At 47.1% G+C, this 467304-nt stretch overlaps 5 protein-coding genes and 2 long non-coding RNA genes across 8 annotated transcripts; 4 read left to right on the top strand and 3 right to left on the bottom strand.

Moving 5' to 3' along the window:
• The first annotated feature begins 53833 nt into the window (after nt 1-53833).
• Nucleotides 53834-62394, top strand: DUSP7 (dual specificity phosphatase 7). Its single transcript, XM_080386317.1, has 3 exons — nt 53834-54589; nt 57005-57433; nt 60011-62394. Exons 1-3 carry the CDS (start codon nt 54178-54180, stop codon nt 60316-60318), a joined length of 1149 nt encoding a protein of 382 aa, XP_080242443.1. The 5' UTR covers nt 53834-54177; the 3' UTR covers nt 60319-62394.
• Nucleotides 61983-90627, bottom strand: LOC308063405. Its single transcript, XR_013927954.1, has 2 exons — nt 75174-90627; nt 61983-64048 (listed from the first exon to the last, which is right to left on the bottom strand). It is a non-coding gene; the product is annotated as an uncharacterized lncRNA (long non-coding RNA).
• An 11-nt stretch (nt 90628-90638) lies between these two features.
• LOC308063404 lies at nt 90639-405052 on the top strand. Its single transcript, XR_013927953.1, has 13 exons — nt 90639-93362; nt 98942-99070; nt 108988-110394; nt 202339-202513; nt 211445-243310; nt 262494-262704; nt 349336-349479; nt 358135-358249; nt 366228-366321; nt 367262-383353; nt 385201-385397; nt 386552-401399; nt 404036-405052. It is a non-coding gene; the product is annotated as an uncharacterized lncRNA (long non-coding RNA).
• Nucleotides 182405-183934, bottom strand: LOC308062772 (heat shock transcription factor, X-linked-like; the record flags this gene model as incomplete). The annotated part of the gene is made up of 2 exons (XM_080384688.1): nt 182405-182895; nt 183539-183934. The coding sequence occupies 2 exons, from the start codon at nt 183932-183934 to the stop codon at nt 182470-182472; spliced, it is 822 nt and encodes a 273-aa protein (XP_080240814.1). The 3' UTR covers nt 182405-182469.
• Nucleotides 405053-409743: 4691 nt separating the features above from the next.
• RPL29 (ribosomal protein L29) lies at nt 409744-412464 on the top strand. The gene is made up of 4 exons (XM_080386327.1): nt 409744-409857; nt 410093-410137; nt 410916-410980; nt 412268-412464. The coding sequence occupies exons 2-4, from the start codon at nt 410101-410103 to the stop codon at nt 412379-412381; spliced, it is 216 nt and encodes a 71-aa protein (XP_080242453.1). The 5' UTR covers nt 409744-409857; nt 410093-410100; the 3' UTR covers nt 412382-412464.
• A 6355-nt stretch (nt 412465-418819) lies between these two features.
• On the bottom strand, nt 418820-426027 carry TNNC1 (troponin C1, slow skeletal and cardiac type). The gene is made up of 6 exons (XM_080386326.1): nt 425882-426027; nt 421416-421446; nt 420933-421079; nt 419875-419989; nt 419630-419766; nt 418820-418995 (listed from the first exon to the last, which is right to left on the bottom strand). The coding sequence occupies exons 1-6, from the start codon at nt 425903-425905 to the stop codon at nt 418964-418966; spliced, it is 486 nt and encodes a 161-aa protein (XP_080242452.1). The 5' UTR covers nt 425906-426027; the 3' UTR covers nt 418820-418963.
• Nucleotides 426028-430590: 4563 nt separating this feature from the next.
• NISCH (nischarin) lies at nt 430591-462080 on the top strand. 2 transcript variants are annotated; one of them, XM_080386301.1, is made up of 21 exons: nt 430593-430810; nt 436366-436449; nt 437188-437370; nt 440632-440680; nt 442276-442439; nt 444626-444721; nt 446367-446462; nt 447032-447184; nt 447750-447818; nt 448279-448464; nt 448657-448785; nt 449232-449345; nt 450145-450253; nt 452863-452984; nt 453868-453923; nt 454415-455731; nt 456147-456321; nt 457533-457686; nt 458275-458403; nt 459330-459491; nt 460732-462080. In XM_080386301.1, the coding sequence occupies exons 1-21, from the start codon at nt 430724-430726 to the stop codon at nt 461358-461360; spliced, it is 4263 nt and encodes a 1420-aa protein (XP_080242427.1). In that variant the 5' UTR covers nt 430593-430723; the 3' UTR covers nt 461361-462080. The 2 variants fall into 2 exon arrangements, with proteins under 2 accessions (XP_080242428.1, XP_080242427.1); XM_080386302.1 differs by lacking the exons at nt 453868-453923; nt 454415-455731; nt 456147-456321; ... (2 more) ...; nt 459330-459491; nt 460732-462080 and having other exon boundaries at nt 430591-430810; nt 450145-450261.
• Nucleotides 462081-467304: the final 5224 nt, after the last annotated feature.

Here is a 467304-nt window from a genome sequence, read left to right as displayed (position 1 = left end):
AAGCGGATTTTGCTTTGTCTTTGTCTGCTTCTTAAATAAAAGGCAGGGTAGAGGGAGAGGAAAGGCAACCAAGCAGCAGAGCATTTGCTCCATCGTGGAAATTCCCTCTTCTCACACCAGACTGCCTTTAATTTTTGGTCATTTTGCAGATGTTTTGACAGTTGAATAGCTCATCACTCACACCTACGCTTTCACCCTGCTCCCCTCATTGCTCCTCCTGACTTTTGCAGTACTTTAGCAGGTGTTCAGTATGTAGCTGCACAAGAATTTGGACTTCTGGGAGATCCTGTTCTCCAGCACCTCTTCTGCTAACACGTACGGAAGGTCTCCTTTCTTGCAATAAACTTATTACCCACATTCCTGGAGAAATGAGCTGTGGGAACTTGAGCACCTCAGGGTTAATAAAACCCTCCTCAACACTGTCTGTCTGACCTCTGCAAGCAGGGAGGCTGGTTCAGTCCCTACTCTTGGTGGTCCCTCCTGCCGCCGCCACCGCTTGCCAGCCTCTCACAGCTTCCAGGGCCCCCTTCTCCAGACATGCTGTGGGCATTTCAGGTGCTTGCCTGAGTACTGCCTGCAGCCCTTATTTCACATGGGCCTTAGCAGATCTTAAGGCCAGCCCATGTGGGGTTTTTTCTGGGTTTTTTGGGTTTTTTTTCCACCTGTTTCTATTGCAGCCTGTGGCTGCTGGTGCAGTGTCTTGGTGGTGTTAATATTACTCCTCATCCCATCTGGGTGAAGCTGTTTGCATTCCTCTGCCATCACCAGGAAGCTTCTTGTCTCCTTCCCTCCTAGTACTTTTTACATCTCTAAGAACCCCTTGTTGGCATTATCACAATATTTTGCTCTTTCATTTGCAGGAGGTTGAGAGCTTTCTCATTTCCATGTTTATTCGGTTGATTATAAATCTGAGTTTCTCTGCTTTGCCAAAGACTGTTTGTTTTCTGTTTCCAAGTTCTAAGTCTGATAAATCATTATTTTCTCTTGGATTACACTAATGGAATCAGTTCAGTGATATTCTTCCATGCTCTTGCTATAAGCTTTCAGTGGCTTTTTGCTGAGAGGCTGACGTAATTTTCATTGAAATGAGCTTATGTAGTGATGCGGATGGGTGGGGAGAAGGGGACTCGAAGGTACATGCAGCCAGTTTGCTGGTAGGAGAAGACTGTTCCTGCCCTGATCTGCTGGCACTGAAGTGATGACAAAAATGAGTGGCAAGAGCCTAATTTATCAACTTGATTTTCAATATTGTGGACTGGCCTTTGGGGTAGGAGTTGTAAAGGGGAGAAGAAAATTTAATGTTCCAACATTCTTCAGTTTTTAAAGCTTTGCTTTAAAAATAACCTTTGCTTCCTTTTAATGTGTAGTTCCTAATGTCCTAGAGACCACAGAAGCCATTTATATATTTTAGGGAGAATGGCAACACAAGTGACTTGGGCACATTCAATATAGATGCTTTTTCTTTTCCAGTGTTCTGAGTGAATCCATTTGAAAGATTTAATTGTGCTTCTAAAACAGATGAGATGCTCAGGTACTGAAGGGCAAGCCATTGAGATGTAGGGTGTTGTAGTTTAACCCCAGCTAGCAGCTAATCCCCACATAGCCACTTGCTCACTCCCTCCTGGCGGGGTGGGGGAGAGAATTGGAAGGGTAATAGTGAGAAAACTCATGGGTCGAGATAAAGACAGTTTAATAGGTAAAGAAAAAGCTGTGCGAGCAAAGCCAAACAAGGAATTCATTCCCCACTTCCCATCGCAGGCAGGTGCTCAGCCATCCCCAGGGAAGCAGGGCTCTATCATGCATAACGGTGACTTGGGAAGACAAGTGCCATCACTCCAAATGTCCCCTCCTTCCTTCTTCCCTCAGCTTTATATGCTGAGCATGACATCATGTGGTGTGGCATATCCCTTCGGCCAGCTGGGCTCAGCTGTCCCAGCTGTGTCCCCTCCCAGCTCCTTGTGCCCCCCCCCCCCAAGGCCTGCTTGCTGCTGGGGTAGGGGTGAGGGGCAGAAAAGGCCTTGACTCTATGTAAGCACTGCTCAGCAACAACTAAATCATCCCTGTGTTATCAACGCTGTTTTCGGCACAAATACCAGCTACTATGAAGAAAATTAACTCTTACCCCAGCCAAAAGCAGCACATAGGGAGTTTTCTGGACTCAACTTCTTAAAAGCACTCATTTGATCAATACAGCGTATTGTAGAGGTAACCGAGAGTGGGTGGGTGAGGAGGGTCAGGAGGAAAGGGAATCTTAACAACCTCTGTATGATTTAGGTAGCAAGAAAGGTAATCTGAAGGGAGTTTCTTCTGACAGTACTCCCCATCTCAATCATTTCCTTATCACAAATCTCAGCAACTTGCTCTCTCTTCACTTCTCCTCCTTGCAACCTCTTATCTGGAGTAGAATATCAGAACTTAATGTGTACCAGCACTTGTAAAGGGTGGCTATTGCTTGAGACACAGGTAAGGTGTGGAAAATACGAGATTTAAATCATAATCCTTGTGCTTAAACACTGAGCGATAACCTCAAAAATAAAAAAAATATCTGAGGAGCCCAAATCCCATTGCCTGTCCTGTCCCTAGGCTCCGTGCTTAACTCTCCATGGAGTACCACAGGTTTTCAGCGCTGAGGAGAGAGTAGCCGAGTAGCCTCCAGAGTGAGTTAAATCCACTTTTACGCTCATTATTTTTCCGGTTTTTTTACTTGGGAACATCTGCAGCAACTGATTTGTGAACCTGTTAACTCAGAGAGCAGTGGAACAGCCAAGTGAGGAGGAGGATGGTGTTTGTACTTCAGCTGGCATCGCTTTTGCACTGCGTGATGTATGCCCAACCTTGAAAACCTTGGCGGTTAACTGTGCACGGGGAGGCTACAAAGAGTTAAGGATTTTGTTTTGGATCTCTGAGGCATGCTTTAAGCCAAGTTCTTAAAAAAGTAGTTTAATTTGTTGCCATTACACTTGCCAGACGTATGACCTCACTAAACTTTTAGCAACAGTTCTTTGTGCTGAGATTGGCCCCTGGGGACCCCAGCACTGCTGCAAATGGCTTTTTGGCTGCTATGAGTATGGAGCATGTTAAACATAACTGTGATCTGTGAAAAAGTAAGAATCTTCAAGCCCTACCCCCTTTCCTTCCTGTCTGGGAGCTGGAATTGAACAGATACCACGGCAGAGCTCATAACTGAATAGGCAAAAGCACCAGCACGCTGTGGTATTGACTCTTTTGGCCAGAAAGTGAGATGGCCAGGAGCATTCTCTGCCTGCAGGGCCATTACTGGACATGAGCCTGCCAGCTAACTAGAAAATAAAATCCAACTATGATCTAAGTAGCTGGGCTAAAACTAGCCAGCCTCGTGGTACAGATCACTTATTATATAACCTCTTTAAAGAGCTGCTTTTGAACGAAATGTTTTTTTGAAACATGAGTGAGTAGGAGGGGAGGGAAGCGAATCATTTTGCAAAGGTTTGTCACTTGTGACGTGAGAGCAAGGCTGTGTTTCTTCTCTTGCTTTTAGAAATGGTTTGTCTCCGAGTGCTTCGCAAATGACATGACCTGATCGGCTGTACTTTTGGGAATGAAATGCAATGGGAAAGAAGATTCTCTTATTGACGCTCATCTGCATATTTCACCTGGATTTAGTGAGCTCTAGGAAGTTTTATGTGTGTCTCTGGGGAAGCTGGGATCTATTTTAGCTCTGCAACAGAAGTGCCATCGCAGGCAAACATCACTCTTCAATCCCCTGTTCCTTGTCAGGGGAGATGCATATAAATGACTTCCTCTATCGAAGTGCAGGTTCTGTGGGCAAAGAGCTCATTAGAGATTTGAATGCAGTGTGGCAGGGAAGAGAGAGGTGGGCTCACTTCCAGAGCACAGGTCTCCAGCATCCTTTACTTTCTTCCCATCTCCTTGTAGCACAGCAGCCAGTGCTGCTGGGGGTGTGCTGAGCACCTTTCTGCTATCAGCAGGAGTGATGGGTGTCGCCTAGGGCTTCAGGTGGAGCTTGAAGTTAACTGGTGTCACTTCTGAGCAAAGACTGGGGGTATGTGCTGACATCTGTGTTGGGAGAGTGTGCTGTGGGGTGGTTTCTGGCAGGGGACGAGTATCGTGAAAACCTGGGGATGTTCTGGCAGAGGGTAACTCATTGTGGGCTTAGCTGCAGCTCAGACAGGCCAGGTGACTGCCGCCTGAGGCCATGAGTTTGCCATCTGCAAGGAAGTCTTTCCCCAGTGGCTACTCTTAGATTTCTTTATGTTCCTTCCAGCTCTTCCTCCCTGATAACATAATATAGCTGGAAATGCACCATTTTGTTGTCACAAAACAGTTAGGCTGAATCAGTGCCATGACCCAGTGCCAAAACGCTGTCACCTCTGTTCTCCTTCGCTGTTTCTGCTCCCTGCAGGCATCTTCCATGCAGCTAATAAGTCACTGCCACCTTCCGGACACCGGTCAAGTTGAGGATACAGTGGTGCTCTGCGTGGCACAAGGATTTTTCTGCAAATGTCTGGTGAGGAGTGCTACAAAGCCTGGCCCTGCTTACTCCAGGAGCTGGCGGCTGCATGGAGCATGTGCCGTCAGTGGTAGCTGTTCTTTCAGCTGCTGATTGAAAGGGTTAAGCTAAGTAGCTGCCTGGATGGGAGCCTCCTGCATGGCCTCACTTCCCCCTGGGGCAGCTGCGCTTGGCAATGTTTCCATCCCTGTGTTTGCACAGCCCTGCCGAAGGCCAGAGCCAACCTTTGGCGAGCAGATCTCCCAACTGGAGATCTGATCCTGCTCAGCTGAAACGGGCAGATCTTACGGGCCCTCCCAGCTTGGGAGCATGTGCCCTGGTGTGGGCATGATGCCATGAGATCCTCCCAGGAGGAGAACCTCCTCGCAGCATGATATGGGCTGGGAGGGGTCATTGCTTTTTCCCTTCTGTGAATCTGCTCTGCCATGTGTAGATGCCGTAACAGCAAGAAAGGTTCTGCTGGTCCGTATGGTGCAGCAGGTGCCTTGTGCTACCCAGAGTTACCCAAGATGGTTTTTATCCTATGAAAGTCTAGGATTATCTTTTTTTTTTTTTTCTTTTTTGCTTCTCGCATTCCTTCCAGTTACTCAGTTTCTCCAGAAGGCTGTGGTTGCATCAAAGGACGTTGTTCCTTTTGTCCTGGGGGCAGGAGATGTTGCATTCTACATCAGTGTCTTCTCATGCTTCTTGCTGCCTGTTGGGCTTGCTAGGTAAGAGCTTTCCCGGGAGTTAGGGGTGAAGACTTTTGCTTTTGGCGCTTGTTCCTTGTGAGCATCAGTCAGTACAACCAAGGCAGATGTACTTGTGCTTTTGCAGAAGCTCCTGACTGCTCAGTTTTCCTGTGCTAAACATTGGAGCAGAAGCACATGATGTCGCTACTGACAACTGGTGGCCCACAAACCAGTTGAAAATTTCATCTGGCTTAATTGCAGATCCTTGGAGAGACTCTGGGAGTGGGAGGGCAAGCTTTGGTTTTGCAGCATTTCATCCTATTTTGTGTCTATCTGTGGTGGTGGTAGAGTTTTAAGAAATCCTTCCCCAAAGCAGCATCAAACTGGGTCAATGCAGTGAGGTCAAGATGGTGTTTGGATTCTACTTTTGAGGTCATATGGAAAGAGGGCACTTGGAGAAGCTTTGCAAAGCAAGGCTGTAACAAGCTGCTCCTCCACTTGCTCTTTCTTTGTTTCTGTCACTGTCCGTGTTGGGCTGCAGGTGAAGTCCCTGTTAACAGGATGGTGCTTTCTTATGTGGAGGTGGAGCAAGGCAAAGGGCCGCAGTGGAAATGACAGTGTTCAGTGGGAAGTGACTTAGCCCAGGCTTCAGGTCCAAGAGCGCGGGTGGGAAACAGCGTGGCCTGGCTCTTTTCTTGCTGCTGATGCTGCCCAGGGAAGGTGCTCTCAAATCCTCCTGCTCACTGGGTGCCTCCCCTGTCATGCTCTGCAGCAGCAGTGGCACAGCTGGAAAGCAGCTGGCTAAAACAAAATTGTAGGATGCAGGGGATGTACTGAGCAAAAGCTCTCAGGATGATGCTCCAGCAGCGGAGACTAAAATCCTGCACATGTGATGGAGTGATTTGGGAGAGGTACAGCTGCCTTGCCATGGAGCTGTTCTCTTCTTTAAGGGCTTGGTCTTCAGTATGCTGATATGACAAGGCAAGCTTCAAGCCTGGAGGTTTGTGGAGCAAAACCCCTCAAGGTGACCCATTTGAATATGGCCGTACCCATGTGTTGTTAAGTTGATTAACAAATAACTTTAATGACACTTGATCTTTTGCGTAAAGATCAATGCGTGCCTGCTGGGTTGGTTTTTTTTGTAGCTCCTGTTTGTTTCCTAAGGGACAGATTATTTGACCTGTGTATTTGCATGATGTATTTCTTTCCTTTGCTCTATTATTTATGAAATCAATAGATCTCAAAAAGGCACATTTGCCACAAAGTGTCTGGAGCAAGGTGTGCTGGAGGAGAATGCAAAAACGTGCCTGCTAGCATGGCCTTTCCCATCAGCCGAGTGTCTTTACCAGAGAGGGGGAGAGGAGCCCACCTGAGCACAAAGGGGTGGTTTGTCCATGAAAACACCTTGACAGCAGCCCAGGTGATGGGGGGCAAAAGCAGAAATTCTTGCCTGAGTACCTGCAGGTCACGCAATGAAGCAGGGGCAGGAATAAGGGTGGGCCATGGGATCAGTCTTCTAAATTTGGCAGCCCAGGTGGGAAAGGGGAGGTACGATCCAGGCTGTGTGCTGTGGAGGCGGCTGAAATTTTTTAGATACCTTTAACCAGGGCTGTGTTTGGCGTTGAGCAGGCTCAGTTGGCTCTGGAGACTTTGCAGCAGTCCATGGGGCTGCTTCATCTCAATTTTAGAGGGCAGATCTGTTGCTCCTGTGCATCACCCTGCACCAGGTGGTACGAAGTTATCCTTTGTCCATGCCAAGACAGTCCAGACTGTTGTTTACTAATGCACCTGCAACAGCCCAGGTTTTTGCCTGGCAAGGTGCCACGTGTTCCTTTGCTTCTAGGGTCCCACACTCCCAACTGGTCTGCTGCTTTCTGAGCTGTGGCCTTGCCAGCCTCCCCGTGCAGACAGGAAAAGTCAAATTCTGTGTGTAAGGAGGCAGCAGCAAGCAGTCTCAGATGACCCAGCCAGCAGGGATATACCTTGTAGCCATGTTTTGCAAGAAATGCCAGAAATGTCTGAGGTGTGCCCAGGAGCATCCTGAGTTTGCCTTCTCTATCTGCATCCATGCAAGCTGGAGAAGGGACCTCAGCCTTCAGCCTGGCTCAGGTACAGTCACGAGCTGGTGTGCACCAAGAGCCGCCTATTACCCATGCTCTGCTGGCTCCAGGCATTAGTACACCAGCACTGACATCACTTTTTCAGAGGAACCAAAGCCACCAGAATAACCAGCTTCTGAGCCAGCTGATGTAGTGCCTGCCTTTGATATCAGCTGGGGATGTGGGCAGAGGCATCTCCTGCAAGCAGTGGAGCTGGGTAAAGAGAAAGAGCTTATTCCCCCCTTGCTGCTCCTTTGTTTTTCCTCTTGCAAGTGAGTGTCTGCTCCCTTCAAGTCAAAGGGCAGCTGCTAGTCTGGCTCCAACAGGTTGGAACCCAGATGCCTGCAGAGTAAGTCCCCAGAGCTCGAGTGGGGACTGGGGGCTGCAGGGGTGGCCTTGGAAGGGGAGAAGACTTGTGGAAAAAACAAGGAGGAGGACCAAGGGGAGCTTGGGGATAAACTGCCTTTTGCTGCCACCAGGCAATAAATTAGGTAACATGAGTACCAGGCAGTAAACCAGTCTGTTCATGCATGGGGAGGGAAGGGGGGTGGTATGGGGAGCACAGCTCTGCGGGGCAGGGGGCAGGGGCTGCTCTGCACACATGGGTCCCGCTCCCGGAGGACAGGGAGCCGTCCTGTGCTGCTCTACTTGCTTGTGGAGTCGGGTGCCAGCAGCTGGGTGAAGCCCTGGCTCCCTGCTGCTCCCCTCTGTGGGATTTCTCTGTGACAGCATCTCAGGATGGAGGCAGGATCTGTGCCGACAGCCCCTCTGGCACCTGCCCTCTCCAGCCTGACTCCTGCTTGGAGTTACCTCCATCACGCCCCCGGTGCTGCGAGAGGCAGCAGCTGGCAGGGAAGCTCCGTGTTGCCTAACTCAGCGATGGGTTCGCTGTTCCCAGGCGGTGGGTGAGGGCATGGCCACAGCACCCAGCCCTGCTGTGGCCCCCTTGCAGCACGCCTGGGGCGATTGTGCGGCCCCGTCAATTTGCTGCCTCGAGCAACTGCCTGCTTTGTGCCAAGGGCCACCCTTGCCGCCCACTTCAAGTGACATTTTAACATGGTGGTACTTGGCTTGAGCGAGATTTAGAGCTTGGGATTGGTGCCAAGTCCTTCCCTGCACCAGGAATCGGCTTCTTTGCTACAAAAAAGAGCCGAACGAGTCCCTGTCTCTGCTCCCTCTCCCGTTCCCACCCCTCCGACAGCGATGGGCCCGTTGTTCCCCTGCGGCCGGCGGGTTTCCCTGCGCTCCCTGCCCTACAGCTCGACGGTGCATCTCGGAGGTTACATTCTTTGCTGCAATTCCCCTGCTCTCCTGCCTCTCCTTACTGTGTGCTGCCTTTGTTTGCCAGCTCTTAGAGGAGAAGCAAAGATGAAAGAGAGCAGAGCTGGTTATATTTAATAGCAATGAAAATTGGCGTGGTGATTGGGGGCCATTTTCCTTCCCTCTCCCACCTATTGAAGTTGGGAGGCAGCTTTGAAACCGCACGTGGTCGTCTCGCCAGGACTGCGCCAGGCTCCACCACGGCAGCGGAGGGGAAGGGAAAGCCAGTGGTGTACTTCGCGTCCATCAGTGTTATCTGCGGTTTCCAGCCTGTCCCTGGTAGGAAAGTAGCTTTTTTCCCCCATCTTTTAAATGAAAAGCCCCTTTACCCCCTTCATCTAGTGCATGCTGCCCTGGCCGAAAGTGGCCAAGTGCCTTTTAGATGCAAATATACGTTAATTTACAGTGATGGGAAAGGAGCAGCAGGAAGCTGAATGAGGGTCAGCTAAAGCCATCTTTCTTTAACCCACCCCAGCATTTCACAGGCTTGCTCGGAGAGCTGTGGGGTCAGCGGTCCCTCATCCTGCAACGAGCTACTCTGGCTGCCTTCTTGGGGTGCCAGGCTTTGAAAGAGGCATTGCACCCCAACATTGCTGCTGCTGCTCGGGTGATGCTGGGAGAAGGTTGCTGGAGGTGGAGATGTGCCAAAATGCCAGTTGGTAGGTACCTGGCAGATCCCGCAAAAGCTACTCCCCATCTCGAAGATTGCCATGAAATGGACCCCGTGGCACGTAAGGTGTTCGGAGAGCTCAGCGGCTGAGCAAGTGACAAAGGGACCGTGACTGTGGTCCCACCAGCGTAGCCAGCGTGTCTGTCTGTCTCTTTTCAGCGGAGTGAGTGGCAAGGCAGTGTAACCACAGAGCCCAGGGGTAAGAGCATGCTGTGGCCTTGGCAGGAACCTCTTTAAAAGCATGAATGTGATTCTTAGCTCAGTATTTATTTAACGTCCCCTCCTCAAGCTAAGCCATGATTTACGCATGGGGACAACTGTTACACTCAGTCCCCTTCTTTTCCTTTGTCGAAAGACATTGCTGGCCTCCCTTGCCTCTTGCCACCCCAGCGCCTCTGCCAGCAAGGAGGGGACAGAGCTCAGGCGGGAGCTGAGAGCCCCGTCACTGCTGAAAGGTCCCTGAACAGGCCAGAAGGCGTGAGACGGCTCTCAGCAAGGCGCTTGTTGGCCAGTAGACTTCCATCCTCTAGGTTTCCTAGGTGGCTGCTAACACAAAGCTTCAGGCCAGAGCGGTGGGAGGCTTTCCCTTCCCTAGGGGATTCATGCGCTGGGCAGCGCAGGAGTGTGTCCTGTTCCCTGGCGGTCTGTTGTGGGGTGGAAGGAGGCGATAAAGCAGGGCATGGGTGAGAGCCTGCTTGTCCCTGCCTCGATCCGGCTGTGGTAGCGGGTTATGCTTGCTTTGAAGCTCATCCTCGTCTTTGTGCTAGGGGCTGTGCTAGTCTGGAATGGAAGTTGACAGGTCCCCCAGAGAGGTCACCATCTGCCTTGAGACAGGAGACTGATAGATTTGCACAGCAAGGTGCGGACGATGGCGGTGGGTGACCCTGTCACAAGGGCTGGCCCTTGGGAAGCAGCAGGTTCATTGTCCCCAAGATGAAGCGGTGGCTCGGTTACAGTGTGCTGGAGGCGATGTCAAACTTCCCACCCCCCTGCACCTAATGCTGCTCAGTGCAAGTGGCTTCCCCCAGCCCCTGCAGCCGGAGCGCAGGATTTGGCAGTGAACCCGCTTCATTCCTGGCACGTGGCGTATTTACCTCTCCGCTGTGGCAGCCCGCAACCTGCCTCCATCCTGAAACCCTCCTGCCTGCACAGGCCGGCACGAGACTTTACTGCTGGATGGGGGATGCTGGATCCAGGTCCACCTCCTCCCCACGTATCTCTGCTTTCCCCGAGGCACAGGTCACCCCAGGGCTTTTGGCAAACTGGGGCTTTGGGATGGTAGAGAGCTGTAGCCTGTATCAGCCACTCCTTTTCTTAGTATTCCTTTGTCTTTTTCTTTTTGTCACTAAACCATCCTTGTTTTCATCCAGTGAGAAATTTTATGTGATTTAACTATTCAGTGAAAAATTTTTCCCTTCCTCTTGCTCACTTGCAGGCTGCACGGAAATTGTTACTAAAACTTTTTACATCAATTCATCTGAAGTCGATTCCTTGGCAATGTAAGCAAGACTGCTGTAGTCCATCCACATCTATCTTAACCATTTTACCTAATAACTCTTGAAATCTCCGACGTTATTTAAAACTAGCCTCTGCACCTAAATGAAAGGGGTTTTGCAAGGGATTTAACCCTTTGCCTTCCCTTCCCGGTCTCACAGAGTGATTAGTGAATTCCCAGCTGGCTGCCCAGGAGCTTTCCCTCAGCGGAGGGTGGATCGGGTACCTCTATGGAGATTGTGTGAGGTGGGGCTGGGGCCAGGTGCTTGGGAGGCCCCTTCCGAGGTTATCAGCTTTGGTGAGGAGTCCAAATGCAAAACACATGTGCACAGAAAAACAGCATTGAAATCACTTTTGACTTAAACACAGCATCTTTGCAACCATTTATAGGACTGTTGTGCTGGAGAGACTTTAATGCCTCCTTTCCTCTGAGCCACGACACTTCCCTTTTTCCTGAGCTTTTTCTTTCCTTGGGTTTGCATCCTGGCTGGACATAAAGCTGCTCTGTGGCCTTGCAGGATAAGTTGCATGTTGTCCCTGCAGCTGGTCATGTTCAAATGTGTCCCATCACATCTAAGCAACAGATGGGTTGGTGGTGGACCTGTGCAAAGCGTGGGAGATGGTGTTTCAAGGAAGCTTTGTGTGGGGTTGTGTTCAATTATGTGGGTTTTGTTCTCGTGCCGTGCAGGGATGAAGTCCATCCAGCTGGTATAGCTCGTTGATGGGCAACTGTGTCTCAGAATGATGACATGGGCTTGGAAACCTCTCGTCACCCTTTAGTGTGACAGCCAGGTAATGCCAGGGAAATGATGTCAGGAATGCTAAGGAAAGCAAGAGATGTGAAAACTTGAGCAGCATGGTCACAGCCCGCCAAGCAGTTGGCAGCTCAGCAGAGTCTGATGGGCCAACTGATTTTTCTTTGCTCCTGCTTACCTGTGGCGTCCTAAGAAGCCTGGCCTGGCTGAACTGTGTTACCAGAACTGTGGGCTGCGTTTTTCATCACACCCTGGCAGCCATGGGCTTCTGCTGGCCCCGCGGCTGAGGTCCTTGCCTGGAGGCTGAAGCCTGGTTGATGGGTTCAGGGCAGTCAGTGTGTAGAGGAAGGGGACCTGTTCCAAAAACGAGTGGGAGCCCTGTCTTTCCAGATCTTCTCACTAGCATCAGGGCCATCCTTGTCTCATCTGCAGTCATGAAGGGTAATTATCTCTTCCTTTACTTCCCTGTGCTAATAGATCAGGGCTTCTTATCCTTTCCAGGTGGGCTTTGTCTGCTAGAGCTCCCCCATGGAGGAAGGAGCTGTTTATGGGCTGGGAATGGAGAGGCTTTTGCAGAGCCCCTTTGCAAAAGGCTTTCAGGGCCAATCCTGGGAGCTGGACTTGACAAAACAGGGCTGGAGGAACAAAACATGCACCACTTTTGTGTGCTGGTATGTGGGTCTTGCCAATGAGTCAGTCTACCCCCAAAATTCTCACGTGGTACTGGAAACAGGCCTTTTCTCCAGTGGGGAATCCTTCACAGAGTCCCACCACATCCCTGCTGGTAGGTCTCTCAGCCTCCTGTCTGACGAAAGCCATCACACAGGTGACACGTCCCCTAATCGCAGCGCTGTGCCAGCATCCCTGAGGTCTTTGCCAGAGCCTTGTGAGGCACAAGAGGTCGTACTCAAACCACCTCTCGTAGACAAGGGTCCTGACTTACTGGAAGGTGGAGTGACTTGCTTAGGACTGTGTAACTTGTCCACCAACTTGTCCACGCGATCGCACTGTGATCTTCAGCTTGGACACGGAGACGCACGTTTGGTTTCAGTTGGCTGGCAGTGGAGGTACAGCGTGGCTGGACTGTCCGGGTATTTTGCCACTTTCTCAGCTGACTTTTGCAGCCTGTGTGGAGCCCAGCTTCTGCAGCTACGGCATCTGAGCCAGCGAGAGCTGAGCCAAGATCAGCACCTGTGTGCTTGTTTCTTTTGGCCGGGCCAGCCTGTAGGAGGCTTGTGGCTTTGCCTACTGAAAGGCGCCCCAGCATCTGGGCATCGGATGGAGACACCGTGCTGCAGGGAGGGTTTGGTTTGGCTCTGGGCTCCCTGTCCTGAACCGGAGCTGGCAACCTGAGTCCTGAAGATCTAGCCCTTTTCCTTCTGTAGACAGGGATAATATTTCTATTAATGGGGTGGAGTGAAAGTCCAAGCCAAGCAAGCAGACATGCAGCTGAAAGACCTGCAGGTGTTGGAAAGAAGTCCGTGCTGTGGTGATGTTCTCCTCTCCGCTAATATAGTCCAGGAGGGTGAAATGTTGGTCAAAATGGGGGTTGCCGAGGGTGAGCCTGTGTCTTTGGAGGCTGCAGAACAGCATCCTAAGGACAGGTCCTCACAGCTGCCTGCATCCCTCACCAGTGTCCGTGCTCGGCTGAGGAAACAGCTCGTGGCTGTGTTGAAATGCCCCTGGTTGGGTCACAGCCCAGGTGTGGAGCCGCAGGTGCTGGTTGGTTTCCTGTGCACCTTACGGCTCATCGCTCAAGCGCTTTCTCAAGAGGCCTTTTGTCTCCCACACCAAACCTCTCCTCCCTTGCTAACTCTCCACCAGCTGGTTTCTACACTTGGATTTTGTGCTTCCTTCCTCTTTGTCTTCTAAGGGTTTGGTGCTGCCTGGTGGGTTCACTGGAGACCTCTGAGGAGGGAGGGATCCATCCCTCCTTTTCCTTCCCTGCAGACCACTTCCCTGATACAAGGCCTCTCTCCCCATTGTGTTGTGCTGAGTGACCAGGTGTGTGTCCCTACTTGAAGTCCGTTTTCTTGGTTCACCCTGAAGGTTCTCCGAATTTGCTAATAGGGGATTTGCTAATAGGGTTTGTAGTCCCTAGCAACCACCCCTTTCAAGCATCAAGTGTGGAACAAGCTGCTGCTACCACTTTGAGACCTGTTTCCTTGGTGGCAGGCTTCAGCACAAATCCCAAACTGAAATTTCCCTTCGCAGCCTCTTACCGCTCTCCCATCGCGATGTTGGCCAAGGTTGGTGGGACTCTGCCATCCCGAGCGGGAGGCTGGAAGAGGGGCAGGTAGCATGGTCATTTGCGGTCAGTGCCACACGGCTCGGTGACCTGGCTTGTCCGCTGGAAGAGAAACAGCATCTCCCATTGCCCAACAGGAGCTGCTGTGTGGTATGTTCTTGATAACGTGTGGTGGGACTTCACCTCTCAAACCTGACCCGTGGAGCCTGTGCTGATGAGATGAGCACGTGATGGATGGGATCTGCCCTGGTCAGTCGCGTTACGCCACGTTGCACACAGTGGATTGCTCGGGCAGTGTTACTTCCTTCTGTAATTCATTTTGGGTGACACCAGCACTTTCACCATTTCTCAGGGTGGCTCAGGGCACGAGGAAGGACCAGTGCCGTAGGCAGGTGCAGGAGCCAGGAGATGAGGCTCCTGCTCCTTAGGCTGGCTGCTGTGGAGCAGAAAGATTTCAGAGGTGCTTTAAATAGGGAGTCCGCAAAACCTGGACATGCTCAACGCTCTCCTGTGTTCCCCCCGAACCCCGTCGGTGTGGGGCTGTGCAGCTGGAGGGAAGCAGGGAGGCTGGCGTGCCAGCTGCCCAGCCAGGGGGAAGAATTAGTTTGCTAAACCATCCCCAAGGAAATAAGCTGCAAATCAAAGGCAGGTGACACCGGTCAAGCTGCGTGCGTGTGTATCTGCCCTCTGCGTGCAGCGCTCCCGTGGTTCCTGCCTCCAGCACAGTGCATGGGGGTCCCTGGGGCATCCAGCTGGGAATGGGAACAGCCTGGTGCTGGTGCCCGTGGTCAGGCCAGTGTGCGGATTGTGGGGGCAGATTAGGCTGCATGGGCAGCATAATCGGGAGATGATTGTCCCTGTTCTTATCTTAAATGCCATGTCTTATCGAAATGCCCTCAGTTGTGTCTTCTGCAACAAAAGCTTCCAGGTTTGAGCAGAAGTGACTTCGCCAGGTGGCTGCTGTGGTGTGGCTGGGTAAGCAGCAGATGCCTGGCTGTCAAGAGAAGCTTGCAGCGACTTGTCTTTGGTGCACGATGCTTGCAGAACACCTCTCGACCCTGCGCTTCAGGTCTCTGTACTGCCCTGCAGCGTGCGGTTTCATGCTGGGAAGCAGAAATTGGTGGTGAGAATAGAGTGAATGAAGGGAAAGGAGTGTGGCTCTCCAGCTTCACCCTGGTTTTCTGGAACAGATCCTCTGCAGCGTTAGGAAACACTTACTCAACTGGTCCAAGCTGTTGGTGAAGGGGCCCAGTTTCACTGCAGCAAGCACGTCCTCACCAGCTGCCTTGGTCCGGGGCAGATGTCTGCCCTGCTCAAAGCCCATCCAATGTTTCTATATAAACTCATGTGGGGTGGGATGTTCCAGAGCTCTAACAGTTTCTGTTACTGAGTATTATGACCCAGATCAATAAAACGGTGTCTCGGCTCCCAGGCTGAGGGAGGGGGATGTCACTGGCAGCAGTGTGGAGTGTGCCGTGGTCACATACGCTCCAGCAGGAACCGGGGTGGGTTGTAAAGAAACGCTGACTGATGGGTGCTTGAGAAACGGAGCTGGCAGCTCTTGGAAGTGTGTCATACCCATTGCAGGTGTTATGGAAGTGTTCAAAGTTCAGGTGACATGCAAAACTTCCCCTCTGCTCTGGGCCGGGGCGGGTTGTGAGCAGTGCTGGGGCACACAGCCCGCTGGACAAGGAAGAGCAAGCACCTTGGTGTAAATAGTTACGCTGTTGGATCCCCTGGTTAGTTGTCTTCCCCAATTTTCCCCCAATTTTGACATGTGTGGACAGAAGAGCACTGCCAATCTTTTGCCATAAAAAGTGCCTTCATTTTCCAGCTGACTCTAGATCTGATTGAAATGTTTTGGGACGGGGGGTAATCAGTCGTCCTTAGCGCAAACTAATTTTGAAATGCAAGTTTAAAGTGTAACATGCACAATTGGCTGTCAGAAACTTTGAGCATTACTGCTCTTTTAGAGGTAATACTGATCTCCCTTCTTTATGCTACATAGATGTTACATATGTTTTCATATACTCGGAGAGTCATGTTGTGGAGGATGCACCGAGCAGCAATTTTCGGTTTTTCATTCACTGTTTAGAGACCTCTGGGGGTCTTCGGGAGAAAAAAAAAGATGATTTTTTTTTTTTTATGATAGAGAGAAAATTCATTGTCTTTTTTAAAATTGCTTGCTTTCTTATTGGTGAGTTGTTTTTAGCCTCCCAAAAGGCCATTGTTTTTTTCTGTTGTTGAAATCTAATAGAAGGCTTCCCATTGGATAGCATCGGGGAAAATTTTCTTTTCCAAAAGTGGAAAATTTGGGAGTCTGTTAAGTGCTTCAGTGGGAGCTGTTCTGCAGCATCATCAAGGTGGCGTCTGCTGCCAGCCAACATCTATACTGGCTTGCTCTGAGTAGTGTGAAGTTAGGTGAAAGGCTTTGGTGAACAGCGAATTTGCAGGAAAATGTCACGTGCTTTACCCTGAAACCATCGCAGACCCAGGCAGGCTTTGGTCAGGGCCGTGCTGGGGCCATCGCTGCTCCCTCTGTGTTCAGAGCACTCCCCTGGGGTTGCATCCAGGTGCAACCTCCTCTTGCTTCTGGCAAGGTCTGAACCCATTTTGCCCAGTTCCTAAATCCTACTCATCTTTTGGTTGGTTAGTTGTGGGGTTTTTTTCCCCAGCATTTTTTCAGTCAAGCGGGAAGCTGCTCAGTTTGTACTGTGTTGAAGCTCATGGAAATGGGAGAAGAAAAACTCTTGAATAATCAAGATGTTGGACATTAGAGCTAATTTCTAAAATGTCAGGAAGGAAAAGGATCTCTGAACCACGTACCCTGGCTTGGCAAAGTGGTTGCTGTGACGTTACCTGTTTGGGTAACAACATCTACGCGCTTCCCCTCCGGGCTTGGATGATGAAATGACTGGTTGATGTTAATGGTGCCCTCTTGCAAGTGGTGCAGCCCTTCACCATGAGTGTTGGAAGGCTGCAGTGACCCTCGGGTTGGTGAGGAAATCAAAGGGGATTTGGGCAGGGGCTTTCCTGTCCCTGGGAAATTCTTGCAAATTCTTGCCCTGGGCTGAACAGCAGGGGAAAAGTGGCCAGATACATTAGAGACCTCCACAGCAGAGATGTCTCGGGTGCAGCAGCTGTTCAGAGCACCGGACCACTTGAACTAGACTCCCCACACACACAGACCTTCTGCTGAGACCCTGCAGAGAACAGACCTGGACTCTAATTCCAGACTTCTGGGCTGGAGGACCTGGCACAGGGGACAAGTGCAGTGAGGATGTTGTCTCACCTTTGGGGTGTTGAGATGTGACGATGTGCCCTTGTGTAGGTGTGACGTGTTAGCAGTGGACGTTTGCCAACAGTGCCTGATGTGACATGCAGGGACCTGCCTGTCATTTTGGACCATCTGTTTCTTGCTGTAGAAGTGTCTCTTGCCTTTTCCTGGTGTCTTCCTCAGCCTGGTTCTTCTCTTTCCACTCGTAGTCCCTGCTGCAGGTGCTGCTCTCTCCCTCTTCTCCATTTTCCATCCTGAGCCTGCTGTGCAGCCCTCTTCCTACCAACATACTGGTATCTTGGGTTTGGGTTTGATTTTTTTTGTGGTGGATTTGATCCCTGGAGCAATACCCCTCTTGTGAACTTATTTTTCCTTGTTCAAGTGGTTCTTGCTGTGTCTCCCACCCTTTGCATGGAAGAGACACACTCAGGCTGCGCAGCTCTCACTTCCACTTGCTCGAGCCCCGGCAACTGGAGAGCTTGTCCTGATGTGATCCCATAACACGCGGCGCATACCCCTAACGCAGGGGTGGAAGCACTTGTTGCCACAGTGCCCAGGCAAATGGACAGTGCCTGCCTGACTGTATTTGAGCCGTTATGGTGGCTCTCCCAAAGGACTCTGCTCAGAGAAGAAACTTCCCCGGTCTTTTTTCCCTCCTGTCCTGGTTTCTGCTGGGACAGAGTTAATTTTCTTCTTAGCAGCTGGTGCAGTGCTGTGTTTTGGCTCTGATGTGGGACCAGCGCTGACAGCACACTGATGGGTTTGGTTGTTGCTGGTTAATGTTTGTACTAGGTCAAGGACTTTTTGTTTTCGTGGGCCCTGCCAGCGAGATGGCTGGAGGGGCATGGGAAATTGGGAGGAGGACACAGCCAGGAGAGGTAACCCAAGCCAGCCAAAGGGATATTCCATACCATGGGGCGTCACGCTGAGTGTATATAAACTGGGGGAAGAGGAAGGAAGGGGGGACATTTGGCATTATGGCGTTTGTCTTCCCAAGTCACTGTTACGCATGATGGAGCCCTGCTGTCCTGGGGATGGGCGAACACCTGCCTGCCGAGGGGAAGTGGTGGATGAATTCCTTGCTCGCGTGCGTGGCTTTTGCTTTACCTATTAAATTGTTCTTATCTCAACCCCTGAGTTTTATATTCCTTTCCGATCCTCCTCCCCATCCCTCTGGGTGGAGGGGAGTGAGCCAGCGGCTGCGTGGGGCTGCGTTGCCGGCCGGGGTTAAACTGCGACAGCTCCCTGTTCGAGGCTGTAGGAGTGTGCCCTTGTGCATCCGTGGGTAATTCTTACCCTGGCCTCGGTGCGTCGGGTCCCTGGTGCCGGGAGAAGGGACCGTGTGTCCACCATGGCCTCATGCAGGGGGGAAAGGCAGCCCAGCATGTGGCACGGGGAGATGTCAAGCGGGAAGTAATTGTAGTCAGGTTTTGGTACTGGAGTGGGGATCGTCCGTGGCTCTCCCACCTCTGAGGCAGATGTTGCATTCTGCTTTGGGGCCATCTTTGAGGGAAGGATCGAAGGCCCAGGAAGAGCAATCCCAGCAAGAGCTGATCCTGTCATTCTGCTCCCAGCTGCCTGCCTCCGCAGGGATAGCTCCAGCCTCTGGCATGGGCTTTGGGTGGGCACAGGGTGTCCCATGCCTCGGCATCCCTCCTCTGGCCAGGACTGGTTCTTGTTTTGTGCTTTCTTCTCCCTGTGCAGATGATAAACAAAGGAGAGCCTTTCCCAGGAAATCTCTTCTGGGTAAGCCTCTACGCTGTGGTATTTATTTTGCAGGTTTGACACGTTGTGCACTTTTCTGCCTGGCTAATTCAAGCAAACACACACAAATAACACTGCTTTTATCTGCCCAGGTCCAGAGGCTCAGAGCCTCCTCTTGACATGACTCACTCCTGGGCAAGCCCTGGAGAAAATAGATGTGGTAATTCGGTTGCAGATCCTGTCCTTTTCTCACGGCCCTGTGGTCAACTGGCTTTGTCAGACATGCTCTGGGTAGCTGATGGAGGAGCGAGGTCCTCCAAGCAGGAGCCTTGCATCAGCCAAGCACCCGCTCCTGCGCCGCCTGCCCCGCTGCAGCCCTCCCAGAGGGGAGGCTCCTTCCTGCAGCCGTTTTGGGACACTGGTTTCTGTCAGCCATACTGGTTTGGTTCTGGTAGGGGTGTTGGTCTAAACTGGGTTCTTGATCTGTTGAGTAGTTTGTAAGAAGTAGTTCATAAAAAATGCGCATTGTGCCTTTTGTTGATGTCCTCTCCTCTGCAGGTTTCTGTCAGGGTAAACCTTGTTAGCTGAAAACTTTGGTTTAGAAATGACCTTTTTTTGTTATCCTTCTTTCCCCTTTCTCCCGTTTTCCCTTTCTGTGTCCTCCTTTTTAATCCTTAAGTAAAACCTCAACATAAAGAAAAATCCATATTTTAGGGGGAAAAAAAACACATAAAACTGAAGGGGGAAGGGGGAATCCAATCTGATGAATAATAAATAATCTCAGGCTCAGGAAAGCCTCAGCTATTTTTCTCAAAGCAGACGGTGCACTACTAGCTTGATTTGCTGCTATAAATATTGGCCAGATTCTTTCAACTCTTCTGAAGGTAAATGAGAAGCAGTTGCCAGCTTTGCTTGGTGTTGCATGTCTGGGATGATGAAAGGGCCAAAGCAACGTGAAGATCTGTAATTGCGAGTGGGGTGCTCAGCCACGCGGTCTGGGAGCCCAAGCGCCGCGGTGCAGCAGAGAGGCATGCGCTTGATGTGGGATCTCCCTTCGCCACAGTTTCTACCTGCCAAACACCAGCCTGGAAGATAACTCGCGCTGGCTCCGGGATGGGAGGGTGCTAAAAGCGTTCCTGCCCAGACGAAGAGACGAACCTCGATGATGTGGCGCCAGGTGCAGCTCCGAGCATTTGCATCCCTGCTCAGGGGTGAGGGGTTTGGAGCGCTGACACTCCCGCACACCCCGCGGTGACGGAAGGGTTGGACATCAGTGGGCAGGCTAGTGCTGTGATGCCTTTCCTTCCTTCCTCGTGCCTTGGAGGAGCATTTTTACTTCCTCAAGTCCCACACAAAGCTGAAGCTTTGTCCTTTCTCTGTTTTCATTGAATCAATTTTTTATTCTGCTTTCCTTCACACTCCGCTTCAGATGCAATAGAGCCCCTTCTGCCTAACGCCCTGGTAGCTCAAGCTGGCAGGGCTTGTCTGCCTCTGCATCCCTCTGTGCTCGCAAAGCCCTTGCTGCTGTTCAGCTCCAGAGCGGACATCCTCCATCCTGCTGCCTGAGGCAGGTTGGTGTGGGATTGCACGTGGTCCCTTTCGGCGTGTCCTGAGCCTTGGATCTGGCTTTTTCCAGGGCTGGAGCACAGGCCTAAAGGAGGAGCCAAGTGCAGCCTTGGTGGGTCCGACCGGAAGCATCTCCTGTTTCCAACAGCAACCATGAAGGGATGCCACAGGGTTAAAATAAGAATTAGGGACATGTGTAGACCCATCCTCCCCTGGCAGGCAGCCCTCTGCAGGCTGCGGTTTAAGCTCTGCTTCCCCAGCATAGATGGTTTCCAATCCATCATGCTTAAGAGAGGATGGGTTCTCTGAGAATTTATAGCCTCCTTTTTCATCACAATTTAAGCTTGTCCTCCAGGCTCTGTGGAAATGTCCCCATCACCGAGGCTGCTGTTACTTTCCTGAGGGGTTGATCTACACCCTGTGGATCGGGATCCAGGCAGTGCCCATGCCACCGGGATGTGAAGGGCAATGAGACCTTTCCATTTCTTCCAGCTCTTGCACCTTGCAGATTCAAGACTGAGGAGGAGGAGGTGTCGGGCTGGGAGATGCCCTGCTCTTCACTGGCAAGGACTTTTCCCTGTTTCCTTGTGGTGGCTGATATCACACCCTCACAGGGCTGACTTGACGGGCCAAACTGCCGAAGAGACCAAGTCCTTGAGAATAGTTATCTGAAGAACACAAAACATTTGGGGATGTTTGTCCCTTAGCTTACTTAAGAGTTATTAATGACTTTTCAGTGGAGCTAATTAAGCAGGTGCATTGATAATGACATCGCAAGAGCTACATCGCCACCAATACAAACATCAGGTGGTCTCCAATGGTCTGCTGGTGTATGCGCCCCTGGTGCTACCCTCGAGGGCTTGACCAGCTGTGAAACTCTCTCGTCCCCGGTCTGCGAGGGTTTTACTGTGGCTGCTTGGTGGTTATTTTTTATTTTCAGCAACTTGGCCAAGGAGGGGGTTCTCCAGCAGCACTACCCTGGGGAGCCTGGCTGCTGTCCCTGCCTGTGCCCAGCCGTGCCACAGTCGGCCCTGGTAGCATCACGGCCATTTCCATGGCAACGGCACGTGCATGGCTGCAATAAAGTCAGATTACAGCTGCTTCCCTGTGTGTGCAGGCAGGAGCGGAGTTTTCTGAGGTAACAGCTCAAATGACTTGCTGAGGAGCGTTTTGGCTGGGGTAAGGCAGACTTCCCAGCAGCTAGGGAGGCTGTTTGTACAGTGCTAGAAATGCTAACGAAGATTGAGTGAGTTTTCTGGGATGTCTTTTTGCCCTGCCAAGTGGATTTCATGCACACTTGTAGTAGGAGCTAAATTTAAAGGGTGATTGTCCAGAAAGGGCTATGGAGCAGGTCTCTGAAATCTCTACCACGGGGCAATAGCGTGGGGTGTGTGTTTTCTTAGACGTGGCTTTAAAGGCTGCTGTGGGATTCAGTCTTCGCTTGGAGTCTGCTGCTGGGATGGCTGTTTGGCTTGGGCCAAATGCCAGCAGCCAGGCTGCAGGGAGAGCTCGCACACAGCCCTTGAATTTGGTCTCCTGGGAGCAAGAGCTGGGCAGGGCTGTGTTTTGGCTTGGTCATTGATGAAGAGGAGACCACGCCTGCTCTCTTGCCATGGGCAGCCTGAAGGACAGAGCTGCTCTGTTAGCTCTCAGCAGGGTTACCAGCATCCTTCGAGCTGACCTGGGAGGAAAATGGGGAGGTTCCTTTGTTCTGGAGACAGTGGTCCATCCTGCTCTCCTTCCATCATCCTTCTATTGCCTCTCTACTGAGGTCATCAGGGTGCCACACTCTCTCACCGTAGGTGACCCAAGGATCCTTTGGCCAAAGGACTTGCATGGTCCCTGTTCCCTCTGCAGCACACCTGCTAGGCATGAGTGGCAAAGCTGGTGGCACATGGTGTGTTGGTAGGGCAGGGGCTGCTGCCCATGCTGGGAGCTACATGGCTTGGCAGATGATGACTTTGCACATCCTGACACTGCCGCCTCCTCTGGAGCAGGTGTTGTAGTCCAAGGGTGTCTGGTATCTCTGGAAGCCTTTCCCAAATGAGGCCGTGGTGGGACTGTTGGTGGTTGTTGTTGACAGGACTGTTGGTTGGTTGCTCTCCAGCGCTGTCAGCACAGCAGCTGCGTTTGCAGGCATCCAACACGATGAGTCTTTTGACCCCAGCACGGCGGTTCCAGCACTTTGGCTAAAAGCAGGAACCCTTTTAATGTGGTCAGGTCTGGCTTTCCCTGTCCGGTTCAATTGCAACCAGTAATGTGAGATTCCTGGAGGGCTTTAGGGGCACAATTCCTACCTAAATATCTAAACCGTACACAAGACCAATGGGATTTAGGCACTACATGGATTTTGGAGGACCAGGCACCTCAGCTGCGCTCAGTGGGAGTGAGGATGCTGTGGTGGGGAGGACACCGAGGGAACTTGCTGCTTTCTGAGAATACAAGATGCATCTCGGTGAGGTTTCTTTGGTCTCTTCCCCGCTCAGTCTCATGGGGTAACATCAAAGGAGACTGCCAGTGGAAACAAATAGAGACCAAGGTAACACCTTGTCATGGGAAAGCCTCGGGAGCTCCAGCCGAGGGAAACCCGCCTGCCTGGCTCCGATGGGGCTGGCAGAGTTGGCTCTGCCCGGCGTGCGCGGCTGTGCTAACCCTTCCCTGGGCTGTGTAACCGCTGTGTATGGACGGGGCCGCTGGCAGGAATCGGGGCGAGCACCAGTGGGGTACTGCAGCCCAAGGAAGCTCACAGAAGGCTTTAGGGAAGGATTTGGGTGTGGGTTAAAAAAGGTCGGGCCCCAGGTACTGTCAAATGTCACAGAGGTTCAGGACCACAAACACCCTCTGCTTTACTGCATTTCCCCCCGCCCCGTCCCTGCCACCCCCCCTCCTCTGTCCCCCGTGTGCGGCTCTGAGCTGTGTGTGTTTTGGAGGTCACCTGGGTAGCACCCACTGATTCCCCCAGCGGGTGTGAAAACCAGGGGCTGGCTTTAGCACCAGCCCTGCCAGAGGGGTATAAGCCGTTTCAAAGCATCCTCCCTGCTCAACAGAGCTTGGCTTGCTTTCAGCAGTCTTTCACTCAAGCACCGAATTCCTCCTCGGGAAGTGTAATATTCATGAAGGAGACACGTTAATTAGCAAGCTGTCTGCTCCCTGCTTTGGCATGTGAGTAGGTGGTGTTACCTCTGGAATTAGGTTGAAATCCACTTGGTATTTAGGTGCATCTGATTTGCAAGAGCTTGGATGGCCCTTAAAGAGCACCTCTAAAGCACACTGAGCTACACGCAACCATCATGTTACGTGTTTTCTTTCTGTAGGTCTGGGGCACGCAAGGAGACCTCATTCCCAAGCTAGCACCCCCCGGCCATCTGAATAAACTGCAGGCAGCTGACCGCTGGCAGTGGGAACAGATCCCGTTGTTCATGAGCGCATCCTCCCTTGCTGGCAGAGCATCTGCAAACAGATCCACAATTATCTGGGACTTGGCCACTGAAGTTGCTCAGGGGAAGCTAACTCTCAAATTGCGCTTTATCTTTGGTTGAAAGTCAAACGAGCAAATCCCAGTCATGCAGCTTTGCTGTGGCCGATCCCGTGGCTTTGCTGCTGTCCCCAGCCTGGAGGAATATTATTGCCTCCATTAGAGAGTTAGAAGCCCCAGGGTTATGTTTCAGCCTGTTATTGAACCCTAACAGCGTGACAATGAACACAAAAAAGTACATATACCATCAAACTCACTTAATTTCAAATAAATTCTTGGCTATTTCCACCACCAACATGGTTCCGATGGTAGTATATAGTCTTCAAGTATCAGTAAGTTTTGGCAACTTCTTTTGAGCACAAGGACCAAGGATCTCTGGAATTCAGCTTTTTTCCCCCCCCAATCTTTTCAAGTCTTCCCCTTCTGCTAAATTCTAGGAATAAGAAGGTAGAGTGTGAAGATGCTAAAAAAGCCTACAAATCTTGCTTGTGCTGTAGTTGAGAAATGAACGTTTCTTCCCCTTTGTAAATGCTTTCCAATGGTTCCAACATTTTTTCTCTTTTCATTTTGTCACAGAAAAGAAATGAAAAGAGGAAAAGGGGAGAAGTAATGAAAAGGCCAAATGTTTCAGTTTTTGGTTAATCTCTTAAGAACTTTAAAGAGTAAAGTGGCTCGTGCTAATTTCTGGAAAAAGGAAGAGAAATTCCAGTTTCTGCATATGATCCCCCCCTCCCAATTCATCCTGCCTTAAATTAAAATATTTGATTTGGAAACTGGGGCAGAAGGTGAGTGTTTGTGGGTGTGTTGGCAGGGGCATCCTGAGAGGATCAAAGCTTTTGGAAGGGCAGCATGCAGCCCCAGCACTGCAGGATGAGCTATACTGGGACTCTCTTTGGGTAAAACCATGGCGGGTGCTGCTGGGGTGGACAAGGAGGTGAAGACGCCAGCCCAGAAAATCTTTAAATACTTCCAACACAGGAGCTCAGCCCCCACTCTTGTTAATTTGGGAGCTACTCCCAGCTGCTCTCTCTGGGTCTGGGGGATGCCTCGCTCCCAGGGTCAGCAGCCTGGGTGGCCAGCATCCCCCAGGACAGCTCCTTGCCCTCTCTGCCTGGGTATTTTGCTGGGCACCAAAGGGACTGGAGAAAAAAACCCATCCGCAGCAGGGTGTGTGTGCCCTCCTTTCCCATTGGAGCCCCTCTGAAAGATGTTCATTCCTAATGCCACGTTTCTTTCATTTAAAGGAGGGTTTCTGCATCCACATGCATCCCAACCACATGGGTCATCACTGCAGGACCTTGACCTCAGGGTAGACAGAGGCTTTGCTGAGCCTGTGAACTCCTGGCTATTCGCACCATGAGGGTGCTCCCAGGCCACCAAGAGGGACCGAGCTGGGTGAGCCGTTTCCTTCTTGCCTTTTCTGAGCCTTTTCCCACCAGCATCACCCAGCTTGCCAAACAGCAGCCCTCTGAGGCTGCTTCTCCATGGCAGTTTGCTCAGAGCAAAGATGTGGGGTGCACCCAGCTGCGCTCCCCAGGGTGCCGCCAGCTCTCTGGGAGCAGCGAGGCAGCGTCTCCCTGCGCCTTCAGAAGCAAATCCTGCAGCAGGGGACCGCTGTTGTGCCTACTTGTCCCAGCTGATGATGTCGGGGAGGAGAAGGCACATCGGGAAAGAATGACTTCATGGAGCTGATCCAGGAATTGGTCACCCCTCCTCACAGTGAGGGCTGCTGGAAGGGAGCCCAGGCGGAGCACTGCCAATGATGTCTTCATCCTTGCAGCCCGTTACAGGCAGTGTCTGCAAATGCTGAGGCGATGCTGTTCAGTGATGAGCCAGCCAGGTCAGCCGATAACATAGCTTTTGGTGGCTCTGCTCAAAAGCCCCGAGACCCTCAGGGTGTGTTTTGCCTTGTGGGTCATAGCAGTGCGTTTGGATGGCTCCATGGAAGAGGTGAAAGGAGAACGTTGGCTGTTTGGCTGCTTTTCTCAAGGTAAGTGAACTCTGTCTGAACGAAGAACCTGATACGGCTCTTTCTGGACCCCACAGCGAGATGAGGATTTCTGCATTTATTGATGTAGTGATGTTCTCCTGCCACACCTGAAGCACAAAGCAGGGATCTCCTAATGCAGCTCAGCTCCCTCGCACCGAATTGATCACTGGTAAAATGAACCCAGGCCTCAGCATGCTGTGAGATATCCCTGCAAGCCACAGTCACAGCAGGGGAGTGTCACAGAAACATTCCAGTCCTGGTGCAAGGGCTGTACATGGTCAAAGCCCATCTGCTGTGCATTGCGCAGGGAGGAACCCCGGCCCCTCTCCCATGCAGAGCTGTTTTTGCTAGAGCAAGAAGCAGGTTCATCAAAGGCATCTCCACTGGAGTGCCAAAAATGCTTTTAAAATACCTGTTTTGCATTGGGAAGGGGAGAAATGCAGAACAAATTATTCTTGTAAGATGTCTTACATGAAATACAAAAAGATGGAGGTAATTCATTAATTAACTTCACTAGCCCTGTTGGAAAGGTCCTGGCCACAGCCCTGGAAAGCTGTTGATTGGGCTGTGGAAGGTGGCCACCCCCCTTGCTTTTATCCAAACCAGCATGAGCACCCATGCTGGCTGTCCAGAAACCTGAGGTCGTGCTGGCATCCTGCAGTGCCAGGGCCTCAGATAAGAGACGGCTTCTCTTTGAAGTCAGGGTCAATAATATGTGAAAATAATTAAGAAAAAAAAAAAAAGCTCCTTTGAAGAAAAAGAAAAAAAGAAAAAGAAAAAAAAGCAGGACTTCCTCTACTCTGTTCCTGGAAGATGTGGCAAAGCCTTTCCTGTGTTTAGGTTAGTGCTCAAAGAAGAACAAGGAAGATTTCTAGCAGCCCATCTTCTAGGTAACAAACCTTTTTCAGTCATGCGGTTAATTATATTAAATAATTACGGGATTTAGCTCATTTACCCTGGGTAATTTTTTTTTCATGCCCTGGGTGACCACCTGATGTCAAGTACAAGGCGAAGCAATTAGGAGAGGTGGACTCCATGCCCAGCTCCACCAGTGCAGTGGGATGTGGCCGTGCCTTGGAGCCCTGCCAGCTCCTCTGCCTGATGACATCGAGCTCGGAGGTATCGAGGCTGATGTCAACTGTGCGCTGAGCATCTCAAGCAGGAGATAACACGGTGGTAGTGTCCGGAGAGCTCTGGGAGCCCTGGGAAGCTCTGGTGCGTGGCCAGGAGCTGTTGCATCTTGCTGTGTAATGAAAGACTGCCACACCTGTGCAAACTTCCCTGTAGCCTGGGGCTTGGGTGGAAATGTGTTGGATCATTAAATCAAGCTATTTAAGAGGTGCTTGAAGATGGAAGATGTGAAATCAGGCATATGAAATGGCGATCGTGTCTAGACGATCCCCTGAGCATCTGCCTGCCTCGAGCAGAGCTGCTGTTTGCAGCGACTCCGGTTCTTGGCTTGTGCCCCCGGAGGGCCAGGCAGAGCTTGCTTGTGCAGAAAGCCCAGCTCAGCTGCTGCTCTGTCTCTGCAGAGCGGTTGGGGCTTGCCCGGAGAGGCCAGGAGGTCACGGAGGTCACCTCACATGGAGGAGCTAGCCAGCGAGCTCAGGTTGGTGGCGCCCGTTGGGACAGGACCTAAGGGGGCACTAGGAAGAGGTGCGTGGATCTGGGACACAGACCCCAGGTGCTGGTCTTGAGGCAGAGCTGGTCCTGCTTTGTGGAAGCCATCACACCGCTTGCAGAAAGGCTTTGCTTAACTCCTCAGCGTCTGTGCTTTCTCCTGGCCTTCTCCTTCCCCTGTCCTGGGATTCCAAGGAATTGGGAAGGAAGCTGGGTGGGAGAAAACCTTTTTGTTTGAAAGGAGCCACAGGGTGATGGACACATGCCCCGGCCTCGTGCATTTGGGAGCTTCCTTAGCGCATTGCCGCCCCGAGCAGCTCACTGCCCGTGTGTGTCCCGGGGGCTTCTGTGTTGCTCCCTCACCTTCCCTTCCCAGGACGTGAGGCGATTGCTGGGAGCCAGGACCGTGCACTGGGGTCTGATAGTGCAACGTCTTTCCCTTTAGTAGTCAAGCCTCCAGGGGAGGTCTCGTGCCACATGTTTGTCCTGCAGCTCCTCAGTGGAGAATGACATATCTTGCCTCGGCACAAGGGGGTGGGTCAGATCATGGGAGCCACAGTTTTCCCTTGGAGATCTGCGCAGGGCTGGAGCAGCTCCGAGCACAGCTCCCAGGCTTGGTGCCTGCTCCATGCCGGGCTGCGCTGGTACAGGGGCTGATGGAGCATTCCTGCTTTGGCTGGCAGAAGAAGCCAGCCAGGCCACCAGTGCTGTGAAAGCTGCAGGATCCTGCTGCAAGACCAGCTCAGCTGCTTCTTTTGGAGAAGCCGCCTGCTCTGGTGCAGAGCAGGGCCAGACACTGTTTAGTGGTGAGGAAGAGCAGAATGGGTTCAAACACGGATGTTTTGGGAGTGATTTTGGCTTGGAGCGTGTTTGGGGTAGCTGTGGGGGACAAGGCATGGTACCTTGATGGGCAAAGTATCCCCAGCCCCTGATAGAGTTTCATAAGGCTGTTTCCTTCGGTGCCACCCTCCCCACAGCTTGGTGCTAATGAGTCTCTACATCTGACCTAGGAGACAGACTGAGCCGACGCCGGTGCATCAGCCAGGCTTCAGCCGGTACCCAGGGTGCCCGGTGGAAGGGCTGTCATGCTGCATCTGAAACCCAAACGCAACTACATGGTGTCTGCTAAGCCGTGAGGAGCTCACTGCCTGTAGAAGGTACTGGCAGCCGCTTCTTACAGCTGAAGCATCACTGATTTTTACCAGCAGCTTCTCCTCTCTGTCACTGCGGCTCTGAGGCTGTGGCTGGGCTGGGGCAGAGGGAAGGAAGGGGAGCCGGCAGGGTGAGGCTGGATGGAGAGGCAGCAGTTTTCGGTAGGAATAAATGCGATGCAGGCAACTTGTTTTCCTCCTCTTTCGCTGCTTGTTGCCTTCCACTCCTGTGTAGTGAGATGTCAGGCCAGGATGTTCCCCTTGTCTCTGCATGTCTCCATGGCACTGGGTTGGTCTGTAAATCCATGTCCCCTGCGTAGGGACAAATGCAAACGCTTGGTCACCCACTGCCTCTCCAGGCGGTGTTCGGCACACGCTTCCCTGCGCTCCTGCCGCCTCCTGGCAGTCCTAGCTCAGGAGCACCTCTCGGGCCGCAGCATCTGCTATCTTTAGTTTACAGCTCTGAAATGTGCGTTGGCTTCATCACATGTTTAGCGCTGCTGACTGTGGGATGTGCCCAAACTTTCTGAGCTGGGTCTAGCTCGCACTGGTGGGATCTAGGACTGTTTCTTCCCACTTAGGTCACGAAGAGCATTTGGATAGATAATTAGAAAAGATGTTGCCCACCCCAACCTGCTGGTGGGAGAGGCAATAGCCAGGAGAGAATTGGGTTGAAGGTTTGCTTGAAGAAAAAGTGCAAGTCTACTGGAGATGTCTCACTGGGCCTGGAGATATGTTAAATATTTTGGAGGGGACAAAACCTAATGATAGACAGCTGCTCATCACTGTCAGCGGGGATATTTGGGAACCAAAAGCCCAACTCTAGAGCTTGATTTTGAGTTCCTTTTTCTGAGGAACGGGGCTCAGCACGTGGGACCTACCTCTCCCCCACAAGAAAGGGGCAGCCCAACAGGGGGAATACACAACAGCTGTACCCCCTTCCGCAAAGCCACCTTGGGCAGCTCCCATTAGATCACTTTAAATCCAGCCCTGCTTGGCCTCTGTGTCCGATTTAAACAGCATGACCGAATACTCGCCAACGGGGAAGCCTTGTTTGATTGTGGAGGTAATAAGATGATTCGAACACAAGAGCTGATAGTTTCAAGTAACTGAAACTTAACCTCGCTGTATAAAGCGTTATTGTCCTGCCACAGAAATCCTCTGTCTGGGAGAGCACAGCTGCAGGGGAAATAAATGCTGCTCTTCTTTTTTCTTTCTTTCTTTCTCTTTTTGCTGTTTGTTTGTTTAAAACCTGGGGACCTCGGGTTGGTTTGCTCTCGTTGGCTGCAATGGAGCAGTGGTGGGACACAGGCGCTGAGCTCTGCCCGGGGAGCTGGGGCTCCCCCGGGGACTGCGGGGCAAATTCCCTTTAATCCAGGGAATTAAATCCCAAGCAAAGCCATTGATGGTCGTGGATTTAGTTGAGATCCAGGTCAAATCCTGGCCCTATTGAAGTTAAATGGGAGCTTTAGCTGCTTTAGTTTTAGAACCCGAGGGATCAGGGCTGGGACCTGCTGCCAGGTGTTAAGCACGTCTACCCCAGTGACCTCCACAGGACAGGCTGCCCTGCCCAGGGGTGAGCACCCGGCTGGGATCCTGCTCCCCGGGCAGTGCAGTGTTGGCAGAGCACTTAGGATTGCAGCAAGTGCCCCAGTTGTGCTTTCCCTCCCCTGTGAAGGTCCTGACTCCCTCCAGACCAAGCCCACCTTGCTGCGTTTGAGCTGTCTGTGAAACATCACCAAGCAGTAGCTGCTAATTCTTCAGTTGCCTTCTCAAAACCATCTCCTGATACAGAAACAGCCCATCGCTGCCTGTAACCAGCAGGAACGCCAGATCCTCCAGCATCTGTTTTGGACATTGAGGCAAAAGGGTCTGGGATGGCTTTACCTGGGATGGAAAGCTGCTACCACCAACAGTGTTGCACCGGGGCCGCTGCATGCCTGCTGCCGCCGTGCCATGGGGCCAGGAAAAGCACTCCCAGAGAGGCTGACCTTCCTAGGTCTGTTATAAATGGAGTAAAAAAGATAAATGAATATATATATATATAATGTGAGTGGTTGTTTGGGGCAGAAGCTGCTGGTCCCTGGGAGCTGCAGGAGCAGCCACCTCCATCAGCACTGCATGTCCAGCTCAGGGCTGGAGAAACCTGGCCTGGGGGCCCTATTGCCTGGTTCACACAGCTGTGTTGCTTTTCAGGCAGTTTAGACTGTGTTTATGAAGGTAATGGGATTTTATTTTGTTTTCGTAGTTTTATTTTTTTTTAACTTCTTATTTTCTCAAATTCCTTGCCCCCCACACAAAGCAACGGGGTGGACAGGCAAGGTCTTAGTCCAGCTGGTTTTGGGCATGCTCAGAAATCCCCACAGGGATTTTTTTTCTGGCAGGGCTGGGATACTCTCTTCCCGCTTGTAGCTACCATAAAAATATTTATTCTGATTAAGTTGCACTTATTTATTTGTCCAAACACACAGCAGCCCAAGCCTGTATTTGTGTGTGTGCTCAAATGTCTTCCAAAAGCCACTCCTACCACCCCTGCAAAATAGTTGGAGGGTGATACAAGAATGATAAATATCTGACCAACGGGAATGTTTTGGAGTGAATGAATGGGAGTTGTGAATGGGAATGGCTCTGTGTCAGTAGCGCTGCGGCCGTGGTGACTTCATGTGGCGTGAGACCAAAATAACCAAGGTCATGCCCTTGTATCCTAGGGGAGAGGCAAAGACCCTGAGCTCCTGCCTCAGGAAAGTCCCTCGCTCAAGGAAGAGGCTTCAGTAGATGCTTCATCCAAGCTTTTATGCTGGCATGGACCGAGGTCTGGATTTGTGCTTAATGGCTCACGCTGCAATCCGTGCCTAACTCAGCGATCTCACAAAGGGCAAGCAGCGATCTGTAACCTGTTGCAGGCATCGGCTGTCCTGCTCATCAAAGCTTTCAGCTGGGTCACAGGATATTTGTCAAAGATGTTGTAAGAAATTCTACTGCTTGGGACTGAAATAATGTCACTTCATTGTTAATACCCAGGAAAGCCTCATGGTTCACATGTTAGTAAAATCCTGCTGGTTTAAGTATGTTTCTAGACAAATGTGATTTTATTTTTTCTTCGCTCTGGGGAGCTAGCGAAGTTTTATTATTTTTTACTATTTTTAAAGCATCACCTCTACAAGCTACTCAAACTTCTCCAAGGAAAAATCTTTGCCATTACTGCTAAGTAGGTGCTTTTTAAAAGGATTAGAAAAATGAATGCTGAAATGAAACCCAGGAATAATCGGATCCTCGTGTTCTGAAATTGATTCTAAACCCAAACCTTTTTGGAGAAATTCTGTTTGAAACATTTTGAGGGATGTGTATTGACTCTTCTGACTCAGAGCCCAGCCACAAATCATTTGTGACTTGGGTGAGAAACACATGCAGCTTTGGTGGGGGCTGAGTTTCCATCAGCGGAGACCCCTGGCTGGTGCAAGGGTTGCCTTTCAGCCCCAAGCTGGGTTCTGGGGCAGGGGTCGTCCCTGCTCGATATTCCTGCTGCCTTTACCGCTCCACACTGGTGATGCTCAGGCTGCCCCTTCTCTCTGAATGATTTACCATGGGGACCTTGGACCTTGGCTCTCCCAGCTGACATGTCCCCAGCTCTGCCAAAAGCCTTTCTGACAGCGAGACATCAGGCGATGGGGTTCTGGGGTGCTGTACCTCCCAGTACACACCATCCAGCGGTGGAAGCAGGAGGGGAAGCCAGGTCCTGAGCTCAGGGCTCCCGTTCTCCTTTTCTCTGGGTGATGCAGGCAGAGGCTGCCACTCCTCCCACGAGCACATGACAGCCAAACCCATGAGTTGCTTTGCATCCCCAAAGTTATTTTCTCTGGTTTATGGGCGTCTTCCTCGGTCTTTTTTGGAACGCTTTGGTTTTTGCTTAAAAACATTGCAGTAGTGGGAAATGGTTTTGACAGGAGAGCCAGCCCTTTTTCTTGTGTGTCCTCAGCACAAAGGCAGCCACTGTTAGAAGAAAACCCCAAATATTTTCCAGGTGACACACTTCTCATCTGCTGCTGTTGTGGGCGCTGGGGAAAGGCAAGAGCATTTGCCCAACAGCCGCCGTAAACTTTGCTCTGCTGGCAGTGCCCTGAATCTGCCACTTGCTCTCCTTTCCCAGCAGAGTCTCCAAGCTCGACAGAAGTTTCATGGTCCATCTTTTCAGGCCCAGTTCTGCAATGACCCACGCTACACATAGCCCAACTTGGCTCTGTGCCCTCAGAGGTGCTGATGGTGGGGGGCTCCATGGACCGTGTGGCCCTGCACCTCGTGTCTCTCCTAGCCCCCACCTGAAGCACATTTGCAGCTCCCTTGGGGACTGCTGGTGTCCCAGGACTCCACCACTCCTTGACCGGAATCTCTAGCCCTTCTGTGCTTCCTTTCTTCTCTCTGCTGCCCACAGTTAGGGGCAGATCTCAGACAACAGACCCATGGATGAGTGGGAACTGTAGTTGGTGTGGCTTGGGCTGGCTAAGGAGAACCTCAGGAATGGGCTTAGACCATGAGGACCAGGGTAGCTCTTCTCTGGAATGGGTGTGATCTCCCCAAAGGCCTCCCTGAGCCCTTGCCTTCTCAACTCAGATTCCTTCAGCATGTACCAGACTCAGATCCCAAGAAGCTCCAGATGACATGTCACTTGGCCTTGGCCTGCCCATGTCAACCCAGAGGTGCCTGATGAAGCTCAAGTTATCTTCCACAGGGGTCCAGAGCAGGGACCCTGGCTCTGTTCGCATCTCCCTGCGTAGAGGTAGCTCCGACTGCCAAGGTAACATCACTCTTCTCCTCCACCAGAGATGCACAGGCAGAGAAACTTGGCCAAAACTTGGGGTTATATCTGCCTTGTCTCTGGGGAAATCTCTTTTTCATTTGTTTGGTGACCTGTGCCTTAGCCCAGCTGGGGAAAAGCTGGTTTATGATGCGTGGCTGGGAAAGAGAGGCTGAATCAGAGAGTTTTGGCAGCGGCTGGGCTGAAGGTGGGGTTTGATCACAGTACCAGCTGCAGGAGCTGCAAAGGCTCGAGCAGCCCCCCAGGAGCCTCCCCAGCTGCTCCTGATCCATCTGCACCTCTCCTAGGGGCAACCCCACGCTGGTGCCGGGATTTCTCTGTGTGTGCCTTGATCCTAGGAGGGCTGATGTTTTTCTCATGGGGAGGGTTGCACAGAAATAGTCTGACGTGGGAATCTGCTGTATGCACCGAAGGGGTTAAAGTCTGCTCCCTCCTTCTAGGCTGACCATGGAAAATACCGCTCATGCCAGGGACTAAATGCAGGACAGAAACTAGGGCTCCTAGGATACAATAATACAAATAATACAACTTGTTCCACAAGTGGTGGAAACCAGCAAAGCCTGGTTTCCAACAGGTTCGTGTCGTGGGGTAAAGGGTGTGCTTGGGCTCTCCCTGGCCAGTAAAAGCTAAACACACGCTCATCAGCCACCAAACTTCGCAAAATTGATGTTCCCATAATAACCAGGAGCCTCTGTACGATGTGGCTGAGAGTGCCCAAAAAGCCAGGAGAGGCAGAGAGGAGGGGTGCATGGATGGTCTGGCTGCGTAAAACTTGTGTCCATAGAAAATCGAGTTGTAAAATAAAGGATGCAGGCAGAGCATCATCTGGGGAAGTTTAATGACATTTCCACCAGTTTCTGCCCCAAACTATGCATCTGCTTTGTGATGAAGCTCATTTTGCTGGAGGCAAAGGCACCTCAGAAGGCAGAGGTGGAGCATGATGAAGTGTTGGGCTAGTGTGCTTTGGGTCCGCAGGTGAGTGGAGGCGTTCTGTTTAGCAGGTTGGCTTTTGGCCTTCAGACTGGAGAAACCTGTGTCTGACTTCCCATTGCCGCCTAGACTAGGCATTTTTGGCATTGCTTGCCCCTCCAGTATCCATATCTTGGGTTTGATGGATGCTAAAAACAGAGCTCTACTGCTGTCCTCTGCACTAGTCATGGAGTAACCCCCTGAGGTGTATCTGATGCTTGGAAGATGCAGCTATCACATAACCAGCTTCTGGCAGCCTTGTAAAGAAAACAGCAGCTTAGTTTTCTATTTTTTTTTCTGCTGGGATCACGTCACATTTGATTTCTAGGAGAGAATAAATGTGTAATGGATACATTCAGCAGATGCATGCTGGAGCCCCACAGGGGTCAGACCTTCCTCTGATGTCACAAGCCCTTTCTTGGCAGTATATGCCCATGCCACCCTTCAAGGGACAGAGGAGTGGTGGCGATGAGGCAGGGCTTTCTAATTAAACCGAACAAAAATGTGCTTGCTGGTTTGTTCCTCATCAGGATGTGGTGGAGGCTCCTTTGTGATGCACTGGCAAGGAGACGGAGGAGGATGGAGCTGCTGTGTCATCTTCATGAGGGTGGCAGTGAGGCCACTGGTGTCCCCTCACCATGAGCACCCACCAGTGGGGAGAAACCCTGGCGGAAATTGGTGTCCTGTGAGTGAGTGGGGGAGATGGGAGATCCCCATCCCTGTCCCCACTCACCTGGGGAGGAAGCAGCATGGCCCATATCTCACATCCCCAATCTCCTGAGCCGACCAGGGGAGTTGTGGCTCTGGTGTGCTCCTTGAGAAGTTGTCCCTTGTTTCAAGGGACAAGCATAAATGCTGTCCCCAGCTAGCTGGGGTGGCCAGGAGGCTGCTGGATGGTACTGGGAGGCCAGACCTGAGCTGTGCAGTTTGTGGGAGGGTGACACAGGGTGACATGACTTGTTACTGGGGCGCTCCATCAGATTAATGGGAAGGGAGGAGAGGGTCTTAAGGTAAATGGAGCAAAGCTGGCAGATGACTGCGCCATCTATGCGCAACCTCATCTAAGCCTATTTATATAAATCATGTGAAACCCAAATTAGAATTTCATCCATCTGCTGTGCTGTAAGTCGCTCTTCCACTGGCACAGCAAGCCAAGAAAATGCTCTTAACTCCGTAAGATCTGCCTCAAGCATGAGGAAGGTTCGTACACAAGCCCCAGAGCTGGTGGGAGGGCTGAGATACTGCACGTTGCAGCATTCTGCAAGGCTGCAGGACATGCTGTCGTCAGATCCTCTGGTAGACAGCAGTATCTTGACATCGAGGGCAAGCTAGGAAGAGATGTGAGAAGTGAGAAGCTTCCAAGAGTCCCCACTGTGTGCGGGAGGATGAGGGCTCACCTCTGCCTCATGCCTGATATAGCTGTGGGTGAAAGCATTGGGCCAGACCATCTCTGCCTGGCTGCTGGTCCCAAACCAGTGCCCAAACACTGGGGTGAACTTGTAGCGGTTTAGCACAGCGAAGAAGGTAGGGAAATGCCCTCGGTCCTTTCCCGTGTTTCCTACTTGTAACAAAGCTGGACTTTTCAGCCCTTCCCTCAGGGAGGCTGTTACCCATTTGCTCTGCAGATGCGCAGCGCTCTGCTTGGAGCAGCTCCTCGGGGGAGCTACACCCGGGGCACATGTGGCCACAGGTCTTCGCTTGTTCTCGTGTTTGGCCACTAAACTTGCTGCTCGCCTGGGATCGTGCTTACTGTAGGAGCATCCCGCGGGGTGACGACTCTGCCCTGGCAGCCAGCGTGGGGCTGGCCCCGATGCCGTGGCAGGGTGATTCCTAGGAAGCACATCTGCCTGCACACATGGGAGGTCCTGATGAAGGAGTGATTCACCACGGGATCTTTAGACCTCTCTAACCGGCAGTGTTGCGATCTGCCTTTCTTGGCATTTAGTGCTTTTCCTGTCATTAAAAATAAAAACCTACTTTTTTTTCTTTTCCCCTCACAGAACTGAGGATTTCAGTGAACAGTCTGGGGGTAAACAAGTGAAGATGACATTGTGGAGGAACAGTTGGTCAGGTTTGTGAGAGATGGAGCCAGATCTAAATATGGCACAGCCTCACTGGTACAGAGCAGAAGGAAGGCGGCATATGTGTCTGAGCAGTTGGATTGCTGCATGCTCTGTTAGATTTCCTTAACATTAAGTGTGTCTCTTCCCTTTTTCTTTCCTTTTTAGCAAAAGAGGAGCAGAAGCTCACCAAAACCATCTTTAGGCGGAAATAGGGAAGGGCTTACAGGGAGGTGATGGGTCCTCCATGTCCCCATTGGCTCAGCTGGCAGGTGGAGGCAGATGTGTTTGGACAAGATGCCCCTCAGCAAGGATGAAAGCAGGATGCACTGGCCACCTCCAGACAATCTTGTAGCTGGTACCCATAAAAAATTTGGCCTGGCAAAAGGCCTTTTCCTAGGTGACCTCCATGCTGCTGCCAAGGATTTTGTACTGATGAAGGGGCTGCTCTGGCCCATGTATCCCAGAGTCCAAGACCTGCAAGAGGAGGGAGGTCAGTGATGTTCATATGGAGATGCTGCCCACCATCAGCCTTCCAGCTGGGCCTCTGCACACCAGGAGCAAGATGTCTTTCCCAGGTGCTCTGGACTGTGTACTCAAACGGGGTATCTCCTCCAAAGTCCCAGGCCACTTTATTGGCACCACAGCAAAGCTGCTTGCCCCTAGCAGTTCATCCTGGGAGGTATATTCTCACACCGCACTGGTTGCATCAAGTTTTTGAGCCTCTTTGTCCACTGACATAAAACTTGCAGAGGAATCAGAACGTCCTTGGACTGTGTTCACCACTGGAAAGGACCGAACAAGAATTTCACTCTCCTTCTGCAGCTGGCTATGGAGAGAGCCAGAGGCCAGGCTGCACCAGGCAGACAACGCTCGCATGGCTCCTACCTGTCCTGGAGGGCAACCCGCAACCGCCGTGCTGGGGGCATTGAAGCTCTCTTGCCTTTGGGATGCTCTTGCTGGGTTTCCATACGCCTGGGGAAAGCCAGGAGATGGGGAGGGGAAGCCAAAGGCAAGGCTTTGTTGCAAGCAGCTTCAGTCAGGACTTGATTCTTAAACCACCCAGTTACAGGGTTAGTTGCAGAGCCTGCTCTGTCCCTGCAGAGGATACACTGATTTGACTGTGAAGCTGCGTGTCGGAGTCTCGTGTGGCTGTGTTTGGCCACTTAAACCAAGGCTTCCTCATAGCTTTCCAGCAAGAAAAGCTCATGTAGCTGAATGGGGAAGAGTTTAGCACAGATATGGTGGGCAGCTGATTTGCCCGACCATCACCAGCAAGGGCAGAGGGGTGCACATGAAAGATGGGGAGGAATAGGCACTGTGTCCTGGACCTGAAGAAGATAGGAGCTGAGAGTGAGACACCTCGGGGTGGTGACCTGCTCAATGGTTGGTGCTGCTGAGCATCTACCCCCGCAAATGACTCGCCCCATCTCAGCCCTGATGCAAGGAGCAACCAGCTCTACCATCGGCAAAAGCTAGCCTGGACCCTTCTGTAGGTTGGCCCAGTGTCCTGCCCAGGAGCTGAGGAGGGTCTTTCCAGCCTGCTGCAAGCACGACAGCACCCTTCCTGCCGTCCCAGGCTGGGTGGTTTTGCAGCCAGGCCAGTGCGTTATGCAGAACACGGCCTCCACCGAAAGGTCAGTATTTGCCAGCAAATAACGTACGGTTTTTCTTTCAGTTTAATTGCCTCAGAGTCAATTGCTTAATCTGCATTTTAAACCAGAGACCCCAAAATCCTCAGCACAGGAGAAAGAATGAAACAAAGACAGATGCCAGAGCACTGGTTACGCTGTCTGGTGTGTCACAGCCATGCTGGCTGCCTTGGAGTAGCACCCCGGGTTGTTTTCAGCTACTTCAACCCGTTGAAGACTTGTGTGGGAATTACTGAGAAACAAAGTGCCCAGCCTGCTACTGGAGGAGTAAAAGGCTGTTGGTAGAGCATTGCTTGAATGAAGAAGCTGAAGATAGTGCCTGAACTTCTGCATTCACATCCTGAGATAGCAGGTGGAAAACGATCCTGGTTTGGTCACCCACTGCTGAGCTAGTTCTTAACACCGAGCACGTGAGTAAAAAAACCCCATTAAACAGAAGTTTAAGAGCTTTAATCACATAAAATGAAGGTGGTCAAAGTGTTTGTATAAGGAGATGTTTCAAATACCCTTTTGTGAGTGCTGAGATTTATCTTATTTCAAGGGGTAGAAACAGTGGAATATAAAAGCAGAATCCTCTGTGATGCAAAACTGCTGCTTATTTCACAGTTTTGCTTAATTCAGTTTTATGAGCAGGCTTTTAATTCAGTTTAACTCAGTCTCTTTCCCCCCTGCTCCCCCTATGCAATGCAAGCCCATTTGTGTCTAGGTTACTGGCAACCAGTATATCAAGCTCTAGCCAAGCATGTATCAAAATAAAGCTGCAATCTGCTGAAAAACAGGTTTTAAGATAGAAACAAATAATTAGAAACACACAAATTAGTGTATGTCTGACAACAGGTTGAGCTCTGCATGGTTTTAAACAAAGCTGTAATGGCAGGATGTGAGCGATTCAAACCGGAGGCAGTGGCTGAGTGTTGACTTTAATGGGTCAACGAGGAAAGATGTGGGGAAGGAGCAAATCCGGGTGGGTTTGGCTAGGGCTGAGCACCCTGAACTGCCAGATAAAACAGCAACGCTCCGGGGCTTTCGTAACTCGTGGCCTTTCGAGGGCTGAGGCCTTGGGTAAAGCATGAGCTTTTGGATGATGCTACGAGTACCGTTGCTGAAGCGCCTTGTCTCCAGCACTTGTCCTTCCCCTCTGCTGTCTGCCTGCACTGGTGCATGTTTACTGGGCAGTGGTGATGCACCAGTAAGCTGCTTTGGTGGTAAAGGTGTGGAAGCACTTTCTGTGGTTTTGTAGCTTTGCCGTTGGGTGTTTTTATGTCTACAGGGTCCAGCAGTCTGGCAATGATGCGGGGCCAGGTTGCCTCCCTGGGGGAATGCAGAGAGGAGCCCTGCCCATGCCCCTCAGCTGGGCAGTGGACAGCAGGTCCTCTGGGGAGCTTTGTAGCAACTATCAAGAGCAAAGTGAATAAATACTATTTTTCTCTCATGCACATGGGCACCTCAGCACTGAAATTGCAGTGTGCCCATTCCTTGGCATGCATGTGAGTGAGCAAGGCACACCATCATCGTGGATTGTTCTTCTGCACCCATTGTTATGGAAATTGCCTTAGAGACAGTTGCTCCAGTGTACATTTTTAGAAGCATGAGTGAGCTGCACAGCAGGAAAACCGCTCTGGGGGAAGGAAAACCACCTACCAGGGTCCCAGCACTGCCCCTTCCTCCAGCGGCATGGTGGAGCCTTGTCAGCTTTCTTGGTAGGGATGGGATTTAGGGTGTTTCTTTGCCTGGTAAGGCAAGGAGAAAGAGACTCTGGAGGAGAAGCCCCTTTTGCGTCAGTCTCCAAGGAAACCATTGGAGCTGCGTGGCTCAGCCTTTGCCACACGCCTGGAGTTTGGGCAGTGGCTCACGTGTCCCAGACTTGTGCCTGAATCATACATCTATACTTCCATCTGCCAGTGGCATTTCACTAGTGCAAACAGCCCCGTTTTAGGGAAATTGTGGGGTTTTCCTACCCCTAGATGCCACTTTATCTCAAAGATAGTCACAGTTGGATTGCTGTGCAGGAGAAATGATGTCCTCCCGTGAGCTCGAGTGAAACTAACCCTATCTCTGTTTTGGATGCACATTCCTCACTGTTGAGTCTGAAAGGAGAAACCTTTTAATGCTCCCACACCTCACAGCTTCTTGAGAGCAAGCCTGGGAGCTGCGGTGGTTTCAGGGAAGCTCGGGCAGCAGATGCTTCCAGGTCTGTTGTCACCAGCCTGGTTGAGGTGCCCAAGCCAGGGCACGTCACCCCGAGCTGCCAGGGAAGAGGAGCTGCCTCTGCCTGCTGCCTGGTGGCAGGCAGGAGGGGCGGAGGAAGGCAAGGTTTCTCATTACCCTGGAGGTTTCCAGAGCACCCCGGGTTAGAGCAGGTCAGCCACACAGACGGTTTCACTGCTGACCCCACATTTGCATTGAAATGCCTAGCCCTCTCATCTCAGTTTTGACCAAAAAAATCAGCTTTTCTCGTCTTGATTAACTACAAACATGGGCAAGGTTTGCTTCTCCCAGGCTTTGCTTGCACTTGTCACCTCTGCCTGCCACGGAGCAGGACCTGTGCCCAGGAGCTTCGTGCAGCCTCAGCTGATGAAAGGGGAAAGTGCAGATCCAGAGACCTTTGTTTGCATAACTGCTGCCCGCAGTCCCTGCTTGACATTTGAGGAGTTGGCTGTAAGTGCTGGAGGGGTGGGGGTGGTGCATGGTGATGGGGGTGCTGGGCAAAGCAGAAGAACTTCATCCTTGCTGATAGAGTACCAGGCTGAGCCGTGGCCCGTCCTTTCTCTCTCTGGAAGTCCTGGATGACTTGCATGGTGGTGTCTCACCAGAAACCAAGGACAGGAAACTTCCCTCCAGCTCCTTGCTGGCCAGGCAGAGAGTTTGGTCAGTCTGACTATTCCCAAGACCATTTTGCTGCCCGTAGCAGCAATGGAACCGGAGAAAGGTGGAGCGTTTGGCTCTGTGGGTGGCATGTTGATCACTGCCAGTGCCACAGGCTGGGGCAAGAGGGAGCTCACAGGCTGGAGCTGGGAAGGGACCTTGTCATTGAAACAGGGATGCTGGGAGTCACAAGGTGGTGGCAAGATGCTACTAAACACCCTGGCCCTCACTGGCCTGCTGGGTCCCCAGCTTCAGCCCTGGTTGCTCCTCAGCATCCCCTGGGCACTGCCTGGGGCTGCCCATGCCTGCAGCAGTGGTGGGGAGGGGAAGGACAACTCATCCCATCCCTGCCCCCTTTGGCTTTTGCAAGCAGGCTGGTCTTAATGCCTTTGGGCTCTTCAGGCAGAGTGGTACTTCATGAAGGACGGTGGTGTCTGGTGCCATGGATGTGTGCGAAGCTGCTGAGCATCCTGACCTTTGTGTTGGCAAATTGTCCAGCTTTGCAGCCAGTACAGCTGAAAGGGTATTTTTCTCCCAGATTCTTTATCCCAAAGGTCTTTGGTGTTGCTAACCCCAAAAGCTCAACCCTCGACAGCCAGAAGCACAATATAAGCATAAGCCCCTGAATGAGTTTCTTTTCATAAAGAAAATTTTGTGGGAAGATGAGGAAGGGTAATTCTTTGTATTTTACATTCTGAGCCATTTAAGCTTATTTTACCTCCCTTGCTACTTTGTCTGCTGCACTTGCAATAGTGGAAGCTCCCTTTTATTTTGTTTGGTTTTCATGTGAAAACTGAGATTTTTTGGGCAGGTAGCTGAAGCTTGGCCACAGGAACTGACAGCTCTGGGTCATGCTTGACTCTGAAAATCAGATGCCTTTACTGGACATCTGGCTGCCTTAGTGGCAGATAGCAGGGGAGTGCACTTTAATATTTATCCTGAGCTCAAAAAACCAAGTAGAATGGAGAAAAATATACAAAGTAGGCCATGAAAACAGGGTTTGTGAACATCTGAGATCCGCTCCTAATTAATAGCAGTTCCCATCCCAGAAATCATACCATTCAGCAAAAGTTAATCATCTTTGCTCATACATACAATACACTTCAAGAGAGAATGAGTCACCCTCATTGAAATGTCTAATGTTATGAAATCCAGTGTGACTGATGTAACAGACCTGGCTAAGCTCTCCAAATTGGCCAGGAGCACCAACACAAGCTCAGCCCATGTGTAAGTTGACTTCATTGACTTTTCCTTGTTTGTACCCAGGATGGATTTTGCCTTTAGTTACTAAAACAGGCTCACAGAGAAAGGCCCAAGAAGGATGTGGGTGGGCAGATGAGTGGGGCAGGATGGGCTGGCATCGCCAGGTGCCAGTGGTCCTCACCTCCTGGCGTGGAGCTGCCCATCCCCACCTTCGGGAGCCCATGAAGCAGCTCTGCACAGTGGCCCTGATCCTGCAAATATTTTGGCATGCACATAATTCACAGCTCTGTCAGTGTGCCTGGGACCAGCACTTTAATCATGCCACTCCGCGGGTTTAACCATTTGGAGGCCCAGGGATTTGTTCTTCATTTCTTGTCTCAGGGAGGAATGTAGGTTGAATTCAGCATTAAGATCCTGCCTTGATATCAGCTGTTCCCTCTTAAATTAAATATTATTACCTGCAAACATTTCCTTTTAGCACTGGGAGCCGTTTGCTTGGTGTACTTTGTTTAAATGTCACCATATGAATTACTGAAAGTAATTTAAATATTTAAAGACTTATACTGCAAGACTAATTTTATTTTGAAATACTGAGCCAGACTCGCAGTTGATGCAGCAGATAACAGCTCAGCCTGGCACCCCTGGTTCCTGTCCCAGTTCTTTAATTGAATAATTTGCATTTCCAACACCTTTCACCCAACAAGTCGGGGGTCTGAGATTTATTTCTTTTCCCAGCCAGAATTTCTTCCTTCTTTGAGACCTTGCAGCCCCTCCAGGATGGGTGTGAGTCCCTTGGTGGGCTCCTCTCCCACCCACCCATCCATCCATCCATCCATCCATCCATCCATCCATCCATCCATCCATCTATCCATCCATCCATTCACCTTGGCTGCCCTTCTGGGGCATCTGCCCCATAGGGCAAACCCTAGGAGACATAACATCAGAAATGCCAGGGCCTCAGCAGAAAAGGCCGCAGCATTCTCGTATTTCACGTTTTCCAGCTAGAGTAGATTCCCCTACCGACACAACCTTTTCATCTCTTGTTATCTTTATGAATAGCTTAAAAAAAAAGCTTTCATTTCTGGCACACCGGCCATGCTGCTGAAGAGCTGTTCCTCTTCCACCTCCTTCTTCACCCACTCAGATGAAAAGCTGCAGGTAATGTTGGGGAGTAAATGAAAGGCTTTCCATGGGGAAGTAAGCTAAAATAGTAAACAAAAGGCTGATTCTTAAGAGTAAACCAGCTGAAGATGTCACCAGGAAAACACGATGATGAAACACTCCTCGTCTTCGGAAATTACCTTACATGGTGTTGGAAATTACCTTCTGACTCAACCGGCTCGGAGCGTCTGTTGCCACTTTGCTAACAGCTTTTACTTGACCTGCATACCCGTGGTTTTCAAGGAAATAATGTTCCCTGTGAGAACTGCCACCACCCAGACCCAAGCCTTCTCTACCTTTGCTGAGAAAAGCTTGGGTTAGGTGGATGCTGTGATTTCTCCAGCTCCTGGGAGCAGCCCACCCCGATGAGCTGTGCTCCTACCACTGTGTCCTGCTGGCCAGCTGGTTTGTGGGGCTGGGGCCATCTCGCTGCACGCTGAGCTGCGTGGGCACACCCAGAGGCCGCTTGGCTTTGATCTCACATCTCTGCCTGCCATCTCCCATGGGTCTCCTAACACAAGGTCCAAGTTGCCTTTTAATCATGCTGCAGGCATCTCCCTGGAGCGTTCATCTTGCCTGATGCCCCTCTCCCTTCAGTGATGAGTCTGGCTTCTCACACAAAGCTGGTGACTCATTCCACAGGATATGTTTGCTTAGAAGTTGCCTGGTCAACTCTTTCTCTCATCACTGCTTCCTTGCTTTTCACGTTTGGAGTGAAGAAAGAGTGACACACAGGCACAACGCATGCGTGTGCTGAAATGGCACAAGCTGCTTGCAGGATCTCTTTCCTTGTGCTCTGTGTGTCCCCAGGCCATGTGTCCTCTGCCGTTGTGGTCAGTGGTCAGATATGGAGAAGCATGTATCTCAAAGCCCATCCTATTCTCCCTGCTCCGCCACTTGAGTTATTAAGTTATGTGAGTTCTCCCTGCCACCCCAGCTTTGCACATGTCCCAGGGCCATCCCAGCTGTAGCAGCTGCCTGTGAAAGCTGGGCTGTTGTTACAGCTGGGAAAGCTTCCCACCACGTCCCCTTTGGCCATCGAGGCTGGCCCCTCTAAGCCATGTTTGAGCAAGCTCCAGACCCCCAAGAACCTTTCAGAGATGTTGCATGTGGTGTCTCAGGTGGGATCTGACAAGTGCCACTTGTGCAGTGCTTTCTTGTGCCGATATCATCCAGGATCTCGTCCATTGTGTTTGCTGGGGTGCTAGGCTGGGCTGAGGGTCCAGCAAAGCTCCTGGGGCTTGGCTGTTGTGAAATAGGCAAATTGCTTGATGCTGCACTGAGGGGCTTTGGAGGACATCTGGGAAAACTGTGGCACCTTCCCCCCCAGCCCACAGCACAGCAAGGAACCATGGGACCCATCTTTGCCGTGGCTCAGCAGCTGGGCAGGCACAGCAAGACAGGACCACGGCACTCAGAGGACAGGTCTCCTTCGCCACACCATGCCAGTGTGTCCTTCCTGGTGCACAGTGAGATGAACTAAAAGCAGGTTGAATGGTCATGCTCAGAGCGTTGGGGTTAGCAGCACAGAGTCCAGCTGGAGGCCAGTGGTGTGCCCCGAGGGTCAGCACTGGGACCAGTATTAACTTCTTTAATAGTGACCTGGATGATGGGACCAAGTGCATCAGCTTTTAAAAGCTACAAAGCTAGGGAGGAGCAGCTGATCCATCAGAGGGTCATGCTGCCATCGAGGGACCTCGATGGGCAGAGAGGAGCTTCATGAAGTCCAGCAAAGGGAAGTGTGAACTCCCGCCCCTGGAGAGAGATAACCTCATGCACCAGCACACACCGAGGGCCATCCAGTTGGAAAACAACTTTGCAGGTAAAGACCTGGGGGCGTCCTGGTGGACAACAAGTTGACCATGAGCCAGCAATGCATTCTCACAGCCAGCAACATCATGGGATGCATTAGGAAGAGCATTGCCAGCAGGCCAAGGGAGAAGAAGGAAGGTTTTGATTCCTCCTTCACCACCAAGCACTGCTGCCACTGGTGGAAACTGGACTTGCATCTTGTGGGTGTTCAGGTGCTTCTTGCCAACTCTTAGGTCCAGCAGAGTGCGGCATTTTAACCCTATTTCAAGGGTCAGGAAACAGGACACAGACAGAGGGAAGGGACCTGTCCAGCACCACACAATTAGGCCAGTGGTGATTGGGAAGGGACCAGCCTCTTCCCTGAGAGCTGGTCCGGTTCCCCCTGTGCTGGGTCATGTTCTTGCAGGTCATATATGTGTACCCAAGTGTGTCAAACAGCCTCGACCAGTGATTGGCAGGGATTGCTGAACAAGTTCACAGAAAATTGGAATTTTGTTAAATATATATTTTAAAAAAGGCAAGCAAAAAAGACATTGTCCCAAGAGATGCTTTGTGTTCAAAGTAAAACTTTGTTTCCTGCAAACTAAACTTTTTTGGGAAAAAAGTGAGGTTCAGCTGAACACTACCAACACAGGGAGGAAAACAGAAGTCGTTTTCCCATGTTCTGAAAGGGGAACCAGGCTCTTTCTCCTGAAACACTTCACAGAAATGGCTTCTTGGGTTTTGTTCAGTTTTATTTTAATTGCAACGAGGGGTTGCAAAACCAGAGGACTTGATGCAAGAAAAAAACCTCAGGAACTGGAGCATCTTCATGGATGGCCAGTAAAACTTCTCAGTGAAAAAGTGGTGTTGCCACAGCATAGGTGGTGAGATCTCAAAGCGGGGCAGGACCCTGGGTTGCCCATCCAAATACATCCAAACCAGAACAACTGTGTCAATGAAAAGCACTGTTGTGGGGGGGTATGCACAGGCTGGGAGACCTGCCCTGCTCATTGGAATAAGAGTATATGAACAAAGATTGACTTCAAAGCCACCCATGGTGAGAAGCAGCAGCACAGTACAGCCTCCTTCCCCAGTACCTCTGCATCGGCCAGGGGATTAACTGGTGCAGTTTGGGGTTTGGTTGATAGGCAGGGATGTGGTGCACCGCCACATTGCTGAGTCTGCCTCTGAGCTTGTCACCCTGTAAATCCCAGGCAGCACTGCCAAAGCCACCAGGAGTGCCTCACTTGTCAGCAGCAGGGAGAAGGCCTGGCAGGGTTCACGTCTTCTCGCAGGACCAGGCTGAGGAGCAGTGACCACCCGGCTCAGGGTGGAGAGGGAAGCCTGGCCTGGTATTTGGTGGCCTTGCTTGAAACCAGAGCCAGCAACAGTGTGGAGGGAGAGTGTGAAGGCTGGCGAGCCAAAGCCTGGCAGTGTCACCATGTCTTCTCTCGGCTTCTCTCACCTTCTCCCACTGGAGGGACAGGCTGGGCGCTGGAGGGGCCATGCACCACCGTCCCCGGGAGGCTCTGCGCTGCCTGCACCCAGCCCAGCTGCTTTCCCTGCCCCAAGCCAGCATCCCAGCAGCAGCTTGGGAGACATGGGCGAGGGGCACAAAACTCACCCCCTGGCATGTATGGGGGGGAGCTGGGTTAGGAACACAGAGCTGGGTGCAGCCTGCGCCCGCCCTGCTCATTCACAGCCCTTCCTCGTGGGTGGCGAAGCTGCTTTCGCAATTGTTTCCTGTGAAAAGCCTGCACCAGGAAGCTTGCCACTTAGCCTCCTTGAAAAAGAAATATTTCTCTGCAGGAAATTGCTTCTTGAAAACAGCCAGGCCGCCTCGGAGAAGCTGCCGAGGATCTGACGTGTGCACAGGGCGGGCAGCCGAGGATGCTGAAACTGCGGAGCTGGGAAGGCGATGGAGAGTTGAGCGGATCAGAGGGGAGGTGCTCAGATAGCACCAACAGGTCCTGCTGCCTTGGGCGATTTCTCTCTCGACTATTTTCTAAGGAGGATGTAGAGGAATTATAGAGGACTGTATGAAAAAATTATTTGTAAAAAGGTTATAATGATTGCTAAAAACATAAGGTATGAAATGTTAAAAAAAAAGGGAGGGGAATTGTAGAAGAATGAAGCTGGGTTAATTATCACTGCTAATATACAGGTGTGGGCTGGCTTCAGGGGCGGCGGGTTGGCCGATGTAGACAAGGTGCAGCTGTGGCTGGTTCTGTTAAGGGGTTGAGAGCCAATGGAGAGAGCAGCTGAGGGAGAAGCAAGAGAAGAGACAGCGGGCCCTGGATGAGGTGAGGCAAGGAGAAGGCAGCAGAGGGACTGTATGAAGAGTGTGTTGGTATGAGATGGTAAAAGACCTTGTGGCAGCTTGATAGTTTGGAGAGTGCTGTGACAGGTGGAAGGGCTTTTTTTGGCATACAAAAGGAGGAGGGATGATTATAAATGGGGTATGTAGGTATATACTGAACTACATGCTGTGCAGTCTGTGTCCAATACATGCATAAGACAGGCTTGAGAGTAGATGTTAGTGGCTTTTTAAGTCCCATAAATACCCTGCCCTGCTCCATTACTGCAGTGATGGACTCTGGAGGGTTTAATGCCAAAGGGAGCATTGAACCTCCCTGTCCTCTAATCCTCCACAGGGGAGGATTTTGGAAGGATAGTGGCACATGGCTTCCACGCCTGCTCATTTAAAGCCCATTGCTAAAAGGACAAATTTTCTTAAATATCTCCAGTTTTTCCTCTGGAAGGACTCTGGAGCCCAGGAAGCTGAGGCAAGGAAGGAGGGAAGTGGTCATTGCTCAACTATGTTTTCCCAATTTAATCAGGTTGGAGCTGCTCTCCATTGCTGGTGGAACCCATGGGGGCTCTTGGCTCCTGCTTAACGTGAGTCCCCTTTCTCTCTTGGGTTTCACAGAAAGCGTGGGGACCTTCCGTATTTTTACATAACCAGCTATCCCAGCCAAACTGTTGTGAGAAGCTGGGCCAATATTTCCCAGAAAAATTACTTTTGGCTCCACTGATTGGATTTTTTACACCCAGATGGAAGCACAGCCTTTCCATAAAATGCAGAGGTTTCCTCAAACCATGAAGGTGGAGAAAGACTTTTCTTAGGTGCCCAGTAAAAGGATGAGTGGAAATGGGAACAAATTAAAGCATAGGATGTGGCAGTTAAGCATAAGAAAACACTCTTTCACTGTGAGGGTGGCCAAACACTGCATTGGGTTGTCCAGAAAAGCTGTGGAGTCCTTAGAGATATTGGACTACCTAACCGGGATGCAGTACCTGCTCCAACAGAGGCAAGACACAGGTTGGGCCAGAGACTCCTCAGAAAGACCTCCAGCCTCAGCCCTTCTGGGCTTCTGTAAGAGATGATCACAGAAATAGAAAAATTGGGTTCTTGGAGTCTTGATTTTTGCTGCAGATATGTTGAACTGCGTTCCCCAAGGCTTGCAGCACTCTGTACACAGCTTTACCCCTCTGTGATTGCCACAGAGCTTCTAGGTCTACCTGAAGAAGCGCACCGTGGAAAGATGAGAACCAGGCCAAGGAGAAGGCTCCCACATCAGGTCGGGTTGCACAGATGGAAAGGTGGGACTGTTGCCTCCTGGCTGCACGTGCCTACTGTCTTTGGCACAGGAGGAGTTGGTTTGCTTCTTCTGCAGGCACATGCCAGAGAATAATTTTCTTGTCTTTGGACCAGAATTCATTGACACATTTACATGAAAGTCTCCAGCTCTGCAGCAAAAGTGCATCTCTGAGAGGCAAATGATGCCATGCCCATTTAATAGAGGCAAAATGTTACCACCCAGGGACCTGGTGGTACAGGCTGCACGTGCTCATGGCTGCCCCATGCTTTATAAGATGCTCCACAAAGTTTTCTGCTTGTGGCAGTTCTTCCTCAGCCTACATCTACCTGCCTTTGCTGGGGCAGCAGGGGAAAAGATGCTTATCAGGTCTCAGCATCCTAGCAGGATGGGGCCCACCAGAGACTTTGCCCTGAAGCAGGGCTGTGTTAGGAAGGATGAATCTGTTCCCATCACCACGTCAGATGCCTGCAGTGTCACAGCTGATGCTCCACGGGGCCAGCTTGCTGCAGAAAAGAGAGCACTGCACTTAGATCTTCCTGCTGAGCATTTGTGGGTGAAATGCTTCACCAGGCCAAAGTCATCTGACATTTTTGTCGGGGGTGGGTGAAGCTAATGAATCCAGATTAGGCAGTGCGGAGGCTGGGAAGCTAGATTTCTGCTGAATATATATGAAGACAAATGTAAATTCTAAACTTTCTAGGAGTATTTTTACCCCGGCTCAGTGTTAACATGGATAAAAATAGTCACAAATTAGTGCAGGAGTAGAAAGCAAATTTGGGGCTTTTTTTTTTCCCCCCTGTTAAAACCACGCATGTATTTCTCTACCAGGAGTTAACTTCTTACATATATTAATGAAACATGGGGTAAATCATCAACAAGTGCCTTTCCCTGACAAAATAACTGCTACCTCAATTAAGTAATTAGGAAGGAAAGCTGAAGTTCAGTAAAAGCCTTTATTATTTTTTTTAAAGATAGAAAAAAGTGATTCAGTCCAAGAAACTCAGTGCTGCGAGAGGATGTTAACATCACATCAGCCCACCTCCCTTGTTCCTTAGCTCCCAAATGCTTGCAAAGGTGATGGGGAGGCACTAGCCCCATTCCACAGATGAGAAGAGTGCAGTATGGAAAATTGTGATTTCACTTACTGTCACAAAGCAAACCAGAAGCTACCCTGGGAGCCCAGGTCATCCAAGCAAATTTCCAGCTGCCATACTACTCACAAAATACTGCCTCAAGTTGTCAGTCTGTCCTTAAACTGCCAGGAAGAAGCATCGTCTCTGGTACTGATGGATATTTGACCACAGGTACCTGAGACAGGTGAAGATTCCCGCTAGAAGGAGCTTAATAACTTTATGGATTGATGTCTGGGCCATGAATCATACCTGATACTTGTTATTAGATGTTGAAAACAGCTGACTGAGCAGTGGGAAAATAAGTCCTAGTAAGGTTTAGCTGTTACAGCCCCGAGTTGTTGGGGGAAGGGCCACCTTGACAGCTGAGACTGGAAGGAAAATCCTTTTGGGGTGCAATGTTGTTGAGAAAGTGCATGTTAAAAAGAGAAAAAAAAAAAAAGCAAAGACAGACTTTTCAGAGGTTCATTTTTAAGAAGAAAATGTGGTTTAACTTCTGAGCACCTTCTGACTGCAAATACCTTTTGCTTTACTCTTCATATCCTTGGGAACCCTAGCCTTCTTCTAAGCTGTAGTTGGTACCATGAGCCCCCCTCATGGTATGACATCTTCTGCCCTTTACTCAGACCCTGGCTCAAAGTAGCAACTGTCACATCTTTGGGAGCAATGCCACCACAGGGGCTATGTCAGAACCTGGAATAAGTCCTGGGTAGATATCTGGTAACAATGCCTTTACCTCACATTCTGCCATGACTCATGGTCTTTGTTTCTAAAACACAAGATGAAGAAGACCCAGGTGGAAGAGACATCAAAACACAGCCTGTGGGCTCGGCAGTCAGAGAACTTGCGAAAAGAGATGCGGTGGCAATGGAAATGGGGAGCCCAAGATGGCAGCTGCCATGGCATCACAGTAGACTGGAATGGATGAGAACAAAAGCAAGCCAAAGCCAAGCTGGCAAGATGTGGGTGTGGGGAAGTCGCTAGTCACTGTGCTGGCCCTTGGGCAGAAAGACCGTTGGAGGAGAGAGCCTTTCTGCAGCTGAACACTGACCAGAAAGATGGACGTGACCATTTATATGAGAAACCCAAGGCCAGCTGTGGTATGGCACAGCGACGATGGCAATCTGCATGTGGAGTGGTTATGGCTTTGTGCTGTTCTTGCCGCAAGCACTCGGGACTCCTTGGAGCTGAGCCGAAAGCTGTTTATTTCTGGACACGTGCTGATCGTCCAGCTGTCAGCAAAGCCACGTACATGGTGAGGCAAACACCACCAAGCCCCTCGAGCCCCTGGCAGCCCCACTGTGCTGATGGAGGCGCTGGCACACAGCATCCTGGACCCCCAGATCTGCCATGCTTTGGGAAACCTCGAGCATGTGAGGTGCCTTCACCTTGGGAGGCGATTCGAGGGGGATGCCCACGCTCTCTGCAGAGAAGAGATGCCGTCTTTCATACAAGCAATGCCCCTGGAGGGCAGCCCCGGCTGCTGCGGGCAGGATGCAGGGCCTGGCAAAGGATGCCCGGCGCTGGGGGGGCGGTGGGTGGCTCTGGCTGGTGGCTGAGGTGCATTTCGGAGCGGCTGACTCCAGAGGGCAGCATGCCGACAGGCTGGCCCTGCCTGCCCTGCCCGCACTGCTCGCGCTGCCGGCGGGGCTGCAGCCGGGAGTCACCGGGGCGACCCGTGTTCCCGACGGCCCGGGGGGGGGAATCTCTCCCAATGTCCCTAAGCTCCTGGCTGGGCAGGCAGAGGGTGCCACACCGGTGTTACGTGAGATTATTTTACTTTCGCCCTCATCAGGGAGAAATCTGGGCTTGTCTCTGCAGGTGGTGCGCCCGGAGCTTGTCCCGAAACTGATGTGGTTGCTAATGCGACCGCAAAATGGAGGTGAGACATTTCTCTTCTGGTTTCACAGCACCACATGCCGGCGGTTACACCTGCCTCCCCCTCGCCGAGGAGTCCCCATAAGATTCCTGGACACTGTTTGCAGTACACTAAGGGCTTTGGCTGCAGATGTGAGTCCTTTGCACAACCCGCTGCTGTTCCCCTTATGAATTGAAGGTGCTTTGCTAAACAGAAAGGTCAGCTATTTTCACTGTGACTGTGGCTTGCATAAGAACCTCAACATCCTCTGCTGCAAGAGCAGCCTTAGTAACTTCCTACTGCAACACTGAATCACAATAGCTTCCCACAGCAACCAGCGGTAAAAATAAACTGGGCAAGGGGAAGTGGACAGCTTCTGCTGTTCCGCTTTCTTGGGCACACTTGAGTCACAAAAAAAAAAAGTGATGTAGAGCGAGCCGTTTATTTTGCTGATGCCGATGAAATCCACGAACGGTTCAGAGCACAGGCCCGCTGAAATCATGAAGTGTTTTGCAATGGGATGCTCATCGTGCTCAAAGTTAAGCATGTGCTCAAGTGCTGTGTTGAGTCTGTATTTTCATCAGGATTCAGACTTAGGAATTAGACTAAAAGGAGACAGGGACTCCAGCTTTTGTGCCGCTTTTGTACTGAAGACAGAGGGAAATGGCCTCCTTGGGATATTTTATGTGTTGAGGGTATATAAATGACCACTGGGGAAACAGTGGTTCTGTTATGGTTTCAGTAGTAGATCTTGGCTTTGAGAAAAGCAGAACTTGACTGGATGAAAAGTGTCTTCAAACACAATCCAGTTTGTAGTCTTTGCCTTGAGACAGCACCATTTGAACAGCACAGTTTTAAACAACATTATGACTAAAACTGTGTGTGTGTGTGCGCGTGTGCGCATGTGTGCACACATATGTTTGTTTGCGTGTGTGTGGGTGTTTTAAGGAACAAGATCTGTTACCCAAGATCCAGCCCAGGTCTTGAAATTCAGCCAGCTGGGAAAAAACCCTGTTGAGACCTAGTGAGGTTGCTGATCCTGGGAATCTGCTGGTGACACAGACCCTGGCTGTTCCCTTTGTAATGGTATTTGCTGAGAAAGTTTATAATAAGAGGTGGAAGAGAACACAAGATAGGAAAAAAAAGGAATGGGTCATCTGTCCCAGACCAGGGAGGATGATCTATTCCCCTTCCCACTCATGCCCACCGGAATTCGGAGAGCAAGACCTTGTAGGATAACCCAGGTGAGAAGGGACCACAGGAGGGCTCTAGTCAAACCTCCTGCTTAAAGCTGGGTCGGCCCTGAGGTCAGCCCAGGTTACTCAGGGCTGTGCCGAGTCAGATCTTGAAAACCAACAAGGATGGAAATTGCACAACCTCTCTGAGCAACTCATCAGTGTTTGACTGTCTGCATGGTGAAAATAGACTGCAACAGAATCAGCTCATACAAACCCACATTTTTAATGTCATCCCGCTCATTAAAAAGAGAAAGATCAAATTTATTTTGTAACAGGCACAGTTTGCATGAGGCATGGAAAACTGGTACCAGAGGACTGGTTCACAGGAAAAGGCACGTAAAAGATAGAAGGAAACCAGAAGGATGCCTCCAGTTACTTTCCTGTCTTGAAATTTTGATTTTGCAGCATGAAAGGTTTGTATTTATAGTAGTGGATACTAATAGGGAAGATAGTCTAAAAATAACCGAGGATGCACAGATAAAATCATCTATTTTGAAGCTCATTCTGAGAACGAAAGGGAATCCGGAGGTTTAATGAGTCTCAGTCAATTTTCTTTGGGAACGGTGCGTTGCTGTCAAAGACCGAGGCGGGGCCGGGCACGACCCACTCAAAACCCACGCAGGCCTCCCCGCCCCCCGGCCCGCCTCACTTCGCTGCCGCAACCTTCTACTAAACTTTTGGCTGAAAGCTGGCGGCGGGGAGGGGGCGACGGGGCCGGGCGGGCTGACGGGGCCCCGGGCTCCCCGCAGCCGGGGCCAGGGTCCGCAGCCCCCGCGCGCCTTCCCGCGCTCTGCCCCCGCCGCCGGCCCCGCCCTCTGCCCATATAGGGTGAACCCGCGTCCCCCGCCGCGCCTCATTGGCGCTGGGGGCGTGGCGGGAGGCGGTGACGCACATGGGGGGCGGGGTCTCCGCTCGGGGCCGCGCCGCCCGGTGCGTGTGCACGGAGCCGCGCCGCGCCGAGCCGAGCCGCGCCGGGCGGGGCATGCTGCCGCTCGGCCGGCCCCGCTGCCCGCCCCGCCTCCCGAGGCATGACACGCCGAGCCGCCGGCGAAGCGCCGCTTTAATTGAGGCCGCCGGGATGGGGCGCACCGCGTAGGGCAGAGCGGGGGCCGCCGCGCTCCGGGCCGCAGGCAGCGCGCACCTACGGCCGTGCGGAGCGGCGCCGCGTCCGGCACAGCGTGAGCCCAGCCCCGGCCCGGGGGAGCGGCGGAGCGGGGCCGCGTCCGGCCGCTGCGTGGGTGGCCGGTGGGCCGGGCGCTGGCGGCCGCCGCTGCCGAGCCCCATGAAAACGCAGGTCTGGGGGAGCTCCCCGCGGGCGCCCATGGCTGCGGCGATGCCGTGCAAGAGCGCGGAGTGGCTGCAGGAGGAGCTGGAGTCGGGCGGCGGCCGCTCGCTGCTGCTGCTCGACTGCCGCCCCCACGAGCTCTTCGAAAGCTCGCACATCGAGACGGCCATCAACCTGGCCATCCCCGGGCTCATGCTCCGCCGCCTCAAGAAGGGCAACTTGCCCATCCGCTCCATCATCCCCAACCACGAGGACAAGGAGCGCTTCGTCAAGCGCTGCAAGGCCGACACCGTGCTGCTCTACGACGAGGCGACCGCCGACTGGCAGGACGGTGGTGCCGCCACCTCCGTCCTGGGGCTGCTGCTCCAGAAGCTGCGCGATGATGGCTGCAAAGCCTATTACCTGAAAGGTGAGGTGCCCCCAGCCCTTCCGCCAGCCCCCTCCTGCTCCCGCAGCCCGTGGCCGGCGTCTCCCGTGTCCCCCCGCAGCCCCCGGCCGGCCCCTGCATCGCTGGGCGCCCATCCCTTGCCCAGCCGGAGGTGGCTGGGTTGTTTTCTTTCCTCGCCCACCTCCCTCTGCCTGATTTATTTTTATTTTTACACAGATACGTATTCACATCCCCCATACACTGCATCCTGCTTTAATCCCCCGCACAAAATGGTCGCAGGCTGGAAGTGGCCGGGAGCGCCCTGCTTCTCCTGCGTCGCCTCCCCGGCAGCGGCAGGAGGGACGCCCCCACCTCTGCCGCCGGGGCGTCCCCTCCGGCGCTGCCCTGTCCCAAGCCGACCCCGGCTGGGCACTGTCGCCCCCCCGCCCCGGTGGCGCCCCTCGCTCCGCTCCCCAGACGGTGCCTTGCGGCGGCTCCCCACACCGGCGCCAGGCTCCGCTCCAGCCCCTCCGCAAAGGATGGCCAGACTTCAGGGGGGCAGGAGAGGCCTCCCCTTTCCTTATTACCCCTCCCCCCCGAAAAAGCTAGCGCTTGGGTTTGTCTCCCCCTTTCCCTGGGAATGCCGGCGGCGCTGGGAGGGGGCAGCCCGGCGGCTCCCCGGGGCAGGGCGATGGGGGAGCGGGGAGCCCCGCACATGCCCTGCCGTGAGCGCCGGCGGTGATTTGGGCTTTGAGGTTGGTTGTTGGGGATTTTGGGGGGGGGAGTGGGGGTGGGATGTTGGATTGGTTTTGGCCATTTTGAAAGATCCCAGCAGGCCTCCCTCCGCAGCAGGCTGAGCAGAGCCCACAGCTGGGCTGCTGGGACCCTTCCCATCCTCCCAGTCCGGTCGCTGGGTGGCGGGTTTGAGGCAGAAATAACAGAGCGGAGGCGTGCGGGGGGAGGGGGGGGCGGCGGGGGGAGAGTGGTGAAGAAAGTTGCTACTTGCAGCTCTTTAAAAAACACTGCTGCTTCTTGGTAGACCCTTTCTGGGTAGCCGGGGGAGCCCCGGGTAAGGGGTTGGGGTAGCAGGGGGACAGGCAGGTATTCGGGGACCAGCCTTAAGGGCTGCGCTGTCCGCACAAGCCTCCTTCAAAGGTGACATGGGGGGGGACGACACACACAAACTCAGGCGTTGATCCCGGTTCCCCTTCCCACCCTGTCCGTGTCGCCGGGGCAGCCCCCCACCCCCTCCCATCCCGGTTGGGGGCTTCCCGATGGGCTCTATTGCTCCTTCGCTTTGTCTTCCCTTTTCTCTCCGCGTCGTCCCCCTCCCTGGCAGGCAGGAGCAGCTTTGAAGTTACTCCTAAGCTCTCCCCGATGGGCAGGGGAGGAGCTGAGCCCCTTTCTCTGCCTTTTTCCGGGAGCCTCGGTGGGAAATGTTTCCAATTAAAATTCCAAAATGGCTCCTCGGCGCTGTCTGGCGGCGCGGGGGGGGGGGAGGACGAGGACGAGCCTTTTTCATGAATGGATGTGGCAGGAGCTGTCTGTCCTGCTCAGTGACCCTGCCGCAACCGCCGAACCCACTAACAAAGTTTCCAGGAGGCCTTTCTAATTAAACCATTTGTCAGTGTCAGGTACCGATGGCTGAGCTCCGGTTTAATATTGCCTGGAAGGGAGGTAGATCGGTGGGGTTTTTGCTTCCCTGCCTCTGCCTTCCTTCCCAAGCGGTTGAGCCAAGGAGCTGGAGGAAAGGGCTTAGGAGCAGACGCGAAGGGTCCCATCCCTCCTCAAGCCTGCTGCGGTTTGGGTGAAGGACAAACCTGCGACACTACTCTGTCACAAAATGTGTTTGTAGTGCTAAAATAGGCGTGAGGATCACTCTTTGGCAAAACTTACGGTCTTTTTTTCCTGCTTGAAGGTGAATTGTTTTGTTGGGTTTTAGTGCCTGGGTTGGGTATGTGGTGGTTGTTCTTGTTTTATCTTTTCAGATGCAGATACTTCTGTGCATTTCTGTCTAGGTGGCATAATAGCGCTTGCCTAAACAGCCCCAGACCACTATTTCTGAGGAGCTAAACAAGGCGAGATTGTCTCTTGCCATTGATTTTCTTTTTGGATGTTTGTTTCTTTTGCAACTGAAATTTGGCCCATGTTTATCACAAGCGGTATCAAACTTTGCAAGAAACACTGTGGTTTCCCGGGACCTGTTTGCTCAGTAGCAGGCTGACCAGGGAAGATGAGGGAGCAGGTAGATGCCTTTCTTGATGTGAAGTTGAAGGTATACTAACATCTTGCTGGCAAAGACCTGCTAAGTAACATGCACATGTGGCCAGGTAGAAGGATTTTCCAGTCTGAAGAACAAAACATCTTTTTGGACTTGATGATCCAAAGGTCTCTTTCAATCTAAATGATTTTTGTCTCTGCCTGTCCCCTTTCCCTTTTTCCTTTCCCCCTTCCCAGGTGGCTTTAACAAGTTTCAGACCGAATATTCGGAGCACTGCGAGACCAACCTTGACAGCTCCTCGCCCAGCAACTCTCCCCCGGCATCAGTTCTTGGCCTGGGAGGGCTGCGGATAAGCTCAGACTGCTCAGATGGTGAATCCGACAGGGAACCCAGCAGTGCCACAGAGTCGGACGGGAGTCCCATCCCTAACAATCAGCCTGCCTTTCCGGTCCAGATCCTACCTTACCTGTACCTGGGCTGTGCCAAAGATTCAACCAACTTGGATGTCCTGGGCAAATACGGCATTAAATACATCCTGAATGTGACTCCCAACCTGCCAAACATGTTTGAGCATGACGGAGAGTTCAAGTACAAGCAGATCCCCATCTCAGATCACTGGAGCCAGAATCTCTCGCAGTTCTTTCCCGAGGCCATTGCTTTCATTGGTAGGTAGTTGGCAGAACATGTCTTTTCATACTCACTGCTTGGGAATGTGGCAAGCCACTTCCCAGCGCTGTTACTTGTCTCTGGCCTCACCTCTCCAGGGCACAGCATCAGCGCTGGCTTAGGAGCTGAGCGTCGCCCTGTCGAGGTGCTGGGTAACACTGCTGGTGCCTGCGGCCCTGGCTGGGTTCAGGAAAGCTTCCCCTTCTAGATTCAGTCCTGCTGCAGCACCGCAGCCAGTTACCTGCGAGTGGTAGGACCGGCCCCGCTGTCTCTTGCCCTTGTATGAGTGTGCGCTTGTGTGGCATGGCTGAACCGAGGTAGAGGGAAGCTGCTTTGCCTGCTTTTCTGGGAATGAGTGTTGATGGGAGTTGCATTAATGTGACTGGTGCCAGCAATTCCTTAGCCCCAAGTGTGGTTACAGTCTTGCGAGGGGGGGTGGGTGGGAGTGGTGCAGGGTGGTATTTTCCTCTGCTGAGAGGATTTGCTAGTCTAGTTGTGATCCTGCTGTAAGTTGCCCTAGCATAACTAACTCCTTGTATGGATACTTCTCCCAAGGTAAGTGTCAACACAATGAGTTAGTGATTATAATTACCCTGCAGAGCTCAGCTGGAAAAACCGCTGTGCAGACAGCCCCTGAGACAGCTTTGGCTGGTTGTGGGGAAGGGTGCAGGGAGGCAGGTCTTGTCTCCTAGGCTAGCATTCACTTTGAAAATTGCTCTCTTCTGTAAGAGGTGTCTGTCGGGCTGAGTAGGGATGTAGACTTCCAGCGTGGTCTGTGCTGTCTGCTTGTGACCGTTATTAGCCTAATCAGATCTGATTTATGGGGGATAAATGGCACAGGTAGTCGTTACCACCATTAACTGTTAAAAGACCTATGGGTTCATACGCGATTACAACTAGTGGTATATGTAAAGGAGAGGGGGACCTTTACCTTCAGACTGAAATCTGTGTAGCCTGTTTTGATGCTGCTTTGTTGCCCCTGTTTTGGACCCTGCTGCATGTGCTGGCTTGCTGTGCTGTACGGCCTGAAATGGGGCAGAGCTGTGCTAGGTCCTCTGCTGCTCTTCAGCCTTGGAAACCCTGGTTCCCACATGCTCTCCTTTGCGCCCAGCTTCTGTCCTCTACTAATACGATTGTGGTCAGAAGCAGCAGCTTCAGTGTGGCAGCAGGGACCCATCTGATATCCCGTCTGCACTTCCCACACGTGGTATTAAATGTCAGGGCTGAGGTACACGGTCCCTGCTGGCATGTGGCATTTGGGATCTGTCTGCTGCAGTCAGCCGATGTCTCTGAACACCGAACCTGTGCTTTCCAGTTCATGATAGGAAATGGAGGATTACCTCACTCTAAAACCCAACACCAAGAAATGCGACACAGGTCAGATGAAAGGCAAAAAAGTCTAGGAAAAATGTTGAATGGGGAGAGACTGGGGGGGGGGGGGGGGAGCTGGATATGGGGGGGGCGGGCATTGCCCACTGTACTGGAAATTCTTGCCTGGTCTTGGAGGCTGGGACAGAAAACCTTTTGTGGCTTGGGTCTGGATTTTGTTTTGCCTGCATCTTCTTTGCCCTTCCCTGTGCTTGTGGTGCCAGAGTGTCTCTTACCTCTGGCTTTGCCCGAGGATCCTCTTTCTCCTGCCACCTTCTCCCTCCCTGCCAAGCTCTCAGTCAAATGACTTAACTTCAAATAGGGCTGCCCAGAAGTAAGCAGCGCTGGGTACTTGCGTGCATTCAGCGCTCTCAGCAGCGTGTCCCTCTTTCAGCACTAAGATGTCAATTCATAAAGGGATCACACTGTTCTGGCTGTGCAAGAGACAATGAGTGTGTGTGTGCTTTTCAATCGGTGGCAAGGGAGGGGAAATTTCGTCGCTGTTCTCTCGCCATTTTTTGGTCCAGCCCGCATTCCTGCTCCCCACTACCATTCATCCTGAGAGTCTTCTCCAACACAAGCATTTGTTTGTAGTGAAGTGCGTTTCTGTCGATCCTAAAGAACAATTTCACAATAAGGGAAGTTCCTGCACTTCAGGCTTTGCTTAAATTGGCTTCGACTGCATTCGCGTAACTTTCCTAGTAGAATGAGGACAAGAACAGCAGAAGAGAATGGCTTGTGTGGTGCTGGGGCTGCAGCCTTGCGTCGAGTGCGCGGCATTCCCTGGTTAGTTGGTGTTGAGGTGGGTGTGCTGTGCCCCACCCCCAGCATCTCCCTGGAGCTGTTGTCTCCAGCTCCACCTGCCTTCTGTGGGTTATTCCATTTCCCTGAATAAAGGCTACTGATGCTCCCTAGGCAAGGGATGTGTTGCGAGGCTTGATTAATACTTCCCAAGCACGTGAGATGCTTGGCCTTGCTGTATGGAATGGGGATATGCAGCTTCGCCGTGCAGTGGGAATACCTCAGGAGCCCTTTGGGGAGAGATGTGGGCGTCAGAGGGACACGAGATGGTGTCACTAGGAGCAAGGGATCCAGTTCTGGCAGTCATCCTGGTCCTGGGAGCTTGCAGCTGCCACCTGGCCCTGCTCCAAAGCCACGCGTTTTTGGTGCAGAATAATAGACTCCCCCTTCCCCTTGTCTTGTTTCAGATGAGGCCCGTTCCAAGAAGTGTGGGATCCTTGTTCACTGCCTCGCTGGCATCAGCCGGTCTGTAACAGTCACTGTCGCCTACTTGATGCAAAAACTCAACTTGTCCCTGAACGATGCCTATGACTTTGTGAAAAGGAAAAAATCCAACATTTCCCCAAACTTTAACTTCATGGGCCAACTCCTGGACTTTGAGAGAACTCTGGGACTCAACAGCCCTTGCGACAACCGCTCGCCAAGTGAACAGCTCTACTTCACCACCCCCACCAACCACAACCTGTTTCAGCTGAACACTCTGGAGTCCACATGAAGGGGATGCCACCTGGTCGGGAACTTGAGCATCGAATGGCTTCTCTTGAGCATTTCAACTCTTACAAAAGTATCTGTCTTGCCAGGCAGCTCTGAAACGACTAGCTTCTCTGGGCAGAGGTGCCTGATCGCTGCTTTAAGAAGGCTAATGCCGTTCATTAGTATCCTGATCAAAGTGGTTTGAAGAGGTAGTCTTTTTACAGGGGGTTATTTAATACGGGCGATGTTACAGCGTTTTGAACGCAGCTGTTACCGGCAATAACCGCTTTCCTGGGTGCATTGGGACTGTCAGAACACGCACATGTGTGAAGAGCTACCGGGGGGTTAGCTTGCTGTGGAAAGTGAGGAGATTTATGCACTTGGAAACCTTGAACAAAAGGTGTTGGGCCAAGACTGTTTTAAAACCCAAGTTTACTTTTTTTTTTGATTTTTAAGAAAAGAGAGGGTAGATCTTACTCGAGCTTTGGGTTCAAACTCTTTTTAAATATGTAAGTTCCTGACTGTTTGTACAGACGAGGTTGCAAAACCAGTATTTTATTCTGTTTCTTGTTTGATCATTTATTATTTTTTTTTAATCAAATGTTTATATTGACCAAATGCATTTTGCACACTTTGTGAAGCCTTGGTATGTCCTGGCATATTACTGGGTACTCCAGAGAGAGATACATGCTGCTGCTGTTGTTGTTAGCATCTGGTAGGAAGCTTTGTTATGTGTGAAGGCCAGTTGGGCTTAAATGCAACCCCTTCACCACTCCTGCACTCACAATCACAAACTCTGCACTGATTCAGCCAAGGTGACTAAGCCGCAAGCTTTTTTTTTTTTTAATTCCACCCCTGCCAAAAACACTGTTTGCTATTGCCAGAGGTAAAACTTGTAGCCTCCAGAATTGGTAGAAGCATGTCTGAGCCCCACTTCGTTCTCTGCTGCCTGTTGACTGACTTAATGTCATCCAGCTGGCCCGAAACCATTCCAGCTTCCCGAGTACAGAAGGTGGTTGTGATGTTGGCGTTTCTTGTGCACACTCTATTCTTTCCCATGTGTGCGGGCTGGAGGGGGGAACACAGCGAGCGCCTGGAGCAGAGCAAGGATTGTGTAGCGGGACGGGACTGAATCGTCACGCATGGAGCGTGTGAAGGGAGTGAAGAGATGTGGAAATGATGAGTGTTGTAATAGAGAAATTTTTATATATATATGAATATATATATATTAACTGGCAAATTCTGAGATGATTGGAGCTTTCAACAGAGGTTCTGGGTTTTTTTTCCTTCCTCTTTCGAATAACTATGCCGTGCCTTCTATTCTGAGAAGACTTGTTTATATTTCTGGCTAGTGTTTGGCAAACACCTTATACCAAGCTGGGAGGGGAGGAAGTGGTAATAATTTCTGGGAGGAGGGCAGAACGGATTTGGAGATTTCTTTATTGGCTGCAATGTAGTCCCTCCTTTCTCCCCCCTCCCTCTCCACTTTAACTCTCATGTAACTGAAAAAAAAAAAAAAAGCCACGGATTTTTTCTAAATATCCAGTTTTTTGTACTTTTTTCAAGAAAAAAAATAAAAAAAAAAAATCTCCATCTGGAGGAATGTTTGACGCTGTCGCATCCTGAAACTGTTCTTTTTGTTAAAGTTGTTACCAGAATGTTGGAATGAGCTTCTCCTTGTTTTCTGTTGTTTTTTGTTTGTTTGTTCGTTGGGTTTTGTTTGCAACAACGTTGGGATCGTGGGTCATTGGAAGGGAGAATGGGCGTAAGTATGGTTGTGAGTGAGAAAATTGAGAATATCCTAATTGCATCTTACCTCATGGAGGAATTTATTTTTTCAGGGATTTTTTGACAGTGCATCTGTATTGCATTACAGCTAAGCTGGTTTGTAAAGGCTTCCTGTGCTGTTAGTGGTCGTCGTCTTTAAAGGAAAAAAAAAAAAAGATGCATCTTCTGATTAGTACAAATGAGAGCTTGTTAGTGAGGAATGGTTCTGCTTTCTGAGTTATGAAGGAAAATTAGTGACCCTATATATACTGATCCAATATTGGGACTTTGTTTATATTGCAAATAAATATTATTTTTTCTTTAAAAATGATGTTGGTGTCAGATGCTTGTCTAGCTTCTGCCCCTATAAGGGCACGCTGCTCTTATCCGTTTTTTTATGGTTGATTTACTAGTCTTCTGTGACCATGAAGAGCATTTGCTGGGCAGTGTTAGAGTGTGGTGTTTGGTTTCATGCACAGCTTAAATTTTAAGACCTGTGGTAAAATGGAGAGGGGGAGGTGGGAGGATGAGGAGAGGGATAGGGGGTATTGGATAAACCCGAGAACAAAGGACAGCTTGAGAACGAGACCAGCTTTGACCTCAGCCATTCCTCTGTGCCAAAAATAAACAGATAAACTGAAGACACTTTTGTTCACCGTTTAAGCATGGCCTACAAAGGTATGGCAAGGCCTTGCCCACAATTGTTGTGATGGCAGGCTTCATTTTGGTAGGAAGGCAAGGAGTTGTGACCTTGCAGGCAGCTACCTGATGACTTCTGGGTCTTGCAGAGAGCAGCAGCCCCCTCCTGCATCCTCAGGTGGGGAGACAAGCCCCTGGCCACAGTGTCCTGCATGGGCTGTGCTGTCCCGCTGTGCTCCCTGGCTGCGGGTGCAAGTGGTTTGTGGGGAAACCTGGAGGGGCTGATGAGGATGCTTTAGGGTGAAACGTGTCTCCAAGGGTTGGAGTGCAGCCCGGCTAAGGGAGCTGTGGCTCTCCATGCCTCTGCTCATAGCTACGTAGGACTGAGCAGGAGTGGGGTCCCCTGCTGCCTTCCCCCTCCTCCAGCTTTCCTTGTTCTAATTTAGATGGCAAGAAATTAAAGGACTATTTAATCCATTCCTGAAAGTGAGTGTGTGTATTGTCTTGTTCAAATCCTAGGGCCCAAGCACCAAAGACAACTGATTTTATTCCAGAAGGAGCTCCTGGCTGATGGGCACAGAGCCTGCTGCAGAGCCAGGGAGGTAGTCAGAGGCTGAAGCAGGAGCCAAGGGGGAGCATGTGTGTACGTGAGAATTTGTTTGTTTACTCCTTGACTGCATGATGGGAATCTATATATTGATTGAGGCCTGTTTGTAGCTCAACAAATGGAAATCTGCCTGGTATGCAGGGAAAAGAAGACCTTTAGGTTTTTCCCTGTAATTACACGGTGGAGTAGCTCTTGAGGAAGATATGAAGCCATGCTGGAGGCTGGCTGTGCACTGAAGGAGTGCAGAACAGTTTGTCATGTGTATGGCTATATTTGCTTTCATGTAATTTCCTCTTATGATTTTCTGCTAAGGTGTGGAATAGGATATTGGCAGTTAGCATTAACCCTGTAAATGCGTTTGTACGGTAGCTGAGTTGTGGCTGGCTGGAACAGCACAGCTGCTGTTTGTGACTGTGGAAGAGCTGGTGTGCAGGCAGCTGCCAGGCTGCTCCTCAGCAGGCAGCTCCCTCAGGGTACCTGATCCTAGGAGCTGCAAGGAGTGAGTGTCCTGGCACTGCTGCACTCAAAAGCCCTGTTACCAATGGAAAGAGATGGCTTGTCTGAAAACCATCCCGCCACCTGCAAGTGCTCTTTCCTCCAGGACCCAAAGGAACCTTTTCCAAGCTTCCTGGCCCTGACAGCAGGGAGCAGCCAGCCTAGCTGGTCCTCAGCCATCAGTTTTGTAAATGTCTTGTAAGTGCTTCTGGGCTTGGAAGGGTTTCCTTGGAGACCTGATGTCCTATAATTTAGTGAAGAGACAAGAAATGACATCAGGAAAGGGCCAATACTGGAGAAATAGTTGCAGAGAGAAAAGAGTGTGGGGTCTGTCTACACTCCCTTGCAGAGGCGGGCACGAGCACTAGTTGAGCGTAGGAGCATGGGCTGAGTGAGAAAGCTGGTTATGTTCAGATCGGTGGAATTTGGCAAGGAGATACTGCTTCCCACACGCAGCAGGGAGAAGCTCCTTGTTTAACCCAATGATTCCAGACAAGCTGCTTGTAAGATGTTCTCTGATGCTCTGCTCTACAAAACCAGGTAATCTACTTTGGTTCAGAGATCTGCTATCCCTGGGGTTTCACTTGTGATGCTACAGGCCCTCAGGCAACATGGGTGGGAATTTATCTCTTCTTTTTTTTTTTTTCTCCTCCTTTTTTTTTTTTTTTTATGGATGACTTTGTCGTACCTCTGATTTGAACAGTTAGAGGAACCACAGGTCCCAGGTGCTTTCAAAAAGTTTCTCCCTCCGTTTCAAGTCATGGCAAAAGCACAAAGCTCTGAACACAGGTAGAGCTAAACTTCTGCATTTCCCCACCAGGAAGCCCCGGTAGCTGATCTTTGAACACTTCCAGCAGCCCTCTGCACAGCATATCCCATCCTGCCTCCCTCCATGATGTCTGGCAGAGCCTGGCCGCTCACCACAGCTGGAGCGGGAAGGGCAAGGAGAGACGTTATTTCCTGAGCATGAGGGTGACTGTTGGCATCTTGCGCAACAGGAGAGCAAAGAGTAGGTTCCCAGGGCAGTGAAATGAGGGCTACTTGTGGTCGTTGACGATAGAGAGACAATGCAAAGGCAGGGGAGATGTACCCCAAACAACTGCAGGAGGGAGGTGTGAAAGGGTGGTGGAGGCAGCATCAGGAGCCCAATGAGCAGGACATGAGCTTGTGGAGGGGACTTGGGATTATTTGTAGCTTTCTTTTTCTTGCTTGTGTCTACCCTTACCCTTCTTTTAGGCCCTTATTTCTTGGTGTGGCATCAAACGCTCTGGGCATGATGCAAGTCAGCCTCTGCAGCTCTGAACTTGCCTGCTGTTGCGTCATCCAGAGACGCACGTGGGAAAGCAGACTCTTCCTGCCACCATCTGAATCTGGGTGCTCACATTTCCAAGGTAACCAGGTTATTTGTGGGCTGTTACTTTCTTTTTTTATCTTTTATGCGAGCAAATCAGGCTATTTGCAGTGTTGTGAAGGCATGTAAATAGTTCAGCTAATCAACACATCCCTGTATTTACAACTGACTGGCGCAGGCTGTGATAGTCATGCTCTGGGCTGCTCAGGAAGTGTGTGGAAGTGGGCTTTCTTCTGGATTTTGTGCCATTTGCTCCTGTGCTTCCTCAAAGATTTCTCTTAATCATGCTTGAGGTCAGAGAGCTGGGCTGGCCAAATGTAATTTGGGATGAGAGGGTGGGTGAAGAAATGTTCAGCAGGTAGGGAGAGCAGCTCATGGGAGTCCCATCCAGCCTCCTTGTCCTGTTCCTGCAAGTTCCTCTATTCAAGCTGCAGAGTTCCCCTTTCTACTGGCTTTGTCTTTTGACCTTCTTGCAGTGTTGCCCAGCAGCACAGGCCCAAAGAACAGGCTGTAGGGAGGCCTCCTGGAGCTGCCATGAGGTCACTACTGGATCCCCAGCCCGGGTGTGAGATCTGAGTAGGAGACACCACTGCCAGTGTGGCGTGAGGGCAACAGCTGAGCTGTGTGATGGCACTTGTATTGCACCAAGGAGGCTTGCTATGCCAGGATGGGGGGTGGGTGCTGAGGGCTGCCATGTCCAGCTGGGTGGTGTGGGCCCTAGGCTGCCACATGTGATTCAGCTAGTGACATGATGATGAAGCAGAAAACGTGCTTCTTTCTTGGGGGCCGTGCTCAAGTTTAAATGGCTGTTTCTGTGGCATCTGTGAGGTTATCTGCCTTAAACTGGTGGGAAGCTGTGAGGTGGGGAGCAATATGGCAATGGACCTCAGGGTTGCACTCTCCCTAGGATGGGCAGTGGCAGCCATTTTGTGTCCCTTTTCTCCACAGCACACCCCTTCCTGTCATGGCCGCCGCTGCCCTCAGCGGGGGGTGCCAGCTCCCCTTCCTGGGCCAGCAGGGCCTGTAGCTGAGGGGGAGGAAGAATTACCTCGGTGAGTACTTTTCCTAGCCTGGCTTTGTCTCTGCTCTCCCCTTTTTCCTTTCCAAAACACCTGAGGAGCTGCTTGTGAAACCTCAGGTGGCACCTGAGAGGACCCCAACTGGTGGTCTGGGAAGGCCTGAAGGACTTGCGGCTGTCATGGTGGTACAGAAACACGGCTGGGTTTCTGGCACGGGAGGACGAACAGCTGGGGGAAGTGGGCTCTGTGCAGCTGGCAGCAGCTGAACCCCTCAGCCTGCAATGGCAGCTGCAGTCCTTGGTGGCTGCGATGGTACTGGCACCAGCAGTCAGAGACTATGAGCTGCTTGCAATGAATTAAGTTTCTGGTGCCTCCGGGCTCCTCCCTGACACCTCCATTCTGCCCTGCTCAGCCATGTCGTGATCTTGTTTTTGGGTTGGGAGCTGGGTCAGGGCGGAAGCTGCGGTTCAGCTTTGATGGCTCAGTCAAGGGTTGGGGATTAATTATGGGTTAAGAGTTAATCATGCGGCAGGCGCAGACACCCAGGCTGGCTGTACAGCCCCAGACTGCTGGTGCCCAGACCCTGTGGGCTGTGTGGACCCCTCAGTGCTGGGGCAGTATGGGCCCCTCTCCCCTGCCTTGTGCAAGGCAAGACCACCATTGTTCTCTGGCCTTTCTTTTTTCCTTCTGGTTGTTTGTGCTCATAGATGAACTTGCACTTGTCCTTATTTGCTTTCCCTGGTTTTCTGCTGCTTTCTGTTTCTCTGGATAGTTGGGATTTGAGGTACCTTCTACCTGGTAGCTTCTCCTGCAAAGCTGTGGTCCTTCTAAAAGAGAACGGAGTCCTGGCTTTCTCTTAGAGACTTTGGGGCATGTTGGAAAGGGAGACCAGCTGTGCTGTGGAGAGATCTGTGGGGGATATGTATTATTTTTGTGCTGCTCAGTGGTGCAAGCAATCCAAGAGCACGTAGAGCCTTAAGAAGTATCTGGTGAGGGAACCAAGTATGAGTGGAGGAAGGGGAATCCAGACAGATTTATTTATTTTCCTAGTTTCTTTCCCTGGAGAAACATCTGGCTTATGTAAAGCCATTTGCTGGGTTTCTCATTGCTTTATTTTGAAAGTCTCTGCATTCAGGCACTCTGCTTTTCCCATCTCCCTGCTCTTCTCATCTCCCATCACTGCCTCAGGGGCAGATTCTTCATGATTTGGGGTTTTGCTTTTATGAAGTTTAGTCTTTGTTTCTGGCCTGTGTCTTTTTCTTTCCTTTCCTTTTCTTGTAAAGGACTGCTCTAGTTTGGCTTGTGGTTTTGCCTTGTTTTCTTCTGAGAGGTGAATTGTTGTGATAAACCCTGCACGACGTAGGAGGGAGCAGACTGGTGTGTTGGCGAGACCCTGGTCACTGATATGGCATTAGTGAAAGTCCTGTGCCAGCGAGAAGCTGAGCTCTGAGGTTTGATTGCAACACCCTAGAAGCACAGCCATTTTTCTGTATGGGAGATTTTGAATTGAAATATGTATGACGGGGTGCAGTTAGAGGGGCTGTGACTTTGGGTTTGGGAGAAGCACTCTCCTTCCTTTAGCCAATGTGGCTGTGAATCAGACCCATTATTTTATCATGCAATCCTGGCAGTGAAGTGCTTTGTACCTGGTGGAAGATTTACAGCGCTGCTGCAGTGATGCAGTTTGCTTAGGTTTCACTCTAAATTTGTCATTTCCTTTCCCTGGATGGCTGGTTCCCCACTGCTTGGAGCAGGCGGTGGTCCAGGCAGGATCACACCCCTGAGAGCCAAGCAGGATTCTCTCAGAGCTGTGCAAAGTGGGATGCTGGATGTGAGTTTGAGGTGATTCAGGGTGCTGGAGCCCACAGAAACTGCCCTCTCCTCTGACAGAACAAGGATCAGCTCTGCCATCAGCTCCATCTCCTTGTCCTCTCTGCCATTCATCACCTTTCCTCTGTTCCCATTCAGGCTGTTGCCTGTCAATGATCCTGCGCTAGAGGTTCAAGCAGGCTCCTGCATGTCTTGGCCTTGCATCCAGCTGGCAGAAAGCAGAGAGAGAGAGAGATGTTTGGGAAAGTCTTGTGTGGTTTTTGGTTTTTTTTTTTGTTGTTTGGGTTTTGAGTTTTTTGAAATTTTTTTAACAAGAAGCTTCACTATTCATTCATTCCCCAAATAGCTTTCCCTCTCATTGGATAACATCTTCCTGCTAGGACAGTCCAAGCCTGTTCTGACAGGCAGCTTATCTGCCTTGCAGCTCTGACTGCTTCCTCTGTCTCCCCTTTGTGTGGGAGGTGTTTTGTCTTTCCAAACTTCTGCTGACTTCAGTGGGCGCTAGCTTGTGCCCAAACATGTGCATTTCAGTGCTGACATTCACCACTAATTTTTATATATGACCCTGCAGCATGTTTTTCTTTGCAAAGGGAAGGACTTAAGTGGTTTGGAGAGGGGCAGGAGGATTGATGCTGAAAGTGAAGCAGAGGTTCTCCACTCAGCCTGTCTACCTCCACTGAGCGAGTCCTGCAGCAGAACATGGTGAAGGCACTAGTGCTGAAGGATGCGGTGCTGATGGGGGTCCAAATAAGGGCTGAATTGCACAAAAACTGTATCTGAAAAAGCCCAGAGCAGCCAGCTTGTTGCTTTCCTGTGTTGTCAGCTGTTCAGGCAGTTTTAGAGAAATTCCCAGTCTAGTTTTAAATCTGGTAAAAGTGGAGACAAGTGCATATGTGTGCATGAAGCAAGATTTACAAATGTCAGTATTTTTAATAAAATAAATCCAGTCATATTTGAAGCTGCTGAATGTCAGCGTGCATTTCTGATACATGCTGGCTCCCCTGGAAAATGGTGGGCCCTTGCAGCTTGTGTTGGTTGGCCAGCAAGAGATGAAGCACTTGACCTTGGACATGGGACTAGTGGTGAGTTACACACAAGAACACTTTCCCTGCCTCAAGCGTTAAGATCAGGCTCTGATCTCTGGCAGTCCAGAATAACTCCCAGATGTCACTGTCCTGAAATAACTATGAATGAAACTCTGGATGATGGTTGATTTTCTTGAATCTCCAAAACGTCTGTTCCTTGTGGAGATATGTTTGGTTTTGTCTATGGAGTTCTTCACTTTTCTCCCTGAGTCATGGATACTTCCTACTGGCCATGCAATGCCACCATGTGTCCAGTGCTACTGCGTGTGCAGTGGAGGCCCAGGGATGTTTGTAGGTCAGGGATGACAGATACTCAGCAGGACTCATAGGTGCTGTTATTTAATTGCATTCCAACAGCAGCGAAAGCAGTAGCAAGAGTAATAAATTATAATCTTCATTATTAAGATGACAAATGCCACCCACTCATTACCTGGCTTTAACCACTCTCATTACTACCCAGTCTTTGTGGGAACTAATCTTGCTGCTCAGTGTCCAACTTGTTCAACTTAATACCATTATCTGAAGCAATCGGCTGCTCCTTGTGAAAGAAGAGGAAGGTGCTTTTCCTGAGGCTTGTTCTCTGGGTGCTGAAATGTGGGTAGCTCTGGGGTGGAGGAGGCTGAAGGAGCACTTTGCAAAAGCATGGTGTGGCTGGGGGGCGAAGACTGAAATCCACAGGGACAATCTGGCAGAGGGGGCTGGGAATGGGTGGCAGGATGAAAGATTGTCGCTAGGGGGAAAAGGCTACACTTTGTTTATCTCCCTAGGACTGAGGAATAGCATCCGGCAAAGGGATATTAGGAAGAGCCACTTTTTTTTTTTTTTCCTCTCCAGATGTTTTCCAGGGTTTGGGAGCAAGCTGGGTTGCTGAGTAATGACAGTTCTCTTTATGGCTGCTCCAAGCCCCGGGTGTTGCAGGAGGAAGTCCTGGTAGTGTTTCTGTGGGGACTTGTTCAACTTCCCCCAGGAAAAAGAAATTGAGCTCCAGGAATTTCTTGCAGTGATCTGGCATAGCTTGAGTTCAGCAGAGTCAAGGATGCTTGGCCAGAGGAGCTCAGACTCCTTGGTGCCTGGCTGCTGCCACTACATTGTGTCAGTCTGTACTAAATGTTAACGACTGCTCTGTGCCTGGGGTGCAGCTGTTCTCCTTTCCTCACTGACACAACTGGGAGCCTTCCTGGGGGGGGGAGGGGGGGGGGGTGTTGAGGCCTGCAAGCTGAGGAGTTGGGCTGAGAAAGCAGATGGGAAAATAGGTCTTTTTCAAGATACTCCATGGGTGGCTGGACCCTGGCCAGCCAGAGGTCCTATTGTGCTCTCAGGGTTTCTCAGGGATATCTCATGGGGGTCTCTAATGGGTAAATAATAAGCTGAAAGATTGGAAACAAAGACTGAGAGGTGAAGGGCCAGCTTTCCCAATGGAGAATTGACATCAGTCAAATGTGACAACGACCTGTCAAAGGCCAGAGCTGTCCAATGTGTCTGTTAATGACAAAGACAAATAAGTGGCAGATGAAATTTGCTGCTGACTATTCAGAGCAGCAAAACCCAAAAGCTGCACTGAATAGCTGTAGGAAGTCCTTGCAGTGTGGAGTGATGGAGTTGCAGCATATGATGCTGAGGAAAGCAAAGCAATCCGGGGGGGAGAAGGAGCCATCTTAATCTAAAATGCAGTGTGATAGGCTCAAAATGGGGTAATGTCACATGGGAGAGAGATCTCAGAAGCGCAATTAACTGGACTGCAGGAGAAGGGCTTGATTCTGAGTATGATTTAAAAAACCCAAACCCAATCAGCTTCTAGGGAAAGAGATGAGAACAAACTGTATAAATGTACTGTATGAATCTGTGGTGAACCAAAGCATTTATGTAGGTTTGGGGGAGACTGGAGTAACTAATGCAAGAAAAAGCCATTGAGTGCTTTCAAATGTCAATATACAGTCTCTTGTTGAGGAAGTCCCACAACTGCAGATAGCTGGAACCTGGGAAAGCATTGAATGAAACATAGCTACGTGCTTGGCCTGCTTTTATGCTCTTAGGTGCTGCTATCAAGTACCATTGAAGGCAGGACAAAGTACAGGACGATGCTTGATCCAGCCACAGTTAGTGTCTCTGATTCCTCTGCTTTTCCAAGATGCTGTCCTGGAGTAATAAGCTATGTGTGGCACACTGCAATAGTGTGTGTGAGGAGCTTTTATGGAGGCTGGAGATATTGCACTGTCTTTCCCTCTGTTCAGTGAAGAGAGCTGCTGAAGTACATGTCTGGAGGAGAAAACTCCTGAGGTTATTGTACATCTGTTATCACACAGACATTGCAATATAGTGTAGGACAGCTGAAGCAGGGAGAGAGGCTTTGTACCAACAGAAATACGTTGTTCTTCACCAATTCCAGTCACTCTGAAACGAATAGTTTCCTCAGGGTGATGGGAAGCTGTTGCCTGGGTCAACAATCCTGCCACTCGTCTCCTCTGAGGAATGTTTGGGCAAGAAACCAACTCCAAAAGGATTCACTTTCTTTGACCTGTCCTCTCCCATCACTTAAGTACTGTGCATCTGGTTAGGAAGAACTGGATGACATGGCAGTAGCTGGATGGGCCACAGCAACTCATCCTGCCCTCAAAGCCCCTGTGTGCTACTTTAACCCACACCACAGCGGGGCGAGACACTGTGTGGGAGTGTGAGACAAGTTCCTAATGTTCCTGTTGATCAAATGGCCCACTGAGTCTCCTGATCTGCTGCGGTGATAAGTCATAACAAGGACTCTCTCTTAATCCTCATTATCCTCTGTAGGTGCTTCCTGCCCACATACACTAGATATTTCCTCTCAACAGGGAGTAACCTCTCTGGAAGATAGGATCAGATTCCCAGGAACCAGGCTGTAGCAAGTGTAGTAAGAGTGAAGGAAGAATGAGGAAACTGTCCTAATTTGAGACTAATCTTATAAATATAGGGCTGGATACAGACAATAGGAAGAGAAATGCCAGGAGAGCTTTAGCATTTGGTCAGGGAAGGATCATTTTTTGCCAGGAGTAGCCTTAATTGTAAATTATGATGTGGTAAAGTTGTTGTTTGATCTCAGTTTCAGCAGAGGGGAAGAGACAGATTCAGCTTTGTGTCACCAGAGGAGTAGCCTGAGAAAAGCACAGGCAAAAATGTCTTTAAAAGCAATTTTTTGTCACTTGTCTACCGATTCAAGCTGCAGTGCATGGATGAAGTGCTTTGTTTCTCAGTTTTGATTTGGATAAAACACTAAATAAGGTGGATAAAAGGGCTGTGTGATTTTTCCTGAAGCAGATGTGCTGATATACCCATTGGGTATTTAATGTTGCATGGCATTTCTGAAAATGCAGTAAACCACTTTTTTTTTTTTTTTTCTAGTATAAGTGGGTTGGTGGGGTGGGGTGTTTCTTTCCCCTACCTAGGCCCATAGCTGGAGCTTGTACCAGTCAGAGTTGGCCTGTCCTTCACGCTCACCTTTCATGTGGGCTGGGTGGAGTGTGCTGAAGCGGTTTGTGATGGGAAGTTCTCTATAAATAGTTGCTTTTATGAACCTTTTTAGACAACCTGTTAAAATGAAGTGTTGCCTCCTACCTGTCCCTGACCTATCCACACCACAGCACCATGCGCAGAGCCCATGATGTCTTTGTGCATTTCATCTGCCAGCAGGGTGAGAGCATGCACGTTTGTGAGAAATGAATTGCTTTTACAGGGGTGGGTGAGGGTCCATAAGTGCATATTCATCTGCAGCTGGTATTCTAGCATGATCCCATAACCATTCAGATGACTACAATGCAACAAGGTGTGGACACTGGTTGCTCATCCCCACCCTGAAGGTGGTGTTGCAAGTTCCTGGAAAATGCTGTCATGTCCTTGCGGGTTTGGACTCGTTTGGCTTTTTACTATCCATTCTGTTCACAAGTGCTTGGTGGTGTTGCTGTTTTATTTATTGCCCAGCTCTGGGCTGATCACTGCTGCTTCCTTCAGAAACTTTACAGGCCTTGTCTTGGACCAAGCTTGTGAAGCTACAGTGATGTACAAACCCCCTGCTGCTTCCTAGAAACTTTCTGTCTCTTTTAAATGGTTGGGCTTGGACAGGAGATCTCACCAGGCTTGGCCTAAGACAAATGGTGCAGTAATTCCCTGTCCCAGGCTTCCTGTATGAGTTAGGATAAGGCCTTTCAGCCATCTATAGGCCATCTGTATCTTAGTTTCCTTCTTCCTGTTGTTTCTGGCCCTCCCAGGATAATTGATTTCTGCCTGAAAGTCAGCATGCCACATGGACTTCCATTCCTTTCCCAGGTGACATTTTTTTGTTACTTTCTCTTCACTGTAGCAAGTTATGTGATCTGAGGGTTCTAATTTATAATAAACAGTGCACAGTTTGCCTCCAGTGGCTGGTATGGTGGGTATTTTTGTTTGTTTTTTTTTGTATCTTTTGTGGTGTTTGTGTTTGGTGGGGGCTTTTTTTGTTGTGTTTTGTTGTGGTTTTGTTTGGTTGGTTTTTGTTTGCTTTTTTTTAAAAGAATTGATGCACTTGGGTTCTGTTTAAGATGAACTTTGTCAGGGAGCAGGGCTGGCTCAGAGGACATACACAGTGGTGTGGACACACCAGATCCTCCTTTGTGTTGTTTACTTTGATAAAGGGTTGCTAAGTAGTGCCTACAGGTGGTTGATGCAGCTGGATAGTGAACAGAGTGTTTGTAATTGCTTCTGCTATCTTCTGGGATATGCTTCCAGCAAGTCATGACACCTGGTAACGTGCTTGTAACATCTATTAACCTTGTAATTTTATAAGTGGAGCTTTAATCCTGCCTGGTTTCCAGTCAGGTCTGGAAACACTGACTGTGGCACTCCATGCTTGCTGCTAAAATGCTGTGCCTGGTTGCTGAGCTCACTGGATTTTGCTGCCTTTGCTGTCTTCTCCTCCTTGCCTGATGCTCCACTCCTTCACACAGGTCAAAGCCTGCCCTTGTCTATAGTTTTCTTCCAGAGTCCTTTACTAGCATGGGTAGTTGCATGTTGATCCTTTGTGCCAGGTGCTGCTGAGTGATATTTTCCCCTTTACAGATGACACATACCCTGCAGTGAAGAGCTGTGGGGCTGAGGGGGTAAGTGTTCCAGCAAAGGCCTGACTGGTGTGGTGAGGCACTAGAGTTTGGGAAGGTGGAAGTACTGGAGCGAGAGTTTAGGCTTGCTGCAGAAAGAAGACAGATTCAAGAGCTCCTGTTTTGTGTGTCCTGTTGGGGTCTGGTCTGCTGAAGGAAGGGGAGTCCCTGTGCTGCTGGCTGTGGAAGGCACCCACCCACCACAGGGTGCTCAGCTAGGCAGAAGATGGATGGAAAGGGACATCTTGCACAGGCTATGAGCAGACGCTGGACTGAGCCACCAATTTTCTGGTTTTGGCAGAGCAAGATTGAGCTCTGAGCTTTTAACAAACCAGCTTTCACCTCATGGCCCAACCTTCTTCTCCCAAGGCCTGCTTTAGGCATAAGGTGTCATGCCAGAGTACCCAATTGCTGGACTCCTGATCCGTAGCCTTCCCCACCTGGGAAGGTATCCCCTGGAAAAGTGCAGGGAGCAGCGTCCTGCCATTTGGGAAGCCCTAAAGAGGAGAGGAGGTGCAGAGCACACAGAAGGATCTTGTGGTGGGGTTTCAGGACAGGCTGACTTCTAGGTCCAGCTCTCGGGCAGCCCTGGTAAATGCTCTTTGCAGCACTGGGAGGGACTGGTGTTAGTGAGCAGGACAGGGTGGATGCTTTATGCCAAACTCTCACTTGTCTCCTTTCTCCTTAGAGCATTATTCATTGATTAAACTTGCTACCAAGGCAGTTTTGGTGGAAGTAACCAGTTTACAGAAAGTGGAGGCCTTTCCTGAGTGAGCACCTAGCCTTGGGGTTTGGGTGAACTGCCATGTTTGGAAGAGCACAGTGGGGAAAGCAGGGAGTTTTGTTGTGTGTTCTATTAACAGTCACTGCTGACAAGAACACGAAGCAACAACCACCACCAAAGAGCAGAAAGCCAGTTGTAATTAGCTGCAGTCACATGCTCCTAGTGACCAAAGCAAAGCTTTGAATGGAGAGCACAGCTTACCTCTAGCCTGTATGTCTTCCTCTTTCCTGGCTCTAAACACGACTTCAGGTGTGTGGCTCCAAAATAAGCACTGAGAGCCGGTTTAGGGTGGATGCCATCCTTGCCCTCCACTTTTTTCAGTACCCTCGTCAGTAGGGACGTGATCCCAGGCAGCACCCCTGTGGCACAGCTTTGTGTGAAATAACAAGCTAGCAAGTCCTGACTCCTTGTTTATATTTTGGTGAAGTTTTTTATCGTGTTTCCTGCAGACACAGACTAAGAGGAACTGGTGGTTCTGCTGCTGGCATGCCTTTCTGATAAAGGCCAATGGCTTTTAGCAAGCCTCATGGCTCCTGAGTTGCCATCGGGTCTCATTGTATCCCCTTTGGCTGCTTGACGTGCCTGCTGCTGTGCCTGCTGGAAGACAGGTGCCTTCTGTGCAAGGGATTTATAAGAAGTCACTTAACCTATTTGCTTTTCAGTTTTATAACCCTTACTCTGTTATTTTATTCTTTCTCTGCCCCAGAAACCTCTCCTTTACCCTCCCCAAGTAGAGAATATTTGCAGGAATCTGTAATTTGTTAATTGAAACTGCTTCTTGCTTTGCATGGGAAAAAAAATGCAAACTACTACTGCAACACAATGGAAGTGTAAACAGGAAAACATATATAAAAGACTTCATTTTGGAGACATACTCCCTCAAGAATGCAAAATATTCTAGGCCTGGAAGGTCTGTGAGTCAAGTATCAATTGGTGTGATGTACCAGAAAAGGAAATGTTATTTAACTTTTTTATTTATGTCCAGTAGAGCTCCATGAAGCCTTCAGGGAGAGAAGGAACTCAGAAGGATTCAAAAGGAAACAGCACATAGGGCTTCTGGCTGTGTATGCAGCACTTCTTAAAGAGTTTCATGGGAATGTTAGTAGTTTATTCTCAGCAGTGTTTGCAGAATGGGGCTCTGTAATTTGGAAACTTTTGCATGACTTTCAAATTTAAAATAAAAAAGAAATCTGGCCTAGATTTTAAAAAGTGACAGTGGAAGTTCCCCCAAAACCAGTGGTGAGATACTCCATAAACAGTGTCTAGAAAATCAGGTCCCGTAAGGCTGTTTCCACTTGGAACCCAAATTTAATAGGCGATTTAGGTGATCTTATATTTGAAAGTCACCATGTGATTTGAGCAACCAAAGGAATAATTTGTGAATTATCTGTTAGTTGAAATATATTCATGTAAACCAAACACTGAGTAATTGAACATAATGAGTAAAGTCACCAAAACTGAAGTCTGTTCATAGCTAATTTGTAGACTGGTGAGGGGCCTAAATCATCTGATGAGCATTTGGTTCCAAATTGTACACCAAGCTCTAGTGTCCAACTGCAAAAGAGCAAATGTTTAGTTAAGCTCAGCATTGATGTTATATGAAGATCACATCTATTTTTATTAATCTTTTTATTTGGAGAAGACTTCTGAAGTCTTTGGAACTTTTTTCATTTGTTTTTTGTGGGATTTTTTAACCCCTTTTGGCAGGATGCCAGCAGATCAGAGCCAGACAGTTATCCCCTTTGCAGTTGGTCAGACAGTTAACAAGCAGTTTGTTTGGTCTGGAAATTTGGAGGGGTCCTTGTCTCTGCTGCACTGTGATCCTGCCAGGCAGGACAGCACTTTTCACTTCTCCAACCTGAATTAGGGCAAAGGGAGAACAAACTGTCACTATGAGCTGTTCCAACCAACTCCCTTCTTCTGTCAACTGCCAACTGTGATTTTATGTTTAATTATTTGCATTACATCATTAGTCCTGTGCTAGGTGTTGTATGAGGCTAATGATGTAAAACCTACATTAGGTTTAGACACCGTACAAGCTTCCCTGTAGGGCATATGGGCTAAAGTGTTTGAAGTGCTCAAGGAGGAGAAGCTGGCAAAATCTCCCCTATCCCATCCCCTTGGAACAGTAAGATATTTAACATATTCATTTAGCTTGCTTATTAAAACAGAATACTCTTTTTCAGAAGTACATCACTTCACTGATTAGAAACTCCTTTATGCTTTCTGTGCTTTGCATCCAAGCAGGACATATCTGAGGGAGACCCTGTTAGCAGTCAGCTGTGCTTTTCCCACTGAAGCAAGCCCAGGCTGGGCACCGAGGCAGGTGGTTCAGGGGTACATCAGATCAGTTATTTAGAAACCTTGGACAAAGCAGAATGCATCGGTGTCTTGGCTCTCCAGAGTCTACAAGTCAAAGTATCTTCTGAGGGTGCCTGGTTTATAAGCAGATCTCCTCCCTTCCAGAGCTTGTGGTGAGGGCTGGCTGCTTGTTATTGCCCTAATGTTATTTCTGCATCCTCACAGCCTGTGTGTACATGCATATTTCCACTTGCTCTTTTATCATGTTCTCCTTTCTGAGCTTCCCTTTAGACTGTTGATAAACGGTCTATGTTGCTTAATATGGGTGTGAGGGTGTTGGGTTTTGGAGAGTCTGGCAGGGTTTCTTACGGAGTACTCGGATGCACAGGAACTATTAAAGTGTGGTCTTGTGGTCTAACAGTTGGACCTGCCAGCTGGTATGGTGGGGATGAAACTGCAAAAGGATGTTCTGTGTACTAGTAGTAAACCTCTGAGCAAACGGCATTAGGAAGGGGAATGGGCAGCGCTAGTGGCAGAGGAGGGACAGTCTGACTCAGAGAGCCCCTGCCCTACACTCACCAAGTCTGGTTGGAGAGGGAAGTAATTTACTCTCTTGCCTCTGTTGGTGTCTCTGCCCTCCTGCTGTCATATGGGGCTGTGTGTGTCATGTCCGTGGAAGCAGAGCAGGGCAAGACAGCAGGTACCCAGATACCTCACTCCACAGTCCTGTGGCCAGACTTGTTGAGCCCAGTTCTCCGTCACCTGAACCAAGCTTGCCTTAACCTGGTGGAAGGGAGGTCAGGGACTGAAGCTGGGATGTGTCCTTTTGTTCCCACAGCTAGGCGTACACTGAGAAACCCAGGAGCTGATCACACTCCGCTGCTCTGGTAGGAAATGCTTGCCTTTTGCCCCTCTCTGGAGTGGTTAAGTCTGTTTGCACTGAAAAATGCTCTGCCTCCGAAAGAGGAAATATGGGCCCTGTTTCTGTGAGATGCTGCAGGGTGGCCAAACATCCTCAGCAGATAGAGATCATGTAATTCAGGTGGACCACTAAACTTTTAGGCAGCAATTAGGACTTATGCAGTAACTCTGAGTCAACTAATACATCTGGGTGTTGCCTTGGCATACTTCCGATGGCAAATCCTTCCTGTGTAGGCTTGATGTTCTTACATTCTCCTCTGGCCTCCCAAGTTCTCCCCTTGGAAACCTGATCAAAAGCCTGTGGTGATGCCAAAGGGAGATGTCCCATTGAATTCCCTGGCTTTCCTTTGGTCCTCTAGACCTGCAGATGATCCCAGGTGGTTTCTTTGATGCCTTCTTCCCCAGTGGATGAAGTAATTATGACTTCTGTGCAGCAGGCTAATAGCTCTGAAGACTTTAGTCAGGCTGATTAACAACAACTGTGTTTTAATAAAAAATGTTCTGGCAAATCCTTCTGAATTACAGCCCTAATTACTCTGCAGCCTGATGTGCATCAATTGCAAAGCTAATAGGATCACCTGAATCCAGTTAATGAATCCTCTGTTATGGCTTGCTGTGACTCACAAGATGTGTAGTGTTTCTTCTGGTCTCCCCTGCCCTGCTCCATTCCCTGGTGAATATTTATGCTCTGTATAGCCAAAGATAAGGGGGTGTGCACCTAAACTTTGAATGAATTAACTTAAATATATGTGTATCCTTCCTATCATTATTTCAAGGGACTTGTAAGGATCAAGAGCCTGGGCTTTGTACTTTGGTCTCAAGGTGAGTTCATTCAAGAAGTTACTGGTAGCTGCTATTGCCTGATTGCTGTTTTCAGGCTTACAGGTTTTGGTGAGAAATCTGTTCAACCCTGATCTCTGCTTCCCTGGTAGTAGTCTGCATCTCTGTTAGAGAACAGAGTTAGGAGAAACATGCTTCATCTTTGCTAGTATTTTTAAGGTAGTTTATCCTGTATCAGGAAAAGAAAAACCATTAATCTGAAAGTAATTTGTTGTGTTGGAAAACTTTTTCTTTCCATTTCAACCCTTTATATGTAAACTTGCTTATGCTCCCTGGCTGCCTACCCCCCTTCAAAAGGAAAAATGTGTATTAACCCCACATCCAAGTTCTTCCATCTTTTACAAGGTTGTAAACTGGCTATCTGGGTTTGGAAGGCTCGGGACTGCTCAGGACTGGGCCCTGGGGAAGCAAGAGAGACCTAATGGTGCTTTTGGTTTTAAGGTGTCTTTTTTTCTTTTACCGGTGGAGGGTCTAGATAGTTTGGGGCTTGTTGGCAGACTGTTGTGTTAAAGGTTTAGTCTCAGTCAGGGATAAAGGAGGGTTGTTTGAAAGTGGCCTTTCAAAACTTCCCTCCTTGTTGGCTTCTTGTTCTAAATGTACTGTTTCTTACATAGATTTATAGGATTAATTCCTTGTTTAGGCATACTATAAAATGTGCCTCTAACCATGTACCTTATAACTGCCATAATAGCAAGGAAGCCTGTCTGACGAATTTAGTGGCAGGAAGCAAAGTAAACATCTAAAGGATGTAATAAAGAGATCAGGTGGGTAGGACATGGCAACATACCAGAGGAAAGACTTGACACTAGCTCCATTTCTGGTCCCATAGCTCCAGTGCTGTCCTTCACTGGGCAAAATGCAATGAAATAGTTGTCTTAAAGTGTTCCTTGTTGGGGCTTGTGTAAAAGCCCAGCTACAAGTCCTGGGACTGGAGGGGAGGATGCGTGGAACAAATCTTTCTCTTTCCCACTACTCACACCACAGCTGATTTCATATACGGGTCAAGCTGAAAAACTCCAGCTCATTGTGAATAGAGGAGTTAGGAGGGGTGTTAGTAGAGGATATTGGACTGGTTGTTTTCAGAGGCTTCGTTAAATCTCTGTCTAGGAACTTGAAGACCTTGGGTAACAGGGAAAAATGCTAAATGATTCAAATGTTGCAGTAGAGAGAGATGAATGAAGTTACAAAGGAACTGTACAAATATTTATTGCATTCTGGCAGCAGATTTCAGACCAGTCTGTTACAGCTGGGGGGAGGGTATGGCACTGTTGGTTTTGGGTGTTTTTTTTTTTTTTTTTTTTTTTTTTTTTTAAGCAGAGTTTAGAGGGAAAAAATAAATTCTTGGGTGATATTTGGAAAGAGGAACAAAACCAAGCCAAGCAAATCTACTTGTAAATAAGACAAGGAGGAGGAAAGCAGCAGAGGTGGTGCTGGAGGATTTGTGTTGCTTTCCTGGGCATTAAAAGTGTAGTATCTCTGTGGCTGCTCCTGCCTAGCTGGGACACACAAAAAAAATTGTTGTGAATGATAGCCTGAATGTGGGAGGAAAGGAGTGCAGTCTATCTTGGATTTTTAAATACTATGGTGTCAGACTTCTGCATGTCTGGTTCTCCCCAAAGTTCAGGGCCTGCTCTTTGAAGGCTCCTCTCACTTCTTGTGTTTACAAGCATTTATCCTCTGTTCTCTGTGCTTGGCTTGGTAACTAGGAATGGATTAGGAATGTAGGAGCTGTAGCAGATGTAGGGTAGATGCTGATTTTAATTGCCTGTGGTGGGTGTCTTTTGTTGTTGTTTTTGTTTACCCATTTATTCCATAAAGAAGAAAAACAATGTGTTCTGGGGCTGGAGCTAGTTTGGCTCTGACTGAGATACTGGGCACCTTAGCAGTGACATTAGCTAGGTGGCCTGGGGAGAAGGGGCACGCTTGTGTTCCTTCAGTGCCTCCCAGAGGGTCAGATAGGTTTTCTCATGGTGGATGGGAGGAAGTCAGTTCTCACCTCCTCCTCGGAGAGAGCAGAAGTTGGCCATTTCACTTACATTTGATAAATATTTGCATTTTTGACATTTTGGAAGCTGCGTGCAAGAAGATCAAAATTCAGTCTTGTAGGCTTTTGGGGAGAGTGAGAACTGGCTGCTTTCCCTTATGTCGTCTGTGGGATTGCTTCATGTGGCTGCTCTGTGCTTGGGCAGCACCTAGCCCTTCCCTAGAAGATGCTCCAGGCCCTCGGGAGCTCCCTATAAAGGAGCTGGCCATGAAGGAGCATGGCCGTCTGCTGGGCAGGAGCAGGCCTTGGGGACCAGGAGGGGATGGAGTTTCTTCCTGGCTCCATCTAACATCAGCCACCTGGCTTCAGTATCTCAGTGTGACGGCCAGGGATGACAGACTATGGCAGAGCAGCATGTGCTTGGTGCTGCCAGTAAGCAGCAGACTCTGTCTTTGCTCCGCCTTACAATGGCAGACCAGACCCAGCCTAACACCAGCTTTGCCGGTTGCTAGCACTGAATCTGTCCCACTTGACTCCTGCTCCCAGCAAGGCTGGTGGGGGAGCTGTCCCAGTGAAGCCCCGATCTCCCTCTCTCAACCTACTGTGGGGAGGCTTTGGCATGCCCCCGAGTGGGACAAAGATTTAAAATCCTTACCCTAACCTATGGGGAAAGTATTCAGGAGGCTTTCATCTTTGGAGAATGTGCTGGGTCCTCTGGATGAAAGAGCTATTATTTACCTATCAACAACATAATCCCCCTCCCTCCTACAGATTGCAGGCAAGCTCCCGGGGCAAACGGCACTGTAATTAAGAACAAATATTTACTATGAAGGACTAGCTGAGGCCTGGCTGGGCAAGCAGCCATGAGCCTTGTCTGAACTTGCCTTCTGTTTGTTCCCCTTTGAAAGCAAGGAGTCAAAGTCTTTTGTCAGAGGAGTGCTTGTGAGGCACAAGATGGTGGGTTAGGCCTTCGAAGCAGCCAGGAGCCATCAGGCTGTTTGTTCCAGGCCTGGGAAATCCCCCATAAGTTGAGTTACTTGCATCTGGAGGCACTTTGCTTTTCTGTTATGGATTGCTCTGATGCAAGGGAAGGTGGGTACAGAGAGAGGCCTGCATGTGGGGACTTCAGCTGACGCTGTCTGTGGAAATACTTGTCTGCTTTAAAATCATGAATTAATTTAGGCTTCATTTGCATCTACTTTCCCTTTTAATTTCTGTTGCAATTCAAGAGTTTACTTCCCAGGACTCGAGCTCTGGTGTTTAAATGCAAGGGTTCTTGGCTACTGGAGAAAGCATGCCCTTCTAAAACTGCTGGGACTGTTTCACAGCTGAAACTCACAGCCTACTCACCTGCCCTCTGCCACTCTGATCAACAGCAAGGAGGGGTGACAGGGATCTTGCTCATCTTCTGGCAAGGCTCGGCAAGCTGAAATTTAATAAATAAGTCAATTGTGAGTAATAGGAACAATTGCAAGGATGTGGTGTGTGGTTCAACCAGCTATCACTGCTGTGGTAATGCAACAAGGCATGTGATTAGACTGGGAAATTGCTGTAGCAATACCAAGATTTGCAGCATGAGCCCCAAAGAAGGAGTAGATGTGGGAGATGTACACAGACACACAGAGCTTGCAAGAAGACTGAGCAAAGTGTCTGAACAAGGCCAGCATCAGCTTCCAGGGTACTGAGGAAGCCACAGAAGTAACTGGAGAGGTGCCCCACAGCATGCTGATGTGTGTGTATGCTATAAAACTCAATAGTTGCAGCTTGTCAGAGTTTTTGAGAAGTATGTCACCAGCCGGTCTGATTTAAGAGCATTTTTTTGGTTTGTTCTTCCTTGTTGTAGGGATGGTCATCTATTCTCAGCAGTATAACAGCTGAAAATGGAGTTCATGGATGCCTCTGCTCATAGGCTGAGCCTGACCTGCCTGGAGCTTTGATCTGTGAGAGCCACTTTATATATTGGATAACCTCTTTTGGGTTTTTAAGGTAAACTTCTTTACTTCCAGACAGAAAAGTTTATTTGAGGCTTCACTCTGGATGACATGTCTCCTTTTGTTTGGGAGCTTAGATGCAACACCAGGGAGAAGGCAGGGATTATCTATTACACAGGGTCTTGGAAGAGGGCTGGGAAGAGGAAACATGCTCAGCCATGAGCTAGGAAGTCACAGAAAAGCAAAGAAATGAGCTTGAGAGGCTCTGCAGACTTGATATCAGTGCTCCTTAAGAAGGCAAAAACAGCTTCAGCAGTGCCTCATGCTGTGACTTTATCAGTGCCCACCTGCTGCTTCAGCCCATTAGATGTGTGCAGGGAGGAAGCGGCTGCACAACCACTCCAGCTTTTGTGCTGTGATCTATATCTTAATGCTGGCAAACCCCAACTAAACCCATAGCTTCAGTGGAACAAACCTTTCTACTGTTTTTGTGTTAAACCCACACCACCCTGGTTCATGAGAGTGTGCGTTTTTTGGCTTGGGTGTCCAAAATAAATGCCAGAAAAATAAATGCTATCAAGTCTCTGGTTTGGCTTCAGCAAAGTTGTTGTCCATTCCAGTGTGTCTCATGCATATGGGCTGTAGGAGGGGAGCCCTGCTTTTGTCTTTTTGCCAGCGAGCCAGACACCTAGCCTCTCTCTGCCAAGCCTGTGAGAGTTTTACTTGATTTCTAAAGGGGAGGGTGCGGTAAAGCGTCCTGGAAGATATGCTGTGCTTTCTGAAAGAAAAGTAGGCACTGAAGTTCTGGTCAGAGAAAACATAGGCTGGTTCTTTGGGGGAATGATTCCTGCCTTGTTTTGTTGATTCCTGTCACTGCTGCTCTTTCATGGTCATGTTTGCTCCTTGGCAGGTTGAGGGACACGTATTTGTCCTCATGTCCTCACATGAGTACTGTGTCCTGAAATGGTGAGTCCAGCTATAGAGTGTGCCTGCAAGCATTCCTCAGATGAGGCCTTGTTTGCCTTGGCTAGTGTAAGATCCTGAAGCCAGATAGATAGAGGCCTCCAACATCCTAGTGCAGCAAGCAGTAATCAGGACTGGGGACACTTTTTTAAAATTGTGTTTAAGTGTTTTGTAGCAAGGACAAGTCTGTCCTGGGACTATATTTACTAGAGAATTCCCTCATTTCTTTAAACTGTTAGAGAGGTGGTTGTTGAAATGCCTCCTACTTCTGCTCTTCCCTGCTAGTTTAAAGACAAGTTTAGTGATTATCATTTGAAAAGGACCTAAGAAAAGAACTTAAGATATTCTTTTCCATCTGATATTACAAAGAGACTTTAACACCTCATCTCAGAAGACTATCAATTGTATTGTGTCTTTTGTGACAGTTACCAAATAGACTAGGTGTTTCCTAGCTTGCAGGTACACACATGATGTTTTGAGATGGAGCACATGAAAGGAACCTGAGGAGACTCTGAAGATCTCCAGAGGTGAGAAGGAGTTTGCTGCAGCCCGCACAGTTCTGCATGGTGCTGGTGAGGAAGAGTTAACTCGCTTCTGTCTGAGCTGAGCCTGGAAGCAGAGGCTGATTGGCTGAACATTGGAAATCCTCTCTTCATGCCAGGTGTAACAGGGATCATCTGGTAAAAATGTGTGTCTGCCTGAGACATGTCTGCCTTAGACATGCATTAGCACGAATGGAGTTTGCTGTCTGCTGGAGGAGCCAGGTCCCCAGTTGAGCAAAGCCTAACGGAAATTGGATCCAGTCCAGAATGTCTGGATGGCATATGATATTTACTGAAATATGGCATTGCTTGTATAAGCAACACACCCTTCTCCCTCACTCTGGAAACCATCTGGGCTTCATGTGTGAGTGGTTAAAAACCAGAGCAGGAGAGCATCTGATGCTGTATCATTCTTGTGATGTGTTTCCCACTCTGGCCCCCCTCCACGGGTGTCCCTGTGGCTGCAGGCATGGGAGTCTCAGCCATGCCCTGATGTCCTCTTAACAACCCGCTGAGGGGGTTCTTCCCTTTTTCTGCAGCGGTTGTAAACAGGGTAGGGTTGCATGAGGAGTTTGTGTTGGGCTTTACTGACAGCATAAGAGGCAAACTGTCTTGCCTAGGTCAGGGTACAGTCGTCATGCTGCCCAGACCTTCCTCCGTTTCTAGTTGGGTCCACAGCCAGTAGCTTTATTGACTGCTGATTTCCACACCAGCTGGAGTCAAAGCTCCTGGGAATGAGGAAAGGGTATTTGGCATGTCTGTGTACTTGCATAGGAAGTGTTTTTTCCAAAAGGAGCTGAGCACCCTTAGGAAAGGCTTGGAACTGGACAGGGCTCCCTGTCCTTCATATAGCCGAGCTAAGAGAGGATTGGTCCAGTGACTATGTTATAAGGGCAGGAGGGGCCAGGAGAGTACAGAAAATTGTCCCCTGCCTGCCTGAAGTAATGTAAGCTTGGCTGTGCTTTTCATTAGCTTCTGGGATGGGGGTTAGTTAAAGATAGCACCTCTGGGGTGGGGTTAAGGTTTCCTCTGCTGTTTTCAAGGCTTTCCTTGTAGCTTCCTCTTTGTCTGTGTGTGCATACTCTGTGGGTTTTGTTTCTTAAAGGGAGTGTCATATGACAGCCCCAGCATCTCTGATCTTTCTGGCAGACTGATCCCTCTTCCTTCCTGAGCTTGATAAACAGTCCAAGAAACTACGGCTGTGTATGAGTGTGTGTATGCCTTTCAGAGACCCACAGCTTGCTTCTCTAGTTCTTGGTGCAGTTTTTCTGTCCTTCTGTCATAGTTTCTGGTGCTTCTCTGCTGCACCTTCCTATCTCACTTCCTGCTGTGGTTTACCTGCTGCTGCTTAACATGAAGATAGAGGTGATACCGTGAACAACCTGTTTCTGAGAACTTTGACCTGTGCTCTCCAGCCTGACACCCTGATGGCACAGGATTTCTGAGGAGGTTAGGGTTTCAAGCACCCTTGACAAGGCATTGCAGTGCTTTCTGCTCTTTTGAGTGTCGGCAGATTCCCTCTGCAGCATGGATGCTGTGGCTTGCAGGTTACCCAGATGCCCAGTGCAGGCAGATGCTATTAAGGGAGGAAAGCCTTCTCTGTGTGTGCAAAGCACTGTAGCACAGCAGAGTTCTGGTTCAGAGCAGGACTCTGACATGGTAGCACAATAGGAATCGTTCCCAGACTCCAGCTGTCTTTGGCCTAATGTGGCTAAAATACAGAGAGGCACTAAAACAGCCTCTCTTGCTTCCAACCCCAGCAGCTTGTGCTTCTGTGGCCAAAGGGTCTGGCTCAAGCTATGTTACTGCTGTTGAAAGTGGAAACACCCGTCAGAGCCTAGGGGGTCTGAAGGCTTGATCTCTGCACCTTTGCTCTGAGACCATCTCTTGGGCTGGGACTTCCCAAAGCCCCTTGGACCTGTGTAATGTCTTGGACTGAGAGGGGTGCATTTTCCTCAGTTCCTGAAATAGTGCACACATTTGGGTCTCATTCGCCTCTCTAGATCATTGCCAGATCTCAGTTCCCAGAACCAGGCTGGACTAGCCCTGTACTGGGTCTTCAGCTTTTCCAGCTGAGTCTGCCCCTTTCCTTGAGAGCAGCTGATGCTTGAGAAATTATGTAGATTCATCCCCATCCTCCAGGGTAGGAGGAAAGTTCCCACTTCTGTGTTCTCTTCCTCTGTTTCTCGTAGTCTTGGAGAGATCCAGCAGCCAGGCATTCAGCAGCAGCATTTAAACAGGTCACTTCAGTACCAAGGTACCTTATCTCCCTGCCTCCCTTCCTTTTTGCTACTTTGGCAGATTGCCTTGCCTGATTGAGTGCATTTTGATTCATTTCTGATGTTTAATCTCCTCCCTGGAGAAAGATGGGCAGGAGAGATGCTGTTGGTGCCCTGAGGTAGGAATCAAGAGCTGTAGAGTGTTATTTCATTCAGTCCAAAAAAGCCCTCTAATAACACAGAGGACGTGTTGTGCTGTAGTGAAAGGCGGCTTTGAGAGATCATGTAATCTGCCCTCGCCTGGCCTTGTGCTGTCTCTTGCTGTAGGACTGGAATCAAAATACCATCTCAGATACTGCAGCCCGATTGATTGGAGCTGCTTCAACCAATTCCATCCCTGTGCTCTGGAGGAAGACCTTTCTCTCCTCCTTCCCCGTCCTGGTCAGATGACATCCAGGAAACTTGTGTCCAGACAAGAGATTCTTTCTTTTGCAGGGAGGGGATCCTGTGAAGGAAGTAGTCGGCTTTATAGCAAGTGGGAGTGGGTGGGCTAAGGGTGTTGGAACAGAAGAGTGGTGAGAGGAAGTGTGTAAAAACGATGGGCCCCATCACTCTCATACAGAAGGGTTGTTGGGGTGAAAAGGTTGGAATATGGATAAGCAGCTGTGAGGCAGGGCCTGCAAAGAGCTTTTTTTGTTTGTGCTGAATAATGCTTGGTCCATTGGCTGCCTGTGTCTAGCTGTATGCTGTCCTACAGGGATGAGAACTGTGCCCTGTTGTTCTTCCTCTACCCCTGGACCTTCTACTGGGTTGATGCTTTTTGAAGGTGGAGCTGCTTCAGGGGCATCTCTCTTCAGGGACCGAGGACACTGACTGGTGATGTGTTCTGAGCTTTAAGGCAGTGGGTTTTGGCCTCCTCTCTCACCTCTAAAGAGGTGTTTCTCTTTTCGGCTTGCCACAGCAAGAGGGGTGGATGTACCAAGACTTGCTTGGGCCAGCCTTGAGTGAAAAGTAGGGATCAGAGCCCTGATACAGGTTGAGTTCTGCCAAATGAGACTTTCTGTGCTACTCCATGTTGCCTTGTGTCCCTCGGCAGAAAGGGAATAGCATGAGAGCTCCCACTGGATGTGTTAATTTCTCCTGGGCCATATCACTCCAAGGTCATTCATTTGCAATTGCATCCATATGGGTGGTGCCTTTGCCTAGCTGAACTCTTGGAGGCCTACCAGGAAATAGACCTCATGTGACTATGAAATACAGAGATTTTATATGGCCATCTAAAATGCTACTTTTTAACAGGACACAGCCTCCTGGGGCAGATCTGTGAATGGAGCCAAGTCCTATGTCCTACTTAATTTCTTCTGACCACTGCTGTCCTAGCCCAGCTTTCATATCAAAGGCTTTTTGAAAGCAGGGTCCTGTGATCTTTTTTTGCTCTAAGCGCTTGTTCCAGTTTGTTGGGAGTGCCCAGTCTCTTCAGGGAATGGTGGAAGGAGGTAGTGCCCTCACACTGGCTGTGGCTGTGCTCCCTCCTGAAGTGCAGTACAATCTCTACTGCCCCAGTGCTTCGAAGGAAGCTAACTGCAGCTTTATTTATATGACATGGGTGGGGATATAATAAAAGGAAATGAAGAAGCCCACGCTAACAGCAATGGCTTTTGTTTGTCACCAACAATACTGCGAGTCTGGTCTCACTAAAAAGCAAATGCCGAATGGCCAGCTGCCAGCCCATCTTGGGCTCTGGCTGTATGCTCTTGTCCGGAGAGAGGAGCGGAATCAGGCCCATTTGCTCACTGCAGGTCCCGCTGTATAAGGTGGTGGGAACGATGTGATGCTGTTCCCCGGGAATTAACATTGGATGAGGCACGTGTTTAACCGCAGTAGGTCGGGCTCTCCAAGCATTCTCAGAGTAAGACCCCCTCCTCTTTCCAGATGGTGAAATGTCTCTGAAGAGTTCTTACTTTGGATAGACTTTTTTTTATTTAACTGCTTGGCCTCTGCCCAAGGGAGTCTGTGTGGCTTTATGGGAAAGGATTTTTAGCTGAGCAGTAATGGTGGTGTGCACGTTTGAACATGTGTACCCAGTGGATCATTCAGCTGGAGATGAAATTACACTGTTGACCGCAAATGTTTGTGCATATGCATTGATTGCACTTATCTGTAAAGTTATAATCCTTACTTATTTAAAGCTTCTGGTAGTATATGTCTGCTTGTTATTCTCTGTCTGTGCTCTGCAAGGCTCTGTTAAGCCCAATACCACCTCTTTCCCTGCCGCCTACTTGTCTTTATCGTCTTGTGCCTTGTGCCCTGTTGTAAAGCAGCTGTGTCACTGGGCCGGCCTTGCTGCCCAGCTGTGCTTGTGGGACATGAGTGATTTCCTTGGGGTTTGATGGCTGACGGTGGGGGAACAGCAAAGCTGAGGACCCAGATCTCTCCTTGGGATCCAGAAAAGGTCACAATTTTTCTATGGCTCCCTGAAAGGATGTATATGCTCTGTATCTTCAGGGAGATAGACTGGATCTGACTTCTAGGAGAACAACTTTTTTACTCCTTTTTCTTTTGAATAGATGGAAGATCAGATGAGAAGACAGGAACAGCTTTGAGAATTAAAAGGTGAGGGTGGTGTAAGACTGGTGAGGACCTGCTATTAATCTAGGTTTGAAAATACAAGTGTTTCCCATTTACTGTGGTGCTAAGACACAGAACATCTTCCTGTAGAGGCAGAATGAGATCAAGTTGCTTGGTGGAGAGAGTTTTATCAGCTTTTGAAGAGGGTTGGTTATGAAATGATGCTATCTGTTCACAGGGCTTTGACCTGGGTAGTCCTCCCTGGTGTATGTCTCTGCCTGTATACTGTGATTCTCAAGGACTGTTTGGTGTCTTGTAAGCCTTTTGGCTCTGCAAGTGGAGGAAATGATGTGTCAATACAAAAGTATTGCCTTACATGCCATGGGACTGGATTGGTGGGTGGAAAGGTGTCCTTTTATTTGGGGAACATCTCTTTGGAGGTGCCTGTGTCCTTTAAAGGGATGTGTCACATGGCCATTTATTAATCAGCTGCAGACTAATGAGGGACTAACTGCAGACAAAGTTGAGGGATAGCATGAAAATTGGCATTGGTGCTTGTGTCCTGCAGATGAATTTGGCTAATGCTGAATCTCTGACCATTGCATTCCTAACTAGCTGAAAGGAGATGGGCTACAGGGTTTGCATCCTTCAGGGGTGAAAAGCGAAAGGGAGAGCAGCAGGCTTGGAAATGCCAGTGAGGGACAAGCTTTCTTTTTGGTGAGGAGGACAGAGGAGATTAGACGTTTTCGTACATGAACAAGGGGTGGTAAGGAGACCACTGTGCATCTTTCTGTCCCGTCCTGTTCCCCACCCCCATTATGGGATGGAATATTATGGGATATAGCCTTTGTGGAAGCTAAAGCTTCCAAAGGGTCTGAGCTTCATCTCTTCTGCTCCAGGGAGGCACATCTGAGAGGAATGAGGAGTTGGCAGTGGTGGGAATGCCTACGGGAGAAAAGGCAGGGTGTGGAAACGTGCTGGTACACAGAGGCAGTAATATAGATGGCAGCAAGGTGCCCAGAAGTGTACCTGTGTGCTCAAACCTCTCACTGGGACTCCAGAGCCTTTGGTAGAACTGGAGAGGCAAAGGGCAGAGCGGTCCTACTCCACAACCCTTGTGGAAGCAGCAGAAAGAGGCCTTGTCCATTATTGAATCATTTTCAAGTGGTACAGCTTGTAGGTTACGTGTTTCTGGAAACATGATGGGTTTTCCACTTGCTCTGCGGGATCTCCTTGCTTTGATGTAAGTGAGCGAAGTGCTGAACAGCATTGCGGTTGGTTCCACACAGTCAGCTTGGCTTCGTGCAGGGCAAGACCCCCCCCTCAGCCTTCACATTGATAGAGAGGTGCCTCGGGGCATGCTGAGGAGGGCTTTGCAATAAGGCCTGAGCTTTTGCTCGGCAGTCCCCTACCCACTGTGTTTGAGAGACATAGGCACATGCTGTGGTGGTAATCGAGGCCAGATGGGTGCTCACAACTGGTTATCCTTCACCTGTCCTGCCTTCAGGTGTTGTGCTTGGGGCAGGTCTCTGTGGGTTGGTGAGTCTAGCTCAGGTTCAAACAGGGGGGAAACGAGCTCACCCGTTTCTGCCTTTTTGCAGGGCCCTGCTCCAACAGACAGTGTCGTGCTGTCCAAGCTGTGGAGTCCTGGTGCTGCTCGGAGGCCGCCAGCCTTGCAGAGGAGAAGATGGTTTTGTTTAGTTTGCTTATGTGAAGAAAAAAAAACCTGTCAAAATAGGGATTTGGAAAGGGAAGAGGGAGCAGGAAGTCTTCCTGTTGGCATTTATTAGAAGGGAAATGAATGTTTTATGTTCAGGGGCCCTGCTGGATGTGCGGTGCTTGGGGGACAGTGGTGCGGTGAAAGCCTCCTGACTTCTTGAGTGTGGGGTGCAAATGTGATCTGGAATAAGCAAGAAAGAGCTAAATATAGGAGCTGCTGGCTCCCGTCCTGCAATGGCAGCTCTGCCCTCGCTGCAGTCCTGGAGGCAGCGAGTTCTGCCTATTGTTCCGGTCACATTCTTGTGTCCCACGATGGGGCCTCTGTGATGGAATAAAATGAAGAGAAACAGATGGGAAAACAATAACCCAAGGAACAGGCCCTAAGCTTTGCTGGAATCCTCCAAAAACCCATAAATCCCCAAATGCATTTGTGCTGGATTAGGGAATTGAAGCAAAGCAAGGGCCAAGTACTTGCCTTCCTGTATCCCATGTGCTCTTATTGCACAGAGGCAGCTCTCTGCTGAGGCTTTACCTTGCAACAAATGATTGTGGTGGCAACTCTGATTGTTTAATCTTTTAATTCTGGCAACTTTCTTGGCTGTCCTTTCCCTGCACACCCTGACCTCCTTGTCTTGCAGACCTCTGGATAAAGTGAGTGCACAAAGAGCCAGCTCACCATTCCATCCTTCTCATGTAGAAATGAGCTGGCCGCAAGAAAAATGCGCTGGGACCCTTGCAAGGCAGTGGTGCAGTCTCAGTTGCTCTAAGTGCTCTATAGAAAGGAATAACCATTAGTGACTGTCAGCCTCTTGGAAGGAGAGGCAGACTGACTTGAGTACTGAGCAGGGAATATCACCTGCCTGAAACATCATATTTGGTGACCATGAAGGTGTCAAATTAATCGGAAAGCCTGACCCAGCCACAATTTTCTTTTTGTTTGAGCTTGAAGTCAGTGCATGATGGTTTCCTCAGCAGAGGAACGTTGATAACGTTACCTATAGCATTGCTTCCTTGAGTGTGTGCAAAACCCTCAGCAAGCAGCAAGGAAGGATGGATGATTCTGGAGGTGAATGAATGACATTTGGTGCTTTCTGCAGAACTCTGCTTTACCATGCAAAAACTAAACTTGTTTACTCACCTGCCTGTCTGTGAATTGGCTTTGCTTGCACTCAGGCAAAAACTACAACTGTTTCTCTAACAGCTTATTTGCTGCTGTCTTTTGGAGATGAAGCAGTTCCCCAGAGGATCAGATCAATGTTGCAGCTGGCCCAGGGGAAAAGTGAGGCTGTGCTATGGGGAGCAGGGGACAGGATGGGGGCTGAAATAAAATGAGGTCTTAGTTTGAACTAACCATCTTGTGAAACCTCACCTTTAGGATCTAAGGCAGGAAGAACTGCAAACGCTGAAGCTGTGCTGTTGCAGCTGTGCTGTTACGGCCTGGGAGCTAAGTTGTTTAAAGCCAGATAGGGATCTATACAACAGTGATCTTCATCCCTGTTAAAATTCTCCTTTTCTCCCCCTGTTCCTTTCCCCAAGTAAATATTCCTTCAGTCCCCCTCCTCCCTGATATGTTTGCTTTTTCCAAACACTGTTCCATATTAAACAGCTGTCACTGCTCTGAATAGACAGATATATACCTCTGCAAGTAAAGAAATGGTGAAACTATTCATGTGCTGGAGTGGCTTGGTCCAAAGCTACTGAAACCAACAGCTAGGCTCATATTCTGTGTAATGGTCTTTGAATTAGGCTTGATGTTACTCAGGCGGTTGCATTTGCAGGATACAGGTTTTCTGTGTGACTGGTCACTATACTAGAGGGTATTTTGTACAGACAGATGTGTACTCTGGGGTTGTAATTACATAGTTTAACTTTATTGTTCCTTGCATTTGAGTGGGAGAGGTTTTTTTTTTTCATTGAAATTATAGAGTATTTATGCCCTTTTGTTCTTTGCATACATGAAACCGCATAGGAACCACCAAGTTGCTGGTAAAAAGCGAACTTGAAATCAACACAAACCAGTGTGTTGTGCATTGCTTTCTTTGACCGAGTGTCATGCTGCCAAACTCATTTCATAGCCTCCATCCCCTGCTGTGCTGCAGCACTGTGATGCAGCTGATGTGTTCCTGTGTCGCTACTTCTACACCTGCGTGTAAGGAGCACACCTAACAAAGTGTATTTGAAAGGCAAGGCCAGGCAAGTGCAACTGGCCCCTGCTCCAGTTCATGTGTTTGCTTGTGCCGCCCTGGAGGACTGTCCTCAGAAAGCATGGCTGAGGCCAGGGAACTGCTCCTGCCAGCCCCGTGGTGCTACAGGAAATGAATCTTCCTGTTTTGTTACCCACCTCGGTTCTATTTAGGGCGAGCCCTGCTTCCTGCTGAGAGATGAATAAGGGACCGATGGAGGTAGATTTCGTGAGGGACAATGAAATATGTCCTTCTTTCTTTGGGCTTGGAGCCACTGAGAGCTTTTTCGTGCCACCTGAATGGCATGTGGGAGGAAGCAGGGGAAGAGGAAAGAGTCAAGCTGATACTCTCTTTCAGAATCTGACTCCCATTCCTGTTTTTTCAGGGGGGAGTGGCTTACAACACCAGTCAATGACCTTTTCTCAAATGCAAAGTAAATGTTTTTTTTTTCAGCAGACTAACCATCGTGAAAGAAACAGTAGGAGGCAGGGAGATGGCAGGTATCTTTAGATATCTTAGGTCAAGTACCGCAGAGCTAGGGTAGATAACACCAATGAAGCCAGCAGGAAGAGACCTCTCTACGTTTTAGGGAGGCAACTGTGCAGTCCGTGCAGAGGTGGGGAGAGTGGAATCTGGCTCACAAAGTAGGGAACAAGGAAAGAAAAGTCAGGGTCTTCAGCAGGTGTGAGCCTGCCCAGCTCAGAGGTGAAGGAAAGGGAAAATCCTTCTGTTTGCCTTGTCTCACTTCTGAGGTACCAGCTAAAGCCTTTTTTATGTGTGTAGGCAAGAGTCACTTTGATCAAATGCAGTTACTGTTAAGAGGGAAAAAACCAACTCCAAACCAGCATATAGCAGGGCATACACAGCTGAATCTTCAATAAATCAGCTGAACACATGGAAGAGAAATGTTTGGGTTTGAATTCCATTTGGGTGGGATGGCATTCAGTAATGCCACACTGCAGTGTTTTATTTTGGAAACAAACCAGAGTTGTTTAATCCTTTCTTAACATTGAAGCTATTCTTTAACTTCCAATTTGAAAGTGTAGCTTGGGGGAGCTGATTGCATTTCTCGGTGCCTGTTTCTTGTGCTACATACAACCCTGTTTGGTTTTTTTTATGTTCATGCTGTGAGAGCTGGTGGGAAGGTCTGCCTTTTGGAGGCAAGTGAACTGATAGATTTCACAAGCAAAACTGAATGTGAACAGAATTATCTCTGTGTTCAGAGCCCTAGAGACCCCTTGGCCCTCAGGAACATAGTGACTGGAGGGAACTGTTAGGTCTCATCGCTATGGACATGGGCTTTTGGCTAAGAGATACACGAAATGATTGTGTGAAAGCAAGACCCCACCTAAACAGGCTTGTGTTGTATTCCACATATGGTCTGATTTTCTGGAGGAAAGAAAATTTACTTCTTTTGTGATTTTTAGATTGTATTAAAACTTGCTGTAGCTCAGCCCCTGGATGTCCACCCCATTTTTGAAATCACAGTGGTGCCAAGTTGTCATCCATGCAGTTTTGAAGTGGATTCTCTAAGAGTGCTTTTGCCTTGATATGGTTAGTTTGGTTTGCTTTAGAGGTCCACACCATCTCAGAACTAGTTTATCTTGAAGCAGGAAGGATTCATGCTGCAGTCCCTCAAGGACTCATTGTGCTTGTCCCTGTACAATCATGCTGCTTAGCTGGAGGCATTCATTTTTTGGAAAGAGTAGTCAGAGAAGTGACTCGCCCAAGGGTGCGGAGGTCTCAGGGAGGCAGCATGAGAACAGAGCAGACCGTAGCTCTCCTGTTGCCGGAACCAAAGGCTCTGCCATCAGCCTGGTTTCTTGTGGAGCGTAAGCCTGACCAAGTGCTTGGGGTGTTGATGCCACTGTGATTTCTACTTACAGCCTCGGAATGGCCAAGTATGTTGTTCCTTTAGTAGTTGTGTAGATTCTGCAATGGAGAACAAATAGAAACAAGTTGGGGCTTGAATTGTTCTATTTATAACTCTAAGCACCTAAAGTGCATGAGGCTGTAATGCTGTAGCAGGTACAGCATCATTTCAATTTTGAGAGATAGAGACTCCGCCTTCCCATTATCAAACCACACTGTAAATTAGCACAGTGCTGCAAGCAGTTTCTCTACTGGAGAATCTTTTTTTTTTTTTCTTTTTTTCTTTTGGCAAGTGAGTGACACTTAACATTACCTTCAATATCATATTGATGCATGTATAGTTTTTACAAAATAGTAGCTACTGTCCAGTCTATTCTGCCCATTCCTGTGTAGCAAACTAATCTCTTGGATGTGTGGCCGGAAAAGCAGCTGTGGATGACTTCACCAGATACAAAGCAATGGCAAATCCAGCTCATGATGTATGTTACCAATATGAATAGCTTACCCCTTTCTCCTGCTCCTTGTCTCTTCTGGCAAGAGTGATGGAAAGTTAAAAATTATTTAACATATAATAGATATTTAAAGAAACACTTCTTCCTGTAAAGTGTATGCATGGCTATCAACATCATAAAGAAGAGCATTTTGTCTTTAGCTCCTGAATGATGGGGACTCATAACGCAGTAAATTACACCAATATAAAAGTTAATGTACTCAGCTTTAACACAGATATTTTACCGTTATTATCACTATCGCAAGTGACATCCATCACAGTGACATGCACCCAAAAAGGAAAAAAAAAGCCTGGTGTAGTTGCGTCTAATAACCCCAATTACACAGCTCTTCTAATGCCTTTTTTATAACAGTTTTGCAGCTGTGTACTATACCCTATTAACGTGATTTCTCTCCTATCTATAAATTTCTTAGGATTGCATCTTCCCCTCCACTTTCCATAGTCACCATTTATTATCCAAAGGCTTCCCATAAAACAAGGCTGTAGGTGACATAAAGAGGTTGATGCTGACCTAGATACAGACCCACCCCTCAGCTTTTTTCTTTCTTTCCCCTCAGCCATAATGTGCTCATTACAGTGTTGAGGAGGCTTTGTTAAAAGGTTCGGCTTCTCCTAGCAATTGGTGCTAAAAATAGTCTCATTAGCTGAAACTTCGCTTGATCAGCAAAGGAGCTCTTTGGGGAAGAGGTACTGGGATGGACTCGGGACATAAATAAACAAGAGGAAACTCCGTCCCACTGTCCCGTCAGCTCCAGAACTAACTTGGACCTGCAAGGCAACACCAGCAGTGTTTTCTGTCTGTGGCTCTCTGCAGAAGGAGGCTTTTCCATCCTCGCTGGCTAGAGTAACCATATACCTAATGATGATTTTGCTTGCATAGTTTTGGGGGTTTATTTTAATGTTCCCACACTGAGCTTTTTCCATGGGGAGCTGAATAGTCTGCAGATCTTGCAAGGCTGCAGCATTTGTAAGTGCTCTTGGGAGCCTGAGTACTGAAAAGCAGCCCTCTCTTGGAGGGGACAGGTATGGAGCAGTCCATGGCTCACTGAAGCCAAGGGATTTAGGATAATCTGGGCTGGGCTGCAGGCCACTTTGCTGTGGCTCTTTCCAAACAGCTCTGTGCAGTTCTGTTGCATTTCCCTGGAATCCACTGGGTCTTTCCAGCAAGAGCAGCTCATTTCTGCCTGCCCAGGCTTCAAGAAGTGTAGCAGAATGCACTTGTCCCCTCTGCATCACTCTCTGAGCCAAGAACCCTGCCAAGCAGGACATATCTGTCACATCTGTGGAAACCCCTGGGACAGCTGTTCAGGCCGGGGATCCTGAGGAGTGGCCGGGTAGTGCCCAGGGAGAAGGTTACATTTGTTTTCTGTCCTCCCACTGCTAGGAAAGCTTGGCCGTGTTGCCACACTGGTAGGTGGGCAGTGGGTTCTACAGCTCCAACCTGCTTGCCCTTTGCCAGCCTTTGCATTTGCTCTGGTAGGAGACTCTTCTGCATAGCAAAGGATATATCGTTATCTCTTGTCCAAAAGAGAAATGCGGCTCGTAGAGTAATTATCTCTGCCATCCATGCTGCCTTATTTCTTACCGTGTTAGCATACTCATAATACTCATAATTAACCACAAAGCTTTCTTTTTTTTTTCTTTTTTTTTTTTTTTTTTTTTTTTTTTTTTTTTATCCTTCCTTCCAGTTCTTGCAGTTGAAATCTTTGAAATAAAGCTCTGCCTGTTTCTACTTACCTTGAACTAAGCTTAACTCTGCCCTTCGGTAAAAACTGAAGGCAAAGGTCCAGCTCCCCCAAACAGGAGGAGGCATGGGAAGGGAGCGTGTTGCAGACTCTTTGCCTCTCCTTTCCCAGTCAGACTGTGACACGAGCCCTGTACAAAGACCTGCTTTTGAGGAAGACCTTTGCAAGCCGTACATGATGAGATTGTCCAGGCAGCTGGCATGGACTGGCCCTGTGGTGCTGCAGCTCTATTTGTAGAGTTATATATACCCTCACTTTGTTTTTGTCATCATTAGTAATGAAAAAAAATCAATAAAGAATAACTTTGAACCTGCTGTGGTAATGGGCTGTGCTTTGGTTAGCAAGGAAAAAGCTTACACTGAATGCCATGTTATTAATGAACCATTGGTTTGTCTTCAGTACTGCCCTGAAATGTTGTTTATAGGACCAATATGTAAAGCCTTTGTATGTGTGGATATATCCAGCTAAGGGATGCAGTAGCATTTCTGAAGACACCTTGGTGGCCACCAGTCTGAACATCCTCCAAAACTTGTTGCTGATTCAGTTTAGCTGGAGCATCCCTGGGAAAAGGTTGTTTCCTCCACTGCTTTTCCTGCCTCTGCCCATAGCAGTGGTGGGAGAGCAGGGAGCAGCTGGAGTGATCACTGGTAATTATCCATCATCCTGGTGAGCCTAATCCTAGGGCTGTGTCTTGGCTTGGGGATTGTGACTATGGCTGTGCAGGGGCAGACCCCAAGGACTTGTGACAACCATCCCAGGGCTGTGAAGGCTGCACATGCTTCTGTCAAACTGTGGCTCTGCAGAGTGAGAAACTACCTCTTCCTTTCCCCCAAGAGGCCAGGAAACCAGCAGGGGAAGAGAAGTCAGCGTTCATAGGCAAGGATCAGCACAAGTAGGTGGGCAGGGAGGCAGCTAGGCGGCCCCTGTTCACCTTGCTGCTGTCAGCCTTGCTCTTTTTGACCAAAGCTGTGTAAGCTTGCTGGCCGTCAGGCTCCAGCCAGAGGGGTGTGCTGGAGAAGGCCTGCTCTGGCCTTCTTGCTGGAGAGTCCCCCCCCAGGTCTGGCTCAGACAGCCATGGCTGTGAGGTCCCTTGCTGCCAGCTGCATGTTTGGGGGAGGTAGGATCCCTCCATGCAGCAAGACACTGAGCAAAGGAAGGAAGTGTCTGCAGTCTGGGTGCCTGCCTGGACTTCCCAAGCAGTTACTTAGGCTATATGACCGCAGCAAAGAGTATGTCATCACTGTACTTGCTCGTTTGATATGGCCTCTCCATGGTCTGCCATGTGGGCTTCTGAGACCAGGCAGGAAGAGTAGTTACTGTGCAGCCAGATGGTTTTGGTGGTTTTTTTTTTCCAGGGAGGTTAATTAGCATCAACTGGCCAAGCCCTGGCATCTAAGAAACAAGTACTTAAGGCAATAAATGAGCTGTCAGTTGTCCCCTCCTGAGCCCGATGAAGGAGTTCAATGGGCTTTTCCTCAGGCCCTTCGTACCTAGATGTTGTGTGCTGACATATGTTACCTGTCTCAGTTCTTGAGGTGTCTGTTGAAGCTTGTATGATGGGCATGTAGGTGTGTTAAGGAAGGATCGACCAGAGTTTATTTTTGGGATCCCCTGCATCTGTGAGGAACAGCTTTGCTGCCAACTTCACGATACCCCCTTTTCTTCCACAGAGACTTCTGAGCCTGCTGAGAGTCGCCCAGTCACGTGGGAGGGTGGCAGGGATGCGACTACAGAGAAGTGCATGTTCATGTCTCCTGGGAGCCCCCACAGCTCTGCAGAAGTGCTCTCAACAGCTACCAGTAAGTCTTTAGAGTATGAATTTCTTGGGTCAGACACTGTACAGCTCATGTCTTGTTGGGCCTTAGTGAATGGGAAGTAGCATCTGGAAAGGCTGTAAACTTGGCTGTACTAAGCAGAGAGCACTGAAGGGAAAAAATGGATTTGAAGACTATTCTCTCAAGCCACGGCTTGATTTGGAGATATTGAAGCTTGTGTGATGGACGTGTAGGTGTGTTAAGGAAGGACTGACCAGAGTTTGGGTACAGTTTGGGGATCCCCTGCCTCAATAAGGGACAGCTGTGCTGCCAACTTCATGGAGGAAAGACATTTGTCAGGAATGCTTTGTTGCTTTCTGGCCAAGCTCTGTTGGCACTCCGGCCAAGCTGGAGATTTTATGGCAATTGCTGTATTGGGAGGAAAGACTAAGTAATGCCCTTGGAGCTTCAGAAAAAAAAGGTTCAGTGATGCCACAGCTTCCCATGCGTATGTTCTGAAATCTGTACCCAGTGCTGGAGCACATGGACCTGTCTGTTCAGTTCCTCACTCATGGACAGTGAGATTTAGCTCCTTCCCTTTGCGCAAGTCTCCTCTTGTTTCCTGTACCCATTTGTGACCTTCTTGGGAGGGCTGGAAGCCCCAGGGTTTTCCCTTGAGGTACGATTGCTCATCCTTGAATAAGATGTTTACTCTTGCCTGTAATTGCATGGGGCTTGAGCATCACCAAACCCTAACTGTGCTTCCTTCCCACCTCATTGCTTTCATGTAGAGACATGGGTGTGTGAATTGCTTGGGGAGGTTCAAGTTGTGGCATGATAAGCTCCATCTCCAGGCACTTTCCCAATCTAGTTTGTTAGGAGCAGGTTCTGCTTCTTGTTGTCCGTTCATTGCAATCCCCAGTGTACATCAGGGTCTCCTGGCCTTCCTCCACTGCCCTAGCCACCTCTGGCTCACAGTACATTCAGGAACCAGTTACTGGTTTTAAAATCGGAGACAGGCATCCTTTATTCAACTTTGAAAAATGGGGAGGTTTGAAGCAATGGAAGGGAAAGGGCCATGGTTCTGTTCCAGTATTTATTTTGCTTATTGGAAAACAAAAACATTTATCAGGCTGTTTTCAGAAACCAGCAATCCGTAAGCTTGGTTTTCATTAAAAAGGCACTCATTGTTTTTCCCATGAGGATTTAGTGACATTTTTCAAAAGTTTCTGTGCATAATAATTGTATTTTTTAATCAAATTTTGTTCTGATGTTGTGACCACAATAAAGTTTAGGAAACTATTATTTATTATGGGTTCAAAAATATTTTGTGAATCTGACTGGTTTCCTTGATTACAGGATCATACTGTGATTCTTCTCCCAGTGCAAAACAGCATTATAAATGTTGCTTTCAGACTCTGTGGGATGTTCCTAAAATGGCTTGGAGAGCTACTGTCTCTATCATCTGTTGCTTAGCTCTGTTGGTGGGATTCTGACAGAGAAATTTATGGGTTGATGCCACAGGGAGAGAAGGTGGTATCTGATTCAAGGTTTGTCTCTTTCCTCTCTCTTCCACAGACTCCAGAAATTGAAGTGTTTCTGGTGGCTTAGTTTTACCTTCATCAGAGCTCAGTGTTGGTTGGAAGTTGAGTAGTAAACTTCTCTCCAGTCCCTCCTCTTTTTTTTCTTCTTTTTTTTCTTCTTTTTTTTTTTCTTTTTTCCTTTTTTTTTCCTTCCCATTCTCCTGGGACACATGGTGGCATTTCATCCCTCTGAGATCAACTGATTGCGGCCTTAAACTATCAGAGAACATGGATTCCTCACTGCTTTATAGTGAGACTGGAAGCTTTTTAAAGAACATGCCATAATTCATCTGTGGTTATGGATTATAAGGCGGAAGTGGTCAAGTAAAATCTATGAGGCATCATACAGGAGGGAACTGTGAGCTGCTGTTAATCTCAGCAGAGGAGCAAATGACTGTGTGAGATGGAAGACCATAAAGAAAAGAGCCTAAATGTATTTATCTGTTTCCCATTTATCCCTGAAACGGATGTCTTAAGGCACAAAATTATTTTAAAAATCCAGCTCTCTTTTCAGTTTATGGCCTGAACTTTCATAGCTAGTTGTATAAATAATGCAGGAAGTATCTTGACTATTCTCCTGCATGTTAAACTGCCACAGCTGGTGTCATTGCTTGCAAATATTGTGTGCCACAGCAAGGGAAAAATTTGGTTTGCTCTGTATTCATTGCATTTCACTCAGCTTAGCCACTGGAAGCAGCTTGAGTCAGCTTTGCTTCATCTCTCTCACACCCTTAACCCAAAGCTGCATTGTTTAGGTTCCTAGTAGAACTGGTTGGGAATCTTTTGAGATGATTGTTAGTAAATGCTGCGTTAAGTAGATGATGACTTTTAACAGAGAAATGTACATTTTGGTTAAAATTTTTGTAGCTACCTGCTTACTCTAGTACAGCCAGGAATCAGACACTCAAGCTAAGATGTGAAAGCTCCTACTTCCAGATCCAACCCCACAGATATTCAGTCTCTTTCCCTTTCAGTTTTGGACTGTTGGCTCTTCTCGGATAGATATGTGGGGTTGGGTATGCTCTAAGGTGTGGGAGCCCCTTTTTTTCCCTCTGTGTGTGTGGATTTTTTAAGGGTTTGAATTTATGCCATATCAAGTGCTTCAGTCCCTGAAATACATTTCAAAAAGGCAAGTATTTTTCTCTGGATGACTTTCAATTCATGACTGAGAGAAAGGGAATCCTTCCAAGAGATTAAGCAGGGACAATGGTATCTGCCCTTGGATTGTGAAAGTTTCTGCCTCTGGGGGGGCTCTTTGAGACTCCTCTCAAGACCTGCCCACTGTTGGAACTTGCAGTGAAGCCAGAAGACTTCTCACCATGATTGTGTGGCTGCTCGTGGGAGCCAGACCTGGACAATTTCATGAGGTTTTAGATCTGATTTAACAATGGGTAACCAACACCCAAAATCATGACACAAATTGAAGCACCTAAGAAACCTGGGATTGGGACCGGTAGAGCATGGTTCTGCTTGAAAGTTTGCTAACATGAGCAACTGGAGGCAGCAGTTTGCCTCAATTCCTGTATCTACATTTGGGCAAAATTTCTGGTTGACAGGAGTGAGCCCAGCTGGTCTCAAGTGTGAAATCTTGCCTGTTTTATCTGTAGGAGGTAAGAGCTGTATGTACCATCTTTACCTTTTTGTTGAGAAATAAGTCTTTCACCTCCAAGATAGAAAAGCTGTCTTGTGTGTGAACACCCACAAACCGGAAAGGCCAAATCTCTTGCTTTTCCTGTCCCCGGTGCAATTTGCAGGGAGAGGCCTTTGCTTGCCCTGCCAGCTTCACTAAAGGGCTGTTATTGCACAGCTCTATGCCTGATCAGCTGAGCTCTGATTTGGATTTACGCACAGATTGTTGGAAGTTCAGGCAGAAAAACCTAGGGGGGTTGATTTTATTTTGCTTTTCCTTCTTAAGGATAACTGAGAGTCCAGGCTGCCAGAATCGATTGGACCAACTTGTATATCTTCTCTTCTGAAGCCAGCTGACAGTTTTAAACCATCTTTAAATCAGATCTTTGTGGTTAAGATTTACTGGGAGCTTTTTTGCAAATGAAATGCAGAATCTTGTGCTCTCCACTTGGAAGACAAATTCTTGAAAGTGGCTTCCTGTGCATTGACAGGAATGTGGGGCTTTCAGGTATATATTTACATGTACATGCTGCTGAGCCCTGCAGTGGTGATAGACACTTCCAAATGGCCCTGCTCAGAGAGGTATCCTAGTGTCTGAAGGCAGATCCTGCAAGCCTTCTAGATTTACGGGAACGAGGGCCCCTGAAGTAGATGAATGGGACAGGTACCTATAAATACAATGAGCTAGTCTTGCACACAGAATAGCTACATCTAGCTTTATAAATAACAGCAGCCTTTTAGGTTTCCTAGGAGGTCTGGCAGTCTTACAAATGAATGTGCTGTTAGTTGTCTGAGACCAGACATCAGAAAGCTGTCCATGAGTGCTATTGGCCCACTGTCTCTTTTTCCCTGCCCCCATTCCCTCTCCCTTGGTGGGATTTGTTGGTTTGTTTTTTTTTTTTTTTTGGCTGTTTTTGGTTACTGAAGACACAGACCCTGCTTGGCCTGCAATCTCTCACTGTTGCTTGCTGCAGATGAATGATTCATCAGGCCCAACCTGATAAAATTGTGCAAGCCAGTCACCAAAGTTAATCAGACCAAAAGGAAAGAAAGGAGGGAAGGGAAAAACAAAACCAAAAGGCCCCAGAGCTAGTTCTAATTTTCAAACCTCCCCTGGGAGTTTAAAAATGCATGTATAATGTTCTCAGCCGGGGTTCTCCATCCTCCTCCAGCCTTCATTGGGAAATCGGAGAGCAACCTAGGCGATCACTTTTAAAGTGCAACTTCCGATGTTGCAATGCAGAAGAACATGATTCAACAGGCCTCTGACTACTGTCGGGCGGCTCATTCATGGCGCCTTATTTGTTAATAGCGCTGGGGAGCAGGCAGCCGTGGTTGCAACCTGCTAATCACTTCCACTCAGATTTGTTGTGTCACACCAGCAAGGACTGAGGTGAGGGGGCTGAGGAGCTGCTGACATGAATCACGCAGTGCTGTGCCATGTAATTAGGAAGGAGCCCTGTGGTTCTTGGTGCACTAGCAAGATTTCTCAGGCCTGAAACATAATAAAGACTGCCACCCACTTTAGCAGTGAATTAGCATCATCCTTGCTGATCCTGAAAGAAGCTGAACACTTGCTGGAGGCCCAGTTGCTTGGGATCAGGGGGAATTGGTGTCTGACCAGACAGGGCAAGGCTGATAGCTAGGTCACTGCCATAGTGGGGATGACAGATCTAGGAGGAGGGAGAGTGCCTGGGGGTGCTCTTCTTGAAGGCCATCACTCCCTACTTGGTGCACGGCTGCGATAGTCCTGCTCACGTCCACCATGTGACTACACAAGACGGAGTTGCACAAGCAGTTGCAATGGGGTGTGCCTCTCCCCTGCCTGTTTGCTGTGATGCTCAGGGGCTTCCCGGGATGCTGCTTCTACATCTGCAGGTGAAGAATATGCTTTCGTTTCTCTCAGCTGTTTGAAGTGGTGTAGCTGGCAGTGGGGTGCTGTGCAGGACTCACTGGCTTCAAGTCCTGTGTGGCTGCAGGCCCCTCTTGGCCACCTGAGCTGTTGGGAGCCAGTGAGGGAGGATCACCATTACAGTCGCCTATCATGCCAGTTCGTCTAGCTGTTCTTTGCATCCTTGGTGCTTTTGGCTTCCGGAATGACGCTGAACTCCTAGTGAGCATGAGGAAATGTGTTAAACCCTAAAACCTTCACACCACCAATGGCCTCGTTCCAGAATTAAGAGACTAATTAGTCAGTAAGAATGCTTCAGGGTATTTCATCAAATTGTCCTGTCATTCTTTCTAGCCTCTGAGTCCACATTATAACAGAGAGGCATTCCCTTTACTCTCTCTCATTTTAGGTTCATTTTAGCTTAGTTCAGTTTTGGTATATTTGTTATATATCAATATTGTATCAAAACAACATCTCCACATGATTTTAATTTAGAATTACATTATTGTGATTCTGTCAGGAGAAAACCACATGCCAGACTCTCAGCTGCTGTGAATCAGCAACAATCCATTGATTTCAGCAGGGCAGCACTGATTTATTCCAGCCAAGGATCTGGCCCACCCTTGCTTAAAAGGAAAACCCATTTCCTCACACTGTTACTGAAACATTGCATATCAAGATGGGATGTGTCTAAACAACCTCTTTTTACTTTTCACCACTTGTGGAAAACACAAAATGACACTACTCATTTTTTGGTGGGGCAATGAAACTTTTCTGTTGGAGATAATTTTAATCTAAGATCACAAGGCTTGGCACAGCTGAGTTTTGGGAGGATGGGTTTAATTTGCACCGAATATGAAAAATGGAATTATCTTCTGCAAAATAAGGCTTCTGGCTGTGATATCTTAGTTCTTGTATGTAACCTTTGTGCTATACAACCTGGGGGGGAGCGAGATGTTTCCTGTTCTTTATATGATGCTTGAAGAAGCCAAGGGTTGGTGTGTGATTGCACTCCTCAAGTCAGAGAGCACCTGAAGAGCTGGGTACCTCTTGAGACAAATTAGAGGACTTCAGACTGACTCTTGTGGAAGTTCTGTGCAGTACCTTTCATGGGCTAAATGAGAGTCACTTCATTTTTGTGAAAAAAAGCATCTGCTTTCCACAGCACAGTTGTATTTTTCTGTTAACACTGTCAAACCACTTGCTTTGAACACCACAAATGACAGCTGTGTTACCCACTGCATCCCTTCCTTATGAGGGGAGACATGATGGCATGTGAGAGAAGGAGCACAGCTCTGATTTCTGATCCAAATGGTCCCAGGAGCTCTTACGCCTGGCTCAGGGCAGGGCAACCCTGTCTCTGTATCAGTGTGGTCTACGTGTTTGACAAATCCTGTTAAAGTTAGTGGCTTTTGCCTAGGTGACACTGCAGCCTGAGCCACCTTCCGACAGCAAAAGGAAGAAACCCCCTTTTTGACAGGTAACAGGAAAACCAATGATGTATAACGTTATAGGTTGGGTGTAACTGCCACCCTTCATTTACTGCAGTTGTAAGAAATTATTAACGCTCCTTTGTGGAATCAGGGAGCTGAAACAATGGTGGCCTCCACCCCAAACACACGTCACTGCCCAAAACAAAGGCACAGCCCGGGCCTGCATAGGTGTGGACAGGTTCCCTTGGCTATTGGCTTGGGAGAGCCTGGCAGGAAAGGCAGGGGAGGCAGCCAGGGAGAGTCTTGGTCAGAGAAGCAGTCAGTGCTTTGTGGGCTGACTGATGGTGGAAAGGGAGCGGAAACAAGAGCAAATAGACTGTGTCCAGCATGGTTAGGAGAGATTTTGTACCTCCTTCCTACACAAGCAGGATTTCTGCAAAGAAATAACTGGCACTGCTGAGAGGCAGTATCCACGTGGAGTCGACCCAAGGCTCTGGTTATCCACTTGTCTGAGAGAAAGTCACTAAAGAAAATGAAATGAGTTGGAAAACAGAAGGCATTGGCAAGAGAACAGCCTGTTACCGGAATGTATTTGTTATATAGCAGTAAATGGAGGAGCCTCATTTGCCTGGCCCTGTGCAAATCCCACTAAGCGTTTACAAACCAAGAAGTGATGACTGACGCAGAGCAGAGGGGCAGCAGGAGAGTGAAGTGCTTTAAATCTCTCATTTTCATTTGACTCTGTTCCAGGATGACATAGTCCACCCTAGATTAAAAATAACTACAGAAAGGAGTAAAGCACTTTTCTTTTTTTTCTTTTTTTTTAAATCAAGCTTCAGGATGTCTTTTGAGACCATTGCAGGTTTGATTCAGCCTCCTTATCTAGCTTTCATGCTAGCCTGTCATTGAAATTGTAGCATCATGGCTGAAGTAATACTGTGGTGACTTGCAGCTATTACAAAGACCGTGGGCTGCCTTTCTTATTTTAACATGAAACTGTAAGGAAGAATTAGTAATATCCTTGTTTTTACCCAGAAATGCTTTTCATCCAGAGGTCACGGACAGTAGGGCTTAATGGATCAATTCTGGTTTGGGAGCCAAGAGGTGTGGGTTCTACCTCTCAGTGTAAGTTTTTGGGAGAACTGTTGGGAGCAGAGACTGATGCTTGCTATGGCTTTCATCACTCCTTGCAGTTGCCTTTGCAGATGCATCATAAGAACACTTACCCACTGTCCCTTTTGTGTCTGGTTTGCGAAAAAATACATTCTGTCTCATTGCTGCCCATGTGCAGCTTTCAGCCAGATTTGGCAAGGTGGAAGAGAACTCAAAGATACTGACTTCCAGCTTTTTTTTTTCTTATTATTATTTGTGGAAATAAGCAGTAGCTAGGACATGAGATCTAATTGCTTCTTCGCACCAAGTTGCAGCGAAAGTGCAGATCTTAGAAAAGCTGAACCCCCACAAGCTCCCCCCGGAGGAGGCAAAGTGCTGGGTGACTGGGGTGGCGTTGTTACTGTCAGGGTGCAGAGCTGCTTGATCCTGGGGAGCCTTGGTACACAGGTCATCTGGATAGGTTTTCTGACTCCCTCATCTCCTGTCTGCTTGGAATGGGACTCTAATAAACTACCTTACTCTGCACCAGTAAATAAGATCTCCTACGGAGTCATCAGCTATGGGTGGTGTGAACTGGTGTAACCATGAGGTGAACAAACCTTAGCCTGTTACTGGAAGATCTGCCAGGTTCAGCAGGGGAAAGTTGGCTTTGACGCCTCCTCAGTAAGGTTAGAAGGCAGCTAATAACTCCTTTCCCCAGTGACGTAGAGCTGATAAAAACTAGAGCTGGCCCAGCCCTGTGAAAGCCATGGCCTGGTCTTCCCGGGCTCCTCAGCCTCCCTAGGCTTAGACAGGGAGGACAGACACGCAGTTTGGTGGACAAACTGAAAAATAAGGCAGAGGGCAGGATCTCCCTTTTAAGGGATGGCAAATGAGGAGAGATTTAGCCCCAGATTTTGGCTTTGTTCAACTGGCAATATATTATCTCCAAGTAATCTCATCAACCAAAACCATCAAGTTGTTTAAAATGGCTGCTTCAAAAGAGTCGGGGGTTTGTAAGCTTCAGAGTTTTTATTGACAGATTTGAGAGTTTTAATTTTGACAATTTTTTTTTTCAATTAAAAAAAAAAAGGAGAGAGGGTTGTTTTTTCTCTAGTGCCAAAAAAAAGTTACATTTTAGGGACAGAGGAAAACTTCCCTTTTATCGGTAATTGAAAAAATTGAATAAAAAAAATCTGCCAAAAAAAATTGACATATTTGAGGGTTTTAATACATTTTTCTGTGAATTTACTGTTTTCTGTAAAACCAGATGAATTACCCAGCCCTCTCATGGTCAGATGGGACCAGCGGTGCTGCAGCAGAGGGGTGAGAGGTGCCTCGCAGAAGTGAGTGGCTGGAAGCAGACAGGACTGACTGCCAGCTCCCTCCGAGCACCGTGCATGGTGCCACAGGGTGTTAGAAATGCTGCTGTCATCCGGAGGATGTTTCATGCTGCTGCAGAACAGAAAAAAAAAAAAATCTTCTAGGAACTCAAGTCTGAATATCATAATGAATCCACATATTTCTTGGTTTTTTTTCCGTTATCTCCTTGTGCTGCCTCACAGTACTATCTCCCCCACCCCGCAGGGTGGTTGCGGCTGTTCCCAGTGCATGAGCAAGGGAGTATCAGACACTTCCTTGTAAGGAGCGCACACCGGCCTTACCTGCTGCTGCTTTGCCTTGCAGGAAGTGTGACTCCTACTGATTCTGCTGCTTATCTCATGTGGGAGGAAGAAAATGTCTTTATCCAGCAGTGAGGTAGGAGTGACCACTTTTATGTAGAGATGGGGCTTTTCAATGGAAGGCAGGGCTTTTGTGCTGCTGTTTGCCATGATGTGCAAAGCCCTCCCATCAGAGATGGGATCCTCTTGTGCTAGGCTTGCAAAGTTAGAAAGATTTTTCTAAGTCACAAAAATGTTAAAATAGATAAGAAGAAAGCTGGGAAAGCTGCAGAGACTCATTGACTGTTCTGTGTCCTTTTGGTGGGCTAGTGGCACACAGGCCCAGTGAAGTCAGTTCAGTGTGCACAAAACAAGTCGAGTAAGTGTCCAGTGCTCCTTCAGCTCAAAATACCTCATTTTGGCACACCTTTGGAATGCACTTAGCAGACGCAGCCAGAGAAGATGGCTGAGCTCATCATTGCTGCAGTGTTTTTTTATTCTGTTAGTTTTCTACCAGTTCAGTGAACTGAACTGGCTCATGGAAGCATCTCCAGAGCCAGAAACATCAGTGTACAGAGTAATAGTGGAATCAAGACCAGCCCTTCTGACAGCTGTTAGATTAAGCCAGCCATTCTGGTTTACTCACTCCTGGTGCCTCTTCTTCCCTTCATAGGTGGGTCCCTGGAATCCCTGGATTTCCACAATTTGTAATGATCCTCCTTGGTAGAGACCATGCTTTCAAGCACAATCCGTGCAACACTGTCAGTGCTGAAACTGTCTGTGTAAAAGCACACAAGCAGGTGGGTAACTCACAGCTGGAGAGGGATTCCTGAAATGAAAGAGAGGAAGACAAGGAGTGTCTAGTGTGTTAATGAGGGCTGTTCACGGAAGCTGGCCCTGCAGTGAGAACTAATGAAGACGTAACTTACAGTCCTTTGTGGGTTTAGTTTCCATCATAGATGAGTAGTGGGCTTCAGCTTCAATTTTTTAATCCAGTTGGTGCTCTCCTGGGGTTGAGATTGCAGCACCTCCTCAGCACAGTACCTGAGGCAGCTCTCAAATTGGTTGCCAGACTCCTGCAGTTCTCCCTAGAGCTAGAGTTTCACCTCCTGTTCTTCAGGCTAACTGCATGAGGTGGATTGAAATTGCAGGGTTCCCTTGCACACATGTTTTCTTCTTTATGATGTTTCATGATATCTCCCTGCTTTCAGGCAGGCTGTTAAGGCTGATGCAGCATGAAATATTGGAGGGGGAAGGCTTTCTAAAGTAGTTAAGGATTAGGAAGTGATAGGTGGAGTGCCTGGGGAGCTTGTGGTGTCTGTCCCTGGAAGCTTTTAGGAAGAGGATGGTTATACACTTCAGTCATGCTACACAACAGTGGGGCCTGTTTCAAGATGGGATGTGAATCGCTTGTATTTGTACCATTCCTTCATCTCTGCTTTGCAAACAGTGCTTGCTAAGATAATCAGCGATGACAAAGGCTGCATGGAATATTGCAAGTGTGTGAATAACCACCTAAGAAGTATTTGGAAATATCTTGGTATTCTGGGTTTGAGATTCCAAACAAGAGCTCCAAATAAGTAAGCAAGAAGATGACACATGTTCTCTTAGCTGTGGGCACACTTTGCTGAATGGGCGTGGGCAGCAAACCTGTGCAGAAGCTGTTAGTAATCCTCATGGGCTCTGATGTGGTCACGCTGAACCAGAGGCTTTTTGTTATATGTGAATGTAATGACTTTACTTTCTAATATTTGGCTGGCTTTAGAAACCATCTTCCTTTTTTCCCTTCTTGTTTTCTTTCATAAAGCCAACATTTCTCATTGTTTTGGGGTGTTTTAGTGACTAGAGAGGAATGCTGGATTCTCAGAAGCACACAAGCTGTTTTGCTTTTCAGTAGTGTCCCTCCCCCACATATGGACAGAGGAGACCTGGGTGGAAAGAATCAGTCATGAAGCTAAGGAGAGCCACAGGCATGACAGAAAGCCTCTGAAACAGGATGGAGTGGCAGAAAGGCTGCATTTTCTCAAGGGATCTGTGCATTGCATGAAATGAGATGATCCTGCCACCTTTTCTGCAGCAGGTAATTGCATGTCTTGTGCGTGCTATGCTTGTTCTTTGTGACCCAGAACGTGTTTCTCTTCCCAGCCTTTAGCTCTTTCTTTGCTCTGAGTCTTTTGATTTGTTCTTTCTCATTCTTTTCTACTCTTTGTGCATGAAGCACAGGCCAGAGGTGCCTGCTACCCCTTTGACATCTTCTCAGCATGACTGACGGTAGCCAGGCTTTGAAACAGAAGCAGCTGCAACATGGGGCCTCCCCAGCAGGTCTCCTGTCCTGCTTCCGTTCCATCTCCATGCACACATCCGGAGGAGCCAGTCTGCTTGCAATGCCATGGCTGCAGCTTCAGCCAGCCAGAAGTCATCTGCAGTTTGCCTCCTGTGACACTGAGTCACAGAGGAGAGGAAGGTCTTGATTCACTGTCACATGGGAAATGCTCTGGCTCCATGCTTCCCTTAGCATTTCCTTGCTTAGACACCAGTTCAGCAAAGCATTTGAATAGAGTTCATTGAGTTGCTGTCTACAGCTCGCTGCCCCCCCCCTCCAACATGACAGAAAATGTCCTTGTGGCACTGATGGTTGTTTCCTGAAGAAGTGTCAACTGTATGAAGTGGAGGTGGTTGCTTTGATATTCCCTATTCATGGCAAATACTAAAAATACTTGTTAAAAATCATGACTCCGGTGTCAGAAATTTTTTTTTCCTTTTCAGTTTTTGCAAACTCTGTTACTTCAGTAGTGGGGAAATAAATACACATGCATGATGGAGAGAGGGTTCTTTTTTCTCCACTGCCAAAAGAAAGTTACAATTTAGGGACAGAGGAAAACTTCCCGTTCCTTTCATCGGTAATTGAAACTTCAGAAGAACTATCTATCTTTTATTTTTGCTACCATTGTGGAGGAGATTTTCCACTTAGCCACTTTCTTGGAGGTGCTGGCCAGCTTTGCCTTGGCTTTGGTCCAAAAGCGTCTCTGATCTGCAAAACTGTCCTGGAAACATCACTAGAATAGTGTTTCCTGTGAGATTTATGCTTCCTGCTGGGCTGACAATGCAGCCAGATTCAGTGGCTTTTCCCTTGTGGTGAGGGGGACATAGTGGCTGCATGGTAAATGAAGTCTCAGGCTCCTGAGCAGAGGATGAATCTGTGAAGACCATGTTCTACTTAAATACTTCAGGTTTTCACACTTGAGGGTTTTACTAGTAGGTATTGTTTAAATTCTTCATGGATGGAAGGCAGCCTTTAGTTTTCTCAACCTTACGGAACAAATTTAGTGTTTGGAGCATTGTGCTGGGACCCCAGAGAACTATTTTGGAAAAACTAAGAATATAATATCAGCCATCTGGCCATGGCTAGGCAATATTGCTTCACTCCTTTATTCCTTCTTTAATGTGGTGTTGGCTCACTTATGGCAGGTAGTATGGCTGGAGGTACACTGGCAGTGTCGCTCAGATGTCAGGTGTTCTGATGGCCTTAGGGGCCACTGGGTGCCTGTCTCAGACATACAGGGAAAAGACAGTTGAGTTCAGACTTTTTTTTTGTTTTAATTTCCTCCCTTCCCAACCAAAAAGCCGGAGCCCTATAGATCCAGTTGCTCAGGACTAGACTCAGAGAATCTGTTCATTTTACATTTTTGCACCAACCGCCATTTGAATGTAATGGTTCTGTGTCATTCAAGGTGATGTTGAGTCCGTAAAGCCTCTTTCTAAATCCCTGGTGCCTCCTGTCTCTCTTTCTGAGATCTGCTGTGTTGCAGACCTTGCTTTTATGGAATCTGCCAGGCTGGAAGGTGCAGCCTGCTGTTCAGATCACATTTACAGAGGGCTCATGCTAGACTTAAGCCCATATTATGTTTATTCCTCTGTGATGCTTCTGTTTGTCTTGTACTTTGTCTGGGAATTCAGATTGTGTGTCTTGGCGGGGCTTTGTTGTGTATGTTTAATCCCAGCTTCTTTGCTCTCCTCTCCTGCAGGGACTTGCTAGGGAACAGGAAGTAAATGGAGTGTCTTGTAGAGACAACTTGTAGGGGGAGCTGACTGCCAGCCAAAAACCCCATCCAGCTACAAAAGCAGCTGTTTCAGCCCAAAGAATTTGTAAGCAGAATTATTTTCTTAGCACCTCGTCATGCTTCCTGCAGGAGCTCGGGCTGTCAGACAGGTTTTCTGTCCTGGTAGGCTAGGAAACACAGGGTGCTTATTTAGATAAACTGGTGAATACTGCTTGGTGATCTCATGGCTGAGGGGGCTGCACACGGGTTTGGGGGGAGAAAAAGTCTCAAGGCATGAAAAGAGGAACACGTAGGCCAAATCAATGCTCAAACTTTGGAGTCAGGTTTCAGCCTTTTTCCTGTGCCTGCTAATTCCAAGCCCCAACTAGAGCAGGTTTGCTAACTTCTGCAGCTGAATCTGGAAGATGTGTGTGTGCATGCCTCAGGCACAGTAGAAAGCAGGAATTTTCCTAGGCTGTGACGCACAGTCTACCTGGAGGACTGGCTTTGTCCTGGCTCTGGGGGAGGGGTCCCAGCTATCCAAGCATTGGTCCTGTCTGGAACCTCTTCTACATTGAGAAGTACCTGGAGTTAAAAGAAGAGTGTCATTTGGGAGTGATTAACTGGCACAGGAAAGGAGAGAGACATGCTCACTGTATCTGACATACAGGTCCCACTGTCAGTTCTCTTACGGAAAAAATCCTCCAGATCTTGACAACAGACATAAAGGAAACAGATTTGTTTGATCTAACAACACAGTTAAATGTAGTGGGCTGGTTCCCCTTTGCTCTTCGTTTCCCCACTGGCCCAGAGTGGGGAAATTCCTAATCTCAACACTCAGGCATGCCCCCTTTGCCAAGCCTCATCTTGCCAACATGGTTTGTGTTGAGGCTGTGACTGGGAGAGCAAAACTTGGCAGCTCTTTTTCTAAGACTGTAGCAATCCTTTGCCTGTGTCCAAGGGTCTGCTGTGGAGCTGCCGTTTCAGGGTGCTGGTACAGAGCTGCAGGGGCCTTCTGGGCAGGTCCTGGCCAGAGCTGTCTGCCCTACCTTGCCCCAGGCACTCATGCCCTCATGGAAGGAATGAGTGAACCACGCAGAAAGTGGTTCTGACACAGTTTACAACTCAGCATGTTAAGATAATGCCAACTGGTGCTGCTTGGCTGCACCAGCTGCTTCCTTCACTGTGTCATTACTGTGTGGGGTGACATGCCTGTTCGTGATGCTGCTGTTACAAATCTGTTTCCCACTGTGACTGTAAACAGCATTGCTGTCGTGGAGACAGACCGTGGTACCGCAGTTCACAGAGAGATCTGGGTTCTCCTTTTCTGCCTCTTTACGCCCTTGCAAGGCCCATGGGACTCTAACTTACATTCTCAAAATTCTCAATTTACCGTTTGGTCCCAGCTGGCTTTGTTGTGCCCTGCATTAGCCTCCAGAAAGCCTGTGTCATGGGACAAGAGACCTTTCAGCTGGAGAAGTCAGTCACAGTTCAAGCTTGGTCCAGATCCTTAGGCAAGGGTTAAATCTGCCTTTTTTTCTCAAACACAGCAGTAAGCAGCACAGGGCAGGGATGGCAGCACAGCTGTGCAGTGCAGAGCTGCTGGGGAGTAAGCATCCTCACCCCTGCCCACATATGTCTCCTCTTGGGGAATGGTTACAAAACTGTTTCTGTGCAACTATGACGGTACTTGCTGTCTTTTATTGCACTCCCTTATATTCATAACTTTGGTTGATGATTTGGCAGTAATTCAAGAGCAATGGTAAAAGTAGTCAACTGCTACCAGCCTTGCTGATTGGCTGCTTCAGGACACCATTTCAGAAAGCTCCAGAAACAGGGTGCTGGGGGGAAGTTACTTGTCCAGAGCTGGGGCTTAATTGCCAGAAGCAACCTTAATTACAAAGCAAATGTTAATTCTAGACTTGATTGTCTGAATTCTGTGGCACCCTTACACATGCAATGGGATGCAATATACTTTTCTTCCTGGCCAAAACTGTTTTAGTATCATTTGCTGTGTCAGCCTAAATGTAGGGGTGAATTTCATTGGGTAAAGTGATGCCTGCATATGGATGAAAAACACATGATAGCATAATGTGAGCCAGCAGCTAGAAATTAAAGTTAGATAAATGTAAGCTAGAAATAAGGTACATGGTTTCAACAGTGACTATTTAACTGTTGGCACAGATTACCAAGGGATACAGTGGTTCTTCTGTCACTTGAAGCCTCTGAAGAAACCACGTTTTGCTATCTCAGTCAGAATAAATTTGGGACATCAGGTGAAATTCAAGAATATTTTTATGCAGGAGACCAATATGAACATTCCTGCTGCCCTCTTAAAATCTAGAAATCTAAAAACAGTCATTTTAAAGGCACTGAGTACTCTTCAGAATAAATAATGCTATTCCGCAACAATCTCTTGCCCTCTCCTTAACGCTGTTTTCCTAACACATTACTGAGTTGGTGGATGGCAATCAAAACCAGTCGCAAGCTGTGTTCATTAAATGCCTTGGTATGTCTATATAATGTGGATGGTAGTTTATACCCAGATGTGAAACCGAGGTTGATCTATGAAGAGGCTTCATGCTGAGGTGACGGTTTGCTGAGTGTTTCTTTTGGTGGCAGTATGGCAGTATAGTCAGAAGCTTCTTCCACTCCTGCTCCTTTTCTGCTTTCTTGTTTGCTTTTTTTAAATAAAGCTCCCAACACCATCACATGTCAGAATGTGATTTTCTTCTAGCTGCAAAGGCCTTCGTCTTGAGAGCTTTCTTGCTGACTTTCAGCCTTGGCTATCGTCTTAGCGCTATGTGAATTTCTGTCTCCAGACCAACTGGGAATGTAGGAGCTGCGGGATAAGCTGGCTGCTGCTGAAAGAGGCACCCATAGGGACCTGCTTTACCAGGTGGGAGACAATGGTCATGGACAGAGATTAACCAGGACTTCAGCCAAGGCCCTGGGCAGTGGTAACCTCACTGCACTCACTGCCTAGGCCAGGGATAACTGTATGAGAGGTGCTGATGTTTCTGAAGGAGGTAAGAGAGAGAGTGATCTAATGACTGGAAGGTCCAAACTCTTTCTTGATTTGACCTGAGATTTGGGAAATTAGCGGTTTTGAATCCTTGTGATCCTTGAATGGCTGTAGGCTATGGAAGGAAGTCTGGGCCTCCTGAAACACCCTGTGCCACAAACACAACCTTACTGTGAAGGACTGTATTAAAACTGGTTTCCTAATTGAGATGTTGTTTGCTGGATATTTACTAAGTGTGAGAAACCTTCAAAATTACTCCAAATGCTCATTTGTAGTTTTTTAAAATTTGGTTTTATGTGTCTCTAGTCCTATTACCTTTTTTGGGCTTAGTAAATTAAAAAAACCTCCATATATTTCCTTTGACTTGATGAACTTAAGGGTGACATCAGTGTCATCTAGTATCAAAGCATCACAGCACTATGGACCTGTTGATCCTTTCAACAATCAGTGAACTGCTCCAGGCTAACCAGGGGTTATTAAAATACATCTCCACCTAACTGTAGGCATCTATGTAGAAGTATCTTCATTTACTTTACATTAGCCAGGAAACCTCTTCAGCCTCCCCTGAAGGGGTGGGGTCCCCAAAGTCTGTAGATTGCTGCAGAGGTTGTGGTGGATGCTTCTGTTGAGCTGTATTCTGTAAACACAAAAAAACCCCCTTCTCCACCCAGTCATTTCCCTGCCATCTTCTTTCCACTCTTCAAAATCTGTTCTGGATAAATGAAAGTCATAATTGCAAGGTCAAGTTTTCAAACTCATAGGTGCTGCTTATGCATGCTGTTGAGTTGGCCAAATGGTATTTGAAAAGTGCTAAGGATCTCTGAGATCAATACAACAGATCATGAGATCAGCTAGACCTATGACACCCTAACAGAGAAATGGAGAAATGTTGGAGGTCAAAGGTTTGAGTAATAGGATGAGGAAGTTACAGCACCATGTCTTGAGTCATGAGCTTTCATTTTGCCCTTCTGAGAAGGGGATCTTTGTGTTTTTCAAGACCATTCATTTTGCTTTCTAATTGTTCTCTTTGATTTCAAAGGGAGGAAAAGTGATTGTAAAAGAGGAACACTCATCTGTGATTTCTTTCTCTTCTTTCTGTAAAAGTCTTGTGAAAGCAAAAGTCAAATTCACTTCTGGAGAAACAGGGTGGGGCTGAGTGGGATATGGTGCTTTCCTACCCCAATAGTGAATTTTGGCCTGATAACTGGCAAGCGACCTCTAGCTGACAACTTGCTGCGGGTGTCCTTCTGAGTCCAGACTTGGAAGCTTCCATTCAAGGAGTAATGGAGCAGTCTGGGATACTTTAGCCTGGAAAAGGTATGATTTTGGGGAGAATGTATCAGAGACCTACAAAATCTGGAGTTACATGAAGAGAGTAGATAGGGACTGACTGTTCCTACATTTTGCCATGCAAGAGCTGGAGGCCAACGAATGTGGGCGGTAAGGTCAGATTTTGAACAAATGAAGGGAGTTGGTTCTGGATGACCAGATAATAGACCTGGAGAACTTCTTGTCAAAGGGTTTTGTGGGTGCAAGGTGTATACTTGTGTTCAAATGAAGACAATAGTGTTTGAAAGTAAGATTTGTTGGAGATTACTATATAGACAAACCACTGAAGGCCAAAAAAAGTCTCTTCAGCTGAAAGCAATCGAAGGCTAAATAAATAATTTGGGTTTGGGGAGGGAAGTACCATATATTTTTGGCCTGTCCTTGCTCTTTCCTATGTGTCAGCTCATAGTTTTTTGTTGGAGATGGTGGTGGGCTAGGTGGACACTTGGTGTGGACTTGTATGGCTCATGTAGGAGTTCCAAGACAGTTAAGCCTGGAGACGATATTGTTGACTTTTTTAGTCCCCCAAAAGAAGCATCAGCACAGCTAAAGCTTTCTAGAACATCCCAAGGAGAGCCAATCTCCTTAGAAATCATTTTCAGGCTATTTCTAAATTGTCTGCAGTCTCACTGATTATTTCCTTAATGCCCTCCCTGACCATACAAACAGTAAATGAGAAGGACTCCACTTGCATAGGGAAGTATCCCCTGTGATATGAGGATTTCTGAGGAGGAGTAAAGCTGCCATGCATGAGAGGGGACAGAAGACAAGGGAGAAGTCTAGGTGAAGGTGCTACAGTGGGATATTGGAAACGTAATGTTTGGCAAACTATTTTCTTGGAAAGTTTCACCTGGCTACAAACTGATAGGTGAGTGGCAAAGCTGAGCAAGAGTTCCCACAAGCTGGACTGGCCTGGGGTAGGAACTGATGGTGGAAAAGAAGCTCTGAGCTGGAAGGTGTGGGCATGTCTCATTGTTCCATTTGCTCCTGAGCACAACCAACCCAAAGGAAGGGGAAGCCAGGCTTTCTCCTTTACAGATATTGGTATCAGCAGGGCTGATAACACCTCAGATGGATTTTTCAGGGACTGCTTAATGTCATGTCTACATGGACCTTGTGTCAGGGAAATGCATATTCCCAGAACTGTTTTTCTGAAAGCAAAACTGCAGGACTTCTTCCTTTATTTTTCACTTTTTAAAGACTAACTTCATAGATTTTGTACCTGGCAGAACCTGCCTCTCCCTTTGTGATGGCTTGAGTATGCTTTTGCAACCAGTTCTGCATACACAGGGAGTCAGGGAGCAGGTGACTTCAACTTAGCCTTTCCTTTGAGCTCAAAGAAAAAAGCCAGGGCAATACAAAAGACACTTTCTAAGAGACTTGTGCAGCTGCACAGCCCTTATACTGGCCCCATGATCTGTTTATCTTTTGCCTTCAAGGAAGTGTCAGAGTTAGGGGAAGCTCCCCCAAGCAGGATGGCTTAAAAGACTGCTGAGAAGCGCACATGCTTCTTTATAAGCCATTTGATATATTTTCCCTCTCTTTCTCTCTCTACCCCTCCTCCCCTGGCAGCAGGATCTCTGGCCGTTGCATGCTTTTCATTAAATCTTTCTGATTGTAAGCTTGTACGTTCTGACACAGGGTCAAAGAGTACCATGGCAGGGATAAAGCTTAGCAATAGAATGGAAGGCTTTTTCTGGTTTTGATTACTGGACATCACCAGTTCTTGCAGAGCACATTCTTGTCTGGGATCTGAAGACTGAGTTAAATATCACCTGGAAAGGAGTGTTCCATGATGCTCCTGAAACACTGAACTTCTGAAATATGAGGAGGGAGGGTATGTGGGGGGAAGTTGTGTCTTGGCCAATTTCCAGCCTCTCTAATGCTACTGTCACTCTTATCCCACATGTTCTGCTTTTGCAATATCCATTGGAGGAGGTTATTTAACTTCCTTTGCTGATACAAACAACTGCCACTGGTGCATTGTTGGATTTAGGTTGTTTGTCTCTAATGAAAGCCCCATGCTTAGCAATGAACTCAAATAACCAATTGCTTACTCAGCTTTGCAGCTCTGTTATCTGAATGTATAATCACTTCCTGCATCTTTGTTTGGTTTTGCCTCTGTACTGATGATCTGGGAGGTACCGTGCTGCTCCTGCAGCTGCTTTTCTCTGCCCCAAGGCATATCAGCATGTGGGGAGGAAAAGCAGTTCCTGGTTATTGCTGCATCTTTTTGTGCTTTAAACACAGGTTGCCCTGTAACAGGGAATATGGTCCCTCTTATTTCTGAGGGGGAAGGACAAGGAGCCTTTATGTCTATTGTGAAGTCTATGGAGTTTGCACCTAAGGGGAACAGTGGCAAAATCCATCTGTAACTGGGCAAGTGCAGAGAGGCAGAGGAGGTGTAGGTCAGGGGGCTGCTCCCCAGTCACCTGGTATGAGCATTTGTACTTAGATGGCATGGGATCTGTGAGCATCTCTCTGGGTGGCTGTCTGTGATACTGGCTGAGCAGAGCTGAAGTGTCAGGGCCCCAGCTGTACCTAATAGGACTTAATTGCCCTGATGAGCCTGTCATGGGGCCTCCACCCACTCCCCTGCTCATGGGCTTGGGGGCTCCATTTGAACTCAGTCCATGACTTTCAATTGCTCCCTGAGCTACGGTGTAGGTGTATCTGTCTCCCACTCTACACAGCCATACCTGTGCCTGGCCATGGACCTCAGACTGGGACCCTGACCCATGGACTGGTTTCCTGGTTTGGTGTTGGACCTATCCCGTGACAACTGGACTGTGTCTGACCCTGGTTACTGCCATTGGAGCTGACTCTGACCTGCAGTTTGACTTGCTGGCTTGACCTGCCTTATCACTGTGGATGACCTGGACTCTTGGCTGACCCTGGCTGCCATCCCCAGGCTTGGCTGCTGGTCTTGCTTATGTCCTGTGGGACAGAGCCCTCTCTGGCAAGCCCTGTGTTACTCTGCTTGACTCCTCATCTGGTAGGGGACTTCCAGCCCTCGCTGATCCCTGACGCTTGAGATGTCTTTATGGAGGGGTGACTCTTTGGAAAGACTTGTCTTGGTGTGAAACACTTCCTCAACTATTAGCATAGCAAAACAAGAGATGTGGCTTTGGATATAGCCTGTCTTCCCAATGGAGAAGGTGACACCGTGCATCAAACCTGTGCCTTCCTTTAAATCTCCAGTGTGTAAATAGGTTCTCGCCAGTAGATGCAAAATTAATTAGCATTCCAGCCACGGGATGTGATGTACTTCTCCTTTTCTGTAGATATTCAGAACCCATCTGGCTGTGGTGCTGTGCAACCTGCTCTAGGTGAAGGTTGGACTAGATGATATCCAGAGGTCCCTTCCAACCCCAACTGTTCTGTGATTCTGTGCTTAACCTAGTGGGCTGGCCAGGCAAAAGCTTCTCTCCAAGTTTGGTGATCTGGGGGTTTGTTTCTTGTTTGCTTTTTAAGATGCTAATATTTACAGTGTTTTCTGTTGGGATTAGCAATGTCCCCTGTAATGTGGGGCTTGCAACATCCTAGGACAAGAAGAGAAATTACTCTTTTGCAGAATCCTTGCTAAGCAGGTTCCCTGAAAAATATGAGGAACTCGTGATTGCTTGCTCTTTGGAAGCATAGATCAGGACAAATGCGATTACAAAGAAGAAAGAATAACAATCAACAATAGACAGGAGGAAATGGCTCCTCTGAGAATAGGAGCCAGACTAAGGGAAGAAAAATGCTAGGGTTAGGTAAGGAAGTTTTTTGAGAAGGTGGGAGAAAATGCCAAGAAAGCAGGGTGGTAAAGGAGGTGGGGAGCAGGCCCTGGGGAGAGGATGTGCCATGTGCAAAGGCCACCTGTGAAGCAAAGCCTCCTCACTGATAGGACTGCAGTGTAAACTGAATTGCTACAGCATTGTCCCACGGGAGACCAGGCCCTGCTAAGCAAAGCAGTGCATTTTGCACTAAAGCAGCTGTCTCAAGGGAGGGAGCAGAGGTTTCCTTGTGAGAGGCACTGCCAGGTCACCCCTCTCACTTGGTGTTCCTGATGGCAGCTGTGCATCTCTTCCCAAAGGGCAGGTGAATACAGAGGCAAGTATGTGGCAGCTTTTGCCGACTGGCTGTTGTTGTCTCAGGGGGATAGAGACAGCTGGACAGAGCGGACTAGCCCTCCCAAACTGGTCTGCATGGGGCTTGTGGTGCAAGAAACCTCACCTGCGATATGTACTCTTAATTCAGCATTTTGTCCAAAGTCCTTCCTGCTCCCCTTTCTTTACTTGCTGAGCTTGTCTCAAGCTGATGGCAAATAAAACCTATTTTTCCCCTTTTCTGTGAGGCTTCTAACTTCACCTATGATTGCAGATAGTGGAAGTTGCAGGCTTTTGCTAACCTTCAGAGATTTATAGCAAAATCTTCCTGCATGTACTATGCACCCCAGAAAGCAGAGTATAAGGAGTGTTCTGGGGATTGCTGGGAGGTGTCCGTGACCTTTTGGAGATCCGCTTTGGTCACTGAAGGGTAAGGTGGCTAACTGGTGTCACCGTGAGCCTCTGCTCTGTTGTTTCTTCCCAAATGAAGGGATTTGGGTGACGCAGCAGCCCCTGTTATGTTTGTGTGCTGTAGCCCTAGAGGAGCTTTATTGGTTATACCGCATGCAGCTCACAAGGCACAGGTCCTTGTCAAAATAATAATTCACACTATGCTCCTCTGAAGCTTTTCTGGCTATTGTGGAGACAAATCAAGGCTGAAGAATCTTACTGTTGCAGAAAATAGACACAATTGTGTTTTTTCCCTACACAAAGTCACAGGAGAGTGATAGTGTGTTGCTTGAGATTTGGGACTGAATTAAACTGGAAGTCTGGAACTGGGGAGACTGAGAGTCTTGAATGAAAGCTGAAGAAAATTTTCCTGCGACTCTTTGTGAAACACAACTCGCTTACACAGATAACAGGTGTTGTATGGCTCTTAATTATTGTAAAATCAGAATATGTTCCTGGTCTTAAGCTTAGTTTGTTTTTTTTTTCCTTGCACTTAGTTGAACAATTTCTTCCTCTGGAGATCTTAAACATTGTCTATATTATTACTGTCACTGTTGTGCCCAATTAAAATGTAAAGTATCACATGCCTGCTCTGATTATAAATAAGGTCCTAAAATTATCCCTAATTTACCTAAGTTTGGGCTTCTAATGTGGGGACTGCATTGGAGCTGACCTGGTGTTGGGAAAATAGTTCTAGCTGTTCAAGCGCTGCAGAGATCCTCTGTCCAGGCTTGTTCCTACAGCCTAGACTATTCACAATGTCATCACAGGGGAAAAGATGGGTTCTTAATATGTGTTTTTTAACTTGCATATGTACTAGCAGGTCAAGGTGGTTCCTAAATTCCCTGTCACCTCTAAAGTGATGTGTTAACATGCATACAGAGCTGTTGCATATCAAAGCTGTCACCTGTTACCTGCTAACTGAAATCAAGAATATGCGTTTCTTTTCAAATAGTTAACAACCACTAGATGTGATGCTCTTTGCTAGACTGTCCTGAGCCAGTATAGCAGGTGTTGGCCTTTTGAGGAAACTCTGCTCTGAAGTGGATCTTGCTCTAGTGAACCCATTTCCCCTTGTTCCTCTTTACCATATGGGTGGAGATGAGGCTCATTCTGAAAATCATGAATCAGCTAAAGATAAATGACACTTCTTCAGGGAGAGCTGACTCTAGTAACAATCCTTTGCTTCCACTCACATTTTTTATTCTATTTTGAGGCAAATCTAGATTACCCAGGAGTTGTATATATTATCATGACTCAAAAATGTCTTTAGGGTACATTTCCTTATGTAATGCTGATTTGCCAAAGTTACCTGCATGCCAGTTTGTAGATCTTTCTGTCCAAAACTGAGATGATTTGCTCTCAGATTGACCAAAGAGAGTATCAGTTCCTGAATTCTTCTATGCTGGGATCTCACAGCAAGACAGGTACTGCTGCTAGCTCCAGAGAAGAGCTAGATTTTACATGTGTTTGTCTAGAGTAATGGTAACCTCAAGCAGCCCATCAACTGCAACAGCTAGAAAGGATTCTTGCATAATCCTACTGTCCACATCACTGGAAGATCTATGGTATGACAGTGCTTTCCCTCAAACACGGCTTCTGGCTTGTGCAAAAGGCAGTACTCAGACGTGAAAAGGTTTCATGGCAAATCTTATATTCCTAGGGGTCTGGTGTTGAAAGACTGCTACTCTTATATTAGACATTGCTTGACCAGTGGTGTCTACTGTTCAACATATCCACCCATTTCATAAATTAAAAGTAGCTATATGTTCAACTAATTGTTTCTTCAACATACTTCTTATGGTGAATGCTTCCTTCCATGCATCATGGATGCATGAAGATGACAAACTCATTGGGAGGGCAGCTGTGAACTAGCAGTTCTGTGGTGGCCACAAGCAGTTTTCTTCCTTATTTGATTCTGCATGATGCTATTAACATGATACCCGTTCTTTTCTTAGGATGAACTATAATCAGAAAATTGGGAGTAGGAATCCTCTCTTCTACTGATTCTGAGTGAGCCTCAGCAAACTCTTCTGTCTCCTTTCTTGTAGTTGTAAAGTAGGCAATTAATAGAAGTAACTTGCTTCTTGAGTCACCATGCATGGCTTGACCTGGAGACTTCTGCATCCTGAACTTCAGACACAAGCCTGAATCTGTTAAGGAAAACATTAATGGGTAGCTATCCTCCAAAATGAGCTGCAGAAAGTTATGTGTTGCAGCTCTTACTTTTTGAAAAAAGTTGTCATCATTGATCAAGGATTGCTTTCAATTGAGGGATCTGCTTTAAAATGGCAACCGTATTTCCAAATACTGTGAACTGCTGGAGGTTTAAGAGAAAGGTGAGTAAGGAAGAACAATTTTTACATCCCTAGGAAGCTTGACCACAAATAATGTAGCAGATGTTGCAAAATGCTGTAGCTGAAAAGTGACAATCACGTTTTTCCAAAGTGTGCTCCAGGTAAGTTTTATCTTTAGCTGGAAGGTTTAACGGGGGGAATGATTCCAGTCTCTTAACTGGATGAATACAGTATTCCTTCCAACATTGCTGACAGTAGTGCTTCACACTCCCCTTTCTCTGCTCAGTGCTAGAGCCACTTCTCTTTGCTGTCTGACGAAAGATGAATTCTGCCAGTGCTGCAGAGTGAAATACAGAAATTAGCTCAGCACGCTTCTGGTTGCTTTACAGGGCCCTTGTGTTGCATGGGAGTGGTGAGCGCTCAGATGGGATATCTGGCTCCAGCCCAGAATATGTAAGTGTGATGGCTCCCTCAGAACATCAGTAGGAACAGGCTGTAAGGCAAATACTTTGGAGTATGGGGAAAAAAAAATCAGGAATAATGTTAAGATTAATAATGGAAATGAAACTTTAGTCTTCATCGTGGTGAGATATGAACTCTGGATTGAAAATCTGCTGCTCCACAGAAACACGGTGGCTCATTGATCTTTGTTCTTATCTATGAGATATGTGGTTGGCTTTTCCACTGACCTTCTCACAGCTTCTTCGGACAGCTGGATCAGCTTGTCTTCTGCTGAAGTGACCTATTATTTATCAGCTCATTATCAAAGGATTTACTAAAAGCTTACACCAGAGGCCAAAGGGTCAATATCCAGAAACATCTGCACTTTTTCCATTGTCCCTAGGAGGTGAATCGTATGCGGCATTTGACCCTTGAAGTAACCTGAGTATGTGAGAGGCAAGCATGTCTCATCTGTGAACTCAAGACACAAATGAAGTGTGTAAATGGCTGTCTGCCATCATTTGGTTGATCCTGAGTAGAAAGTTAAGTGTTTGCTTGCTCACAGCTCCCATCTCTTCTGCTATCCAACCCCTAGTGAACACAAAGCTTGCAATGGTATTGAGGTGGGAGAAGTAGCTAGCTGAGAAGCAATGAGAACCTGCTTACTGTGGTCTGTGTACTTAACTTTCTCACCTCATCACCAAGAAATGCTTGAGAAAAAACTCAACGGCTCAGCCTTTGAAGCTCTTGCTTAGTCATACATAAAGGACCTATGGGGTGAATACATTCAGAAACAGTCCTGACAAAGTGGAAGGCTGAGGCTTGTCGAATATGCAGCAAATGCAACAACTGAACAGCCCAGGTGACTGCTGGAGAGGAGCTGTGACTTGTTATCTGAAAGAAGGCAAACATTGGCTAAGGGCTGCTGCTTTGAGTTGTTCATCTTCAACCAGAACCAGACATGTGATCAGAAAATTATATTTGTTTCTGTCTTCCTCATCAGTCATTTAATGAGAAATAATGACAATGGATTGATCCTCTTGAATGTTTTGGACTTACCATCCCAAAGCCAAAACCCATCAGGCACACTGCTGCTGCTTTTCTCTTGTAAATAGGTCACGTCTGAGGGGGGGATTGTCAGTCCTTCAGAGCTGAGTGTTGGTAGAAACAGTCACTCACATTCCAACCAGGGTCTCCTCCTGTATGGGACGATCTCATTAATGTTAAGCTTCTGTATTTCAAACACCTAGAAGCTGAGCAAAATCTTCAGTTGATACCTCAAGACGTACTGATTGGTAAGAGATTGTGAAAAAAAGGATGACATATTACAAATTTGACAATCCTGTTGGTGTCAAAACCTGCATTTTTTGAAGCCTTTGAATTTTACAGAAAAAAACTTAAATCTGCAAAATTCATTTTTTTTCCCCTGAGAAAGCTGATCTTTTGTAAAATAGAAAATGTTTTTCATAGTATTTGATTTCTCTGGTTGCTTCTGCGTGGGGAGGAACTACAGTATCCTGTGATGCTGAACAAGATATGCTAGCAGAGCTATGAATCCTTTATTTCCCTCTGTCCCACAAGAAATTATACCTGTTGAAGGGCTGAGTAGACTATTGAAATGCTCCCTTTTGGCATGGTGTGAGTACACAGGAGCTATTGAAATGGAAACCAGGTTCCCAAGCCATCACCCACAGGAGGAAGAGAGAGATCTTGATTGATTGTTTTTCATTAAACAAGGAGAGAGAAATGGGCTAAAGTTTTGTTGCAGGAGAAAATGGGTAAAATGTCTTAAGGATTCCACTTGGTGCTTGTGGTTGTGGAGAGGCACCCTCTATCCTTAGCAGCTTATAGAGTATTTATTTTCCCGATGAAACACCATTGTGGGGGCATGGATAACAGCGTCAAAAAACCACAAATCGGGATGAGCCTTAGCATTGGCAAGAAACCATGGTTCTGAGGGTTTATGGGGAAAGAGCGTCATTTTGTTATTGTGAAAGAGCAAAGTGGTCTTATCTATATACCAGCCTATGCAAAAAATGATGTCATGTCAAAATCCCCGTGCATTATTTTTCAGTGGATTTGTTTTCTTTTCATCAAGACTTTTGGGAAGTAAGATGTTGTGGGTTTTGTCTCTTAAAGCTGTACTGCTTGTTTGGATGTTTACCCCACATGGATCAAAATCATGAGCAGGGAGACTAACGTCCTTTGTCCGTCATCATGTAGTAATTCTTTGTGCAGGAGTTGCCTCTGAAGGCAATTGGTGTGGTCTTTGTCCCTTCCTGAACTACTAGAGATCTCTGAGCTTCCCCTCTAGAAAGGATGGTTTGGAATGCAGATTGTTCAGGTCAGGGTTTTTTTTCCTCTGTAGCTTTTCTCAGAGTGGCATTACTTTTGTATATTGCTTTTTATCTCTACCTTTCCATCTGTTCTGAGTTGTTCCATTGCCATCATTCCCTCAGAAGCACCCGAGGGCCCTGTTTCTTTACCCAGTCCTAAAATCAACCAGCCTAGGACTATGCGCCCAGTGATACTGTCATTACTTGATCCTGGCTGCAGCATGTCTTTGCCAAAGAGATACTTCCTCTGAGAACCAAGTACATTTTCACCTTTGAAGCCCAAGCTCTGTTAGAATTAATTAGAAACACATAAGTGCATGTATTCTGGAGTGGCTTTTTGCTGTTTTTTACTCATTGAATATGCCAGAAAGTAATTTTTATTGTAATGCTGACTGTTCAAATTGAAAATTACAATTGTGTTTTTGCCAGAGCTGGGCTCCTAGATGATGAGAGGTGTTAAATACATAAGGTGTTGCTGCATGGCATGTCACCCTACTTCTAGCTCCAAAAGCTAGAGAAGGTAGTTGCTAGACTTTTCTTTGTCATAAGAAGACTGCCTAACCCTACAACTGTACAAGAGCTTGAAATCTGTAAATATACCCCAAATAACCCAAAAGCATCGCTAGTGTATCACTGATGATGTCACACTCAGAGCTAATTGTACTGTTGAATTATGTTAATGGAGTTTCAGGGGAAACTTAGATCAAACTACAACTCTTGTGAGCTAGGGACAGTGGGTCTGGAAAACATGCACTTTCTGGAACCTGCTTGTCTCCAGAGCTGCTTTTTTTGTCCCCAGGTTATCAGTAGGTGAATGATTCCCTCATGCCCCTCTCCCCCCACCATATTCAAGTAGGGGAAACCATCAGAACTTCTAAACCTTGATTTCCAAAATTTATTTTGTCAACACTGCTGAGCAGTGGCTTGCAGTGTAATGACACTTTGATAGACTTGTGCTTTTAGGAAAAATCAGTCATTGTATTGTAGGGGAAAAGTGAGCATGGAAGAGGGAAGAAAATACTTCGTTTTCAGCTGCCTTTCCACAGGGCACTTCAGTTACCGTAAAACTTCTAGATCAAAAAGTTTGAAAGATCAATCTGCAAGACAAAAGAGGCAATGGCTGGGAATGCTGGAGGAAAAATCCTTCCCACTGTCCTGGGAAGCCTAGCACTTGCACATTGCAGAGGGAAGAGTGAAGTGCAGCTGTCCTGGACAATATCTTCTAGGGAAGATCCCTTTTTGCCCCGAAGTCTGGCACCAGGAGACAGGTGAGACATTCCTCAATCAGCTCTTGAAGGAGGAAATTGAACGCAGAGATAGGAACCACCTGTGGGCAATTGGAATTGCTTTAATTGTGTGGGTGAGATGAGAAGACAGAAAGTTCTGATAATGCAGTGAGCTATTACTAGGGAATTCTCAGGACTTTTTAATGACTTGTCTGATAAAAGAGCTGTACTGAAATGAAGACCAGAAGGAGGATCATTGTAGGAGCCCTTCAAGTGCTGGATTCAAGAAAGAGGGCAAGTAATGCTTGGGAAAGAGGTGTCCCTAAGCTCCTAGGCTAACCTCACCCAGGCTGTTAGGCTTTGAATGCATTTTACTCCCCAGCTGAATGGGGTCAGCCTGGGATTCCTTACAGGCTGCCACTGCACTCTAGCCGTTGCACAGGATGCTGCCACCTTTCCAGAAGAGTGACTGGGGAGAAGCAGCGACAGCAGATGGCTTAGGAGACGTGAGCCCGAGCGATCACTGTGCCTGGCTTTGCCAGCTCAGCAGCCAGGAAGGGAACAAGATGAGCCTAGCTATGGCTGGATGAACTGAGCCGCTTTGCAAAAGCTTGGGCAGACACCGTCACCTCTTGCACTGCCAGGGATTGCCTACCAGTCCAGTGTCTATCTAGCATTTGATCTTGGCAGCTGTAGGCGCCAGGAAAGGTCTGCATGCTTTCAGTAATGGTAGGGAGGGTCAGGTTTCCCCTGCTGTCCTGTGTGGTGACCCTAGATCCAGGTGTATCTAAATAGGGTGGCCTAAAATACATATGAATAGGGTGCTTGGAGCCCTTAGCTTTGTAAATAACGATTAACAAAGGCTTTTGAAATGCAGTGATTCTGTCTGCACCGCTGTATTCAGACTTCCCACCCTCCTCTTTGTTGCTGTTCTGTTGCAGAGTAACAAAGTAGCCATAAAACTGCTTGAAATAAAGCCTCGTGCACCAGGTAGATGATTTTGTGGCCTCAGCCACCTAAGGCAGGGTCGCCAGGGTCATGGCGGGTTGACTCATCTATGCCAGCGGTGGGATCCACTAATTGCAGTGGCAGGTGGTAACAGTTACCTTTGATTTGGTGGCTTGGGGAGCAGGGGAAGAACTTGGATCTGAGTCAGACTGGGGAAGAAGGGTGCTCTGAAATTAAGTTAGAGCTCTGCTGGCGGAACAGGTTTGGAGTTTCTTTGCTTTGGGAAGCTTGGTCACTGTGCAAGTGTGAGAATGGATAACACGCCTGCCTTTCATACATGTGGTAAGTTTCTACTATTTTCATTTTGCTTCAGTCTTAGAGACTGGCAGACCCTAAACAGTGTGAATCTGTGGGTCCACGTGTGTGTTTAAAATCTGGGACCAAGCTGTGAAGGTATCTCTCCAGGAAGAGTATTTTTACTAAGAACTTGATGAATAATGAGTTGAGATCTGCCCCAGGGCATGTGATGTGCTGGGTGCTGTCTGGAAGCAGCATCACCGTGAGAGCTCCTGAGTTAGAGGTGACTGAGCGAACATGTGATCTGGGTTGTATTGACTGGTTACCTTCTGTGTATCTGGGGAAAGAGGTCTGCCTTCACATCCAGTTCTCAGCCCTTCCCCACAGGCAATTCCATCTCTTTGGTGCTTGCCTGGGGACTTCTTGCCCTGGTTGTTCAAGTAATGGGTCTGTTCTTGGCTTTCTCTTCCTGAGTGCTTCCACAGGTTAATGGAAGGTTAGAGCTTCTCTGACCACACTTTTGTTTGAAGTGCTTCAGGTAACTGCAATTTCATCTTGTGTCCATAGGCTTGAAGGGAGACAGCAGTGCTGGATGATGCTGGTGGAGAGGCAGCGGGTCTGGGGTAACAGGGAGTACAGTGCAAGCCCCTGCCCAAACACATCACCAGTGAGTGGTCAGATCCTAACCTGTGAGTTGTTTGGGTAGTTGTTCACTCACATGATGCACGGGTCTGTAAGATTGTGAAAACCCCATGAGACACAGGGTCAACTGGATAAGCTGTAGGGAGCTGGAGTTTTCAAAATGCCAAAATTGAGAGCTGAGAAAACTGTTGCCCTGTAGGGAAGTTTTGAGCAAGGAAACTTCTTGTGCACGTGGTTTCTGGTCCTCTTCCCTTGTGCAGTGCAAGCTACAAAGAAACCAGGATGATTGAGGATGGTAAGAGGTAGCTGACCAGGTCAGCAGGGGAACTGCGAATTCAGGAGTCCCAGTCTCACAGTACTAAAATCCAGAAGCACTAGAAAAGGGCCAAGTAGGAGAGAAGCACAAGCTGCTACTGGGATCTGCTTATAGCACTTAGGTCTGTTAAGCCTGTGTGAAAACCCTGCAGACAAAGAAGGTGTCAATCAGGAAGCTCAGCAGCATGAGGGGAGTTCATAGCTTCCAAACAAGCAAATAAGGGGACTATCTCCAACACAAGTTGATTCAGCTGACAGACGACTGCCTCTTTGTGCCCATCAGCAGGAGGTGGGATTACACTGCTTTTGACTGAAGTTCCTCAGCTGGCTTGTTTCAGTGATAAATTACAGTATGCTCTGATAATATTGTAGAGGCTTGAGTGTTGGTGGGTCAGTTGTGATAAAACATCCCTAAAGTACTGGTGAGATGATGATTAAGCCGTAGCTTGTAACTAAGCTGAAAGTAATGGATCAACAACAAAAAGAAGCAGCAGGAGAAGGGCAGGACAGGAAGAAGAATGTTTCTGGTGAAGAATGTAAAATGGTATTTTGTTTTTTTGCAGAGCATGTGGAGAACGTGGGTGGTTTGACTGGAACATATTTAGAGTTCTGTCCCTATCGCAGCTGAGGGAGTGAGCGATGGCTGTACCATACTGCTAGGCAGCTTGTTTCTCACAGGCATCGCTGCGTAACAGATACATGTACAAGCCACCCTTAACTTGTCCGTTGCTCTTAAAATGATAAATCTCATGCATTGCACAAGGTTCCAGTGCATTGCAGTTTGTGTAAGAAAAGCAGGAAAGAAAGCTGCGAAGCAGAGCCACAGCGTGCCTTGGGGAAACTCAAGGTCTCCGTGCTTCTCAGCCACTTCTGCATGGTGCGAGGACTGCCCTCCTTGGCCTCCCCCACCCCACAGGGCGTTTGCTGGTGTTCTGCAGGTTGCTCAGGAGCAGGCTTCTAGACTCCAGCAGCCCAGCCTGAGCTATTTCCATCCTCCTCTGCGATGTTGCAGATAACTCTGGCATGACTCTGAGTCAAACTGTGTCAGTCAGCAGTCTCGGAGGCACATGCAAATCTCATTTAGGCCTTTACAGAAAAGATGCACGATTCCCTTAGCACTTGTATAGATTTTCCACAGTGTGGTATTTGGCTGCTTAGTCACAGACTTATCTTTGTGTTTTAAGAATAGATTTGACTACAGTCTCCTTGGCTGTACTGCAAAAGAAGAAAGACTTTGTCTTAGCACAAACACCTTTGTATAGTGTCAGATGTGCCAGCAAGCATGTGCTTAATTAAACAGGCTCCTTAATAAGTTTTGTTGTCATTTTAGTGCTCTGTGCTTGAACCATATCTCTTAAAGGACTATTTAACGAATTTCTGAGGCTATCTGACAAGTAATGTTCTTTGCTTGCTCATTATGTAAAATTCATTAATGTCTACCTTTGCATACATTGTTGAATTACCAATATTATGACTTAATTAGCTTATTGCAATTTGTGGGATGGTAGAGGTAGTTTTTTTACTTACTGATCTTATGCAGAACCTGTTTAAAACAAGCAAACAAATAGAGACTCTAATTGTTCTGGTGTCTGAGAAATACCTCCCCTTGACCCTCACCACCTGGGGACTTTTCCATAGCTTGATAACCTTTATTGTTCCCATAAAAAAAGGGGAAAATCTGCTAGCAGTGAGCAAACCTTTTGTTTTAGGGGATTGGTGGGACTCAGCCACTCTCATTGCTTTGAGCAAAAAACTTTGAATGTGTATTTTCTTCTGAAAAGCAGGTGTCTCTAGTTCTTCTTTCCTTTGAGTCTGATGTAAATATACCAGCTAAGGAATTATCCCTGAATAAGCTGAAGTACTTCCATCAGTAGCTCTGAGAAACGGCCAGAAAAGAACCCCAGTTGATTTTTCCTATGCTTCTTTTGGACTTCAGATTATTCACACTAGTAGAAACAATTGCCTCTCATGGGCAGGCACAAACCTGCAAGGCTATCGGTATCTGAAATGCCCGCGCTAACAGGGGTGAGGGAGGCTCAGTGTATCACCGTTGCGGACCACAAAAGGCAGCGTCCCTTGAAGGTCCTACCTAGTGGAGGTAGCTCTGTCAGACTGAAGATGCCAGTTGTACCCTCTGTTGACATGTCTGTTTCCAGTATCTTTACAACAGCCTGGTGTGGTTACCATCTATCCAGACTATCCAGATTTACTTTCCTAATCAGAAGGTTTGCTGAATGGGAAAAATGTGCAGCGGGTCAGAAATCATGTGCAAATGGTTTCTGCAGGGTGACGCTAACTGCAGCACACCCTGGATGTGCTGGGTGTTTTGGTAGGCTGTGTCATTGCAAGGGGATGGCTATCTGGTTTGCACTGGGATGGAGATTGAGCAGTCTCAGCCCAGCAAGACAGAGGCATAACTAGATTATCTGTGGAGGAGGCAGAGGTGCAAGTAATAGTAATAGCTTGCCCAGAGCATATAGGGAATCTGTGACAGAGAAACAGGACTTTTGTCTTAGATCTTAGTGGGAGGAGCATCCTTTCTTCCATCTGTACTGATTTTCAGATTCCTTCATGTTTCATTTCTGAGCTTTACCTTTGTTACAACTTGAGAAAAGTTGAGCTGCTTCAGTGATCTCTCTCTCTTCCAGTCTCCTCTTCCTACAGCTTTTGCTCCTTGTTCTTATTTCTTGCTATGCGATGCACTGAACGCTTTTGGAAATCAGCTGCTACTGGTGAAAGCTGGACCTGTTCGGAAATTGCAGCCACAAAAGCCAGACTCTCCAGTGTAACAAGACCATTAAACCTCTTGTGGGAATCTTTAAAGCTGGCTTTATCCGCCCTGCAGAAAGAAGTGTGGGGAGAGGCTGTTGCACCATTGTTCCTCCTGCTGACGATGCAGACTGGAATTGCTTCTCCTTGAACACTGTCTCTGTTGAGTTGAAGCTCAGCTTTGTGTCGTCCTAATCCCTCAGTCAAGACCACAGCAACCGCACTAAGTTAGAGCAGCCCTGAGGCTGTTCCCTTATTCTAACACGTGCCACTAGCAAATTGCTCAAAGAGAAGAAATCTTTGACTAGACTGCCCCGGTGCCTCAGCTTCAACCAAAAATGTAACTACTTGGCCTGGGCAGCCAGGTTAGGTTTGGACTTAATCTAAGTAACTGCTTAGAAAATTCAAAGCCTTGTTTTCCTACTTTGATAACCTTCTTTCTCCCTTCTGTCATCTCATGTTTAGCAAGTGACTGTAGGTTTTGTGGAAAGAGTCAGTCTCCCTGGGAATTACAAATGTTCGTGCAGTCTCATCCTCAATTTTTGGATCAGAGGGATGGATTTGAAGAAGTTTTCTTAGGCTGTAAGATTTTTCAAGACTTCTTTTTTCAGTATTTCCCTCCTGAACTGTAATGAGTTTTACTATAGTTTTTTGTTTTCTGGTAGTTGACAAAACCCCCAAAGTTGGCACCAGCAGAAAAGACGTATAAGGTACCCAAACTTTCTAAAGACTGTTTCTGGCCCATTCCAAAACGCCTGCCTCTCCCAAAATGTTGAACTAGGAGACTGCTGAAACTGGTCTGTTCCCATAGCTGGATTAGACCTCAGTGAATCAACGCTGTGAGAAACCTCCTCGGGAAATTCCTGCCAGGCTGTACCCCAGCATCACTTGCTGACTAAGTTGGGAGCTTCCTCAAGTAGCATGGCTGTGTAGGACAATAGGTCAAAGCCTTGGTGCTGCAATCCTGGAATCCAGCTGTGGCTCACAGCTCTGAGGATGGGAAAAAGCCCTGTCCCATCATAAATCCCTTTTATCCTCTAAATTCTCCAGAATGTGAATGAGGTCACCCCTCTGATGCTTGAGGGGTGTTCCTGCTCAGGGAGAGGTGGCCTGAGTGTGGTGCAGGGAGAGCTCAGGGCAGCAGCAGTAAAGCAGAAGGGAAGGTATGAGGCATGCTGGTGCACCCAGGTCTAGACCTGCCTGCTGCCCAGTCCTGCCTTGTGTTGTTGCTACCTTGTAATAAAATGCTCCAGTGCTGATGTAGACAGTGGGTCTGGGATGAAGGCACACTTGTTTGCATGCTCCTGGCTGCACCAAACCCTAGACTGCTGCTCCCCCAGGAGTGTTGGTGGCTGCTGGGCTGCCTGAGAGTTTGGGGTACCAGGCAAGAGTGTAGGAGCCAAAATAAATAAGTACCTGCAGCCTTCTGAACACTGACGAGGCTCTTAGCTGTGGGGTATAGATTGGCCACCAAGCTGCAGAGAAGACAGATGAAAAGCCTTTCCTAGAAAAGACTGGGGTTTGTGTAGCTCGGGAGATCACCAAAAGTTGCTGGAATAAACTGGAGAGCAGCATTCATCCTGGGAAGGATTAGACAGTGGGAGAGAAATTTACTTTTGAACTTTGATTTAATTTGTCTCGTATGGCATGCCTGCCTTTTCTCTATTTAGACTTATCTTGTCCTTTTTGTACCTTTTTAGTGCTCTAATAAAATGCAACCATGGGGCCAGAAGCCTTTGACTTCTGCTTTGGCTGCCTCCAAGACCAGATGTTGCAATTCCATCTCCCTGATCTGCCTGATTCGGCCTAGTCCAGAACAGCTTTTAACTGATGAAGAAACAGAGACCAAAGACTTGTCAGAGTTGCTCTGCTTGCAAGGAGCAGAGCTGGACAAGCATTTTGGTCATCAGGGTTCCAGCTCCCTGCCCAGCAGGGGTGTTTGCTGCCTGCAGTGCTCAATAATGTATGCTTGTGTGGAAGCTGTTCTGCACATACTGATTTTGAGCTGTAGGTTTTCTTCCAGGAAATTTGTATGTGACTTTATAACTTTCTGGGAATAGCTTGTCTATTGGAAACCACCTCCTATTATATAGGAAGTATTCTCTTCTACACCCTGTAAAATATATGTAAAGGTTGTTTGGGGTTTTTTTGATGAACTTCTGAAGAGTACACAAGCTTGGAGTTCTTGGGGGCCTTGATGCAGTGTCTGGATCTCGGTGTGGGTGTGACATTTGTGACATGGGCTCTGAGATGATCTGGGAAAGGGGCAGAGCCACACATGTCTGTCCCTTGTTTGGTCCAGGATCAGGCACAGAAAACCACCAGCATGGTTCAGTATCGGAGCAGCTGGTGCAATGCATTGGCTCAAGGATGGTGTGTTAGATGAGCCATAGATGCCTTGAACCAGTAGATGTTACTTTTGTGTAGATGGCTCAGGTCATCTTCCCATGTCCAGAGCCTGCAGCTGGCCCTGGGCTACTGCCTTCATCCTTTCACTGCTTCCTGGTTTCCAAGGCCAGTTGCGCTTGGTTGAGCAATGCATAACAAGTGAATGTCCAAGATGATGAATCTGTTCTTAAGATTCATCTAATTGGCTCCCAGTTGCTTTCCGCCCAGAGCTGACTTTGCCCTTCAGCCTGAGCACTCTTCACCCTGATTGCTGGGTTTCTTTTTAGTGCAGCAGAGCTAATTTCATCTGCATGGAACAAGTATTGGAGGAGAAGCAAGTCTTCAACGGATATCACTTTTTTTCAGCTTCCCAGCAGTAACGCCTCCCTTGAATGGAGACTCTTACCTTCTCAGCAGACAGTTTACCCTGGCATACCTTGATGTTTGCAAGAAGCAAGACTTGATAGAGATCCCAGGGGTAAAGCAGACTTGAGAAAAAGTACTGTCGGTATCACAAGATCCCTGGCTTTTCTGTGGCGCTTTTTTTTTTTTTTTTTTTTTTTTTTTGAAGCTGTTTGGATGTTGGTTGTGCAGTATTCTGGTGTCCCTTGAGAGCAGGAGGGTCAAAGCAAAGCAGTGAAATAATGTTTGCATTTCAGAACTGGAAATCTTTCTTTTTTTGCAGGAGGCTTCAGATGTGAATTTGTAAAAAAACAATCAACCCAACAACCTGGCCAAAATTCCTCCCAGGAAGGTGGGTTTGACCAGGGAGAGAGGGGAAGACTGGATAATTCTTTTGTAGAATTCATAAAAATTCATTTTACATCAGATTTAAGTCTTGTCTTGCATTAAAGAATACTCCTTTTGCCTTCCTTACCTGGGCAGATGGAAGAAAAACATGGCACAGCAGTAGCAAAAGGGATTAAGTCTGAAGAGAAATAAATCATCTCTGTCTGCAGTCACTGTGCGCCAGGCAATTGGCCAGTTCCACCTATACAAACACTGGTGTCCATTTGGCATAGGAGCAGCTGAGCATCAGCCCAGCCTAGCAGGTCTGCAGGTGCCAGGTACTTTTGGGTGGCATCACATATTGAATATTTCCCAGAAAGAGAGTGTCCCTGTGTAAACACGCTGAATAAACAGTCATTCTCTCTGTCTAGCCCCATCCTGTCAAGCATAAGGTGCAGATGCAGGATCTAGGAGCTCTTCCAAATTAATTCTTTCCCATCTTCTCTTGCTGCCTCTCCTTTCCACCTGTGGTTTGAGAGCAAACCAAGGCCAATAGCCTCAAGCAGTGTCAGGCTGGCCCAGTTCTGACCTCTGTGCTTCCAGCATCCCTGTGCTGTGGACCTGCACACAGCTCTGCTTCCTCATGGACTTGCTGAACTCGGGAGCAGTGTTGCTGTTACCTTTGCTAAGGCAGAAACATGATCCAAACCAGCTAGTTTTGTCATAGGGGAAGAGGAGTGTGAAGTAACCAGCTCTTACTTATACCCGTGCTCCATAGGTCTTGTGAAAATAAGTATGTAAGGGAGAACTGGGACTAGGTAACCCTCATGCCCCTCTTCAAGTGGCTAGTAAAGGGCTTAGGAGTGGTAGAAGAACACCAGCATGTGACAGATCAAGTGTGCAGGAGGGCCAGCCACTACTGGTTGTCACTGGTGGAAACAGAGCTCTGGCCATCCTTCATGTTGGAAAACCTTTGCCCCCGCCAGTCCAACCTGCAGTTTTTCTCCGGGGGATTGTTCTGTGCTGTTTAAAAACCCAGACTGTTAGAAGCATTCAAGAAACTGAAGCTAAGGCTATAGATAAATGTTTGCCACATGTGTTTTTAGTTGAAAAATGCTTAAGCAGCTCTTGCTTCAGTGGAAAACCCACAAAGCTGTTTGATCGGTTCTGCTGTATTTGTTACAAAAGGCCTTGACTCCTTTCCCCTTGACTGCTGGGGAGCTTCCTGAAGACTTGGGTAAGAAGATGGGAAATATTATTTCTGCAGGGAGTATGTGAGCAGAAAAAACCCCTGTTTCTAAAGCAGGATTATGGATTGATGTCCCTTTTGGGCCCTTGTACAGTTTGGACCCAGATTTGAGAAATGAGTCTCTTGAAGAAGGACTTGGAAACTTGAAAAAGCCCTAAGATGGGTTTTCAAGTCATAGAAGAATTGTGATTTTCCTGCAATAGCATGAACCACCCGTCCCCTACTGGATGCAGCAGTTTGCTCGGTAATGTGAATGATCCAGCTGAAGAGTGGTGATGATATAATCTGTGCTCTCAGTTCTGCACCTGGTTTTTGGGGGGCTTGAGGGCTTGTCAGGGTTTTTGTTGAAGGAAATAGAGGTGACTTTAGTGTTGTTCAGATTCTCCAGCTCCCATCTGCTGCCCTGGCCCCCATCACACTGGGTTCCCACAAAGCTGGCTTTTAGCATCTTTCCAGGTTGAAAGAAAAACATGTATGCTTGACTGGCTCTCCCTTGGAGCCAAGGCCACCATGGTGGTACTATAAGGGAGGGCACTGTGCCATGGCCCTTTTCAGCTCACTGGCTGGAGTGCTGGAGGAGCCCAGCAGCATTTTGTTTGTGAGAGAAATCCCTCTGGCATTCTGTGTTAGAGCTGGATTTACTGGAAACAGGTCCTTGATGAAAACCTTCCTTGCACAACACTTTTCCCACCTACAGGCAATGGTGACTGGCACAGTCCAAAAGCCTTCAACAGCCAGCTCTTTTGTAGATGTCTGGCAAGAAGGCTCCAGAGTTGGAGAACGAGACTTAATGCAATGCTTAATTGGGGACAGTGCTGTGGGTCTGTGTATCAATGAGTAGGTGATGACCCTGCAAGTTCCCAGTCCTGCTCCCTTGTAATAGTTCCTTGGGGCCATGTTTGTAAGAGTATTTTTGGAAGAAGGTTGTGTTACAGAGTGATGGGTGTAGAGAGCTGAATTTGCAGACCCATCTCTTGATAGTTTCTGGGGTGGGTGTGGTGTGGTTAGTTTCTGTTGAAATATGGAGGTGCTTGTTTAGTAATGCTCTGCTTTTCAGAGTGGATAGGGTTGGGGAGAGACAGTGTATACAGAGAAGGGAATATGGGATTTGTGTTTTCTTTTTAACAATCCTGTAAAATTTTGGGGAAGTCTGTGGCTGTTGTTTGATGATATTCCTGCTTCCCGAGCCAGCCAACACTGGCAGTGCAGGTGTATGTCTGCATTCCTGTTGACTCAGCCCCCTGTAGGTTCCCAGTGAAGGCTTCGGTCTCTTCTGTAATAGGTGTGGTGTGGTTTGTCTGCTGTGCTGCAGACTGTGTTTAGGGACTAGATTGTGACTTTGACCCCAGCACGTTACTCATGTCTACACAGATGAGCACAGGCAAACCTGAGCTTGTCTGTCTATGCAATAATGAAGCTGAATATGAGCCAGTTGCCTCTTAGCATGGAGTCAGAGCAGCAGCAACTGCATGCCGGGCTCTATACAGCTCTGCTTACAGCCCATGGAAATACCTTCTGTAGCTGAGAAGATAGTTGCATCCCTGTTGCACATCGTGCCTACCCCCTGGGAAGCCCTTGCTGTGCAGCTTCCCTGCATACAGTCATTTGCCATTAAATCCCATCCAGGAGTAAGCAGGTGTTTGGGATGTGCAGGTTTCTGGACTCATGGCATGCACATGGGCAGCAGGAACAGGTGCCTCATGAACTCTGCCCCTCAGGATAGCTTTCAGGACTCAGGTGCAAAATGAGCATGCTGTCTCGGAGCATATCCTTATTCCACAGTAAAATGTTGGCTCAAGAGAGCTAACCTTTTGTACGTGAGCAGAAGACAGGCTTTGGATTTAAAATCTTCCAAAGAAGGTGGAAAAGCCAGCTGTAGTTTTAGGTCAAAATGGTTGTTCCAAACAGATAATCCTGCACAGGGAGGGGCTGTTAGCACATGCATCAACTTCAGCCACGTGGGTATAGATTTGGATCCTTGCTAAAGAAAAACAAGCTTTATGCTGTATTAATATAAGAGTATCTCAAAACAAAGGAGAGATTTCTCCTTACTCCTCTGCCTTGTAACTGGTCTTTGGGTGAGGAAACTGAGATACAAAATGCACAAATATAACATTGAGATGCAAGGTATGTAGTGAACCTTGTAGAATTGCATACCCTGGCCTGGTGTCTGACTTCAGTTCACTTGATCTTGTGAACTGGGGCCTGCGTGACTTACCAAGGTCTGAAAGTATAGCGTGGGCTGCCAGCTGAAGAGGCCAGCTGGTGACAAAAAGGAAGGACCAGGCCCTTGGGCTGCCAAGGAGACCCCCTGAGAAGCGTCGTGCCTCAGAAAATGCCAGTTGTCTGAGACAGAACAATTTCATGGGAAAATGTTGGTTTTGATAAATTTCAGTTACTGAAAAATATTGGACAAAAATGTTTTGAAAACTGTTTGACCTTTTCTAAATGGCAAAGTTTCAATGTTTTTAGGTCCAAATGCTGCTTCATTTTGATAGCTAGCATTAATTGAAGGTTAAAAAAATGTTGGAACTGAAATGAAATTCCTGAAAATGAATAGAAACAAAATGTTCTCTTCCTCTTTTCCTCCCCCAGCGTTCTTATTTCTGGGGAAATTGTGAGATTTTTTTTTTTTTTGACTTTTTCATTTATCTGAACTGGGATATTTAAAACCTCACAAATTGTTGTGGGAGGGCATCCCATCCGGCTCACTATCCACCTTCTCCAATGCAGTTGCTAGTATTAAAGTGATTTTTATTTTATTTTGTGATGGAGCTACAAGCGTTTTTCAGACTTCCCAAAGAGAAAGCCTGCAGCCCTTCAAAGGGACTGAGTGCAGCCTGTCCCTGCAGCTCTCGTCTGCCCTGCACTGTTGGGTTTCTGGCAAGTCTTGCATCTCCCCATCTGAAATGAAAGGGTGTGAGCAGTGTGCTGTGATTTTGTGCTGTGGCTGAGTGACAGACACACTCTGTTTGCTAAACTAACACACTGGGAAAGCGTGAAATGGTTGCTTTAAGTGCACCATGGCTAAAAGGAGCCAGTTGTGTGTACAAGTTGGGAGCCAGGACTCATGTCTAAACACACAGAATATAAGGTAAATAGGACTATGCAGCAGGGGATGTCTTAGAAGCCTCACCAAGCAAATACAGCAACCTGGTCCAGAACTACAGACAGCAGGAATGTCATCTGGCTAAAATAGCTGGAGCAAAACTCTGTGCAGATGTGACATTTGCACTTACCAGACATCTTACAGTCAGGTGAAGGAACTGGGATGGAGAGAGCAGGAGTGCCTGAAGCTGCAAGCTTCATCTTTAACTCTGCCTTGGAGTGAAAATGCACCTTTCTGCCTCCTTTCTTAAATAGAAAGGATTAATATAACGTCTGTCACATGGGGTGTGATGGGAAACAGGCTGTGCTGTCTCCCCCAACATCTCAAGTCTGTTGCTGAGTTTCTGGCTGATGTGAAGAGCATTCGTTGCTCCCCTCTTAGCCTTGCTGTCTTTGCCTTATCTATCAGGTAATGAGTCACATCACCATAGTTGAGTGTTGATTTCTGAGTTCCATGTGTTACTGTACTGGCTCCTTGGTTGGGGTATATTGTTTCTCCTTTTGAGGTGATGTGGGACAGTTTTATTGTACCTCTTGGAGTCTCCTCAGTAGGAACAAATTTGCACTTCAACCAAGAAAAAGTGCATCCTCTCTGAGTCCGTTTAAACTTGCAGAAAGACTCTAGTATCAGTAAGTGCAATGGATTTACAAGTTTTGAAGTCATGAATTTCAGGGAAACTGCTGCAAATTAATGTATAGTAATGGTAAAATGATCTTAGTGCCAAGGGTGCTCCTATAGGTCCCCACAAGAAGGCAGAATGGGTAAGATGCAGTCTGCAAGCAGAGTCTGGGGACAGATTTATGGTGAGGTGTAACGTTCCTATGAACAACAAACATTCATTTCAAGTTGCTGGCAATAATAGTTTTATCTTTTTCATTGATATATTTATGAAACGTGGAGTATTTTGAAAATCCCTATCAAGCTGATTTGCCCCAAAAAGGGCTCCTGCAGGATAGCCAGTAACTGGACTTGCATCCTTTCCCTGTTCTCTAATAGCAAAGCTCTTTCTTCTTCATTTCCCTGTTGCTGTCAGCAGAAGTGCCAAATATGAAAAGGTTGTGATGCAAGTAAACAATTTTTAGCAGGATATTTGAAAACAGAACAATGGCACATAACAACAAAACCCACAGGCAAATCTGAAGGATTTTTAAGATGTTTTGCCTCATTCAGATGGATGCAATTATGCTGGAGAATGAATGGATACAAATAAAGAGGACCTGAGATGGAAAAATCAAAATACATAATTTCTAGGAGACATACAGAGCTAAATTCTCTGTACTATATGTATTGACTATATTCAATGCAATAATTGTGGTGATTAATTGTGAAGCCACTTTCTTTTAATTCACCTAATGCTTCTAACAGTTTGCTCTGGTAAACTGCTGTTGTTGAAATACTTCTTGCATTTTAATGTGTCTCTCAGTACCATGTCTGCTTTCTAAAATACATCTTGCAGGTATTCTTGTTCTGGGTACCCATGTAACTTGTTCCTTGGAAGTCATTCACTTTGTTTGAATGGTCCTCTTGCTGAATATTTGCTCCTTGAAGCAGAATATATATAGGTGATGCTCTGTTCCACTTGTGGGGTTTTTTTGTGCTTCAAAATCATCTAGAGCTGAGAGGGTGACACTGTCTCTTGTGTGAGTAGCCTGTGTTCCTCTGAGCAGTTCCTTTAATGAATAGGATGTATGGCTTGTACCAAGAACTTATAACCCTTTCCCCTCTCTGCTGGTTTTCCCTAATAGTTGACATTGCTTTCATTTCTGCTTTCTGTTCTAAGTATGTAAAATGGACTTTTAAAAATTATTTTTGTGGTCAGTTACCACAAGAACATTGGGTTGGGCTGTGTCTGAGTAGAAAGATGGAGTTCCCTCTTTCTCCAATGTGCCGTTTTCCTTTTCAGCCTTGCAAGCCACATGTCCAGGCCCTCTGTTTATAAAAAAAAAGGTAGCCTGATTTTGCCAGAAATTGGACATCTGGATTACAGTCTGCACCACTGGAGTTACAGGTGCTGCTCTCTACTGCCATTGCGCATGACCAGCTCATAGTGGTGCCACTCAGCACATGGTGACTGTGATGGGCAGTCTGTGGTGTGGTGTGCTATGCAATGCTCCTGAAAGGTGAGCAGTGTGGGCAGTCAGGGGATGCTTAAAAACATCCTAAGCCAGAGTTACAGGAGATGGTGGTGTGGCTCTAAATGGTTCTGCTGTTGGCTTCTCCAATGCTTTAGTGTGTCCATCAGTTTGCAGCATGTTTTTCTGCTCTGGGCATTGGCTTGAAGAGTTGGAATCTGCTTTTCCTCGATTATTGTGCCCAGGACCTGACTGTTAACCATCAGAAATGGATAGAAGCTCAGATTTTGAGAAACTGAAAGGCTTTGGCTTATAAGGGGCCCTTAAAATCACTTTAAAACAACTTACAGGTTTTTACAACCATAGCATTTTTGCTTTCATTTTGGATTTAAAGAAACCCTCAGACTTCAGGATTAAAAACCCACTCACCAATCTGTTCTTGTATCAGCTTATCAAGTTCCATCAAAACTACTTGCTCAATTGCATCCATGTTAATTTTGAGCTGCTGTGCTAACTGGTCAGAAAAATCTTGTCAAGCGTTTCAATTGGGTAGAAGAGTGAAAGCCAGGAGTTTTTCAGGCTTGGAAGTTTCACAGTTTTTTGAGAGTACTGCAGAATTTAAGCCATAACTTGAAAGGCTGTGGCAGGGGGGTGGTGTGTGTGTATGTAAAATAATCCAGGCAACTGCAGATCTGTAATGTAACCTGATTCTTTGCATTTTCATGTTCCCTAAATATGTTTACAGTCAAGAAAAATAGAGGGTTTTTTTCCATGAACACACAACTCTTAGAGCTATTTCTTGGCTTTTTTATCATCAATGCTCTCTATTATTTTCTGCAGATGTAACTGTGAGTATGAGATTTCCATAGACAAATAATACCCTCTCTTTTCTGGGACTTTGGAAAGCAACAAGGAAAGCCAAACCAATCCCATCCCCCTGTTGAGGTTTGCTTTGAAGAATGATTGCTTTGTGGTTTCTTCAGGGCACAGCTTCAAGTTTGGAAGCAAATCCAAAGTGAGCAGATTCCGGCCAACAAATTTCACCTGCCAGCAGGGTGCATTTCTTAGGTTTTACTGCTTGAGTGCCCAGAACTCTCCCTGCAAGACACTAACGAAGCAATTAATGGAAAGGGTTTGTAGGTATCCCCATAGGGAATAGTTGGTCTCCTTTTCGTGTAAAACTCAGCATCCAGAATTACCTTATGCAGCTGGCCTTCTAAGGTGGCTCCTTATGAGTCCCAAAGTACATGGGTTTTGGGCAGTTACCTTTCTCTTCCTGTTGTAAAATGCATCAGAAATCTGACCTGTCTAATAATGGTACTCACTACCACTAGCTTAGTACTGGCAATGCTGCAAACAGTGCTTGCCAGAAGCATGGCAGCTGTATCTGGTGGAGCAGCAGCTCCCTTTTAATGAGGGGAGCTTGCTAGTTCGGTTGCTTTAGGCAGCTTTCTTTGAAATACTGTCTCCAGAATTCAGGAAGAGGAGAAAGCTGCCTCCTGTAGCTGTGCTTGAAAATCCTCCTGTCTTGCATTGGGGCACATGGGCTTTCAGGAGCCCTTGAGAAAGATTCACTCTGGAAAGCAATGAAAAGGAAGAGCCACCCAGGAGCATGAACTAGCAAGTCCTCTCTGTGTTCAGAAGTTGTTTTGGGTACTCCCATATTTGTGTGAAACAGTGGTGTTGTGGTTTGTCTCTTTGTTTCAAAGCAGGGTAAGCTACAGTGTTGGTACCCAAGCAGTGAAGGCAGCTTATGAACAAATACCAGAGAGTCCAAAAGGCCTCTTGTTCTTCCCAAGTATCAAGGGAATATTGCATTCTGGCTGCTTCAAGCTGTCTCTGGCAGGGCAGGCTTTCCTGGTTAAGGAGAGCTGATGTTTCAATCTGACTAAAGTCCCAGTGCTGCGTAGCAGGCAGACCTGCAGCAGGCATGCTCCTCACCATCTAAGCCTGTGTGTGCGGTGCTTCGGAAGACCAGAATTTGAAATGTAGCACACAGGGTAGACCAGGATCACTGGTTCTGGACAACTGAGCTTGCTAGCCTTGAAGTTTACTTGTCCCTGTCAGTACCTCTGAAGGGGAACTGCCCCACATCTGGCAGCTCTGGCTTGGGTAGGAAAGTAGAGGTCACAAGCAACGTGGTCCCGTGAAGCACCAGAGCATTGGCAGTCCCTGTCACGGGGTTTAAGTAACTCAGATTTTTACAAAGCTGCTGCATGCAAGGAATGGAAGTCACCAGCCACCAAAGAAAGCAGAGCCTGAAGTTGCTGATGTGCAATGTCAGCTGGGTGTCAGGCTTGGGGACTGGGCTGGGAATGCATGATATCTGTGTGTGGCTTTGCCAGAGCCCAAAATTTGTGTCTGCTTGTTGTCAGCCAGCAGTGCTGGAGTCTTCTGTGACACCTCTGTGTGTGCCTGACAGAGAAGTGCGCCCCAGTGGCAGGATGATTAGGAAGGGGTGACCTGGCACAGACATCATAGCGTGCCTCCGTTGTAATTTGCCCAGTGCTGATGTAAGCTTAAGTTCAAAACTTGTCACCTAGAATTTTGCTCATGTGTGTCCATCCTAACCTGGGCTGCAAAGGGTCCAGAAAGAGAAAATGGCGCGATTCCTAGGAAAAACTGTGCAGGATAATGGTGTCATTTACTTCTCATCTTTTACTCTATTACCTTTTTGCTATCCTGCCCCTGTTCCAGGCCAAATCATGCATTTAAGAACTCTTCGGTCATGGTATTGATAAAGACAAATGGATAAATTATTTTAAAATCCCGGTGCTTTTAAATGAGAAGGTTATTTGCGGCATGGATTAAGGTGTTTGAAAATGTGGCAGTGATAATTGTGCAATGGGAAGCAAAGGAAGGTCTCTCCCAGATGAATTGCTGTATGAGTAAGAGCAGCCTACCTACCAAAGTCCTGCCCAGGGTTCTGGTGGGGACTGGTACATCGCCCTCCTTCCTGTCTGAATCTGCAGCGTGACTCCCGTGTAGTATTTCACAGGCCTCTGCCTGAAGCTGGCCATCTGCCCTTGGGATGCCTGTGCCTTCCCTGCAAGCTGTGGTCGTTGGGGTTTGCATGTCCTGAGTGAAGCAAAGGTGAAGGCTGGCACAGTGGTGCGTTCTGCAGGGTTTCCAAGGCCTGGAAGCTGCCGTGCTTTGGTGCAGCCTGCTGCACCTGGGGGCTGTAGGTGGTGGGAGGCACGCACCTGCCCATGAGAAGAAAAAACAAAGGATGGGAAATGAGAAAGGTTAATGTGCTGGGTGCAACAGGCAGGCACAGGGAGGGGGAGTGAAGGGACAGGCTTTGCAGATGCAGCATGCTCTTCTGTGCTCTTATCTACCACCCTGGCAGCAGCCACAACACTGAGACATGGCTCTTTGGGAACTGGCCCAAAGCTTTAATGACGGCAGGCAGAGAGAGCTCACGGGGCAGGGGGGCCTTTTTCTCTCAAGGCTATCAGCTTTCTCCGAGGAGACACATCATCACCCAGCCCTGTGCTGGATAAGAGCTTTTGAAGTCTTCTGTTTGATATGCGTCACTGCCTCCATCGCACAACACAAGACCTTCTGTTTTTTTCCTTTCCCCGCTGCAGTTTCACCCACCTGGTATCATAACCAGAGATGAAACAGAGCTGAACCATGAGTCTTGAAATAACTGGAGTTTGGGGAATGTGGTTTCCTAGAGAGAGCAATTAGCACCTTCAGAAGGCTTAGCAGGAGTGAAGATGAGTCTTTCCCTTCCATGCACAAACTGAACTTTATTTCATTTAACCAAATTGCTGGTGGTCACAGCTCTTCTGCTGTGATCTGGCTGCTGGGCTGTGCTTTCTGTGGCTGCTGTGGCCTCAGCCTCTCAGCCTGTGGTGATGGGGCTCTACCTTGGCAGGCATGGGCAAATAAATACACAGGTTCTGTCTTCTAAGCCCAAGCACTGCGTGCATCTATGGAGGCCACACAATCTCACGACAACAGTGGCCACTGTAGTTAAGGTATTGTTGTTTAAGTTCAGGCTTTTTACACTAATGCCTAGTAAAAACATGGAAACCAATTTGGGTTTTGGGGTGTTAAATGTTTAGGCAGGGGGGATTCCTGGTTTCTCTACCAGCAACAGGAAGCTGCTTTGAACTTTTGCACTGGAGTGATAAGCATGTAATTAATAGTTTATATTTTCTCTAAGAGGCACATGGCTTCCGCTAATGGACTAGTAAGAGCAGTTAGCAGCATAGTACATGATGTGCTAGGTGGGATGACCTATCTTGGTGACTTGTGAGTCGGGCTGTATGAGCAGCTGGTGTCCTGGTGAAACCATGGTACTTGCAGAGCTAATGTTTGACAGTGCTGTGTGTCAGGTGACCCTCTTGCAGTTTAGAAGTCAAGTCATGCATGGAGCGAACCAAAGGAAGAAGTCATATGAAGGAGCAGGGTGAAGTACCTAGCCAACAGGCAGAACAAACAAATGATGACTGAGAATTAAAACAACACTTCAGGGAAGTTCTTCAGGGAAGAAGGGAAATCCTTCTGAGAAGCTACCTCCAGTCTCTGATTGTCTTGCTATTTCTGAGTGAGGGAATTGTGAGCACAATGAACAGTGCAAGATCAATAATAAAGCACATTCACCTTGGATCTTGCTATTTCTGCTGTGCCAGCAAACAGTATTTCACGTGACTGCTGAGAAGGAAAAGCTAATTAAAGAACTGTTATTTAATTGGCCTAGGTTCATCTCTATCTAATAGTCAACAGCAGACAAGCGAGTCTGGAAACAAAGGCTCTGGAGGGATAAAGTGACTTGACCAAGATTAAAATAAACCCAGGCCTGAAGTCAGCCCTTGTTAACTCTCGGTAGAAGGAACCTGCCCAGCTGACCAGAAGAATCTCTTGCTGGCAGAGATCTGCAGCCCTGAGCACAATACAGATGCCTAGTTTTAAAGAAATTACTTCTGTAAAGCTTGTCTTGGTGCTTACATATCTACATGAGCAGTGGTGGCTTGGAGGGGAGATGCAAGTGGTGCATAGGCAAAGAGTCTGGACTGTCAAATTCCAGCAAGAGGGTTGCATTGAGCTGCTGGGACATGCCCAGCAAGATTTTTGTTCATTGTGAGGGTGGGAGGTGAACCTGTCCTTGGAGGGAGTCCAGCTGCTACAATTGCAGCGCATTCAGAGGGGTTGAGGGCAGTCTTCTGTATTTGTTGGCACCTCTGCCAGCTCAACATGCATTTCTGCAGGTTCTCCCCTAGCTTTTTTTTTGGGGGAAGTTCAGCCTCTGAATGATACAGCCCCTGCATGGTTTTAGGATCAGGCCTTCTAGGTGCTTAAAGTGCCACAAGGATGTCATTCCGGAGCAGCATCTGAACTCTATAAATGTAAGGTAAAAATGTATGGTTAGTGCTTTAATGGCAACGGTGTATGTGTGTGTGAGTGAAGTGAGTGACCTAACTCAGCCTGGTCACCCCTTTTTGAAGGATGGTGCTGGCAAGATAAGCTGGTGTCAGGAATGCTGCTGGCAATTCCCCCTGCCCCTTGGAAGCTTCCTCCTACTCAAAACTAGGGAAGCTCAAGAGACACAGCTTGGGGTGAAACCAGGCTTCAACTGCTGAAGTGGAACACAGTTCAGTGTCCATCCTGGGGTCTTCTGGTTTGCTTAGAAACAAAAGTGGTCTCTGGGAACACCAGCATGTTGAACAGCCTGGGGCTGATTCTTGACTTTTGCTCTCTCTAGTGGCTTTGCAGTTGATCGTCGTATCTCCTGAAGTCTGGCATGGTGTAAATCACACCAGCCAGGCGCTGATCTGTACTGTCTGTAGCTTAGCTAAACGTGCCCGTGTAACTGTCTCGGCAGCTAGAGCAGTGTGTGTTATCAAAGGTGTTCTTTGGGCCGAGGCAAGATTGGCTCTGTGTACTACAAGGGTGTCTGTGGTTGACTAATAACTACAGTAGTTTTCAGGGATACCCAGCTGTCACCCAAACCCCTGTTGATACGGCTGTGGTACCTCCAGAACCTTCCATTGCTTTCCTGTGGAGGAAGCTTCTGGGTCAGTAGGTCTTGCCATGGCTGTTTCTGGAGCAGTGTTTACCGCACGCTTCCTGGGCTGACAGCTTAGCTCCTCTGACAAACTTTTGCCTGAGATTTAAGAGGCAAAAATACAGTGTTTGTTACAAATGATTGCCCCAGTCCTCTTCAGTCCATATCATCTCCCAGTCTGACATGGTCAAGTTATTGAATCAGTGCTTTTAGAGGCTAGATTCATTTTATTTGTGACCAGGCAGTCCTGGAGACACAAGCTGCCAAGTATCTGTCAATAATCAACCGGAGGATACCTTATCTTTTTTTTTTTTTTTTTCCTTGGCTAAACACATTGTAAGGGCTAACACACCATGAATAATAGATAGTCATAAAAAAAACACATCCCCTGTAAATCTGTCCCAGCTGTTACTAGGCTGAATTTATGACAGCAATATATAATCAACTCTTTTCAAGAAGAGGGTTACAAAAACACTGTTATAAAAGTTGTGGGTCTAGCAAGAGATCTGTGCTTTCTGGCCTATAAGAGTCCATCTGGAAATGGAGAAATGTGGGAGGTGATGTGGACAGAGACTTAGGTGCTTTATTTTTGTTTTAATCCACAGCCATGCTGTTGTGCTAGCTTCTAACCTGAGATGACCAAAGGGAAATGGCTTTGCTGTCTCAGTGTTTTGTGCAGTCTCTGGTAAAAGCAATGTTTGAGAAGTCTGATTCTATTCTCACTAGCCTCCATCTGTTACTCTTCGGGGTTTGTTCCCACCCCCCCACCCCCTTCCTTACTATGAGATGCAGGTAACTCATTTACTATGGTTGTTGAGATGGTAACTGTTGTACCTCTTTCTGGGTATCTACCCCTACATTAAGGGAACCTGAATTCCCATTAAATACCACTTGAATTTGGACTTGAGTTCAGATTTCTGGTCATCTTTGTGGTGTCAGGACTCATTCTGTTGGCTGCTGGAGTTCTTGGGTTTTAGCGATTTTCCCTGCTCTCCAGACTTTTTGCATGCTGCCTGTTTCAGGGGTCTGGAAAATCATAGGTCCTCTACCCTCAGAATATCTTTTGTAAAATTAATAGTTTAAAGAAATGAACAGAAACTGTCTTTCATTTGCATTCTGGTGTTTGAGACTTTAGGATCCAGTTTTTAAGTGATCGTCTGTGTGACGCTGATGGCTGCTACCTTTTGTAACAACATGGCTCCATTAGCTACACCTCTGAGAAAAAGTTAATACTGCAACAGTCTTGGTGAGAGACTGAGCGTCAGAAATTGTCTCATTCCACAAAGTCTGCATGAAAAAGCGATCGTGTCTGATCACAGTATGATGATATGTCAGGATCTGGGCTGACAAAACTTCCTTCACATTTCTAACGAACTTGGAGCAAGTGTTTGTAATGTCTCTTCAGGATCTCAAGCTTAGTGGAATCCAGCATTACGGGAAGTCATCGAGGTGATTTCTGCATCCAAGCAACCCTATTGATACAAATAACATGCAAGTTCAGATAAGGGTAATCGAATCATACGCCTCAGGTTGTAAGATGATATCTACAGGGGTTGGGAAAGTATGCTTGCCACTCGGGTTGGCGGGTAGCCAGGCTTCACCATTGATTCGCCTGTCAAACTATTAGGGAAGAAAAGTTCCATTCAGCGTTAAAAACAGTAATGCAATCCGTTGCTCAGCTATTTTCTTTTGCTTTCTTAAAAGCATTGTGTCTTGGAGGATGCCGAGAGCAGTAGGTTGTAGAATGGTCTATTCTTTTGAGCTTTCTACTCTTAGTCCTTCAGTGTTTTTAAAGTCTCTTGAGATGGGTTAGGCATCCCAAAAGTGCAATTTCTATGGGCACACAAGCCTTTTTGATTTTTGACTCAGGCTCGTGGTTTTATGGGAGAAGATTTTTCCTGCCAGAGTGCTCCGGCCAGTGTGGTATTTGACTAACAATGGAGATATATTATTACCATGCCCTGGAGAAATGACTGCTGAAACAAACTGTCAGGCCACTGTAAGGCTTCCTGTCGTCTGAGGGGATCTGGGCAAAATCTACAGCCACCAAAGAGCAGATTTATATGCAGCGCTGTTGCAGCTGCAGTAAATCTAATGTCAGCTGTAACATGCCAAAGGCAAAGCTTTTCAGGCATGTTGCAAGAATGGCTTTTAGTGTGGCAGGGCAGCCTTCTCTGATCCCTGGCAAACATTAGTAACTGTAGAAACACTCAGAAATTAAAAAGAATTTGGTGGGGGCAAGTGGCACTGAAATACTTTATTGGGCTGGATGCAGGAGGGAGATGACTTTGTTACTGGATTTACTGCTGGTTTGCTTGGTGCTCTTGTTGGGGTTTTGGTTGTTGGTTTTGGGATTTTTCCCCTTCCAATTGTGTTTGGTATATGTATACTTTCTGAATATTGCACTTAGGTTTTTGAACAGCAGTAAAGGATTGAATACTGCTTCAGTTTCAGAATGTGTGTGAAAAATATCCATTCCTCCCTTTTCCATCTCTTAACAGCTTGCTTACAACATAGAATATGTTGCAGTGCTGTAGGCCTCTGCACCTTGGACTTCCAGGTGTATTTTACTCGCATTAACTTGAATACGCAGATCCCACTCTCCTCCAGCATGGGCTGTTAGAAGCAATTTCGTTTCAAAGGAAGGGAGAGACCCAAATCTCCCCTCATGCAGGAAAGCTACAAATGCTGTGCAATTTGAGCCTCTCAGCTTCATGACTCTTATTGCTGGCTTCATGATTCACTAATTCTGATCAAACCAATTTCCAGCAATAAACAGCAGGAAGAAGTGTGTCATGTTGATAATATGATAAGTGAAAGGATCAATGACCCTCAGCTGAGAGGAAGGTGAGCCAATGCTATTGCAAAAGAGGTGGCTCATCCTGGTGGTGTGATGCTTTGTAACAGCAACTTGGGGCAGAAGACAGGTGAGAGAAAGCATAGATGGAAGATAAAAGGCTGAGTGACCATAGGCCCTGATTCAGGCAAGCATGTGTACCACTCCCTGCCACTCCACTGCAGGCCACCTGACACGCGTGTCTGAAAGCAGGTGGATGGACATGTCCCACAGCCAGCCCAGTACATGTGGACAGTGGATCTGAGCATGTGTGCCCATCACAGCTGTGACTCTAGCCTGGGCTTTTTGGTTTTCATCAGTGGCCTGGGCTACCAAACATACCCGCAACCTGGTATCTGGCTCCCTGATATGAAAGTGCTATAGATTAGCACTGAGGCTGGGTGTGATGACAGGGCTATTTCTGTGCATCTTCAGTGTATTTCTGTGAACCTTCAGGACCCCCCTTAGGAGAGAAGACTTTAGTCTGTAGTCAAGTACAAGATAGTTTGGATTGTAGCCTGTGAGGCACTTGCCAGTTTCTCAGCCTCTATCTTCCAATTTTGGGGCCAAGGTAACTGTGCAGCTGTCACATGCTCATTTGCCTAACAAGGTTAAGCCTTCAAAAAGCAACCAGTGAAAGTAAATGTGAAACTGAACTTTGACTTCATGTATTCAGCAGAATAGGACTGAGCTGTAAATGTGAAAGAGCAGAAAAACAAGCTTGGTAAAGCAATATAGCTGCTTGGATTTGGGCTGTAGGGTGGATGTTCGCATTGTGGTTAGAGGCTTTATCTCCAAATGGGTTGTTCTTGCCCTCAGTTTTTCTTTATGGTGCCTGTTTCATCTCCCTGCTGGAGGATGTCCTCAGCTGAAAAGATGAAATAGCTAGCCTGGACAGGGCCTTCACCTCTGAATGGCTCGTGTTAGCTGATTTTCCCCAGGTAAAGCCCTTACCAACAGTTCACTTGTCCAGGGCAGCTCTTGGAGCTGGGCCCTGCTCGCTTTTACACTCAGTGTTCCACGTAGTCACTTGCTTTTCTCGTCCCTCTGCATGACATGCTATCACCAGGCATCTTATCAACATTAGCACTGCCTTGAAGAGAGCTAATTTATGTGATAAGGCCTTATTGCTCATTTCTCAATCTGTACCATCACTCCTTGCTCAAAAATAAGATTACGGTGATCAAAAACCTGCAGGACAGTCACCTTGTGGATAGTGTTGTGCTCCTGAAAATGGTGTACGTGATAGAAATTTTTATCAGGATGTCATTTAACAGGGAAAGAAGCTATTGTATTTCTACCAGCATATACTGAATATTTAATGTTTTTGTTGTGTGGATTTTATTATTTTAATGAATCACCATGATTATGCAGCTGCACTGTTCAGCAATAAAGTGGGGGACATTGCCTGGCTAAGTCCATTGGCCCTGGGTGAAATCTTGGTGGTGGTTGAAACCAAGCTGCTAAAGCAGCCCTGCTGTTGCTATCTACTATATAAGGGACTGAGCTTGATAGGAGAAGCTGGCAGGTTGTCCTGACAATAGCAAGTCTCAAAACTTTAATCTTAGCTGGTTTATTTTTATGAACAAGCCAAATCTATCTAGTTCCCCTTTAAAACAAGTGGTTTAATTAGGCAGTCTATTTATGGTGAGATGTATATCTGAAGTGAAGGGCATTTCTTCATCATCTTCCACTTTGCTAATGAAAAGAATAGCTACAATAAATTGCCTGCCTTGGTAGGAGTGTTATATCTCCATAGATTTTTGGTTTGATATGGAGTATGCCCTTAAACCTGACTTAACTTGACCTTGTGTTGTTAACTTTTCCCACCTGCAGAATGTCTTGGAGAAGGCTAACGCAAACAAAAGAAGGGCAAAAAAGTTATAAGTTAACTTCTCAGTTGCTGTGAACTGGCATAAACCTTGAAAAGACAGTACATTTAATGTCTGTTTGGTTCATAGTAGTAAGCAATTTATTTGGGGGCATATTAACCTGGCACAGATAGTTTGTCAACTGCTTGGGCATTTCAGCAGTGGAGCAGATGACCTGGCAAGGGATAGTGTTGGTATCACTAGAGGTTCTCAAGGAACAGATTAGGTAGACATCTGTCTGGAAAAATGTGGCTGTAATTGATCTACCCTGGGGCAAAGAAGTGGATGAGACAGAGTCTGAGAACCATTCCTGTGCTCTTGTTCCAGGGATCGGGCTCACCATCTGCTGTTGACCAGGCCAGGGAGAGGCAAAGAGTGACACAACTATTTGGAAAGTACTAAGTTGGTTTTATATGTGGGGATGCTGAAAGAATATGGGAATGCTGACAAGTTGACTGCATCAGTGATGGCACATTGTGGAGCTTGCTTCTCCTTACCCCTTCATCCATGTGCAAGGCTTCTGAAGGAGCTTTCCACTTGCCATTGCGTGGTGTGAGCAATGCACTGTACTCTTGCAGACTGTACTCTGGGCCTTGTTGCCTCTGGTTCCCTCTTGTTCCTTCCTAAAAAGGGCAGCATGGCTATACCAAACCAGGCAAGAGACCCACCTAGTCTTGTATTAGCTCTTGACAGTGGCTACAAGGCATAAACCAAGCGTGCGGTGATAATTCCTTCTGGAATGTGCTCTCCTGCTCTCCAGTGGAGAAGTGTCCTGTGCTTAATAGTTTCTGTTGAGCTTTTCTGTGGATTTGTCAAATTGTTTTCTGAACCCTTGGTAAACTCTGGATGTCCTTGGTATCTGCTGGTAATTAGTAGTTTTAGAGGTTTTGGTTGAAGCCATCTGTGATACTTTCTGGTCCTGGTGCTGGATCCTGTTCTGGAAGCTTTAATCAGCCTTGTTTTCTAGCAAAGCCTGTGCTGTTGAATCACCTCATAAGCAGGTCTCTCTCCTCCTTTTGTGTTAGGAAAAGGTGAAGTCCATAATGTCAGCTAAGAGAGTGCCCTGTTTGATAGCAGGGATATGAGTTAGCAGCACAGCAACATTCAGATAAGCTTTTTCCATGCAAAAGTATATTGCAGGGGTTTTGTAAGTAACTGCTGTATTTGACTAGCTCTGTTTACTTAAATATACAATTTCTCATGTGCAAATAAATTTCAAAGGCCTCCTTATCTCATGGGTGACTGAAAGAGAGGTTTCTATGGGAGGGCTTTGCACTGAAACAGATGTGGGATGTAAGTAATGGCATTGCCATGACCATATAATGAAGGATGTAACAATGTGGCTGTCCCTGCTCTGCCCTGGCTTTCCAAAAACCTGTTAAGATGCCATTTTGTGCTGGATTGTCTTTTCTTTTCTTCTCCCTGTTAAGGCATTAATTACCCTGGGAACTTTCCCCTTCTTACAAGCTCAGCAGAGCTTGTGACCAGAACTGAGCCACCCTGGGCCATGCAGTCAGACAGCAGGGCACCTTCAACCTGAAAGAGCAGGAAATCATTCGATTTTTAGTTGCCTCGAAGCCTTTGCCCTTGGCTCCATGACTAGGGTTAAACAGTTCAGCTTCATGCTAGGGTGGAGGTCTGCAAGCGGGTTGTTTGCCCTTCCCAGAAAAGGGGATGCAATCATCTTTACCAGGCAAGATGCTTAGAGGTGACAGTTATATTTGTATACAGCTGGTCTAGAATGGAACACGGTTATCCTGGTTTGGGCTGGGACAGAGTTAATTTTCTTCTTAGCAGCTGGTGCAGTGCTGTGTTTTGGATTTGGTGTGAGAACAATGTTGATAACGCACTGATATTTTTCGTTGTTGTTGCTGAGTAGTGTTTGTACTGAGTCAAGGACTTAGTTTCTCAGGTCTTGCTAGTAAGAAGGCTGGAGTGGCACAAGAAATAGAGAGGGGACACAGCCAGGACAGGTGACCCAAACTAGCCAGAGGGATATTCCATACCATATGATGTCATACTGAGTATATAAGCTGGGGGAAGAAGGAGGAAGGGGGGACATTTGGCATTATGGCGTTTGTCTGCCCAAGTAATCGTTATGCATGATGGAGCCCTGCTGTCCTGGTGGTGGCTGAACAGCTGCCTGCCGATGGGAAGTGGGGAATGAATTCCTTGCTTTGCTTGCGTGTGCAGCTTTTGCTTTCCTTATTAAACTACCTTTATTTCAACGCATGAGTTTTCTCACGTTCCCTCTTTCTATTCTCTCCCCCATCCCACTGTGAGGGGAGCAAGCAAGTGGCTGCTTGGTGGCCAGCCAGGGTTACACCATGGCAATGGTCTTACTATTTTTAAATATAATTTCTAAATGAGAAAAGTGACAGATAGTTTTAAAGCCTCAGTTCAGAAATATGCATAAAAATTACAGAAACATTTAGATTTCTTAGACTCCCAAGTTCTGTTTTCAAAAACTACTTAGGGCTCCTGTATGTGTGATTACAGTTTGCCGTTAGGGAACTAAATGCCTCAGGGATAACATAATTTTCTTGCTTCACCCTGCCACTTCTAGGAAATCACACCCCAAATCTCCAGCTGAGGCAGATTGGAGTCTGTCCCGTGAAGGGAGCCAGAAAGAAACTGGGTTCCTCGAGCTTGGTCAGAGTCTGCCCAAGGCGTCTCTGGTTTCCTGAGCAATGAATAGGTACCTAAACAGTGGCCCTTTAAAGTAACCCATAAAGTCATGACTCTTGCCTACGCAGTACTCACAGGGACAAAAGAACATTTCATAATTGTTTGTCCAGATAAACAAGTGTCAAGCCTGCACTATGAATTAGTCATGGTGGCTTAAGTTAGCCTTTATTATCAGCAGAACGCCACTTGTTATTTGATCTCTCATAAGAATGCCTGGGCTGCTCCTTTGCTCACTTGGTTAAGTAATACATGTGATAAGGCTTTTCTTGTGTCAGGTATTATTTTATACCACCTAGAGGAACAGAACTCTTGGTTTAAAAAAAAAAAAATAAAAATAAAATAAATCAAGCTAGCTTCCTAAAATCCAGTGGAGGTCAGGCAGTTTAAACCAGTTTTGGTTATGAACCTGGAAAACGACTGTAACTTCAGACAAGGTTACTTTTTCTATAACCAGAGGTGGTAAGTGATAAGATTTGAAGTTGAAAGTTACATAGGACAAGTTCGTAGGTCAGAGCCTTTCCAGGTATAAGGAAAAGGAAAGGCAGCAGGCTTAAGTATGGAAGAGTCACAGCTCTCAAAAGAAGAAAAAAGTCCCCCCCCAGTCTGTCTTTAGTAATACCACTCTGGAGTGTATCAGGATACTGATACCGAATGGGTGGCTGCAAAAAAACCCAAACCAAAACCCAAGGTGCTGGCAGCCTTCCTCTTACCTTCAGTGGAGAAATAACTGCTTGTTCACATCCTGTGACATGTAATCATTTGGAGGTGGTTTGCAAAAGGGTGAATGAGAAAAACAAGGACATTTGAATAGGTTTTGCACCATGAGGATATCTATGCTATCGCCTCTGCTAGTAAATCCTCGCAGTATATGAATTGAAGCAACTGCCTTAGCCCAGTGTCCTGGCTCAAATGTGGATGCTGATAGAGGTATGGGGTTTTCTGGGAAGGAATGAAAAAAATCAGATTGCAGGCTTCCTATAGGCTCCAGTCCTATAAAGGCAGACCATGTTTATTGTGCCAGTGGGGTTGCTTAGGCAAGTGGATTCTTGCTGGATAGTTTATTGATGTTGATGCAAACAGTTGTGTTAGTTTGAGAAGGCTTAAGATCAAGCTCCAGATTGAAAGAAAAAGGCCCATAATCTACAGATACAATTTGTATTTCTGCAAAAGGTCAGTTTTAACTTGCCTGTTGAAAAAAATCTCGAAGTCCAGAAGCACAGTCAGTCTAAATGTATTCTGCCTGCCAGCTGGAGGTAATTCCGTGTTGGCCGATATAGCCACTACTGGCCTCTCTGATACAGTTGGTGAATGGCCAGTTATATACACCAGTGCGGGTCCTGCTCTGCATAACAACCCCAAATTTTCATGTAGCACTTTCTATTAGTAGATCGTCAAGCACTTTGCAGAAGCCCATTTCATTGTGTGTTACAGAGGGCAGAAAAGGCATACAAAGTGCAGTTACTCCTCTGAAGCTCACCAGTGGTAAGCTGTGGACTAGAAAACAGTTCTCGCTAGTTCTAGTCTAATACTTCTCAATAAATCACACTGTTACTCCCAATATGGTAATTTATCGACTATATATAAAATTAAATATTATATATAAATAATTTATCAATTATTTAGAGTGCCCAGAATAGGGAAAATTCCTAGGCCAATCTGTTGAAGATCCCTGTTGAAAGCTAGATGAGTGCAGTCAAGGAGGAATTCTTAATGTATGGCTTTGGAAATCAGCATAATGGATATCCGAGTGAATGCCTAGACTCCACTTCAATCCTGCAGCTGGTAAATGCATACTGTTTGTTATGGGAATGAGGCCCCGTTTGCCCCAGTAAGAAAACCATGTCAGGAGGAGCAGGTGCCTGCTAGACTTACCTGGCGGTTAGTGACTTTTGGGGTGAAGTAAACTTTACTTTCCTCTTTTACCTTTTGTGGAGAACATAGGGACAGAGGCTGTCCCGAGACTTCCCCCTGCCTTGAATGTATTAGTCCTTGGACTGCTGGGAAACCAGCACTGTGCAACAGACTGAACCTGCCGAGGGCTGCGTTCTGCTGTGTGGTGCCCAAGCTATTGCCTTGATGGGAAGCCATGCAGTGGGAAGTGTGAAATGCTGCTGCTCTCTCTGCTGAGAGGCAAGGCAGATCTTGCAGCACTTCTGTGTGGGGCATCCTCAGTTTGATAGCAAGGGAGAAAACAAGACCAAACAGCATGAAACACAGGGTGCAAAAGCTTTCCTGTTCGGCCTCGTGGATTGTCTTAGGTTTTGGTACAGAGAGCTGAAAGAGCGCAGGATGCTGGCACAGGAAACTCAGATCTTGATTTGTTTAATTTTTCCTCTTTTAAGGCATAGGAAAAGTATTGGAAGGTCAAGAAGAATGAGAAGTCACTTGTTAGCAGGAACATTATTGCAAGTTTCTGAATGACAGTAACACTTTCAGTCAGAAGTACTTACCTAACACCATAGAAACAGCCTTTATTGTGAGTTTACCTACAAAAGGTGAGACACAAAGGGAAAATCATCAATTTCAGTTTACAGATGCAGAGGTGAGCACAGAGGGGTAGCTGGCCTGCTCCAAACCACACGGGTGACATGTTAGAGGAGTCCTGGCCCTGCTCCAGTGCCACTGCTTGCAGACTTGATCCAGCTTTCAATCTCTTCCTCCCCTCCGGCCCCTCCTACTCACCCATTGCAGCACTGTAGTAACATGCTCTTGGAGCTGGTCCATCAGCTAGGGAGAGGCTCACAGCTTGCTGTACCAGGGCCTCTGCCAAGTGGCTCCATTAAGAATTGCTTTCATGATTACAGTGCTTATGCAAGCGGGAAGCAGGCTTTTGGGAGGATGTTTATATTGCACAGATCCTTTATCTGGCTTGGCTATCTCCTCATTACCTGCATCGAAGAATTGCCTGCCTTAGTGGCCAATAAAACTAAATTGCTAAATCCAGCTTTGTGTAACCCTATTTACCTTTTGTACCAGATTAACCTTTATCATATTTGCAAGTGTATTGGGAAAGTAACATAAACAGAGAGGTAGGTGGTGGAGGCAAAGGCTAGCCTGGGAGAGCCAGCAGTGCCCTTTTTGCCAAGGGCCTGCAGATAAGGAGGCTTGTGCCAGGCAGGGAGTTGCCGAGAAGCTGTTGCCGAGCTTGCGCTGATCAACATGATAGTCGTAGGAGTCTTCCACGCCTTCACTGGATTAGCAGAAATGGCTGGGGTTTAAGGTAAACAGTGAGGAGCCCAAACACTGTAGAAATTATTGGTAGGCAAATGAGTCCTTGGGGCTGGCTCTGGCAGGCAGCTGCCCTGGGTGACTTGGCAGTTGGGTTGCTGCCAGCCTAACGCTAGCGCACTGTTTCCAAAACATGCCCAGAGCACTGTCACTGGGCTGCTGTGCTTGGCCTATGTCTAGGGCATATCCCCGGATGTTTTGTGCTGAGGTGCTTGGAAGGTCGGTTTTCTGTGAGCTGTGAAAGGACTTTAGGTGGCAGGGATGTTGGCTGTCTGCTGGGGAAGATGCAGCAGGGACGTGGGGGACTAGCTGTGGCGAAATGACAATGTGTTCTGTGTTTGTGCAGGTGTGTCCCTACTACTAGGAACAAGAGGGTTTCCAATAGCTCAGATGAGGAGAGCTTCCCATTTTCTGAGCGCCTGCTCTGTGGGGCTCACTTGGAGGAGGTCTGGTCTCTTGGTCAATTTGGTCAAACTGTGCAATGGGAGCAGGACTAGTCCCTTTCATCTCTCTTGGAGGAAAAAAAAAATAATTGCCTTGGGAATATTTACCAGTGAACAAAATAAGTATTACTGGGACAACTGATCCCCTTCCTCCCGCATTGCAGAACATGTTCCTATGCCTTTTGCTTGCTAGTGTATTTAAAAGAAACATGTGTGTACAAAACTCCACAACAATCACAGTCCAGGCAAAAATTTCTGGGATAGATGAGTCTTACAAATGGATCTCGCATGCGGTTCGGGTCATGGTGAGATCTTGCTGCTTAAAGTTTGGATGTGTTTCTTAGAAAGTGTGGCTGTACAGTTTTTAGACTGAGCAGCTGACAAATACATGGATTAATAGCTGTGTGGATGCATGTTCAGATTTTTTCCCTAGTGTTTGGTTCTTTTTAAGATTCAGAAAAAGAACTGAAGGAAAATTTGCATGGATTTATTCACCAGTACTTAATTTCATACCAGGATTTCTGGACTTGTGGAATATTCAGCAAATTTGAGAACAATTTTTTTGCAGTGTTTGGACAAGCACTTGCTGGTGAGAGCTGTATTATACCATCACTGAGTTCACAAGGCTGAGTCCCATAAAGTGAAACTGGAGCTCCCCTTGGTTGTCACTCCTGTTTAATTGAAGGGGAATACTCATCCCTTTAAACTCCAGTCTCCTCAAGAAGCTGTGTTAAGCTGAATCCTGCAATTGCAATTGAGTGCCTGGCCTCATCCTTGGAAAAGGCGGTCCCAAAGCTTGTTTCCAGTTAGATCCAACAGGATAGGAGAGGCTTCCCTTGTTGCTGAAAGGAAGAACGAGGATGACGGGAAGCACTGCTTGCCTTTAGGGCAAGTTTTCAGGGTCCTGCTGTCCTGAAGCAGGGAACAAAGAGAGGAGATTCCAAGAGAGATCCTGGGGGTGACAGTGTTCCCAGTGAGAGGTAGCTCAGAAAGCTATCCCTGACCTGGAAAACCTAGATTTGCTGTGGCGATGGGGAACTGGAGCAAGCTTTCAGGCAAGATGCCTTTAATAAAATGTCATGGTGAATTATTTGCTTTCGGGAGAAAGGACTAAAGGGTAAAGAAGCAGTAGTCTTGGACCTGCGGCTAGACAAACTGGTGGGTTCAGACTTCTCAGGGGTCCCATAGAAACACTTCTAGTATGGCTTGGGTTGTAGCAAAAAGCAACCTAAGCGTTTTGAAAGGCTTATTTGGAGAGGTGCAGGGGGAAAAAGGTACTGCGGTTTAGTTCAGCTTCCTAAATAGCTTGCTGTATGGTAAGCTTTTGGGAAAGTGTCTTCTATGGGGGGATTCAGAGATGGTGCCCCTATGAGAACCTGTTTTGGTCCTATCTCTAATCATGGACCCCTCTTCTGCTTCATGACTTCCTGAGAGAGTGTGGTGGTAAACAAAGCAGCAGGGTACAGCTGAGTGCTGGCAGGGGATGACTTGGTGTAGAACAGTTTCTAGTGGAAAATGTTTAAGTGTAAATTGTAGTCTTCAACTGTTGCCTGTGTTTCAGATTGCTTGAAAATGTTGCGGTGGCTGAGGTTCTGGAGTCAGTGTTACTTCTGGGCCACTGGTTTGCAGCTGAGCCTGTTTTATGCTAAGGGAGGTCCCAATCGGATGCGTACAGCATCATCTCAGTGCAGCGTTGTAGGCTGATGCTGAATCCCTTCTTATAACTTATGCTCTGGTATAGTCTTGTCTTAAAATCACCTACCTTTGTCCGTAAAAATACAGTAATTTAATACAAACTCTTCCCTGTATCCTGCTCCTGTTTCCTAACAGGATAGTGATAATATTTAACCACTTGCGTCTGTTTTCTTACCTGAGGTGTAAGTTGTGTTGCTGCTTGCATACACTACTGAATTTGTCCTGAAGGTGCACCTGGAAGCTGAATGCAGGCTGTATCTGACCCACCATTCATCACATTAATAGTCAGCTTGTGTTGACAAACATCCATGTAATTTCAAAATGTGTTTTCTTTTCAACCTGTTTCAAACATTAACTAATAATCTGACATAAACCAAAAGACATGAGAGAAATGAGCATGTAAGCTTTTTTTTTTTTTTGTGATTTTGCTGACTGTAGAAAAGATGTGGAATTGGGCCCCGACAACGGCAAATTAAATGCGTCAAAACCAATGCTGTCTCCCTTTTTGGTTTTGGCTCGGGTCTTGTTCTTGCAGCCGTGTTACGTGATTCAGTCTGGGATAAATATTGTGCTCACTGAAGCAATGACCAAACTCCCTGCATCCAGCACAGATGCATCCAGATTCTGTGCATCCAGAGTGGAACTGAGCTTTACCCAGTTCCAAGCCTGGCATGCATTTTGGGCACGGAAGAGGTGAAGCAATGGGAATGTGCTACATAAGAATATCTTGTATTTGAATGAAAACAGATTAATTTGAATTCTTTCCGCCCTAAAGTGTTGTTAACAGTAGGAGTATGACTTGTATGCATCTCCTGTTGGGACACAGCTGTGTCAGATGTAACATGGCTGATGAGATCAGGAGAAAAGAGGTGGCGCAGCAGAGCCCATGCTTCCCCCATGCATCTGCATCTTGGCTGCTTAGCTGTCTGCTTGCCTTGCTGTAGTTATTGCTGATGGCTCTTTAAAGAGAAGAACACTTGAAATGTAGAGAAGGCAAAGCTAGCTGTGCAAAGGAAAAGTCAGGTCTTGGAGTTTCCTCAAGGAGCATTACCCCTGCCTTTGTGCTGAGGCTGAAACAGGCATGTGGTTAATCTATTTGCTGAGCAAAATCCTCCAGCTCCTTGACATGTTAATGGATTCTAACAGGCATAGTCATAAGTGACATAGTTTATGTGGGATTTTGTCAGCAGCAGGTTTTGCTTTTATAATTTTTTTAAAAATCATTTAAGAGAGTTACATCACAAAACATGCAAGCTCAGTGGAAATTTTACTGTCCTGGACTTTGAAACTTCTCAGAGCAAGCAGCAGCCAAGCAGATAATCCCATCTTCTCATATCTGTGACTTTGTCCTTCCTGTCCTGACATGAATTTGATCGTGATGCCTGTGTATGTACTGACTCCTTTCAGATGCTGGTGTGGACAAAGACATTGGGAGGGTATCAGAGAGCAGAATAATACTGATAGAGACCTGCAGCCTCACTTGCAAAGAAAGTCCACAGCAATGGGGAATGGTTAATAGCTCCAGAGACTGGATATTGACAGGACTAGCCTTGGCTTTTGGTTTGTTTGAGTGGTGAAATGGTGAAATCATGGGTAAGTGTCAAGGCTCAGTTCTGAACCTGGGGAGGCAGAGGTACAGTCAAATATCAACCTCAGCCTTTTTCCATGAAGTGAAAATCTTTGCTAGCAGAAATCAGATGTGAAATGGAGCATTTCCAATTGCTGGGGGAGAGAAAGGTCCTTAAGCAAAACCATTGCTCGCTAAAGTGAAAAATTTGCCAGTTCCCCTACAGCTACCATCTTGTTTCCAGGCCCTTAAGGTGCATGTCCTAGGAAAAGAAAATGCAAGCTGGCTGCAAATGTTTCCATGAAAGTGTTTTTATTGGACAATTTTGTTGAAATTGAGACCTTTGTGGGAAAGGATCAGATTTAATGAATTTCCTGTTTTGAAAGTACTTATGAAAACAAGTTTAAAGTTGCGGACATATGATTCCCTCTTTTATGAAGAGAGGCTTTTATTTTTTTCCACTCTCCCCTCCTCCCATTTTGGCACAAAAATCTATTTGAAACTTCATTTTATTTGTAGTTTTAACAAGTTCCTAGGAAAAATGGCAATCAAATAAGAGTAAAAGGTCAGGCCTTTGTGGGTCTGGCTCCTTCTAGCTCCTTTCAGTGCTCCACTGCAGGGTACTGAGCCATCGCTGAGGTCTGTCCCCTGCAGCTGGTGACACATTGGCCTGAGCAAGGAGGGTAATACAGGCAGGACCCTGTGAATGCGTAGCCCCATGTCACCTCCTCCATCCTGGCCTTGGGGAGGCAAAGAGGGCGTGGCTGCCTTAAGTTATGTAGGGGACAAACAGGAGCTGGAAGTACACGTAGCCCATAGGATGAGTATTGTGAATGGCTGTGTTGTGTGGGTGTGCATTTCCACCTGTCTCAGGTGCTGGAGACAGCTTCCAAGATTGTGCAGACCACGAGCAAGCTACAAGAAGAGTCCATTTTGTTACATGATTTAACCCTCTACCACGCTTCTCAACTGGCCTTCTTAGCACTCAGTAGTTGTCATTAAGTTCTTCCTGTCTTCCTAGGGATTATTACAGCTGCCCCAAAATGTAACAACCCACAGACTACAACTCCTCATCCTTTTTTTCTGTCGAAGGGCTGTGATGGCAGTGCACTGCTCTCCTCCACTGTCTTCTGCTTGCCTTACTTTTGCGTGTAATGCTGTGCTTCTGCCAACCTTACATGCATGCCAAGGAGTCACTTGGTATGGCTGCTGCCCAGCAGAATAATGCTGTCCCTGGAATCTGCTGTGTCAGAGTTTTACATATAACAAACCCCAAAAATATTATGATGTCTGGTTTTTGTACTTCTCAGCATGTGCGGACGGGGCAGTCCTGCTTCCCAGTACTGCCATCCCAATGCTTTGTTGTGCTCCTTTGTACAGTGTAGGCTTGCCCTGTGTTTCCTTCTCACCCTGTTCCCCTTACCTGCCTCATCCCTAGACATGCACACAGTTCAATTTACTCCTTGGAATTTGTACTGGAATAGGAGCTAGGAGGTGCATAGCTTCAGCTGGGAGAAGCACTTCTGTAACCATACTGCAAATCAAAAAAGCTGGTGCTCAACTTCCAACTGGCTTTTAGTGAGGTTGCTGGTGCGGGTGAATTTAGGCACACAGTTATATAGTGCCTGGTGTCCTGTGGAGAAGCTGTATTTCGAGGTGAATGGTTCTCATGTTTTTTTCTCTTCTATATCCAGAGTTCAGGACTGCAGTGTGAGTGACACAACAGACCTGACATGCTGTGGTGTACTGAAAAGATAATAGTGTTTTATGGCTGTTGTCCGATCCTCTTCAGTATCAGGGAACATGACTAGATCAAAGCTGCTCTAAGCTATATGAATTCAAGAAGCTGGTGATCTTCTCTCACTTTTCCAGAACTTCAGCCTGATAATCAGCCTGCTGAAGTCAGAGAAAAGACTCCTGTTGAATGTAATGGATCAATTGTGTAGGCTGGATTTGCACTAGCATGTTTCAACCTTGTTCTCTTTAATATTTGGAATAAGCTTTTTTTGCCAGTTTCCCAGGATATGAGAGCTTGAGAAAATTCAGAGCAGCACAGGCGGCATGTATGTGAGTCACTCAATGCGTGAAGCCTTTGCCCAGTCATCCCCAGATTTTTCACATGATTTTGAGCAGACCGGTTGTGTTATGGAACAGGAGCAAATGACTAAGTGTGTTGTGGAGGCTATTGTACCCGTTTGTCGTAGACCTGTGTCTCCCGTTACTCCATGATGCCTGACCCACTCATGTGGAGTCTGCAAACCTGGTGCAATCACTCTGAGTGGGTGTTTGGGACAGATAAATTTAAATAATGGGAAGGGACTCTTCCTTTCTTCTTTTCTGATTGCAAACATACTGGCAAGCTATAAAATATGGACAACTGGGGAGTTACAGCAAAATTCAATCAACTCTCACCCCATTCTTGCTTATGCCCCTCGTTGGTTTTCTTCACCCACTGGCTCAGTGGTTTCAGGTCCATCCTGAAAGAGATGATGATTCTGCTCTGAGACTGCCCCAAGTCTGAAGGTTCCCTGTCTGTCCAGGTCTGACTTCCCACTGGCACTGCTATCTCACTGCCAGCCTGATGATAACGCGTGGCTTAAAAGACATTGCCACTGCTGGAACTGCTGCTGCCACTGTGCAGGAGCTCTGCTGGAGCTCAGTGCAATGCACTGTAAGGAACGAATAGTTTGGGATTATACCACTGCTCACTTTAGCTGGTATCTGTATTCAACCCACATGCCTCCAAAATCAGTAGGCAAAACTCTTGCCTGGGGCACCAGGATTCGAAAGGGAAAAGGTGGTGAATCTTGCCCATCCTCTGCTGTTACTTCTGATAGTCTTTGCAGATGGCCCATACCGCCTGCAGGCATCTGTAGAGAGATTAGGAGGAACTGGTGATACCATGCATGTGTGGCTTGTTGTTAAAGGACCAACAGGCAACAATGTAACTCAGTAGGATATGGAAAACAGTTTGTATTGCCTCTTTTTTAGTAGCTGAGAATAGGATGGGATGCTCTGAACTTCCTACGTTTATAATTTTTCTCCACTTTTCCTTGCATACCCTCCAAGCTGTTGGTATCTTGACTGTAACTGATCTACAGTAGGGAAATAGAATTTGTCCTGAACCTCCATTTCTCTTTTATTACAGTTTACCAATCTTTCCTCTTCTGTCACACAGAGAGAAATATTGGTTTGGGAATTAAAGACCATCTCAGGACTAGACTCTCTAGTTTGTCTTGATTTCATACAGTATGTTCCATATGACTATATTAATAAACATCTCTTGGATGTAAACATCATCGGAGTAGTGCATACTCTGTAGCTTGTGTAGGAAACAAAGCCACTGACAGTCACAGCTGTGCTGTGCTCCCCTCTGCTTGGGGAGCGTGTTGCTGAGCCCCACCGTTCCAGTCAGAGCTGTCCTGCCTTCTCCCAGCAAAGTGTCCTGAAGTAGACCAGACAGAGATGCGAGTGGTTCAGGGAAGTCTGTTTAACTCCGTCTCCCAAATCACTGCTCTGTGGTTAAGACTTTCACGATTTATGTATTTAAAGAAGACGACCAACAAAAGTTTTGGCAAACCGAACTTGATACAGCAAGAGAGAGTGCTGCCGCTCACGAGACATATTGGAGTACTAAAGTACTTCCCCAGGTTTCTTCTTTCTCCCCTCAATTTTGCTAGCACTTACTCCTACCCCAGTATTTTATAAAGAAAATACTTTGTGGCAGCTTTAGAACAGCTATGTTAGGCACGAGCTCCCTGCAGTCAAATCAGCCCATCACTGTCTCTTCCCAGTTTCACTGTCCATCCCTGAGGAGGAAAGGAGCATAAGCCTCTTCTTGGCAGGTTCCCATCACCTGATCTGCATTTAGCTGTGCTGGGGGCATGTTCTCCCTTTGCCCACAGTGCCTGCCTTCTGCAGTCAGCTTCAGCTTTTAGGGGGCTGAATCCACCTCTTGAATTACTTCTGCCTTTCTGCTGACTGGAGGGAGCACAGGGAGTCGGAGGTCCTGCACGAGGAGAAAGGTGAGGCCATTGACTAGCTGACATGGACTGAACTTGTCCCCGTATTTGTGGGGGACAGCTGGAGCCCCTGTTTGATTCTAAAAGATGACAGTTCCTTGCTCAGACCAAGGAGTCTGGGAAGATGCTTGGATTATTTCTCTTGCTTCTCGCTGGCAGTTCCCAGGAAGTGTGCTGCCCCTTGCACAGTGAGCAAAGAGGGAGGGGGGAAGAGGAGCCTGCAGCGAAGGGTGAGGTTATGGTGTGCAGAGGACTCCACTGAACCTGTGCTCAGAAGCTGTGCAACAAGCTGTCCTGGGAACACTGCCCTCACCCTGGTCATGGATGCTGCTTTTCCTGACCGCTGATCGATCTCCCTCTGCTGTCCTGGTCTTCACAGAGTCCTTGTCTGCCTTTCCGTTCAACAGCCATGATGGGACCTCTTCTTCCAGTCTCACCTGGCCTGGGCTAGACTAGCTTTCATTGTCGAGCATGTGCCCTGCTTCCTCTTGAAGACAAATCTACCTTCCAGTGAATTGTATTTGACTTCAGTGGTTTGCATCATGTGCTCTGCTTCCTGCTGTAACACTATATTCCATCAATATATTTTATCAAAAAAAAGATAACGAGGAACAGAAAACATGTAAGTTTGAAGTAGGCCATGGCCAATGAACCATCTCCGAGATACATCCCGTGATGTCTGTGACTCCTCTCTTCTCATGAAATAGTTCCTGTTCCACCTGTGCTCTTTCACCCCCAGAAATCCCCTTCAGAGGAAGAGGAATGGTGGTTAGAGGCAGCCTGAAACAGAATTAGCAGGGTTGGAGAGGGAGAGGGAGACTGGCTTGTCCTTTTTAATATGTTGCTATAAAGTTACTTGTGCTTCCTGTTGTTTGTCTTAGGAGTAAATGAGATAATAAAGTGTATACAGAGATAGAACTCCATTCATCTGAGGTCCTCGGTATCTTGGAAATGATGTTGTGGCTGCTTTGCAGACAAGCCAGTCTCTCTCCCTTGCTTTCCTTTAAGTGTTTTGCTTCTGGCACAAGTCATATGGAGAGCTCTACCTGACCTTAGCTGGGGACAGGAGCAAAATACATTGCCCAAGGCCACAGGGTGAATCCATAACACAATCGGAGCCCTTGGCTGTGAATCCCTGTTCCTCAGCCCTCCCCCTTCCATTCCTGACCTTGGTGGGAGCCTACAAGAAAGCTGGGGGACTTTTGACAAGGGCATGTAGTGATAGGACAAGGGGTAATGGCTTTAAACTGAAAGAGGGTGGATTTAGATTAGATATTGGGATATTAGTAAGACATTCTTTACTAGGAGGGTGGAAAGGCACTGGAACAGGCTGCCCAGAGAAGCTGGGAATGCCCCATCCCTGGAAATGTTCAAGGCCAGGTTGGATGGGGCTTTGAGCAACCTGGTGTAGTGGAAGGTGTCCCTGCCAATGGCAGGGAGGTTGGAACTAAGTGATCTTTAAGGTCGCTTCCAGCCCAAACCATTCTGTGATTCTACCCAAAGAAGTGTCATTCGTTTCCCTTCTCCTTTATGTCCTTGGTTTTCCATAGCAGGGCTTGTGCATGCTGCAGAGAAATCCATGAGTAGGCTGTCACACTGCAATCGATGATCTCAAGGGTGAGGAAATCCCTGAAGGATAGTGCTGTTATACTCTGGAAATCCGAGACCTAAGCGCATGTGGCACTGTGGTAACCTCACAGAGCAGTATCTTGTCTTCCCAGGAGAACCGATGCTTGCTTTTTCCAGGCTCCATTTCTACCATTATGTCCCTGCACCTTGAACAATTAATTTCTCTACTAACTTTTGTGGCTAGTTCAGGCTCTTTTGTGTCAGAAATGTTAATCTCATGGAAATTAAACATTTCTAGTGGCTTACTAGCTGTCACAGTAGTCAAATGCCAGTCCTTGAACTCCCCACAGCCTTTAAGTTGTTTGGTCCTGGGGTGTTACCATTTACTGACAAAATTGGTGCAGTGTTTGTTCTGCGATGCCCTGCTGTGATTGTGAAGATCCAGCCTCACACAGTCAGACCTGCCTGTCAAAACAAGGTCATCTCCTCAGCTGTGCACTTTGGGGAGGTCAGGGTAAAGGTATATGATGCTCCCAGCGTAGCTGTTCAGGGAGAGAAGAAAGCTAAGCTTTGTGTGCAGTTTTGGAGAAGAGTACTGCCTGCCCCATGCGACTGTTTTCCTTTAGAGGTTTGTGTCAAAGTTCTGCATTTTTAGCATTTTTCTTTTTGTAATATCCATTGAAGAAACTTCTTGCAGAAAGGCTGTCCTGGCAGAGTTGGGAGGATGTCTTTGGAAAGACAGTAATTCCTTTTCCAGTTGGAAGAAGCTGCAAAGCTGCCACGGTCTGGCTTTTTCTCTAGTGCAAAATAATCCTTTCTGAGCGATAGCTGTAGAAACTTGCTGTACTGACTGATGTGGATGCTTGAAAGCATGCACAGGCACTAGGAACCTGCAGCTACAAGAACATATATATACACAGATTGAGAAGAGAGAGTTAAAATGCTAATTCAGTCTTTCTAGCAATACTAGGGGAAAAAAAATTTACAAATTTTAAGAGACTATCAAGGCAAGTATGTGTTCTTCTGAAGTCTCCCATACCAGGCATGGTGTTCTGTCCTGCACAAAGCCCAGAGCTGGTCATGAGAGGAATGCAATAGAGTGCTACGTGTGCTCCCTGATCTATAGCTGTGGTGATCATTGTTTTGAAAACCTGCTTGCTGGTCTTCAGGAGCAAAACCCCAAGTCCTTGACTCACAAAATTCTTCATAAAACACTTCTGCCAAAAAAAAAGTTTGGTTTGATCTTCAGTCTGAAATATTTGACTGGAACATCAAAGTGAGTTTGGAGAGGAAGGGTTAATTGGTAGAATTGGTGTTGCAATTTACCTGACTCTTTTCCATGTCAGAAATATCTCCAGTTGGATGTTGTAATCCAATTTCTAAATACCCGTATTTCCCAAATAATTGGCATTCGGCTTTGTTTTTCATTGGATCCTTCTGAAAAGTCAGTATTTACCTAGGCAGTGACTGCTTATATCGGGTTGAATCCTGACAGTGCTCTTCTATAGACATTTATATGTCCTTATAGGGAATAGGGCTATGATCTAAAAGCTGTTCTGATCAGTATCAGTGTGCAAGAAATTCAAGTAAATGTCTTTTGGATGGTTATTGGAGTAAAACTAAGTGTTAACAGTAGTGCTCTTCCAAAGCATTAAATATCTTGTGTACAACTTCAACAACAATAATGACATCTTAGTTTGTCCTGTTGGTGCCTGTTGCCATAAACTGCTGCAGTTTAAGGGCCAAATCTAGCCACCACTGAAGCTGAAAGAGATTTTTTGGTTGGACTTGACCGGCCTTTATAGAAGCGAAGTTTGTCAGACACGCTAGTTGTACTATTACTCCTTTGAACAGACATTTTTAAAGGCTGAAGATATGGGTGAAATCTATCACTCACAGGGTGACTTCAAGATCTTCCCCCATCCCTGACTGTAGGAGAGAACAGCAGTTTTTCTGTACAACACGCAGGTGATTCTTTTAAAATCAGACACAGACTTACAGCCAAACTATTGAGACTGAGAGTTACGTGCCTGTTAGAATATTTCGTGAAGAGAAGCTGCTCAGTGTGATGGTGAGACTAACCTGGGTTTGGAGGCATCAGGGTACATCATTGGTGCCTGTGGGGACTCACAGGTCACGGAAGGGACTAACGAGCATTGAGTGACTCCATTTTCTGGTGTCCAGGAGGGTACTGATCTTGAGGGAGGAGAACAACCTAACATCAGAAAAAGAGGTCCCTTGTGATGTCTTGGATCAAACACCCAGAATTAATTAATTTCAGATCCAAGCCTTATATTGTGTCACTGCACAGAGGATGACTTCTATCCCACAGCCACTTTGTGGAGACTCAGTCCCACCTCATGAGGGAAAAAATAAGCTTTTTGAGTTGTTTGTAAGCTTGCCCTGCATGCTGTTACCAGATATATGTGCATGCAAATGAAGCACTTACCTGTTTTCATGGCTTATAGTTGGTAAGCAAAGTAGTGTGAGTCTTCTGCTATGTCCATTTGGCACAGGCTGCAACAGAGAAAGCAAGGCTGGGGGAGTTGGCATGACGTTGGGCAAAGCCTGCTAAGACAATGCGTTTGTGTCTATACACAGATAAGATCTTGCACTTAAGTAGCACTTCATATTCGAAGTGGTCACTGAAGAAATGATACACACGCAAGCTCCCTGTTGAAGTGGTGTTCCCGAAGGCACTGCTGACAAACCATTCAAGAGCAGTATCACCTGGTTTATCAGGTCAGGAAGTGACGAACACTTACTTCTTGCTTAAACATCCAAAGTGACTAAGTTCTGGAAGAATAAACAGTAGCTATTTACCTGTCATCAAATCATTGGGAATAGGCCTTTTCCCAAGAGCAGCTACGAACTCTTTGGTGGTGACTCTAGTTTGGGCTGTACAATTTAAATCACATCCAGGACTTAGTCCCTAAAATAGTGCAATGCCCTAATGCTGTCCTTGCATGCTGCCTCACTGTTGAGTCACACAGCATTTCCTGAAGAGCTCAGGTTCTCCTGCAGGATCCCTGCTCAGTCCTGTTGTGCTCTGGGAAGGGCAAGTCATAGCCTGGAGTCAGATGGTTGCAAGCTGTGGCTTATGGTCTTTGTTCCTAAGACTACCAAAAGGATGATTTCTCATTAAAAACCAACCCTATGACTCTCCCTTCATCCCCTTGGCTTGCTTATACACTGCTATACTGGTCAGGACCTGCCTCTGAGTAATCCCCTTGCTTTCTCTGAAGGGTGTCACCTTAAAAAGGGCAATGATACATGGTTTTGATACAGACACATGAAAAAATGTGGGTGATTGTTTAAATCTTATTCCTTAAAGATGTAGTCTCCACAATTTTTGATGGCATCCCCCTTTCGCTCAGATGTTGCCATTAGGAAGAACACCCTCAGTGCGTGCATCATGCAAACACCATCTATCTTTTTACTCAGTAAGGCTAAGAATCTAGAGCTTAACTGTTAATGGAAGATGATTAAACGGCTTGTGGGCTCGCTTCTGCTTAGGTGAAATAAAAACTCAGGTCTGGGCTTCCACTGTGCAAACAGGACAGGACAACTGGAAAAGCTTTATTGTTCAATCAGTTTCTCATCAGCTCTTCTAAGCTCGCTACAGACTCCTCTAAGCTGCGCTCCTTAGCAACAACCATCGGACACTCACGACGGGCTGCTGACTCTTTCTGTCTCTTTAGATTGTGCCGCGCTGGGGTCCGATGGCGTCTGCAGTCCTGAGGTGGCAGGTGCAGGTGGGGCAGTGGGGGACTGGAGGGCTTTGTCTGCAGAGTGGCGCTGGGGACTCTGGCAGAGCTGAGAGTGGTGGTGGGGAGGAGGGGGCCACAGGGCTGAAGTTCTTGCTGCCCGCTGCTCCCGCTGGCTCTGGAAGTGCGGGAGCAGCTGCCGGTGGAGGTGGACGGGTGGCACCGAGGCTGGGAGGTGCTTCAGCCCATCGCTTGGTGGACGCTGGCATGTCCCCTGCAGGCTGGCCACCTGGTCTTCTGCAGGGCTGCCCCTCATCCATCTCCAGGGCTTTCCGCTTGAGGCCAGCCCTCCTCCGGCACTTTTCCAGCAGGTGGGGATGCCCTCTGTTAAAGAGGGGGTTATAGTAGTAGAGGACCTAGAAGAAGCAAAGGAGAAGAGTCAGTTGCCGCCATCCCAAGCCCGGAAAAGCCCAAGCTACGAGAACCCAGACTCTGAATTGCACAAGACAAACGTGGATATTGGAAGGGACTCTCGGGGATGGCTGAAACCTCAAGCTGAGGCCGAAAGGTTACGTGAAACGTTCTGTTCAGTCACCGCCACCCCTGGCAGCAAGAGCAGCGTAGGCTTTTCAAAAGCATAAGAAGTGCTTTCAAAAGCCAAATACCATGACTGTTCAGCAACTCCAGGGTGGGCACGAGCAGGGAGGTAACACTGGGGTCCTTAAGTGTATCCTCTTGGCATTCGGCAGGAAGGTTTCACATTTGGTGCAGCAAGACACGTAGCAAAGACATTCAGAGCAATGAGGTTACACGGAGCCTGTCTTTCCGTGTAACGGGTTCAAACTAAGCAGGTATAACCAAACTGCATTTTATCCACGTTTCTACTAGCCAGAAAGACTAACTCAAACCTTCCTGAAAACGCCCCGAGGAGGAAACTAAAACCAGACCGCTCGCTGCCCTCCCCGCCCCCTCTATTGCGAGGCCTTATGCGATGCGAAGGTCCGTCCCTCCCCCAAGACCCCTGTGAGCGTTAGAGGATGTGCGGAGCGATGGCTCTACCTTGCTGTGAGCAGAAGCTGCTGCTTCTTCTGCCAGGAACTCAGGCAGGGAGGCAGATCTTTCGCCATCCTCTTGCATTTTGATGAATCCGTGGTAGTTCATCTGGCGAAGGAAGCTCTTCATGCTCTGCCTGGTGTAAACCTGCAGAGGTCCTCCCCCGCCCAGCACCTCCTCTTTGAAGAGCTTCTCGTTGATGGCCACGTATTCTCCTCCCTTGCTCCACCAAATGGACCGAAACTGGTCACTTTCCACCACCGTCCAAAGCTTCTGTGGAAAGCGGAGCGACAGGAGCCCACTGCCTTGGCCCACGCTCTTGCTGGAAGCAGGAGGGACTTGTTTGGTGTCATGTCCGTCACCCCCCGCTTGGACGTGCCGCTCCTCCCCTACCACTTGCATGGCAGCGTCCCGGGGGGCACTTTCCCCCTGTCCTGGAGGGCCAGCACAAGTCACGTCTGCCCACTGCCCCAGCTCCTCTGGAGCAGGCAGGGATGGTGTTACTTGAGCAGACACGTCCCGCTCCATTGCTTTTGTGCCAAGCTTGCCTCGGTGGCCACCACCGTGGAGAGCCAGGCCTCGGTCCTGCCAGTCAGCAAGCAAAGGCCAACTGGCACTGGCTGGCTGTGGGTCCCAGCAGATATTCCGGCACGGCATTGTGATGCCCGTGCTGCATAGCGGTGACATCACAATGCGACGTCACGGTGACGTTTGAAAACGGTGGCCTGGCAGAAAGGAGCAGCCGGAGGAGCAGTTGCTGAAGAGCAACTTCTGTTGCTGCTTTTCACTGGCAGAGCCGCCGCTGGCGGGACTGCAGGGCCCCGAAGGCAACGAAGCTGTTGAAGGGCTGTGGGCAATGAGGGGACCGTGCCGTGTCCAGCTGCATCCAGGGGGGTCTGCAGCGAGGAGCGGGGACGGCGGCGGCGTTGGGCACCCCAGTGCTCTGTTCAGGCACTTTTTCAGCTGGCCGCCTCTGACATGTGCAGAAACGTCCTCATGCTGCTTGTTGTCATTTCACTGGGATGGTGTCTGTTAAGGAAACACGATGCAAGGTGTTTAATCTGCGCAGTGGTGTAAACACAAAGAACAGCTGCAAGTATGGAGGAGGAGGCGTCCACTAGATAAAGGAGAAGGCAGTCCAAAGCACGGAGCAAGTGTCCGACAAAGAGGAGGAGGGACATTCATCCCATCCTCGGCTTTTTCAAGTGGTATTAAAATACTGAAGAAAACCACAGGAAGAAAACCTTTTCCTAGAAAGAACAGAATCATTTACGTTGGAAAAGGCCCTTAAGATCAAGTGCAACCATTAAGCTAACACTGCCAAGCCCACCCTGCAGGGACAGTCGTGTCTCTGACCGCCACAGCTACAGGTCTTTTCAATCCCTCCAGGGATGGTGACTCAACCACTTCCCTGAGCAGCCTCTTCCAATGCCTGACAACCCTTTCAGTGGAAAAAAATGTCCTAATGTCCTGTTTAAACCTCCTCTGGTGCAACATGAGGCCATTTCCTCTTGTCTTACTGCTTGTTACCTGGGAGACTGGCGGGCACCTCACTATATACCAGCTCCTGTCAGGTAGCTGCAGAGAGCGATAAGGTCTCCCCTGAGCCTCCTTTTTTCCAGGCTGAACAACCCTCGTTCCATTAGCTGCTCTGCATAGGACTTGTTCTCTAGACCCTTCACCATCTTCATTGCTCTATGGATGCACTCCAGCGCTTCAGTGTCTGTCTTGGAGTGAGGGGCCCAAAACTCAATCTGAATGAAGGAAGGGAGGCAAACTATTAGGGAAAGGTGTGACAGGGCCAGCACCATCTTATATCTTTTCACTGTGGTAATGCAATGAAGAAGCGTCATCTCCAATACAATGAATCCTATTCCTGGCATCCCCTGCTCTCTAGGTGCCACTTCCTAGCACAGGACAGGAGTCAGGGCCAACCTGTTTCCTCTGAATCATTTCTGCCATGGGGATGGACAGGAAGGCAGTATTTGCAGTGGACCTGCCCCATGTCCAACTACTACATGCTCCACATTGAAGAAATGACCACATGCCATCTGCTTATCAAAGCAGTGCTGAAGGAAGCACCTACATTCTTAGTAGTCTTAGTGGAGAGGAACCACCTGTTCTTTGTTGTAATTAAGAAGCAGTCCAGTTGTCCAGAGAGTCTAGTTTTTTTTAATCAAAGGCTAATTTCTCCAAAGCATCTGTAGTTCAAGAAAATCTGTTAAATCTTTCTTCAAATGAGAAGATGCTATGCCAACAGCAACTGGTTAATATTTTAAATTGTGTGATCATTGACACTGTAAAGGTATATTGCAAAATTTTGGTTATTAAGACTGGGTGATAATATTTATACTAGCTAAGTAACAGCTATAAAATCTACAGTTAATGTTTCTGGCATAGATTGCACGTGCAGTACAAGTGGAAATGGTTTATTAAACAGCTGAACATGGGAGAATGTGTGGGGGGGTGTTGCACAAGAGGAATTAGAACATTAGAGCTGAAAAGCAACTAAAGCAACACTGAACTCCTAAGCCAGTGGAAAAATTGAAATATTGACATAATAATTGACATAGTTAACTTAAAAATACCATGTCAGTTGTTAACCATTTAGTGCCAAACAAAGGCATTTAGTTCTTGCCTAAGAAGCTGAACACTCCAGTGGTGATGGCTGTGGCTGAATAGAAGCAGCAGTGAAGTCCTGTACTAGGACATTTTCCAAATCAGTGCTTAGATAAGTTATTGAGGACCTGAGACTCAAGCATTTCATACAGGGCTTTTATAAAAATACTTTTAGATAACGTTTATACTGCACAGGACTAGACTTTTAAATGATATCTGACATAGGTAAAATGTTCATCTAAATTCTAGAAAGGCAAGTGTGAAACCAAGCCGTTAGGAAGGTTCACAAATTATACAGCTCTTATCTCCCTGAACAAGAGCTTCTAGAATAATTAGAGCATCAAGCCTGGAAAACGAGAAAAGAAGCCAAGGTTTAGGGAATGTTTTCCAGTATGTTTGGGTCATCACAAATTGAATATTCTCAAACGGAACTGTAACTTGGTCAGAAATGTGGTGTGAGTAGGTCTGGGTTTTGTAGTTTTGTAATGATAGCGAAAAGTACAGGTTAAAGACCACGGTCATTGCCATGAAAAGGTATATGGCCTTTTAGAAGGTACTTAAACAAAAGAGTGATTTTAATAGATCAATGTGAGGTTTTACGTCAGTAGAACTGAGGAAGCCTTGGAAAAAAATCTGCACTGCTAAGTGCATTTGCTGTTTACAAAATATTTCTAATCTTTGTGAGTGGGAGCAGTCAACATTGTACGTAATGATGAAGAGTAAAAAGAGAAAGTATTTGTGTTTCACAACTTTCCTATCACCGTGTAAAATAAAATATGTAAATTTATATATATTAAAAAAAGAAAATACATAAGGAAGTGAGCTAAACAAAGAATGTGGGTATATTCCTTTTTACTTAGTTTTAGGAGAGTGTGGGGTTTAGTATAAAATTATTTTAAATATTTTTATATATTATGCGTACTAGGGTACCTGGTGTGTACAGTTTAGATCTGTAATATGTTATCCACTGCGATATTTAGATTACAATCCTGCATTTGACTGAAATCTCTGAAGGCTGATGAAAAACCTGTAGGGAATGGAACTGCCCAGCCCGTATTCTTTCTTCCCCTTTCTCTGAGGAACCCACCTCTTGCCTTTGATGGTGTAATAACTGCGCGTTTTGTCAAGTCCAGCGGAGTCCCAAGGGAAAGTTTTTAATTCAGATCCACAAAAGCCTGACCTTTGCCAGAGACTGCGTAAGTCACTTGTTGCTTGCAAGTCTGGTGAAGATGCATGGTGATCACGGTAGCTGTTTCTGTGGTGTTAGGAGTGCACCAGAATGCAAGAACTGGGCAAAAGGTTTGCAGACTCTCGTGGTGAGTGGATGGGGCTGCTTGTAAGGATCACCCCAATGTGTCATCAAATATTAAATACTGTGGGAAATGGGTAGGAAGGATGGGTTACCTAGTGGAGGTGAGGGCAGGCATGCCTCTCCTGGAGGTCAGAGTAGACCTCTGGAAGGCGGTATGACTGGGGCAAGTTTGTGAGCCATCCTGATGGAGGGCCAGAAGTAAAAGCCAGTCTGGTGCAAGGTTCAGGCAGAAGTTGCTTTAGCAACGCAGGGGCCTAGGCTATGTGTGGGCAGCATAATTTGTGTCTCCTGCTCCCCCTTTATGGCATGCATAGGTATCGACTCTTCTGTTACAGGTGTTCAGCTCCCTGTGAGGCTGGGGAAGTGTCTAGGTATGGAGCAGAAGAGTCCTGGGACAGGTGCTCTGTGGGCACTAGTAGAGGCAAAGCTTTGCTGTAAGGCTTCCTGCGGTTAGGGAGAGTTGTGTTGGTGGCTCCCATGTCCTCTTCTAACTTTGTGCGTGCCAATGTGGTACTTTGGGAGGAAGGCAAAGTTGCAGAGAAAAGAGAATGGGCAGCTGACTCATCTGTGCGTGTGGCCTTCACTAGCCATGCATAGCTTGCTGGAATGGTGTGAGACTTCTGTCCAGCTCCTGATGCTTACCCATTTTGAAGGCATCTGGGCTTGAGACCCTCAGATGTACAGCTTAATGCCCATGCCGTGGATGGGCTCTGTCCCACAGCAGGTTGGAAACAGTGCCTGGCAATAGGATTAATGAGTTTAGTCATTAAAGCCTGTTTTAGGAAAATTAGAACACGACTGCTTTTCCTGTCGGCCTCCTGGGCACAGCTGTGGAGCCCATCTCTGTGGCACAGAACAGCAAGTTCTCCTTCGCTGGGCGGTGTTGAAATTGTTGTGTTGTGCTTTTTGTACAAACACCTATTACCACAGTATCTGAACACCTGTGAGGAGTTGCTGCACCAGGATGTGGTCAGGTTCAGCGGCACACAAACTGATGAATATCACATTCTACCTCTTTAATTGCCACCCCACACAAATCTCTTTTCAGCAAATAAATCAAGGAGGGAGGTTGGTGCATGATTCATTAAACATAATGTTCAGTACAAGGAAGGCAGGAGTGGACAGGTGGAGGCAGGACTTCCAAATGCTGTGGGAGCAGCTCTTTTTGCAGCAGCCTGGAGATGACCAAAGCTTTCTTTGAGGTTGGCAGTAGGTTTCCTGTTCCACGTTTTACTGAGTGATCTGAAGCAGAAAAGCCCGATGTTTTTGGAGTAGGTTTCACTGTAACCACCTTCCTCCCTACCCCAGCCTAGCCACCTCTGGTCTCCTTGTCCTTCCTGTCCACCTCCCTGCAACTGCTCCTGACTTAGTGCCACCTCGAGCTTCTGCTTTCTTGCCCAGCCCTGCTGCTACGTGCAGCCAAGCAAATGGGGACCCCAAGTTGGTAGGCTTGGGGAATGTAGCAGCTTGAGCCTTGCTCCGCATCATGCTTCACTTCTGGTTTTGGCTTACGTGACGTTGGAGACCTGCCTGTTGAAAAGAGAGAGGCTTCCTGTAGTTCCCAGCAAATTTCAGAGCTACCTGAAAATCACAAGGAGGACTTGTATGATTGTAGGAATGCGGGAATGAGAAATAAATGGAAATGTTTAACTTTGTTACTTAAATAAGCATTTACAAACAGGAGAAACTTGTCTTTGCTGATAGCAAGATGTCCATACATGAGCAATGAAACCTCACCAGGTCAACCTTTTGTTTGAATGTAGCTCAGTGGAGCAAGCAGCAGCTCTGCCTGCAAGACATCCTGCCTTTCCCTTCCCTGTCTCCCTGTTCTCTTGAATGCAAAATGGGGATGATGGTGTCTGGCTACATTTGCATCAGCCAGCAGAGACCCAGGGATGAACAGTAGCCAGAAGAAACACGTGTAAAGCCTAAACTCACCTTTGCCATTCATACTGCTTCAAGCTTGTTTTTTTTCCCAAAGTGCGTTTTCAACCAGTCTTAAGCTGCTTGCAGCTTTTGTTTGTGTCGGGCAAATAACTACAGCTAAACTAATAGCCAGAAATTCAATATTTCATATGGAAATATTCAGAAAACCAGTGTGTGGTGGTGCTCTTCTCTGTAGTTAGCTGGTGAGAGCACTGCTAGGTGAGGCACAAGACCCATGTTCAGCCCCCCCCCTCTGTTTAGATAAATCCAGAATCTGGATTTAGAAGTCTCCTCTGTCACAGAGTGGCCTCATGAATGGACTGGGGGCCATTTTGTGATGCGTTTTTTCTGCCTTTCTAGCCGAGCTTCTTGTGGAGGTGGGTGCAGTCACCAGGGACCAATCTGAAAAATGCCTAGCCCATCTCTGGTGTGCTGGGACAGCTGTCACTGGGCAGTCGTGCCATTGCAAAATACTCTGTTCAACTGCACATACCTTACTCATAAGTAGATGTTCCTTTTCCTCTAATTACTTCTGCGCTACTGTTACTCCCAAGCACCTTGGAGTACTGTTAAGTAGTAATAATTACTGATACATGTGGGAGAAATCAAAGTTAATATGTAGCTCGTTAAGAGAGCTCCAGGAGGAGCACAGAAAGGGAGTTTTGTCTTGTATGGTGTGTAAAGCTCCCCTGGGTGTGTCTGAATGCAGAAGAGTTACACTCAGAAGAAAAGTGGTTTGGTTCCTGGGTATTGGACTCTGTCGGGTCAGCGAGCGGGAAAGCAGTACTTACAAGCTAAGCCTCTGTGGTTTGTTTTGTTTATGTATTTATTTTGGCTTGGTTTTGATCCAGAGGTCTTTGAAACCAAATGGAAGCTCCCAACTGATGTTGAGTCAAGCCCTTGGTCTGGCTATGGGTATGTGGAAATGAGCCGGAGTCGGCAAGACGGGCAGTATTACTCCAACCTACTTTGAGTACCATGTCACAGACCTCTTTCCTGTACTCTGAGTCTTGTGTCTCCCCATTATGCTGTGGCAGTGAAATGAAAAGCTGAGCGAGCTGCACCTCTGCACAACACAGTTGCATGGCAAAGGGTTTCTGGGTAAGAACCTAGTGGGATGCTTGTGCTTGCCAACTGGAGCTCTTGGTTTGCTGCAGCACTTGCAGTTTCCCTTCAGCAGCTCTCCTTTAGCCAGGATGGTGCCTGCAGGGAAAGAGGCTGCTTTGGGCAGAAGCAGAGGCCAGAAAAAATAGTATTTTGGCACCTGGATTTCTGTTGTAGGCCATGTCCTGTCAGTGTTTTGTTGCCCTCTAGCTACTAGCATAGTGAATTTAACTGTACACAGGTCAAGAGCAGGGCAAAGAATGCAGAAGCTGTTGGGGTTGTGGTACTGGGTACTGCACCTCGCAAGCGAGGCAGCCAAACCCGCCTGTAATTGTGATGTTCTGCAACTCTAGCTACTGTGTGCAGCTGCTTGGAAAAGGACATGTAGGAAAGGTTTCTTGCAGGGGCCTCTGGGATTGCTTAGTACATACCAGTTATATTTGCCCAGGTGTTGTGGCTGACCGTAAAAAAGTGAGCGGAACAACATCAGAAAGCTCTTGCAGGTCTGCAGCAGTGCTGCTCGCCACAGTTACCATCCTGGTCTCCCCCTCTGTGCTTTCAGTGCCTCCTCTCCAAGGTGACCAGCACCCCAGCTGTCCTGCTCACATCGATTGTCCTTAACTTGAACTAGCTGGTTTCGAGCGAAGTCCTCATACAGAGAGGGCCATCGGTAGCTGTCTTATGGGTCAGCAGCTCAGTCCAAGACCAGGTTCCTCTAAAGGGCACAGCCTTGAAAATGGGGGCTTAAACACAAGTGATTGGCTTTGCAGCTGCAGTAGATGTTGGATCCCATAGGAAGCCTAGCATCTAAGTGGTCAACTAATGAGCTGTGATACTGCATTTGCATTCAGTTGTGTCCTTGTAACTTAGTCTAAACTGAGCAGATGGTTTTTACACCAGCTGGAGTGGTCACCCCCTTCCTTTAGCTAGTTTTTAGCTCTTTTTGTTTTTTTCTTTAAGGATGACAAAGACCCTAGTTGTGTGATCTTCCACAACTGTGAAAGTGGCCTTGTGTGCTGCTTGGAACCTGAGTCTTCACCACCACTTCTCAAGGCTGCTGTGCATGGCCTTCTGGTGCTCCCTCCTTCTGGAAGGTGTGTGAGTGTGCGTGTGTTGATCTGTGAGGGTAGCACGGGTGATGCACACGCAACTGTGGCTTCTTAAGGAGTAACTTCAGGACTTCCTGGCTGCACACTTGATCCTTCTCCTTTTGCCCTGCTCTAAGAGAACAACAGGCTCTGGTACCGCTGCCTGTGCATGGGATGTTCTTGCTGGGGCTTGCTCTCTAGCCCGTGGCATTAAAAATAGAAAGGATGTACCCTGTTATCCCTGTGCTGTGGCAAGAACACAGTTGTATCCATGTAGAATTATTGCAGTCTGTTTGTAAGACATGATATAACTGAAAAGTCTGGCACATTTCCCATAGCAAACATTGTTAATCCCCACTAGCTAGGATTAGTCACCACTTCTTACAAGCCTTGACACAAAACTAGCAAGATATTCAGTTAATCCGCACTTACAGGATAAATATTGCATCCTATGGGAAATTAGGCAGCATCTTCTTCCTCTCCTATTGTACAGTGATGCATTGTGTCTCTTACACCTGAAGGTGGAAGGGAAAAATGCAATAACATGTGATTGATGTTAGCAGACACCTGCTATCTCAATGCAGCTGGACCAGCAGGGAAATTTAGTACAAAATAGCTTGCTGAAACTAGGCAGCGAATATAAACAGCATCTTTGTGCTCTTCATGGCACTGGAGAGTTTTCCTGTTACACAACAACAAGTACTCGATGCCTCACAGCTGCAAGACTCTCCTAAGCATCCTCCCTTCCTTTTTACTCTAGTTTTTTTCCTGGTGTGATCTCAAGCTGTATCTGCAAGTAGTGTCACTGGAGTCGGTTGGTACATTTCCAATGCAACTGAAGTTGCTGACATGAAGGTGTTTTGGGATCTGAACTTTTGCAGAGTCCAAAGTGCAGCTCCAGGTTTCCTTGTGGACAATGTCCAAATTACCAAGATCCCACTGAGTAGGTGACCTGAGATCCCATTTGTGTGGGAAAAATAGCTGAGTGGATCTGGAAACACCAGGTTTCCAGTTGTTGGGCAGTTTACCTGGGGAAGCAGGCTTGAAGCAGAGCATCAAGAAAGTTCAGAGACTTCACTTCAGCAGCCCTGCCAGGGAGATTCTTCCAAGCCTGCACTGTGCAAGTGTCCAGTGAATCCAGTGAAACCAAGACCACCAGTGGTCATGTGCAGGGAAAGAAGGGACCTTCTGGCTGGGGAGTTCTTGATTTGTGAGGAGTTGTGCAAACTTCTGATTTCAGAGTGGTTTGATTCAAAACCTTTTTCTTTTTAATATATTATTACTTCAAACAAGTATGTAGTCCCCAAAAATTCTTGATGGCATCCCCCTTTCGCTCAGATGTTGCCATTAGGAAGAACACCCTCAGTGCGTGCATCATGCAAACACCATCTATCTTTTTACTCAGTAAGGCTAAGAATCTAGAGCTTAACTGTTAATGGAAGATGATTAAACGGCTTGTGGGCTCGCTTCTGCTTAGGTGAAATAAAAACTCAGGTCTGGGCTTCCACTGTGCAAGCAGGACAGGACAACTGGAAAAGCTTTATTGTTCAATCAGTTTCTCATCAGCTCTTCTAAGCTCGCTACAGACTCCTCTAAGCTGCGCTCCTTAGCAACAACCATCGGACACTCACGACGGGCTGCTGACTCTTTCTGTCTCTTTAGATTGTGCCGCGCTGGGGTCCGATGGCGTCTGCAGTCCTGAGGTGGCAGGTGCAGGTGGGGCAGTGGGGGACTGGAGGGCTTTGTCTGCAGAGTGGCGCTGGGGACTCTGGCAGAGCTGAGAGTGGTGGTGGGGAGGAGGGGGCCACAGGGCTGAAGTTCTTGCTGCCCGCTGCTCCCGCTGGCTCTGGAAGTGCGGGAGCAGCTGCCGGTGGAGGTGGACGGGTGGCACCGAGGCTGGGAGGTGCTTCAGCCCATCGCTTGGTGGACGCTGGCATGTCCCCTGCAGGCTGGCCACCTGGTCTTCTGCAGGGCTGCCCCTCATCCATCTCCAGGGCTTTCCGCTTGAGGCCAGCCCTCCTCCGGCACTTTTCCAGCAGGTGGGGATGCCCTCTGTTAAAGAGGGGGTTATAGTAGTAGAGGACCTAGAAGAAGCAAAGGAGAAGAGTCAGTTGCCGCCATCCCAAGCCCGGAAAAGCCCAAGCTACGAGAACCCAGACTCTGAATTGCACAAGACAAACATGGGTATTGGAAGGGACTCTCGGGGACGGCTGAAACCTCAAGCTGAGGCCGAAAGGTTACGTGAAACGTTCTGTTCAGTCACCGCCACCCCTGGCAGCAAGAGCAGCGTAGGCTTTTCAAAAGCATAAGAAGTGCTTTCAAAAGCCAAATACCATGACTGTTCAGCAACTCCAGGGTGGGCACGAGCAGGGAGGTAACACTGGGGTCCTTAAGTGTATCCTCTTGGCATTCGGCAGGAAGGTTTCACATTTGGTGCAGCAAGACACGTAGCAAAGACATTCAGAGCAATGAGGTTACACGGAGCCTGTCTTTCCGTGTAACGGGTTCAAACTAAGCAGGTATAACCAAACTGCATTTTATCCACGTTTCTACTAGCCAGAAAGACTAACTCAAACCTTCCTGAAAACGCCCCGAGGAGGAAACTAAAACCAGACCGCTCGCTGCCCTCCCCGCCCCCTCTATTGCGAGGCCTTATGCGATGCGAAGGTCCGTCCCTCCCCCAAGACCCCTGTGAGCGTTAGAGGATGTGCGGAGCGATGGCTCTACCTTGCTGTGAGCAGAAGCTGCTGCTTCTTCTGCCAGGAACTCAGGCAGGGAGGCAGATCTTTCGCCATCCCCTTGCATTTTGACGAATCCGTGGTAGTTCATCTGGCGAAGGAAGCTCTTCATGCTCTGCCTGGTGTAAACCTGCAGAGGTCCTCCCCCGCCCAGCACCTCCTCTTTGAAGAGCTTCTCGTTGATGGCCACGTATTTTCCTCCCTTGCTCCACCAAATGGACCGAAACTGGTCACTTTCCACCACCGTCCAAAGCTTCTGTGGAAAGCGGAGCGACAGGAGCCCACTGCCTTGGCCCACGCTCTTGCTGGAAGCAGGAGGGACTTGTTTGGTGTCATGTCCGTCACCCCCCGCTTGGACGTGCCGCTCCTCCCCTACCACTTGCATGGCAGCGTCCCAGGGGGCACTTTCCCCCTGTCCTGGAGGGCCAGCACAAGTCACGTCTGCCCACTGCCCCAGCTCCTCTGGAGCAGGCAGGGATGGTGTTACTTGAGCAGACACGTCCCGCTCCATTGCTTTTGTGCCAAGCTTGCCTCGGTGGCCACCACCGTGGAGAGCCAGGCCTCGGTCCTGCCAGTCAGCAAGCAAAGGCCAACTGGCACTGGCTGGCTGTGGGTCCCAGCAGATATTCCGGCACGGCATTGTGGTGCCCGTGCTGCATAGCGGTGACATCACAATGCGACGTCACGGTGACGTTTGAAAACGGTGGCCTGGCAGAAAGGAGCAGCCGGAGGAGCAGTTGCTGAAGAGCAACTTCTGTTGCTGCTTTTCACTGGCAGAGCCGCCGCTGGCGGGACTGCAGGGCCCCGAAGGCAACAAAGCTGTTGAAGGGCTGTGGGCAATGAGGGGACCGTGCCGTGTCCAGCTGCATCCAGGGGGGTCTGCAGCGAGGAGCGGGGACGGCGGCGGCGTTGGGCACCCCAGTGCTCTGTTCAGGCACTTTTTCAGCTGGCCGCCTCTGACATGTGCAGAAACGTCCTCATGCTGCTTGTTGTCATTTCACTGGGATGGTGTCTGTTAAGGAAACACGATGCAAGGTGTTTAATCTGCGCAGTGGTGTAAACACAAAGAACAGCTGCAAGTATGGAGGAGGAGGCGTCCACTAGATAAAGGAGAAGGCAGTCCAAAGCACGGAGCAAGTGTCCGACAAAGAGGAGGAGGGACATTCATCCCATCCTCGGCTTTTTCAAGTGGTATTAAAATACTGAAGAAAACCACAGGAAGAAAACCTTTTCCTAGAAAGAATAGAATCATTTAGGTTGGAAAAGGCCCTTAAGATCAAGTGCAACCATTAAGCTAACACTGCCAAGCCCACCCTGCAGGGACAGTCGTGTCTCTGACCGCCACAGCTACAGGTCTTTTCAATCCCTCCAGGGATGGTGACTCAACCACTTCCCTGAGCAGCCTCTTCCAATGCCTGACAACCCTTTCAGTGAAAAAAAATGTCCTAATGCCCTCTTCCAAGCCTGCACCGTGCAAGTGTCCAGAGAAACCAAGACCACCAGCGGACATGTGCAGGGAAAGAAGGCACCTTCTGGCTGGGGAGCTCTTGATTTGTGAGGAGTTGTGCAAACTTCTGATTTCAGTGTGGTTCGATTCAAAACATTTTTGTTTTTATTTTAATATATTATTACTTTAAACAAGTATTCCCTTAGATACTTAACTCGCTCTCTGGTTTTGACTAACCTATTTTATCTTGGGTCATGGGATAAATAATTACATAAATGAATTGATATTTCTTCACCTTGTTGATTTATGATCTCATTGAAGTGAGCCATGTTTTTAGGGATTTTTAAGTTTTAATTTTATTCCCAGTCAGCAAAGTGGAGCTGTAAGTCTTAAGCAAGTTGCTTTTGAAAAGACAAGAATCATGTTAGGAACTTTTTCTGTTTTGACAGTCTCTCTAGTCACTTATCCATATTACCATGTGACTTAAATTTCCTGAAATCTGGCAGTGAATTATGTTCTCCTTTTGCCTCTTCCCCCAAAAAATCTTCTGGTGACCATGTGTGTGACCAGCCCTGACTCTCTAGCATCTTGTCTGAGTGGATGCTGCTGCCAGGCAAAGTCCAACATGGGTATCACAGCAAGCTGAGGTTTTCACATCTGGTGATGTTTTTGTCTTATCTTTTTCCTTCGCTTAGTGCTGTTGCTTGTCTGTCTAGGAAAAGTTAGGATTTGTTTCCATCCCATCATTAACAGTCTATAATAGTTCTACACATGATGTTGGAGTTACAGCAGTATAATTGTAGTAACACTGTGAGTCCAGCAGAAAAGCAGTGTTTTAACCTCTTGCTTCTACTGATCCTGGATGCAGCGAGCATGGTTGTCATGCTCAGTATCTATTTAGAAACTCTCCTACCTTTCATTTGGGTTTTTAAATACTTTATTATGTTTCCATCGTATATCTTCAAGACAGGTCAGTAACTGCAGGAAGAAAGCTCTCAGCTGGTCCTGCCTTTGCTGACACTGGAACCAGCTTGTCCCTGCAGTACTTTCTTGAGTAGTGTCCTGGCCCCCGTTCAGGGTGGCCAAGCAGAAAGGCATCCATTGCTGCCAGCACCTCATTGGTCAGGTCTAAAAGTTGTAGTTTCTGTGCTTTCCCCGGAGTGCATCTCTTGTGTCTAATAAACCACATCAGTAGGACTCTTAGAGAACTCTTAGAGAAAATACAGCACGCAGACTGCCCTTGTAAACTGACACTACCCTGCGGCTCCTGGGGGCAAGACCTGGTGGTTCTTTGGTGCCTGGAGATGATGGGGGGGCAGGTTACAGGCTGGTTGAGGTAAATTGCTGAGTCAGTTGGAAATTGCCAGCAGTATTTTTCTCCACTTCTCCCCTCATCTAGAATTTACATAAGAAAGTCATGTTACTGTTGTTTCCTCTCCTACATTCCCTGTCAGACAAGGTCATTTTTGAAGCCAATGACCGGTTAAGCTTTATTTCTGCAACCATGGAAAATTATTATCAAAGGGGACAAGCTTCAAAGTAGATGATTAACTGGCACATCCGATGACTAGTTACATTTTAACGGGCTCCTTTTGCACAACTCCCTTCAGCTGTAGCAAACTTTAACTCATATGGAAATGAGTTTCCCATGGGATGTAATGGGGTGACTGTGCCTTACAACATGGCTAATGCATCCAGTCCTGGCTGAATAAATAGATGGTAAGAGAAGGGACACAGCCCCCTCCTAACAGACTCCTAGCAACTTTCCCTGAAAGCCCAGATGTCCCTGCTCTCAGTCCCTCGGTCTTTGTTGCTTCATTTTCTTTTGCCAGGATTATGAGAGGCGTAGTCTAAGTTGCACTGAGACAGGTTCAGCCTCTCATAGTCCTTCAGTGGTGAAAGCATCAAGGTGGATTAAAGCCAACCCAACTGCTGTGTGAGTAGCTAAGAGCCAGGCCAGGTTTCTGTGAGATGTAATTCATCAAGGAGGGAAACACACAAAAGTACAACGGTGGCAGGAGGAGCAAAATAAGGTCTGGGTTACAGCAGCATGGCTTAAGTTGATCCTTCTACTACTGCATTTTGGAAGTGTTGTTTTCCTAAAAGAAAATGTGAGGCTGTACAGTGTTTTGGTGCAGAGCACATATCCAATATTTATAGTCTTCTTATCTGAATTAGCTGCAGGGTTTGAATGTCTTATTTTTAATGAAGGAAGAAGACGGCGGACAAACCAAAGGGGAGTACAGCTATGCAATGAAAACTCACAGAGAGAAAGATGCTGTCACAAGGGGAGATTTTTTAGTGAATTAATTTATTGCTTCATGTATATCATCAGTCTTTCCCTTATGGCTTCCCTTCACTGTGGTTTGAAAGGTGCATTGAGGAACCTCAAGTCATCTTGCTCCAACCTGAAGTGTAGCAGACGCTGATGTGCTTAAAGCTATTTGGAGCCAAACTGTTAGCTGCCAGCCACCAGCAGAGCCACCAATACCCGGAGCTCTGCCTCCCTGTGACCGTAGAGCATCTGGCACAAAAGTTTACCCCCTTGTTGAAAAACTCACCTAAGATGACTTTTTTCTGCACTGATCCCGCAGCACTGCAACTAGCCTGCTTATGGGTATCTAGTCGAGCCTCCTGTACCACTGGCACAGATGTGTCTAGACTGGCCGTGGCTGTCCCTGTTTGACTGCTGTCTAGTCCAGAGTCCATATGGTTACACAAGAAACAAGCAGAATTTGCTTTGCTGGTGGTGCTGGGGGAGCATGAGGCACAGAGGCTGGTATGCAGCCCCATCCCTGGCAGTGCTCTCCAGACTCAATTATCTTGTCTTCCCTGACTGACCCCTTCCAGCTCATGTACAGCTGGGGGATGAAGTTGGCCTTTGGTTTATTTACGGCAGCTTCATTTTTGTTCTGTTTTCCTTATTAGCAATGAGGAATGAATTCTGGTTTTGGCTTAATCAGAGTAATTGTGAGCAGGCTCATGCCTGTGCACCTGGAGGCTGTTTTTAAAAGCTGGCTGGTATCAGTGTTATGGTGTAAAGCTGATAAATCTTTAAAGAGAAGGTCACAGGGCTGCCTGCAGAGGCCTGACATTAGCTTCTACTGACAGTGATAGAAACTGGTGGTGTACGTCTCTGCGGTATCAAAGGAGGATATCTAAAATTCACCTCTGCCTGAAGGGCTAATCTCCTAAAGTCCTTATGAATGGCTTCTGAGAGAGGCTTGAGCAGGGTAGGCATTCAAGTTTGTCCCACACGCTGTGTCTGCCGTCCCCTTCCCCGCAAATAGCTTTGAGTCAAAGCTTTGACAGTGTTGTATGCATAGCTCATTCAGAAAGCAAACTGGTGTGTCTCTGCTGGACAGCTGTTAATTGAGACTTGCAGCGCTGAAAACCTGTGGCAATCAAAAATCTGGTTAATAAGGGGTTTTTCCTTTTTTCTTTCTAACCACATGAATGGAAACTGAGGTTCTTACTTAGTGACATGATCGCCATTCCCAGGCCTTATAATGAAATTTGAATGTTTAGACGTGGGACCAGAGGAGGAGCCAGCACTAGCAAATACCTGGTTGCTAGCGATGTCCTTGTCCTGGTGGAGACAGGCTCAAGTGTGGGACCTCTGTGGTTACATGCCGGCTGGAAGTTCATCACCCTTGTTGGCTGCTCTTCCAATTCTCTGTTTGTGTGAAGTTGTCCAGGATGAAAACCTGGGGTTTGTGCCTTGTAAAACTTTTCAATTAAATGCAGGATGTTGGAAATAGTGAAACAGATGCCTGTCTCTAATAGCACCAGCAAGACAAGGTTTCAGGGAAGAATATCTCAGAATAAAACCAGCTGCTAGAGCTGGGAATAAAGCTGACAAGAAGAGGCCCTAGAGATCTTTTTTCAGGTCTGAAATAGAAGCCGCTGAAGTTTAGGGAGACATTAATTGGTTAACCATCCTTAGATCTACAGCAACACTGCTGTAACAGCAGCAGCACAGGCATTTGCTAACCTTTTTCTCTGTCACTCCATTGGCATATGTTAGTCCCTGGTTTCCCTGCTCTCATCAGCCTTCTGCCTTTTAAAATGCAGAATGTTCATATAAAGACATTTTTAATATAAACCCAGAATTGACTTTACATGACAAACATTACTGTCGAATCTAGGAGGATAGCCAAAAGGCTAATGGAACTGATGAACGATTGCGTACAAGCATTTTTCAGTGTCCGGTGATCTACTGCAACCTGGAGTGTTATTTTCACAGCAGTCTTTCCTGCATCTGAACAAGAGAGAGGGTTCATCAAGGTATGCAGGGGAGTGCCAGTGGGAGCAGTGGTGGCCTCACTCCCTAGCAGTCAGGTGCTTGGGTGGTTTTGAACTATGCTTTCCCACAATGATTATCCAGGTTCCTTCTTTTGTTGTTCCTGACTGGATGAAGGACTGCACTGTAACTGCTCCCTGCTGGGAGCAAGGACCTATTTGCAGTATAGCAAATGATTCCTTAATAGAAGACTAGATTTGGTGTATTCATGTGATACACAATACCTTTGAGACCTCTTTGTCTAGCTTAGATAAGATATTACACAGCCCAAGACTGTGTAGAAAGCTGGCAGCAAGTGGTCCCAACTGGGAAGCATTTTCCCACAGAATTAGACAGGGCAAAAACTTGCTAAGCCTCAGAGACTGGAGCATTGCTCCTATTTTCCACAAAGCTGAGGCTGATTTGATGCACACTGAGGAGCTGAGTCAGAGCTGGACTTTGTAAACAGGTGTGAAGCCACTGCTGAATGGCTTTGCACCTGATTGCACCAGGAGGGGCTTGGCTCATTCTCCTATTTCTTCCTAGCTTGACTGAAAAGTTAAAAGTAGTGTTTGCTTTTGTAGTAGTAGTTTATACTGCAGACTGTTGGTAGAAAGTACCTAGGCACTGAAATTTTAGTGATAGATATTGCAATTAACATGTTTGCATATTTTTTTGTGTTGTTTTGTTATGCTCGTGAGGTTTGTAAAGGACCAGGGGATCCCATAAGAAGGTACATAATATAAATCTGTATTATTATATACCTTCTATTGTCAGCCTCAAAGAAATCCCAAATGTACTTCTGTTCTATAAGGACAACAACAAAGAATCAGGCCTCTAGGAAAACTCGAGAAAGCATTAAATAAACTTCTGATTTTGATAATGAAACTGCAAGGAGAGAATTCATAAGTGTGATGGACATGCCCTACAGCCTGTGCCAGCAGGCCCCAGATACCAGCCATGCTGAGTGGGCCAGGCTGGTACCCCACTGGGTTTGGATGTTTCTGGTCTATGCTGAAGATCTGTCCTTACGGTGAGGAGGCAGTGGGGATGGGGGGCGCTAAGGAGGCTGGGATGCTGGAGGCTGCAAGAGGGATGCAAGCAAGTCAATAAAATCTGGAAGAGAAAAGCCAGTCCCAAGCAATAGGAAGCAAAGGCAAAAGCAGCAATATCTACCCAAGAAGCCTCATGGAGGCATTTTTGGCAGCATTTCTAGGAGGCCACTGATTCCAATTTAACACAGCTCTGATCACAGCCTTTACCTGAGGCTTTTACAGGACAATGCAGCTTAGTGTTGCAATAAAATTGGGCTTTGAAATGCTCTGTGCAGCCTCTCTGTTGGCAGCCGTATCATCCCAACCATTAACACTGGTCCATCGGCCTTCTAGAAACACTTAGTAGTCTGGGCACAGTCAGCCCAGTTCAAATACAAACCCAGAGTGTTGCAAGTTTAATAGCCATAGGTTCTTTCCTGGACCAGTATGAACTGAACCTATGCTGGCATCAATGGGCTGTGCTGATTTGAACGAGTTCAGACCTGATAATAATGGTTTTTTGTTGTTGTTGTTTTTGAAAAAAAAAAACATTTTAGGAAATGCTGCTGCTAACATGGGAATCTATCTCCATCTTCAACATAAATGCATAGTTGACTTATATTAAATATACAAGTGACTAAATCGTATAGCAATAGCAGCATGCAATTATCAGCTCCTCTGTGCTCACTGTGCACTTCAGACTGGTGGCTCTGGGGGCTCATGGCTTAGCAGGGGCTACCCATGGGGCAGGAAAGCTCACACAAATGGGGTTTGGGAAACAGCAACCTTTTTCTCACAACTGAAATAGACTGCAGCACGGTGTTTGGGATGCAAGTTCATCTCACATGGCATCTGCTGAAGGTGTACAGCGCAGCTCTGGCTATTCGGTTAATTATGATCCTAACTGTATTTTCTTCGTGGAGTGAGTCCTGGGTCTAGGATCAAGCTCTAGGGTAATCAAGCTCTAGCATCACTGTCCCCACCACTGTCGCAGCCTGTGCTCATCCATTGTCTCAGTACAAGGGGAGAAGAGGCACTGGAGGTCTTGGCTTGGTTTGCTCTTGGTCCATGAACAGATATCTCACAGCACCAGGCTTTGTTATGGTCCAGAGGCCGGTTCCTCATCCTCGCTGGCTGAACCCTGTTCAGAAGACTAAAAGTGCCTCCCACCCCTTGAAGGTGTTTTACATATGACAGTTGACTCACCTGCACCCAAAGGCATGGATTGAAACCTGAGAATTTGTCTTGAAACTCAAAACAAAAACAGTGAAGCAGTCGGTGGTGGTTTAAAGACGTAGCTTTGAAGATAGGATTTTATCTTTAAAAAGGGTGTGTGTGGAAGAGGAAGCAAATGTCTGTGAAGGACAGCTGTAAGGAGAAGCCTGTAGCATTTATATTTGCAGTCCTTCCATTTTTTTTGCTTTGTTATTTGTCTGGAAGGTGATGGATAAATACACAAACCAAATAGTTGTTTGCTTTTAAAGTATTTTAATCTTTAGCTCGAAGGTTGGGAGAGCCCTGTATTGGCCTTAAGCCACATGTTTTGGTTTGGTTTTTTCTTGGGGGGTGGCAGGGAAGAATAATCCCCCCCCACCCCCCCCACCCCCCACCCCAGCCCCGAGGTGAGACTTATTGGAAAAATTCCTCCAAGATGAAACTCCTTTGGGCTTGGCATAGTTACACTGGGAATAAATGGGAATAAATGCCATTCATGGTGTACAGGGTGTTGGGCAAAATATATAGCAGCCCCTTTGCAGTGATCTCTCTCTTATGTCTAGCCTACCACACAGGGATTTCACAAATATTGCAGAACATAACTCAGTGCTGAAGTGATCCAACAAAATTTATTTTACAAATCTTTAAAAGACAAGGGATAAAAAGAAGGGCAATGCACTTAGGAGTCTGAATGCTGAGTGTAGAGAGCAGGTGGTTTATCTCCACTGAACAAAGTTCTGCAACAAAACCTGTCTGCATCAGCACAAACAAGAGCGGAGGTACGAGAGCCCTCGATGTCTTGGCCAGCAGTCTCTGAAGTCCAGGCAGCATTTCCTTTTAACTTTCTCATGTCAAGCCCATCCTGGCTTGCTGTGAGTGCTGTAGGAATAGTTGGTTTAAAAGTCTTGTTTGCTAATGACCAGTGACTCTATTTTAGGTCATCTTGAGCCTTCTCTCCAAATCTGCTCCGTGATAAGAACAAAACAAAAATCTTGGTTTGGCATTGAACAGAACAGTTTTGCTCTTTTAAACAGCTGTTACTGGGACAGCAGCTCCTTGCCCCATTCTCTGCTGGAAGCCGGGCTTGGTGTCGCTGTGGCCTCCAAGTCAAGACATGGGTAACAACATGGCTGGAGGACCGGCTTGGTGCATGGTGGAGAGAAGCCCCCTTTTCCATTTGGAAGAAGGGTGGTACATCAATAACGGATTCGAGGCTCTCCCCTATCTTTTCATTGCTTTGTTGGGCAAGTGATGGTACTGGCAGGGTCATGTACCTTATTTTCTGAGAGACACGTGTTCTGCCCTGGCTTCATTTCCATGATGCCAGCCAAATTCTTCTTATAGATCATGACAAGCTGGAAGTCAGTGAGTATCAAAACTCCTGTTAATATATAGAGTACTTTTATATGTTCCCATATCAACTTATCACCCAGTTAAAAGATAAGACACAAAAGAGCAACGCTGCCAAGGGAAGTGAGATGAGATTCCCATGCCACTGAATAAAATATTATCTTGTGTAAACCAGACCAAATGTGAGTCCTGAACCTCCATGTTCAACCAAACTACAGCTGTTTCAAAGCAGATCCAACAGCACTACGAAGTGCATTTTCTTTTTTCGTTTCTCCTAGACAAAACACTTATTGTGGAAGTGAAGATGGAAAACAAACAGGCCAGCCCATCAGTCTGCTGCTAGATCAAACCTGGTAGGAAGCCTGACTTCCAACTGGCTTGTTATGGTGGCCACAGGAGGTGAGACCAAAGCCCATCTCCCAAATTCCAGCTGTGCAACCAGATCCAGGAGGAGGCTGGTTCAGAGCAATTCCTCCCTGAACACACTTCTTTCTTCCATCAGGCAGTCATTTAACAGTTTCCAGACCCAAAAGCTATATCCACTGGACTTCTCTGTGAATTTGTCTTAGTTGGTGCAAAACCCAGTTCTGGCCTCTACAACAGCTAGTGGCATGTGGTTGCACAATCCCACCATGTGTGGAAACATACACTGTTAGTTAAGCTGCAGATACTGCTCCTTGTTGAGCAAACCACACCCCAAGACCTTGTTTATAACACGATGGGAGGGACCGCATTTGAAGTCTGTTTCATGGCAACTGAAATCATAATTAGCCCAGCTATCTTCATATGTTGCAAGATAATTTCTCTTCCGGAGGGGGTGGATGTTGAAGTATATGTAAATAGTCAATTAAAATGAAGGGCTCGTTACGGGCTTGCTCTCTAGCTGCCATGTGGTAGACAAAGTTTGGTAATGTATATTCTCAAGATATTGCTGCAAATTAAAATATGAAAAGGTAAAGGGGTTTTGGAGAACGGTCTTCTGCTGCTTTCTGGTTCACACGTCATCCTTTTCATAGGGAAAAGAGTCACAACTGCAGGACTTCTCGAGCTGGGTGTGAACTAAGCCATTAGTTTAGTGCAGCAAAGGCAACTGCACGGTCGTTTGGTTCTCAAGCATGGCTGAGAGAAAAAGTGAGTGACAGTACAGCAACCTTTATGATATTAGCTATAATTATAGGCTGCCGTTCTTTGTCAGAACAGGAGGAAAAATCAAATATTTATTTTTGGGCATAAATGGAGAAGCAAGAGCCTTTTCTTGAGTGTGAGTGCAGAGGGTGGGTCTGGTCCTGCACTCTTTAACAGGCTGATCTGAAAGGTGTCAGCACCTGCTCCTGTCCTTTGTCAGTAGATGCAAGAGACACAGTGATCATGTAGAAAGGTCCAGAGCGACAACACAAAGTGGCTGACTTTGGAGCTTTTTGTATTTTTAGCACTGCTGGTGGCTGCGATACCGACAGCAGAATAATCTGAGCTCCCTTCGAGTGAGAAATGATTCACACTCTGTAAAAATAAAGCTTGATGCAAACAGCTCTGTATCCTCTGAAATGAGGACTGCAGCTTTTGAACTTTTAAAAGGACCTTTCTTTCCAGTTCTTTAGGGAAGACTTCCAGGGTTTTAGTGTTAGTGTGAATTGTCTGTTTCTCCTGAATGGAATTTTCTGGAAGTGCTCTGTCTTGCTCTGGCCTGGCACCGAAGCTGAGCATTAGGAGGTTTTAAACATGGATCCAATTTGGCATCTTCAATACTGTCGTGAATTGTTCTCTGCCACTTCAGCCAGATGTTGGTTCCTTCAATGAAGAAGCCTGTAATAGTTAATGCTTCCCTCTGACCATTCCTCTGACGTGTAATCAGAGAGCCAGTGTAAGCTTGTGATACCAGAGCATCTTGTCTCTAGCCATCTGCTCTGGGTGCTTTTTGAGGCAGAGAGGAGAGCTATTTCCAGACAAGTGGCACTTAGTTTCAGTGGGAGAATCTGGATCTTTAGCAAAATGTTTTACATAGACTTGAAATAAAGAAGGGGGAGGGAGCATGAGTGGGAAAAAATATTTTAGTAACACTTGTGGTTTACAAGGTCTTATAATATTTCAACAAATGACATGCACATACTGTACAAAGGCAGCTGTAGAAACAACCTTCAGAGAGCTGATACCTCTTTTAATTAATTAATTACTTGGGCTGTATAAAAGGGCATTCACAGATGCACTAGGTGCACATGATTTTAGCACAAAATACTGGTACTGAAGCTCCACACCTTTGAAAGTCGTTGTTCCTCTCTAAACCCTTTTCGTTGTAGCGTCACATCGTACGCAAGGTCTCTCCTCTGAGGCTCTATCTGCACAGTGGGACTGAGGTGAAGGCCTGGCTTTTGCCCTGGGATCTGCTGGGGTGAGGTTGGATGAGGAATGCAGTTCTCACCCCGAGTTGTGCATCCTTGCATGGACACCCTGAGAAGAGTGGAGCAGCTCATTACATTTCCACATGCAGGCAAATACGTGCTCCTGTAAAATCAAGGTCGCTTGCTCGTTCTGTGCCTGCCCCATAGTGCAGAGCTGCTTTGCATGTGTTCGTGTGCAAGGCAGATGAAATGACTCCGCTCCAGGAATTGAAATAATGATTCAACTAAAAGTTTAAACAGAAGTTGCAGGATGGCAAAAAAGCCTTGTGTGGACTTTCCACTGTTCCTACAACTACTTATGACCTTCCATACAGTCAGATAAGTGGCTTTATCAGACCTGAAGCAGGAATCCAGCTTGTTAACAGAATCACTTCGGTTGCAAGTGACATTTCTTTCCTTTCCTTTACAAGCTTGATTACCACATTTTAAATGGCGACATTTATTCTGAGAAGTGTTGACTGAGACTTTAGCCACATCATTGATTTACGCACCAGATACCATCAAATTGTATTTGCATTAAGGAATGAGCCATAAGCAAGGAACTGGAAACTGTGGCTTAAAAGGTGAATAGCCTCTGGATATCTAGGTTCAGATCTTGGGTCACAGTTTAAAGTGAGTATTAACGACTCCTAGAGTCTACAAGGGGATGTGGGTTTTTTTGTTTGGTTGGTTGTTGTTGTTTTTTTCAATTCAGTTGACTAAACCAGTGCACAGTTGGCACTGTTGAAAACAAGATGGAGATGGGCTAGTAAGTCAGGTCAGACTTGGGGTGCATCTGCAGAGCAGCGTTATCTAAGGATAACTCAGATAAGAGGTTCAGTTCATCAATTGATTTATTAGATTTATTTGCTCATCTGGGACTTTGAGCAACCCGATCTAGTGAAAGATACTCTTGCCCATGGCAGGAGGGGTGGACTAGATGATCTTGCAGCCCAAAACATTCTATGATTTCTCTCCATTACAGGTACAGCTCCATAAGGAGGAGGACGATGCTAATGTATGGAAGCATATTTAGATTCTTCAGAACTGATTCAGTCCTTTCCAAAAATTGCAAACTTTGTCAGTTGATCATTAGAATGGATTATATTTCCTCTCTTGTCTCTCATTTAGAGAAAGGAAAGCTTAAAATATGCAAAAAGAGGAATAAGGAAAGCAGGGGAAAAAGCAACCTGTTACAGCTGTGTGCCTCAGGCAAACCTCATAGTGCTCCCAAATCACAGATCTTGTTCCAAAACATACAGACATGAGCATTTCTCAGTGAAATGGTTGTCTAGTTTGGGTGGCATGGGAAAGGCTGTAAAAAATGTCTATTTTCTTAGATATAACTTCAGAAAAAGAAATCCAGCTTGAGGTAGTTGCCAGTTTTGGAGAATTGAAGCACAAGGAGCTAAACCTTAGGTAAGTTGCATGCAGTAGAGAACGGAGATGGATGCTGAAAAGTCCTGGGCAGGCTGTACCAGGAGTACAGTAATGTAATCTGTAACATAAAGTGTATGTTATGTAAACCTAACATTTACTGTAATGTAAAGTATAGCTGAGAGTATGTGATAGGTAGGGCAAGAACGTTTAGCAGCTTCTGGTGTGTTTACTCTGGAGAAATTGTAAAATGGATGTTAGGGAACCTGCTTCATGACTGCCATTTAGATTAGGAAGCCAAGCAGATAAGTATTGGTGTAGAAAATGCTGAAATGCCAAGACCGTCAGACGTTTAGGCAATGTTCTTCTGGGCACCTACAGGACAAAGAAAACCAGCAGATACCCAGACATCTTATCAGAGACTTAGGAAAAACTCAGTTCAAGCTAAGCATATAGTTATCTGGGCTGTTTCAGTTCCACAAAGATTCCTTTAAAATGCAATTGCTTGGTTAAAATAATTTCTTTAGTATTTTCAGCATGAACAGAAATCCGTGGCTTTTCTCATTCCCCAAATCAGTTCTGAGGTATTTACTTCCTCAAGGGCAGGTATTTTATCACTGTTTTGGTTTCTCTGCCTCTTCTGCCTGTATGTAGACTGAGGGATGCTCCTGAGCATGTTAATTGAGGGGTACATCTGCAAGGAATTTCAGGACTCTGATCCTCTAAACAAGGCTCTCCCGGAGCAGCGATCATTGCCTGGCTCAAGTCAGTCCCGTCAGCTCAAAAATGGTAGTTAGGATTGGTGTTACTACAAGGAAGGTGAAATATATTGTCTTTTCTTTCACTGTGCTGCCCAGTGAAAGCTGCTGCGTGAAGCTAGGAAAGCTTGCATGTCAATCATGGTAGTAAAGCGTGAGCGTTGCTCTAGGTTGAGCCTTGTAATCAGCTTGGAGGAAAATTATTAAAACTTCTTAAGTATGTTCTAAGGATAACGTAGCCCTTAAACCTCCCCACAAATGTGAAACTGCTGAAGGGGATCTCTTCTTAAAAAGCCCTATATTAAAATATTGCAATCAATAATTGTGTGAGTTGCAGAGTAAACACCAGACAAAGTATTGACACATCTTAGCAGTGTCTTAGATCCCAACCAGCCTTAGAAATGCCAGTCTTCTCCTCCTGTTGTCCAGAATAAGTCTGCATGTTGGGCAAGATGGTCCAGGTCAGTGGCGTTCTCCTGAGTGATCAGCTGATATTCTTGGAGTCTAAATAGCACAATATTTGGAACAAAATCTGGGCTGCTAAGTCGGATCTCATCGCATGTTTGGTACCCAAGCCACTGCCCAGCTCCGGCAGCCTACTGGGTGGGTCCTGCCTGTCCCCCTTGGGCAGAGCAGTGACTGCATCCAGCACTTTCTGCAGGATGCTGGTACAGGCATGGCTCAGTGCTCTGGGGTTGCACAGAGGGTAATCTAGGTGCAGGAGATTGAAACTGAAGAACCATCCAGGCTTGAACATTGCTTCTTCCCTGATGCTGATTAGGTGATTAGCATGTAAGGTAGTTATCTGATACAGTGGCAGTTAAAGTCGTATCTATGTGGTGCTTACATAACTGGCCAAAATAAAAAGCACCGTGACTTCACAGAGAGTAACCATATAAGCTGCTTTTGATAATGTGCTGACGTTGTGGTGACACAAACTGGCAGCGTGTTCTGAGGGAAGTCAGCCTGACTGCTGCTCAGCTTGGGCTCTTCTTTGTGATCACCCTTGCTGGGCTTGAGCTCTTGCTTTTCATTTCTTTGAGACTGTGTTGCTGGTATTGAGACACTGATATTTCAGATCCTTTCTTCATTTGGACTCCTTCATAATTTTTTTCATTGTCCATGGAAATTGGTCTGTTCTAACACTGTCCTGGTTAGATCTCATTTCGAGCTGATGTTCAAACACACTCTACTGCCATATGAGGCCAGCTAGTGAGTATTTGCCAAGCAGAAGCTGGGCAAGCCACAACGGGCTGGATTTGAATGAGTGAAGTAAAAATGGAAATTACAGGAACATAATTTTGAATATCTCAGTGAGTCACAATCCATTTGTTAGCAACAGGATGCCTTTTGGAGATGAAAAACTTGGGAAGAGTACGGGAGATATCACGTCACCTTTGCTCACACTGAATAGACTGTCATCCTGCTGTGAGACTCCAAGAGACGTGTTGCCAGATGAGAGTTTTGCTGGCAGAGTTGACTTCAGAAGCCATGAAGGAATTATGTAGCCTGGGACTTGAAACACAAAGATCAGAGTACAGTTATGATCTATTCTCTTTTTTTTTAGATAGATCTGTGGTATTTAAAGAGAAAGAAGGATACAGTGTTCTCAGGTCTGGAAAAAGTTTTACTTCAGTATTAATCTGAAAGTAGATGGGAAGAAGAGCCCTGTCCAAATGAAGGTGGCTTTGTGATTTATCCTTTAAAAATCATCTTTTCTTAACAGAGACGCATAACATCTGTGTGACGATTAATCTCTGACTCTGGTTACTGCATGTCATTCATTAAAAAAATGGCTTAAAGTAAACATATAGTACTGCCTTGGACAGATTCTCTTTGGGAACGGTTTCATTTGAAGGCCCTGTGTCCCAGGCCCTTTTCAGTGATGACTTTATGGGAAATACCATTTTAGAGGTGTTACCTGGCAGACATGATCTGTTATCGCTGCCTCCATATCGGCCTGCTGTGCAGGCGCTCTGAGAAGGCACAATCAGGACTCGGCCTGTTTCTGTGCCACTCGTTGCCGTGTTTGCTCTGCGCACGGTCTTCAGAGGAATTTCTCCATAGCCACCAAGGACCGTGACTTTTTAACGTGTGCGTGGTGCTCCCACCCATCCAGAGCATTTGCCTCCAGCGACTTTGTTAATAGTGAGACTTCTGGGAACGCGGAGAATTTTCAATGAGCTAATGAGGAAGGAAGACACTAACCCCCTAGGTCTGATCCTGTCATTTTTGCTCATGCTCATAGAGTTCTGTTGACTTGGAGGAACCAGGAGCGCAGGCATGACCAGGCCATGCTGCTGCTGATACTCCTCTTGGAGCAGATACTCCTCCTTTTTGCAATGCGAGAAAAAGACACTTAGTGAATTCTTTACAAGCTGGTTCATAGTCTCAGTTAAGCAATGCATGCATTATTCATTAGGTTTATTATGACAGTTCCTAGGGACTGCATAAGAGTAAGGCTTAATTATGGTGGGCATCAGAGCCCCTGCAGCCCGCCCAGGTTTTATAGAAGAGGAGGGCAGGCAAGGCAGGGAAAGCGCTGATTTCAAGGCACTGTGTTACAGATTGAGCCCTGTTCTCATTTAGCATCGTCTGTGCTTGAGTGCGGTGTGAAACAGCAGCCCGATGTCTGTGCTCTGTGCTGATGTGGGGGCTGCGGAGAGCAGCGCTATGGAGTGTGCAAGAACATGACACAAATGGAGAGCAGAAGACTGCTCTGTCCCATGTTCCCCGCCCCCTCCTTTTTTTTTTTTTCTTCTTTTTTTTTTCTCCTTTCATGCCTGTCCCCTTGTTCTGATCTAGCTTCTCTTTGTGTTGTCTCTGGAAATCAGCTGGAAGACCTTGGTGAAAAGGTTACATCCAGGCTGTGGTGACTTAGGAACCAAGGCCAGTCTCGGAGGCCAGACATGGATGTGAGACGGGTTGTTGGCTCCTGGGCTCACAGCCTTCCTGAGGGCCAGGGGAACTGGGAGGGCTGAGACCGTTACGGGGCTGTAGTACTGTTTGTAGCTGGGTAATTTTAATTTCCATAGAGTGAGCACTAAGGCATGGCAGCAGTGCCTGTGGGCCTCGTGTAGGGTAGGGGAGAGAAGCCCTAGTTTTGGGGAAGCCAGCCTGCTGGACCCAAGTGCAAATTTTTGACATACACGTACAAATCTCTGCTTGACTCTGCTCTCTAGGTGGTGTGAGTCTGGATGAGCAGTGAGGAGGAAGCATCCACCAGCTTTACAGGGTCTTCCTCACTCCACGTAGTCCCATTCAAACAGGGCTGGGTGGTGACCTCCATAGTGCCATGCTGGGACGTGCTGCTTACAGAGCGGTACCGCTTGGCATGGCGCAAGCACCTGCAGTGTTGTAAGTGTCCAGGGGAGCTTATGTTCCCTTCATGGGACACAGGGACTGGCATGCCTTGGGACCTCATGCCTTGAGCACTTTGGAAATTCTTCTTTCGGTACCTCAAGGTGATCCTAACAGCAGGTGCAGGGTGACTGTAAGAGGCTCGTTTTGTAGAGTGCTGCTTGCTGCTGCTCTGGCTGCCGCCTGCCCAGGGGTTAGGCTGTCAGTGTGGTATCCACCCAGCCAAGCCTTCTTCTTCCTTCTGCTTTAGAGGCATCCAAGTTCAGTTCCCTCGGGCAGAGCCCATGGACTCAGAGGTGCAATGGTACAATGGCTCTGAACTCTGTCCCGATTTTGACACTCCTCCTTAAGTATATAAGGGCTTTTGATGTATAACCTAGGAATGTACCAGCTAGTGTTACTTGTAGCCAGATCTGTACGTTACAGCTCTTCAGGGATCTGTCCTTCATTTTTGTATTTTACAGAGCCCTCCAGGCTTCACACCTTTCTCACCCTGCTAGCTGTGATTTACTGTTTCTTCCTTAAAACAACCTTCTAGACCACAGAGGCACTGTGTGCTACAGCACATGCCTCTCGAAGTGCCACTGCTTCCCTGCTGTTCCTGCTGCAGAAACACCAAGAGGACCTCCCTGGGGGGTGCTCTGACCATTGCAGAGTGCACTCAGCTGCTGGGACGTGGCTGTGGGGATCCCTTCAGCAGCACAGGTTGCGTCAAGGTTGTATAGAGCATCCAGTGCTCTTGTGCAGGTATTGGAGTCAAGATAAGGGCGAGGGCTATCTTAACTACAGTTTTGCTGTCCTATGAACTCTACTGGAGTTTGGGAAGTTTGGCATCTCGGTATCCAGAAGGAGCTCAGCCCATTTTTTTAATGGCCTTTTCTTCTTTCAGTCTGCTGCTAGTACACTTGTAAACTAAAGAGAAAGGAATAAACTGGGAATGGCTCCAGTGGAGCCTATGGAAATGGGCAGATGCAAAGCTGGAGTCAAGAAAGTTGACTTTTGAGTCCAGTACTGGACTTTGAGGCTCATTTTCTTCTGGGAGGTTGGTGGGGGCGTTTGCCTCCATTTCTGCTGAACTTCTACAGAAAAGATACCAATTTTCTTCCATTTTTATGGCACCACAATACTGTTCTAAATTGGAACAGAACATGCCAAGAAGTTATCTTTCCATGGAGAACTTGTTAAAATGCTTTTTATGAAAGTTTTCCCTATGGTTAGAGATCCTTCCAGGATTTTTATTTCGAAGGAGCACAGTAAGTTACTATGTGAGCCCCTCTGCAGCCTGTACCAGTGCCAGCCTGCCTGTCTGATGGTGGAAACCAGAGGGTCCAGCCAGCATGTCCCCTGAAGCACAGTGCCATCATGCTGGCTGCTTGCAGCCGACCACTGTGGAAGGTGACAGGGTGACACAATCATGTGACTCATTTTCCAAGCTGCTTCCTTTACGTTATGGAAACTGTTGCTGAAGACTGAAAATTCAGCCCATAACAAAATAAATGGGTAATCGTGCCTGGACAGCGTGGGTGAGCACATGTGCTTTAGCTAGCATGACTTTTAATTTTTTTTTTTTGTTATTCTATCTGTTTTTTAGATCTCTCATCTTGTGAACCTTTGGGAGGGTACAAGTGATTTGGGATCTGAAGGACACCTAATTCAATGCTACCCAAGATTCAATAGCTGCCTGTTGTTGGTACAGATCTAAAGGTGTGGCGCACATACTCGGAGAGATGGAACGTCGTGACGTGCTATGTACTTCAGCTGTCCAGGTAAGCAGCTCCCTCCAGTCCACACCACAAGCCCTTACACTTCAAGGTAACAAAACAAAACATCCACATACATGATGGTGCTCTGTCAAAAAATCCTCCTCAAGAGTTGTTTGCACAGAAAACATTTGAGGGATTTGCAATGAAAATAAAGGGACAAAGACCTCTGAACCTAACTGGGAAGTCCAGCATGAAGGGAGGGAGCAGAGGTCACGCACGTGGAAAGATGCATGTTCTCCTGCCTCGGAGAACAGCAAGTGTCACATCAGCTCTGTAACAGTGGAGCAGCGTCGCTCCTGAAGGTCAGGCTGTCAAGAGCTGACTTTCTCAAACAGACCAATATCTTTTTCATGAAGTAAGCCAAACTCCTGCATGAGACCTTTTCTTCAGTTTCAGGGGAAAACCGAGCTATTTTGAAATGCTCTTTTGATTAGTGCTGTGTAATACAGCATCCTGCCTTAGCCAACATTCAGCACACCTAAGAATTAGGGACGGCACTGCACCCGGTGCTTCTGTAATTGTGAGGAGCTGTACTAGTTACTTGTATTATACAAAAAGAAAACTATAAATCCTTTTGATGTTATCAGTATCCCTTGCTGAATGTTTGTGTGTGGATAATTCCAGTTACAAAATATCTCCTTGCTTACAATTTCCTTATCAAAACTAGAAGGAATCGGAATTCTCTCCTGTGCAATTGTATGGGACCAGGTCAGCTGAACTTTTTTGCCAAGAGTTTTCTCTGATCAAATAAGAGATCTAACTGGCATTCATGTAGATGGGGTCTTTTTGTGTGTTTCTTTTTTGTTTGGTGTTTGGGTTTTTTGGCAATGCATTTAGATGATTTCATATAAACATACCACTTAAGACTGTCAGTGTTGTTTGGGACTCTTAGCTCTACATTGTCTCAGGCAGATGGCTGACAAGCCAGATGCCCCCGTGATTAAACTTTTTTTTATTCCTGGTTTGGCTGCTGGGTAGTTGAATACTGGTCATATATGTGAGGGTTTTGTATCTTTATTTCTTGGTCAGTGAATATGAGACTAACATTAGTGTCTCTAATATAAAGTTCTGTAAGGGTCTTAGAGTGGAAAATGCTGGATATGACCTCAGTGGTGATGCCACCAAGTTCTGGGGTGTTTTGGAGATGCCAGTGATACAGACTGGGATAGTGCAGATGTTTGCCACTCATTCCTTTGCCAGCTGCTACACAACAGGAGCAGCAGAGCTTTTCTACAAAAAGAAAGCTCTCCTTTCAGGTCTCTGTAGAAAATACGGAGCATCCTCTTTCATTTTTGGAAGGAAATGAACCTAAACAAAGAACTGACTGTGCTGTGGCCTCTAGGCTGGTGGCCAGTGTCATTATCCTTTAAGGGCACATTACAGCAACCTTCAGTTCAGAGGTGTTGATTTGTATCTCTCTGGTGAGATGCCAGAATGGGGACAAGGCGTGGATCCCTCTTGTGTTGCTCAGTGCTGCTGGACCAGTCAGTGTCAATGGGAGAAATGTTTGTTCTGCTGTCATCCTGTCTTCTGGACGGGGATTTGGGAAGGACACAGTAAAGGTGACGTTGCAGGTAAATGCAAGCTATCAGACAGAAACAACTCTGAGACTGTAGGCTTTCCTGCCGCCAGATGTTACTAGATCCCACCCTCTGCTGCATGCTTTAGAGGAAGGCACAATCTTCACAACAGGCCAAATTCATGGGCTTCTATTTGCACCATAATCATCTCTAGAAAGAAATTTCTTACGGATTAGCATATGCCCAGAAGCGTTCACAATGAATAGGCCTTACAGTTTTGTCTTCAGTGTACCGCAGACATTTGGTCATATCTTCAGCTGGTGAAAACTGGCATTGCTTTGTTGCCTTTCCAAGTCAATTTACAATGAGTGAAGATTGGTCTTTCTGTTCTCCTTCACATGAAGGTCATGCAACTTTTGTGGCTTTGTGCAATATGTTCTTTCTAAAGAGAAATGAATGTGCAGTTGTCTTTTATTTTGCAATGATCTTTTAAAGTACTCAGTTCAAAGATTGGGTGTGCTTTGACACACTTTCCACCCATTTCTTTCAAATTAATAATCCTCTGGTGCCTCTCACATGATCTGTTGGTCCTGTGAGGGTTTGAGCTTTGATGGTGGAGGAGTCTTTGAACAACAAGGGAGGACTGGAAAATCTGGGGAACTTCTGTTTTAGAGGCTTTGATATTGTGCTGGTACTCTATCCTACTGTTCGGTTGTTTCAGTATTTCCAGTCTCAGAGATTCATTTCATAATAGACACAAGGATTCTCACTTGGCTTGTCTGTGATTTTCTTAGTTGCTTGAGGAAGACTGTAATAACTTGCTCACTAAGGCTGCCACTACCTTATATTCAGCAGGATCTAAAAGCAGGATTTCAAAGGAAATGTAGAAATCTGGAGGAGAACCAGCCCCCACTGAGGAAAGGTCTCACCCTAAAGCCTCAGTAAGAGAGCTGGGAGGCACGTATTTTTACATCCCTCTCCTTTCTTCTCTGTGATGATTAAGAGCATCGGCTGCTACTCACTGTGAGCAAAGGTTTAAGAATTTCTCTCACAGATAGTGGAGACATGAGTCGTTCTGCAGGCCTACCAAAATCAGGACTCAGCTTCCTGCACAGTCAGCCTTTGAATCAGATCCCCCAGTGTTGCAGGGAAGTGGGTTGTTAGCTGGGCATCCTCCAGACCCATCTCCAAAGGGATCCCAAAGATGAGAGCTCAGAGCACTCTAGGAAGCTGGAGGAGTCTCGAAGCATTTACAGGAACAAACTGACTTGAGAGTGTTTCAGGCACTGCAAGCAATGAGGAGGAGAAGTCCCCTTTGAAAGCCAGTTTAGGCTCCAAAGCCAGCAGAGGTTTGGAGGAACCCCTGCCTTTTCTGAGAAGAAAACCACAGAGTTTGAACTATGAATCCACAGCCACCCCCAAGCTATGGATAAAAGCAGAGTATCTTTAAAATCCAAGGCCAGCAAGTCTGGCGTGAGTGGTTAGGAGCAGGAAGCCTCCTACGAGACAGGAGCTCATCTGCTTTAAGAACATCAGGGCGTGTCACAGAGTAACGGAGCAAGATACCAGCACTTTCACAAGCAACACTAGGAGTCAGATCTGCTTTCTAATGTGTCCTTCTGGGCACTCTCCCATGTTGGGGGAGAGAGACCTTAGTTTATCAGCCCTTCCCCTACTAGGGGCACCAACAGAGACTTTCTGCTCTGTTTGACCCCCAGTGTTCTTAAAACTCATAGGAACTCGGTATGTTGGTGGCTGCTTCTTCCAATTCCAGTTGAAATTGGACAACAATTCCCAGAGGCAAGGAGGCACATGGTGTGACCGCACATATGGGTTGTCTCCCTTACGTACTGGGAGGAAACGGCTGCAGATCGGCTCTGTGGTGGAAGCTGATCTCCAGGAAGAATCACCTTTGAAGAGAAAGAAGTAACTGCCCTGTGACACAGAGTGCATCTGTCAGTGCTGTTTCACTTTGAGGCTGTCAGTAAATCATCTCAAAGGTCTTGTTTGCACTTGATGCTGCCTCAGAAATCCTGAGTCACTCTTTACCCGATTCACCCTGATACATCTGTTTACTCTATGGTTATATGATGGCTGTGAAAGTCCTTAAGTACAAAGAAAGTCGAAACTGGCTCCTTCCTAAAAATGTAGTCCTGCTGCTTTTATAATGAGAAAACAGGTTGGATGTCACATTCCTTGATAAAACGCAACTGCGTGTCAGTCCCAGCATTTCTCAGGTGTTGAGACATAGCTTAGTTTTGCTGTCTGCTTGTGCTCAGGATCTCCTGGCTGTTGAAGTCCAGGAGTACCAACACAGATTTATACCTCTAAGATGTTAAGTACAAATTACATTTATGTCAGACAGAAGCATCTCAGACTAATCCTCTCAGTCTCTGACCTGGAAACAATTATAGGTCTGTATCAGTGTGGAAAAAAAAAAAAACAACAACAAAAAAACCCAAACAATTTTCTTTCCATTTTCAACGTTGAAGGGTGTTTGGGGCCATGTTCAGCTCAGCTCTGGCCTGTGTTTACTGCTGTCTATGTACATGCACGTCTGTGTCACTTGGGTCACTCTGTCTTTGCTGAGGGTTAAGGCTGTGTACACAGCTGTTTGCTGGCGTCATCTGAAGTGCATTTACATTTATTCTGCAGTAACTTGGTCATGAATTTAAGCTCTGAAGGGCACCAAGCAATTGTGCTTATCAGTAGGAGCCTTGGTGCTCACCTCTTGCTGATGGGCTCTTTCCTAAGTTATCTTCAACCTCAGTCGCTGCTGGCAGTCCTGAGAGCTTAAAATCAGACAATTGTTTGAGCGTTCATTAAGCTCTAAATACTTAAACAGTGAAACCTTTATAAAAGCACCTCTGAAAGCTGAAGAAGAAAAATACAACTGCCTGTAATGAAACTTTCCTGCTGGTGGCTGTAAATCAGTAGGGTTTTAGTAGCTTTTGATGAGCATCTCAATGGGGCCTATCAATCTGACTGCATTTAAAGTTTCAGCCGTTGTTATAATACCCGAGTGATCACAAATCGTCTGATGACAGAGATAACTTGAAAAGATTTAGCAGAATGTGAGTTTAGCTGAAATTGTGACCTGACAACCATGGTGTCTCTAACAACTGCCTTAAGTCACTAATGTGCCTCTATCCTGGATGCAGAGACTACGCTGATGCCATTCTGTCTTTTGTGGCAGCTTAGCTACTGGTGTCCCCATCTCTCCTACCTCCATTTTCTACCTGAGGCAATAGCATTCACTCCTGACCCAGGAGACATGGAGTATAAATTCAGATAAAGGAGAGAAACTAGAAAAGCTGTGTATGAGCCAATGCCATCAGAAATTTGGGCAGCCACAGCCACTTCCCGGTCATATAATTCACTTTTCTCTAGCAATGGATGCAACATAGCTACTTAAGAGTCTCACCTCTTTATTTTTCTCCTGTTTCAAAGCTAATGGTAAAAAAAAAAAATAATTAAGGTATCCATGAACATCCTGTGGTTTAGGAACTTGGGGAAGCATAAATTGAGAGTTTTAGGCACTTATCTTCAACCAGCTATCCCAAAGGCCATTTGAGCTGTAAAGTCCATCCATCACTTTGGCTACTGACGCCAGTGCCACTGCCAGAGAAAGATCAGTCAGGCTGGATTATCAAAGTCAAACCCAGAGACGGCTCTTGTGGGAAGTCGTTAAGAAAGTCTCATGTCTTAATTCCTCATTGCGTAGGAAATAAAAAGGGGATTGTGCACGAGGGGTGGGAATGTTCTGTTACTTATTATCTGAATGCGTGGTCTTGAAAGAGAGGGCAGAGCCCCTGTGCAAAAGATAAATCATATTAATGCAGTTTGTTTCCCCATTTTTGCCTTCCAGTGCTGTCTTCTGGGAGCTGGAGTCCAGGAGCTTTGCACATGAACTCTTATATAGGGCTAGTAGTAAGAGTGGGTTGTTTTTTTTTGTGATAAGAAAGAGCCAGCCTTGGGGAAAAGGAAAAAAACAGACCCTCAAAATGGAGTGAAAGCTATTTATTCATAAGAGAGTGACCAGCTTGACTTTAGAGGTGCAAAGGCAGGCTCAGACCTCTCTCCGCATTCAGCAGCATTGACTGTGCTCAGGGTGCTGGCTGCGCTGCTGGCTTCCAGAGTCACCACGGGGGCTGACGGATCGGCTGTGCCGTGGGCAATGGATGTGACCGATGGCATCTGTCCATGCTGGTAGCGAGATCCCCTCTGGGGAGCAAGCGGCCTGGCAGCTTAGCATGGGGTGCAGTGGGCTTGGGAGCTGCAGTTTCGGTAGGGAGGGAAGAGGAACGCCTGGAAGCGTCTTTGGGGCACCTGTGAGAGCAGAAGGCAGGGATTTGCACTGGTCTGTGACATGCACTGTGGTGTGATTCAGTCGCCGGCCCTGTCTCTTGGCTCAGTTCAGAACACAAAGCAACTCAGAAGCTTCCCCCCCACCCCCACCCCTCCCCAGAAGCTGGGGCTTTTTGATAGGTATGTGCATCCCACAAGCAACTGTTTCTGTCAGGACATTTCATGGCTTTTGAGGGGAGTGTGTGTGAGAGGGGGAACCTAAGCAAAATGCACAGGTTTTGCTAACCAAAACCCAACTTTCCCTACACCTCTCTCTCTCCAGGTAAGATTTTTTCGGGGTTGGGTGTGGGTGTCTGTGTATACGTGATTCGCTTGGATTTTAGGAAAGAAAACCTACCTGGGAACCAAAACCTCCTTTACAAAAATACTGATAAACCTTTTCCAGTTCCATGAAACGTTTCTCAGAAGGCAGGAAACAATTTCTTGCCTCCCTCCATGTGGTTAAACAAGGCTGAGCAGTGAATGGGCAAGATGAAGTTTGATGGTGGTGAAGGGCCCTGGGGCTCACAGGCACAGGCTTTGAGCTGGCAAAAGCCAGCAAGCTCCTACCTACGCAGTGAACCAGGAACTGCAGCATTGGAAATGTGTCCCAGCGCCAGCTCAGTGAAGTCTGAGCAAGAAGGTACATATATCTGCCAAAGGCCAGGGTCCTAAATCTGTCTTCAGGGGGAACTTTGCACAGAAATCCACTGAAAACCAAGGAAGTAGCATGATTTTTGGACCCATGGGAGAAGGGTCAACACTATCCATGTCAATTAAGCAGGTAGGTGAATTTGAATAAAAGAATGGCGTAGCTCAAAATACATGGCTGTAGCTTGCCCTCCGTGGTCTGGTAGGGTATCTCAAGATACCCTCTAAAAAGCTGTTCAAGCTTCTCCGGTAGCAGACTTGTAGGAGCACTGACACAAGGCACAAGTGCAGTGCAGGTTACACACTCCCTCCTTCCTGCATAACTTCATCACTGGCTACTTTGCCTCTCATCGGATTTGATTAAAATCTCTCAAACTGCGTTAGAAATGGAAAGAATACTGCTATTAATTTTCATGGCTGCTTACAGTGGGCATGTTGCATTCAATAGTTCAACGGGTAGGTCAAGCTGCGGTGTTGTTTTAATGAAACCGTGAGACGTGCCGTGCAGAGAAAAGCAAGCTGGGTTCCGCTTCACGGTGACTCCCCCACTCTGGTGGGTCTTGCAGGAGCAGTTTGACTTGCATGCCCCGTGGACAGGACATCACGTCACAGTGAGCAACTTCCATAATTGCTACTGGTATTGGTTATCTTGGCAGAGAGGCCGAAGACTGAACACACTGCAGGGAATGAGCTCTGGGCTTGCTCTAGAAGAAACCTCTTTAGCTAAGGGTCAGGGCACATGGACAGGCAGCAGTAAAGAGGGAGCTATTATTTCTGGACAGACAGCTGACACTAAGGGTGCTTATTGCAGCATATTTATCTGTAATTTAAAATCTGGGTGTGTTTTCTATGCTTAAAAAAAAAAAAAAAGAAAAAAGCTGAAAGCAAGCAACAGGAAGAGGGTCTGAAATAAAAGGTTGCAAAAAATCAAATGAGCAGCTTCCAAGATCTGCATGTCCGGGTATTGCTCTGGGTGGAAGGTGGCTTGTTTTCCAAAATTAGCTCTTGGCTTATGCCCCAGTAACTAAGACCATGCATCTGTACTGGCTGTGGCCCAAGGCTTACCCTAACCTGTCCCTGACTGTAACTAGTAGCACATGCTTAGGGGAAGCATAAGAGAGAAACTGTCGTGTGATCCTTCCTCTGTTATTCTTCTGGAGAAACTGGCTGCTCATGGCTTGGATGGGTGTACTCTGTGCTGGGCAAAAAACTGGCTGGGTGGCTGAGCCTAAATATTGGTGGTGAATGTAGTCAAATCCAGTCAGCGACCAGTCACAAGTGGTGTTTCCCAGGGCTCAGTACTGGGGGCAGCTCTGTTTAATATCTGCCAGTGATCTGGACGAGGGGATTGGGTGCACCCTCAGTAAATTCACAGACAACACCAAGTTGGGCAGGAGTGTTGATCTGCTGGGGGGCAGGAGGCTCTGCAGAGGGGTCTGGATGGTCTGGATCGATGGGCTGAGGCCAACGGTGGGAGGTTCAGCAAGGCTGAGCGCTGGGTCCTGCACTGGGGGCACAACAACCCCCCACAGCGCTACAGGCTGGGGGCAGAGTGGCGGGGAAGCTGCCTGGTGGGAAAGGGTCTGGGGGCGCTGGTTGATGGCTGGCTGAACACGCCCAGGTGGCCAAGGTGGCCAACAGCATCCTGGCTTGTATCCAAAACAGCATGGCCAGCAGGACAAGGGCAGTGACTGTCCCCTTGTGCTCAGCACTGGTGAGGCCGCACCTCAAATCCTGTGTTTGGTTTTGGGCCCCTCTCTGCAAGAGGGACGTAGAGGTGCTGGAGCGTGTCCAGAGACGGGCAACGGAGCTGGGGAAGGGTCTGGAGCACAAATCTTATGAGAAGCAGCTGGAGGAACTGGGGTTGTTTAGTCAGAGAAAAGTAGGCTCTGCGGGATCTTATTGCTCTACAGCTACCTGAAAGGAGGCTGCAGCGAGGTGACACTAGGTCTTTTCTCCCAAGTAACAAGCAATAAGACAAGAGGAAATGGCCTCACGTTGTGCCAGGGAAGGTTTAGACTGGATAGTAGGAAAAATTTCCTCACTGAGAGGGTGGTCAGGCATTGGAACAGGCTGCCCAGGGAAGTGGTTGAGTCACCATCCCTGGAGGTAATTAAAGACCTGTAGCTGTGGTGCTGAAGGACATGGTTTAGTGGTGGGCTTGGCAGTGCTGGGTTAACAATTTGACTTGATGATCTTAAGCATCTTTTCCAACCTAAATGGTTCTATATTGTATGATAACCTCCGGCCTGTAGTCCCATCTTTTGGCATCAGAATCTTGGTGATTTTTTGGTTGAGCTGGCAATTGCAGTGGTTCTAGGCTTGGTTTTGGGGGTTGTTTGGGTGGGTTTTGGTTTTGGGAGAAGTATTGAACACCTGTGCTTTAATCACCTTTCTGCCCTCTGTGTCTCTACAGAACTTGGTCACCTCCCCCTGCCATCCCTTCTGAGCTGAGGCATCTTCCCAAACCCTGCCACCCCTTTCCTGAGCCGAGGCATCTTCCCACACAGAGGCAGGAGCTGTGCAGTATGCCAAATCACTGGTCAGTCCGTTCTTCTTCTCCATGGGTTGTCTATCCTTTTCAAGAGAGGGTGATGAGACGCACACCTCCCCAGCATCCCTACTCCCTGGGAAGGTCACCCACAGGGTCATTTTTTTATGGTGGCTATAAAAAAGGAAGGCTTCACCTTCCTTCTCTAGCCTTTCAGTAATACTTTTTGAGATCCTGCATGCCTTCATGACCATTCCTGAGCCTTGAACTGGCTTTTTTAAAGTACTTTCTGCAGCAGCCCCAGTAAAGTGACAGATGACTGTGAGAGCAGAAGGAAGCATAATGTGCTCACAAAGTAGAGAACTGCATGTGCAGGTAGACACTTATTTTATACTTTGACAGTGTATTATTTGTGCTCTTATAGCATGACCAGTGTCCCTTTGCTGCGCATCTGCTTGGTCGGCCTTGGAAGTGACCTGATTGCAGCAAGCAAGACAAGCAGAGCAGAGCATTTCCAAATTCTTGGTCATATTTGAAAACTCGCTGAATTACCGGCTGGTGTATGTGGATGCTGTGCTAGAGAGAAAGAGGAAACATTGGTTTGAGTTGTAGATTGCAAGTGTTTCAGAATGACCTTGCAATCCCCTGCATGTGGAGTCAGCCATGTCTCAGACACCGCTGCTGTTAAGTAACAGCAATGTAATCTGGTCCTGGGGTTATTCTGTGTACATACCCTGATCGTTTTGTGGTTTTGAATTTCCCCAAACCAGTTTTTTTTTTTTTCTAAACTTAAGTAGTGAAGATTAAATCCCTCTTTGAGGCATTTTTATTCCTTTTTGTAGATGTTACTGTCTCACTGAGAAAACAAATTTGATTATGAAACACCCTGTTCCCATTTCTCGACTCTTCCCCTCTGTATCTGGAGACCTATGTCCCCTCCCCTTTTGCATATGTTTTGATATAAAGCTCTTGTTGTGCAGGACGTGTATACATAGGCATGTGCTACCTATAGACTGACTATAGAGCTTCTTCTGCTTTGCTGAGAACAGGTGAATTTAATCAGAGCTGCAATAAGGACTGGATTTCCAGTCCTTGCTTTTTTATTTATGTAAGTTGCTTTTATTTACCTAAGTACAAGCCCTCTTCCCGCTCTTGGAAATTTCCACTGACTCCATTCATTTCTTCTTCAGGATTTAACTTCATCTGTTCAGATCAGCCTTGCTGGTCAGGGTTATTCTATCCATTTTTATTCAAGAACAGGGTTAAGTTGGTAACTCTGAACTCTCGTCCCCAGGAAACAGGCTTTGACACGGTAAATAACAGACCATGGGGGTGACTTATTTAGGTCTGTTGCTTGGATTGATGTCTCTCTCGTCTAGGGAGGTGAGCTAGTCTTTGTCAGAAAATAAAAAGGACAGAAGTGTAAATAGAAATGCATTAATTTAGATATCTAGGCAATGTCTGTAGAGTTAAAATGATTGAAAACTTAAGGATAATTGGGAAGATGGCAGCAGTACCTCCCTGGGCTTTACGCAAGAGGAGCTGTTGCATTTGGGGGAGAAGAGGAGGATGAAGTGCTGAGGTACTTGGGTAACGACTCTGTTTTGCTTTGTCACGAAAAGAGGGATGGTATAAAGGGGAAGGCAGGGGACAGAACAGCTTTTATGTTTGGGCATGGGCTGGGAGAAATAACATGCTGTAACTATTGGAGCTGACACAGCAGAGGCCCATTTGGCCGGGAATATAGGGCAATAAATGCAGTCAGGTGATTGGAGGGTGTTGTGCGTAAGGCTGCCAGGTAGTTAAGCGAGAGCCGATCAGGAAATAATTATGGCTGATAAGAGGAGCTTGTAAGGAGGCCAGCAACTTCTGTGACCATGAAAGGTTTTAATGATTAACTATTATGGAAAGGCTAGAAGCACATTCTCCCCTGTCTTCGAAGTCACACCCCACTGCTCTCTCCCGCGTCATTAACTTCGGCGCTGCCCCGCTGGACGGCCGACTGCTGTGCCAGGGCATTGCTGGTGAGCGTGAGCCAGCTTTAATGCAGGACGGTCTCTGGGATGTGAATGGAGAAGCCGGTTGCTTCCGAGACGGGCATAGGTAGCTAAGTGCTGGGTCTGCCCGGGTCCCTGCACCTCCTGGAGTTAAGTCCTGGGGGAATCCGTACCCGGGGACTCTGCAGGGGATTGCTGTCCCCTGTATATTGCAAATGAAACCCCACCCTGGCAGTAGGCTCATGTGTGGGTGGGTGACAGAAAGCTGTGTGGCTTGAAAAAGGGTTTGGGGAAAAGATGCAAGAGGGAGGAGAGAGGAAATCTCTTGCGCTTTGAGTAGGTGCAGCAGCGTATGGTGCGGGTGCCTCAGGACGGGTACACCAACACATGCACAGTGCAGCTCCCCAGGACTGGGCCTGGACACTGTGTCTGAACATCTCCTTTCTGTTTCCTTATGCAATGATGAAAAGAGCAGACGTCAATAAATGCAGCTTTTGCCAACGCGATGTTGACAGTCTGTGGGTGTTTGCCTGCTGCAGGATTTACAGCTCGGTACAGCCCTAATCATTCGCCTTGCTCACTTGCTCTGGCTTCCGAGGCTCACACAAGAGAAGTGACCTACCACCATCAAAACTTCCGCTTCCCACAACTGGGAATAGTATTCCAGTCTGGTGGGATTCCATCTTCTCAACCACTTTGGCTCCATTTACAAAGTTCTGTACGCACAGGCTTGCACCTAAGTGGCCGTGCTGCGGGAAGATGAAGAGGCCACAGACCCTGCTAGGACTGTACGATGGATGGTGCTCAGCGTGCATGAGATGAGATTTGTATATTCTGGCTCTGTATGTTCCTAGGATTGGCCGAGGGGTGCAGGGGTGGTGACCACACAGCAAGCTGGCCTTGTCTGTAGTTGGGTCGGCCCTTTGCAACACACCACAAAGCGCCATCCTTTGCATGGTAGCTCGCTCTTCTTTCCGCTGCTCCGCCTGTACCAGTGAGGGCAGAGCTGTGCCCGGTGCTTGGCAGGCGCTGAACCAGCAGTCTCCAGATTCACTCCATGGAGGGAACTGGCCCGGAATATTAAGGCGGCGGTGGTATTGGATGTAGACAGTGGGAACGGCGCTGAAACAGTACTCTGGATCCTGAATAGACTTTCCTTTGCAACCTTACTGCATAGCTGTTATTATAGCGTTTGCTAATTGATTTTTCTTGATTAATGCTAGCTAATTGATTTTTATTAATTAAGTCACATTTAGTGACTTCTAGGGTTAGGCACAGCTATAAACCTGTGCACAGACCATCTGCAATGAGCACCAGTTTTTCCAGCTCAAGATTTGCCCCTGGCAGGACAAGGTGCTACCAACCCTGTGGACCCCCTGTGCTGGACCCACAGTAAATGTGGTATTTACTGTGGTATATAAATACTATAAAAGCATGTAAAGGTGTGCCAACAGGCCGAGGGAGCGGGGGCAAATCCACAGGCTGTTGTTGGGACTGCCCACAGACTGCAGGTAACTCCTGTGTCAGTCTGTGTTGCTGTATGTGTTGGATAACCTTGGCCAAGATACAGTTTCCATCATCATTTCTGAGAAAATTACGTCATTAATGTATCGTCTTTAATCAATAGGCCATGGCCCTGATTCAGCAAGACACTTAAGTACACGGCTAATATCCATCACAAAGTCTGGTACCTTGATAGGTTGGTTTTTGTTTTTTAGGAACCTGCTTTTTGTATTTGCGATTGAATTTGTGCTAAACTGAGGGGTTTGTGCCTGCAAAGAGCATCAGCTGTGGCTTGACCATGAGGTGCCATGTGCTCACAGTATAAATATGACCTCAAAGCTGTGAGATGCCATCATGTGGAAAACAAAAATCAAAGAAAGCCAAGAAAAGGGAGAGACTGTTACCAAGTGGTGCATTTGGCCTCTTGTGACCCACCTCACCTGCACGGAAGGTTGATGCAGAGATCACAGATGATGGAGTGGAAGGTGTGATTTTGGTAAAATTGCATTTGACTGTTCTTAATGCTGGACGAGCACACCGTGCCCAGGAGGCAAGGGGAGAGAGAGGACTTGCTGATGAATGGGCAGAAAAGCAGTTGATCATACTAGGGGAAGCAGAAGCTCTGACTTACTTTCCATGTACAACTTAAATGAATCCTTACAAGTCCCTATTTGATTTCTTTTTTCTTAACAAACATTTATATTTAAAGAAATCTGTAATTTTATTTTAAACTGTTTCTTTTTTTATTTGAAGGATGAGTTAGGAATAGTTGTGAAGCAATTGTTCATTAGGCTTGTAGCTGGGTTTCATTTATTTTTAATTCTGTTCAGCTTGGATAGCTTTTAATCAGTTTAATACTTAACGTCTCATTTCACTAATTGTTATTTATTCCATTCAATTATGTATCTTACAAGCATTCATTTCCCCTTACAGATCTCCTATAATGACCCCTAGGAAGCCGAGGAAATGAAGGCAGAGAGTTTCAAACCACCTTGAGAACAGCTTCTAGTGACCACCTTGCATGTCAGGAGCCTGAGCCATAATAGCAAGAGGCAGGAAAACTGGGATCCTCCAGCCACTTAGATGCTTTTGAGAAATTACTTCTAAACTGTATTTAAGCACTGCAGTAAAGCCCAATTAAGTAAGTACTTAAGCAGAGGCTTAGTTTAAAGCACACAGCCAGTCTTGCTCCTGCTTGACAAACTATATGCTGTGAGTTCAGTTACTACTTGCTTGGGGAATAGCTGGAGCCATTTGCCTGCCGGGAAGATTTGCCGTAGGCATGTAGCAAGGAGGAAGAGTCTGAGCTTCAGGTGTTGAGCTGGTATCACCTGGAATTATTTGGTTGACTTGGATGGAGGTGGTATGATTTACGCATCCATCAGGGGTACTCAGCAATGCTTTGGTCTTGTTTGTAATTGTAGCGCCAAGTGAAGAACTGTGGGGACTCACTGTCACCTCCCCACATACAGGCAGCCACATCTGGCCGTGGGCTGTGTCTCTGTGTTACATTGCAGGGAGACAAATTTTCTCAAGCTACTGATTTTCTGGCAGAGCAGCAGCAAGGTTTGGTGGCTGAAAAGTGATGAACTCTGCACTGAGCTGTGGGGAGAGCCAGGGGCTCAGCACCGGCACAGTCAGCCCCAGCACAGTGGTGGGTGCAGCCTTGTGACCACAACCATACGGGTTTTGGATTCCAGCCATCAAGTAAGCACTTGGTCACACATCATGGACCACCTCTGTCCTCCCTTCAAACAATTTCCTTGCTGTGACCTGCTTTGGTCAGGGCCTGATCCTGACCTGAGAGGAGTCAATGGAGAGGTCAGCCCTGACTCTACCACAGACATTCAAGCCTTGGCCTCTCTCCTGAGCCTCTCCAAGGAGCTGCAGGGCTGACCACATTGCTGATGGCTGCCAAATACACTATTTTCCATTCCAGCCTCACAGCATCATTGTCCCTGCTCAGTAGTCCAGTCTCCCTGGTTACATGACAGCAAAGCTAGGACAGGCATGGCATGGTTTTGCCTTATGTTCATTGATCCTGGCTTAGTGCTCAGTGTTTAACATGACAAAAGGCTGTTTGCAAAGTCACAGCAATTAAATTCTCTAATGGTCCTATTTTTTAGAGGAGTTGAGTCTGTGGGATGTAAATGTATCACAAAAGTAGTCTGTTTAGCACTGTTGCTTTTTTAAAGGCAAAGCAGGCTTGTTGCAGCTCCAGGGGTGAGATCCACAAGATCCTCAGTGGGTGTGGTCCGAGCAAACCCCCAATAAACAGGGTTGGCCAGATCTTCATGGCAAGTTGGTGGCCATGTTGCATTCCTCTAGCAGAGCATGGCTAGTGAACACTTCTGAAATGGCAGAGATAACGACTGATATTTAGGAACAGGTCATAGGGTACTACCAGGAAGTCAGCCAGGAAGCTGTAAGATGCTCCTGTACTCCTACAACACAACAGCAACAAGCAGACCCCTGCCTGCATGGGCTGTTTAAACACATCTGTGGCTCCAGCAGGTTGTTCCACCCAGGTGTGGCTTGTCTTCAGTGCCCTTTGAAGCTGGGACTTGGGGACTTTAAGCAGCTTTCCTTCTGCTCCCAGCCATGACTGTTGAATTGCTGTGCTTGCAAAGACTAGAGAAAACATGAGACAGGGGGAGCTGGAGCTGGAGCAGTTGTGGAACAGCTTTGTCAGAGCTTGTCTTGAACTGAATCACTTTATGGTCCCAATCTGATCTGGATTGTGCTCATATGGGAACCACCCCCTGCTCAGCTTTCTACTGTTGTGGCACAAGGAAGAGAGATCTACTGAGCTCCAAACCCTCGTTCCTTTCCCAAAAAAACATTTTGTCTGGCGGTATGGACTGCTGTAAGGTTAGCACACCTAAGAGGTCTAAAGCAGAGCTCCCATCCTCTTGAGTTTTGTGGAGTCTCAGGATCTCTCTTTGGCTTGCATAAAACGAAATTAAAAAATCAAAAGCTGTCCTGCCCCAGGGCTGGCTGTTCTTGCAGTACCCTGTCACCCTGTGCTTCCTGGCACCCCCCGCCCAGTGCTGGTGCAGCTGGGGCATTCTCGGTTCCTCTCTTGTGGGAAGGCTCAAAGGTGGTTTTGCAGCCGAGGAATATTTCCCTGGGGGAACTACACATGGGGAGCTACAGTCGTTTTGCTCTTAGCTGGAGCTAATGGCTGAGGTGAAACAAAGTGATTCAGAGTTTGGAGAATGATTCAGAGTCAGGCTCTGGGAGCAGCTTCCCTAACTCCACATTCAGCTAAATCCAAGGGCATTGCTCTGGCTTGAGACTCAAGTTGGCAGTTTTATCTCCCATTGGTTTGTCTCCTGAAGCAGTCAGATGTGGTGTGATGTATCTTGGGATAGGTGGTTTTGTTTAAATATAGAAGAATTTGTTTGTGTCCCAGTTCCTTGGTTTCTGTACACTATTTTGTTGCAATTTCAGTGGCCTTGGGATCAAGCATGTAATGATGATGGGTGAGGGGTCCCTCCACTGCTTCACACAAGTCTAGAAATATACCTTAGCTGATGGCTGCATTTAGAAGCTGAAGTCAATAGTCTGCTGCTTTTTATTTAGCCAAGCATCCCTGCCAAAGCACCAAACTGTAAAGAAAAGTGACCTTCCATGGGCTAGGGGGGAGGTCAGGCCACCAGGATGAAATTTGGACAATACTGGAAGGAATAAACATGAAAGGCTCCAAGCCTTGCGTCGCACTGGAGATAGCTCGTGTTGACCTTGCTGAGGGCTGTTTGGTGCTGTGTGCTGGGGGAGAGTGCCTGTGCCATAGCTGGCAGCAGCTGTCGGGCAGTTGTAAACTCAAAATTAAAAAAGCACCATAGAGCCAGGAGGGCTTTTTCAGCCCTCTAAGCATCCGTTCCTTCACAGTGTGGAGGCACAAGCCAAGACCAGCCAGGATGGGCTAATTCTGTAGTAAAGAGGAAACACTTTGTCTTTGAGCCTGGCAGCATTCAAAGCTTTCGCAGTGCTGGAATTTGTCTTACAAATGGGGAAAAAGATTTCCCTGGATTAATATCCCACCAGACTTGGTTCAGCATACCTAGAGATCAGAATAGATCTGGTTGTTTTTATTTGGTTGAGAAATTAGAAGAGCCTGGCATGGCTGGACATGAAGTCATGCATTCACGGTGTTTATGAATTCTCTTGTGAATGTATGGAAAGCATGTGTATCATTTCAACTCCCAATGTTGGAAATAGTGCAAATAAATGACTGTGAGTCAGAAGAGGGTGAATCAGTATAAGTTAGTTCCACTGACAATCGTTTAAGAGCACAGACATGACATGGGCGATTATTTGGCTAATTAGAGCAGACCTTTGAGCATTGAAATCCAGGGTTTTCAAAGGAGCCTGGCAGAATTAGGTGCCTAAGTCCCTCTGCTATCAGTAGGAGGTGGGTACATACTTAATGCTTAGCTTAACAGAACATCCAAGGCATTTTATTCAGATGTTAAGGAAGCAGCATTTCCCCTGAGTGAGTGGGCAGCATGTTCCTAGCAAGCGGGACAGAACGCCTCTAGACAGAGACCTACAGCCTGTACCAGCCCCTGCTAATGCCCACTTCAGTCATCCACTCAGGCTGGAGCTGAAACTTAGGATGCTCACAGGAGTGTGTGAGTGGGAAGAACCCTCTGGCCCTGCCGTGCGATCTAAGGGTGGCAGCTCTGTCCCATAGTCCTTGCCAGCACTGCTTGGAGAGGGCGCCCACACGTCTGAGCAATAGCACTGCCCCGCATAAAACATGAGAGGGAAGGCTGTTAGTCCTATGTGTGAAGTCAGACAGTATTAAGATGGTTTCTGTTTGCTCCGCTGATGTGTGATGTGACTCTTGTTTATCCAGCAGTAAAGCTGCACATTTCTTAAAGGCAAGCTGCATGTCGGAGGTGTTCACCCAGACACTGATGCTTCCAGCAGAACGTGCTGCTGTGTCCCTGACTGCAGCTGCCACTGGAAATCTTTGCAGCCTGTTGATTTCTGCCCCCTCCCCTTTCTTTCCTCTGGCAGGCAGTGTATATGGACTGGTGCTGTGAGTGTCAGCCAGGCAAGAGTTAAATGCGGTCCCGGAGCTGTTGGCTTACCTTTGAAAGCACAGTGGGAGACATGTACCTCTGATCTTGTAAAAGAACCTGTTTTCTTGCTGGCAGTACAGCCTGCTCCAGTTAGAATACATGGGCTGAAACAGGGCCTGGAGTCAGTCTGTCTCCTGTTGCGGTGGTGGCACTGTCACTGCTTTTGTGGTAAGTAGGGCAATTTCAGTGCCAGTCACCTCTCTAAATACAGCCTTGCAAAGACATGAAAAGTCATTGATTTTTCTTTAGCCCCAGCGTGTTTTCCCTCCGTGAGATCATGGAGCTGGCAGGACAGCCCTGCCTGCAGAGGATTTGCTTCCACTTGGGCTCCAGCCAGGCAAGACAGGAATCCTAAGTGCTCGCTGCTTTGTGGCTCATCTGCAGCAGCAAAGCCCAACGCTTTCTCCCCCAGTTCACGCTCTCAGCACAGAGGTGGCCCAGGGGAATTGTTTGATTTTTTTCCTGTTAAGTGGGTTTACCCAGGGCAGGCAAAAGAGGAATGGAAGCATCTTCATCAAATGAGTACAATGGTCAGGTCTTGAAGGCCTGGTAAAGGCTGCTGCACGAGACAGTGCAGACACACAAGTACTAGAGATGGGAGTGTTAACTGGGATGCTACACTCTCTGCCACCAAAGTGCCTTCATGTGGTGGGCCAGGAATTGAGGTTAGGGGGCTGAAGTGATGGAAGGCCACAGTAGAAGTGAACAGAAGGTTTGGGAACTTGTTCAGATTCCCAAATGGCAAGTCTTCCAGTGTTGCAGGTCTTCCCATGCTGCTTCTGTTCTTGGGAGCTTTTCAGACCCATAGTAACATCTGTGCAGGTAACAGCCCTTGATGAGATCCTATTTGACAGACTTCCTAAGGTCATGCCTTGAGGTCACGTACAACTCTAGCATCCTTTGGCAATAAATTATGCAGCAGGGAACTGTACGTAGGAGAGCTCCACAGGCTGCCAGAGAGTGCCAGGAGCTTGTTGCTGAGAAGGAAATCTCAGCCTGACCTGAAATCCCTGCTCAGGGATCACTTGCTGCCTAAGTGAGTAGGTAGGACTCTAGTGACATCCTGGGCTATGTTACACAGAAAGTCATGCTACACATCTTCCAAACCCAAGACTTCTAGTTGCTACCAGGGAATGAAACCCAGGCCAAGCCAGTCTCCCTGACTCCGCTAGAAACCTATGCCCAGTTATGCCATCAAATTCCTCCATGGCTTACGGGTCCCGGCTTGGGAATTCAGTGGCTAGAATGGACCAAGCAGCTTATTTGAAATCCCTGCACACGACTCCATAATTAAGAACAAGAGAGATATTTGATATTAATTAGCTTTCATTGACCCACTTTTGACCCTCCAAATGCTGTTGTGGTACACTAGGTCTCTGAGAAAGCATGTCATTCTCTTTGGGGAGAGATTAATCTTCATTACTGTTTCTGCATTAGCTCTTTGTTAGTTTCTCATTAATGTTCTGGCAGATAGGCTGCTAACTGAGGAAGTAACATTCACACAGAACATTGTCAGGAAAATACAGTGCTTTCATGTGGTACAGTAATGGCCCAGGGCACTGCTGCCCAGGCATCATAGCACAGCCAGGCCATTGCGGATGGGCTAGTAGCAACAAATGATGGTCATGGATAGTGTGGCACGAGCAACAGGTCGTGTTAAACCATGTTGCTTGGTTTTGTTCCTCTCTTCACCTAGAGTGGCATCTCCCTTGATTGTCTCGTCCACATGTAGCTTCAAATCACCCAAGTTTCTGGGTCCTGCTTTGGTTCAGTTCCCACTGCTCCCTGTTGCAGAACATCCCCTGCTTAGCTCCACGGAAGGATGCAGCTGTAACACTGGGGACTAACTGAGGTCCACACCCAGGCTTTCTAAGGCCTTCCTGTTAATCAGGATACAACCCTGTGGTTTTTCACCTGAGATGAGAGGGGAGGAATCCAGTAGAGGCTACCTCACAGATATTTCACCAAAGTGGAGACCCTCCAGCAGGTAGCCTTAAAAATAAATTCCAACTGATACTTATCAGAAGAAAGGTCAGCACCAAAGAAATCATATTGTTTTGCTGCTCTGTGATCTCTCTGTCCCATCTAAATTAGGAAAGGGGCTTCAGTTGGTTTCCCTCGGCCGCACTCATATGGTGTTGCAAAAGTTTGCTTGACTGTTTTCTGTGCCATGGTCTTGCTACAAGAACAGTGTTGCTAACAAGGAGTAATGGTATGGTGTTTGTGGTGAGTCCCAGCCACAGGTCACAGAGAGCTTCTGCTCCCCTAAAGGAGTGACCCCCACAACCTATTCTGCAGGGGGATAAAACAGATAATTTCTAGTGACTTGCTGCGAATTGGTGAATGAGTCAATGGCCAAGCCAAGAGGCTAGGTCTCCTGGCTCCCAGGACTGCCTGTTGTACTTGGCTCTGGGCTCTGGACTTTGGAGAGCAGAGCACATTGCTGGAGTCACCTGGAAGTGGTGTGACAGATGTAGGAGTGCAGCCTGCTGTTCTCTTGCAGCTACTTCAGGATCCCACAAATCATTATCTGGAAGTGATTCATTTCTTTGCAAGTGCCACGAATGAGATATGTGTCAGGGTTACAGCAGTCTGTCGCAATGTTACATTGAGTTTCATTGAAAGTGTAAGGTCCTGGTTCAAGGGATTGTCTCTTTTCAACAGCGCATTGCAGTAGCTGAAAGAACCTGCTAAATGCAGTCCTTGAAGGCTCCAAAATTCAAAGGGAAATAAAGAGAAATAAAAACATATTTGAAAAAAAAGAAGAATGAAAGAAACAAACCATTGTGTTTAGATTTCTTGCATATGCATTTGGAATGTTTGGTACTGTTAGTAATGTTGCTGGTAGGGGCTGCTGTGTGAATTTATGAATGGGCTGCCAGTGTCAGTGGCTGGCTAGATTAGGAAACACATGGTAGAACAGAACAGAACAGACCATTTAAGTCGGAAGGGACCTACAATGACCATCTAGTCCAGCTGCCTGACCAATTCAGAGCTGTGTCTCTGGGCATGGGCAAGTGCTTGCATTTGGGACCTTTTATTCTGGGCAGCAAAGGCAGTGGTCAACAGCCCAGGCTAAGTACTCAAACACAAGGCTGTTTTCATTCAAGCACCAGAGTGAAATTAAGCCGTAGGATGACCATGGATCTTATTTATGTGCTTGGGAAGATGAAAGTCCTCAAAATACAGGCAATCCCTTCCTAAAGCACTTGTAGCTTGAAGAGTGTAACATCTCAACAGTAGTTAGACCTGGCTAATGTGGGAAAGATGGGAAGGAATTAGATGTGATGCTTTTAATGTGTCTCAGTGTCACTGGCAATTACTCACTTCTGTTGCAACAAGAACCTGGAAAGCTGGGAAGAAGCAGGTTACAAGAGAAATGTGGCAACTGTTTGGTCAGCTGGCCTGAGGAAGCTCAAAAATATGAGAAGTGCCTGTGTAAACATGGGATGCATTGCCTGCAAGGGAACCTGGATGGAACTGAATCCAGTTTCAAGCTATTCCTCCTTTATTCACCAAAATTTTTGAAGTGCCCCGGAGCTTTGCAGTTGCTTTGTAAGGTTATTCTTGGTGCAAGTACTTGGGACTTCTCAGGGTGTGCAAACACAATCTTTAAATCTGTTGCTTGGATTCAAAGTTTCGATGTTTGGACACATCAGCTATGTGGTATGTTCCTAATCTTCAAGTGGATGAGGGTAGTTCTGATGGTCAGGTTGGAGAGGTAAATACTCACCACTGCATATTTCAATGTTACTTTGAACAAAGGGCTAAAAAATGTGATTTATAGTCTTAGCAAACATTCCTGCCAGGGAACATATTTGCTAGATTGTTGGTGAAAAGCTAGATCTAACGGGATGTGAACTCGTTCCAAGGTAATTTTGTTTACACATTTCAAATACATGATTGCAAATAATGTTGCTTTCTGCTCTCTGTGCCCCAGTGGAAGCTGTGCACTAACTGGGGGAAAGGAATTTCCCGCCAGACTCAAACAAAACGTAACCTCTGTCTTAGCATGAGCTAAGGACTGGACTCATTCAGACTGGGGTTGGGAAGACAAGGCCTTTTGCCTATGGAAAAGGGAGCTTTTCCAGTGGTAGCATGCTGTCCAGGACTCTCAGTGGTGGTTTGAAATACTGCTGCCTTGTGAATTTTGGGGGAAACTTTGCTCAGCTGCAGTTCCCGTGGTGCTGTACTGGTTTGCCCCTTCCTTGGGGTTGGAGGCTGTGTTTGACAGATCTCTAGCTGTGCTGTATCACAGGGGACATTTCCTGGTGAGAGAGAGGCAAGCCACAATTTCCAAGAAATATCCTGGCCATCTTTCTGTATGCAAATAGTTTTTGGAGGGCAAAACTTTTTTTTTTTTTTTTCCATAAAACAACATAGTGAAAAATATCCCAACTGTACTTTTCCTGTTCAAGCCTACTATAATGGAAAACCTGTGCTCACACCTACCTATTAGTAGCACTGTATTAATTCTGAAGCCATTGATCATCAAATATGGCCAATTTTGGTCATTGCAGGTATTTTCCCATTAAAAGAGAGCCTTCACTCTAATCAGGTAACAGTCACAACATTAGGAAAATAAAAATAAAATTCTCTCAATGAGATGAAATACACAGCTGGGAGAGGTAGAAATAGCACTGGCAGATGAGATGCTGGAATAAGGACTTGTCAGCTGGGGGGTGTTGAGATCCAGGATATAGTTGTGGAATGAGGAGAGCTGTTACATCTGTTAGCTGCGGCAGCTGAAGATTAGGTAAAGGCAGCGTATATCAGAAATGTCTAGACAAGGTGGAAAACTTATTACAAGTATTGGGGAGAAGGAAAAAAAAAAAAAAAGGAAGGAAGAAGAGGAACAAAAAGCCAGTAAATTGCATGATTATATGGTGCCTAAGCAAGGCAGGTTGAGATTATGTAATTCTCTGGGGAAACTACATGAAACAATTATATGTTCACTTAGGTGCATTATGTTAGGGTTTTTTTAATTAAAAAAAAAGGGGGGGTTGAATGCTCAAAAAAAGTGTGGAGGAGGGTAGTGAAGTGCTGAGCTGAAAACCTTTTTTTAAATCTTTATGTGTACTGCATAGTGAGGGAGAAAGCAGAGAAAAGGATGCATTTGACACGTGTCAGAGATATCAACAGCTCCAGTGACAATTCTAAGGAAATTAAATGGAAATTAAAGGGAAGTGCTTTAGAGCAGAAGTCCCAAAAGCACTTAAAAATATTGAACATCAGAAAAGCTCAGCATCTGTCAGCAGCAGGGGATCAGCTCCTTTCATGACCAGCTTGCTAAGCTTTGAGGGCCAAGCCTGCATCAGCTCTGAGACCCCAGGACTCAATCTGATGCACATCAAAAGCTGTGCCAGAGCGCAGGAGAACCTTGAGGGAAAACCAGCTCCTTCCAGCAGGCAGAAGCTCTTAAATTCTGGCATCATCTAGGGATGAGGGAAAGGATTGGGAATCGGGCACTGATATATCAGCTTTGTGGATTGTCTAATTCTTCAGCTTAGCTGCTGAGAGGAGTTCATAAGATCATCATGATTTCATGGCGTTTGCTTCCCCATTGCCCCATCCCTGTTGCCAAACTGCCGCAGGTTGGGGTGAAGACTGGCCCCAGCCCCTGGCTATGCTCTTCACCCTCACCTCAAGGGGACTTTAAGGGGGGTCAGGCTTTTTGTTGCTGTCCTCAACTGCCTGCTCTTGGTGCACAGTGTGACTTCTGGAAGGCAGGGCAGCACAAGTGTGTTACAAAGCAACTGGAACCAAGACTTTGCAAGCATGGCTTGACTTCCTTATTTCAGTTTCTCATGGTCTTGCAAGGCTATGCAATACCCAGTGCTGGGTGTGCCCAGTGGTCTTCCACTAAAAATCAACAGGCACTTGGCTGTCGACACTTAGCTTAATGCTAACACCGTGTGGCCTCTTTCCTCAGGGCCATGCTTGCTTTCTTTTCTCTGCCTCACTCTCATTTCAATCTCTGCCCATCTGTTGGGTATTTTCATCCTTCTCAGTTCTACCAAGCCAGCGACAGCAGCAGGCGTGTGATACGACACCACTGTTACTTCTTTTGGACTCCCACTGCCTACGTGAGCCAGAACATCATGCAGCCCATGTAGCCTGACACAGAGAGGACCCACAGAGACGCGTACCAGCATCTAAGCAGGAGAACAGTGAGTGTGTTCTATAAGGAAGCAAGAGAAAAAAAGACACTAGCATGTTTTCATTTCCTCAGGAACACATCCCCCAAAAAAACCCACAAGATGGTGAGTCATCCACAGAGGGTATTGGCCTCTCTGAGTTGCAGCTGCTAATTTTTAATTCTATAATTTTATAGACAAATAAAATAAAAGAAGGAAAGAATGAGCAGATAGGATGCATAATATTGTCTATATGTAAGATTCTCCCTTTTCCAGCATGGAAGCATGAGATTGGCTGTTGGATCTCAGGTCTTTGACGTATTAGTTGGTCGTGCACAGGTGGAGTTTGTGCAAACACATCTACAGGCTTCAGGTATAGCTTTGTGAGATCATATAAGATCATATCATTGGTGAAAACAATGGAAAAAATTTTAAAATTATCTCTTTTTCTGTAAGTACTTTAACATTCATCAGTATCCTTTGACTGAAGCCCTATATAAAAAGTCCAGGGAATAAAAAACTGGGAGGAGTGGCTGATACGCCAGAGAGTCATGCTGCCATCCAGAAGGACCTAGGCAGGCTGGAGAAATGGGCCAACAGGAGCCTCATGCAGTTCAGCAAGGGGAAGTGCAAAGTCCTGTCCTTGGGGAGGAACAACCCCAGGCACCAGTACAGGCTGGACACTGCCCAGCTGGAAGGCAGCTGTGCAGAGGAAGGACTTGAGGATCCTGGTGGACACCAAGTTCAACATGAAACAGCAACGTGCCCTCATGGCAAAGAAGAAATCTGGCATCCTGGGCTACATTAGACAGAACATTGCCAGCAGTGGAGGGAGGTGATCCTTCCCCTCCGCTCAGCACTGGTGAGAGATATCAGGGGTGCTCTGTCCTGTTCTGGACTCCCAGTAAAAAAGAAAAATGAACATGCTGGAATGAGTCAAAGGCAGGGTCAAGATTAAGGAGTTGAAGTATCTAGTGTATGAGGAGAGGCTGAGAAAGCTGGGGTTGTTTGGTCTGGAGCGGGGAGTGCTCAGAGGGGGATCCTGTCGGTGGACACAAACTGAAATTCAGGAAATTGCATTTAAACATAAGAAGAAACTCACTGTGAGTGTGGTCAAACATGGGAATAGGTTGCTCAGAGCGGTGGTAGAGTCTTTACCCTTGGAAATATTCACAGCCTGACCGGACATGATCCTTAGCAATCTGCTCTATGTGACCCAGCTCTGAGCAGCAGATTTGGGCCAGATGATCTGCAGAGTACCCTGCTGACCTCAGTGATTCTGTGATTTTATTCCCAGTTGTTACCGCTAAATGGATTATTCAGCTGTCAATAAATTGAGATGATCTAGTAAAGAACTGAAGTGATTCTGTATTTAGCCTGAAGCTTCCACTGGGCTGCTATGGATTAGCTGAGTCAGACCACCAGTCTGTCAACTGGATAAACGTGCCTCTTCCATTTCTGCTGAGGTACTCCCTTTGGCACACACTGAACAGCAGAAAGTCAAGTGCTGCAGTGCAGAGTAAACCCAGAGAGAGTTTATGATCAGTAAGTCTAGATCATAATAAGACTAGATCATAAGTCTAGTTTTTGTTAGATGAATGGCAAATGGAAGAGTAGGGCTGACGCAAGAACTTTTCCATATATCAGGTCAGAACCTCTTCAGTTATCGGCCATCCTCTACTCTTAGGCTTGACTGGAGTGAGCACAGAAGCAATTTTTCAGGCTTTGTGCCATGAGATATAAGGAGTCAGTTGCAAAAACAACAAGGGAGGCTGGCAAAAGGGTACCAATACTTCAAATACCAACTTAAGCTATCTTACTGAAGAAGGACGCAGTGTGGGAAGAATATTCAATTTGATTAGAGGTTGTATTGTTGATCTAATAGAAATCCTGCTTGTTTCTCCAATGGCTGGTACAGCTTGGAGGCTGGGATTTCAAGGTCTTACTCTGTTAGCGATAATGGGCGACTGGGACTGAGTTTTAATTCCTGGCACCTTCTTCAGGGTGCTAAGGGAAGTAGTTTCAAGGTATGAACTTAGTCCAGGGGTCTCAGGAAGGGAGAAGGCAAGGAAAGCTTAAAGGTCAGGCTGTAATCATGAAAACTAGTCTGGTGGGACTGCCTTAAGATACAGGCAAGTCAAGGGCTCTGCAAAACTAAGAGCTCAGCGGCCAACTCCAGGCTGGCTGGGGCTAAACTGGTACTTTTATGTTTATGGACACCCTAATGGACAAGAATGGAAGCTACACAGCTTCTGCCTTGGAAGATCTTGCACTTCCTAGCCTAGGCCAGCCTGGAATGAACTGAGTGGCTGAAAACAAAATTCCATGTGCATGTGTTTTTCTAGGCTTTTCCGCTATCATACTTTCTGAAAGGGTACCTCTATTTCTTTCTGCTCTTTATTGAGGTATCCAAACTAGGGGCACAGGAGGAGCAGAGATGAGGGGTGGGTTTGGCAGTTGTGCTTCTAAAAATCTCCAAGGCAGACCTGTGAAAACATGAAGATTCTCAGTAAAATATCTATTTTTGGAAAGCCAGGGAAATCATGAAACTATAAGGTAGTGGAAAATAGTTCTGCAAGACCTTTGTCATCTTCCTCTCCTCTCCTTGTGGATAAGAGGATATGGATTTCTGAATGCTATTTAAAGTTGGAATGCAATGTCCCTATTCCCCTGCCCCCTCCAACTTAATTGAGTACGAACTGCTTTACTGACACTACTGTTTGAGAGCCAAGGACTGCCTTGTGGTTAAGACTGATTTGATCAATTGTCTCTTTTTCAGTCCCAGCTCTGCCAGCAGCAGCCTGTGACACTGGCAAATACCATTTCCCTAGTATGGGAACGCACTTCTGTATGAATTTCCCTGGACTATTGTGTCATTAAAGCTAATCCTGTACTTTGAATATGGTACTGAATCAAGTTCTGCTTCTTCTCTTTATTGATTGTACACAGTGAATCAGGATGGCAGCATCTCATCCTGTCTGGCTTTTCTTTGTAGATTTAGGCTTTTAATTTCCATCTGAGGATACTAAATATTTCTAGGGGCTGCAGCACTAGGAGATGCTGGTACCCTCACAGCTGTGGCGATCAGGGTATAAAAAGATGCCAGTATGCCATTGCTGTCTAACCTAGTGCTGTTAATTCTGATAGTGTGAACAGTGTGGTCAGAGAAAACCAGAGCAAGTGGTAAAGGCATTATCCAGTCTAGAAAGAAAATTGTGATGGTCAGGGATGATGGGAAGGGAGTGATTGAAGTTCTTCCTGCAAAACATCTCCTAGCCTACTCTGCTGTCTTGTTTGCAGCCTCAGTGGGGTGTCAGGCAGGACCTGGACGTTAATGAACGCAAGGAGGCTTGAATGTGGCAACTGTTAATTGCAGACAACTGTGGGAGTGATGATGCCAAGATTGTCACTGTAATGCCAAAAGGATCCAACTGGAGTGCTTAAAATTCAGTCATGCAGGATTGTATTTAAAGCCTGTTCTCACCTCTCATGGTGGCTCTACGCAAATCCTGCTGGATTATCATCACTCTTCAAAACCAGGCACACTTTTGAAGTTCCTAAATTCAGGTAGTATTTTAGAATTTTTTCCTGTCTAAATACTGGTTGTCTCTGGCTGGTCCCTTTGTGTGCTGGTGTCCCATCTTACATGAGGGTGTTGAAGATCCTCCACAGTGTGCCTAGACTCTGCTGCCCAGTGCCAAATGGCCTTGCAGGTCACATCGTCCCTGCTTGGCAGGGCAGGTGCAGGGAGCTGGTGGCAAAGCAAGACAAACTCTTCTGTCGCCAGGCATGGCTGGGAAAGCTCTGCCTTGTCTGTCTTGTGCTTTGAAATATTTCTTCAGGGCACCACTGATTCCAGAAAATGCTGTTCCCTTGGATGGGGGTAAATCAATATGCAAAAATCCCTCCCTACCAGCTGATACCAAATGTGCTGTGTTTTTGTGTTTCTGTTGGCCTCAGTGCTTTATGTATAGTTTCTGCATAATATTTGCGTAAGGTACAATTGCACCAGTTGTCTCTTCCCTCAAAATGTTACCCTGCTTCTGCAAGAGCTGGTGCTGGGCAGTAGAAGACAGTAGACAGACCAGGGGGAAGCCTGGCACAGTGATTTCATCAGCCTCACATTGAGTTAATCCTCTGGGGACTTGAAGGAAAACATGAAGTGATGCCAAGACTTGAGGTCAAAGCGAAGCTCCAGCGATGAGTCCAGCCCCTACCTGAATCAAACCATGGTTTCCTTAGTCTGCCCTCTGGTAAACCTACACATGAGTCCAAACACTTTAAAAATTATTCAAGAAAAGGCAATACCCTGGAAGCGTGTGTCCAGTAAACACAGTGGTGGCAGAGGGAAAGGTCCACAGAGCACACTGGACCGCTCCTGGAGTAACCAGAGGCCATTACAAGTGCCCTTGTCCTTGCTCAAGTAGTTGTCACAGGAGGAGGAGATTGCTAAGTGTTTGTGAGGGTTAAAAGTGAAATGACAGTGAGGGCTGGACCCAGCCTCCCCTCTGCTTGAAGTACTGGGTTTGGGATAAGTGGATACCAAACCTCTCAACTGCTGCATCAGGAACAAAACGTTGGGGTTTTCCCCTATTAATTTAGCCAGACTGACCCATGACTTTCCATCAGGGTCACATTGCATTGGCAATCAAAGGATGCTACTAGTATCTGGAGCCACAACCTGCAAGCCTTCCCCTGCTAGCGTGCCTTTGCTCTGCTCTGAGGCAGTGAGGATCTCCCCAAAATATGCAGTCTGGTGGCTGCTCATAGACAGGAAGGATCACACAAGGGCCCAGTCCTGGCATAGCTTTCAGCCCTTTGGGTGCAAAAGGTATCTCTTAAAAGGGGGTTAAGAGCCACATTTCTCTTTCTAGGGGAAAATTCAGAGAGTTCTAATTTTTAGGGCTTTTTTTTTTCTTCAAAGCAAACCAAAACCCTAAGGTTAGATTTCTGGTGAAGAGCATCACAAAAATAATAGAGCCCATCAGAACACAGTTCTTCTCATTTCGATTGTGGTTTTTCCTAGAAAACTGTTGAAAGTAAACAGCTCAAATGTACCTTTAAAGTACAAAAAATGCAGGCTTTGCACAAGGGTGCTCAGCAGGTGGTTTCCAGTTCAGTTTTCCAACTGAAAAATCTAAAAATTGCCTTTATATAAGATGTGGGCTTTTGGTGAATCAACCTTGTCCTGCCCAGACAGCTGGGTTAGGTCAGACTTTGAGGAAACCAGCCTTGCTATGGACAGCCACTGCTCCAGCACTGCTCAGGCCATTGCCTTCATCTTGCAAACCCTGGCTTTAGCTTCAGCTCCCTGGAGTTGTTCTGTACCCTTCTGCAGGGGCCCTGATGCAGGATGCTGTAAGAATGGGACTTGCTGCTGAGTGGTGCTTGTTAAGGCAAAGGGGTCGGGGGTTGTGTAGTTTGAGTTAACTCTGAGAGACACAGGAGGCTGAGTAATCAGCAGGGTAAGGGGAAATTTGGCAAGCTGCCTGGGAGGCTTCAGGGAAATTGGGAACAGCTGGGATACCCTGGCAGAGTGAAATACCTCCTGGAAGGGGTATTTCTCTCTTGGTACCTGAGCTGAGTGGAGCTTTGATTCAGGACAAGGTTTGGAGGCAAAGTGAAGCATAAAGCAGTGGCTGGGAGAGAAGAAGGCTGGTTGTCCTTGGCTGGGGACTGGCGCTGGGAGAGCTGGTGGCAGGAGGGTCACAGTGAGGTGCGTTGCTGTGTTCACCAGCCCTGTTGTGCTAGCCTGCTGTCTGAAAAGGCACTCTAGTTTATCCAGAAAGTGGTGGGTTCCCTAGAAGAAGGGAGGCAGCTGACGTTGCTCAGCAGGAACGGGGCAAGGAGGGGCTGGAGCCAGGCAGCAGCTCTGCTGCACTGTCAGAAACGTGTGAATCTGTCTGTGTTGAGCGTCTATGTGTGTAATTATCTCTGCAAGGCAGATGCAAAATCAGTTGTGTCTCAACCACTTTGCTTTGGGGGGGCAGCCATCTGTAAGCGAGTAAGACTGCTGTCCTGGCAGGGTCTCTCTTTGGTGGGCGGCACTGCTGTGTTTTGGGAAGGGAAGGAGCTGAACGCATGTGCAGGCTTGACGATGAGGTGATATCCCAAACCCCACAGCACAGGTACCAGTACTAGCTCTAGTGCAGAAGCTGTGGGCTGCGAGGATGTTCTCTTCCCCCACTGCTGCCAGGTCTGTTCCCAAGTGGAAATGGGCTGTGCACAGAGTTCTTGTTGTGGCCTGGGGGCAGGAGGAAGAAATTATGTTTGCAGCTAGCTGGTGGCATGGGTACTCTGGAAGGGGATGAAGGAGGAGGTGGAAGTTGATGGAGTTGTTCTGTGCTCATCACTGCAAGTTTGTGGGATCATAAGGAAACTTGCAGTGCGGCATGGGGCCAACTTGTCCGTCTGCAAGGGGAATGATGTCTTTGCCATAACTTTGGTCTTTGGAGTTTTGGTTGGGAGGGAGCTGCTTCCTCAATCGTACTTGGCTCCTGAAAGTTGTGTGCGAGTGACTTTGGTCTTGCAGAACTCCCTGAGCTTCTCTGACTCCTCTACCTCATGCTCAGGGCAAGAGCACACTTGGAAGTGGGAAGCAGTCACTGGGAAGCAGAGGATCTGGCACTGAGTGGGTTCTTGTATCTGTGTGTGCTTCAATGCTCTGTCTTCAGTGTTAGGGCTGAAGGTGCGAGGTGGTCTCCAACATCCCATGTAGAGGGAAGGAGAACTACTGTTAACTAGGGTTCTTGAATTCTTTGAATTGCAGCTGACTTAGAGCTCAGAAGCTGCAGGGAATGATGCCGAGTGTGAGGAACAAGCCTTTAACTCACTGACCTACATTTCTGCTCTAACAGTGTCGCAGCATGACATGTTTTATTCCTTTAGTGGCCTGTGGCTGCTCAGTAGAGCAGAGGGCTGCTGGGGTGCTTTGTTCTGGTGCATTGTCCTGAGTCTCAGGAGGATCTTACGCAGGCTGGGAGCTGCTAGAGGCAGGGCAGAGAGGAGTGTGCTGGCAGTAGTGGGCATCGGCATCCTACAGGTGTCTCCTGAACCTGCAGAAAAAGGGATGGGGGAGGAGGGACTAGCAGCTGATTTGAACAAACGTGAAAATTTCCAGCAACTGTTTCTTGGCTTTCATGCCGGTGCTCATTTGCTGGGCTGCCATGTGTCACAGGGTCAGAGGGATGCTGAGACTTTTTTAAAGTGTGGTGTGTGTGGGCCAAGTCAGAGGAGCGTGTGAATACACATGCAAAGTCAGCGCCCATGTACGTGGCTAGAAGACCTGAACCAGAGAAATCATCGTGTAATTTGTATTTCTGCATACAAGTAGATATTTCTGTAATTGAGGGGGACTGGACCTCCAGCATGAACACAGGAGAATCCAGTATGGCTGATCTGAAAAGAAAATGTGAAATATGAAGTTGTCTTAACTGTCTCTAGTGCTGTATTTGTGCTCGCTGTCTTTTGAGGTAAAAAGGAGGCAACATGATACTTCTGTTACAAAAAACCCTGACACTTAAAAGCCAGAACTTTTAAGTGCATGTGCCAACCTGGAAGTATTGAGACAATGGCAAAGTACTGAGATGCCAGCTGAAGAAGCAAGTGACTTTGACCCACCTCTCTTCTCCCAAGTAAATCTTTCTGAAACACTAGAGACCTTTCTACCTGTAAACGCTCAGCCCTTGCAGCTGGCCTTGCATGTCACTGGAAGGAAACAGCTTTTTAGCAGGTTTATCTGCTCCATGCTGGTTTCTCATGGAGACTGAAGGAATTCTTTCTAAACCTCAAAATGTCAGTTTTCATGGCTGGCCCAGAAGCTGGAGCTAAGTGATAAATGGGACAGATTTTTGTCTTGTAGTGTTTTTTTTCTAATGTTGCAAATAGTTTTGTCAGATTTTTTGTTTGTTTGTTTGGTTGGTTTTTTTTTTTTTATAAGGACCAGACCGCTCAAATCTGAATTTGTGAACAGGTTTAGTCAAAAAGCAGTATTGGTAGTTGATGGAAATATAGCCAGAAGAAACTGGTTTCCTGGGTCTTGTTTTTAAAGTGACTGTTTAGCTTCTAGATGATGCTGTCAGTTTTCTGAAACTTGTGGCTTAACCAGAGCCACTTTGGACTGCGGAAGGTGTCCCTGTTAGCTGAGCTGCAGAAGCAGCAGCTGTCATTGGGACGCAGAAGGGGCTGGAAGCTTTAGAGAGGAAATGCAACCTCCTGCATTCGTAGGTTTAGTTGTGTAGACTTTTTCTGCACCCCAAATATACTCCCTATTTCTACATAAAGAGCAAAGAGTAGACTAGTGTTCTCTGTAGCTGGGTTTCACGGCATCTGTTGTTCATCTGTAGCTTTGCTGAAATGATTGAGCGATGTGGAGCAGAATTCCCAGAAGCAAAGGGCAGTACCAAGTGGCTTGTGTGTGTGGATGCAGTTGGCATCTGCCACAAGGGCTAGGGATGCTCAGCAACGTCACGAGCACTGTGCTAGTAATGCAGGGCAAGGTGTCTCGGGCTGGCAGGAGGTTGTTGCAGTGGTGAGACTGGATATTAGTATCCTGACTGCAGAAGAATCCTGCTTGTCCGCTGACTGTTCATGGCATGGAAAGGATCAGTTCCTGAGATGCTTTTGAGGGATAGGGGGATGTCAGAGCTAGAGTGTTTTAACCTGCCTTTCCACTGCCGCCCCCCCCCCCCCCCCCCCGTAAGCCCGTTGAGCGTCACACTATGCAAGAAAAGACATACTGAGAAGGAGAGGTTATTAAAACACATTTCAAAAATAGCTGAAAATAAAACATATTTGGATTTTAATGGCCAGATTTGTAGAACCTGATGCCTCTTCAGGCTATGGTGGAAGAACACAGCTGTCCTGTTCACCCACCAGTGTGGCAGGTACAGCTGCCTTGTGGTACCACCAGACTCTAGCCGTAGAGATGTCCTCTCCTGGGTCCCACAGAGCTGCACCAGGGCCAAGCTGTGATCACAGTAGAGGTGCTACAGCTTTACAGGGCCAATGCTGCAAGCTGAAGTGCTCAATGGTAAAAGTATCAGACTAGATTTCTCCACAATATCATCCTCACATAATCCTGGCTGCCTTGTTTTGGGGAGGGACAGCATAGTGTAGGGGCTGCGTAGGCTGTGGAGCAGGAAGACTACAGCTGCAGGGTGAAACAGCCTCACTGCCCTCATCCATCTGGAGTTCACATTTCTCCTGAAACACACTGAGAACAGCCCTTGTTCCCTGTGGTCCTCACATCTTCCAGTCGAGAATTTGAAGAGCACTCCTCCACCTCTCCAGCAGGATGGATACCATGAGACTGACCTCACTTGAAGCCACTTCATCCCTTGCCAAAGCTGCTGCTGCTCGTGGGGTCACCTCAGCAGGTTGACACCTTCTCTTGAACTTCCGTGCTCCTGGATGACTTTTCTTGGAAGGATTTGAGCCTGTTGGCTGAGACAGGTGCATGACTGAATTGAACAGGCTGCTCTAACTCACACCAGAGATGTCCTCCTCCTTGGTTTGCAAAGGACACTGAGGGCTGGCTTACCAGCCCCCAGCTCCCACCTCTCTGCTTCCTCTGCAAGGGAGGAGAATCCATGCAAAGGGGAACGTGGCACCATTTTCGTCTCGCAAGAGACACCCAGCCTAGTCCAGCACAGTAAACTACAATTATTTTGTGGGTCAGGAGCCCACAGCCCTGTTATGTGCCACACAAAGATCCTTTAGAGTTAGCATAACTGAAAATGGGGGTGGATAACTTCGAAAAGTCACAAACTGTAGCATAGCACAGAACAGTGTGGACAATAACGAGGTGTTTTTGCATACTCATGTTTTTCCTGAAGATGGTAAGAGCTCTTCGAAGTGGATGCCAGGATGTGGTGCCCACTTGGCTCATGGCACAGCAGGGAAAGTTTTGTCTTTAAAAAGATGGTCAGACAGTCTCTGAGGATCACTTTGTTTTCTTTCCCAGACAGAGGTGCTGAGACCGGAGACTCAGTTAAATTAAACAAATCTTGAAAAACTTCCTCAGACTTGGTAAACCAAGCAGGTTTATCAATCAGTTACTCACCGATTCTGATGAAGGAGCTATGAGCTCAATTGAAATACAAACAGCAAGTCTAATTCTCTAGCTTGAGGCATGTTGTGGGGGTGGTTTGGACTGTGCAGTGCTCTGAGTCAGGCATCAGATGTCCCCAATGAGCAGATAAGCCAGCTTCTGCATGTGAGCTGGTGTCACCACAGTGCCTTGGGCCACATGGTGCCATGGAGGTGCTGGTTGTGGTGTCTTTCATAGAGCTTTTCCATGGGGGAAAAAACAGTCTGCTAAATTAGAACGAGTGCATGCTTAGCCTGCGTGAACCATTTGCGTTTAACCTCAGAGACATGATCCAAACCCAACAGAGGTGATAGAAGTTTCCCAGGGATTTGTGTGGGTGGTAGAGCTGGCTCCTTTTAACTGCAGGCTGGGACAAATGTTGGCTGAAGAAACCCTGATGGTGAAAGCTGGGCACTGCTGCCTCTCCAGGCTTTGCAAGGGTCTTTTTGTTGTAGCTGTCTTCTGTAGCTGTAGAGTCCTTGCAGGCTGTCTTGGATGATGAGTTTTGTTCATCTGAGCAATCTTGACACCTCTGTCAGCAGTTTTTGTGAGATGGGCCTAGTGGCTTCTGTGCTTGCTGCCTCTGTCACAGAGGCTTTGATGTAAATTGAACAAAAAGGATGAAAATCCTGCTCCAAAGAGCTCTGAAGTGTGCAGTCCTGTCTCTTCCTTCAAGTACTGGTGGGCCACGTCCACTGCCTTCATCTGCCCAGGCTCCTGGGGGTCCTGGAGCCATAATCCCTTCCTGGCTGAGAGTGTAGGGTGAGTGCTGGTAGACTGACAGGGGTGTGAGGAAGGGATTTATCCACCCAGATGCCTTTCTTCCTGTGTTTTGCTGCAGTCATGGTCTCCCATGGTGACTTAGGTTTAAACACGTGGTGTTGAAAGTTACAGGAAATCTGTCTCCCATCCAGGCAGTCAGCTGTACAGTGTTTCTCTTAAATGTCCTTATAACGTCTTCCATTACAGAGATCAAGCCTAAGTTACTATCTGTAAGTCAAATTCATTCCCAAAGAATTAGTCGGTGCTGATATTTTGGTCATCAACAGCCTTTTAATTGGAAGTCCTAGCAGAATTACAGCTCAGTTCCCTGGTATCTTGATGACTGTGCTGTGTCCTGGCGAGCTCCCCCCCCCGCCCCGAGCCACTCTTGCAGTGGGCTCGGCTCAGCTCAGCGGGCTGCTGGCTCTCCAAGAACTGGAGCTGCGTGCTCAGCCACCACACTGATCCAGGCGCTTGCATTTGGCAGAGGCACAGCCTGTTTCTAAAATTGTCTCTGAGATAGTTCTGCATGGGTTTGTGTCTCCCAGACAGACGATCCGGGTGGTATTTTATATAGTGTCATTGTTTGTTTAACTAATGAAGCAGGAAAAATAAAGAGCTTGGATCCTTGGCTCTATGAAGCAGCTGTCAACAAGCAGCCCTGAGAGAGCAGAGGAGCAGGGACCTAGCAGCCAGGGCACTGAACTGGGGCTCCAAGGGATGGTTTTGATACTGACTCAGTGTAGTCGTGGATGAAATGCAGAAAAGGATGCTGCAGCCCAAAAAGAGAAGGGAGGTGCTGGGAGCTGCATGCCTTTGCTGGTTCTGTCTCAGGGAGCAACTGCTGCAGTGGCGCACGGTGGAGGCCAGCTTTTGTCCGCTGCTGCCTGCTTGGAGTGAACATGACCCACTTCTGCAAATGTTTCCAGAGCCTTCCTTTTGGAAGAACTTGTCCACACAAGGGTGGTTTCCTTCCCTCATGGCTTGTGCCTTACCACGTAGTGTGGGGCAGTTCCTTTAGTTGTTTTTATCTGTGCTGAGGAGGCTAGTGAGAAGCTCCTGCCTGGAGGAGCTCTGCTGGAAAGCAGAAAGCACAAGGAAAACAATAAAATGTCTTCCTGCATCGCGCTTTAGTTTGCCATTTTGATTTCAGATGCAAGCTGCCATCATTTCCACATGGAGAAGCCACATGAAAAGCACCACTAAACAGTTCTCTGAGTTTCTCAACAAGAAACACAGCAGCTAAATGTATTTAATCTGTGGGTATTGTTCATCTTGGCTTTAATTTCCTGTTCTCAAAAGGTTTAGGAATTTAAACCCATGAATCATTACTGAAGCTGTTAATGCTTGGAGCCTTTTTCAGAAATGGAGATAAAGGAGCTGATATTAATACCAGCTTAGCATGAGTTCAGCCAGAACAACTCTGTGAGAAGTTAACTGCCATCCCAGAGATATTACTTGGTTCTAACCACGATGAAAGCCTCTAAGAAGCAGGTATGTGGATGAGATCATTATCCCCCAGGTAAGCAGAATGCATCCTTTTAAAATAAAAAAAAAAAGTCTCTCTGGCAGGTTAGAGGCTGCATCATCCCCATCTTGAGACCTCTAGAGCACTGTACTGTTCCACTGTTTCTAAAATTGCCACATGTATTCAAGCAGTGACTTTTTCAGAGTATAGTCTTAAGATTTCTCTGGGGCTGGAGGTCATGCACTTACACTGAATAAAAGATTGCAAGAAAATTTTTCTCAGTTCCATCTAGCTGGGCTTTCAGGTTCCTGCTTTTATACTTGCAAGATGTAAGCATCCTCCCTAAGTCCTGACCTTAACAGGCTCCCAGATAGCTCAGAAGAAAGGTCTGGCCATGAGATGCTTCAATGGAGGATGTGGCTTCCATTTCTCTGGAGACCGGACAGGATTTAGGGTAAATCAAGTTATTAATCATATTGCAAGAGCCTGGTTTGGCTGCAAGACCACGTCAGGCTTCGACTCCTCTGGGATTGAACTCTGAAGGTCAAGAGAGAAAGTCCAGTAGAGCTTATAGAAAGGTCCTAACTAATGATTGTAGTCAGGAATTAAATGAAAACTGTGTGGGCACTGGGTTCTATTTTCCTGTTGACTTGGTTTTAGTTCTGGAAAGTCATAGAAATAGAGAATTATTGAGATGGGAAGTGACTTCTGGAGGTCTTCTAGTCCAATCCCCTACTCGCAGCAGGGCCAGCTGCCTAGTTGGTAATGTTGGTGGATGTGACTGTGTGGAAGAAGCTGCCTCCTTCTTTCTTGTTTGATTTTTTTAACTTCAGGTAGCACAGGAGCAGTGAAACTACAAGGCAGCTGCAGGAAAACATTTGGAAGGAACAAACTCAATTCTCCTTAGCAGACTTGCTCTAATGATTTCTTTTTTCAGGATGGAAGAGAGGTGGCCTGGTTTCTGGTGTCTCCCTCAGGAAAGGGAAGGCCCTGATCTAGAGGAGGTGGTCCTGCTTTGTCTTGCTCCCTGTGCTGGTGGTGTGCTGGAGAGCTGCTGCTAATTGAGATGACGGATTGGTTTCTGTGTGTGTTCATGCTGTGACTGAGACTCCTTGCTGTCAAACAAATATATGGTGGAAGGAAGGGTGGGGAGTGGGGGCATGAAGCACAGCAGTGTGCTGTGGCAGTTCAGGAATGTGCTGGCTTGCAAAGGTGCTGGATGTCCAGTGATGCTGCACCAAGTCACTCTGTCCCAACACTGCTAGAGCTGCAGTAGTTTTGTGCCAAGCGTCACCTGTTTGGGAAGAACTGTGCTATTTGTTTATATACATGAAAATGTAGCTGAACCCTAATGAGAAATGGAGACATTCCTACAAATACAGCTGTAATTAACATTTCTCTCCTCTAAAACTAGTTTTAAAATGTGTTAGTCCTACAAAGCAAGATGCTAAAAAATGCACGCCCCAAGAGCCTGCAGCTGCTAGTACCAAAAATGGTGGCTGAGTCTGAATACCTGATGGTATTCATTGTGATTGCTGCTGGTGTCCTTCCACTAAAGCACCTGTGAGCCCATTTTGGGCAGTTTGGATTCACTCTGAAGTGGCACAGCAGAGCCCTGTGGCATGCTTCTTCCAAAGAGCTGCTTATAAGGACAAGGCCTCTGTCCCCTTCTCTCCTCTGCTCTCCATCACCAATTAGCTCGAGTCTCTGAGGCTGCAGCCCGTGACCACGTCTCTTCCTTTCACAGAGTGCTCTGGAGCCACTCCTGCTCCTGGAACAATCACACTTGGAGCCAGAAAGCATCAGGCTCTGTCTGAGCCTCTGGGGCTGTCTCTCCATCTGTTTGTTTAATGACACGCAGCAGCCTCATCTCTGACTTTGCACCCTCAGGACAAAAATCCACTCTGATGTTCAGGCTAGCCAGCTGTTCTTCCAAGACAAGGCTGCGGCTGGTACACTGTAGGTCGGAGACCGTTTAAAATTCTTTTTCTGAATTGCTTTATGGCTCAAAATGTTGCTCTCGGATCTGCAGGATACACAGAAAGCTTGCACAAGTTTGCTTGCTTGTTTTCCACTGAAGGGATGGGTGAGCCTAAAAATCCAGATATGCTTACCTGATTGGTGAGGAGAACACCAGCTTGAAGACTGGGAGCTGAGGACTTTTATCTAGCACCGATGTGCAGCCTTGACCAAGCATCTTTGCACTCCTTTTCTCCCCGTGACTGCTGGCATAGCATGAACTGTTCAGATGCTTTGAGGTAGGACAGAGAAAGGAATGTTTGCGGAGTTGTTGCTGTTCTGAAAAACTGACTGTAGATTTGTGTTGCTGGGGGTGACAGTAGCAGTGATTTTTTAGAAGCTTATTGCACAGTTTTGTGAATCAGTGAGGGGTAAAGACTTGCTGTCACTTACAAACCAGAACCACCAGGATCAGCAAGTATCTATGGTAAAATGCACCTTCCAAGGTAGTGTGGAGCTGCCCTGTATCCTGTGAACACTGTGTGGTTAATAGAGGAAAAATTAAAAAACCACCAACAACCAAACAGAAAAAAAACAAAACACCCCCCCCCCCCCAGTACAACTGAAAGAGAAGAGTAGCTTGAGATATACTGCCTTGTAGTCTGTGCTTAGATGTATCCATGCCTGGGACAGAGAGGGAAGCAGGCAGTAGTGCCAAGTGGTGTCTGAAGGAAGGTGGGCCCCGAAATCACTGAGTGAGAGTAGCAAAACTTCAGAGAAGAGAGAACTCGGTAAAGCGCTGGCTTTAAAATCCTCCTTTGCTCTAACTGCTTGGTTCCTGTGGCCTTTTGTGTGAGAAAGTGGCATGGCTCCTCTCTATTCAGGAGCTCGGGTGTCAGAAGGGAAGAGTCGCAGGGACTGGATCCTCTTGGGGCTGCCCAGGTGGTACTAGCCCGAGTGGAAGACCCCTCAGCTCCCCCAGGGGTATGGTTTGGGTTTAGTGCCCCATGCAATAAGGGGAAATGTACTTCTGAGGTGGAATGAGGAAAATATTTGGCTTTCCTATAATCCATTACTAGCTCTTTCCTTTTGTTTTGGAGGTGAAGATCATGTGTGGTAATTCCAGTTGGCTGCACCTCACATCACGTTTCATAAGTAGAGTGAAGATGTTACCCAAATAGTCTGGTTCTGTGTGTGAGCCCTTGTACAAAATGGGGTCCTGTTCTGCCATGTGCGTCCAGGCCCAAGGCACTGTCAGCAAGATTTCTGAAGCAGGTGATAGGACCCCAAGGCTTTTTGCAAGTTCCAGGGGGTATTGGCTCACCATGGGCCCAGAAGAAGATGCTTCGGGGCCTTACAGAATGAGCACAGGGCTGGGAATGGCAGGGGGAGCTGCTGTACCTGCCATGCCATTGAGAAATTCAGACCAGCCAAATATCCACATCTGAACATCTGCAGTTTCTGGCAAAGGTAATGCCAGGCCGGATGAAATGCAAGCCCTGAATTACACAGACAGATGGAGCGGGGTAAGAGGGAGGCGTGGGTCAGAGGAAAGCAGCAGCTGATGCGTGCAGGCATCCTTCTCCAGGGTGAAGGAGCAGGAGCAATTTCCTTTTCGGAGCCAGCCGTTACCCAGCATGGTGCTGAGCACAGTGGGTACCGTTCATGCAAAGTCACCAACAGTGCATTAACAAAAGCCCTGATGAAGAATAGAGCAGGCTTATCATTCACTGAGGAGCCGCAGCTATGCCAAAAGAGCCATGTATGAAAAACAGAGATGGGAGCACGTGTCTGCATGCACCCACCCATGGAACTGAGGGACGTGTGCCCAGGGCAGCTGGCCTGCTTGGCGCGGGTATCTTGAGAGGCTTCAGTACAAAAGGTTCTCTTGATTTGCTTGAGCCTGTGTTCAGTCAAGGAACTTGATTTCAGTGAAGCAAGATCAAGCCCTCCTTAAACCAGAAGTTATTTTCAGAGTGATTTTTGAATGCTCAAGTTGATTCTGTTGAGTGGGAGCTGGTTTGTTGATTTCATTTTTTTTTTTTTTAATGAAAGTGGATACATAACATAAGCTTGAACATCTTAAGATGCTTTCACTTAGGGCATCCATAATTGATGAAAGTCAAGGCTATTGAAATCTTTCCCCACTGGACCTTTGTGAAGGGACCTTAGAGCTCTGGAGAAAGCAGGATGGAAAGTGGGAGCACTTCCACTTCCATAGCACAGCAGCTTACGGAGTTTATCCACCAGCATACTGTGCAATCAGCCATTCAAATTCCTCCATTTGCATCCTAGTAATAGCAGAACAAGGCACTTTTCTCCATTATAAAAAAAATCTCCTTCTGCTCCACCTTATTCAGAGGTGTTCAGGAAATCTGGCTTTTCCCCCTTCTCTCCCCTGCTCCCTGAAAGCGCTTTTCTTTCTCCAAAAGCAGCATGTTGCACCTTTCTCTTGCCCAGGCAGATGGATTTGGATGACTGCATATACTCAGGGTTATTGCTGCTACCTGCTATTTTAGCAGGAAAATCCCCCGCATACAGAAAAGAACAAAGCCCAAGGATTCCCAAGGTCTCTATTGATGCAGAAGGCACCGAGCAGAGCATGAAAGAGATAACAGAAGCGCAGCAAGATCCTCCTCCATCCCTCCCCCTTACTTGCCCTCTGATTCAAGGAGCAGAGACTGGTTTGTGAATGAGGAGCCGAAACTCGTTCAGACGGAACAAATAACCGATAAAGGCACACAATAGCGGCTGCTCGCAAGCTGAAGTCAGCAACGAAAAGGTAGCGGTTCTCAAGAGGGGGCTTATTTCCTGATGAGTCATTGGTGCATGACAGATGGAAGGAACTAATAAAATATTACAGACTTGCAGAGCTTTGATCTTCCGGCTTTTTCTTTTTCCCCTTCTTCCCAAGGGTGCAGGCTGTGTTGTTCAAATGAATAGGGTGGAAAGCTCGTTTGGAAAAGGCTCCCCCGGCAGCCATGGCTTGTGGAGGGAAGGTCAGGAGCCCTGATTCAGCACCATGTTTTGGTGCGTGCTGGATTTTAGCCCCAGCATGGTTTTGTAGCCTTTGGAGCACCTGTTCCCCTTATCATTCTGTTGATGCTGGTACGTCTTTCAGCCTGCTTGCAGGTCTGCTGGAGAAGGGGTAGGACAAGAACAGCCATTTTGCAGCTTTGCACTTACTTTGCAGGTTCTGGACTATGTGCAAGAAAGAGCGAAATGCATTTCTGGGTCAAATGCGCACATCTAATTTCTGTTCCAACTGCTGCAGCTCACAAGGACCCAGCAACCATGAGCTGGGACCCTTGGCAGGCACCAGGTCTTAATTTACTTTTCTTAATGTGACTAGTCTTTAGGGTGAACAGGTGTAAGTTTTGTCTCTGGGGCTGTGATGCAGAGAAATTTCTGTTCTTTATGGAGAAGTCAGTATAGTAAGAGCCCCAGCCCTGGGGCTTGAATGCAAAGAGCACGAGTATCGGCTGTGTGCAGTTGCCTCTGTGGACAGAGAGTGCTTTCCTTGATTTCAGGTTGTGTCTCTATTGTTGTCTGTCAGTCTGGCTGTCACTGCGCAAACGGAGGAGGGTTAGCAATTCCCATAGGAATTGCTGCACAGGGTTGAACTGTGATTATTTTATTTTTCTCTCCCCTTAACAAGCGGTATTTGTTATTCAAGTCATCTGGTCTGGCTCTGTTCAGAATTTTTTCTTTCTTGAGCTCCTGCCTCGGTTCTGCCATGCTTACATGCCTCTTCTAAGCCGATGTCCCCTGTTCCACCTCACCATGGCAGTTCTGTCATGGCCACCACTCCATGCCACACAGGCGTGCATCTCTCAGCCACTGATGAATCTCCAAGGCTTTGCAGCACCAGCTTTTGCCTTGGCCCCTCCTGCCAGCCCAGGTAGAAACCTGCCTCCACAGTGTATCCATGATTCCCTGTTGTTCACTCCTTGCTGTTTTGCTATAACCACCTCTGTTCATGAAATGATGGAGTTGGGATGCCTTGTCTGCTTGTGGGGTGTGTGGGGTTTGGCTCTGCAGGTTTCTCCCTTCCCTGTACTGCTGGTCAGCTTCCTTGTGCTGCCCTTGCTGCATTTACTCAGGCAATGCTCCTACTCTTACTCCCTTTGCTGTCCTCATCATCTTCTACCCTGTTTGCCTGTGTTATTGCAATAATACCATGAGACCCTTGCACCATCAGCCCCAGGGGTTTCCTCTCTGAGGAAAGTTTGAATCAGCATTGTTGCCGCTTGCACAGGGAGGTAGGGAGGTGTTGGTGTAGCTCTGCATTTTAATTTCTGGTGGGGAGGTGAGGGGTCTGCCATTTGAGGGGGGCAAGGAACCCACACCATTGTGTTCAGCTGCTGTTATATTTTCTTTAGTGCAGTGTAGGGTTATCAAGGCGCATCTTCCTAGCACAAGGTAACCCGAACAGAGGGTTACCTCTCTGTTAAAGAAACACATAATGCTTCCAGTTTGCAGTGTTTCGGGTTGGGGTTTTTTTTTCCCCTAAATTGAAATATATGTGGCTTCTCACTGGGAAGTGTTGATCCAGAGCTATGTACAGAAAGAACCTGAGCCTGTTAGCAGAGGCAGGAAATGTAAGGAAATCGTACAAGTGTTGTGGCTTTTGTTCAAAGATTGTCACAGAACTTTGCAGAAATGCAAGGCTAGAAACAGGTAAGGGCAAAGGATTTGTTTAATTTTATGGTATAACATTGCAACTCAGGACCTCCGTGGGGCCTTTTTGTTCAAGATACTGTGTTTCACTTTTTGTTTGTGAATTTATTACATTCCTTAGCTGGTCCCATGGGCACTTAATCTCCAATAGCTGGGGGGCTTCGGATTAGAGCGCAACAGCAAAGCTGCAGATGTGCAGCTATGTAGTAATCTTCAGCTGTGTTACAGATCTTGCTTGCCTGGCTTCATTTTAGCAGAAAGCCCGTGGTTCCTGCTTGTTTTTCATGTGAGTGGCTTTCTAACCAGTTATACCCTTTGCCAAGCAGGAGGGAGGGAAGGAAAGGGTGGACTGCCCCTAGGTGGGTGCAGAAGTAATGTTCCTGGTCAGGAAGAGCAGACCCCAATGGAAGCAGGTGCTGGGCAGGGAGATGCCTGTGAGAGTCAAGACTAGTTTGTCTTTTTGGTTTGTGTTGCTTAACACTGAAAAAAATGAAAAATTATGAGTTAGTGGTTCTTCTGTCCTTTAAATTTAAAGAACAAACTAGGCAGAGAGGCCTGTACAGATTGAACACTTAAAATAATATCTTGGGTTTTTTCAAGCTTGGTTTGCCAAAAAACTCTTAGTAAGACTTTTTGCACTGATCTTGGACAGGAAAACATTGCAAAATACCACATTCTCCTTGGATGATAACATTGTTTCCTGCCCCACTCTAATACCAGCCATGCCGTCCTTTTGCCTCAATTCCTGGGATTACTTTACTCAAATGTTTGCTTTCTCCACTGGGCTGGACTCTGACACTTCCTACTGGTTTTGGGGGATTGGCTGAAACTGCTCCAAGCCTAGAGGCAGCGCAGCCCAAATGCTTGCTTGCTTGTCTGGAGCTAATCTGTGTTCCCAGCTGATATCCTGACAAGCTCCCACCCCTTCACCTCCAGAGAGCCAGCTGGCGTATATAAATCCAACCAACTGGAATTATAATCGCCACATGGAAGTGACGAGATAAGTGCCAAAGCTGCATCTTTCGGTTATCCCCTGAGAGCATCACTGAGCTCTGGAGTTCAACTCATCACAGATAACATGGTCCCTTCTGCAGACAGATGGGCTTTGATTTTCATAAATTGGCTTTAATTCCCATAGACTGTCCAGAACACCCTGGTCTGAGAGTGGTAGCTCTGGTTGTGTTTGGAGCAGATGTACCTGCCTGGAGACCTGTTAGCTGTTTGCCTCATCTCTCAAACAGATACCTGATTTCTTGCCTTTATTTCCACCACAATGTTTCTTTTAGACCTACAAGATCCAAAATCCACTAGGTGAGTTGCAATGTGCTCTATGAGGAGGGTATTTTTTGCATGAAAACAAAGCCCGTGGCAGATGGAAGGGTGGTGAACCTTCCTGAGCATGCTGTGGTGACCCTGCTGTCCCTGGTGGCCAGCTGGCCATTTTCACCAGGTGGTCATGTGGAGCCTTAGCCTGGCTTTCCCAGTCCCAGTTGCTCTGACAGTCTTGTTGGTGGCTTCAGGCTTAAGTATTGGGCTGCAAAAGGCAAGAAGCCAAAGGACAAGCATTGCTGGGCGTTCCGCTGTGTCTTCACAGCGGGGGGGTGGGGTGGGGGTGGGGAGCAGGTAGCTTGTCCCTCACCCCTCCCAGGCCTGCGGCAGGCAGGCTGTGGGCAGTAACCCAGCATCTCCTCCCAGCAAAGCAGGCAATGGCAAGAAACTGGTCAGACCTAAGCCACTGGCAAGAGGAAGAACTGCTCCTGTGTCCCTGCAGGCGAGGGCTGGGAGAGTTTTCTCCTCACAGGTTTCTGTCATATGGTGCACATCAGCTTGATATGCTGTTTACTGGCTCGTCCGCTCCAGAAATGTTACACAGAGGGGAAAGCTCTTGGCCACTGCGAGGTTGGATTTTCCAGACTGTTCCCACCGGGGTTTTACTGCTTGCAACCTTTAGCGTGTTTTTTTGGTTTGGTTTGGTTTTTTTGCTTAAATCCAGGCCTATGCAACATTAATTAGCTGACAGTGGACATAAGCTTGCTTGATGCGTGACAGTTTTGATGGGGAAGTATAAGCAATGGAAGTGGTGAGTAGAGGTGCTCAGGAATAGTGGGTTTGGTCTGTGGAAAATTTCAGGAGTCTCTCTCTCCTCCTCCTCCACCCCCCACCCCCTCCCACCCCCAAACCTGGATACATACTCAGAATTTCCCAAAAGCCCCTCCACCCAACAACAACAGAAGAAGAACTGCAGATCCCACGCCCCCCCATCTTCACTTCAAATAAAAGCCTTAACTCTATTTATACCCTTTATTTAAACAAAGATTTTTATAAATACCCCAAAGTATTCCTGGTGACTCATGACTTCAAAAATGTCAAAATAGGCATTTCGAAACCTTTTCTTTCCATTCAATGTTTAACAAAAGTATTTCAGTGCATTTGTTGAAGTATGTTTTGTTTAAAATGGGAGATTCCTTTGCGTATCTGTCTCTGGCACAACCACAGCAGGTTCTGGGGCCAGTTCAGCACGGGGGCTCCCAGCGACCTGCATGGCCCGGCTGGCTGGCAGCCCTGACCTGGATACAGGTAGACCAGGTTCCTGTGTCGACACAGAGATGGTTTTTCTCCTGCTTCATAAATCAGTGGACACAACGGGGTACAAAGCTAAGCAGAAAGAGCTTAGCAGCCAATGTAACTGTACAGGATTATATGTGCAGCTGCAGCGCTTGTGTTACCCTGCAAGGCCACCCAAGAACAGATGGAGAAGGGGACTGAAAGCTGTCTATAGCCTAGACCTTGGTCAGAGCTCAGGAATAACTGAGTGAACTGAGAAAAAGTCCAGAGCTGCACTGGCCTTCTCCTGTTCTCCTTCTGGCACAACTGAGCCAGTATAGGGGATGTCACTTGCACCTGCTGGAGTGTGGCAGATGGTGCTTTCCAGGGACTTTGCTGCTGCCCAGTTGGGCTTAGCACTAAAATCCCATCTTGGAGTGTCAAGAGTAAAGAGTAAGCAGATTCTTACCTGCCTATAAGCAGATTCTTACCTGCCTACAGCACCAGTGTCCTGCTAGCTGGACTAGCAAGGCACTTCCCACCCAGCCTGGCTTTCTGCATAATCCCTGTCTTTAACTTGGTCTGAAGGTGATCAGTGCAGAAAGGATTAGAGACATTTCTGTAGCTACTCCAAAAGAACAGCAGATGTTCCCAGCAGTGGGAATCTCGTCTGCCCTGCGTGGGAGCAGTGTTTGGTACAACCTCAGCCCTGTGTTGGTTGTATCTCCTGCCTGTAATTTACACAAGGAAATGGAGACAACGGCAGGCTTCTGAGAAATGCAAGTAGATTTGGGTCTAAAATGAGAAATACTAGAGAGGTGGCTAGTGTAAGCGGGCACTCACCCTGGGCTGTGCAGCATAGCCATATTTGCCACCTTTAATTTTAAGGTGCCCAACCCAAGCTCACTGTGGCTTATCCAAATCCCTGCTGGGAAGAGAGGCTGGGCCTCTTGCTGTATTGTAAGTAGGGAACCAAACTGAAACAGCTTGGTGCTGTGTCCTGTTCCTGGGACCTGGTGGCTATGGTCTGGCCGGAGCATGGGGAGCGGGCCCAGGAGGGACAGAGTGCCCCAGAAGTGTTCACCTCTCCCATTATGATTGAAAATAAAGTTGTCTTATTCAGTCATGTAAGGGTAAACCCAGGGACTGTCCCCAGGGTTGCTTTTACCTCTCATACAATCTTTCCTGGTGTGTTTTTTCATTTGTGCTTCAGCCCACGTGCTTCCTTCTCGAGTCTGGGAGAAGCAGACACTCCTGAGGGCTAGGTGTCCCAGAGAACTACAGGTATGCCTCAGTCTCAAGCCTCTTCCAGCCTGGCTTCATTTGCTGAGCTCTTGCTCTGCTCGCAGCCTCTCAGCACGAGAGGTCTGCAGACCCCTGGCAGTCCCAACCATGGTGAAAAGCCAGCTTCTCTTGGTTTGCAGGTAGACCCCTTGCCACACATGCTGAGATCCATTTGCAGAGTACGTGGTGGATCACTGTGGCAAATGAGATATTCTGGAGATAGTTTTCCAGAAGGCGAGGTGGGACCTTTATTGTAAGGGACCCCAGGCCTGTGGGTTCCCATTCCTGAGGTGAAACGGAAGGTGCCATGTGACCAGTCCTTTGCCTACAGCCATGGGGAGGGTATTGCCTAGCAGATAGCTTCCCACACTGCTTTCTCATCCCCTTTTCTGCCAGTCTTTCCTTTCTTGCCTTGAACGAGCCTTCCACAGCAGAGGCTTTGGGGGTGGCCCCTCAAGAAGTGGGGAGGACAGTATTCTGATGTGAGTGGCTGGTTTTCCTTCAGAGCGAAGAGGCAGCTGCCCTCAGATACCAGGATGCCCAGGAGATGTGTGATAGCCAGCTGAAAAGGGAGAAGCTGATCCCATGGAGGATACTTTGCCCTTTGAGCTTGATGTATGTCTATATCCATTTTTTTCAGATATATAAAACGTTCTGTCAGGTGGAATAGTTATATAATTTTTTCCTATAGTTTCACATAACGAATAGGCTGTTTCTATAGGTAGTTGTTTCCTAAAATCTAAGGATACATGGGTGAAGATGCAGCATGCTGATGCTTATACCTGCATTTTCCAAAGCAGATAGCCAGAGCAGTTTCAGGGTGGTTGAACCACCATGGACCACAATAATTTTCAGAGCTACTGTGAAGTATCTGTAGAAAGCAATTTTCTACAATCAGCTACTGTATCCTGTATTTTTGGCTGAGTTCAGGAGCCTGTTATGTGGTGTTCGTCCCTCTCATCTTTTAATCACAGCCATCCAATGAAAAAGAGGAAAATTATGATTGTTTCAGAATAATTGACTGTGATTAAGTATCTGCTTCCTCTTGGGGGAAAGTAACTGTCTGGATCTGTGTGCGAAGTGCCAGGTCCCCATCTCCTCCTTAAAGAGTGTCCAGCTGAGGTGTGCGTTTGTATCAGCCCTCATGCTAGAATCTGGTCCATCCCCAAAGGGGATAAGAGCCCTGACAGTTTTCAGAGCCACTACCAGGAGATGCTGCTGCATCTATAAAAAAGCCCTCTGCTCTAAACCTCCCTGCGATGCAAGAAGAATGGTCTTTATTTGTCACAAGGAGCTGCAGTGAGAGTGGATTAGTTAATGTTTCGACAACGTTTGGAATTATTTATAGCATTAAACTAATTTTCATACCACTCAGTAAATAGCTGTTATTTCTTTATGGCAGGGTGCATACGTGCGCTGTTACGGTGGTGTAGCTAAAGGGGCTTTTGATAGTTTATTCCCATTAGAACTTGGGCATACGCATTTCATGGGTGCTTTCAAAAATTTCTCCAGTCAGATCGTTAGCAGCAGGAGGAGAGATAAGATTGATAATATGAAATACAGTTTCTCCCCCCATTTCTCAAAGAAACTTGGTAAGAGGGAGCAAAGTGAGGTTTCAGGAGGGAGTGGAAGTGCTGTACCATCTAGCCAGGGTGTGCATAGGTTCCAGCTCTGTTCACTGTCTTCTGCCCTATTTCAGTCACACTTTAGCAGCCAGAGTTGCAAGGGTGAATTTTAGATGCTACAGCTAAGCTGGTTTCTTATTCCTGACAGCAGCGAACTGTTACATCCTCTCCCTGCTTCCAGCTGTGTCTTCCCATCTCTTCCCTGGCGCAGGTCCTGGTGCTTGGCAGACCTTGTGCTAGGAAGATGCACCTTGATAACCTGTCAGAAGCAAGTCTGCTGTATTTGGGGAGTCGCTTGCTTCAGTGCAGGGTCTGCTGAGTGCCAGAGCTATGGCAAAGAGGATAAACGGGGGAGCATGCATAAGGGAACCAGCTCCTTTTGGCACCAGTGATCCATTAGATCGGTTCAATCTGTACATCTGTCATTTACATTAGGACTAAAGATTTTTGATCTTCATACACATTTTCACTTGAGGAGAAAGATAGCTTTAGGACAGCCGAAGCTGAAAAAGTGCAAAATGAAGAGTTGATTCATTTACTCCCAGCACCTTTGGGACCATTCTTTCAGAGAAAAAGCTTCTGGAAGGAAGCTTTGACCCTCACTCCAGGTGAGGTGGTAGAAATTCAGTTCCTTGCGGAGCTCATGATGAAAGTGAGCAACAAAGGAGATGTTTTGCTGAGATCAAAACTGAGGAGCTGAGACGTGGGAAAGAGAGAGAAGGTGGTGATGCATCTTTGTATGGTTCTAGGCAGTCCTGCTACAGAGCTGCCTGGGGCACTGCAGGGACACAGCCCCGTAGCTAAGTGTCTGCTGGCTTTAGCTCTGATAATCTGTTCTGTCAGTCTCACGTTTCTTTTGATTATGACAATTTGCCATTCCTGCTCATGCAGGGGGTGCTGGATGCTGGCAGAGCACTTGGTCTGGCTGCCGAACAGCTGGGAGCAGAGGGTAATCCCTGACATTGCTGGGAGGCTGGAAGAGTAGAAAAAGCCAAGGGAAGCTTGATGATGGGGTCAGAGCTGTTTACTTAACACAGCCCATTGGCATAACACTGTGAGTCCATAGTTCAGTAACAGATTCCCAAGACGATGAAAACTGAAAGCTCCAAGCATAACTATTAGGCACGAAAGGTGTTATTTCATAGTGTTATGATTGTTTATGTTTGCATACACATACGCACAGCTGGGAGAACTTTTAACTCTCCTGGACTGGGGCCCAGAGAGGCTTTACTTCTTCATCTGCAGGGCAAGCTCTGGCTCCCTTGGAGCACCCGGTCTTTGTCCTGCCATCTCTGTATCTCTGTCCTGCGGGCTCTTGCCCGTGTCCTTTTGGGAATAGGCTCTCTCACCCTGCACAGTAACTGTCATGGGTCACTTCAACAAGCCTGGGTTATTCTCTGCATGGGAACAGCTGCCACAAATCTAGTGCAGGTAGGAACCTGAATGAGAACAGATGAGCCTTGACAGAGAAATGAGATATTGCATGCCTAAGAGCTGGGAAAAGTCAGTATCTCTGCTACATCCTGTAGTTGTCTGTTCCTATGCCTGGCTGATGGAGAGCCGTCGTGTTACTTAGCTATGCAGAACGTGACAGAGACAGGGAGAAACTCAGGCCTGGCTGGCCTGAGACAGGGAGAAACTCCTCTGACACCCATCTGAACTCAAGGAATTTATCAATAATCTCCCACCTGCCTTGGAGAACAGATTAGGAGCATCTGCTGAAAACCCTAATTATCCCTTTTCCCTGCCAAATATTCTGTGGTTGTCAGCTCAACACAGGTTTGACATGGCAGACTTGGAGTCTGCATTTGCTGACCCTGCTATAAATGAGTAAATGCAAAGGACACAGTTACATTCTTGCTCCCTACAATAAACATCCCTATGACTCCAATTTTGCTTTAGCTACTGAGATTAAAGGCAGTGGATTAAGTGGAAGGGAGTGCAGGGGCTTTGAGGAAGACCTGTGGTTCTCCCTGATAGCCGAACAGGCTGGAGATGAACAGGCTGTGACTTGAGCTGGGGCCGTTTCACTTGGGTGTCTCTACACCAGAGGAAACCATCATCGTGGTCAGGTTTAAATAGCTTTTTGTTAGTTTTGATGGAAAGAAGGCAGGCAAGCTATGCTCTTGGGCTGGTCTCTTCTAAATTGAGCCAAGATGCTGTCTTGAGAACAGTGACCCTGAGACTGCTATTTTCTTCTGCCCAAGGAGAAAGAGGATTTCCGTTTCAGTAGTAAGACGTATGTCCTTGTTTCCTACATAGATCAAGTGCAAAACCCCGCAGCATCACAGTGCAGGGGCTGCCCTGCTTTTTTCTCAGGTATAAGCTTTTTTCCTAGTTGGTGTTTTGTGGTGTGTGGTGTGTTTTGTTTTGTGGGTTTTTTTTTTTCTTTTCTTTTTTTAATTTCCCTACCTTCTTTCCTCTAACTCCAAATGCTTGTAAAATATATTAAATATATTTCCTGGAATGGCACGTTTCTGAGCATGATTCCTTCATTTCTTGTGTACAGGATTTTCTTCCAGGCTTTGTGAAGTCCTCTTTGTTAGAACAAAATGCAGAAGAGCCAGATGGTTTGGCTGGAGTCCAGTTACCTAAGAAACGTAGCACCAGGACCCTATCAGAAGCTATTTCCTCTAAAGATCATGCTCAGCCTGCTTTGTTCTAATAACCGGCTTAGAGTCAACATTGAGCTGTCAATACCTATTTTTTTCTCCCATAATTAATCTACAAGGTTCAGCCTGGAATAAATATAAATGACTTCATGGTTTGTTCCCCCCACCCCCTTCATTCCTCAACATTTCTCCACATGACTCCTCCCTCAAAGGTGTGTTGAATCATGCTTTTTGTCCCAAGTAATACTGTAGTAGAAACTTTTCTGGTCTCTCGCTCTCCCTGGCCCAAAGCATCTGGGTTGTCTGTACACATGGGAGAGCTGGAGGAGCTTTAACACCTGCCTGGTCTCTAGTGGCTTGGGAGCTCCTGTAGCTTCTACAGTTTTTCTGCCCATTGGGAATCGATAGATGGGGGATGAGGTGTGTGCTGCGTAGGTGTTGGCCTGTGTATCTGCTGTGTGCTGAAGAGCAGAAATTTCTTATCTACATGATGTTTGCAACATGAAGCTGGGCAGCATGCTGTACGTTTATTTCCCAGGAAAAACTAAAACTCATACAGCTGCTGGGTCACTGCTGTGGAGGGATGTGGGTATATTCAGTCATTCAGTGCACGTGAAATGGGTTGGGAGGACCTCTCAGAGGCCATCCTGCTCTGAAAGGTGGCACTGGCCACTTTACTGCAAGAAGCAGGTTCATCTGCTGAAAAGAGCTTTCATTTGTTTCTTTTTTTCCCTAGCATGTTTGAGATAATGTTACGTTTTCAATCTTGATTCAGACTTGAAACAAAATTGAGGTTTTCTTCAGCAGAAAATCTAAGGGAACATTTGAGTTCATGCAGTGGAGACATTCTTGCTTCGGATCAAATGCTTGTCATGTTCTTTGTCTTTCAGATTGAAGTAATCCATATTTTGAACCAGATTTTTTTATTTGGTTGTTTAGACCATGTTCACTTAAAATCAAATATAAAGTGGGGAAAAGAATAAAGTAATGTTGTGACATCCAGCCCCATCTCAGAGGGGAATGGCAGAGGGACAAAGAAACACACAGGATCATGATCCCATGTGACAGGCAAAAATTCATGCCACAGCCAGTACCTGTCTGGGTCCTTCTGACATGGAGGATATGATTTAGCAACTGCTTAGTATCATGCTCCAGGCTGAGTGCTCGGGTGTATTGACTTTTTTGGTAGTGAGATAAGAGCTGATTTTTCTTTCTGAACAAGGCTCTGATTGTCAGTTGTATAGCTGGGTAGAAATCTGGCCCTGTTGACTTCTACAGTGTGACCTGGTCATTGGCAGAGCCTTAGGTCTAAGGCATCTTTCTCCCTTCGGAGTTTGTATGTCACCAATTTTTTTTTTGTATGTCTATGATTAGTCTTGCACAATCGCTTCACTAAAGTAGTGTATCAAAATAATTGAGTGAAATTGGACGCTTCCTTTGCAGATGTAAAATTTATTGTCCGCTCGTGCCTTTGTGCTGAAGTTAGGATCTTGGGTTTTAAAAACCCTCCTTCTCCTGGCTATGTGGGAGTTTCCCCTAAAGATGTGGAATGTTTACTGCATACCAACAGCAAGACATTATGCAGACACGAGGCTCACAACACCTACAATTTCTAAACCGCATGTGGTCTGTGTGGATTTCCTTGTGCTGAATTCACATGGAAACACAAACACATGTGGCATTTTTGTTGCTTTTCTAGGAAATCACTGAGCACAGCCCTGCAAAATAATACTTCCTACTGTTAGATCCACGGCGTGTGGGGGAAGGTACTGCTTTTGTGTCCTGTGCTGTTGGAGCTGCATGCCAAGGCTCATGAGTCATTCACCCCGAGTGTCTGGCTTTCCAGGAAGGCAAATCTCAATTTTAGAACCTATCAGGGACTGAAGAGCGCTGTGGGGAAATAATAAAGGAAAGGTCATCGAATGTTATCAGAACTGGAGTTTTCCAATGGGGATCATGCCAGGAAGTGCATGATTAGAAATAGGAGAAACTGTGTTGTGTCAAGACAGCTGGAGTAAAGCCAGCAGGATATGAAGTGGCTTCAGCCTGCTGTAAAGAAGGGTGAAGTGAGCTGGCAAGGTGTAAGAAGAGCAGAGGTTGGAGAAAAAATGCAAGAAATTAATAGCTGTCTTCTTGCTATGTGTGCTCGATAGCACTGTACAGCTATCAGCTGTTCAGTCATCGCTTGGGTGATGTGAAGGAAAGGGGCATCTCTCTTGACTCAGTTGCTGCCAGGTGAATATCAGCCTGTGTTGATGTTTCTCAGAGCTTTCTGACCTGCCGTCAGGATCTCTCAGGTTGGCACCCAGTGAGGTGGTGCTGCATGGTCCTTGAAGAAGTATGCAAGTGAAGGACAGGAGTGGCAAGACAGATCGTTGCTGCAGGAAGGCGTTCCCTCTGCACGGGTACCATCAGCCTTCTGCCTTTCTGATGAGGGAGATGTCTTCTCTTTCCCACTTAGGATCAATATGGCTGAAAAAAAATATCAGTTCTCAGGGAATGCAAAAGTCCCTTGATTTCCTTGGCGCATATAGCAAGAACAAGGACACTTCACCTCAGTGCCCTACTCAAATTGTGATATAGCCTCGGTTGTTTTGTTTGATTACTTGCATAATTCTTTCTTTGGATATATTGAGCAAAATACATGTGCACTACCAGCAGCTGCAGGACTCCGCCCCAGGAATGGCTCCATTTCAGTGGTGAAATCACACTGGAATGTGCTTCTCATCTGAACGTTAACCCCACTTAACCTGGAGGGGGGATGGACAGACAAAAACAAAAACACCACCACCAAAACCACTCCAAGTTTGTCCGGTTTGAGAACAATTTACTAGCCTGTAACAGAGGGACTTAAGTGTTCTGTTTATGTCCCTGCTGACCCACCTCAACTGTTTAGCAGAGAGCTAGAAGGCTTAGCCGTATTACATTCATGTTGGTTTGGGAGACAAGACGTGAGTGGGAGAGAGACACGCAATTTATTTCCCTTTTCAAAAAATCCACTTCTGCAAAGCTATGTATACTTTGTGTGATTGACCTCTTGGTCATGTGAGCAGTCTAGTGTCTTTCATGGCCTTCGCTATGGCCTTTGCAACTTCAGCAGAGTTCTTCTAGTTGGGTCTCCTTTCCCTTGGCGCGCCTTCAGCCTCCTTTGCTTAATGTTCACTTTTAGCCCTGGTATCGTGCCTCATATAACTGGCCTCTATCACTGCATGCACAGAGCGCTTTCTTCATAAGAAACCTAGAAAGCCTGGCTCATCCTCAGATGTCTTCCTACTTAAAACCAGGAGTAATGCTCTGCAGAGTTGGTACCTAGAGCACAGCTGCAAGCGTCGCCCTTAATGATTTCAATATGTTAATGACTTGTACTGCAAGATGTTGTTAATATTTTCTTATTTTGACAGTGGCTATGAACAAGCAGTTGGCGCATGGTTTGTGATACCCCTAAAAAGCTCCTGGCAAGGAACTGCATCCCTCTCAGTTCCTCTGGGGAAAGAATGCAATGTGACCAGATGCATCTCCGGGCTTGGTCACTCTTGTGTGTGGTAACGCAGGCTATTTGGGCATGAGTATTTCACTGGTAGAAGTGATACGAGTTACCAGGTGGGGTTGCTTTATGTTTATATTGCCAGGGAAGAACAGGAGAGATCATTCCCAAGAGACTCACCATGCCAAGAGGCCTACCGATTGTTTCAGTTCAGATTGTCACCTCTCCTGTGGTTACCTTTTACACTTTGGTCCCATTGCTGCTAAAAGCGCTGATAACTGTGAATTACTGAATCGGCACATTACTGGTTTTAAAATGTAAATTAAGGGTCTTTGAGTAAGTGGATCAGTTTCTCTACCTGCTTTGACTTGAGCTGCATTTTCCATCGCTTGCAGTGGTGACAAAGTATTGACACTGCTGATGGCTCTGCAATGTATCAGGACGAGTCCTTTTCAGTGAATGACTTCAGAAATCCTTGTTGCTTGTTTTGCTCATTGCATTTGGATTTTTTTCTGGCACTGTTATTCTGCAAACACTAGCTTTTAGGCATGTTGATGAAACTTTCATTCAGCATTTACATCTGATTTGAGAAAGGGCTTGAGACAAAGCTGAGGGACACCAAGTTGCTTGGTATGGCCACAAACAGTTGCTAGTATCCAAAAAGACACAAGGGTTGTTGGTGACATGCTAAGTTTTCACTGTAATCAGAAGAAAAACAGGAAGACCCTAATAAGGATATGAAAGAAGCAAAAAACCACACCTGAAATGGAGGCTTGAACTGGTGGCATAAATTTTTCCAGTGAGCTGTTAACTTCTTTGTTAACAAACTGGACTTGAGTCCTAAACAGGGCATGTAGTCTAACCTGTGGGAATCAGACACTTCACCGTTGGAAAGCCAACATCTTGTTAAAATGTACCATCTGATTAGGTGACAACTACAGGGAAATCCATTTAATTAGTTGGAAGGAGTCAGGATGTTTGATCTTCCAAGAAACAGAGACTTCCAGGGGCTGGTAAATATGAACTCAGGAGGGGGATTTTGTGAGGTGTTCACAATGCATCTGTTCACTCAAACTTGTAAAAAGTCATTACAGCATTCAGTTCTCTCACAAGTCTCTGAATGTAATGAGTTATTTCAGTTATCCAGCAAGTGCTTCAGGTTCACATCTCATGCGCAGTCAGCCTGTTTTCCCTATCCAGCTCCTTCAGTGGCCAGAGAACTCAGAAAGATGAACCAAAATCTGTCCAGAACTACCACAGCTCAGTGGGGAACCTGCACATCAGCTGTTGTTCACAGTAAGCTGGTAACACCAGGGTGGTCACAGGCTGTGTGTGGTATGATTTCAGGGAAGGAGGGTTCACTCTTCCTCTAATGATGCTGGTGGTTTTGGAGATCCATTTTCACAGCTGCAGCTGCTTTTTGGTTCCTGTGGAGATGGACAATTTGGCATTTTTTCCAAATTCCCCTCCTTTCTGCACCCAGCTCTCCTCTATGTGTGTTGCCAGAGCAGCCAGCACCAGTTTAACGTTGCTGGTTGTGTTCTGCGTGGTGTGAAAAGAGGGACTTCAGTCCACAGGAGGAGACTTCTAGCCTAAAGGTCATATGTGATTTCCACATACGCATCAATGTACAGATACGGCACAAAACCTGGTTTCGAGAAGCCTGGGGCAAGGGTCAAACGTAGAAATATTTTATCACTTGTAAGCTACGGTCTTTAAGCCACCTCTCCTGCCCTCCCACAGAGTGCTTTAATAAGCACAATGTAGAAATATCTCTTCTTCTTTAACTCACATTATTAGAACTTTGATTCAGATTCAATGTTTTATTTATGAATTCAACCTTTGACATTTGAAGAGGGTAAATTCTCCCGCTGCCTATTTCATGGCACAGGATAATAGATTTTAGTGTCACAACAACAACAAAAAAAACAACTCAAAACCCAAACCAAACAACAAAACCCACCGGTATAGTGTATCCCTGACACTGTTATATGCAGAAGCTGTTGGATGAATGCGCAGAGGTTGGTGTGACTGGGGGTAGAGAGTGCCCTCCCAGTTCTCTGCCTGTCACAGAGCGATTTGAAATGTTCCCGCTTTCCTCTCCCATATAAAGTTAAGTATTTCCATGTTAAATATTCCCCCTTTGACTGGGAAGTAGCTCTGTGAGGATTTCTAGGAGGAAAGAGGGGCCAGCTAATAACAGCATTAAACCTGACCTTCTGCGTGTGCCTGAGTCTGTTTTCCCCAAAGTGGTGCATAAATTAACATTCTGGCAATAATACTGAGCCTGTTTAATTTTCTGTTTGACTAGAAACGCTGAGAAAATGTCATGATATTTGATTTTATCTTTGTCTATTTTTTGCTCCCGCTGAATGAAGCTTATTGGACTCTCAAGGCCCAAGTGCACACAGCGTGTCTGGGAGCACATAAAGGGGTACTGTCCCTCAGGCATGTGCTCCTCAGCCACGCAGGAAGTATTGGGTTTTATGTTTGAAGCCTGGCTGAGGTTCCCTAATGGCTGTTAATCCACTGGTTTCTTTGACTACATCCTGTGCCAGCCCCGATCCCACCTCAGAAATCTTGAGGTTTCTGCTTGCTTCAGTTAAGTATTCAAAAATGTGTAGGAGCAGGAGGCTCCATACCAGACCGAGTACGCGAGAGTGGGATGGATTGAAGGAGCGGCTACAAAAGCTAGATTTTCCTCGCTGAAGTGCTGAAAAGTTTGAAGGTACTTTCAAGCACATGAAGGGGCAAGGCACTTGGAAGGTAGAGGAGCTCTAGCCTGAGCGGGCTTTAGTGTAAGAGGCAGCAGAAGAAGTTAAGAAAAGCTTAGGGGTGGGCTGAGCAGATCTGCTGCTGGTGGTTGTTGTAGCTTCGCTGAAAGCTGTGGGAAATGAAGCCAGATGGAGACATGGCCTTGGGCATTGCTGATAGAAGGAATGGTTTCCCAGGAGAAAGGGTGAAAAACCTTAACCTGAAGAGATGGCCTGACACATCACTATGGTAATAAGTCCTAAAAATAAAAAGTTTGGGAAGGAAATGAACCCTTTACTCACAATCATCCTTCCCCCCCAAGTCCAGTGCTGCTCCAACAGCTGTGATCCCATGGAAAACCTGTCCCAACAAGGCATTTTTCCTTAGCTCTCTTTACAGTCTTGCAGCTATTCTCTCTGTGCTCATCTCATATATTCCCTTTCCCTGTGGCTTCAGGTAGTGTTAATTTCTCTGTATTTATTTTCTCAAAGTGCTGGAATAAGAAAAGGAACAGGTGTTGGCAGTATTTTTTTCCCCCTGGAGGTCCTGGGGGGGTGCCTGTGTGTGCCACAGGGCTGGCAAGCACAGGGGCTGATGTGCAGAAGGACACGCAGACCACGTGACTGCAGGCCCGTGTTTGATGAAGGACGTGATACTTCAGTGATGGAGCAGCGGCACTGAAGGCAGCGTGATTTACCACTGCCCATGCAAGGAGCACGTGTTCAGAGGGCACACTGAGCACAAGAAGTTGTATATTATTTCTTTTCCCCACCTACTGCTCCTTGCCAAGGGATCCCAAGCGCAACAGCCAAGCCCTGCTTGCTCATCTCCCCCAAAGGGAAATTGTGTCATTTCTAAAGAAAAGGGCCTTGCAAAGAGAAACAAGATGGGGCGGGAAGCGGGAGAAGAATATGGGGGCAGTGGGGAAAGGCGATCTGGGAACGAGTAAGGAGGCTGGCAGAGCAAGGGGAAGTTGAGCGAGGGGAATTTTCTAACAAAAAGCCTCCAGCTGGGTGCTTCTGGAGGAACATGTTGGTGTTGTCAGGGCACCCCTGCGTCATGATACCAGGTGAGAGTAGCAGCTGTGTAGATGTGGGGCTGGTTTGTGATTCCTAGGGGCAAATGTTGCAAAACTGTTCAGGACCTGTAGAGGAACCTGAAAAAGTATAGGACAACCTGTGGGGATATAGACTGGGCAGGCATAAATGTACGTGTCTGACACTTTAAGCACACCTTCAGAGGGGACAGTCAAGCAGGGCAGAGGATCAGCTTACCTGAAAGCATTTCAGAAAGGCATTCACAACCTATCTGGTCTCACTTCAGGAGGAACCCTGTGTCCTGTGTGGGTGCTTTGGCACAGACTGGGCTGGAGAGCTTGCCCCAGTGGGTGCTGTGGGGACACCCAGCCCTCTGGAACACACGTGTCCTGCATCGTGTTATTGCCGGCTGGGAGAGGGTTTGAAATCAACACAAGGTTCAGCTTATTAGAGACCAAACGCAGAGGTGATCATGCCAGCACATACTTTTCACTCCTGTAAATTTTAGGATACTTGCAGAACACTTACTCTTCTTAGCTGCAGTTGTTGGACTCAAATTTGAAATGTATGCAGGGAAGACTTTGGCCCATGTTAAATGCGATAAACACAAGATCCTTCGTTATAGTAAATCGATCAATCAAGTCTGCTGTGGTAGAGATCCCAGTGAGTCACTGGTGTCTCTTGGCCCCCGAGCAGGAGCTCTCAGTGATCCTGGGCCTCTCAGCCAACAGATGCAATATGGCCACCTCAGTTTCTCAATGTGATTTTCATGGGTTCTGCACATCTTGGGGCTTAATCCCAACATGGAAGCAGAATGGGACTGCTCAGAGATTATTAATGTTTCAGTAAGACCTGCCAAAGAGGGAAAACAGTTGTGAGCTTGCTGGGTGAATGGCAGAAGCTGTTCTCAGCTCCCGTATCTTGGTGCTGTGCTGCTGTGTCTGCTGGCTGGCCAGTGCCTGTGAGCACCTCCATCCTTGCTGGAAAAGCCTTACCAGCATGGTTGTCTTTAGTCAGTTTGCAGCCACCGTCAAACTGTAGTGGCCAAGACCTCTGTGTCTCTGAAGAGAAGCTGGCTGAAGGGCACGTGGGTGAGAGGAACGCTTGCCAAACACAGGCCCTGACACCTGTCCCAAAGATTCGTTCCCCATCCCTTGGAGAGGTACTGCGAGATGTTATGATCCCACCCAAAATTTCCATTCAAGCTGCTGTAACAAAGCAAAGGTTTTGTCGAAGCCAGGGGCCCCTCGTGCCGTGTGGCAGCACCAGCTCGCTGCCTGGCGGCGGGTGGCGATGCGTTTGTGGCGCTGTGGCAATGGCGGGCGGTGCGGCGAGGCCCTCTAGGCCATGCCAAGGCAGCGCCTCTCTGTATGTCAGAAACAGTAACTCGCCTGGCCATATTTTGGAGGTTTTTTAAAACTGTAGGACTGATTAGATGCGGTTTTTGGATCAGGATTCTGAGGTTAAAAGCTGGTAATAATGTGTACAAAATATATTATTTTGGTGGAACATGAAACTTGCTGAGGGCTTAAAAGCAAAGTCTGTGACTGCTGCCCCGGGGAGCAGGAACATGGACATGTGTAAATTGGGATGTGAGATTAGCGGCCTCTCCAAAAAGGTCTTTGAGTAGCTGGGCTTCCCTTTGGCATTTTATTAACGCATCTGAGCCTGAACTCTTCACCATGCTGCTTCCTTGCTGCCAAGGAAACACAGGCATGTTTGGTGGCGGGGGGTCCCCTTTTGTGTCTCTGTCTACACAGGTATATGCTACTTAGCAGCCATCCTTACTGCTCCATCAGCATTTGTGGGGTTAAGACTCTGGCTGGCAGTGGCCATCCAGGCTGGGCAGAGCACATGGGGAAAGATAGCCCTGCTCCAAGGGGCTTGAGCTCTTACCAGGCGAGATGACCAGCGAGACATGATTTTTTTCCTTTTCTCTTCACAGAAATAAGGAGGATGGCTGGCTGAGAGCATGCAGGAGCAGCAGCGCTAGCAGCAGAAGAGGAAACCCACATCTCCCAAGCACCAGACCAGTAGCTCCTCCAGGGACTGCTGGTTTTGCTCTGGTTGCTGCGTGATGCTCAACTCTTCTGTCCTGAAGCGGAGCCTGTACTGGTGCCAGTGTAGCTAATGGAGAAAACCTCAGTGTTTTGGAGGTGAGCTGCTCAAGCATTCTTTTCTTCTCAATATTTCTTTCTAGGTAACTCTGGATATTCGTGACTCCTGGTCTGTGAGATTGAATTTCAGCTTTGAAAGATTGTTTGAAATCACCTATTTTTTCCTACAAATAACTGTGAAACTATTTTTACAATTAGGCACTGGGTGGTTCTGAGTGGTTATTAAGAATTACCTGCTACTACAAATAACACCTAGAAAATGAGTGAAATTCTGGCATTTTCCATACCTCTGCGTGTATTGTTGGTGGCATAATCAACCTGTTAGTTAAACCTTGTCAACCTCAGAAAAAGAATGTGAATTCAGTTCAGTAATTTTATTTTTAGATGGGTTTCTGTTTTGTCTGGATCAAGCCTTGACGAAATTTGCACCGCTGCTGTCCCTGGTGCAGCAGAATTGGTAGCAGGTAGCCTGTGTGTGCAGACAGGTCTCCCTGTTGGGTGTAAATGAAGGGAAGATTTCAACCCGCTTCTGCACCTGAGGGTACCGTTTTCACCCGGATGGTGCTAGCCACCCTGGCACTGCTTCTCTCCTGCATTCTCCACTTTGTGTGGGTTTGGTAAAAGACTTTTCTCCACTGCTGGCTCAGAGTACTTTCGCTCATGGTGATTTTCGTATTGTTTGAGTGGTTATTCACCCACCATGTAAATATCTGCAAGTCTGAGTCAGGTTTGAAGCCTCTAGGAGGGGGCAGAGGGGTAAGACATACACCAGACCACAACCAACCCTGATCTAGATGTGTTGTTGGTGGTAACAGTGTTTAATATGACGTGGTATTGGGTAATTGTAAACAGCTTTTGTTTCATAGGGATGTCTCTGTCCCATATTAACACCCCCACCCTTGCCACAGACAATCAATGCCTTATGCTGAAAAACAGATGGGGACTCAGAATTTCTTTTTGACCGTGATGTGAAAACCCACAAGCATGAAGCAAAGATTTCCCCTCCACCATACACTACTAGCAGGTCCTAGGGTGCAGAGTTTCTGGAGGGTCATCTCTGCTCAGAGTGTTGAGAAGCAGATGGCTCAGCTTCATGGGCTGCACACACTGGGAGTGATGGTGGCTCAGTCATTTGTGACACTCAGTCCCTTGAGGTTGTTTTGCAAGAGTGTTATTAAGAAGATATTTCTGGAAGTTGTGTGTGAAACTGCTGAAAGATCATAGGAGTTGGACAAACCAAGGGATCTGAAACAGCAAAACCCTAGGGCTCTGGTTTAACATCAAGCCTGAGATGTGCCGCTACTAGCCCTTGCTGCAAGGTGTATTTGGGACATGCACTGTAGACAACGGTTGTACATAGTGAATCATGAGGGCCTGGCAAGATATGTAGGAGTGAGAAATCCATCCTGCATTTGGCAATGCAGTGTTACAGGCTCTGTGTGCTGGGGGGAATTCAGTAATAGTGAAAACACAGATAACAATGGTAGGAAGGAGCCTCTGTAGATCCATGTAAGTGCCGATGGTAGGGACCTCTTGCTGCTCAGGACTGATGCCGTTGAGAAGACAGTGGAGTCGGGGAACAAGGCCAGAAGCCCTGTGCCAAGGGGAAAGAGCAGGTCTCTGAATTTGGGTACTGTATTTTTTGCCGGATAGCAATGAGCCTGGCCTTGAAGAGCCCACAGCAGCTAGCTGGAGGGAGCAGCAGGGAGGGAAGGTCTTGCATGGCCGTCATCTCTGGGGCTCTTTTGTGGCCTTGGTGTGCTTTGGTGATCACCACACCAAGGACTCAGCCTTGTGACTAGGAACTGAGGGTGTCTCACCAGCCCCTTCCCCAGAATGAGCTACCTGTCTGGCTCACAAATGCTCTACATCACCTGCTAATGAAGCAGATGGCAGGGGAGGTGTAGGCAGAGATGCTAGTAGGAGTTCTTACTCAGGGCCACATCAACCAGCGCTATCAGGATAATGTAACTGTGATGACCTGACATAGTGTTTGGGTAGCACCTAGCAGTGTGGAGACGTGATCCACATGCAGGCCTCCTACAGCAATGCACATAAATAACAGTGATTTAATGGGGAGCTATCGTGCTGAGTGGTCCAAGGGCCCCTTATTGCTGCAGATGAATGGAGTCTTCCAGATGACAATTCATAAATTCTGAGTTATTTACTGCATGCAACCTGTCCTAAGCAGTAAATCTTATTTTCATTTACCTGAAGTTAACTTCTTTTTACAAACAATAGCATTGCCCAGGAGCCTTTTGGAAGATGTATCAGTTTGTGAACTCGTGGCTAATGGACGGTTTGGATGGGTTCCAAGTCATCGGGAAATCGGTTGTGCCCATTCTGGCCGAGCTTGAAAAACTGTCAGTGTTTAGTAACACTATCCAGGGGCAAGTAGAAAGATGAAGAAACTGACAAGCAGGAAGGGAAGAAAATACCCTCTCCCATTGTGCATTACTTAGCTCTGGTCTGGGCTATTTGATCCATCCAGAGTGGTGCTGTGCTGGAAGTTGGAGGCATTATTGCCTAGTGCAGGACACCCTCCAACAGGGTGTAGTGAGCTGGGAAAACAAATGGGGCAAAATTAAATTTAATGCTTTAATGCCACAAGTTGGGAAGGGAAACTTCATGCCTAAGGACACAGAAGCATATTTTGCGCGTATATGTTGTATCTGAAGAAGAGCATCTTCCTTGACTACCAGATTGCTTTGGTCCTGTTAAAGTCAAGGGCAGTATTCCTGTGGACCGCAGTAGGAAAGGACAGTAACTTCTCTATACAAATAATTTTACCTGGAAGCTGGGTATTTCAGATTTAAAAGTTTAAAGGCCTGGTTCTTAGATCTTTTGTGCCAATAAATTGCTGTGAAACAAAAACAAGGCTTCTGTCTGTACTTGTGGTGCCTACAGATTGCAGACAAGTACTTTCTTTAAACTCTGTTCTCTGAAATAATACTCTTTGCAAGATCTGTTTCATTCTGTATGGGAAATGAAATTTGTTGTGAGCACAGCCGCTTTGCTTTAGGGAGCTAAATGGATTGAGTGTAGCTAATGGAGTCTTCTGACAACATCAAAAAGAGGTAAAGGAAGAAAGGCAAACCACTTGCATTTTGAACCCCTGTGGATAAAGCAGGACGTGATGAACCCATTTCATTCTCAATATGAATGCAGACTTAAAGCGTATTGCTTGATGCGTGTTTTTCTTTTTTTCTAAAAGCCAGTAGTGTGGGTTTTCTTTCTGCACTTGGGAAATGTGTGTCACAGATGAGCGATCCCACCAGATAATGTTGTCACTAGCACTTAGGTCAAACTAGACTCTCGCAGGTCATCTTGGCAGCAGTCCGTAGGGCTTTGCATGGTGGCTAATGAAGTGCTAAGTGCCCCTTTCACAGACAGGCTGACAAAATGTAGTAAAAGGTACATTTGTACAGAAGGACGTCTTCTGCACCCCACAATCCCTCTGAGAGTTTGGGTAAGATTTGCTCAGTAGTTCTTACTGGGAAAAAATGGGTGCATGATGGCTTGAAGGTGGACATACTTGCCTCTTGGAATTTCAGTGGCCTCATTCAGAATATGAGTCATAGGTCTTTTTCCTTTTATTGCTGGGAAGGGTCTAAGTTTGAACCTGGTTTTGCTTTATATTTGCAGGGATTTGTGGGTTGCATACTCTAGGAGAGCACTTCCTTCCAGACGTCCAGTGATCTCATCTTTCTGAATCCCTGTTCTCTTCCTCATTCTTTGTGTACCATGTCTATACAGATTTCAAGTGCTTCATACCCTCAGTGGTTTGCTGCTCAGGTTTTTATAGTCTTATATACCATAATCTTTTCAGTAGTTGCACTGAAACTTCTCTGTTTAAAGTGTAACCAAGTGTGGATTCAACCCAGAAACACATGAATAGACCCTGTATCTAGAAAGAGGCAATTTTTGATACGTCACAAGCAGCAAAGTAGACTTGCATCAGTGGAGTTCCTTGTAATACAACTGCTAATGGGCCCGGTATATATTTAAGTAGATCAGAGACCAAATTAGGTAGATGTTAAGGATGTTAACAGAGATACCAAGGGTATGGTGAGCATGAAGAATGAATGATCTTGTCCAACTCTACCTAGAAACCCTGCTAGTTTGGGCTATTGTGTTGTGTGTCATGTCCCATGTAGCAGAATTTCTTGTCTAGCTTTGAAGGTGTAGCTGAAAGGGAAAACCTGAGCAAGTGTCTCTGAACTTACATAGCCTGTCCTCTGTTCTGGGAAAAATAAATGAGCTCCTCTAAGGAAGCTCTGAATGGGTAAGGTTGTGCACTCTGCTGGGTCCTCCACACCTCCTCCAAGGTGTAAAGGCACATCCTGGAGGTCTGCTCTGCCAGAGGAGAAAATTGTCACTGGGGCAGCCTCGCCCAAGTGATTTCCATCTGTCAGACAGTACAAATACATTTCCCCTCAGCTGACAATTTCTGAGAATTCATTAGTGCAGTCATTAGAGGGGATTTCTCCTCTTCGTGTGTGGTTTCGTAGCCATTGTTTCAAACGAGCTCAGCCCTGAGTCATTTAGGATTTCATCAGAGTATTTGTGTCCCAATGGCCTGGCAGGCCTGTGGGTGTTGTTCCTGGGGACAGGGCAGTGTAGCTCTCTTCCCATGCTTATGCTGTTGTGTGTGCTAAAGTTGTGTCCTGAGGCCACGAACTCAGTTGAGACCCACCTCATTACCGGCAAGTGGTGAATTAGTGGGTTTTTTTCCACAATGATTTTAACAAGGAAGGATAATACAAAGCGGAATGTGGCATTTCCCCATTATAGATGGCAACAGTTAGGAGGATACCTCTCGTTAGAGGTGTGCTCAACTGTCTTAGTAGAAATAATTTGTATACTGATGGCATGGGTTGCACTGATAGAAAGTGTTCGTACTGCTTCAGCTTGGTCTCCTTCCAGTGCAACAAAAGGTGCAGTAGCAGAGACAGCTTGAATGCAGTACAGGTGGGTGAGGTTGTGCTGTATGAGGTGAACCTCTATTGGAGGTGTGCGCTTTTTCATCTGAAGAGAAGATCCACAATGCCTTTCCTAACCCACACAGGAAGGTGAGGGCAGCACCATTGTCTGAACCCCCTTCTTAACTTTCCCTGCTGGCTGATGAGTTTCACTAGGCTCAGTTTTCACACCAAAGTAAATTAAAGCTAAAGAAAACACAACAGCAGGGAGAAGTCCTGTCATCTCGCAGCACAGTTCCCCTGCAGTGAGATATTTTTGACAATTCTGTTTCTTTATTTCCTAATTAGAAATAATGATGTGTTTTTCGGGTCAAAAGACCTCCTTTGCTGTGAAATATTAGGCAGATTTTGACAGTGTAACTAAAAATAGGCATGTGCACACACGTGTGTATGCATGCACATGCACTAGCGGGAATAAACATGCAAAGTTCTTTGCTTAATTATGAACATACTTTCCTCGGGGAGGGGGCAGGGGGGAAGCGCCTTTGCCTCCAGTTAATTGTTTTTCAAATAAATAGAGAGAAGGAGTTTTCGGAAGAACAGATGGGCTGGAATGAGGAACAGAAATATTTTCAGTCAAAGAGGGGACGGATGATGTAATAAGCCACAGGAACAAAGTTCAGTTATTTTATGCTCTCATCCAGACCTCAGAGTGAAAATGCCTCTGTTGTTAATTTCATATTCATCTGCTTTTGAAGGCTGGCTCTGTCTTTAAATGCTATTATAATACACACGGAGCTAAACTGAGCAAATAGCAATTGAGCAATGATGGAAGAATATATTTGTCAGCACTGGAAGCGTTTGGGCACTGTTTGCACTGTGGATGGTAGGCCAGATATGCATTTGATTATGCTGGAGGGAAAAGGATGTACCTTGAATAACCTTAATGGAGGTCCTCAAAATTTTCATGACTGAAATGAAGTTGGCTTTTGAGGTCTGGCATTTGGGGCTCGATAGCTGCTCACAAATACTTCCAGAAGTATGGCTAGCTCTTATGCTGGTGACTAAGCTCTTGACTTACGTGCATAGCTCCTACTGGTGGGGGCTTGTAGATGTGCACGTCCCCACCTTGGGCTGTTAGGGGCCTCTTCATGCTTCTGTGGGCAAACCAGGGTGAAGCAGACATGATGCCTGCTCTGCAGGCTCAGCTACTTTGTTCATGTTGGTTGTTATCTTTGTACCCTTTGAGAGAACTGCTAATGAAATGCTTGTCATCCTGAGTTGCAGACTCTTCAGGTGAGTTTAAGGGTCAACAGACATGGGTTGCATCCCACCATGCAGAAGAGGGCCTTGTGCATGGCCGAGACAGAAGAAAGAGGAGGATAGAGTGATGGGGACCCTGAACAGGAACTCGGTGCACTTTGATTCCTCCAGTGATGAAGAATGACCATGAGAGTTAAATGATGGTAGTTGGAGCTGTTGGCGATGAGCCTTTTGTGCTCAAGCTGGTCAGGCAGCAGCTCCTGAGGGAACCTGACAGCCTCCGCTTCTTTTATCTCAGAGCTATTGAGCTGGTGTGTAGCTCTTTGAAGCGTTAGTGTCCCAGAGCTTGCTCGGAGGAGCACTGTAGCAGTATTACAATGGAGAGAGGCTGTGTGAAATGCAGTAACTCTTGCGGGGGGTCTAAGCATTGAGATTTTGCCAGTCACTGATGGGGGCAGAGAAAAGCAAGGCAAGTGTGTGTGATAATCACCTGGTGTCTCTGACAAGCTGGTGGAGAAAATGAGGATAACAAATAGTGCAAAGGATGATAGAGAAGGCTGTGAAATGCGGGGTTCAGGGGTGGTCGCATACCTGCAGAAGCATTCTCTCTGCCTCTAAAAGCTACTTTTCAGGACTCAATTAACTTACATTTCAGTTGGAATAAAATTCATGCTGTTTGTTTCAGTATTGATCAAACTGGTCCCAGTTGCTTGTGTAGCACTATGCACTAGTCCTGGTTACGTTCTGGTTAACTCCCTTCAGAGACAGCAGCGTTGCCCACAAATCAAGCAGAACAATTTATTCGCTAAGAGAAGTCTAATGGATGGTTTGGACAGCCTCCAAAAGCACAGCTCTCCCTGTCTGAACAGCCTGAAATGTTTCAGCACTTGAGAACAAAATCCAGAGATGGGCACGGCTGAGAGCTGCACAGAAAGCTGATGGACCGGGGTTGCTTTTTCCTTTCTCTGCTTCCTCAGTGCCTCGGGGAGACTGGACTTCTAGGGGGGAGGATTGGGGAATCCAAATCCAGCCCAAATGCCATTACCCCAAACCCACAGCTTTACCTTCTAAACTTCAAGGGTTGAGGTCTAGAAAGCTTCTGAAAAGTACTGTGATTCCTTACAGGTGTTGTGTTCTGGGTCCTTACATGGCTTTACTTAACATTTATTTGAATTAGCATGTTCTGAAGTCTGAAGTGACTGAGACATCTGAAAAAAATCAGAATGCAGGGCAATTTGAGACATAGCTAAAGGGAGTTGATTGGTACAGGGTGGTTTTAGCTGTGATTACAAAATATAGTTAAGCCCAGTAAAGATTAGCCTGAAAATGTACTTTTGGAGGGGTTTAGGGTGTAGCGGATCGCCCCCTACCAGCAGCTAAACACTCACCTGGCCACTTCCTTACCCCTCCCGCAGTGGGATGGGGAGAGGATTGGAAGAGCAAAAGTGAGAGAAACTCCTGGGTCAAGACAGTGTAATAAGTGAAGGAAAATAAGTGGGGGTGGAGAGGAAAGGACACAAGCCCTGCAAAGGCAGTCATTCACCACCTTCCATCAGCACACTGATGCCCAGCCCGTCTCTGAATGATGGCTACCTTTGGTCCCACCTGTGTCCCCTCCCAGCCTCTTGCCCACCCCCAGCCTACTTGCTGGAGGGGGAGAGTGAGAAACAAGGAAGGTCTTAACGCTCTGCAAGCACTGTGCAGCAGGAGCTAGAACACTGGTGTGTTATCAACACTAATGAAGTCACAAATCTAAACCACAGAACAATATGGGCTGCTAGGAAGAAAATTAACTCCTTCCCAGCCATGTTCCTGTGCACAGCATTTTGGAAGGGGGAGGTCTTTGTTAGGTGCACGTCTTTTGAAGTCAACAGGAGTGGAATCAGGAGGCTATGTAACACTTCCCAAAAGTGCAGTATGGAGACATTAATTCCAGCAGTAATTTTTGTTTGGTGATAATCACGCGTGATACATGGCACAAAACAGGAGATAGAAAACCAATACATTCGTTGATGAGTTAAGAGGATGGAATACGTTTGGGTGATGGCAAGTAGCCTTCACTTTTGAAGGCCACAGTGGGTGATGACTTCCAAGATGAGCATTTGCATTGCTCTTCTGCCTGGACAAAGAGGTGCTCAGCCAACAAGAGGATAATGTTTTGTAAGAGAAGTAAACCTGGTGTTTCCTAAGGTCCTGCAAGTTGGTTATCTCTTATGGAGCCCAATTTTCAGCTGGGAGGGTTGACTTAGGGAATGTCAATTTGAGAGGCTGTTTGTAGAGCATGCACTGTCCCTTTCTGGCAACATTGCATGAGTTTGTCCAGATGACACATGCATTCTCAGGGGCACAGTACGGGAACGCGTTGGGCAGCAAGGTTCCTTCTGGGGCTGTGGTTCCTTCACATGCTGTTATTAGGAGAGGTTGTGTTGTGAGCAAGGAGAGTTTGAAAATTCACTTGGCCAAAAAGAATTTCTTCTGTGTCCACTCTGTGTCACAACTATCAGTCCATTGAGTTAGTGCTGGCTGGGGCTGGGGGGCACTAAGGATCGTGCACAGTTTTGTTAGAAAAATGCCAAATGGTACAAACTACTTCCAAACCAGAATACAGCAGTGATGGTTGTATGACATTGCAGTAGACAGTGTACCAAGTGGAGAAATCTTTACTGAGACACTGTAAGGGCTCCTCAGAAGCCAGGATATGTCTGCTGCTCCATCCTTTGGCTGCAGATGGAAGAGACCCTTATGTGCTAAATGCAAGTTCCATAGAAGGAGACAGCATTGGCAGAAGCGCACATAAACAGAAAATAACATACAGGAGAAAAGGCAAGTATGTGGTATGAAGTCTTGAGTAGCTGCCAAAAAGCTAATCTATGTATTTAATCACTTGGAGGTATCCCAGAGCCTGTGTGGTAGGGTGAGGGTCCCTCAAGATGGAAACGTTACTGCCTATAAGTAATGTTCCTGTTTACTCCCACTGATGCTTTACGTAACAATCCTGCTCTGCCCCTGACTGCCTGTCAGATCTGAAATAACTTTCCTTCTGATGGATGTCTTCATGCTGGAGGGGAATTGTGGGGATTTATAGTATGAAAAGCAGCAACAGGAACAGGTATTCTCTCTGTGCTGTCTTCTAGAGGAGCACAGAAGCTTGAAGGTGGATGTTTCTTTACCTGAAGCAAGGATTATGAGGACAAGAGTCTTTTACATTGGGAGAGAGACTCTCTGATTAGTCAGATGCTTCCAGGAGTTTTTGCGTTAAAATACTAAGTCAAAGTCCTAACCTAATAATCTCGGCTGCTTTCTTTACATGGTGTTTTCTGACTTCCTTGCTATGTTGTATTTCCATTAAGTTGTGGAAAGCAAGGCTGTTTGTGCTTGGGAGAGGATGCAGAGGCAAGCGTCCAAGCATGTCCATAGTATTGAAGATGATTATATTCCAGCCATCTCCGATGTAAACCACAAATCAACCACTCATGTAGCAGCAGCAGCAAATGGAGGGATATTTAAATTGCCTTGAATAATTTAAAAAATAAAAGCCTTTTAAGTCCCTATCTGCAGCTAATGCTGTATATTTTCCCCCTTTTGTGAGAGGAAGTGGAAGGGGCAACACTGTTGGAGGAACACTATCGTCCAGTGCTCCAGGGACCCATCGTGTTGTGGGGTGGGACATGAAAATTGCAGCAGCATCTTAAAACAAGTGTCAGCAACCAAGTTCCCATCAGGAAAGCTGCTTTGAGCATGCAGCAAGATAATCTTCCAGGACTTGCTGAGGTCATGGCTCAGATCACATTTAATGAACAGCAAAGTTTGTGGTAAAGAGGTAGGCTCAGATTCTTTTCAAATCTTCTACCTTGCTCTGAGATTTACCAGGACAAAACTCACCCTGAATCATTTTGAACCATCTCCCTTGACTCTTAAATAGAGGAAGAGAAGCAGCAGCTAAAACTTGACCTTGTTTAGAAGAACTCTAATTGCTTATGTCCTTTTTATGGACTGCTGCTGCCAACAGCTTTCTCTCACTTTGCGGTTGTGGGTCGCACTGCCTGCTGCTGCTGTGTGTTCAGCTGGGCAAATATCGCATGCCATATTCGATGAATATATTCCCTTGATCAGAAATCGGAATTTCTTTCAGCTGTGTTTATTTCTCTCTTCGTCTGCTCTGTCTCCGTCCATCCACCATACCCCCACCAGTAAGACCTACTGCTTGCTTTTTCTTGAGACTAACACGGTCTGAAAATGCAGTTGCTTTTCATTTTATGCATGTGACTAGACTTCTGAAAGTCCTGTTTTCACCTCCCTTCTTCATGTCTTCCCAGTAAGCTGTGTCAAGATGTGTCAAGGGATAAACCTGAGTTGTGTTCATCTATTCTGAAAAATCTGAGGTCTTGGCTACACTGTGAACACCTGCCCAAAATAGGACACTAAAGACTGTTACGCCCACAAAATGCTTCCTCATCTGGACATGGCTGTGCTTTCTGCTGTCACAGTGTAAAGGAGGAAACATACCTTTGTGCAGACACAGATAATACAGCGCAACACAAGTTATCTTTGTTTTAAAAAAAAAAAGAGGGGGGACGGGGACGGACGGACTGATGGGAGAAGCTTGCTGGTATAACCATATCTACACATGGGATTGTTGCCAGCACAGCTCCATCAGTGAAGGATCACACCTCTTCATATCCCTGCCTTGCAGAGCTGGGCTGGCAGAAATGCCTGTGCATACGTCACCAGCTGTTGCCTGATTTTTCTCTTTAAAAGGACTTTGCTGATGGGAAGCAGGGAGAGCAAGAGACCTGGCGTGAATTCCTCCGCTTCGCCCACAGAATAGCTCCTGTGGGAGAGGAGAAACTAATAAATGGGGTGTGAGTTTGAGATACGGTCCCCTGACAAAAATACACATCAGCTGAAATGGTGTGAATCCAGGCTGCTCTTGTCTCTCTGGTATTATCTCAGTTACATGATTCTCATTACGGCTGGAGCAGAGCCATGCAAGTTTGGTCCTCAGTGGGAGAAGAGAGACATTGTGTGGTCTCAGCTCTCTAGGGCAATCCTGAAATTCATCCTTGCTTTGAGGCTGCATTGGCTGTTTCAAGCTTGCCAGTGGCCACCTGACTTCACTGAATTGAGCAGAATCAAAGAAATCACCTGCAAAATCACCCAGTGGCACAATTTCTCACTGAAAAGGTGTGTGGGCCTAAGATTGCTTTAGATATGCGTTAATTTTGTGTATTGTCTTCTAACGTATTTATGGTCATGCTGAGGTTGTCCCACACCAACTGTAGGATAAGGCCTTATCCTGCCCCAGGCAGCTCAGAGTCAGGAGCCACACTCAGTGGATCCTTGATATAGGATTGAAAGTATCAGCAAAGTAGTCTTGTTTCGCAGCTCCCTTCACCACATAGGCAAATCCATAGTGTTACCAAAGTCCCTCTTATCCTCTGTCAACATCCCACTTCTGACGTGGGCTGTTAGCTCTAGAGTGCCTGAGCCGGGAGGTGGTTGTCCATGCCATCTTCAAAGGAGACATTTTCCTGCTGGCATCAACCAGTTCAGCCCTGGAGCACCAGGATCCTGATGCCATTTGTTCCTGAGTGTGTCTTCTCGTTATCCACACCAATACCTAAACTTTTTATTTGATTCTGCCAAGATCCTGATCCCAGAGCAGCTTTGCTGCAGTCGTTTCCATAGTCAGACAATGCAACTCACAAAAAGTTGGTTGCATTACCTGGTTTCTTTGACACCAAAGTGTTCCCCAGATCCTCCTATTGCACTTAAGGTCTGGTCAAATGCTGTGTAAGGCCAGTGTGTTCAACTTGCACCTCAGGTTTTATTGCACAAGTTTTGTATTCACTTAACTCCAGTTTGGATGCCTGTAAAACTCCCAATATGCAAATGTCCTAAATTTGGCAAAATTGGACTGGAAATCTCACTAGAGTAGGCTTTTATGTGCTGTGCCTCTGACTTCCTTTCCAAATAATCTGTCTTCAAAATACTTTGTGGTAGTTCTCTTGGGATTTTTGCTTTTTCTGTTCTTGCTTTTCCCCAGAACAGGAGGAAAAAGGAGGAAAAAAAAATAAGGCTGGAAAATTACAAATGCAAATATAATTTGCGCACATGGATTTTTTTTCCTACCTTCTGCACAGGTTAGCTTCAGATCAAAGTTCAGGTCATTCCCCAGTGCCTGAGGCTTTTTATTTTCCATGCTTGCAGCACAGAGGATGATGGAACTAATATGAAGTGATGCCAGTGCCTGTTTGGATGTTACTTGGATCTGTAAAAATGCACTCAGTGTTTCCCAAGTATAAAAAGCCAAAAGAAACCATCTTGAGGTACCATGTGATGTTATTTGCTTTGACCCAGGATAACTAAAATGAAAGGTTTCTCTGAACGCAGGGTGTTCAAAACCATCCCACTATTTTACACGTATGTGTGAGGAAGGAAATGTTCTGTTTACGGGGGCTTCAGCTCGTGTGTTTGCCTCTGCGTGTCTGTGCCTAGACAGAATTTCCCGAGTGAAATGGGTTTGGTGGTTCTGGTCCAGCTTTTAAAGGTGGGAAAACAGAGAGCTCTTCTCCCAGATTACACAAATTGAACCTTTTGTTGGAAAGTTCAGAAGGCAGGGCAAGGGCTGGGGGGCTTCTTCCAGACAGACTCACTGGTCAAGTGACATGTCCCAGGTTAACTTTGAGGGGGGCTGTCAGAGCCCTGTGAGGTACTTTTACAGTCAGTTGTTCAAACTGCGATGTGCGTACTTTGAATATAAAAATTAATCAGAGCTGCTGTTACTTCTAGCTCTTCATGGGACTGTTCTTGTCCGCAAGGCTTGGGAGTGCCTGTGTGGTTTTGGACTGAGGAAGCCACGACAGTCTGAGGCTGGACCGTGGGTACCAGTACCCATGAGCAGTGCTCAGCTGGATCGAAACCTCAGAGCTGCTCTGCGCTTCATCTTGCCTAAAATAGGAATAAGTCTACTTTTTTTTTTCCTACCTGCTTTCTTTGGGACAGTGCTGTGAGATCCGTGGGTGAACAGCACTGCTCAGAATCAGCACTTTGTGCATTATTTTGTGATACCGGGCTGATCTGCTGGGGAGCTGTTAGCTGGTGGACATTTCAGAAGGCATCTGCACAGTTCTCAGCCTTGGGATGGGGTTGACGGTGGTTGTCTATCCTATTTTCCCACCGTACCTGTTGGTTTGGGGGTAATGAGAGAAGTGGAAGGGTAAAATGCTGGGATGAGCACTGACTGTTGAGCATGGTCTCAGTTTCACCTATTTGGAGATCACAGTAGTGGCCGCTGGTATACCAGAGCGTTAACTGCCATCAGCATCCTGCCTAAGCCCCACTCATTCTCCTAACAGCACTTACGTGGGGATGCATCACTCAAGGTTCAGCTAGACAGAGAAAGAGAAATAACAATAGCAGAAGAACAGGAAGGATGCAGAACTGTGCTGTGAGAGGAGAAAAGGTCTCCATGAGCAAGATGGGCACTGATAGGACTGGTATGATTGTACACAGGAGCACATTGGACATCTATGAAACAGCCACATAGGTGGTGTGAGTTGAAACAGAAGAAAATCAGAGCATGTAGACTGCTACACAGCCTGGGATCCTAGTCCCAAGTGTGAACGCAGCTTCCATCTGTGATGTGTAAGAACAAGCCCCGCTCTTGTTGCACTGGCTGACTCCATCAGCTACGATCGAAGGCTCCCTCGGCTCTGTATTAACACAGCAAAAGTACGGTATCGTGCAGATACAGGTGGACACCTGTCCACAGAGGAATATCCATGTCTGTCTAGGTTGTCCAAGTTGCGGTCTCAACTGACAGAATATTCTTCCAGTTTAAGATTTGCATCTCTCATCCCTTGCACAGCCAGAGGAGGAACATCTCTCCTCACTGCAACCCTTCACAGGATTCCTGACCCTCTCCCACCCCCAGTGCTGCCCTACACATGGCTGGGTTTAATCTGGCGTTGCTTGTACATCCTGTTTTTCTCATGCAGGTGGATGGGAGGGGGTAAGGACGGATGCCTGAACTCTGAGTATTTCTGAGTGTCAATGTATAATCGTTCTGTGCTCAGGGGGGCTCACTGTACCTGTTGATGAAGCTTGGAACAATCTCAGCTCTGCCCTGATGCAAATAAAGGTGTCTAATCTAATTGCTGTTCCCTGCTGCAGGGATTACTTGTTCCCAGTGAGCTGGGACTCACATCTGATGACACTCGCCCTGTTTAATCCTGGGGATGTTATCCCTGCCACGGGAGGGGCTCCCCAGGCAGCCATCTGTGCTCTGCCTACTTTGACATTGTCTCTCCCCTTGCATCCCCCTGTGTCTGAATGAAGTCGGGAGGATTACAAGCAGGAGGAATATGGCTGCGGAATGGGAGGTCACTCTTACAGTGGTAGGAAGGTCTAGTTCAGTTGAGGTTTTGGCTTTTAAATGAAAGAGGCACTGGGCTGCTGTTTGGTACAGAAGCCATGAATTAGTGATTAGTAGCTTGCTGGCCCAAACTCAAGGCTTTGCCTATCTGATTTAGTACACCCCAAATTTCTCAGATATCTTGGTATGCACTGGAAGGATAGACCCTTGGGTTTGGGATTTTTTTCAGTTTATTTTATTTTATTCTTTTTATCCCAGGCTGTGGGAGCTTTTGGGTTTAGACCTGGAGGGTCCTTGGTTGCAATTGCTACTTAGGATGCAAACAACAATCCTCGGGCATGCGCCTGCCACCCGCCCCTGTGGCTTAACAGCTACATCCAAACAGTGTCCTCTGCTGCCTGCGCACTAGGGCGTACTCTCAAGTGTTCGTTGCTTTATTTTACAACCACAATTTCTTCTAAACTTAGACGAGCACACAGTTTGTCAGGAACTGTTCCCATGCCAAGTTTCAGGTTTCAAAGTATTGCCATTTTTGAGCTATTCCCTGCTTCTTTCCTTCTGTGTGTCTCCCTTGCACTTGCACACAAAACTTTCTTTTTAGTGTAGAAAACTATATTTTTTCCACACGTTTGTAACTTAAAACATCTGAAGAGGTTTTGCTCCAAGTTTATATTTGAAAGAAATAATGAAAGCCAACACTGGCAGAGAAAGCAGTGTGAAAAGTTGCAGCTCAGAAAATTCAGGAACGTTATGGGCATTTGCAGAGGAGGACTAAAATGGAAGTCCTTGCAGCCTGCCTTAGCAGGAACTCGGGTCCAATGTTCCGTAAGGTTGTAGCTGCTGTAGCACAGAGTAGTACTCCTGGTCGGGCAACTTCATGTGCTTTATAACACGACGAGGCAGTCCAGTTGTTTGTTGTAATCTAGCATCTTCAAAAGCACTGCAAAGGCTAAGCATTTATGTTTGAAGATCTAACTGGGAGGGCTGTGCTGTGAGTTTCTGGCCCATGAACAGTTACAAACATCTGGGTTTTCTTCGTACTAGTATTGTCAGGTCAGCAGCCTTGCACTCCGTCTGCCCTGGCAGAATCTTCTACCTTTCCCTGACATCATGGGGTTTATTTACTGCATGTCCCCCTGAAGAAAATGGGTGTTGCATAGGCTGGGTCTACGTTGTCTAGAGGCTGTAGGCTCAGTTTAAGCCTGTGTTTCAGAGTGTTCTTAATCTACGTCTAGACGTAGCGTAGACATTCCTATGTCTTCACTCTAGTTGAAGCATGGCGTTAGGTTTTGGTGACTGCGTGGCTGCTAGTCAAGGCAACGAGCCAGACTTTGATTTTCATCAGAAAGTGTAGCTTCTCCATGTCAATATCCCACGAGCCAGATGCTGCCACCTCCTGCAGATTTTCCTCTCCTCCCACCCTGTCCTCTGAAGCCCCCCAGCAGTTGTTTTATGAGTAATGACATGCACCTGGGTTTCAAAACACGCACTCTTGTGGATTTTGCTGGGGTCAAGCAGAGAGTTGCTCTTTCATCCACCACATGGTTGGGTTGGCTACATTGAAGAAAGTATGAGAACTGTAAGATAGGACTAGGAAACGGGTCTTGGACTAGGAAATACATCTTCTACTTGCTTTTTATGTAGCAGAAAGGGTTTTCAGCTCTAATCCATAATGCTGGGACCAGGGTGACAACTTGGCTCCATAGTAGAACCCAGCATATCACAGCTGTCATGTTCCTACGTTTCCCTGGGTTTTATGTTTGGTTCTGGAGGTTTCAAACTTCACAAATTATTTTCTGTGGTACTGTTAGGGCTTGTGAATCTGGAGTTATGGATTCTTTGGCATGTACAAGGATTTGAGGGGCTACACAGTTGATCCTGGCTGTAATGCCAGCTATGATGAGACGTGGCCCTGAATCAAAGCCACAAGCTGGCCAGCCTCTTCTATGGGGACATCCTTACCTGTTTCCAGATCTAAATGTTGTGTCTGTCTTGAATCTTTGTGATCAGGTAAATTAAATTCTTAACCCCGAACAGTGCAGGAATTTGTAGAAAAGTAGAACTAGAGGAGGATCTAAACTGGTGTAGTTTAAGCTTATCTTTTTGTCTAAACAAACTTCAGCTGGGAAAGAGGTAGACTTTCTGGGATGAAATTGTAGGTTCACTGCCCTGAAAGGGATGATTCAACATTTCATCTTTAGGCCTGGCAGGATTCGTTTGGGTGCAACCTATCTATTATGCATGAGCATGAAAGATCTCATGTACTTTCCATAAAAATCTTCTTCAATTTGGGACTGTTTCAGACTTTTTGCCATTGAAGTATTTGGAAATTTAAAAAAAATCTGATGATTTTCTTTAAACCAGCCTTGTTTGGTGTGCTCCTCCGTTTTGTGCTGCTTTGAGTTGAGTTGTGCGTGGGCACTGTATTTAAAAAAAAAAAAAAAAAAAAGGGAAACTCCAAGGATATTATTGTTATCACCATAGACAAATTCCTAGAAGCGGTGCCATGATGTAGTAAATGCTGTGTAAACCCAGAGTAACAAAATGTTCTTTCATTTACCACCTACCACAACACAAAGCTGTATTTTTGGGTGTGAATACTGTGATGTATCATACATACACAGCATGCTGCTTCTGCGGCAATCTGATGAAATGCTGCACGCTGTTATTTCTAAGCTTGCGTCTTTGGGACATTCCAGGTTAGATACAGGAGGTTTCTCTGTGGCTTAGTGTCCATAAACAGCCTCGTGCTCTTTGGCATCTCTGCCAATTGACATCTGCCTCTTGCTAATTACACACAGATTAAAAGGTGATCACCCAGCTACTTATCTTTGCAATACAGGTGGCGATGCCAGGCAGTGTGTTTTTAACATGCTGGCAGCCTCTCGTCCCACACCAGTCACCCTCGGTCACCATGCCCACCACACAGCTCTATTTCTACTCATTAAATATACTTAATAAATAAATAGCACCTTCTAAACGCGTAGGCGGTTTGTCTAGCACAGCACTGGTCCTTCCAAACACGCTCTGAAGTCAAAACTGTCTGTTCAGCTTGGCCAGGATTTATCATTAGAGCAGTATGGGCTAGAAAGCGTATTTGTGGCCGGCGTGCCAGCTTGCCTGAATAGCCCGCAGTGTAATCTCCCTCTTTCCTCGGTGGGAGGAGCTGCCAAAAATAGCAAGCCAAGAATTTGTCCATGTTATTTCTGGGATTGCACCAGGAATTGACATCAGGAGGAGAGAAGAGAAAAAGCAAGCAGTGTGAGAAGTTTAGGGTCCAGGGCTGTTTGGGTTTGCAGGCTGCCTCGGGGTGGTGTGGAAGGGTCTGGTAGCCACCATCTGCATGTGGGTGCTTCCATGGGCAGGGCTCTCCCCAGGCCCTGGATGGCTTGAATGAAGTGGCTTAAGCCTCTGCTGTCTGTTAGGGCAAACCTGCTTGGCCCAGCACATTGGACTGAGCCAGGGACTTCGTTTTGTGGTCCCACGGAGCAATAATGTCCCCCACAACAGCCACGGGACTGTGCCAGGAGTGAAGTGTTAGTTCCTGCGGCCGAGAAAAGGCATGAATGAGCCCCAGCTGAATCAGCCTTCACAAAAGCCTATGAATTGAGCTGTGACTTCTCTGTGGAAAGGGCTGTTTGTGCTGTAGGAGACATCACTGCCCTGGACAGCTGGGTGGGATCCCAGGGACAGGGATGGAGATGCTGAGCATGTTTTTGTCACTGCTGCTGCATCCAGACCTGGGTGGCCCTTACGCCATGGGGTTATATCAAGACCAGTTTGAATGACCCTCCATGTAGAAAATTTTTGCTTATTGCTAGTTAGCAAAAGATTGGTCCTACCTAATGTCTTCTGTGCTGTCTGCCCCCTCCTTTCCCCTATTCCCTTTGTTTTCAGTATGTACTTTTGGGAACAGCAGTAATTAACATCCTAATCTGTGCCCACAGCAGTTCCCCTGTCAGCAGGGAAGTCACTCTGCACCAGCCTGGCACACACCGCCGCTTGCTCGGGAAAAGGGTAGGGGATGTATAGAAAGCTGAGGTTACCCTGTGCTGAATGATGAGACAACGGGGGGAAAGCAGGGTGTTCTTGTTGGATAAAGAAGTGAAAGGTGGTCAGGGCGAGAAGGGAGGAACTTGTACTGACAGTGTAGGAACTTGGGCAGCAAATGAGCGGTAAGTCAGGCTTCGTTAATGTTGCTGCTGAAATAACCACTTTGTTAGCCCGAATGGATTCATACAAGTATGTCATATGCATCATGAAAGAGATCAGAGCCTCCTCTGTGTGCTAACGAAAGATCCATCTCGCTCCAACACAGGCTGTGGGCCAACTCTCTGGCCTGTGATGCAGCTAATTGGGCATCCGAGTCCTGGGTTCAGTGGCACTGGCCTCATAAGGGCCTATTTAGCTGCCTGACTTATCTCCAAATAGCCGTTTGTTCCCTGCCTGCAGTTGCATTCACCATTATCTTTACTTAATAGTGCATCATATTACAATGAAGAGGCTACTGAGTACAAGTCCTAAGGAATGAATAAATTTCTGTGTTGTCTGTTACGGGACAGAAGGTGAAAGAATTCAGTTGCAGCTTTGGTCTACCCTTACTTCTCCAAAATTTACCATGCTCTCAAAGTTGGTCCATGTGCTGTATCAAGTGGCAGTTTGAACATCCTGTGGGGGGCCACCAAGATTTACCAGTGCAAAGAAAATAAGAAATGCATGTTCACATTTGACTATAATGATTAATGACTTACTGACACCCATTTTAGCAAAAGCCATGTTTGGAGCTCAACACTGCTGCTGCCATGGTGAGAGATCCATCCTGCTTCACAGAGCTTAGAGTCTACCCATAAAAACCAGGTAGTGATGGAGAAAGGGGAAAAGGTAAATGTAAAGGCTCCAAGAGGTAAAAACACCTTCTCCATGTCCTGCCTATGCCAGAAAGCAGGGCTATGAGCATAGATTAGGTGTCTTTGTTTAGAGTTGTAAGTGAAAATATTCTAGGCGAAAACTGTCCTGTAGGTTGAGGATCTGGATAATGCCAGCTCCTCCTGAATTCTGCCTTTCACCATAGTTAGTCCTGCTAGAGTCAGACAAAGCAGCTACAGAGGGAACAGACCTCACTGTAATTAAGGAGATCAGCATCTGACGCTAATGCAGCAAAAATCAGTCCTGGCTGCAGCAGGTAACAGGAGCTGGGCATGATGGGTTTGCTTGCACGTTCTTCCTGAAAAAGTAACTTTCACCTGTCATCCCCTTTTTCTTTCCTCAATGAATCAGAAATCAGGAAAGCATCTTGGTTTAGCACTTGCAAAATAAAGCATTGGGTACTTTTTGTTTAAAGTAACGTTGCAGTTCAAAATGTACTTGATCTTTATTTCTAACTGTTTAGAATGACTTGAGCAAAATATTTCATCCAAAAGGGGATTTTTTTGAAGAGAACAGTCCTGGGTACCACTCTACTGATTGTCTGATCATTTTTAAGATCTGGAAATGGCAGCAAGCCTTTTCCAGGTAAAAAAGAGATACCTTAAAGGCACCAACCAGCACATTCAAGGGGAATACTGTTGTTTGGTTTTAGCTCCTCCTCTGGTTTGGTATTTAAAGGATAATGTAGAAATGTATGGACATTTCTACAACTTGGAATCAATGCAGTAGGTTTTAAAATTTCAAAGGATGGATTGTTGCAGTAGAAAAAAATTGTAATCATAAACCTATAACTGGGTCATCTGCCAATTAGAGGAATAAAAGAGTTGCAAGGCAGAACACACCCCACATATTAAACTCAGCAGAATTATTTGATTAGCGTATTGCTGTCATTCCCATTAATGGCACACAATTGAAGCTGCTGTAGGTGACCCGTCAAAATGTTTTCATAGTTTTTTAGATTCATGGGAACTTTTTTCTAAACTACACAATGGAACAGCTGCACCGTACAAAACACGGCATCTCATCGAGTCACAGCCTTGAAAAGCCACACTGTTTTTCTTTGGTGCAGGTGCAGTAAATGGTAGCTAGTCATTCCATAATTTGAAAGCTGCGGATGACCTATCAGTATGCAGGACCCCAAACTGTAAAGCCGGGTGGAGAGGCGAGAATGAGGGAAGCTGAGGGCAAGGAGGGAATTGGGCTGCACAGCTTTTGGGGATGCTTAAACTGGTGTGAGCGAACAGGACCCATCCAGCAAACAGAGATGTGCTTCCAAACCACTTTTATCGACAAAGGTATTTAAAGCCTGAATTCAGGGGGATGGCAGAGTGCTGAAAATGCTGATCAGGAGGGTTTAATCCAGTGTGAAAAGCGTGAGAAGTAGTTAAAGCAAAGGAATACCTTATGGAGCAAGCTGTGAGGTGACGGGGTTGAACCGCTGTGTTCATCGTGCTGACTCTCTTTATCCCTTTGGTTTGGTTTCATTATTATGCCTTCATGTGAAAACCCCTACAAATAAAATAGATAACAACAGCTCATGAAACTGTTGATCTGCCTGCCATAAAGGATTTCAGCTGTGGCCTGGAAAGATAAATATTATTGCAGTTTGGGTTTTTTTTCCCCAGTTCCAGATACTTTTCCTGAAGGATGTCAGAGTGGTGGCCAGCTGTAGTGCTTTTAATGTAGCAGACATAGGGAGATCTCTATACAGAGCATCATCAAAGCTCTGATTCAGACCTCCTTTTCCACTTGGTGCAGTGGAGAAGTGAGCTTGTAACATCCTTCAGTTAAAATCATATTGAACCCCTCTGAGATTCACGAGTGCAAGTTGCTGTTAGCCACCTGCAATGCAAGCACTACAGGTTTGATTAAAGGCAGCTCAGCAATCCTTTGGGCCTTCAGGAAAGCATCTTGCAATGGAAATTTTGTACAAAGTGAACAACAGCAGTCGGTAATAACCAAATAAATACCTTCAGTACCTGCATTTGGGCTTAAAAATGCTGCTTGGGATGATTTTCCTCAAGAGAGCTCTGTTTTTCCAGCACAAGCCAGAATCTGCTTGTATGTCCAGACAGCTTGGCTAGTAGTGAGATGGAAACATTCTTATTTTCTTGTACTTTGAAGTCTAGCTATTGTACAGATAACTATTGTGTTGGAAACCCAAGGCTGGTGGTTCAATCCAAAAGGACAGAAGGGAAACCCAGTGTGTATTCTGTTCTTCCAGTGCTAGTGAAGGCCCTTGTTCTAGGAGATGGCATGGTTAGATGGTTGGAAGAGCTTTTATCCAAACAGGCCAGAGCTGATTTTGTTCTACAAAGCTGAAATGGGGCCTCTGGAGAGGAAGATAAAACTCTGTATGCTTAGGCAGGGAGTTGCCAGAGGATTTTCTGTCTGGGGGCTCTCATCTTTCAACACAGCCTCACCTGGGCAAGGTAACTGGGACATCAAGGACTACACAAGCCAACATTATCTCCACTACAGACCCATTTCAATTCTGGATAAGGGTGGCCAGCTTGCTCTGTTGCAAATGCTTTAATAGGACTCTATAAAGTCCTTAGATTTTGTCCCTGCCCTGTGGGGCCAAGCCTATTCAGCTAAAAAAACCACACAAAACAAACCTTTTCATCACTTCCCTGGACTATGTCCCCTTTGCATACCCACAAGTGATGTTGGTGGTTGAAACGTTTCCTCCTATCCTGAAGCCCTCGCTCAAGACAAACTCCCTGTCTCCGTGGGAGTTTCCCAGTGTAAAAACTAATTAAGGACAGGACGATGCAGTGACGATATAAGCCATAACCTGTTTATTTTAGCCAGTATTTAGATTATGACTGAAGTGGGAAGCAGCGTGAGTTTCTGCAAGACAACACTCACATTTCTCACAGAGCATTGGAGATGGCATCAGTTCAAGGTGGGGCTGGTGATGGTGGAAGCCTTTGGAGTTGATGTTAGAGGAGAACAGACACGTAGAGCATCACGTCAACTCCTCGTTGTATGTGAAGACATAATGAGGGGTGTTAGAGATTAACCACAATGACGTATGCTCATAGGAAGCAGTGGGCCTGGCACTCTTTCCTCTGTACAGATAAAGGATCAGATAAAGACACTGTGCCAGACACAGCCTCAGTTAGAGGAAGAGCTTTTGGGCTGGTAAAGTCATTGAAATATATCAGATTGAAACACTTGTCCTCTCTCCTATCCCACAGTCATTCAGAACAACCTTACTTTGTTTGAGACCCTTTACAGGAATTACTGGGGAGGGTTCAAGGCTGCATTGCTCACACCATTTTCCTGTGTGCTCCTAGAGAAAGAGGATTGAAAGTCAAGAACCTTCCACGCTCCCATTCCTGTGGCTGAGTAATTCTTAGTGTAAGGCAAGATTTGTTTCAATCAGATGATAAGTAACGAAAAAGCTGTTTTTCCCAATTCCCCTTTTTTGTCTAAGTTTAGCCTTGTTTTTTAAAATCTGTTTTGTTAGTTTTACTTAAAAAACAAACAGAAACAAGTTGGAACCCAGAAGGGAAGCATAGATTCACGCGCACTCACACTATTTTATTTTCATCCTAATTTTTGACGTTGTGACTCTTCACCAGCACCTCTAAACACGGACCAGCTCTCAGGTGTGGGTGTTGCACTGCCTACAGAGGCTGACAGCTGCTGCTCTTGTTCATCATTAACAGCACAGTCGTGCCATTGCGTACCACTCAGCACTCATTAATTTGAGACCAAGCTCACTGCATGTCCCAGCAGAAGCAGCAAACTGTTAGAGAAAAGAGATAACAAGGGGACAAAAAAAATTGTATTTGGTAGCAGTAAAGAGCATGCAGGAAGATGCTAGTCATGCAAATCTCTTGTAATGTAAATGCTGCCTGCTCTCAGGTTAGCTTCAGTGTGAAAAGCGGCTCTAGAAGTATCATGTGTAACTTCAGGTGTAAAGCAAGTGAATGGCAGCAATGAAGCCCCTGTGTTGTTTTCCATGTGGGTAGTACCCCTTCAGGAGGGGGGCTTTATGGGAACAGTCATTTTAGGACCCCCCTCTCTGGCCTTCCTTGCAGTTATGTTTATCTCATCTCTAAACATTCCCTGTTACCCAGTGTATCTTTGATGAGCGTCCAAAGTTCATATCCGCTCTTGTGTTTAACCTTCATGTTCAGCGGCTGAGGTCGGTGAGCTAATTACGTGCACACCAGCCTCTGAGCACGTAGACCAGGTCTTTTTCTTTTTACTGGGTGACTGATTAGCAGCAGTGGGCCAGCCCATAAAGGAAGGGGCAGCCGTTAGCACCAAGGAGTCAACAGGGCTATTCTTGCATCTTGCAAAACATGCTGGAGGGTTGGTGGGCAAAAGTGAGCTCTGAGCCCAGCCTGTTGGGTTTTCCATAGGTTGCTGTACAGAAAACGTACTCTGTAGCTGACTGAAAACATTTTCAAGGTGTTGTTAAGAGGTACGTGCCCATATTTTATCCCGTGATCTGGCCCAGCTTTGCTATTGTTATGGAAGTGAAAGGTTGGGAAGCTGCTGCTGGAGTTTCCCTCAGCACAGGGAAGTCGCAGCCTTGAGGAATAAGTCCTCAAGGAGACGGTACAGCCGTCAGTGGGGTAGGACCCTGGGTGATGAAGTCTGTGTGTGTGAAGGAGGCATCACAGCTTTTCTGCCTCTTGAGGTGTTTCAGTGGACAGACAGTGTCATGCTGTGCAGGGTGGTTGTGATGTTCGTAGTGTCTTTGATATGTATCTGCAAGCAGTTTTCTTTTAAGGCACAAGACGCTTCATTAGCTTTGGAGCACTTAACTGGGAGGATGTGGAGTGTCAGGAAGCTGTAACCCTGGAACTGTTTGTCGTTGCCTTCTAATAGATGCAGCGCATGAATAGGATACACAGTGGTCAACACAGGGCAACGTGTAAGTGGGCCAATGCTGGAGGCTTCGGAAAAGGGTATGTCCTAAGTTCTCCTCTTCACTGGGGACAAAGCATCTAATGTTCATAGCAGAGGCCAGTTCATAGATGTCTAATACAAAACATGGAGAGAGTATGGCTTGTCCTTTTAAAACAGACCATGGTGGGACCGGCCTCTCTGTGATCACAGCACGTGCCCAAGAGGCGCGTGGTGCCAGGTAGTGGGACTCGGGCAGAGGGACTGAAGAACCCCATTTCCCTCACTGCAGAGACTGCCCTGGGCAGGGTGCTCTCCCCTCCACCTTCATGCAGCCTCATGAGGCTTTTGTTTTGTCTGCGGTTTTGGGGTTTTGCTTCTTAAATACCTAAATAAAAGCATCTGTTTGGATTGCTTGAGCAGGATGTTACGCACACCAAAACCAGAAGGATTTTTCCCAGGGCTTCCAGACTTTGGTGGCCTTAGCACCCACTGAAACTTTGGGAAATGGAGCTTTACACATAGATGTCAAACTCTTTATCTCCACATTTTACATGGATATTTTGCTTTGCATTAATACTTCTCAGACACTATATTTTGTGCTAATGAGCTCCAATACTTATAAGGAGCAGAACAGAACTGAATAAAGTGCCAAAGGAATAATTATTTTCACACTTGAGCAGCAGACTGACAAAGACAAGTCCTAATAAGCTCCTGGAGCAAGGAGGTGTTTTGAGAGGTTGAGCTCCAAGAGGTTAAGAGTGTATTTCCGAGCTTCCTAGAGACTGACACCTATTTGAAATGCAAACCAGAGGGAAGCAGGAAAGCATTAGCAAATCAAAGTGTGTTCTTCACTTGGGGTAGCTTCTGTCTTCACAGGCAGATGGGTTATGGGCACCAGTCTGGTGCAATATAATTTTTTTTTTCTCCATGACTGGGAAAGAAAATGAAGCTAATGCTGTGGTTGATTAGAGAGCTCTTGCCTGGTCCAAACAGAAAAATACACCTTTTGCTGTTGGCACGTGACACTGTGAATATTTGCTTTGGCTAATAAACATGGAGAAGTTGTTAAATGATTTACCTGCTCTGTGTACCTAGTATTTGTTGCTAAGCTTTTCAATATTTAAACGCCCATCTCTCCAGCACACAGCTCTCTGCAGAGGTGGGGTGTGGAGGCTCCGTATAGTGTCTCCTACCAACCTTTTTGGTGAAAACTGGAACTGGGTGTGTAAAACATTCCAGAAGCAAGGATGGGCTCATGGACCATCAGCTCTACTCTGTAGGTAGCCATTGCATGCCCTTGGTGGGAACTGCACAGGGGGCATTGCTGGATTTGCCTGAACAGTCTTGCCGAGGGACTGCTGGTGGCATAGTGATTGTGCTGGCTGCAGGATGCACAGGGTGCCTTTGGGAAGACAATTTGTTCTGTTTGTAATCTAATTTTGGCTTTTTTTTTCCTTGCAAATAGTGTTAGGCTACCAATAAATTGCAGGGGTTTGCCCATGGATCTTAATAGCAACTTTGTTGGCAAGAGAAAACTGCTTTTAAATGTGTTTGTCCTAAGAACAAGCAAGTGAACAAAAATCCAGCCAGTTGTCATCTGTGGTTTTAAAGAGGACTCAAGGTGTGAGTCGTGTCATACGATTTTGGTGGTTTCTTATGCAAAGCTTTTGGATTTTGATGAGCTTGGGGTTTTTACATTTGCTTGATTCCAGTGTCTGCAGCCATATTCCAACAGGGTGGCCTGAGAGCTGGATATGCAAGACAAGCTGCCCTGAATCACTGTCTCCAGTACAGGTTATCTTATTGTTATGATAGAGATTGTTGCTGGGTTTTGACCCTTCTAGGATTGATACGTAACCAGAGGTACCTTTTAATCCTCCCTGGAGGGGGGATTTTCCAAAATAATCACTTAATGGAGCCATATATAGCCAAGAACAAATTGGCCCTTACCCCAGGTTGATGCTTATGCATGACTTCGCTGTAACGCTGTACAGCTTCTGGGCATGCTGGTGGGTACTTTGTGCCTTTGCAATCTCTTCTGCTTTAAAAGCTGAAATAGAGAAGAGCACAGAGTTTTAAAACCCAAGACTTACATTCCGTATGCTCCAGTGCTATTTACTGATGCTGTCTATTAGCTGTTTGCTGGTGTGGCTGCAGCCCCAGAGTGTGCTCGTAGCACTGCTGGAAAACGCAAAGCAGGACAGAGGTGGTGTCTTCACCACCGGTTGACTACATCCCTGCAGTGCTGAGGGCTGTGTGGTGTCCTCTGTGTTCTCACAGGTGGATGCTCTTTTGCTCTGAACTCCTACCGGCATCCCAGAGCCAACCTGGGAACCAGGCTGGTCCCATTGGTGTAGAATCCTCTTTTAGGGCAAAACTCTTGCTGCTGATGTGGATATCTGTGTTAGCAGCAGAAATCTGTTCCTGAAAATCTGTAAACTGCAGTTCTTATGCTTATTACAGAAGGAAAAGTAGGCTCCCTAGATGGCTGGTTTGCTGGCTGGAGCTTGAAGTGTTAATTTGTCTTTGCTTACCATGTTTAGCTATGCAGTGGCCCAATAACAGCTATTCCAGACAAGTACCTGATGTTTATATGACACATGGGCAAGTGCAATGACAGACTGGCCATATAGGAATACACTGCATGGTGTGCTCCAAGGGATAGATTTACTGAATAAAAGAAAGAAGAATTTAAATAACCTTTACTCTTCATATTCAGGAGTGGGAAGGGCTCGATTTGAAGTTCTGCACACCTGCAGAATGATCTTTTTTACCCCAGTAAAGGCTTGCTAGTGAGTTGAATTTTGTACGCAGATTCCAAATCAAACTATTTGTTGATGTCATGAAAATTATACTTTAAGCTGTGTCAAACCCTCAAAAATGTAACTAATTTCCTCTGTTCACTCAACACCCCTCACTCAGTAAACTGGGGCCAGAAACCAAATGGCAAACCAGCTTGTGACTATTTTTGCTTTTTGTATGAATGTTCTGTTTGAATGTCTTTTGGGGTTGAATTGTTTGGGGCTTTTTTTACCTTTTCTGTAGCCTTTTTTATCTTTTCTGTGAACATTCCAAGAGCGGTGTTTCTGCTGGGTGATTTTCTCTAAGCAAATGAAATGTGTTTGCTCAAATTATCTCTGAATGTGAACTCTGCATCGCATGTTTCCTGTGATGCATTGCAAGCTGTTAGTACATAGCCACCAAAATGGGGAACACGTGCAGTACTGGAGCTTCTATAATTATTCAATACAGAACAAATTCCTAAATTTGACCGTGAGCTATCTGAAATTCACTGTTTTCAAGGTATTCACTGAAATAGACTTGTACAGTGCAGCAAAATTACAAGCAACAAATTCATTCAAAGATTTGATGAGATACGTTTGAACATTCAGTGGGAAAAACATAACTCATCTGGTAGATTCCAGGTAGAAAGTAATTCATGTTTTAGCTATTGTGGTGGCTGAGTCTTTGTATGGGAACATTTCATACCAATTTTAGTCCTCCAGTAGTGTATATATAGTATAATTTCAGAGTGCTTTGAGTTAAATAGGTCTGTGTGCCTTTTTTACAAGGATCTCTAGGAGCTTTACAAATACTGATTGTGGCTTACATTTTTCTTTCCACCTGGGAGGTGTGTGTAAGTGGTTGGGTTCACATGTACAACAAAAGATTTGTGATCATAGAGGGCATCTGATCTGCCTGACATCACACACAGTACCTCAAGGTCAAGCCAGACCCCAGGAATCTTACCTGCTGCTCAATCCCCTAACTTCATCTACGACCTCAGGCTTTCTTCACATGCACTGTCAGAAGGAAACATGTATGTGTATCCCATGTTTGCCAGTAAAAATGGTTTCTAACATCTGTGGAAATGATGGGTAGGAATTTGAGACAGGTTTCAATGTGAGCTGGAACTCTGATCTTATTGATGTGTCAGCTCTTGTAAAAGTTGAAAACTTAGAGTGGAGAAGTTAGCAAACATTCAATTATCTCTTTTGGCCCCAAACCGGGCTGTGAGATCTTAACTTGGAAATACCATGAGAAGTCAAAATACAAGAGCAACAGGAAGAAAACGTAGATGGAAGGAAATACGGTTGGGCCTTAAGCCTTAGAGCTTGATGTGACGTTCAGAGCAAAGTTCAGGCTAGCGGCTTTTCTGTCCAAGCTGGACCATGTGCCCATGGCTGGTCAGAACACCACTCACCTGCATGATGTCTAGCTCGAAGCACCAGAGTGTGTTTTCCCCAGTTAATGGCCACTGCCTGCAGGAGCTGAGTGCTGAGCCCACCTGAGCTGCAAGAGCGTCAAAGGGGACCCATGTTTGGTGTTCAGGCAAGGTCAGAACCGGGTGGGGGGGTGCTAAGCCCCCCATTATGGGCGGCCTTTGCTCTCCACCACATTGGCCAGGCACTCAGAGCGGGCTGGCTGTCCCTTACAAATTACAGGTCTTTGGTCTCCGGTGCTGTCAAAGCCAGCAACTGTCATCAGTACTGTGTTGATATTTCATAAATAAACAAAATTGGCAGAAATGGCTCTGCAAGCCATGTTGGCTCCTTGGAGGACAATTTCCCAGGTTCTTTGCTTACTATAAGCCTCGCTTTTGCCTAATGTGCTAACTCTCAGAAGAGCTTGAGAAGAATTTTAATGTGCTAAAGCTGGAAAAGAAGTGACCATCTCATGGCAGGATTTGCCTTTCCCCTTTGGCCTCTGGTTCACTCTACACTTTCCTCTGGGTTTTGAATGTGCTCCCAAAGAAACATGCTTTGTCCCCTAGGGGAGCATCGCTCTTCGGTGTTTCCTTCTATGCATTATTAAGCTGCAAAAAGAGCTTTGCAGCTTTGAAATATGTTCTCATTAGCTGTAATTAAATCTTTAACTTCTTCAGGCTTGGATAAGGCACAAGCTCTGCTCATCCCAAAGTCTTTCTTCTCCTCTTCCTTTTTTTTAAAAATATTTTATTAGTCTCACACTTTGCTAATTACTGAACGCAATGATGTTTCCAAAGCAGCCACAAATAAAAGTATTTACTATTCAGTGAGGCATGTGTTAATCTGGCAAACTATTATATTGGCTACACAGTCTCTTATTTAATATGAATCACTCTGTAAAGTGCCTCAACAGCACAGCTTCTTATTCATTATTGCTTAATTTCATGATATCTGAGATGTGGGATTTCAGTTAACGGATAATTGAGATCATAAATCAAAATATTTTCAATGAGATTACATGAAACACAAGATGTTCAGGTTTGGAGCCTGAAATACCGTTGTCCCTCTCAGCAGCTCTCAGCAGGGATGGGAGAGGTCTGCAGGCATGTCCCTTTTTCTGTCTTGACTCCAACGCTGGATCTGCCAAGACAGGGCAAGTTTTTGGTGCGTGGTCCACTTTCTGTCTGATATACTTGCATCACCTCTAGTGGTGTAGGATTCCCAAGTGACGTTTCTCTGCTCTTGACACATCCGTTAGATGGGAAGATTTCTTGTTCCCAGTTTACCAGTAAGAACATGAGGCCAGTCACAGCATATGCACTCAACTTTTGGCAGCATGTGAACATCCAGCGATGTATATGGGACTTAGCTGGGTTTTCAGGTTCTATACTACGTTGCCAAAACCATTCTCCAAGTGTCCTTAAGGTTTTACAGGAAATCTGGGAAGGAATAGAGATGTCGTAGACAGGTGGTCTCAACAACTGACCCATCTCTCTAACTCTTTTCCATGACAGGCACTGAAAATCAACTTACCTGGGATGACTAATTCCTTCCAAAAATCCTAATTATTGCTTTTGTTACTGAAAAGGACTCCTAGATAATGCTATATAAACCACTGATGCAGCAAGTATTTTAGAAGAGAGAAATTACTAGATGTACTGACAGGCACCTTCATTCTGTCTTCCCCATTTAACCCTACCGACCTCCATAAGCCTCGGATCGATCACGCTACCAATTTTCTGACAAAAAATTAACTGATTCCTTTTTTTGAGAAAGTGGGAAAGAAAGGTTACCTTAAAAGATCACAAAGAGGACAGGAGTCCTCTTCATGTGGAACAAAGATGTTGTAAAACAAGAGTGTCCAGTTCTAAATTTTTCTAATGGAGATAAAACCTTCAGCAGAGTTTATATATTTTTCGCTAGATTCCTTTTGTTTCTTTTCTTTCTTGGCTTATTTGTAGCAGCCTTGAAAATAGTAGTTTCATATGGAAATGCTGATACAGCACTCGGCACCATAGCAGCAACCCGTATCTTCTCTGGTGTATTTTAGGTTGCCAGCAAGGCCTGGGTTACTGCTGGCCAAATCTCACCAGGCAAAATTATTGCTTTTTATAAGGTCAAACGTGTAGCTTCTTCCTACTGGAAAGCCTGAGGAAGGACAATGAGTGATTCATTGTAGGCACTCAAGACACACAGACCCCTCGTGTGCACGGTTGTGGGAATACATTAGTACACAGATTTCCTGTTCGTACAGTCCAAGTTATGTAGAAAATGCCTTTGACTCATCGCTGGAGGACAGAATGGGCTGTTTGTGACCAGCTTTCTCTTGTTTCCTATTCTTTTTTGCTCTGCCCCTTCCAGGGTGTTGTTTGACTTTGTTATTCACCCTAGGGGTTGAGCTGGGAGGTTCACCGAAATCATGGACCATGTAGATTTAGAGCAGCTGAACCATTTAACCCAGGGGTGCAGCAAACTGTGGCTGTTATGGAACCTCCTGCAGCTTTGTCCAAGAGTCTCTGAGTTGCCCCATCTATCCAGATACTCAAAGTGGACAAATACACTCTCATTGCTAATCCTGTTTACTGACCCCATGCTCTGTGCCCCCAGGTATCTGCACAAAATGCAGGGGGAGGATGGAAAGGCCATGGGATGGGAGAGGAGAAGCACGGGAGGATCAGTGGTAGAGGGTGTTCAAAGGGAAGAGCGTCCTGGGCAAATATTTCCTTGTGCTGTTAGACCCTTCAGGTCCACAGGTGCTCACACCTCTCTGATGGGATGGGGACACTATTTTATTTCAGCGAACACAGTCATTTTTCTAAGAGCTGAAAAAGTTGCTTGAAGCCTTCAAAGCGGTAGCAGTCTGATGTCAAAGTAATTTTGTGGATCCAGTGGTTTTCTCCAGGCTGTGGTCAATTTGGTGCAGCACTCATCAGTCCTTGGGTGCCTGTGGTTCTGCCCTATCATCCAAATCATCTTCATCTTCTGCCTGAATTCAAAAATTAGAAAGTGCCATTTTTCATTCCCAAAAGCTTCCAAGCTGCTCCGTAGCTGCTTTACATTTGGTTGGTGTTGGCTAAAGGCCTTGCTAAGAAGTTCATCCATAGGTAAGGGTGAGTAAAGAGGTTAGGCGATGCAGTGTAAGGTCCTTCTCGCTGTCTGGCCTGGATCACAAGACCCAGGGAGCTTCACTTACTTCTTGGACCCTCTCTTCATCTCTGCTTTGCCCTTCTAGATGGGTTTTTCTTTCTTTCTTTTTTTTTTTTTTTTTTAATGATTAAAATAGTTCTTAATACCATCATTTTGCTCAAAGTGTAGAAATAGACCGAAAATGCATTCCCCAACTGAACCGAAAAATGTTCAGGTCTCATGTCATTATTTTTTAACCAGGTCTGCATTAAAAGTTTTATGAGCTGCTCCAGTTTCGGAAGGTTTCCCGTAAATGAACTTTCCACCACTCTGTGACAGCAGTGTGTTGCCAACACATGGATAATATGGAAAAATGAAAGGAGGGGGGGGAAGCCCCCCCCCCCCCCCCCCTTTCCTCCATCTGTTACAATACGGGACTGTGGCAGGAAACGAGGTTTTGCAGTTTTATAGGAGCAGAAGTGTGTTGTGTGTTTTGTTGTTTTTGTTTTTGGTTTTTTTTTTTTAAAGCCGTGGAGTGTGTCATTTCAGAGCTGTCTCCAACAATCTGGAAGCAACCAAATTAAGGCATGGAAAAGACATTATGTAATTGCAAAAGACAAAAAACCCTCCCAACACTGAGGCCTTGTGGCAGAAGCCAGTCTCTGACCTCACCCTTCTCAGGATCTCTGGAGAACACTGTGTTCCTCTGGCCCCTTGCAAAAAATAGCCTCTGCCAGATTTCAGCAAACAATTCCGGCATTTCCTTCCCCTGCCTCTGGTCTGTGGGTGTTTTGGAGTCTCTCGCATGTGTGGGCAGGGATTCATTAGCTAAAATAAAAACCGTACTACAGAGCTGCATATTAGAGAAGGAGAAAAAGAAAGTTGGGGGGGGGGGAAATTTAGGCAAGTGTAATAAGCCTGCGGCATCAGCTAGTTTGGACTCAATTCCAGTTTTGGAATTAATAAAGAGTAAGCCAGAAATAAAGGGGGTCTCTTGGGTCCTCTTGTCTCCCCTCCCGTCATCAGTCGTGGTCCCTGGTGCCTTGTCTTGCCCAGCAGCAGCCAAACCCCTGGGGTCTGAAGTGCTGCATTTGCAACTCCTGCCGGCACAGCTGAGCACGGGCCGAGTATTTGAAAGATCAAGGTCTTTGTTCTTTTTTAGCTTTTCCCAGTATAATCCCTACAGAGATGTAATCATTTGGTGTTGTTTTTACTCTGAATTCTCTTTAATTTCCTGCCTGTGGTTTTGGGGGTTTTGTGAGGTTTTATGGTTGTGGAGAAATTTTGCTGTTTACAGTGGCTGTCCTACATGCTCTAAAAACAGCATCCCATTTCTTCTAAGAAAAGTCCTCATATGTCCTAATTTAAGTTACTGGGTCATCATTATTGCCACAGTGATACTGCTGAGGGAACACAAATAAATATCCTTGCCCACGGGCATCCTGCTGTCGCTTTGGTCCCAGGTCTCTGGGGGCAGGAGAACCCTGTTCATCTTCAGGCTGCAGGTTGAAGACCCCAGATTTCACTGCTGGTATATCCAAAAGCAAGGGAAAGCTTCTCCATTTCCTAACCACAGAAGCCAGCATGTTGCCCTCAGTTTTCCCTGCAAATGTGCTTGACTGTGGTTCGTGTCTGCCAGCTGGAGCTCAATACCTTCTTTACAAGCTTCTGCTTTTGGCAGGCAGGCTGCCAGGGGAGCCGGTGATAGATTTTCAATGGCTGGGTTGTTTATTTAGGATCATTGAACCTCAGAAGGCTCCCAGAAGCAAACAGAAGTTTTGGTTGGCCTGGTAGGGAACCCTACATCTGCCTGCTTGGGCTCTGCAACTATTGTTTTAGCATTAAGGAACGTTTGTGTTGCATGTTCTTTAGCTTAACAATTTGGCTGTTGTGGTGCAGGAAAGAGTTTTGTCCTGCTCCTGTCGGCTGCGATGCTTTCCTTGCTCATAAAGCTCTGCGCTGAGGAACGGGTTGGGGCCGGGATCTCAAAGGAGTCTGAAAGTTGGCTGTGGTCAGGATGCCACATTATATGTGTTAAGGTTCCTCTGCTAGGCTTGAGAGTGTGAAAGTTGCATCTATTACCTGAAAATGTAGAAATTCAGTGATATTAGGAGTGGAGAGGCTGGGGAATAAGGTGTAGAAAGACCTGGGCTTTCATGAAGGGTGTCATCAAACTCACTCACTGTGCTGCAGCAGGCACGGGGTTCCTCTTTCTGTGCCACAGCAGTGCACCCCTTCCCCTAAGCCCAAAGACGATGGAGAGATGTGCAGGCAAGTTCTCCACTGCAAATCCCGCTCCTGTAGCCAGCAAAGGGAGGTGAGCAGCTGCAGGGCTATGACAATGCTGCTGCCAGAGCCACAGCATCCAAGAAGCCTTCCTTTTGACTTGAGCTCAATTTCTGGGTAAAACAGGGATCCTAGGTTTTAAAAAAACCCACTAGCATATCGCTGGGATGGATGGCCAGGTGCAACAGCCCAGCGGCAGGGCTGTGCTTGGTACAGCTGGAGCAGGGCACCCACAGCCATGTCTTTCTGATACATCAGGTCACGGGCTCCTTTCTACAGCCACTTCCATGCTCCTTGGCAGGGCAGAAGGGCAATGAAGGGTGAGGTGAGGACTTCTTGCCTTCAAAGGGGCTTACAGCCATGCCCTTAAATGCCTCTGCATTGATCGGTCCTCCCTGGCACCAGCCTGCTGGCTGCACAGTTATCTGAGTGCTGGCCCTGCCACTTGCCCTGTAGGGAGAAGCTGCTGCTTGCTGGCAGCTTTTGCTTTTTCCCCTGTGGAAGAAACCATAAATCATTGATGAATCCTTTACCTAAATGATGCTGCAGCTCCTCCACCAAGGGAGCCGGGCTGCAACAACCCAGAGTCATTGGGGGGAGTAATTCCCATTCCCTTGTCCCTCGCCAGCGGCAGCAGAGCGTGCAGAAGCCCTGTGGGCTGGTGAATCGAACATGAAGCCCTGGGAGAGCGTTTTCTAAGCCCCACAGCGGCGCTGCCTCATTGCCTGCCTTCTGGAGGAGTATCTGACATCTTGGTGCTGGGGATTTTTTTCCTCCATTGTGCCAGAACAAAGATAAATATATACATAGTGTGTTAACTGATAATAAAATTAATATATTAAATATATTATTAAACATATATTACACAGATATATCACTAATAATATAATGAATAAATACAAATAATTAAAGGTAAATAATAAAGCTGTTTGCCTCCCTTGCAAACAACTTTAAAATGTGGCAGGTCTCCGTAGTGCTGCGGAAAATGCAGCAGGAAAGGACAGCGACCTAACTGTGGCAAAAGTGTTGATGATCGCCAGGATCCTTCAGACCACTTTGAAAAACCTCTGCTGAAATGGGGCAGAAACTCATTGATGGATGGATAGAGAGGGGCTGAGCTGGCTTGGGGGGTCAACGCTGGCTGCCCAGTCCCAACTGGCTCCTTGTGGTATTTTGTCTTGGTTAGAGGAATCAAGCTCACTTTGTAGGATGATTGGTAAGAGCTTTTGAGTCTCTTGAGGAATGACCATCATGTTTGCCGGGGTGAGGAGCTGGGGAAGGCGTCGAGTATCTCCAAAGCTTGTGGAAAGAGGTGGCTGGGGAAGCAGCAGAGATGCAGCTAGGAGAAGGGAGAAGAGCTGAATGTGGCCATTAGGCACTGGTGGGGGAGGGATATGACTAAGCTCCTGATGTCCTGGGGACCTCCTTCCATGATTGCTGAGGCTGACAAGTCTAGAAGGATCACACAGACATCAGAGAGCATTTATGAACCTGATCTCAACCTGGCCGTGCCTTGCCGGGGTTTCCACTGGGAAGAAGTTGGCTCTGTACACCTAATTCCGCCTCCTCGGATCCTGATGCCTTGTTAACTGCCTGCCTGATTTCTCAGGTAATGTTCCATTTGCACAATGTAATTTGATTTTGGAGAGGGGGCACAGAAAGCACTGCCAGCAGTTGTTACCCCCTTGACAAACAGCACTGTGTGAAGAGAGCCTTGAAATGCCAGCCCTGAGTCCTCTCTCTAAACGCAGCCGGCAGCAGGGTTTAAGCCATATCCCCAAGGAGACACTATCTCAAGCATCACATCTTCCCCTCTGGAAGAGGTTTTACCTTGCTGCTTGATAATGTTCCTTATGATAATTTGCCAGCAATTACTTCAGAGCTTTGTCTCCTCTTGTAAACAGTCTATCAAATTCTGAGTTGTCATTCAGTCTCTGGGCTGAAATAGCATGTGTGTGTCTGTGCAATCCTGAACGCACCTGGTTTAGGTTAAACAAAGCCTGGGGTGTGTTTTCTGCTGCACTGATGTGCCTGTGTGGCTCAGACCTGTGATTGTCCTTAAATGCTGCAGATTAGTGCTGACTGGTGCAGGGATTGCATTAGTGTCTGCTGGCTGGATATTAGGACAAATTTCTTCACTGAAAGAGTTGTCAGGCATTGGAACAGGCTGCTCAGGGAAGTGGTTGAGTTGCCATCCCTGGAGGGATTTAAAAGATGTGTAGATGGTGGCACAAAGCGTCATGGTTTAGTGCTGGACTGGGTAGTGTTAGGTTAACGATTGGACTCAATGATCTTAAAAGTCTTTTCCAGCCTAAACAATTCAGTGATTCTGTGGCTACTACCCAGATCTCTGTATATTGTTGTGTTCCTGCAGCACATCAAAATGTTCTCTCCAAACATTTTTGGAGCAAGAAACAGTTTTTTGGGGGAGAAGGAAAAAAAAGTATTATTTGCTGAAAACATATTTTTGTTTTGAAAGAAAAAGGCAAAAAGCATCTCAGACAGGTAACAGGAATGTAAAATACTCAGTGGAAAGTAAAATCCTTTTGATTTTCTCTTCTTCCCATCCACGTCTAACCCAGCCCCTCAGTATCTCCCATGCATAGCTATGGTACAGCCAGTCTAGAGTTGTTAAGGGAATTTCTTCCTTCTGAACTGAAGATGATCTGTATTGGAAGGAACAAACCTAATGCATTTTAGCTTGGCTAAAAAAAATGGATTATTGTTTTAAGTTGGGTTATTTGAAAGGGTTGAAACTACTCAAAATAATTTGCTTCTTTCAATAAGCAGTACTTTATGGTGGAAAGATCATAACTTATGTGTCTTATCTTTTTATCACCATTAAGTTTTTAATATATTACCAATTATCTCTGGATTAGTTGAAAAGTTCATCGTTATGTCTTCTCTCTCCAAATTAACATAAATTAATTACTCTTCCCGGAAAGGGCTGTGGAGAGAATAAAAATGCCTTTTGGTAACTGGTCAGACTTGAACAAAAACCCAAAAGTGAGTGTATCTTTAAATGCAGAGAGAAGAGACAAAGCAGCCCCCAGTATTAAATGCCAAACAATAAAGCCTTTAACATGTCTTTGGGATTTCGAGGGGACTGTACTGCTGACCTCTCATTCCTGCATATTTTCTGCTGGCAACGTGGCAGCCTTTTCCCTCTTATCTGCTCTTAGAAACCCATCCCATGAAATGGCAACTTGAGGACCAAAGTAAAAGCAGGCACCGAACTGATGGCTTTGCTTGGGAGGGTGGAAGAAGCACAGAGCTGGTGGTCGCTGGAGGTAAAAATGGTCCAAGGCAGTTAAGGCCGTGGACACGTATCCTGGTCCTGGTCTGGCTGGACTGGCTAGACACATCGCAGCCACTCACCAGCAGTGATTTCTACAGCTCTCCTGGCAGAAGGGTTGGGAAGCCCCCAATGTGGCTGCTTTCTTCCCCACAGGCTGGTTGGCTGGTAGCTGATGGGGCAGCTCTGGCATAGCCATGGTAGTAAACACATAGGGGATGTGGGAATGGCTTGATCTGGCCACCATTCATAAAAGAGACACTTATTCAGAGCCTAAATCCAACTGCAAATCCCTAGCTTGCTGCTGCAAGTATCTCGTGAAGGTGTTCAGGCTCATGGGGAAGTTTAGGTGAGGTGGTTCCTGGTCCTGGTGGGACCTCATGATGAGGATGGGTGCATGGTGGCTCCTTCTCACTCCAGCATGGACTGTGGTTGTTGCACACACACAGAGCTGCCACTGTGCTGTGTCTGTGTCATGTTGAAGGCATCACTGGTGGTATGAACCTTGGTATGCACCTCTGGCAAATGTTCCAGCTCTGGAGCCAGAAGGCTTGGGCAGAGGAAAGGGGCCTCTGTCTCCTGACAGTCACATTGATTCTGTATGAGCCTGACAGTGGCTTGGATACAGAAGCCTTGCCCCTGCGGGAGGAGGAGGAGACTGCATTTAGAAGTGACTCGTGGGGACATGAGCACCCTCCTTGCATGGTGGCATGAGTGCAGAGGACCTCCTGGCTGCTGGCATGGGGGGCATTACTGACGGGTAGTGGTGGGGTGGCTGATTTTATGTATTAACAAAAGGGACATCTGACTAGTAAAACAGTAATTACCTTCAGATCTAGTAAGTGTAATTACTGAGTAATCCACCAGAGTATATAAGGAGGTACGAATATTTTTAGCCTGCAAGTGAGTTCTTCATAGTCCCCAGGTGCCATGCTCCAAGTAAAGAGCACTTAGGCAGCACTGATGGCCTGTAGCTTTTAAGAAATTACTGTGATGCATCTTTAAAACTGGCAGCTTTATTAAAAAGGGAGGTGGGGGGATGCTATTATCTTAAAATAGCTAGGTTAAGAGGGAATACACATTTCAGGAGGGCCCCATTGGACTGCAAGACTTGCAGGCTTGGTAGCTTGAGGTACAGCTTAGAGCCAGAGATGCTGAGAAATTTGTCTGGGCCATTTTGAGCTGAACGTGCTGCTGTTCTCTGATCCAGGCAGTGGGGCTGGGCTGGGCTCATCCAACGCTGAGATGGGCACTGCCCAGCTGTCCCATGTGCAGTCAGAGCAGGACAAGGAACCTTTGTCAAACACCTGGAGGATGCTAGAGCACAGAAACCAGTTGAGCTGGACCGGTACTTTAACCAGTACACATTTGCTGCTTGGCTGACGAGTGTGAAAAAGGAAAGGAAATTGTAATTTTCTGGTGGAGCAGATTTATTATTCCTTTTTTTTTAAAAAAAAATAAACTTCCAGGAAATCCCATTCATGTTTGCCATGTGGCCAGGGCATGTTTTCAAAGAACCGTTGCAGAGTAAGCAGCTCACCATTATGTTCAAGCATGATTTCAGAGCACCTGCCTGAGCTACTCCCATTGCCAAGCGCTAGATGAAGCCCTGGGAGACAGAGCCTTTGAGCCTGTGTCAGCACAAGCACTCCCTCATCAGCCTTTCTTTTAATACCTCTGCATAACAAACACCAATTACTATCATTTATGAGGGCAAAACAAAGGTCACACTGGCATCCTGACTTGTGCTTGGATGGTTTCAAGCTGCAGTTTGTTACTTATGTGACAAACATTATCTTTTGCTCCTACTAAGAACTTTCCTTTGCAAGTTCCCCTCCTCCACCCCCCACCCCCAGCCAAAAGTTTGTGCGTTGGAGAATGTTTTCCTAAATTCAGGTGAGGGGTTTCAGAGCTGAGTGGCCATAGTTCACCTGAGCCAGCCAAGCACTCCCAGTCTTATCAGTGCCTTGCCAGCTGGGAGGGATGCTGATGGGATGGGTGCTTGAGTGGTTCCCGTTGTGACTGCAGAGCGATGGAGCTAGCAGTTTCTATTGCAAACACCTGTTTACCAGCAAGCCCAGTACTACGTACATGTTCACAGTGAAAGGTGTGCACTCCCCAAGTGCTCACAGAAAGCCTGTTTAAAAAAAAAAAAAAGGTGTAAAACCCACTCAGCTAGATTCATTTCCATATTTGCAGAAATTTCCGTGGGAATGCCTTTCACAGCACTCAGCCAGCTCGTGCTATGAATTAGCTGAGCCCTTCAACTGCCCCCGGCCTGCAGAGCAATGGTGTGCTGCCTCTTTCTTCCTTTTTTAGCAGACATTTCAAAAGGCAGTATCTTATTCCAGCCTCTTCAGACTGAAGTGGGAATGCAGGCCTCGAAACACCTGCTTCCCGCACCGGCAGCGCTGAATGGCTGAGGAGCATGCAGCCACTGAGCCTTTGTTTTAGGGCTTTCTTTTAACTACAAGGAGTAATCGGAGTTGGCTGTTAAATGAATGAGTTTCGTTGGAAGACAAGCCTGGACACCTGAGGTCTTGCATTCCCGGCAGGGCTGGTGAGCACCAAAGGGCTTTTTCAACAGGCATCACTGGAAAGTTGCTATTATGTGCGAGCTTTACACTCAAACACCTTTGGACAATGAAGGCACCAGAGGACACTGCTGCTCCCAATTGTCAGCAGCAGAATAAATCCGTGCTTCCTGCAGTGTTTCCCTCCTCCGGCCGAGGGGCTGGTGCAGAGCAGAGAGCTTTGCAGAGGCACAAAAGGTCTCTCAGTAGAGCAGGGGTCAAACTGCGGGTTCCTCCTTTCAGAACAGCTCCTGATCTCTGATGCAGAGAGTCCTGCGAGACCCCCTTTCGGAAACGGAGAAAGAGTGACATTGTGTTGCAGAAGCGAAGAAGAGAGGGAGGAGGAGGGAATTCCGTTCCAGGCCCTGCTCCTGAAATGAACCTGGGCTGGGGTTTTGAAGCTCCCCACAGCAGTTTTAGGCCCCCAGCTCCCAGTGGGACCGATGGGAACTCTTACCCTAAATCTCTGCCCTTCCTGGCTGTGCAGCGTCTCTCAGAGGAGGATCCAGATACCTGCATCCTTCTAGCTGTGCACCCCATTTGGTCCCCCACGTGTGTCAGGGGGCGTCTGCTGGCCCTGGAGCTGTCGGGAGGCAGTGAGATGGGTTCTGGTACTGAAGGACACCTGCAATCACAGTAATTCAGGTGGACTGGTGATGCGTGTGTCAGCAGGAAGGGGCCGTCTCTTTGCAGAGCTGTGGGCTCCAGTGCCCACAGCCTTTCCCAGGACTTTGGTGAGGACCAGCAGAGATCTTTGGGATGAGCTATGCTGTGGTGCCAGTAGCATGCTCACTCTTTCCTCCAGTGGTCATAGGCTGCAAGTGGATTTGCTTCTGCAAAGCAGACGGAGGCTGCAGTGCCTAACTTCAAAGTTGCTGGGCTCCCTGCAGAACCCATGTCTGCCCTTGAAGGGTGCAATACAGTGCCCTTAAAAATAGGCCGGGAGTCTTACACTTGTCCTCGCTCAGTCCTGTCCCGTGGCAGTCATTGGTGGCAGGGTTGTTTTGTACAGTGGGCTCAGCTGGACATGGCACCCCAGGATGGCCAAAGGAGGGTGCGCAGGGCGACCTCATTGCCGTTTACGTGTTATCTTCATGAGCAGATACAATGGAGCCATAGAAATTCATGTGGAGAGTGACGTATTAATACTAAGGACTTGATGTCCCCGCTGTTCATGTTTTGGGATTTGCTTTGACTTGTTCTGTTTAGATCTTGGACCTGTTCGCTGATGGGCTGTATTTTTTATTTGTACCTGTAAGGAATCCTGTTCTCACAGCCTGAGTCCTCTGTGTGATGGGAGCCAAAGTGAAGAGTTTGGGAGTTCCAAACCGCACTTCTGATCCAAATCAAATCCTTCCGAGGACACTTTCTTGGGCTCTCTGCTGGGGGTAGGGTGATGCTTTATCACCTTGTTTCTGCCAGTGTGTGCTGGGTGGCAAGTCTGGAAGAACTGATGGGATGTGCAAACCTTCTTCTCCCCTGTACAACAGCACAGGCACCTAGGCTGGCTCTACCAGCAGCAGCTGGAGGGGCCCAGGCATCCAGCCCTCACCGAATTCGGGTGTCCGGTGGGTGCTTTGTTCCCCTGCGTACTGTGAACATCCCAGCCCTGGGCCATCGAGGTCCAGCAAGCCAAGAGCCACTGTTGGCCAACGTATAAATGTACACAGCATCTGCATTCTGAGTCTCTTACTACCTTTTTTAAGGCAAATGTTTTCCCCAGAGGTTTCTGAACTCTTTGAATAGTGTAGGAATATGGCCATGCACGTGGTACTCTTCCTGTCCAAGCCCTGCAAAATCCCTGGCTGCATCACCCTGGCACAGGTGGGGTCTTCAATGGCCCTGGACCCCGGCTACTGTCACTTGTCCCTGTGGCTGAGGAAGCTCTTGCAAATCATGCCCCTTCTATTTTTCTACCTGTAGAAAGCATGTGGCAGCCCAGTTCTGAGAAACTAACGCAGGGGAGCCTGAATTTGGTCGTCACATTCCCCATCTGTTAAGTACATCCACACAATGGTATTTCAGTACGTGGCTTAAAACAATTATTTCCTTTTCTCTTATTGTTTCAAATCCTTTGGATTCCTCGTGCAGATTAGGGAGTGACCCTGTAGAGCTGAAACACAGCAGCAGAGCTTCTGGGGTAAATCGGATCTCGTCTCCCCGCAGAGCACCAGCAGCGGAAGAATAGCACTGTGCTGGCATTGCATATTTGCTCTGCAGCCAGGAGCCCGGGGAAAGAAAGGATCCAGCTTGTCCATATTGCATGGGTGCAGCCGTCACATTTTAAGGGGTGGAAGAAGGGAAGGGGAGACCCACCAGAAACTTGTTGAAAATCACCATCCATTTACAGCTTTTCTTTCTATGCAATAAACTCCTCTGCTTTCTGCTGTGCAGAAAACAGCATGTGGGGAATTCTGATGCCAGCAACACTTTTTACTGGAAACCAGGATGTTTCTGTAATGAGGAAAGAAACGTTCTTCAGCATGAAGTTATCAAACAACTTGACAAATTCAGATGCGCTAAATCACTCGGTGTAAACATCTGTCTGGCCTGCTTTTATGTGCCTACAGCAAGGGTGGCTTATCCACTTCTTGGCAAGATGCGACCTCTGTCCTCTGGTGCTATTTTTAGCTTGTATTTATTTGGAGGAGGATGTTACAATAATCTAATCAGGCCTCACTTGCCTTTAATTCCTCTTAAGACTCTTTTGGGGAGAGGGGCGGTAAAAACACTGCTGTGGCTAAGGCTATTGCAGCGTGCTAGGATGTGAAAGCTCCACGTATGGTTCCCTCCGAACATTGGAGCCGTTGGACCCTGCATCGTTAGTACTTGTCTTGGCTGCATTAGTGACTTGCTTTCTGATGTTAGGGAAAATTGCTTCGCTGCGCTGTTTCAAGTTTACGTTTTGTCCTTACGGACAAAGCTCTTTTGGGGCAAAATTGGTTGTTAGTGAGTTTTCCTGGCCCTTCTTTTGGGGTGTAGGGGGGGAGAAGCATGGCTGGGAGCTGTTGGAAAGCAGCAATATTCAAGTGTAATCCCATTGACCTCACTGAGAATGCTCACGTGTTTTAAATTAAGTGTGTCCTTAAATATTTTCAGGAATCGGAGCTGGGTTAGTTTAGGCTGAATATATTCAGAAATGCATATGCATTTGGGACCAGAAGGGAACTTGACTGTTTTAAACCCATTAAATGTAAAAGAACAAGATTGTGTGTTGGCTTAAGAGCTGGGAAACCAGTTTTGAAGTCACTATTCCCTATTGCTGAAAGGAACCCCGTGCAGCAGCTGCACAGTAGCATGGGAGGGGAGCAGAGCTCCTAAGGGCAAGGCAACCACCTCCCTTCATCCAGGCAGACCTGGGCACGAAGTGATGCTTGGTACAAACATCTGCTTGCTTTGCATTTCACTTCTCTGTGCAGTGATGCGCTGCTTAGGAAGGTAGTCCCACCTGTGGGAACTGCACCTTCCTGGCTTCTGTGCTCCCACCATGGGACTGCATCATGGAAATAGATTTGTAGTTTATACTAAAGGAAAACCTACAGACGGTTTTGAGAAAGTTGCCCGCACCAGGGTTTTTACCTGCATCTTTTCCCATCAAGGCATTTCTGTTTCATGAAAAGGTACTTAAAACCTTTAGCTGTTTCTTTTGTTTGGCATCAAAGCCAGCTTAAAGGAGACTTTTTTTTTTTTTTTTTTAATTTTAATAGCAGCCAGCTGCATTAGCATGGTCTTGAACCATAGTCTTCCTTCTGCTTTGAATATGAAACGTATAGCAAGGGAACATTAGTTTTTTGTCTTGGCAATAAATAGTGTCTTAAGCTGCCAGTAATGGAACTTGCCCATTTACTTGGGAGAGAAAGTAAAAACAAGCACTAATGAAGAAAAGGAGCAAATCCAGCATTTCAGGTCCATGTTCCCTGTTCCCTATGAATAGGCATATACTGCTTGGAGCAGTTATGACAATGGACTGGAAATCCACCGGGTGTTGCTTGTGCAGGTATAAATCCTGCTGGCTGTGAGCCACTTCTCTCTTATCAGTTTCTCTGCTGCAGTGAAATGGTTCAAAATTCACTTCTGGGTCCTGAGGCCATGCCCATGTACTTGCTTTGGCTTTTGCATGTAACAGCAGAGCATGTGTTGGCATTTTTTTCTGTTTTATAAAAGGGAGGAAGAGGAAGAAAAGAAGGTGTTTAATTTGCTCCAGGAAGGATCACCTTACAAACCTGAATGAAATAAAATAAATGCTGTTTGGTTCTCCAGCCACAAGAGAGAGCTTGTCCAGTTGACAGAGCTAATGCCCTGTTCATGGGCTAGTTCTTTTTGAGCTCTTCAGTGCCCATGGCCAACATCCCAGAGGCCATGGAGCCTATTTCTGAGCCATCCAGCACTGGGAAATGGGTGAATCCCCTAGGATTTGCTCTCTGGCATGAGCTCTCTGTGGCCCTTGGTCACACATTGCAGCACTTCTGGTTTTTGGCTGGTTCTTAAAGGATGTCCCGGTCAGGCTGAGCAGACACAGAGTCTGTGGTTTTCTCTCTTCCTGAGTTCAAGTTCTGTTAAGTGGGAGTGCAGGAAAGAAATGAGCCTTTGTAAACTGTTAGTTCACAACTGTTGCTGGGTCATGTATCTGTCCGCTCATCCCAGTGCCTGTCATCACACAGCTGCCACAACCCTCTATTTATCTTGCTCCTTCTCTTTCTTCCTCAATCATTTCCCCCCCTCCCCGCCCCGTAGTCTGCCTTGCTGCTGGTTTCTGCTCCGTTTTTTCTCTCCCTCTTGCTTTCTCCTTGTCTCTGTACTTTTTTCATGCCTTTACATTTGTTCACCACCTGCGTTCGACCAGGCTTGCAGCAAGAGCAGCTCGCTCCCTTCGAACCTCCTAGGGGTGTTTCTCATCGTCTGCAGGAGTGAAATGAGCCACAGCCACGGGACAAAACTGAACTTCGTTCCTGCGATCAGAGCACAGTGAAATTACTCAAAAGTCTATTTAGAAAACAAAATTCCAGCTCATCTTTCCTTTGAGTTTCAAAAGCCCAGCTCATCTTTCCTTTGAGTTTTTAATTCACCAACGTGAAGATCCAGCAGAGCTGGACACCCTGGAAGTCCCTGCACAGCCAGTCTTGGTGCACTGCAGTCCAGCTGGGGAGTGCAGATGGATGCTGGGGACACCAGTTTAGCAGTGCTGCTGAGCCCAGGGTCTGTTGGTGCTTCAGGGGCAATTTTGACACCCAGTCCTGCCTTCTTGGTGCTTAGAGTTGGAGTAGGTGATCTCCTGAGCTGCCTCCCTGCCCTTCATTTCAGATAAGCTGCTCTGCTGGGCTGTGGTACACCTGCAGAGTGCCCTGCCTGACAGCCAGCCTGGCAAACCCAAGAGGGATTGGGAGCACCCATTTCTGCCTGAGGTCTGTGTTTGCCCAGTTAGGACTTGCACAAGAGGAATCCTATGTGTGTGCATGAAGGAATGAACATAAAACCACCTTCTCACCCGCCTTCCTGCATCTGCACCTCCCTACTTAGTGTTTCCAAAGCTATCTTTGCATCTGCTCACAGATGATCTCAGGAGTGATTTTGGGGAATGAACAGGCTTTGCTGCTTCTACATCAGCTTTAGTTTTCCCCGTGGCACCCTGAATTTCTTTAAACCTGAAGTTCCAGAAGTGCAAAACCGTGGCAGAAGACTGTTGAAACATGTACAAACTGGCAAGCAAAATATGCTGCATCTTACTGAGAGGGCCAAAGTCTTAGAATTATCCTTCTCTTATTTAAGGGCTCAAGTGTAAACTCAGAAACCTGACTTTAGTAACTCATGTCTCTTAGCTATTTTATTTATAAAGAGCGAAAGTTCTTCTGTGTCCTGCTAAATAACTTTTTAACTGGGAAGATACGAGGTGAGGTACATAACTGCTTCATAGTTATAGTAGTGCAGTTGGGATTAAGCTTTGAATTTTCCTAGATATTCAGATATCAAAGCTTTTGCCTTGAACATGCTTTGTTTGTAGGAAGATTTTAAACAAGGCAATGTGTAATTCCAATGGGATATTTGGTCAGAAGATAATCCTACAATTGTCCTTCAAGTGTGGATATATCATGGCTTATGTAGAGTTATGGAAAACTAGTCCTAATTGTAACCTGAGATTTTTATCTAAGACATGACAGTTTTTTGGAAGATGCACTCTGGAATGTCAGGTCATGACCTGCCATATTGTCAAAAGCCAAATACTGTATATAGCATACCATTCCTGTCTGCGGCTCACATCAGTTTTGGCCAACAGCTAGTCAAGGATGAGAAAGCATGGAGGAGAACAGCTGAAGGCAAGGTGATTGTCTTCCTCATCCTGCTGCCGCCTGTGTTTTCCCAGCAGCATGTGAGCCTGCAGAGCTGCTGTTCTCTCTGACAGCCAGCCAAGATTTCTCTTTCAGGAGAAAACTCTTGATAGCCAACAGCTTCTAAGGTTTTTGGGGTGCCCCTGCCAGACCCTAATTGGTTGTTTTACTCAAATGCCTCTTCTTTTTTGGCTTCATGCAGTTGCTTGTTAAATGTAAGAATCCACTGGTCATCTGATATGGTCTTTGGAGATGAGAATATATCTTTTTATACGTAAAGATATAAATACACACAGACAAATAAATATGCTCCTTAGTGTTGTGCCACCTTCTCTGTCTCAAAAGTCTTACATTGAGATATGTAGTGTAAGGAGCCATTAGAAACACCTGTGGACATCACCCATGGACATCTCTGTTGATATTTCTTTTCTTTAGCAACATATCTAATTACCCTTATATTGAGCCTCCTCCAAAAGTACTAATGAAAATTGTCAATAATAGAAACCACTAACGCTCCTCAGCTCTTGCAGGGGCTTGATGAGGTAAAGGACCTTCTTTTCCACATACCGCTTTGGTTTTAGCTCTATGTTTCCTGTTAAACATATGTGGTGTATTCCCAACATATGGGTGTTAAAAAAGAAGGAATTACCCCCAATGCCGCCTTATGAACATCATTATGATTCTTGTGACTTTTTGATGGTTGGTCTCCAGAGGGGGAGAAAGCGTGGGATTGCGCAGTGGAAACCTTTCTAGCCCTCTCCTGTCCAGACTCTTCTCCCTGAAAGCCAACCTGTTCCTAAGCGATGAAACGAGGGAGGCCAAAACTGGGATAGGGCTGTGCAACGGTAACAAGGCAAAAAGTATAATTGTGTTTGCATATTAGAAACCATGGCCAAATATCTTGAAATATTGCCTAAAGCAATACTTGGGCTGCTCCCCTGCGCTTTGCCGGGCACATGGCTTGTCAGCTGGATTCAAGAGCAGGCAAGGAAATGTTGTGAGGTGGTGTGACAGCTGTAATTGTCACAGAGGGGGGAAACCCTGCAGAAAGCTCGTACAGTGTGTGTGTGGTCTCCTCAATGTGCTTTACTCTGTGTGTATGGGTGTACAAAATTCCACATACAAGTTGGTTTGAACTCCAGGGATCAGCTTAAAGATCTGTGATGAGCCAGGTTGTACTGAGAAGCAGGAAGAACTGATTCAGAAGGTGTCAGTGCAGGAAAAAAGTAATCCTAACGCATTTGTAATGATGGTGGCTTGGACTTTTACACTTAGTTTACCTTCTGAAGGAAGAATCTGGTTTCCACAAAAAAACCACCATTTTCACTCCAAAAATTTATTTTTTACTGAAAACTGGAGAAGGGAATTTTGAGGCTGGGGCAAATGCTAGTCTCTGTGTCTTCCCGAGTACTAATGAGTGCCTCTCTAAAGTTTTGTCACAAGTTGTGCATTTTTGTCCATGATCTGGACACTCTCCTTCCTCTTGTCTAGAAGTCAACTTCCCGCAATGCATTGCACTTTCTGCTGCAGGGCTTAGGTCCATACAACCCTCCACTTCATTGATAATTGCCATAATTTTCAAGCTAGCCGAGTTCTTGATTACATTAAAAGGGATGCCTATACTCAACTCAATAGATGTTAGCTATTTTGCTTCCAAGGGTAATTAGTCATGGATTTAAATAGAAGGAAATAATTGATGTACACATAGAGTGGAAGCACTTCTGTGCCATTATGGTCTGAAAACTCATGTTTATTTGTTCATTCTGTCTGAACTTGAAGGAGCTCTTTTGTTAGCATGGTAAAAGCAGTAGGCTTTTTGACATAAGATTTTTCTGTGTCTTATTAGAAGCTATTTTCTCATTTCTGGAAGAGTGGGTAAGAGCAAATTACTTGAATTTATCATACTTGGAAAAGGAAAATAAAGGGAGTTTTCTGAAGAGTTATAACGTATTTCTGACATGGTGGGGTTTACATTGGTATAACATGACAAATGTTTATTGAGATACACCTGCATATACATACTTTAGCAGAAACCTGTGGTTTGGAAAGGTTCTGATTCAGGATTTCCATCTGGAAGGTGCAAGACACACTGGTATCATCAGCCAAGAGCACAAGAAGGACTTTTGCTTTGTCTTTGTAAGTCCTTTTTGTCCACTGACCTTGTGGTTCATGTTCCCTGTCTTCTCTTCTTCCAAATGACCTAGTGTGGTTAGTTGTGTGATGACATCATAAGGAGGAGCATCACCTGGCTCCTCAATCATCTTAAAATACAGTCTCATCCCTATTTTATGCCTCCCTTTGGTTATCTCTCAAGTCCGTCCCCCCCCCCATTCCCTTGCAGCACTTGCTAGGTGCAGCACCTCGTGATTCATCTGTCCTCCAGGGAAGTCATCTTGATTATCTTCCCAGTTCTGTGTCCACCTTTTCACCTAGCTTTCCACGGTGAGTTCTTACAGGGAAAAAAACCTCCACATGCAGGATACAGACCGGTGTCATGTTGGTTGTTGGAGGACGGGTATCTTAGCTAAAGCAAAAAGTAACTGAAAAACTGGGCTAGGATACAGGAGCCAGAAGAGCTGAGCTAAGAACCCCTTGAGGAAAAATGGGACCCAATCCAGGTCTCCCACATTCTGTGCAAGAGCCTAAGCCACTGGCCACTAAAGAACAGAAAACCCTTTTATTTGCTGCTTCAGGTCATCAGATTTTGACTCAAATTCACCAGTTGCTGGATGACCTACACTGTATTTCTGCATTAGTTTTATGAGTAAGCGGTTAGGTGAAAAATATGATCTATGTGTAGATAAAGTGATAACATTAATTCTTACCGTGCCTTCAATCTGACAAGAGTTACATCTTGCTACTATACGTAGGAATTCCCATTGTTGCACATACAAATGATAGTGTGTTACTTATAAGCTCTCTTTCATGTCTCTTACTGGGCTAGAGAAATGCCTTCTCAGAAACCTGTGCTGTCAGCTAAGCTGACAAAGGTTTTATTTAACATGAGGCAGAACTAATATTCTTTAAAGAAAGCTGCCATGCCATTAATTGTCACTCTGGTCTGTGTCAGATGCTTGCAAGAAGCGTGCTTGGTTCCTCCACAAACACAACTGCATCTTTCACTCTTGAATAATGTGCTCCAGATGTTCCACCCTGTGAGAATTTCTTGTGCCCGCTGCAATGCCAAGAGAAAAATAAAGCGGTTCAATTTATTTAACCCAGATCTCAGACTGTCTGTCTGCATCATCTAACTCCATCAAGCTGATGGAGCACATGGAATGGATGGAAAACATGTGGTTCCTATAGACTCCGGCATTTTATGTTGATTAACAAATGTAACATTAGTTTACCCAAGGCCATAATGGGCATGAGCGTGTATTCATGGCAGGTTCTCTGTATCTTCCCCATACTGTACCATTAATACTCATGCTTTGCTACTCAGGCCCAGAGCCCTCAGAAAACTTTGCCAATCTTTCTCGTTCTGCTCATGGTATCAGCCTGAGGACTCTCTCACTTACTTTCTTTATAGGCCAGACACAGAAATAGTGCCTAAGTTGCCATTAAAATTTTAAATGGTCTGCGATCCTTTTCTGCTTAAGTATTTTGTGGATGGCGTTGGGACCTCTTGTGTTCTTGGCTGTAGCTCAAATACTTACTGTAGTGTTTCCAGGCAAGACTGGGGGCTTACACGAGGGTTTTAAAGAAGCCCACTCACAGTGGGCTCCAAGCTGTCCTGCACGAACTGTCTTGGTAAGTGAAATGCCAGCACCACCTTCCCACCACTGAGGGGTGATGAGAACCATTCAAGTGGCATTGGAGGGAAGGGCAGGAGAACTAGGTGTGACATGGTGGGCTACAGAGCTCTGGTTCTTGTGGCTGAGCATACGGAAAGGGGGCAGATCTCCTCTGTATTTAGCTCAAGAGCTTTCGATGGTTGTTTTCAAGGGGGAAGAAGTTTTGTTGTTCAGGTGTCTTGGGACATGACTTGCAGATACAGCATAGTGACAAACCACCCAAGTAACCTCACTCATGTTGTACGGGAAGCTCGTGCACTTGGCTTTGCCCTTACAGAAAATATATGTGGGAAATCCCAACCAGTCAGACTCTTGAGAGGGTATTTGTACAAGGGTGAAGGTTTTGTGTTGCTACAGGAATGAAGGTATTGATATGAGGATGTGTGCCTACATGAACACTATAGTCCTGCATAGGAGTGGAGAGCCATAAAGTTTGGCAAATAACTTAAAAGAATCTTTGATGGATTTCCAAAAGTCCTCCTGTCTCTGTGTTTATAACTCATTCTTTAAAAGTTATGTAGATTTTGGGGAAGCCTGTGGTGCCTAACTCAGGCACAAGACTCCAGAGTCATACGAGTAAGAGAAATCAATATTATAATCAGTGGGACCTAGTGTGCTAGTTCAGTGAGTTAAGTCCGTATCTTACCCTGAAGCGAAAAGTGGTGCAAGCCCGTGGGACCTGTGGTGTGCAGGTGGCACGTGCGGGGGGTGGTACCTGCACTGACAGCAGGGCTTCATCAGGAGCGCCAAAGGCAGGGCTTCAGAGCCAGAGAGCTGCACTGTCTTTACAAATGCAAATGGGAAAAAAATATTTTTTTTTCAGTGGCCACACAGTTGAGAGGAATTATGTTTCTTAGTGAAAGCTGGAGCTCCACGTGTCGTTCGAAAATAGCAAGTGTACAACTGACCTATTTCCCACTGGTTTCCACTAAGGTCCTGGCATTACCTGGTCCCTCCTGGACTGCACTATAGGATACAGGGTCCTGGTTCCATGGAGGTGCTGAAACTCAGCTTTTATAATGCCAGGCACCTCAGAGGTGATGGGGGCATGTGTTGCTACCACACTGACTGTTAGGCTCCCTTGCTAACTTCCTGAAGGGTTCTTTAAACAGAGCAATGTAAACTTCAGAGCAGAGCAGCTCTTACAGGACAGAGGAGAGGCCACCAAAGTAATTTCATCCTCCAACCTGAGAAAAAAGCTGTGCAGAAGATGGTATTTGGTTACCCATGCCCCCATGTGCGCCTCTGCCAGTGCCATATCTGTACAGGATCACATGTGAGTGTTCTGGCATATCCACCTCCACACCATGGCTTTCTGAGGTTTGTTGAGTCTGGAGGACACTGATGTTCTCTAAGCCCTTTCAGAAATGTCTTACTTCCTTTGAGCTGTGTGTAAGATGCATAACCAAAGCAGCATGCAAGAGCAATTATTAAATGTTGTTAATTAGGATGTGTGAAGATGGTCCCTCTCCCCTTCTCCTTTGAAGCATGAAAGCCCAGAGGGAGCCTTTATTAAAGTCAACAAAGAAATCTCAAAGGAAAAATTTCCCTTCTTTAATGTGGTCATACACATCATCTCCTGCCTGGTGTGACCTGACATGTGAACGTGATTACAGACTGTGTCGCATCAGGGCAAGGCACACTGCGCCCCGAGCCACGGTGGGGAGAGGAGAGGGACAGAGTCTGCACAGCTGGTTGAACACCCAGCTGCTTGGATCCTCTTGCTGCTGATGCCAAAAATGCAGCATCTGGAGCTTGCTTTTCATCGATCACATATTTTTTGTTAACTACCTTTGATTTAACGTGTTTTCTTTCCAAAGCAACCTCTGATAAAAGCAAGCTTCAGCACCCAGGGTAGCAGCTGGATATCCATCCTGGATTTTCCTGCTGGAGCGGTGGACATTGCAACTTCTTTACTCACCAGATAAATTTTGCTTGTGTGTTTACAACCAATCCAGAGTCTCACAGCAACCTGGTTACAGTGTTGCTGATGAGTTCAGGAAATGCCCTCAGAAAGACCGAAGACCCCACTGTACTTTGGGAGTTGGGGTAGCAAGCCAAACCTCGAGATTCAGCTTGGTTACATGGCAAGCACAGTATCACTTCCCACCCAAATTCTCAAATGGCATCCCTTTGTAGGCATAAATGCTTTGTCCTCTTTAATCCCAAATGACAAAGACAGGATTTGAGAAGTGCTGCTTCAGGACTTGCTTTTTCTTCCTAAACCTTCCCTCACCGGGACAGGTAGGGTGTGGTGGGGTCTGATCCATAGGATCAAAGACGTGGGGATCCTGTGCTGAAGCTGTGTTTTCTGTTGGATGCAGGTGGTGGAGACTGGGCAAATATGTTGTGCTATACTTTTATTGTATGAAAATATGAGAAGGTGATGCTCTTTTCCCTTCTCAGAGCTGCTCTGTGGGCTGGTGAGAGCAAAGGATGTGCTGTAGCTTCTCAGGGATGCTTTGATAATCATGGAGATAAAACAGAGAAGGTTCATTATAAAATTCGCGGAGTGGAGACTGTACCTGCACGAAGTCTTCAGGAACATCGCTGGTTGTTGCTATCAGAAATATTTTGTTCAAACAGAAACAGTGCAAAATGTGCTGTTCTTGTCAGCTTTGTGCTGTTCCTTTGGTTTGGTCTGACCGTGTTTTTTCTAGAGAATTTTCAAAAAAAACAGGATTTCTGTCCCTCCCCATTGTTGGTTTCCCACTGGGGCAGCATCCTCACTGGGCTTTTCTGTAGCCAATACTACCAACTGTGTGTCTCTCTCTGCATCCTAGAGTTGAGCAGTGAGCTTGGATTTTTCCAACCAAAATTCTCCCTTCCTTTCTTTAAAACCAAAATAAATAAAGAGAGACATATGAAAACAAAACAATTTCCTAAGTGAAGCATCTAGCTGCTTTCTCCTAACACCCAGATAGCTTGGTATGTTCATCTGATCTTCTGCCTTGACTGCTGGGATGGCTGGCCACATCTGAAAGGAGGGGGTAAGCCAGCAGCCAGAGCCTGGATCTATGAGCGATGTTGGTGGCAAGGAGGCTTTGGCAGTGGATTCCTCTCTCACAGCTGCTTTTTTCCCCAGCTGGAGGTTCCAATTGTTGGGCAATGGCACATGAGCCTCCCCCCGAGCCCGGTGGAGCCCCGCAGGAGCCGGCTCCGCGCTGTGAGCAGACAATGCAATTAGCTGAGTTTCATAATGTGCTGCTTTGGGTGACCTTTCCAGGGAAAATAATTAGAGGGAGACCATGTCTGCTGTTGATAATTGGCTTCATTAGCTCTGAGGTTAATTTCAGGGATGTGCCCAGGAAGCAACAGAAGAGGCTCGGGGGAGGCTGCCCAGTTAATTACTTATGAAATCAAAAAGTCCGTCAGCTTTGTTCTTGCGCATGCGTGAGGGGGGTGGGGGGGTGGGATGGTGTGTTCGTGGGGCAGCATGGCCAGATTGGACCCTTCTCCTGCCATCACAGCGATGGTGGGGTCAGCCAGACTCCCGGAGTGGGAAGTTTCCAGCTCCTTGGTACAGACTTGCCCGACTATTAGGAAATTTGAAACTCAGGGTCTGGATCTGCAAAGACCCATTTGGTCACCCTGGCTGCAAGGCAGAGGACAGGGCTGTCCCCGGCGTAGGCTGCTGTTTCTCAGGGCTTGGGGGATGCAAAAAGAACATCCCTTTTGGGGACCTGTTCTTTCTGGTGGCACTGAGGGTCCAGAGGATGGGAGCAAGATGAGCAGAATGGGAAGAACCCTGGGCAGCAGAGCCACAAGCCCTCTTCATACTGCATCTGGTCTGGCATCACAAGCACAAGTGCCACTTTCTGTCTGTCACCATGGCTGTACCCACACTGCCCTGGGGGCTTCTCTACAGGGCTCTGTCCCTCTCTACAGGGGCAATTGGAGGCTGAACCTTGCATTTCCTGCTGGGAAGACAACATTCCTCATTGCACATGCAGTGCAACGTCTACCTTTGTGGAGTCTCTTTTCTTTTGTCAATCTACTTTGGTCTCACCAAAGTAATTAGGTGCTTGACCCACCAGCAGCCCTGTTGTTTGCAGCCATGCCATCTCCAGGCTGGGAGTGATGGGAGCATGGGAAATTAAGACAGAAGAGTGCTTTGCAAAATGGATTGGGATGAAACTCTCCTCCTAATCCGGATGGTGTCGGTATGCACCTGCCAGGCTTAGTGGGGCTGCTCAGTGCAGACCTACTTCAGACCCATCCTGGGAATGGACAGCTAAATAAACCCCCCTGCCTTTCCCCATGCTCGCCTGTCATTGCAATAAGCAAACTGTGGGCTCTTTTTTAGCTTTTTTGTGAACTTCCGAAGCTTTTGTTTCCATTTGTATCTGAATCTGCACAGGCTTTGACTTCCACTTACTGGTGCTATTCTGACTCTCAAACATGTGCCACTTGATTGCATCTGGGCACCTAGGGTGTCAACCATCACTTGTGTGTGCGGTTTGGCAGGGCTTGCCAGAATCAGAACTGGGGAGAGGTGCAGCCTCAACCTGTTCCCTCACTATTGCCTGTGGTTCTCATGTTAAAAACTTGTTATTGTCTGGTGGGACGTGATGGGGAGAGGGCAGCAGGGAGAGCAGGAGCACCAACCCATGCACAGCCCTCCTCACTCCTCTCCTAACAACTACAAGGGGGCCACAGCCAGAAACGGCAGCTCAAAGGGCATCCCAGAGGTACATACAGCATCTGAAGGACACTTGAGGTACATTACATTTGTGTGGCACGTCTTTGTGCTATGAACTAAAGAGATGTCAGACAGTTTTGTTTCCACTTCTTATTGAGAGCAACAACAGAGGCGAGCAAGAGGTCTTGGGTTTTTCAAGCAGGAGAGTCAAGCATAAAGAAAGCGGGAGAGGGAGCACTTAGGAATACATTCCCACAGCAAGCAGTTGTGCAGGAAAGAGGTGACCAGGTCAAAGGAAAAGCATATAAACAACCCAGAGAGAGAATCTTCTTGGCTGACAGTTTGTTTATATCTTGCAGAAAAGAGTTTAGCAAACCGTGTGCATCTCTAGCAAGCTACGACACAGAGTTCCCGTCCTTTCAAATGATAATGCAGGGAGACAACTCGCAGAAGTCACGTCTGTATTTCCTGTCCCGATTTTGGCATAGGAAATACTGTAGGTTGTACCCTAATAAAATGATCAAAGTTTTTTTGTTTGCTTGGTTTCCCTTTCCTTGAGCGCACAATTCCCTGGGAAAGCTCTCTGCAGTGTGGCGTAGACAGCGGAAAGGTGGGAATTGTCTGGGATGTGTATGAGAGAAAGACCCTTCCTCTTGGCCTGGGTGAACCAATGCTTAAGCATGGCTGGGCTCGGCGAGGCTTTGTGGATTAAGATTCCAAAATACACCATCTGATAAAGACTAGGGCTTTTAGGGGACCTAGCAGGACCTGGACATAGGTGTGCCAGACCATTCCAGTGGGTACTGGGCATTTTTGTGCTATCAAGGTTTGAGGAAAATCCAATTCGATGTCCTGGTTTGGGAGCTGCTGTTTTGTCCCTTAATCCCAAGTATTCAAATCTGTTCTCGGCACCCTGCTCCTCATTGAGCAGAAAATGCATCCACTGAGTGAACGAGAATACATTGTACCTTGATGGTATAAACATACTTTAAGAGTACATTGGATCATCCCCAGTCTTCAAATTTTTCATTTGTGTTTGGAGTACAATTCTGCAGCCTTTATTGGTGATTGCAACTAAGCGAGTATATGTGATGTACTTCTCTGGGCCCTTTGCTGTGCACGTTTTACATGAGAACATTAGTTCAGTTTAATACTCACTAGGATGTTCTTCCCGTTGTGAAAAGCATCACAGAAATTCAGTATGCTTGAGAGCAGTGAAGTCCTGTAAGATTTATTTGAAAAGCCTGTGCTCGATATCCAGTTGGTGTAAATCCGTCTGCCTCCATGGAAATTGAAGCAGCTACGCTGATTTCCTTGAGCTGGCTGTTCCACAATAATCTGGTTACAGCTTATACTTCCATGATAGATATTCAGAAAAGATCTCAAAGTCATAAAAAAACCCAGTGTTGCTTTCTATTCCACGCTATAAGACCTTTTTTTTACCCCAAAAAGTTCTTAGAGTGAGACACACTCACTTGTTCACAAACTGGTCCCAGTTTTTGCAACTGTGTCCCTGATAAACATTTTCTCAGCAGTTGAGAGGACTTGCACCCGAAGGGTGGTTTAATTATGGTTAATTTCTGCAGTTTGGAGGGTGAGTGGCTGGTGAGATCACATGGCATTGTTTCTGCTCTGTGAATCAAAGCCTTAAAGCTAGAGCTGAAGGACCAAGAAAAAAGTGTTAATAAGTAACAGGCTTCTAGGAAAAATCTTTGGAGAAATAAGTATTTGGTCAAAATTAAGGCAGTCTTGTGAAACTTCTAGACATTTTCACAAGTACCTGAATGCTTTTTAATTATCATCTTGGATTGTGAAGAGGCAGAAAGCTACCCCAGAACTTCTATTCATGATACTCTTTGTGAATCTCTTTTTAAGTTTTTCTGCTGGCAGGTATTTGTTCATTTGCAATTAGTACTTTGAACACATTCTTTTGTTGTAAATAACCCATTCGTTTGCTCCCCCGGAATTACATCTTCAGCTTTATAACCTCTCCACACAGATACAGCCTTAATTCAATGCTGGGCTTCAGGCTAGTGATATTTCTTTACCAGGAAAATATCTGGCAGCTCCTCCCCAGTGGATTTGAGAACTAGGCTGTATTGAAAATAAGGTTATACCTGGTCATTTCTCCCTACGCTGTCTTTAGAGTGAGCGTAAAGCTCACCGGTCCTTTATCCATGTCATTTAGGGATTTCCATAGTGCCAAAGGAAGCACATAGCATATTGCAAAGGCAAATTATGCAGAATAAATCATATGGTGAGTGTGGCGGGTTTGCAGGCAACTGGCTTCAGGAAGATTTAAACCTGAAATGAGGTTTGATGATGAAGGTGGAATGATCACTTGTAAATGGATGGGAATATCCTCCATTTATTTGGAGAACTGTGAGACTCACCTAGCATACAGGAGCTCTTTATTTGTCCTTCCCTGATCCTGCCCCAAACTTCCCTCACTTTCTCACTTACCTCTCTTTCCTCCTTCCCTTCCACCGCTTTCCTGTTAGTGAAATCTGTGAAATCAAGTACATCGTCCAAGGACTCATTTTGAGGCAGAGCTGCTTATTTCTCTGGTCATGGGACATGGCTGGGTGCAGGGCGTTTGGGGCGAGCAGATGTGGCCCTCACCAGCCCGCTGGTACATTTTCACCAGCTATGTTCAGAGCCATCTGTTTAACCCACAAGTCCCATCCCACTAAACTAGCCTTGTTGTGTGTCGATTTTCATTTCTGAGCAGAAGCAGGAAACCGGCCAAAGTGTGAAAACAAGAAATAATGAGAAGACCTGTCTGAGTTGAACTGAGGTTTGATTTGCACTGCAGTTTCGGGTCAGCTCTCTGTGTTTTTTTTCTAATTAACTCAGCAAATGGGTTTAGGTAAAGCACAGCCTGTGTTTGCTGGGTAAGACCAGTGAACAGAGAGCTCTCAAGCAGAGCAGAGTTGGCATTCGTTAAGGGTGAGCTCACCTTCGCAATGGGGTTTTACTGTGCTTGGCTGCAGCCTCAGAGAACCACCACAGTGCAAACACTCGCTAGGAGTAAACATCTGGAGGCCAGAGCCATTGCTTGGTCTGTCTGCAGAGCATCTTGCACAGAGAGGTCCCAATCCAGGCAAGAAGTGTGTAGCAAATAATAATAAAAAGAAGCAAAGTGATTTTTGGCAAACACAGCTAATTAGCCCATCATTCTTCTGTTCCCTGGAGATGATCTAACAGAGTTGTCTTCAAAATCCAGTGATTTTGTAAGTACGTAAATATTATTTTAGTCGTCTTTAAAATTACTTGCTCAAATGTCAAGAATGACATTAGTATGAGAGAGGCTATTCTTTGAATTATATTTCCTCTTTTCTTTTTCTGTCTCATAATTTTTAGAGCCACCTGCATAGATTATTTTCTAGCAACTTCGTGCTTTGTCATCAGGTAATCTTGTCATAGTGATGGGAGGGATTATTTTTTCTTTTTTCTTTTTTTTTTTAATCACCTTTAATGTCACTTTCTTTTTCCAAGCTCTGAGCTGGAAGGTTCTGAAACCTTGTCATAACTCCAGAGCTCTGCACTTTCCTTGCCCAATCAGACAGTCATGGCTGAGTAGTTAGCACCTGGCCCTGAGGGTCAGGGCACCTCGACCTATTTCTAGGTCTTTCCTGTATCTACCATGTGACCCAGAATGAGTAACGCTTTGAAAAATGTGACCACAAATAGCAGTAATGAGAATTTCTTAATCCTCGGCTTGGCTTTGCAGAAAGCTGGGTTACCTGCCCTGCAGTTACTGGTGACACCTCCCGTTTCATACTTTGGACCTACGCTAATGCCTGCTGTCTTGGAGATAGCACAGGGGATGGATGCTGGTATGCAAAGCATAGCTGCTTGCTGGGGAGCGTGTGGCACCAGGGCATCCTACCAGCATGCATTTAGGGGAGGCTGTTGAAGGACTCGGTGCTGGCTTTCATCCATTCCTGCTGTAAGACAGTAGGATATATGCAGGGGCTGACCTTAGGTTCACCAAACCAGCCTTGCCGTTGACCCAAAATCATCCCTTTTTCTGTGCAGAAGTGGAAAGTTTCCCGTGTTCAGTAGTGTTGAAGTTCTCCATCATGTCACTGGGGGGGCTGTCAGGTTTTTCTAACTGGTGTTCCCTGAGATCAGCACTTTCCCCCCAAGGATCCCTTGCCAGCTGGCACTTCATTTCTGCATAGCCTACATAGGATCTAAACATGCGCCTCACAAATACCAGAAGGACTGGAGATACCTTTCATTCCTCCTGATTGTGTCCCACATCCTCCTTGGCCCTTGGAAACATTGTTATTCCTTATAATAATTTACTTCCCAGAGGAAAATAAGTAATTCACAGTCACATAAAGACAATCTTGGCTCCTTGGAGCTCTCTGTTCAAGAATAATTTCTGTCCCAGAAGATCTTTCCGGAAGGTAGTAGATGGGTCCTTGCAGCTGGTGGGTTTCATTGAGGAAAACGATGGTAACCTCCTTCAGCTTTCCAGTACTCAAGGAACCTGCTCAGTATGCCCAAATGTTGAGCAGGTAATATTGAAGATGACCTTGTTCGACAGCACCTGCCATGAACAAAAGCCCATGACTGCCCAGCAGTTGTGTTTGGTCAGTGCTGCTGCTAAGGGAGGAGTTGCAAGAGAGGAACATTCATCTTCTGCCTGTGGCTTTGGGTGGCATTAAGAAAGCAGAAATCTTAAAAAAAAATGTAGTGAAACTTGCGCAGGGTTTTATGCAAGCCTCAGCTGCTCCACCACGGTTGTGAGAGAGCCTCAGCCAGTGGCATGGGCTTTCCCCAGCAGCTCTTCTCATCAGCCACTGAATGTCATGAGCAAATGAACGTCAAGGGCCTTCCCTGTGGACATTTTCATTCTCTACCATAACCACATGACAGAATGCTTGTCAGGCCAGGTTGCATGCAGTGACCATAACAGTAAAAGGCAGTCATTTAAAGAAGTACCTGAAACTTCTAAGTATATTATAGGAGGAACAAATGAGACAGAGGATGTAGAAGGCCCACAGGGTCAGTCATCTTGTAAAACCCCTGGAAAAGTTGTCTTGATTTCATGTAACGTCTGCTTTCACAATGTGGCCTGTGGTTATTTAGCAAGTCAGCTGAAGCAGAATTTCAGGCTTCTGTCTCCTTCACGGGCACTAAACGTATCAACAGTCTATACAAGTGGTTTGTTACCATTCTCCCATCATTTCTCATCGCCATGTACTGGTGCACAGAGGCGTTTGGACAAAGCAACTGAAACTCATCTAATTTCCAGTTAAAGCAAAAGCACTGTAAAATGCTTTCAGCTTTTTGGAGGTGTTGAACATCAAGTTGTTTTCACGCCCCACTGCAAAGCAGCAGTGCTTCCTGCAGCCCCACTTCAACTCAGGGGTCTCCTCCAGGTCAGGCTGGGGTTAAAGCTATGACAGGGTCAGGGAGAGAAACTTAACCAAAGAGTGGAGGAAAATGCTGTGTTTCAGCTGTGGGATTATGGATACATCGGGTTTCCTAGGTGCTAATCAGACATACCTTCCTCACCTCTGTGATGTGCCTGGCCAAAGTGAGGAGGGAAAGGAGCGGAGGTGAAGCTGGAGGCGTGCTGCCTGCTCCTGCTCATTGCATTTCTCATTAGTGGGAACAAGGGGGTCTGGGAGTCCCAATCCTGGCTGAATTCACAAGAAGCACCTGGGGAAGGCTTGTTTGTAGTCACTAAAATCCAGGAACAACAAAAAAACAACCCAGCCACCCTGTCCCCAGTCAGCCCAAGAGGTGGGCAGGTGAAAATAAACCAGTCAAGCATGGGCTGGACACCAGCAGCATAGTGGGTCTTGCATAACAGCATGGAACTATGGAACTTGCGTCATGGAGCCAAAAGAAGGGGCACACTGAGGGTAGTTGTGGGGACCCAGGATGGTGGGCAAAGCTCTGTGGAGGGCCGGGGAAGGTTTTACGAGGTTTCTTGGGAGAAGTGACCACACTGGAGAGCTTCAACAGTGGTGGTGACTTTTGCTCTACATCACAAGAAGAGCCACAAGAGGCAGAGCAGAAGGTGAGGAGGAGATAAGTATGTTTTTTCTGGCAGAGCAGTCTAAAGTTGGGAGATAAAGCACAAGGACTGTTTTGTCTGTGCCTTCATGCTTTCTCCTTATTGTGTCTCCCGGTGCCTCTTTCCTTGGGTCCTTTCTCTTTATCACTGTGTTTTGGAGGAGAAGGGGACTAACTACTCTCTGCCTCTGGTGCAAGTAAGGAAAGGCAGCCTATGGGCTAGAAACACCTCTCCTGGAGATATTTTCCTTTTGGCAGAGAGTTCCAAAGTTAAAGGTGAGGCTTCAGGACAGAGTGGGTCCAGGAGCTATTCTTCAGTGGTCCTGTGTTGGAATCTTTGCCTGGGCTCTCCGATCCTTCCCCTCATTTCCCTCTCTGCCATGGTAGATCTTGGTGCCATCCTTTTCTTTCCAGCCCAATTCCTCCACATGCCACTTTCATGGTGGGATTCATTCGCTTCCCTCCTTGCCTCTGCTGTCTCCTGTTTTCCCAGCGTGCTTGGCCTCTGCCCTAGCAGCGCTCCCATGGTTCGTGCCCTGAAGCTTGATTTCTCCCTTAATCCACCACCAAGGCCTGCGCTGTGCCGCCCTCTCAAACAGCGTAGCGCTGGTGCTGTTTGCAGGGCAGCTTTTTTGGTAAAAAGTGGCCAGTCCTAGGTGGAAACCGAGATGTAGTGTAATTACTGCATCCCCCCCTCTCTCTGTCACTTCTCCCTGTCAAGCCAGCAGGCGTGTAGACCCCCAATCTGCCATGGATGTCAGTGGGTGTTGGCCCCATTAGTTGCAGGATATGTAGCCCTGGGAGGGATGTTGCCAGCAAGGGTGCACAGAAGGCAGAGGATGCAGAACTGTCCCCTCTGTCCCTCTCAGTTTCCTGAAAAGAGCTGAGGCTCAGGTGGGCTTTCACGGTCATCCAGGAGGGTCCTTCCTGCATAAGTTCAGGCCTTTGCACTAGAAATGGATCAGTGCATGGGTTGTACTCCCAGAAAGTCACCTCTAACACACCAAACATCTTGACAACACAAAATAACTAGGAATTTCAAGAATTTCCCTATCTCCCCACTGCTGTGCTGCATGATGCTTTTTGCTGGATGCCAGTTTGGGGGGTGTTGCGTCTTTGAAGACAACATGGCCTTGTACAATCGCAAGCACCCAGACGGGGTGTTTGCTGCTGGATTTTCTGCTTTGACAATGCATTTTCTGGGGGAAAGAGCCACGAAATCAGGCTGTGAGGCAGCCATGGTGAACTATTGCTTCTTCAAAGGAGGCTGTTTTCCTTAGGAAGTGAGACGGGACCTCTCCCTACATGCAAACCATCTTTCAGGGCACATTAGGAGTTAATAGAGATGGATGGAGTGAACTAGGGAAACGAAGCCAGTGCAATTAGTTGGTGTATGACTGGAGGGAATTAGTTAATTCAGGCTTTGATTCTGTCCTTTGAGAAGAAAACAAATGAGAAGACATGCCATTTAGAGGAGATGAGTTGTCTTAATCATTGACTGGACATTCCTGTTCTTTCTGTTGGACACCTTTTATCAGCAGATAGAGAGTACAGCTGAGGGTACCAGACAGGCACTGCGTTAGTGCTGGAGAAAAAGTCATGTCATCTTAGGTCATGGCTCACAAATTTCCCAGCAAAACTACACTGGTGTAACGAAACCTTGGTGTTTGGGGTAGCGCTGATGTGTAGATGCATTGCTTACTTTAGGGTATGAGTGATGCTACACAACTATGCTGCTTTAACCCGGTGGTTTCATTGTATTGGGACACTTGTGACGTTAAATTTATGGAGGTGGACGTGCCAGCAGGCGTATTGTGACTTAAATCACAGTATCTGCTGAAGGCAGCGTGTATTTTTTTCCCTTATGTATATATATATTTAAGTAGGCAGCAATTCTGCAGCGTTGCTCACATCAGCCCACCAGTCCTACCTACCTCATCGATAAATGAGTGTGACAAGTTCAGCTTCTGGGGGAAATCCAGTCAGTGCCTCTGCCCATTGTTCCCCTGTGGTGTCCGAGATGGTCATGGGGAGCCTGTCTCTGAGATGGGTGTCAGACAGAGACATTTCAGCCATCTGTGGTCAGCAGGGTGGCTCAGCAGCAAAGGGCTGCTCTTTTCTGAGCTATAAAGCAAGGCCTTGCTCTGGCTAATCCTATGGATTTTAGCTAAGCTCACGGTGGCACAGATTTTTACCTGAGGAGAAATGTTGCATGTAAAAGTCATAAATACAGAAGCCACATCCAGCTGGAGGGGGGGCCAACCGCAGAGTGGTTTTAATCCGCTCGTACTGGGGACAATCCCAGTGGAGGGATTTTCTTGGTCCCTTTCCATGGTTCACCAGCTCAAAATAGAGGTGAGGAGCCCTGCTCCCACTTTTATTAGGAAAGGTGGTATTTGGAGGGGCTGGGAAGCAAGGTGTGAGAGGCAATTACACACCCCGAGCTTAGAGGCCAGCCGTGACTTTTATGATCTCATTTCCTCATCCACACACAAACGCTTGGCCAAAGCCCAATCTCTGCAAACAAGCTTTGGTCACCACTGGTTTTAATTAGCAGGAACAGTCCTGTGCAGTGTTCCCAATAAGCGAATGACAAAGTATCAGTCTCAGTCTCTGGCAGTTTTCTCTTCTTCATCCTGCCAGAGGGCTTTTTCTGAGCCCCAAACCAGTCCCTTGATCTCCGCTTCCAGGAAACCTTTATAAAATTCAGACCAGATTCTTGAGCAAGAACCAAATGTTTCAGCCAGAAAGATTTCTTTTTTTCCTTTTTTTTTTTTTTTCTTCATTTTATTTTTGGAAAGGGTGAATGGAGGATGATTAAATCTGAACAGGATCTGAACAGATGATATTTTCAATGGCACATTTAGCATTTATCTGAGAAGGCTCCGATGGGCATGGCGTTGCTGTTGTTTTCTTAAAAATATCAATCGGGCCAATGTGTTTAAACAAGTTCGGCTGTTACCTTCTTTCCTCATGTTTCACAAGTACAACCAGTGAGTCATGTGCAATATTTTTTATTTGTATTACAGCACAGCAGTGACAGCCCATTGTAGGAGGCACTGCAGAAAGTCCAGCAAGCAGTAGGCTTTGCTTTTAAAGAGCATCTTCAGCAAAACACCCAAAATGCTGGCTGAAACTGCCAGCCCCCTTTTCACGCAGCAGCGGGGAGGTGGCTACCCTCCCATGGCAAGTGCCATTGCGTGGCACTGACATGACTTCTTGTAGGGCACGGTGGCCTTGTTGGTCAGGCCAAAGAGCGAGCTGAGCTTCTCTGAGCCAAAGGACAACCTGCTGCCACTCAGCGAGACCTCCCACAGCGCAGCCACGGCAGCCTCGCTGCTCTGACCTCTGCCGGGGTGCCCCAGTGGGTCACACACACAGGGGGTCCCGTCCTGCACCATACAGTTGGGTGAGCAAAGGAAGCCTGGCATACCTGCCAGTTATTAATTACCCTCATTAAAAAAAGTCTCGCAGTGTGTGGCACTGAGTGAGGGGAATGTTTTAGCGTCTGTTCGTTTGTGCTCTCTGGCTGATGCAGTGTGTGCACCGATCGTCATGCGTGTCCCTGACCCAGTGCCTGGCATGACTGCCCAGAGATGCTTTTCTGCATTAAAGATGGTCTCTCTCCAGGCCTTAGTTAACTTCCCGATTAATGCAGCAGCATTAATTATTCATCAAACTGCCAGTGAGGCCATTAAGTTTCTCTCTCTTTGAAGATACCGGTACCTATTTCTATAACAAGAGCAAAGGAGGAGGCGGCAGATCTAATTGCAGGCGTGTAAAGGGAGGAAGGCTCTTGGTCCGCTGCTGCCTTCGTACTGTGCCCGAAAAGCCTCTCTTTTATGGAGGTGTCAATAGCAATTTCATTCTTTTTTCAGAGGAACAAGTGCCTTTAACCATTTAAACCCTCTAAAACGAATGGCTTTTGTGCTTCAATTAAAGACACAATGCAGAGAAAAACAGGCCTGGCTGGCCACAGAGTGTCCCGTTGGGGAAGGTCCCGCCTGGGGCTGGAGGGGTCGTGGGTGCTGCTCTGCCCTCCTGACCCGCCGACCTCTCCCAGCTGGGACAAACCTGTCCCTGCTGAGCCAAGGCTGGACGCAGAGCCGCATGATTTGCTGTCTTAAGGCTGCATTTTGGGATACAGCTGTGGAGCAATGCCTCCCACCTACAGGTGACACCCTGTCCCGTCCCACCAGCCGTGTCCCAAAGCCCCCGTGTTGCCCCAGGAGCCCTGGGCAGCCAATGTCTGACTCAGCATCAGGAGATGTTTGCCCTCTGCTTTGCTTTGCTCCGCTGGCTTTGTCCTGTGCAAAACCGCTTGTGAAAATGGCCTTCTGCAGCCCACAAAGGTCACCTTGTTGCAGAGCTTGAGCCCCTGCCCAGGCACGGTGGCTTGCTTTGTTGTTCAAAATACTCCAAGATCTCTGGGCTAAGTGTATGACAGCAGCATTAATAAATAATAAAAGACATCAATAGTTCTGGGGGATTTTATAGCCACTCCTATCTCAAGATCTCAAAACGTTTCACAAATGTTAATTTGTGGAGCCTTACAGATGCTCTTGCCAGATTGTATGAGAGTAGAGAAGAGAGTCGGGGCACGCAGGAGAGCAGGAACCAGATCACGGCCAGTCTGTCCTCTGGCCCCCCAAGGAATGAACCTTTTGGGCTGCAGCTCCGAGCAGCCTGCATTTGTGCAAGCATCCATGGATGTTGCTTTTTCTCCCTGATTTTGATACGCATGGTGCCATTTTGATTGGATAGAAAAGAAATTAGGGAGGCTGCTTCCTCACATTGAAACTGTTTCCAGCGACCTTTGGTATAAATAGCCCAGAGCAGCAGCAGTGATACCCACCTAGTAAGCACTGGCCTGCTTATATGCTGTGAAACATGTCTTTAAGGGAACGTGGTATCATTGTCATATAAGAGCATTACTTTGCCATTAAAATGCGATAGGATTGAATGATAAGAGAAGGAGATTGTCTGGTCCAGACAGTCTTGTCCTCCAGGTAAAGTTAAGCAAGCTTAATGGTTAAACAAGGACTTTTAATGAGGCTAGTTTGCTTTCACAGTCCTTTATTAGCAAGTGTGTTAAACCTGGTCTCAATTAGCTTATGGCTGGAGTGAACTCGAGGAGGTTTTGCTGGGCGGGTTGAAGCACCACAACAGAGCTGCAGGAAAGCTTGGAGGAAGACATGCTGTCTTCCTTTCTACATGCTTTCAAGGTGTGTGTTTGCTCACCAGATTGAAATGTGTTTCTTGTGCCATTGCAGTGCCCTTAACTGGCTTGGCGCTCAGTTTGGTCTGAAGAGGAAAGCAAATGACGGCAACAAAAACCTTAAGTAAGAAGAAGAAAGTCATCTTGCCTCAGTCTTTCAGGGCAAGGAATAAAGTCCTGCTGAACAGCAATATTAACAGAAAAGGGCTGAGATCCAAGCGGAGAAACCTTAGAGAGTCTGGTACAGATGGGAAGACATGAGCTGTCTGCTTAGAGACACACAGTGCCCAAAACCCAGAGCAGCTTTGGGTATGTGTGTGTGTTGCTGTATGGTCAGCGCTTATAAGGAATGAAGCAAATTACTTTGTATTTCCTAAATACTCAGTTCAAGACTCAGTACCTGACCTCCAGGGAATCTGTTCAGCTGTGCTGTGACCAGTGTGGCTGCTCAGCGCCAGGGCTGAGCTCAGGGGAAAGGAAGGATTGTGGCAGAAACAAGGGATCAGTGGTGTTTATTTCTGTTTATCCCATCTAAAGTGACTCCCTAGTCTTGGCACAACGCAGCAGGGAAGAGAAGGGATAAAGCAAGGCTCAAAATCCATCTTTCTTACCGACCTATCCTCAGTGAGCCCCATTCTGATAGCTAACCAGGACAAATTGTCCGCACTGGCAGTCTCTAGCCAGGAAGATCACATCACCTAGGTGAAGCCTTTTTCACCCACCAAAGATTTAGTTGTTCTTGGACCAAAGGCAAAAAAAAAACCATAGAAACCTAGATCCTCTTTCTGTTTCTAGAAGCGAGGAGGGGAGGGAGCAGTTTCCACCGCAGCAGCCAAGTGCGTGACAACATGACAGCCTGTGGCCCTTCCCAGGGCTGCCTGGCTGCCATGCTAGGAGGTCAGCTAGCACCCAATTGTACCCGTTAATGGTCACAAAAAAGTAAGGGGATTAAAAAATCTATAAAACAGGCAATATGATGGTTAGTACTATATCAGAAGATTAAATCATTTCCCCAAGAAATACAGGAGTGCAATATCTGCACTTGTCTACCAGGCCATGAAGTAGTGAATCTGGTTTAGGAGCAATGTTGGAGGCAGTTTCTGAACCATGTTGAGATGTTCCCTATTGAACAGCAGCCCAAAGCAGCTACAGCTAACAGCAGAGGGTTATGTGCCTCTGCGGAAAGGCTTCCCAAGTCCCTGCATAACAGGAGTAAAGGAGAACCCAACTGGTTTGGGTTTCTTTCCTTTTTATCAGCCTTAGTTTATTTTAACCCACTTTGATTGGAAGTGGATTCATTTGGCAAAGGTGCTGATGTTGGTTCAAGTGTGCAGAGTGGAGAGTTTCCTCGGGTGATGCTGGAGGCTGCAACATCCTAAGCTCTTGCTCCACTGTGAGCCACAGATGCAGTGCTGTTTCTGGGGTTTTAACGGCTTGGTTGAAAACCTGGAGAAGGCAGAGCACAGAGCCACAGAAAGAGAGAGAGCTAGAGAAAACAGACATTGAGGTTGAGAGACCTGTTTAGTGAGGAAAAGAGAAATGAGAAGCGATTTGACTTCTGCGCCCGAGTACTTTCACAGAGAGAAAATGCCAGGTACCAAGTGGCTCCTCAGTCTCAGGAGGTAATTCAGCGTGAGCATCCCTGGCTGGTAAAATGAAGCAAAGAAAGTTCAACAGGGCTTGTGTTTTTGGCAGTGGGGACAGTGAGCCCTGGGGACAAATCACCCCCAGCAGAGGCTCTTTGTCTGAAATGCTGTTACAGTCTTTCTTTTGAGATAGGCCATAATCAACACAAGCCATTAATCTTAATACTGGGGTAATTACGCTTAATACAGGGTAACTGAGTGCAAATGAATAGGCTGGGATGTACGGGAAGTCAGATGGGATAATTCTTCCTGGCCTTCCAGTATACAAACAAGCTTTGTAGTCCTAATGCAAGCCCCAGAGGCTCGTTGTGTTTTACTGTGAAAAGATGTGGGGTTTATTAACAACCAGATACCCTTCCAGGCTGTTTTCACAGAAGTTGGAGGATGTTGCTGGGGCAGATATGGTGCTGGGTTTTTTTAAAGTGTTAGCGAATCTGCTTTCCTTTCTGCACCCAGAAGTCTGCAGCGTGCAAAGAGGTCCAGTCCAAAGCTGCAGAAGAGCACTGCCTTTCCCCAAAAGTACCTGTGGGATGCACATCATGGCGGATGGTTACAGAGGGTGCCTGTGTGGGGCAGGATGGGCAGTGCCGTACGTGCATTCAGCAGCTGCCACCCGATGAAAGGTCAGCCAGACCACTGCCATTTACAGCAGGAGCACACTGGAGCTGTGCAGAAAGATGTCTTCAGCAGAGGTGTCCCACAAGCAGGGAGGGAGGGGGAGGCAGTGCTGGGGGCAGAGGATGGGAAGCAGTCATCTCCGCAGTGTAAATGTCACTGCTCATCTCCTCTCTCCTCTGCCCCTGCACACCCAGCCCTCCACAGCCCCGTGACAAAAACCTCTTGGCATTATCGAGAGAAATGCATTTCTTTGTCTGCTTTCAGTTTTGTGACTGCGTTGTTTCTGATTTTATAGACATATATATACTTTCTTAAATTTTTTTTTTGCATCGCCATTAGTTTCAGCCACATTAAGCCCTGCTGGGTGGCAGAAGGGAGAAAATGTGCGTATACTGTTCTTCCCAAATCTGGAGCACATACAGCCGGGTGGCAGTTCAGATTTGGCTTCTCATCTGAAAGCCGGAGCTGCATTTCTAACAATACAGCACCCACCCAGCATGAATTTGTAATGGATCACGCTTTGCCCTAGGTCTTTGGCTTATCCTTGGTTGACACTGAATTAAAGGACGTGATGTGTGGGACTCGGTAAATCCCTAACCTGCTGTCCCAGAGACAAGTATTACCAACCGTACCACGCTGACACATGAGATTAGTGGAAGAGGTGCCCTCAATGCCACAGGCAGAAATGGGTCAGCTCGGATTTGGAAAGCTCTCTACTTGAAGTGAGTAGCAAAACAGCCTGTAGAAATAAAAGACCAAAAATGCTGTGTTTTCTGCCTCAGATCCCCCCTGAGATCCACAGGCAGTGAGTCTTAAGTGGCTGAACATGACCATTTATGTGGTGGGTATTAGCTTTGTGAATGGCATTTTATTAGAAATAAAGAAATTAGGAAACAGTTCAGCTTAGCAGCCGCACCATTACCAAATATGAATCTCCTTGATACCAACAAAGTCCCTAAATTTATATTATTGTTTATCAGCCAAGAATCTGATGATTAAGGGCCTTATTGTGAACTTTTCAAATGCAATCTAAGTGTCCCCGCTGCTTCTAGTAACTGTGCGGCAGGAATGCAAATCACATATCTGTTCCCCTTTCCCTCTTCCCCTTGCCCTAATCAAATCCGTTGTTCATGCTTTTTCTGACAAACTAGGTTTTCTGGCTTGGTTCAGCAGTGACTAAGTAGCTTTACAGTAACAAAACAATGCTGTCTTTGTTCTGGAAAAGTGGAGAAATGAAGATGTATAATCTTGAGATAAGGAAGCTCACAAGTGAGAAGGAAGCTGGGCGCACGCACTGTTGTACTCTGACATTAGCTGGGTTGAATTTACAAATGCTGCTTAGAAAGAGAGCAAAGAAAGAAAAAAAACCTCTGTTGTTGTTTTGGTTTACCAGCTCTTAAATGACCCAAAACCCACCAGAGCTGATGGTGTTTCTCTGGTTAAACTGATGATACTCACCCGCCTCTCATACATTGGCTTTATTTTCTCCATTGCACTCTCCCATGCTGCATATGCTCATCCTGCCAGTCAGGGTCATGAGGAGCCCTCATTGAGTTCTTCTTCCTGCAGAGCATCCCATCTTCAATTGGTATTTTGGACAGCAAATCATCCCCAAAGCTGTGCTTTACCTAGGACATCCTACTGTGCTTCTTCCATCGTGTTGGCTTCTTCAAAGACCGTCCAGCTGAGCAGTACATGCATGCAGTAATGAGACCTGTAATATCTTCCTGGGTGTTTTTCAGTAAACCCTGTTAATTCACCACGCTTGTAGGAAGCAAAATTGAAATACGAAGTGTTATCCCTTCTGCGTAGATCCTCGGGGCAGGGTGGTGCAGCCTATGCACTTTCCACAGGCACTGGATGTCCCCACTCTGCCTGTACTTCTGGGCTGGCCACCACGTCTCTGGGAGCGTTTGAGGAGTGAGAGGTCTGCCATGAAGGTGTCACTGCTGCAAGGTGTGGATGAGATGAAGGGGGCAGGTACATACGAGCTGGGGACAAACCTCGGCTTCTCCCTTGAGCTGGTGGAGCCAAGTGTCGAGCTGGGGACAGCAGGGGAGTGAAGCTCTGTTTCACTTGCTGGTAACCTTGCGAAGCCTGTGCAGACATTCAGGGCATGCAGCGGGCAGGAAAGGGGAATGCAGAACAGGTGGAAACCAGATGTGAGTGTGGTTCATTTGAAAGTTTGTGCACAGACCTGTGGAGTATTGCTTTCTCTGCTCTTTCGAGCCCACCCCATGAACTACCCCACAGCACTAGTGGTACAATTAATTCCCTTGGGAAATTTGGCTTCTCTGACCATCTGATGGTATGCACAGTCTGCTCTGTGTCCAGTTGTGATTCTGTCCTGGCAGGGTGTGCTTTACCATGGCTGTGTGCTCTAGGTCTGCCTTTGAAAGGGGGAAGGGTCTCTGCCTTCCCAGAGAGCCCTGGACCCTGCTCTTGGGGAGAAACATCTATAGGGCAGCGAGCAGAGCAGAAAGCGGGTGCAGAGAGAGGTCACAGAGCTGGTGGGAAGCCAGAGGTACCTGGAGGAGACTATATGGAGTTCACAGCAGTCTGGAAGGCTCAGAGAAAGCCTAAAGGAAAGGACTTGTCTTTCAAGGCAAGAGTGGGAGCAAAGTTTGTTTTAATCCTCTTTTTAGTAGCTTTAACCTTTTTACTGGTGTTCTTTATTCCAGGAGTTCATTGCTAAGGTAAGTGCTAGTGCAGGAGGTAGTCCTGGAGGCTGCTGGTGGCACACATGCACTGAGAAAGGGTATGGGTCAGTCCACCTCAGAGCTCTTGAGCTTTTGAAAACCCATTGCCAGATTTATCCCTTCAGCCCGTTGCTGTGGCCTTCTCTGGCCAGCCAGGACTGGTTGCACCAGCACCAAGCCAGCACAACTTCTTGGCCCAACCAGTGACCCCAGTGGAAAGCCAGCGCCAGTGGACTGGAAGTGTACAGTGTCCCAGCAGTGCTTTGCAGAGTCGGTCCCCAGCTTCTCAGCCTGGAGGGGTGGTGTGTTGCTGCTGCAAATCATGTTTCCCAGATTTTCCTTCATTGGTGGGAGCCTCATGAAACACGGGGCCACCTCTGCTCTTTCCCATGTCGTTGGGGTCCTTTGGGTACTGCAGGCCTGCTTTCTCGACCAGGGTGGTTTCCCTGCACATTCCCCATGGGAAGAGCCATCAGTGCGGTCGTGACACTGGAATTCATTACAAAGACAACTGTGACAACTGCAGGAAATAAACAGTGGGAGCAGATGGGCTTCTAGAGACCAGAAATCCCATTTCTCTATGAACATCCTCAATAATTAGACACACACAAAAACAAAGGAAGGAACTAAAAATGCCAAAGGCTTGGGGCAGCCTGTAGGCAGAGTTGCCTTAACACACGAGTGAGCCTTTTCTGGTGGCTGCAGCGTGGTGTGGACCTGCAGGAGCTGTACGTGAATCACCTGATATGCTCTTTGCTTCATTTTGCTGTTACTCGTTGAGCTGTTGCGTGAAGGTTTCCACACCGCCACCCCAAAGCACGGTTATCTTTCAGGGATTTGCGTTTCATCAACTCAGTAGCGTGAACCACTTACCCGATTTAACAGGGACGTTTTGTTCTCTTTTAAGGGCACAGTTGTGAAAATACTCTCTTTGCTTCTTTGATATTGAGGCAGAGGCTAAACCCCATTCTCCTTCCCGCTGTCCCATTCCACCCTGCCTGTCTGTAAATCCTGTTGTTCTGTGCTGAAACACCTTGGCTGCAGTGAAAATTACATCCTGAAATAATATGGATCTTAGCAATATGTAGAAGACAGGAGAACTGGAGAAGGCTATGGGGAAGCAGTGGTCACCTAAGGCATGAGGTATTGCTCACAGCAGGCCCTCTGAGTCCAAACCTTGTACAATATGGCTGTCTTGGGCCAAAGGGGCTGTGGATTTGTTGCCTGCCCTCCAGCTAAGGTCCTTACTCAGTCCAAAATAGCTGCTGCTCTTCCCCAGGGTTAATGCATAGCAGTCATGCTGAGGGAGAAGCCCAGCGTGGGCTGCTCTGGGAGAACTGCACCTTTGGGTCAGCATCAGCACAGTTAGGGCTACAGTCAGGAGGAGAGCAGCAAAAGCTGGTGCTCCACTAGACTGAGCTGGTGTCTTCTTCAAGAAGAGGGATCTCAGATGGTCCTAAGAGATGTCAGATGGGATGTGATGGTTCATAGAGGTAGAGGAGGACAATACTAGATCTCTAGGTGTGGGGTACAGATTGGACAAGTGCCTGTAAACAATGAGGTCCAGCTGCTCAGAGTAAACCATTTAGGAGACAGGTAGTTACAGCTGGTCAGGAAGTTTTTCCAGACAGTTTTTATTTTTTCTTAGAAGGAATATTAGAATTTGATACATAAATAATTACCATGGTAAGTTTTGCATTTTCCACAGCAATTTTGAGTTGTGCTGAAAAATGAAAAACTGAAAACATACAACCTTTTTTTTTTTTTTTTTTTCATATGAAAGGCCTGAACATTCCCAGGATAGGGAGTCAATTTTTCAACCACTTCTACTGAAACTGGTGGTAACCTGCTTATTTCCTGAAGGTGACATTTGGTGTCTTCCACAAGGGCTAAGATGTACACCCTGCTTTGATTTGAGAGTGTCCTGTCCCAGGTTTGCTCCCTGGGAAGTGGCACATTGCCCTAAAATCCCCTTGAAATGTGCTCTAGCCACCACTCAGCCACAAACTCACACACGGTGCTTTAAACTGCCAGCGCAAATGAGAGTTGGTTTACACAGTTCCTTGTCTGTAGCGCTAAACGGAAACACAGAGCTCCAAAATATGCAAAGATGTAAAATAATCCTGGCAGGGGGTAGTTAATCAGGCATTAAAACCCAGGACTGAGTCCAGGCAGAGATTAGACAGTTGCTCTTTAATCAAAGCAATCGAGCTCATGTGTGACTTCTAATAACACTCACTGCTTTTCAACCTGGAATTGGAGTTAGAAAAGCAAGGTTTTCCTGTAATTCCATGAATAGCATTATTATTATTTGTGCAATTATCTGGAAGCATTCTCTTTAACCACGGTCTGGGATCAGGTGCTGTCAACCACTTGTTCCTGCTAGAGCAGCAGTAAAAGAGAAAGACGTTCTATTTGGTTTGGTCTGTTGCATTGAAAAGGCCACAGCAAACCATTGCTTCTGAAGGCTAATGGCTTGCCAGGGCTTGCTACTGAAACTCCGCTGTGTTGGTCACTGGGAGGATGATGCTCTATCTTAGCTGACCATCTCTGGCAGCAGCCAGGTGCCTGAGCCTGAAAACCGCAGCACTTGAGCAATCTCGTTGTGTGCAATGCCCGGACTGTGCCGCGCTCACAGCCGGTCAGTGATTTGGTGGTTTGGTGTGTAAGCTGGGAGCTCAGGCCCAGAAAACCTGTCCCTCATCCTACAGGCTGCGGATCGTGCTTTACGTGGACTCTGAGGCTCCATCACAAAATATGGGTGTTGCTGTTGCATGGCTTTAGCCTCCAGGCACAGCAAAGCACTGGGCAGACCAAGAAGACCAAAACCGCGTTGAGAGCGTCGGTACTAAATACACAGCAGTCCCAGCAGCTGCCTCCTGCTGCATAATGGAGCTGTGCAGATGTGAGAGCACGGGATTAGCAGGACCCTGAGCTCCTCGCTGTCAGGATTTAAGGATGGATTTGAGCTGTGCAGCTCAAGCACAAGACAGCTGCCCTCGCGGTTGGTGCTTGGTTTCTCCTTGCCCTCCTGCACTGAATGCCAACTAGTTTCGCTTCTCACCGGGTGGCCTTTCTGCACGAGCACCTCTCTTCTAGCTCTGGCAAAGTCTCCCCTCACCAAGCAGAGCTGGTGCTTACTGGAGCTTGCTGGACCCTCATGGGTGCTTACTCGAGCAAAACTGTTTATGGCACTGGGAAGGTTGCCAGGTCTGCAATAAGTGTCACCAGGTTTGTACCTCCAGCTCTGTGTGGTCACTGAGATAAATTGCAGCCCAGACTACTTGGGCTTTCCTAGGGCTTGGACAGGGTGGGTTGTTACCAGCCAAGGAGACGTGGTGGTAGATAGGGGTTCATTTTTGGCAGTTCCCAAAGGTTTCATATGATGGGTTTTGTTCTGGGTGTGATAGCAGGTCGGGCAGTCACAGACTGGATTTGTTTCTCTCTGGTCTTGGAAACCTTCTTGTCAAAACCTGGTTGCAATCTATGCCTTTTGACTTCAACCCACTATATTGACATAATGATCCATTTGAGCAACAGCATTTGAATGAGCTTTGCCCATCAGTTGCTCCGTGATGCTTCGGGGAATGGAGAAATAGAGCAACTCCATTCATTTCCTCCCGGGGCTTAGAGGCTGCAGTGGCAGCTGTCTCAAGAGAGTAGATGTAAGTCCACCTACTTCCCAGTTCTTTACTAAACTTTACTAAACTCTGAATATATCGCTGCTTATTGAGCGTGACCTGTTTTCTCCCTAGTGGAAGGAGGTGTATTGGGGACATTTCTCTTTTTTCAGGATGAGAGAGGCTTTTCGTCATCCTAGCATTATGCAGCGGGAAGGAGTGCTTGTTGGAGGCACTGTCTGCAGATGGGTAGGGAGTAGCTCACTGGCTGTCCTGGCACCCTGCTCTTAAATTTGGCTAGTAATTTTCACCGCTTTCCAGCTAGATCATTGCTGCCTATTGTGGGCCATACAGAGTGCTAAGAAGAAATAAAGCACTCGGGAATTGGCCCAGGCACATGAAGCTGAATTGATCTTCATCTTAAAATTCACCAATAAATAAAAGGAGGCAAAAATATTTGCAAGGAAGCCACCTTGCTGCATTGCCGTGCTAAAAAGCTATGGAATTAGACATGCGTGCAGATAGATGAGAATGCTGCTGGGCAAAGCCAGGGAGATAGATCTCAGGTCATGCTCTGACACACTGCCTCTCTCTGTGGTGATGGGGGACAGAATCCACTCCTTGTTAATTGATGCTGCTTGTTGCCATCAGGACTGCAGGCCAACCAGAAAGCGTGCTGAAAACAGGCCAGCCATGAAAATGGCTGTTCTGGATTGATTTCTGCAGTGTTGGGAGGAAAACAAACAGGCTATAAAGGAAAAGATGAGCGGGAGCTGGGGCAATCGAAGGCAGCACGGGGGAGAGGCTGCTAAATAAAAGCAGGCTGGTGGTGATGTTTGCATCCAGCAATCCCTTCCAGAGTTCTGCCCTGCGCCCAGCGAGAAATCACTGCCTTCTCCATTAAGAGTTAACACCAGATCAGCGCAATCCCTATTTTTACCGTCTCCAAGGTTTCCTAGCAGCCTGCTTTGACTGGGTTATGCTGAAGGCCTGCCCTAATGTTTCTGCCTTTGGGGAAAAGAGGAATTCCTGTGCCTGCCCAGGAGCGGCAGGACATTCCCAGCGTGTCCTGCTTCGCTCACTGCCTTTTCCAATACTTCTGTCTGGTTGAAAGAAGAGCCCTTCCAAAATTTCCGAACAATTAAAACTCCTTGGAAGGCAGTCCTGGGTATTCTTTCAAGAAAGGAGGCTGAGCGCAAGCAAAGTTGGCAGTGCCGGTGCTGAACCATGCAGCAATGCTTGGAGCAGTTTGCCCTCCGATGGCCAGTTGGAGCTTGCAGCTCCTGCTCTCCACCGCTGCCACGGAGGTTTTCCTTCAGCTCACATGGCTCCGGACTCTGGATGAGGGCATTGTGCTCCTGGCCTGCGTCGTGGGTCCTCCACCCAGAGGATTATCTGTCAGGAAGGGCGAGCAGGGGGCTTGCTGGAGCAAAGCTGTCATGGAGAGCGCCCAGCACCTTCTCCTTCTCCAGCAGCACGCTCCCTTGAAAGCAGTTTTGGCTTCTTGAGAACACTGTGAGCCTGCTCTGCGTTCCACCGTTTGGTCGCTTGTTTGTGGTTAGTTGAGACTCTTGTATAAGCTACAAAATACCCAGAGCTGCTACACTTTGGTGAGAGCATCTGACAAGCATTTTCAGGCTGAAGCACCATTAGGTACAAGCTCACTGGACATATCTTCTGCATGGCTCTCATTGTGACATCGCTTCTCCACTCTGGGGCCACATCTCTCACTGATCCCTTACGCTTGGCCAGCCCCACGTCAGGGTGTGCCTGTAACTGGGGTGAAGAGAGTAGATTGGCCTGGCATGGCCTGGGGACCTGTCAGCCACCCTGGACCCTGCTGGGCTGCTGGTTCGAGCACCTCTCCCTGCTCTGGGGGAGCCCACAGGCCATTTCTGTTGTCTCTTGCAACGCGTTCCACATCCCAGAGCAAAGCAGAGAGCCTGGGCCAAGGGACCAGCCAGAGCGGGCACTCCCCAGTAGTCAGCTTTTACCAGGGACAAGGAGGAACCAGTTTGGAGGAGGCATGTTTTTATCCTCCTCTCCCGAAGAGGAAACGGGATCAACAGAACCACAAAGAAAAACACAATGAAAATAGAAAATCATTTTGCTTTTTGTCAGTGTTTTGCATGGTAAAACAAGAGGGTAATTACAAGCTCATGATTTCCACAGTCTTTGTTTTGATGTGCATTTATGTCCTGAGGCTCAGTGTTTCACAGTTAGGTAGAAGGCAAGAAGAGGTAGATAGGCTGGTTTCCCCTCCCCATCTTCAGTGACATCCTGATAACAACCAGGTACGAAGCTTTGTCTGCTCCTCTCCTTCATCCACCTATCAGAAAACTGTTCTCCCCTTTGAATTTGTGGGATTGTTGGGGTTTTTTCCCAGCACCTTTGGTAGATTTCCAGCCCCCAGCTATCCCTGCAGCCCCCAGCTACCCACAGTGGACTTTAGGCACTATGTGCATGACAGCGATTCTCACCCTGGTGACATAGGGTGTCCCCAGCCCCACTCTCCAGAAGACAAACCTCAAAAATGTGATCCCTGTTAACTGGCCGTTAGTGTCGAGTTGAATTTCTCAGTCTTTGAACGGCCGGCAGTTACCGTGCTGGGTCCATTGCAGCAAGTGTGGAAAGCCAGATGATTTTAATGACAGTGTATCCATTGAAGTCTCTGGTTTGTGGGAGGTTGTGATCATTTCCTCTTTCTCCCAGATGAAAGAAATGCAGACTAAGAGAAGTTCCTTGGCCATTGCTGGGTGGACACTTTGAATATCTCATTTAATTTACTAGATAATGATCACATTTATGGAACAGCTTGTTTCAATTTTCTCATTATCACTAACCGAGATGATAGCTTATTTAATCCACTTCTGCACCACTTCACAGACAATGAGAAATGTGGGAAGGAAAGTCCTTCAGGGGAGCACGTGGAGCCCTTGCATAAAGCAGGCTGGTACAGATGAACCTGCAGCAAGGAAGCCTCAGGTTGCTGATAAAGGTTACTAATAAGAAGCCATGTGAAAATGGGGAATTTTGCAGGGCGTCTGATGTCGTCCCTTCAGGGAGAGCCATCACAGGTTGTTACAGCTGGATTGCTGTAACACCAAGAACGGTGTCAGGATTGTCCTGGACACCCCATACTCCCAATGCTGCTGGAGCTGCAGTGGCTAAACCAGATGCCAAAGCTTTTTCTCCAAGGCAGTAAGAAGTCTGTGCTGACTGTCAAAAGGCTGATATATTGTCTGCCAAGAGGACTGAAGGAAATGATGAATGAGATCAGAGATGAATTTGCCTTAATACTAATATGTTATTTGTAAAAGCAGAGTGTTTCCGCTGATTCTGAAAGAAATTTAATCCTCTGCCGCTGAGAAGGAAATGGGTTTGTAAGTCTGAGGAATAGAGTGCATCATAATCCCAGAAGAAGTAGGCAGCAATTTCTGGCATCGGAGACTTGGCAGAATGTTAGGGTTGAAGTGGAAAAGGAGGAGCTTTAGCTAGTAGATTTCAGCAATGGTAAATGGGGTGAGGGACACCTGTGGTCTCTGGGCTGTTGCGACAGTTTTCCTACCTTTACCCATGTGATCCAGCATGGTATCTATATTATCTAGTGGTTTTACATGGAAGAGAGCAAGCTCTCATGCTGCTAAGCCTTCTCCTTCCCTGCATCAAAGTGCATGTAAAGACCTGCTATGGGAGAGGATGGGGTCCCAACTTCAAGGGCAGCCATGGAGGAGGATCACCTAAGGGCTGAAAGGGGACTCCCTCTGACTCCTTATTTGCCCAGTGTGACAGATGATGAACAAATTGACCAGCTGTCCAAGTCAGAGCAGAAAGGTTGCAACTGAAGCATTATATCCACATGCACACCTCCAAGAAACACCACCTTTTCTGAAGGTTTATGCAGATCCCCTAAAGTAACATTATTCCTCTTATTTCAGTTGGCTTCTAAAGAAGGAGGTGCACAGAAGGGGCATGGAGTATTGAGATGCTCAGCTGTCTTTGATGGTCTCTCCCTAGGACCTTCAGGAAAGCTCAGATGAAAAGCCAGGTGTGCATTGCAGGGGGATTTGTTTTTTCAAGTGGAAATTATAAGACAAGGAGAAAGACTGTCTTTTCAAAAGCAAGCAACTCTTCGGATTCCAGTTGTAAATCAGACTGTTGGTCCTTCTTGCATCTATTATACAAAATATCTGCTTGACCTGTAGCTGTTCAGGAATCACTCTTGAAATACTCTATTAAGTACTAGCATCAGAGCTCTGTCTAAAAAGTCCTTTATGGTGGCATGTCCTGCTTTCAAATCCTACTCATTTTATGCCAATTGCTGAAAAATTGTAATTTTCCAGTAAACCACTCAGAATAAGCTGATATAATAACTCTTTGAGAAGTCACCAAGAGTAAAATATGAAAAGCAGAGGCATTTGCTTTCGGAATTTGACCACTTTGAGTACTGCTTGGCTTCTAGACAGTTGGTACAAATTCTGTGTGTAGATGGTTGATTTTTAATCTCCAAATCACAGCGATGAGTTGAGCAGTTACCTATGGGATTGGCTCGGTTAGGATGGGAGTGCCTGGGTTGCAGTTTCTGTCCAGACTTAGGGCAATGACGTGCCCAGTCCCCACCAGCTTTGGTTGCAGCCAGATGCTGTATTCATTTAGGCACCTTTGATGTATCCAAGCTGTTACCCACTCATACTGCTCATTGCATTTCTACTCTCAGCCTTACAGAGGGCTGACTGCAAGTTGCGTGACGTGGAGGGGTGGCCAAGGTGCACTGATAATAAATGATATGGTCAGACATGCCTGGGGGTACCCCTGCTGCCTTTGGAAACTGCCCAACTCCACACAGATCCAGGAAGGGAAGTGCCAGGAGGAGCTGCTGGCCAGACCACCTAGCTAACAAATAAATCCTCATCCGCGTTAGCCCTGCAGTCACACATCTGCTGTCCAATGGCAAGTGGGGGAAATTCTACAAAGTGAGCTTGTTCCAGGCAGCTTTAGTCTTATTAGTTTTTGGAGGAAACCCAGGAAAAGTTATATTGGAAAGCTGAAAGCTGTTATGGCAGGATAGCCGCTAAGTGACTTGGTATGTGCCCTTGGGGACCAGTTCTCCCAACTTTATGAAAAATGATATAATCTGATTCTCTAACTCTGTGTCATTGCAGGCCCAGTGTGGTGTTTTTTACAAAAGGATTGTGATGCTCAACAATTGCCATAGTATTTCTATTCTTTTTTGTGGGTAGAACAAAAAGGGAAATGGGAAAGAAAATGGTGAAAATGTAAAATCTGTTACTGACTTGCTTCTTCCTGGAGTCCAGCAAGTTGCTGGACACTGTAGATTTTTCAGTCCTTTCAGTTACTTGTATTAGGTAACTCCTAGTATCACTCATGGATGTTTAAAAAGAGGAAAACGGGATTTTTCCTCTCTGCCAATTGATTCATTGTGATCAACACACAATCTTCAGGGCATCACCACCACCCGTGGGCCCCTCCTTCCTCTGCTCACCACCGCAGCTGCCTGGTGTGTCTGTTGAGCTGTTAACTTGGGACATGAGCTCCCACTGGAGCAGATGTTTGCTGACATCTTGTCTCAAGTCCGGAACAAGCAGAGGGAACAGTTGGAAGGAGATGTTGAAGCATGAGGGAGCAGCTGAGCTGGAACATGAGCTATACTTTGAGGGAAAGAGGCAGGTAATCAGTTCTTACAGATAGCTCAACCCATAGGAGGGTTGGACCAGTTAGAAGCTGATGAATATCTTCCCCTTTCTTCCTCTTGTTTTGAAGGAGCAGGCTATGCTGCTTTTGACAAGCTATGAGCACCTCTAACCTTCAGGGAAGGCTTAGTTGTTTCTTTGGGCCAGGGCTGGCACTGGTGGAATGGCACCACATAGCTGGAAGTGAAGAGAGGATCTGAGCCACAGGTTTCTGTTACTCAAGGTGACTGCAGTATTGTCCCTCCACTCACCCGCAGTGGAAGTGTTCCACATCCCACTCCTCATTAGGAGGGACCTGCCAAAGCCTCCACATAGCTTTTATGTCTGCTCCGTACCTGTGAGCTTGGACTGAATCATCTCCCGCTGCAGGTCCTGACAAAAAGTCAGTGTGATTCAGGAGAAGCCCAGGAACAAGGCAGCTGGGCTTGCTGGCTGGGAAGAGCTACCAGACAAAGGAGGCTTTCTTCTTGTCATCATGCTGCTGATCCTGGACTGCTTACAAGCAATTATGGCTTAGAGCAAACAGGACATCTTGGACATGCTCTTAGGCTTAGGAAAGGGAAAAGAGTAAATAGAAACTGGGAGGAAAGGATGACAATAGGGACGGAAGGAGGAAAGCCATTTAAGCTAGGCAGGCTATTGCAGCTGCCTACACAAAACCCTCTTCCCATCATCCCTGTCACACGAAAGAGAGTCCAGTGCTCACCAGAAAACTAGTAAAAGGTGCACAGAGCAGCAAGCAGAGGTTGGAAAGCTTTGTCAAACACACTGTTGGGCAGTGTCAAACACAAATGTTTTCTGCTTCAGAAGATAATGCGTTGTGTTGGGAGAGCAGTGCTACACCTCGTCCTGTGCCATGGTGGAGCATCCTGGGGAGGAGAATAGCTGGGTTTCTTGGAGTAAGGAAGTATCTGAGCATGGTAGGCACTGTGGGCATTTTAGAGGGATGTGGTCATCACCAGAAGGAATCTACTGTTGTGTTTGGTCAAAGGATGAACCAAGATGAAACCGTGGTGGCCTGAAGTGCGTGGCAGCTGCTTTGTCTCCAATGTGACATGAGTGGGGAAAAGGAGCTGTTAGCCAGCCTGCACCCTCTAAACATGACTATTCTGTTGTGTCCTTAGCAGATAAGGCAGCAAGGCTAACGATTAGTCCTTCGAAGTTCCTAGCCCTCTCCCCACGCCGGTGCCTTATGCTTGTGGCTGTTTGAGGCCAAACAGTGTCTCTGCATGTGCAAGGGGTTGTCATGCTGTCATGAGCTAGTTAGAACTGGCGGTGAATGCTTGATTTTACATTAGAACCCATTTTTTCCCCCCACACCAACCGTACGTGTCTCTTCATGCCCAGGCTGTGTCTTGTTTCCGTTTGTTTCCAATTACTACATCCCTCTCTGGCTGGACTCGCTTCCTCGCTGCCTGCTGAGCACGCATGAGATTTCAGTTGTGCCCAGAGCTGTGCAGACTTGTAGCGCTCCGTTCCCGAGGCCGCGCTCCGCTCTGTGCCAGCCAGGCTGGTCCCAGCTGAAGGGACGCTGTGGGCTGAGCGAGTGCTGGCTGGCACCAAGCCAACCAGGCAGCCAGGCCAGCAGCCTGCCACTGCTCTGCTAGTAGGTGTGGTGTGATTAACAGCAAAGGTCTAAGAACAAATGAGTAATCTCCCTTTCAGTCCCAGCTCTTTCACCTTTCATTATTAAAAAAAAAAAAAAAAAAAAAAAACAACAAACAAAAACACACACACACAAAAAAAACAAACCACAAACCCAAAACCCAATAAAAATCCCTTTGCGCTCTGTCGCTGAGCTACGGAAGGCCACTAAATGGCCCTTTGTACTTCATTGCCACCATCTATCCCTACCAACAGCGTGGCCCCAACTGAACCTAGAGTGTCCCTGTGCTCATAGGTGTTGTGCATTAGGCAGCAGGGATGCCCTACATGTCAGCAGACATGGGCACAGCAGATGGAGGACCTTTCCCCATCCTCTGTAGGGTGTATGTGGCTTGTCTGGAGATCGATGGGAAACCCAAGGTAGAGATTGATGCTTAGTTCAAAACCCCTGAGCCTTAGCCAAGAGCTTTTAAACTTCTGGCCAGTCTTCCTCACCTGATCTGGAAAAGCAGTACAGCATGTGGCCAATGTTAAACAAGCGAGCAGTTTTTTTGCAAAGGCTGCTGACCAGCCTGAAAATCATTCCTTTTAAGCTGTCCCAACTTAGGAATACAAAAAGGAGAGAATTTAGTCCATTTAAATCATTTGGCATGTCATTTAAATCTTTCTGGAGCAAAGGCAAAGCTGTACAGCTCTTGTTAAAAGAAAGTGCTGTAAAAGTGCAAGGGCATAGAGCCTTCAGGAAAAAACCCACCATTTTCAGATTGCCATGTTTGACAAGTTTTTATGTATTTGTCTTTCTCTTCCCCATTGATGTACTGGAGATAACTAACAAGCTGGTAAAGCTGATTATAATAGATCCAAAAATTTGAGTCAGAGAGATTCCCCGCAGCCCATATCCGACAGGTCTTGTCACTTGGATGCATTTGTAAAAAGCTGGTTTGTCTCTCCCCTTGACAGATGCTTTGATGAGCTAATCATCTCATTTCCGTGAAATGCACATCTGTAAAAACAAAAGGGGATGAGACTTGAACAAGTGACTAAGCCCTGTTCTTGTTTGCATTGTTTCATTACTATTATTTGAGTGAAGCTGGAATTCCTCCTGTGGAGCCTGCCGTGCCCTGCACCAGCTGACAGGTGACATGCACACATGCTATTTCAAGCAAATGACTTCTCTCTGAAATTCTGCTCACCAAAAAGTCCACAAGATGTGCCACTTATGATGTCTGATACCCCAGGACCAACTAGCCTTGGCTCGGCTGGCCACTCATCTCCTGAACGTGTTGCTCTGACTTAGGAGGCAGATAGGAAGGGCAAAGCCCCTAAAACCAAAAATAGATGCTGGAGCAAAAAACACACAGGCCACAAGCAGCAAGGTGGTCTTCGCTGTGCTTGCCATGGGTGGAACAAGTGCTAGCCAAGGGACAGGGGTCAAGAGCCTGCCAAAACCTTTCTGCCAGGGCCATCAGTTTTGGGGGGTCACCCGCTCCAGGAGGCGGTAGCTCTCCATGGGTGCTGGGTGCTTCCCTGCCTTTGTTATTGCCGAGCCAGTTTCCCATTATATTTTTAGCCTTGTGCTCAGCGGCCAGCGGGGTACAAAGATATACAACTTCTTTGGGCTTTTCTATACATCTTCTGTACTTTTTCTTTATGCTGTGGTAGATGAAGTGTCTAGGATTCCAGTTCCCATGGACTACAAAGGAGCTAAGGGCAGTTCAGTGACTCTGTTCCAATGCTGAAAGTCCTTACATCCATCCTTTGCATCAAGCCCTCCACCCCATATATTCATTCTGGACAGTGATCCAGCAAAGAAATCTAGTATGATTTAACTAATCTGCCTTTGCTTTCCACCATTAGTTAATTTAGATGGAATCTGCTGCATGTTCTTTACCAGGCAGTTACATTTTAGTGTATTTTTGCCTTGCTTTCCTGGTTTTCTCTCTTAACAATGTGGTTGTGGGTTTAATTCCCTTGTTTCAGTGTTTTCTGGATTAACTTTGTAGCAAACTACATTGCAACTGTATCAACTGGGGGAAAAAAACCACCCATATGATTGTTTGCATCAGGAAATTTGGTTGTGTATTTTTTCTTTAGGTTTTTGCGGAGTAGAATTGTGACGGAGGAAGAGCAGATAAAATGGCCCTTGAGTGCAGGGAGGAATATGCCCAGCTACTGAGATGGGCAGGAGCCTTAAATACTGGTTGGGCTGTGAGTCCTCAGAAGTTTATTTCTTTTTTTCATTTCAAACTTGAATTTGGGAGAATGGCACATGGTGTGGCCCTGCCTCCACCTGTCCAGAGCCATTTATTTCAAAGCAAGAAGGTTTTTGCTCTGAAGTGGAAGTTTAAAGGGAAATTATCAGGTCCTTTCTAAACCAGTTTTGCATCTTTGTTACTGCTTTATCTGTAGTAATTTGAAATGCTGGGGGTGGAATGTTTTTTGGTGCAATGCCAAAAGAAAAGTGAAGTCCAACTTTAACCCTTGGGCTCCTCTTGTCATAGCTGTGTACCTTAGGATCATGTTATGTGGACAGTAAAATTTCTTTACGCTTCTCTGGCCAATGTGAAGGGCACTCAGAAGTGCGTATGTGTTTGATGGTGGATGCAGATCTCCGTGGGTGTTCATTTTTGCAGGGCCAAGGTCAGTGTGAAGGAGGAGCATGCTGGCAGAAGTTGATGGGGTGCAGTGTGTGGAGCTGTGGCCATTCTTTCCCTGCTCTGTCTTTGTGGAGAGCTGCGGTCCTGGTGCTTCAGGCTGTGTTTTCCTTTGGTGAGACTTGTGGCAAGCAGAGGAGCTCACGCTGCCCTTACCAAGGTGTTTCCTGAGTCAGAGTTGCAGGCTGGAAATTCGGCGTTTATGCATTAGCCACAGTTCCCTGGAAAGGGGGTGCTGGTGTGGCACTGACCCAGCCCAGAAACGGGGGTGCACATACATGAGTTGCACTATGAGCAACCAGCCTCGGTGAGGCTTCTGCCTCCACGTTCACAGATCAGCACTGCAAGATAGTTTAGTGATTGCTTTTTCCATGGATGTAGTTCCTATTCTTCTTTTTCTTTCTCTCCCCCCCCCCCCCCACCCCCCCCTCTTTATTTCTTCTTTTTTCTTAGTTAAATGTGTCAACACCAGTGCATGGAAACTGCACCATAGGCTAACGTTGCTGCCAAGCAAGGGTTAAAGCGTGGCCATTCCCCTCTTGCCTTTCCTTACTAACAGCTTTCAGATCTTGGCATCTATCAAAATAGATGCTGGAGCCAAAAACTAACAAAGGTGGAAATGATTGCTGCAGGGCAGGCCGCTGTTTCCTGTAATCTGGTCTCAGGCCAAGCAGATACAGCTCCAGCTGCAGCCCCTGCTTCTGCTGGAGATGTTTACGATGAGCTGCCATGGGACCCAAGGCTGGAGCAGCCCAGGGAACTGGCTGAGCAACCTGAAAACCAAACCAAACCAGGCAAGGACAGATATCATACCTAAAAGTGTGGGTTTGGACAGAATATGCGTTAGAAGGTGTTATGGGTAGGGGTTATAAAGGTGACCTGGCCCTTGGGAGCCAGCTTTGGCTTACAGAGCAGCACGGTGAGTAAAGGCAACTGGTTTAAGTCAAACATCTTGGCCACCCCATACGGTGGATAATGAGGGAAACAGCCCCTTTACTTTCCTGGGGCTCCAGTCAAATACAGTCACCTCCTCCCCTTCTCCCCAGCCAAAACCCACCAGCAGTCACAACAGCCAGTGGCTCAGCAGGGGCTGAGCAGGAACCTTGATTCACCTGTAGTTCTTTTGTTGGTTTTATGGTCATGTAGAAACATGGTGGCTTTACATGCCAGTCCGGTGGTGCCCCTTGGTAGAGGTGTGGCATGGTGGTGGGAGGAAAAGGTAGTAGTAGCAGGACTTTGGGGCTCACTGGCAGCTCTGGCATGGCTGAGCACTGGCGTAGATTGATGGCAGCTTCTTCTGGACGCTGGCATGGCATCATGGGTGCCTCCTGGCTGCTTGTTCTCTACCCTGTGCCTCTTTTCTGCTGAGACACAAAACTCTGGAGGAGCAAGCGTTTGGAGGACTACGTCTGAGTTGCTGAAGTGCAGGGAAAGGCAGTTCTGATCCTTGAGGCATGTGGTGGGGCAATGCTGGACTCCGGATCCCATTTGAGGACAGTGGAAGCTACACTGAAAGCCCAGCGTGTTGGGAAACAGCCTGTAAATGAAAAGGGTGTGTGATTTCATAAGGCACATTGAGGCTTGTGGAGGAAGCTTACCTAAGTCAATTAGCAATATACATGTGCCTTGGTATGCATGAATCCTGCTGGCAGCGTTGAGGCTTTTAAAGCCAAATCTGATACAGTTTTGAGCACTTCTGGAAATAGGAAGGTATGCAAGTCTCCTTTGAAAGTGCTTCACGCTGGAATATTAACTCAATTTTAAAAGGGTTGCCAACACACGTAGCTCCACCAGTAAAAATGGAGGTCAGGTTACACCAGTTATGTTGGTGATGAATGGTGTATAGACATCCATTAAATTTTAAATCAGGCTCATTTTGACTTATTTAAAGTTGATTAAGAAAAGGTTGGTGTTGAACCACAATAAGCCACTCTCAAATAAGGGAAGCAATACAAATTAATCAAGTAGGTAATAAGCTGGAGCTACAACACTCAGGTTGCACCTCTGCCTCTCCAGTTTTCTATGGTTTCCTTTTGCATTTCAGACTTTCTATTACTTTCTCTGTGCCTGTGAAGTAATTTTAGATACCTGTTCTCTAATGTTTGGGTTTAGTTTCGTTTGGGTTTTTTTTTTTTTTTCCTGTTGGACATTGACTGGAAATAGCATTTAACTTTTTACCCCCTAATGCTTGTGTTCAAATCCTTCTCCATGCAGGGGGGAAACAAGTGCATTTCTTCTTCACTCCCATCACAGGTCTGTACCACAGTGTGCTCTCTGCTTGAGACTGCTTGGAAAGTACTGGAGGTTAGAAATTCAAGCTCTGTGCATACAGGTTTTTGCATTATAAGAAGAAAAAGTGAAGTACTTCAATGTTCAGAGCACCTGAAGGGCAGGTAGGTACAAAACGTTGGTGTCCTTGCATCTGCGATGGGTTTGGTATGTGATCGAAGTTTACTTACTGCTCTTGCCCTAATGGACTTAAGACCTCCCTGAGTTTGAAAAGTGCTTTGAGAACTTGAGATGCTCAGGTCTTTCTAGAAAGATAAAGCAGAAATTGCTATATTCACCTTCTCTTTCAGACCTTCTATTGTAACTGCCTTCTGTGAGCACCAAATTTATACGAAAAATTTATAAAGCATTAAAAAGTCATTGCAGTCTGTCTCCATTCCCCCACTGATTGCTGCAGCTTCTCAGTTTTGTACTCAGTTTCCATCACTTGGGAGACACATACATCATGCCAATAGGATCCATAAATATTCTTAATCCCATTTTGCTGGTAATTTTCTCTTGCTTTAATCTGAATGCAAATGGGATCCCAATTCACATGAGAAACTACTCTTCTGCCTGGCTGCATTGGTAGCAGTGCCGCCCCTCAAAATGAAGCACCCTACAGTTGTATTTTGAACATAAAACCACATTTATTTCATGTTTACATGATCTCTAGACTTTGAAATCCTTCAAGGGCACCCCAAAATGCACTCTCAATTTCTACCAGTTACCAGGCACTGGAGGGAATACTGGAAGCTGTTCGGGACAACAGCCGCAAGGCAGAGATCGGGATGTACTGGAGACTCATCTGGCAATGCCAAAAAAAGAAAGCACTGCATTTTAGGAGGGTTTCTCAAGTGCTCACCAGCACAGTAGGCGTGGGGTGGTGGGCTGTCACCGTTGTGACGGTTGAAGCAAGTGGGTTCAGCCAGAATTAATCCACAGCTCACAATTTTGAGAAGGGCTGTTGCCTCACCACATTATCCAAAGGTGTGTTCGATGCGTGGCAGTACATGTCACCCTCATTAAGCTTCCTAACGTCACACAGATCTGAAGCTGGTGATTTGCTTCTGGGACCACTGCCATGCCTCGGGGTGCCTGACGGGAGGATTATTTTTGTTCTTTGCAGAAGACACTGTTTTCCAAATGGATCATAAAAAGAAAAATGTGCTCGTAGGTGTTGAAAGAGCAAATGCTTTTGCATTTGACTGTGCTGTGCTTTTTCTAGTTTCTCCACTCTTTGGAAGCAAACGGGTGCTTTCATCCTAATTTTAAATTCTGGGTCCTTGCAAACTGGCCCAGTCCACATAATTACAGTGAGGACTGTGATTTTTGAGGGGAAGGCAACTGAAGTAGTGTACGGTGATTCACAAAACAGACCTTCTGAGATACTGTCTGCTCCCTTAGCCAAGTTTTTGCTTTACGTTTTCCTGGGTTTTTCCTTTTTTGTTTCTGGTTCATAAGCATTCATGCTTTCATACGCCCCCAGAGTGTTTCTGAAGCTCCATTAGGGCAGTATCTGCACCTGGTTTGAAGTCCATTTCATCCTTTCTCATGGAGTTGACGGTAACCCACACTGCAGTTTTCCATGAGGCAATCTGCCATACCGTGTCCTGCCCATTACATGCTCTTTCTTTACTCCATGTTACCAGTGACCCTGTCTGGACCCATCTGTGCTTGCCCTGGAGGTAGCTTCTGGTGCATTTTTTCCCCATGTCTCTGGCTTTTAGCATGGGTTTCTCCAGGTCCTTCCTGAGAACTCCCTGGCACCTCTTTATATACTGATTTTGAAGGATTCTGCCCTGGTTTTCTGCACTATAATGTTTGGATCCACTTGGAGACTTCTTGTTTGTTAGCAGCTGTATGGCTGGCCCCGTCTTCTACACCAGCATGTCTCTCTTTAGCCACCGTTTGACTGTGCAGGTCTGTTGTGAAATCCTTTCCCTGACTCATCCTTTTGATCCTTTTTAACTGCCCACTCAAAAAGCACGTTGTAGGCTGGGATGAGGGATTCACCCGGGCTTCAGCTGTGCTGGTGCCTTTCATCCAAGCATCTCTGAAGCTTCTGGAGAGGAAATAGTTCCCACCATGGCCCCACACAGAGTGGGCCATGAGTTCATTTCTCCTCTGGCTGCTGGTGAATTGTCCTGAATTTTCTGGACCAGAAAGGCCACTTCCTTCACGTGCTGGAAGGCACAAAATAGGACCTGGCCAGGCACCGTGCAGGTGGAGCTGGCGCTCCGTGAATGGCCAAAAGGAAATCAATCAGTAAGCACAGCCAACCCCTCTGGTGGCACAACTTCTGTCACTGGATGGGCAGGGTTATCAAATCTTACCTGCTGTTAAAACTGCATTAAAATGGAAACAGCAGCTTCAGATAATTTTGTCTCTCTGTCATTTCGTTCGCCAACCATCTGAGCTCTGGTTGCAGGGTCTGTCTCTTTGGAGCAGCCTTCCTAGGTGGATGGATATTGTCTCTTTTCCTCATGAATTCTTCATGACAGTGTTGATCTCCTGACTTAATTTTTTTATGCAATTAAGGCAAGCAGTATCATCGAACTGTCTGCACAGGAAATGATGATCAGTGACAGCCTGAATGTATCACATCAGCAACTTCCTACAAGGCACTTGCTACCTCCACAGAAGTTATTTGCAGGTAGTTTTAATTACTCTTTGTCTTGCCCAGAGGGGAAAGTGTTGCTCAAAAACTAAAGAGGTCACTGGGCCTCTAGAGATTGCCTCGTGTTTCCATGTGGTCCTTGAAGGTCTTGTTTTCCCGGCCTGTAAAAGGAGGATGTTCTTACTGGATGGAGGTGGGAAGCACATTGAGATGTGCAGCGTGAGCTTGGTGGGTACCCAGCTGCAGGGAGAAAGAGGAACAGGCCCAGTGCCCTGCAGAGAACACAAACCACACGCGGCAGAGATTGAGCAGAGCTGTCACTCCTGGGCAGTACGATACAGTTGTGGTCCTCCTGGCTCCAAAGTGAAGTCAAAGGGCAATGGGACATTCAGACAGCCATCTCTAGGGGACAACGTGCTGCCTGCACAGAGGGCTGAGTGCTGCTGCTGTGTACAATGAGTACTGATGCTCAGCAAACTGCAGTTTCCAAAGTGGGCATTGATACCTGTCTCTGCCTTTTGGGGCTGGTCTGGGAGCAGGACTCTCCCAGCCTTCGTGCCAGGGGGAGGATGGCAGAGGTTCCACATGGGCACATGTCAGGGCGAGGAAATAAGTGACAGAGCAGCCTTGCAGAGAAATGTTATCACCGGTGGTTGTGATTGTGTGCATGTGTTGTTTTACTTAACCTCCAAACAATGTATTTGATTCCTTTTTTTCATTTTAAGTATTATTTGAGCCCAGCTTCAAAACGACCTCCTGAGGTAGCAGATCTGGCAATTCTTAGCAGAAAACAACTTCTGAGTAACAGCTAGAGCCTTATACTGAGGTTTTGAAACGTTGAAGCCATCACTTCATTTCCCCCGGTACCTGCATGCCTGGAGTACGTTCTCCTTATACCCCTTTGTCTGAACACTAGGAGAAGTGGCAGAGTTGTTAATTAAAACAGTGCCATGCACAGGGTTTGGAAAAGGAACAACAAATACGAAAGGCCTGTGAGCTATTTCCTCCTCTTCTCCTTCCCCTGCAATTTATTCTAATCCAGGTTTTCCATGTGATATCCCTTGCAAAAAAAACCAACAAACAAACAAACAAAAAAACGCCAAAACCAACCCACCTCCCCATTCAGACTTATTTTGGGAAGACGCTTGGGAACACCTTTTGCTTTGAACCTGAATCGTTGCTTTATTTCATAGATACGGAGGCAGCAGCAGGGACCCACACACACACTCCCTGGATCAGGCGTTGGCACTATGTGAATATAACACAAAAAGACATGTCGGCAGTAATCCCTTGCCCTGGTATGGGGGTATGAGGGAGGCTCCCAGAAACACCTCTTTCTTCAGGTTCACAGCCCTGTTTGAGTCATTGATGGCCAGTGATGTTGCCTTTATCTAGGTCAGGCTAGAAAAGATGTAGAGCTAGTTACAGGTGAAGACTGAAGTTCAAATCCCAGAATCCAGTGTAGTTGTCTCTTCCAGACAACAGTTCAGGACCCATTACCCAGCCCGGCATCCTTCAGAGCTCTGTCACCCCCAGAAAACCTCCTTTGTATCACCCACTTCTCTGCAACCTTCTTGCCACAGCTCTCCATCGCTGAGGAAAACTGGTGTCCTTAGTGGCAGGGATGCTGCAAGGATAAGTACATTGTCTGTAGTGATGTCATTAAAAAAAATTAATACGTTAAAAATGTTTCCTTCCTCTACAATAATGATAATCTTAATTTTTGAGCTTCCTGCAGTGGAACATTTTCTTAATTGAATTCCTAATTCATTGAACATCTCTAATAAGCATGAATGACAATTTCATCTTACTGGCTGCATTCTTTGAAGGGATGCTCTTTGGAGACTGATGCATGAAACAAAACCTTCTTTCCCCTCTCAGGCCAAGGTTTTAACTCCAGTCTTTGCTCAGCAGCCAGCATCAACCCGGGGCACTCTGCCTCTCCGGGGTATGTGCTGGGCTCCTCTCATTGCTGTCTACAGCTTGGAGGCAGTAACAGTCCTGCAGGCACCCTGGGTTCATCTCTGGTGATTGAGCTGGGCTTCCCCTGCTGAGGAGGCACTGGGGTGGACATCCCTGAAGGTGAAGGCTGCTCTTGCCCCAGAGCACCGGCACCAATCAGGAATCCCACGTGCTCTGCTTTGTTCAGCACTGAATGAAATGCTTTGCTACGTGCTGGGCAACCTTACTGCATCCTTTTTAGACCTGCTTTTTTCCAAGGACCTGGGGAGCTGGAGTTCCTTAGCTGGCATATGATTAATCTGGAGCATGCTGTCACATTCTGGTGCATCTTCCTTATCCTTCCATTTCCAACACACAATTTTTTCCTTGTCCTCAATGTGGTAGGTCCTTTGCTGGAGATGAGCTCCTGTGTCTTGTTGCAGGATACGGGTACACCTCTGCAGGAGCTAAGCCACCACTGGGCTGCCTCTCAACTAGTTCAGCAAACGTTCTCCTGCCTGTATGAGCACAAACCCTGCAAACAACTTGCTTGAACCAGGCAATTTTGGCACCATTCCCTTGGCACATATCTCCTGATGCTGGCATGGCTCCTGACAGAGGTATGCTCCACCATGCCCTCCATCCCAAGTGCATCTGAAGACAACCACATAGGTGTTTAGGTTGCACAGAGCTTTGCAGGGCTGGTAAAAATGTTTTTTGGTGATGTTACAGTTCCCTTGTCACATTGGAAAAAAAGAGGAATGGAAAGAGAAAGAGGGGAAAGCAAGGGGAAGAGGATGGGAATCCTGCTGTCAGTTACCTAGCTTCAATGTAACTGGTAGCACACAGACACGACTTCTTCTCCTTAGGGTTTTTTGAGCAAAGAGCCTCTCCCAGAAGCTAGTCGGTCTCTGCTGTACCCCAGTGAGTGTCGTTGGTTAGCTCTAGCCTTGAAGCAGTGGCATTGTTGGTTCTTTGAGGCCCAGCTGAAATCCAGCAGCACTCCTGAAATGAAGATGTCCTGGCTGCTGCCTGGATAAAGCATGGCAGCAAGCTGAGCACATGAACCCGTGTCCTCAGATAGCTCGTCTGTTAAGGTAGCACTGCATTCTTAGAGTTAAATGGGTTCTCACAGCCAGAAGGTGACATCAGTGGAGTAAGGAGGTGGGCTCCATGTTTGCTACATGGAAAAAGGCACATCAGTTGTGGGAAACAGTCTTTCGCATCTCAATTAGATGTGACACACACAAGTCTCATCTCTAGGACCATTTATTATCCTCTATCTTTGTTATTTCTAGAGCCGCATTATTGTTGTTGTTATTATTATTATTATTATTATTATTAATGTCAATATCAATATTATTATTATACCTCAGTGCTTCCCAAGATCTAAAGTATTTATTCAAGACCAACATAGGATGAATGGGCTATAAAGGGATTTAGGTTCCTTTGGGAGGAAAATCTCAGTCTGGCACGCACTGAGAAGCCAGCCCCATCTCTTCCCTTTGCAGCCAGGGCTGACTGTTTGCGCTTTGCCATCCAAAGCAAGCAGACGGTCCAGAGGCTGCAGGACGTTCTGGGATTGATTTCCAGAGTAAGCCCACATATTGCTGCTGGTTGTGCAGGAGCTAAATTGAGCACGTATATATGAAATAGCTGCAGCTTTGTCAGCTTGTTGCACCCACAAAAGCCACGCTTACGACATGCAGAACTCCCCAGGCGATCTTGTGCCATGCTGGGTCGTTTCCTGTGGCAGAGGCTTTTTGCATGATTACTTCTTAATTGTGCTTTGTGCCCGTTGTTTTGTGACTTGCCAAGCAAGGCTATGGATGAAGCGTATTTGTTTGAAGTGTTATCCTTTAGATCTGGCAGAGAGATGACAAAGCCGGGGTAGGGGGGGCGGGGAACACCAATGGGAAATAATCCCCTCTTCACCGGAGATCTGAATTCTTCTTCCCTCTTCTTCTCTGAAGGTCACTGTTGATCATGAGCCCAGTTACAGCACGGTTCCTGCAGAACATCTCTCCCTTGCTATCCAGCTTCATTACGGTTCCTATTTTCTCTTGCCTCCCAGGGCAACATTATACTGCACTTTCATTGCCACTCAAGAGGGAAGGGAGCCCTCCTAAGCAAACCTCTTGAGCAGGGAATAGTCCTGATAAAAAGCTGTTTATGTGCAATGAGAAGACACCGACCTTGAAATCACTCCACAGTCTTCCTCTCCAGTCCATTATAAACGTGACAGCAGGCAGGTGAAGACTGCTGGCTAGCAGAGAACATTTCCCTCCCCCCCAAAAAAAAATAAAATTATCCAGCTGTTTAGAAGGAAAGCACCGATTATCTGCTCTCTCAGGAAAACTGCGAACAAGGAAAAGTGTAAAGCTATTCACACCAAGTCTACAGGGCCAAAGTGTGTGCAGTAACACCTTAAACTCCCAGGGCTCAACCATCGGCTGATAGCAGAAGTTGTACCAGGGGCTGTCAGGGCCATTTCACTATTCTGTGGTAATTTCACGGAAAATGAACTGTGCTGAAGATGCTTTTCCATTTGGGCTCACATAGGAATGTTCTCCAAAAACAGCAAACGTGCCCAATATTCTTAACTTAAAATGGCTGCTTAAAATGCAAGGAACAGTGTGGCTAATTAAGCCTCTGATCATTTAAAATTAGCTCATATGGCTTAGAGAATACAGCCCAATCCAATTAGCGCAAGAGTGCTTTGCTAGAGGCATATATAAAAAGAGGTCCTATGGAGGGGAAGAAAGATCTAGAGACTTTCCAACTCCCATCTACAGAATGAGACTGTGCCCTTTTGTGATAATTTCAATATTCTTCCTGTGACTGATTTGCAGCAGAGAAGAAACAGAGATAACAAACACCCATGGATCGTCTATGGCTTCAGTGTTGTATTTTCCCACTCTCCCGTTTCCACTGGTCACCTGAATGGAGTGCAAGATATACCTTTTACTCAAAGCCAGAGAAGATCGAAAGCACTCAGTGTGTTCTATGTATGTTCAGTTAGGAACTTAAATTAGGTTGTAGTGCAGTATTGTGGAGTGTGGCAGAGGAAGATTTTCCTCACAGGGCAGCCCAAGTGATGGAGCAATTGGTAAGGGCTCTGTATTGTCACCTCTTGTCATCCTACACACTGGAGGGGATGGCTTGGTAACACCCAGCAGTGACATCCCACAGGCTGGGGGACACATTTAACTACATTCCCTATCAATTTGATGACTTCTTTTCATTTTTATTAGCAACACCGATTTTGACTAAGGATAGAAACTTGTACTGATCATGCATCATTTAATTAAAGGGATGATGCAAACGTGTCTGAAATTTCCTGTGGACATTGACTTCTGGGAAGTTGTCCATATTTTGTTTGGACTCTGGCAAATTGATATCTGTCTAGTGCTTCCTTGGAACGATTTGGTTTGCTCTGAAAGCAATAGCTCATTTAAGGCCACTTAGTATATGCTCTAAAGCTGCGCTGCATCAAGGCTTCAGCTGATTTCAGCTCTCATTAAGGAAATGGACACATCCCTGTCTCTTTATACCAGGGGCCTCTCAATTTACTGATGTTTTTTGTGGCTGTGTGAAAGGACTCTGCCCAGAAAAGTGACCACTGCCCAAGCACCGTGTTTGTTCAGATAGGTCTGGCTATATCCTCAGACACGGCACGTGCCTTATCATTCTCAGCAGATGAGCCTGCTATTAAAAACTCCCAAACTATAGATTTTTTTATTATTTAGAGAAGCTGGACAGGTTCAGAGATGTGTGTGCTGATGTTTCAAACAGGACATTGTCATCAATGAGGAGCCTCCACAGTGTAAGTTGTTGTGCTGCTGGAGGATGTGGTTTGAAAAAAACCACGGTCACATAAAAGGACTGTATTGTCCTTTGGAAGTGGAATGAGTCGACTGCTTTTCTGGAGGCAAATTTATGGGGTTCACTTAGAGGCAAGCCCACATCATCAGTCTGTACAGCAGTCGTGGAGCCTTCAGAGTGCCTGACAACTGTTGCAGAATTTGCATCTCTACACCTTAACCCAGAGCCCCAAAGTCTGTGCCATACACGCTGGGGGACAGCACAGGCACCCACAATTACCCCCATCAGTTAGTTATATTCCCTTGGTAATCAAACCTTTGGTGTTTCAGTGCATTCCTTGCTGCACTGAAGTCACTACTCTTCCATGACGTCTTCTCCTTTCTGTGTTGTTCAGGTAGTTGCACTGCCTTGATCGCAGCAATACCAGACCTCTTCAAGAAGTGCATCATCACAGAACTCACATTTATCTTCCGTGGCTCTCCCTTCTTCCCAGTCCCTGAGATGATAACAGAGGTGAGTGTTCTATTTTAACGTGTTCCTTTTTTTATCGCTGCTGATAAACAGGCGTCGGCAAAGGAGTAGCTTAGCACTTGAAATGTGATTCAGTTCTGAGATCTGGTGGGCACTCATTTTAGGGCCAGTGCTTAGGGAAGGTCGGACTCCTCCAGAAGTGAGGTTCAGTCCCATGTTTCCCAACCAACTGCCTAATGCTGGGGAAATAGGCCATCCCAAGCTTCACTGTGGCCTCAGTGAACTGAGCGTATTTTAAGAAAATCCCAAGACCTGAAAACTGACATTGAGTAGAGGAAAATGAAGGGCAGGGTGGCTGCCCACCATACGACTGTGCAACCTGGCTGCCATCCAGGTCAGTGGGTGGCCCTGAAAAACACCCGGTAAAACTCAGATTTTCTGAAGAACGTGGGAAAGCATCTTACTCGGCTTATATCACCTAGGAATTAGAGGGGTGGGCTTCCTGGGTATTCGTCTTGAGAGGGACGTGTCAGAGCATTATTCCACCCCACTGCGTTAGCCTGGGGAGCTGGCGGAGAGCGCTCTCTGAGCCAAAGGTATTACCCTGGTAATGCAAGTTGTATTACTCAAAGAGATTTAGCCTTGAAAATGTTGTGAAGGGCTAAAAATGTGCAGAGAGATGGTTACTGCAGCTCAGCCGTTTCCCTCTGACAACAGTCTGTAGGAGAAGCTGAGCAACCTTTTGCAGCTGTCAGAGGAATAAGTCTTTTATCTCAAAGGACTGATCCATAAAGAATTAATTGTCCAAGCCCTGCTCTCAGCCAGGTCATTTTTGTTACAAAATGTATATGTATTATCAACATCAGGACATCCCATAGACTTTCTAAAGGTATAAGAAAGCCCTAGATTATCATCCTCTCACATTAAAAAAAAAAAAGCCCAAAAAGAGTCAGTCATCTTAGTGCCACGGGCTGGATTCCTGATTAAAAAAAAAAAAAAAAAAAAAAAAAAAAAGAGAGAAAATGCACATTAAGAAAAAATAAATGTGTACAACTGAGAGATTTAGGAGGGTGTTCCAACCCCCTGCAGCCAGAGAAAGAGACTGTCATGACTCTTAACTCTGGTACTCTGGCTCAGACCCTAAATAGTTGAGGCCAAATTATTAATAGAGAAGGTGAGTGACAGATTCCAGATACACAAGTCAGGCTGCCTCCTGACATTTTCTGTCAGTAAAAATAAGTAGCCTTTCTTTACATCTAACAGAAATCTCTTCCCTGGCTCTCCTTGACGGTTCCCCCTCCTGTCTCCACCTCCAGAGATGTCTGAACAGTATAATTTCCTTTTATTTTTAGCCATCTTTCATAATTGAAAGTATCTCTGTGTCAAAGAGAAAACGTTTCCATGAATTCCTCAACAGGCACTTACTGAAAGCAATTGATGAAAATGAAATATTTAATGGGGTTTTACACCTGTGGACTTGGCAATACTGGTGCATCTCAAAAGCAAAATTTTAATGACATCAAGATGGATGGGCATGGGGCCATCATCTCACCAGCTTCACTGGTGCATCTCTTTGGGGTCGGGATCTGGCCTGAGGGGTGTATGAGTCAGTGGCAGGTGAGCTGCTCCTCACTCCAGAGCTTTCTGCTTTTCCTACTGGAGACCCAATACCGCTGCTTGGGGCAAAGCTGATGTTTCTCACTTCTCAGTAGTACTTAGGGTGGCTGCAGCGCTCTCCGGAGATCCAGCCACATCCACAGGCAGTATTCATCTCATCTAAGGTAAGGACCACCTGGGATCAGACCCAGGGTCCAGCTTGCCCCATTCCTTCTCTTGCAAAGTGGCCAGAGCAGATGCCTCTGGAAGACAACACAGGAGCTCCTCAAGTGATCTCCTGCATATGTGCTGCCCACCTGTATGAGTTTGTACTTGGGATCTTCCTGAGGCATTGTTTTTGCCTTTGCCTTTGTTAGTGTATGAAGGATTTTTCTTCCCTGGATTAGCTCACCTCTTCCCAGGCCAGTTCTGTGCTCCTGTTTCGATGCTCAAGCAGACAGATCCTGCTCCTGCTCCTGCTCCTGCTCAGTAGCTCAGCTGGACTTTGCCTTGGCCCGAAGGGCTGCAGCAAGAATGTATCAAAGCAAGTACAGGAGCAGAAACAGCCTCTCAACAGCACACAGTGAGGGAAGAGGTGATTCAGTTTAATGCAACTACTAAAACCAACCCCAAGGATCCAAGACTTTAATTGCATCCACTTTGCAAATCAAGCTTTCTCTAATCAAGCTCTCTTGTGACTCACCACTAGCCCAGAGCTGACTGCTGTGGAGGTAGAGAGGACAGACCTCGGCTCTCGTCTGCCCTTTCTCCCTTCCTCACCAGCTAATAACTCCCCCTTGCTGTGTGCCCCCTTCTCGGCTGCCTCCCCTCTCCCTCCAAGTGTCACTGCTCTACCCCCTGCCACCTCCCACCGTGGGCAGTGTCTCACGCCTCTCACAGTGTCTTGGGGGAGAAGGGTGCAGAGAACCCTGTTGCATCCTCAAAATTAAGGAGGCAGAACCCAACCCCACCTTCTCAGTGCTGTCCCCAGGCATGGGTGTCAGCTTAAGGGTCTCTCTTGCTGCCTGTGTCAGTCCCTCATGGTTTTCTGTTGTGAAAGCTGCAGAAGAAAGTTTTCAGCTTACCGTGTCCATTTAGGAATGATAACATGGCTAGAATTTATGAATCATAACTAATCGTGTTGCCAGTACAGGGAGGATTATACAATGTGTGATCTAATAACCCCCGACTGTTTAATCACCTGTGGTAGGTTCTGAGCATGTTACACGACAGGTGACATACCTGACCTTTTAAGGTGAAGCCACAAAAGATGTTTCTTTCATAGGTGTTTCCCTGCTCCACTTGGGTGGAGCATCCTTGCAAGTAGCAGGACCTCCTGGCCTGGCAGAAGCAGGTGGGAGTGTTGTCACACAAGTGTTGTCACATCTCAGAGGAGTATCCCACTGGCATTCCTGCAGTGATTTCAACAGCAAGGGGAGGAAATGAGTCTGGATTTTGCATGAGGCTGTTGCTGCACGGGTGTCTGTAGGTGCCCAAAAGCCCCCATGGTCTCCACAGGAGGCTGGAAAGGTTCTGCCATCCCAGAGAAGACATCGCTGGGGCAGAGCTGTGGCTGTAACCTAGCCCTGCAGTGTGCCCTCGTATGAGTTGTGCAGGTTCGGAGCTAGCAAACTCATGCCATTTGTGCACTGTTCACTCACTCCTGTCCACCGACCTCAAAGAAACACTTTTCCCCTATGAAGAGCTGCCTCCATAACGAAGATATGAACAATGAAGATAATGAAGATGGCCTTTGCCTGACAGTGACAGTCCCTTCCTGCTGCCGCCCCATCCTCAATAACCTCTTGGGTTAAGTTCAGCCTAACCAATACAAATATATCTGTCACATGAACATAATTGCATTTAATTGCTGAGATAAATTTAAAATAATTGCCCAGGTGACGTTCACCCTTCCAGGGACGTTTGTGAATGAACAGGGGGTTTCTGGGCAACCCCACGCTCTGCCCAGGTGCTGACGGTGACTTTCACAGACAGCCACAGCACAGTTCTCGCTCTTGAACATCTTCCCTGCAGCCCTTGGAGTGGTTTCAAGTGAAAAACAGAACGGTGACATATTAAACGTTGCCTCCCACGCAGTGTCTCTCTTCAGCCTCCGTTGTTGCTTGCTGTGGGTTCAGGAGTCTCTGGTGGATCAGCCTGCCCCCGAAAACGCATGTGTTTGCCAAAATAGAAGCATTTTTGCAGAAGGCAATGATTTGGCTGAACGTTTTGCCAGCATGCGTCTCTGGGTTTTGCAATTTGTTTCAGCATTTTGTGTTTGTATTTAATTCTGGATTTCCTTTTCTTGTACGAGATACTACCACAACAAAATATTTTAATGTTTGCAAATACTTTTTTGGGGAGGGGTAGGGGAAAGACATTGATTTTCAAATACGTTTTGAAATGCCAGGATTCCCTACCAGGCAGTAGGGCCATTTTCCTGTCAGTTCACAGCACCAGCTCTGGTTACATAGAAGTTAATGCCACTGTGAGAGGACCTGAACATCTTTCCCACTAATATGCTTTACTTTCAGGATGGTGAATTATTTAAAATGCTTTCTATGGCTTTAGTCTCTCCCAAGTCACAATCTCATATTTCATTAATGTCAGTCTCATAATCGATTATTCCTTTTCTGGTAGCAGCTGGGATCTCCTGTCAAGGACCAAGGAGCAGTTGGTACCTTCCTAGGTGGTGATGGAGAGCAGGGTAGATGGGGTCTGGCTTGATGCACTTATCCAGCCAAAGCTAGGGACAACCGTGACCTGCACAACCCAGGGGGAGTTGGAAGAGAGCAAAGCCAGCAGCTGAGCAGAAAAATTACACAAGCAGGTGAAGTAGACCCTAGGGTTGGTGGACCTTAGACAGCAAGCATGGGACAAAATAAGAAAAGGTATTTCAAGGCAGTGGGAAGCGTTTCTGTTTGATATGCCTCATATATGCTGTTTTCTGGCACCTGGGAAAACTGCTCAGTAGTAGCGCAAAAAGAGAGTGAAGAATAATGTCTCCAGTGGAAATTCCTGCAGCTCTTGGCTCAGCAGAGCATAATTGCTGGTGGCTGGAGCCTGCTTAGGACACTGGAGCTAACACCTCTGTGCTTGCAAGAAGTGGGATCTTGGGTGACCACAAGCATTAAGTTTGGAGTATCATTAAAATAGCAACACCTGCAGCAGCACAGAGTCCTGAACTCCCTGCTGAGGAGTTTCACTGTGCTGCTAACTTAGAGGGAAGATGTCACCTACTAAATCACCCAAACCACTTCCTGCAGCACCTGCTTTTTCCTCATGTCTCCTATCCAAATAGTGGCTAGACCCATGTAAAAAATGCTGTCTCCTGAAATAGCTGGGCTGGGCCTTGCTGGATCCACAGCACACATTGCCAGAGGGATGGCTGCAGGAGGAGTGATGTACGGAAGGTGTAACACCTGTGCCCGTGCTACAGGCAGAGCCAGAGCATGGCCCTGTTCCATACTGGCGCCTGCCAGAGTACGGCTCTTCATCACAGCCCTCAATGGAGTCAGGCAGCACACAGGCACTTGTGAAAAAAAGCTTGCAGGCTTTTCCACGCGTGAGGATATTGCCGGATATGAAATGCATTGGGAATGGTCATTTAGGATTGCTGCCCAAGCATCTTTGGGGCCAAAGTGGTACCAGCTTTCGGATCCTGGATGCATCAATCCAGGTGGGGATGGACAGCCACCATGAACCCTGGTCCTGCACCAGAGGTCCCCTCTCCAAAGCAGCTCCTCCAGGAAGGGCATGGGTTTGGTCAGAACTTTCTCTCCTGAGCTGGGACCCGGTATGTTGGTGGTCCCTTGATTGCCATGGAGTTACATGCTCACAACTCACGTGCCAAAGACAAAAACCCCACAGTGATTCCCTCTGGTCATAGTTTTCTCAACATATTGACTCTGCCAGGCAGTTAGTCAGCAACAGTGGGCACTGTTGGTGGAGCCAGGAACCCTCTGCAGTGGAGGTCCTCCCTTGCTTTCCTTCCTGAAGAAGGAACCTGAGTGTCCCACTTGCTCCCTCGCCTGAAGAAGACCTGACACAGCAGATCTGTAAGCTGTGGGCATTTTGCACTCCCACACAGTTCCCCAGCACCTGGTCAAGCTGATTTGATGACTGTTGTTTCTGGACGTGGACTGGAAGGCAGGCAGAGACATCTCTTGGGCTGGCTGGAACATTCAGCAGGGAGGAAGGCTGTGGCCCTCCCAGCTGCCTGCTCGCTCCTCAGCTTTCTCTTTCTCAAGGGCTTCAGGAAGCTGAAGAGATTCAGAGATATGTTTTATTCCCTTTCTTGAAAGTGTGGCTAAAAATAAAGAGACTATTAAAACCAAGCCCAACCCATGAAACAGAGTGCGTAGGTGTGATGCTAACCAACACCTGGGGCTGTGGAGCGTCCTGGGGGAGCTGGCACCCATCTAGCAGACATGTTCTCTCTTTCTCCTCATTCTTTCTTTGGCACCTTGTCAAAGAGTTCATGAGATAATAAATCTAAAGTCATTTTGTTTGAAAGTGACCTGTGTGTTGTTCCAGTTATAAGAAGAAGAGAACAAGACGACAATGATTTTCATTTGTAAAACTGACCAGGACCCCCAGGCTGCTCCTGTGCTCTCTGCTTTTATTTCCTGGCTGAAGGTTTCTAGAGGTGGCTGGTAGAAAATTACAATGGCAGATATTGCTTTGCGGTAGCAGAGCAGGATGTCTCTGAGGTTTGCCTTTGGCAGATGCGATAGACCAGCAGAAAACATGCAGTGCACAAGGGTGAGTTCCTGGACAGCCCTGGGTAGCAAAGGAGGAAGGTTTAATGGAAAGGAGCTCCTCCAAGCGGCATGAAACCATGGGACCTCAGCTCAAGACCTGAAAGGAAGGCTGTGCAATGTGGGCATGCCAGCCCCACAGCACATCCCTCGCTTGTATCCTCCCAGCTTGCGTGTAAGTAGGTCTTGTGTGTGTGACAGGGAGATGCAGGTCTCCCCTGAAGATGGGGGATTTGCAGGGCTCTTGCATAGTGAGAAAAGTCATAAAATGTGTGTTCACGCTACCATAGTCCCCCCAGAAGACCTGTGCCTCCACCCTGCCATAGCAAAGGGGATTGGGGCAGGGTGGGCATTAACATGTTAATCCTTAGACAGCCTGAGGGCTTCAGCTACTGTGGATGAAGGGCTGTGGTGGACGAACATGGACTTAGTGTCATCTGTAATGCAGCAGAGATTGGCGTTTGGTACAAAGGGAATTTGCCGCTGTTGGGTTCGGTAAATTGCTTGGTGATACCATGAACTTGGAGCTGCTCATATCCTCCCTTTGCATGGCCAGGAGGGTCTGTATGCAGCCTTAGGGGTGGAAGAGTTACCCTGTGATGCAAAACAGCCTAGGATTTGGTGGATTGAGGTAGCACAGGTGGGCGGTGCATGTACAAGATGAGTTTGATTATCTGCATTAGTCTGTAACAGCCTACACAGGTGCACCTCTCAGGCACAGTGTCCCAGCTACTGCAGCAAGCTGAGAGGCAGTAATTCCCCTTCCCTCCCTGCCTTCTCCATCCACAACGCCTTTGGTAGGACTGGGAAATGGTAGGAAAGGAAGCATCCTCAGAGCAAGCCGTGCCAGAGAGCTGCAAAACTGGAAGGAGGGCTGCAAAAATCTGGTGGGAACCAAACGGGCTGTAGTGGCAGCTTCTCAGAGATGGACTTCCAGGGACAGCCTGGCCAGTGCTGCCTGTGGACACCAGCAAAAGAAAAAGCCACAAACATTGCCTAGACCCCGCATGAACCTCCCCTGCCACTGTCCACCACCCCTGGTGACATAAGTGCACAGCTGGAAGCAGTTTATTCCCCACCAGCCCTTTCCTGCTTATCTGGAGCCAGCAGCAAGAGCAGGAGCCGCTCTCGTAGAGGGACCCTGCAAATCCTCTGATGGACACGCAGACCAAGCGCTGTTTCCCAGGGGGATCGGGAAGGATTGGATAATTAATCACAGCTTGTCTGGGGGTGGATGAGGAAGTCTGAATAAAGGTGTTAACGGCTCTTAAAGGCTTTCCTGGTTCGCAGAGGGTGCTGCCTCAAACAGATTATCTGGAAATATTATTAGCTGGGGTGGGAAAGGGGTTTGTTCCTTCTCTAGGCTCTTTGCAGCCACCCTAAATCTGCTTGAGCTGTGGAGACAGATTTTATTGTGTGGGAGGAGGTGGGGGAGAGGTGTTGGCTGTCAGTGGGTCAGCAATTAATTGGTTTATTCCTTTCTCACAGTTATTTTCTAACAAATGTCTGCTAAAACCCTAGTGCCCACTTTGTCCCAGCTCAGCAAACAAGAACCACAGGGATTTGCACTTGGGGAGACCCCAGGCCCTGAGATCAGCTTTCCAGGCACTGCCAGGAGGTCCCTTGTCCCCTGCCAAGCCTCTTTGCCTGTTGTCTCATCTTAGGAAGAGGATGTGATTAGTGTTTCCTGCCACGGGCTGTCAGCTGAGGAATGAGAACTGTGTGCCAAGAGGAGAAAAGAGCTGCCACAGATGGATGGTAAGTGAAAGCAGAGAGGTGCCCCCTCTTTGCTCCAAAGGAAACTTTCCTTCCAATGTCTCCGTGGCCCATTAGTTCAGACAAATGCTCTTGTTCAGCCCTCTACCTTCTCTCCTAGCAGAAGTGGCCCCCAGCCATGTGTTTCTGGGTAAGGGTGGGCTCTACTATGTCTTCTGCTGCCATCTGGAAAACCATTTCTCATGAAACCAACTTTATCAGAACAATGTTGCTGCCTACCCATGGCTTTGTCACAATTCTAGTCCCTTTGCAAGTCAGAAACAGGGGGTGCCATCAAAGCAGAAACCTTGTGCCCTTCCAGCTCCAGCTCAGCACAGCTTCTGCCCCCCTGCCCCACTGCTGTAAATGAGCTGAAGTCAGTGGCGGGGCTGTGCTGGCACAGCTATGCCAGGCAGCAGGGTCTTGCTGGGAGCACCGCAGATGGCTCTCTTAAGGTAATAGCTCTGACAGTGCCTCTCGGGCTAGGGAATCACCTTTCGGAGCAGAGCAGGAATGGAGAAAGAACATGGCTTTGGCCTGAAGGATTTTGGTATTTGTAGCTTGACATCATTTTGGCTTGGAGTGAAAAGCAAATATTTTGAGCCCTAGAAGGGTGATGAAGCAGGGACTGTGAAAGTGCTGCTGCAGGGTAGTCCCCTCTCTGCTACGCCTGCCTGGCCTCCTCAAAGCCTGCTGGGCATGCGGAAAATCCCCTTCATGGAGAAATTAATTTGAAATCACATTGTGCACAGGGAACATTCCCTGTTGCCGTGCTGCTACTTCTCTCCCAGCTCTTCCTAGATCTTTAATAGGCATTAGGCGCTCCGAGCAGGGTCCCACAGGCTGCTATCTTCATGGTTGTGTTGATTTCCAACAACTAAGTTAGCCCCAAAGAAAGCATAATGAAAGCAGCAGATTTCCAGGTCTCTCTTTTCCTTTACAGAAGCCTGTCCTTTTCAAACATGAAGCACAGCAAGTCCAAGCTGGATCCTCGTTCTCCTTGGGGATCAACCTGCCGTGATGATGAGAGAAACAGAGCAAGTCCCCAGCCCTCTCCAGACGTAAACTGCAAAACCACAGGCTTCACCAAAGCCCTTCAAGCCAGCCCATCTCCCAGCAGAATATCTGTCCCTTTTTCTCAATACAGGGCTGGAAATAATGACAGGTATGGAAAATCCATTACAAATAACTAAATAACCCTCCGTGCAGCGCTGCTGACTCCGTAAACGCTTCCCCAGCTGTTGGGAGACCGCAGGAGCACTCCCTGGAGTGAGCAGACGCAGGTGGTGCTGGCATGTGTCTGGAAACAGCCTGATGTGGGGAGGAGGCTGAACTTTCTGGTTGTCTGGACCCTTCCCCTCTGCGGCAGGACTTCTCGCCAAGCCCTGTGGCCTCTCTGGGGTTTCCAGACAGCCTGACATCCGCCCCCGGGGAGTCCTGCTGGAGACCGGGGTTCTGGGCTCCGTGATTTGAAGGCAGTGGCGGCAGAGCAGGGAGATATCCTGTTTTCCTCGAGGCAGAAATGTAATTTTGCGTTAAAATTGTTTTTTTTTCCTCCCAAAAGGTCCTTAAGCATTTGACAAGCTGTTAAGAGGTAGGGGGAGGATCTGGCTGGCCAGGCTGCGAGGTAGCGGTGGGCTAGAGGGGAAGGGAAGGGACCAGGCGCTGCCCAGCTGGGTGCTGGCGACCAGCACATTAACCATGGGAAGGGAGAGATCTTGGCCAAGGGCTCCAGCGAAACCCTGCCATCAGGTGCAACCCACCAGGGGCTTTTTACTGTCTGTCTGCTGGTACCTGAAGCAACACGTGTTGTTGAATAGCTCCCACATGCCCATGCTGAACCCAAGGGCTGTGTCCACACCCGACACAGCATGGTTTTTCCCCAAGGGTTCCTGGAGAGCATGGAGCAGGCAGGAACCAGGCGAGGGACTGGCTGTCTTTATGTAGACTCTTGTTACTGTGTTAAATAAACCAGAAAGCAAAGGGTCAGTGTTTCTGGTGTGTAGGCAAGCTCTTGCATGTTCCAGTGTCCCTTTCCTTCTTGAAGGACGTTTCTGGTAACGCATTTCTGGGGAAGGAAATCAGCCATGTGGTCAGCAGGGTGGCACACGGAGCTGTGAACTTGATAGTGCTAAGGGCAGAGAGACGCTCCAGGAGGACCAACTGGACAAGGGGCTTCTCACAGGCATCTCCTACCATATTCTTCCAGTGCTCCTCACTTCCCTGCAGACTTTAATTCTGCAAAGCAAGTTGGATTGTAGCCACTGGGACTGAATAGATGTACCTGGCTAGTCTTGTGTTGCCCATTACCGTGTTAAATGGGCATAGTGGGCATGATGGAGAAGAGACCGACTACTCATTCTTGTCTTGAAGAGCCTTCTATTGGAAGTGAAGGACCAGGGTTCACACTACAGCTTATGTTTCACCAGTAACTTTTCCTACTGTTAAAATTGCATTGTCTCTCTTAATCATGCAAGGTTTATTTTCCCACACTGGAAAATGAATTCAACACTATTGGCAAAGCTGGGGGCTGGGAAGTTTTAATTACTGTTTGTACAGTGCTTTGGGGCTCTGGAGTGAATGGCGCTGGAGGCCTGGGAAGGGTTATATTATATATTGGCAGTTACTTATACTTTATTATAATATATATCTCAGGTCTGCAGTCCTATCAACAGCTCCTTCCTGATACCTAGATGCAGCGGGGCTTCCTACTCCAAGTAGTACAAATACCCCGCTCCTATAGTTGCTGACCACTGCTGAGCATCACTGCATGGTAAGAGGACCCACTAGGGTCCAGTGTCCACCTCCAGCCAAAATAAACTCAAGTAGCAAGTGCCTGTGAATACCCAGCTGCTATGCAGGGGAGAAGAGCCCCAGAGCTCTCTTCTCACAAGGCTTTTCGCATTAAAGCATCTCTTCCATAGGTGACGCAGCCACATCCTGCATTAGCCTTCCTGTCCCCCCTCCTTGCTCAGAACACCACCTCCTTAATTATAATCCATCAAATTCCTCTCTCCTCTACCTGGAAAAAAATGGGATTTGAGGACAAGGAACAAATGTGAAGGTATAAGTCTCTTTTCATGGGAAAGGAAATCTATGCAGTGCCCTGCTGGGAACCCTGCTTTGCCTAAACCCCGGCATAATGCAATAAGAAGTTAAGGCTCTTAGTGGGCGAACAGTGCAAGAGTCCTGTTAAGCACATCTCAGGTCTTTGTGGTCAAGTGCCCTGTGTCGCACCCGGCGCACCACGCTCTGCACAACAGGGCAATTGTGGCCCCACTGCTCTGGCATCAGCATCCCGCGCTTGCCCGGTGCAGGATCCAGAGAGGATGGGCTGTTCAACAGCCTCTCTCAGGTCAAAGCCAGTGCTTCAGAAAATGATTTTTTAGAGGACTGGAGTGTTTCAGTATCAGCAGTGTCCTGGAAAAAGCACCCGTTAGCTATCAATTAGCATGTGTGTGCACATCTGTACAGATGTGGGCGTGTGAAGTAATATGGTATCTAGGCTTATGATACCATCCACATGAAAATCAGTGAGGGACTGTGATGACTTTGACCTAAAATACGCTAATTTTTTTTTTTCCATTGCATTTGTGTTTTGGTGGCACACTTGGTTTTCTGATAGATCCTGCAGAAATATTCAGGTGATTACTGCGAGGGGCAAAACTGTAGTTACTTAAACTTTGACAAAGCTTCTAAAATACAAAAGCCTCCGCAGAAGCTGTGCTTTCCTTCTCTAGCCAGCTGTCACCCGGTGGTTCCTCCTGAACAGCGGCTCCCTGGAGCAGCGGGCAACCCCTCGCTGCCTGCGCCAGGCACAGCAGGCAGGGCAGGATAGGCCAGGCAAGGCCCCCAGGGTGAGGGCAAAGCCCATCTGACAGCACTGGAGTCCCCACCCAATGGGTGACAGTGCCAGCACTGCTTCCCATGTGTCCCCTCCAGCCTGGGGCGGATGGAAGGCAGGAAGAAGTCAGCTGAGCCTCTCTGCCCCTGATGCTGCTGCTCAAGGGGTTTCGTTTACTGCCACGTACATTAATTGCTTCTGTTTGGTGGCTGCTGGGGTGAGATCTGCAGCTTTCCCAGGGCGATTGGTTCTAGGTTCCATGGGTTACCACAGCCACGTCACCAAAATCAGGTGAGGAAACTGTCCGCTGGTCCTTTCAGCAGCACTAGAGCATGTCAGTGATGGAGGCAGCCCAGCCGCACAGCAGGGAAGCGCAGAAAGGCACGGGGCTGCTAACAGGCTGACTTGCATCCCTCCGGCGCTTCCCCACTGGCAAGCAGATTTCAGATGAATGTGGTTTGCAACTGGTTTATTCACTCTGGGGTAACTCCTGGTCTTTCTCTTTTGGGATATTCTTCCGTGCAGCCCACCTGACATCCAGCAGTGGCAAAGAAACAAACGCATGGACCCAGGTACTGCCTGCTGCTGGGCTTCTATTGCAAGCACTCAGGAGTGGTAAAAAGAGTGCTGAGACCACAAATTTCAACTTTAATTTAAACCCCCCTTTTTAGGGATGGGGCCAGAGCTGGGCCCGCAAGGGAGAATCCCAGTTCCAAGCACTCCAAGGAAGTAAACAGACCTTTTAAAGACATTTAATGCTCAATAAAGCAGAGAGGGATTCAGCATGAAGCTGCAAAAACAATTCTGAGGAAGCAAGGCAGCTTGCCTGCTGCCCCCTGCCCCGGCAAACCCAAGGGGAGAGGGCATCCATTGCTGCCCATCGCTTCAGGTCAGCATCCCTGGGTGCTCAAAGGTTTCTTTGAACACGGTTCTGTTTAGGTTGGCTGTCGCTGATCCCAGCCTGCCTTTGGACACTTTTAACCCCTCAGGGAGGGGTTGGCATTGCCAGCCGGAGTGGGAGAGCGCAAGCCCGCTGCACACTCTGCTCCGTGGCTGCCGAGGACACTGCCACGATTCATTCATGTCCCTGCTCAGGGCACAGATGGTAAACACGGCAGGGAAGCCAGGCCATGTCCCACCCCGGCTTGGCTGCCTGCCTCGAGGTCTCCATCGCCCAGAATTTGGAACTTGCCTCTTTTTCCATTGCCTCCAAGGAGCAATGGTGAATGTTTCAGTAACATTTGCTAAAAATAAAAATGTCAACAGAAATAGCCGTTTAATAACACAAGCCTGTGCATCCTTGGGCCCTGAGTGATCTTCAAGCTGGGAGGAGAAATACTGAAATAGCTCACAAGTTTGAAGATACTCTGAGAAACTCCCTTAGTGCACATGGGCCAGCTCTCACCAGCATCGCCTGGGGAAGGAGAGCTGTCTGAGGACTGTTTTCCCTAACTCCCTAGGCAAATAGTCAACCCCTCTCCAGAAACAGCCTGTCTGATGCTCTGTTTGATAGAAAAGGCTGTATCTGAGAAAAAGAAACACAACTTGTGTGACTGTGCTGAGATGCCTGTAGCGTGGCAGCATATGGACTGGTTACTGTTCCTTCACTTAACATTTTCTGTTATGGCTTTCACAGGGAAAGGAGTCAAAGGATGTAGGCATCCCATGTTGGGCAAGGCTTTGCTACGCAGGAATGCACAAATCTGGTCCAGTTCATAACAGCCTTAAATGTCAGGGAGTGGCTTTTGATGGAAAACTCAGGAGCTGTCTCAACAGCAACACTGTGCAGCAGCACAGGAGAGAAACCAGAGAGCAGGTATTTTGTGCAGCCTTTTGTGGAATGAGTGGTTGAGACAGAGTGTAAAGATAACAAAATTAACTCCTACTTGCAGTTCAGGCAATGTTAAACCCCTGCAATTCAGGCTTTTGGGAATGATCAGATTTGGCATCCTTGCTTGCCTTCCTCAGGCCCTAATCTGTCCCCATAAAAATCCCTGGCTGGATCCTGGAGAGGAACCAGCAACAGGGACAGGAGCTTCTCCCCACCAGCTGAGGGTGGATGGTGGATGCGAGTGGTTAAAGCACTAGTATAAGCTGCATTAACCCATCTTCTGTGCTCCATCTGTAGGTTTGCAGGTCTGACGGGTGCGCTACATGGTTAAAGAGAGCAGTGCTCAGTACAGGAACGGGGCATCTGAGGACATCAGGAGGACAGTGAAAGCCCTGTCCTGCAGCCTGAAGTCTCACAGCAAGTGTGCATTAATAAGCCATGCCTACGCTTCCTCCAGGTATTTACAGTGTGCTTTTCCCCTGTTAGCTTTGAAAACCACAGCTCCATTTTGACATAGCAAGTCCTTTGCTTTTAGTGATGAATTTGGTACAGCAAGTGCATTTGGCTGGGAACATGTGTTGGTAAAACCCTACCTCATTTTGAGAAGTGAACAGGATTTCCCTCTAAAAATGATCTCTGTCTCCAGATGAACAGTTTCAGCCTGTCCTCTGGGAATCTCTCTGCTGCAGAGACGCTGGCTGGCTGGCATTGATGCTGGCTGCAGACGGGTGCCATGGAAAATACAAAGGTGACAACATCAGCCCAGCCATCAAGGTCACCTCTCCTCTGAGCGGGCTGTCCCAGGGGAATGGGGGCAGGTAGGGATTCCTGGGTGCTTGGAAAGGGACCTTTGGAGGCTTTCCAGCATTCAGGGACCCCCAAAAAACCATGAAAGGTGGCTGGTTCCTTACCCTCTCCTGGGGCAGAGCTCCTCGTGCCACGCTGGTTCTTTGGCAAACGAGCTGAAACTGGCATAACTGCAAAATGGGGCCAACCGACAACTGGGATGAGCCTGGCTTGTGAGTCAAGATGGGCTGGAAAAGTAAACAAAAAAGCATTTTCAGCCCAGAGAAACAATGGGGAAATGAACTGGAAGCTGGGACCTCTGAATTCCTCCACCCTCCCCCAAAGAGAGCAGTGGGGTGTAGAGGGCAGTACCCAAAATCCAGCATTCCTTGTAACTCAGTTGTACCCTCTGAGAAACATCTTTTTGCCGTTCCATGTGCAGCTCCTGCTGGAGTGACTTCCTCCTCTTTAGCTGGAGCCAGAGACAAAGGAAAGAATTGTTGGTAATGAGCTGTCTATGAAGAAATTCATCTTGATATTTGCATCACTAGTACAAGACAAGGCAGCACCACAACTTTCCTGCAGTGGTTAAGGACAGCACTCAGAGGAGGCTGGGGGCCTCCAGGTCCTGCAAATGGTTAAAGAGTGTTTCAGCATTGCTCATTTGCAAGAGAAGAACCCAATTTGCATCGCTGGAAAAAACAGCCATGCAGAAAACCACAAGAACCTGTAGTTCTGGTCAGGCCTTTGGATTTTGACAGGGTTTTTTGAATACTCCTTCGCAATTAAAATTCCCACTGGGTTGTCTTGCTGTTTGCAAGGCCAGTTGGGACTGGGAAGGTGCAGGTAAGCTGGCAAGCGGGATTGCCCCGAAGCATCGAACTATGTTCCATTAGCCCACCTCAGCTGCGGGAACATGGTTAGCTGGCAGCACATCACCCCCCTGGTAAATTAGATACCACACAGTGGCTTAGTCACACCAGAGAAGTTAATGGCTCACAACTTGCTGAGACAAATTCCTCCCAGCTTTAATTAGCCATGAGATGCTGGAGTGCCTAAAGCTCTCTCCCTGCCCCTGCCCTTGTTTACTCTCAGTGCATCAATCCAGGCTGGACTCGGGTCTCCAAGTATTTGTAGTGAGCAAATAATGCTAAGTTTTGCTATTGTAGCTCTCTGCAATCAGCTGGAAAACACAGATTCATAGCCTCAGTCTTTACAAAAACACGAGGATGGATACCTGGGTCCCCGAACTTCAGCAAGAGAGCCAGAGCTGCTCATCCAGGTTCTGCTCCGCTGTGTGCTGGCTCAGTGTCACCCCCAAAAAGAAATGACAGGAGAGGCTGCCAGCACCCTGAGGATGGAGCAGGGACCACATAGCAGGAGCTGCTAATATAAATGAAGGAGACCTTAATGCTTAAGACTTGATCCTGCCTTTACTGTGTGGTTTTCATACCGCGTCTTGTAAAATCAGTTGCAGGTCATGTGTGCTCATGTATGGTGCTTGGTTTTGCCAGCGTGTCCGTGACAAACAGAGCTGGCTTGTTGGGAGGCTGATGTGATTTTGACTACCTGAATAGTGACCCCTGGGTGTCCCTGCACAAGCTGGGTGCAGGAGTCGATCAGTCCTTCGGAGGGAGGCCCAAAGCCAGCACAGGCTGGAGGGCATCTGGTAAGGCTGGGGCTGATTTTGTTTTACGGTGAGTTTGAGATGAGATGTTTTCGTCCTGGATGGCTTGGGCAGATCTGTTTGGCAATTGAGCGTCTCTACTCAGTTTGTGATGTTTGAGAAAACTCTCCCCTTTCCACATCTCCTCCCCTCCCATCAATATTTCTCTTACTGATGTGATGACAGCCAAGGAACTGAGGTGTTTTCAAATGAGCCTACATAATTCTGATGGTGGCATGAAGGTTCCCAGTCCAGCCAGCTCACACTTGCCAGTGCTAGACTTGGCACTTCTTATCTGACAGCAGATACACTGGAAATCTTAAAAACAATCTGCATTTTAACCTTGATTGTGCTAAATAGCCTTCAGGATGCAGTGGTGCATGTTGCTGGTTGCAAAGAGCGCTGTTGGCTGTCGTTAATTATGTTTAATTTGCACTAACAAAGCACACAAAATCCATGTCCTATAAACTGTGCTAAAGGTAAGTGTGGCTTTTCTATAAAGATGTACAATCTAATTTAAAGATCTGAGTTCTGCTGACCCTCCAGCTTGTTGCACAACATTTCATACATATAAAAATGGATGCGAGAGGCAGTCCGGTTGGGTTTACCTGTTCATACTGGCAGCAGAGAGCTCCAGCTGCTCTGTGGGGATGGATGGGTTTGAACACGCATGGCACTAAGGCATGTGCTTAAAAACTTCCAGCTCATAAATACTCATTCTGTGTTCCAGAGGCACTCATCTGAACCTGACCGCAGTGAGCCGGATGCCAGATAAGGGTTACAGCGCTCATCTTCGTGTTGGCCGTAACAGCTGTGGCGTCGGTTGCCAGAAGCGCTGGGTGGCACGCAGCAGCCGTGGCAGCAGCTGCAGAGCCCTTGCTGGTGGCAGCACTGCCATGGCACTGGTAAAATGGCCCCGGTAATAGCAAGGGGACAACTTGGCTGTGTAGCAGGGGAGGGGAGGGGAAGAACCTGTTTGGCTCCAACAAATGATGCTGTTCTCCTCCAGCTAAAATGGAGCTTGAACTAATACTTTATTCCTCCCACCCAGGCTCAGAAAATGGGAGCCTCGGTTGCTGGGATGTTTTCCTTTGCCAAGCCTCTGCGTGGCTGCATTTCAGTGAAAAGCCCAGCCCCTGAGACATCTGTGTCAAGGACCTGATGCTTGGCTGAGCACATATATTTAAGCCAACACAAGCAAGTGAAGGGGGGGAGGAATCCCACAACATGTTCTTGTGGATTTCTGACTATGTTACAGCGGTGTGAAGGGAAGAGGGGCAGGAGCAAGAGGAGAGGACAAGAAGGTGACCCTGCTGGCAGGAAAGCAAAGGCCTGACCCTGTTAACACGGTTCATCGTGGTGATGTGCTCTGTCAGACCCTCCAGCCAGCATTAGGTCCAGCACCTTTGTGGATGATGCTGCCCGGGTCCTCTTGCCCAGACAGGCGCTGTGTGACAAGCAAGCTTTGCTGGCCACGTGTCGCACCTTAGAAAGGCATTTGCTGGTTTTGGCATTGGTTGTGATGCTCAGGAATTGAGAGGGTTTTCTCTTCTGCAGTTGTCAGAGTGGCTGAAAGGCAGAAGTTCTGTAGTACCTGGCATTTTGTCTCCCGTCTATCTCCGGGCTGGAAGACTGAGAAGCCAAAAAGGGAGTAGAGGATTGCCTTTACCCCTTCTCCCAGCATGGGTTAGGAGAAGCAAAAGGATAAATCAGGGGACATTTCAGCACTTACCTCCTGTTTTTACAGAAATCACTATACATTACAAGTGCCTTTGCACATTTTATAGCACTTTAAAAGGCCAATGTAGCTAATCTGGAAGCTGGCTTGTTCAGAGAAGCACAAAACATGTTCAGCCATAAAAATCCCTCATTTGATGCCAAGTTATTACATTTTCAAGTGTCTGAAAGGCAATCACTATTATGCATCCAAAGAGTTCAGATGACTCCCCCCAGCTCCTTGTGGTTGGTGAGAACAAAAACACCAGCGCAGCATCTTGCAAAGTGGTGTTGTGTTGTTGCCATATGGTACAGATGTTTCGGTAGCAAAGGCAGCCTCCATCTACGGCCTCACCTTTGGAAGAGGAGCAGTGTGCTTTTGTGCAGTTGGAAAAAACACATAGCCTAACTGAAAAGGACAGAGATAAGCAAGACAGTGCCAAAAGGTCAGAGAAGTCATGGTCCTGGAGCAACTGGCATACCTCTAACGAGGAAATGTGGTTCATGGGGGTTTTGTGTTGCAGAACTGTTGTCCCAAATCCCTGCGAACTAGTGAGAGGTTGGGTATTCATAGGGTTTCGCTCTTCTTTCTGGTTCTTATTCCTACAAAATGTGTGGGACTTTGTTACCTTTGGAAAAGCTGCTTCTCTGCCTAGTTTGACCAGGATGTTCAGAATTTATCGTGGTACCCGTAAGACATGTGTACATGCATGCACAAATACTCAGTGTGGTCACATAAACCCTCTTCCCGTAGGAAACCAGGATAAAAATGTGGCCTCTCCAAGTGCCTGACTCAATGCTCGGTCTTTAATGGCCGTTCCCATGTCCCTGTCCTTTCTTCACTTGGGCATTTGATGTGTTTGATTGCTGGAGGGATGAGGAGGAAGATAAGTGTTGGTGTTAATAATGGTAAGGGATGCTGGTTGTCTCCAAAGCTCTTGCTCTGCCCGGATTCAGGTGATGACTGGGTTACCTTGGCCCCTCTTCTGCTGCAAAGAACAGCTTGGTCAAGCCTAAGTATGTCATCCTCTTCAAAAAAGGTCCCAGCAATGGGAAGAAAGCCATCTTCAAACAGGGAAGGGGGTCGGACGTGCTGAGTGTGCAGGTCCAGCCAAGGGTGCAGCCAAGAGCTGGCCCACGTGCTGGTGGCAGCCTGCTCAGCTGGTGCAGAGGACAGCCGTGACCTGGCAGGAGCAGCTGGTGCGTTTACTGACTGTAGCCTACTTAACGGGAAGGCTGAAATCTGTTGCAGGAGCAAGAAGCCAGGAGCATTGGATGCTGGTGGAAGAAGGAGCATGATTCAGCCACCTGAAGGCATCTCCCTGTAGGAGAATTACCTTCTCTATAAAGCAGCAGGCATTGCTCTTAAGTGTTATCAAGCTTAAATCGGTTCCCTAGGTGACATCCTGGTAAGTGGATTTCCCAATTAAGCACATCGCGATTAAGTGGGATGTACTGTAATTACAGTGCTCAGTGCTAGGAGCAAATCAGATCCATTTGCAGCAGAAGGGCCAGATCGAAGCTCTTCCCCAGTCTGGAGTGGGTTGTACCAAAGCATTTCTGTAAGCGTGAAGGTGGGCAGGCAGGAGATAGGATTTTGCAGCCACCCCCATCATGCCAGTCAGCATGTTCCCTACAGAAGGAAGATGCTGGAGAAGCCCTGGTGCCACGTCTTTAAACCCTCTGATACAGGAGCAAATTCCTTTTGAGGATGCGCTCCCCTGTCTCCTGCTAGTCCACAACCCGCTGGATGAAGCCTTTGCTCCTGCCAGAGAAAATATCCCTTAGCAGAGGTGGCTGTGTGGATGCTGCGCAGGGAAACAGTAGCTCTTTCCATGGAGGCAGAGGCTGTCAGATGGTGCTGCCACCTGCCAGGCAGACATCACAGCCCTTCAGAGCCAAATCCCCTTCGCCAGCCCAAGAGAGGTGGTTTTCCTTGCACGGCTCCTTCTCCCCATCCCTCTGGCTTCCTCTACAAAGGTGCGTGTGTGTCCCCAGCACAAAACCTCATGGTCCTGGAGTAAGACTGGGGCTACATAAGCCCATTCCTCAATATTTTGTGGTTCCCAACTGCTGTTGGGACATCATGGGGGAAAAGAAAGAAGATGCTCCTTTGTTCATTGTTTGTTAGCGAAAGGAAGAAGAACCGAGTGTTTACTGCCTTGGATTGCTCGCAGTATTTTTAGGTGGATGAGATGAAGTCTGATTAGAGACCATCTGGGAATGAACTGGTCAAGGTAACACTGAAATGCTGGAGATGGGACCTAAAGTGTAGATGCAGTGCAAAGGGAGGTGAAATCTGTGCCAGGAGGAGTGTGTGGTGCAGGAACATGGCCACTTTGGAACTGGAGGAGGACACTAGACCTGAACATGGACACTCAGACCAGGCCAGCCTCCAGATTAGAGCCTGTTTTACAACTCACCATGTTTACCCAGCTGTCCCAGGATCCTTAATTCCCCCCTGGCTAGGCAGTGACATAAGTGTGATGCAGCACGCTTTCCCTCCGGGCTCTCGGTCCCCTAGGTCATGCTGGCTGGTGCACATCTTTGGTGGCTGGGGGGCTTCTAGGGGTCTTGTGCCTACAAGCCAGATGACCAAAAAGCTCTTACACCTACCACACCTGTGTTCTTCGCCAGGGTTAAGGGTGGGGGGCAGAAGCCTATCTAGCTCCCAGAGGGGAGACCTTATATTTTGGGGTGACATATTACATGATTTTTGGCTGCAGAAGAAATCTTACAGTAGGATAACAGGGGAAGCCGATGACTGCTCCTACCTTTGAGATGGTTAATTGGCTCTGTCCCATGTGGACATGAATTGATTCGAACTCCCACTTGCTGGGCTGACCCCCAGCGCCCACAGAAGGCACAGTGCAGCTGGCCTACACCACCGCGGCCCCTCAAACCCCTTGCTGATGCCTTCTCACCTCCCACTGTGGCTGTCCCTCTCCCAGCTCAGCAGCATCCCTCCTCCCTCCAGCCAGGCTGTGGCATCCCCGCAATGCTCGTATCCATCCCTCCAGCTGTGCAGCCAGAGGTGCGCAGCAGCCCGTGTGCAGTGGCTCTGCTGCTGTTCCACCCCGAATCCTTGCTCTGCTGCTTCTTCCATACTGCTGGTTTTGCAGTGCCACCCACTGGCAGAGGCTCCCCAGAAAACCTCCTTTGCAGCTTTTCTCTGCCACAGGTGATGCTCCAAAGATGAAATATTAGAAGGATGGCTCTGCTGGGTGTAATTCACGGAGCACGTCACATGGGTGCTGGTGCAGGACATCTGGAAACCTTCTGGCATCCTTTCCAGCATATCTCAGTGTATGCTGAGCCCAAGCTGCAGGGTCACTGGGTTGGCAGAGTCCCGGGTGTCAGCTCAGAGTGCGATGAAGGCAACTCACCGGCTTGCTCCTATGGGCCCTCCAGCCCTGCGTCCTGCCTGCAGCAGGCCAGATTGGTTTATGTAGGTTCTGTGGTCGTGCTTTCCCATGCAGGATGAAATACAAACTCCTGCCTGATATCAAACCCCATGTACAACCATGCCAGTTGGGAGCATGCTCCCAGGGATGCAGGCCGGGGGACTTGTGTGTGAGAGGAAGCTTTGGGATCACTTTATGGAACCGTCAGCCTGGTCTACCTGAATTTGCCTTTTGCCTTCTAACCACATTTATACTCTTGCCTCTGTCTCCAGTTTAATGGCCAGTGTGAGCCCAGCTGAGAAGCAGGAGGAGAGATGGCGAAGAAGACCGCGATGCACTTCTCGGAGTTGGTTCGCAGAGAGCTGGCGTGCACAGGAGACGGCTGCCGGGCTGGTGCCCTGTCGAGGCAGCCCAGCTCAGCTCACTGCCTGGATGCGACCGCCGTGTCAATGCAGCAGCAGCACAGATGGACTGCCAGGAGCTTTCTCCCCAGCCTCCTAATAGGCAGTGAGTGCTTGTTTAAAATAAAGCCTGACAAATGGCATGTTGGGGGCGTCAAGTCCTGGAGCACTGTCTTCCGAAAAGTATGAAAAGGCACTGGAAGGGAGCCTGGCACAGCCTTCCAGATGACAGTAATTAAAGGCTTTTGCACTCAGGCGCTGGGAGCTGCTCCTCTTGCAAATTTGTCTTGATTGAAGAGGAAGAGAATGATTAGGCTGAAGGGGACTGATGGGGGTGGCAGGCGAAAACATGGAGGTAAGTCTCTATTTGTCTTCTGGTTTGTTGGGTTTTTTTCGTTCTTCCTCTCTCCCAAACAGTGTCCGGGTGGGTGGAGGGAGCAGCACTCCAGCTCTGCACGCCCTGGGCTGGCTCTGCCTGAGCTGCTTAGGGGGTGTTCAGCTGCAAAGGAGCAGCTCTGCTCTGGTCCTGCCTCAGAGCATCACCCAGTGCTTCGTGCAGCTGACCCTCTTCTGGAAAGCTCTCTGGGCTCGGTGGCACCAGGGTCACCCATCCCTTTACAGAGCTGGCAAAGAGGTTAACCCCTGACCTGGGCTATACCTCTAGCTCCCTATAGGGGCTATACCCCTATAACCTCTATTAATCCCAGGAGTGAACAGCTCTTTCCCTTATTTTAATTCTAAAGGGACCGTTGATAGCTTGTTCAATCCAAGTTTTACTGTGTTATTTACTTTAAAGCCATGGTTTTGATGAAGTTGTCTGAATATATTTGAGTTCAGCGCTAAGCCCTGCATCAGCATGAGCAGTTACTGCAGTGTAGCTGACAGCATTACAGAACCACGCTCCCTTCCCTTCCTAAGACTTTGTCCCTTTCAGACCTGTGAGCACCAAAGGCATCCTGGCTCTGGCTGCCCTAGATGGGGTCCTCCTTGGAGCAGTTTGTCTTGAAGTATGTAGGGAAGTCACCGTGGTGTGAGCTTGGATGCCACCTCCAAACCCAGCCAGCTGCTCCACAGTGCAGGGCCAAGGAACCAGTCCAAAATTCGACCGAGAGCCTCTTGCCCCCAAGTCCAGGCCATTAATAGTCAGGTAAAGCAATTTAGCTCAAGTTATGGCAGGATAAAGCATCTCTTTTTTTCCTGGTGTGAAGGACAGCTAAATAAATGGTCTGTATTCAAGCAACTGTAAAAACTCCAGTTCAGAGCTTCTGGGCAGCCATCCGCACTCAAGGAAGCTGCTGGACCAGCCCGCAAACGGATCCCCTTGTCTGGGTCCAGTCCTGCAACTGCTATACCCAGTGGCCAATCTCCCTGTTTGGGAAGATGGGGAAGCATGCCCAGTGCCTTGCATTTGGTGCTCATTAATATTTGGACGAGATAAGCGGTGTGCTTAATCTAGTGCAGCAATTGTGTTTGTTATAGAGCAATAACTCCGCAGGGTTACCATGAAATTCGACGTGGCTTATGAAAAATGCAGGCTGTTGCGGAGGCTGGGCTGCAAACCGCTGGCAGGAAAAAACCCTGTTGCGTCGAGGTGAAACCCATGTTTGAATGAAAAGCCTGATATGACCGAAGGAGGGACATACAATGGTGCTTTACCTGCCAACTCAGGTGAGACACGGTGCCTGGCCATCGCTGTGTGCTGTGGCCGAGCCCCTTCCTGGTGGCAGGGTGGGAGATGCTTTGCCTGGCCAGGCTCTGGCTGCTGCAGTGGCACTCAGCCACCCTAAATCCTCTCTGGCTTTTCAGAGGGGAAGCTGCTTGCTGAAGGGAGCAGGGTAGGTGAAGGAGGAAAAAACAAATAATTTCCTTCCAGCTCCTGCTGGCAGCGGGGGCGGTTACTATGTGAGCAAGGCTTGCAGCACTGGTTCATTCAGCGGTAGTGTCTGTGTACCTGGACCCCCATGCACGGCAGGCTTGGTGCTCTTGAGGTCAGCTTGAAAACCCGCTTGAGCCCATGGATGGTCCCTAAGCTTTGCATCCAGCCTTAAATACCCTACAAAACACTTGCAAAATGTCTGGCGCAGCCAGATCTGGCAGCATTGCAGCTGTGAGCAGCCAGCTGCTAGAGGAGCAGCTAGATGTTGTGGGGACAATGACACCCCAAGTCCATACAGGCAGGTGGGATCAAACTGGCCCTGGGGGGTGGTGGGTCGTTCGAGTGGTGCCAGATGCTCCTCTGAGCAGCGTGTGCTGCTCGCAGCAGTGACACCAGGTTGCCTGCAAACATGCAGCACTTGAAGAGCAGGATCACACCCCAGGCTAGTTTTTCCTTCAGAAGGTGGAAAGGAAGAGAGTGCACTTTTTCCTCCAAACCAGAAGTAAAGCTGGATTCCCTTTCCTCCCCAAAGCATCCAGGTTTGGTCCTGACCCTACTCTGCATTACCAAGGCAGCAGCACCATCTCACTGCTCCCTCCCATTATCCCTATTTAAACCACCCTGAATCCCAGTCACAGTCAGGCTGGCCAGTGGGTTCAGCTGATTGTGCTCTGGAACAGCACAATAAAACCTCCAGAAAATTATTTTTTATTTCCACGTGCTCCCCCACAGCTGCCTGCAAGCCCTGTGCCATGCTTGGCTGTGAGAGGTTCCCAGGGGCTCACAGGGTTGGGCTGCACAGGGGGGGGAAAGCGAGGTCCTTAACTCCCCCGGTGCCAAAAGGCACCTTCGTGGCCTGGCCCTGCTGCTCATCTCTCCGGGTTATGCACTGGTGTGACTCAACAGCAGATGACAGAGGTTAGGAAAAGGCCTGGGATGGCTGGGATGTCGTTGCCATGGAAATCATGCAGTGTCTGGAATAGCAAGAACAAGAGCAACTCAAAAAGTAATGATCTGCCACATTGATTAAGGGGGAGTCGGAGGGATTTTGTTTGGGGAAAGCCTCGTGCTTCAAGTAATATGAATCCATATGCCACGGCTCGCTGTTCGCCTCCCCTGAAGGGCTCTGTCAACAGGAAATAATCTGATTTGTTTTGACCAGGGGTTTCTCCGGGGAGTACCGACGCAGTGCCTGCCCATCAGCTGTGCTGCACAGCTCTGCCATCGCAGGATGAAAGGCACCAAGTCAATGCAATATTCATTCACTTCCTCTTCCCTCCTTCATTCATTTCTTCATCCATTCATCTGCTTCATTCACATTTCCCCAGCGCTTTAATGAGCAGTGCTTAGCCTCTGTAGTCCTGCAGAGCCTTCCCCTGGTACGCTCGTTGCTGCAGATGGCTGTCTTCAGGCTTATTTATTTTGCAGGGCAAAGCTCGGCGTGGCTGGAGCGGGGTCGTGTTGTGCCCAGCTGGCACTTGGATCTGCACACCCTGCGCAAATCCCCCCAGGTATTGCTATTCCAGCTTTCACGTCTCGATTTCTCCTTGTTGTGATTCCCGTCTCATCCAGGTCCTGTCCTCTTCACGGGGGAGCCCGTCACGGTGCCGTGCCCGTGCCCATCGCAGCTGTCCCGGGGGCAGAGGGAGCCAAGCGTGAAATGGGCATCCCTGGAGGGCTGGTGCCAGCCGCTTGCTGCGGAGCCAGAGCCACAAGCATAAACCTCCTCGGGGCTGTGTCACCGTCACCTGTCCCCACCGTGCTGGTGCCCTTTGTGGTGCTTGAGGAGTGCGGGGTGATTTCTTTTTTTCTCTGCTGGCGTCCTGCTCTCAGAAACCGTTTCAGCAGGGGAGGGTGGGTGATAGCCCCCATGTGAGCCCCCGGCTTAGACCAGGGGAGCAGAGCCGTGTGCCAGCAGTTGCAGGGCGAGGGGCCAGACCCCCAGCGTCAGTAGCCTGGGCAGCGGGGGGTCACAAGCCACACGCATAAGCAGGAGGCACGCGTACCCGGCAAACGCGAGCCCCTGGTTTTAGGGATTTTCATCAGATGAACATGGCTTATCCCTCCCATCACCCAGTTTGGGGCACTGGAGGGGTACAGCTGGGGGGAACAAGCATGTCTGTATTTCAATGCCCCTTTTTGACCACCCCAGAGCAGATTTGGGTGGGGTTTTTTCCCCACCAATATGCAGACAGTTCTCTTGAAGAAAATAAAATGCCTGGAGAGTGGCTGGGTAGAAATCCAAGAAAGATTAAAAAGAGAAAAATTATTTTCCTGCCCATGATCTCATAGTGGAAAACAATCCTTTCCTCCCCCCGCCTGAAACCCACTTTTGCTGCGTGTGCGAGAGAGATGTACTCCTCGCTCTCCAAATAGCTAAATGCATTTCTGAACCAAAGGAAGCAAACAGAAAACATCCGTTCTTTGTATAATGGAGAAAGCTTTCTCTTTTGTTCCCTGTTTTTTATCAAGTATCTGCTGCCATTATTGTTACTCACTGGGTTATTACCTCCGAGTGGCTACTTCCACCAGTGTGAGCTGGTTTATTGTTTGCTCAGAGCAATTATGGATTGGGATAATTCCTGCCATGTCGTTTCATTGTGGAAGGATCTGCTGTGCTCTGTGCCCAAGGTAACTTGAGGTGATCTGTGCTGCTGAGTTACCCATCAAGTTAATTAGGAGCGGGTGGCTGGTGCCCCACCGTGTGCTGGGACAGAAGGGTCAGCGGAGGCTGAACCCAGGCGTCTTTCTCAGTGTGAGAGGTTTTCAAAGGGAAGTTTGTTCAGTGGAGCAGAGACCAGGGTCGTGTTTATTTCTAGGACTAGTTCATCTTTATTGACTGATGGACAAAACCTTGGCCAATGTGTCCTCCCTCCGAGGGTGTGGGACCCCGATGCTGTTTGTATGTAGAGGACAGGAGAGTCCCTGCAGGAGGACTTGCAGTCTTGGTGGAAGATGCTCACTGTCTTGTCCATTGCTGATGTCCAGGAGGTCATTTGGTTTCTCATCCTGTGCTGCAAAGACAAGAGGAGGAAAGTGTTCCTCGGTCCACACAGGATTTCCCCTTACGAATTGCCTCATCTTGCTGATTGGGGAGGGGAAATAAGATCAAAATGCTTCTCTGACGTTTGAAATTGAGACCTTCTGCTGGGCCTCGAGCATCTGCAGAGATCAGAGCCCCAGTGCTGTCGTGCTGCCTCTTTGAACCAGGGGTGGGTTTCACCCCAGGCAGGAATATACACCTGGCTTCATGGCAGAGGGCTCAGCCTGCAGGTTGCAAAAGTACCGAGTTATTTTTACTCCTTTGATACTTGATCTACTATCAAAATAACTTATTTCTTTCTCTTTTGCTTCCTAGGAATCCCAAACAAACCTGCCACAGGCAGTAACATTCATTGATGAGGCACTGCCAAACCCCACCAGTTGTCCATGCACACATGGGGTCACGTCATCCCTTGCACAGCCCTGCGACTGCCGCCTTGCTTGGTGCAGCATTTCTTCCAAAGCTTTGTCCTGCAGCAGGAGCCATGTGGGTTTTGCAGTCCGGATGCTCAGGTTGGTAACAATGTGTTTATACATGCACTTGCTAAGAAATAAATACAAAAGCGTGACACTTTTAAGCGCTTGCTAGGGCTGTGACAAACACATTTTTCCCACAATTAGTAACCTGTGGATTAGGAAGCCATGATTTTTATCTATTTTTAATAGCATACAATGAGGACAGATTAGCATGAAACAATAATGCCATCACATGCTCTCAAAATCCTTCAGGCCAAGACTCCATCCAAGTTCAGCACATGTAGCAATGAGCTTTTCTGAGGAGGCTTGATGGTAAGAAGAGTTTTTTCTTGCTACCTTAGAAACTATAACTAGCAGGGTTGCATTTCTGGGGTTGTATGTAGACGTAAAACATCACAAAACAGCATTGTTCAGTTATTTACTCCATTATTAAGCTTGGCCCTCCATTCCCACAGAAACCTCAGGGTGTCTGGACTGCACCTGACACAGAGATGTCCTGCTGGAGCCACTTACCAGAGCTCCTCCTGGGTTTGATCCTAAGCCCATACCCTGGGCTAGGTCAATATTTCTGCATTTCCCAGTAGTTTCTTGTGCAGAGCATGGCTTCATGCTCGCTTTGCTATTCAAACCTGTCCCATCTGAACTCTCGTATATCCCTTTGCAAGCAATTGATGATTCAAACTGATCTGAATGGACACAAAGGCTTCACCCCTTTCCTACACTCCCAGGCTGGACCCTGGATATGTAATTTTGAGGGTGCAGGAGCCAGGAGACAGTAGGAAACTACCTCTCTCCTGCTCCTCTCTGCTCTGTCACTGGTTCAGCTGAGGCTTTCAGGGTCTGGAAATCCATCCTAAAGTTTCATAGCAATCTTTCTGGTGTCCTCCCTTGTCAGGCTGAGTCCCCAGAGCAAAGGGAAACAGTGGTAGTTCGCAGAGTGCATTGCCCTCTGCATCATGGTGATGGCATCCAGGGACCTGGAGGACAGGTCACAGGGAGGCAGAGAGCAGGCAGGACCAGGCACAGCTCCCGAGTCATGATGCTGTCCCTGCTGCCTTCTTTTCCCATCAGCAGTGTGAGACAGGCTCTCCTTTTCTGCTCAAACAATTGCTTGGATCAAAGTTTCGCAGCTACTCTTGCCATCCCAGAGTGCACTAAGGTATGGGTCATCCATGCTAATTTTCTCATAGGTAACTCGGTGTCTGAGTGGATCATTAGAGTCCAGGATGACTTGGGAGACACGTGGAAGCCAACATCTACCTGCCAGCTGCAGATGGGGTCCATCCACTTCAAGGCAGTAACATCTCAGGTCCAGACAGGCACCCAGGAGTGGCATCCTGGCAGGTGACTCCATCAGATGGTAAGAGATCAGAACTCTCCAGAGACTTTTCCTACACAAGGTTGCTGTCTTACATCCCTATTCCCTTATATTTTTGGCCCTTGGCCTGCCTGCTCAGCCTCTTTCTTTTGCCCCCAGCTCCCGAAGCAGCCCTGGGGGACAGCACGCTGTGTGCAGGTACCTCCTCACTGCCCATCTGCATTCCTGAAAGCAGTCCTACCAGGACCCGACGGCACTTGTAAATATTTTGTGAGGAAATACCCTGTTTAAACGTAGGGTGACACTAACTCCACCTTCTTTGTGTTCCCCCACATTCCCCAGCTCCGCTCACCAGCGCCGGCCCCTGAGACAGCTCTGCTGAAAGCAAATATGTCAGTCTTGACTGCACAGGGAATATTTTAAGGTTCTGAAAACAAAGTTTATTATAGCAAAGCTGCCAAAACTGTAACCACTGCCATGCTAAAATATCCTCTGCCTCCTACATTTGTAACGTGGGAGTCTTTTATATCCTCTTTACTGCTGCTGAACCATACATTTGTATTGGCAGCAGATGTATATAGACTGGGACCTATTTCAGTGTCATGCAAAAGAGCTTTTAGGTTAAAAGATATATTACAGCTTACTGGAAAGCTTGAAATTAACTGCACAATGATGCCGCATGAAGATAAAGAACCAGCAATTTTATTGAATTGCAATTTTATCCATATGGGCTGAAGGTTTGAACTATGTTAACATCTCCAAAGGTCTCCCTTTGCCAAATTAACTATTGCATTTGGGGCAACTGGTTGGAGACAGAAAAAAAGAGACCTGGTTTAACTGTTTCCCGAAAAGCACTGCCTCCTTCTCCACTGTATCAGAGTAACCCAAAAAGAAGGCAGCTGAAGCAGAGCCCCTGCTCTGTGCTGGCCAGCGCGAGGGCTGCAGGGAGGGCATCGCTCTCAGCACCGTGGCAGGAAAGGCTCAGCCAGTGCCTGCAAGCTCAGCTGCGGTTATTGTTAATACCAAGCCCATAAATGTGAGTATTTCAGTGGTCAAATTCCTCTGCGGTGCTGACAGACCTCTTACAGGCGGCACCAAAGGTGTCCTCGGATGGCCTAGGATTTCCTTGGGTATCTGGCAGTGGCAGGCAAAGAGTTAACAATGGAAAAATATGTATAGGTTTAGGGGAAGAATTTTTTTCTAATATATGTTTTTTGCTTCACATCTGAGCTCTTGGCACAGCATCCCCCGCCTCTAATCACACCTTATAACTGCAGTTTAAATCAAAACCCGCAAGGCTGGACCAGTTGGATCCAGTTTCTATTAAGCCATTTGATCTGCGACTGAGCAGACTTGCTGTCACCACGCCAGTCCCCTGCCTGCGCCTCTACATAATGAGGCTCCCGCGGCAGCCGCTGCTCCCCGCTCAGCGCAGGGAAACCATGAAATGCCGGGTCAGGATACATCCCCCCCGCACTGCCCCCCCCCAAGCAGCTGGATGGTGAAGCATGGCCAGCCACTGCCCCAGTGCAGGGAGGAGGCTCTTGCTGGACACCTTAAAAGCTCTGGCCATTTAATAGGTTAAAAAAATAATAATAATTAAAAAAATTTAAAATTTCCAAGTTAAAGCAAAATCCCCTTTTTGTTCCTCGCTGTAATTTGTTCAGACATTAAATCCTTAAAGATAGTGGTTAGGGGTTTTGCTGTTTTGTGCACTACACAGCCATGGATGGTATGTGGCTGCCTTTAATAAGAGATGAGCTCTCATCCTCTCCGTGGCGCATCGCTTCCTCAACAGACCGTGAGCTGGAGCCACAGCTGATAAAACCACACGGGCCCCGTTTTGCTCTCTGCTGATATTAGTAAGGGAGCTGATAGACTTCAAAAAAAAGTCACTGTTTATTCCTTAAATCACCATTCCCACTGATGCACACATCGGCAGTAGGAAGGAAATGGTCTCAGACACAATCTCAGCTGCCCCTGTCCTGTCAATCACTGCTCCTGGGATTTGTGTACGCAGGGCAGGTGGACGGAGGGAAGCAATGGCTCAGCATCCAGGACTGCACCACCAGGCTTCTGCTTTAGCTCCTTTTTGCAGCCATTTTGAACACTGGATAAAGCAGGAAAAATAGCATGCAGTCATATAAATCCAAGCCAGTGTCCTAAGTCAGATGTGTTTGAAAGCAGAACTGCAGCTGTGACAGGCAAGGAGTGTATTCGCTAGCATTTCCTGCTCTTTTAAACTGATCTTTTAAAAAGCACTGGTTTGAATGGGAAATTTGCTTGGGTCAAACTGTTGAGGACTTACTCTATTAGTGGTATTTTTTTCCTTTCCCTTCATGTGTCAATGAACCGCACGAGATGGCTGCAGACTCTGAACTCTGAATCCCCATTCATGGACTCTGAGCTCCTGAGGTTGATTTTACCACTTCAGTAATAGGGAAAATTATGTGAACTGGTGACAGAAGCAAGTTAAATATGAGTGGAGAGAAATACAGCTCCAGAGCCAGGTTACTGCTTCAGACAAGGCTGCAGCAGGCGACAGTGCCCTGCTCTCCCAGCAGAGACGGCTGCAGTGAAATAACCCAAGAGGTCCTGGATAAAATTAATTGAGTTAATTAATTAAGCAGCTGTGGCATGGCTATTTTCTCTGCATGCTCTGGCTCTTAGTCCTCCTCTCCAAGGGGAGAAAGTGTCATTGAACCCATTTAATGGCAATGCTGGTTCTCCAAAACAGAGGTTGTCACCCTTGGTGTCCCACCAGCTCTGAGATACTCATTGCAGGTGCATGAGCCTCAGCCAGGACTGAGGACTTTTAGACCTTGTGGCAACACTTTCTAGATGCAGAGAATCAGAGAAGGAAATATTCTGCAGAGTTTCGATGTTACTGCCTGCAGAGGGGTGGCGTTGCCTTCCTTTCGCCTGCTGTGAGCCTGGGATGGGGACACGGTGCTGGGTGGCACCTGTGAGAGGAGGGCGGGCTGGGTGCACACAACGTGCTTCAGACTCTCAAAACTGATGTAAACTCAGAGCTTCACTCTCCTTCTTTTACGTGCAGCCTGGAAGTCACTGAGTTGTGGATCAGCCACGTAGCTGATGGAAATGCTGCTGCTGGCCCATGGATGGAGGGTTTGGGGTGGGTTTTTTTTTTCCAGCCAACCCATTCAGGAAAGAATAAGCTTTTATTTTCTTAGCCATCACTTTTTGCAGCATGTGTCAAGCTAACAATGGCTGGGTATTCCTATGAGGCTGTAAAATAAGCTCATTCATCCTTTCTCTCTATTTGTTGTAGGGAGAACAAAACAAAAAAAAAGGGGGGGGGGGGGGGGGAGGGAAGAAAAATTCTACTGAGCTACTGTTTGCTTTCCAGACGGAGCCTGTGGTATGGCGCCAGTGGCCAAGCACTGCTCTGGGTCAAACATGAAGGCAACACGCCGTTTGTTCCCTCAGCCTCATGGCTGCAGAGCGAGGGAGAAGGCAGGAATGTCAGTGGGAGCCTCTTGTGGGCTCCTCCTGGCCAAGGGGAGCTTCCCTCCCGCCACCTTTGCCACAGCTCTGTAATTTCCAGCCGAATCATGTTAACCACGGACTGTGCATGGAGCAGGGCTGGGGTTTCAGTCCATGGCCACCCTCCCATTGAGTCAGGGCTGGATCACCCCCCCACATCAAGCGCAAAGGGCCACGGTGCTGCTGGAGATGCAGTGGTGGTGGTGGTGGGAGCTCAACCTGCATCAGCAGTGGGGAGGGACGGGGGATGCTGTCACTTGGCATGTGATGGTGTCCTGATGTTTCATGCACTGAGATACAGTAGGGGTTGGGGGGGTAGACAACAAGCTGACATCTATGTCTCTGGAAAGACAGACAGTGAACAAGTTGCCTGACTCCCTGAGAAAGGGCTTGGTGGAGGAGTTTGGGTGCTACTCCAAAACTCCCTGCTGGTGACAGGAGACTGGTGAGGGCAAAATCTCCAGTGTGGCTGTGGGAGAAGGACAGCAGCACTGCAAACAGCTTTACCTGCCAGGAGCAAAGTGCTAGAGAAAGTATATCCAAGCATTTGGAAAATCTTTTGGGATTTTCTGGGAAAAGTGTGGTTGAGTACGTGGCCATCCTGGAGAGCCACAGGAGCAGCAGCTGAGTACCTGCAGCTGCAGGTAGAGGTGGCCGTGCACTGACATGAGACCTGATGCACTTACGGCCCAAATTTCCAGCGCTCATGAGCAACCGCTGAAATCCTGATGGCCAGTCTTAGCTGAAAAGCAGACCTCACCAAAAATCAGGTGAACTCATGGGCATTCGGACTGAGGCACTTAAAACAGGGGCGTCTTGTCACTTGTTAGATGTCTGCTCAGCTACCAGCTCTGCCTGTGTCGCTTCCCGCTAGAGACTGTGCTGATGGGCTTGAAATTTCTAGGGGGAAAGGAAGTTGTGGGTGTTTAAAATAAAGGCAAAAGCCTGGAGAAGAAATGGTCTTGAGAGGAATTGGGCTAGACTGGATTGGACTGGAGGAGCAGTATTAATCTTCACCTGGTGATTTTCCCCCTTTCCATGGAGAGTCCAAGAAACACCAGCTCCCATTGGCGCTGCAGCTGTCTTGAAGGTCTTGAGATGTCAGACATCAAACCCCACCCCACTTCTTTCCAGGTTTGAGGAGATGCTTTATTTTGACTAATCTGGGCTAACCCATGGGCTTTGCCACCAGGCAGGTCTGGCTGGAGCTGCTCGGCCTGGAGATGAAGTCCAAAAGCAGGAATCACACCTGGGGAGAAGGAAGACTACGGGAATGGGTTAGGAAGGGAAGGAATGGAGCAGACATTCTTCCCATCTTTCCAGCAGGTTTAGGGCCTATTCTTTGGTTTTACTGGCCCAAAAGCAGAGCAACCACCCATCCTGCTGAATTCCGCCCAAATTCTCCCGTCGCAGCATGACCAGTATGAATGCCAGCAGCTGGAAGACTGAAATAGCAACTACCATTGCTTAGGCCCCACTGATTTGTCCTGTGGTTTTTCCATGTCCTTTAATCTCCAGTAAATAATCCCTCGCTTCCTTGTGGTCTTTCTAATTCCATGCTCTGTGCCGGCGCTTCCTGTAAACAGCGGGGCTGGTGGCCCGTGCGTGGCCACCGCCGTGTAATTGAGGCTCTCCCCAGCTGTGCAAAGGGCATGTGACAGGGCTGTTTTTCAGGCTGGATGTGGCTGTGTCCAAGGGCTAAGTGATGGAAATGCCTGCTTCTCCTCTCCATCCAGCCGAGAGAAGTCAGGGCTGGCTGTAAGGAGGCTGGTGAATAATACAGGTGCAAAACCAGCACGTGTGAGAGCATCAGGTCCTGGCACCTGAAGAATTGTGCCGTCTGGCCTCCAGCAATCATCATTAGGCCAGGTCTTGGAAGAAAATTGGGACTAAATTATGGACGATGAGGTCCCTCCAGCACATTTGCACTGGTGCTTGCTCTTCTGTGCAGTAGCCACGTCCATGCAGAAGCCATGACCAGACCTTGCTGAGCCCTTAACTGCCACATCTCTTGTCTAAGCTTTTGAGTGGAGTCCCAAAATCAAAGAAAGAGATGAAGGGCCTGTACTGAAGGAAGGCCCTTCCTGACGTTTGTTGCCACACAGGCTTGATCCTTTGCACTCTTGTAGGTAAAAGGCCTCCAGATCCTCTGACAGCAAGGAGAAGGCATTTTTCCAACCAAAACATCTTCAGCTGCTTTATGAGTCCAGTAGCTGTAGGATTTGGGTATCAGATACCCATCCTCAAGTCTAAGGGAATTTATTTTCCCCAGGTGAGTTTGTGTTAAAACAATGGGGGATCAACGAGGGTTGTGGCAAGAGCTGGGCGGCACTTTTTAGGTGGCACAGCTTTTCCTCCTGCCTGAAAGTTCATCTCTCTGGGTTTCTGTTGACCAGCGGATCCCTCCACAGATACCTGAGTGTCCAACAAACCATTTCTGCAGGAACATCTTTGCTCCCAAGTTACCTTGGCCTCTCACTTGTAGTTATCCTGGTCATCCCTGTGCATGGGGCACTTGCACATGCCTGGCTGGAAGATGATGGTGTGAGTGTGCTTGCAGAGGTGGTTCTGGAGACGGTTGGGTGCAATCCTGTCAGCCCTGCCAATATCTGCAACTTGCAACATTAATGCTTGCGTGTTTACACGGCCGTAGGAGGGGTCCTGTAACGAGACCCTTCACACGTGCTCCTTCCCACCATAGCTGCTTCTATCTATGATTTCTATCTCCAGGTTTCGATCCATTGGCTATGTCAAGTAAGTCCCAATTTATTTATTTTCTTTTCATAAGCTCCCCACAGCCAACCGTGACAGCCAAGGGAAAACTGCTCAGCCTTTCAGCATTAACGTCTCAATTACCAGAGCACTGACATCTTCCATATGAGGGCTGCACACGTGCGTGTTGGTACTCCTCAAAGTATTTCGGGAGCTGAAGCGTAAGCAGGGACTCAGTTTGACATTGTGTTGGGAGCACTGATAAAAATTCTGGGAGGGAAAGGCCAACCTCAATTTGTGTCTGTCATCTTGTTTAGGGTGGGATAGTCAATAGCAAATATGTAGTAGAGCTAAGTTTTTCCGTTAAATGCTAATGACCCCTTTGCATCTTGCTGTGGTGCTTGTATTACAGGGGATTGTGTGCATCCTGCAGCTGGCTGAGGCACTGAGACACGAGCAGTAGGTGTCCTGCTCCACATGCTCCGGTGTTGACTAAGGGAAGCTGGGATGGCTGATGCGAGGAAGCAGGTGGGAAATTTGGGGTTCTGGCTGCCCACACAGCTCCAGGATGACTGAATGTTGGCAGAAGCTATCCTAGAGCATCCCATGGAGATCAGATGGGGAAAGATAGTTTCCTCACCACTCAGAGGACTGGGAATTGTTGGCTTTTTTCATGACCACCCTTCCCTTACAAAGCAGATGCCGCACTACCACCAGGCTGAGCTGTTGGCTGAAACACAGCCTTATGTGAAATCAGACTAAAACAAAACTTCTACAAGCTGTTAGGTGGTTCCCTGAGCCCTCTTGAAAGCATTCACAGGTGGGGATGAAATTATCCCATTCTGTATGTATGTCATGGACATCCCTGGCTTCAGGCTGACCGTGTGCCTCCACCACTCCATTTTTTCCAACAGTGGGGATGTGAGAAGCCTCAAGAGGGGCAGAAAGGCTTTGCCTGGGCAGCAGTAGGAGCCCTGGAGACCTGAGGCCAATAATCCCTGCCTGGAGCTGGTCCCTTTGGCTCCAGGCACTGCTGAGTTTGCTAGTGGAGAAAACCACTGCATTGGATCAAACCACTGTTAAAGAAGACTTCACAAAAGTGAATAGCTAGTGGTCAAGAAGAGCTGCCAGACTCCTGCTTTCTCAGTAACTAATAAAAGTGCTTTTTAACACAATTAATGTGATGCCTTGCTAAAGACTGAAGGAAACTGGAATTGAGACATTTGTATTTTGACAGACTCAGTGGAAAACTTCTGTTCAGACCGGTAGGAATGAAACCAATAAATTTCTGAAGAAACTTTCTGAATTCAGCCTTCAAGATAATAGATAGGCTGTTCTGACTGCGGATAAATAAACTCTGTTTTTATAAGTGTTTAAAGACCTTCGGGATGACGAAGTGGAACATACTTCAAGTCTCCAAAGATGGGAAGTGGCTTCTGAGTCAAATGCCCTCCCGTGCCAGGGCTCATATTTTAGACTGCGATCACTCTTTTGTGACTTGTTGACAGGTTTTTTGTTGTACTTTGAAGAAAAAAAGGGAAAACGTCCCAGGCTGAAAATAGCAGTGAAACATTCCCCAACTGGCCAACCTGTTCTTCAAGAAAACTTCCCAGGGAACATAAAGCCCCAGCAGCAGCCCCGAAAATGCCAGCTAAGAAACGGCAGGTCAAGTGATAATTGGGGTGAAAAACACTACTTCGAGTGACAACAGCCCCTGCCTGAGCATTGCTAATCCTTCCTCTTGTGGTGAAGGTGATGACCTGAGGAAGGAAGGTTTGGTTCCCACCAGGAAATGCTTATAGGGTGGACTCTCAAGACGGGAAAGGTGGGAGCAACTCACTCCTGTTTTGCCTCCCTCTCTTGTGAGGAACATCCCTACTTGCGGTTCCTACCCTCCCTGGCAGTGGCTGCAGCCATCCCAGAGGCAGATGGTGAAAAGGCTGGACCACAGCTCATGGCCATCTGGAAAAGAAGGGCAGGTCTCTGCATCTGTGCAAGCCTGGGGCTTAATTCTGCCAACAAAACCAAAAGTGATGCAACCCAGAACCATGTGCGGCGAGCAACACTGAAGCATTAGCACTAAGCTTTGCTTGCTTTGTTCTCCTGCGTATCTACTGCCTGATGTGGACTGTTGGGTGCATTGGACAGAGGCCAGCAGAATGTGCTTTATTTGAACTGAATATAAAGTCATGTTTCTGGAGGGAAAAAAAGATGAGTCACATATACAGGGTGAAGCCCAAACCAGGCTGATGGGCTCTGAATGGAGGTGGGTGCCTGCAGTGGCACGTGGCCAAAGGATAGTCCTGGCACAGGGGCGGCAGTGATGTGCCTTGAGGTCAAGCATCAGTGCGACGACCAAGTCACTGAGGCTCAGAAAAGAGGCACCAGAACATTCCAAGGGCTGGCTCAAGGAGCTCCATCTCTCTGGTTTCTCAAAAAGAAAAGGAAGGGATAGCAGATCAGAGCCTGTGATGTACAAAGGCGACAGAAATGGGGGAGTAATGGGAGGTGAAGCCCTACAAGATAGCTGGAAATGGGCACCCAAGGAATCCAGCCTGTGAAAAAGGCTCCATTATTTAAAAGTCAATTTTAAATTGACTTTTTATTAATCAGGGAAGTAACTTAGCAAGGCTTGTGCTGATCCTCTGCTGCTGAGAATGTTTTGATCAAGACTTGATTCGCAAAGCAGATGCTCTCATTCGTGTGGAAATAAATTCATGTCTGAACTACCCCAGGGAGGAGCCTGGATGGCTGCAGCAACCCACCCTGCCATCGCAACTGGATTAGGGAAAGGCAGGCTGTCCTTGCCAGGGAGCCAAGGGGGAGCAGCGAAGGGTCTGGAGGAGGTGCTGAGGCTTTGACTAGTGTGCGGAAGATTGCCCAGGAGCATGAAGACGCAGCAGCGTCCCTCCAGCTCGGCACGTGGGCCGCCCTGTGCCTCTGCTGCTGCCTCAGCAGCACCTCTCGGGCTCTGGCTGCTGGTGGGAGGGCAGAGGGGGTCTTTTTCCTAGCAGGGGAGGGGAAAGAAGTCTGCTTGCAATTAAGCAGCTCACACTCTGCCTGGCTGTGGGAAACGTGTGCTCCTGCCACCAGAGACACCACAGTTGCTACAGCAACTGCAAAGCACTGAGACGCACCAACACCCTCCCTCTGCCACCCTCCACCACCCCCCACCCCACCCCCGATCAGGCGGAGCAGGGAAGGTGATGATGAGGAGACAACCAGCTCGTAGGGATGACCCTCGGCACTCAGGGACAGGGCTGCCACTTGCTCTGCTCCTGTCCTGCCACGGCCGGTGCCCCAGCACCGCTGTACTCCCATCGGTCCTGCTGAGTGCTTGGACTCCAGGTGGGAGCTGTCAGGGTGGGGATGTGATGCTGGGGATGCTGTGGGGACCACCGCACCCCACAGAGCAGGGGGCAGTGGCAGGCTTAAACTGAGCTGTGCCTGCAAGCACCTGCCATCTCATTGCTATTTAAGTCTGTGGTTCCCAGCACTGTGCCATCCTGCCTTGGTAAAAGCACATGGTTTCCCCTGGTGCTCCTCTCTTAAATATTTAATGGTGGGAGGAAGAGCTGCTTTAAGAAACAGTTCAGTGCTTCCATCCAAACAGAAGGTTGATTCAGGTGGCCGGAGCAGACATGAAAAACCTTGAGCTGCAATTTTTCAGGATCCTTCTGCTATTGAAGCGGTGGCAGCATGATGATGCAGGGGAGAGGGGAAGGAAAGGTGTTTCAGATGCCGGGACAAAGTAAGGACTCCTGGGGGTCTGTTCTGCATCCTCTTCCTGACTCTGTGCCACTGTGGCTTGATTTCTCACACTAAAAAAAACCTCAAAGAGGCTTCAGGTTTGGAGCTTTAGTGGAAAATGCTTGAAGATCACCTACCCCCAGATCTTAGCCAGCCATTCTGTCCTCCCCACCACCTCTGGATGCATCAGGTTTGCCAAGTGCCAAGGGTATAACACAGATATAAAGGCATCCACCTGCCAGAGACTTCCTAAGGATTTGTTGGAGTTCACAAAGTGGTTTGAAAAGCCTGGATCAAATCACTGTGGAAGGAAATGTGTTCTAATGCCAGCCAAATCATAAATCAGGCCATCCTTAATACAAATGACTGCTTGAGATGAGGATGATCAGGGAGAGAGCTGTGCTGCTTCGTTCAGCAGTCCCATGTCCCAATGCACCCACTCCTATGGGGACCAGCTCAGTTATTGACAGTATTCAGAGCAAACCTGTGTCTACCCAGATGCCCTGCACCTGTGCATCAGGGAGTAGGATGCCAGCAGGGCTAATGGACGTGTTGCTACAGCCCATGTTATCTTATCTTCCTATTAAAGCCCATTTCCCTGCAGGGCGGCTGGTGGCAGGCTGAAATCTGTGGCCTTAAGCACCATTTCCAGAACAGGCTGGGCACAAGCACTATTTAAACCAGTAAAATGTCCCAGGCACGATATACATGGTGGTCTGCACCAGGCTGGGGCTCAGAGAAACAAAGCCAAAAAACATATACAAAGTGGTGTTAAAATGCAAGTTTTCTTAGTGGAAACTGTGAACTCCGCAACAAAGCTGTTTGCCAGTCCCAGCCCCTTGCCATGCAGCTGTAGTGCAATTAGGTTTTCATTTGAATTATGTGCAAATGAGGGTGCCAGTCATTTCTCAGCACTGACTTTGTGAAAGGGCAGTGCTTCTGGGCTGCTCAATAATTTATGTCCTTAATATCAGAGGACAGCATCTGTGGAACTTCCTATTGCTGCCACCCAGGATAAGAAGCAACCTTCCAGGACAGATGGGCTGATAGCAGTGAGCCCTGAGAGCGTGCATGGAGCGCACCAAGAGGCATTCGCATTAGCGGTTTTGATGGAGATCTGATTTCTTAATTAGCACAACCTTCTGTAAAGATCCCAGTACAAAACCGTGGCTAAAATCAACCAGCAGAGGCTAGGCTGCACCCTAAAAATCAAGCAGCAGATGCAGCTGGGCAGATTTCTGAGCATCTAAAAGCAGGAAAAGAAATAGCGCAAGATCTGCTTGGTACTGCAGAGGGGAGGATTTCACTGCTGCCGAGCGAAGCGTGCAGCTATCCGCATGCCAGGAAAGCCGAGACGGCCCGGTGGCTGAAGCAGGTAATCTGGCCAAAGGAAAGCATGGGGGGGTGCAGGGGAGCACCACCAGCTTGCAGAAATTAGAACTGATTTACCATCCTATCGATTTCTGGGTACTGGTCAGGGAAGGGAGATTTTTAACCAAATGCTTAGAAACATAATGGTAGCTTCCAACTAGGCTGGTGTTCAAGCATTGCACTGCTCTTCTGCCATCTCCAGCAGGCAAACGGCTCCCGTGCTCACAACCATACCTGGTAAGACATGTAAGACAAAGTGCTGGGCGCAGCAGGTATGATGCCCATACTGGACCAGGTCTCACGCATTTTCCTTGGCAGCAGTCTGGTCGCCTGCCCAAGACTCCACCCTAGCTCCTTCTGTTCCGGGGGGTAAAAAACTCCTGAGGCTTTGGTGATGGAGCCGTAAGAGCGAGTCCAGCCATGTCGGGCCGCATCCTGCCCTGCTGAAATCCATGAGGGAGCCACTATATTGACACAATCAGCTGTTCCTCAGAAAAATATTAAACTTGGGCAAGCAGCTTAGTAAACGCCTGAACTGCTAGAAACTGGTAAAGTGCCAAAAGGAAGGTTTCTTTTTACTCTTTCCCTAAATATTTACTCCCAGCAGGGACAGCGGCAGCAGCCACGGGTGGAGGGGTCTCTGCACTGCCCTGGGCAGCTTGGTAACTGCTAGCAGAGCATTGCGTATCGCTGGAAATCCTGCAAGGGATGTCTTTGTCCCAGGAGGTGTTCTGAAACCCATCTCCTAATGCAAGTCAAAGGAGAATGCCAGCACATTAGCTCCCCTTCTTGCTTCTGTGTCTTCTATGTTAACAATGGAAGTTTTGGAAGCCACCAGCTGGGATATTAGTCAAAAACCCCAAGCCACCTCACCCAAGAGAATAACCCACACCTGAACTGAAATGAATGTGCCTTGCCATCTGTGCCTCTTTGGGCTGGGGTCCGAAAGCTCAAGCCTTTCCCACGCAGAAAGTTTCTGGTCCTGGAAAGCCCTGACCCCCCACTCCAGGGCCCCCCTCGGCCACCACCCCCACACACATGTTCATTAAGCAACAGAGGGTTAATGTGCTTCATTTACTGAAGCTGTCGATATTGTGTGAGCATTATTTTAATGGCTGCTTCATTTATTGCAGTGCCCATTGGGCAATTAGCAAACCCTTCCCCACTGTATGTGAGCTTCCAGCACGGGATCTCACTTTAGCTGAGAAAAGTACAACCCTGAGCATGACCTCCCACATGCAGGGCTGCTGCTCGGGTCAGGGTCCCTGTAAGCATCTTTCCCCCAGCCATCGCTGCGGCTATGGGCAGCGTACCCGCTGTGCCCAGCTGCATGGACAGCTGGTCCAGGCGTCATTTTAAATGTGTGCAAAACCCTAGCGCAGCCCAGGGCAGAAAGGGTGGCACTTGCAAACATCTACAATCAGCTTAATTGTAGGTATTTTTCTGTCCCCATTCCCACTGCCCTGGGGAATTGCCCTGTGCCAGCTCTTCCCCAACGAATGTCACTGCTTGACACCAGAGCTTTGGGTGATGCCCGTAACTGAAGTGCTGCCACTTCAGAGCCACAGCCCTGGATGCTCCAGCATATTGCCCTCCTGGGGAAAAGGCAATGGATGCCATAGGAGACACACGTGTTGGAGCCACCAACGCCTGCCATCGTTCCTTCTCTCAGTGCTGGAGCCTTCCACCTTCGGCATCACCGCTATGCCTGACCCACAACTCCTCAAATCCAGGCAGGGTCTTGCTGTGGGACCAAGCTCCCGTTGCTCCATCCATTCCCAAGCTCCCTGAAGTGAGCCTGAAACTCCTCTCATCCCAAGGCTGCACCACTTGTTGCTTTCTCAATGCATTTCAGGTCCCGGATGATTTAAAATTGTGTTGATTTTATTTATTTCAGCTTCAAATGGACTTGAGGAGGACACCAAGCTAGACAAGAGTCCTCAGGCCAGGACACACTTGCCGAGGTAGAGACAGGCAACTATTCAGCTCCTGCAATGAGGCCAGCGAGGCGGTTTGTCCCCACATCCACCCAGGCAATGCAAAGTGGGAATGAAACCATTCCCTAGGAGTAACCCAAAAACAAACGAAAAGTGGGTCTGCATGGAAAGTCCCCAGGGTGAAGCAAAATAAGGAGCCATCGCCTGTGTGTATCAACACATAAAATACACTGGCACGTAGCCCACCTTTAACAGGGGATCCCTCCATTTTTAACATCTCAAGTTGCAGCCAGACATTCAAATGCTGGGACATTTTCTTGGGAAATGTCTGGAGCTGGGCCACAGCACAACGCAGGCTGGGAGGGCTACGGAGCTTAATCAACCTGCTCAGCATTCTTGCTTGCTTCGATCCACATGCCGTACAGGCCTACAATGCTTTTATTGTACAGAAAACAAAGCTCTTGTGCTTGAATGTAGCAGCTACAGTATCACGGTCTTGCCTTAACTGGAGGCTCCTCAAGTGATTTAAGTCATCCCTGTCTCTGGTGATAAAGAGTTGCCAGGGTTAAGAGAGATCTTCCTCTTTTTTTAATCTTTTTCTATCCTTCCGCTTAATTTGCAGCCAGAAAAAAAGAGGTGTTTACACGCAGGGCCTAGTTATTAATATCTTTTGGGGATAGCAGCCCTGGTTGTATTTCCAGCATGAAACCAATCGCAATTTTTCAAGGTTTTTGGTGGTGTGCTTGGCTGCTGATCCTGTCTCCGACCCCGATCCTGTCTCGGACAGAGATTGTCCCTCCCTGCTTGCCCAGCTTCTCCAGGGTGCCGGGGCTGCCTTGGATGGTGGATTTTAGAGTCCCCAGTTGATCTGGCCCCACACAATGCAGCCCCGTGCATCAGCGGTGGATTTCCAGCCTCCAGGAGGAGGTTTGCTGACTTACCTTGCTGATGAAAAACACCTCGGCTGCTGCTGCATCTCATCGGCGCAGGGCTTGGGACATGCAGCCCTCTTTTACGCAGGGTCATTAATTCACTCCCACCAGTGAAGCACTTTGAAGATGAGATGTGCTACGTGAGTGCTAAGAATTATGGGGTTTATGTCTGTTGGTTAGAGGTGCAGGAGGTAAAGGCAGAGCTGGGGGCCCTCACACGCTGCCTGCTGCCCTGTCTCCGGCAGCATGGACAGCCCTTTCCTAAAGGTTTGGAAAGGGTTTGCATGCATGCTCTTTCTGAAACCCCCAAATCAGGCTGCCAGCCAGGGTTTCAGCCCTGCTCAGAGGAAGTGCAGGGTGCAGCATCTGGCAGGATCAGGCCCTGCTTATCTCCTTCCCCCTCCCCAGCTCTGCTTGAGCAATAACCTACTTTCTTGCTTTGCAGAAAAAACATCTTGGATTACATTGCTGCAAATGAAAGGTTTCCGTCATGGTATCAGATGAGCTGCAGGTAAGCAGCAAGTTTAATGTCAGCTTTTTTGGCAGCTTCTTTATTCCCCCTCCGCTTTGCACAAACAAGCCATCTTTGTGTGGAAGTTCGTTTTCCTTTTTAGCCACAGCATTTGTCATCATGGCTTCCCAGTAATCCTCTCTGTGCAGATAAAGGAGAGCTGGCAGCCAAACTGGATCCCTCACCTCGACCAGCCTGCTGCCCGCTCCAAAACCAGCGGCCAGCTCTCCCCTCCGTCACAGCCCCCCGGCACTGAGGAGAAGGGCCGGAGCTGTGCCCACATGACAGATCCTAAATCCCAGAGTGACACTCAATCAGCCTTAACTACATCTTAATCAGCCCCATGCAATTAAGACGCAGGCATCAAAACCCCAGAGCCAGGAGGTTCTGGGATGGCATAGTGCCTTTCTGCTTTCATTAGGAAAATCAGGGGCATCCTCCACCAAACTCCAGACTGGGATACAGGGAGGGAAAAAAACTTCCAATCACTTTGGCTGCCTCCGTCCTTTATGTGTTCATTCTATTTTTGGCCTCGCAAGGCTCTCAGACCAACATATCTAAACACTGTATCACTTTATATTAAAAAAAACACAACGAACCCCCCACAAAACCCTTTGGATCAAAGCCTGACATGGGCCAGGCTGTGCACCCTGTGGGTTGCCAGAATGGGACCCTGCTGAGGATCACCCTGCTCCAGTTTAACCAGCGAGGGCAGGAGAAGGGGCTGGCTGTGCCAGGCGCAGCAGCACCCACCTTCACAGCCCCACGCCCAGCTGATTCCCTTTGGTGCCTGCTGGTTTGGAAGACTTTGACTTGCAGCCTCGTTAACTGCCTCATTTCTGCTAATTTACACTATCCCACCCCCAGCGGCATCACAAAACTCTCCAGTGCTGTGAAGGTGGCGTGAGCTGAAATGCCTTGGCTGCGGAGCTAAATAGCATCAGGGCTCGTTTTACTGCTTAGAAACCTTTAAGGAATCAAGCAGGCTGGTGAATAATCCATTTTAAAAAATCGTAACAGAGGTGCTGGGTAACTGGATACAACGCTGGCCTAAATTTATACATCAAGTGACAAACCCTAATGAAAAAACAAAACCCAAGGGCCCTGCCTGGCGCAGGCTGGGTGCGGTAGGGTTTGAACCCTGGTGAGCAGACACTGGGTGCAGGAGCAGCTCGCTCCGTACCCTCTTGTACCTGCGCAGAAATCGTGCATGTGTGCAGACAACCTGCACAGGCATCACATTTTTTTTTTCCCCAGCCTGTGGCTTTTAAACCTCAGCAGCACTGAAACGTGCCGTGGGCTCGCAGAGGACACGTGCAGCCTGCGGGGTGAAGCACAGCCCCAAGAGCTCTCCAAACAGCTGGGGCTCCGTGTCCTTCTTGTAATAAATTCCTCCCAGACGGTGTTCCAGGGGATTGCTAGGATTTGAGGAGAGAGGAGGCTGGCTGGAAGCGAGACAGGCTCCAGGTTTATCCTTGAAAGCCCCCGTGCTGCAGAGCCCGGGGCTGCGTTTGGCAGCCTGCCCGGGGGAGATGATGGTGGAGGCTGAAGGCTGCCTCGTGCAGTACAAGCTCACCAATCCTCTCACCAGCCAGCTAAACTGGAGAGAAATCTCCCTATTAACAGCGCACAAAGCAGGGCCAAAATCTGAACACCTTCCTGGGCAAGGAGGTAAAGCAAAAGCTCAAAGCAACTTAAAATTTCCTGCGCTCCTAGTTAGAAAGCGGCTGCGTTGGAGCTCTCCCGTAACGTGCCCGGCTTGCCTGATGGGAGAGGGGGTGCTGAGCAAGGCTGTGCTGGGCTTTTCAGCACGATGGATGCAAAAATCAGGTCAAAAATAACCCCATCCCAACGTCAGCAGCAGAGCTGAGAGGAACCAGAAGTCCTGAGCTGTTTCGAAGTCGCGTTAAATAATAAAGCAGAGAAATGAATAAATTAGCTCAGCATCTATTTAGGTCAGCCCTCTCCATTTCTCCCAGCCGCCTCCATGTGCCTCCTCCCCACGGCGCTCAGCTGCTCCACGCATGCTGTGCCTGTGGACCTGCTCGCTCCTTCCGAACAGCCAGGCTCTCGGGGAGTGCAGGTTAAGCAGGTGTCCCATCGGCTGCACACTTCATCCCAGCCTTGGGAAGCGGCAGGCATGCTTCCTTTTCCATTACTGGGGCAAAAAGTATTCTGGAAAATCCTATTGAAGCAATAAGCGTGGGCTGAGCGCATGTAGCTGCTCCCTTCCTGGCATTATCCTCTACACACAGCCCTGCACAGAGCCGCAGGGTCCTGCTCAGTGGGCTCGCAGCTGCCCAGGAGCCGTGTCCCTGTGCTCTGCCTACTCATCCGCTGCCAGCCCAGCACAGCCTCTGGGTAGCCCTGGCCATCATCCAGCTTTATTCCATCCCCAGCTTGCAGCCATGGCAGCACCCCCACTTTTGCAGCCCATCCTTCCCCACCTTGCCGGTGCCCCAGGCTTGGCTTTGTGATTGCATTCATCCTTCGCTGATTTGGAGACGGCCAGCCAGATGGACCAGGCGGATCGACACAGAGGGGAATCAGCTTTTAAACCCCTAAGCTCCCCTCAAATCGTTCAAATGCCTCCAGAAAAATGCAACTACCATGCACTCCTCTATCTTTATTTACAGGTTTCCCAAGCCTGAAATGCCCTCTTTGATGTCCAGAGCATCTTGTGGGGTTCAGCTATCAGCAAGATGGATAAACACTCACCAAGAAGGAATTTATCTGCATCAAGGGCTGCTCCATCTCAGCCCAGCTCCTGCATTGCCAAAACTTAAAGGAAACACACTCGAGCTAGTCCCCCCTGACCCTGCAGGTAGCTGGAGAAGGCCTCCAGTGACAAACCCAGCCAGAAGAAGCATCCAGGGTGTAGGCAATGGAAAATGAGATGTTACTAAGTTTGGCCAAGCTTAGCTGGCTCCTCACAGGTCCCAGCCTGTGAGTCACCGGTACGTGGGCCACCAGCACGGCCTCCCCTCTGGAGAAAGGAGCGGAGGTGGAAAAATAACAAGAGGAAACCAGTTGTTAGTAGTGCCAGCTCTGGGGAGAGTGGTAGGAGGTGGCAGGCCTGGAGAGAAAGGTCAGGGCTGCATTGCCGGCTGCTGCCTGATTTTTCCTCCTGCCTTCATGGTGGAAAGCTGCTTATAGGAACATGCTCATGAAGGATGGGCAGAAGGTCTGGGCTGATCTGAGGGATGGTCTCCAAGGGGGAGCGAAAGCCTCCGAGGGCAGCCAGGAGCGACGGAGCTTTTGTTCACGGTCTGGGCTCACCCCTCTTTTGGTTGTACCTCTGATGTCTGCTGGGCTGAGCTTGATCGCCCCATTGAAAGCAACTTTTGGCCCAGTGCAAACATTGCAAAAGAAGATACGCTTTGCAGATGTACTTGGAACAAACGCATCCATCTCCCCACTGTGGCTAAACACTAGTGCAAACCAGTGTTCCCAGTCCCTGCCCCACCATAGCACTGATGCCCATGTGCAGCTAACCCTGAGACTCTCTTGCTCTTGCACTGGTCCTTGGTGACAATGGTGGCAGGGGGAGATTCAGACAACTAGATCATGAGCCAGTGACCCTGTTCCTTGTCCAAAGCCAATGCAATGAAACTTTTGCTGGGGAAAATAAAAGGCTGCAGCTTTCCAGCCTCTTCCAGTGCCCCAGCTCTCCTACCTAGGGCTAGCTGGAGTGCACCCAGCAGAGCACACAAGCCTCAGCTACCCTTCCCATGTCCCTGACATCAGCCCAGGAGCACTCACAGGGCTGCACCACGCTGCTCCCCATCCCGTAGGGATACCCAAAGCTGCGAATCGGGATTTCTGGTCCCCTTTGCCTTGCAAGAGTTCCTGCTCTCTTGAACCCTCCGGTCTGATGATCACCACCAGTTGCCACTGTTTTTTCTTACATCCTACTGCAAACGCAGAGAGCCAGCCGTCTCCCTGCTGGCAGACCAGCGCTTTCTGTAAGTGAAACAGTATTTCTTCATGTCTGTAAGGAAATTGTAACAGATGTCAGGGCAAAAAAGCCACAGCCAGGTAGGATGTCAGGTCAAGGGGGAAACTGCTGTGTGTCTTGCTGTTATTCGTTGGAGATGTCCCTTCTCTCTGGCTGGGACCAGTGCTCCCACTTTGAGTCCAGAACGGGATCTGTTATGCTCAGGCTCCCCCTAGTGCCTCCACACGCTGGTGTCCCTGCTTCTCCAGGTGGCTTCTGTGGAGGCGCATCGGCCGTTTGTCCCTGGGCACTGTCCATCACCCTCACTCCCCGCTGGCATCATTAGCTCGGGCTTACAGCACAGCCAAGCCCTGTTTACCCACAAGCTGGGAACAGCCCTAACACTGCCCAAAAGCCACCGCCTCCCGCCAGGGACCTCTCGGGCCGTCAGCTGCCTCGGCCCTGCCTCCGCTCCCTGAGGGAAAGGAAGGTGACAAAGACGGCCATACCCAACAAGATGCAACCCTGCACACTGCAGCTCCGCTTTGATGGTGTCTGCGGACCGTGGGGCAGGAAGGGTGATGGGTGGCAAGAGCCTGAGCTGCCCTGGGAGCAGCCCAGGGTGGGGGTGGGCACCTTGCCTGTGAGCCAGCTGGGACAGCCAAAAGCATCACTGCGCTCTCCCCCACTGCTTGATACCTCTCCACGAAGGAGCAGCTTTTAGGGACACCCCATAGTCCCTGTCAAGCAAAGTCAGCTGCGCTCCTTCTAATCAACACCCAAAACTGCTGTCACGGATTTTGTCCAGCCTGCGGGACACTGCGTAGTAGAGGCTGCCTGCATGCCGGGGCACTGGAGAGCTACGCTGTTGTGCTGTGTCCAGCATCCTCCATGAACACAGCCTTTCCTCATCTTCTTCCTGTGGAAACAGGGAGGAAATTTCCCAATATCTTGGGAAACGACCAGCCTCAACCTCAGTTCCAAACCTTTCTTGTAAAACTCAGCCTGACTCAGCCCTGGCATCAGCACTGCACTGGACAACCAACAGCCCTGCAAGCACCTCTGTTTCAGAAAGCACCGTGCAGAGGTGAAGGCAGCCTTATTTTCTTGCTTAACGAGGAGGTGGTTTGGTTTAACCATGAATCAAGGCAGTTGCTGTAGCTGTATAGGACAGCACACTTGGCTGGGTGTCCTGGCAGGGTTGGTGCTACGCTGGGTGAGCGGAGATACAGCGCAGGAGGAGTGTGGGGTCCCACAGCTGTTTCCCAGTACCAGGGGGGTGGCAGCAGGCCACTTGTGCTCCCAGCTGCCAAAAAAGCCCTCCCATGCAGCCTCCTGACACTGCCCCCTCAAGAAATGCACTGGAGCATCAGTCCCCAGCCACTGCTGGTCTGTGAGCAAGCAGTGCCCAGGGGAGGCACCCCAGGCACCCCATGCTTTGCTCACCTTTCAGCATGGGCTGTGATAGCTGCCTGAGCCCTGATACATGTTGGGAGAAGCTTCTCACATGTAACATCTTCCTTAAATGTACATACCAGAATATATAATACAGAACACCTCCAAAATATTGCACCAGATGTGAACAAAACCCTGCCCATATCCTTTTTTGGGGTGGATCGCAGTGGTTCCCTAGAAATTAGTGATGTTTTCCTGGATTTATACCCATGGAGCACTTGGCCTGGGCACTGAGCTTCTCCAGGTCACTGACATTACTAAATGGTGGCAGCTACGGTAATTCATTATCCCAAGTCAAAATGTCAGCTCACAGGGAGGGAGGAGGCAAGATTAGTCGAGTCTGCTGAAATGTGGCGTCAGCATGAAAACGGTGACAAACCCAACAGACATCAATCGGCATAAACGTGTGTGAGGCAAGGACATTGACTGAGATAACAGTTGTCAAAGGTACTGTGAGATTTTTATTTTAACCTATGATTTTTTCAGAATTGTTTTGCAGCTGGAGTAATTACCATCCTATTTAATGAGCACAGCTCCTTTAATAGAGGACACTTGGGCTAACATGCACTAATTAAGTCTGTAATCACTAAAAGTATGATTCAAGGTTTTGAACTGGCCAATTGTTCTCCGTAATACCATAATTACAGATACTGCAGCTCATCAGAGCACAGGAGAAATTCAAGGGGTCTTGATCATCCAGTAGTGTACATGGGTCTTGATCCTGTGTCGGAGCATCCTTTTCACCCAATGTTTTCAGTGGTTTATAAACTACTCTGAATATATTACACTCAGCCCCATGAACTGAATGCACTTCCACAGCTTTATTATAATAAATTGTCTTACAGGTCTTGCATACCACCTGGGCATTAAGCACAGCTTTTCTAATCCCCACCGGTCTGAATGCTTCTCTCATGTGGACCCAGCAGCAGCTGTGAAAGACTTCTAGGGAGCTTCGACGGCAGTAATTGCAGTGAGATACTGAAAGAACTTGAAAAAGATAACTGAAACCATATATATAAATCCTTGTTTCTTCCTATGAATGAAGGCTCAGAAATGAGTGAAAAAGAACAAGAGTTTTCATAATCTAATGGCCAAGATAAGGGAACCTAAAAGTCGATTTCTTTCTGCCTTCTGCAATGCAGGGAGGCAAACATACCTCTGGGGGTCAGTTTTATCTTCCGCTGAGCTCTGCTCTTTTGGTTATCAGAGAAGTCAGGCTTTCTTTTTGCTGTTGGCTGTGATTAGCTGGCCACAGTGATGGCCAAATATTTTAAGACTACAGATCACTACAGTGGAAAGAATTTTTAAAAAACAGTATTTAAAAAGTCAGAAGTTTGCATATCAAGAAGGATTTTTTGGAGAACCTCGTATTCCAGCTGCAAAATGCCAGTAAAAGAGTATTGCTATTTTCATTGATTTTTACACTGATAAAAACAGCTGCCCAGAAAGAAAAAAAGAAAAAAAAAAAAGCCAAATACATTTTGCAACTTAGGTCTTGCTGGAAATAAGAAAAATACTGAAATTAAATTGCATTAACTTTCTTTATCCTATTTTCATTTCAGATTCATCAGTGTTATTTGTCTATCAAGGATAAGCTATTTTTCGTGTTGCAGTTTTGTAATATGAAGAGCTTGTTCACAGGTATCTGAACTTAAGGCAGAGTAGCTTATTGCTCTGCAAGCAATGTCACTGCAAAAAAGTGTCTGGTTCTCTCTCCCATGTACTGGTCCAGGGGCTTTGGTCTCTGGGCTATTTTTTCCTGTCTGGGTTATTTTAGGCAAATCACTTGTGTCTCTCATCTTAAAATAAAGGCAATGCTATACAAAGATGGCAGTATTTTTCCGTTGTACCACAATGCAGAAAAGCGTGAGCCTTTTTTTGCTCATTTTTCAAAGGTTCCCATTTGAAAGCACAGCAATCCTGGACGGAAACGCTGCGGTTTGTACAAAGAGACATCCCAATGAGCTTGGGTGAGCTTGCCCTTTGGTTTGCCTTTTTCCTTTCGTACTTCGCTGTGGGAGATGCCTCAATCCATAACCACAAACGCCTCTCTGTGGCACCACGGCTGGCGTCCGCAGCGGCACAGCCAGCACCGGGGCTCCCCCATGGCTGCATCACAAACCTTCCTGCGTTCGGGTACCAGGAGCTACCAGGAGACTTAATTCCATCCCTCAGGTGTTGGCAGCCCGATCCGCTCGCCTCCGGGCTGCCCACACCAGCAAGGCCTGCTCTTGCTGTCACGGAAGGAAAACGGCCCAAGTGCCCTGGGTTAGTCGGCACCTTTGCGAAGCAGCTGCACTGTGGACAGACGCGGCTTCATTTGCTCGCCTTCGTCACCACTTCAGTGTCTGGCAGATACTGAGGTACCCGAGCCTTGGCCTGTGTTTCCGCAGGAGACGCGACCCCCGCGGGGCAGCCCGGCCCGGGCCGCTCGGACACCGCTCGGAGCCGCCCGCACCCCGCCGTGGCTCTGCCGCAGCGCGCCGGGCCCCGGGTTCGGCCGGCGTCGGGGCTGGGGCCGCGGCACAGCCCGGAGGGCTCACGGCCAGGGCTGGAACGCGAACGGCGCCGCCGCGGCCTCCCTGCACCCCGCGGCCCGGCGCGGAGCCAACACCCGCCCTGCGCCTCCACCGCCCCAGCGCACGCACGGCGGGGACACGCCGATCCCGGTCCCGGGGGCGCGGGCCGAGGCCGCTCGCCAGCCGCGACCAGGCAGGGCCAGCACGCGCACCGGTGACCGCGGGCCTCGGCACCACCCGTCTGCGCCGCAGGGCCCCGGGGTGGGCCGTGCCGCCGGGGGACCCGTATCGCTGAGGGACCCGGGTCCGCCACGTCGCTGCGGCCCGGGGGCGGCAGGGCCTGGCTGCTGCGTGTGTCCCCGCCTCGCACGGGGGCCGGGGCCGGCACGGACGGGCGGGGCGGGAAGGGGAGCTGGGCGGCTGCCGGGCGGAACCTTCGCGCTGGCGGCGGCTGTTGCACCACGGAGCGGCGCGGGGTTCCGGTCCGTGGGCCCCATTTCCCAGCAGCCCGCGCGGTGCGCCCTTCTCTTCCGGCCCGGCGACGGCGGTGAGTGGGGTTCTGCGGAATCCGGCTCCATCGGCGCCCCGGGGACGGTGGCGGGCGGTTCCCCGGGCCGAGCCCGAGCCGGTCCCACCGGGCTGGGAAGGGACGAGGTCGAGCGGAGAGGCGGGGGCCGGGCGGGAGGCTCGGGGCCGGCGGGAGGCCCGGGGCCGGTAGCGCGGCCGGCCGTGGCGGGCGGGCCGGCCCACCGTGGCTGAGGCGTGTTTCTTTCTTCCTGCAGGTGCGACCATGGCCAAGTCCAAGAACCACACCACGCACAACCAGTGTAAGCCGGGCGCGGGGCCGGGCCGGCTGCAGCGCCGGGAGCGGGGGGCCGGGGGCTGCGCCCCGCGGGGAGGTTTTAACCAGCTGCTTTGAGCTGCTCGGTTACGGCAGCCCAGACGTCTTCTATTTTTTTTGCAGTGAGAGAACCGGGGGAAGGAGGTACTGGTACGCAGAGACTGAATGGGGTGCTTACTGAAAAGAGCGTTTCGCAAGAGTTGGGAGATATTTTGGCTCAGTATGAAAATAATCTGTAACCAGAAAAAAAACCAAAATTTTGTATGTTTGAACTAAGCACGTTACTGAATGACGTTCAGCCTGTGATACTGTGCCATCGAAAGGTGACCACGGTGATAGAATAGTTCTTGTGCAGGGTGTTGTCATCGATGCTCTAAGTAGCAGATTTTGCGAGTAGATTGTGCTTGGTCTTGCACAGTGAACGATCGTGCCTTTAACACTAAACACAAGTGCTTGAATTTCTTCATGACTAGAATAACTTTTACTGAGCTGTGGGTGTTGCCACTGGTATATTGTTAGGTAATGAGAAGCTGGAAATCCTTGAATTTAGAAACTCAAACAGCCTGAATGAGCCAAGAGCACAGTGTGCAGCGGAATTGAGAACAGAAGTTCATCTGTAATTTGCATTTAGTTTGGATCAGAAGGGTCAGAAAATGTTGTGTTTTGCACCCTTTTGATAGGGTCAGCTGGACTTGAAAAGAATCTAATGCTGCTGTTTAATACTAGCAGAAATAGTAATTTGAATTTTCTTGTTCTCCATATAGCCCGTAAGTGGCACAGAAATGGCATCAAGAAACCCAGATCCCATAGATACGAATCTCTCAAAGGGGTGAGTATTTCTATTGATATTCTTGGGCTTTTAGGCCATTGAGGCTTAACCATGAAACAGTCCAGTACTTGTTTTATTTTGACTGATGTATTTTTTGCAGACAAGGGCTTGTGTTTCAGATGGTCAGAACCACTGTGGGTTTCTGGTTTTATCTTTTGCTTACCTGACATGCAGCTGTGGTACTTCTGACCCACATTAAATCCACCGTTGTATGTCTGTAAAACTGTTTTTTAGTTACTGGCCAATTTTGTCTCTGTCCTGCTCAGGTGGGTGTCAGTAACTCCTGCTTCCAATAAATAAACACCTGTCAGTTCAATAGTTCTCCCTTCTGAGTCCTGCTGTGTCTTCTACTTCTCTGTACCTTTCAATGTTATTTTACTTATGTACTAATACAGAGAATTTCACTCAGAAGATGAGAGGAATTGGCATTTCTCTACAACATGTATGAAAATGACAGTATTTTTCTTTTTCTGAGGTGAGGCAAGTGATAAGACAGGATCTTTTTCCACACTTGGAAGTGAAAACAGGGTATTTTGGATTTGGGGAGGGCTGTGATTCTGTTTGCTTTGTAGATGTGACTATCAGCTTTTTGGATGTGACGTGAAAACTTCTGTATTGCATGGTTCAGTCCTGCCTCCTTCTGCAGATAGTCTGGTAGTCTCAGAGTTTGTCTCCTTGCACTGAGCGTGCGTGAGTTAAAATGACAAAACCCTGACACTCATGTGCCAGTTAAAATGCTGCTTACAGTACAACAGCAAATGTTTTTTCCTGGCCAACAGTAGCTGATAGTTCTGAGAATTGGTCCTAGCTGTGGCAGGATGCATTAGCCAGCTGTCAGCTGATAAAATTGGGAAGCTACTCTTCTGTGCTGGTACTTTTTTCCTTTTAATGTAAAAAGGAAAGGCCTGTGAAAGTGGCACTGGTCTTTGCCCAACAATTCCATGTATATTTGCTCACCTGCCAAGGTTGGTTTGTGGTACTTCAGATCCAGAAGGTATTGTGACATGAAAATGAAATTTGTCTTGTTTACAGTTGTACTCAACTTGTTCTGTTCTTTCTGTATGTCAGTTGCTGGGCTGTTGGGTTTGTTTATGAAAATCAAGGAAAATAGCTAGTTAAAGGATAGTTACAGGTGGCTAAAATAATTTTGCTGATGTAATAAATTTTAAAAAATGAGAATTAATCACAGCCAACATTTAGGAATAATTGAACAGTCTGAAGATAGATATGTTTTTACATATATCCCTTCTACAACACAGCTTATTTTTTTTTTCCTTATGTTTATAGGTTGATCCCAAATTTCTGAGGAACATGCGATTTGCAAAGAAACACAACAAAAAGGGGCTGAAGAAGATGCAGGCCAACAACGCCAAGCAGGCTGCTCAACAGAAAAAGGACTGACGTGGTTTAAGATAAAGAACCAGTTTTCCTGTTGGCATGCATGTTACAGCATTTTTGTAAAAATAAAATTGGATGTAACAAAGTCTTCACCCTCCGAATCTGAGGAGACCCCTCCAGAAGCCTTGTTTGCGTTGTTTTGGATGCCAGTTGTGCGTCAAGCCTGTGTGTAGTGACCAGTTGTGTATTTTTGTTCCCTGGCAGATCATGCCAGCCGGAGCTCTGGAGAAGTTTTGTGTGGATAGCGTCAGCCTCCACATGTAGAAAGTGAAACAGGTGCTCACTCCTTGGTGCTGTTCTACTGCGATCGTTGGTGCAGGTCATGAGCGTTCAGTAGTTCAAAGTCTCTTGAAATTGTGAAATGGTTATGGAGTGAAGCTCTCAAATTTAAACAAGAAACAACTTGTTTCTTCGTGTTCAAATTGGAGCCAGTGTTGCCTAGGCTTTTGGGTGACAGCGTTCAATACAGGTTACGTTATTTTTGACACTGGCGTGCATGTTCAGAGTTCTCAAATACTGCGATTTTTATGGTAGTTCCTGGTGTTGTTACAGCAGGGTGACATCTCCAAGGGCTGTTACATGTCTGCTGTGTTGCTGTCTGGGTAAGGTGATTCTAGCTAGGGAGATGTGAGAAATGGGAAGGTAACAGTGCTAGCTGTGGTCTTGGAAATCATAGCAATTAGTGTTAGATTGGTGTGTTGTGTCCTGAAATATGTGAAAGTACTGACGTGGAGCTACCATGGGAATGTGTAAAGTTTCAGGACTATATAAAATAAGTGTATTTTTCATAGTTACTGTATTTTAGTGGATGTCTTTCATTCCAGTAACAAAAAAAGTACCTGTCTGATGAAATGCACTGACTGGTGAGATTGGGGGAGTAACATTCAAAAGCCCAAGAGGTGCTGTGGCAGGGGTTTGTTACTGCTGTGCTTCTGTAGATCAGGAGGGGGCTTCACTCCAGATCCCACCAGCCAGCAAAGCTGGTTCAGGAGGTCCTTTTTTTATTCCTGAAGTGAGCCACCTGTTGAGATGCAAGGAACTCTTCCTGAAATTGCAACTCCTATGCTCGTCCACCTGATGGTGGTGTAAATCCACAAATCAACACAAGGGCTGGAAGTTTGCGAGTATCTTCTGACTTTGCTGTAGAGCAGCAAAACACCTGCTAGATTGGGATGTTTCGGTTGAATTTTTTTTTTTCATTAAAGTAATTGATTTTTTAAAATTAGTTTAGCCAGTTACCAAAATGCAGTTTTATTTTGAAACATGGTAAATACTTTGATTTCTTTGTGGCTTGAATTCAAAATTCTTTTCCTAGTTCCTGCTTTTTAATTGGTTTTGACTGAAAAATACCACCTAACCCTAAACCAAGCAATGTAGATTTACTAACATAAAGCTCAGGAGTCAAAGGCTTTTAAAATCTGAGGGACATCTGCAACCCTCAGCTGTCTGGTTTCTGCTGTGTGTGTCTTTGGGACTGTTGTGGAGGTTGATGTTTGTCAGCCAAAAGAACTCAAGTAATTGCTGTGTGAGAGCAGTGTGCCGCACTGGGGACAGTGTACAGCCACAGCATTCATACCACCAGGTAGACAAGACAAAAACGTGGTCTCCCAGCTGCCTTCATTTATGCCTGAAAGCCAACTGGTGAGAGGTTCCTGGTGGTAATCCTCCCTGGAGAGCTGGGTGGGTTTTGTGGGTATGGGGTGTTGGGGTTTTTTGTGGAGTTTGTTGTTTGGTGGGGTTGTTGGGGGTTTTTTGGCAAGTGGTAGGTCACCCAGAGGCAGACACACAGAGCTTAAATCCCACCGGCCTCAGTGGTACCTGAGTGCCTGTGGGTGTCGGAGGTCTCAGCTGTGTGGCTAGTGCCTGCCCTGCTTGAGTGAGTTGTTACAAAGGCAGGTGTGTGTAGTGGTGGTTCAGGTTAGTGTGCACTTCACATCCTCAGCCACTGGCCCGGAGCTGCCCTGCAGCCCTTGCCAGAGCTGACAGCAACACCCAGCGTGGGGAGAGGTCCTCTTGGGTCGCTAGTGGTGTTGGAGGAGATGGTGGCAGAAATCCAGCTGTGTAAATGAAGGTCAGTCTGCTGCACATATGTGTTGTGACAAGAAGAGTGAAAGAAAAAGCCTCTGGACAGAGCACATCATGTTTGTCAGGCTACATCTTCGCCTGCATGTCTGCAGATCTCCAACCTGGTTGTGTTTTGGTTTTTTTTTTTTAAGTACTGTGTTTTACATCTCTAGCACTAAGACTTTCCTATCTAAGAAAGGAGATTTCCTCTTTTAAACACCTGCTGGTATCTTCCCCACAGTGCTTGTGTTGTGAGTAGCTCACCTCCAGGATGCAGCTTAAGGGAAGAGGGAAGGAGAGGGGCAAGGGTCAGGCTGAGAAAGGGATGTTGGTATGTTAACAAGCAGGGAGGAAGATACGGGCTTCCTGTAGCTCCAGGCGGCTCCCCCAAGCCTGCCTTCAGAAGCGGCGTTTTTATCTCACTGCCCTTCATGCTGCCCTTCAGCAGGACAGCTTCCCAAATATGGGCTCGCTGACTTTCTGACCAAAATAGCAGCTGCGTGACAAAATGCAGCACAGAGGAACGTAACCTTAATCCAGGCATCATTGTGTAGCAAGAGACAGGAATTTTGTAAGCGTCCACAGCAGCTTGGTGTCAGGTTTGTTGTCTGCTCCCTGCGTGCATGGTGGTCCCACAGGACACTGGCCCCAGATATCAGTTGATCACCTATTGCATTTTCTAAGCCCATGACAGCTCAGTCCATGACTTTCCTTGTCGAGGTTGCCCCAGTCAAGAAGGGAAGGCTGCAAAGGGGAGTCTGCTGATGTGGCCTTGTGGTGGCTCCTCATCCTCTTTCACTTGCCTTGTGTAATCATTTAAGTTCTGTTGGTCAAGCTGAAGATCCTTTTTGGGAGGATTACACATACAGAGCCCAGGAGACTGAACTGGCAGCTGTGGCCCGCTTGAAATTATTCCCGTTACACAGACCTCTGTCATCTCTGACATTTAAGAACTCCAAAACTCTTATGATAAGTCCTCGGTATCCTGCAGGAGGCCAATGAGCTTGAGAGCATCTCTCTGCTCACCTACTGCTGTATATCAGGTTCTACATGTCGTGCTTGCTGCTGCTGTACGTCATACTTGCTGCGGATTAGTTCTCCCCTTTGCAGTTGAGGACTCCAGTATCAAGTTCTTGTTTGGCTCCTTTTTTCCCTCTGATTTTTTTAAAAAAAGGAGCAAAGGTTGTGTAACCAAATACTGAATCAGCTCATTTAGCAAAGGTGAGCTGTCACGCAAAAGCCCAGAGCACAGAACTGGGGAGCAGAAATCAAAGCACTACGAATTGCTCTGATGGGGCAGAGTATTCACCGGGGGCATCGATGTTCACAGTGAAAATGAAAAGTAGGGCTGGATACGTGTTGCTCTGTCCCCCTTTACCGCCTTTCAGTAGCGTGCCTAAGAAAAAAGCGAAGAGAACTTGAGTTCGGCTTTGCCCGAGTTTTAAGGCTGTCACAGGTGTTTCTACAGACCAGGGCCTTTGGTGCAGTGAAGTGTTTGCCTGAAGTACCTTGGCTCGTGGTATGACTGTAGGCGAGATGCAAAGTTTTATTAGGGAGATGTGTACAAAGTTTCTCAGATCTTCCTGCAGTCACTTAGTTCACACAGCAGAGTTTTACTGGGGGCTGAAGAGAGCCCTCAAACATGCTGGGAAATCCGCAAACCATGGCAGAAATTAGATTTACTGCCAGTGAAAGCAAGCAGCTCAGTTGGCCTGAGAACTGTGGCTGCATCTGGTGGCCTGGGCTGCTGTCACCTGCCAGCACAGCTCCTGGCTCAGCTGGGGGGTTAGAGCACACAGGTCTAGGGACTGTTTTAAAGAGCGGTAAATGGCTCTTTGCCTGATTTAAAAGAAAATTGTTCCAATTACTTTGGGGTTTTTTTCACTCCCAGTCAGTGCACGTGGACATGTCATGTTCTTAAAGGCTTCAGACACCAAAAGTTCACTACATATGCAGTGAAAACTGCAAATTTATTTGGAGTTGGAGATACACGGACTCCCGGGTGGTTTTCATTCACCATTAGCACATCTCCAGGCACAGTGGAGGCTTCAGCCAGGCTGATGCTGGTTGGTTACTGATTTTTCAGCCATCTAACCCACTCGCCAGCATGTCATGTCACGTTGCATTCCCAGTGCAGTTGTTCCCATGTTTTAGCCAACAGTGAAATCCACCCGCAGCGCTCGGCCCTGTGGCATTTGCTGCCTTACTCCAGGAGGACAGTCAGTGTGTTAAGGCAAATTGGTCTCACAGCGGTTTTTCTGACTTGGTGCAGAGCATGCTGATCTGCTGGCACCTCTGCTCTGAGGACTGAAAAAGCCCAAGTAGCACTAGTGTGTCTGCTCTTCTAGGGCCAAGCTTCAGCTGCTACAAGGTCTTTGTCCTCTCTCTCCAGCCTCTGCTGTCCCTCTTTTACTCTCAGAAAAGAGTGGGCAGGCAGCGAGGTCGTGGGTTGCTGTTGCACCAAGGGGAGAGAGGCAAGGCTGCTTCTTGCAGCCATCCTTTTCCCTGGGGTCACAGCAGAGTCCAAGCCTCGTGGCTGAAGGGAGGGAGCTGACCTTGTTCAGTGGGCCACAGCCTATGAGCAAGCGGTGGAGAGTATCTTGGAGATGTCTGTGTTGATGCTGTCGGTGGTGGCTGCTGAGATGTGATGTGAGAGTGCGGGTGTGGGGTGGCTGTGGGGAGAGCCGGCGTCACCTTGGCTCGCGGCTGAAGTCTGGGTATTTGCAACTCTGTGGAGATTTCCAGGCCTGGCGTAGTAAAACGTTTCGGCTGTGTCCTCAGAAGCAGGTCTCAGTGGGACATGGCTTCTGCTGCTACACTGGGAAGGTGGAAAATGATAGGTTTTGATCTCCAGGCTAAGGATTCATTGGAAATGGAAGATGGTAACACTCAGGAGCGCTTCCTGTCACAGGGTCGTTTGATCCAACACGTTTCTGTGTCGCTTGTGGTGCACCTGTAGTTCTCCTGGATCAGCAGGAGCTATGGCATTGAGGGCTTGGGACCCTCGGGGAGACCCCTCTGAGCAGGTCTGCCAGATGTTTGCAAAATTTCTGGGTTTTAAAGAAAATCAGCTGCTCTAGCTGACAGGGGTTTGTTTCCTTAGTTTCTCTGATGTTACAAGCCCTGGTTGAGCAGAACGTTCAGTGCTCATTGTTCCGAGGAAAGACACAGCTGTGTCCTTCCAACCAGCCAACAACCCCTCTCATGCCTGTTTTCACCTCAAGCTCATTTGGTTTGAGTTACAATATTTTGCTATTGCTGCAAATGAGGGTGTGTATCACATCAAATACAGCTGCTCGAGGTATTGTTTCTGCAAAGAGGGGAATAAAAAAAGCTGGGTTTGGGAGGAGAGGCAGAAGGGTGCTGCAGCGGGTGCTGCCGTGGCGGTGTGCTTGCCCAGGGTTGAGGGCATCACTGGGGCTTGCACCGACACCATCTCAAGCCTTGCCCTGCCAATGTTTGTTTTGCTTGGGTAAATGTTTGATTTTAGCAACATGACTGCGATGCACAAGCTGTGCTGGGGCTGTAATTCAATGGGAGGAGGCAGCTGCGTGCAGGGAGAGCTGCTAATGCCACAGGAATGCCACACTTCCTTGGGATGAGAAAAGATGGCACCTGGGGCCCTTGGTGACAGCACGGCTTGTCCTCCTCAGCCCTGCTGTCACGCTCTGTCTGGGGGCCAAGACGCAAAGCGGCGTTGTACCTTGCTAAGGGCCCGTGTGGCCCAAACAAACGTGGCTTCTGAGGGAAAATCGGGCGTTTCTGGTATTGCAGCGAGGCTCCCGCCCAGGGCTGCTGGAGGACCATGAGGTGCCATGGGGCTGCCACCTGCCACCAGGCTGGGTGAGATGGGAGGGAGGCACCCAGTCCGGCTTAGGAATGGCTTTTTATTCATGCTTCCAGAGGGAAGTGAGCTGGTCTTTCTGTGTGCGCCACAGGCTGGCAATCTGGATGGCGGGGAGGAGGAAGGGCTGTCCCTTTGGGACAGCTGGGGCAAAGAGCAGGGAGGAGAGGGACTGTCCCTCACCTGGGGATTCCAGTGATGGTATAAGTGGTTGTTAATTCACATTTTGTTGCTAAAATGCTGCCAATGCTCCAGTTAAACCAGCAGGCACCAGTGCTGGCTCCTTAGCCTGCCCACTGTAGCAGGGGTGAGGAGATGCTGCATGGCAGCTCCCCGCTGAGCACCCTTGGCACCACTGGCCGGGCTTTGCTGCTGGGCTGGCAGTGAAATACCTTCTGGGGGGCTTAAAGCTCCAGGTGTGGCGTCACCTCACCAGGCGCCGCTTGTGAGCACTCGGTGCAGCCCCGTCAGTTGTGAGTACGCGACCAGGGTGAAGCTCTCACTGAACCTCCAAGAACGACCATCTGAGGCACTCGGTGTTAACGTGTTTTATTTTCCCAGCGGCCACCCTTCTCAGCACTCAGTCTTCATGCCGGTAGCCAGGGGACTTAGCCAAGGAGATGAGGTGCAGAGCCGGCAGGGTTTAGAAGGTTGGGGCTGTCAATCTGGCCTCAGATTTATTCAACTCCTTTCATAAACTCCAGGAACTCTGCCAAGGGGAAGACATTGGAACCAAAGGGAGTGAGGTGGGACTGAAGTGCCCTTGCAACTGCCAAGTGTGCTCTTGGCAGCTTTCTCCAGCCCTGTCTCCATTTCCATCCCCCTGATGCATGAGAGGCGGAGGGGGGGTGGCTACGGCCCCTCTGACTGTGGTGAGGACTCCTCGTGACTCCCGACAGAAACGTCAAAGGAGCCCAGCGTCACCCTCGGCCTCTACCAAAATGCCGGAGGTGAGAGCCCAGGGAGGGACACAGCCACCAGCTCAGCTCAGAAATGGTCAGGGGGTCATTTCAGCAGCATCACATTCGAAGATACAGCCCTTCAGAGATGGTGCTTGCGCTTAGGGGACGGGAGGGAATGGGCAGGTCTCTGGTGAAAAGCAGCGTTGCCTCAGTGCGGGCTGGCTTTCGCAGCATGGGGCCCGGTAAGGCAGCCCCAGGTGCTTGCTGCCATCTCACGAGCATAAGAACCCCCCTCCCCGTGCAAACACCAGCTGCAGCCAGGCGTATTGCCCAGCACTGCCTGCATGAGCTCAGGCCTGTCCAAGAAGGTAGCCAGGACCATGGGAGCTGCCCAGGCAACACTCAAGGGCTCGCGACCAAACTGCATGCCAGGAGTCCTACCGTCATAGTCAATCCTGCCGTCGTTGTTTTTATCCCCATCTTTCATCAGTTCTTCTATGTCATCCTCGGTGATGGTCTCTCCCGTTGCCTGCAGCATGATCTTCAGCTCCTCGAGGTCGATGTAGCCGTCAGCATTTCTGTGCGAGGACAGAAGATCTCAGGAGCGGAGCGACACGCCAGGCAGGGGGAGCGGGGGCGGTTGCATGGCTCCCACCACCCTGCCACGCGGCAGTCGCAGCTCTTACTTATCAAACATCCTGAAGAGATCTGAGAGTTCCTCTTCAGTTTTTCCTTTGCTGTCGTCTTTCATACACCGGACCATCATAACAAGGAACTCATCAAAGTCTACAGTGCCACTGCCTGCAGGCAGAGTGAACATCATCAGCTGGCGCTACAGTGGGTGGATGGGCAATGCCAAGCCAGAGACCACACTTCCCTTTAGTAACCAAGGACCAAACCTCAGGAGAGCAGCCCTGCAGCGAGAGGCAGCTTTCAGGACACTGGAGTAAGTGACCGAGGCCCTGCACTGATTTTGTCACTGAATTTTTACCTTCTGCGGTCATTCTGCCAAGGCAAAATGAACAAACAGTCCTACTGGAAGCGCTGATCAATGGAAATTCCTGCTATGGAGATACCTGTCCATCTCATCTAGGTCTTAATAATAGAAGTTCCACAAGGCAGGTATTCATGCAGTGTGGTTTTGCACCAGCAGTACAGTACTGTTGTTTTCAATGGCACCGCTGTTGTCCCTTTTTGCCTAATACTTAACTGGTTTTTTATTTTCCAGTTAGCATGGTGTTTCTGCCCAACTTGCACACAGTGGATTTTATTATGTGTGATTGCTGGCACACTGATTTAATCAGTATTGACATTTGTGCATTTGTGTGTGTGTATGCGCTTGTGTAGTGAAAGACTTTCCTGGTGATAGAATCCTGTAATTGTGGCATTTTCGAAATGGCAGTTGCTACATTCAGCCTACACTTTGTTTTTACATGGATCTGTGCAATTTCAGGGTACCCCCCACCACCAGTTCAAGCAATCTGATCAATACAGGAGTAATATTCTTTTCTAGTTTCTTTTTGTCTGGAAATTTCCTAAAGGAACCACACTGAAGTTTGGTGGGTCTTTAGTGTCCTTCAAAATCACAGTGCTGCAGGCTGCTCCCCACTGGCTGTGACTGTCCCCAGCATGGATCCTGCCAGTGCTGCACAGATGCTGAGTGCTGCAGATCCACACCATGCCCACCATGCCTGCAGGTCTGGGGATGGTGCTTGGGAGAGTGGAAGGAACCCAGATCTCTCACCATCCTCATCCACCTCGTCTATCATCTCCTGTAGCTCCTCAGGGGTGGGGTTCTGCCCCAGCATCCGCATCACCTTCCCCAGCTCCTTGGTGCTGATGCAACCGTCCTCTGCCCCCAGCACGAAGATGTCAAACGCAGCCTTGAACTCTAAGGAGAGAGGGGAGAGGAGATGGGGGGGGGGGGGGCTTGCTCTGCACCTTGCCCCTGCAGGCAGGTGGCCCCGGGGCAGGGGTCTCATCCCAGGCACAGCTCCCCTGGCCATGCACCCCCAGCACTGCCCGGGCATGGCACGGTGGGGATACCCGGGCACACGCACAGAAACTGCCTGGCTTGAAATACTAGTGGATCAAAATCCTTGTGGTCATGCCCTGCTTTGGCCAGGCTGGCCAAAGAATTTTCCGGGGTGTAACGGCTGAGGCAGGCTGGGCTGCTGGCTGGGGATCTGGTCTTTAGGCTGTGGTGTCAGGTTAAAGGTGCACCTACCATTTTTTTGCTCTTCTGTCAGCTGTTCAACCTGCAAGGAAAACACAGAGACCAAGTCATTTTTCTTCATCAGCGTCAGTAACTGTTAAAGGGACACGTTACCTGTTCAACAGTTTTTGCAAATGTCAGCCAAGCCTCGCAACAGTCGCCTTCATGGACTACAGGGTGTATGACCAGGGTGGTTTTGACACCACAACTTTTTGTGGTCTTAAGAGATTCTTCCCCTTAAAAAAAATTATTCCCAACTTCTTTGAAGTGAGCATTATTTCTCTAGGGCGGCAGCGTCTGATACACAGGAGAAGCAGCCTTTGCACAAGGAGGGGAGACCAAGTGGGAAAAGCATCTGCCTCTGCCCTCCATTTGTGGAGCGTTTTTGTTGCCGGCAGGCTTTGCGGCAGGACGGCTGTGCTGCTGAGGGCTGCTCCCACCTGGGCTGGGCCAGGTCAGAGGTGGGATGTGCTGGGGGAGGGGGAGGCAGACAAGACCACCCCTAGTAGTTGTTTTTCAGCCCTAGAATCAGGAAACGCCTTGCACTGCACAGAACATTTAGAGCTGGTCTACTGCTGCCCGAGTGTTTATTGCCAAGGTTTCTGCCTCCGAAGGGAGCTGCTGGTCCCTTCAGCCTGGTCGGGGCACCTCCCTGAAGAACAAGCCTGTGGAGCCATCAGGTATTAGCTGAAATGGGCTGGCGGATTGTTCCCGTATCCTATCCTAATTCATTCCCCACAGATGATCAGTGGGAGCTTCTTAGTAGTTAGCATGAATTAATTAATCAATGAGGAGAGCAAAGATGAATCCATCAGCTCTGTCATGCCTCTAAGTGCATTTCTCTCTTTGGCTTCATTCTTGCATGCAGGTACTGCTGCTGTGAAATTGCTGACCCCATCACCGTGTCCAACTGCCCCTGTGGTAGCATCTGTGAAAACATTGACTCTTCCTTCCCACGCTGGTCAGCAGCCTCTCTGGAGTCGGCCAGGTATGACCCCCTGCCGGACCACCCCTGGCCCCCGCAGAGGGTGACTGACCCCACTAACATCTCCTTACTGTTGTCCCCCGCAAGCAGTCCCCAGCACCCATCCTCCCCGCCCCGTGTTTTGGTTGGGGCAGAACCCTGCAGCCCAGAGTGGTGGCACCTGTCTTTGAGGGAAGGTAGGTGCTTTTGACCCAAAAACCAACAGTTTTGCAAAAGCTGGCTGGAAATCCTTCCCATTTGCAGCAGGAGGCTCCCCTCTGCTCTGCCCTGTGAGGTTGTAGCTGGAGTGCTGTGTCCAGTTCTGGGCTCCTCAGTTCAGGAGAGACTGGGAACTGCTGGAGAGGGGCCAGCACAGGGCTATGGAGATGGTGAGGGGACCGGAGCATCTCCCTTAGGAGGACAGGCTGAGAGGGCTGGGGCTGTTCAGCCTGCAGGAGAGAAGGCTGAGAGGGGACCTTATCAATGCCTACAGATATCTCCAGGACGAGTGTCAGGAGGACGGGGCCAGGCTCTTTTCAGTGCTGCCCAGCAGAAGGACAAGGGGCAATGGGCACAAACTGCAACACAAGGAGTTCCTTCTGAACCCGATGGAAGAACTTCTTTACTTTGAGGATGTCACAGCACCGGCACAGGCTGCCCAGGGAGGCTGCGGGGTCTCCTCTTCTGGAGACATTCAAACCCCACCTGGCCGTGACCCTGAGCGGCCGGCTCCTGGGGGAGCTGCTTTCGCAGGGCCTGGGGCTGGATGGTCTCCAGAGGTCCCTGCCAGCCCTGACCAGTCTGTGATTCCACGATTCTGTGAAAGTGCTTTTTCATAGTGGGACAAAGCCTGTGGGAAGTGAGTAGAGAGCCTTGGCCGCTCCCCGCACGCCAGGAGGTGAAGCCTTCCAAGGCAGGGAGCACTGAGGCCGGCAGCAGGACTGCCGTGGCAGGAGGAGACCCAAGCCCCTGCAGCCCTGGTGCTGCTGAAGGCAGGCTGGCCGCTGGTAGCCCTTCGGGGCTGTCATTTGGGCAGAGAGCCACGAGGCTCCCTCGGCCGAGGGCCACGGCCACTGTCTAGCCGCTGGGGTAACATGACCCTCTTGGCGCATTCACTATTTATAAGCTTGGGCGAGAGAGGTGCTGGAGATAAAGATGAGCTCCCCGATTGTTCCCAGGCTTTGGTATTTATCCTTGCAGCCCTTTATCTGGACACTTGTCCCTGGCACTGTTCTCAGCGGTGCTTAACAGAACCTAAAAATGTTCCCAAAATAGCACACCCTTATCTAGGCATGAATGGGCAAGATGAAAATCTGTTGGGTTCCCTGGCTGTATGTAGGGAATTTGGCATAAATATAGTATTAATATGTGCCATCAGCATACAGCAAATTAATAAAATACTCACTTTTGAAACTTCCTCGACTACGGAATGGATAGATGTGGAGCTATGCTGTATGCAAATCAAATGCACTTGCAACTATAGAGTGAGGCTTGTCTTACAGAGGTGTCTGTTGAGCTGTTTATCGTGCCCTCTGGACTCGGGTGCTGTTTGTGGCTTTATTCCTCTTTTTCCCTCCATGTCATTGCAGGGACAGGTTTCTCAGGCTGCGGTGCGAGAAGCCAAGCACAAAGCTCACAGCACTGCGCCAGCTGCCGTGATACCAGATCTGCTGTATTTTGCTTTTATCAGCTCCTCTCTTCATCCCATGTTTCCATCTGAAGTCAGACAGGGGAAGCTGAAGTTCTTGAATATTTTTTTTTTCCAGGTAAATGTTTTCTTACAGTTAAAATCTTGGGGTGTAGATCCACAAAAAAGCTTCGTCCCAGCTGGTGCCTGGCTTGGACTTGCTTTGGCTCTGTAACGGAGCTGGTGGTTTAGGGCCAGGACTCAAGCTCCACATTTACCAGCGTGCCCCCACCTTCCAACCAGCAACAACATCCTTATGGGACATCAGATCTGTTGTGTGGCCCAGTCCCCTGGGCAAGGACTCTGCATTTGGGGTAAGTTTTTGGTAGTTTTGGGTTGTTCTCTATTGCTGCAGTTCCTTTTTCTCAGCTAAATTCCTCCATGTTCTAGCTCTGCTAAAGCTCACAGGCTTGAGATGACCTTCACCTGTGGATTTTTGCCCATTTCTGGGGCAGAGGTTTGGAGGGAGGCTGGAGCTTGTGGGTGGGGAACCCTTTTTGTGGGGGCCTCTCCACCCATGCTGCGGCTGCACTGTCCCAGCTGACGGACGGACCCTTTTGGCTGTGGGCATCCCTGGCTTGCAGAGAACTTCAGCCTTGCTCCCTGATTACGGGCACGAGGTGCCCAAACAGTAAGGAGAGGACCTGTGCCTTGAGTCACAGAACATTTTTGATTAAAAAGCTTAATTAGAGAAGCCTTGATTTTACAGGTCACATTTTCCTCCCATTTGGAGGTGTTGGTCGGGGGACTCAGCATTTCATTGTACAGCCTTTCCTGAGCCTTCACGCTACCGGGACTGCTAGGGGATTTCCATTTCACAAGCGTCAAGGCTGACCAAAGGACAGAAGAGGTGTGAGCATTCTTTTTTCCTCTTCAATTACATATCAAGCACTACCTTTCTTCCCTCTAAAAACCTTGGAATTAAAATAAGACTTGTATGATGTATATTTTGTGCCCCTGGTTAAAATCAGACCTGATCAACTATATATTAACAAAAATTAATCGCCAAAAAGCTCTTATTTTAATTCCAGTTATGGAAAGGACACAGCAGCGATCCACACAATCCAAAATCTATTTTCATCCTTATTCCACGTGCATATCACTGTCAGTCTGCGTTACAAAATAATGCAGTGTTCTTATTACAGACCAAATAGTTCGGGTTTACACGGTGAGTGCAGTGTGCAGCTGTGTAAGTTAAAATAGCTGTTAGGATGCTCTGCGTTCCCTGAGAGCATAGCTGACATTCTGCATTTCTGCACAGCAGATAACAGGAGCAGGAAAGCAGAGGAGGATGTTTCAAAATAACTCACAAAAGCCAATGATTTTTTTAAAAATCTCCCAGGAAAATATTCAGTTAAGGGGGGAAACGGTGGCAATGGCAGAATTATGAAGCACCAGAAAGAAGAGGCTGAGGTTTAACTCATAGAAATAATGTTCATTTCACGGGAAACACTGCTCTGCTTTGTCCGGGCTAAAACCAGCAGCCACCTCTTGTACTTTCACACTTTTGTTGAGATTTATAACTTCACTTAAAGGCCATCTCCCTGCCTTACAGTGGAGAACCAAGGGAGTCATTGCAAATAATTTAGCAGCACAGTTGAGAGTTTCACGCTTACAAGAAGAGTGTGAAACCTTCGGAGCAGTCAGTGGGAAAGGTCTGTGAAAGGATGATGATGATGACTAAAAGTTGCCACTCGGTAATTATTTATTTGCTTTTCTCCATTGAATTAACTCCATCACAGCTTTGGGAAATCTACTATAAAACCTTTCAACACCCCCACTCCACCCCAAAAAAACCCCAACGTCGCCCCAAAGGGAGGCACTTACCGCTGCCTTATAAATGTCATCCATGGCTGGAGAGGGTGGGTGAGGGGCCGGGGGATGTCAGGGTCACGCTCTGCTGGCGCTGCCCCCCGAGCCTGGCTGATATAGGGGGCCGCCCACCCCAGGGGATGTGACCAGCCCACCAACAGCCCCACACGTGTTCCCCTGTCCCACCCCCATCCCCGCAGGAATGCCTGGCCTGCGTGCCTTGGGATGGGGACACTGCCGAGCCCCAGGCTGGCATGTCCGGGGCCAGCCCCAGCCACTGCGGGGCAGCTGGAGGTTTCCTTGTGACCTTGATGTGGGAACGAGCGAGCCCTTGCAGCTGGGTTTTGGCAGGACCCTTGCTGATATATCACAGTATTTGGCTGTCCTGACTGGACATGTGCCACCATGTCACCTCCACCTCCCATGTGTTGTGTCCCCCCCCCCCCCCCCCCCGGGGAAGCTGCATTACAAAGATTATACTGTGCCTAATTAACTTGGGTAATACGGGAAAGGCATGCCTCCCAAAATATCCCTGTCCAGCAGCAAGTGTCCCCTGGAAGCAGTGGGAACAGGGGGTGTTGGGGCCTCCCTGTCCCCTCTGCCTGCTGTCCCCAAACCCACAAGGGACACGCGGCAGGGGCCGATGCCCTCGGAGGAGCCGATGCTGTTTGCGTGTGGGTGCTGAGGACCAGGGGATGCAACCTGGATGCTGCAGCAAGGAGAAGCTTGGAGGCAGCTGGAGCTTTGCCTCCGCGTTCTGCATTTAGCTGGGGCTGCAAAATGAGGGGCATGGCTGCTAACCGTGCTGGATCTCAGAAATAATTCCCAGTCCTTTAGGAAGCCAGGACTTGCTTCATCCAACCAGCGAGCAGATCTGTACCCACTGCAAATGGGGAAAATCTACACTCCCGGATTTATCCCACCATGGTGGAGAGCAAAACACACCAAAGGCCTCCAAGTGATGACCAGCATTTTCTCATTGCAGGGAAAAGTGTTTTAATCGACAGCAACCAAAGCAAAACATCTCTTTGTGGTGATTCAGGACTCCCTCTTGTGTCCAAAGGAACTACAGATGGCTCCGGTGTCCAGGGTGATGAAGTCTCGCCTCCAGCTAGCTCATATTGGCATTAGTTAACACAACTGAAAATACTATGCGTGCAGCTGTTAGGTTTCATCTCTTCTAAAAAGCCCTTCTCCCTTTAGTAGTAATCACATTGCATGACAAAACCAGCTGTCCCTCTGTAACGCCTAGTCCAAGTGGCGTTAACCAGTGACCGGGTGATGTCAGCACGGTGAGGATGCAGGTGAGTGCAGAGCTGTGTCCCCACACCACATCCTCCCAGGTTCTGCAGTGCCGCAAGATTAACTTGCCGCTGAGCCTGTTAGGAGCTGTGGTCCTGTGGGTGCCCGCTGGCCGTGATGTACCCAGGTTTCTGGGCTCTGCCTCTTCTCAGCATGGGGATGGCAGATGTAATAAAAAGGAAAATAGTTGCATTTAGGGAATTAATTTTTGAGTCATGTTAGTCTTCAGAATTGGAACATATTTTGGTTGCCTTGAACATAGAAAAGGCAGCAAAAGCTGCAAAGGGAAGTATTGTTTTGTTAAAGGGCACTGAAGCCTGTCCTTAGGTGAGGGCACAGGTTGCGACGAGGGACCTGCTGTCCCCCACCACCAAACCATCACCCAAACCCTCCTGGGCACCCCCAGGGAGACTTCCCCAATGGAGTGCTGCCCCGAGGCAAAGCCCAGCCTGAGCTGCTTTCCCCCCCTTGGGATTGATTCCCTGCGGAGCTGGCAGGGCGGCCGGTGCTGGCCTTGGGCACTGCCAGGCACCATGGCAGAGGGTGAGGAATCATGCCTGGCCCCGTCCCTCTGCCCCGGGAGGTGACAGCTCTGAGTCATCCCCCTGAAAACAGCCCCTGAGGTGCATCAGAATACATCTAGGGCCAACGCAGGGTGGGAGCAGGAGTCTAACATTGCCTTCAAAGGGTGGCAGCTGCACTTCCCAGGCAGCCGAGATGAAATCCAGGTCGGGATGTGGAAGAAGAGTCTCTGTCTGCTTAGAGAGGGTCAATCTGGGCCACTGCCACCATGCAGACTGGCATGGGAAAGCCACACTTCTGCAAATACACGACAGGAATGGAGACTTACAAAACACAGGTATGCCTAGAAGGGAAGGATGAAATCCATCTGGCAGCGAGAGGTGATGTTCCTCCTGGGGAGGGAGGTGCAGGCAAGTGGTGTCACGCCAACCCCTGCCTCCCTGCTTGCTGCTTGGAGCCAAAGCTTCCAGCATCCCCTGGCTCTCCGAAGAGGGTGAGTTACAAAAGAACTGGGGTTTTGTAGAGAAACCCAGAGCCTCTGTTGTGCAAAGCACAGGGGGAGGTTGCTGCAGCAGGTATGGGGTGTGCTGCGGAAAACCATCCGCTCCTACTGCTTCTCTGGCATCCCCATGTGAGACCCACGGCAGAGATGGAGCGTGGCTATCTATAGCCTGAGGAAGGCTGCCAGCACAAGTGCCCTTAATCTGAGCACGTGGCCGGCTCAGCGACACGCTGGCTGTCACTGTGGTTGGGTACAGCACATTAGCTTGGGCTTCAGCTGCATCCTGACATGCCATTGCACTTGTTAGTACCAATCCAAGGTACCAAGACAAGAGAAAGGTTTTCCTCCAAAATCTCAGTTCAGGTTTTCCTTGCCAAGCAGCTGTAACCCACTGCAAAACAAGCAGAGTCATCCTGCAAGCCACATATAAAGAAATATAAAGCAGAAGCCCAACTAAATTGCAACTTTATTTGAGGCTAGGGTGTTTGCAGGGCTCCTGGGGCAGTCTGTCATGGATCCCAATTACAGAAAAATGCTCCAGCATCCCCCTCCCGTGTGGGGCGCTCAGCCCTGAGTGGGGCCCTCAGCCCTGAGTGGGGCCAGACCCACCAACTAATTTATTGCTACCTAAATCCTCCTTGGAGGGTTTTAGCTGTACGAACCCCCATTTGGCCCCTGCCCCAGCTGCATTGCTCCTGTCAACATCTTCTACAGAAGCCAGGACGGGGCTGTGACACCTCGGCACCCGCAGGCAGAAGCTGCTTTAGGAAGAGGAGAAGGGCACCTATCAAAACCAACAGACGTGCAAGTGCTGCAAACTGTTATTTAATTAAAGAGATGGGACATTCAGAGGAAGCTTAATTAAAGTTCCTCTCTGAAACCACTTATTATCTCATCGAGAGGCTGAGCTCAGCAGCAGCTCCTGCTGATGCTGGGACAGCACCAGAAAATCCCTCTCGGGCTGCCTGTACTATATGTGTTTTCTCCTTGTACACATCATCCTTGGGTAAGTTCTGACCAAAGGAAAGCTTTATGCAATGAAAATAAAATCACAATGGGTTTCCTCGGCTCCATTTGCAGAGCTGTGTTTGCTGATGTGCTGCCCTGGTCCTGGCTGCCCCTGCCAGACACCAGCACGGCCCCTGGTAGCACCACAGATCCCTTCTGCTGTCCAGAGGACTTTGAAAGTCACCTGGCATCCACACCCAGGCCATTTGGCACTTCGGCTACTATGAATGATGCTACACTGGAGCTAACTGCACCCTCCCCTAGGCAGCATATGGAAATACAGGGAGAGGTTACCTTCGTTTTGCTGGAAGGTGCTTTTTTACCCAAAGCTCCTGGGACTCCCCCCAGGGCAACTCGGGTTCATGGGGAAAAGGCCGCGCAGGATCTGCTCGCTGTCTTTAAGCTTCTCCAAAGTTGTTACAGATTTGTCTGTTACAAATTGCTGGCAAGGTCCCTTCAGCTTACGCAGATCCGAAGTGCTTCCCTGTGCTCCGTGGGGCAGACCGTGGGGGTAAGGACAGGTTGTAATGTGGGTGGTCACCCCAGCCAGCCCCCTGTGGGCTCACCCGCCAGGCCCAGGGCCAGGGCCACCCAGCTCTGGCCTAGGGTGCCCCACACCAGTTTCCCAAGTCCTGAACAGCACATGGTGGCCACAGGTCACAGGTCTCCACCAAGAGCTGCTGCAGCGGGAAGCGCTGCCCTGGGCCACCGCCAGCACTGCCCCCAGATGCAGCTGCTCCTCAGCGCAGCCACACTGCTGCTGGGCAGGGTGGCCCTCGGCAGTTCAATCTCAAATGCCCCATGTCAGCATCCACCTGCGTTGCACCTTCCTGCATCACCAGGTCCCCAGCGCGTTGCACACACCAGCCTGTAGCTGCTTGGACAGGCCTGAACCTCCCTGAGCTGCCTGCATTGCAGGCACCGCACAGCCTAGCGCTGTACAGCATGGTAGTGCCCGGCACCGTTAGCCAGCACAGCACTGCACATATGCTGCACTGCATGGCTCAGTATTGCAGGAAAGAGCGCCGTGTTGCATTTGCACTGCGTTGCACAGCCCGCACAGTGCAGCACAGCTTTGTACAGCATTGCACAGCCCACGCAGCGCAGCACGGCATTGCAAAGGCCTGCGCAGCGCAGCAGGCGTTGCACAGCGCAACACGACGTTGCAGCACAGCCCCGCGCAGCGCAGCACGGCGTTGCACGGCCCCCCGTCGCACCAAGCGGCCCCAAGCGCCCCGCGACAGCCCGCACGCATGCGCACCCCAACGCACCAAGCCCGGCCTCGACGGGCCGCAGCCCCGCCCCCAGCGCAAGCCCCGCCCCTGCCGCCGGCGGCTGCCAATAGAGAGGCGGCGGGCGGGGTGGGCCGCACCCTGAGGGGGGGGGGCTGAGCCAAGATGGCGGCGGGGGGAGCGCGGGCCGGTCTGGGGGCCGGGGCGTGCGGCGGCGGCGGCAGCCGGAGGGGAGCCGTGACGGCGTGAGCGCGGCGGCGGCGGCTGGTCCCCTGCGCTTCTCGCGGCGTCATGGAAGCGGCGGCGGGGGGCGAGGACGGCGAGGAGCCCCCGCGAGGGGCCCGAGTCCTGGGTTCCGAGCTGGTGGAGACCTACACGGTGCGGGGTCGGGAGGAGGCGGGGGAGCGGCGGAGTCCGTGCGGGGGCGAGTGCGGGGGCCGTGCGGGCCGTGCCGGGCGGCGGGGGGGGAGCGGGCCCGCCTCGCCGCCGCCTCAGGCAGCCGGCGGGGTGCCGGGGGGAGCGGGCTGGGGCCGGGCTTGGCGTCACCGCCGAGGAAGCCGAGCGGCAGCTCCCGGCCCGGTGCCGTGCCCGGAGCGAGAACAATTCGGCAGAAGTTTCCGAGCGGCTCCTGCCCCCGGGGAGGGCTGCGGGAGCGGGGCGGGGGGCCCCGGCGGCTGGCTCGGCCCTGAGCCCCGCGCAGCCCGCGCCCTCCGGCAGGGCTGGTGCTTCCGCGGGGGCTGAGCGTGCGGGCGCGCTGGTGCTGCCCGTACCTGTCCACGCGTGTGTCTCCGTGCGTGTGCGTGGTTATGGAAGATCGTTACCGAGCAGACATGGCTTTTAAAGCTGGGCTGACTAGTGTGGGAAGGCTTTCCTTCTGATGAAAACACTGTAAAAATCCCTCTTGTAAAGCTAATCTTATTTCCAGAGGAAACCACATGATTTTGTATAGATAGTTTTTCTCTTCCCCTACGAAAAAAAAAAGGGGGAAAGACTGTTAGCACAGCAGCGTTTTTGTTTGGGGAAGGAATGAAATTTTTGATGTGTAACTTGTTTTTTAAGTGGTTGCATTCTATTGAGACTTAATTGGCCTGTTTTTCAGGAAGACGCTCATTATAAAACAGATCTCTGCATAATTGCAGGCAGAAAACATCTTAAGCACACCACCCTTTAGTTATGTAACTAAAATTTTTCTGCTCCTACCTTATTTTAGTGTGATTTGATTTGTATTATTTTTGCAGAATGCACAGAATGGCATCAGGTTTCTTCCTGCTGTAGGAACCTAAAAGAGAAAGGGGAGCAATGGTCTATATAGGCAGTATTTGTAAAGTTGTGTAATAGTTACAAGTAATACTTAAGATTGCAGCTTTAGAAAAGGTATCCAGAGAAAACAGAGCCTTTAATAGGACAGAGCATTTACACAGCTGTAGTACGTGGAGGGCCTAACTTCAGTTGATAACCCTTGATACATCATTGTGTGGGAATGGCTGTCAGGCGGTGAGTTTTATGCATATTTGCAGGCAAAAGTGTAATGAGCATTCAGTGAAGGAGTTGGTTAGGAGCTTAAAACAAATTCTTGAAAATTGCTTCAGCTCTTTCTGTTATGCTAGTTACATCATGCGTACACATGGAAACAATACTGCTGCTGTTGAGCTGTTATCGCTGCGTGTGTGAGGATGTGGTTCATCCTCCAAGCGAGTTTGTTTCACAGTCCTCGGTCAGCCGAGAGGCATGGTGGCACAGTGACTGGAAACTTCCACTTCAGGTGTGAACCAAGACTCAGTGGTGTTAATGTTGGTGTTTAGAATTTTTTTAGTAGTGCTTTGCAATGCAGCAAATGAGAAATTCAAGTGAATTTAGTTGAGAAAATGTCAAAATGTTACTTGCCCCCTTATTCCACTGGAGGTTATGGACACAAGAGGTGAAATGTTAGATACTTTGCTGTTTCAGCCTGCAAACTAGTACGGTACAGCCAGCCTTTGGAAATACCATTGATGTGCGTGATTGAGCTAACAACTCCAACAGGAATCATCACGGTTTTGAAAGTACCTTCAAAATTACACAGAACTGTGGGCCTCCCCAATACATTTTACAGGATTTAACCTCACAACTGTTAAATGGATGTCATTAAAACAAGTCTCCTTCTATTGATATTTTCTTCACTTCTACTCAGGTGTATAACTTTGCTGCAAGTAGTGTTCAGCAGATATCTGATGGGGATTTTAAGCTGCTGCAGCCAAGCCCAAGGAAGCTTCTTTTTTCAAGGCCAGATTTCTTCTTTAATGATTATGGTTCCAGGAACACCATGCTATTTTAATGCCATTTTTCTTGGGAGCTTTAAAAGTAGCATGTTTGAAGGGCAGGATTTACAAGTATGAGGTCTTTGATTCTTCTGCTGCATTTTTGAAGGAGTTCTGCCATTAAGCTTACCTGTGTGTAAACCTCCAAAACCTGTTAACGGGACTGTTAGCCTGCAACCAGTTTGTATGAAGTGGACCCAAGCCATTAAAAAGGTAGGAATAGATCTTTAAATGAAAATAAACAAAATTATTCACAAGGTGAAATGTTTCACGAAAATTAGCATTTGTGTTTAGTATTCAAAATTAGATCAGTGGCACTTAAGGCTGTGATAAAGACCTGTATCAGAGCAGAAGTGAAGAAGTTAATCTCAATAGAAGGAGACTTGTTTTAATGACATCCATTTAACAGTTGTGAGGTTAAATCCTGTAAAACGTATTGGGGAGGCCCACAGTTCCGTGTAATTTTGAAGGTACTCTCAAAAATGTGATGATTCCTGTTGGAGTTGTTAGCGTGGAAGGCAAAGTATGGATAAATTCAGCAGGAAAAAATACTGCACTTGTTGATGTTTTTTCTGTTGAGTTAGAAAAGTATGAGCATTTTTACTAGGTATTTCTCCTGCATGTGCTGCTCCAGCTGGATGCTGACTGAAGACTGGCTGATTGCTAGAAGGCCTCAAGGCTGCCAGTGCTTCACTTGTTTCCTGCTATGCATTTGTTTGGCCTAAAATTGCCTTCCTGCTTTTCCTGTCTTCTGCAGCTGTTTTTCATATAAATACTACCTTTGATATTTAAGGAAAATACTGTGGCTTCCTTGAATGGGTGTAAACTGTGACTATGTAGTGAGGCAGGGAGGAGATGCGGTTTCATCACTGCTCTGGAATTTGGGACCTACTGGCTGCAGACACACCTGTGTCCCAGTCTTCCTCTGGGCAACACTGCTGATCATCCGTTGGGTGTCTTTTTCTTTACAGTACTGAAGTATGTGAAATTGGATGAAAGATGCTGTAAAACTGTGAGATAGAGATGTATAGGGAGTAAACAAAAGGCAGTCTGGAATCACCACTGTTCATTTAACAGCTGGTTTAAAAATTATCTTAAAATTTTAGCAAATATTTCACCTTAAATATTTAGGGGGATGAAGGCATGCTGCTTGGAGGTGTCAGCACCTTACTGGGAAGAGTTTGTAGCGCCTGGTTAGAAAATAATGAAAATGTACAGTGCTGCAGATACGCTAAACACTTTTAACAAAGCAGAACTTGGCCAAAACAACAGGTTTATAGAAGAACATACAAAATTTGTTACACAGAACGGTTTGGTAGAGACACAAGGAGAGGGAAAACCTGTGAATGTAAATACTTTTGCATTGCATCTCAATAGAAGTGCAGGTTATGGCATAAATATGGATGGAGATTTCACATGGTATATTTATGTCTGGGAGACAGTGCAGTGTGAGAGAATTTAATCATTTATCCATGTGTGCCTTCTAGCAGTTGGCTTGACAGGTTGGCAGTCCTTGAAGATCTTAAACTGTCAGCTTTGTCATATTAGTGCACTCAAAATTAATTGAAGATTAACTTAGATATCTGACTTTTTTAGAAACTTAGGAGGGGGGTGTGGTCTAAAATTATTTCTGTATTGAAACAAGTCTTTGGAGCACATAAGCATATTGCATTTGTATTTCTTCTTAAAGATAATGACAGCTTGTGGATTGATTTGAAATTAGTTGCTGTCATTCTGCATACTGATGCTGTTTGAGGGGTGAATATACACTGCTAGCTCTGGCTGTGTTCAATGTGGGGAATGCTGTGGCTTTTTATAAACTTAATTTGAGGAATTGTGTCAGTGCAGGTAAACCCTCGCTTTAACAGGTAGTTTCCTGACCAGACTGTCTGGCTCAGTGATGTGTTTGTAGAAGTGGTCAGTGATTGCCATTTCAGAAAAAGGATATGAAACCTTTATTATGTTTACTCTGTATTGTGTACAGAGAGGAGAGGCATTCCTTCCTCATCTCATGAGATGTGAAGTTCACTGTGTTTTTAATGTCTAATCTGAGGTTTTATGCATTGTGTACTCAATTGGCATTGCATTTAGCTATACTGTTTGAGCTGTTGTGATTTAGCACAGTTAGCTTTTAAAAAAACTAGTCTTTTTATTATGGCTTGTAAATGTAGTACTACTTCAGTTCTAACTTTAGTCTTCTGGTTTCTTTGAGTCTCCTTGCTTTCCTCGGGGTTATAAGGTACTTTTGAATACTCAGGTTATTCCTGTTTTAGTTTGTCACTGGCACAGCTAATAGTCCTGATCTGCTGTTTCCCAACACAAACAACATGACAGGAAAGCAGGCGCAGGCCTTAATTGAGACTGTAATTTTGTGTAGTCCTTCATCTGTGTTTTCAGTACTCGTCCGAACACTGATGTGTCACTTGCTGTACGCACTAGTCAGACTTCTTTATTCAGTCCTCTGTAGGACTTGGGTTTTGTTCAGCAAGCCGGTGTCAGCTGCTTACAAAAATATAGCTGGTATATAGTTAATCTTTTTAAATGCAAGTGGTATTGTATTTAGTGTTTGGTGTTCTGCTGGTCTGTATTAACAGTAAATGAAAACTGGCCTTTTATGTAAAAAATTGAAACTGTTGATGTTTTTTTTTTCTCAAGTGGATTTAGCAACTAGGAGTGCATCATTCTTACAGCAGCTATGAGTCAGGTCTGTGTGATCTGTGGTAGTAAGCAAGTTCTCAACTGTATTAGATGTTTTCAGGATTTGATTATGAATTGGTATTTTCCCCAAGGAATATAGCTAGATTGGATAACACACTTTATTTAATTTCTTATTTTCAAGTAGCTGTAGAACTGGTTTTGCTGAGCCTTGTTTACCACTTTGTGTTTTATTTCTATACCTTTATAGTTTTCTTTGGGGTGGCTTGCTTGTGGCATATCCAAAGGTAGATTGTGAGCTTCCCGCAGAACCAGTACTGTTCAATCTGGAAAGCTGGCTACAATGACAGTCTTCAATTGTTTGGTACCTGCATGGCTAAAAATACTTAGTTTTGTGTAAAGAAATATTGGGTTACTTTAGATAGTTGTTGTGATTCTTTGGGGACAATTGTAACTCTCAGGAAGCTGTCTTGTGTGCTCTACCCTAAAATGAATAAAATAGTTAACATCCAACCAGCCAAAGGATTTCTCTAGATTTCTGAAGGGTTAAGCTCCAGATTTCTGCTTAACTGTGAAGTGACAGAAGGATGCTTACCTTCCACCTGTAGTGGAACTTTGTAGATTGAAGAAGGGATATTGCTGTGTCAGGCTTGTGGATAGCTGTGATACCAACCGAGCTAGCAGAAATCTTCAGAAAAAGAAGTTGCTTAGAGATCTTGTTTACTAACCTTGAGGTTGCAAAAATTAAAGCCATTGCTTTACATTAAGAGGCATTTGCATGTTTGTGTGGAGCAGCCTCATGAATGAGACTAGGCATCCTACATTAGCAAAATTACTTCAGAGTTTGGATTAGCTTTTATTTAACTGTGATACTGAATGTAGAATCACCTTACAGTGCTACATTAACCAGCATGTCTCACTGTCAGCTTCTCTTTAAGACAAATGTTTTGCACTTCCCTTACTTTAATTTCTTCCTTTCAGGTATACATTATTCAGGTCAGTGTTGGCAATCATCAGTGGACAGTCAAACATCGTTACAGTGATTTCCATGACCTGCATGAAAAGGTAAGGGTATTAAAACTGTGGTCTCCGTCTCTTAAAAAGCATTGTATAGTTTGTGTAGTTCTGTCGTGTGGTATGTAAATTCTCAATAAAAGTGAGAATATCTGCCAGATACCATCTGAACTGCAGACTAAATCCTTTTTGCATGAACTATATTACTTGCCCCCATGACATTCCCCTCTTGAACAGGGGGAGGTTGGGCTGGACAACTTTTAGTCTTGGACAGAAGCAGTTTGTATCAAAGAGTGAAGTTCAGGCTAGAGTCATTACATTTTTTTGCCAAGAGAGATGTTTATGATCAGCTGATCTGGTAACCAAAAGCTGGATTGGAGCAAAGACTCTCTTCTGGGTAAAGTGGATGACAAAACTGTCCTTACATTAGCATCGGGTAGTTCCTAACCAGTGTTGATTAAAAACAGCAAGTGAAAATGAGGGAAAGTCCACCATATTCAAGATCGGGCTGCTTTCTCAAAACCACAGTGGTTATTCTGTTGTTTTATCACCTTAGTTACATTCTACCCTGTGAGTGATTTTCTGAGAAAACACTATTACTGAACTATTACTTTTAATGATAAAACATTAAAATACCTAATATTTTGCAGTCAATAGCTAAATTTACTGAACTAGTTTTATTTTTGGATCTTACCAGGATCAGGCAACACGCTCTTAATGTGTTCCATTACATCTTTTGTGTGAGTTCAGATGGTGAGTCAGGTAGTAACTCTGGTCTCTGTTTTTCAGCTTGTTTCAGAAAAGAAAATAGATAAAAATCTCTTACCTCCTAAGAAGATTATTGGAAAAAATTCCAAAAGCCTGGTGGAGAAAAGGCAAAAGGAATTAGAGGTCTACCTGCAAACCCTGCTAGTCAAGTTCCCGGTTACTGCTCCAAAAGTTTTGTCACACTTCCTACACTTTCATTTATATGTAAGTTACGGTTTTAGCCTATGAATGGAGGCCCGAGTGTCTTTCCCTGGTTCTCTTGACTTTGAGAGAGTTGTATGGAACGTTCAGAAAATAGCTGAAACTGCTTTTTTCTAGCATTTTACACAATATAACAAAGCATATTTTAAAGATTTTTTTGACACCACTTTTTATTGCAGTAGGTAATGTGCTGGGAAGTAGTTGTGGGTAGGGATGCTAAAGAGAAGGAAGTAAGTGCTGGCAGGATAGTTGGAAGCTGTGAATAAATCTGAAGCTGAATTGGTTGTTAGGCTGAAGCAACATTGCATAATTGATCCACACACCCCCCTACTTAGTGGTTAATGGTTGGAGTTGTGGTTCACACTGAAACGGTTTCCAGTAGCTCAAATGAAGAAAAACAGTGCTTCTCTGAGAAGCGCACTCACTGGTGGAGTGGCCTCTGGAGAAACAGCTCCAGCCAGCAGACAGAATGTTACGGTAAAGGATGTTTGAAGAAAGAAGCAATGTCTTGCTTTCATGTTCAGATTGCAATTTGTTTGTTCATCTCTTGTGTATAATTAGGCTTTTTTTGCAGTATGGCATCATGTTGTGAGGGGGAGAATGGATTTTATAAAGAGGAAAATGCACTGGAGAACTTGGTGGAAAGGAGGAGCAGTAAATTGTGTTGGGGTGGGATGTGCTGAGATGGCCCTTCATGATTTCACGTAAAGACTTCAGAAATGAGTCACAAGTGGTCCATTAGGTGTGTTAATTAAGGTTTAGCAACAAAGAAAAAACTGGTTTAGTTACGTTACATGAACATAATTATACTGATGCGACTTTAGAGTTTGACTTAGATAAACAGTAGAAGGTTTACTTCAGAGTGTTGCTATTGCCCTGCAGATTTGAGTGAGAAGCACTAGGTTATTACAGTCAGGGCCTCTAAAATGGATTAGAGGTTTTAAATATATTAAAAATATGTGTGATACTGTTAGGGACAATTCTGTTCAGATGGAGCAAACTTCCTGATAATCAGGAAACTGCATAATTTTTCTCTTCTCGATCTAGTCTGTCTTTTAAATGATGTCTGTTGCATTGGTGTTTCAGTGCTGTAACTTGAACAAAGGTTTTCATGCAGGCAGAAATTCTTCCTAGTCCCTCTTGTTTTTCAGCTAGACTATTGTTTTCCTCTTGCTGTAATGCTCATGCTTTTTTACTTTTCCAAAGAACTGGTGTTATTTGGATATGAATGCTTCCCTGCTTCTGTACTGTACTTGTGTATTAAGAGCAAAGTTGTTGTTTAATCTGCATTTCTTTGCTTTAGGGGTGCCTGGGTTGAGGTGTGAACTCAATTGTTTTTGCTTTGAACTTTGGAGTACTTTTAAATATTTACCAAAAAAAAAGATGTTATTCAGCAGAAAAGCTAAATATTTACCACAGCATTTCTACTGGAAAATGACCTTCCTGCAGAACTTTGATCTTTTAAAATATCTGTTGCCAGACAGCCCATGTGCATGCTTGAACCATTATGATCCCTGATACTGCCTCATTAGCTTATGTAAGAAGGCTGCAATACTTTTTGTCTATTCTTATTTGTAGTATTTCCAGTAGGGATTTTTTAATTTTATTTCTCAGCTGAGTAGAAAGAACTGCCATAAATACCCTAAAACCACTTCAGAGCCTTTACATGTCACAGGCAAGAGCCAGGTACTGTTAGTGAAGAGAAGCAGTTGCATGTGACAGCAATGTAGAACATTATTGTTACTAGTGACATCAAATAGGATGTCTGCAGGGATATGAGGGTGCTTGTATTGTTGTACCCTTACACTTTGTCATCTTAGAAGGTCTGGTTTGTTAACTTGGTTACAGATAGACGCTTTTGCAAGGGAAGTATTGAATTTCCCACAAACTGCTGTTCAGACACCTGCAAACAATGGACTTCTGTGGGTGTGATGCCTATAAGTAGTCAGAGCTCAGACAGAGGTCTCTTGTAGATCTGACAGAGAAATAGAGTTGCTTTTTTTGCCTGCTAGTCACTGAACAGTCCAAGTCATCATCTTGTTTCAATTATAAATGTAGAAAAAATTTCTGCTGTGTCCCGGATGACAAAAGGGATACAGAGTATAGTTTTCAATTTTAAGTCTGTGCATGACAGATGGGTGTAATTGGTTTATTCAAATGTGAGTCAGAATTGTTGAGTTTTGTTTGAAATGCAGCTTCTAGCTTGTTGTTCTCAAAACTGTGGTATGGAGGCTTTGTTCATCCTTGGTGAGTGGGGTTTCAGTTATACTAAGAATGTGCTTTTCTAAAATGCTTGCCTCATCAGATGAGCTGAACTGTGCTGCAGATGTCCTGTGGATTTATTCCCTTGTTATGAATCATGAGGGATTTGTTGGCAAACTAAACTCATCAATTATTCATTTGGTGATGATCCATAATATTTGTTTATCCTTTGCAGCTACCTTAAAATGAGATGTGTGTGTCTAGGGGAAGCTTCACTATTACAAATAGTTTTATTTTGTTCTTTCTGTGGGCCTTTGAGAGCGAACTGTTAGAAATGCTTGGAACTATTTCTGGGCTTTCACAGAGCGTTTGCTTTTTGTGGAGGTAAGTATGCCCAGATGGGAGATACTTGTACTGACCTTTGTGCATCTTTCCGTTTAGAAAGAACGAATCCCTGGGCTGAAAGTTTTCAGCCTTTTTCTTTCCTTCTGGAGCTGTCAGTGCCCATAATGAAGGTTGAGCAGCTCGTTAGGTCCAGGAGGGTGGAGAAGGTGGATGGTGGGGAAAAGGGGCTTTTGAATTACTTGGCGGGCAAGCATCATAAGGTTGAAGTCCAGAAGACTAATTACTATACTTATCTCTTCTCTGTAGACCTGTTAATCTAAAGTTTTATGTATATTGTGATACTACAAAGAAATGTTCAGTGCTTGATGCGTTAGGTTAATCTTAATTTTAAAAATTAAAGAACACTATACTGTAATAGTTTCTTCAAAACCAAGCTTTCTTTCAAGTTGGACTAGTAATAGTTGTTCTAGTTGGCTGTTGCCCCTTTCTAATATATGCAGGATGTGATTATTTGAACGTAGTTCAGTATCTTCCATCTTGGTAGTGAAAATCGTATGACATTAAATAATTTCAGGTTATTTTTGTGAAGTATTTTCAAGTTACAATGAAATCCATAAGACATAATCACTGTTGCTTTGTTTAAAAAAAAAGTCCATGTGGTCCATGGAACCATAAGTATGTAAATAATACTGGATTACAACGGTTTATTCTTTGCAGGAGATCAATGGGATCACTGCTGCATTGGCTGAAGAGCTCTTCCACAAAGGTAAAGGACTTGCAAGTATTTAACTGGGAACAGTTTCTTCTATGTGCATGCGTTCATATACCTGTGATATTAATCTCCAGACAATGAGATCTGAATCTTCTGTACCAGACTTTCTTTCCTTTCTTTCTTTTCACCACCTTCTTGCTGTTTGCACTTGGATTCACCCTGCATTTTGGGGGAGCTGTAACAGTAGTGCAGCTGCTTTTGGAAACAAAACAGGGAAATTGGTGATTGTAGATTTTGAAAAGGGCCTACTTGTCTGTGCCCTTAAAGGACAGGATGTAGTTAGTGGTGAGCAGAAGCTTGTTAAGCTTTCTGTCTTGGTATGTAAGGAAGTTTGTTTTGTCAGTGACCCTTGATATATTGAGTGTTAAATGCAGGAGACCACTTTACATATCTAAATAAATATTGTTCTTCCACCTAGTCAGTTAATTAAGGATGTGTGTTTCTGAGGCTGGCAGATAAAATTGAAATGTACTTTACGTAACTGCAGCAGCTCTAACTGGTCCATTAACAACAGGAGGCATGTGAAATGTGATTAACCCATGCTAATTTTGTTTAGAAGGACATGCTAGATGTTAGTGTATAATTCCAGTTGATGTGATAGGTGAAGCGTGTTTCAGCATGCCATGTCAGATTGTTCTGTCACAAAATCAACTTTAGGTGAAGCCATTTCAGAGGGTCCACTCATTGTAACACTTTAGGAAGCTCCTGAAGAAATCTTTTCTTGACTTTCTTGTCTGCAGTCTCAATGATACCAGAATCATTGACGTCTGACTGCTGTATATTAGTGTAGCCTTCCAGTAACGTGCAGCTGGACTCTTGGACTTACTCCCACTGAAGCCGAAGGGAATTTTACTCCTCAGAGCATTTTGGAGAACTCTGCTTATGACAGCTGATGCTCTCTTGTCTGTGAAGTCAAACTGATGTCCCTAAAAGGGAAGAGGAGAAATATACTAATTCTATATGTGCATGTTCTGACTGCTTGTGGTGCCATCAGAGAGGTTTTTGGATGCTGTTTCCTACTGTTCTTAGAATGAAATAGAATTGTAAAAATATCAGATAATGCATCTCTTATTCTAGGAGTTTGCATTGGTATTAGTTTGATGAAAGTCCTCATACTCTCAAAGAAAACGTACTTGCTTCAGTTCTGCATTTAGGCAGCGTAGCAAAAGATGTAAGTGTTTTTTAGATGGCAGGTGCTGCATTTTCTGAAGAGAATAAATACTGCTATAGAACTTAGGGATATCTTGGAAAAAGTTTAGTAACTCTTACATTATGTAAATGGATCCTGTATTACATTATGTAACAGGATCCAATCCTGTTAAGACTGAGGGAAATTTGCCATTGCTTGCATTAGGAGATTCAGCCTTGTATGGTGAGCGTCCATTTGAACACCTAGGTTATCCTGGTATAAAAAAAATAATTCAGCCATTCTGGTTTAAAGTGACAAAGGATGATTATTTGGTATCTCAGTCATGAGCTTAGAGTAAAATGACAAACATTTAGTCTCTTAACATTACATCTTCCATGTACCATTTATTCTTTTGTAACCATTGCAGCATTGCATTTGACACCATCATACTCTTTTTCAGGAGAGCAGTTGTTAATGGCTGGAGAAGTCTTCACCATCAGACCCTTGCAGTTATATGCTGTCACTCAACAGTTGCTACAGGGGAAACCTACATGTGCTAATGGAGACGCCAAAACAGATCTAGGTCATATTCTAGATTTCACTTGTAGACTCAAGTATTTAAAGGTGAGCTATGCTTGCACAGATATGAGAGATGTTGTTTCTACCAGGCTGACATGATTCTTTGCATACTTTTGGAGTCTGGTTTGAATGTACAAGAATTTTACTGATAGTAAACACCTGTGAGCATTTAGAAGTCAATGTTAAACTGGTGTTTATTTCGCCAACCTTCAGTACACATAGTTCTCTCAAAGATGTTGATACTCCTATGTGATATGGTCGTTTCAGCAGTGCTGTCTGTAGAGATGCAGCCACAGAATCTTACTGGGTGTTAGCAGGAGATAGATAAATGTTATTCAACTGTGCATTCTTTGTGGACATTATGGGTAGGCCGGTGTATATGTATAGAATCATTTAGGTGGGAAAAGACTTTTGAGATAATGAAGTCCAACTATTAACCCAAGACTGCCAGGTCCATCACTACACCATGTCACTAAGAACTGCGTCTGTGTTCTTTAAACTCTTCCAGGGATGGTGATTCCACTTACCTCCCTGGGCAGCCTGTTCCAATGCTTGACCACCCTTTCAGTGAGGAAATTTTTCCTACTATCCAATCTATCTTGGTGTAACTTGAGGCCATTCCCTCTTGTCCTGGCACTTGTTATCTGGGAGAAGAGACCTACCCCCACCTGCCTACAACCTCCTTTCAGGTAGTTGTAGAGAGCGATAAGATCCCTCCAAGTTTCCTCTTCCCTAGACTAAACTAACCCAGTTCCATCAGCTGCTTTTCATAAGATGTCTTCTCTAGACCCTTCACCAGCCCTGTTGCCTGTCTCTGGACACACTCCAGCACCTCTGTGTCCCCCTTGAAGTGAGGGGGCCAAAACTGAACACAAGATTCGAGGTGCGGCCTCACCAGTGTACTCACAGAGTACAGGGGGATGATCACTGCCCTTGTCCTGCTGGCCACACAGTTTTTGCTACAAGCCAGGATGCTGTTGGCCACCTTGGCCACCTGGGTGTGTTCAGCCAGCCATCAACCAGCGCCCCCAGACCCTTTCCCACCAGGCAGCTTCCCCGCCACTCTGCCCCCAGCCTGTAGCGCTGCAGGGGGCTGTTGTGACCCAACTGCAGGACCTGCCACTTCTCTTGTTGAACCTGTGCAAATTCAAATAATGCATGTGTATATAAATCCTTCCCCCTTTCTCGCTGCTGACTGTATCTGAAAATTTTTACGAAATCTTAAAAACCTCAGTTTCATAGATGAGATGGCCCTGATTTTCTAGCTAAAATACAATTTCCGAATAAATGAAAAATGATGTCAGAACAGATCATATTTGTCTGAAGCCAGTTTGTTTTTTTTCCTCCCAAACAAGTGAATTGGAAAGACTTTTTCCTGAGTAACTTTTGTAACATTGCTTGCTACAGCTCAAAAGCTTTTTAGCCCCTTTATTTACATGAAGAGTTTCCTTCTGTGTGGTGTGCTTAAAGGGGAAGTAAGTAGTGGATCAGGGGAAGCTTCACCGGAGGACTTAGGAAGTTGTGAAAGCAAAACCACAGCTGTACTGATACTTCTGTGGATCTTCAGTTGCCTTTACCATCCTCTGGATGCTGGAGAAGAGCATATTGTTTAGAAAAATACCCATCTTCAGAATTTCTGGCCCTTCTGAATGCTTGTGAGTGGGCATCTCAGCAAACATAAATGAAACCACCTGTCTTTTTATGCTACCAGCATGCTGAGGCCAGAATCCAATCACTGTATGGAAATGTTAGATCCAGTGTATTAGATGTGTACCAGTGTCTAATGTTTTCTTCAAACCTGTCTTGTCAGTGCCTTGAACTTCATCCTCTGTAGTGGAACTGAGGACAGTTCTGTCTTGGAGGATCCAGATGTGTCAGGGAAGTTGTTTTTAGTGAATGCAGCTCTGGCTTGGTCAGCTGAGAATGAAGCCTGAGTCAGTCCTGCCTATAGTATCTTTTTTGCATGCTCCATGTGCTATAATATACAAGCACAAGGTGGCAGCTGAAGTTCAGTGCTTAAGAGTTCAGTGCACTTAATTGGAGCAACTAAAACATATTTTTTCCTGAAGAGTTAATCTGCAAGTTTCATCAATCATTCCATACTTGAAAAATTGATTGGAACTTTGTCTTTCCAAGCTGCTGTATTTGTGCTATTGTCTGTGTAAGACTATCTGAAATGTGGACCAGCTGGATTATGTGCACTAACTCTGTTCTTAAATCTTGATTACTAGGTCACTGGAACAGGGGGACCTTTTGGAACCAGTAACATTCAGGAGCATCTCTTGCCCTTTGATCTGTCAATTTTCAAATCGCTTCATCAAATAGAGGTATGACTGAGATAGTGCGTATCATTTTATGGAGGCTTTGTGAATGTCAGGTCTGCTGCATATCTCCCAGAACTGGTAATTGTATGCTTTGATTTTGTGCTGGAATTGGGGCATGCAGTGTTTACAGGGACTGTTCCATTTGGGAGAAAATGTTTTCTTTTTTTTCCACAAGTCTTGGAAATAAGGATGCCAAATATAAATGTTTAGAATAGCTTGCACTGTGTGTGCGCCTTCAAAAAGACTGAGATTTCCAGCATAGATGCAAAACCTAAAACCAGGGTGATTTTCCATTGCCTTGAAGATCTAACAAATGGGTTATAATGGGATCTCCTATTACAAAGCACTTTCTGTTTCGAAAGCACTAAATATTTGTGAAAATGTCCTGACATTAATTTTGCTTGTGAAAGTACATTTTTGTAGTAATTGTTGTTTGATAATTTGCAGAATTTTTTCATTGGTTTGCTTTCACTGTGAGTGACAGGGTTTCTAGTAGAAGTTGTCCAGTGAGTATTGTACAAAATACTTTCCTGACCACTTCAGATCTTTCTGGAGAGAGAATATTCCAATTTTGTTTTGCAGTCTATACTTGCTATCCACTTTTGGTGGATGCCATACCTTTTCTAGTGCATGAATGCTATGGTCTCATTGATCTGTGAGTCTGAATTGGTTGAGAACTGAAGTGGATTTCTGAAGTCAGTGATTTATTGACATTTTAATGAGAAAGAAACTATAGTGGGCTGGAGAGTGGGAGAGTCTTAACATACTGCAGAGGGGATACTGCAGAATAGTATAAACTTTTCCTTTCCTCTGACAGTGGATAGTTTCAGGTGTAACTTTGCTTAATGGGGGGGGGAAGGTTATTGGTCTTCAAGACTCTGTAATTGTATGTTGATTAAATGTTTTGGCTTGACTGGTACCAGACTGACATTTTCATCTAGTAGTAAACACTGTCCAAAAATTAAGTAGTAATCTGGAAAGAATTTTTTCCTTTGGCAGGAGCTCTGTGTCTGTTTGGTGCCATTTCTCTGATACACCAGCAAATATGCTGGTTGTCATTGCACAATGTGTGTGGCCGTTGTGGGAACCTGGTTTCTTGACAGAGGCTGTAGCAGACCTTTGGCTTTGTTCCAAATTGGGTTACAGAAAAAAGACTTTGTAATCTTCAACTTAGTGTAATTAGCTCACTAGTGTATTAAATGCTTAGATTAGTATCCTCACTTTCTAGGCATTTCTTTTTTCTTATTTACAATAAAGAACATATGATACCAAAATAAAATGCCTGCAGGTAGAGCCATAGCTTGGGATACCTCTCCTTTTGATAGCAGTAAAATACTGTGCCCTATTAAACTGACTGGGTAGTGTCACCTTGAAGAATACATGGGGCAGGTAGAAAGTCAGTGGAGAAGCAGCTTCGTTCAAACAGATGTTTGAATTTCACTTTTGTGTAGTCATGTCTCAATTTTTTGCTTTAGCTTTACCAAATGTAGGTATTTCTGACCTGATAATCTCAGGAGATTTTTAAGGGAGTACTGTAACTATTTTGAAAATTGGTAGAGAATCTGCTATTGAAGCTTTTTGCTGCCTCTTCCATGGCTCATTTTTGTCTGGTTTATCATTTCTGACTTTAACATTATTTTTTTAATAGATCAGTCATTGTGGGGGAAAGCTTATCAAAGGACTGACTTCATCAAAACATGCTCTGGCCACAATGAGCATTCGATTTTCAGCAACATCGATGAAGGTAAGAGTTTCTACTTCTGGTGGGTGTTCAAAGCATATGCAAAAATAACATGCATATTGTAGAAATAACCATTTGGAGTCCATGTAGTTCTCTGTACTGCCTATTGCAGGTCCTGCTTTTAAAACCGTGGAATTGAAAGGATTCTTTAACCTTTCAGAATCTCAACTTCAAGTGGAGGAAGTGTTTACATATGTCCCTTCACAGGGACATTTCTGATGCTTTTATTGGAATGTATGTTTCTGTTTTTCATCCAGAACTGAACGCATAAGTCTTACTCTTTTCTCTGGGCTTTGATTTGGCAAGGAATATCCGGTAGCATAATTTTCACAGTCCCTTTATTGTTTCTCCACATCCTCCAATTTGAATCAGCTGCTAGCGTTGGAACTCCCTCCCAATAGATCTAAAATAATTCTGACCCAGTCAGCTCACATCTTAAGATTTTACAACTTCAATCTAGGTGATTATAAAACTTAAATCTTCCTTACTTAAGTTTGTTTGCATTGCTTTCAGAACTATTACCTTTCGCTGAAGACTTAAGCATAGTATTTTAGTGTGTTTGTCTTAAATAGGAAATCCTGGTGCCTGAGGCCTCGGAGTTTGATCAGTGGGAGCCAGAGGGTGCATCTTCAAGTTGTCCAGTGACAGCAGTTATTCCAACCTGGAGAACCTTAACAACTTTGGATATGAGTCACAATAGCATCTCTCAAATTGATGATTCAGTGGTAAGAAATATTTTTTCATTTGTGGAAAAAGTATGACTGATCTCCAGTGACACGTTACACAGCAGAGATTTTGCATTTGCTTTATATATCTCTTTTCTGAAATACTCAGTTGCACATACTTTATGTTGATTAGCTACCCAAGTTAATGCTTAGGAGATTTTTCTTTTACTACTTGGATATTTTCTTTGCTAAAGAAGAAACGTTTGTCATTCTATGCTCTGTAAGAAACACTTACATGAACACTTTGAAACGTGCTGTTACTGTTTGCATTGGCCTTAGTTAATGGGGCTAAACTGGGAGCAACTTACTTGTCTTCAGTGAGAAACCAGGTTTCAAATTAAAATTTAACCACACTCCTCAGAGTAATCTGGTTTTCTTAAGAACAAGATTAAATTCTGTTGTACTGTGTCACTTGGAATGCTTTTTTAATGCCAAAAACCAAGAAGAGGGACTGTGCATTTGATGATACCTTTCCTTTGCTTGTTGGTCAGTTGATAGTGAAGCAAGTATGGCCCAATTTATAAGCTAAATGCATTTGAGATGCGCATTTTTTCTTCTCTTCTAGAAATTGATTCCGAAGATTGAATTCCTGGATTTGAGTCACAATGGGGTGTCTCTGGTAGAAAATTTACAGGCAAGTGATGCTTTTGAAGGTGTTTTTGTTGGTTTTTTTAAACAGACTGCCTGAGACCTTGGAACACATTCTTTTGCTTCAGAGTTTTGTTGATTATTTTCCTTCTGGAAGATAGTTTAAGCCCAAAAAGCTTGTCCTTCATAATGTCAAGTACTCTTAGTGGTTCATTTCTTACTTTGGATATCTTCATTTCTTTGCCAATGCTGACGTACAACATTAGTCCTTAACTCAGTTCATTCACTGTCAGCTGTATCTGTGGGTTGGTAAAAATGCAGTTGAGGAAGTTCCTTTTATATAAGCTTGAACCTGTATAATGACCAATTTCATGTTTTTCATGCTAGGCAGTGTCCAGCATGAAAACACTGTTGCACAAAAAAAGAGCAAGCCATAATGAAATGTCTTTTGTATTGTTTAATTTTAGTGGATTGGTGTATGACATAGATTTTTTGTGCTTTTGTAGCATCTTTACAACCTTGTTCACTTGGACTTATCCTACAACAAGCTTACATCACTGGAAGGTGTTCACACAAAACTGGGAAACATCAAAACTCTAAATTTAGCAGGCAATCAGCTGGAAAGTCTGTGTGGTCTTAACAAACTGTATTCGTTAGTCAACTTGGATCTGAGCAACAACAAAATAGAACAGGTAACTTGATTTTGTTGTTGATTTGTGCTTTTGATCACAAGCTGTTTCTTTTACTGGGTGAAACTGCAAATAAAAGTGGCTGTAGCAATTTTTTTTCTAGTTATCACATGTAATTTATGTAAGAGACTCAAGTCTGTATGCTCGTTTTCATTTAGCCAAACTCTAGCAATCCTTTTATTCAAAAACTTTCAGATTGATGAAGTAAAAAACATAGGAAACCTCCCATGCTTAGAAAAGGTGGTCTTGTCCAGCAATCCATTGAGCATCATCCCTGACTACCGGACCAAAGTACTTGCTCAGTTTGGGGACAGGGCCTCAGAGGTAAGCCACAGTGCGCTTCTTCCTTTAGAGCTGGCAATTGAAAAAATCTTTTTTTAAACCCTGGTGAGGAAAGTAGAGCGAATGTTCTAAAAACCTGATGAGTTTTTAGTGTGTGTTGGAGAAGACCTTTAGAAAATGAAACTATATTAACATTTGACAGTGCTGCTGGATGTAAATGGAAGTTTACCCTGTCTTCATTGCATAACGGTATGTTAATATTGAAACAGAGTTGTGCTAGAAGGGTGTTAAGCTTACCAAGCATTTCTGAGTTTGCATTAAACTCACAGCATGTTAATGCAGTGTCTGTGATAATTGTTTTTGTGTAATGGTTACAAAGGTGCATATAGTTTGCATTAAGCTAAGTTAATATTTAATTACATTCACGAAAATAAATTGCAGAGCTGCCTTGTTTTCAATATTTTTAGTTGTTTTAACATTTTTTTTAGGTCTGTTTGGATAACACTGTTACCACAGAAAAGGAACTAGACACTGTGGAAGTACTAAAAGCTATTCAAAAAGCAAAGGAGGTTAAATACAAACTGAGCAACTCTGATAAAAAGGTGAGTTTGGTGCAGTGAGAGGAGTAGGATGTGCTGCATACGAAAACCATTTCTACGAATTTGATCTAGTGGAATTGATTAAACTTTCCTTAGCATTAAAGATTTTACACTTTCTTTTGTGCTTTAATGTGGTATGAACTTTTAATGTTGTCTCTTTCCTATTTAGTTTTCAGTGTAATTTCAGTAATTATCTGACCTTCCTTTTTGTGCTGGCTTGGGAGAGAGGAAGTGGGAGGAAAAGATAAGATGACTTAATTGTGTACACAATGAATATGCAGTTGACCTTAACAGGCATATTTTAAATATGATACAACTATTGCAGAAGTGTGACTGTACTGCTTGTGTTGCAGAGTACTGAAATGACTTTCCCAAACTTTATTCTTGTGAGTATTTAGCAGTGGGAAAGAATCAGAAATTGGAATCCTTCTTGCCTTCTCTTGTGTGTGTGCTGTGCAGTTGGTTAGTCTTGTTTTGGTAATAAACTTAAATCAGGACCTATTCTGACCCTATAGTGTAGAAAACCTGTTTTCACTTTCTTGTTTGTGAAACTCACTGCTGGTTTGGTCAATACAGTGACTAGTTAGTGATCAGAATGACCTTCTAATGGATTCTTAGTGGAATTCCACTTAATGTGAAAATAGAAACTTCAGAGGATGTTGCCTCCCTGCCAAAAAAAATAAGCTGGCACTAACTTTCCTTGTACTAAAATTGAGAAAGCTTGTAGACGTTTTAGTTCAGGATCTAATGTGTCCTGTGTATTTAGGTTTTTTCTTTAATCACTGCATACTTTCTTTATTAGATCAGTGAGGACTCCAGGCTCACTGCTGCCAGCTCCAAATCAAACTGTTCTTCTCTTACTGTTCGTCCTTCCTCTCCCTCTCTGCCTCGTCCTGTCAGCTCCAGCCAAGGTAATCATGTATGTATCGTGCTGCTGGGCTGAGCCTCTTGGTTCTGCTTTTCTAAGCTGCATTGATATACATGAGTATTCTGTGCATGGATATAGGATTTACCAAGACAAAGCAGAAAGACCTGGTAGTATTGATTGGCTTAGGAAGTGGAGTTGTATGTATGTGAATCAGCAAAACTGACCTGTGGTTCACTGTAGTCTTAACTGTAGTGGAAGTCTGGGAACAGGACTTCTTTTTACTGCATCATCCTGCAGAAATCACCAGCAGAGGATTATGTGTCTTTTCCTAGATTAGATACATGCATTAATAGAAAACTATGGCATATATAGACATGCTTTTAAAATTGCTTCTCTGTCTCCTTTTGGTCTGCAAAATGTGAGCTCAAGCAGCATATGTGCCATTATTGTTATTTTGTTAAGAGCTGCATTTCTGTCAAACAAGGAAGAAGATAGAAAAAGGAGATGAATACAAGAATTGTGGGATTAGCATTCTGGCTGAGCCTGCGATTGTAGCACAGCTGTTGTGCTTTACAGCACCTACTAACCTTAGGTGAAAATTTTTACTGTATGTTTCAAAGAAGTGTGCCTGTTGCATTAGGAACTTGGAAGAATGGTTTTCATCTTTTGCCAGGAGTGTGTAAGACTGATTTATGTGAACATTCATTTGTGACTGGGAAGAAGAGAGAAAGATACTTTTTTGTTTGGCTTTTGCCTGAGTGAAAACTTCAAGCGCAGTAGAATATGAATAGTGGGAGAAGACCATTTAAAAGAGCGGGGATTATATTCTCAATAATTCATGGTTTAACAGTTTACTCTTAATAAGTCAGTGGATTGGGGAGAAAAAACATGCTTGAAATAACTGAACTTTGAAAAAAGTCCATTGCTGTAATTTCTGCAAAATCACTATAAGTTTCTTAGTTCACTCTAAAAATGAAATTATTCTGACAGCTTTTGATTAAAGGACAGACAACTTGGATACAGATTTACTTGCTGTTTATGTACTTCATTTGCCCTTGAAGCCCTTTCTAGATCATTTTTCATCTGCAGATAAAATGCCAGTTTTCCTAAAATGAAACCAGTGCTTGCTTTAAAGCATTAAACATTTAAATTACAGGATTGAGACAGTTTGTATAATAACCTGGAGTTTTATACAGAACTAGCTGTAAAAATACATGCTAGCAATCACTGTGACTGTTGAACAGTTATTTGTCAATAGTCTTTTTCTATTACAGTAAATGTTTAGGAATAAAAAGTTTTGAGAGAAAAAACCCCTAGATATTTCTTTCTGAAGTACTTGACAGTTTTAAAGAGACTGGTATAAGATTCAAGGTTTATTTACTGTAGTCCTTTCCTCTAAGTTTCCTTTAGTAGAATCTTGAAGGGTTTTATCAATAGTAAGCAAATGAGGACTAAGGCAGGCTGTTTCTCAGCTTTAACAATAGAAATTATTTGCTATATATCTAGCTATCAAGAGTTGTCTTCAAAATACTTATTTTGAGAAATCTTTTTAAAAAAATGGAAATATGCTAGGCAATTAGTTTCACTGTTAGACTTTAAATCATGAATAATGGACTTAATTTCCTGATATGCTATTTCTATGAATTGTTTTCTCTGCAGCTTTTCTAGACACCATCTGTTTCCGTAACACATTATTCATATTCAATGTTGCTGGCAAATGGCTTGTGGAAAAAGATTAAATATTTATATAGGAAACAAAACCCCCCAAAATAATGCTGTCATGTTCTGTTTTTCCTGTCAGTTTATTTCCTCCTTGCTAACACAGTATTTTAAGTGATAAATACCTCTTATGTTTCCTCTGACTGTGAGGTGGTTTGATGTAATCTGCTAAATTTACTATCAATCCAGAAAGATACATGCAGGAGTTCTTATACTCAAACCAGGAACAGATCTACACTGTAACTCTGCACATTGATATACTTGAGCTGGCTCAATGGTAACACTGAAAATTGATGTGCTCTGTTGTGTCAGTGAGATGCTGTGAATCTCAAACAAGGAAGAAGTCAAATGTCCCTGAGAGTGTTGGCTTATACGCACTCATGATGTAAGTTTTTACTCATGATTCAGCCTTGAACCCTTCTAAAGGGTTCTGAATAGGGTGAGATAATTGTCTTGAGTGGCATTTGAGGGATCAGACCTTCTGAGTCTGGTTGAAGATTTTACACAGATATACTCATTCCCTTGAAGCCTACAGATGTTTGAGAGAATGGTACAAAGAGTGCTCGGCTGTGTTGCCGGCCTGGCAATGTTTTGGTAAAAGCAGTGGTTAGTATTAATAAAACTGACTAGCAGTGTTAAAACTAACCCATGTGAAGAATTCTTACACCAGGTGTTGAGATTGAAATTGTTAGCTTGAAAAATGAGCTTTAGCAGTCTTTAATGCAACTTTCCGTGCAGTTAAAGATACTTCTGTAATTAGACTAAAATTCTGCTTGCTTTTGTTTTGCCCTGGCTATTACCTTCAGCTTTCTTTAGTGATGTATAATCAGATCTTGATTATACCGTTTTAATCCTACTTGTTTGGCAGAAAGTATTAGATGTTCATTTTGGTTTTACTTCAGTGATTTTAAGAGCTGGTTATATTTGTTCTAGGAATAATTTGTGAAGAAACAGTCCTAGCCAGCAGTTTTTTGCAATCCAGTGGTTCGACTCCTACAGACCATACAGTTCCCCAGAGATGCTTTGAAATACCAGACTCCAGATGTAAAAAGCAGGTAACTGCATCCTTCTGCTTTTATTTTATGGTATTTTTTAAAAGGTGGTTTTGCAAGCTTATTTCCAATATTAAACTTCTGTTGTTACAGTAATCCATAACAAAATGGTTTTGATTCTTGCAGCTATTATAGTGGAAAAGGAGGTAGTCCGAGATTTGAGTCAAGGGGTTGGTCCACCTTGTAAATTAAATGCATAATCCAAATTTACCAGAGTTGCAGAGAATTGTTGTCACTGTCATGACTTTGAGATGTTTACCCAGTATTAGTATTGCATCATTTGATACCCACTTAAATACTGAGTGTAAGACTTCTATCTTTATTACAATATCAGTTTTTGGAAGGCAATTCTTTTTACTAGTAGAGTGGAAGAACCTTCTCCCTGTCAATACGTAATGGCCTTCATTTGTCTTCAAAGTCCTGCTGTTTGATAACTTCTGTATTGTGATTTCATTTGTTGCACTGGAAACCCTTCATATGCATGGCTTCAAGGAATGAGACAGCAAGACTTGGGGGAGTCTCTTCCTTTTCTACCAGTGTAATTGGTCTTTGTCAAGTTCCTTTACTTTTTTGCGTCACTTTACAGTATTACAGTAAATATTTGTAGTGTGCTGAAGTGTCTATGGGTCACAAGTTGGATCTATGCTCAACTCAGAAGCAGAGCTAGTCTTTTTCCTGCCTTAATTGAATGCCCAACTGTAAGCAGATAGTATTTTGGGATTGTCAGGTAGCTGTTCAGCTGCCCATGAGTACAACAGTCAGGACTCAGCGGTGAGTTGGCCATCTTTAAAAAGGGGGAGCCACCACTGAGCTTGCTTTTCATGTTTGCTGAAGCCTGACAAAGCTGTAAGTAGGTGACAGCTTCGTGATGGTGCTTTCTCCTTAGGCACCTGCCTCTCTCTTGGATTCATGCAAAGAGTACGGAAGTGGTCATCATATGTGGTAAGCTGGACGCATAAGTTCTGTTTTAAATCCTTGTTAGCTTTTGGGTAATAGGTGGATGTTGCATTTTTAAACTTCGCCTTTAGGGCAGAACATGCTCATTGTATGCTGCCTCTGGGGGTTTTTTGAACCAAGATCAGTTTCATGGTGTAAATTGTTTTTAACCTTTGACCCCTGTAATGCAGTTGGTAATTTCAAAATCAGTGATAGCTGTATTATAAAGTCTTCTAAATTGTAACGATATGCTTATTGTGGATGGGAAATGGAAGATGAGTTAAACATCTTAGGTTCTTACTTTCTGTAGAATTACATGCTACCAGCCTTTAAAATCAATGGCTGCGTGCAGTATGAAGATGTTTTACAAAATCACACTGACTTAATTGTAGTATGTTCAGAAATGTAGCCGTTCAGAGAAGCAGCACCATGAATTGTAGGTAACTATGACTTCTTTAACTCAAGCTTGTACTTACTGTGGCTTATCTCTTTTGAAGTTTGGATCATTCAGAGGAAGAACACTGTGCAGTGCTTGACCCCTGTAACACCGTCATCTTGCCTTTTAATTGTATGTCATACACTGCCACAAACGAAGATTTTATCCAGCACCTTTCTGCCTTGATAGTGCAGACTGTACAGAGATCACCTCCCTCCTTTACAGAGAATAAAGGAAGTCCTCCATCTGATTCCAGAACCACAGACAAAGAAGATGGATATTTTGAAATGGGACTTCATGAAGGAGATCAGACTTTTGAATTCAGCACTACTTCAGATACTCGGTCATCTGACAACATAGCAGTGGAGAGTGTTGACATAGTCAAAATTCTCTGGAGTTTTTCTATTCACATTCACAAAGGACTCAGGCAGTTTGCTTCCTGTTTGGTTTTGACTGATGATATGCTAGCTGTGTTTGAGATTCCTCATCAGGAATTGAGAGGAAATTGCCAGCACATCCCTTCTGTTTTGAAATTAATGCTGTGTTTTCCATATACTGATCTAACAGAATTTGGCTTTCTCCTGCCAGAAATCTGTTTAACACTGAAGCTGAAAAGCAGTGACAACTGCTTGTTTATTGTTTCAGACTCCCAGAATCTTCAAGACTTTTATTCCTGTTTACACACGTGTTGCTCTCAGCACTACACATCAGTGTTACCAAGCTCCACATTGTACTGTGGAAAAGCAAACCTTCAAGAGTTTCTCTGTCAGCTTATGGAATTGAATTGCATTTCAGCAGAAGATGTTGAAGTAAAAGGTTGTTTCCCCACCTATCTTGTTTATGGGACTAAAACCAATGTTCAGAAAATCTTAGATCAACCAGAGCCAGCTGGCAATAACAAAGAATGGTCAAAAAACGTTTTGTGTTCTGTACTTTATTCTTCAGTGTATAAATCTTCTGACCAGGGTCCCTGTGTGGTCCATCCATGTTGGATATTTCTAACACCCCAGCATTTGTACATAGTAAAGGTGGATTTTGGTTTACTGCCAGGTAAATGGGTAGGGACAGAAGAGTTGGGAAGTGTATTTAAGCTGAATAGGATTCCGTTAGCATCACTTGTGTTGTATCCGACTCATGGTTCCATCCAGCAGAAGGGTTCATTTTTGGATGGACATGTGCTGCAGTTCCTTGTTGGATACAGATTTGTTACAGCGGTGTTTGTTCTACCTCATGAGAAATTCCACTTCCTAAGAATCTACAGTCTTTTAAGAACACTCCTGCAGGATGTTAAGACTATTATTATTTTCAAAGCTTCAAGCAAATCAGATGCTGTAAGAAATCACGTTGTGGAGGCAAACAGACATGGTCAGTCAGCAAGGTAACAATTCCCATAAACTGTCTGTTGCACAGTGTGGAAGTTAACTGTGGCCTAGCCAGTGTGTTTGCAGTGCTCACTATAATTGTTTTTGGCCCATAGTATTGAAGTGCTTTTTCATTCTGCTAGTTTGTAGTATGTGTGAGTGGTTATCCTGGACTGAACCTGTCCGCCGCCTTGTTTCTATTTCATTGTTGCAACATAAAGCGTATTTTCTTAGGAAGGAGACTTCCTATTTTGTGTGCTTGCAGGCTGAGGTCATGGCAGATTGACAGCTTTGATCAAGATAATAATTTAAATTGTTAAGAATAGAAGTTGCCCATTTCTAATTTCTGAATGGAATATAAAGTATTAATTCTTGTAGGGGAAGAGACGTGTATTTCCTTAAATTTTGATGTGTTTTCTGGATCTCTTCTAGCTTTTGCAGGCCTCATCTGACGCTGTCATCCTTATATCCATCTGAATTTCTTATGCAGAAGATAACCGAAGACAACCAGATTCCTGTTCACCTTCATGTTTCTGTGTCTCTGCAGTACGTGGCTGGGCTGAAAGGAAATGCTCTAGTTGAGTTCTTCCATGGCAACATTGCAGAGGTATTGTGCCTAGTCCAGGTGTATAAAAAGATGCCTTGTGGCCCTTCAGTACTAGTCAGCATTTTAAAAAGAACTTTCCTGATCAAAATTACAAATAATATTTAGGTGTTGTGAAACGTGGAAGTGTTTTGGTCAAAAAAACCTGTTTGCATTGCTCTAATTTGGGTTCTTCACTGCAGTGATTGGGATCCTGCCAGGTGTGTTTTGCCTCCAGGATCCTTGACGCAGAACAGAAGAATACATTAGTGTGTGTCTTGAAGATACGATTAATTCAAGACTGTTCCTCTTTTTCTTTAGAGTGGCAAAAGTAAACAAAACTGGAGTGGAATTATTTTGTGATGGTATCTATGTAGCTAAATCAAATGTGTTCTGAGTGCTCTGTGTGGTATGTGTGCATGAATATAACACGTGTGTGGCTGTAGGTACTCCTACGTGAAACATGAGCAGATAAGCCTAATTTCTGAGCAGATTTATAATTTCTGGGGAGCATCGAATTTAAAACTACAAACCTTACCTTAAATTCATGTTGTGGCTTTGAGTGGTAAGTCATTGTGGTCCAAGTACAAATGTCAATTGAAAAGCTTATAGAGAAACAGACCTTTTTCTATTCCCTTACCTCACTTTGAAATCTTACAAGTAATCAGAAGTTAAGTTGTGTTTCTGTCTTTACACTGTGAGAAGCTGATAAAGCATGTGACTCATCTGAGGAGTAACAGTAAGCTCATCAAGCTAGAAGCTGGGAAGATGGCTAATTGGAATGGCAGTGGCAAGCTGTGCTTCTGCCCTCCCTTGATGGTCTTTGAATCCAACCCCTCAGCAGTGACTGAAGGCTCGGTAGACTTGATGAGGCTTGGGAGGGCAGTGCTCTTCTGTTGATTAAAATTTATCTGCAGCATCTGTTCTAGAAAGTCTTTCTTGTTGTGCAAGAGATGTTTTTCTTTTTTCTAGTTTTGGTCAGAAAACAAGGAATAACTGGAATGCAACAGAAAAATAACTTAGGGGAACACAAGACATTTTCAGTGAACTGACATTGTGTTTACCTCAAACCTGCTGTATTTAGCAGCTTTGAGTTGAACTTCTGCTCTTTGACTACAGCATGTTCAGATGCTTCTGATTTTGAAATTGTTTTTCTAGTGGTCTAAGTTGCCTCTAAGATGATGAAACTATATGAAATATCTAAGTGTGCAAGTGAATTATAAAATACATTTTAGGTGGAAAATGAAGAGTTGAGACATCTCATGTGGTCCTCAGTTTTGTTTTACAAGACTCCCAATGTGGAAGTGATGGCTTGTGTGCTTCTCTCAACAAAAGCTATTTACTTTCTGTTGGATGATTCTTTCATTCACGCTGATGAGCACCAGTCAGGTGAGATAGCTATTCTGATCCCTTGATAATGTTACCAACTTAATCCCTGTTTGTGTGTTCAGTTTAAGTACCAGTTTTGGCCAATACTCTTACTTGAATGTCCTAGTTGAGGGAGGGAGTGGCAGTTTGCTGTATGCAAAGCACTTGCTGTGAGGCTTTTATGTTCAAAAAAGCAAGTTCTTGAGTCATGGCTGCTTCTCAAACAAGACCCATGTGCTGTTGTATCCATTGCTTTCTCAGATGTCATTTCATAGTCCGTAGCATCACCTGGGCAGCTAAAGGCCCTTTCATTGCTCTTCATTTACCATTTTGGTTATAAAACTAATCGTATGCATTCAGTTCGCACAAAAGTGGTTTGTTAGTGAATCTGCTGACTTAAATCTGTGATATGATGGCTACTTCAAGATATGCTGCTAACAAGGACATGTAGTTGAGTGTGTTGCTTGAGAAATTATTAGCCACTATTCTCGCTTTCTTCCTAATTTCTTCCTTCAAATAGTATATAGGTGTAAGATTTTAATATAAAAATATGCGTATAGAAAGAAGGATAGTATTTTCTTTTGGCTTTGTATATCCTTTTTTTCACAGATTTTTGGGACAAAGACAACTCAGATTGTGAAAATAGTTCTTTCCACCTCTCTTGCTGCTTTGTGCTAAAACTCAATGACCTGCAGTCAGTAAATGTTGGCTTGTTTGACCAATACTTCCGAATTACTGGTGAGTACATCTTGTGCTTTGTTTTTCCAGTTCTGTTTGGTCTGTTTAGTCTTGTCTTAGGTGGACTCATGTCTTAATTTTATTAGTGAAATGGAAGAGTGTATTATTTCATTGCTTCTTTTTTTAAAAATAAATGAAGGTAACGTAACAATGGTGCTGTACCAGTAGGCTGATAATACTGTCTTGCAACAGTAATTGAAGTAACTGGGAAGCTGAATACCAATGAATTAATTGGTCCCACAAGTGCTTTTAAAAATTCTCCTGTCTTAACAACACATCAAAAGGGAAATCTAAAGACTTTCTTGTTGTTCTGAGGCTTTGGCTTGCAATGAAGAGTAAAATTGAGGAACTGCCCATGTTGCAAACTGTGTACTTGATTATTGACTTTTTGGATGGAAAAAGAGGTCTTAAAATTTTATGAAAGGTAATGGTGCCAACCTAAAATGGAATGGAAATAATGTGGGTAAAGTTCTTGGCTGGTGCTTTGCCTCAGTCCCACTACATGAGCACCATACGTTGCTGTGTTCTAAAATGTATTCTAATTTTGTTGAGACCTCAGTGAGGGTGGGGAATCTCTCCTGTGGAAATGATTTAAAGTGACCTTACACAGAACAAATTCACAAAGCTGAAGGCAGGTTTTTCTGTAAGAGAAATTGTAATAAGGTGATAATAAGGTTGAACTCCCCTGCAGGAATAGCTAAACAGTTAAATCCTAAGTGTACATCACTTGATACTTATTTTTTGAGGAACTTGTAGCGGTTTCTGTTACTCTTTTTCCAAAGATTTGAAAACTTTGAGTAATGATGCATGTTTTAAGGAGGAATAATCCTTGCAAGGGGTCTTTCCTGATGACAGCTGCATGTTGGTTGAAGAAGTTATAACACCACATACAGATTTGAGTGATTTGTATTCTGTCTTCTCTTCAGGACACTCTGCAGATCATATAGTCACCTGCCTGACAAGAGACAGTTACAACACTCACACTTTCATACAGCAGCTTATGGCAGTTCTGTCATTGCTTGCACGCACGCCTTCACCTGAACCGGTAGATAAAGACTTCTACTCTGAATTTGGGAGTAAAAACACAGGTGAGTGGTCTTTTCTATGTGTCATGAGTTATCTTGTGCATCATACTTAGGGCATCATCTAGAGTATACTGATTAAAAACTCTTTTGAGTGAAACGTCTGCATCAGTTGTTTCCTATTTGATACTTTACCAAACTCCCTGACTGTAATTACCTTGCATGTCTTAGCTGAACAGAGTTATTAAATATCAAGTCTTGCACATGTGAAGTTAGCGATGGCTTCTTGAGTCAGCAGAAACAGCATTTCCTATACAGTATTTTGGGGTGTGTACTAGTGTAGTTCCCACTGCGGGTTTCAGCCTAATGTATAGAGTTTTGGAAGTCATCAAAAAATAGCGAAGGTAACAAAGTCTGAAGGGTCACATTTTTTTCCTCGCTTGGTCAAATAAGAGTCCTGTCATTCTGTGAGAATGTAGTGAAGTGAAAACTAGACTTCAGGTGTGTTAGGTTCAGTTCCACTATCAGGTGAAACTTTTTTGCATAGAATTCTGAAGCCAGTTGAAGGCACAAAATAAAATGGCATTTTTCTGAAGAACAATTGTTAACTGTTTTAAGGAGAAGCTGTGTAAGCCCAGAAAGTGCAAGGTTTAATGAGAAATCATATCTTTTATTGGACCAGTTGATGTATGTGAAAAAAGCAGACGTGCTTCCTTCAAGCTTTGCTGTGTTGTATTTCAGCACTTACAGTAATATGAGACTGCAGTGTTACCTCCTGCCGCTGCAGAACATAGCATGGAGCAGAGGATTGTGCTCATCCAGTAGGAAGATAAAAGCAATTCATGTAGAGTCTTCTGTTTCTACTTTTTTTGTTGTTTTAATTTTTGTCTTTTCTCTCAGCTTAAAAGAAGCAGGGATTTTATTTTTGTTCAGTGATCTGATAATGCTTTCAGTGAGTTCAGAACTGAGGAGTGGGAAGGAGGCAGAGGAGCTCAGCTAGTAGGGAGGTGGATAATCTCTGGTATGAGAATCCAGCTGTATTTCCTTTAACCTCTTCTGCCATCGCCCTCAACTAGATAAGTGGTTAGAAATCAGCACAAAAGTATGTTGGTAATGCAAAAGAGACTCCAGTAGAGATCTACAATAAAAAAAAAATTATTCCAATATTGTGTAAGTGCAACCATATATGAATAGATACAAATCTTTTAATTCCTCCAGCTGCAGCCAACTGTCAAAAGTTGTCACTTATCCTAATACATTAAGAAAGTATTGTACTAAATAGAAGTGTAATGTATGTTTCTTGCAGGAAGAATGGAGAATTATGAACTGATTCACTCTAGCAGAGTAAAATTTATTTATCCAAATGAAGAGGAAATTGGGGACCTTGCTTTTCTAGTGGCAGAGAAGATGGATGGTTTGACAAATCTTCAGTCCCTCAACATCCTTCTGTATGTGTTGGCATTTCAAGTAAATAATGTTGAAGGATCTGCCCAAAACACTAGTTCACTTCAACCGAAAACACTTATATTAACCAGCTCTGATTTGTTCCTCTTTGATGAAGATTATATCAGTTACCCACTACCCGAATTTGCTAAGGAACCACCAAAGAGAGATAAGTACCAGCTTGCAGATGGAAGACGAATCCGGGATTTAGACAGAGTACTTATGGGTTATCAGACATATCCACAGGCCCTTACGTTTGTGTTTGATGATGTTCAGAATGAGGATCTGATGCAGAATTTGACACTAGATCACTTTGGAGAAACTAATAGTGCCCCAAAGGGAAATGCCAAACAAGAAGGCAGCAGGAGTAGAGAGATCCAGTGGTACATTTTTATCCCAAGTGCAGAAAGCAGAGAGAAACTAATTTCATTGCTTGCAAGACAGTGGGAGATCCTGTGTGGTAGGGAACTGCCTTTGGAACTCACTGGGTAGTTACCGCACAGCTAAGTCATTTCAGTGTCTATCATAAGGTAAAGCACAGCATTTAAATAGATAGCACCTGTCATGTTCTGTTTTTTTAATAAGGAGCTGACCTGGACCCTTGCTTCCTAGTACTGTGAACACTTAATAGTACATAGAAATATTCTGAAGTGTTAACTGGGGACTGAACTTCTTGTAAAGTCTATTTTTTATGCAATAGTATATAGTAAAAAAAAAAACCATGAGACATCCTGGGAAACTGTATGGAAAAACTAAGGAGTCAACACGAGATACACTGTCGTCTAGGGCTGTTAAGGTTTCCGCTATTTTTCTGTATATATCAGTCTTGCTGTTCTATACAAATTCTAATATGTAAATAAGGGTAAATGCTTGTGTATGGTCAAGTGCAATGTTCTTTGTACAAGAAGTATTTTGGGTATGCTGCTAATGCTTATTATTTAATGATCTTAGTTTTACATACATTTTTGTTTGAGGCCAAATGTAATTATTTGCTGCCAGTCATGAACTTTAGCAGTAAAATTTGAGCCACAAGCAGGTGACAGATTTTCGTAAAGAACGGCCTGTTAAAGGTCCACTCTGTATCATCTTGAAAATGGAAGTACCCAGCATGGGTATATGAGCATTTTGTCAGCAAATAATGAATTTGTATCTCTGAACACAGTCTTTCTTTTGCCTATCTTGTCAATACAAATAAAGTGTAATTTGACAGTTTTCTTTTGGCCTTGTCTTTATTCAGGTTTGTCTTGTGTTTGCAGGATACCATATGGCAGTTCAGCAGCACATACTGCATTCCTAGAATATATTGTAAAGTATGAAATGTGCAGCAAGATGAAAGAAGAACATAGTTTATCCTACTGTAGCAAGTTTGTACTGGTCCAGAAATAGAGCTGAGTCATGGAAACTGAAGATCTGCAGCTTCTAAACAGAATTTTAGGAGGATTTATTTCAAGTACTTTTACTTCTCCATCAGATATTAGGAATTTGCTTTGCAAGCTTTCATCTTTAACTTGAATATTACTGTGCCCAACAAGTTTTAGCCTACCCCCATAGCAGTAAAATCCCTACTCACTATTATGAAGACAGATACCAGTACTTTGAAAAAGTGTTCTATGCCCCCTGGGATTAAGAAGGGAAGAACAGTTTTGATACATGTGTCAGCTGGTGTTGCTTAAAACTGATGCTCCTTAAAAAACACAGAAACATTTAGATTGGAAGAGACCTCTGGAGGTCCAGCAGTCAAGCTCAAAGCAAACTTCAAACAGGTTGCTCAGGGCCTGGTCCAAACAAGTTTTGAGTTTTCTCCAAGAATGGCAAGTCCACAGTGGCACTGGGAATTTTCTGGTTCCTTGGAGTGTTTTTTGCATGCTGATGGGGAGCTTGACTGTGCTTTTTCAGGCTCCAGTTAACCAGGAATGCTGCAGTCGGTGCACGGATGACAAAGGCAGCAAAAGTCCAGTTGTATTGCAGGATGCAGTGGAGTTCCCTAAGCAACTGAAGCGGTGAGGAGTTACTTGAGTGCTGCTCTGCTCACGGTTTAGCAGAGGAAACCTAGCGCCTCTCAAGCTTAGAGTGAACTGAGCAGTTAAGGTAGGTCCTGTAGACTTGGGGGAAGACTTAAATTTTCCTGTACTTCAGAGTTTTTCTATTCCCTGAAATCTCAAAGGTACTTAACATTCATTAAAGCTTAATTGTTATTGGGTAGAACCCCCACTAATTGCTAAAATAAAAATCCCAGGAATAGTATAATTGAAAGGTTAAGTTTTCATTACTACTTTCTGAAGTAACTGTGTTAATCACTTCATTGTAATTCCTGTAGGTAACACTTCAGAGGAACCTGTGGCAACTGGAGTAGTCCGATATGCAAACATTTGAGAACTTACCTGATGAACAGATCATTTACAAATGGTCTATGGTTTAAGTGAATGCAAAGGGAATCTGTAATAACTTCTTTGGAACTGCCTGGGATTTGAGCCAACTTGAACAGATATAACCCCTAGTATAAAAGGCAGAGATAATTGTCTTTGTTTCCGGGTAAGTCAGCCCTGCTTCTGTCTTATTTGTAAGGCTTGTCCTGGGGGATGCCTTGAGCTTGAGACAGGCCTGAGTTCTGTTTCTTAGCATCCTTCATAAAGTCCAACTGTTCAAATGTATTTCAGTACACTAGTGCATATCACAGAAACTTGTGTTAGAACAAGCAAAGATAATCCCCTGCTTGTTACATAGTTTGAGCAGTCAAGGTCTCTTTTCAGATTTTATTGCAGCAAGAACACAGCTGTGATTAAACTTGAAATTCTTCTACAGCTGTTTAAAACATTACATCTGTCCCTTTGGATCAGATTATTAATACAGAAAACAGGTATAATTCTTCCTTGAGATCTTGGTAAACACTGATCATATTTTAAGATTTACAATATGTTCGGTAACTCATTAGATACTACAGTATTTTTCGATTCTTCCATTTAAGCATCTCATCTGTGGTGCTATCAGAATTGTTTATTTTCAAGGCATTTTTTCAGTATATAATCTTTTATACTCCAAGTAAAGCATGGGCTGTGTGAAGCGCCTTCCCTGATGCTTTTTAGCTCTTTTTCATTTTTACCTGGAAAAAACCTCCATCCATACGCAAAACAAGACATGCCCCTCTCCTGTGCCACCGGATGGCTGATCCCCTGCTCTTTTGCCTGTGTTAAAACCTGCTGGAGTTACAGTGCTTTGTGGGTGCAAATTTCTGTTCATTTAAGTGCAGTGTTGAGCTGAAAATTTTTATTCACTGTCATTCCTCAGCACCAACCTGTTGTCTTTATTGTCTATTTCTAGTGTAATCTTTTTATTTCTAAATACAGCGATTTACTTAAATTAGTTTTCCTTGAAAAAGCACAATCCATCTTGAACTTTATGAATTGGCAGATTGTTTCATTTCATAAAGATTTCTCAAAGCTTTCCACAATTATTTTCTACAGAAGGTGCTGTGAAATTATTTTTGTAACCATTTGTGGTCACATAAAACAGTCTTGATTTTTTCCTCTCTCTTTGCAAGGGTGCTACAAAGCCCTGCATGTGTATTTCTTTAGTAATCAGACGGGTCAGGGCTGGCAGGGACCTCTGGAGACCATCCAGCCCCAGGCCCTGCGAAAGCAGCTCCCCCAAGAGCCGGCCGCTCAGGGTCACGGCCAGGCGGGGTTTGAATGTCTCCAGAAGAGGAGACCCCGCAGCCTCCCTGGGCAGCCTGTGCCGGTGCTGTGACATCCTCAAAGTAAAGAAGTTCTTCCATCGTGTTCAGAAGGAACTCCTTGTGTTGCAGTTTGTGCCCATTGCCCCTTGTCCTTCTGCTGGGCAGCACTGAAAAGAGCCTGGCCCCGTCCTCCTGACACTCGTCCTGGAGATATCTGTAGGCATTGATAAGGTCCCCTCTCAGCCTTCTCTCCTGCAGGCTGAACAGCCCCAGCCCTCTCAGCCTGTCCTCCTAAGGGAGATGCTCCGGTCCCCTCACCATCTCCATAGCCCTGTGCTGGCCCCTCTCCAGCAGTTCCCAGTCTCTCCTGAACTGAGGAGCCCAGAACTGGACATGGTACTCCAGGTACAGCCTCACAGGGCAGAGCAGAGGGGGAGGATCCCCTCCCTCGACCTGCTGGCCACACTCCTCCTAATGTGCCCCAGGATCCCACTGGCCACCTTTGCCCCAAGGGCACACTGCTGGCTTCTGGCTGATCTGCTGTCCACCAGAACGCCCAGGTCCTTTTCCACAGAGCAGCCTCCCAGCAGGTCAGCCCCAGCCTGTACTGGTGTGTGGGGCTGTTCCTCCCCAGGTACAGGACCTTACACTTGCCTTTATTAGTTTCCTCTCTGCTCAATTCTCCAGTCTGTCCAGGTCTCGCTGAATGGCAGCACAGCCTTCTGGTTCATCAGCCACTCCTTCCAGTTTTATATCATCTGCAAACTTGCTGAGGGTACACTCAATCCCTTCATAATTCTTTATACTCAGATCTTTTATAGCTTCCAACCTTTGTTTGGCACTGAAACAGTACCTGAATAGCTATAAAGCTGTGACCAGATGCATGTGTAGGCAGGTGGGGAGACCTTTTTCAGGAAAGTTATCTTCTAAACCATCTTAGACTCCCATTGTCTGGCTTTGGCAGCTTATGTAGATGTGTGCCACCCTAACGACCCATGCAGTTACGTATGTTCAGTGTCATCTGCTGAGGTTCTGGTTGAAGGTTTTAAAATCTCCCTTGTATTACAATTGAAAAATTGTAAATGAATCTCATTAGGAAGGAAAGTGAATGAGATGCTGACCTGAGCTAAACTGTGTTTTCTTTGCAAGAAGTAGTGACGGTGTGACCTACATCCTGTCTGCCCTGTGTCCATACCCATGCTGCTTTTACAGCACTCTGTGATCTGCCTGGCTGTAGATGTACTGAACAGCGAGGTATTTACATCAGCCCCTTTGACTTGTCTTCCTGTTCTTGTCAGCTTTAATAAACAGTTGGTTTTGTCTTTGGTTGGGTTTTTTTTTTTGGGGTTGTTTTTTTTTTTTTCAAAAAAACCCTGAAGTAGCACAAAATGCTGCTGCTTCTTTCTTGATTGTCTCTAATAAAGAAGTTTAGTTCTGTGGTATTAATCTTTAAGCATACCACGTATTAAGTGGAGAAGGAACAACGCAAGGAAAAGCATGAAGTTGTGGCTCAGAGCAGATAGACTACAAACTTCTGTTTCCTGCTGTCTTCCTGATAATGAAGGGCATTTAGTAACTTAGCTAAAAATTGATGTGGAAAAAGGGGGGAGATAAAACTCCCAACAACAGACCAAGAAGGTGGTGAAGAAAGACTGTGGCCAACGCAGGAGAAAACCCACGCGAATAGGTGTATAAAGAGTAATAGCTAGTGCCGGTAAGCTGGGCACTATAAGCCCTCATGCTTCAAACTTTAAGGCCTCTCAGAGGGATGACAAGAACTCTCAGCATCTCTAAAGTTGTTGCACATGCTGATAGTGGGATCATCTCAGTCACGCTTTTCTCAGGCAGGCACTTCAGTGCAATCCTTAGCAAACAGCTATAGCTTTAGTCAAGTATGTTATAGACTGTTTCTATCCCTTGCAGATAATACGTGAAGCATAAACAGCACCACCATGGGAAAACACACTGCCTCTTTGGTCATGCTGATGTCAGCAGGTGCTGAGTTTCAGTAGCTCAGCCTGTTTGTTCAACCAGTTTTACTCAGACTTCTGATTCATGTGGAATATCTGTGGGGAATTTCGTGCCTGACACTCTCAGTACAATCCCAGAGTACTGCTTAATAGATGGGAAAGGTACAAAAGTAAAACCAAGAGATGGGAATATGTAGCTGGCTTTCACTGCAGGAGCATGTGTAAAGGAACTGGGAGTGAATAGCAATAAATAGACCAGGACTTAACAGCATTTATGTTCTGACATTTGTACTGCTGCCCTTCGAGGTTTTGAACTAACAGGATATAAGCAGCTGGAATAATTTCTCCCTGAATCGCATCACAACATTGCGCTCAGGCAGCTCTGTCTGCTTGGAATTGGACCATTGCATGTGTGCATGTGAGAGAGAGAGACTCCTGTTTGCCATGTGACTCTTCCAGTTTTTTTTGTTTTTATAAGCAAACTTTAACATCCCTGTTTCTTCCAACTTGCCAAAAGAAAGAAATCAAAAAAATTAGGTTTGTGTCCTAGCCTCTTCACCCAGAGCCTCAGGGGTGTGTTCAGTAAGTATGGCACAGCTGGCTCTCTTCCTACACACGAGCACTTCTGGCTTGGTCAGTTTAATCTTTTGCTAGTACCTCTTCAGACTCGCAGCCTTCTCACTGGCAACTCACAGCAAGGAGACTTTATGTTCTTTCCCAGTTTTCCCAGAAGAGTGGAGAGAGAGTCTGTTTCTCTCTGTGGATGTAACCAAATGGTTGGCTTTCACGGAAG

The sequence above is a fragment of the Falco punctatus genome (assembly GCF_963210335.1).
Source record: "Falco punctatus genome assembly, chromosome: 4".
Taxonomy (NCBI): domain Eukaryota; kingdom Metazoa; phylum Chordata; class Aves; order Falconiformes; family Falconidae; genus Falco; species Falco punctatus.
This window is presented reverse-complemented; position numbering and strand designations above follow the sequence as displayed.

Excerpts from the sequence above, each read along its gene's own strand:
- DUSP7 (XM_080386317.1), top strand. The coding sequence starts at position 54,178 with ATGAAAACGCAGGTCTGGGGGAGCTCCCCGCGGGCGCCCATGGCTGCG. Across the intron at positions 54,590-57,004 it reads CAAAGCCTATTACCTGAAAG|GTGGCTTTAACAAGTTTCAG; the intron begins GTGAGGTGCCCC and ends CCCCCTTCCCAG. Across the intron at positions 57,434-60,010 it reads CGAGGCCATTGCTTTCATTG|ATGAGGCCCGTTCCAAGAAG; the intron begins GTAGGTAGTTGG and ends GTCTTGTTTCAG.
- RPL29 (XM_080386327.1), top strand. The coding sequence starts at position 410,101 with ATGGCCAAGTCCAAGAACCACACCACGCACAACCAGT. Across the intron at positions 410,138-410,915 it reads CCACACCACGCACAACCAGT|CCCGTAAGTGGCACAGAAAT; the intron begins GTAAGCCGGGCG and ends TTCTCCATATAG. Across the intron at positions 410,981-412,267 it reads GATACGAATCTCTCAAAGGG|GTTGATCCCAAATTTCTGAG; the intron begins GTGAGTATTTCT and ends TTATGTTTATAG.
- TNNC1 (XM_080386326.1), bottom strand. The coding sequence starts at position 425,905 with ATGGATGACATTTATAAGGCAGCG. Across the intron at positions 421,080-421,415 it reads GACAGAAGAGCAAAAAAATG|AGTTCAAGGCTGCGTTTGAC; the intron begins GTAGGTGCACCT and ends CTCTCTCCTTAG. Across the intron at positions 418,996-419,629 it reads CGGCAGGATTGACTATGACG|AGTTCCTGGAGTTTATGAAA; the intron begins GTAGGACTCCTG and ends TCCCCTTGGCAG.
- NISCH (XM_080386301.1), top strand. The coding sequence starts at position 430,724 with ATGGAAGCGGCGGCGGGGGGCGAGGACGGCGAGGAGCCCCCGCGAGGG. Across the intron at positions 447,185-447,749 it reads CTCAAATTGATGATTCAGTG|AAATTGATTCCGAAGATTGA; the intron begins GTAAGAAATATT and ends CTTCTCTTCTAG. Across the intron at positions 453,924-454,414 it reads GGAAGTGGTCATCATATGTG|TTTGGATCATTCAGAGGAAG; the intron begins GTAAGCTGGACG and ends TCTCTTTTGAAG.